The sequence below is a fragment of the Python bivittatus genome, unplaced genomic scaffold (assembly GCF_059951505.1).
Source record: "Python bivittatus isolate LINGU-HERP-01145 unplaced genomic scaffold, Pbiv_v1 ctg000330_np1212, whole genome shotgun sequence".
In the NCBI taxonomy this organism is placed as follows: Eukaryota; Metazoa; Chordata; class Lepidosauria; order Squamata; family Pythonidae; genus Python; species Python bivittatus.
In genome coordinates this window covers 31,517,901-32,012,375 of record NW_028277058.1, presented here as the reverse complement: position 1 = coordinate 32,012,375, position 494,475 = coordinate 31,517,901, and the positions used below count along the sequence as shown (strand labels likewise).

Genomic DNA, 494,475 nt, shown 5'->3' with positions numbered 1-494,475 from the left:
GATAGCTTTTGATGGTAGGATGTTTAGGTATGACTACGGGGTATACTGATTCATTTTATTGTAAACAGTTGGGAATATACTGTTAAAAAAAGATAAGTGTAAATTTTTGGTTAAACATAAAAGCCTTGTGTCCAATCTATCTCCCTCAGTTTTAGATTTAACACATGGTTTTCTTGGCAACAGTACAGGAAATAATTTGCCATTCTCTTCTTCCAGGATGTTTTTTTTAGCAAGCCTACAGACCTGGAATTCCCTATCCATCCAAGTATTAACCAGGGATGATGTTGCTTAGCATGTGAGCCCAGAGAAAGTTGCTCAAGTACTGCCAGCTTCTGAGTTACCATATCAAAAATTACCATCAAAAGCTATCATCAAATTCTTTTTGGTGAGATTAGCATCAAGCTCACCAAAAAGAATTTACTAGGCTTAGGTTCAAGCTCAACTGAAAACTTTCAAGACACATGATGGGCACAGCCAGATAAGAATCTTTATTGCATCGTAGGATGGAGCCAGCAAAACAGTTAATTGCCCTCTGTCAACATTTATATCCTACCCATCTTGAAAGACTCAGGCATATTTTTTATACATTTCACACATTTTTACCTGTTCTTATGAGAAGCAACCCATTTTGTGCCAGCAGTCCACCATTTAGTTATCTTTAATCATGATCTCAGAAACCAAATCTCTCCCTTTGAATCCATTTGTGCAGCCAGTCATTCATTTCTAATATTATTTTCTTTGGACTCTTTGGTTAGATGGATGCATGTAAAGATCACTTGAGATCCCAAGTTCCTGAGCTGCTTTCCTAGATTAAAAATTGAAGTCCATGGTGATAGGGTTGTAGTTTTTCTTTGCAAGATCAGATATTGTCCATATATTGATTAGTTGGAATGGTGAACTGCTGGTGGACTTGATACATGCTGTTGGCAGCACACTTTACAAGGCAATGGTTCTAGCATTCACACATTGTTTTACTGAAGTTCCTCATAATAGCAAGTCACAAATCATGACTCTTCCCTTTGACTTCTGTAGGGTACAGATGCATCCCCTCTTGCCATTCACTATTTTGCCACCTTCTGTTTTTCTTCCCTTGACTCACAACCTGTTTCTTTTATGAAAACTGGAAAGCTGTTTCTTAGTTTCAAAAGTGCAGAATAGCTTTTATGTCTCCTATATCTAGTTGGCACTCTGATAACTGGGTTTGGTCCTTCCTTGTCTTCTGGAGAGTTTATTCCTTTCACAGGCTTTGTTTTAGTGCCTACTTTACTTAATCTGATATATCTTCATACTCATCACCTGAAGTATGGCCAATCATTGCTCCAACCTGCTGACTGTTTCTTCAAGTACATACTCCAAATTTGTACATACAGTACTGCAAATATGTCAGTTTGTTTTCATGTTACAAGCATTGCAAGTCACAAGTGAAGCATCCAGTCCCTTCATCTTTACTTTTATTTCCTAAGGAAACACCTATTTGAAGGCTTGTATTTCTTTATTCCTTTCTCAAGCTCTCAACTTGCCAAATGCATATTGCTGACTTAGAGGGAATTTTTTTTAGGGACTCCCCTTAAAACTCTTCCACTGAATTCCACTTACAAACTCTCATTTCCCCTGTTCACTCAATGAACTTGCACCCTGGGATCTAGCTGTCTTTTATTTCTCCTACAGTCTCCGCTTAGTCAGCAATCACACAGTCACCTCCATTCAGCAAGAGCAGCTTTCAGGCCACATCTGTTGCAGTGAGAGATTGTGCTGAGGCTGAGAGAGAAGGAGCAGAATCTCTAGATATAAATGATCAGCAGATGGGAGAGGTAGTTTTAGGCTTATCAAAGAAACTAATTTTTAGCCCATCATGAAAAAAGGCTGAGAAAAAAAATTCAAAAGCTTCAAAGAGACCCAGGATTAATGAACTCACTAATAAAGGAGGCTGGAGGATTCCTATCTCTGTTCTCAAGATTCTGTACTCTAACTCCTAATTCATGGCATTAAAACTCATTAAAGAAAATCCATGTGGATTTTGCTTCCTTGATTGTGCTTTTCATTTAAGGAGCTTGATACTTGCAATGCACAGCTATACAAGGATGACCTTTTCATTCTCACAGCTGAACACACAGTCCTTCAGAATGTGCAGTTTCTCTAGCCACTCTCTTCTCTTACTTGTCTCTTCTGTCTGTTGAACTCCATTGCCAAACCCATTTGCTTCACTATTTGTTCACTTAAAATTTGGTCTTGGAGGAACCTGATAGAGTAGTTTTGCACCAAAATTAATGCCATCACAATTTCCTTTCTTCCATATTATAAAAAGGTAAAAGCAGGACAGTAAGAGATGTTTGATATTGAATTCCACTTCTCATCACGTTAGTGACCATAATCAATAGAGTGAGATGATCAAGGATAAATTATTTCTAAGACTGCGATATGCTAGTATATACTATATCAGAATACTGTGTCTTAAAAGAAAAACAGTAAAATCACAAAATGACTCAGAATTACGTGCTTTAAAAGAAATATATTAAAACTGTAAGTTCTGCCCTACAAAAAATAGTTAAGTAACTTGAATTTCAGTGTGATAAAATAAATGTGACAAACTTAGGGCTGTGCCTGACACATTCACCGATGCTCTTTTCTCCCATCCTTAAGACCCACAGTGGTGCTTCTGCTGCACCTGGATAAGAAGGCCACCAAGGTTGCTTCCTTCCCAGAGGTTTCTGCTCCTGATATCAGAGGAAGGAGGAGCATAGAAGGAGACTCTTTCCCTTCCCTGTTGCCTGCCTGCCCCTTCCCACTAGCTCAGATCCTTTGCTACCTCCTACCAAAGAGATATCTGCCCTTACCTCTGTGCCTGCTGCAGAGCACTGCTGCTGCCCCTGGTGGTAGTGGTGGTGACAGCAGCACTTTCCAGCAAGTGTGGCGATAAGGGCCAGAACTGGGCCTTAGGGGGAAGCAGTGGAGAATACCAGCAGGAATATTGATCTTGTGGAATTCCTTCCATGAGGTTTGTATTGCCACTGTAGCCAAAATAACAACAACAACAACAACTTTTTTGCCAGACTTCTTGTTGATAAGAGAGACAAAAAAGTCTGGATAGGTGGAAACTGCAATACCTGGAGACAGCAGAATAGAAGAGAAAGTACTAGAGAAAATCACAAAATATAATGACCTGCACATAGCAGTAGAATGATTATGGCAAAAGAAAGCAAAGATAGTATCAATAGTTATAGGCACCTTAGGTACAATCCCAAAACATCTGGAGCACTACTTGAAGACCATCAGTATTAACAAAGTCACCATCGGTCAATTGCAAAAGGCAGCTTTACTTGGAACAGCTTATATCCTGCAACGATACCTTTAACACCATCAAACAACAGCATCTGCCTATCCCAGGTCCTTGGGAACGACTCGATAGGTGGATAAAAATGCCAAATCCAGTCTAAACAACTGGCTGATTGTACGATCAACAACAACAACAACAATACATCCTGTGACAAACCTTTAATATTATTAAACAACTACATCTGCCTATCCCAAGTTCTTGGGAAGGACTCAATAGGTGGACAAAAATGCCAAATCCAGTCTAAACATCTGGCTGACTGTGCAACCAACCATAATACAGGTAGTCCCTTGGTTAAGAATGCCCGGTTTATGGACAACCCATAGTTAAGAACAGAGCCTATTGTAGCAAAATTCAAGTTAAATACACAATGATTTGAATTAAATATGCAATGGTTTAATTACACAATGTTACTTATACAGTACTATGCAATAATACTGTTCCGGCTTACATACAAATTCAACTTAAGGACAGAACTTGGGAATGGAACTCATTCTTAAACTGGGGACTACCTGTAATAGAAAGCATTGGCTGCCTGGTGAGGCTCTGTTCACTCTGGCAGCCAAATCATAAAATGGCCATGGAGGCACAGAGTCCCACAGCTGAATGTGAGAGGGCGATCCTGCAGTGAGTCAACTGGAACCTTGCAGGTGACTGATCTCCTTCAGACTTCTCTTCCTCATGACCTAGTCCATTTGTATAGAGAAGGGCTTGTTCCATTTTCTGCTGGAAAATATTACTTTCTTGCAGTATCTCGTTGATCTGGCTTCAGCCTGCCTCACTGGCAGCCTGGCCTTGAGATGGAGGCTCCAGTGTGAGGACATATCTTTAAAGACTGGTAAGCAGCCCATCTCAGAGTCAGAGCATAGGACCCTTTAATACATTAAAAAGAGTCATATCGATGAAATCTGGTGTTTAAGATAAATATAGACAATTTATGGAAATTTTCAAAATAACATTGTGACTATTGTATAAGGCTCAAAGTATGAAGAATAATCCTGTCATGATGGAGGCCTACTGAGGAAAATAAGAAGAAATTGACTAGTTCCATTTGCTACCATCCTACCAACTTCTAAGAAGTATAAAATAAGTATCTTGTATACAGTCAATCTGCCATTTTGCTGCTGAAAGAATGATTTATCTGACATTTAACTGAACACAATATAGTTGTGTTCAACTACATATGAATCCTTGAATTCAGCCAGCTTTTCAGTTAGTAGAAGGGTTGCCTATGGTATAATTTCCAGTCAGTTAGATTGACAGATTTATTACCTGAATTATATGGGAAAAAATATTATTTCTTTCAAATCTTATTTTCACACCAGAAAACAACTGTTAATATCTATTTTTAAACTAGTTATACCAGACTCCATAGTCCTATAATATCTACTCAGAATATTATCTGAGTTCAGTGAAATTTCTCTCTAGAGAAGTATAGAATTCAGCCTGCAACCTTATGCATGCTTTCCTGGGAATAAGATCCACCAAATGTAATATGATCTGCCTTCAAGTCAATTTACATACACACTTGTATATATTCTTACAATGAGCAATCTCTTTTGGATACAGAAACCTTACTTTTGAATAAAAATGCAGAAGATTGTATTGTACATTAGAACTCTGCAGTACTAATTTATTCATATTTTTATAGATCTTGTAAGTTTGATGTATCAGAAACTTTTCAGTAGATGTGAACATGAATAGTAAAATATAATGCATATTTACAGTATTTAAAAGTAAGTCCCAATACGTCCAGTGTGATTTTCCCCCTACTCAGGGAGTCAAACTTTTTATTATGAGTCACAGACGTGGACTTCAGAAAGACACATACAGTACATAATATAAAGAACAGTATAGAGTACATGATAAAAAGGTTTGAAATCATGGTTTATTTTGCTGTCAATAACACACAAATCCCACAGTTTAGCAACTTTGCAACAAGAGTTACGTTGGGATATTTATCTACCAAAAGAAACTGTACATCGAATTCTTCTGTCTGATCTGGAAATGGGCTAAGAAGGATTAGCACCTCATTGCAAGCATCTCCGTAAAAATCACAGTGTGTCAGGATAATTCAGTACTCCCATTTTTACAAAGACAAAGTCTTTTGGCATAAAGGATTTTGCAGTATTTACCCTCCAACAGTGCTGGTGGTAAGATGTTAAGCCACAACAGGGTAAAGGCCCTCTAATACTGTTTGTAAAGTGGGGGACAAATAATATTCTACCTTTTCCTTATGGCTCTGGAGTGCATATTAGAGTGGGATGAACTGAAACAGGCTGATGACTCTGGAGGAAAAAGAAACTGCTGACAGAAATCAGCTTGTTACTTTTTCCCTGATGTGAAAAGAGACACTGTATGGGTACAATAAGAGCAAGTTTGGCATAGTGGCTAAAGGCACTGGGCTCGAAATCAGAAGACTATGAGTTCCAGTTCTGCCTTGAACACAAAGCCAGTTGGGGGACCTTGGGCCAATCATTCTCTCTCAGTCCTAGGGAGAAGGCAATGGCAAACCACTTCTGAAAATCTTGCCAAGAAAATTGCAGGGACTAGTCCAGGCAGTCACCAGGAGTCTCAAAGGCACCAAAACATGGGTACAATAAAGGATATTGTTTACATTAGAAGGTGCTAATATCACTAGGAGGGGGTGGGCTTGGAGCCTTGGTAGAGTGTGGGATTTAGATGCACTGGTCAAATCATAGTAAGGTCATTCCATAGTATTATCAGACATTACAGTCTGGCTGTGAAGGTCATAGTATGATTGCTTTCTTTATCATTCCTATGTAACATTTCTGGGGTATATAATCTATAAACTTGCTTAGTTCAGGGCTCTTTGGCATTCTTTTGGCTGGGAGCCCAGTGATCCCTGTAGTTGTGCATGCCAATAAAAAGTACTTTGTTGCATCTATCTTGAAATGCTTTGGTTCCTTATTTAAAATGAGTGTTTTTCCCACAACAGAAAGTTGAATCAGATATAACGCTGGTTTAACTGAAATTTGCTGTGCCTCAGCTGAACTCCAAGTGACATTTTGGTATAAATCTTTGGTATGCCAAGATTTTTTGTTTTTGTTTAAAAGCTACCATTGCCTGATCTTGTCCCAGGTGCATCAGCATCTCACTTGAGAACCCCAATTTATGTAATTTGTCATTTACTTGGAATTTCCATGAGGAATTATATTTATCTGATAAGGTAAGATATACCAGACCTTAGGGTGAAAGACAGCTTTCAGTCAATATCTGTATACCTATAGCTATACCCTTGTTTTGATTGTTATAAGCTCTGCCTCCAAACATACAGCACAGTTAAGCACACATTTTGCTACCTGAAATAACTGTCTTAGGAAGCCAATTTGAACTATCTCCAATTTCTCATAGTTGACACCTGGATTTAACTACATTCCATAGAGAAGCTGTGCCAATGTCTTGGCTTCAAAAGCTTCAAAGCAGCTGGTATATATTGGGCTCTTCTAGTGAAAAAGAAAGAGGATTAAACTCTATTAAACTCCTGAGTGTTCAGAGCAATCTGGGTAATATGAGTGTATTGCTTCCTTGAATATGTAGTACAAACCCCAAGTACTTAAAACAAGGGACTTGTTCAATTATATGGTCTTTGACACTCCGTCAGAATTTTTCAAAGCCCCTTACAAAATGCATGACATTTGTTTTCTCATAGTTAATCAGAAATGAGCATTCCTACAGAAATGGACTAGTGCTCCCATGGGTCTTCTAAGACCTACTGGTGTCTGCAATAGTACAACAGCATTGTCTCTGTAAAGTGGTATAAATATAGGTCTATTAGCCAGGTTTGGGGAATGAAACTCTTAAGGCATCTACCATTGCATTAATATAGTAATTAAAAAATAGTGGGCCCACAATGTACCCTTGTTTAATCTCCTTGCTAGCTGGCACTGAATTTGAGAGGTGTTCAGCTACAGCGCATGTTACACTCAAGCCAGTGTTCTTATGAAGTCCATATAATAGGGTAAGTAACTGTTTATCAATTGTAGGTGCTTTGAGTTTCTCTAGAGATGGAGTCCGAGGCCTGCTTGAGATCTACCAACAAGGGGAAAAGGGCTGAGTATATTTTTCAATCAAATGAGAGTATCGGTCCTTGAGCTATCACAGAGCAACCTCCCTGAAATGCTGCCTGTCTTCTGCTAGGAAGTTCTCTTCTAACCAATCTCAGGGTTTCCAATAAAGATACAGATATCTAGCATAGATCTTACTCATTATGCTAAGGATGCTCACTGGGCCATAATTGGGTGGATCATCTTTCATTCTCTTCTTCTACATAGAGGTAATTATGGCTATGCCCCTGTCCTACTAAATGTGCTTTGTATTGCAGTATTAAATTCTGTCCCTGTAATATTGCATGCAAATAACATCATATTTGAAGGTAAATACATTGGGCTTTGTGATTTTTCTTTCCTCAAATGTCTTATGTTCTTAGTCATTCTTAGCATATTTAAAATAATAAAGCAAATCTGAAATACCATGCATTACAAGCAAATTAGAGAAATAATGGGAAGAAATCTGGTTTTAACGATAAAAAGGAAGGAAAATTGTAAAAGTACATATATTTAGAGCACAGCCCTCCTTCAAGAACTACTTATGAATTATAAGTTTTAATTTGCTAGAAGGAGTAAGTTAGGATTAATACATAAGTACAGTAATTGTATTAACTGTTTTACTTAATTTAAATGAAATGTAAGTTTTCAGTCCAACCTCATCCAGCAATTTATGTTGGCATTGTTTTCCGGAGTGCACTCTCCAAGATACCATTCATATGACAATTCTGGCCCTCCACCCAAGAAAAATACACAATCCTGCAATGTACCTGCTTATTTATTGAATGTATGTTATGTGCCATGGTACTTAAGTGGCCAAATTTTTCCTCTAATCCTTTCCTTCTTCATACTTCCTAAGTATAATCTTTTAAAAAGAACCCTTTCCTTAAAACTGTTCAGTAGGCTCAGCTTAGTGGTGGTTCATTGCCAAAAAATAAAAAATAAAACAAAAATCTGGGAAACAGAGACAATAGTTTCTAAGGTGTACTTTTTAAAATATTCAACAGGGGTGCAGCAAGAAGACCTTCATTTAAATGTATAGACATGCCTTAAAATACCAACTAATTTTATAATAAGTTAGCTGAAAAATTGGAGTAGTCTTCAGTTCCTGTTTCTAACCGCAGCCAGCGCTGCCCTTCGTTGCCACTCTCGTCACAATATTATTAGTCGTCGCAACAGCACATCTTTCTTCCTTGAATTATTTTTGTTTACTTCCCTTCGCCCAGAGTAGTCCCCCGTAAGAGAAACATTACCGACTCACACCACAGACTCTGCCAACGCCACTTCCTTCCAGCTTTCTCCCTTCCTCTCCATCACCCCGCTTCCTAAGGTTAAGTCTGCGGGAGGTGGAGGGAGCGCGCGCAGCTCGCTATTCAGCAGCTGTTCTCCATCACCGCGCGCGGCACCGCCTGTACAGGCGCGCGCGCGACACCGCAGTAGAGCGCGAGGTGAGCTGCTGTTGGTACCACCACCGCTATTTGGGAGGGCTGGATAGCTCAGGGAGGGCAGTAGAATCCCCATTGCGTCAGGATCGAGGGCAAGGGCACACCAATGGGAGGTAAATAGGGGAGGGGGCGCAGCAGGCCACTCAGCCATTCAGAAGCAGAGAACTCTTGTCTCCTCAGCAACCGGCCTAGATAGCCAAGGCTGCGCCTCCCACATCACGCCCTGCTGGTCTTTAATACCTTCTTCATTCTTAACCTGCTTCAGCCTGGTTGAGAAGCTGAGTTCTCCATTCCTCTTCGCTGAGCTAACATGTTGGTAGAAGGCTCTTTCCCGTAGCTTCTTTTTTCTTCCACACTCCACCCAGAAATTGTCTAGCGAGGAGTGATTTTTCCCTCCCTTCGCTTTCCGCTAGTCTGTGAAGACTGTGGGAAATGCCCTCATTGCTCAGTTTGCTTGATGGAGAGCGGGGAAGATTGTTTTTCTGACGAGGGTTGCTGAACGGGGAGGCAGGGGTAAACACACGCAGTATTTCTGGAAGGCTGTGGGGTGGGCGGTAAGATTCTCTGATGATTCCCGACCATGGGGAAGGACCAGGAACTGCTGGAAGCGGCTCGCACTGGGAATGTGGCTTTGGTGGAGAAACTCTTGGCTGGCAGAAAAGGAGGGCTCCTGGGCAGTGGATCTGGACCTATTCCTTTATCCAACTTGCTGAGGTAGGGATACATTTCCCACCAGGGCTGGGACAGTAACCTCCTTCTCATTATCATCATCTTCTTCTTCATCACCCTCCTCCTCATTCTGGTCTCTGTTATTCATAGTAACAAAAAACCTGTCTTTTTTCTGAGCATGTTCAGGTGTGGAAAGAGGTTTGTGTCACTACCTTTGATGACATTAAGGTAGTAATCTTTGGATTTCTGTCAATGCGTCAGAAAGTATTTGATTTTGATGGGTTTCTTTCACTGATGCAGAACTTTGGCATGTATTGGACACCCTTATGTATACATTGGCATTATTCCTTTCATTTTTTAAAATCTCTATGACCACCCCCCCCAAAACCCCAATCCTCATGTAGGACTGCCAGATCTGAGCTGCAAAAATCTGGTTGACCTCTAGATGGCAGAAAATACATAGAGTTTTCTGTATCTCCTTTCTGCCATCTAGAGGTCATCCAGATTTTTGCAGCCCAGATATGATAGTCCTAGTATTTGTAACTGTAGCAAATTCCTTGTTGAGGGCATTTCCAGGATAAGTCAGCAATTCCATATACATGTGGGTTTATTGTGAAGACATTTGAACCTCCAGCTGAGAGGCGATCTCTAAAAATTGGTGTACAATGTGTGCAGCAGGTGATCAAGATTTCTAGAACTGCAGAACTGGGTTAGTAAGCATTTTCAGAAGGAGGCAACCAACTTTTAATTCAGAAGACCTTGTGTAACATGCAGGGCTATGTTAAATATCAGATATTAATGGTATAATGTTAAATATACTGCAGGTAAAAACATTTTTCATAGACATTTAACTAGCCAAAAGATTTCATCACACTTTTTTTTTTTTAAAGTAGAACTATATTAAAGACATGGTATATTAACCTAAAATTTGAACTAATAATTAAATGTGCATCACTGGAAGAAATGAAACATTCTGAAATGATGAATATTGCTTCAGTGATAGATAAAAAGAGCATTTAATTTTCAAGGATTCTTCATATTTTGTGAAGCTGCCACTTTATCTCTGCAAATACAGTGTTTAAAAAGGTTTTCAATAATTCAATTTTTTATTAATGGAATTTTATTATCAGTAGTGGTTTAGTTGCCTGTGCAATTTTTCAGAGTGACAATAGCAAATTTTTCTTAGCATACAGGTTGTAGCAAATTTATAGAGTAACTTTAATACAAAATATAACCTAAGTGAAAAGGTTAATATAATGTGAGCAATTTGAATACATTTTGAACTTATTTGTAACATTAGTGTGCTTGTATGTACACATACACAATTTTATATGTAATGATCAACATTTCATAGTAACTCATCTATCTTTATTGTATTGTAGTTTTTTATGATTTGTATAAGTTTTGTTTCAACATAGCAGTAGTTTGATTGTTATACAAATCCTTTTGTTTATTCATGTTCAAAGACTGAAGAAATACATTTATTACAAACTTTGTGTAACTGGCTATTATAGAAAAGCAAAGATTAATAAATGTAGAAACTTGCATTACTTACTATCAGGCATTTTTAATTAAACTCACAAAAGTAGTTTTGTTAAATTGAATAATTATATGTCCACTCCTGTAACATTTAAAAACAAGGTACTGTGTAAACAGCACAAATCTATTAATTCTTAAAATATGTATATTTATTTTGGAAAAACTATTTCTCATCTCTAAATATTTAGATAATAGTATAACAAATATATATATTCCAAGATCAGCATCATGTTTAAGTCCCAGAATGACAATTTTTTTCTTTCCTATGCATAGCTTATAAGTTAATCATAGTATAATTAATGTATTGATATAAAATATGAATTATATTACACATTAAAATAAAGTTTAATGGTTTTGACTTTCCTTGGTTTTAACAATATCACTATTTTAGCAGGTCTATCTTTTCAAGATCAAATGTTGGTAGCAATTTACTTTAATGAAATGAAAAAGATTTCAGCTGTGTATTTGAATATTGACATCCATGGAAAAGTCAAGAGGGAATATGATAAATTTCCTTTAATACAGAATTCAGGTGTTCTTGTATGTACAAAATTAATAAAGCCAGCTATCTGGAACACAAAGTACCTTACCTTGAACATTTAAAGAAAAAAAAATTAAATATGGCTTAATAAAGAGGTCTTTGATGTTTGGGAACCTGTGAAACATTAGGAGCTATTGACCTATGGAATACAGATTATATTGCTGGAGGGATGGGACAGAAAATTAGAGAGAAACTGATCAAATTGGTCTGCTTGGATCTCTAGCAGCTGATAGCATGGAGTCCTGGAAATGAGATTAAACTGGGAAGGGTAAATAATACTATAAGGTTAAAAATCCTTTTCTGAAAGTTACTGAAGTTTTAGCAGGGTGAAATTAAAGAAAAAAAGGGGGGGGGACACCCTTTTTTCCTTTCTCAAGACTCAGAACTTTTTGCTTATACGTAGGAGGACAATCAGCTCCAAAACAGAATTCTTAAGTGTTATAAAGTGTACCACAGGTAGATTTCAGTGAGTTGAAGAAAATTTTCTCTTCTAATTTCCTGCCTTTGCACAGAAAGAAAGTAGGGATTTCTGCCTCTCATAGATGCACTCTAAATGGTGTATATCAATCCCATAGTTAAGAAAGTTAAAAGTTAAGAAAAATATTAACTTATGCAAAGTACTGTTGTCTTTCTTTTCAATGAAAGAAATTTACACGTCTGTCACAATATTCTGCACATGGAAGTAACTGATGTGAGAAACATTACACATGAAAATGTGTAGGTAACTATTATGTCCACTGTATTTTAATGAACAATTTAGCCCTTTGCTTTCTTCTTTGTAGTAAATTCTTAGATATGCTGTATGCAAAATACGTTGTGTGAAACATTAAAGTTGCATTTTCAGGAGGGGCCAGAAACAATCCAGATTAACATTTGAGGATTAAATTCTTGATCCTGCCTGAATCTCCCTTGGAACTAGAGGAATTTTATAAGACGTGCCTTTAATAATATATTTTATTCTTATAAAAGAGTAAGTTTCTTGGACATGTTTGTACAGCATAGCAAGGTTTAACGGTGTTATGCTTGAGATTGCTAATGCTTTTACGGTGAGAAATGCTGATTAGTAATAGTCTTTAGAGCCATCTTGCCAGGGGAGGGGAGGGGAGGGGGCAGGCTGTTGCAAAGAATATAGGTAGTCCTCAACTAATAACCACAGGAGGGACTGGAACATTTGTTGTTAAGCAGTGAGGTTGTTAAGCGGGTCATCGTGTGACTGCACACAACTTTATGACATTTTTTGCGGTGATCATTAAGTGAATTGTGCAGTCGTTAAATAAATCATGCGGTTCCCCATTGATTTTGCTTGTCGGAAGCTGGCTGAGAAGGTCGCAAATGGCAATCACATGACCCCAAGATGCTGCAACCATCAGAAATACATGTTGGTTGCCAAGTGCTAGAATTTTTATCACGTGACCGTGGGGATGCTACGACAATTGTAAGTGCAAGGAACAGTCATAACTCACTTTTTTCAGTGCCGTCGTAACTTCAAACGGTCACTAAATGAATGGTCATAAGTTGAGGACTACCTGTAAGAAATCCTATAAAGAACATCCTGTGTCACAACCCTCTTTTTGTACCTTGTGATAAGAGAGGACCTTCAGGAGTGCCTTTAGCAGGCACTCCCTGGTCATCCAGATTGGTTGGGCAGAATCTACCTGGGAAAGGTAGGTTTCTTAGATACCCAGTCTCCAAGCCATATAAAGCTTTATAGGTAGTGACTAACACCTTTAGTTGCACTTAGAAATACTAATAACCACTGCGGTTTCTGAGTGGTATAATGCGCGCATACCAAGACTGCTTAGTATGCACTCAGCCTGCTGCATTTTAGACTAGCTGAGGTCTCTGATGGTCTTCAAGGGCAGTCCCATGTAGAGCAAACTGGGAGTCTAGTATTCCAATTATGGGATAACAAAGGTATTTGTGACTGTCCTCACTGTATCCTGTTCCAAGTAAGGCCAGAATGGATGTACTTACCAGAGCTGGGCAAAGGCCTTCTTGGTCAAAGCTTCTGTTTGCTCTTTCTGAGGGAGTACAACCCCATTGAGAGTCAGTTGGTATTATCATGGAATTAATAGGCCTCTGAATTAACAGCCATTCCATCTTGCTTGGGTCTAAACCTATTTGTCTCTAAGTCCTAACAGCATCCAGGTACTGGAAAAGGATTTCTATTGCATCTCCCATTTAGCCCAGGGTAGAGATATATAGTTGAGTATCACTTGTATATTGATGATACCTCACTCTGAATGGTGGAGGAACTCCCCCAGCAGCTTTATTTAAGTGTTAAACAGGTCTGGAAAAAGAACTGTGCCCTAGGGTACCCCATAATAGAGTGCTTGAGGGTCCAGCCACTCTCCTCCTGTGCAGTCAGGACCACCAATGATGCCTCCAATTCTCAAACCTTACGGGTAGCCCAGTAGGATACTGTGGTTGACAATATTGAAGGCCATGGAGAGGTTCAGCAGGACAAAGATGGTAGTGTTTCCCCCATATACTTCCTGCCACAGTAATCCATGAAAGTGGCCAATGTGGTTTCTATCCCATGCCTAAACCTACATAGTCCTGGGTACAGATAATTCTTATCCTATAGAACTCTTTATAGTTGTTGCCTTGCCATGCTCTCAACAACCTTCCTCCAAAAGGAGAAGTTGGAGATGAGTCAGTAGTTGTCCATTAAATGTGGATCCAAGGCTGGCTTCTTTTTTTAAAATAATTTTATTAAACATTTTCAAAAGGAACCATAAATCGTAAGTTCATTTTTTTCTGTTTTCTGCAAAAAGTCCACAAGGGGTTTCCAGTCAGCAGTAAACATAGATACTGTCTTTTCTCTAATCAAAGACGTCAATTTGGCCATCTCAGTGAGTTCCATCATCTTTGCCAACCATTCCTCCATTATAGGTATTGCCAAATCTTTCCATCTTTGTGCATACAATACTCTTGCTGCAGTTATCATATACAAAAACAAAGTTCTATGTCTTTTTTCCAACTGTTTGTCCATCAATCCCAAAAGAAAGACCTCTGGTCTCAGTTGTATATTAATCTTTAAAATCCTCTGAATCAGTGTATGTATTTGAATACAAAATTTTCTAGCTTTTTTTCATGTCCACCAAGCATGAGAAAATGTCCCTTCTTGTTGTTCACACTTCCAACATGAATTTGAAGTGCCTTTATCTATTCTAGACAATATCTCTGGTGACATATACCAACGATACATCATTTTATAAAAATTCTCTCTATTATAACATACTGTAAATTTCAGTTCTTTCAACCACATTTTTTTATTGTTCCATTTGTATATTATAACCAAATTTTTAGCCCACTTTATCATATATTCTTTCACTTCTTGTTCTTCTGTTTCAAATTTCAATAGAACTTTATACATTTCAGCAATTACATGTTCATCATTTGTACATAATTACATTTCAGACTCAGTCTTACAATGTTCAAAACCATAAACTCATTTGTCTACTTTGAATCTTTCTAATAACTGTAAATAAGAAAACAATTGGCAGCTATGTCCTTCTGCTACCAGTTCTTCTCTTGATTTTATTTTGTATTCCCCTTGACAAAATTCTAGTATCTCATGATAAGTTAGCCATTTGTATTTGCCACAAAGGTGTTTTGGGGCACAACCTGGATTTGTATATATTCCATATTCTCAATATGGAACGTTTCACATAATGATTTTAAAAATCCACATTAACCTTGACTTTGTTGTATCAAAGATACCCATGCCACCCAAATCTCAGCACATGTCCTTCTAACTCCAAAAGCCTTCTGTTCTCACCAGCACTCACTCTTTTATCCACACCAAACAGCAAGCTGCAAAATACAATTTCAAATCAGGTAAACCCAGTCCTCCTCTTTCATTTGCATACTGTAACACCTTATATTTTAACTCATGTTTTTTTCCCCTGCCACACAGATGTAGATATATCCATTTGCCACTGTTTAAATGGTGCATCAGTTGTCAAAACAGGTATTGTCTGAAACAAAAACATCATTCTAGGCAGGAATTCATTTTTATCACAGAAATTCTCCCCAGCAATGACAATTCCACTTTCTCCCATCTTAACATATCTTTTTTAACTTCATTCCATGTCTTAACATAGTTATTTTGAAATAACATGCAATTCATAATTGCCATACTGATACCCATATATTTTACTTTCTTCTCACTCTTAAAACCTGTTTTATTCATCAATTCTGTTTGATCTATTTTCATGTTTTTCATTAACATCTTCATCTTCTGTTTGTTGATCTTAAAACCTGCTAATGCAACAAATTCTTTTAGTTTTCTCACTAATGTTTCAGTTCCCTTTAAAGGATCTTCCAAAACCAACACCAAGTCATCTGCAAAAGCCCTTAACTTATAGGTTTCTTTTAAAATCTTTACTCCCACAATTCTTTCATCTGATCTTATATCTCTATTCAGTATTTCAAGAACCAAAATAAGAGAGGAGTCAGTGGTCCCTGTCTTGTTCCTTTTTGTATCTCACAAGGCTTTGTTAGATCTCCATTAACAATTATTTGTGCTTTCTGTGAAGTATAAATAGTTCTTACCCATTTTATAAAGTTCTCTCCAAAGTTCATATCTTCCAAAACTTTGAACAGGAAAGCTGAATTCAAATTGTCAAAGGTCTTCTCTACATCTAAGAAAATTAATGAAGCCTGTTTTTCGTGATGTTGCTCCAAATATTCCAAAATGTCCAACTCATTTCTAAGATTATCCTTTAACTGTTTAGGTAAAAACCCACATTGATCCTCATGAATAAATTTTTGCAAAATTATTTTCAGTCTATCAGCCAGAATAGTTGTAAACAACTTGTAGTCATTATTCAATAATGATATTGGCCTATAGTTTCTTGTTAAAATCAAATCTTGTCCCTCTTTAGATATTAGTACTATTTATTTATTTATTTATTTATTTATTTATATGTCAAATTTTTATCACTGACCAACACCCCCACAAGGAGGGACTCTGGGCTATTTTGGCCTCTTTCCAACCCTATGGCATCTTTCCTCCTTGTAACATAGAGTTCATCAGATTTTGTAAAGGTTGTAGAAGTTCATCCTCAAAAGATTTATAATAAGAACCTGATAATCCATATGGTCCAGGCACCTTTCCTGTTTAATCTTTTTTATAGCTTCAGAACCTTCCCTTATTGTTATAGGTCCATTCATAATCTGCTTCTGTTCCTCTGTAATCCTTGGTAAATTTTGTTTCTTTAGGTATTCATCTAAAGAGAAATGTCACTTGCTTTATACAAGTTAGAATAATATTGATGAAATGCTTTTTGTATGGCCACGCTGTATGTTAATACAGTATCGCCCTCTTGTAGTTTCAATATCTTTTTCTTTTTCTTTTCATTATTTATATGCCAACTGTTTCCCTGGTTTGTTTGCAAACTCAAAGTTGTTTTGCTTTACATAGTTCATTTTTATTTCCATTTCTCTTACTGTTAACATAGATAACTGTCATTGTAAAAGTTTAATTTGTTGAGAAATACTTATCTTCTCTGGAAATTTCTTTAATTCTTCTTTTCTCTTTATCTCATTCAAAATAGCTTGTTTTCTCTTGCCTCTTCTTTTTGAGTTCAGTATTATGTTGTATGAAATAACCTCCAATAAAAGCTTTACTTGTGTCCCAAACCATTCTTAATATCTTTGTCTAAATTATTTAAAAAAAATCTTTTAATTTCTTTTTACAGTCCTCCACTATTGCTTTTTTCTATAATTCAAGGCTGGCTTCTTGACACCTATCCCATTGTTCAGTAAGGCCAACCCTTTGAATGTTAATCCCTTATGTATATGTAAAGTAATTATTACTTTTGTGAAGTCTTTCATTTTTCTTCCTTACAATTTTCATAATGCTGGAAGGTTGCATATTTGAATAGGAAAATGAGAAATGTTATCTAGAGTGATCCATGTCATTCTGATATAACTAATATCAGAACTAATTTAACTAATACTAAATTTCCATTCTTAGATAGTAAATCTGTTTTCAGACTGTAACTATCTTCTGAACAGTTAATTGTACTGACAACTATGCTGATAATTAAATGGATTATGTCCTCTTATTTCTGCTGGGTTTCTCAGCAGAATTCCATTAAATTAGCATCTTTCTGACTGTCTGGTTTAGATTGATCATGGGGGAATTATTTTATTTAAACTTTGGAAGTTTTTAGGTGAGTTGGTTTCATAGCGTGGATTTTGAGGATGGTGTCCGACATTGTTTAATTCTGTTTTCTAGGCTGAATAATATGGTAGCCAAATCTATCTCTCCATAACATTTAAGAGACGATGCTGAGGTTCTGATCCAATGTTTAACAATTAATACAGTCTATTTTTCTTATTCTACTTTTTTATGTATAAAAAAATCTTTCTAATCCACAAAAAGAACTTGGTTGGACTTCTTGTTTTTGGAACAATTTAGCTTTTTACTCTTTGGGCTTATTCACACTTCCCACTTGTTCTGTCACCAGAACGTGACAGCAACCATTTTTGAGTGCAGAAACAGATGACCAGAGCATTTACTTACCTCCCTTCCATCACAAATTGACTTCTGGGCATGTTTTCCTGCTGCAGATTGAAAGCAATCTTTTTCCTCTTATGTCACCACAAGTGCTCTTGTCTTTTTGGGCTGAACTACTTAATTTCTTTACAGGCTAATCCTAGCAGTTAATGTTATCACCTTTCCTATCAATACTTTGACAGCATACTGTCTTAGAATTGTGGGTGCATTTGTGTGTGTTGGAGGAATATTTACTAATTACTGCCTCTCATGACTTTGAGGTCTAAGTGGTCACAAACAATTCATATTTTATTTAACAGATAGTTTAAGATAGAGTTAAATTATTTTTGTCTGAAAAAGCTAATCAATAAAACTCTACCTATGACATTAATTATAAAATGAATATTTAGGTACTGGCCTCTCTCTTTTTATTTTATATATACTGGTTATTTTATTTTTCTGATTTTCTCTCTCTCTTTATCCAGTCTTCAGCTGCCTATCCTCTTAGCCCCTTCCACTCATTCTGTATATTCTCCTTGCTTTTTTCCCCTTGCCTTCATTATAAGAAAGTGGCCAGTTTATTCTTTACTTAGATTCTAACAGAACAGCAAACTACTGTTTCACAACATGTTTTAATGTGATGTTTGAACCCTACCTTAATTTCTAGAATTCTTTTTGCTCCAATTTGACACATTCTCACAAGAAAAGCAACCAAACTATATTTTAGAAGGGTAGTTTATGAGTGTATTCTCGCATTGTGAAAAGCCATATTTTATTTATTTGTGACTTAATGAAATGTGTGAATGCAACTACTATGGTATATATTTGCAGCAAATATAGGCTCGTAGCAGTTTTTGAAGAAAAACTCAAAGGACTGAAGCAGTGATTGACTACACTTCTACTTCAGAAAAGAAGATTAGGATTTATCAGTTCAAAAAAAGGAGGCACTGTAACAGAAACTGATAGTATAATGCAACCGCAAGTTGAGTGAATGAGAATAAGAACTAGAAACAATAAGCATAGAAGATGTACTTTTGAATTCAGAATTGGTTTTGAGGCCCTTGCTGATGAAATAGGCCGTGAGTGTTCAGGCAAAGAAAATACACTTTAAAACAAGAGACAGGACAGTAGATCCCTAAAGGACAAAGCAATTGTACTGTGTAAGAAGAGCAAGAGAAGAATCATGTAGTTTATAACCTACTACTACAATGACTTATGACCGAAGCAATTAAAAAATCTTATAAATAAATAATAAATGGGATCAAAGCAAATGTATGGATCCATTGGCTCATGCTGTCTGCCAGGAGCAAGGATGTGACAGGAAACTTCCTTATCAAGCCCACTGACAATTATCCCTTCCTACTAATACATTTAGGAATGAATAATAATGCAAAGAATAGCTAAAATCACATCACCATGAATCTGAAAATCTTGGAAGGAGATCCAAGAACCTGGGGTCTTAGACTATATTCTCATTTAGCATTACAAGGACCAGAATGGAAAATAAAAATACTGCAATATGCAAATGAAATTAATAGGGAATCAGTTTGATTTTGTTATGAATTTGGTATGAATTGTGGCAAAAGCATTGCAAACTTGACACTTTTAAAATACATCTTGTGGGGACTGGAAATGAAGTAATAAGTCCAGAGAAAGATTTGCATACTGTAGAAAGTGGGAGTGTTGCCTGGGGTGGGGTAGACCCCTTAAATCACTTAATGAAAAATCAGACATTGATTTTTATAAACATTGGTTTATAAAGTTACTTGCCTTTGTTTTCTGTAAACCAATTCTCAAGGAATTGGAAATAAACTAGATGAGCTTGAGCTCCTGGAAAAGAAAGGTAATATGATTTAATAGGTGTAAAAGAGAACTGGTGAGATGAGAGCCGTGACTGGAATATAGCAACGGAAGGATATCATTTGTTTAAAAGAAACAGAAGCGACAGGAAAGAAGAATTGTATTGTAAATTAAAAATACTAATTCCTGTTCAGAAATCCAAATGAATGAACTTGGGAATACTGTAGACAGCATCTGGGTTAAAATAAGTGGGGGAACAAATAAAAACAATACTGTCACCCATTCAACTGCAGAGGAGATGTGGACGATGCCTTCCAAAGCAAATTTCAGATTTTTCAAAAAGGCATGAACTTGTACTGATGGGGAAAATTAAATCAAGCATGATCCTTTCATTGACCTACCTTTCTGAGGAGGAAGCATAAGAGAGTGGAGAAACACATATATGTAGTTTCCAAATTGCAGAAAATAATTATTCCATTTTCATTGGGTTAAGACAGATCCCATCTTGAGTATTATGTTCAATTTTTGGTATCCCACTTACAGAAAATTCAGAGAAACTGGAGCAGGTTTTGAAAAATCTAATGAAATGAAGTCCTATGAAGAGAGATTGAAGGAGCTGGATATATTTAACCTTGAGAAAAAATGACTGAGGCAGAATATGACAACACTTTTCAAATGCCTTAAAACTGTCCATCAACCCAGAGTTTTTAAAATATATTTTTATTACAGATTATGGTGAGAGTAACAATAAACAGTAGTAATACATTTTTTTCTTCATGGGGATTAAAATGAATTAAAAATTTTAAAAAGGGAAGGATCCTTAAAGTATTATGTAGTATTAATATATTATCTAGTGTAGTCTTTTAAGATATGATTAAATCTAGACCGTATAGAACCATACTTCTCCAACTTCGCATTTTTACAATATGATGACATTTCAAAAATCAGCCCAACTGTTGAACACATTCTTTGACATTTGGAATATTGCTTTCTTCTTATTATGTTATTTAATTCAGTTTGCTGAATTCCAGGCTTGAATTCTTCATAAAGTGTTGAATTCCATATTTCTGGAATGTAATTCAGCATCACGTTTACAACTTCAATTACTTTAAATTCCCAAGGAGAAATACAATCCCGGGGTTGTTTTATTACACACACACACACACACACACACAGAGTATCCCAAATGTAGCCTTTATAGATGAGGACCAGATCCCATGAGTCAAGAGCGCCCTCAAATTTCCTACAGTGGCAACACAATAAAAAACTGATAGCCATTCTTTTTAAGCCTTCTTTGGGGAATCCAGCAGACACAGTACAAAACTTTCTGATGAAATTACTTCATCCTTTGCTCATAAAAAGTATATTTAGCATCTCTTAAAACTTATTCCACAGATCATATATATAACCAAATGTGCGTGTGAAGCTGTTGAAGCATCTGGGCCATGCTATTTAACTGTATATACTGCCAGGCAGATGATTCTGCTAAGCTAAATTCAAAACATAAATTCTTAAATAACCATTACTAATCAACTGATTAAAGGTATTAAACCCTTGCTTGGCCCAGGACTTCTAATAAAACATTCTTTTTGATCTTCAAATTAGGTTTATTCTACAGTATCAATTTCTCATGTAAATCCAGGTCAAAGTTTAATTACTTCCTAAATCATGCCCAGATATGTCTAACAGCTGTCAAAGGTGGTGAAATCAAACTTTGCTTACTGTAAATTGACCCAAGAATTTTGCTAGACTTTCAGATAACACATTTACTCTTAAAATGAGCCGTAAGAAGGTAATAATTGGTTTAAAAATTCATTACATATCAATATAGATGTTAAAATAAAAGCCAAGTGATAAAGTTAAAAATCTGGTAAATTAAAACCATCATCCTCATAAAGACAACGTCTGTTTAGCTAAAGAAGATTGGGAACATTACCTGCCTCAAAAACTTCCTTAATACTTCATCAGTCTATGTCAAATATTTAATAGGAAGTCATACTTGAATCCTTTTAAAAATTATTAATCGTTTTTTTGAAAAAGTGAATAAACAAGGAAAAGGAAAAAATGCTACAGATATATGATATCTATAACTGGATATAGGAATTACCAAGATTCTACAATTAGTGTTCAGTGTATATTAGATTACATATTAACCATATAAAAATTACATTACATTGAAGAACATTAAATTATTTTAATAATGTAATTAAGTATTTAAATCTGTGAGCTAAGTGCCAGAAATCTCCACTATTGTTTAAAAATGCAAAAAGAAAAAGAAAAAAAGGGGAAAAAACTACTAAAAACATTATAGATAAATATTACTTGAATCCTTCTTTTTTTTTTTTTAATATTTTTTTATTTTTACAACAAACACAAAACATACATGGACAAACAAAACCATAAAAAGGCATAAAAAAAAGAGCATCTTCCATTTTATAGCGTGTGTCAACCAGTTACCAACTCGTTGGTGCCCCTTTCATAATCTTAAATTCTCATATCATCTATTCAAAATATACTTGTATACTTATCAATTAACAATTATTAATCATTCATAGCTAATCTATAAAATCATTTATTACAAGAAATTTTAACTTTCAATAGGATTAGTAATACATTTTCATCTATCGATTATATGTGTATATATATAGTAATTAATATCAAATTTCTATTATAAAGTTTCCTAATCCATTACATTACTATATTTTCTCATCCAATCATTAATAAAAACAAGTTACTTATCTTCTTACTCTAATTTCAAATCTCAGTTTAACTCATCTCTGCACATTTCATAATTTTCAATAACTTCCTCCTGCATAAGTAATTTTTAATTTTTCCAATTCTTAAAAGTTACAGTTCTAACCAGTATCAGTTACAATATCAGTTACAGTTCTAACAGGGTTACAGTTCTAACCAGATTCTTCACTACATGTTTCAACAAAAATATCTCTAGTTTAAAATCTATATGTTACTATATTCAACCATATGTAAATGTCTAATCTCTTAAAATATTTAGAATCAAATACAATTTTTAACTATATATCTCAGATTTATACTTTATTCCAGCGCTTGCATAATTTTGAGTTCACCCTTTTCATTCAATATCCCAAAATATCTAGCTGTTTATTCCTTTTTCTATATTATTGGATAAGAGAAAGCAATAATAAATGTCCTTTCAAACATTCTGCTTTTTGAAGCTTCTGTCAGTTCCATCATTGTTGTATTCCCCTCGTTTTTTCTTTAAACATCTGAAGTAGTTTCTTTCAATATTGTTTTACTTCTTCTTTTTGTGCATTCTTTTAGTACGATTTTCCATTATAATCTTGTATAATCTTTTTCTCACCCTCAGTGCCAAGAACAAGTCTGTCCCTCTTCATTTATCAGTTAATTAACCACAATAATTATGTTTAATGTTTCTGATTTCTTGTACTATTTCTTCCTTTTCCATTGATCCCGTTTTATGTTTAATTAAGTCCATTTTAGCTTTAGTATCTTTTTTTCTTTTTTTTTTTTTGCGGGAATTTCTGCAGCTCTTCTTCCAGTTTTTTATAGTCATCCTCAATAGTTTAGAGATCTTTTTCTGCATTGTGTTTCTCGTATAGTTTATTATCTTGATAAACCTTCATTGAGTCAAAGGATTCTTTATCTTTGTTCTTGCCAAAAATAAGAAAAAAAAAAAGCAAGAGGAGAAAAAAAAAAAGAAGAGGAGGGAAAAGACTAAGTCTCTTTAAAAAAAAATCCAACTGAGGGGGGAGTGGAGAGCAAAGCAGAGCTTCTAGCAGAAAGAAGAGCTACTGCCACTAATCAGGGCTCTTGTGACTAGCTCAAACTTTCCATCTTGATATTTTCAAAATCGCTTTCAACTCCACTTTCTTGTTTATAGTTACGGATGGCACCTGTATAAACATGCACATCCCACTATCTTTTTAGAAAGCACAGGGTCCTTGAGCATGCGTCACAATAGAAGAAAAAGAGCACTATGTTGAGCCTCTAGATGGTAGTGTAACTTTCTTTCATTTACTTTCTCTTAACTCCACTTTCCCCATTTCAAAATCAAAAAGTATAAATTTCTTACAACAATAAAGAAATCTTAGTCAAAAAAAGGCTTAAAATAAAAAGTTATTGAGTATTAAAAAGAAAAAGCCAATCCAGTTAAAAATATATTTTTTTTAAGAGAAAAACATCTTGCCAAATCCACTAAAAAGGGAAAGTTGAAAAGAAAAAAAAAATTTTCCCCCTTTTTTTATAAGGCTCGATCTCGCCGCTTAATCCACTTTTCTTCACTTTTAAAAATCTCTTTAAGTTACTTAAGGTGTTCTCTAAGAATAGTTAAATAGTAAAAGTCCATCTCACCCAGTTGACACCCTTCTCTTCCTTCTTCCTTTGGAGCTGCCCCGGCTTTCGCAGCCATTTTGGCTGGCTCTCCTCCGCCGGCTTCAAGAGCTTCTCCCCGGATCAATCTGGGACTTGCGGCGTCCCTGAGATCCGCGGGACGTGCCCTTTGCGATCGCCATCTCTACGGGACGGCTTAGGTCCATCGGGACCGTCCGGGGGAGGAGATAACTTGAATCCTTCTTATAATACAGATTAGTCTAGAGGCTCAAAGGTAATTTTAACCAATGATTTTAATCCAGCATTTAAACAATGATTTAAATCCATCATCTAAGCATTTAAACAGTTTCAATTCAACATTTTTGAGGTATTCAAGGAGAAATATAGTCCCAAATATTTCATATCCAAAGAAAGTGTAAAACCCACCTACTGATAGTTAACTGAGGTTATTTATGATCCTAATGGAAGCAAATTATATTTTTTCCAATTAATTGTATACCCTATATATAAGCTGCGCTGTTGCACAACTTCATTTTTTAGTCCCTATGCTGTATTTGTCTTTTTGCGTAAGGAAGAGAAATACAAGTCAAAATAGATAAGGAATTGGTGAGAGAACACCTATTTGCTTTGAATGAATTTAAATCCCTAGGACTGGGTAGATTGCATCCCAGGGTGCTAAAGTAATTGATGGATGTGATCTCAGAACCATTGGCTATAATCTTTGAGAACTGCACTCCAGTGGTTCGGGCCTGGTTCCGTGGGATGGGGTGAGCTCCCATCACTCGTCCCAGCTTCTGCCCACCTAGCAGTTCGAAAGCAATTCCATCTGTGAGTAGATAAATGGGGACTCCCATCTCGGTGGGAGGAACTGGCGATGCTGCGCAGGGAGCAAAATACCGGGGCTGGACCGGACTCTGAATGCAACTGTTGAGAGCAATGATTGACGTGAGCGGTGAGGAAAGATCTACAGAGGAAAAAGCCTGGATGTGCTGTGACTCCCTAGCAACCACTGCTGGTCACATAGTGTAATATATCACTGTAGTTATTGTTAAGAATTGTTAGTCACTGTTAAGAAATATATTAGAATTGTATACTTTGTGAGCTGCCCAGAGTTCCCCATTGGGGGAGATGGGTGGAGAATAAATCAAATGTGTAATAATAATAATCATAATCATAATAATTGTTGTTGTTGTTGTTGTTATTATTATTATTATTATTATTCACAGAAGTAGAATTGGAAGAACTGCAAAGGTCTACCCAGGGCAAAGAAACCAAAGCCTTGCCAGAAGTAGCTCAAACTATAGAGGCAAACCAGGGCAAGTCAGCAGTAGAGGAAGCCAGCATAGTTATTGAATCATTTTCATTCCCAAACCAGGCACCCTCTCCTCTGCCTTCTTCTCAGAAAGAACAAAGCCCCCTAACTAAAAAAATAAGACGAATTGAAAAAAAGAATAACTGAGCATCTAGAACAGCACACATATGCGTGCACGCACACACACACACACACACAAAACAAGGTTGCCTGCATTGAAGCTTGTTACAAAGAAACAACTAGCACAAGTATTAAAAGATGCCAATACTGTAATATCAAATATAAGTCCCTGCCCACTGCAAGAAACAAGCCAACTAATGTACAGCATGGCTGCAGTTATGACTGAATACCTTGGATGGAAAATCAACCAACAAGAAAAAAAGCCAAACAGTGCACCACCAAAATGGAAGATCAGGTTAGAAAATAAGATCAGCATGCTAAAATCAGACGCAAGCAAGCTAGAACAGATGAAAGAAAAGAAGCTGAAGAACAAGACGACCAAAGAATACCTGATCAAGAAATATCACCTAGAAACAAGGAAGATCAAAGGAGCACTGGAAATAATAAAGCAGCAAATAGCCAAAAAGATCAGCAGATACAAAGCTCAAATTGCACACTATAGGCAGAAACTCCAATTTCAGTTGAATCAGAAATGTTTCTACCAATCCATCAATGGAGAGACTGCAATGAACCAGTCAACACCTGACAAAGAAGAAACAGTGCAGTTCTGGGTGCAGCTATGGAACAACCCAAAGAAATACAACAAGAATGCAGCTGGGATAAAGGAGGCACATAAGAATAAAAGAGAAGCTGAAATGAAAGAATTTGTAATAACAGCAGAAATGGTGGAGAAAAGGGCAAGGAAGATCAAGAATTGGTCAGCACCAGGTGAAGATGAACTGCATGGTTTTTGGCTGAAACATCTGACTGGTCTGCACCGACTCATTGCCAAGCAGTTTAACAACATACTGCAAGGAGCTGAAATTGAAGATTGGTTAACATCTGGCAAAAACTAGCTGATAATGAAAGATCCAGCAAAAGGGGCAGCACCAGGCAACTACAGGCCAATTACCTGCCTGCCAACAACTTTTAAATTGTAGTCCAACAGCACCTAGTTGAAAGCAAGCTCTTTCCGTCTGAGCAGAAAGGAAACTACCCAAACAGCAGAGGAACAAAAGATCAGGTCCTAATTGACAAGATGATTTTGAAAAACTGCAAGAGAAGGAAGACCAACTTGAATGCTTGGATTGAGTACAAGAAGGCATTTGACTCCCTGCCACATGACTGGATAATCAAGTGCCTACAAATAACAGGAGTCAGTAGAAACATCAGAAACTTTGTGCAAAGATCAATGGTACAATGGAAGACACAGTTGCTGGTCAGTGGTGATAGCCTGGGAGAGGTTAATGTCAAGAGAGAAATCTTTCACAGAGATTCACTGTCACCACTACTGTTTGTCATTGCATTGATTCCTCTGTCAACAATACTGAACAAATGAGGTCATGGCTATCAAACATCAGAATCATCTGCCAGACTATCCCACTTCCTTTACATGGACAATCTAAAGCTGTATGGAAAAACACCATCTGAAATAGTATCACTGCTCAACACTGTCTGAAACTACAGCCATGACATTGCAATGGAGTTTGGACTAGACAAATGTGCCACCCTTACCATCAACAGGGAAAAATAGTGAAGACTGAAGGAATCAAGATGTCCTATGGAAATAACATCAAGAGTCTGGATGAAGAAGACCACTACAAATACATGGGCATCCTTCAAGTTGACAACTTCAAGCACACTGAAGTCAAGAAGAAGGTTAGTAGTGTCTACATCATGACCGAGTGAAGAACTTCTTAAAATCCAAACTCAGTGGAAGAAATACCATCAAGACAATTAACACTTGGGCAATTCCAGTCATTAGATACACAGTTGGAATAGTGGAGTGGACTGAAGCAGAACTAGAAGCCCTGGATAGGAAGACCAGAAAAATAATGACAATGAATCATGCCCTTCATCCATCCAGTGAGGTTGACAGACTCTGCTTACCAAGGGGCATAGGTGAGCATGGAATGTTGCAAGTACACCAGAGAGTTGAAGAAGAAAAAAGGGCATTAGAAGAATATCTGAAGGACAGTGAAGAAGATGCATTGAAGCTAGTACACCATGAAGGCTTATTGAAGAGATCAAACTGGCCTACAAGAAAAACCAAATAAAGAATAGAAAAGACACATGGCAAAGCAAAGTATTAAATGGGCAGTAGGCAAAAAAACTAGCAGGCAAAGCAGATAATAAGAAGACCTGACAATGGCTAAGAGCAGGATGGTTGAAGAAAGAGATGGGCTAATTCTGGCTGCACAAGACCAAGCCTTAAAGACAAATGCATACAAAGTCAGAATTGATAAGATAGCAACAGACAGCAAATGCCCCCACTGCAAAGAAGCTGAAGAAACAGTGGACCACCTAGTCAGCTGCTGCAAGAAGATCGCACAGACTGAGTACAAACAATGGCATTACAAAGTAGCAACAATGATGCATTGGAATATCTGCAAGAAATACCATTTGCTTGCAAGCAAGAACTGGTGGGACCACAAAACAGACAAAGTAATAGAAAACGAAGAAGCTAAAGTGCTCTGGGATTTTAGAATTCAAACAGACAAGCACGTGCCACACAACACCCCAGACTTAACAATTGTTGATAAGAAAAACAAAAAAGTCTGGATAGTGGATATTGTAATATCTGGAGATAGCAGAATAGAAGAGAAAGTACTGAAGAAAATCACAAAATACAAATACCTACAAATAGAAATAGAATGACTGACAAAAGAAAGCAAAGACAGTACCAATAGTAATAGGCGCCTTGGGTGCAATCCCCAAACATCTGGAGTACCACTTGAAGACCATCAGCATTGACAAAATCACCACCAGTCAGTTGCAAAAGGCAGCTTGACTTGGAACAGCTTACATCCTGTGACAATACCTTTAGCACCATCAATCAACATCTGCCTATCCCAGGTCCTTGGGAAGCACTCGATAGGCGGATAAAAATGCCAAATCCAGTCTAAACATCTGGCTGACTGTGCAACCAACAATAATAATTCTATACTATTGAACTTAAAATTTCTAAGGGCTTTCCTCAATTTCATAGATTGAATTGTCTCTATAATGTCTTGTAATCACAGTGGTTGTACCAAATTCCTTTAATATACTTGAGTATCTGTTCCATTTCAATAGCTCCAAAATAATTTACCATTTGTTGTTCAGTTGAAAAAGCATCACATTTATATAACTGACTATAAAAGTAAAAGAATTGGTGCATAACAGATTATGTGTCCATGTATAACTGATTATCTTTAGCCTGGATGCCAGAAATTACATTTAGTTGTGTTTGTTGTTTCAATCTTAGGCTATAACCTTCCAGCTTTCTTATCCAATTTGCAATATTTTTGCTTAGTATATTCCAGAAGCTACCCCATTTGTTCAGCATGTACTTTTCCTAGTTTAACTTTGGCTGATCTAAATGCTTTAGCTATTGTTCCAGAATGCAAGGCATGGAATATGTTAGGGGGAAAAAAATCATACTAATAAGAGCAGTTTGACAGTGGAACCAATAACCCAGATAAGTGGTGGACTCCCCTTGCTGCATATGTTCAAGTGGAGGCTAATCAGCCATTTGTCTGCAGTGCTTTAATTATAATTCCTGTACTGGACAGGAACATGGTAGCCTAAATGGCTCAATTCTATTGTTTGATGATTCTATCAAAATTTTCTTTGGATGATGTAAACAAAACTCCATTCATTAAGCCCTCTTGAAGTTCTTTTCAGAAGCAAGCAAATGAGAGAAATTCAGTGTTGGTTGAAAACAGTAGTTGGGCTTGTGTATGAAAGTAGGATTTCATAGGCTGGTGATTGTTGCATGCTATACTTTACTACATTTGAATTCATTAACAATTTAGGGGATGCTGCTATTATAAATGCCAGCAATTTACTAAGTGCCAAAGTTCTTGGAAGGAATTTCGATAGAGGGTTTTAGAACTTGGCATATGTAATTGCTGCTGGCAGCCTTTTGGCTTTCCAAGAACACATCCAGCAAAGGAAGGTAGGGGGCAATTAGGTCTAAGGCTCCCTGCTATCTGGATAAGAAGTAGAGAGTAAGGGGGAAGAGCCTAAATTCATCCTGGAGCGAAAGTACATAAAAGTACTTTTATGAGAAAAGATCTGGGAAGGGTTGGAGTTATCAGGGTTGTGAAAGATGTGCTTGTGGTTTCCAGTTAGAGATTGGCATTATTTTATTCTATTTTGCTGGCTGCCTGAGTAGCATTAGATAGATGACCTATGCCAACTTAAGAGGGTGTAGGGTAGGAACTGTAGCTAAAGGTTGAACAAAAGGGGTGAGGGTGGGACTATGATAGTGATATTGATAGGGTTCTGCAGAAGAGGAATGATAGTAGTCCTTGGGGTGACCATTACAAGAAAAGGGGATGTACAATTCAATGATAGACTCTTTTAGTTCCAATCATCTTCCTTAGCCCTGGGCACTGTATTGTTGGACACTTAAGCTTAAGGCTGCTGTTGTTAAATGCCAGGTCTGTTTATAGGGCACACTTGTCTTTAATTTTACTCTGGAAAAGAGAGCAGACCTGATATATATCACCAAAATGTAGCTGGGTGAAAAGGGGGATGCTCCCTTCTCCAAGATCTATCCTCCAGATTTTTAGCTGGAACACTATGTGCACCAAGGGCAAGATAATAATATGCCATGACAATTTTAGAGTTACTACTTTAGAGGTAACTGGATATGAGTGTCTATACCTGAAGTTCTTCAGGGACAAATTAAGGATTCTACAGGAGCAGAACAGGAAATGCTATGGAGGTCCTTACTCATTGTTTGAAGACTGAAAAGGTCTAGATGGCACAAAACATGTAGAGGTTGAATCCTAACAAGATGGAGTGATTGTTTAGTCAGGACCTACATCATGGTTCTGTGCCAGTGGCTTCCCTGAAGGTTCTGGAGGAGGGGTCACACTTTCCCCAAAATATCAGATCTGCAAATTGGGATTCACCTAGATCAGCAGATGGAAACTGGACCAGGGATCCCTTTGTCTAGCTTTGGCTGATGCACCAATTATGATTCTTTGTGTAACAGGAGGTTATGGCAATAGTCACTCATGTCCTCATTACTTACAGATTGAATTACTGCTATGCACTCTACCTGGGACTGTCCTTGAAAACTACTCAGAAACTGCAATTAGTGCAGAATGCAACAGTCCATATATTGATGGGTACAAACTGTTTCAGCAATCTAACATGCTGCATGGCTTCCAGTAGGTTTCCCAATACAATTCAAGGTGCTGGTTTTAACCTATAAAGTTTTACAGGGTAAGTGCCCAGAAGACCAATGGGATATAATGAGATATAAGGGAAAAAGTTACTATGTTAGGTAATATGAATGGTTTGATGGAAACGAGACAAGAGAGTATGGAAAAAGTGATTGAAACCCAAGAAAGAAGAATGATCACTGGTGAATTCATCTGCTTAGAAAAAGATCTGTTTGACTATATGGCTTAAGCATAAATTCTGTTCATGCAGGCAAATGGCAAAGGAAGAATTCTAAAAGCATGATTAATTTGGATGTTTATGATGAAAGACTGAAAGAATTAGTGAAAGATACAAGAGTGGTGATAGGTTCTGGAGAAAATCCATTTTGATTAGTATCAGGAGTGGATTTTGTGGAATAAATAGAGGTGTAAGAAAAGTAGAATGAAAGTAGGAAGAGAAAGTCTCAATTCTGTATGAAAAAGCATTAGAACATGGTTTAATCTCCCAACAGAATGAATGGGGAGTGCACGTAGGGAAGATGATATGGATAACAATTTAACAGCTGCCTTGCAATCTGTTGTGTATTCTTATATAGATACATTTCATAAATTCTGTTTCAGGTTTAGCAGCATCCTCCCAAGCATAAAAAGGGTAAGAAATAATGAGTGAATGAAATTAAATCAAAAAGATGAGAGGGGAAAAGAGGCAATGAACAAAATCTAATTTACACCAACACTGTTCACACTACTTCCCCATACTTTTCTATCCTTTCAAATAACCCATGCTTCTGCCACATCTATACACTGACTCATACTCTGGTTTTGTTCTTTAAATTTAGCAACTCTTTTTTTTTTAGGATCTTATCAGCCCTATCCACCCATGACTGTCTTGGACTTCCCTTTTCTTTCAGTCTATTCAGTCTTCGTGTATTTGTTTTGTTTTGTGATCCTTATTCATTCTCTCTACATGACCAAACGATCTCAGCATACTACTTTAGTCCTGGTTAAGCACTTGTTAATTTATTCCATATTCATTCAACATTCATTAATTCTTCACCCTATTTCTTCCTTTTACCACATGGATTTCTTAAGTAGCCCATTCCATTGCATTCAACTTATTTTTATGTTTCTCCTGACATACCCAACTTTCACTTCCACGTGATAAAGTGGGGAGAAGCATGCTCTTATACATAGCCATTTTATTTCTTTTGAGAAACATTTATTCCTTGCAACAAACTACATATGACTCACTGCCTTTCTAGCATCATCTGCGCATTGTAAAATTTCTCCATTTTCCTGTGTTCAGTAAACAATGTACCATGATAGACAAATTGCTTTAATTTTTCACCATTTAAATATAACTTGGAATTGAGTGCTGCACTTCTGAAATTTTGCTCATTGTCACTTGTTGTGAGCTTTTGATTAGAATTCTGCCAAATACCTTTGTGGGCACCCTTAACAAATTAATCTTCCTATAATGTTTGAAATTATTTTTGCTACCTTTCCCTTTCTTGAAAAGTAAAGTACAACAAAATTCTTCCAGTTGTCAGGTGCAGATTTATTATTTTTTTTAAAAAAATTAACAAAACATAACAATTCAATAGTATATTGTCAAACAGTATATTGTCTAACATATATATGTAGCATAGCCCCAGATGGTAAAGAGAGTAAGGAAGATAGCCTTGGCAGAAATATTTAAGAACCGTTACCTATGCAAAAGGGGCTGAAACATTTTTTAAGTCCAGAGCAAAGTGGTAATATTTGGAAGTGGCTCAGACATATACTGTCCTGATTCAATGGAATATAAAAACAAGGAGGAGGTACAGCACAATCAGACTTGCAAGGTTCTGTTATTATAGCCAATCTCAATAAAAGTAGTTATAGTCTTCCTGTGGAGTTGATTTCCTGGTCTGGTCTACCTAGTGGGGCAGACAGACAAGCCCCAAAGAAGATGAAACTAATTTTAACCAAATAAGATAATTAAGGGTGGAATGTGGAACCTGGGTTATGGCCTTTAAGAATTTAGATGGAATAACATCTAAGCTGAAGCAACTCTATAGATAGCATTGAATCCAAAACTTTAGCCTTGAATAGTTCAATGGTTGCTGGTACATAGTTGTTGCCATACTGACTTGCGTGTCTAATAATTGCAAAGGATGCTTTTTGGGTTCTTATAAGAAGCTACCTTGCTTGATTGGTCCAGTGAATAGAAGATTGAAAATGAATATGTAAATACTTAAAAGTTGTGACCTGCTCAATAGATCTTCCATTGATCTTCCAACTAATCAAGAACCTGAAGCACTCTCTGGAAAATATTAAAACCTTTGCTTTAGAGTAATTAATCTTAAGATGTTCCTAAGACAGTAAGAAGGTAATGCTTTTCTGCTAGGGAAGCCCCCCTTTGACTCTTCACCATTTTCTCCTTCCTGGGGCCAGGAAATGGTGACTGCACACTTGAACTCTCTAGCACACTTACAACGTTTCTCTCCAGCCAAACTTCCAAAAGTCTCTCCAAACGCATATTCTCCAACACTTGGTGCAACAATTAGTGTAAAGAAATGTTAAGATAATGGGTAAGACTCCCTGTGTTAGTTTTTCTTTTCCTTTATGCTGTATTTTTTGTTTCTTTGTTAAGCTAGTAAGTCAAACTAGTAATTTCCATTGCAATATGTTTTCATGCTGTATTTAATTGATTACCAGCCAAATATGCTTTCACTTCCTGAAGTTCTACTTTTACTCTAGTTTTGTTCACTTCTTTGTCTGCTGTGTTCATTTTCCCCAGGTTCTTCTCTTGATTGTTTCAAATGTTTGACTACCCCATACTGAGAACCTTTCATTACCCTTGTATCTTTTATCAATTTTATCAAATTTTAATTGTAAGCAATCAAATTAATAAAGCTTTTAGATTTACATTCCTTCTGTTGACATATGTGTGCATGAATAGTCATGCTTAAACCATGTGTTTGAAACAAGAAGATACTTCCAAACTATCACCATTCTCATTCATTCTTAGTGGTAATCATGGCACATAAGCACATTTTACACTAATGGTAAAGGCATAGTGCCAGTCAGTTTTTGGCAGGGCTAATATGTCACAAGCATGACCGAAGTCCAGTTTTATCCTGCACATGTTCACACTATTCTCTGCAACCTAGGCCTCTAATCTAAAGACTACCTTGCAATCCAACATACAGTTGCCCTTATCCCACCAACTGGGAAGTACATATTCAGAATATAGCCTCTTTATCTTGTGATCATGCATATATACATTTTAATGTGAGAATTTGCATTATCAGTTTAGAAGAGTAAAATGGCAAGTTTTGTTTGGACAGTTTTCTTCCCTTTACAGTTTAGTGAATATCTGAAGGTAGTATGTGAGATCATATGGAGACTAGATGTAGCATTATTGACTCGGTGATGTCACTCAGCTTCTGTTCATGCAACTGTCAACTCTAGACAGGCCATTGCAGCCAAAAGCAAGTCTCCTTTAACCAATTTTATTAAAAGGATTAGTTACAGAAATCTCAATAACTGTATTGTTTTCATTTTCAGAAGCCATTTTATGTCCTAGCCTGCTAAAGTGGAAGCTTTCTCAGTATCTTAACCATGACATCTGTGTGAACTGGCAAATAGTCTGTTCTTTTAACTGATAAGAGAGGAAAGTCCATGTGTCCAGAAAGGGAATCTCTCTCAGGCTCTGAACATACCATTACATTATTATTAAGATGTCCTTAATGTTTTTCTATAATTAGTGATTAAATACGTCTAAGCTGTTGATACAAAGATTCTCATTTTTCAAGCAATTTATTTTTATTGATTGCAAGATTCACAGCTTTGGTTAACTATATCTCTTGGTATTCTTGAATTGCCATTTTTGGAATTTGCCTGATAGTGCTTTCAATCTACTCTGATAAATCATGGAAGACATTCTTTCTGTTAGGAATTATAGTTGCTTAGTCTAAATCTAACTTTATAGTCAAGAAACTAGACTTTCCCTGGTTATACCTGTTCCTTTTTATCAGTTGGACACCAACCAAAAACTCTACATGAAAAGCAGTGGCTTTTCTCTTAATCACTATACTGCAGCAATGTTTAACACTTGGGTTAATTTCCTAAGTTTTATATTGGATGTAACACACACACGCACACAACCCCCCCCCCCTTTATTAGTTGTATGTGAGGGTAGACTTAGGGAAAAAAAAACTTATCAGGCTGTATAGACTTTACAATTCGTAGTGAGTTTTATATATAAACAGGCACATGAAAAAAAAAGGGAAGTAAGCTGAGGGAAGAAACACTTAACTATTAGTCCCAGCTCATGGAAAACACAAACCTAATAAGCTTGCCACTAACAACTAACTAAATAAATAAATATGCACATTCTGCCTATATACTACTAAAATTCTTGTGTCTGTAACCTTCAACTGGGCAAAGTGGTGCATCATCAGGCAACAATTTTTGAACCAAGGTCTCTCAGATGGGATACCTTATAGAATGCGCCCAAAATCCTGGACCCATTACTCCTGTGGGATTGAAATTTGGGAAATCTGTGGCCACTTCAGCACTGCTGCACCACTGCAGTCAGCCCAGGTCACATGATTGTCATGGGCGTATCCCCAACCTCTTTCCCGTGTCCCTCTGTCCCCTAAGCCAAATCAGCTGGCAGCAAAGCCTGACTGGTGAGTGGTGATTGGCTGCTTTGGAAACAAGGCAGAAATTTTAAATCTCTTAATAGCGGTGAATGTTGAGGGAAGGATGAGGGAGTAACTGAGATGCCTGGTGGCGAGGTAGGACTGGCTGGAGGGTGCAGTAGTCAATGGGTGAGTCCTCTTCCTCCCTCGAGGAGGAGGAAGAGGCGGCGGCTTCACCAGGGCTCTCCTGAGGGTTGTGAGGGGAGGGCAAATGGTGCAAGCCTATATTATATGAAGCAAGCAAGCAAGATTTCTGACGCTCCCTGCCAGGTTCCCACAAGCAGTCAATGGGAAAGCTGGCAGCAAGTCACAAGTCGCTCACACTCCCACTGCTTTTTTGCCCTTGGTCATTCTGTTTCTCTGTTTAGGTAAGGAAATATCTCTGACATGATGACCCAATGGGTCATGGGTTGTCTGGTTATAATTAAATCTTTTACCAGCAATCTGTCCTCCAAATTGTTAACTCTTTTCTATTCAGAACCTTTCTCCCCTCTTCTTGTGCCAAGGGGAAAGAAGTTAATTCCTTAATAACTATAAATAAAGGAGGACAAGAGTTTCTTTTGTACCGTATGGCAGAGCCCAATATTCCTGAGAGAAGAGTTTTACTCCTATTGTTATTGATCAAGAAATTCTTCAGTTTACTCTGTGATACAAAATATGTAAGTTTATTACATTTTAAAAAAAGAACAGTAAAAACTAACAAAAACTAACATTAAGAAAAGAATAAGAAAAAAAGAAGGAATTGGAAAAAGAGAAAATAGTAAAGATGAAAGGTGCAGAAAAGAAAAGAAAAGAAAAGAAAAGAAAAGAAAAAGAGAAAAACAACAAAAGAAAAAAAAATTGACTTACCACCCAACCCACAACAGATATAAGTAAAAATATACATCAAACTCTTGTTTTAAATTAAACAACATAACTTCTATTATTTCTATTAATCCATATTATTTCTAATAATCAAACCCATAAAACATAATTTTTTTTAGACAAAAGTCTAAAAAAAGATGTCCAGTTAGCACTAAAATTACACATCTTATCTTGAATCAAAGCTGCCAATTTCGCCATCTCAACCAATTCCATCGACTTCACCTGCCATTCTTCCACTGTAGATAATGTCCTATCTTTCCACCTCTGTGCTTTTAAAAACTTTGCTGCTGTTATATATAAAAATAAAGTTATAGATAGTCATATCTTTTCACCTTTATACCTATAAAAACCTTACTAATGTTATCATATATAACAAAAATTCCATAAATTTAATAACATAAATATGTATGTTCATGTACATATAATATACTGTATATTTTAGTAAACTTTATACACAGATCCTTAAAGCATCGTCATTCAATCCTGGTCACAAAAAAATCCCATTAATAATTACCAAAAGCCTCAGCATATATGTTAACCATAGTCCAATAAGTTCACTTTGTAAACTTTCTATTTACTTTTGAAAATCTTAAACTTTAATCCTTTCAAATAATGTACCACAAGTTGATTCCCCATCATCTCCTTGTCTGCTCCCAAAAATATCCCCAATAATTTCTCTTTGTCTTTTCCCAGAAAGAGCCTCATCTATTTAACACATTCCTTTCGCAAATCTGAGATAAGAAATCTTTCCAAGTCACTCTTCTCCATTATTTGTATGTCCCCTTTAAACATTGTAACATCAATTGATTCCACTTGTAATTCCATTCTGGCATCTTTTTGCATATCACTGTTATCTTTTGGCTGTCTTAAAACCATGTTTGAATCCACAGCTTCTTTATTCATACTACCTTCATAGTCCAACATTTTTCTGAACTCCAATTCCATATTGGAGTCAATCTCCACCTCTGTTTCAGAGTTAACCATCTTATCCACTCTTTCCTCTTATCTTTTTTTCAAGGGAATTGAATTTAGCTTCTAGCTCATCAAACATTGACTGGAATAAACTTAAAGGAGTTATTTTATCTTCTAACAACTGCTCCAAAGGATCTCTTCTAGCCATTTTTTTTGCCCAAAGCAAACCTTGCCTTTTTATTTTTTTTTTCCTGTTTACACAAGTAAAACAGATAGCCAGTATAGCCAGATAGAATTAATTACAAGCAAAAGTAAACAGAGTTCACGCCCTCTAGTGTCCTTCAACATGTAACTGTAGGCACGCTTCAAAGAAAAACATACAGGGATCAAGTTGCAGTCTTCCCATTGTTTTAGAAACCCAGCCAATCAACAGACATAATCCACAAAACAAAAAAAAGACTTTCCCATGGAAAAAGCAAACCTCGTCATTGCAAATGGAGTTTCGTAAACAGAAAACAAATCAATTTTTCCTTTTCACTGTAAATAACTTTTAGGTCTTTTTTAAATTCCGCTTGTCATCCAGCTTTTTGCAAATTAATCAGATTCAAATTAAAGCTCTAATTCTTGTTTTAAAAGTATAGTCTCAAAAATAAGGATAAGCCCCAAGAGAATTATTTATCTGTTGTGAAGGAAGGTCTCTGTTAAGTTGCAAAAAAATTATACTCCACTCTGTTTAGAAATGGGGTTTGGTCAGCTCTAGTGTCCCTAAAAAAGGCTGCGCCACAGCTTCAAACAAATATGGATCCCCTGCCTCCCGGCTGCTTGACTCGAAAGCCGTTGACAGAAGCTTCCATCTCTGTGATTAGCTTTTGAGGAATGGCCATGTGGAGATCATATGGGTTGATTTTCTAACTTCCTGTTTGATCCAGAGCAAGTTGGACAGCCAGCACTTGCTGCCAGCCATCAATCCAGCTGCGGTGTCGTCTCCCCTCTCAGAGAGAGATGATTAAGCTGCCATTGTCCCCACTGGAAGTCCAAAAATTAGCCAGTTTTTCTGAGATGGCATGTTTTTCACCTGGGATTGCCATTGGTACAAAAGTTCCCAATATATAAAATAGTCATATCTTGTTTTTAAGTTTTAAAATTAAAACATTACTCTTTTACCTTTATAATAATTCTAATGTGTTTGATTTGTTTCATATTAATATTTAATAATTTTTAAATGTTAGCAACTTCATACTGATACAATGGAATTTATTCTTTATTTTCAGTATCTGGCGAGGACCAAATATAAATTGCACAGATAGTTCAGGATATACAGCTTTACACCATGCAGCTTTGAATGGTCACAAGTAAGTGCCATATTACTATTTATATTATGTTGGCATTCATTTGCATTGCATGTTTGTATTGATGGTAGGCTGCATAAAATTGTCATCATCATATTTTTATGTTTCTGTTGATTTTATACTTATGTCAGTTTTGCAGTTGAAGAAGCCTACTATGGCAGAATCTATTCCAATGATTAGTAAAGTTCTGTATAGTGATTTTTTAATGGATAACACAGGTATAACCTACAGACAAGGTTGTTGAATCAGTAAGTTTTCAGGTTTTTAACTTACATTTTTCATAACTAATTAGATTTGACAGGATAGGGTCAATGACATAAATGCCTGTTTGAGACAAAATGGGTTTCTGATATCTTTTAAATAGTAGTAAAAATACATTTATAAAAACCATTTTTTATAATTATTTTCAATAATCTTCATTCTTACTTTAGCATTTTTATGTAACATCCTTCAGTGTGTAATAGTTAGACAACACATCTGCCTTAGGAAAAAATGATTTGTGATGGCCATTCTTCAACCCAGTGGATGACCTGTGCCAGTATAAAGATGGAGAAGTATGATATTGCTGTATGATCTCTGGAATGTTGGGTGGCTTCTCAACAACTTTTGATGCCATTAAGTATTTGTTGTCCTGGAATGACTTTTTAAAATGTTCCAGCGCTACTGTTTTGTGATTACTTTCTTTTTTTGGGGGGTGGGGTTAGGTTTCAGCAGCTAATGCTGGGTGATCACTACTCTGTCCCATGTCTATGATATAAGAGATTTTCTGAAGTTTTTCTGGTCTTGTTGCATTATATCTGTGGGTTTGCAAATATATTAGAACTGAAAAAACTTATATCGACATGTGTATTCTGTTTTATTGCTGCACCAGCAGCATAATTGGCAGCACTGTCTTGTTCATTTGTTGAGGTGATTTAGTTCTCTTATAGTTTCACTATTATTTTCAAGCCCCTAGCAACTGCTCAGAACCAAGAAAGCTTGTTTTTCAGCATCTTATTGACCAGATTAATTGAAATAAAAAAGGGGAACTATGTTACAGAAATCTTGGTGACTAGAAACATTTACTTTAGCACTCCATTTATCTCTAAATTCATTACAGTGGGGATTCCTCAGTCTTTTTGCTAACCACTTGTTGAGGCAGAAGGGAGCTGGCTATTGGATTTTTTTTTTTTATAAAGAATGTGCAGAAGTCCCAAACTTGTAATGTTCTGCAAACTGCCATCCTATTTCCCACCATAATTATTGTTTTTCTTCCTTATTTTCCTGTTTCCTCTTTTGTTATGCATTTTTTTCTCATGCTAATTTCACATCTGATCCTTATTTTCTTCTGGCTTATAGGCCTGAGGGTTCTGCTTTGGAAGTTTTCCAACTAGGGGAACAAAGCATTCCCTATGTTTTTTTGTACCTTGGGAATCTATGAACATTAGCAGAATTAAACTTGATAGTCTTGCCATAAATACATCATCTTACTTGACAGCAATCCTTTCTAAGCAAACCATTTCATTGGATGAAAGTGTGGCTAAACAAGTACCACATTGTGTATTCAGGCCACCATCTGCTCAAAACTGGTGGCTTTCTTGCCTGTATTTATTCCAGGCTTGGGAAAACAGGATCAGTTCCATAAGACTTTGGAACTGAGCACCATTTTTCAGATGTCCAGCCTTGTACATTTAACTGTTCTAACACAGGCTTTCTTTTCAGTTCCATTATGAAATTCCAATTTTGGTAATACTTCTGGTACTAACTTCAGGATTAGTAATACAACATGTTGTTAGGCTAGCTTGAAACAGTGCAGAGAAACCAATTCATTTGTCTGTCTTGTTGTCTAAGGGCATTATTTTATTCTTCTTCTACAGTGCTTAAAAGTGAGGCAAAGCAAAACAAAAGGAAGCAAAATAGATCACAAACACGTGTACTAGAACTGATGTTTTCTTAATGCCAACATTTTCAGCATTGACAACTTTAATTCCTCTTACAGCAGGATTGTAAACTCAAATTCTATTGTTATTAGTCCAACTCCATGGGCTTCATTTCAGTTCTCTTCATGAATTCCAGTGCTTGATAAGACATCTTCAGTCCTTGAACTTTCATGTTTGAATCTAGGACAGCCTATGAAGGAGAGATCAAAAAAAGAAATAATTGCTTGCTTAGCAATTGCCCTCCATTTCTATTTTCTTGACCTGCTCACTCCATTTGATCGCTCATTTTAGTGTTTTTTCCTGGATTAGAGATTATACCCAAATTTATGTTATACTTCCCTAGAATCTTATGTTCATATTATTTAGATTATCTAGATTCTGAATTGGTTGGGGGGGGGGTAGCATAGTAGGGACAAATGCAACTTTATTTTTCTTGCTCTCCTTCTCAGAGCTCCTTTTCTCATTCTCCTTCTCAGAGCTGGGGCTGAAGTTCTACAGGCATTGAGAATTGAAGAGAAACTGCTCTAGAAAGTACTATGAGTCCTATTCAAGATGTAGGTAAGGCTGGTGAAAGTTGTCATGATTGTGCTGAAATTCAGCCATTGACACAAGGTGGCTTCAATTTTATCCAGATTGTTAGCATAGATCACTTTGATCAATCAATAATCCTTGTACTTGTTTCCAAAGGAGTTTACCCAGGAACTGTTACTGGTGTTTCATGATGAGATCTGCAATTTAATATTTTGCCATAGTAAATTGTTGATAGCAGATTCTGGGATTTGGAGATAATGAACAGACAAATGAGCTGAAAGTAAAAATGATAATTGAGTTCATTCCAAACAAATAACAAAAGTAAGGAAAAGGAATATGTTAAAGGAGTAGGCAAAACAGAGTAACCCCCCTCCTTTCTATTTGTTCTGTTCATTGTGACCCCCTTCTCATCCCCTGTTGGAAACAAGATGACAATAGACAAACCCTGAAAATGGCTAGTATGCAGCACCTTCCCAGATTAGGTATTTCCCAAGGTTTATTTCTGAAAACATTTTCAGATTTATATAGTTAAGCTGATTAGTCATAATTGTAACTAGCTACGCTTGTGATCTAGATTTACTTCTCTGCTGCCAAGAGATACTGCTAACAATACCACCCTACACATCAGAACAGGTGTTTAACCTTGAAACCTGGTCAGAGCAGATTGATCACAGACTTGAACTAAGCTAAACCAAGAATGGCTAAGCTCCTTGCAAGAAAAGGAAAATGAGAGTATAGAACTGCTTTGAGAGAATCTGATCTCCAAAAGAGATTTTATACTTAAAGGCACATAGGAAAATGGATGCATACCATAGTACTTCCATAGTATAACAAAGGTCTTCCACAAAAGTACTACATGTAGTCAAATAAAAGCAACTCTCAGTATATATAGCCAGTTGTAGTTACAAGGTGATAGATAGAACTGCAGTAATTGAGGTCCCATAATGGGGATCTTCACAGTAGAGGGAGAGAATGTTTAGCATAAGAAAAAAGGATACATAAAAATTCCACTGGGTATTGTGGCCCTGCTGGATGTGTCTTCAGACGAGGAAGAAGAAGAGGACAATAATCCTGGAGTGGGTGATTCCAGCAGTGTTGGAGCCAATGACTCCATTCTGGTTCAGGCAGATCCAGCAAGCCCCCAGGACTCCTTGCCTACACCTACTGACTGCCTCTAGACTAAAGTTCAGCCACCCAGTCTTAAGCAGAGGTGTGTAATAAAGATCCAGCAGCAATGGTTGAGCTCCATAGATCAGAGAGGCTTGTCAAAAAGCAGGCCAACAGAAGAGGAAACTCCAGTGAGTATTGTACCTATCTTGCTGTGCCACGCTTGGAAATCTGGATTCTATTCCATCATGTCTCCTGTCTCTCCCCTCAGATTTGTTGCTTGATTCCTGCTCTTAACCTATACCAAGCCTGTTGACTACATTTACAGTTGCTGTCCTAAGATACTGGTAAAGAGAACTTTTTGCTTCCAAAAGATTGTTCTGCCCGAGCTCCTTTATACTGGACTGTGGAATCCAGCCTGCTAGCTTGCTGGCTGGCAGCCAGCAGTACCAGCACAGAAAAGTGGGTTAAATGTGCATAAAATGTGAGTAGGTGTGACTTTCTATTCAAGGAATAATTATTGGTCCCTGGAATAGAGTGGAAAAGAAGAGATTTCTTATTAAGTTCTGCCATCCCCTTCCTTACATACCAGAGATATATCTAGATGCTGCCATTGTCTGTCTTCTGTGGCCTTTGCCCATCCCCTTTTGTAGAAGATCTTTTTATTTTGTTTATATGTGTCACAATATCATTTGGAATAGGTTCTCCGTAAACAATGGATATACTGTAAAGCTCACCTCAGTTTTCCCTGCTGGCACGTTTTGTTCTGGAATCTGATACTTTATTCCTTTTTCAAGAATAACCAATACAGGAGAATTAATTCCACCAGTTGAAGGACCATTTGAATTCCAGCTACTTCATTATCCTAAAGAAGTTCAGTGGTTTACATTCTATCCTAGGTGTCAGGGACATGAACACTTTCCTAACTACATAAACATTTCACAGAGTGAGTCTGATAAGTAATTTAGATATGCATGATAAGGAGACTTGTTAATATAGATAATTCTGAAAATTATTTATTTTCATCTACTTACTAAGCTGTGCCACATATGTTCCCTTAGTTTTTGTTGTTATTTCTATTTCATGACAGTCCATCAGAGAAATTACTGAATTTTCTGTTTCTTGGAGAAACCTGCATCTTGTCAGTCATCCTCATTCTTCTATACATTATCCCAAGATTGCAGATAACTCATTTCAAACTTTAGATATCTTTAGGACATTGAGGTGAGATGAGATTCCGTTATAAACTATGACTACTTCATATTCTCATGCATGACATGCAACAACTTCCATCTTAGTGCCATGACAGCTGCTTCTATTAAAAACTGTTGAGGCAGTCATCCAGGTTGCTTATGTGCGTTCTAAAGCATTGGCTCCTACAAGCTTCTCAGCAGAGCATTAGTTCTTAGCCTACTTGCCTGCTCCTTCTGGAGTCAGTCTGCTGTTGCCTTTCTGGCTTCCTTTTCAGCCACCGAATCTGCCAGGGCTAACCATTTATTGCTTAGCATCCATTCCTAATTGTTACTAAATACCAGAGTTGGATTGCAGAGCTCACTGCAACTACTACTATTCCTTCTCCTTCTCCATCATATTGGATCATGAGAAGACTCTGTGATAGAGTTACTGACAGTCATGAAGTTCTTCAAAAATTTGAAACAATCCTCTCTGATCAGACTGCTTAAATAATATTGCTACCATCTTTTATGTGAACAAACAACATCTAGAATATAGATGGATTTGGTCCTGTGTGTCTAAGATTGGTGTTACCATGCTGTGTGTGCTTATCATAGTGCACTGAAAAAGAAAAACTTTTAAGCTACATCCATATATTTCCTTGAATTATTATTGTGAAAGTACTTCCTTGTCAGCATTCTTGCCAGATATTCACAATAATGCAGTCTGCAGACTCAGGCCTTTTCAATACCTGTTCCTATGAGGAAGAGATGCTCTTGCCACTTACACAGAGTTTATTCTAGACCTTTGCTTTGCTGGAAAAAGAAAAGTTATGGTCCTTTTAAAGTTAGTGGCAAAATGCCAGAGAAATAACTGGATCAAGGCTGGAAAAAAATCAGGTTTACCATCTCCTTGTAGCCTCTGATTCAGGTTTCAAACCCCAGTAAAAAGAAATCCAGGTGAAAGCAAACAAGGTTTTTTGCTTCAAGAGGATTTCATAGCTGTAGAAAAAGGCATTACATTCTAACCAGCAATCTGCACTAGGTTTGTGATTTGTATTTTTGTGTTATGCTAAAGTCTAGATGTTCTTTATCTGTAAAAGTTAAGGAATTATTATGTTTACTGAAGGTATATTCAAAACGATATTTTTTCCCTCTAGAATGTTCTTGAGATCTGTAGTATTTTGTACTCTCATCTTGTGACCTGTAATATTCTGAGCAAAGAACACTTGCTTTGTAGCAGATCAATACCATCTTGTGGCCTACCTGGAGCACTGCATTTTCTTTTGGGGGGGGGGAATTTTTATTTCATTTACCTAAATTACCAGCTTTTTCTCCTGTACAGCTCTTGACATTACCTGTAGAGCCCTGAAATTGATCTCTTCTGTACTTAATGTTCTAGATAATTATTGATCACTCTCTAACCTTCCTTTTTTAATGAAAGTTGTTGTGAAGGTGACTGGAGTTCAGTTATAAAGTTTTGGTTGGAACAGATTATCTGGATTCTTTGCAGTCAGAATTCAGATCTGGTTTGGGGTTGATTACCTTTGGCAGGACCAGGATAGAGGGAATATAACTCTTTGGTCTGGCTTGATATTTCAGTGGCTTTCAGTGCCATTGACCTTCGGCTGACTGCAAGGTTTAGAATGGGAGACACTGTTTTGCAGTAGTTCTCCTTACTGGGCAGACTGTTATAGTTGGTGGTAGTGGGAAGAGGGAGGTTATGGAGTGCCACAGAACAAAATGGAGTGGCTGTGGATTTATAAGCCAACTGTTACCAGAGCTAGCCATTTTTTTACTTTCAGTGAGGGTGACCTCCCCAAGACAGAACTGGTTTGCAATCTGAGAAGTCTCCTGGACTCATGGCACCTGTATGAACAGTAGGTAGAGGTTATGGCCAGAAGACACAATTACACATATTGTTTGCCAGTTGCAAACATTTCTGGGACAGGATGCTTTGCTGTCAGTTATTCACTCCCTTGTCCCTCACAGCTGGACTACTGCAATTTATTTTACATGGGGTTGCCTTTGAAGACCATTTGAAAGCTTCAGCTGGTTCAGCATGTAGCAGCCACAGTAGTTATCAGAGTACCTGGTTTCATCCATGTTACACCTTTATTACAGGAGCTGCACTGGCTGCCAGTCAGCTTCTGGGACAATTCAAGGTGCTGGTTATGACTTTTAAAGCCCTACATGGCTCAGGGCCTGAATATTTCCAAGATCACCTTCTCCAAGTTTGAATCTGTCTACCCAGTTACATCTAGTAAACAGGCTTGCTGCACATCCCACACTTGAGGGAATGTCATCTATAGGGATCCCTTGCTTGAGTCTTCTTAGAGTTGCTGCTCATGTCTGAAGCAGCCGATTCCCAGGTATAGGTGGTCCTTGGCTAACGACCACTCATTTAGCAATGGTTCAAACTTATGATGGTACTGAATGAGTGGTACTTATGACCAGTCCTCGGAGTTCTGGCCATTGCAGCATCCCTGTGATCACTTGGTTGACATTTGCCACCTTCTTTGCCAGCTTCTGACAAGCAAAGTCGATGGGAAAGCTGGCAGGAGGTCGCAAGTGGTGATCATGTGACATCCTCACTTAATAACCCACAGTGCTTCACTTAACAACAGGAACAGGGTGTGCTGGAATTGCCATCACTAAGCAGTGCAGTCATGTGATGTCATGCTTTATGACCACATCACTTAGTGATGGCAATTCTGGTCCCAATTGCCTTTGTTAACCAAGGACTACCTGTTTTCAGATCATGTACTTCCTGTTATATTTTTGAATTGCTGGCTGTTCATGACTGTTCAGAGAAACATTTAGGAATATTTGAAGATTCTGCTGCCCAAATGATGACACTTCAAGGCAGACATATTATGCTTATATAACTGACTTTTTATGTTATTATCTGTAAGTCACTAGTTTCAGAAATGGAGTAACATATAAGCTTGAATGAATGAATGGATTGATGGATGAATACTGTAATTATAGCTAAGTAAGCTTCAGGACAAGTATAAAGTTTTTCATTGACTTTCAGAAATAAACCTGAAAGTTTTATTTATATTTTCCTTCATTGTAAGGTATACTCTTAAGGTACGTAGTCTTTTTATTTGCTACTGCTGATATCAATTATTTTCAAAATATAACTTCATAGAGAACATAATAAAGTTCTTGAAGTATGAGTGGCACTGGAAGAAAAGAAAGTGGAGAAAAATCTGGTGTTTCAAAAGATCAAAGAAAGGGAATCAAAAATATGATTAGGGGATTAGGATCTGGAGAAAAGAGAAGAAACAGAAAGGGATATGCAATGAGGAAGCAGAGTTGGTATATCAGGGTTTAATCATATGCAGCTTTCCAGCATGAGATAGTTATCAAGAGTCAACAGTTGTACCAAAAAATAGTAGACAAGGGATAGAACTAGTTTTCAGGGCCAGGGAAGAAGTCAGGACTGAAGAACAGACCAGAATGTATTACTATGACTGAATAATCAAAGTATATAGGAGCACACCAAAACTCATAAAGATTATGTTGCTCAGGAGAGGCTCAACTGGAGCAAGAACTCTTTTTGTACTCCTTCCTGTCCAAGAGGATCCACTGGCCAGCAAGAATATAGGGCAGCCTTGGGTGCCTTCTGTATGTGAGAACTTTGATTCCCAGAATTCCAACAGTTGCTTTTCAGTACCTAGTTAGAAACAACTATTTGCAATTCAGTGGTTCATGACACCAAATTCCAATCTTAGCAATTCTTTGTAGCTGGAGGGATAGTTCACAGAACATATAAGGGTGACCTTTTTTTACTATTATATGATTAAGACTGCTGAGATGATTGTTGAGGGAAGAAAGGAGTTTCCTGTATAGAAGTTTCAAAATCTTTAACTGTGGACTTCTAGTATGAAACATTTCTGTAATTCCTGTGATTTATCTTTGTTTTATAATATAATATCTAGCCATTAACCACCAACTTCCAAATTAAAGAGTGTCTGAGGAGAATAAACCTTCTATGCTTATGTAATTCCTCATATCTTATTTAGTGATGATTTAAAGAGCATGATGATTATAATCGTTATAATCATTTCCAAATTTCTTAAACACATCTGCTTCATGCTTCTTAGCATTGATGACAGTGTCATAAGAATAATTCTGTGGTTGTTTTTAGTATATTTTGTCAGTATGTGCTATAAATTCACAGCTTTGTAAAGGAATCTGTCAATCCTTAGTGCGTTTTTAAAATATTTTTCAGGGATGTAGTTATCAAATTACTTCAATATGAAGCATCCACTAATGTGGCAGATAATAAAGGGTATTTTCCTATACACTTGGCTGCTTGGAAAGGAGATGTAGAGATTGTGAAGATTCTTATCCATCATGGGCCATCACATTCCAGAGTGAATGAACAGGTGATATTATTAAATATATTTGTTTATGTCTTCAGCAAACACAAGTAAGTATCCTTTTGTTCTTACAGATATATGACTAGATTCATATGAAGTTCCTTCATGCCAAAGCATTATTTATCTGAGTTAGGGTTAAATGGATGGGAAGTTTTATACAACATAAAACAATTTTGCAAACATCTGACATCAAAGTAGATTTTTTTCATAGTTACTATATTATATTTAGTTCAATTTTATTTTTAGCAATGTCCTTATTTTATCATTGATATAACAAAGAAAATAATGTTTGGAACAAGTGCTACTGATTTTTTTAAAAGTTGCTTGTGCTACAGACAAGCATTGTAATTCCACGCTGTAGATAAATAGCAGAAGCCTATCAATCTGCTAACAGTGCTGCATCTTAAAATCGAAGGAGACTGGTTTCAAGTCATGCTAAGAGCAGGCCAATTTAAATCAACAGTGGCATGTTGCTGTTATTTCTATAAATATTTTTTATCAAGAATTTGAAAAACTGGGAGCATATCAAAGCTTTATTACTATCTTTAAAGATTTCTAAGCTCTGTAAAATGTTTTTAGAATCTTCCCCAACCACCTTATGCACAACAATACTGAATACTAAACAGTCTGATTTCATTTCATAAACTGAGATATGATGTATGCTATTCAAATCTACATTGATTTGATTTGATTTGATTTGTATGGCCACCCATCTCATCTAAGTGACTCTGGGCGGCTCACAACAGGTAAAAACAATCCAATAAAAACGAATTAAAAACCAATATACAAACATATAAAAACTATCAACAATTTTTAAAAAAATAATTATCAGTGGCAGAATTCATCCTCATATTATCTATTATTACTGAAAAAGTATTGATTATTATGTACAATCTAATAGAATGGATGTAATCCTAGAAATATACTCCCACTCCCATATACTCTCACGGGGTGATATCAAAACAGCAGACATTCTTACTAGTTTTTTTCTCTTTCAAAACTCTTGATACTGTCTGATCTGACTGATCTGTCTTGATACACTGATCTGACAGATACTGTCAGATAACGTGTTCCAGAAACGCCTGCCATCACCATTACTATCTTCTAAAGAGTTTGCCTCTAGAAAATATTATAGGCATGATAGGATGGCAAAGGGTAAGCTGTTACTACTTTAAACTGATGAAGGGAGAAGACTTAAGTTTCTTGCATCTGTATATTTGTGGCTAGAAAAGGCCATCATAAAGCAAGGAAACAATTCTAATCATCCTACTTCCTTTCTCCTAAAATACACTTAGGAAAAGCTAGTAAAAACGAATATACTGTAAATGTGTTGGATCTAGAGGACTTTTAAAGTATATTTAAAGTAAATAAATTTTACAAAATGGAAAATTTGAATATTTGGCTTGTTTGTCAGATTTCTAGTTGAGATGAGTGTAGAATGTATGGGCTGTTTAAAACAAATATTTATTTCATTGCTAAATTAAAAAAAAGGATTCATATTACTACTTGTACGTATTTCCTATAGTTTTGGTGTAAGATCATCTGATATAGAGTTTCAAAGTGTTGAAAGTAACATTTATTCCCAGGAATTGTAGCTGTAGAATGTAGCAGCTGCTTTTTTATAAGCATGTTTATGAAAAATAAAGACAGAAAATTGTATGAAAAAAACATACTGTATCTGAAATTATGGTTTACCTCTGGCTACTTTTTAAAAAAACATCAGATTGCTAAACTGCAAGTACTGGACACATTATAAATTCAAAATCAGGAGACTGGAGTGATAAGTATTGCTTTAGTTATGACAAGGAATGTATCACAGGTTCATTTAATATCTAAGGGTGGATTACCCAGACTCATCAAGATATTCCCAATGAGACACTGCACCCACAGACTTTTTTCTCCCCTTATATTAAACACTACTGCTATCCCTAGAGTATCTATTACTATTCCCAGGTACCAGTGCTCCTTTATAAGGACAATGCTCCTGGCCTTTCCACAAACCTTGACTGCCTCTCTCTCTCTCTCTCTCTCTCTCTCTCTCCCTCCTTCCTTCCTTCCTCCCTCCCTCCTCCCTCTTCCCTCCCTCCCTCCCCCTCCCCCTCCCTCCCTCCCTCCCTCCCTCCCTCCCTCCCTTCCTTCCTTCCTTCCTTCCTTCCTTCCTTCCTTCCTTCCTTCCTTCCTTCCTTCCTTCCTTCCTTCCTTCCTTCCTTCTGCTTCTCCTCTACACACCCAGCTTTTCCAAACACAGGGCTTTTTAAACAATCTCTCCCCCATCTGGACGCTCAGGTGCTTTAGAAATAAAGGAGAAGGTACACAATTTCCAGTTGCCTATGCTCTTTTTTACAACCCAACCTTCCACAGAGTGTAATGCTAGAAGAAAGTAATAACAATATATTCATAAGCAATCATTGGGGGTGGCTATGATGGTTACTAGGCAAAATGTTACATTATAATAAGTAAATGCATGAATAAGCAGAGAAAAAAACTTATGTGAAGTATGGAAGTACTTTCTTGGCTTGTTATATGTAAATAGGGAATCAGGCTTTACAGTAAACTTGTTAAACAAACCAGTATTTGAAGATGACATTTTAAACAATTGGCTAGAAATTATTTTGAAATACAATTCCTGATTCGCATATAACAAGCCAGAAATCAGCTAAACACATCAGGATATGTTGCTTCTCTGAGAATGTGGATGAAGAGGAAGAAAATCCCTATTTGTTGTTTTGTTTTGTTTTGTTTTATTTTATGGTGTGTTCTATATTGCCAACAGCATAAGGACTCTCAGTGGCTTATAAAACTAAATATAAAACCATTAAAGCTATAAAATTAGTAATACAACTTGACAGAAATAAGCCTAACATCCATATTAAGTGAGCGTGCCAATTCTTAAAAATAACACATCTTGCTAAATTGAAAGATCTGTGTAAAAGCCTGGTTTTAAGGCCTTTCTAAATATTATCCAGCATGGTGCTGTCCAGTTCTCTGGGGACAAGATATAACATAGGAATGAAGTGAAATTTGGCAAACTCAGGCTTTTCTCCACACTGCCATTTCACGGAGGGAGATATCTTCAGTTTTTACAGTTTACAATTTTATTCTTGAAATATTTGTGAGATATTTACATGAAAATCAGGACAGATATTTCCATTTTTAATATACTGATTGAAATAGTTTTAGTGCACACATTATCTTAGTGACCTCAGGGCAAGCTACAGACATAAAATATAAAAAATAAAATAATAAACTGAAATAAAAATTAAAAAATGTTTTAAACATCAAAACAGCAGTAATCATAATACAATAACAGTGGCACAGGTTTTTACAGGGGACAATAGGACATATTCAGGCTGGAATGATTAACTCCCAAATTCAAGAGTTTTTATCTAGCTCTGAAAAGCATTGTTGGCACCAACCTGGCTTCTTGAGAGATGGCATTTCAAAGTAGAGCTGCCATGTGTTATCTCAAATATAAAGAGAGATAAGCAAGATATTCCACTGAAATAAACTTAAGACTTACATTTATGTTTACTTGAGAAGAGATATTACTCTTTTAAATAAATAAATATTAATACAGAATTATGTTCTGACTTTAAGTCTTTTATAATCCCATTGGCATCTGTTTTATGTGGAGAGTCACATGAACTGGTTTTGTATCATAATAATCTTTAATGTATTAACATATCAGCAAAAAGGCATATGGAAAGTAGAGAAGTTTCAACAACTGTTTCCTGTTCTCTATCCTTTTCTTGTCCTTTATGTGTCTTGCTCTGTACATCTGTTGTTTTCTATCTTCCTTATTTCTGTCTTTCTTTCTCCTTGCTCTCTACTTTCCCTCCCTCTTCCTTTTTCTCTTAGGGTCAACTCAGCAGTTGCAGTAGAACTGCAACAGAGGTGTTTTATCAATGACATTGACACAAGATTGAAATTGACTAGACACTCTCAGTTTTAGTCAGTTTCAATCTGCATCTTGAGTCCCAGGTAAAGTCATCCTGAATTTTGCTGGAACATGCTGTTCTATCTCTTTGCAAGTATTTTTCATGTACATTGAATTGGGTAAACTATATCACCCAAACTCAATGTGTGCTTTTCCAAGTACATATTTTATTCCTCTAATTTATATACCTGAATTATCTGAGTAACCATGTATGAGATAACTGAGCACCTCACTGCATATTTAAATTAAGCAATTATGCATGCATGGCTTATATAATATATTCATTATGCTTGTGGCTGAGACTCTGTTCTACTGTGTTTATATTTTGTGGCAAAATGTATATTGCAAAAATATAATTAAATTGGGAAACACAGTATTCAGTACTTTCTTGATACTTGTGTTAAAGATAATGTCTATTTGATTTAAACTAATAAATTATAATAACCCAGTTGAAATGACTAAAAAATAAAGTTCGCTAGGATACTGTTTGTCATGATTTGCAAATTTTAATATCTTTATATAGAAAAATGGCTAGAAGAAGAGTGAAAATTTCATACTGGTCTTCAGAGAGTTGATGAAATTAAAAGTACAACTCATTTTTAAAATATTGCTATGGATTAAACTATAATCTGCATTTTTCACTTCCTGGAAAATAGTGACTGATCACTGTATGGATATCTTATGATTACATTTATAACTGGTCCTAACTCTACAGTTTTCCAACATTAAAGAGCTTTTTCAACTTATGTGAAATTGAAAATATGGCACTTTTTATATCTGTTTTTGTCATTTCATTCCTTTAAAAGACATGCTTAACTCTAAAATTGATGAGCACAAATACTTTATCATCTCACACATCTAGATTTAAAAAAAAATATTTCTGTTACCATTAGTAATGCTCTAGAATGAAAGATGTTTCTGCCTACTCTAAACATTAAGCCGTATTAATTTTTTTTAAAAACTTGGTATTCTAAAATAGAACTAGCACCAATAATATTACTATTTCAAGCAAATTAGATCAAGAGTTATTTAATTATTTAGAAAATGTATGTAGCCACCTATCTCACCAAAGTGGCTCTAGGCAGTGCTCAGAAGGTTAAAATCAAAACCAAAACCAAACAAATTAGAATTTATAAAAATCAATATCAGAAAAACAGTGACACAACACCGCCCAGGGTAAAAAAACCATTCTACTTTGAATCACTAAAACATAAACCAGCCAATTAGCAAGCCTCATTTAACCTCCTGGCCCAAATGCCTGTGGGGACATCCAGGTTTTTAATGCCTTACAAAAGGCCAACAGAATTGGGACCATTGAGATCCTGGGGAAGATGCTGTTCCACAGGGCAGGTACAGTGACAGAGAAGGCATGCCTCCTAGATCCCACAAGACAACACTGTCTAAAAGACAGAACCTGGAGCATGACAACGATGCTGGTTCCGGTAGGGTAGGCAGAGATAATCAGACACAGGCACTCCCACATATAATTCGATCCTGTGCCATGTAGAGCTATACAGGTGTTAACCAGCACCTTAAATTGTACCCAAAACCTCAGTGGAAGCCAATGCAGCTCACAGAGCAGGGGTGTTAAATTGGCATATCATGGAATTCCCCAAATTGCCAGCTGTTGTTGCACTTTGGACCAGTTCCAGCTTCCAAATTCTTTTCAAGGACAGCCCCATTTAGAGTACATTACTGTAATCCAACCAAGAAGTGACTAAGGCATGAATGACTATAAGTAGGGCCTCCTAATCCAGAACGGGGCTTAATTAGCTCACAAAGCAAATTTGTGCAAAGGCCTTCCTAGCCATGGCTGCTACCTCCTCTTCAAGCGAGAGTGGTGAGTCCAGGAGGACCCCCAAATTGTACTTCAACATTAAAGATGGAAAATCTCTAGTTCTGGGGGTGGGACTGTCTCAAAACCCACAGCCACTCAACCTCACCAGAGTTTAGCTGAAGCCTGTCCTTCTCCATCCAGGCTTCCACAGCTCCCAGACACTGAGAAAGAAACTTGATAGCATCATTTGGTCAGCCTGGGGCAGAGATGGATGTGATGGCATATTGATGATACCTCACTCTGTTTCAATGGATAACCTCCCCAGCAGCTTCATGGAGATATTAAATAGGAACAGGGAGAGGACAGAGCCCTGAGGGACCCTGTGAAGCAGGGACTTCAGGCTTGAACTCTCCCTCCCTACCAATTTGACTGGAACCAGCCCTGGAGAAAGGAGGAGAACCGGTGCAACATCATATGCCAATCCTCTAAGCTGATCCAGAAGGATACCATGATTGATGGTGTCAAAGGCCACTGAGAGATCAAGGAAGGCCAGTATGGATGCACTATCCCCATCTTGAACCTACCAAAGGTCACACACAAGGGTGATCAGTGCTGTCTCCATGCTATGATCCTGACTGAATCCTGACTGAAAGGTATGCAGGTAATTGCTTCCTTCAGGGCCCCATGGAGTTACAAGCCAACAACCTTCTCAGCAATCTAAAAAGGGAAGGTTGGAGACTGGATGAGAATTGTCCAGTTCTGTTGGTGTCTAGCAATGGCCTCTCCAGGAAAGAGTGGATGACTGCCTTTTTCAAAGCAGGTGCTACCACTCCCTTTCACAAAAAGGCATCCATCACCACATAGACCCAACCAATATCACCTCCTGGGAAGCCTTGACCAGCCAAAAGGGACATGCATCAGATTATTTAAACAAATATTGTAAGCAGTATTGCACACTGAAATGAGATGGAGAAATATATTTGATAAACTTTATTATCCATAATTAGTTTTATTTATTTAATCAGTTTATGTAGGTCCTCATCTCAACAACTCTAGGCAGCAAACAGTGATAAAAAATAAAAACAGATACATGTATACAAAAATTAAAATACACAGCGGCTGAGAAAGCCGGCAATCATTTGCATAGCCTGGAGGTGGGTCCCTTCACGTACCTTGGAGCCCAAGGCCTAAGCATAGGACCAGGTCTTTAGGGTCTTGCCTAGGGTCTACCTTATCAGATTGGCCAGCAGGGTTGGGGGCAATTTGATTTCCAGAGGGAGAATGTTGCAGAGGGTGGGAGCTACAGCAGAAAAAGCTTATCTTCTGGGCCCTGCCAGCCCAGATTCCTTAGCTGATGGGATCTGGAGCATGCCCGTTGTCCAGGCCAGGAAGGACATGTGGAACAACAGGGAAGAGGCAGTCCCTTAAGTAACCCAACCCCAAGCCATGAAAGACTTTAAAGATGAGTACCAGCACTTTGAATTACACCTTGGAAGCATGCTGGCACCCAATGCAGCTCATAAAGTAGTGGTATCACACGCGCTGAATAACGCACCATTTGCTATCCTTGCTGTTGCATTCTGTACCAGTTGAAGCTCCCAAATGCTCTTAAAGGGCAGCCCCATATAGAGGGTGTTGCAGTAGTCCATACAGGAGATCACAAGGACATGAGTGACTGTAAGTGTCTCCTGGTCTAGGAATGGATGCAACTGAAACACAACCCAAAAGTGTGCAAAGGCCCTCCTAGCCACTGCTACCAATTTTGTGTCAATCTTAAGAGAAGTAGTGTTTTTTTTAAAAAAAAAAATTAAGTTTTATAGGAAAGTTTCTTCTACTTTGATCATAGCTTTAAGTACTAGTTTTCCAGTGTCTGAAGGAGAGTGCTTGTACCATAATTTGCTAAACTGCAATGAGCACACTATTTCATAGGTGTAAAGGTCGAATTATTTTCCCTAATTTCTGTTGATGTTCCATTTTCAAATCAGTTCTAATCTCAACAAAAATACCAACAAGACTTTTTTCACATCAATGAATGAATTTACGGAATTTATTTACTTTAAGGCAAATGGCCCTCTTACTCATTACATTATAAAAATCTGTATGTAAAATAATCTTAGCTGCAAAGTTTGATAATACACTTAACAAACATCATTATTGTAAGAAACATGACATTTATTCAGATACAATGTCTCCTAATGTGATTGTCTTTTAATTTCAGAATAAATATGAATATTTGTAAATTGTTACCCTGTGAAACAGGCTTTTCCTGCCTGTTCTACAACTTTATTAATATGAAATCATTATGAAATACAATTTTATTCAGAAAAAATAAATGAGTACTTTTCCTCTATATAATATAAATAAAATATGAATTCTAATGGGTAGATGTGTAATTTTAATAAACATTCAGAATATAATATGGCTGATGTACTTTTTCTAAACATTGTATTTATAAAACATGCCTATAGTTTGTTATCTAATTAAGAAATATTTGCATGAGGTTATGCATTCTTGTGCTTTTGTTTTATGCAAATGTTTTCTTTCTGGAAATAAAAGTTGAGAACTGCTATGTTTATTTCTATATATTTCTATAGTAATCTATAGGAATGAGATATATGAGATATATGTACAGTTCACGGTGGAGTGTTTTAGATATACTTTAGATGGACTTATCCAATATATTTGCTTGGTTTGACTTTAAGGATCCTGTTGTGCAATAGAAGGCATTTCATTTTATGTTTATATCTCCAATCCTTATATCACTCAAAAACTGGCATCCGAAGATTTACAGTCTGTCCAGCATGAGTTTTAGTGTACTTAAGAAGAAAATTAGTGATCTCTGTGTAAGCAAAGGGATTCTGTTCATGCAATGGAATTTTAAGTTCCAAGGTAGTAAATATAGGGTTACTTTGAAGACAAGCCTTCAGAATTGTATAACTGAGCTTTCTGTAACTCAATAGGTATTGAATTGGCAGAATTAAACTAGCTTTCAATATCAAACGTAATGAACCACTAGGATTAATAGTTAAAATTAATCATTTTTGTTTTTATTGTTTCATATATGCACAGAGCCTATCCTGATATTAATAACTCAGAATTTGAAACAATGCTTTTGTTATGCTTTACCATTTTTAATTTTACAGCTGAGAAAAAATATGTAGGACTTGGAAATAGTTAAGTACAGATTACATTTATTAAGCTTTGAGCAAAATATGCAGATACATTTTCAGATGAGACTTTATATACAATCCAGATTTGTGTTCCTTTTTCTAGTGAACAAATCGCAGCAGTTAGAGAACAAAAGAAGTTGAAGTAACAGAACTATATGATCTAAAGGCTATTAGCAAAACGAATTTTTGAATTGCTGTTAGATCTGCTCAATGTGTTAAAAACATGTCTCAAAAAGCTATTGTTTTATATTGTATAATTCTGGACAAGGCATTTATTTATTTTTTCTTTTAACAGAACAATGAAAATGAAACAGCTTTGCACTGTGCTGCTCAATATGGACACTCAGAAGTGGTTGCTATTTTGCTTGAAGAACTTACAGATCCCACAATAAGAAACAACAAGTTAGAAACCCCATTGGATTTGGCAGCTTTATATGGCCGACTGCGAGTGGTGAAGATGATAATCAAAGCATATCCAAATCTGATGAGCTGTAACACAAGAAAGCATACTCCTTTACATCTTGCTGCACGTAATGGTCATAAAGCTGTTGTACAAGAGTTGCTAGAAGCTGGAATGGATGTCAGCTGCCAAGTTAGTAATTTTTAAAAAGGTTATACTATTTAAATAAGGGCGGTTAAATAATATGACACTATAGCTTTACATGTAATGCTATAATTCATAATGGCAAAGTAGTAAATAAACAATAAATGACAACTTACAGCTTGTAATTTGGGCAGAACAAATGGCTTCTGCCCTCAACTAAATCATCTTTCCTGATATTTCTTGGGTGGGGCAAGCTCAGTAATATTTGGACTGCTGTGAAAGGCAGCTTGTGACTCAAATCTGATTCAGGAAAGCACTACCCATCACTCTTCGAAAGTATCTACAACAGCCACTTGGTGCCAGAGAACTGAAATTAATCAATATGTAGTTTCACAAGAACTGTACTAAAATTTGTGTCCTGATTAATTATTTTCCCAGCCATTTGGAGAAGGCTTTTAAAATTAATCTTTATCCTACTATGAATTGTTTCTCCTACAATTTGGATAGACAGGCCAGAACTTCATTAACAGTGAGAAGAAGAACCCACTCTCTGTTGCAGTCATATCTAGCTCTAGAGCACAAGACATTATTAAGGGCTCAACTCTAACCTTTCTTTAGCCTTTCTCAAACTGTTTCTTCACAGCAAAGGAGAAGCAGATAGCTTGGCATCACGTTTCAATATGTTGGATGTTTTCTTTGATGTCTGGCTCAGCTATAGTCTACTTCCAGGGAGCAGGCTTGGCTAGACTCAGCTGCCAAGGGGCAGGTTTCCTACCAGTCATGACTGGAAATCTTCACTCTCCAAACCCTGATCCCTTATTCAGGACCTAGCTTCACAGTTGTTTTCTTGAGCAATAATAACTAGTGCATCTCAATACTGACAAAGTAGTCTAGTAATATAATCGAAGGGCTACGAATTGCCTCCTTTTGGGAATATATTAGTGCCTTTGATATCTTATTGCTCCAAGAAACATGGGTCATGGTGACGTATTTCTACCTATACCTCTTATATGTTCAAAGCATCACCCAGTGTAAAAAAATAAAAGACCCTCAGGGGGCTTGAACATAATGGTTACCATAAAATTTAACATCTCTGTGGCTATGTTGGAACAATTCGTAGCCCTTCGATTTCACCTTAAGCCGCACAATATGTTACTTATTAATATAGATCTTGCCCCATTATGCAGATATAGTGAAGTTAATAGTACTTAGGATCTTCTTGACTATTATATTACTAGACTACTTTGTCAGTATTGAGATGCATTAGTTATTATTGCTAGTGATTTGAATGCTTGTATTGGGAGATCATATGCTTTCTTACAAGCACATTTTTAATGGTCTCTTCCCTCACCATTCTTTAGGTTTGACAATCTAAAGATAGACAGTGTAATATGGTAGGCTTCTAATTGGCTAGCTTCTAGGTAGTCTGGGTCTGATTATACTAAATGGCTGTGCTAGGGGAGACTTAAATGGGGAATTAGCTTTTTGGGGCTCCAAAGGAGCCAGTGTGGTTGATTATATTATGGTTCCATATATTTATGCTCAATTAATAATCTATTTCTGCATCAGAAATCACCCTGATAATGACCATTTCCCATTAATCTTCTGGCTGAATCCTAAAATAACCACTAGGCCTGTCAGGAAATGCCATCAATTGAACCACATGTACTCTTTTAGTATGTGATAGCCCCTGAGCTTTTCATAAGTGCCCTAATGTTCTTATTCTAATAATCCAAAGGCACTAAATGTACTTGACCATCTTTTCAATTCTTTTTGAAGGTCACCTTTGATCTGGGATCCCATTTATTTGAGATTATTGTTTTCTGTTTCTAAGTGCATGTGTTAGATTTCATAGAAAAATTGTTTGTTTTGTAACTTTGCTATTTGAAATTATTTTTCATTTGGTATGGGGCTAATTGCACACATATTTATTGGTTATGTTTTTGATTGACTTTTGCTTATGTAATGATTCTTTCAATCAGACTGCAGTTATTTCTTTTCCTTTAGCATCCAGTAGATGTCAATGAACAGTGAAGGTAGTTTTTCAGCAAGATCTCCTATCAGGCAAAATAGGTGGTAGATCAAATGTACTGATTATTATTAGGTTGTGACAAAAAGCATATTTCCTTCTCAAAGCAGATAAGAGATTTTGTGAGAATAGCTTTGTGTATGAAAGGATTTGTATTCCAACGAGGTGTGGAATTTAGAATGGAAATAAACTTAGTTGTTATTTGTACAACTTTGCACATCTTTTTGAACCATTGTTATGTACCTGACTGAGGTTGATGGAACTTAAGGTTTGAGTGAAAACCAAAGTTGTTCTCTTAGACCTAAATGTACCTATTTCCTAGACCAGATGAATCAACAGTAGACTACATTAAACCTTAACATTGATATTTTGATATTGTAGTAATTAGTTTTTGAGATTTCTTTTAAAACACTGTTCACTTAGTGGGCTGTCACAGGTACATCAATACCTTCAACTTTATAAAGTGGCTTTGCAGGAAGGATTAGGTATCACTTCATAAATGAACTATAATTCCAATAATAGAATTATTACCAACCATAAATATTTCAATTTATGAAGTGCAGTGTGGGAAGGGGATAGCTCTTCCTGCTTGTTTGATATTCTCTGCTGTCATTTTCTATATTTAATTGTTTTAGAATTTTATTCTTTATTTCAGGGCTCATTTTATCAAGACCAGTATTTCTGATTCTTCTGTGCCATTTTTATTTTATTTTGTGTTCAGAGCTGCTATAGCATAATGCACTGATTCTAATCTGGAAGTGATTAATACAAACTCTATTTTTATGCTAATTCATGGATTGCATTACTTTGTATAAAATTAACAATACTGCATTATTATTAATTTTACTCTACTTAAATATTGAATGAAATATTTTTGTCTTCAAAATCATTCAAAAATATCTGCAAATATTTTGGGGCTTCCAGGGAAGAAATGGCCAATTGAATATGGTTCCATTCTTTGTGGAGCTGACGCCCACGGCAATTAGAGGAGTTGGTCTTGGTCCAGCTCTTTGGAGTCATCTCCAGATAAAGGAGATCAGCAGGATCACCACAGGTACTCCTGACAGATTCCCTGTGAAGAGATTGCAATCTAGCAATCTCTAGTGGGTGGAGTACTCTGGGAGTCGAGGAAACCATCAAGCCCAAGCCGTGGTGTAGAGCCTTCAAACGGACACTAGATCAGCTTTACTTCTTCTTTTAACTAACATCGTAAACCTATTTGTGATTTATTTGCTAATTTAAAACCTCCTGAAAGACAACTTGCTGTACACTGGGGGAATTTCCTATTATCCTGGGAGAAAGAAGACCAAAGTAAGTTTAAAGATCAAAAAGAAATACTTTAATGATTGGAAACAGCGAAAGGGAATTAAGAATGTTGATTCGGGACAATTAAGAGGCTAGATGGATTTGAAACAGCTTTTTAAAAGATTGTTTTAAATCTTTAAGAAAATACAGTAAGTGAATTTGGATTTAATTGCAAGAAAATTTGCCCTGGGAAAGTTTGGCTTCTGAAAATAAACATAAGATAAGAAAGAGTCTTCAAGGTCAGAAGGAACGGACACTAACAATATATCTCTTTTAACAATGGAGGAGTATCCTTCTTCCAAAGAAGAATTTTTAGCTGTTTGGAATCAGTGTGTCCAGAAACTATTTGTAAAATTGGGGCTAACAGAGATTGTAGAAGAAGAAAAGATTTTACTGGACAAAACAGCAGTGGAGGATGACTTGAATAAGGATTTTAAAATGGACTTTAAAGAAATGCCAGATTATAAGAGAGACATGGAAGATATGGAAAAAGATGCTGTGGATCTGAAGATGGACTCAAAGTTGCTTGATTATGAGAATGATGTGGAGAAAGAAATTGTAATGGACTGGAAGAGTGACTTTGAGAACTATTCTATTTTGACATAGTGAAGGGAAATACCAAACCTCTGAAACCTTTCCTGAAATTAGAGAGGAAGAGAATGATAAGAGATTGTTATCTATGTTTTTATTTGGAGAAGAGACTGAAGACTGAGCCTTTCAGAAAGAAGAGAAAGGAATTCAAAGTGGATTTGTCAGATCAAGGTTAAATTGTCCATGTTTTGATTTTGGATTTTTAATATTGAATTTTCTTTTTCTGACCAGGACTGTAAGACAATGATTTATACCTATAAAAGTGATTTATTTGGTTTAGCTTAAAACACATACATGATTATTATTGGTCTCTTGTATGCTTAAGGGGAGAGATCTTTTAGGTTTCACTTCTCAGAAAAAACTTAGAAGCTAAAATGTAAAATTGACCTATTTGTTTAAGCTTAAAATTTATAGTTTATTATTACTGGCACTCTTAATCCTTTTACTGATTTGAATGATTGTTGAATATTTTGTACAATTCTGTTATTATTTAGGGATGAGAAAGGGGATAAAGAGGTTTTTTTTTTTTTTTTTAGTAATAATAGAGAAGGTGTTAAGTTACTGTAAATACATGTACTTGTTTGGAGGGAAGGGGAAGTCATATTTTACATTTCTTTCTTTCTCTTTTCTCTTTTATTCTTTCTTTTTTTTTCTTTTTGTTTGTAGGTTTTTTATTTCTGTATTAGTTTTTATGTACATAAACTTTCATAAAAATATTTTTAAAAATCTGCAAATATTTCTAAAGAAGTCATCAATTCATGTCCATTCTAATATGTGAAGCTGAATTTGTATATAATAATTGCAAAATAATGTAGTATCATTTCATAATTTTTATAGTAATATCCCATATATGCAATATATCTGGGAATAAATTAGTTACTGAAAGATATAACCTATTAATGTACCTGAAAACCTATTCATTAAACCACCAATTATCTTTTGAACCTTTTTTGAAGGTTCGTATATAGTATACACAAAAAAGGTTCAAAATGAAGGCCCCACTTATTTCACAGAGGAGTTGGGTTTCTTCAAATATGCCCCTTCTACCTAAAAAAATGGATGCCAAGCTGTTCCCTGTAGTGGCACAAGTCAGTCCAATGGCATTTCACTAGTGGTTCAAGAACACTCTTTCTGCCCCTTATACTGCTCAGCTGCGACTCTTCTCTTGTGATAGATGGGGAAAAAGATTTTTTTTAAAATATATTCATAAAAAAGAACAAATAAAAAATAAAAAGTAATTGATACAAGCATATAATATCAGTAAGTAAATAAAGAAGTTACAGAAGTTGTAAAGTTAATACTCAGTATATCACTGATGAAAAATTGACCATAAACAACAAAATACATTAAGCCATTTCTAACAATAAGGAAAAAGGAGTTTAGAAATCTTTTAAATATCTGAGCTGCATGCCAGAGTCCTCACTATTTTGTTATTTAAAGATGCTATTTAAAAAAACAGAAAGAAGAAAAACTATTTAAAACATTATAGGTTAATATTTAGTTTCTAACTTCCCTTTGTTGTACTCTGATTGATATACTATATTATAAACATTTACAATTTACATGTATTTCTATTTCAATGTTATTGCCTCAGACAATTAAGGCTGCTGCCACCTTATATCTACTTAGATGTAATATTGGCATCTTTTCTTCTGACATTTTTCATGGCTTAACAGAAAACCTGCTTTGCACTTGTCACAGTCAAAGCTAAGAAACAATTGTTTATTTATGTTTTCCATCTTCTTCCCCTGGGAAACTAGCTCTTTGACCTGAGAATTTCTCCACAAAGGTGGAAAAATGTTAAACTCTCCTGGTTAGGATTAATTGTGACCATTAAAATAAATGTATTACCATGTTTGTTTATTTGTTTTTTTAATTTCAAATGGCACCAATCTCAGTATTAGAAAAAATCTTGCAAGATTGGCAAAGAACAGTCAATAGATATTTTGGAATGTGGGAGGGGGAACAGAGTAAAATTTAAAAAATGAGGTAGCTCCACTGCTCATAATATCTAACACTCTTGCTTAGCCTTTTTAAATAATAACATTAATGTTTTTAATGGCATTCTGTTTTAATATTGTTATTTTGTGGTTTTATTGTAGCCACATTCTGTGAGATGGGTGACCATATAAAAATGATTTATAAACAAACAAACAAACTAATAAAATGTATTGAAAGATCTGTCCTGATTGTTATTTGCCTATCAGGCACAATTTAACATGTTTGTGCTAAGCTTTAAAGCCATTTGTTTTAAAGGGACTGTCTCATCTGTTACGAATCTATCAGCCATTAAGATATGTTGAAGGCCCTCTCTGAATGTGCCACACTGCCAGAGGCTTATCTATCTGGTATATGGGAGAGGAGGTTCTCCTGCATTACTCCTAAGCTTTGGAATGTACCCCCCAAGGAGGTGTGATTGCTCTCCATGCATTCTGCCTTTAGAAGAACAGTCAGGATATGTCTACTTCACCATAAACTGTTGCATTTTGATTAATCTATGATTAGTGTGCTGAACTGGTGTGCATCATGAAGTTTTGGCTGAGATAAAAAAAGCGAGTCTGTCTCTCCCAGGCTATTTCTGCTCAGCTATTCCATGGTGAAGCAGACTAAAATTGGAGGGCAGGTCTTTCTTCTTGACTGACTGTTCTTGGGCACAGTGCTGGATTACTGTAGGTTTCCTGTCAAGGGGGATTTTAGTGTCCCCAAGGTTATCTGGACCTTTGGAGTGAGGCTGTTGTCATTATTCTATAATATATTCATTATGATGGCATACTCATTGTTTCTCAGCTGTTAGTGGATTCAAGAGCACTGGTGTGATGAGGAGTGCTTTTTTCAATTGTGCTGTGCTATACTGTGTTTCTAAAATGTTATTTTAAATGTTTTGCACAAATATTTTACTTACTCTGATCTTTCTTCTGTACTTAAACATTTAATTGGATATTATACAATTATATGAGAGTAATGGATCAATTCCTATCTTTATGATTAGAATAATCTCATACAGTCTTTCAAATGATGTCTTATTATGATAGTTTGTCATGTTCTTCTGTATGCATTTCATCTAACTTTCAAATTCAAATGCCTACTTTCTTGCAAGTAAACATACAGTGGGGCAAAAAAGTATTTAGTCAGCCACCAATTGTGCAAGTTCTCCCACTTAAAAAGATGAGAGAGGCCTGTAATTTCCATCATAGGTATACCTCAACTATGAGAGACAAAAATGGGGAAAAAAATCCAGAAAATCACATTGTCTGATTTTTAAAGAATTTATTTGCAAATCATGGTGGAAAATAAGTATTTGGTCAGTATCAAAAGTTCATCTCAATACTTTGTTATATATCCTTTGTTGGCAATGACAGAGGTCAAACGTTTTCTGTAAGTCTTCACAAGGTTTTCACACACTGTTGCTGGTATTTTGGCCCATTCCTCCATGCAGATTTCCTCTAGAGCAGTGATGTTTTGAGGCTGTCGCTGGGCAACACGGACTTTCAACTCCCTCCAAAGGTTTTCCATGGGGTTGAGATCTGGAGACTGGCTAGGCCACTCCAGGACCTTAAAATGCTTCTTACAAAGCCACTCCTTCATTGCCCGGGCGGGGTGTTTGGGATCATTGTCATGCTGAAAGACCCAGCCACGTTTCATCTTCAATGCCCTTGCTGATGGAAGGAGGTGTTCACTCAAAATCTCACGATACATGGCCCCATTCATTCTTTCCTTTACATGGATCAGTCCTCCTGGTCCCTTTGCAGAAAAACAGCCCCAAAGCATGATGTTTCCACCCCCATGCTTCACAGTAGGTATGGTGTTCTTTGGATGCAACTCAGCATTCTCTCTCCTCCAAACAAGACGAGTTGAGTTTAGACCAAAACGTACTACTTTGGTTTCATCTGACCATATGACATTCTTCCAATCCTCTTCTGGATCATCCAAATGCTCTCTAGCAAACTTCAGACGGGCCCGGACATGTACTGGCTTAAGCAGGGGGACACATCTGGCACTGCAGGATTTGAGTCTCTGGCAGCGTAGTGTGTTACTGATGGTAGCCTTTGTTACTTTGGTCCCAGCTCTCTGCAGGTCATTCACTAGGTCCCCCCATGTGGTTCTGGGATTTTTGCTCACCGTTCTTGTGATCATTTTGACCCCACGGGGTGAGATCTTGCATGGAGCCCCAGGTCGAGGGAGATTATCAGTGGTCTTGTATGTCTTCCATTTTCTAATTATTGCTCCCACAGTTGATTTCTTCACCCCAAGCTGCTTGCCTATTGCAGATTCAGTCTTCCCAGCCTGGTGCAGGTCTACAATTTTGTTTCTGGTGTCCTTCAACAGCTCTTTGGTCTTGGGCACAGTGGAATTTGGAGTGTGACTGTTTGAGATTGTGGACAGGTGTCTTTTATACTGATAACAAGGTCAAACAGGTGCCATTACTACAGGTAACGAGTGGAGGACAGAGGAGCCTCTTAAAGAAGTAGTTACAGGTCTCTGAGAGCCAGACATCTTGCTTGTTTGTAGGTGACCAAATACTTATTTTCCACCATGATTTGCAAATAAATTCTTTAAAAATCAGACAATGTGATTTTCTGGATTTTTTCTCCCATTTTGTCTCTCATAGTTGAGGTATACCTATGATGAAAATTACAGGCCTCTCTCATCTTTTTAAGTGGGAGAACTTGCACAATTGGTGGCTGACTGTATTTGGCCCCACTGTATTTGGTCTGCATACTCTACTGAGATAATACCATGTTTATTCTGCTACAGTCAATATACATCTGATTTTAATAATGTTTGAGTGCCTAACTAAATGATAATGGTAAATACATTGGGAAAAGTGCATAAGGAACAAGTACTGCTTTTGTTCTTATGTCTACATATATACAGGGACTAAATAAAAATTAAAAAAAACCCACACATTTATTTTTATTCAGAGTGAGAGTAGTACTTTAATTTTATCATGGAGACAATGTAGAATACACTGCAGATTCTGAAAACGTTGCATACAAAAATGCAGAAAATGTTCAAATCTTGACATGCACACAATCCTTTTCTGCCCTGCTTTGGTTAGAGTGTTTTACTGTCTGCTGCCACTATTCTGTTAACAGTGTTCCTGATATCTTAAATGATCATAAGGTTAATACAATTTATGTTACAAATAATAAAAAAGGAACCATCTACAGTAGTTTGAGTAAGGAAGTGAACTATTAAATATTTTTTTAAAATCTACAACAGAGCTTGATTAGATTCTGCTGCATGATCAGCCAGGAGAGAACCCATAGCAGGAAAGTTGATGGTGTACAGTATTTATGTACAATTTCTAAGTTCAATTACTTCAATTCCATCTTGTTCTCTATGGCAGAGAGTATGATTGTTAGTGCAACCATAAAATAGCTGGCATACTGTTTTTCATCTCTTTCTTGCATTCATGCAGTTCTTTCCACTCAGAAATAGGAAAAATTATATGTATCAAACTTAAAATGATCCAAAAGTACTGTCTGTGTCTACGTGTTGTCCACTCACATCCTTTCTCTGTCTCCCAAAGCATTCAAAATAGGCTTAACATAGTTTGAAAAAAGAAAGAAAATCCCCATCTACTTCCAAAACTGGAAGGAAAAATCTATTTAAGAACCTGCCACTTTCTACTTTGCATAAGCGTCTTATTGTTAAATGTGATGGTGGGTATCAAAAGTTGCTTACCATTGTTCTAGGTAAATAGTGTTAAAATCAGGTATCAATGAAGCATTATGAGTTGTCTGATTCATGTTTTGAATGAGGTTTTTATGAACATTGATATTATCATTCCATTATAATGATTCTCACTATATTCCAGTGTTTAATTGTGTTGTCATTTATTAAAACCCAGTCAATGGTACCTCTGTGATTAATGTTGATTATGAAAGTTATTTCTGATTGTCAGAATTAAATTATTTTATATAATAGATTACCATTAATGTTTTTTTTTCTAGACAGAAAAAGGGAGTGCTTTACACGAAGCGGCCTTGTTTGGAAAGGTAGATGTGGTACGCATTCTTTTAGAAACAGGTAAATCATAATTGTCCAAGTGATTTTTAGTTATTTCAAAATGGCAAAAAATGCTGTTTAAACTTCTCTGAATTCAATTCTTAGTTTTTATCCAATTCCAATACATTTCTTATGCAATGACCTATATTTCCTACTGCCATACAGTTATACAGGAATTTTTCTTATTCGTAAATCAGATAGCTATTAGATATTAGGAATAATTTATTTATTTACTAAATTTATATGCCGCCTGACTCCCAGTGACCCTGGATGGTTTACACTTTGTTAAAAACATTGAAACAAGAAAACAACACAAAACAAAAAAGAACAAAGATGATAGAGATAACCAACTCAGATGGGAACAAAGAAAAAGAAGAAAAGGGGGCTTCAATCACACTCATCAAAGGCTTGGACAAAGATCCAGATCTTCAGAGCACTTTGAAACTTCAGTAGGGTGTTCAAACCTCATTCAAACCTCAGGGGGAACCTCATTCCATAGGGCAGGTACTGCTACAGAGCAGGTGGGCTTTGGGGTCCCAATAGATGGCATTGCTTAATCCAAGGAACCCAGAATACACCAACCCTGCCAGATTGGATTCGCCAGGCAGATACTATGGGAGACAGGCGGTCCTTCAAGTAACCAGGCCCTATGCCATGTAGGACTTTATAAGTAGCAACCAGCACTTTGAATCATACCTGGAAACAAACTGGCAATCAGTACAGCTCATGAAGCAGAGATATTACATGGCCAGTTTGGTGTAGTGGTTAAGGTGCTGGCCTAGAATCCAGGAGACTGTAAGTTCTAGGCCTTCCTTAGGCATGAAAGCTGGCTGGGTGACTTTGGGCCAGTCGCTCACTCTCAGCCCAGCCCACCTCACAGGGTTGCTATTGTGGGGAAAATAGGAGGCAGAAGTATTGGTATGTTTGCTGCCTTGAGTTGACTGTATATGTATATGTATATATGATAAAAATATAACAACAACAACAACCCCAAGGCATGCCCATCACTGCCCACACCACTGCATTGTGGATGAGTTGAAGCTTCTGGGTGGTCTTCAAGGGCAGTCCCAAGTACAGCAAGTTGCAGTAGTCAAGCCGTGAGGTGACCAGGGCATGCGTGACTGTCTGAAGGACCCTCAGTCTAGGAAGGGGTGCAACTGCATATACCAAAGCTGGTGATTAGTTACAGTATGTCTTAGAGGACATAAAACAATAGAATGATGAAGAGATATAGAACAATATTCAAATTTCTGAGACACTAGAATTTATATAGTTCATAATATAAGATTTTGAGAAGGCTACTTAATGATTATATGTGCATGAGCAAAAAAAGTAGCTGTTTATCAATTTGTATTGATGTTCAAGGTAATAGCTGCCTTTTTATTAAATAACGGGGCTTGAGATATTTAATTTTATCTCCTACAGAATATTTATTTCAGAAATATATATAGCAGTCTTAAGGTGGGCAGGGTAGGGAAATGAAGTAGGTGATTATCCAGGAATTCCAAAGTCCTAAAAGCTTGAGTAGGGCTGATGATGTGTGTGTTTATCTGTGTGTGTGCTTCTGTAAATGCACATAAAGAGTTTATTTTTCTTAAATTACTGATAGTACTGCTGAAATACCTATCAGTTGGTTTTAATGGGAGGGAAAATACTGAGAGCAGTTCCCAGGTGTTTTATGTTGGCAAAAACAGCATTAATACCTACAAAGCACACATATTTGGACCAACAGGAGAGATGTATTTGTCTGTTGGCTGAATTCCTCTCTGCTTATGGTATATTTTGTTTACCTTACCTTAATTTCCCTACCCTCTAGGCAGAAAATTTGGGTTTTAGGATTGTAATCTTGAATGTTCCATATTATATCCCTTCCCCCCCCCCCCCATTTTCTATTCCATGTATTCATTTATTTCAGGAATTGATGCCAACATAAAGGACAACTTAGGCAGAACAGTTTTAGATATTCTGAAAGAACATCCATCACAACAATCACTCCAAATTGCTGCATTGCTTCAAGGTCAGTTAGTTATATCATGTAAGTGATAAAAATGATTAAATATCTGCATATAAAATACTAAATATCAATTTTATTTGTACTACTTTTGTTTTCATACTGCATATTAAAATTACCACCTAAGCATATTTGGTATATGTTACTTTTAAACTCATCAGGTAACTCTCATGTTTGTTTGAGAGCTTGTTTGGTTGGTGGTTTTAAGGTGCCAGGCTGGAAACCAGGAGATCTTGAGTTTTAGTCCTGTTTTCTCCTTGGTAGTTCCTAGACTAGGGTATTGTTTTCTGTGTGATCGTTTGTCTGGTGTTAATCCCTGCTTATCTGGTGTTGGCTGCTGGAGGGTATGGGTTCTGGTCTTTTTTGTTTCCTTCTTAGCTTTTTTGTTTTTTCTTTTGAATGGTGTGTAAATGTGGCATGTAGCACACAAACAATCCTTCTTGTGAATTTATTTTATTTGAACATAAGCAAGATGAGAAGGGGCATTTATTTCAGAAATGCAGTTTCTTTTAAGTCTATTGGCATTACCTAAGGTTTTTACAACTATCTCTGCCAGAATTCCCAAGGCTTCAGCAGGTGACACTGGCTATTTAGGTTGCCATCTATCATCCTTCTTCCTCAACCTCTGTCTTCAAGTCTTCCACCTCTTTCATCCCCCTATGCCAGCATATCAACTCACCTTTCTTTTGAGAAAGTTTCTGTCTATCAGAAAGGTATGTTATCTTCTCTTCCCCCAGCTTAGGTTATCAGCTAAAAGAATGGTATGTATAACTGCAAGTTCATGCAGCATGATAGCAAACAGCCCTTAACTGCTGCATGCTGCACAAACCCTTTTCAGATCTTTCATCTTAACCTGTGAAGATTTAATAAGCAGCTGGCTTATTAAATCACACACCCTCCCTGCACTGTGGCTCACACACCCTCCCTGCACTGTGCTGTGCCTCTTATGCGCTCTCCCTGATCTCCCCCACATACCCCACATATCCCCTTGCTTTCTCCCCCACCCGGCAGCAGCCAATTACCTGCTTGCAGACCTGGGATTTGCAACTTTCTGCTGGCTTCCCCATTGACTTTGGTTGGGGGAAGCTGGCAGGAAGTTGCCTTGCCTAATGACTGTGGGATTCAGTTAATGATGGCAACCAGGACTGCAGGGACTGTCATCACTAAGCAATGCAGTTGTGCTTTACGACCGCATCACTTAGTGGTGGAAACTACGAGCTCAATTGCTACCGTAAGTTGAGGACTACTTGTAGCACTGGTTTATATAGACACCACTTTAGCAGTTTGTTAAAGAAACAAGTGCAAAAGTAGTTGCTTTTGAGACCTACTAATGTTTTTATTGCCTAACCCTAGAAAGTTCTGAGTTTTACCTGTATCTGCACGGACAAATATAAAGAAACATACATACAGGAAAACAAATGTGTGAGGGGAGGGCATTATGTGTCAACTGCTTAGCTTCTCTGTGGTTAATTTATAACAATACTATTTTAAAGTTTCCTACTTTAGGCTAGCTTTCATTCTTTCAAAGAATCTAAAACTAACATGGAATATATGAAATAGAGATGTATCTTTATATATGTAATGGACTGCTACATGTTCAGGACTGTCTTCCAACAGCAAACTAGTTTTGAAGAACAACTAGTGTATGTAGGGAATTTTCTGAAGCTGCTTTTTGATCAAATCAAATCTTTATTACTGTCATAGACCAGCATAGTTAAAATGATATTATTGATCTTTGAATCTTACAGTTTGTCATGGATGGCTACATTTTCTAGTATTTTCCAATTTGAAAGAAGATAGTTTCACTAATTGCAATGTGAACAGTAATTTTTCCTTTCATGTATTTATTATCTAATTGATAGGTCTTTATTGCTCTTTCTTACTTCCTTGAACTTTGTAAGATTTTTTTTTTTTAAATTGGGAACTTGGAATCATGCACTCAATATTGAATGTCAAATTATAAACAGCCTCTTTTATAGACTCTAATTAATTAATAAAGTTTAGGGTCTAAAGCACTTCGTGAAATGACAGCTCAAGGCCATGAAAAAAACCTCTATCTTTCTAATTTTGTATATGTTGTGGATAACTAATGACTTTTCTGATAGAGATATGGTTTTTTCATATGTTAATATACTTCTTTGACTAAAAATTTGTGATCTTTACAATGATTTTGGTTCTTTCTCTCAGTTGTAAAGTCTTTTTTGAATCAAACTTGACTCCTGGTGACTTCTTAGACAGGTTCATATTGTTTATCTGGCAACAATATGGGAATTGGTTGCCATTGTCTTTTGTACCTTTTCCCCTTCTTGCCTTTTGCTGTCCTTTCCCCCGCCATGTCCACCCTTCCAAATACAATGTTGTGGGCATACTGTATAATAATTCTCTCTTGGGACTGCGCTGTATGCAGCTGAAGTGGATGTGATCCACAAAAGCTTATGAAATAATAACATTATTAATCTTTATGATTTCACAAAGCTCTCTGTTGTATGTAATAATAATAGAACTCAACTATACTGCTGAATTTGTTTTTCTAAAATAAAGTATTAATTTATTTAGTGCAATAAGAATTCAATTGTAGATATACTTAATTGTAACATGTTTCCATTAAAATCAGGAAACATGCATAGAATTAGCTGTATGCCTTATGATTGCATAAAACCTAAATACAACATGAACAATTAAAACATGTGAAGAACTCTGAAAATACTGTCAGATGAATTTTCAAATTTTGCTTATAGGATGTGTTCTTACTGTAGATTACATAGAAAAAGGAAATGCAGAAGTTCCAGAGGAATCCATAGAGGAATGTTTAGCACCAGATCACCAGTCCAGTGTTTTATCCCCAGAAGATTCTCCTATACAAACAGATAAAAGTAAATATTCTATTCTTAGTAGCCCGTTGCATATTGAAATACATTAGTTATAATCAAAAACATACAGGTAGTCCTCGACTTACGACCATTTGTTTAGCAACTGTTTGAAGTTATGATGGCACTGAAAAAAGTGACTTACAACCAGTCCTCATACTTACAACTCTCACAGTGTCCCCATAGTCACATGATCAAAATTCTGGCAATTGGCATGTATTTACGACATTTGCAGTGTCCTGAGGTCACGAGATCACCATTTGCAACCTTCTCAGCTGGCTTCTGACAAGCAAAATCAGTGGGGAACCTTGTGATTTGCTTAATGACCACATGATTTGCTTAACCATGTAATTCACTTAGTGACCATGGTGATTCGCTTAACAACCGTCGCAAAAATGTCATAAAATTGGGTATGGACACATGATGCCTCACTTAACAACAAGTTTTACAGTTGCTGTTGTGGTTAATTTGAGGATTACCTGTAATTAATATGATATTGTACCTATTTTGCAGATTACTAGAGCTGCAATAATAAAAAAAATGGATATATTCTTGTTTGCTTATGCAAAATGTTAAATTTTGTGAAAATGTTAGATAATTGGGTTTTAAGTATTCTAAGGTATGTTTTAGGTATTTGAGGCTAGCCTAACAACTACTGATTGCCAAGTGCCATATTTTGTTAAGTTGTAGATCTAATTTATCATACACTTCTACTAAAACCTTCTTATGTAGTCAAAGTATTCTTCTCACTTAGACAAAAAATGCTGTCTACACCATCACAGTTAGGATGTGCTTATGAGCTGTATCATTTTAACAGTGGGTCTGCTGTGGCAGCACATTTTGTGGACATTTGACATGTGCCAAACCATCTTCTCAAAATCAGGTTCTAAGGAACTTGTTTTTGTTTCTAAAGTTAGATTTTAAAGCATTTTCTCTACCTCTTAGAGTTCTTACAGCCATACCAATATCAATAACAATACAGCCAGTTTAGAAATTTTAAATAAATATTAAAGTAGGTTTTAAATAAATAGTAGAAATCACCAAACAAGCATAAAAGTAGAAAAACATGTTCAACACTTTGGAAAAAAGGACAAATTAAGCAAAGTATTTATCCAAACTACCTATCCATAGTATTACAACATCTGTAAAGACATTGAAGATGGAAACAGGTATGGAAAAACAAGGAAAGTCTTTCAAAAGACTCAGAAAGAGGTCCAACCTCAAATTGGTATGCTGAAGGACACCAATGGACAGATAGTAACTGATTCAAAGGAGGTTAAACAAAGATGGAAGAAGTGTGCTGAAATACTTTATAGTAGTGATGTCAACATCCAAAATACCTTAGAAGATATTCCCTACTTACAAGAACCTCTAGTACTAGAAGATGGTCAGATCAGCACTCTGATCATTACCAAATTGGAAAGCTACAGGAATTGATGGAATACCCCAGAAATATGGCAAGCAACAGAAGAAGAATCAGTAAAAGTTTTAACCAAGCTATGCCAACAAATCTGGAGAACAACACAGTGGCCAACTGATTGGAAGAGTCAATCTACATTTCAATACCAAAAAAAGGAGACTTAACAGAGCATGCAAACTATAGTATAATATCCTTAATTTCACATGCTAGCAAAATAATGCTTAAGGTAATCAAACACAGATTAGAGCTCTACGTGGAAAAAGAGATGCCAGATGTTCAAGCTGGCTTTAGAAAATATGGGACATTATTGCTGATGTCTGCTGGATAATTGAGGATGCTAAAGAATACTGAAGAGAAGTCAGTATGTGCTTCATTATAGAAAGGGCTTCAGCTGTGTTGATCATGTCAAGCTGTGGAATATGCTTAGGAAAATGGGAATCCTGGAACATCCCATTGTCCTCATGGGAAAGCTATATACAGTTCAGGAAGTCTCAAAATAGACAGAACATGGTGAAACAGACTGGCTCCAGGTTGGCAAAACAGCAAGATAAGACTGAATACTTTCCCCTTATTTATTTAATCTAAATGATGGATATACATTAAGGGAAGAAGACAAGTGTGGTTTTAAAATTGGAAGAAGAAACATCAATAACCTGGGCTATGCTGATGATACTGCTCTGATAGCTGAAAATATGAAGGATGTACAAGTAATAAAATGCAGTAATAAAATGCAAGGAATACAGTGAAAAAATGGGACTAAAATTAAATATAAATGAGATCAAACTAGTGATGGTACAACAACCAGCTTGAGAAATGACAGTGAAGATATTGAAGTGATGAATAGCTTCTGCGTTTTAGGATCAACCATCAACAGTAAAGGAACAAGCAGTCAAGAAATACTCTACAGATTTGGTCAGGCAGCCATGCAGGTCTTGGAAAAGATATTTAGGTACTGTGATGTGTCTAAACATACAAAGAACTGAATAGTGCAAGCAATAGTATTCCCTGTGACAGCCTACAGAAGTGAAAGTTATACTTTGAAGAAGCAGGATAGGAAGAGTATTGGTGTCTCTGAACTTTGGTGTTAGAGAAAACTCCTGAGAATACCATGGACAACAATGAAAACAAACAAATGGTTCATTGAACAAATCTACTCAGAGTTCTCACCAGAGGCACTAGTCATAAATGACCAAGCTCAAATTATCCTACTTTGGACATCATGAGAAGACCTAACTCTCTGGAGAAGGCTCTGATGCTTGGAAAGGTGAAGAAAAGAGAAGAAAAGGATGACCAGCAGTAAGATGAATGGAATCTGCTACAGTGGCAATGGGTGCACCATTGGAAGACCTAAAAGAATAGGTCAGGGACAGATTGTCATGAAGAAAATCTATGTGGTCACTAAGAGTAGACACTGACTTCATAGCACACAGTCCATCGATAATCAATATATGCAAATTATGTGATAGGCATTTTAAATCTCGAGATTGTACTTGTGTTGGGCAAAGAGTGAGGATGGGCAAAGCAGAGCTCAGTTGCTCAAAACCATACCTGCTTTTCTTTGAAGTTACAGTGAAATATGTTTCAATTATTTTTGAAAATAATTTTTGAAAATAATTGACAGCAACAGAACAATTAACCATTTTTTTAAAGAAAATGATTGACAGCAATGAAACAATAAAATCTACAGTACTGTGATAAGTAAAATATTCCAGATATTTGAAACAAGCAGGAAATGGGCATTTCAGCCTGAAAGTTATTGTAGCTCAGTAGCTCCATTTTGGAATCTCACATTCTCTTATTGACCTAACGTGGCTCTGTGCATGACAAATTTTTCTTTGTGTTTATTTGCAAATGAATCCAATAGTGCCAAATCCATATAGAAATGTCAAATAATGGTAATAAAATAGTATCTTAATGGGGGGAAAAAAACCATTAACTATCTTTATAATAGATTTCTGAACATTTAATCTGCAGAAAAAAATGAAAGTTGATTTAAAATTGAGTATTTAAAATTAACAGCTGAACAGTATCTATTTTTCAGTCAACCACCATAAGCATGTGGGACAGAATACCTACATAACTCAAATGCATTCTACAGAATGACTTTTCTTGCACATTATTTAATCATGTTAGCCCCCAGACTTTTTATGTATGTATCATTTTATCAGAATAACACAGGCTCTTTGTCTCTTAAAGTTCATCCACGTAAAAGAGAAAATGACGATGATCAAACTAACAACTCTTCACCTGTTTCTATTTTTTGATTACACCAAGAACATATTTTTAATTTTATGTTGACTTATTTTCTTTTACTAGTGACTGAAATTATTTTGCTTCTTGTAAAGGTGAAGCCGTGACTGGTGAATTATCAAAACTATTAGATGAAATCAAGCTGTGCCAAGAAAAAGATTATTTAGAAGATATGAGCCATACTGTATCAGATGATTATCTGGATGATGCTAGCAAAGTATCAGAAGAAGAAACAGCAGCAGATGGAAGCAGAGCCAAATCTAATGTAGTAAGTGAGACCGGATAGTTTTCTAGCCATTTACAAAATGATTTAATTCTGTATCACATGTCGTATATTAAAATATTTGTATGCTGCAGCATTTATTTCCTTATTTCCACTTAATTAAAAACCATATAATAAATTGTAGTGGCGGGGGCATATCAAGACTTTGATATCTCTCTGAAATCATTATATTGGGTTAGTTTTCTTTTCAGCTACTTTCTGAGAACTTACTGCCTGTTTTTTTTTCTTATAATCTTGTAAATTCTATACATCTTTCCGTTTGATTGAGTTCCCAGGCTTACTGTTTTCCATCAGCAAAAATATTCCAAGCCATTCTCATAGCTTTGGAATTGACAGTGATATAATTATAGCAAGTAATAATTCAAAGCTAATTTTTCTCTGTGGAACAATTTGCACCATTCTGGTGAATTATACCTTCCTTTTACAAAGCCTGTGTATTTTCTTAACCACTAAACAAAAGTATTTAATTATGAGAGGCCTTGTCTAAATTTGACAAGAAACATATGACCAAAACCTAGTTCTTCATTAAAGCGTGACAATAGCTAGTTTTTATTTTTAGGTATCTGTCTTCCAGTAGATGGCAGTCTGGTTCAGTAAAGAAGAGCATCAGCCATTTTATAAAGTAGAAGGATCTTCTAAATGTATATTTCTTGGTTAGCTTATTAAGAGACCTGGCAGGTTTTGGTACAGCATGGATCCAAAAGGATCCTTGAAGACTGGGATCCAAATACCGTACATTGACAGTCTCCCCATGGGCTGTGTAATCTTTTCTGTCTGGGAAGCCTCTGGGAATGGTAGTTAATGGTAAGCACACCCCAATATAACCCAGACATATGCTACCTGACATAAGGGGCGGGGGGGGGGGATAAGTCTTTAAGCCTCTGGGCTAGGGATTTAATGCTATAGTATAGCCAATACCATAAGTTATTAAAGATCCACATGCATTCCAGAAGCCCAAAAATGAAGGTGTATTAAATAATCAATAATCAGTTCATGTTTAAAAAATGAGGCTAATGGTATACAAGATAATCAAAAAAGAAGCAATTAATGATTCATGAGAATTTGGTACATTATTCAATTAAGTGAAAGAAATTTAAAGAGTTCAGAGAATAGCACATTGAATTTGGTGATAGAAAGATGAAGCAGGAGTTCAAGAAGTGACAGGGAGGACATGGAAGTTTCCAGAAATGATTCACTTAATACAGAGTTCACCTGTAGAAGGGGAAGGGAGCAATTTTTAATTTATTGTTACTACCATGTCAAGGCATAACATCCTGGAGAATAATTTTAGGTGGGGTTATATTGAATTCCAATTCAATGTGGCCTATTTTAATTGATATATTTTCTTTAAGTGTAAAATAAATTGCACAATTCAATCTAGTCATGTTCATTTAAGTTTGCAAATACTGTTAATCTGTCCTCAGAGATCGTCTTCCACAAATCTGGAACAAGCAGAAGAGGAAGAGGAGGGTGGAATTGAAAATAGTTGTGGACCTACAGGTTTGTGGGAAGCACTGACACCTTGTAATGGATGTAGAAATCTTGGATTTTCCAGTCTTACTCAGGTATTTATCATATTTAGATACAAATTATGCTTGAGGATCCTCCCATTAATATGTTGGAAAGTTCCACCATGAATCTTGTTCTCTGGAATGTTTAGACAAGGACAATGGATGTGATTGCTCCCAAGTGGCCTCTGTCAGATTACACATCCCAGTGGTGTGGTTCCATCTTGCACAAAAATGCACCCATAAAAAGAAATCCTCCGTGGCCTTTCTAGATTTTAAATGTGCCTTTGACTCAATCTCCAGAAATGCCCTTTGGTAAAAATTAAACACAACTATTGACAGGTGCACAATCCCTACCCTTCTTTACGCTGATGATGCCACCATAATGTCACAGACTCTTATAGGGCGGAAAAGAGCAATAGCAGCAATATTTTGGTACTGCAGACAAAATCACCTGGTTCTTAATTCTGAAAAATCTAAAATTCTAGTCTTTGCTAAGAGAACCATGCAATAGTAGAAGGCCAAAAATTAGAGCAGTTACTGCACTTAAATACCTTGGAGTGTTTTTCAACTTTAAAGGCACTTGGAACGCACACCAGAATCATGTAGTGCAGAGAGCCCTTAGATCTTCAAGCGCTGTTAAGTACTTCTTCTACACAAGTGGAAGCCAATGAATCCCTGCGGCATTAAAACTTTTTGAGGCCAAATCATTGACCCAAATCCTTTATGGTGCACAAGTAGGAATTTATGCAAAGGAGGATGCGCTGGAATCAGTGCAAACAACATTTCTGAGATCAGTCCTTGCTGCACCCAATGGAACAGCAAATTAGGAATCCCTGCAATCCAGGTAAGGGCTTGGAGGAGGATGATAAACTACTTGCTGAAAATCCAATTCTTTCCAGTCGGACTGACCACTTTAATTTTAATAGATCATTTTCCTTCTCCCTGGAAACAGCCTGTAGAGTAGAAGGTGGCATTATATGGGTCTTCGGTACAATTCCTAATTTCTTTAGGGTATGACCAAACCAAACAACTGCTCACCCAAAGGATATGGAGTTTCAGGCTAAAGTTAATAGGTTACCCCAACATGGCAGAAATTGGATATATAAGGACACTTGGGAACCAGCAAAATACGAACAAAAATCTAACTTTCCTCAGGCTGAGGATAACATTTTTTTTTAAAGCCAGGCATAACATCTTATCATCCACGTTGCTGCAAGGCAGAGATTCCATAATCCCATTAACCAAGTGTATCTGCCCATGTGGTGACAAGAAGATTGAAACCATTTTGTGTGTATTATTACCTTGTAAATTCTACAGGGGTATCAGGCCTACTTATATTCTGCCCCTAATATGTAAATTTCCAGGAAGGCCAGACAATTTCTATGTGAATCATCTTTTAGAAGATTTGAAACCTTCATCACTTGTGCAGTAGCTAAATTCTGTGTTGCCACAATGAAGGCATAACTGGTCACAGAAATAACCACTTCTGTTTTATTTATCACTTCAGGTTTCATACATGTTAGCTATCTTGTTTTAAGTGATATGTATTTTTATTTCATAGAATGGTATTTCAGATTTACACTTGCACCATTATAGTAGCATATGTTACATTTTATCTTTCTTATGCTGGTATTTTACCTCGTCTATTTGATTTTACTTTTGTGTTGTATATTTACAGATGTTTAAATTTGTAAATATACAGCAAAAAATTGTGATTTTTTTTGTGTTGTATATTTTTAAAAATTTAAAAAGATTTTAAAAGATTTTTTTAAAAAATGTAGACTCAAGGGATGTGGACAGGGTTTTTGGCAGCAAGTTCTGTTCTGCCCCTTGGACCTATGACCATCCTAGCTCCTTCAAGCAGCTGAGGGATGCATCTGCAGACAGATTACTGAGATTTGAGGGAATAAATTGTCCATCACTTCCTGAAGAAACTACTTCTCAGTCGAACTGTGTTAGATAATTTCTGCCCAGTCTCCAACTTTCTTTTTGGGGGGAAGATTTTGGAGAAGGTGGTGGAGCTACAGTTATAAAAGAATCCTGGATGAAACAGTATCTAGCTCCCTTCTGGCTGGGTTTTAAGCTTGTTCTGGAACTGAAATTGCATTGCTCTTGTGGATGACTTCCATTGGGATCTAGATGAGGAAAATGTGGTTTTCCTACTTCTATTAAATCTCTCAGTGGTGTTTGGTACCATTGAACATAGTATCTTTCTAGAGTCTTTTGATGCATATAACACAGTCATGTTAGTGTGATAAATAAGCCCCTCTGGCCTTTAATTAATTAATTAATTAAATTTATATGCTGCTCATCTCCTTCATTAACAAGAGAGGGACTGCTATGTTGAAGTGCTTTTACTTATTGCTAGAGATTTTAATCAGATTACAACTGCTATTTGCCCACTCAGTTTGTCACTGTCCTTGTTTGTAGCACAAACCTTTTGAGTAACAAAAAGAAATTGTCTGGTATAGGCTGTTGACAGAGATACTGAAATCATTTTCCAGAAAAATGCCTCCCTGAAAGAAATTGCTAGCCTCAGTTAACGAAGTACTGTCCAACTTTGATATCTACATTTGTACCTAATTAAATTGTAGGGAAATTAAATTGTAGGGAAATGCAAAGAATGTTATTCCCCATACTTTGACCTAGTCTAGATTCCAGTCTACTTCATATCAAGAGGCAGCCTTAAGATCACTGAGGTCCAAATCTTAGGCTCTTTAGCAGTGTGGGTGCTAATTTTCTCAACACACTTTACTCCAGTGTAGTCCCTGTCTCCTATCTTTGACGAGCATACTGATCTTCCATATGCATGGAAAAAGTTGAGAGTATTTTCTTCCTGTGCTTTCAGCTTTAGAGACTATCAGCAGCCTTCTATTTCTCTGGATTGTTTCTAGACCCTTTCTACTACTCTGTGAGGTCTTTTGGATGGGCTGGATCTGGGCCTTCCCTATTTCATACTAGAAATTGAATACATGTTTATTGAGAATGTTCCACTAAACTTAACATTAGAATGAGTCTAAATTTTATGAAAAGGCATAAGTTTTGTGAACTAGGGCTCACCTTATCAGATGCATGAATAGCTAAAGTGATATAAAATTTAAATTGGGATGGTGGGAAAGAAGGGAGGAAGACAGGGTGGTTTTGCAGATGCAGGTTACATATGGGACAGATTACAAGTACTCTATAATTGACATTTGTAATGTGTTAAAAAAATCCATTTTGTTTTAAGACCTTCTGAGGTAGCCTGAAACCTTTTGATATAAGTCAGTTCAGCAGCCTCTTGCTTGATTGTGCTGGTGAACTTTTTTGTTCTGGAAAAGCTACTATGTAATCTGTAATGGAGTGTCCTGGGTGGTTAAAATGCTCTGATATTACTTTGTCCTTGTTTTGAGTCCTAATGTCAAACTTGCATAGTCTGACCTACTTGTCCTACATCGAATCCAGAAGGGCACTGCTGTCCTACATAGAATCCAGATAATGGCATATATCATGTTAGAAGAAGAACATGTATAAGAACACTTAATTCTGTGTATGAAGTTGTTGGGGCCTGTGATGTCGCTGTTGATGTAACTATGGGGGCAAAGTAGATTTGTTGCAGGGTCTGGTTCCCGTGCTAGCATCATTTCCTTGTTATTTCTGGTTGTGCATGACAATCTGCTTCAGTTTGGGTTGATTTCTTTCTTGCTTGCTTGCTTGCTTGCTTGCTTGCTTGCTTTCTTTCTTTCTTTCTTTCTTTCTTTCTTTCTTTCTTTCTTTCTTTCTTTCTTTCTTTCTTGCTTGCTTGCTTGCTTGCTTGCTTGCTTGCTTGCTTGCTTGCTTGCTTGCTTTCTTGCTTGCTTGCTTTCTTGCTTTCTTGCTTCTATCTACCTACCTACCTACCTACCTACCTACCTACCTAATGTATATGGCCACCCATCTCACTGAAGGTGACTCTGGGCATGTACAATAGTCCAATAGAACATATATAAAAACAATCATATAAATATATTAAAAATCAATGTTAAAAATTAATAGTATTAAAATTAAAGTTAAAATATACAAACCCCAGGCATGGAGAGAGTGAGTATATCCATCTCAGTAATGGAGCCATCTAAACATGTCTCCGGTTCCCTGGGATCCCTAGACCTGGTGAGATAACCAGGTCTTGAGAGACTTATGAAACATCAAGAGGGATGGAGTCAACCTAACCTTGAGGGGGAATATATATTATATATTATATGGACTATATGGATGTAGTGCCTGAGAAAGTACAGTGCAATTGTTCAGTATGGGTTGTATCTTATTAATAATGTGCTTGAGTGGCTTGAGTTGTGAGCAAACCCTATACCTATTTTGTTTTTCTGTTTCAATAAGTCCTTCCTGAGAATCAATATGGCTCTGTTGATTTGTCTGTTGATCTCACTGGATGGATAGTTTAATTTCCTGAATGATAGTTCAGTTTCCTGAATGCCTGTTCAGCATCTCTTTCAAGTAGGTTAGAACAATTGTGGTTGTCACATTGTTGGTGTGTTCTGGGTGGAAGTTGGAAGCATGTAGGTATGCATGGTGATTGTTGTGTTTCCTGTATAATGTAATGTTTATGTGTGTCCATTGTCTTACTGTAACATCAAAGAATTGGACTTGTTCTGTATATAGATCAAAACTAAGCTGGTGAGGGTGGAAGTTAAGGTATTGATGGAATTTAATGAGAAATTCTGTTCCATGAGTCTAGATCTTCAAGAAACAATCAAGCAGAAAACAATACCCTAATCAAGGAACTACCAAAGAGAAAACCATACCCCCACCAACACTGGCAAGGCAAGCTACTGTATATAAACAGGGAGCAAACCGCACACTCACTAGCACTGATGATGTTTACCTAGTTGGGTAATGAAACATCTGCAAGCAAACAACCAAGCTCAGAGAGCACCAAGGACTCCACAATTCAACCCTGAGCTACATATGTTCTCTTCTACTGGTACTACATATGGGCATTTAATACTTCAGAAAGCACGCAAATGGGAGAAATTTTCATGTAGACAAACCTCCACCAAGGAACAACTATTCTGTCTGCACAAATGCCTACAACAGCATGCCCTGGCCACCAGCATCAGATACAAACCTCCAATAAGCTGCATAGCTGGATGGAAAATAGCTCAACAAAGTGGCTGAAAAATAATATGGCTAATGATTATGGATGCTCACCTCAGACTAAACAAATACCATCACACCATAGGTAACATCAAGGAGCAACTGGAACAAACCATGACCCCAGAACACACAAAAAGGCTGACAACCACCATCAGACTACATCTCTAAGACAGGCTGAAAAAAGGAAAACAAAGCTCCAAACCAGACTGCTGAAGCTAAACCCTAGAAGCAAAGAGATACCTGAACCCAAATGGGTAGTCAACATGTCCACCTGCCCACTATCCACTACAGAACACAATATCCTCCAGAAAGGCCTCAACTATAACACAGACAATGCTAATCAGTTAGAATTCTTTGCAGCCTTAGAAGCAGCATTTAAAATCACAGGACTTGCCACAGAGATCCAATAAAACATAAGGCAGACTATCATACCAAAGACCAGAAGAACACAGAATCAGAACCAACATAAATCAGAGGACAGAGCAGCCCTCAAAAATCTAAAGAAGGACCAAAACATCACAATCCTCCCAGCAGATAAAGGCCAAACCATGGTTATCATGGACAGAACACAATACATACAAAAAGCCAAAGAATTACTGGAGGACAAAGAAACCTACATCCAATAAACACCAACCCAATACAGAAACTAGACAACCTGATCAAGAGAACCCTTAACAACTTAACCATGAAAGGTCAAATCACAAAAGAAGAACAGTGGTGGATGAAAAACAGTGGATCCATCCTCCCATGCTTCTATGGATTCCCAAAATACACAAGCCCAACATACCTCTTCATCCAATTGTATTGTTACCAGGGATCCCAACATATAGCATAGCAAAAGAACTTACAAAAAAGTTTGGACATCTCATAGAGGGGAGTGAATATTCTATCAACTCCCCACTACAGTGCCTCCAAAAAATCAAGCCTAAAAATGGAAGAAGATGAAATTATGGTTTCATTCAATGTCACAGTACTCTTTATGTCCCTAGATCTGGAACTAGCGAAAGAATCCATAGCAGGAGTACTACATAACACACTCGACCTAACCAAATATACTAAGATTGAAATACCCAGAATCATGAACCTCATTAACCTCTGCCTCACTACCTACTTTCAATTTGATGGACAAATACACCAAAAATCAGAGGAACACCCATGGGATCACAACTCTCAGGACTCATAGCAAAGACTGTAATGCGGCATCTAGAAACTATAGCACTCCCAAACATACAACCAAAAGTATGGATCTGGTATGTAGATGACACAGTCATAATAAAAAAGGAACAACTAGAGAAGACACATGAAACAATCAACAACATCTTCAAAGGAATAAAATTCACAAGGGAAGAAGAAAACAACAACACTCTACCTTTCTTGGATATCCTCATCAGCAAAAGAAACAATGGCAAATTAGAAACACAAGTCTATCGAAAAACAACCCACACTAACCAAGTACTCCATTACCAAAGTAACAACCCAACCTCCCACAAGAGGAGCTGTGTAAGAACATTATTCAGATGAGTACAAATGCACTGCAGGAACCCAGAACAGCAGAAAAAGGAAACAGACTACCTATACAACATCTTCCAACAAAATGGATACCCATGCCTCTTTGTCAAAAAGTGCCTGACCACTCAATCCACTACAGCACAACCAACACAAGTTATGAAACGGATAACACTGCCATACATCAAAAACATCTCAGAAACAACCAACAGACTGTTACAACCACACGGCATCACCATAGCGCACACACTAACTAAAGTCCTCAAAAACATTTTAAGTAAACCAAAAGACCCAGTAGCCCAAGAAATAAAAACAGGAGTCTACAACATACAGTGCAAGGACTATAACAGCCAGTATGTAGGACAGACAGGCAGACGACTAGCAGAGCGCATCCATGAACACCAACTAGCGGCCAGAAGACATGATGAAAACTTAATCTCACAACACATGGACAGACTCAGCCATAGTTTCAGCTGGGAAACTGAGCATCCTAGACCAAGCTAAATCCAAAAATGCTAGAAAATTCCTGAAACCTTGCCATTCAGACAAATCAGCCATCAGTAGACACATAGAAATAAACCACATTTACACACCATTCAAAAGAGACAATAAAGCTAAGAAGGAAATGATGATCTTACCTAGTTGGGTAATGAAACATCTGCAAGCAAACAACCAAGCTCAGAGAGCACCAAGGACTCCACAAGTGTAATATTGTACTGTATATGTGTGCAATGTACATAAAAATGTAATGAGATGCATTTTAAGAAGCATGTGGTTTAATAATTCGAACAGTATAACCATTAATTTTGAAGATCAGCAATGGATAATTTGAAAAAAAAACCCTAAATCTAAGAACCAGGTTTATTTTATTAATTTTGTTTTTTTTCCCTGTGGCCCCTAGAGGGCATTCTTTACTCAAGGGACAAAGGAAATTCATTCAGAAACTTTCTTCAGGGAATTTGTCAATATCAGTGACTTCTGCTCCTCCAATATTTTTTAGAGAGAACACATACAACATATATTGCTTCTGAAATTGTAAATTAAATTTAGAATAACTATAACGGAAAGTTATTTGGAGACTACTAGATTTCAGCAGTAGAAATTGTACATTTTTCTTTTTTATTATTTATTTTTACTGCTACAATTTACAAAAAGAAAAAAAAAGAAAAACTATGAGATTAAAAACAATATATGTGTAAAAATATACTGTAAATGTGTGAAAAAGAAAAAAGAAAAACTATGAGATTAAAAACAATATATGTGTAAACCAAAATGAATCAAATACATAAATATAACAATATATATGTAAATGTGGCTCAGGTTTTAAACTATAGATTAAACCTTGATCAGTCATTGCATTATATCAGTAAAGAGCCAGTTCAAGAGCTGAGTGAATACATTTTTTCATTTCAGGATTTTAAATCCAGAATAGTAGTTTCTTTTGCAACAACACAAAATTGTCTTTTTAACTATTCTCCAAGCTTAGTAAGTCCAAAGTCCTTCATACACTGATAAATTTCATATTTTAGTATAATTCAATGTTACATTAATACCTTAAAAACTGATCTCTTCTGAAATTATTACTAATAATGTTAATTATATAGTTAATTAAATAATAATGTTAATAATAACAGTATCTAGTCATCTTGTTCCATTGCCCTATTTTTCTCTTGCTTTCAGTTTTGCCAAGCATCAGGATCTTTTCTAATAATTATTGCCTTTGCATTTATATTTCAGCTTTAGCTTTCTTAGTAATGCTTCCTGTGAGCAATCTGGGTTTATTTCATCTAGTACTGAATTATTTGTTCTTCTAAGGATCCAAGATATTCTTAACAATTTTCTTTAGCAGCACAACTCAAAGCCATCATTTTAAAAAAAATTAGCCTTTTGATGGTCCCACTTTCAAAGCTGTATGTTACAACAGGGAAAACTATAGTCTTGGCAATGCATGTCTTTGTTTTTAGTGTGATGCCTCTGCACTTTTTGTCTAAATTTGTCATAGTCTTTCTCCCAAGTAATAGATGCCTCTTTCTTTCATGGCTATACTCATCATCCATGTGAAGTTTTGAGCCTAAGAAAATTAAGGCTGAATATAGGGAGCACTAAAATAAATCACAGTTCTTGTCCATTATGCTGATTTTACAACAGTCTTTAGCAGGTCTAATAACTGACTGTTGGCTTTCTCAAGGTAGAAAAAGCCAACAGGCAGGGCTTAACTGCTCATTAACATTCTGGAATATGTAAGTGGCAATTCTGAAAACTATCAAACTTCCAATTTAACTAAAAATCCCATTCTGAAGTCAATAGATAGTGTAAATATTGTGCTACATATTGATATTATTGATTGCTAATTCACATAGATATAAGGAAGGGAGGAGGCACAGCACAATCAGACTTGCAAGACCCTGTTATTATCAACAGTCTGAATAAAAGTAGTCTTAGCCTTCCTGTAGAGTTGATTCTTGGTCTGGTCTACCTGGTGGGACTGACATCAGTCTTGCAAGTCTCATTAGGAAGGTGTTTTTCTGAGCAGCTTATGTATGCTTTCTGATTGTTTTAGACTTAAGCTATGCATTTCTCCTTGTCACTTTGGTAATAGATCTGGCCTATCTCTGTCAAAGTCATCTTCCTTACTCTCTACATCAGCTGTCTGGCTATCATGACAGAGTTGCAAAATCTCCTTGCTCAGAAAAGGAGGAACATATTGGCAACACTTGTGGCCCAGCTTTCAGGAAAAGAAGGAGGGTGATGATGTCTAAGTGTCCTCCTGCTACTGGATTCACTTTCTGTTGATTGAGAAGTGAATCCTCTAGGTAATTTGATCTTAGGGGATAATTTTGCTTTGTTTGTTTTATTGAATGTATTTTTATTGATCAAGGACCAAAATAAAGTTCTGTTTGTCTGTCAGAGAGATGGGGGTGTCTGAAGGGGGGTACCAAACCCGTGGAAGGTCATATTGTAGCTTGTGTAGCATTAACTTGCTTCTTTGCAAGCTTATAAAAGTTTCAAAAGTCAAAAAAGAAAAAAACATGTGTCCACCTGACCTGACATTAAATACATTTGTAAGATCATTCCTACAAGCTACCTAGAGTCATTTCAGTTAGGTAAGTAAGTATTATTCTGACCCAGCTGATGCAAGCAGACACCCAACTACAGGTTTATAAGTCTTAATTGCTGTTTCATAAAATTCTTGCTGGAAAATGGGGGAGTAATTAGCCAGACCACATTTAAGACTTGCCTTGAGCCATCATTAACTGTAGAAACACAAGAATTATTTGTAACATTCCAGGGTTCTAGCACTGGAGAGTTCCACCAGCTGATCTGAATATCAAGCCTTGGGTACAAATGCAGGGCAAAAGCAATAGGAACCCAAGTTTAAAGTCAAAGGCTTCCAATAGGGTCTGGAGGTTGTTCTTATATAGCTACCAGTAATATGAATTAATTGGGGGCATTGTTGCTGTCTCCTCTTAAGAAGATGCAATGAATGCCGTTCTCTGTCCTCCATAACTGCTTGGGCTGGAAGCACTACCAGAATCTTGGCCCCTTGTTATCTAAGACAGCCCTTACCAACTCAAGTTTATTGTCTCCTAGAACTCCCTCAGGGGTCTGATTGCCTGACAATTAAGATTTACAAACTTGTATTTGCCTGGCTGTTTGCATCATACTGACAGTCCATTTGGTTTTCCTCTTCAGCCTCTGACTTAGGATTCAGAGGAGACCATAATAGATGCTTATCTGAGGATGGATCTTATGATGCTCTAAATTCTTACTGTCAAACCTGACTTCTACAAGGTAATACACCCACTCTGAGATATGATGCTAGGTCTGAAAGGCATCCTTGATAGCCAACAGGGGAGAAGGCTATCTGAAAATTTTGGACCAGATTGAAATAGCAAGGCCCCCAAGGCAAAATTGGACACATCAGCCAGTACGACAGAGCACTGGGTGTGATCAGGATGATGAAGGGTAGGCTGAGAAGTAAAAGCCTTTTTAAGTTAATCAAAGGCTTGTTGAACTTTGAAATCTTATTAAAAGGATATGGCCTTTTTGGTAAGTTGAGTCAGGTGAGATGACTAGGAAAATCAGAATGAATTTGTGGTAAAAATTTGCAAATCCTAGGAACTGCTATACATTCCTGCTAACAGATGCTATGAAATTCCATTCCCCCTGAAATCCAATCAGATCCTACATTGTTAGGCTCCAGGAAATTATTAAAAACAGAACTATGTAAGAGGACCTTTGAATTATGTACATTATCTTTTAAAATTGATTGTTTTACTATTTCATTCATGCTTCAATTACTTACTATGCCTAGTTATGTATATTGTGTGTATGTTATTGTTGAGTTTATATTCTAACAAGAGTCTCTCAATTGCAGCAGTAAAAAAAAAAATTAATGAGTGAATGAATAAATAAGTAGTGTGGGAGAGGGGCTTCCAAGCAAAATGTATTGTACTTTAGCCAGATCCATCTGAATTCTTTCAGAGGAACAGTCCAATACAGAGAGTTCAAAGGTTCATTTTTCCAATAACATAGAGGCTGTGGTCACAGAAATGTTGAAGAACTGAAGTAACATGATCATTACAGAGGGCAAAATTCTCAGAGTAAGTAAGCAAATAATTCAAATGGACTACCAAAACATGTAATTTGTGGATTTTCATAAGACTGACAGTTCACCTGCATGTATTCAAGTGTCCCAAAGTGAGATTTCTTCCGCCATCTTTGCCTTCAAGATGGAGTGGATGAACTAAAATTTGAGCTCCAGAGACAAGGTTTATTTATTTATTTATTTATTAAATTTCTCCCCTCCCATCTCCGCCCAGTGGGGGACTCTGGGCGGTTCACAGAAAACATTAAAACCATAAATACATATAAATACATAAAACATAGAAATTAAAAAAAACTTTTTATATAATGTAACTGTAGGGCTGATGACAAGGTTAATTATGTAACTGTAGGGCTGATGAGAGGACAAGGTCTGGGCCTCTGTTTTCCCAAATATATATGCTTAGTCCAAATATTTCGAGGAAAGATTGGAGATCTTCTATGATATGATCAGGATGATGAAGGGTAGGCTGAATGTTGCATCCAATACAGTTGAAGGTTATGTCACTGTGGTCCTAATGAATGTTAGGATAGTGAACCTGAAAACAGTTCCCAGGACTACTGGAAAATGCAAGTAGGAAGTTAAATACAGCTGAAGGGTTCTTGGTGGTTGCTGATAGTGAGCTGTAGTAGTTCAGTGTCTCCTGTGATTGAACCTGAGCATAAAAGCCAATTGTGGGTTAAATCAATTGTTTTAACCCTAACAAGAAGCTGGACAGGTATAATGGTTTGTGGGAATGACCTGGGAGGCAGGAGGAAGAGCTGCAGCCTAGACAATGGTCTGATAAATGAAATTTGAGTCTGAAGGAGGAGGGGTGACGAAAACTTCTCAGAAGCGAACCTCCCTAGTTTTTGGGAGAGTAAAAGTGAAGAATGGGAGGGGTATGTTCAGACAATAAAGATAGAGCTAGTACTCCTGGTTGTGCTTCTTGTCTGGACTAACTTGCAAGGCTAACAGGAAAGAATGGGGCTTGTTCTCCCATGAAAAAATTATCTAGCCATCATTTTGTAGGAATTTTAAGAGTTTGGGAATTATTTCTTTTTAAACAGAATCCATAGTTTGAAAAACTTTGAAAACCCCTGGGTTAGATGGGTGCTTGTGGTTCTTTTCAACTCCACAATTTGATGATTCTATGATAAACCTTGACTCTGCTTGAAGTTGGCCAATGCTACTCAGACACATGGCTTGGCTAAATAAGAATCTTTATTTGCATAGTAGAATGAAGCCATTTGAATAAGTTGATTTTGCACTGTCAACATGAGGATGCAGTCTGTTACCCAATATAGGTTTTCCTGATTTTCTTACAGTTTAATGGTCCCTTGCTTGTGTTTCTCAGGCTTGATGCTTTTGTTTGTAGTTGCTACAGTGTTGATCTAAATGTGGAGGGCAGGGTAGGCATCTGGGTTTAGCCACTCCATGCATCTGGTGAAGTGAGCTGTAGCTAAAAAAATGTGATAATCTGAAAAAGTGCTCCAGACTCCTTCAGAATTTTAGCTATCATAGATTAACACAACACTCTTCCTCCAATATACACAGCATGTTCTTTTCTCCAGTTGGATTGAAAAATAGGATTTGTGGCTAAGGAAGACAGATCAACACATTAATGTACACTAATGTTTACTCAACTTTATTTTTCCCATTGCCAAAATGCAAGTTTCAGGAGCAGTTATTTTACTGCTGAAGTGGTAATAACAATTTCAAAAAAGTGAGACCTGTCCTTGCTGAATATGAGCCCAAGAACTGGAATACATAAGCAAAAAATCTATCAGAAAACAAAATGCAGATTAAATTTTAAACAAGAGAACAAAAACAAAAAACAAATAAAACCCATGACACATATCCATTGTATATCTAATATGTCAACAGACATCCAGTTGGCTGAGAATAAATACATTTCTTTAGGTTTTAATTCTGTAGTTGTAACTTCTTCCAACAATGCAGTTTTATCTTTTTAGTACCCTCCAACTCAATAAATTTATATATGGTGTGAGAGAAGTATTTTTGATGGATAAAAGAGAGAACTAGGAGATGTAAGCTGAGTAATCAATAGACTTTGAATAAGACTTTTATTAAGTCAAATAATGAGTGGAAAACCATAAATGTCACTATGTAGGAAGAAGTGAGATTGTCAAATTCATTCAACTCTGCATTTAGACTTGTTCCCAAGCGATAAGTGCTCTTCTGGGGAAGAATAGAGGGATATCATCTGGTGCTAGTGAGTGGGACTTCTTCTCCAGAAAATGAGAAAAGGTAACTGTATATCATTGTACACATCAGGAATGTGACAAACCAGAAAAGAAAACAGGCTAAGCATGTCAGCACATAATACTGATAAGGCTGACTGTAATTCATATTATTTTCTCTTTATAAACCATATTATTGTTCTATGCTGCAATGATGAATGCCCCATTTGCCCACTAAATGCAGAGGCCCTAGGATTGGAAAGGGTTCTAGAAAAATAAGATCTTGGGAGGTGCATTGCTCCATCCAGCTGTTTGACCATCAACCAGACATAGGAAAACATGCCAACATTAAGTATTGTACATCACTCTCACCATATAAGTCTGATTCCATATTCCCTGAATACTTAATAGAAATTAATAGGAAAGTATGCCAGTGCTTTAAGGTAGCTTTCATGCTCTAAAACAATGGCATGAAAATACAGAAATTATTACTTGCAAGACTTATTTTTTAATAAGTAAAATAAAGTAATTTATTTTAGATTAAATATGTGTAAAAATCCTGACATTTTGAAATAGTTAATTATAAGATATGGGATATTTTTAAAAATAGCATATCTGTTTCCAAAAGTTTGGGAAAAAATACAAGATTGTGATATTTTGAAAAGAACTAAAAAGTGACATAGTTTTCACATAATATTCTGGTAGTTTAAGTCCTGTTCTATGACACAGAAGAGTCTATGCAAGTTTACTGAACTATAGCAAGTCTTATAAAGCAAACGTACATATTTTAAGTAGAAAAGTAGGATTAAAAATATTATAATTATATTTAAATAAAGAAACGTGTCTACTAAGCCTCATTGGTTTGGGGACTTAAAACTCTAACTTGTCTGAAACTGTTCATATGAAGAATCCTTAAATCCACCAAAAGTTTCTAAATTATGTTTTTCAGAACATAAAAATAGAAATATGTTATACCAATGCCCCAAGTTGAAACAGAGCATTTTTTTTTTTGTTGGTCTCAAAATATGAATCCTGTCCATGTTCCCCCTCCCCTCCAAAAGAATTGTCCTACCTTTAAAAAAAAATGTCCTGGGATTATTGATTCAAATGATACTTTGATATATTATCTCAGTCTAGTCTAGCCTGCATTTTGAATGTATATGGCAACTTGTGTTGTGCCAGGCATCCCCTTCCTCCTTTCTGTTTTGTAGGACCATTTGTCTCCATAGAAACTGTGGCTTTGGGAAGTGGGCCGGATATTAGATTTTCAGGACATAGCTTACCTGTAAATACAAGGCAGCTGCAGTTTGTGGTCATTCTTAAATAGAAAATACCTTGCTGCTGCTTCAGGCTGTGGGTTTATTTCTCAAGCCAAATTCCTACCAAGAGCAGAGAGTTGAATTGGATGATCTCTAAGATTTTCCAATAGAATCCTTACATTCTGTGATTCCTGGAAAAAAATATTATTGGGAAGAAAATATGGCTACCACCAGTGATTTACAGGACAGCATTAAAGTGGCTGATTATACCAAATTATTCATGGAAAAATTCAAAATAATACTGAAGAGTTCTGAAAGGGTCTTTTTGAAACTGTATAATTTCTTGCAATGGGCCCAACATCATATTATTGTATTTCACAAAGAGCAGACGCAGTTAGTAAGTGTTATATTTTCCTTTAACAGTTATGTATTATGGAGAACATCTGCAAGTTTGAATATATGCAATGGTTTTAACAATCTGGTAAAAGTTTATTCCTTGGTAGAGTGAAATACACTTAAATATGTAACAGTACATTGACACACAAGTGTATTCCTGATTTTTAAAATCTATGCTGGTCTATGACCGAAATAAAATTGATTGATTGATTTTTAAAATCACCTGTTTTGCTTTCACTTGAACAGCAAATTGTTCTGTAGATTTATAATCTAGGATCTTTTATAGACTTCTGTTAAAATCTACATAGAGTATTGAAGTTTGCAAATTAATGACAACAGGCACAACAACCAGTCTTAGAATTGACAATAAAGGTTTTGAAGTGGTGGATAGCTTCTGACTTTTGGGATCAATCATCAAAAGTAAAGGAATAAGCAGTCAAGAAATATGCCACAGATTAGTACTTGGCAGAGCAGCTATGAAGGCCTTGGAAAAGATATTCAGATGCCATGATGTATCATCTATACCTACAAAGATCAGAAAAGTGCAAGCAGTGGTATTTCCTGTGACACTCTGTAGAAGCAAAAGTTGGACTTTGAAGAAGCAAGATAAGAATAGTACTGATGCTTTTGAACTTTTTTTGGAGAAGACTCCTGAGAATACCATCAACAGCCAAGAAAACAAACAAATGGATCATCAAACAAATCACCCCAGAGTTCTTAAAGCACAAATGACCAGGCTTAAAATATCCTACTTCAAACATATTATGTGAAGACCTAACTTTTTAGAGAAGGCTCTAATATTGGGAAAGGTGGAAGGAAAGAGAAAAAGAGGATGAGCAGCAGCAGGGTGGATGGATTCAGTTATAGTGGCTATGAGTGCACGATAGGAAGACTTGAAAGACTGACTTCCAGTGAGGATTCATGGCAAACTAAATGTCTCCAAAGGAGCGGAGATGGCGTTGTGGTGAGATCAGTGGCCAGACAGCAATTTCTGGCCAGCCAAGTCTCTCCAGATAAAGGAGAGATTATGAAATCACCCACTTGCACTCCGCACAGCTGCTCCTTGTGAGTAAACTGCAGGAACTGAGGTTTCTGCAGTTGGCTTGTGAGGAGTGGCTGAGAGTGGAGGGATTTCCACCAAGTAGCCTTATGGATACAAAATTCTGCTGAGCCTCAGACTTTTGGAAATTGCTTAACTGCTTTTCAACTATTACGAACCTTTTAATCAACAAGTTTCATAACATGCACATGTTTCTTTTAAACCTTAGCTAAAAAAGTTTTAAAGATAAGTTTAAGGACATTAACCCCCTCCTCCCTCTTTTTTGGAATAAACAGCAAAAGGGTGATTAGAATGTTGATTTTGGAAAGTTATACAGTAAATGGACTAAGGATCTGAAATAAGATTTTGAAATGAATCATAAGAATCTTTCTTGTGGGAAAATGCTGCTGTTTTGAATTCTTAAAAGAAAACATGATAAGATGGGAATTTGAATGTTGGACACTAGAGGGAACCAGAAGGAACTAAAGATTACAATTAAAGGAGAACACTTAAATTTGATTTACTAACACAGAATGGAGCAAAATACTTTAACATTGGATGTACTGGAGGATATTTATGAGCAATGGTTCCAGAAGTTAATCTTAAAAGTGTCTGCCATTATAGATAGACTGTGATCAGATGTTAAGGAAGAGGATCAGGTTTTACTAGATAAGACTAAGACTGATCTGAAAATGGATTTAAAAATGACAAGATTCTGTCAATGTAGCTTTATAATAAAGTAGAATCATCTCATCTGATTGTGATTCCTATCTGGTGTACCCCACAAGGTCAATAACAATCTTGCATTTGAAACTACAATTCTCTCCCCAGCCCACTGTCTCCTTTACAGCCTGAGAAACTAGGGAGGTTCTCTTCTGAGTCTGAGCTTCTTGCTCGGCCCAGTATCTGACCATTCCCTTGTTGTCTCTTATCTGACCATTCCCTTGGCAGTATCTCTTGGCCCAGTCTCCCAAGGTCTTTCCCACATACCATTACAGGGGTGCTGCTCCACAGATAGTGAATTCTATTTGTGAAATTGGGTTATAGGATCAGATGGGTTTGCTATGGAAGAAGTCTGTCCATCTACTGCAGGTAGTAGATCTAATGGGCTGTGGAAGAACTGGACTATCTGGACCCATTGCAGTCTTGTTTCAGGTTGAGATATAGTAATGAGATGGCACTGATTGAACTTGTGGATCATGTCTAGCAGGCCCAGGATGGGGTATAATGTATCTGCCCTGGCCCTCCTTGATCTCTCTCACCTTTTGATACCATTGATCATGGTATACTTCTGGACTGGCTGAGGGGGTTGGGAGTGGGGGCATGGTTCTTCAGTGGGTCTCCTTCTTCCAAGGTCAGTTTCAGTTGGGGGTAAGGTCCAGCTCCAGTTCACTCCACTCTTATTTAGTATCTACATGAAACTGTGGGGTGAGATCATCTGTATGCTGATGATACTGACTTATACATATCTGTCCTGGGCCATTCAAGTGATGACATCAAGGTGTTTTCTCAGTGCCTGGAGGTTCTGGATGGGGAAGAACCAGCTTTGACTCAGCATTGTCAAGACTGAATGCTATAGGTTTCACAGTCCCCATATCTAGTGATTTTTTATAACTAATTCTGGATGGGATAACTATCCCCCAGGCAGAATTGGTGTGGAATCTACTTGAAGAGCAAGTGGCACCCACAGCCAGGAGGACCTTTGCACAATTATGTATGTAGCAGTTGTGCCCATTCCTAGATCAAGAAGCACTGCTCATGGTCACTCATACCTTGGTCATTTCCCAATTGGACTATTGCATTGTGCTGTACATGAGGTTGCCCTTGAAAACCTTTCAGAAGCTTCAGCTGATCCAAAATGCAGCAGCATGTGCAGAATTGGGTGCACCATGATATGCTCACATGACATTGCTGCTACATGAGTTGCACTGGTTTCCAGAAGGGTTCCAGGTACAATTCAAGGTGCTGGTTGTCACCTTTAAAGCCCTACATGGCATGGGGCTGGGCTACTTGAGGGATAGCCTATTTCAAGATGGCTGGCGCATACATAAACTTTTCCAGAAGGAAACAATTTTAGTCTCAAGACTAAAGTGGTATTATAAAAACCAGTTTCTTCTCTCCTTTCCTTAATTGTACTTTTCACTGGACTGGAGGGGACAACTGATGGATCTGAGAATTTTTATTGTTGAACAGTCTACTATTGATTGTTTTCTTTGTTACTTGCACTATTAATATGGTACTTTTAATATTAAGTATGTCTTTTAGAACTTTCTACTATCTTTAAGATAGAAGGAGCTTCAACTATTCATTGCCAAGTAATTGATATACAGTAACATTTATATTTTTATTCTGCATGCAATCACAGACAGCTTTGGCATTTCAGAATAGTTTGTAGAGTTTGAAAACTGAATCATCCCTAGTTAAGAGTAAAATTAGACTGATGAATGTCAGAATTTGAGTTTCAATATATTACTCAATTATAAAGCAACAACTAACATATTTCTTGAAAATGCATTATCTCTTTTTCCAGCATGAATAGGGATAGCCATTTTTTAATGAGGAGTTGCATTTGTTCCCATAGGATTGTTTTTCAGAACTTGCATCCTTGACAATGATAGTGTAAAATTCCTTCTGTTGAAGTCCCTTTTCTCTCTTCCCCCATCCCACCCTCTGCAAACCTTTTCAAGATTACTGTTTTAGCCAAGAAGCAACAATCTTGCTAAAGACTGAAAAGAGAGAGGATATAACTTTTCAATCTTTTCTTTTGCTATTATTATTAGTAATGAAAGTATTATTATTATTATTATTTTGCTATTATTAGTACTGAAGAAATAGCAACACTGATCTTCTATATTCCCAAGTGGCCAGCTGATGATTGATCAGTTGGGTGGCAAATAAAACCTTGTAGGACTTCCAAAATTACAAAGGTTAGGGGAGAACACTCAGTGACTTTAAATTGCCCATATAATTCTATGTGTACAGAACATATAGAATTTCTGTTTATATTGGCTAGATATACAGTATACGGAAAATGATAACTTTCTGCATGGAAATAGGAAAGGTTCTGAAAGATCTGAAGATAATCCCGCCCTCCTCATTCTCTGAGAAAAGCAAAATGTCCATAGCTTTTTGAGGCAGTGACATATATATATATATATATATATATATATATATATATATGTATATGTATATGTATATGTATATGTATATGTATATAAATAATGATGATTTAATAATAACTTTATTATTAAGATGCATAGGTATGTAGCTTTTTAAATATATTTTTGTTTCAAAGATATCTTTGAATAGCTCTAGAAACTAAGTTTAATCTTAAATTATTTTTTAATGGATAGTTATTTTTAAAATTCTTATAATTGTTGTATTTGACTTTTAGGTAAATATGATAGTGTTATATGTTCATTTTAAACTGTTTTCTCTTGTCCTCTACAAGGCCAACTCGATTATATAATTCTATTTCTATGTTTCAGGAAGCCTTTCCAAAGAAGAGGAGTTACACACTGGAAGCAGTGCCATCTGTTTCTTCAGAAATATTTCCTGTAGAAAATGAGAATGATCTCTGTGATTTTCTTGATACAACAGTTACCAAGAAACCTTGTTCTTTAGAAATAACGAGAGGAGTTTCATCAAAAATAGGTGTTTTTACTGGTTTTGATCTTATAAGTATTGCTGTTTTGTGCCACCTAGATTTTTGTTTATAGGATTCGCTGATTTTGAGAAATCTGCAGGAACTTTATTATGTAATGCTTGTTTGTGCAAGAAGCACAAGCAAGCATTAAGGACATTTGGCTGGGTTGTACTGGCTGCATAAATCTGTCATTTAGAGGGAAGTTTACCTATTGTTCCAATTACTCCAGACCACCTTCTTGTGCGAAAGAACAAATCACAACAAAAAGACACATGGCTATCTGTTGCTGCTTTTAGCTGCCTAACCTGGGGCTGTGTTACAGCCTAAGAGATTCATGGCATACTTTCCAAATTGCCACTCCCAAATATGGTCCTAGTGTACATTGGCGACTAAAAGAGGGCATCCGTAGCTTTCTTCAGACAAATGTCAAACCTGTCAAAGTTGTATTAGCTTAGATTAGACATCCAGCCAAATACTTGCACCTCTCTGAAAGGTTAACTTCCAAAAATATTTTATAGTTTTGAATATCTGTGAAAAAAGCCTGGGTACCATATCCTTCCTCTACAATAATTAGCTGAAGCCTATAATGCTTTTCTTCTGTCAGCATTTCAGTTTCCATTGTTCTGTGTTACCTTCATTCCTGTTTCTAGAACAATCCAGACCAAAGTATATAAACTTTCAAGATTTTTTCCCGGGGTGAACAAAGCTGCAGTAAGGAGGTGATTGAATTTCAGTGTCTAGTACTATACATATACTATTTTTCTTATATAATAAACTGTATATTATAGTCATCTTAAGACTGTACTGGATTCTTCTTTTTAATAATTGTGGTAGCTTCTCCTATTTCATATTTTAGAAGAGAAGTATCATTTTGGAAGGAAATGTCATCTATCTATCTATCTATCTATCTATCTATCTATCTATCTATCTATCTATCTATCGCATTTATATAGCTGCTCATCTTGTACCAAATTCTGGGCAGCTCACAACCAAGAGATAAAACCACATCTATGTACAATGAAATATTTAAACCAAAGATATTAAAACCAAAAAATATTAAAACCAACAACCTGTCACCATAAGTAGATACAGCCTTCTTCTGTATAACTGCACATGGGCCCAACTTGTAGCCCCCTCGCAGGTTCTCCTGTTTAGATAATACCCAAGAGGGTCAATATAATTGTAACAGGTTCTTTCTACTACAGTAAATGAGAAAGCACTAATTTCTGACCAACCACATGCCATAATGCCTCAATATTAAGGAGAAAGGAAGACTTTAGTCTTGCTTAAATTGTGCATACATAAAATCCAGTTGAAATACATTTCAGCTGTTCTCCATAACTACTCAAGTCACTGCATTCTAGAAGGCTGTAGATTCTGGGTGGCCTTTAAGGGCAGCTGCATGTAGAGAATGTTTCAATAGTCCAATTAAGAATTAATCAAGACATGAGTGACAGTGAGCAGGAAAGGCCATAACTGCACAAAGCTGGAGCTACACAAAAGCCCTCCTAGCCACAGCTACCCCCTGCTCATCAGGCAAAAGCTGTAGGTCTAGGAGGATTCCCCAGATTATGCTTTGTTAAAAAAATGGCTACTATCCATGCCAGTAGTGGAATACTTCCTGACACTCTCCCATTCCTAAGGCCTCTCATTTTTCCAAGACCAGAATGCTTTCTAGTTTCTCCTGAAAGAGCAACTGAATTGAACCATAGCCTCCTATAAGCATTCTGCTGATTGTCATTTCTCCCTGTTCATGATTAGAGACCACATCTGGTTTTCATCTAGATATTTCCTTTGCAGACTATTTAAAAAAATCGATACCATGTTTACTAGCCCATTTCCAGTATTTGCATAGATAATAATCTCACTTGCAACTTCCAGCTATGCTGAAGATACACTTTAGATTTCACCATTCCACCACTTGCCTGGACTTTCCTCCTGCTCACTAACTGAGGTAGAATGTACTTGGCATAGGAGGGGAAGACTGGCATATTGGCACAGGAATGTAAGTCAGGAAGCAGGAGAGCAGTTTCCAAACAATGGAAAAGATTTGGAGAATGCTCTTACATTGTTTCTGGTTTTGCCTAATTAGGGGGGTTGACACTCTTTTGAGGAGTTCTGCTGATCTCTGCTGTTCATCCCTCTTTAGTAGTGATGTGTTTTAGGGCTTAATAGTCTTTAAAGGTCAGGATCTGACTCTTTGTTATACAAGTTGGCTGCTCCCTGTGCTGGGTTTGACTCATCACAGGTGCTGACAGCCTGTTGATTCCTCAGCTATAGCCTGACAGTTCTCTAGTTTCTATTCTTCAGCTTCAGAATCATAGGAATCTATAACAGATACAGTAGATGCATATGAAGCAGGGAACACTTTGTCAGTTATAGTCAAGGAACAAACGAAACTGGGGAAATGTTGCATGCCCTTCTACTTTTCCATGATCGAGAGTGAGGGCAATGGGAAGAAAGAGATGCTTCTGTTGTCTCCAAGTCCCAGGGTGGTGGTGGTGGTGGTGGTGATGATGATTTTTTAAGGTCACTAAATTGGCTGGTGGGGCAGTGGGGCCACCAGCTGACATCCTGGTGAATGAGGCCGGGGATGAGGCCTAGTGGACCAGCTGCTTCTCCCACTAGACAACTAGCAGCACCTGTTGGAACTTAAAAAGTCTTTGGTATTTCTCTCTAGTCCTATATAGAAGATGTCAGAACTGTAATTTTTAACCATGTATCCAGATTTATGTACAGTGGAGCATCACGCTAATATTCCTAAACGCTAAATATAATTTCCCTCTCCCACTTCCAGCTTCCCTTCTAATCTTGACAGGCAGCCCATGTACATAAACCTATTTCTGCACATGAATAGTTTTCTGGATTGAAGTGCTAAGCATTAGCTGTGATCAGTGCCATGCTTTGTAGAAAACAAGAAATGAATTTCTCAACCTGAATGCAAACAATATTAATTATAGGTGCTACTAATTATAAAAAATTATAAAATACTTAATCATTTATCTTCAAAGCCATTTTCTGTTTTCTTACAGTATTTTCTGTGTAATAATGTAATCACTAATACACTATTTTTATTCATAGATAATACACCTCAAGTAGCAATTACTGCACCAGGTACCAGTAACCATAGAAACAGTTCAACAGGCCCAACACCTGACTGCTCTCCTCCATCACCAGATACTGCATTGAAAAATATAGTAAAAGTTATACGACCTCAGGTGGGTAGTCAGAAATAGATATTATTTCATTTGAGTTTATCTGAACACAAACTTTTTCTCTTTTAGATTTCCAATATTAACATTGCAATGTGACTCATTTAAAGACTTTGAAATGAAATTCCTAAATATTGCATATAATTATATGTTTATATTGTTTGGATATGAAGAAATGAATCCATATTACTATTGTAGTGTCAAATCTTTAAAATAGCTTATAAGAGCTGAAATACTAAAATGTATTTATAAACTTAATTTTAACTAAGTCTGAGTTGAAACAGTTTACCTCATTTTTGTGTTGGATTTTGTTACTATCAATGAGCCACCTCCTGTTTTGGATAATTTTTGATATACATTAGAAATAGTTTACCTTTTTTTTAAAGTGTTTAGCATCCACTCTTTTGTTTTCATGTTTGCCATTTTTGTTACTTTTTACCTCATTGTCCTAGGCCACATTTGCCTTCGTTGACATGAGTCCTGCAAATTATATGGATGAGGTCAGTGATATGTCATCATGAAGATGTTATAGATACAGTAAACTGAATCATAGATAGCCAAATTAAATAGCAGTTGAAGTAAATAATCTCCCAAACTATGTCAGGTGGAAGTAGTAAACAATTAAAAATTAAATAAAAAGACACTGAACAGTATTGGAATATTAAAGTTTTTAATAGAATATTCCCCCCCCCCCAAATAGTTTACTGTCATTAAATTTGCTCTTTTTAAAATAAAAGCATTTGTCTATGTTGTCATTCTTTGGTAGATATTATAAGAGAGTTTGCATGCAACAACACCTAGCACTATGTGCCTGAGCAGCACAGAGCCTGCATCAAGGGCCTCCAGTTAATTTCCTCCTGCTCCCTTGTTTTCAATGGAAGAATAAATCAGCTTTCAGTTCAACTGTTCTTTGCTTGTTTTTGCATGTGAATTACATATCATTTGTAGAATAAATTAGCGTCAGTTGGTTAATAAGACAGTAACAAACTGGAGATTGGTTAGCTAGCCTGTTTAAGAGCAAAGATTCTTTTAAATGATTATGCCTGGTTTCTACAGAATAACAGAAATCCAGCAAAGTGAAATTAACAGTTTCTGCAGACTTATTTTTGCTCATACATATAACATTAAACTATTATTTGGAATTTTATATATACTTAACTTTGGCTGTTATATCTTATATTTTTAGTTTAATTTGTTGCCTCTCCTCCTTAGAATCAATATCAATATTTAGACTTCCAGGGGAGGTATGATAAATTGAAGATAGCTCCACAAAAGCGGAGCTGACGACCGTGGCAAAGACCAAGGAACCGGTGAGTAGACCGGTCCCTTGGAACCTCTCCACAGAAGAAAAAGACAGATCACACATATGTGCTCTGGATGGCTGCTCCTCATGAGAAGACCGCAGGACAGCGGTTTTCCACAGGTTTGAGCACTGGGAGATGACAGAATTAGGCATCTTGTTCCCAACCATGGCACAGCCTTTTAAAGGACACTAAGTTTGCAAACCTCACTTTCTAATTACTTTTGGAAATTGCCTATTAACCATCTTAAAGCTATTAGAGACCTTTGGAATGACAAGTTTGAAAATTGGGTAAATTCATCTTCCACTCTGAATAAAAGAAAAATTAATTATAAACTTAAGAAAGAATTTGAAATAAATGGCAAAAAGCTAAATAAGATTTTGTTCGAAGAAAGTTATACACGGATTAAGGGTCCAAATAAATTTGGAATATTGACTTTTACTGTAAAATTTTGGAATTAACTATAAAAATAAATAGCTTCTTGTGGGAAATAGACTTATTTTGGCTATCCTGGCTATTGTAAGCCATAACAAAGATAAGTGATGATTTTAGAAACTGGATACTACAGGGGACTAAAGATTCTAAGCAGAAGAAAAACAAAAACAAAAACCAAGCCTGTTCTTGATGTTAGTTAATACTTGGACTTACAAAATGACACAAAATGTTATAATGTCAGAAATATTAAAGGAGATCTTTAAAGAATGGAGCCAGAAATTAGTAACTACAATATCAACACTGTCAGTAATGATGTCTGCTTCTATGGATAGACTGTGTCTAGAAGATGTTAATGAAGAAATGACAGATGTGGAACAAATTTTATCTAACAAGACAGAGAAATTACTGTATGTGTACAAATGACAGGTCAAGAGAATGATTTGGAAAAGGATGCTTTACTGGATATACAAAAGAAATTGGCTAAAATTTTAAAAATTAAAAGGGGAATACAAATGATAAACCAAGAGAATGAACTGGAAAATGGAGATTGGATATTACTGGATCTACAAAAGAGGCTTGTTAAAGCTTTAAAGAAATCTGTGCAATGGGATAAAGAAGAATTGAAGAGAAATCAAATTGTACAATGGTATTTGTTTGAATTAAAGATTAAGACTTAGAAGTAAAAGGAAGGAATGTAAAGTTGGTTTCTTTGATCAAGGTTAAAATAAGACTTTTTTTTGCAAAGTTCTGGCAACCCTTTATGGACTTTTTGCTGACACCAAGATTGAAAAGTTGTTGTTTTATGGATTTGCTTATAGATAAGGTATGGGATATGAGATGAAGAGGTAGCTGTTTGTAACCTTATAGGGATGAAGAGTTATTAAATTTGTTTATACTTGTGATGAAGATTGGAAGTCACTTCTTTTTCTTTTTCTTTTTCTTTTTCTTTTTCTTTTTCTTTTCTTTTCTTTTCTTTTCTTTTCTTTTCTTTTCTTTTCTTTTCTTTTCTTTTCTTTTCTTTTTCTTCTTTCTTTTTCTTTTTTCCTGCACTTTTTCTTCTTTTTTTCCATTCTCCTCTTTCTCTAAGTATTAGTTTTTACTATTGTAATTAAAATTCCTAATAAAAATTATATTCAAAAGAATGTATCCAATGTTTATAATACTGTTTGATTTTATGCTATATTACTGCAAAACTCTTATTTCTATAAGATTTCTTACTACTCTCTTTATAACAATTGTATAAGCCATATGTCTTTATCTGTCACAGAGATTTTTTTCCATTGGCTGGCAAGCATGAAAACAAAGAAACATCAGAATTATTGTTAGAACAAGCTGTTGTGTGATAGATAATTTGAAGCAGTTTTTAAATGCTATTTTCAATGTGGAATTGTCAACAGATGGATGGAGAACATTGAATAGCTGTGCTCTTTGATTAATTCATTACTAATTCAATGTCTGGACTTAATTGAAGTTAGTGGCAAGATTCCCACTGGATTCACTTAGACAGCATTATTCAAGTATTTTCTATTCAATATTTTTGAATGAGTTCATGAATTAATGAAATAAAGACCTCACTATCAATCTTGAAGATGACTCAGCATTTTAAAAATCAAATTATTTTGATACATGTATATCCAATGTATATCCAATGTATGGCCTAGACTGAAGGGACATGATATAAGGAGAGTGTATGTATGTATGTGTGTGTGTGTGTGTGTGTGTGTGTGTGTATATATATATATATATATATATATACACACACACACATACATACATACACACACACACACACACACACACTGTATATACAGATATACACACACAATGTGGGTAGATAATTTTTTTCTGCATCTCTCATAATGTTAGAATTTAGAGTGCTTTATGGAAATTAAATGTAGGAAGACTCAGAACAATTTACCAGAAGTAGTTCTTTACACAGTGCATGATAATTAAAAGATATATCTCTTAATACCATCTAGCTCATATACTAAAATCATATAGTGAATCTGACTAGGAGTAGGGACTTAATTCTCCCTTGAGTTCTCTCCCAAGGGAGGTACAACTGGTCTACAGACATTGTTCTTTTAAATAAGAATAGAAGATGTATGAGGGATTGTGGAAAAGCTGAGAAAGTAATGGAAAGGAGAGGAGATATTTAAAACTCAAGATTAAAGACAAATAACTCAAACCAGGTGGCAAGAAACCTGGGAGGAGTTTCAAATCATTCAAAGAGACTGCTTTAATGCCCCTCCTGGCTAGTTAAGGCTGCCTGGGGTGGGTGGGTGTTGTGTGGTTGGATTCTAGTGGTGGTTAATTCATCTTTGAGAGAGGGGGATTGTTCCACCACCCCTTAAGGAAACATTGGTTCGCCTCATCCTCAAGAAGCCATTGCTGGATCCCACCATACTGGACAACTTTCATCCGGTGTTTAACCTCCCTTTTTTAGGGAAGGTTGTGAGAAAGTGGTTGCACAGCAACTTCAGTGGGCCCTGAATGAAGTGGATTATCAGTCAGGTTTCAGGCCTGGTTATGGAACAGAAACAGCATTGGTCACACTTTTAGATGATCTCTGGCAAGAGTGGGATAAGAGTAGTAAGTCCATCCTTGCTCTTCTTGACCTCTTGGTGGCTTTCAGTATCATTGACCATGGTATCCTTTTGGGTCAGCTGCAGGAGTTGGGGCTGGGAGGCACAGTTCTGTGTTGGTTCAACTCTTTCCTCCAAGGCTGATCCCAATCAGTGTTGATAGGCAGCAAGAGGTACAACCCATGGCTCCTACTTTGTGGGGTGCCTCATCAGTATGTTGATGATACTCAACTATATATCTCCATCCCAGGTGACCTAAGTGATGCTATGGCTACCCTTTCACAGTGCCTGGAGGCTGTAGGGGCCTGGATGGGGGACAACAGGCTTCAACTGAACCCTGGTAAGATGGAATGGCTGTGGGTATGGGGAGCCTCAAGATCTAGGAGCTTATCATCCTTGGTTCTGGATGGGGTTGCACTACCCCAGACAGACCTGGTAGGTAATCTGGGGGTCCTCCTAGACTCATGACTCATATTCAAAGAGCAGGTGGCAGTTTTGGCTAGGAGGGCCTTTACACAACTCTGTTGTGTCAGTTATGCCCCTTCCTGGATCAGGAGGCCCTCCACGTGGTCACCCATGTCCTGGTCACCTCCCATTTGGATTACTGCAATGCGCTCTACATGGGGCTACCCTTGAAGAGTATCCAGAAGCTACAGCAGGTGCAAAATGAATGGCATGGACAACTTTGAATGCCCCCAGGGGGACACATATAACATCTTTGTAATGTGAGGTGCATTGGTTGCTGGTTTGCTTCTGGGTCCAATTCAAGGTGTTGATTATTACCTTTAAAGCCCTTCATGACACAGGACCAGGTTATCTGAGGAGCCATCTTGCCCCTGTTATGTCAGCCCACCCCACTCAGTCCTCAGAAGGGGCATGTTGCAGACCCCACCAGTCAAGGAACTTTGGCTGGCAGGGTCTAGGAAAAGGGCCTTTTCTGCCATGGCCCCCGCCCTGTGGAACAGCTTATCACCTGAGGTGTGGTCCACCCCCACTCTCATAGCCTTCCTGAAAAGTATGAAATCTTGGCTATGCCAGATGGCCTGGGGGCCTGATGGGGGCTCGCATTGTTGGAATTGGCTGGTTGGATAATTGATACTGTTCCCCCCATCATCTTGAATTGTATATAGTATTTTTATATAGAATTATTTTTAGCTAATTTTAATATGGATATTTAAATTTTTACTGTTTTTACTGTTTTGGATTTTAATTGTGAGCCTCCCAGAGTCACCCTCTGGGGGAGATGGGTGGCATATGCATGTAATAAATAAATAAATAAATAAATAACTGGACCCTTTTCATTCAGGATTCAGGCCTGGGCATGGGATGGAGAGGGCATTGGTTGTGCTTTTGGATGATCTCTGACAGGAGCAGGACAAGGGGTAGGGCATCTGTCCTTGCTGTTCTTGACCTCTGATACCATTGACCATGATATCCTTCTCAATTGGCCCCATGGGTTGGGAGTGGGTGGCACAGTATTGTGCTAGTTTGCTTCTTTTCTGCAGGGCCAGTACCAGTCAGTATTGATGGGGGGTTAGAGGTCTTGCCTTTGACCCCTACTATGTGGGGTTCCATAGGGTTCAGTACTCTCTCCACTCCTATTTAACATCTACATGAAGCTGCTGGGTGAGATCATTCGTTGCCGTGATATAGCTGGGTATTATCAGTGTGCTGATAATACTCAGCTATATATGTCCTCCCCTGGTGAATTAAGTGATGCTGTTGATGTCCTGTTCCAGTGCCTGGAGGCTCTGGGGTCTGGATGGAGAACAACAGGCTTCAGCTGAACCCTGGTAGTATTGAGTGGCACTGGGTTTTTGGGCCTTCTGGATCTGGGACCTTACCATCTTTGGTTTTAGATAGGGTGGCACTGCCCCAGACAGACCTGGTGCGCAATCTAGGTGTCCTAGACTCACGCTACTGCTTGGAGGGCCTTTGCACAGCTTCAGGTTGTGCATCAGTTGCACCCCTTCCTGGAGCATGAGGCTCTACTCACTCATGTCCTGGTCACCTCCAGAATGAATTACTGTAAGATGCTTTACATGGGGCTGCCCCTGAAGAGTATCCAGAAGCTTCAACTGATGCATCATATGGCTGTGTTGACCGATGTGCACCCCTACAATGGCACATGTTACACCTCTGTTCCGCAAACTGCATTGACTGCTAGTTTGCTTCTGGGTGCAATTCAGGGTGCTGGTTTTGACTTTTAAATCCCTACAAGACATGGGACCAGTTATCTGAGGGACTACCTCTTCCTGATTACATTTACCCATCCCATCAGGTCAAGCAGCAGGGTATGCTATGGATCCTGTCTACTAAGGAGCTCCATCTGGCAGGACCCAGACAGTGTAGCTTTTCTGCTGTGGCCCCTGCTCTCTGGAACATCATTCCTCCTGAGGCGAGGTTGGCCCCATCCCTGTTTGCCTTGAGGAAAGCCCTTAAAACATGGTTTTTCCATCAACTGTGGGGATCCCATAGTGATGTCAAGTGACTGTTGTTCTCCTGCAATCTTGGGTTTTCATGTTTTCTTTTTAAATTATCTTTGAGTGCTTCATGGTTTTTTATTGTCATTATATTTGTATTGCAGAGTCATGTTTCATGTGATGGGCAGCTATAATCTGACAAATAAATAAATAAATAAATAAATTTCACTATAGATGTGGGCTGGAAATTCCTCTTGCAGTTTCCAAGTTCCCAAAGACTAATAACATATCAGTGAAACCTTGTAGTTCCAGGACTAGTCTGCCTTTTAAAGTGGGGTTTATTTTTTTTTTAATGATCCCTGTTTTAATTTTTGTATTTTTGTATTATCTTCTTTTATGATAGAAGTTTTATGATTTATTTTTTAATCTAATTATTCAATTTTTATTGTTCCTTTTAATATACCATTCTGGGCTTCGTCAGGAAAATGATCAGTTTAAAATAAAATTATATTAATAGTCAAACTATGGAATTTATTGCGGTTGCATGTGGTTTTGTAGTTGTTCAGTTGCTTTTGACTCTTCATGACCCAATCATTTCATCCAGGTTGTAGCTCTGTAACTGTTTCTTTGAGCTGTTGTAAGCTCATCTTGTGTCATCAGTGATAATATCTAGTAATCTTTCTTCTGTTGGTCTCTCTTTCAAGTGCCTTCCATTTTTCCAGGGATGTGTGTCTTCCTCAATGATTTTTTTTTTATCTTGTTCTGTGTATCTAAAATATTTAAGCTTTAGCTTTATTATTAGTACTTCCAGTGCATACATGGTTATGACTATCAATTCAGATTGTTTTAAAATAAGTTAGATTTAATTTATGGAAAATACCAATGGTTTATAGTCTTGATAGTTATATGGTATCTCCTGAATCACGTTAAATACTTTAAATATCCACTGTCCAAGAGCAAACTAGAAGAAGGCTATAACTCTTGTTCATGTTTGTGAACTTCTGAAATGCATCTGGTTGGCCACTTTATGATACGTAATGCTGAACTATTTGGGTCATGAGCTTGATCTATCAGGGATCTTCTTATATTTTTACCCTCCCACCTTGTCTTTTAAAACCATAGAACAGTTTCCAAACTGTTAATATTAAAGCTTTTTTTTTTCATTATTGTACATAATTTTCAGTGCAACTTTGGTTACAGAGAACTTTATAAATAAATATTTTGATAACTCCCAAGTTTTTAATTTTTTTTATTGGCATACAGATTTTTTTGTAGAACAATGAATAATGTTACTTTGACTTTGTATTTCTGATTATAATATATCTGTTATTCTGGGTGGATTCAAAGTAGTTGGAAACATTTTTAAGCATCTGGTTTTAAAAACTGAACAGAGGTAATGAGCTGTAGTTGTAGAAAAGAATAAAGAAGTGTTTACATTCTAGTTAATTTCTTTTTCCAGCCCAAGCAACGTACGTCAATAGTATCAGCTTTTGAATTTCACCGATTAAATCAGAGCCATGACTATTTTGAAATCAACTCCTCTGTAAGATACGCAAGCTTTAATTCCAGCTCTCCAGTCAGTCCAGCTAACTGCTCTGTTGTGTCTGTTGAGGACAGCATTGAAGAAAATAACATACCAGGTAAAATGAAAGATTGGACTTTAACACTATAGATGCTGGTGTAAGATACAATCCAGGTATCTCTGAATAATTATTTTATGAGTGCCAGAAACAATACAGGTAGTCCTCATTTATTGATGACAGTTAGGACCAGCAACTTGGACATTAAGTGAAGTGGTCATTAAGTGAGACTGCAACTGTGGTTATGATCTTCCTTCAGCTTTCCTTTGCTTTACAGACCTGCAAAGGTAGTAAATGTGAGGATTGGTTGTAAAGTTATTTTTAAATCACCATCATAAATTCAAATGGTTGTTAAACAAGGCAGTAGCAAAATGAGGACTACTTGTATAAGAGATTAAGTGGTACATTTATTTATCTAACATTCATAGTTAGATATTTTTATATGGGTTTTAAAAAATTAACCAAGTAGCACACACATCGAAGTATTATTCTTAAAATATATTTGTTTTTAATTCTTGGTATAAAAATTGTCTGAAAATATGTATCAATAGTATTTAAATATTTTTCACAAATTCCCCCATTCTTTGGGGTCTTTCCGTTAACTTGATCAGTGATAATTCATTTAAATTAGAATGAGAAGTAAACATTTCTTAAATCTTATGTTTTTTTCTGCCTATACTGAAATGCATTTTCCATAAATAATGTTCAAAATGTGAATATTTGCATATTGGCCTGGTCTTAGGTACATTTCCCTCAATTGGCTTCACTGTTGCCATCCTCACAATGCTCAGTACTTTCCATAGGCCAACCACTTCTTCCTCCAGCTGTCCAATGGTGAAGTGCTAAAGTTAGTATCTGCCTGGAGGATGAAATTCCTTGCAGCATTTACTAGGGTTATGATAATCAATGATAGGCATTGTAAGACTGTATTTGTAAAATAAAAGGTTGCTGACATATGAAGAATTTGGATTATTTCACTGCTAGAAAATATGCTGCATGGAAAATTGGACTAAGTAATTCTAGTGAAGAACAAAAAGTTCTAATTGAGTGAGAAGTCTGATTTAATTGATTATAAACATAGTGCCATTATTTTGTATTGTGTCTCTCTTACTATTTTAATTTACATCCTTGTTTCTTCCAAGCCATGGTTGCAATAGCTGCTTCCTCCTCTGCCTCTTTTCTATATTGATTTTATTTTGTATTCATCCAGCAGAGGAATTGTACATTATATTTGTGCTTTAACAAACTTGTTATTTTGTATCCATGCCTATCCTCTTTTAGAGATCTGTTTCCTCTTTCCTGAGATCCTGTTTTTTCAGCCCCCAGCAATTAGTGGTGACAAGATTGCAGTAGAGGGAAGACAGACTGTAGAAGACAAAATGGAATCCAAAGCTTTGTCTCCTATACCAAATTAAAAGAATGATGGTCATGATTGAGATGAAGTGTTCAGGTTTTAGGAATCTTTCTTAATTAGCCTTACAGGCAATAGGTACATGCCTGGAGATGGAACTCAGCTCAGCATTTGTCACTTTATTTGAAAATCGATTTCAAAACTTAGGTGGTAAGCCTGGAAGTTAAATGGGATAATTTAAAAATAAGCGGTCATTTCTGCATATCAGTCTTAAGCTGTAAAATGCATTCTCTTGGAACTGTGTTTGCCTTCCCCTTCCTTTTAGTAAATTGCTCTCATCATGCGTTGAATATTCAGTGAATATATTATACATATTTTAATGTATTTGTTTTTATTTTAATTTTTTTTATACTTCATATTTGTGTGTATATGTTGTTTCAAATTATAAGCCACATGAAATATTTTGTTCTAATAGAAAGGCAGAATAAAATCAAGTAAACAGTATTGTATTAAAAAAAAAAACCTCTTTAAAAACAACCTGGAATTACTCTTGTCCAGTGACTTCCAGGGCCTATGTTATGCTGCCACCAGTCTTTTGTCTGAAGTACATTTCACACCAAACTTATGGTAGTTTTACTGATTACCAGACCATTTCCATGTTGCATTCTGTGAGCTGGATTCTATAAAGTGTTACATTTCTGGCCTGAATATCTGACAGACTATTTCAGTAAGAAGCACCATAATTTATTATCTTTACAGACTTTACAGACACCTTTAATGTAGTTAAATTAGTGACAGCACCTGGGAGTAAATTAAATCCTTGGCAAGGTCTAATAAAGCTAATTATTGCTTGCTTTTCAGTGGGCAAAAAATAGTCACTTTGTTCAGTATTTAGTGATTATTGATGAGGAATTTTTCACATTAATGTTCTCTGTGGCTGCTTAATAACTCATTTAATAACTAATACTTATTTTTATATACTACCTTAAAGTTCTGTTGGCCGAAGGAACACATAAAAATATTCTAATATATGACATTATGAACCAAAATGTTCTTAACACAACAAATTTTTAGATGAGGGAGTCAAGCACATACTTGTCTAATTTACCTCAGTGCTAGCTGAAAAATCCTTGTAATTCTATATATATTTTAAAAATTATTCTGTTCCTTCTTTAGATAACAGAGTCTATCCTCAATAGATCTGTATTCAATGTTGAAGAAGTTGCTGGTTGTAAGATACATTTGCGTGGCACATAAGATATAACTGAAAATGAAGCAACTGGAGAATCTGTAAAAATAAGAATTCTAAGCATTGACCATTTAAAGAAATGAGTATTTGCTGCATTTTATAAAGTATTAGTTCCCTTAATTATAAGTGCCTCATTTCCTTTTCATTTTTTAAAGAAGCAAGCTGTTCATTTATTTCTGTTCTCAATTTCCATCTAATTAAGTTTCTGTACTGATTCATCTAATATTAACAAAAAGCTTTAATTCCTCAGTTGCCATATTATGCTGTCATATGCCCATCAATCTCAGTGATTCTCCATTTGTTACATATTCTTGATATTTTTCATGAAATCATGAATATCTATACAGAGAAGATATTCCTTGTAGTTTGAAAAATAAAAAACAGCTATTTTGATTATATGATCATGTTGAAATTTTTAAAAGCTAAGTAAATTTTAAAATATTGTCTAATAAGTTATTTTGGTTCCATATGAAGAGGCTTGAACTATGTAACAGATCTGGAAAAAAGAAGCTTACAAGCTTACAAAGCATTCCCTGGTCTTGCTTTTTCATCTCTTCTGCTGTTTATAATGCACACCAGACTAAGAATCTGTTTTTGACTGATTATAGAACAAAAGTCAATATATAAACACGAAAATCCTAAATGTAAAACTTAAAAATTTTTAAGAATGAGTGACTTAGACTATATCCAGGTCATGGCCATATGTTTTATCTTTTCTTTTTATAGTCTGGGTGACAATGATACTTGAATTAAATGTGTATTTAACATAACTTTTTTTTTACAAGTGCTTTTCTACTGTACTTAAGTTGGGGTGTTCTGTGGCTTAACAGACAACACATGCAGCTAGATTAAAACCAACATTCACATACTTATCTATAATTTAAATGAAACTATTTTTCGTAGCTTTGTTAAGACATATTTTTATATAAAACTCCAGAATGAACATTTGATTTAGCCATATATTTCCTTTTATGAATTGCAGTGTTTTCTGTTTCCTCACAGTCTGCCATAATAGAAGTTTATTCATTTAATATTGTAAACCTTTTTTCCAGTATTTTCAAAATAGCTTACAATAAACCTAACCATCTTCCCAAAATAAGTAAATACAGCTACCAGTACAGATTATACATAGATAACAATGAAATGCTAGTGTTGCTTGTTAATGCAAGGATGACTCCAACTTCTTTTGCAGAGCAGAAGACAGGAGGGCAGGCAAGGAATGCATGACATACCTGCTAATTTTATTTTAACTGTATGACTTTAGTACATTCATTGTACTGTGGAATATTGTGAATATTGTGAAGCTGAAAATCAGGATGCTATATAAATTCTAACCATCCTGGCATTGTTGTTGTTCAGTCGTTAAGTCGTGTCCGACTCTTCATAACCCCATGAACCATATCGCGCCAGGCCTTCCTGTCCTTCACTGCCTCCCTGAGTTTGCTCAGTTTCATGCTCATTGCTTCAGTGATGCTATCTAACCATCTCATCCTCTGCCGTCCTCTTCTCCTTTTGCCTTCAATCTTTCCCAGCATCAGGGTCTTTTCCAAAGAGTCCTCTCTTCACATTAGGTGACCAAAGTATCTGAGCTTGAGCTTCATTATCAATCCTTCCAATGAGCAGTCAGGGTTGATTTCCTTTAAGATCCTGCCATTACCTACCAGTTAAACTAATGCTGGCCTGAAATGTTAGATTCAAATAATCTGATTATTTTCATTTGGTTCAGTGAAACAATGTGAAACAAACTGCACCCAATGCAGAATGCAGTGACTGGAGTAATAATAGGGATTTTGTGGTATAACAACAACAACAACAACAAGACCTGGCAATGGCTAAGAGCAGGAAAATTGAAGAAAGAAACAGAGGAGCTAATTCTGGCTGCACAAGACTAAATGCATATAAAGCCAGAATTGAGAAGACAGCAAATACCCCCTCTGCAAAGAAGCTAAAAAAACAATGGACCACCTAGTCAGCTGCTGCAAGAAGATCGCACAGACTGACTACAAACAACAGCATGACAAAGTAGCAACAATGGTGCATTGGAATATCTGCAAGAAATATCATTTGCCTGCAAGCAAGAACTGGTGGGACCACAAAACAGACAAAGTAATAGAAAATGAAGAAGCCACAGTGCTCTGGGATTTTAGAATTCAAACAGACAAGTACCTGCCACACAACACCAGACTTAACAATTGTTGATTAGAAAGACAAAGTCTGGATAGTGGACATTGCAATCCCTGGAGACAGCAGAATAGAAGAGGAAGAACAGGAGAAGATCACAAAATATAAAGACCTGCAAATAGAAGTAGAATGACTATGGCAAAAGAAAGCAAAGATAGTACCAATAGTTATAGGTGCCTTGGGTGCAATCCCAAAACAACTGGAGCACCACTTGAAGACTATTGGCATTGACAAAATCACCATCAGTCAGTTTACAAAAGGCAGCTTCACTTGGAAAAGCTTATATCCTGCGACAATTCTTTTAACACCATCAAACAACATCTGCCTATCCCAGGTCCTTGGGAAGGACTTGATAGGTGGATAAAAATGCCAAATCCGTTCTAAACATCTGGCTGACTGTGAGACCAAGCATCATCATCATCATCATCATCATCATAATAATAATAATAATAATAATAATAAAAAAAACGTTTCTGTGGTTATCATCCATAAAACCATCATGAGGATCTGTAATATGAACTTCCTTTTCATGTGAATTTGGCAGTTCATTAATTCATTATCAGATACCTACTCCCTGTCCCATTGAGATGTGAGGAAAATATCATTTATTACAGGTAGTCCCCAGTTTAAGAACGAGTTCTGTTCCCCAGGTCTGTCCTTAAGTCAAATTTGTATGTAAGCCAGAACGGTATTATTGTATAATACTGTAAAATAGTATTGTGTAATGATCCCAAACCATTGTGTATTTAACTCGAATCATTGTGTATTTAACTCGAATCATTCAACTCAAATTTTGCCACAGTAGGCTCCATTCGTTATAGGTTGTCTGTAAACTGGGTGTTCTTAACTTGGGGACTACTTGTAGTAGTATTTTGATTGTGGAATTTCCCCTTGAGTTGCTTTGTTGGCTCTTTCTTTAAAGAGCTTTTGGCAGCTGGTGAAATCTTTATTATTTTGTTAGAAATTCAAGTTGTTGTAAACTACTCTCATCTGAAACTTTAATAGTCTATTAAATGTATATCCTCTCTCTCATAATATCCTTTATAATTGTAATATATTTTTATTGTGTAAAAAGATCTGAGGGACCTTTTAACAACAAAAAGGCAGTAAAAAAATAAATAACAGAAGGCAAACGTTTTAAATCAGATTTAAAGCATTGCTTAATCAGATCAATTTGAGAAAGAAGTGGGAATAAGAAATATTCAATCATAAGTGTTTAAAAACGAAAACGACAGTTATTCTGTAAACTGAAAATGTTTACTATAACATCTGCAGGTGAACAAAATTATATTATTTTATTATGGAGTAAATATTCCTAACCTTTAGTATTCTCAGTAATCTCATCTTCTATAAACATTTAAAGAGTATAAAAATATATAATCACTATTTTACAGCTGCATATAAAAATAATCCTCAAATATATTAATAGGTAAACAGTTCATTAATTTTCAAGTAATCTTAATTTTGTACCCATGGCATTGATGGGGCTACATCATTTTATATAGGCTTTATTTTTGAATGCAACCATTTAAGGAAGTGTAAGGGAAGGCATGTGTGAGGAGGATACTGGAATGGAGATTCAAGGTTATCAGGAGGGAGGGGGTGCATTCCAGAGCAAGCGCTTTCTCAGCCCACAACAGGACCGTGGGAAGAGTAAAAGGATGAGGCTGGCCCCTCCCTAGAGTCCCACAGGGTATATCCACTAGTTGCTTTAGCACAGGTTTAGTCTGGTGAGATTTTGTCTATTAGGTGCAAGCTAATAAAGGAACTTTACTGGACTGGATTGCTTCGCTGTTGTTCTTGGGCTAGGCCTGACAAGAAGTTTGTTTTCGATAATTTAGATGAGGAAAATTGATTTTATAGTAATGTTTTTAGAACTGGGTTTTATGTCTCAATAACACGGTTAAAAACATAATACAATTATGTGAATGGCTGATGGATACATGGTAGTTTTTTAAAAACAGAGAGAGAGAGAGAGAGAGAGAGAGAGAGAGGACAAGCTTGTGCAATTTCCAAGCCAGCTTGGGATGGTACAAGGTGGGCTGCTGTTCTAGAAAAGTCCAAATCCTGTCTGAGTACAAACATTTAGCCTCAAATCTTCTGGAAGCTATTTTAAAAATAAAAATAGATAGAAATAAAACATTATCTGAATATAGAATTAAGTTTCTAAAAATTATTAAAGATGCATTGAATTGCATATTATAAAGAACTGATTAAAAAAAAATCCTAACTAAGAATGTTAATCAGCACCAGTATGATTTTTGTTGTACTGACATTTATCATGTTAGCGCAATGCAATCCATATAAAATTTAAAACTGTATTTATGTCAAATAAAATTAAATAAGTCAGTGAAAGTAAGGTCATTGTTGCTGAACAGTAGGTTATATACAGCTATAATTAAATGTAGATAAACTATATAATGAAACTTGTGACTTAATTTACTGTACTTCAGTGACAAAGAAACGATCAACTGCCTGTCACCTGGACAAAGAGTAGGAAAGAAACATTTGAAAGTAATTTAACCTAACTGTTGGAGCTGAGGAAGATAATGACAGCTCTGAAACAGAAGTATTTTTAATTGCTAAAAATGTACATAAAAATTGAAAAGTTGCAGCTAGGATCCAAAGAGCTATGTAATACTGCAATTATATGTGGTTCTAGCCAGTGAGACCTTACATGGCAAGGAAGAACCAAAAAGAACAGAGGCAGGAATTATTTGAGGAGCAATGCTTTCTACTAGAGCAAGCGTAGTTTAACCAAAAATCTCAGGTCATTTTGCAAATGCATTCTACTTTTATGTTTTTATTGGTTTGCTTCCATTTCCCTCCATTTTGCTGCTATTCTTAACGTTGCTGCGATGGACTGTGGATAGAAAATACCCACTTCAGCCTCTGAATGTAATTTAGTTTTTCAGTTGCTCGGCTAATCTGAACATTTCTGAAAATTTCTGTTGCATGTACTGAAGATCACTCTCTACCTGCATATTTTTTAATACTTTTATTTTTGGCTTTCTTTTGTTTGGTGACATAAAAAGTACACTAGTGAAAAATGAACAAATGCAGAAAAACAATCCCTTTTTAATAGACACAATGTGAATTCTCCAGATATTAACAGTACCCCATTGTGTCCATCTACTGAGGGCATAACATGCAGCATGGAACAGACTGCTTCTCCCCTCCATTCTGCCCAAACTGTAATGAGCAATTAGGATGGTAAACATGGTACCACCTGATGTGGTGTAAGAAATAAAATAGGCAAAGCTGTGAGACACAATTTTAACCATGTTTGCTTGAAAGGCAGCTCCACTGAACCAGCTAGACAGGGGGCAATTATGGATTTGCTTTCAGCAAATTATTAATGGAAGTGTTTGTAATAATATTTTAGATTAATTTATTAATTGTCATTAATCCAATAATTGTATAGCTATATATCTAGTCCTCTTGCATGCTGTATGGGATAATCAGGGTTTGTTTGTTTTTTTAAATTGGATATTCAAGAGAAATGCAAATTTTAAGAACACAATGGATGTAGTTATTTTGGAACATAAATTATTTTGATTATTATTGAACAGATGCTTATTTCAAGTAAAGTAGAAATAACTAAGTAATAGGAAATATTTTTGCCAGCCATCTGCTTTATTGGGCATATTATGCCATGTCCACAAAGGCCAACCTGTTGTATAGGACTGTCACACAAAGCAAAAAAGATAAATCTCTTCCTATAAACCTTTCCTTTAACAAAACATGAACTTACAGATTCCCCTTCAAGAAAACATTTCTGAAATATTTCTGGAAACAAAAATAATTTGATGTAACTCATAAAGTCTCTTAGGGTAGGGAACAAATCTATTTACAGAAAATGAAGAACACTTTCTCCTCATTTTATCCATTTTTGTGATGATAATTCCACTGGAATTAGAGTGAGTGCCATAGAGTTTTAGTTCATTCAGTTTACTTGCATCACATCTTGCTTTCCTGTTTGGTAATAATGTGAATTTATAAATCACTACTGTATTGGTACAACAAACACATTGTTTTGTGTGTTGCATATTTATGCATGTAAAGCCCTGTCCTGGCATAATGAATGTTAGGGACTTTCTGATGGATGATTGACATCCAAAATTAAAATCAAACTAATACAAATTTCAAATAAAAAATGTATTTTTTAAAATAAATCACATATATTAATAGATAATTATAAATGTAATTTACTGAGTTGCTCTGATCTAGATGAGGTATTCCCTACTAAATAAACAACTGATTATGCCACATACATTAAAAGCAACACCACAATTCCTTTTATGGGGAGCAAACAAGATTCCCTTGGGTTGAAAGAATTCTAGCAGCTGCATCTCAGTGCCCAGGACTAAGGCAGAAGAAAAGGAGAATTCTCAACATGACTGCTCAACCAGAGATAGAAGAGGATGAGGATAGTTTAAGCTTGTAGAAAGAAAGACAGTTTGTATGTTTGTTTCATTGTTGCAACCTTTGGGATATAACAATATGCATTTATAGGATATATGTCAATTATATAATACAAACACAAAAATACGATTGATGGGCAAAATTCAGGTTATAAGGATTAAAAAAGTATCTATTAACAATAGTTTAAAAATTAAAAGCAAGGGAAGTTAGTTTTAGCAAGGGAGTGAAGGTGTTTATGTGGCTGAGATGCTTCACAAGCAAAAGCTGCCAAATACCAGAGAATGGCTGTCTTTTGAGATTTCAATAAAATTCAGTCCTATGGCAATCTAGCCAGCGTGCTTTCATTTGAAGGAGAGGATCCAAGTATTTGGGGTGGGCAGCAGCGTAACCTGGACAGTGAAGAAGATAATGTGAAATGTCTTCTAGGCTGCCCTCTGGGCCAGGGCAGATTTACTGAGGGTGAGGAAATTTTTTGTAGCAGCCCTCAGATATAGCAGAGGGCATTTGTTGCATCAGGAGTTTGGTTAAGGCTGATCAAAGAGAGGGGCTAATGATATATTTTAATTATTGCTCACATTCCACCCTGGTTTTACTATTGCATTCCTAGGGACAAGTTTGTTAGGATTAGGATTAGGGTTAGGACAGTAAACTGTACATCCTTGAATTATTTTTCTCTTTTGTCTTTCTCATTGTTCAGAAAAAAGAGAGAAACATGCCCCAAGACTGTTTTTCAGTGAACTGTGTTCTGTGCTTTATTCCTCAAATTGTACCTCTGCTGTTCTCTGACCCCTACGGCCGTTCAGCTTGAAATATTATATACATCGGGATTTATTTTGCAGTACAGATCGTATTTATTTTACTTTTTTTACCACTGACTATGGAATTTTACAGTAAAATAACTTATTCACAGAATGAATTTGCAATTTTGAGGTGAGCCAGAGATACATAATTCAAAAATATTGATCATGCACAATAGTTAATGATTGCATGGGAAGTTGGTACTTTATTATTATTTGACATTTGTTTTCCAACAGAGCACTCCAAGAATATGTGTACAAACCTGAACATTTTATTTCCATATATTGAGGGGGCTTATTCTAGAGGGATTAAAGACCAATTATTTTTTAAATTCCATATGGTGGAAGCACAAACTACTAGTATAAAACAGTAGAAGAGTATTTTATTACAGCTGTAACTGAGCAACACTATCTTTTCTCCTCTTTTGGTAAACAAATGCAGCATTAAAGGCAAGAACACCTTGTTTTTATATATTAAATGTTAACCAAGGATTTCCACCTCTAAATAGTGGGTTGAGTTTCTCTGCAAAACATATTTCTATAGATTCAATCACAATCACATTTTATAAGTTTTGATGTTACTTTGAATTTTCCTCATACTTACGTACACACACATCATACTTTTCACTTCTGGAGGAAACGACATTATGCAGAACATGGAAAAGAAGTAAGAATGAGTAAGCCAAATAAAGTCATGAAATAAGAAAAAGAAATGGAAACATAGCTAAAATTAGCTTACATGTACCCAATTTTTTAATCCTATCTATGCCATTTTGTCATTGGAAACTATACCTGTGTCAACTATATTGCTCTTTAAATTCTCATCAACTGCATCCAAGGGCAACTTCATTGGTCTTCTTCTTCCTCTTGACCAATTCACACTTCCTTCATATATTTGCACTGCAGTTTAATCCTCATTCATTCTTTCTTTGACCAGATCACTTTAATATATTCTTCTTGGTTTACCACACACATTTAAATATACCATTCCCATTGTATCCACCTTATTTTTATGTTTCTACTGACATAATGAACTTGCACTTCCATATAACAAAGTGAGAAGAAGCACACTATTATCTCCAACTATTTTTGCTTCTTTTGACAAACATTTGTTCCTCACAATGGTCATGAACTTTCTATCAGTATTTGCTTATCTTAAAATTTCGCATCCATTTTTTAATGTTTGGTGAACAGTGCATAAACTGAACTTCTTGCTCTCGGTATTATTTTGTTTTGTTTTATGCCATTTATGAATAACTTGTAATTGTCATTTCACCAAGCATTTTTGTTTGTTTGTTTGTCATTGATATGATAATTTTCAGATCCATCCTCCTTTTTGCATGTTCAATCCAGCCTGCATTGGGGCTTTCAGGGTCTACAGCAACAACATGTCATCATTTACATACAAAAGTGAATGTAGGTTCACATCCCCAGCCAACAGACTTCACTACAAATATTCCTTATGCATCTGTTCATAAATAGATTAAACAACCAAGGGAACATTTGAGGGAGAGCCTCTTCCCAATTACATTTGCCTGTCCCATCAGGTCCAGCTGGAGAGGTATGTTGTGGGTCCCATCTGTTAAGGAGTAACATCTGGCAGGTCCTGGGAAATGGGCCTTTTCTGCTGTGGCTCCCACCCTGTGAAACATCATTCCCCCCAAGATGAGATTAGTTCCATCCTTGGCAGCCTTCTGGAAGGCCTTCAAAAAGTAGCTGTATCAACAGGCTTGGGGATCTCAAGGAATTGTTGCAATGGCTACACTGTTTGTAATATTGAAGATGCTGTCTTTTAGTCTTTCTTAACAATATTGATGTTTTTATTATGGAATGTTTTAATTTTTGTTTTATGGTTTGTTTTTTATTATATTCTGTCCAGAGTCATGTTCTGTGAGATGGGCAGCTATATAAATATGAGGAATGAATGAATGAATGAATAAACAAACATCACACGTTTGTCTTATTCCCTGTTCTGTATTAAACCATTTGCAAAGCATTCCATTTATTCTTATAGTTTACTTTCATCATATACTGTTGCTACTGCATTCAGCAACCAACCTTCCAATTCATATTCCAATAACTAGGGAATATATGCAGTGTCATACACACACACACACAAACACATACATACACAAACACACATACACACACACACACACAATTCATTCATGTAGTTATGCATTCATTGTGTATCAAAATGTGTGATAAATTTGGTATTGCCAGTTTATAGAAACATCTGTCTTTCGTAGTTTTTTAACAGCTTGTGCTTCCATAGTACCATCCATCCAAGTTTATTTGCTATTTAAAGAGAATGATGAGTCTGTGCTGTTTATTCATGTATTCATTACAAAAATGTGTATACCACTCCATTCATCAAATTCTATAATCTCTTCTGTAATACTTACTATACCTATTTTATGATATAACTTATTTAGCATTTTTCATTCCTATAATGTGATTTATTAATTAAAACACAAAGCAATTACCTACTAATTACTTTGCAGGTGTCAACATTTTCTGCAAACATACCTTGGACAAAGCATCAGCAACTCGCTGAATGCTCTCCTTTTCTAACTCTTATTGAATGCTAAATATTCCAGTGTTTATGCGGCAAATATATTGCCAATGATATATTTTTAGAAATATTTTTCAGATTTGTATTACTAATATTTCTTTCTGAATCAAATATAAAGATAATTTAAGTAGATTAGTAGCACAGGTGTCATAATGCGCTTGTTACCATAGCTGTAGCACACATTTCAAGCAAGAGATTTTGTTTCATTCTAGAATCCTTTGCTATGGCAACCACAATGCCTATTATTGATATAATGTGGTAGATATAATTTTTTTACAAACATTATTCATCTATTAACTTGATTCTTGTTTTGATACACGTATTTTTGTTCTGGAAGTGTGATTAATTCAGTTTTTACTCATAAGAAAAATTACAATTTTATTACTTTAACATATAGTTCAACTCTCCCCAGTTCTCCATTATGTAATATTTAGAATGAGGGATATTAGCTTGATGCAGTATGTATACATTGGAAAACTGTATGAAAAAACAAAACCCCTAGTGTTTGAAGGGATATATTTGCCAACCTATAGACTACCTTTTGTTTTCCTATGTAAGATTTGGAAAATAATATTTCACTTAAAATAATATTACAAAATATATAACAGGAATATGTGTGTGGGTGCATATGCGCACATGGGTGTATATGATATTATTGTTATATGGTTTTATTATGTAAAACTAATTAAACAAGAATAAATAAATACAATAGTATTAATAAAATAATATTATCTCAAACTTAATAATCATCATAATAATTTTAAAATGACAAAAATGTTTTGGAAATTATTTTATAAATAGAAGAGCTCCAAAATCCAGTACTCTATTACATGACAGTCTTCTTCCTTGCCCCTCTGTTGAAAATAAAAACTAACTGAAATGTTGACAGTCATCCTATATCAACAGTACATCACTGCCAATCAGGTTTGGTTTTGTCCTTTCAGTGTTATATGATAATTATTTTTGCCAAGCTCTGTGCTCCTGAAAAACAGTGTTTTGCTATCTTGATCCATTCAAGAAGCCAAACACATATTAATCTTTAACACACAGTGATTGAACCAGAGTTATATTAACAGTTCTTATTCTAGCCAGTAACTGAAGGTTGGATAAATACCCAGTGATAAGCCTTAAAATCTGGAATGTTGAATTCACCTTTTACAACATGCATTATAATTTGCCTAGTGAAAATCTTACAGGATGTACTTGCTAAAGAAGAGTGTTAGGTATCTTGCAAATTTATTTAATATAATTTAAGATAATAGATGTGGATGGCCTCTAAGTATGTAAATGAACTCCAGAGTTAAATTAATCACATTTATTTTACCCCATATATTCTAGGCCACATGGCTCAATTTTTTTCATTTTCATAAACATGTGATCAGTTCAAATTTACCATTTTTGGAATAATTCCTTGAAAATTTTATAGCAAGGTAAGCAAAGAAGACAAAACCTAACCTAAAAACCCCAATCCTCCTACCTTTCTAGGTTATTACTGTGACATGATTACATCAAATCTGATTTACACTAAATTATAAACAGACAAGATACCTAATTCATGTACTAATGCAATGAGATTAGGAACAGAGATATCTGCTCTATCCCTAAAACATATAATCATCCTGCACTAAACTATTAATGCTCTCTTTCTAAAACTTAGTTCTATAAATGTTTTCAGAAAGTCTAATTACATTAGCAATAGGTACTACAATCAGATTAAAAATACAGGAAGAAAGAAGGCATCTCTGATGTGTACCTCAATATAAATTTGATCAGGGAGGAAGCATATCATTAATAATAATAATCCATGATTTAATGTTTCAGAGAATCGTATCAGTCTAAAATATAAATCTTTGAGGAAACCCAAGATAAGTCAACACTGGTTCAGAAACAACTAAGATCCATATCAAAACCTTTTAAACATCCAAATAAATTATAGCTGCTGTGTCTTGTCTGTTTTGACTTAAAAACATGATATCAGTTAAAATTCTGATATTATGATAAGTTTCACGGCACTATATAAAATGTTAAAAGACATTTCTTGTAATTAAGAGAAAAGTTTAGGTCGGTGAACATTCATAATACTAGCAGTCCCAAGATTATATAAGCCCTAACTTACAAAATTCTGAAATTATAAAAGAAGATACAAAATTGATGACCATAGTTTCATGGAAAATACCAGGCACTAATTTTGCACGTGTGTGGTGCACAGTTCAACTTGCATGAAAATCAGTTTACAAAAGCGTTCCTGGAATGAAATCTTTGCATAACTTTGGGACTGCCTATATTAGAAATCCAACATAGGAAATGTGAAAAGGATTTTTGTTACAGAGTTCTTAATATTCTTCTGGAGGAAGATATGGCAGACATTTCAAAGCTGACGACCATGCGAAGAATGAGGAGCCAGTGAGTAGATAGGCTCTTCAAACAGAGGATGGGAGATTGCCCACAAGTGTTCCAGACAGTTGCTCCCCATGAGGAAACAGCAAGACAGTGGTCTCTGGCAGGTTTTGAGCACTGGGAGACGAGGGAATAGCCATTTTGCTCAAACTAATTAAGACTTTGATTTTAGAAAACTATAAATGGGTTAGGGGTTCAGATAAATTTGAAATAAGATTTTGGAATTAATGATAAAAAAATCCTTCCCATGGGAAAGTTGATTTGTTTTGAATTTTTTCTAAGACATACGTCTTTTAAAAATTGGACATTAGACAGAGCTAAAGATTTTAATTAAAGGAGAAGAATACATAAACCTGATCAACAGGTACAGAGTGATGCAAAATACTATAACATTGGAAATACTAAAGGATATTTTTGAAAAATGGAATCAGAAGTTAATATCAACAATGTCAATAACGATGACTGCTTCTATGGATAGATTGTGTCCAAAAGACGTTTTAGAAGAAATGGCAGAAGAGGAACAAGTTTTATCTGACAAGACAGAATTGACACTGAAAGTGGATCTACAAATGACAGGCTACAAGAATGACATGGCAAAAGATGTTTCATTGGATATAAAAAAAATTGGTTGATGCTTGAAAAATCAAAAGAGAATTTCAAATAATAAACCAAGAGAATGACCTGGATAATTCTTTTATATTGGATTGACAAAAGAAGTTTGTTAAAGCTTGGATGAATCTTGTGAGAAGGGGCAAAAAAGAAATGAAAAGAAATCAAGTTCTACAACATTACTTGAATGAACTAAAGATTAGATTTGTTAGAAGTGAAAGAAAGTAATATTAAGTTGGTTTATTTGATCAAGCTTAAAATAGATATGTTGTTATTTCTAGCAACCCTTAATGGACTTTTGCTGACACCAGGACTGAAATGATGCTTTATGGATTTGTTTATAGATAAGAGATGGGACATGGGATGAAGAAATAATTGGTTGTAAATTAAGAGGAGGTGAAAAGTTACTAAAATTGTTTACACTTGTGATGAAGATTGGAAGTCACTTCTCTATATATTTATTTTTTTCTTTACAATATTCATACTTTATTTTCTTTATTTCTATTCTCTACATTTTTTCTTTTCTTCTGCACTTTTCCTCTTTCTTTCTACTCTTCTTTCCTTTCGTTTGTATTAGTTTTTACTATTGCAATTACAATCTTTAATAAAATTATTTTTAAAAAAGCAGAGTACTTAATATTATAAATAAATAAAACATACCATTAACAGGTTGAAGCACATATTCTTCTAAGTGGAGCTTAAATTATTTTCTATCTCTAGTTTATCTTGGCTGAACACCAAGGAAAAGGTGATTCAAAACAGATATTATGTATTAAGTCCTAAACCTGAACAAAGGTGAAAGCAAAAGAAATAATCCATATATTGAATCATCTCAATTCTAGATATTTTCGAGTTTCATTAAGGGCATGTTGTTTCAACTGATAAATGCACTTATTATTAGTGTTTACACAAATATACACAAGACATGAAGATGTAGAAAAGCAAGGATATTTAATAAAAATTGTAACACAGACTTCATTTTACATTTTGGGGGCTATTTGCCACCATTGTAGATTGTTTTTTCAGTGCTTACATAAATACCTTCCAAATTACATAAAGATAATTTACATTTTAAAAGATTATGACATAAAACTGTGTGATTCTCTTTTGTGTCAATTTCATAGAATTTTAATAAGGTTAAGAATCTCAGAAGTAAGGGACTAATTCAAGAATAAATGTGTACTAAAATATATATCCTTTGTCTCTATGTTGTGATTTATTTTACTATTAGTTCCAGCTAATTAGCTGACTTAATAAAAAAGCAAATATGATTGTCTCTAATACTACTGTCAGATTTTTCTTCTAATTTTGCAAGCAACAACACATTACTGTTAAAGGAGATGACAGTTTCTGTTTAAAATAATATTTAAAATAATAAACTGAAAGAATCATTATGTTTTACAGAAACCCAGCAAACATCCATTGACAGTGACCATCTAGAAGCACATCCTTTTGAGCAGTTTGCTGGCCTTCTTCATGGATCATCACCTGCTTGTGACCCGCCTGAAAATCCACTTCAACTGTACAGAAAAACTTGTCCAAAGGATGACTTGAACCAGAAAATTAGTTTGAACCTTAGTATTTTGAATCCACAACAATCTCTGCAAGAAAATAGTACTGGTCATCTGGTTAAAAAGAAAAAACCACCAATTTTAAATAGAACTATATTCCCTTCTAAAAATATTCTAGGAGAAGCTAACACATTGGCTGGTATCACAAGAACTGGGGATCAGTGGGTAGTTAATGCTGCAGGAATTGTGGAACGTGCTTGCACACTTGGAAGAATACGATCTTTGCCAAAGACTCTTCTTGACATTCATTTATCCAAATACATTTCTAAATCAGACTCAAATCTCATTTCTTATCCACCTAATGAACATAAAGCAAGAGAAAATTGGAATGAATCTTCAGCTGTCCGAGAAACCTCTAGAAGAAATTCTGAAAGAACACCATCATTTACTTCAGAATGGGAAGAAGTAAGTATTATATATTTTTATTTAAATTGGTATATTAAAGGTAAGAACTATTCAGGGAGGAAGAAGAGTAAATCAAAATATAAAGAACTGCATTTCAAATCCACTCTTAGACAAATTCTACTAGATGCTAAAAAAAGACCTCTGCCAAAGCACCTTCTGATTATTACATGTAGTCCTTGACCTATGACCATTTGTTCAGCAACCATTTGAAGTTCCAACGGTGCTGAATGAACGGTGGTTACAACTGGTTCTCAGAGTTCTGGCTGTCCCACAGTCATGTGATCATGATCTGTGTGCTTGGCAACCGGTTCGCACTATGACTGGTTGCAGCACCCCGTGATCATGTGATCACCATTTGCAACCTTCCCTGCTAGTTTCCCCAGAAAGTCAATGGGGAAGCCAGCAGGGAAGGTAGTGAGTTGCTGGGGTAAGTCTCCCCCACCTGTGCACCCTACCCCAGCTCCTGTGCATTTGTGCTGGCCTAGCCACTCATACACCCCCATGCACTCTCATGCACTCTCCCCAACCCACGCCACATCCTCTCACACCCTTGCGCACCCTCCCTGACCTATCCCAAGCCTCTTGTGCACTCCTTTGCAGCCTCCCTGACCTGTGCCACATCTCCCCTGTACCTCCCCAGCACCCCCTGACTCCTCCCATCTGGCAGCAGCCACTTACCTGTCTGCCAGCCTGGGATTTGCAACTTCCTGCTGGCTTCCCCACTGACTTTGGTTGTGGGAAGTTTTTGTGGAGCTGATGGCCACAGCAGTTAAGAGGAGCTGATGAAGTATCTGGCTCTTCAGAACCATATCCGGACAAAGGCGATGATTGGATCACCCACAGGTACTCCTTACAAACTAGTGATCTCCAGTGGGTTGAGCACTCTGGGAGTTGTGGGAAACAGTGAGCCCAAGCCACAGCTCAGAGCCTTCAAAAGGACACTACATTTGCATACTCTTACTCTTTTAATTGACAAAGGAAACTACCTATTCAGTTTACTTGGAATTAAAACTTTCTGAAAGCCAAGTTGCTGCATACCAGGAGAATTTCCTTCTATCCTAGAATAAAGAAGATTTAAGGAAGTTTAAAGATTAAAAAGGAAAAAAAAACTTGAAATAGCAAAAGGAAGTTTAGAATCTTGACTGTGGACAGTTAAGGGGCCAGATGGATTTAAAAGAATAATTTTTATAGATTGCTTTAAATTTTATAAAAATACAGCTGAAGATTTTGGAATTAACTGTAAGAAACCTTAATATGGGAAAGTTTTGACTCTGAAAAGAAACAAAAGGTAAGACTGGGCTTTGAAGGTTAACTAGAGGGAACCAGAGAGCCAATTAAAAGAGAAGATACTAACACAATGGAGAAACATTATCTTACTATAGAAGAATTTAAGTTGGTTTGGGAACCATGTGTTCAAGACTTATTTTTAAAACTTCTTGATACTCCTAAAGTGGAGTTAACAGAGGTTATAGAAGAAGAAAAGATTGGATAAAACAGGGGCTGAGGATGATTTGAATAGGATCTTAAAATGGACTTTAAAAAAACTGTCAGACTATAAAAGAGATATGGAAGACATGGAAGAAGATGTGGATTTGAAAAGGGACTTTAAAATGTTTGACTATAAGAGTGTCATGGAGAAAGAAGCTGCATGGGACCTACAAGTTATGCTAGATGATGTTCTAACAATTAAAGGGGATATTCAGATTATAAATTAGAAGAGTGACTCTGAGAGTCATCTTATTTTGGATCCACAGAATGGAAGTATGAAAACAGACAGGGAGAAAATGACAAGAGATTATTATGTGGGACTTTATTTGAAGAAGCGACTGAAGATCAAGCCTTTTAAAAAGATGAAAAAAGAATTCAAAGTGGACTTATTTGATCAGGGTTAAATTGTATGTTGTGATTCTGGGTTGCTACTACTGGAATAATAGATACACACACACACACATAAGTACATACATACATACACACACACACACACACACACATATAAGTACATACATACATACATACACACAGCATAAAACTATAAAGACAGCAGAGGTAAAAATCCAATCAATGATAACTCAAAATCACATTCACTCACTCTCTGACCCCGAAGCTTAGGAAAACATCCAGGTCTTCAGCATAATCTAATTAATTAAAATTAGTCATTTTAACCCCACTCTTTGAAATATAAGTATCGTTCAATTTGTTATGAATTTGTTACATTAATTTGTTATCTGATGTCCTTATTTTAAGCTTTTTCCCCATAACTTTCCCCTGCCCCTGGGATCCAGCTTAAAGTCCTCTTATTACTCTCATCATGCTTTTTAAACCAGTTCTTGAAGGGTACAACCCATCTCATGCCAGCAGTCCATCATCTAAATATTTAGACCAGGGGTTCTCAAAGTACGCCCCGTGGGCCGGATATGGCCCACCAGGGTCATTTATCCAGCCCGCCCGCCTGATTGGCCACCGCTGCTGTCTGTCAGAAGAGGAAGTGTCGGGGCTGTGTTGGGAGCTGCAGGTGATGCACGAGGAGGGAGATCACAGACCTGGACTATTCTACATGACAGGTATGCTGGGTCCAGTGGCTCTTCTCCTCTTCTCATGTTTTTTTCAAATATAGTCCAGCCCCCCAACATTCTGAGGGACCATGAACTGGCCCCCTGTTTAAAAAGTTTGAGGACCCCTGATTTAGACCATAATTCCAGAAAACAAATCTCTCCCATCAACATTATTTGTTAATCTAGTCACTGAATTGCAGTATTTTTCTTTCTCTTTCTGACCCTACCCCATGGAATGGAAAGATAGATGAGAATATCATCTGAGTCCCCATGGTCTTGAACTTTCTTCCAAGATTTTCAAAGACTGTTGTGATATTTTTATAGCTCTTCTTTGCAACATCAGTGGAACTGATGGCACCAATCAATGTATATTTCTTTCAGTCTCTTGTAGCTAGGTATCACCAACTATGGTGATTCTTCTCTTTAATTTCTTATGTAGCACAGTTGCATCTTTCTGCCATTTACATCATCATCTTTCCTATACTTTAGGGTCTCTTTTTCTTCTCCTGAACACTCAGAACTTATTTCAACTGCAAGTGCCTGAAAACTGTTCCAGAGGTAGAATATCTTCTATATTTCTTGCTTCTGGTTGTTAATTATCGCATTTTTTTCTTTGTTTGTCTGTTCTCATTTAAGGAAGGCTACCTCCATTGTCTGTTATAGAGCTACTTTTTTTTTTTTTTAACTGTTAAATCCTTATCCTTTCTCATGAATTGAAGTATGTCAACTCACTACTACAATCCTTTAGTTTTTTCTTCAAATATATATCAGGTTGTTTTCCAGCAGGAAGACACGTAGACCACAAGCATTGCAGACCACTATTGAAGCTTCCTATCTGTTCATCTTCATTTTTTCTTCTTAGAGCACCACTAGTAAAAATATTCTTATTTCTTCTTGCTATTCCTTTCTTAGGCTATCAGGTAACCAAGTACAAATTTTTGACTTAGAAGAAATACTTGTTATATTCTCCCTCTAATTCTCCCTGTGCACTCTCCCTTAAAATTCCTCTTACAGCTTTTGCTTACTTCATATGCCATGGTTGTTATCAGATAAGGCCAAACATCTTGACCTATGCTATCCGTCATAGCTTTAGTTTGTCAAAACTTTCAAGTAAGGCATTTTAGTAAGGCAAAGAAAGAGTGAACTAAGTTACTAGCCTTAGTTGTACCCATATCACATGCAGCATTCCCTGGTAACTATAAGGATATGGACAGTTTGGGTATATTTTGGTCAGTATCTGCAAACAAAGCTCAGGATGCTCACATTATTCAGTGCAGGCTGGGATCTTTCAACTAGAGAGTACCTTGCAAATAAATACACAGGTGCCCATATCCCACCAACTAGGAGATACACGCAGTATACTGTTACTCATGATACTTGTCAGTATCTTGACTTCTTTTTCATCTGAAATACTTTTATGCAAATAAAACTTCAAATATGAGTATCTTATTTGAAGGAATATCTCTGTGTTTGTTTCACTGAGCAGCGTTCCAGATCAATTGACAAAACATTTGAACTTGCTAAACATTCAGAAAATGACATCAACTGAAATTTGTGAAACTAAGGAGCTTCAAACATGAATTGTGATGCAGTACACTCAGAAAAAGTCAATAAACAAGTTTCTGCATATACCCCAAATTGAGAAAAATAAACATTTAATTAAACATACCATCTTCTATTATTTCTGCAAAAGTGTATGAGTCTTCCTGTTATAATGTTTTTGTCCATGAAAAATGTGGAAGTGCATATTGTATGTAGAATAAAGATGCATATAGATCTAATACCTAATAAACCATTTTATAAAATATGCATACCTTATACTTTGCAGTTTCCTAAGAAAAAAAAAGGTAAGGAAATTGATGAAATACAAGTATAAACCATTCAAAGTGTGCCTGTATTTGACAAGATTAAATATTCAGAGATCATGTATTAATCCATCCATCCACCCTCCCTCCCTCCCTCCCTCCCTCCCTCCCTCCCTCCCTTCCTTCCTTCCTTCCTTCCTTCCTTCCTTCCTTCCTTCCTTCCTTCCTTCCTTCCTTCCTTCCTTCCTTGTTGTATAACAGCACCTATTACAGACCTATTTATTTACTTATTTTATTTTTATTTTATATATCAAATTTGTCACCACCCATCTCATTGAAATGACTCTGGGCAGATTACAGCAGAGATAAAATCAGTTAAAATACAATATAAAAACAATCTTAATAAATAAATTCCAAGAAAGATGGAAAATTAGTGAATTACTCAGGGAGTGTCATCAGGGCACTAACCACCCCAGGGACGGTTAGAGCTCATATTGCCCCATGCACACTGGCAGAGCTAGGTCCTTAATCCTTTCTGGAAAGCTGTAAGGGTAGGGCCCCGCAGCAATTCTGGGGGCAGAATATTCCAAAGGGTGGGGGCAACGGCAGAGAAGACTCTCCTCCTGGGCCCCATTTAGGTGGTCATTTACATACATATGTAATGAAATGTCTCCCGCACTGTTTGGATTCTATATTATGAACATCCAAACATCTTTGAAATTCATGATAAAAATAGTTCAGCTTCATCTGTTCATTTTGTGTTATTTGCATATGTGTGTGTACTATTCTTAACTTTATAGTAACATTTAAATAACAAAAGTAATTATTTTGCCTCTACAATTCATACTGAGTACAATTACATGTTCACTTACATATGATAGATCTTTAAAAAAATCCCTATTTTCCCTTGCAGATTGATAAAATAATGAGTTCCATTGATGCTGGTATAACTACTGGACTTGGAGAGATTGGCGATGGTACTGCAAGTAAGAAACAAATGCTTTATTTTTTTTTAAGATTATTATATTAATGAACTATACCAGCTTGTTCAGAGTGTCTTATATTTATACTGATGTGTATTTCTGACCACAATTAATTTTTTTTCATTACATTGATTGAAATGCAGTGTTTTCTGGTTATAATCAATCAATCAATCAATCAATCATTCAAAAAGTTGAATTATGTGCCATCAAGTGAATGTTGACTTAGTGATCACATAGATTTTCTCCATGACAATCTGTCTCCAGCATGGTCCTTCAGGTCTTCTAACAGTATATCCATTGCTGCTGTAATTATCCATCCATCTTGCTGCTGGCTGTCCTCTTCGTTTTCCTTGCAAATTCTTTTTTTTTTTTAGCAATGCTAAAATCACAAAGCTATCTAATTTTCAGATATTTCACTGAAAAATAAACTTGACATGCAAATGATGTGCTTAAATGCATGCTTTCTTTCTGTTTCTTCTATTTCATATGAAAGGGAAGTTCAATTAAAAAAATTAGTTATTGAGACTGTTCATTTATTTCTATGTAACCATATAATGCTGCCTAAAATTGTAAATAGATCTAAACTAAAGGTTTTTCTCTATTAGTTGCCGAAGAATGTTAGTATAGAGATGATGTTTTTTCTTACCTGTGTTATATTACATGACGACTGTATGGGTAGAGTTGCTGTAGGAAATAAAATACAGAGGGAAGGAATAGGACAAACTGAGACTTGAATTTTGGTGGAGAATTAAATTTAGACAGATTTTATTAATGATCATGATGTAGGTTAAAACTAAAGCTGTAACACTGCCATGGATACCTCTGGGAACCATCAATTGCCTTTAGCCACCCTCAGGATGATAATGTGGGCATGGTCAGCAGCAAATAGATCTGCCTAAGTAGTGTACTATTTTTAAAAATCATTATTATTCTGTATCATGGAACATTGAGAGCAATTCCATAGTTTTAAAAACCTTGTTTTGTATTGCAGTTCAGTACTTTACTGTTGAGAAATAGTGAATAGAATACTAGATGTTATGGATATACCTGAAGAATTTATGACTGTTTCTAAATTTAATGCAATGTTCAGAGAAGACAATAAAAGAAATCAGTTATAGGTTACATTAAATTAAATAAAATCTGAAAACTTCTTCAAGGGAATTTCCATAATATAATGTACAAAAATACCATTGAACATATATATATACACTTAGCAGACGTTGAAAATTAATACTGAAATTACATTGTCTTATTTTCTCAGCATCTGCACCAAGAAGATAATTAATTAATTAATTAATTAATTAATTTGTATTTTCTAGATATAGAATGGGAAAAAATCAGGATGGTCTAAACCCTGCTATTACTAGAGCTAGACAACAATTAAGTCTTATTTTGCCAGCACAGATTGCTGCCAAAACAAATCAATAAACTCTGAAATGCCTGACAACATACATGCAAGATGATGATATGCAGCACATCACAGAAATGTTGCATCCTGCTTATTTCTGAAAAGGCATTTTTTAAAACAATGAAAGAAATGACAAAACTGCTACTAAAATATTCAAACATGAAATCTCTATGAGATCAGTGGATCCAAGGAAAGAGGATGCAGCATAGAGATACTTTACAAATGTAAAAGTCCTCTCTTCAAAAACTGCAGCAGGCATGAGAGATTTCTGGCATTTCTAAACTGTACAGTTATATATCTGCAGTATTTCATTATAAACAATTGGGTCAGATCTTTTATTCAGACATGGTGAATGTTAATGAAGGAACTAGCTTTCTCAGTAATTTAGCAGGGAAAATGGCTGGCTCTAGATAGTAGGAAAGGAAAAATACTTTCTTCTTCTCTTTTGAAACATTTTTTGTATAGAGGGATGCTCATGTTATGTTATTCCGTGTCTATAAACTGTTATTTGAATAATCTAATTCCTTCTCAGCACTTTTGTTTTTTTAAATTTGTAGTTAATTTTCTAATGTCGTGTTTTTCAGTTGCTCTTAATTATAAATATAAATGATAGCTTTTCAGTCTTCATGACCTAAGGGATTGATGTTATGATTACTTAAATACTATATGAAGTGTTTTTAGTACTATGTATAGAGGCTAATAATTCTAGAGCTATAGTAAAATTATATTTTGCTTCTACCACACCTGAATTCCACACTTGGAACTCAAGTGAATTTAATTTTCAAACAATTACAGTGAAAGGACTGAATCTGGTAAAATAACAACTAACGGTTCTCATGCTAGATAGAACCATTACATAAACATGTCTGAGGCACCGAAGACCACCAAGTGAACCACCAAGTATATCTTCATTCAGAAAGACAGGAGGAAAAATCTAGAGTGTAAATTTTGGAATGTAGTCGTATATAAAGGCTTTGACTTTTTTGCATGACAGAGGGCAATTTCTGTTTCTATATTGTTGCACTCTTGCCTGCAATAAAACATTTGATCTAGTTGACTTATGTCTCTACCAAGTTAAGTCAATTTCTGAATAAATGTCTGGACAGATGGGATTTACTGTGTGTCCTGGTATGAAACCTGATGGTTAGATTTACTCTCTCCTACTCCCATTGCTATGAGAGGATGACCTTTGTCTGAGACTGAGGTTTAAACTATGTCTATAAAATCATCTACAATCTGCTGTGAATCAAATTGCTAATGCCTTTCGCCAGTATCAGAATCAAGTGGTTATCCAAATGAATCAGTTATTCCAGAAAATGAACCAGCTAGCAGTGATAGAAACTACCACAACCACTGGTCCCTGTATCAGTCCTGATTAAACACCCTGTAGCCACTGTTGGAGCAGCTGCAGCAGTTGCAGCCCTCCAGCACCCAATAACAGCCTCTGCACCTGACAAATATGGGAACACAAGCAAATCTACTGCATCTCCCTATAACATTTCCATCCAGAGCACCCATGTAGGATTTCTAATTAGCCTAATGTTGGATATGGGCAACTCCCCTTTGCAGCACTTGAACCAATTATGCTAATTTCATGGTACCTATGAGGGGTAACATAGGGTTAAACTAAAAAAAAGTTTACAAAAATAAACACCAAAAACAATAATATAAATATACCCAAGGTTTAAAAATCATTCCATTTCTGATCACTGAAGACAAGTACAAAACAGACCAACCAGCAGGGCTTGCTTAGCTTCCTGTCCCAAATGCCTGAGTGAACATCTAGGTCTTCACTGCCTTGTGAAAGGCCATGCATTATAATAGATGTATTCTTCTGCGTGTTTTCAGTCAATTCATATTTGATCTGATGAAAGAAAATTCATCATAGTGTTAATAATCTCTAGTTAATACTGTATAAATATCATTGTACCCAAATAAGATAATGTATTACTTGCATCTTATGATACAATAAAACAATATTTTTTAAAAAAGGAAATGTGTGTGCGGATCAATATAAGGCATAATTTCACAGTTGTTTATTGCATATTCTGAGATAATTTATTTCTGGTTTATTCTGTTAATTAGTTACTGTAACCATTGTCAAATATAGATGTTAATATACTGTTTCAGTCTATAGTGAGGAAAGATGTGCTTACATCTCATATATAATGTAGAAAGGAAAATGGTAATAACTCTCATCTTTATATTAAGGATATATTATGGCAGTCTGTAATGTAGAATCTAGAAACCTAGATATAGGCTTCTCTTTATACGCATTTCTTTTATGCAAATTAACTATTATGTGATTGATCATTTTTGTCCAAGAGTTCACTTTATGTGAAAAAAAAAATCACTGTTATCTGATTTGTGCCGGCACAGACAATTTATACCAAAGGTCTGGAAACATGCCAAGACTTCTTCCCACCAAAACCTCCTAAACATTTTCTTGCCAAAACCCCTTTCTGCCCTCACGCACACATTTACTGTTCTGGTGTGCAATTCTAGTAGGGTGTCTTGCAGTCTTACTTCCACACGTGCAATACTGTTACTACAGTGTCAAAATGGCCAGCAACATCCATTCCCCAAAATGAAAAGGAAAAGGACCTTTCTAATATTAGAAACAAATTGGGCATATTATATTGTGCCAAAGCTGGCAAAGGATCCTCAGCCCAAGAATGAGCTTTTAACTTGGGTGAGTCTAATGTGCAAACATAACAAAGAGTAAATAGAATTCACAGGGCCACTGTGCATTCTACCTCTTTGTTTGTCATGATAGCCACATACATTAGAAATTCATCTATAGAAAAGATGGAGAAAATACTTTCACTGTGCATAGAACATGAGACATAGAAGCAAATATGTTTCAGTAACATAGTGCTTAAGAATAAGACTTTAAAAATATATGAGCACATTTGTCAATGCACTTAGTTAAAAAAATTGACACCATATCCTACAATTCCTTTTTTCCACTGGTTCAGTGTCTCACTTTACTGTATGTGCATTCATTTCATGTATTTAATATTTAATTTAATATTTCAGTTTAAAGGCCACCTGATTCCACAATGACTCTGGGTGCCTTACAATTAAAAAAGAATTTAAAAGAAAACAACTCATATAAAAGAAAAGGGAATACGACCAACACAAAGACTGACCCCATAGCAAAAAAAGACCAAAAGGATGCCAAAAATACCAATGGGATTTAACCACCAATGTAACCCAGGAACACCCAGATTTTTAACAATTTGCAAAAAATCAGTAAGGTGGGAATAGAACAGATATTTAGTGCATTATTATTCCAAAGGACAGGAGCAATCACTGAGAAGGCATGCTTCCTGCATGCGGTAAGATGACATTGCTTAATTAACAGGACCCAGGCAAGCCTATTTTACCAGACCTCACTGGACGGGTAGAAAGTAGTCAGACTCTATGCCATGAAGGCATTTATAAGTGATAACTAACACTTTGAATTGAACCCAGAAGCCAACTAGTCTCCAGTGCAGCTCACAAAGCAGCAGGGACATATGTGCATATCACAACATGTCCATCGCTGCTTATGCCACTGCATTCTGGAGCAGCATAGCTTCAGAGTGGTCTTCAAGGACAGCATATGTAGAGTGCATTACACTTAATCCAGTTGTGAGGTTCTAAGGCTTGACTGACGGTCTAAAGGGACTCCCAATCCAGGAACAGGCACAACTGTAACACCAGGCAAACCTGTCTCTTGCCCATAGTTGCCACCTGTTCTTCAAGCAGGAGCTATACATCCAAGAGGACCCACAGATTATGCACCAGTCTCACATGGGGAGGTACATGAAAGACTAAAGCCTATCCCCAGAGGCCAAGCAAACAAAGCTAATCAGTCCTGTGAGGATTCAGTCTGAGTCTATCCCTCCCCAGCCAGGCCTGCACAGCCTAAGTCAGGACTTCAACAGCATAATTCGGTCAGTCTGGGGTTAAGATATATAATTGGGAGTCATCAGCATATTGGTGATATCTGACCACAAATGGATGTGTGACCAATGGTTTATGTAGATGTTAAAACAAAAGCGGAGCATTGAGCCCTGAGATAGTCTCACCCCATCAACATCGACTGAAATTGGCCACAGAGAAAGGAGGAGAACCACCACAAAACCCAGCATCTGAAGCTGGCCCAGAAGGATACGGTGGGCAATGATATTGAAAGCCACTGAGAGATCAGGGAACATCAAGATGGATGCATTACCCCCATTCCCACCTCCACAACAGGTCATCAACAAGCAGAACCAGTACTATCTCTGTATTGATCCCTGGCCTGAAACCTGGCTGAAATGGGTCTAGATAATCCATTTCCTCCAGAGTCCTCTAGAGCCGAAGCTTGGTCATCTTCTTTACCACCTTCTCTAGAAAGGGTAGTTTAGAGTTTGGATGGAAGATTATCCAGGATGGTTGGGTCCAGCAATGGCTTCTTAAGGAAAGGCTGCACCACAGCTTCCTTCAAAGCTGAAGGGACCATGCCTCCCACAAAGAAGCAGACACCACTGCATGGGCCCAACCACAGGCCACTCTTAGCCTTCCTTTAACCTTCCAGGAGTGGCCTGGATCTAACAAGACAGGTGGCCAAATTCACAGACTGGAGGAAATATGTGAGCTTTTGTGAAAACATGAGGTTTTCAGGGAATGTAACCCAAGCATAAAGTGAGGAAAGTCTGTTCATATTTCAGTCAATAGTGGTCAGAACTACTATAAAGTAAATATGAAAATGGCCACATGTAATTAACTATGTTGCCAGTGGATAAGATGGAGATAAATATTTTAGAATATTTAATAGATCAAATAATAGATTTTCTGTTTTTTATATGCAAACACCATACAGAGAGATATCTGTTTTATTACAGTGAGATAAAAAAGGGTATTGAGAGCAAGGTGTTTTATTTCAGAAATGCCTAAATGTCAAAAGGAAGGAATGCAGTTAGAAAATACAAGACAATAATACTAAACATAACATTTAAACTGGTGTTAGGCAGAAATGCAATTCAGAAATATTTGGTGTCAGAAAACAGTTTTGTTAAGAAATTTAAATCTTAACATGTATATTTTACTTTACAATTAGAGCAGGCTGGACAGAAGCCACATTCTATCAGTTAATCATGCTTTATGGTGCACTTGAAGAAGTGGGCACAGGCCAGATGAAAAGAGGATGGAACAAACATAGCAGGTTCAGAATTAATCAGATGCTAACAGTGTATAAACAGTACAAAATTATATGATGATGATGATGATGATGATGATTTATTAGCATCAAAGCTATAAGTAATGATTATCAGTAGACAAGTACAACACATTTCAAATCCAAAAATCACGGCCTTACTAGAAGTGCTTCCAATCCCCTTTTGATCATTCCACAAGTATTCTGAGCTCAAAATTGCTATAATGATGGCTTTTGCTGCATCATCATCATCATCATCATCATCATCATCATCATCATCATCATCATCATGTTTTCTGTTACTGATTTACTGTTAGTATCTAAATAACCCTGAATTCAAATTTAGAACAGGACTATTTTGAACTTGGAACACATCCAGAATGGTTGGATCAGCACTGAAACACTTTTGTTAAGGATGGTACAACAATTTAAAATAGAATATTTCAAGTTCAACATTTTGAAATCTTTTACATTCACACAGAGATATCCATTATGCTGTTCCCTTTTGGATAAGCAAAGGTATGCAGCATGCAGAAAAGAAATTAAAAAAAGTAAGCCAGGGAAATTAAAAGCATGAAATAAGAAAAAGAAATACAATGGAAAATAGTTTAATCAATGCCATTTGCTATACAGGTGGTCCTCATTTAATGACCACTAATTCAGTGAAAGAACTTGTGATGGTGCTGAACAAGTGGTAGTTATAACCTATCCTTGAAGTTCTGGCCATTGCAGCACCCCTGGGGTCACATTAATGTGATCCAGGTACTTGGCAATCTGCCCGGATTTCCAATCATTGCAGTGTCCCACGGTCATGTGATTGCAATTTGCGACCTTCCCTACCAGATTCCCATAAGTAAAGTCAGTGGGGAAGCTAGCAGGAAGTCAGAAGTCACAATCACATGAGGTTCTTGCTTAATGACCCATGCAGTCCTCACTTAACAACAACAACTGGGACTGCTGGAACTGCCGTCGCTAAGTGGCATGGTCATGTGAAGTCATGCTTTATAACCACATTGCTTAGCGATTAAAGTTCCTGTCCCAATTACTGTTGTAAGAGAGGACTAGCTGTACATCTTAGCTCCATTGTATCCTTGCAAGCCATCCAATAAAATGTGTGTTACATTGATTTTTCACACTTCTCATTTTTTCTGAATCTCATCAGTTCCATCCATCTATGATTTTCTCAGTTTTTCCTTTCTCAATCCATTCATTCTTTCTTCATATATTTGTTTCACAATCCAATCTATTATCCTCTCTATATTACCAAACCACCATAATATGCTTCTTTTGTACTGGTCATTCACTGTTGTTTTCAATCCACATTCATTCTTGACCCTGTCTGTCTCTTACATGACAATTTTAACTTATTTTGACAGAAATTCCTTCCTCACCACAGACCACATACTATTTAGTGCCTTTCTACCAGTATCTCTATGTCTTAAAATTTTTCCATCCAAAGCTTTAATAAACATTCTAGCAAGATCCACACATTCATCTAATTGCTCTAGGTTTTTTTTCCTTTCTTTATCATTTACATATAATTTGCAATTGTATACTACATTTTTCCTAACACAACTCTCCACATTGTCTGGAGGTTGAGTCATGGCAACTCTAAAGAAGAGAAGTCCAGTTGCCATGAATCACCCTCCAGACAATTCCACCTGGATGACTGAGAATCTTCATAAACATACAACTCTCCACATCTTTCATATGTTAATTTACAAGTCCATGCTGTTGCATCATATGATATATTTAATATTCACTGAATATTATTCAGGTTCTCAGCCAACAACATGACATCATCTGCATACAAAAGTACATGTACATTCACATCATTAACACACCTATACTGTCGCCACAAGCAACATATTCATATATTTATCCATAAATACATTAAATAACTAAGGGGGTACACCATTATGTTACTCTCTGTTCAATGTTAAACCATTTACTAAGCAATCCACTTATTCTCATGCATGCTTTATTTCCATCATATGCTATTTTTATTCAGTAACAAAACTTCAACTCCATGCTTGCTCAAAATGTTTCTTAACTCAAGCCTATTCACTTTCTTTCTCATATTCATACATATCTCAATGACCTCCTAAAGTCTGGCTATCAGAGTTCTCTGAATATCTCTGCAGAGGAGGTTGTGGGAGTATTCCTTGTTCCTTCACAGTCTGCTGAAATACTTTATAAAGGTAGGTGGGAGGGGAATTGACACTGCAGGGTTAATTTTTATTTATTTATTGCAATGTGCTGCTGTTGCCGCACTTCCTACACTTTTGCTGCTGCTTCTCGTATACACTTTTTTCCCTGAGCTGTTTGTCTCCATAGCCACTAGCTGGTTTGTGCTAACTTCGCCAGCTCCCCTTCATCTACCCAACCTGCCATCACCCAAATCCTCCTTTACCAGCCAGACTCTACCCCATCACACCATAGCCATGGTTCTGTTCTCCTCTGCTCCTCAGTGCCTCAGTGATCAGCCTCATGCATGAAGGAGGTTGCCATTCAAGGAAATACGATTTCCACAAGGTTGATATTCCCATGTATGAACAACAAAAAATTAGTCTGTGGCAGTAAAGCGTCTACTCCATCTAGCAACCATAGCAAAATGGCCAGAGAGGGTTCCAGTCTACTGTCCGTCTCTGTTAACCTTAACCATTCCTTGCTGCCTTAGCTTACAGTCTTTGAACTTTTACTGACTATGTATATTATACAATCTCTCTCATCCTGATTTCTTTGCCATTGTTATTCTCTGATATAAGGCTTTTCTCATTCATGGACTGTTTCATTACAACATTCTATCAAGTGTTCTTTCACATACTTCCCAATATCACAACCCCATACATTTCTACGGCATTTTGGAACATAATCCTTTTTCACTTTGTGTTAAGTGGCTTCTAAATCTTATGTCCACTTTCCATTCATTCCATTGAGAGATAAATCTGGGTGTCCTGGAATACCACAGATTAAGCATGAGCATGCTGTGGCTGCTAAAAGAGTCAATGCAATATTGGGCTATATCAACAGAGATACAATATCAAAATCATATGAAGTGATAATTCTGCTTTACACTGCACTGGTCAGATTGCATCTGGAATACTGTGTCCAGCTTTGGTTGTCACAACACAAGAAGGATGCTGAGAAATGGAAAGAAAACAAAGAACAATAAAGATGGTGAGGGGTTTGGAGATTAAATTCTATGAAAATGAATAAAAGAACTGGATATAGTTAGCCTAAAGAAGAGAAGACTAAGGGTACACATGATAGTGGTCTTCCAATATTTGAAGGACTGCTCTTCCAGGGATGAGGGTGTGGATTTATTCTCCATAGTGCCTGAGGGTAGGATAAGAACCAATGGTGGAAGATTTACAGAGTGATTCAAACTTGGAATAAGGAGGAATTCCCTGACTGTAAGAGCTATTAAGCAATGGAACAGCCTGCCTCCTGGGATTATGGGTGCTCCATCACCAGAGGTTTTCAAAAGAAAAAATTGGATGGCACATTTGCCTGGGATGCTCTGAGGATTTCTACCCTGGTGGTAGGTTGGACTAGAAGACCTCCAAGTTCCCTTCCAACCCTACAATTATATTATCTGTCTTCTAATATTTTTTCAATCAAGATGTGTATTTTTTTTCGTCCTTCTGTTTTTTCACTTTCATTTTAATTTATTTCACTACTTTCCTTTTCTTCCATGTCCATTCCTCCCTAAGATTTACTCTTAATGCTGCTAAAAATATGGGCTGTCCCTCATTCTGAACTTCAATCTCTGAGTCTTTCATCATTAACAAATTAATCATGTTTCTTTGTTTTATACTCATACCTCTGTGAGATGTATGCATGAATAAACTCTTGATTAAAATACTCTATTTGAAAAAAAAAATTTTTTTCTAGGTAAATGTTCTTCAATCACCATTCTCATCCTTTGATGAGTCTGGTTTGTTTCCTTCCCACCCATTCATCATGTCACCTAGCAGAACATTTTTTCCCCCTCTGGAATTCCTTTATTGAGTCTGTTGCAGTTTTTCCCCAAACTTATATCTGGTTCCTCCACAATTTACTGGAATGTACTGAACAGCTACTGTATGACCAACTTATGGATTCTTATTTTTATATGATACCAATTTGTACTTTCCAATATATATATTAGCTCTTTCATTCATAATTAAAGCTATATCTTCAGTCCCCTACATGTATTCATCAAGTCCTCTCCACAAGATCAGGCCACTTTCATCTATTAGATCCTTCCCCTTTGTCTTAGTTTTACAGTCACTCAACATATCTCTTTTTCTTTATTATTTATGCTCTTTTCCTTTTACTCTTCTTCCATGTGTCATGGTCATCAACAAATGGATACCTAGATATTGACCTCTACCACTCATCATGGCTTTGGTCAATTGAGGCTTTCAAATAATGCTTTTTAGTAAGATAGAGAAAATATAGACAAGATTAACGGTTATAATTGTGTCATATGCAATATTCTCTGCTAAGAGTAAAACGGTAAAGATAGTGCTGGTCAGTTTTGGAACATTTTGGGCACTATGCCATAAGCACCACCAAAGCTCAGTTTCATGTGGTTCTAAGCAAGATGTACTAGAAAATACATGTAAGATACTGACACATATTCAGGATGCAGATGTTTTGTAACCACTAATTATTAGCATTTCCTGTCACTGTTGTTTTGATATTAGCAATACTTGTAAACACTGATTACATATAAAGAACTTGCTTTTATTACTATCATCAATAATCTATAGATTCCCAGTAATTATTATTAGAGTTCTAATCAACATCATTACTATTATTATTACCAACATCATTGCTGATTTTCCCTTGTAATAGCAATCATTATTATTAACATTATTGTTGTTTCTAACTCTTAATTATGCATGGATTCCCAATCAATTTCAGTTTATCATGAATGAATAAGCAAATTAATGTTCTTTTGTTGAACTAATTTTAACTGCCGATGAATGTCTGATACATGCTGTCTGTCCTTCTCCTTGTTAGAAGCCCTTCATTATATCTGGGAGCTAAAACTGGTCAGAAGCTTACAGAGTGCTGCCAGAGTGTCTCCTTTTGGATACTATTCTATCTTTCATGGGTGGAAAGGAAGCAGTAAGGGAGATAGAAGAAATAGCAGCTGAGCCACAGCAAGCAAATTCTTTGTTCTATGGGAATTCTGTGCATGTATTTCAGGAGACTTTAAAGATATTGGGGAGACTTGGACATAGTTACTAGGGATTTAATAAGTTTCATTGATAGTGACATAAAAATAGTCAGCAAACTGCAAATAAGAATTTAGGAAGGACTGGACCCCAGCCCTTGCTTATCTTTAAAGCACAAATATATCCTGCATTCATTGTCAATAAATAAGTATGCTTCAACACACACGTTGCAGCTAAGTGCATTTTTCTGTTTTCAAACATTTCAACAAGATGCTTTCATCAAGTGATAGCTTTCAGTGTAGTCTGAGCCATCCTTGATCAGAACTTATACAACTACAACACAAAATATATCACATATTCAAATTCTAGAACTTATAATCACTTTTTTCTTACTCAGCATGCTATATGAAAACTCTTGTTTATTAATAACTCTGAAAAAATATGTTCCTGAAAAAGAAAAATAATTTTTCTCTTTATCCATCATATTTTTCTTGTTCTGCATCAGTATGTTTTGTTGTTTTACAGCAATTGTTGGCATGGGGCCAGACAGTTAAAAAAATACAACCTCATTAATGTTGGAACTACTACATAGATATGGAGGGTCATTGAATCAGTTTTCATAATCCTGTGGATCATATTGGCCTGCTTCATATGCTTCAGGGAATATTGCCCTACAGATTAAACATCTAAAATATAGTTTTCTATTTTCTGGTTTAGCATATCTCGTGAACACAACCTGGTATAATGACTAATACATTAGACTAGAATTGGTGAGACTAAATTCAAGTCGAACTTCATCAGTTGGAAGGCTGCTAGGCAACTTTGCCCCGATCAATCTTTTGCAGCCCAGCATAGTATAGTTCTTGTAGGGGAAAATGGAGGAGGGAATGCTACATACATGCCTCCTGACTCCCAGTGATTCTGGATGGGCAAACTGGGACATGCAAGTAAACTGCAGGATCAGGAGGCAAAATGGAGCAGTGGGGGGAGGGGGGAGGTATTTCTGATCCACACAGTTCCACAAAGTAATGTATTAAGTCTTTAATTGTTTACTCTGCATTGCACAGGAAAGACAATTAGGACTCACACATTTACTTTAAGTCTGAAGCATAAAATTGTTGGGAGGAGGTGTCTGATCCATACAATAGCACAAAGCAATTATTTGGAGTCATAATTATCTTTGCTTTATAGCAGCAGAAAAAAGGGGACAATGCAGTATTAAAATGAGTAGAAATATAAATAACAGTATAAAATATGTTTAAAATTAAAAATTAAAAATATAACATTCACCATATAATAGCTCCACTTTTAAAAATAACCTTTAAAGAATAGGGGCATCCTATAGGCATCAGTGTTGCATGCACATGCTCAAAACAAAAGTCAAGAAGCAAAGCAATTGTCATGTTCCCAGGGACATGAGCCCAGAAAGGCTATGAAGAGGGTTTAGAGTATAGTCAACTCCAAATCACCCCAATTCAGATGAAGTGCTCAGAACCATTCCCATGTAGGTCTTTCCATCAAGAAGATGTAGACTTCCATCTGAGAATTCAAGATGATTTTTCTATACCATCTACATTTTTCAGCAATGTATGTAGATGAGTGATTTTTTTTTTTTTTTAAGCCAAAGGCTTTTTAACTTAGAATCATCAGTAAATGGGGGTGGACTGAAGGTATCACTGGCTCACTTACCCGACTTAAGGCTTCTGTTGATCATAGACAAGTGTGGGAATAATAGTTGTCTTCTTGAGTGTTAATCCAGTATGTAAACTCATGGAGTGAACTCTCTAGGGCTTTGATACTGTTGGAGCCTAGATCTGTTTCTATGTGGAGAGTAGAATAATCAATCCCTAGTTGGCTTCCTCTGTGTTTATAGCCAGGCCAGACTACCTGCTAGCTGCTGCTTTCTTTTAATCATTGGGTTGCGTTACAGATTGAACGTATTGCAGCCTAGATCCTGACATATTGTATTCACATATTGTCAGCCCTCCCAGGTAAACTAGACAGGAAACACGACTAGATGAGCTAATTCTACTTTATTGTAAGGCTACATTAACAGAATCTTGCAAGTCTGAAAGTATTAATCTCCCACCATCCCTATTTATTACCTGAGTAGTTAGGGTGGGTCCTTTCTACATTTCTTTCTCTGGCTGTTACTCCGTGGTGGACTCCTTTCTCTTTTATCTGATTGTTCCCCCTCCGTGGTGGACTCCTTTCTCTTTTATCTGATCTCTTCCCCCACCCCATCCTTCAAGGTCACCCTCACATTCCATCATATCACCCTCCCCTTCAGGCTTATCTACCCTCCCGTGTTCCTAGGGGAAACAGACTGTGGACTATCAGAACAAAATGCAGCTGCATTGCTCTCCTCTTCTCCTGGTAACTCCCCAAGATCACACAAGGCTTCCCGAAAATTGTCTGCTCCAGTCGAGGTGACAGCTGCCCTTCTCTTGGGAATCTATTGGCCTTCCCCCTCCAGTTCTGCATGCCTGATGTGGAAGGAACTCATTCATTTCCTCTTGTTCGGCCTCTTGCTATTTCTGATGCCCCCTCCACCCACAGAAAAACTCTTCCTACTTGACTTGGTCAGTGCCTGACTCCTGCAAGGCCAGTAGTTGCCTAAGATGGACTTTGCTGGGGTATTGATTGTGAAAGTGGTGCACCAATTGTGGCACATGCATGGCCATTACTGCCTCCCATGATCTTTCTGACTCTGGGTAGCCTTTTCAGTGTCATATACTCAACCTGCTTCTCTCTGCATCTAGACTTTAACACTACTTCCCTCATACTCTTCCTCCCCGTTTACTAGAATGGGAGGGGGTGCTGTCTGTGAATGTAGAGTGTAGGGGGGAACTTCCTTTACAAGCAAAGACCAATGGAACATGGGGTGAACCTTCATTGATGCTGACATCTGCAAACAAAAAGCCACTGGGTTAATTTGCTTAATTACTGGGAATTTGCATGGGTTCTCCCACACTGGATTCTGAGGAGGTCATTGGGAGGAGTGGTATCAGGGAAGGTAGATTGTAGGATCTCTTCTCATTCCCACTCCTTCCCTTCCTCAGCTCTTCCAGTCGGGCATCTATAATTACACAATACTGATATAGTTCATCCAGATTATTTGGAGTGCATTGTCTCACCAGCTCGTCCTTTAGTTCATCGTTCAGCCCTTCCCTGAACTGGTCAATTAGGGCTCATTCATTCCATCTTACATCTCCAGTAAGTAATTTAAAGTCCAGAATATATGCCCTTGCTCTTCTCTGTCCCTGCTTGAGCTTTTGGATCTCTTGACTAGCTGTGATTCTCTGTATGGGATCCCCAAAGTGTCCTTTGAGTTCATGCATGAGGTCTTGATAGTTGTCTAGCACTGGATTGTTCCCCTCAGTGAATGGTATTGCCCACTTAGCTGCTGCTTCCTTCAATAGGCTCAGCACAAAAGTCACTTTGGTGCACTCAGTGGGAAATTCCACTGGTATGCCTGTCATAAACATTTCACAACAAGCAGTGAATGTCTGGAATATATCCTGGTCCCCTCCAAATTTCTCTGGCAAGTTCCCATGGGAATGCAGGAGCATTGGCTGGGCCACCACTGGTTGTGCTGCCATGTGCTGAAGTAAATTATGCCCTAGTTGTTGTGTTAGTTGTATCATGGCATTCTGTAAATTGGTCATCTGTGCATCTACTTGCTCCTGGCATTGTGACAATGCTGCTGCCAGATGCTCAGCAGATAGTGGGGTTCCTTGAGGATCAGAGGCTGCTCTTAAAATTCCTCTCTTTAGAAGAGAGTAGGTGACTTGCAAGATTGATGTCAGCCCTCCCAGGTAAATAAGACAGGAAATACAACTAGATGAGCTAATTCTACTTTATTCTAAGGCTACATTAAACAGAATCTTGCAAGTCTGAAAGTACACATCTCCCGCCCTTCCTATTTATCACCTGAGTAGTTAGGGCAGGTCCTTCCTAAGTTTCTTTCTCTGGCCATTATTCTGTTGCAGATTCCTTTCTCTTTTATCTGATCATTCCCTAGGTGGCATCTCTATCCCCTGTCTTCCAAGATCACCCTCACATTCCATCACACATATAACAAAAACACATAGACCTCCCATAAATATATAGAGGCCAGCAACCATATGAAGCTATTGTGTACACTTGCCTTTTAGTTTTACCATAACCCTACAGTCAGAAGCTCAAGTACAATGAACCTCAGACCATCCAAAATCCAGGGACAGCCCACAGAACTCTGCTTTATGCAATTTCAGATTATGGATGTAGTCTTTCAGTTATCTGATAACTCAAGCTAAGATTATTTTTCCATAGCATCTACAGTTTGTTAGTTCCATAAATGGCCATAGGCTCTTTAGGTTTATATTCAACAGCAAACAAGGATAGTATTATAGGATATTCCAGAGCTAGTGTAGAATAGAGGTTAAACAATTGGATTTGGACTGGAATGACCCAGGTTTAGTCCCCACCTCACTTTAAAGCTCATACATGACTTTGAATTCTAAGAGAAAAGTAGGGTATCAGTGTAGTACTGATTATCACTCAGCTCTTCTTAAGGTCTCGGTTGATGGCAGATGGGAACTGATAGTACAATTTCCACGGTGAGACATGCAAGGTCCTAGCTCTGGATAAATACCCTATTCCAATTCAGTTAAAGGAAATGAAATATATTCACTAGGTTCTATACAGTGTCCTGTCATTTTGGACTGACAATATGTTGTTGGATAATTTGATTGGCTTTGGTCTTAGAACACCTACAAGAAACTGAAATTTATAAAAATAATTCAGAGTGAAAAATCAATATTTTATAAGTTGAAAGGGAAAAAAAACAAGAATGTATGAATGAGCACACTGTCATGAAAACAGTATAATACAGATTATCATGAATAGCATGGTTAGAAATATAATCTTTGAAAATTCAGACAACATTCTCACTTTCCCATCTTCAATTCTCAGCAAAACTAAGCCCTCTGCCTCTAAAGTCAAGGAAGGGAATATTTTGTTACATTGAATCTACTTGTAATATTTCAATTACCTAGTCAGATGTTCACTTCTACTGGGGTTACACAGTATTTAGGTTTGACCAACTGCAATGCACACACATAAAAAAAGCAAATTGCAAGGCACATTATAACAACAGAATCATAGCTTGTTCTTAAAACCAACTTAGCATAGCAGTCAAAAACAGAAAAGAAATTACATACATATATCAAATATTGAAAAGTAATTTTGAAAAATATCGAAATTAACTTGGGAGCATAGACATCCTTATTTTGTCCCCAATGATCTCTCTTGGCCCATGGCCTTCCCAGTTAATGAAGTAGTGTAAATCTTTCATCTGCAGCCAAGTATCCAAGCTTTGTTTTACTTTGTATTCCTCCTCTCTTTTGACCTCTAATGTCATGTCAGAGTTTGAGTATGCTGGATGGTCCAGATGATCTGGGTTTAGAAGAGAAAGGTAGAATACGTGATGAAATGAAACTAGACCATGAATGTCATAGGGTTGACATGGGGAACCCTATGGTGATGGAGAAAGGACTGATGTAATGGCATCCAGTTTCCATGTCCAGCTCTTTGATGCAGTCAGATATTTCATTTACAACCAGGCTTTCTGGTTTACTTTAAAGGGTTGATCTGCTTGCCATCAGTAGTCCACAACATCTTTGTAATTCTCCTTTACTTGTTTCAACTGCTCTTTCAAAATTAGATGACCAGCCTGGAATTCAATGGCCCTTCAAAGTGGGAGATCTGAAATGCAGTCCATGCAGATTACCTTCCAGAGTCCAGATGAGGTCAGCAGGGTCATCAATAACCCTGCTGACTTGTCTGGTGGGTCTTTAGCTCTTTTACAAATGAGGCATGTTTCAATGCACCTCTGTTTTTATACAAGGCCACCAGAAATCCCAGAGAAAAATTGTAGGGTCTTGTAGTGACCTAAATGCCCTTCCACAGGTTGGTCATGATACAGTTGAAGGAACTGGTTTTTTTCCCCAGTTTACCTGATGGCAGATAAATTTGGACTCAATAGAGTTAGTCATCCTCAAGCTTACTGGCCTCGCTGGCATCTGGGTCCTCTGTTTTCCAGCTGGGCTTCATTTTTCTGGACAACAGAGTACAAAATGTCCTGGTTAGCAATTATAGAGAAACAGGCCTCCAGTCAGTCAGTCAGTCAGTCAGTCAGTCAGTCAGTCAGTCAGTCAGTCAGTCAGTCATTTATCAGATAAAGCTGCATGCCACCCAAGTCCACAGGTTCTTCTGTTAAAGACTCCAGTGCAGGTCTGCTTGGAAGCCAGCTAGACCCTGTTTCTTATTCCCAAAAGACAAAAATATGACCACTGCTGTTGTCAACTAAGCTCTCCAGCTTTTCAACCATTCATTGATGCATCAAGTTGCGCAAAAGCTTGAGGCATGAGTGGCTTTTCTATTTTTGCTTGTTCATTCAGGATCTTGTCAGTCAAGCCTACTTGAAAGTGGTCCATTAATGTGGACTAACTACATGTCAGATATTGAGTTACCAGTCTAAACTCACTAATACATTTGACCTAGGCCTCTGCTCTTTGCATAGATGTCTCATGCATCTGTTGGCAGTATCAACTTTCAGATAGTGAACACATTTTTCTTGTGACACCAGCACAGTTTGGAATCAAAGCTAAATCATTAAATAAATTAATCTGCCATCTGACCTGTGAGTGATCATCTGGAAATTCCTAATCGCATAGTTAAAGAAACAAAGTGCTTTATGCTTGGGGTGTTATGAAGGTTTCTGGATTTCCACAATATCTTTCAAGTGGAGGAACAGGCATTTCCAGCATGGTGGAATGAGGCAGATGATGTTTTGGGTACAAACTGATTTAACTGAGTTTGCATCATTATGCTCTTAATTATATAGTTTGATCATAGGCTATTTTATTTCTTTATGTTAGCATCTCCAACCTGCCATTTGCTTTGACTGGAATAGGTTCTCACACCCTAACAATACCACAGTGAATAAAGAGAGTAGTTGTAAGTTAAGACTGTCTAGTATTGTACTTGGCTGTAAAACAGTAAATCAGTTCTTAGCCTTTCATTATGAGTTGTAAAGAATCAGACAGTAGCCATGTTCAAGTCAGACTAAGTATCATGGTTCCAGCAAGCAACCCATATATAGTATCAGGGTTCAATGGTTCCTGTCCAGAGATTAAGGAATTCACATTCAAATAAGGTACAGAGCTTCAAGATAAGGTTGTCACTGAATTTTTCTAGTAATGAATTTGATATCTGAGGCAGTCTTAAGCACATGTCTGCTCTCTCCACTTCGATGCAGTTGAAGCTAAACATCCCCAATTTTCTAGAATCTGTTTCTGTGAAGCTTCTATATTGCCTATTCTTATACCTAATGGTTCTCAATCAGATGCTGCCTGCATTCTCAGGGACTGGAGGACCACACATCTAGTTTCAGGTTGTAGTTTCTGTATCAGTGTCAGGAGTGGTGGGACTGCATTTGGTCTTTCACTGCTCATACAGAAGCTTGGTTCCATGCTTACTGGTTCTGTTCCTCTCCTGCTTCATTACTGACACTCATCCTCTACAGATAGGGGGACAAAGAAAAGCTGTGGGGTTAGTACTCCTTGAACTGTAATAGACTGTTGCACGTGATTATAATATTGGAATGAACCTAGACATTCTAATAATATTTATATGGGAGTGAAGGCCATTGAGTTCCAGTTTCTCTTCTTTTTTCCCCCTGTTCAGTCTCATCCCCGTTTCATTTTATTCCCCTCCTTTCTCTTCCCTTCCCAATGCAGCTACTCTTTCCAGTTGCCATCCTGTTTTTTCTTTTTCTTTACTATTTTTGTTGGAATAATACAGATGTGTGTATGTATACTTGTATATATGTTTGTGTGGGAGAAGAAATGGTTTTTGTGTGTATAGGCAGATTGGGGAGCAATTAATTTTACAAATGAGGCATCTTACTTTAAATACATTTTACTTTAATCATTATTAGTTCACTTAATATTAAGATAAATATTTTTGTCCCTAGTTTTCCTGCCTGGAGTGTGACATCTGGCCAGTGTATTCACACAGAGCACCCATGGTGTGGGGGGGCAAGATGAGTCAGATCAATGCCAGCAGTGTCACTGCATTGTGCTACAAAGCCTACCTTTTTTCTACCTGTCATGATATCACACAGATGCTAAAATGGGGTTGAATTTGCAGTGCAACATTGTAATTTTTCTTTCTTCATTCTGATAAAAAGTCATGAACTCCTATGAATGCTGCTGTACACACACATAAACACAGAATTAAGTATATCATTTATTGTGGGAGTGGAAGTTCCAGGATTGGTTTTACCTGAAGTTGGCAGTTTTCACTTGACTGTGCAGAGAAGCTGGGCATTACAGAGAATTATTCTTTGTTTTTATTTTTTAACTCCAAACTTCCTATTTTTTGGAAGATTGTCTTAAAATAAGGGTTGTTTTCCACTCAGGTAAATACAGTATACAAATGTTTTTATTGTTTCTGTAAATCACACTTTAAATATCATTGACAGACAATATAAAAATATTAAATGAAAGAATACTGTGTAGTTTAAAAAAATCATCATTTGAGACATTCAATATTCTTCTCCTCTGTTTTCAGTCTGAAAATGCCAGAACATGTTTCACAATTGCACATCCTCCCATTAAGTCAACCACAATCCATTAGATTTTTTTGTTGTTGGCTGTGTCTGCAAAACAGTAGTTCAACAAGTGTGCATTGGTAGCATGTTACATGAGGGGTGTGTGTGTGTGTGTGTCTCTCTCTCTCTCTCACACACACAGAGAGAGAGAGAGGTGTATTCTCCCTAAAGTGCAATGCTAGCATGCCTCAATTTGTTGTTGTTTTTAAAATTTGCATCTTGTGTAGTTGGGTTATCTGATACCTCAGAGTTATTGACTAATTAGAATTGTTAATTTTATTGCTTTTGATTCAAAACTGACAAATATTTATTTATTTTACCAGTGATGTGAATTTGCATGCAGTTTACAGACTTATCATTCCCTTTATGTATCATTGCAGAAACAGGTTATGCTGTATTTTTAGTCATAGGTGGGTTGATACCCAAGCATAGAATAATAATGAAAAAGAACTGAAATCTGAAGACCACTGAAATATTAACTTCCTTCATGAACTGCTTTTTAAAAATATGTTACTTGCTAGCTGGCCATTCAGATTGAATGTAGATGTTGTGATGCACGTTAAATTTATCTTCAGTGGTGAGAACTGCAATCCTTAATAAAGTCAGCAGTTTTTTGCAGAATTAAGCCCTTCAGAATCAGTGGTCTTATATGCATCTAGCTTTTCATAGGACCAGATTATTACTAGAAAGTAAATTTTACTTAACTTGCTAAATTTAAATTTGAATAAATATACCTATGTTTTGCTGAACATCATATTTTGCTTTGATCCCTCAGGTCTTTCCACAGAGAGTCATTCTTGCTCTTATTTTAGTGAATTTACATTAATAAGTATAAGAAAGACAGACAAACAGCCCTGGTCAGTTCTATTAATCACAAGTCTTCAATGAGCATTTGCCCATTCAGTAATGCTTCGATGAGACATCAATAGGTTCAACAGTAGCTAGGTCACAAGGTTTGAATACGATATACAGAAGTAATCAGGAGTCTTTCTTTCAGTCTCACTAGTATTTGTTGTATTTTCTAATTTACGTATGTAACCAGTGTGCAGATTTTGGTTGTAAGCAGCCAAGGGATTGTTTATGTGTGCACTGATTTGCAGTACAGTGTAGTGTGTATGTCTGGCATATAACATGCTTGAAATGATTAAAAAAAAAAACTCTGAACAAAGAAAAGCATATTTATCTACTAATGGACAGGTCTTTTTAATGAAAAATCACTTATTTCATATATATTTAGGACAGTATTTGAAATAATTATCCTTTTGTATTTTACTTTCCAGATTACCAGACCTGTCGGGTAAATTTAGAAATGTTGAATGCATCTTTTTTTTAATTGTAATATTCATATGCCTTCCTTTCAGTCATGCTTCAATTCCTGTTCTAAGAAGTGTATATGTGTGTGTGTGTGTGTATCTGTGCATCTCTCTCTCTTTCTCCAAAACATGAATGGTTGAATTTTATCAGATAGTATTTTATTTTCTGGTTGTACACTATAGCTAAAAAATAAGGGAGATGAAGAAATAATTATTTGAAATTTTAAAGATGTTCTACAATTTAGATTATTTTCAATTTTAAGAAGAAATATAACCAGTGAAAAAGACTGATAATGGGAACAATGGTTTAGGGTATACTGTGAGCAGAGCAAACCTCAGTGCAGCTTTTAAAAAAGAAAGCAAATAGCAAACTGTGACACAGACTCCAGTTCATGCTTTGCAATGATCTCCTTCGAAACATGAACAATTCACAACAAGCCAGTCTCTCCAATGCATAACAGACAAAGGTTCTATTCAGATTTTAGCATGTTAGCTTTCCTCTGATGACCCGCTATTTTCTGCATTTGTTTTGACTGCTCCCATCATTCAGGGTTGATGCTTGGATGGGTGTGTAGGTGGAAGCAGCAGCGGCAGCAAGCTTAGAGCTTGCAGACAAAAACATTCTTGCCTTTTCTGATAGCTATTATTGAAAATGTGAGGTAGAGCCTAGGCTGGGTAATAAAGGCAGGCAAGCAAGGGGGAGCAAGGAGCATAGAGCTGCATACTGATGAGTGTAGGAGCACTTCATGAAAGATTCCTTGCTGCTAGCAGATCATTGCTCATTGTGGAGTATTTCAACAATCACATATAACGGAAAACAGCTTAGCTGACAGCTTGATATGTTTCCCCCCCACTGCATGACGTACTGGTCTGTAGTACAGATTAATGCAGATGAAATGTTCAGTTAGGAGCAGTTCTTACTCTATAGTCTGCCCCGGAAACTATGTGCTACTTCTGACTTTCGTATTTGCTGGAAGCATTAATTGGACAAGCTGGCAGGTTCCTTTGATACCAATTTTGCCCGGAACACGATGTGGCAATGCCACCTCTCAGCCCAGGACCATCGCTATTATCCTGTGGATGGATATTCACTGCTTAAACGCCTCCCTTCTCAAACTCTTTCAGCACCCAGATGCCCTATCCAGACTGTGGGACAATGGTTGGAAAATATTGGGCTACCTCAGTATGAAAACCACTTGCTGGCCAATGGATTTGACAATGTACAGTTTATGGTAAGTGATCTTTTCTGTGTTAATACTGTATGGTGGTTACTGAGTCTTTGCTTCCCAAGAGTCTGTACAGCATGAAGGGAGTCTATTTTACGATTTGCAGTGTTTAAAATATACATTTTACAAAATCCTATCCATTATCCGTATGAGCAAGGGGCATTCTCTTTGCTTCATACGTAATTTCTAAGCATTTTTAAATGAAAATGAAGGAATAATACTTCTGGACTATCCTTAGATAAAAACAATAATCCTTGCAATGATGAGAACAAGCATCCTTATAGGGAACAGATTAAATATTATTACAAAGGTTTGATATTCATTAAGATTAAATAATTCCAGCTTGAATTCTGCATGTTCTAACAAAGAAGTGCTGAATTTTGAGCTTTAAAAAATAACAATTTTCTCAATGTTTGGAAATAAATGGCTGTTCCTTTAAATAGTAACCTAAAACCATTTTGCTGGTAAAGAGTTAACATGCCACCAGACATGAACATGATAGGTATCTTTGGTATGTAGTGTATACATTTCAGAACCATGAAAGCTTCTTATAAACATAAATATGAGCAAAAGATAAGGTTGGTTATTAAAAAAAAACAAAAAACCAGTTCCAAATAGATAAAATTTATAGTCTGTGTGTATGTGTGTGTGTGTGTGTGTGTTTTCCAATACAGATGTAATAGTACCGCATCTGTTGCTTAGAATCTATTCTGTTTCACTGTCTTCCCATTTTTTTCTGCAGTATTGTTATAATGTAATATACATAGAAAGCTTGTGTATTTTACATGAAATTGAATCATGTAGTTATATGTGTAGAAATTTTCTAAATATTACCTTCTTTTTAAAATGGTTAAATAGGACTTTTTTTTTTATTACATGACTATTTTTGCTTCATTGAATACAAAAATTTAACATTTCAAGCAGATTAACCTATTCAAATCTAATTGTAGCACTACCTAAATTTGGGCATTGTATCTTTTATTCAAGCTTCCATAGTCATAAAAAATTGAAATCAATAATATATATGGAAATAAACATCACAGTGCAGTAGTCAAAGTTCCAATGGGATGTAATTCTTAAGTAGACAAGTATCCATGTGATAAAAGTACTAATGTGTACTTGCGGAGGCTTAAAATACAGTTTGTAGAACAATATAAACTGATAATCTAGGATAATGATTGATTGGACTCCATGGAAAGTCATGAATGGGCTTAGGGTGAGAGTCTTTGTCTTTCAGTTATGTATCTACCCATTTATGTAAAATATTTTATAAACAAGCACAAGATGTCAAAAGTTATTCAAAATGTATATGTGCTTAAGTTATTTCCAGACATTTGTATTATAACTAGGTTCATGATGAATAGCACATTTTCATTTACTAGAAGAGATACGGATGGAATGTTATAATATTAATAAAATGAATATCACAACTGACAAAAGTGAAGTTGTATACATGCAACTTCACAAAAAGTATAACTGTGTTTGTGTGTGTGTGTGCGCGCGCGTGCATGTGTATAAACACTGTTATACTTTTTGTTGAAAGACCAAGCAATATCCTTCACTTTTTAATCAAATGATGTTAAATTCTTTATACATTCTTCAGTTATAAACAATTAATTCCTTTATGCTAAGATACCCCAAAAAATGTAATCTTAAATCTTAAGGAATATATACCCACACCTACACCCACACCCACACCCATACACCCACACCCTAAGAGGTGCTATATAACTAAAAGGGAGATCAGCTTTACCATAGTAAATGTAGTTTTTTGGCATTAACTAACTTTCATTTTCAACATTTTGTGCAGTGTAGTTTTATACATGTATATCGGGATCAAGTTAAATGTGATGTAGTGCCAAGTAAGTATGTATAAAATTGCCTATTAAGGCTACAATTCTGTGTTCACCAACCCCACTGAACATGAGGAGATTTAATTCTGAATAGACATCAGGGGAACTGCACTATTCGTTGATTTATTTAGACGAATCTCATCAATGGGGTATTAAGCCAAATATAGTATTTATTAATATGACCGTTCTAATAATATTATATCAAGACAAACAATATAGTTTTAATATATTTGTTATTTTTAAATATGGATTTCTGCTGTTGTTTTCCTAGAAATACATTCTGGTGCTTATTTGTTTTCCTGTTACCTAAGCAACATAATCTCATGTCTGTTTAAAATTAGTATTACTGTATTGTTTTTCTAGAGCTACCCTTGCCTTGGGAGCAAGCTGTTCTGGAAGAGGATAGCCCTGACAGAGAATGTCCACTTTTGGACCCCCTCATGTCACACCTTACAATAGCTGGGGACCTTCAGTAGGCACTCTCTGTGTCTTCAGGTTGGGTGGGTAGAATCTATATTAGATGGGTGGTCTTGAAGATATCCAGGCCCTGAGACATACATATGGATTTAGAGGTAATAACCAGAATCATGAATTGCACTTGAAAACATATAGTTAGCCAGTGCAGCTTCTGCAGCAATGGTATCATATAGCAGAAACAAGACTCCTGTATCTTTTAAAATAAAATTTTAATATACAGTTGATGAAAGGACATGGATGATAGCAACAATTTAACTATGTAATGATTAATGTGCTATTTATCTAAGACAGTTGGAAGACATATTCTGGCAATTAGGATATTTCACTTAATTTCATATTAAAGTATAAATGATTTGGTATAATTGTTTTAATTCTTAAAATCTAATATAGCCTTTATAGACGCTCAGACAAAGTAGTATAGGATATCTGACTGGAACAACATTTGAACTCTGAAAATGTAAGATTAATACCTTTGCATATTTGGATAACAACTTTGCATCAAAACCTGGACAGTACTTAACAGAATACTATTCTCTGTTTAGAGTATCCTAAACAAGGGGGCTTGTTCCAGTTAATCTTGGGCCTGCCACATGTAGTCAGACATACTGTGAACTTCATCTTTGCTTTGAAGTAGTTGCATAGTGATCTGGAAAGCATTACAGCTAATCCTTTGCCATGATCAAAATCACTTTGTGGTCCAGATAACTGCCACCCATGACCTCCATGGGGTGAGTAAACTAGTTAGGATAGTCTGCACCAATGTCTCTTGATTCCAGATGGATTCCTGATGTTCTTTGGAATGGTTCCATTGATTGCCTGCTGGCAAATCTCTCCCAAGTAGCATCTCTCTGTATGCCAAACCTGGAGGGTTTATTGATTTATTGAGGAGCTTCAGGAGATGAAGTGGCAGAAGCAACATCTGGAAAGCAATGGAGAAAGATGAGAATCACAAGTACAAGCACATTTCAACCTTACACTGTGGTAATAAGAAGCACCATCACTTCTCTATTATTGCATAGCCAAGCTGCCAGGCAGCAGGTTTGTTTAGAAGTTTCAATTGCTTTTTGGGAAGGAGGCATCAAACAGAACTCCTGGCTGGCTCCAAATCTCTTGATTTGTGGGTGGTGCCCAATGTGGTGACTAGGATAGCATCTTACCATGTTACTTGGAATTTGTTTTGGCCTGTGGACTCTCTGGTATGTCCTCAGCGACTTGTGACTTGGATCCATGCTCTCTGCACTCCTTCAGGGTGTCAGGGGTGTATGATGGGCTGGCTCCAGGGGATTACTAATGCCACAGTTTGGGATGGGGTGGTACCTGCAGCTTTGAAAGGAAATGTTGTATGCCCCTTCTTAGGAAGTCATACCTAGACCCAGACATTCTTGATTATTATTGCTCTGTCTCTAACCCTTCCTTTTGGGGGGAAGATTATTAAGACTGTGGTTTCAGGGCAGCTATGGAGCATGTTAGATGAAGCAGATTATCTGGACCTTTAGTCAGGGTTCAGCCAGAGAATGAGTGTTATTTGTTCTTGTAGACAATCTTTGTCAGGTCTTGAATGGAAGCTTGTAGTAGTACCACTTATTTTGTTGAATAACTTCCTCATAGAAGTTAGGTTGACCCCTACTGTCCTAGTCATCTGGAAATTTCTGAAAACTGAGTTGTTCTGGAAGGCCTATGGTGAACGTTAGGCCAGACAGTTTGATTGATTTTATGATGTTTATGGTTTTTAAAAAATATATTTTAGTTCCTATTGTGGATGTTTTATTTAAATGCTTTCATTACTCATAATTATTGTAAACTTCCGAGACTCTCACAATTGTGATAGGTATAAATGTGATGAAATAAATATGCAAAAAATTGAGCAACTGCTATTTAATGTGCAAGATATTGAGCGTTCTGTTTCCATCAGAAATAATTTCCTCTCAAAACCTCTAGAACCTATTATACGTACACTTATAAAATCTCACAAATCATAAGCAAAGTTTCCGTAGTCGAACTACATTACCTTGATGTTATTTAACTCAAAAGATATTTATTAAATATACAGCATTCAATATTATATTAGAAAGGAAAATAGGAACCTGTATTGTTCTATTCCTTTGCCCTTTTCAGCCAATCATTATGGGAAGAATTAAGTTTAAAGGAAATCCAGTCCCTCATCCAAATGATCACTTTGGGGATGTTCAAACACCTAATGAAATGGCTCCACTATGGCTGTACTAATCTAAGATTAGATTAGAATTTTAAGATGCCACAAGTCTTATTATTGTCTTTTTAAGAAGCTAGATTCAGAGACAATGAGCCAAAGTAATTTCAGAAAGAGAAGATGTGCTTTTACTTTGGTAGGAACAGACCATCCGGAGGAAGGAAATCTGGCACACAGACAACGTATCGTTTCATCCAATTTTTCTTTCCCTCCTTGTTTAGCATTCCACCCCCCTCCCAAAAAGGATTAACTTTTCTTTCATACCACAAATGATCATTGTGAGAATGGAACTAGGGTCATAAACAATATATCTAAGTGAAATACAGTTGCTAAACAGTTCTAATCCCAGCACAGACTAGGAGCAGGAAGGCCGTGGCTTGAGTGGTCCAAAAGTTTTCATACCCAAATCCTTGGGTTGGCCAAGCAGAAAACATATGTGATATTCTCAAGAGTCATGAAGAAAAACATACAAGAGCATTCCTAGTGCTAGGAGTATTTTATTAGAGAGATGAAAGTCATTCTGCCCCCAAAGTACTAATTTATAAACTAGGGAACATATCAGAGAGACCTTCCCTGCTTTCTTTTCCATTTAGACAGAGCTACTGTAAGTTTGATAGCTGAACACATTGTCCTAATACACACATTTTTGTTTGTAAAAAGATATAGTCTCTTTTAAATTGAACTCAAGTACTGGTGACTACACCTATATGATTTTCTTGGCAACAATACAATAGTGGTCTGCCAATGCCTTCCTCCAGGGTTTTCTTTTTATTTTTTAACTTCCCAGTCTAATTTACAGCTCTGGGACTTCCTGCTGGTCTGATGTCAAGAACTAAGCAAGTCTGAACTTGGTTAACATTTTCCAGATCAGCCAGGGTTGGCTTTTTCATAATACATGCACATTTTATCTCTACTATTTTGTTATATGAGTATTTTATGGGTACATTTCCTTGATACATTTTGAGTTGTAAATTGAAACATAAAATTGAGAAAGTATGGATTTTAACAAATAATTGTGTTCCAGCTTACATTTGCTGCTGATGTAACAAATTTCTGTTTAATTATGTATGGTTCCGCTTCAGTCATAGACCATTCTAGATATTTGACCAGAGATTATAAAAGCAAGAAAATAGTTGATAAAGAAGTAAATTAACAATTCATGTAAGCATATCTGTTAAGCAAAGGAATGCTTGTTTATACTGAAAGACCTATCTTTGTGAGATATAGTTTTATCAATACATGTTGAAGTATAAGCACTTCTTAAATAGTTAAATCTTTATGACTAGAATCATTGTTTTCAGTTTAGAACACAACTATGATTTCTATATCATGGTTGGCTGTATCATGCACAAGAACGTGAATTGGTGATGTCAAGTGTGATGCACTGAAATACCTTGAAAATACCTGGCTTATAGACTCCCCCCTCTTCAGGCTGGACCCTAACTGTTTCCTCAGTTGGCCTGGGACAGCCTTGGGCCCATTAATTACCCAGCTTAAGGTCTGGTCCACTCTGCCTTCACCATATTCCTGCTGCTATGTCCTCTTGCTTCCAAGTCCAAGGGCAGAATCCACTGGATGAGCAAACTGTTTTACAGTGCAATGTCTTTTTGGTCTATTTAGAAATAAATGCCACTGAATTAACTGTGAGTAGGTAAACATGTATGGTAATGCAACTTTAGAAAAAGGGAAGGCAGGCAGGCAGGCCAGTAAAGGAAGGAACTACCATAAAGATACTGCCTCCTTATGATTTAAAGCAGCAGTTTTACACCTTCCATTGACAGAATTCCTCAACGTTTATCCCAAGGAACAGTTGAATTTCTGGTTCAGCCATTATGCAGAACAAGAGGAGAAAAATAAAAATAAATAATTCGTATTTTTCTCCTTCATATCTATAATCAAAGTTGCCAAATGCCAAATTTTGTAAAAAAACAAAACAAAAAAACCCTAAAGAGTACAAAAACTAAAATTGATAAAGTGAGGTGACAACCACTAATAATATTTGTTTCTGTCATTTTTAATATATCATGCTCTTTAATTAAATTATATTTGGAATAACTTTATATAATGTCCACAATCATTAACAAGCATCTGCAAACTTTTTTACTCATCCTCACATTTTCAATAGTAGTTTGTTTTTTCTCTCTGTATGCCACCTTTTGAAGGAAGTTTTGTTAGGCATAAATAGTACAACTGTGCTCCAGCTTGGGATAATAGGACAATTTGGAGAATTTTTAATTCATTTAAGGTAGGATGAATATCTCCACCTTGTCTCTGAAACCCTCCTTGAGGTTCCTCTTCAATTATGTAATTCAGGAGCTTGGCCACTCTACAAAGAGATCACTATGGTAACTGTGCCATAAAGAGAGGATACAATTTAAACACTTTTGGCACTTGACTATGCAAAATGCCTTTGACGTTAGCGGAGGAGCACAGGACTCAGTGATCAATATATCTGTCCTAAAACCAGTGGAAACACTGCAAGACAATGACCAGGAATCAGGGTGAGAATAGATGAGGCAGGAGTCACGCATATCATGTAAGGATCACTTTGGGAGCACTGGTCAGAGCAAAATTTTGCTATGTTCAAAAGATGCACATACTAGGGGGAACTCAGATCTAGGGTTATAGTCCAGCCTGGAAGACAGTGGGATCATATTATCCTAAAGGATGACCACAGGAGCAACCAAATGGGTATTGGGGTTTTTTTTTTGTCTCCTATTTTCTTCCACCTACTACCAGGCAGCTTCATTTCTCAACTTTCAGCTTAAACTGTGGTAGTGCCGTAGTTATGATGTTATAGTACGTGATTGTTATATAACTTGTTTCACTGCATTATTATTTGTATTACTGTTGTACTGTGCTTAAGTATACTACTACTATTCAGTGCCCAGAACTGAATGCAATATTCCATGTCTGTAGATAATTGCCTAGGACTGCTTTTTCTATTTTTTTTTAGCTGCATCACACCATTGGCTCATGTTCAGTTTGTGATTTACCAAGACTTTTGGACCGAGTGCTCAGGTCAGCGTGGTGGTAAAGAGTGTCTTTTTCCAACTGTGAAAGATTTAGCAAATATGTCCCTAGAAAGGTCTGACCTGGCCACTGATACTTACGCACTTGTTACTTCCTGAGGAGACACTTGTAATGTGCTGCACGTGGGGATGCTCCTGAAGGAAAGTTGGAAATTGCAGCAGGTTTCTGTTAGGTATTTCCTGGCAGAAGCATGTGGCCTCTGTTCTATCATGTCTTGGTATAATGAGTACCATAGATTTCCAGATTAAATTCAAGGTTCTTGCTTTAAATATAAATCCCTAAATTGCTTGGTCCTCTTGCTTCCCCTGCATATTACGAAATGGGAGCTTCAATCATCTTAAGGGTCTATCAGATGTATCAATCCAAAGAGAAGCTCAGTTGGAATTCACTAGGATAAGAAGTTGACTAGGAATCAACTAGGGTAAGGACCACTAGGAGTATGGACTGCTGTCTCACTGCTTCATTTTATGAAGAGGCTAAAAGGTTTCAGCCTTTCTCTGCTAGAAATCTGTTTTTATGGCTTTTAATCTGATTATCTTATGTTTAAAGTTATGTATGTTAAATAGTTTGATTAATTCTGTTATTTTTTTATGTTTTACAATATTCTGTAATTTGTAGCATTTTTTTGGTGATGTGCCTTGATTTGTAGTGTAATTCACCATAGAATGGTTTGCTGAGAAAAAAGTGGGTTCTAAGTATGTTAAATAAATAAATAAATAAATAAATATTTTCCTCCTCCCCTCTCCAATAAGCTTCTTGTTTATTTGAGGGAAATAATTATTCCAATTTGTTATGCGATATGGTCACCCATAGATGTTAAATAAACAGATGCTTGCTTATAAGTCTTATCCCTATGCATCTGTCCCAGTTTAGAATTAGCTACCTACTTCCACCTTATTTCCCTTATAACAATCTCACTCCCCAAACAAACAGGACAAATAGAAGATGAATTAGAGGAAAGGATATGATCAAAGGGAGAGCCAGATCAAAGTCTTCTGGTCAAGGGAGAGGAAGGTGATTTCTACAGGGAAATTTATTTTAGTAAAATGACTGCTTCTCCTGTGACACTATGGTGGGTGAGAATGAGGCAGACCAAATACAGTGGTACCTCGGGATACGAATGCCTCTGCTTACGAATTGTTCGAGATACAACCAGCTCCGGCCCCAAAAATTTACCTCGACTTGCGAACTCCGCCTCAACTTACGAACCGGATCTGCGGCCATTTTCCCTGCTGCCATGCGGTCGCGGCTTCCTATGGGCGAGATCGCGGTAGCAAGGAGACGTTCGGTGAGGCTTGTGGTGTGTTTTGTGGCATTTGGAAGGTTTTTGGTGTGCTTGTCAGCATGTCATTTCCGGAGGGATATGCAGCGCAGGAAAAAACAACTGACTTTAGACAGGTTTTTCCCCAGAACTGAGCCTGCAGCTAAGAGGCAAAGAAGAGAGGAAACCCCTGAAGGAGATCTCCCCGATGTCCCTTTGGAGGGGGACTCTCCCTCCAAACAATAACTGCCTCCCCACCCCATTCTCCCTCTTCATACTGTGCTGTACTGTACTTTTTTTCATGTTTTTGAGGTTTAAAAATAAAATGCATATATTTCAGAACTGTTTAGCCGTATTTACATTGAACCTTATGGGGGAAATTTACCTCGGGGTGCAACCAAATTTGGAGGGCGGATTAGCCGTATTTACATTGAACCTTATGGGGAAATTTACCTCGGGGTGCGACCAAATTCGGAGGGCGGAACGGATTAACCGTATTTACATTGAACCTTATGGGAAACTTTACCTCGACTTGCGACCAAATCGAGTTGCGACCAGAGTCACGGAACGGATTAAATTCGTAACCCGAGGTACCACTGTACTGAGAAAAGAGCTGTTATCTGATTACAAGCAGAAGATGGGTTTCAGTCAACTCTTCTCTGTTTCCAGGGATCATCTCTCCCACTTTGTGAAGGGCTCATCGTTAATGTCTGGATAAACTGCCCAAGCCCAGATCTGGTGATGATGGAACAATCAGTCTGCCCACCACAACCCAAGTGGGCATTATGCAGACCCAAGGATAATATAGTTTTGGAATTATTTACAGGTAGTCCTAAGTTAACTACCAGAATTGGGATCAGGAACTCTGTCACTAAGAGATGCAGTCGTAAAGTGAAAAATCACGTGACCGTGCTGACTTAGGATGGCAGTTCCAGCAGTTCTGGTTGTGGTTGTTAAGTGCAATGTCACATAACCATGAATTATGACTTCCTACTGGCTCCCTATTGACTTTGCTTGTCAGAAGCAGGCAGTGAAGGATCCAACTGGTGATCACATGACCGCGGGATGCTGCGACTGTCGTAATTGCACATTGGTTGCCGAGCACCCGAATTGTGATCACATGACTGCAGGGACACTGTGATGACTGCAACTTCAAAGACTGGCCGTAAGTCTCCTGGTTTAGCACCATTGTAATTTATAACAGTCACTGAACGAGTGGTCTCTGAGGACTACTTGTACTGTAAGATATGGGTCAGTAGAGTTAAGGATACAAGATATCTATTTATGCATCATCCAGCTATCCTTCCCACTACTGCATGACATCAACTAGCAGCAAAACACTTAGCCAGGTCCGTGTGCAGTGGTTGAAACAGCTGTTAAAGAGCAAGTAGCCAGATGGCTCAAGGGCATTAGACCTTATTTTGAACTACAGGAAGTCCTCATTTAACAACTGCCTTGGATAGCAACTGCCTTGGATAGCAACCAATACAACGTAATAAACAGTAGTAAATGGTAGTAAAAAAAATCATTTTCTGACCACTTATGCCCAAATTTCTGCACCTGACAACAACACATGCTGGAGTGAGAATAACGCTAGCGTTGCTGCACAAGAGAACTTTATCTAGATGAGATGGCAGCAACCAGTGATTTTTACAGTCTCTCTCTTTCTCTCTCTCTCTTTGAGTCACATGGTTCACTTAGCAACCATTTTGCCAAAAGCAATTGCAGTCACTAAATGAGGACTGTCTATATTGACCAAATTATGACTTTGGATGATCAGCTCTTCAGTACAGTGGAGGATGCTGGGTTCCAGAATCTCCTCCAATTGGTTGGCTCTGACTGCCAGATTTCTGTAGTCAACAAAAAGTGCCCTACCATATTGCTGATACAGGAAGAAAGTGTCATGACTGCTGCAAGTAGCAGAACCTTACACATGGATTAATTTCACCTCAGAGGTTTGGTCCAGTTAAAATAAAATGTACATGCCTTACCTCTCCTTCATCCCCTCCCTCCCTCAAAGAGATGGGCTAAGACCAAGGAATATCTACCACTGTAGCCACCAGCACCTCCCTTGTACAGGATTCATGCCAAGATCTGACTTTCACCACAGATGAAATAAATGCAGCTGATGAACATGAGTGGCAGACTTGGCATCGAAATTTCAACTATGGCTTTATGGTCACATAGAGTAAATCCAGTATGAAAAAGACAGCCTGCCAGGCATAGTTTATCAGCATTAGCTATGTTACCCCAAAACTGTACTTGATCTTGGCCATAGTCTTAAGGGACCAGCATCAAGGTCATCCCAGCACACTTCAAAGTTGTCATCAACAATCTTATGGACAAGTTATATAAATTCATTGGATATTTCCTCCAGAATACAAAAGGGAGGAGGGCGCTAAACCAGCACTAGGCCATCTTCTACTTGCTCTGGCAGCTGATTGCTCACTTAGTGGAACTCCATCTACCTACCATTTCAATGGCTGTTTGAGCAGTAGGGGCTGTTCATGTCATGGCAAAGCATCTCATTAGGCATCCCTTTGACATTTGGAGTGAATCATCATGACTAAGTTGGTTTCTGTGCTTCAGCAGTACTTCTTCATGGTTAACATCTTAAATGAAGAGAAAAGTATACTGAACCAGATTTTGCCTTAAATGTTTTTCTCAGAAAAGATCATGCTTTTATTTTTTCATTTTGTTCTTTATTTATACTTCAAAAATTACAATTAACATTTATTTTAAAAATATTAACTATAAACACTTGCAATATAATAATATAATATTATTATTTTATAATAAATCTATATGGTTTAGAATAGATGCCTAATCTATTATACATTTTAAAAACAACAAAGGAAAAATTTAAAAAGTGAAAATTAAAATACCTAAAAAAAAGAAAAAGAAAAAAACCTAAAATGTGAAAAAGAATCCTACACTAAAGAATCAAGATAACAAAGCAAAACACCTAAGTATCTAACTTATCTCTTTTTCTAATTATGAGTCAGGGATACAGACATGGGGATGCTCCTGAAGGAGCATAAATACCTAGTCATCTTTTTTTTTTTTTTGGCTACAGTCCAAGCACATTGTATCCAAAATTCTTCATATTTGAAAGATTCCAGATTTTGGACATATAATTTAACAAAATATTGATCTATTTAACCCATTGCTGCCTTTGAAAAATCTGGTTCATCATTTTTGTTGTTCAGTAGTTAAGTCATGTCCGACTCTTCATGACCCCATGAACCATATCGCTCCAGGTCTTCTTGTACTTCACTGCCTCCCTGAGTTTGCTCAGTTTTATGCTCATTGCTTCAGTGATGCTATCTAACCATCTCATACTCTGCTGTCCCTTTCTCCTTTTGCCTTCAATCTTTCCCAGCATCAGGGTCTTTTCCAAAGAGTCCTCTCTTCACATTAGGTGACCAAAGTATCTGAGCTTGAGCTTCATTATCAATCCTTCCAATCAGCAGTCAGGGCTGATTTCCTTTAAGATTGACTGGTTTGACCTCCTAACAGTCCAGGGGACTCTTAAGAGTCTTCTCCAGCACCACAGTTCAAAGGCATACATTCTTCAGCACTCAGCCTTCTTTATGGTCCAGCTCTCACAGCCATACATTGCTACTGGAAAAACCATAGCTTTGATTATGCGGATCTCTGTCGGCAAGGTGATGTCTCTGCTTTTTAATATGCTGTCTAGGTTTGCCATAGCTTTCCTCCCAAGGAGCAAGCATCTTTTAATTTCATGGCTGCAGTCTCTGTCTGCAGTGATCTTGGAGCCCAAATAAATGAAGTCTGTTACTGTTTCCATTTCTACCCCTTCTAATTGCCAGGAATTAATGGGCCCAGATGCCATGATCTTAGTTTTTTTAATGTTGAGTTTCAAGCCAGCTTTTGCACTCTCCTCTTTCACCCTCATCAAGAGGCTCTTTAGTTCTTTTTCACTTTCTGCCATTAGGGTGGTATCGTCTGCATATCTGAGGTTGTTGATGTTTCTCCCTGCAATCTTAATTCCGGCTTGTGATTCTTCCAGCCCGGCATTTCTCATGATGTACTCTGCATATAAGTTAAATAAGCAGGGTGACAGTATACAGCCTTGTTGTACTCCTTTCCCTATTTTGAACCAATCGGTTGTTCCATGACCGGTTCTAACTGTTGCTTCTTGGCCTGCATACAGATTTCTCAGGAGATAGGTAAGGTAGTCTGGTACCCCCATCTCTTTAAGAATTTGCCACAGTTTGTTGTGATCCACACAATCGAAGGCTTTTGCATAGTCAATGAAGCAGAAGTAGATGTTTTTCTCCATGTTTTCTCGTGTTTTCTCCATGATCCAGTGAATGTTGGCAATTTGATCTCTAGTTCCTCTGCCTCTTCGAAACCCAGCTTGTACATCCGGTAATTCTCAGTTCACATACTGCTGAAGCCTAGCTTGTAGGATTTTGAGCATAACCTTGCTAGCGTGTGAAATGAGTGCAATTGTGCGATATTTGAGCATTCTTTGGCATTGCCTTCTTTGGAATTGGAATGTAAGCTGACCATTTCCAATCCCGTGGCCACTGTTGCATTTTCCAAACTTGCTGGAATATTGAATCAGCACTTTAACAGCATCATCTTTTAGTATTTTAAATAACTCAGCTGGAATACTGTCATCTCCGCTAGCTTTGTTGTTAGTAATGCTTCCTAAGGCCCACTTGACTTCACTCTCTAGGATGTCTGGCTCAAGGTGAGTGACCACACCAGCGTGGACTTTAGGGACATTAAGAACTTTTTTGTATAGTTCTTCTGTGTATTCTTGCCACCTCTTCTTAATCTCTTCTGCTTCTGTTAGGTCCCTGCCTTTTTTGTCCTTTATCATGCCCATCCTTGCACTAAACGTTTCTTTGATACCTCCAATTTTGTTGAAGAGATCTCTAGTCTTCCCCATTCTATTGTTTTCCTCAATTTCTTTGCATTGTTCATTTAAGAAGGCCTTCTTATCTCTCCTTGCTATTCTCTGGAAATCTGCATTCAGTTACTTATATCTTTCCCTTTCACCCTTGCTTTTTGCATTCCTTCTTTCCACAGCTATTTGTAAAGCCTCATCAGACAGCCACTTTGCTTTCTTGCATTTCTTTTTCTTTGGGATGGTTTTAGTTGCTGCCTCTTGTACAATGTTAGGGACCTCCGTCCATAGTTCTTCAGGCACTCTGTCTACCAAATCTAATTCCCTAAATCTATTCATCACTTTTACTGTGTACTCACAAGGAATATGATCTAAGTCATACCTGAGTGGTCTAATGGTTTTCCCTACGTTCTTCAATTTAAGCCTAAATTTTGCAGTAAGAAGCTCATGATATGAGCCACAGTCAGCTCCTGGTTTTGTTTTTGCTGTCTGTATAGAGCTTCTCCATTTTTGGCTGCAAAGTATATAATCAATCTGGTTTGGGTATTGACCATCTGGTGATGTCCATGTGTACAGTCGTCTCTTGTGTTGTTGGAAAAAAGTGTTTGCTATGACCAGTTTGTTCTCTTGACAGAACTATATTAGCCTTTGCCCTGCTTCATTTTGTACTCCAAGGCCAAACTTGCCTGTTATTCCGATTATTCCTTGACTTCCTACTTGAGCATTCCAATCCCCTATGATGAAAAGGACATCTTTTTTTGGTGCTCATTCTAGAAGGTGTTGTAGGTCTTCATAGAACCGGTCAACTTCAGCTTCTTCGGCATCAGTGGTTGGGGCATAGACTTGGATGACTGTGATATTGAATGGTTTGCCTTGGATACGCACTGAGATCATTCTGTCATTTTTGAGGTTGTACCCCATTACTGCCTTTCCCACTCTCTTATTGACTATGAGTGCTACTTCATTTCTTCTAAGGGTTTCTTACCCACAGTAGTAGATATAATGGTCACCTGAATTAAATTCACCCATTTCCATCCATTTTAATTCGCTGATTCCCAAGATGTCGATGTTCAATCTTGTCATCTCATGTTTGATCACATCCAGCTTGCCTTGGTTCATAGATCTTACATTCCAGGTTCCTATACAATATTGTTCTTTACAGCATCGGACCTTCTTTTCGCTTCCAGATACATCCACAGCTGAATGTCCTTTCGGCTTTGGCCCAGCCGCTTCACTCTTTCTGGAGCTACTTGGGATTGCCCTCCACTCTTCCCCAGTAGCATATTGGACACCTTCTGACCTGAGGGGCTCATCTTCTGGCGTCATATCTTTTAGTCTTTTGACATTGTCCATGGGGTTTTCTTGGCAAGGATACTGGAGTGGGTTGCCATTTCCTTCTCCAGTGGACCACATTTTGTCAGAACTCTCTGTCATGGGTGGCCCTGCATGGCATAGCTAATGGCTTCACTGAGTTATGCAAGCCCCTTTGCCACGACAAGGCAGTGATCCATGAAGGGGCTGGTTCATCATAGTATGAGTAATAATATCTAACCAATGTGGAACTACAAGTGGACATGTCTATAACACATATACCAAACTCCTTCAAATTTATTACATCTCCAGAGAAACAGTGATGAGAACCAACCTTTTTAAAATGTGCTCTGAGGAGTCCAGTAGACACGAAAGGCACCGGTTTTTATTAATTTAGCCAAGTTTTTAAGCTGTAAGAAACATCTATTCTTTAAAACCTGGAGCCATTGATTGGATAATATAGGATATTCCCATTTACTATTCCAAATAGCTTAAATATTTTCAAAATGTATTTTTGATTTTTGTTTAAATTTTTGGTAATAACTGTTGGTTTAGGTTCCATAAAAGGCATGTCCAACAATCAAAGATTGAGATCAAAAGGGCAACAGGGCCCAACAATATGTACTGCAGTTCTAGGTAAGGTACATTCCCTTTGTAGAATTTCAAAAGTTTTTAAAGTATCTTTACTTAACAGCAGATTGAAGATAATGAACCCATGTTTTTCAAAAAATGTATTACCAGCTATTTTCAAATAAGAATTACTTCAAAATGTCATTTTCTTGTGAGAAGAAAAATCAAATTTAAATTTTCTTTCCAATAAGGCCCAAATATGTTTAACCACACTGGAAAAGTAACCAAATTCTTATAATTAGTACCCAGCACTTGCCAAGATTGCAAGATACTAAATAATAACTCTCAAGCTGAGCCCAGAATGCCACATATTCAATATTATTTCTATTCCAATACTTGACTTAGGTTAACAAGTAAGTACAATGATATTGTTTAAAATCAGGAAAATTAAAATCATTCTCATAATAAGATAGGCATAACTTTAATAAAAAAACACATGAGTATTTCTCTCTTCCATAAAATGTTTACCATTAACTTATCAATCTGTTTAAAATATTTAAGTGGAACCACATAGGCATCGCTCTTAAAATCAGTCATGATGCAAGATTCATTTTTATAGTATTGATTTTTCCCCACAGGCTTAACGGAATGCGTTCTCATCCACCTCTTAATACCCTCTTTCATCTGGATAATACATTTTGAAGTGTTCTGATCAACTAAACTGAATATTTTCCTGGAGATAATAATCCCCAGGTAATTAATAATTTCTGGACAATAAATCACCCCCACTACCTCCATCTTTAGGAACCACCTAAGTAATTGGTGTAATATTTTACTTACTCCAATTAACTGTGTTATTTATTTACAGAATATTTACCATTACATACAACCTACATATTTAGGTTAAAATTGTTAATAAACATTAAAAAATACACCCAAAAGTATAATCCGCATACAACAGCAACTTGTATTCAACTTGGATGGGGTGGCACATTCCAGGAAGTTGTGCAACCTGGGGGTCTTCCTGGATTCACAGCTGCTGCTCAATGACCAGGTGGCAGCTGTGGCCAGGAAGGCTTTTGCACAGCTCAATCTGGTGTGCCAGTTGTGCCCTTTCCTAGATCCGGGGACCTTTCAGACAGTCACTCATGCCCTGGTGACCTCACAGCTTGACTACTGCAATGCATTCCACATGGACTACCCTTGAAGACCATCTGGAAGTTTTAGCTGGTCCATAATGCAGTGGCATGAGCAGTGATGGGCATCCCTCTGTATGCCCATGTAACTCTTCTGCTTCACAAGCTGTATTGATTGCCAGTTTGCTTCCAGATATGATTCAAGGTGCTGTTTGCTACTTATAAAGCAGGACCTTGAGGGACCATCTGTTCGTATAGTATCTGCCTGGCTAATCTGATCTGGTAATTGGGTTGGCACACTCTGGGCTCCTTCAATTAAGCAATGCCATCTATCGGGACCCAGGAAGTGTGCCTTCTCTGTTGCGGTGCCTGCCCTATGGAATGAGGTTCCCCCAAGATTTGAATGGCCCCCACCCTGCTAGTATTTCGAAGGGGCCTGAAGACCTGGCTCTTTGCCCAGGCCTTTGGGAAGGATGGCTGAAGCCTCCTTTTAACTCAGGTTGTTTTCTTTTGTTTCCACCCAGTTTATTATTCTGCCATCTTTACCCTTTTTTGTTTCTTGTTGTTTTTATTGTCATGTTTTTCATGTTTTAAATCTGCCAGAATTGCTGTTGAGTGGCATATAAATTTAAATAATAATAATAATATATCAATCAGAAGGCTTTCTTTTGTTTCCACCCAGTTTATTATTCTGCCATCTTTACCCTTTTTTGTTTCTTGTTGTTTTTATTGTCATGTTTTTCATGTTTTAAACTGCCAGAATTGCTGTTGAGTGGCATATAAATTTAAATAATAATAATATTAATAATAATAATAATAATAATAATAATAATATATCAATCAGAAGGCTTTCTGAAACTTATAACCCTTTCATGAGATCAGACTGAGCAGAATGAATTGTGGGTAACCTTCTGAAATCCTGCCAATGTAGCTGGTAAAATCTTAGCATCAATATTTAACATAATATTAAACAATAATTTATGCACTGAGTAGGATCATTACTAGCCTTCAAAGTTACAGTAATATAAGCATCATAGTATGAAACTGGTAGGACTTTATTTTCATAAGATGTCTGAAATATCTCAGGATTATAGGAGCTACTTTCTCCTTTATTTTTTAATATCATTCTATTGTTATTCTGTCTGGTCCAAGGACTTTCCAGATTCCATCATATCAATAGAATCATAAATTTCCTTTAAAGTTAAGCATGCACCTATCTTCCCTGAGTGAACATCTCAAATTACTGGTATTTTTTTCTATCTGCTCACCTGCTCTTTCTACATCTGTAGAATATAATTTTTATAACATTAAAATGAAGATTAATTTAATTATGTGTGCATTATTCCCAAGGAATGCCTTGTTAGAGGTATTATTTTACTTTATTGTAAAGGTTTCAGTTAAGAAGCCAACAGTTTCTCAGGTTTTCCTCTCTGAAAACTACATTTCTATCATTCATTTTAAGAAATATTCTGTATGGTCTAACTCCATCTGGGTAGATCTTAAAAGCATGATATGTTTCATGAGTCTGTTCTGTGGCATTTTCTTTCAATGATTTCATTGCGATTCACAAATCTTTTTCTGCCATGAGGCCACAAACAAGTGCTTTAAATGTATCCCAAACCCTAGTTGAAATTATTTGAAAAAAAGGATTTCTTTTGTAGTTCCACAAATTCCAAATCTTCTAACAAAGAAGTATTAAAATATTATCGCTCAGTATCTGGATATTTTTTCCCACATTAAATGATATTACTGTATTAATTTCTGCATGGTCAGAAATTATAACTAGACTAATATTACATTTTGCCACTAAAGTGACCAGTGAACCTGATATTTGAAAATAGTCCAGTATTGAACAAGTACCTTTTAAAGAAAAGTATATTCTTGTCTGTTGGGACTAAATAGTCTCCATATATCCACTAAATTAAATTCTTAAATGCATATATGTATGAAGAGCAACGGGACTCATTTTCTTTTTGGAAATTTTATTCCGATCCAATAAAAGATCCAAAACTAAAAGTCTTCAGTGACTATTATCGGATCTACTTGTAACCCCAAAAGATTAACAGAACAATTATGTAAATTATTCAGTATCTTTCTACATGGATACATGTAGAAATGTATCCATGCTATTTGAAGATTTCCATAGTTAACTACTAAAATTATATAGTGACTTTCAGAATCTGAAATTGTTTAACTATAAAACTAGAAGATACTTTCTTTAATATTGCCATTCCTCTGGCAGATTTTGAATTTTCCATCTGTTCAGTCCATTTTCTTGCCAAAAGTTTTTTGTTTTTTGTTTTTTTTGCAATCTAATGACATTGGATTTCATTGAATTCACTTTAAATAGAATATGTCTTCATTCAGCATTCCCTCTCAGCCATTTAATATTGCATGGCACAAAATTGTTTATCATTTAAAAATTCTCCAGTGTGTTTTTATTGGAATGGCAACCAGGTCTAAATTACAGTCATAGATTAAAAAAATGGAATCTTCCTAAACATTATATGGCAAGTTATTGCTAAAGAAAAAGTTAGTAATAAGTAATCTCTAAAAAATATAGAATAAAAATCCAAAATGAAAGAAAGCAAAATATTTTAATGTACATGTAACTACAATATAATTTTAAAACTGTTATTGAAGTATTGATATTAAGAAAAATGGGGAAAAGAAAAAATAATTAAAAATAAAGCCAAAAATAGGGGAAAAAAGAAAAACTATGGATGTCAGGATTCCTGGTAGGGACATGCCAATAACACAGGCTGTTATCTTCTCTCCCCCTGAGGCTGCAAATGGAAGAGAAAAAGAGAAGACACCAATGAAAATAAATTCTGTGTAGTTGATAAACCTGTTACCCTCCAAACGATAGATCATTACGGAATGAACTGGTGGGGAATGCCTACATTTGAATAGGTGGCCTTCAGGTGTATCAGATAATTAGCAGCCTGTTCAGGATCATTATATTTTTAGAGAAATTCAGTGACAACAGGATCAATACATTGTAAAGACTTGTATCTAGATAGGCTGCTTCGATAGATTTAGTACAACCTATCTGAAACGGGTTTAAGAAATGTTTTTAATAGCTTCTATCAAAGTCTCTTTATACTGTTGATAAGAGAGACCAGGCAAACAATTTTTTTCCTGCATTCTTGACCTTGGATACAATCCAAGGATCCTTGGCAGGACAGCAGCTCACTGTTATCTTTCAAGCAGTTAAAATGGCAATATGTTTCTCATTTACTTCAGTCTTAGCTTGCCGTTCTTAATCTCACCATATCTCTTTTCAATCTTTTCGCCCTTATCTTCAAGATCTGAAAAATGTCTATTCAGTAAACTTAACATAATGAGGATCTCAAAACTGTCTACTTCATGAAGAATGGCATCAGATGGAATTTCAGGGATAAAAATAGATCTCTGTATATCTCCTATTTGAATTGGGGTTTCCATCTGGCACAAAGGAATAGATAGCTTGTCATTTGCAGTCTCACTCCCCAATTCTACTGGAGAGAAGCCAAGTCCAGGGATAGAGATGGAGGTTTGACCAAACTTAGGAGAAGGAGGAGGCTGCTTCTCAAGATTATGATACATTTTTATCTTCTCCAATTACTAAAAGTGGCAGAAGTTTAATTAGATTTTCAGTTTACCAGTTATCTTCGAATACTGTCCACAAGTTTTATTTTTGCAGCTGATGGGGTAGAGAAAATAAACTGCATCCTAGCATGTTGCCATCTTGCTAGAAGTTCTAATTGTTTTCTTAGAAAACATCCTGAAGTAATTCCAGTAAAAGCTGGACTCCAAGTATGCAAAAGTCTTTGTCGCCTAAATTCTCATATGAGATATGTGCCATCTGCAACCCTTGGCTAATAAATAAGCATTTTTGTTTGGCAGCCTGGGCAACTCAAGGTGAAGGAGCGCATCATCAGCAATGCTGCTCTGAAGTTCATGATTATAATATCATGGTCATATAAGTGGTCCAGGTTAGGGAAAGGATATTGGGCCACATCCAGGAAGAGTGATATGGGCCATCCCCAGGAGAACCAGCAGCCAGGACCCAAGCTTTAATATGGGGTTCTCCTTGGTAGACTGAAGTATACCAAACATAACTTGAGGAATGATACTTGACGTTGCCAGGGAGAAGGGAAAGCCCTGTTGGTTCTGCCAATAGCTTTGAACTGGGCATTCTGTGTTACCTAAACAAGCTAGAGGAAGGTGAGACAATTAGTCTGCTCTTTTTTGGGTAACCATTGCCAGACTTGGTGTCAGCCCCACTAGGTAGACCAGACCATGAAATCAACCCCACAGGAAGGTTAAAATTACTTTCATTGAGATTTGCTATAATTACAGAATCTTGCAAGTGTGTTTGTGCAGTACATCCTCCTCCTCCTCCTCCTCCTCCTCCTCCTCCTCCTCCTCCTCCTCCTCCTCCTCCTCCTCCTCCTCCTCCTCCTCCTCCATATAGTTCAGAGAATTAGGGAGATGTCTGAGTCATTTCCAAATGTTAACTGGACATTCTGGAGTTAAACAATACTTTAGCCCTTTTTGCCTAGCCAACAGTACCTGCATATCTCCATCAAAGGCTTCTTCTTTACTCTCTACACCTAGCAATAGTTGCCTGAAGGTACACATTTTGCCCACCATCCAGCATCCTAAATGAAAGAAAGTTCTCCAGGGAAGGTGATGTGCTCCAGCTGGATATGATTTGATACAGCAATTTGTCTTCCTTAAAATGAATCTTTCCTTGCAAGACTTTCCCAACCTGCCACTAGAGAGAGATGACAGAAGGATCCTACCATAGCCACCAGCCAACTGCCCAAATATAAGTTGGTATACGTGGGTATGTGTGTGTGTGTAAAAGTACTTCCCTTATAGCATTAATTCATCAGGCCTATACTCAGCCAGTCACTAATTCATTTGATCAAAGCTCCACTCATTTGTACGTGCATTGCATGCATATATGAAAGGGGGAGTTCAATTGCATGGTCATTCTTCCCCTCTTGGCCTTTTGCCCCCATCCCCCCACGGAGGCCTCTGCTATATTAACTCCTTGAACTATTATTAAATCACACATCTTTTGCCCCACCTCTACCCCCTGCTGATGCCCCTGCAGCCTTGTGCATATCATAGAGACTTAGGTGGAGAAAGTCAAAGGTGGTCTTACTTGCTGAAATGCAGATACTCTGTTCCAGAATGGTTGGAGTAAAACTATTGCCATAAGAATTCCATCTTCCTTTTAAGGCCCCCTCTTTGGGATTTTACTACTTTTAAGGGAATGTGCCTTGTTGCAAACAATCAAGTGACAACAAGGATTCTATCACTAAACCCCACAGTCTAACATAACCCCTGGGCTGATCAAAAGTTCTTGAGAGTAGTGTTGCAGACATCAAGGATTTTAGTGTTGGGAAATTTCAGCATTCTTCAGCTCAGGACTTTGTGTCTTCTGTGGCTTCCATGGGCCACAATGATTTTTGAGATTTCTTTTTGCAGCAGGTAGAATTCCCTATCACCTTAAAGAGACATGGTAAGGCCTTTGCTTAAAAAGCCACCCCTGAACCCAAGTGCTATTTAACAACTGTAGGTCAGTGTCCAATATACTGTATTTCTAGTGGAAAAGGCAGTGGTGCTGAAGAAGAAAAGAATTATTTGGAAAGTTTCCATCCTGAGTTCAGTTTGCATCTGGCATGAAAATGGCTTTGGTTATCATAGTGTAGGGTTTTTCAAACTCAGAGCCTGATGGGAGTCTGTGAGAGACTAAGGGCAAAACCCCCCCAAAAAACAAAAAACAGTTCAGTTAAATGCAGTCAGCTTTGCTTTTTGATCAAGGGCTACACGATTTTTTTAAACTAACAACTTATGTGGCCTGAAAAAATACCCTGTCCTAATGGTTGAAATATATCAGAAAGTGAGAAGTGCAAGCTTGTTGCTACTCCTGCATCTCTTATCAGTTTTTGATACTGCCAACCATTTACTAAGAGTCTTGTGATGCAGTGAGTAGAACTGCAATAAATAAACTGATTGCACAGCTACCTGGAGGATAAAGATTGAGACTGATGATACAAGCATTGGTAAACTCAAAGGTGGATTATACAATGTGTTGTTTGTGGTTCAGTCCTTTGAAGACCCTCCAGAGATTGTAGCAGGCTCATAATATGGCAGCAAAAGTACCTCTTGGAAATGCCACATCACCTTAGTATTTAGCCACTGGTTGCAGTTGCTTTCTAATCTGTGTGCCTGTACACTGGTATGCACGTGTGATTTAGATTGTCAAAATAATGTAGGGAAAGGAATAAACATCACAGCCCCCACACAATTTTTCCAATTAAATTAGCAGTCCCCGCTCCATGGCTTCATTTAAGTGAGAGAAGAGAAGGAGGAAAAATACAGGAATTCAGTCATGTTTATCCAGCAAAACTAGTAGTAAGGAAGTATAACTGAAGAAAATAATTCATAAGTATCAATCTATCTTTTAAGACTAAACTAAAAATTATATTTAAACTTAGGCAATATTTTTCTTTAAACAATACTGAAACATAGGTGAAAGAACATTTTTCACCACCAACTATTATATATTTCACTTAGTATTATAACATAAATAATTTTAAAACATTCTTAATTTAAGGAAGCTTGCTATAACAAAGGTTGAACTCATATATATGAAGCATATGTGATCATATCACAGCAGTAATCTTGTTACCACAGTAACAAAACTGAGCTTTCTAAGTAAGCCCCCCCACCCCTCCTGCTAAATTAGAAAGAAAAAGGAAAACCCAGCCTTCTTCCTGTGTGAAATAAATTGCTGGAACAATTGGGGAAAAAAAGAACAGAGAACATTACCAAGTATAAAAAACTATTTTCATATTTTTAGGGACGACCAGGGGTGGGGGTGGAGGAAATGAAGAAGGCCATAGAAAACCATGCCAAGAAAACTGCATAGACATGGCCATGAAATCACCAGGAGTCAAAGAAAATGCTATTTTTATATGGCTTCAACAAAAATATATACAGAATTGGGCTTCCACATGACTTAATAATGCTTGGCAATTTAATATCTGTAATAATGTAAATATTATTACAATTAAACATGGTCTTGCTTCATTGAAGAGCCAGTCTAGGGATCAACATTCTGGTAATAATGAATTTGGGGTACAGTGTACATTTTCAGATTGAGCAAAGAGCCTTGTCCTAATAGAAGCTTGCAAGGCAAAGGTGATATATCAGTTTAGTCCAAAAAGCTCTGCCCCTACAATAAATTATGTGGGAGGAATATAGAGAAGTGTTTCCTGTATTGATTCTTAAAATAGCAGAAATGGTAGGAAGCCATTTTTAATAACTCTGGTATTTTTTTTTTGGTAGCCTTTACATTACTGATACTGGACAACATGCACTGTACACTCAAATGCAGGTCTGACTTGAAGCCTAGAATATGATTTTTACTAAACCCGTTACATAATATACTGTGTACAATACACAAAAATAATTTTGATAAATATGATTATGTATAGTAAGCTCCTTCTGCTAACTCCTTTTGAGTGAAACTATCTATAATATAATGCAAGTAATTAGTCATTCTGAGAAACCAAAGGAAAAATAAGTAAAAGAAATTAAGATGCTAGAAATTAGTTCAGGACAATTAGTTCATTGTTTCTATTTCTCTCATTCAACTCAAACATGTATAATACAACTCTAGTTATGCAACTAAGAGCATGCAGTTGTTTTATGTATATCCTTATTTGGGAGTTGCATGCTATTGAATGTATTAGGAGTTACAGCTTTACAGATTATCAGAGGGCTTGAACACCTTCCGTATGAGTTTAGGATGTAATGGTTGGGGCTGTTTTACTTAGAAAAAAGTTGCTTATGAGGAGGTATACTTTAAATTTATAAAAGAAAGGGTGAACAGAGATAGCTTTTTCACCATCTTCCATAATACTAGAACTAGAGCCACCCAATGAAACTGATAAGAAGTGAAAGATTTAAAACTGATAAGAAGAAATATTTCTTCATGCGATTTGGATTCAACCTCTGGAATATGCTCCCACAAGATGTGACATCATACTCCATTTTGGTTTGATAAAGTGGTTTTACAAAAATCATTGTTGTTTAAAGATGTGAATGTATTCTTGAATTATGTGCCCAAAAATTGAATATTATATGAAGAATTCTGGATTTGTTGTGCATGGGTGATTAGAAAGAAAATAATTATTCAGAGTTAGTCTAGATTTATTATCTCAGATTATAGATATGTGTCATTTTCTGTTTGTGAACTGGCACTGTACCAATGCAAAAAAAATAGATTTCCAAGTACAATTAAGCAGTCTTTATTATTAAAATAAAAAATATATCACTTACATAATATAAAATCAGAACCAAAATGTTTCCTTAAACAATTCTCTCATTAAATTTACAGCTACCTCCTATTCACAGATGTTATTATTTCAACTAATTGTTTAAGTTTTTAAACAAAGGATAAGAATCCTACAAATCCTGCAAATACTAATGGCCAAAAAATTGTCAATCCTCTAAGCTTTCTTTAAAGCAACAATTTAATATTTTAAATTAGTACTGGTTGACTTGTACCATTCTCCATGTTAGTGGAGAATAAATACTTTTAAACAAAGTTTAAGTTTGTTCTTATGGCTTTTATCAGGTTCACTTTTGACTTTAGGGCTTGAGCATGCTAAAGTGGGCATTAGAATAATGATAGGGAACACCAAATAGATGTGTCTTTGGTTCTAAGCTATTATCATTTAGATAAAATAAATTAATGGTTTTCTTTAAAAAAAAAAACTTTGCCACTGATTTGCTAGTATAGGATATTGTAGCGCCTTATTCCAGAGTTCTTGAAGATAACTAATATAAAAAAGTGAAGAAAGTTTGAAATAATTATTCCCAAGTATTTCAATAAATTCAAACAAAAATAGATTTATTATACCTGCTTATAATAAACCCTCAATCAAGGAAGTTAATACTGCCTCATGGACCTAACTATAGGTTACCTCCTGGGCTGCTTTAACCATCCAGTAGGGACTTGGATCAAACAGGCAGGTGGTTGAGGTAACCGACGGGAGAAGCCTGATCACTTCCTTGGGAGTCATAGAATCAAACTCCAGATAACCCCACAAAACTCCACCTCGGGCACCTCAACTGGACCAGTCTAATCAGAGTCCAACTCTGAGCAGGTCTGAGTGATATCTGTCAAATATCAAGAATATTTCTCACAGTGGCCTTGCAGATGGCCCTACAGCCTGTCCTTCCCCAGCAGGGCTGTTTTAAACAGGCCTATTGGGAGGCTATTGGCAGACACAATAAAGGTGGAGAAATACCATTGTATTTCTAAACCCTAATATGGGCCCTTACTCATGCTTGGTTGGATTTGTTTTTCATCTTCTTCCAGTAGTGGTCCAGGTGTCTCTTCCTCCACTTCATCTCCTGAGGCTCCTCAAAAAATCAATTTGGGACAGGAGAGAGGCTGCATAGGGGCAGTCCAATCTAAGGCCATCACCACCTTCCCATTCCAGGCTGTGACTAAGGCCTCACGTGAACTACCCACCAGACCCTCAGGGAAAATCTCAAGCTCTCTCTGAGACCCAACCACTTCATCAGTTTCCTGGGGTAGGCTAATCTATCAAGCCCTATCCCCCTGCAGGTAGGGTGGGGCCAACAAGTCAAAAAGCAATCGGAAAGTGATCCAACCATGGCAATGAACTAATAGCAATTCCTCCAAAACCAGATCACATCTCAACTGCCCCGAGACAAAAACCAGGTCTAATGGGCAACTCCTGATATGCATTGGTCCCACAGTGACTTAGGACAGGTCCATGGTTGCGATGAATTCCTGAGCCTCTCTGGACTCAACATCACCAGGTAGTAAATTGAAGTCCCCAAGAACCAGAAGTTTCAAGTCTCAACCACAACCCAACAAAGCAATCCAGCAGCTCAGGCAGGGAAGATGCTGTGCAGCAGGAAAGGTGGTACAAAAGCAACAGTTCCATCTGTTCCCTGCAACCCAACTTCAGCCAGAGTCTCACATCCAGTTATCGGCAGGGCAGAGCCTTTGAAAGCCCATATTGACTCACAGATGACAACTGCCACTCCACCTCCCCTCCTTCAGGATCACAGCTGTTGCCAAACACAAAACCCAGGTGGGCACATTTTTGAAAGGAGAACCCCCCTCCCCACTTCCTGGCCCACCCAGGTTTTGGTAATACAAGCCAAGTCAAACACCTTGCCTACCAGCAAATTGAGGACAGATTTATTATGGGCCAACCTGGCATTCAACAGCAGCACCTGGGGGGGGGGGGGTAACCTACATGGAGGGTAACAAAATTTGGTAACCTGCCCCCCCCCCGAGGATTCTGAGGCCTGGACTGCAAGATCACTCTCAAATAGAGTACCTGCTATCCACAAGAGTGGCTCACCCCCAGGATCCTGCCATATCTCCCTGTGCCCATTGTGGCCATGAAGATCCACTCTGCCCTCTAACATCCCCCCATATTACTCCCACTCCATGGTCTCCTCTCCCAGGCCAAGGCATCCATTCATCCCACTCATTCACCAGTCACATCAAAACATATGTTCACCAAAACCACCACAAACACAAAACTGAACACATCACACTTTCCTGAATTTCTCATAGCAGCACTCTGCCCCCATCTTCTCTGCACCTATCCTGAGGCACTCAGCAGCCCGAAGATGGAAGTTAGGATACTGCGGCAGCAATCTCACACCCCCAGCCCAGCCCCAACCTGCTCAATAGAGGAAGCAGATATAATAGGCTAGAAGGCTAAGGTGCTGGTCCCTGAGTCTGAGAGAGGGAGCCAATAGACCAGTGTCATCCCCTGTCCAGAGGACAAAGCTCTGGAGGACAGCATAGATCTTCTGGTGCCAAAATAACCACCCAGCCCAACAGAGCTGACCCCAATTTGAGTCTCTCCAAGTGCTTTACAGAGTGCCTCTCAGAGTCTCACCCGGCAAAAGCACACTAGGGAACCAAAGCACAAAGATGCCAGTCCAAGCCAAAAGTTTTGTTTCAGGCTCAGGAGGGTAGCAGGAGATGGGCCAGGCTTGTTGTCATGTAGGCAGAACCCATGCCATCACAGTTGGGAGCCCTGCCCTGCTTCAAATACATAGAAGGAATAGAATGCTGTTAGCATTAATAGAAGCTTAATAACATTTTTGGTGCAGATTATCTCGCATATGTGCTCAAAACTTTCTTTTTTTCTGCAGATTTCCCTGCTTTTTTTTTTTTTTTTGTTCTCTATTTATACAAAGCATAAGCAGTAATGTCATACATGTAAGCCTTAAATTTGAAGAATGCTCATTAGAAAATATTCTTGAAATTCCTGTTGCATCTGTTGTCAAAAGTAGATCATTTAACAAGATGTATTTAAATACCATTTAGAAAAAGTAGGACAATTTTTTAAATTAAAAAAACTGATATAACAACTAGAATGTGATCTGCTATAGCAATATTGGCAATATTACATTTATTAATTAATATTACTAAACAGTGAAATATCAAAGAAATTTAATCAGGAACAACTCATATGGAGATTTTAAAAAGTGTATTCTTGCTTAATAATATTAAATATTTATATTTGATTAATTTTAAAATAATCAAATATCTACTAAGTTAAAGTTCAATATATAACCTTGTATTTCTTTCCATATGTGACATTTAATTTAGGTGGTATGGTAGTATGATTGGGACAGGATCTGAAATCTGATTAAAATCCCCAGTCCTAGTTATCTGAACTGAAACCAAGGCAAAGAAATAGTTAAAACATTTGCATAATATATCTGGAGACTTTATTGTGGGATCATAATAATTAATAAAAACAGTGCGTTGACTGAAGCACTAGTTAATTAATATTTTAAAATATCCCTCTGGGTCACGTATTTCTTGTTTCTCTGACAGATTTTGGTCTCAAAAACCAACATCTACATGTTGATCTACCAGTCTCCTACATAAAAGTCCTTTCTTTTGTGGAGGGACACAAGTTTCTTATTAAAAAAAACAAAAAACAAAACTTCAGGTTTAACTTTATTAATGTAGTAATATTTGCTTTTTCTTAAGAGAGACATTTAAATCCATTTACTGTATATCCATGAAACTAATGAAAACTCTATGTTAATGTAAAACTCCAAAAGATTGCAAATGGATAAGACTTAGCAGTGTGTATGTGTATGTATATAAACACATATACAAGCATGGATACCCACCCATCCACCCACCCACCTAGACACACACACACTCCTGTACATATACAAATATATATATATTTTGTTGAGAACAGAGCAAACAAAATGGCTGAGATGAGATTTTTAAAATGTAACAGAAAATAATTAAAAGAAAAAACCCGACCTTTCAATGCACACACATGAGATGTTAAAGAACATAATTATTGAAACCAAAATAAAACAAAGCAACTTGCAAAGCAACAAACTACACAATGTAAAAAACCAAACAAAACCAAAAAATCACTGGGATGTCCCATAGAGTGTGTTGGATGTTCCAATACATTGTAACAATCTCAAAGTGACTTTCTTTTGGAAAGAAGTTTCCACCTGTACATTAGTGTGTTTTGTTTAATGATTTGTTTAATTCCAGTCTGTATCTTTTGATCATGTGAGAACTAGCTCTCCTATCCCAAGCCAACCAAAATAGAATAAAAATATCCTTTTATCCGTTGATCCCTCAGAAATAAATTCCTCAGCTATAGGGGGATCATAAAATGTTTTTCATACCTTATTTCTTGTCTGGGGAGGCAGAAAATTATTGGGGGAAGAAAGATTTTAGTTGTTCCTGCTCTGTTGTTTGACATGCCTTAATAAAGATCTTTTAGTTGTCATTTGTCTTCTTTGATTTCCATTCGAGGCTTCCCTTTCATTGTGATAAATGTAAAATCTGATCCTACCTGAAAATCTCAAAAAAACTCACAGCAGTGGTGCTGGGCTTCTCAGGCAGATGGAAGCAAAGACTGAGATGCTGTTTTAAATGCAAGCTGAAACTCTGATCTTCAAATGGCTCCTTCCATGAAAACTGTTACTGGCTGATATGGAATGGTTAGATTATTTCTACAATGTAAATTATTTCTACAGTGAAAACTCCAAATGGCTCAATTCAACTAGAATATCTTTTTTAAATTTTAAAACATTCACTACGTCTGAAGAGATATTTTAACTAGAGATTTCAAGTTGAGTAACTCTTGTTTCATATGACAATTTTTAAGGTCCTCTATTTTTAAATTTAAAGACCATCAAGCAAAGTTTTAATCTCCATCTCTGAATATTTTTAAATGGTAAAAAGGAGCATTGAAAGTTGAAAATAGTGCTATTTGTCTTTCTAAACTCTAACATAGCAGCTGCTGTTGGCTTCTTTGAAGGAGAAGGAGAGTTTTGTTTTTTCTTGTTTTAGAGCCCATCATAAATCTTTTTTGAACAGAAATTATCACTCCTCCAGAGCTTTAAAGAAGAAAGATTTCTATTTATCAGTCAAGCTATTAAGCAGTCAAAGATTAAAAAAAAGTCACAGCTAAGCTTGGAAGCAGATCAAAGTAGTAATTTTCCCTACTACTATCCTAACCAGAAGCCAGCAATATTGACATAATGTTAATATTACTACTGTACTATAACCTGGTTAGAGAAGGTACACAAGTTTTACATTTGAAAACGAACTATAAGTTAAGTGCATATCATAACATATACTTTGTAATGTATGTTTCTTTACAGTTCTCTTTGATAAAGGAACTATCTATAATATGTAGGAGAATATGTTAGCCTTGTGAAGTAGTCCAGACAAGAAGCACAGCCAGGAGTAGTAGCTCTATCTTTATTGTTAAGTTACATTAATGGAATCTTTCGAGACTGAAAGTATTTCTCCCTTCCTTTTCTTTTACTCTCCAGAAAACTAGGGAGGGTCCCTTCTGAAACATTACCCTCCCTCCTGTGGGCTGAGATATATGCCAGTTGTCCAGTCTGCCCTCTCCCTCCTGTCTCCCAAGATCATTCCCAAATAGTGTTAAAGAATAATTGCAGACATTCCATGTAAGAGTTGTTTTTGAGTGTTTTCTTGGAGTGATACGCAGGGACTTGATGGAGGAAAAAAATTGGCACAACAAATATGGGGATGATAAAATAGAAGACTAAATCCACGCACAGAAAGCTGTAGAGGACCAGGATTTGGGATACCGAGGCAACTTAATGCTAGTGATGTAGTAGGGAAGGGTTTGTATTTTAGATATAACATGTGTGAGGATGAAACAGAAAGGCTTGGTATGATAATGGTGCCACTAATCACCAGGCTCAGGCCCAAGGCCACACAGTATTTGGCATCTTACATATTTTTTATTCAGCAGAGTCCTGTTCTTCTACATTCTCTTTCACTATAAAAAAGCCTCTGGTGAAACTAAAATGCTGGGGACAACTTTTTGCTCTGCAATGCACCCAAATTTTAAAACTGAAGAAAAAAGACAAAGGAAGGATGCTTCCATCTGATGAAAAGGACAAGGAGAAAAGAAATGATGAGACAGAAGGACAGAATGTGAATGCATGGGAGGTAGAAGAGAATCTGGAGAATTTGAATAGGCTTGTATATGCCTACAAAGAGTATGCCCCATTACCTTTTTTAAAGTTTGTCCTTTTTATTACTCAATTCATCAGACATCTCGTTATGCAACCACACTTGTTTCATCAGCAGCCTCCCTTTTTTTCCCTTTCTCTTTAGTATTGTTTGTAATTGGGCCTTTATTATCTGATTTTTCAGAACTTCCCAACCCTCCTGAAGGGATTTTCCCTTCAGGATTTCCATTTTCTTAACCATCTGTTCCCTGTTAATAAGTATTAGCTGTTCTGGTTCCGTCCTCCACCTTTTGGACAATGAATTGTCTGCAAGGCACATTAAGAGCCTGTTAGATCTCCCACTTACTGCAGAGTTGGATTCTCAGTTGATGTTAGAGTGGTGGAAATCAGCCATTACAACCGTGGAATGTTTCCTGGAGAGCTTGGCTATCTAATTTGCAAAGATTTCATCTACATCTTCTGATTGGTTGGGTGGCCTGCAGTACACACCCACAATCATGTCATTATTGTTTCTTTTTTTCCCCTTAATATTCACCCAGATACTTTTGGCTGTGTTTTCATCCTTGGTGTCACAAATTTCCATGCAGGTATAGTCATTCTTTATGTATAATGCAACCCTTCTTCCTCTTTGGCTGGGTCTGTTTCTTTTGAACAAATTATGTATTTCCAGTGCTATATTCCAATCATGAGTTTCATCCCACCAGCTTTCAGTAATACCAATAATGTCATATTTGTCTCCCCATACTAGGACTTCAAGTTCTCCCTGTTCGTTTCCCCATACTCTGTGCGTTGGTGTTTATGCATCTGAGCCCTTTAGAACTGTCCTTCTGATGTTTGCCTGTTGCATATCCTGGTGTATTTGTGAGCACCCCTTCCTTCTTACTTTTTCTTTCTTTGGTGTAAGGTTTACTGCCATGGATATATGCTTTGAATGTGGTTTTGGATAAGAATAATGGGGAAAAAGGTTTAGTACTATGTTTGAACCCAGATTATGGTTATGTATTAGTGTAGTGTTTCATGTTGACTTTTTGACAAAAGGACAGGAAAAAAGATTTATGTTACCATATTATCAAACATTTATTTATTTATTTTTCAAATTTATATACGTTGCCTAGAGTCATTTGTATAGTGAGGTGGGCGGCATATATAAATTTGAAAAATAAATAAATAAATAAATAAATAAATAAATAAATAAATAAATAAATATTTTTTTTAGCCATATGGTAACATTTTTTGGAATCTGATTTATAATTTTCCAAGGCCCTTTTATTTTCTTTCTCTCTTTTTTATTATCATGATTAACTGACAATACTGTTCTATGTATCTATAATGTTCATCTGTTAAGCATAATAACATTTAAAAAACATCAGTGCAGACTACTGGTTAAAGTGATGGAGCTGACTTGGGGAGACCCAAATTCAAGTTTCCACCCACTCAGCTAACCAAAGCTCATTGAGCCCTACCTATTTCTTAGGGTTATTTTTGCATGCTACCTCAAAGAAAAAAAAATGAGATATAGACTTATTAATTAACTAATTACTTCATTAATTGATCACTTTTATTTATTGCCAAAAGGAAACTTCAAACTTTGACTTACCTTAGAAGCAACAATCCAAAGATCTCATTTGGGTACAAATATATGACTTTACAGCATAATCAATTCCTTATTAATTTAGCCACTCTTTCTTGCATGAAGAGTCAAGTCAGAGTAATCAGGCGGTATTCCCTAATACACTTGCTTGTGATAGAAAAGGCTTAACATTATTCAAATATGGCTTTTGTCTTTGTCCACCCCTGAAAAAAAAGTTGTTTAATTAGTATAGCAGTAAACACTATTAAAAATATGCTATAAACTATTTTATATCACAGGTTATTAATAATTACACTATTTTTATAGTGATTCATTTTGTACCAGTTTTGCCAAATTATAACAGTATGAAAGTTATACAAAGGGGAATTAACTATGGATTTCATAAAAACACATGAATGATATTTTTATCTCTTAAAAGATTAAATAATATAAAAAAAGAAGGCACTAATTCATCTATTCCTATGAGCATTTTATCTAAGGAAAATCAATTTTATGGAGTATAAGCATTTGTAAGTAGGAGCTTCGTATGTAGTTTCATCTATTTGAAAGGTAAATCTTTCATTCAGTGAATTATTATTGCATATTATAGAAAAGTGCTTCACCCAGATTCTGATGATAAATGCCTATCACCAACCACCTTCCATATTGCTTACACATAAGTCTGCTAATAAGTCAGGTCAAATATAAATAATTGAATAGAAATATAAATATAATTTATATTTAGGTCAAATATAAATAATTGAAAAGAATGTTCTACCACATCCTAAATTTTCTAAGAAATGCCTACATAGAAAATGATTTTCTATGAGGAGGAAAAATCTGCAGATTTTATTTTGCTCAGTTTCTCATTTTACTAATATTGTTCATTCTATTCCCACTTTCATATCTGTTTGCAATTTTTTCCAGTCTGTATAAAGACCCAGATGTATGTCCATCCACATTTCTAATATGCAAGTGTTTGTATATACTTTTCATATTTACTCATTTTGCAAATAATTATATGTCTATTTTCCTCAAGTTCATAGATGGTTCTACAATTTTTCTTATTTGTTGAACTAATTCAGAAAATGACCTTAAGTGGCCATTGTTATTCATGAGAGTTAAATTTCAGCAAAAACCATGGATAACAAAACCCCAAATAAAGAGGCCTTCATTCACTGCGGATTGGGGAAAGTTAGGTTCCTCTTCCTTCCCCAATCTTTCATAGCAGTTGCCTGTGCAATATCGGTATTTGCTTCTTCTGGCTTGGTCATGGTAGATCTTACTGGGTCAGTCCAGTCACAAGGCTCCACATGGAAGCTGCTCTTCTTTTTCACCTTTGCTCATAGTGGCTTCAGTGCTCCTTAAAACTGTTTTATATCTGTGGTGGAGGAGCCTCTCAATCATGCTGCTGGGCAGCAGTGCTGCCCACAGACTGCTTGTGGTCTGCAGGCAGCATTAGCACCCAACAATGCAGTTGAAAGATTCACAAGCACAGTCCACAGGCTATGCTAGTTTCTAGTGGCAGGGTTAAGAGGTCCCTCTACTGAGATCATGAAAGATGTACAGAGCAGAAAAGCCAGTGTGAGTCACATGGTGCAAATAGGATGGTCTCATCACCAGGCAAATGAGTCATTTCCAAAAAGTGAGGAAGGTGCTTGGTAACCAGGCTAACCCAGAGGGATACATCACAATCAAATTTGTGCAGACAACCTAACCCTAGCCCTTAAAAATATACTTTACTCATGCACAAAAGTCCACCTACCATTTTGCATATCTGTAAAGTAAATAAGGCAAAAACCATAGATATGTGTAAACTTTTATGTGCATATTAAGGTCTGGTCTCTATTAATCCACCCTAACTCAAGACCTGGGAGAACAACCAGATCTTCAGGGCTTTACAGAATACCAACAGGGTGGGAGCCACAGAGATTAGGGGGGATTTCATTCTACAGGACAGGTGCCACAACAGAAATGCACACTTCCTGGGTTATGATAGTTGGAATTGTTTAATCAAAGGAACCTGGAGCATGCCAACTCTGCTGGGATGTACTGGCTTAGCAGAAACCCTGGGAGATAGGTGGTCCCTCAAATAATCTGGCCCTATGTTATGTTGGGCTTTATAGGTAATGACCAGCAACTTGAATTGTATCTGGAAGCATACTAGCAGCCAGTGCATCTTCCAAAGCATAGGTGTCTTGTGGGCATACCAAGGCACATCATTGCCTGTGCCACTGTATTCTGGACCAATTGAAGCTTCTGAGTAGTTTTCAAGGGCATCACCATGTACCATGCATTGCAGTAGTCAAGCTATGAGATGGCTAGAGCATGAGTGACTGTCTGAAGGCCTCCTGATCCAGGAAAATATGCAATTGGCACACTGGATGGAGCTATGCAAAGGCCCCCTTGGCCACAGCTGCCACCTGCTCTTCAAGAAGGAGCTCTGAATCCAAGAGGAGCCCCAGATTGTGCTCCACTATTAAATGGGGAAGTGCTACCCCATCTAAAAGTATAGATAGAAAATCCCCAGGTCCAGGAGCCCCTAATATCCAGGCTACTTGGTCTTGGTAGGATTCAGTCAGTTCCTTCCCATCCAGAGTCCTGCACAACCTCCAAGCACTGGGACAGGACCTCAACAGCTTTACTTGGCTGGTCTGAGGTTGAAAGTATAATTAGGTATTATCAACATATTGATGATACCAAACTCCAAACTGGTAGATAATCTCACCAGCAGCTTCACATAGATGTTAAATAGGAAGGGAGAGAGTGAACCCCGGTGTACCCCACATAAGGGGGGACTAGGGGGCAACCTCTTTCCCCCACCAACTTTGACTGGAATTGGCCATGAATGAAGAAAGAGAACCACTGTAAAATGGTAGTTCCCAACCCCAATAGCTGGTCCAGAAGGATACTGTGGTTGATTGTACTGAAGGCCAGTGAGAGTTCAAGGAGCACAGGGATGGATGTACCCATCCTAGCTCTGCCTCATGTCATTAGCAAGTGCAATCAAAGCTGAATCTCAGCCTGAAACCCAACTGAAACAGATCTAGATAATCTAGATTATGTCTGAAGAATCTTGCTTCTCTCTACCAGTAGGGGCATTGAACTAACATGTGATTCTCCATTGTAGGAGGGGATGGGGAGAGGAAGAGCTGGACAGCACGGCAGCTGTAAGCAAGCAGCTTCAACAAATGCAAAATGTTCTACAAAATAATGAGATTATGAATGTTTTTTTTCTACTTTTGGAACATTCTTCCTTTACCCTTCAACCCTTTCTTTTTCAAAAGTGCAGTGCATATTTAGTAAGATTGCCCAGAGAGAAATGGGGCTTGGATGTACAGGGCTACTGTGTCTAAAACTCGTGATATAGTCATATTCTCCCACTTGGCAACCATCTAATGTCAAGTATCCACTTTCCTGCCTAACAGAAACAGGAACCTAAGAGACAAAAAGCAAGTTTGTGGTTTTACCAATTTTTATCATAAATTTATTCCAAATTTTAGAGCCCCGATCATACAGCAATCATTTTACAAAAAAGGTTTCTACATGTTGTGTAAAGTAATGTAACTAAACTTCAAACATCAGTGAAGTAACCAAGTTTTCTAAAGGTTCTAGTAGAAAAACAGGCATAATTTAAATGAGGCCAATCTACCACTGACCAATGCTTAAGTCTTGTTATGTACAGCTTTTGTCTTAATTTGATTCCAACTCACACATTACGGGGAAATCAGGAAGCCTTCTCAATTGATCACTACATCTTATTTGAACCCTTTATGATTATATATTTTGAACATCAGATGTAACCCACAAGGTTATCTATCAAATGCTGTGTCAACTAGGAAGGGAGTTAAACAAGACTGCATACTGCCTCAGCTTTTGTTTCAGATTTACAAAAAGAGTGTGGTGTGTTACTTAAATAAATGACACTTTCATCGTCCCAAGTTGCTCTATGCAGATGATTTAATAATAATAGACTGTTGGGGTACATCACACAATACTGCAGGGAGGATTATCTGGAAATAAGTTATCAAAAAAATAAAATTATGAGTTGTACCAAGAGCTAGATATGGATAATAGGGAGAGCACTCCTTTATTGCTCAAAATGCTCAGAAGAGCACAACTGTAATTTTATATATATATAAAATTCTCTCAAAAGAAGGTAGTTACATACCAGTGGTCTTCAAATTATTTGAAGCTAAGATGCTGATGCAACTTCTTTATGATATTCAGCTGGTCCTTTTTTTCTGATTCTGCCCTTCTGGCTTTCAAGAATTTACATTTTTAAGAGCAGCATTTTGTTTGTTTGTGTTGTGTGTGTATGTGTGTGTGTGTGTGTATTATTATTACATTTCTGATAGGAAATGATCATATTAATTTTAAAACATCATCATATATAGTTTTAACATTAATATTAATCATAGCCTATTTGGTTGTTGATGGATTTTAGTCCTCTCAGGATTTTTGAATTTTGTGCTATAAAGTGTTCTTTCGGTTATTTTGCTTATAGACAGGTAGAATTCATAATTTTATAGCTGTCCATGTTATTTTCTGTGGGTCTTGGACTGAAATAAAATAAATAAAGGTAAAAGTAAGTTTTCTAGATAATGAACTGTTAAAAGCAGTACTTAAGCTAAAAATATGATTACTAAAAAAAAAAAAGTCTTTTACTTCTGAATTCATCTTAAACTGGCCCTGAAAGAATTGCTCTTATTTTAAGAGAATTACTGATATAACTTGAATAACTTGTAATTACTGCTATTGTGAATATAATTTTTCCTATTTTTTGCTATTGAAAATAACTTGCTGACTTATTTTCATTTCAGTCTATCTTGAGCATAATTAATCAAGATCCAATCTATAATTATTTAGCATGTTGTTAAATATCCTTTGTTAAGGACTGTATAATTTGAAATGTAATATCATTACTGTTTAAATGTACTAAAATATCTATCAATATCTTTTGCTGTTCATTTTAGGGAAGCAATGTTATGGAGGATCAGGATCTCTTGGAAATTGGAATACTTAATTCTGGACACAGGCAGAGAATTCTCCAGGCAATTCAGCTTCTTCCAAAGGTATCCTAGTTGTTGTTGTTAACAGTATCTGGATTCATTTAAAAATAAAATAACTGATTGTGTATTTTTATCCTTGGGAAATGCCAAGAGTCCTTTAGGATTGTGGTAGGGTATACATGTGATAAATAAATAAATAAAATAGCATTCTTCAGTAGAAATATTGACCACCTGGGCTTCTAACTCGAAGTTTAGGCTCTCTCACTTTAGTAATAAACGACTTCACCCATTTTCTAGCAACATTCTTTATTTATTTAACATGATTCAGACAGTGTGATTCAGGGTGGTGTACAAAAAAAGATGAACTAAACCAACAAATGCAAAATAAACAACACTTGTAATTAAAGCCTACAAAAACAATAAATTGACGTCAGGGCTAAAATGTACTGTAACTTCCTAGACTGGGGACTATATTGATCCTGACTCAAAAAAAGAGCCAGATCTTGACCTCCTGGCTGGGGCTAATCATATGTCAAGGGGAAGATCGTTCCAAAGGACAGGAGCCATCACTAAGAAGGATGCCTCCTGGATCCCAGGAGATCCACTCCTGGGTCCCAGAAGTGAAGAGACCCAAAGTGTGCCTTCCCTACTGGAGCATGTGGGATGGTCAGATAATTGGTGAAACAGAATTGTTGGAATATTTTTGTTAGCTAACTATATAGTACGTAGTTACATATGTGGTACAGTTTGGATCTGAAGCTGAAAAGGTGCTTTGTAGCAGGTGTGGGCATATACATTGCACCTCTTAACATCTTCTTAAAGAAGCAGAATATTTTCCTGTGCTCTCATCATAGGCATGTGATCTCAGGAAAATGTGCTTAAATTAAGGAGGTATTGACAGCACTCACCCACCTACCCACGGCAAATCACTTTCCCATGCATCAGGAATCCCCAAGCCTTCACAGCATGCAACATCATGTTTCAGTTTTCTGCTACAGACTGAGTTTGCTGAACATCACAAAGGCACAATCAGATCTATTTACTTCTCTGGCTATCTGATGAATACACATGCTTTTCCAACTGCTCATTAATATTGTGAATGGAAAGCAGTGAGCTATTCACTTTAATATCCCCCCCCTCCAAAAAACCTACTGTCAGTAAAAGCTTGATTTTTAAAATTTTTTGAATGTTTGCATTCAAGATGAATTTGCCTTCCTTATATAAAAGACTTGCTTGACAAATTACATTTTATGAAATTTTCCATACAAACTTCCACATTTTTCTCATGGAAAAATCTACAGGAGCTTTGGCATTTTAACAATACACGTAACCAGCTTCATAGTCCTCATTGTGTGTCAATATATCACAAAGTTCAAAATGAATCATACTTTGGATTTTGGTATAGCTGTTTCTATAGATTCACTCGGCTATTTTGATTTAAATGTGGTTGCTGTTTGCTTGAGTTTTGGATTTTTAGACAGTCATATTTTTGGGATTGATTTTCACTTTTCTTCATTAAAATTACTTTTCAAAAATTATCTTTTAAGATAATCTTAATAATGCTGCACAGTTCTAGTAACTCCTAGATATCCTTACTACTAGGCACATGCAACTTAAATGTTTTATGATTTTAATGATTTTTTGATATCCAGTGACATATTTTCTCAAATATTATAGCTGTGTGTTTACAGATTTGCCCAGTGAATTTGCCAGTGAATTTAGTAGCCTTTCTATATTTCTTGTACACTTTTTAAGTACTTTCATAATAATTTAAAACCTGTATTGCTTTTAATCTGACTATATCCAATGGTCTTTGGCACTAGATCTGTCAGAGTGGGTGTCTCTGGATCCCATCAGTAAAGCAGTACCATCTGCTGGGCCCCAGGAAGTGTGCATTCTCTGTCATGGCACCCATCTTGTGGAACAACCTCCCCCAAGATGTGGACAGCCCCAACCCTCTTGGCCTTCAGGAAGCCCTGTCTCTCACCGCAGGCACTGAAACCAGGATGTTAGTGGGGCTGTGGTATGGGGTTGATTTTGTTTGATATGCTGATGATGTGACTTTTGGGGGCCTCAACCCAGTTGCTTTTAATTGGGTTTGTATAGATTGGTTATGTTTTTATTTCTGTTTCCCACCCAGAGTTCCCTTGGGAAGATGGGCTAGACACACACACACACACACACACACACACACACACAATTTTATTCTAAATTGCTGTGTCAGTCATTACAGATAAGCTAAAAAATTATTTCAATGTCACTTTTCTTTGTATTCTTGAAGTCATACTACATAGCAATTTCAAAAATTGAAAATTACCATATTCAGAATTCAATAAATTTTGTGTACAGTAATTCATGAAACTGTTGATAACCTGAATATGTTCTCATTGCTAATTCAGCTGACTAGAATATAGTATTTGTTAATAAGATTTTGTGGCAAAATTGAACACATGAAAGTGGTGCTGATTTCCACACATGCATATATGTGTCAACAGTGGCATAAACAACAGTTAACTAAGAAATAATAAACTAAGACATTAAACACATGAGATAAGAGAGAGAAAAGGAAATATAGCTTTATCTAGTTCACACCAACATCATTCACTATATCTCTGCATACCTTGTTATCCTTTTTTCTGCCACAGCTATATATGGCTTCATACATTGCTTTTTGTTGTTTAACTTTCTCAACATAAGCATCAGGAATAGGGGAAGCAAGGAAGCATACTTACGTCAGGTGTCAGAATTTAAGGGTGAAGGAGGGTTTTGTCCTGCCATGACTGTGTATGAGTTGTAATTTTCCCATCTAGCTGAAGACTCCTATGCTTCTCAACTCTCTATTTGCAGGATCTCATCAACTCCATTAATCACAACTTCCTTGGTTTTTCCCTTCCACTTGACCCATTCACTGTTCCTTCACCTATTTGATTTATTCCTTCATATATGATTCCTTCATATGGTTCCTTCATATATTTGATCCACGTTCATTCTCTCTGTATGACCACACTACCTTAGTATACATTTGTACTGGTCATTCATTTTTGTATTCACATTCCTAGAGTGCCCATTCATTCCTGCTGATGTCTCTTTTTGTTTTACCACACACACTTCTTAATTACCCAGTTTCTACTGCATTCAACTTACATTTCTCCTGACATACTCAGCTCTCATTTCCATATAACAATATGGGTAAAGGCACATTTCTTGATAGCATCATACCCCTCTGAAGGTTAATTATTAATTAATTATTGTTAATTATCATTAGAGGCCTTTGTAACTACATGGGTAACCTCAAGTACTGAACCCACATCCACCTGCCTTTACATGCAGTCCAGATTATTAAATAAAATGAGTGGCTGCAGTGCAAAGACTACCTTTTGCCACCTTTGGTTGATGTACCAGCTATAGTTGTTCCTGAACAGGGGCGATTAGCCCCAGTAACTTCCTGTCTTTATATGCTGCTCTTATGTATGGCCTGAAAGCTTCAACTGATTCCAAATGGAGCAGCTAACTAGATCTGTGCTGAGTCTAGCCATTGCCATGTAACACCACTGCTGAGAGAACTGCCCTGGCAGCAGATCTGCTATTCAAACAAATTTCATTTAGGCCATATTTTGCTGTCACCCTGTACAACAGTAGATAACTTGGCAGTAGGATACCCAAGGACTGTTGTCTCTCACACAGATCTGTCAAGCATGCAGTCATTAGCAGGTCCTTCTAGTTGTGCTCAACAACTTTAAGCCTGCATTCACATGACCATTCTTTCAAGATGGAAATTTTCTTTTCTCTGTCATTTCCCATTTGCTTCACTCATAGATTTTTTTAGCAAGTCTAGAGGAAAGGTATTTTAGAAATGCAAGAACATTATTATAGTGAATTTTGACGCCTTCTTGTGTTGAAATTTGTTTTGGAAAAAAAAACAAAAACAAATAAAGACCAACATGGATGTATTGTTTTGTAAAGTACTATCAATGAACATGTGCAACTGAGCACACACATATAGAACATTCTTCCATAAATATATTTACCTGAACACACACAATAATTCAATACCTCAACATAAGCAGCCTTCTCTAATACTTCCATGTACATGTACACACATGTACACCCACTGATATTTACTTCTAGTCACATAAAATCTCATCCCTAAATTTATACATAAACACCCTCTTTCACACACACAAACATTAACTCCACACAAGAAGAACTCACTGTTTATGAAAAGCAAACCAAGGAAAATAAATGGAAGTCTAAAAAAGCACCAATACTACAAAGAAACAATTATCGGACAAGATATTCCCCAAACAACACCTGGAAGCGCTCCAATGGACCCAAATGCATTTACTACAGGACAGCAGTAAAACACTGTGCAACCTATGAATCTTTCCTGTTCTACTAACAAGGCATTTTACTGAAAAGGTGAAAAAAAACACAAGTATTTAACACCAGGCTCACAGACACACAGACACACACACACACACACAAAGGATTTTATTTTATAGTAAAATATTTTATTGTAGATAAACTTGAGATTTTAATTAGAAGCAGCATTTAAACGTTTTAAATAAATAATCAAATAAATAAATAAAAGATGCAGATGTATATATGTCGGGTGTAGTCACACCCATAAACAGAAAAAAAATGAAGTTGCATCTTCCTGTAAGAATGCTTAACAATAGGCATCCAAAGGATAGGGTTAGAAGCCAATCTGATTGCCTGACTAAGAAAGCAGAGTAAGATCACTTCCTGAATCCAAATCTTCTTGTTCCATCAGGTTCCCATTGCAGTTAAGTGAAAGGCTGATGGTAAACAAGTGCTCATACAAGTCAGGTGGGCTGAGTATAGAAAACTTTGTCTGACCCACTATAGCAGATAGTCACAAATTGCCCCAGTGAGCCACAATGGATTATCACTTAGGCACTCCATCCAATTTTAAAAATTCCCCAAAGGTGCAATTTGTTGCAATCAACTCAGTCACAACAGATTTACACAGAGGCATTTAAAAATATCATATTCCCTCCAAATATCTTCAAATTCCTTACAATATGTGTATGTACATGAGTGCTCATACTAACATACATGGTGTCTGCTTTGTTTAAAGATTAAGCTTCTAACTAATAGATTTCTACCTGATGGTTTTGTTTGATTTGATTTTGCATGTGTCTCTTCATAAAAAGAAATATTGCTTTGCCAAAATTCTATATTATATGAATTTGACAAAATACACAGGAAAGGGGAGGGGAAGACTTCTGTCAACTGCTTATCATGAACTCTTTGTGTGTTTGTATGCATCGATTCCATACCCATGTTAACTGTATTTCCCCCCCGTATGGCACTGTCACAAAGTCATGAAATTTAGAAGCGTGTTACAAATAGCTCCCCCTTGAAGAATTTTAGAAGTATTAATAGTGATACTATTAATAGAAGTATTAATAGAGATACACTATAATATTTTTGTAATTTAAAGATGCTGATGTAAGGTCCTTTTTATTTTATGTTTTAATTACGACAAATCCAATCAATAATACATTTGAAAATAATTTGGCACTTTTATATTTCAGATGAAACAGACAGGCAGTGATGGCTACAACCCCACCTCTGTAGCAGAATGGCTAGATTCTCTGGAACTGGGAGACTATATCAAGCCCTTTTTGATAAATGGCTATACATCAATGGACCTTGTAAAGAAAATATGGGATATTGAATTAATTAATGTAAGTTGATCCATTTTTTTTCCTTTTAAAAGCATCTCAATTGTAATTCTAATATCTGTAAAATGTTTTACTTTCTATTCATTATAATGTGCTTAATGACTTAGCTGTGTTTTGGAAAACGCTGACGCTCAGCTATTCAGAACTGCTACTTCTACTTAAGCAGATACTGTATATACTAGGCTATTCCTGCTAGCCCAGGTCTCTTGGGTCACATACTTTTAGCCTCACACAAACACATTCACACTGCGACATGTTGTAGTCTTGTCATCTAAGACTTTCTTGTTGCCATTTTACAACAGGATAAGAAAACTATAAACACAACTATGAAAATATTATTATTTTCTTTTCATGAATGCTTTTAATAGGTGATTATTATATCAATCATATCTTATATCTTTGTAAAATACTTTTCATAGTTACATAAGCATACATATTTATATAAAGAAACTTTATTTTGCATGCCCAGTGATTTTACTTGCAGACAAGAGCTGGTATCGCAAATAATATTCAGCTGAAAGACTGAATGTGGATTCCAAAACTAATCTCAGAGATACAGTGGCAAAACTGTGCTGTGGTTAAAAATATCAAACAAAAACAAACTTACCTTTAGATCTCATACTAAGATTACCTGGATTTTCATTGGAACAATTTTGTTTGTTAGTGGTAAGTCATACGGATTGTGCTGGCCTTGTTTGAAAGTATTAACTTTTTATTTGGCACACCTCTTTTGAAATTTTAGGGAAATCTTATTTATTTCTGCTTTTGATATTCAAATATTTTGCTCTCTATATTGTAAGAATAACAGTTTATTCTATACTAGAAAAATATCTACCATATCTATGGAAGTCTGTCTCCTGAAACAACTTACTATTCCATTTTATGGCACAATGTATTCAAATTAGAGGATTCCAGAAGAATAGATTTTGCTCATTTTTTTCCTGACCTAGAGAACTTCTTTTAGGAAAAATACTACTACTCTTATATTGAGAAAAAATGTAGCTATTTAAGAAAAAAATAAAAGCAAGCTTCTACTTGTTACTTCTCCCCTAATTACCCCAAATAATATTTTCAGGTTAAGAACTAATAATTAATTCTTTTCATTTACTGTACTTCAGATGTTCCTTCAAGTATAGGGGAAATTGTCACATGAATAATAATAATTTATGATAAATCAGATTTATTTGTGTAGATTTTATTACTTAAGAATTTATTATAAGTTTAGTTTATAGAATGTTCTTATGGCCCATCCAGTTAACCTTGATTCCGGGAGGCTGCCTGGCTAGTCCCTCTACTTTTCTTGGCAAGATTTTCGGAAGTGGTTTGCCATTGCCTTCTTCCTGGGGCTGAGAGGGGGTGACTGGTCTAAAGTCACCCAGCTGGCTTTGCTGCCTAAGGCAGGACAAAAACTCAAAGTCTCCTGGCTTCTTATCTAGGGTCTTTAACCACTATACCAAACTGGTTCTCAGATGATGTTGTTTGAAATTCCTATTAATGTTTTAAAATTTTTACAATCCACAACAATCTACTTTTGTTGTTAGTTGAATATGCTAATGTACAACCATATCTAAACTAACATACCAGATTTTTTCCCCATTTTCTATGGATATCTCATCTATACTCTTAGGTAGAAATAATATACTATCTAAAGAATTTATAACATTCTACATTCAGGCAACTCATTTTTTTTCCTTGTGAATCCAAGAGATTCATATTGGGAGCCAGTACAGTGTAGTGTAGTATAGTGATTAAGGTGTTTGAGTGGGAGTAGGGAGACACAGGTTCAAGTCCACCCTCAGGCACAGAAGCTCCATGGGTGACTTTGGGCTAGTTATAATCTCTCAGCCCAACTTATTTTATTGGGTGGTAGTTGTGAAGAAAAATAAAAGGAAGGGTACTGCATTCACTATCTTAAGCTCCTATACAAAGGTGGAATATAACTCTAACAAATAAACATAAACATAAACATAAAGTGGAAATGGGCAGTAGGCGACCACTACCATCATAATACATCAAGATTCCAGAAACAGAAAACATTAAGGCCAGTTATAGTATGCATGAGTCAGCCTGCTAATCTACCAAATACCTAGAAGAAAATGGAACTAGATCCCAGGGACAAATAGCAATAGCTAAAGAACAAAGGCATTCGTCTGTAATTCTTGAACATAAATACCATATTACACTAGGGTATCTAGAAAAATAAGATTAAGTTCTAAAAGAATCTGAGCCAAAGGACATATATCCCCAGCATTTCAAACTGTGCACTAGAGATGGGGGAACTGTTATACATTTCTGTTAGGCCTAAGTTATGGTTATATACTTCATCTGCACTCAAACATTATGAAATTATTGAAGCTGGGTCTGAAAAACAAGAACAAAATGTTTGCTTTTTTTGTTTGTTTGTTTTACTTCACCATCTTTTTACTATTTGTTAAAAAATACATTCATCAACTTGTCCATGAACTTTAAAATTTTTCCTGTACAGTATATGTGTTCTAAAATTTGTTTCTATTTGCTTCGTTTTATTTAACTCAAGATTTGAAGGAAGAACAATTGACTTGTGTTTATAAGTGCTCACAACTTTAAAAAGAGTGATTTTTTTTCTCTGCCACCAGCATATTTAGAGATCTTATTTTTCCTTACCACAATCAAAACCAAACCCTAACTGTCCCCTTACAAAATGCACTGATTAAAATTTAAATCGATTAAGACTTTAAAATATTTTTACGTATATAAGAAGCAGGATCAAATACTGTATATAAGAAGCAGGATCAAATAATGCAATCAACTGATAAGGATTACAGAGGACAAGAGAATTATACATATATGCATACTACTTTAAAACACGTGTTTGTTATACTGCTAAGAAACTAAATATATGTGTGAGCTTGATTCTCTTTTCTTGATTAGGAAGGGCCACATATATGGGTTTGCTTTACAGATTCTATATTATATAGGTAAAACTGGTGTTGCATTATATGAAATTCATTTAAAGAAAATTACCGTAGAGATAATTAAAAAGAGAAATCTCCAAAGTCTAGTTCTGTTTTGCTTCTTCAATATATTACAAGCTAATACCAACTGAATGCCATACTGAATAGTACAATGTCATTTCCCCTAAATTTGTGTTAATCTACAAAGTTTGAAAGAGCTGATTCTCATAAAATCCCCATTTTGTCCATATTGCCTCTGTTTTCTTCCTGAAAAAGAACTTCCTGGAAATTCAGCACATTTGGGGGCTTGCAAATTCTTATCCTATTCTTAGGATAAAGTAATGCTACATTGTTAGATGCAGTGAAAGGAACAGGGTATACCAGCCTTCAAGGGGACATTATAAAGTATTGCAATTACAACTAAAAATACAAATTAAAAATTCATTATAACAAAAGGAAGTGAAAACTATGTAAAACATAAATTGCTTCTGCCTTATAAATAAGCCCACAAAAGTTATTTTACCAATCCATTGGACTCCCACTGTCCAATACTAGGAATTTTTACTTGGAGATAAGTTTCAATTTTGCATCCAAGATCAGCATACATTAGAAGCAGCCAATTTGAAATCCTAGTACACTAATTTGGAAATAAGCTTGACTAGAGACTTCCAAGTAAAAAAAAACATAAGGAATAAAATACATCAAAATGTTTAATCTCATTCCCTTAACTGATTTCTATTGATACAAAGAATTTAATGAAAACTAGCTGTCCCAATTCCAAATGACACAGCTTCAGGCTATAGAAATAAACTTAAATGAAAATGGATATTCATTGATATACTGCATGCTATTAAGGATATCAGTTAGATGTGAAACAATGCAAGGCATCCACATGATGGATCCTTCCAGAATAAAAAGAAAAGAAAAGAACTGACTCTGCCTTACAGACAAGAATATTCTGGATTAAGTTTAATCACGGCAGTTGAAGAGAGATTCACATTGTCAGTGGCATGGCTTTTTCTCATCCTCCAGTGTGGAGCTGAAGAGCTCTCCCTTGACAGCTGGATCACACCTGGGAAGGGGATTGGGGGGGGGGGAACGACTGTTCTGTGTGCATTTGTATAACATTGGACGTAGACCATTAGATCTTTTTTAGTATATAGCTGCTGCTCTATGACCAGTGCAATTCTGTTTTATTTTGCTCTAATATTTGTAGAATTTGCTGTGATTTGGTTGTATTGGTGGTATAGCTACACCTGTTTTTATTTTTATTTTTACTGATATTTATATTTTGTTGCCTATTTGTCAAATTCTAGTCATTGACCATAATTAGGTGTTGCTGTTAGTGTTGATTTATTCAATGGGTCAATTGCACTAGATACAATTCTTTTTTAATTAGTAACTGCTGAAAAAAAGACTATTGATCAGTTCTAAACTGTATAGTTGACCCATATACATGGTAGATTCCTGCATTTCACAAATAAGTACACTGCAATAGGAAGGCGTTTAAAGGAATAATCTGAAAAGAAAGAAAATTAAGAGAGTCTAATATCATCTCTTAACAGTTACCAGGAGTTACAAACAATTCACAATGTCTTTTGAGTCTGTCTTCTGTTTTCTTTATTTTGTTTTTCTTTTGAAACTTATTATACAGTATATTTTTAAAGACTGAAGAATAACAGGTGAGTTTATAGGTATGCAACCAATATTTTTTTCTTTCTCTTTCCTGAAAAATGTAACACTGAAAAATTGTGCTTGGTTGCTGACTGGCAGTAATATTAAGCTCTAGCCATCAAAATGGAGTATTTCAGGTGCCTTATGTTTTCTGCTTGAATAACAATATGCTCATTCTATCACACAGTTCCTGTTTCCCAATAGCCTCCAAACAGAATATCTTTTTAGAAATATCCTAATGGAATATGCCATTGTTCAATGAATTAATCTGACACACTGCTTAATACATTCTCATACATTTTGCTATTTGGGTACCTTGAAGGGTTCTGCATCAGGTGCTCATTTAAGAAAGGGCACAAATAAAATAAGGCTGCATATAGAGTTTCTGCTGCCTCTAAAGAAGCTAAAACAACTTCCCTTTACCGCACACAATCCATCATATAACAAACTGATAAAATAAATAGTCTCTAAATGGTTTGTTGCCCTAGGCAACTACTTGTACTGCCTACAGTATATCCGAACATCTCTGAATAAAGTATCTTTTAACTCTTTCGTAGTAACACACTATGTGGTTCTATTAAGGACAGCATTAGTGTCCACCTTACTGTATGTAACCATGCATATTTCAGTTACCTGAGTTGTTGACGGGGATGGCCTAAGGCAAATTTCTTACTCTGATTTTTAAAAAATCCATATTAGTAAACATTGAAATCATAACTTGGTTAAGTTGTGATTTTAAAAAGATATTTAAAAAGATATTAGAACCTAAAACGAAATGTGTATATCCCTGTAGCCTAGGAGGACTGATTCCTGCTTAGGCAACAGAAGGCTCTTGTTGGAGCAATTATAAAGGACATTTTTCTTTCCCTCATTGCCCTGTTTTATTTACATACATACATACATACATACATACATACATGAAATACTCTGTGCTATAATAAAACATTATTTATACAGACTGCTTGATACAAACCAGAGCAGTGTTTGTCTGTCTGTCTGTCTGTCTGTCTATCATCAGAAGCACTATCTAGAGAGTAAGAAAGGAAAAAATATCCTTTTTCTTTTCCTTTCTTTAAAGAACATCTCTGTTTAATGTGGGAGACCAGAGAGATCATCATCATCATCATCATCATCATCATCATCATCATCATCATCATCTTATAGTATTCATCTAGCCAATTCTAATCTCTCCCACCCTGCCATGGTATTTATTATAAATTTTCACAAGCTTAAATAAAACAATTCTACCTTTCCTCCTCTCTTCATTTCCCTAACATCCTTCTTCCCTTTAACATTCTGTGGAAGAGACACCTACTCTCTACTGTAGACTGAATGAAATTAAGCCCTGTTCAGAAGTCATTAAAACCAGAGCTCTCATCATGTGAACAGTCTCTATAAGCACTCCCACTGCTAATGTCACTCAAATAATATCCGTGGGAGGAAAGCTGTTAGATGTGCTAATGTGCATAGAGTGATGTTCAAAAGCTTTTTTTCTGAGGATATTCATGTAGGATGAATGAGAGAATCATATCATTTGAGTGATAGCACAAAGGTGAGGTTTCTCAGAAGTGTTCACTATAAATTTTATTTTTACAAAATGCATTAAAATAATGATTGTTTTGACTATACTTTACATTTATTTATTTATTTAAAACATTCATATGCCACTTTCCATTAAGTATTTTGAAGTGATACACATATATAGCTGTTAATTTGCAACTCTGAAAAGAAATCTTGTTACTCAAATGGGAGTATGAGAATGAGAGGGTTCTCAAAACTTCAGTGAAAATGTAATATGCAAACATAATGAAACATTTGCAAGAAAACAGCCAAGCACAGAGAACTCCAGGGTATGAATGAATGAATGAATGAATGAATGAATGAATGAATGAATGAATGAATGAATTTTATTGATTAGTCAATTGACCTTATCAATACAGCAAGATAAAAAATATAACCAAAACAGAATCAAAACTATAAAAAGAATACATGAGACACACATATATATGTGATCACAGTAAAAGGAGACAATTATCAGATGAGAGAATCACCTTTACAGGATACCCCAATTTGTTCTATAGACTCCACAGTTCAACCCTGAGCTACACATATTCTCTTCTATTGGAACGTAATATTCAATTTAGCTGCTTTTTTTCTCTCTCTCTCACTTCGGATAGCTATTTTTAATTTTTTAAATATTTATTTGTCTTCTCAAAATGGAAGAAAGTTTGTTTTACTTATATATTTTGGAAATCTATAGGCAAATAGTTTGTTTTAAATAATATGTTTGAAATATACTAAGTATAATTTGAAAGAATTTAAATTACTACTAGTAATTGACAGTGAAGTGCATTCTTGATATTTCATATGAAACAAAACCAAAGCAAAATAAATTATAATTTATTGCTAATATTATTGAAAAAAATATTTCACCATAAAATATATTGACTATGATTTTCTAGCTATTATTATGGATAGGTTATATGATGACTTAGATTTGCACACTTTAAAACAAATCCACTGTTGTGTTTTCCTTCACTGCAGCCTACCCCTTCCCGCTCACAGAGGGGTAAGCTGGTGATTCTATGCCACAAATAACCATCAGACATCCAACATCATATACAGGAAGAATCTAGAATTTCAAATGCAAACCTCCCATTTTTTGCACTGTGGAGAAAGATGTAGAGTGACATGGTAAGAAAAAAGGAAAGACTTCCTGGGTGAACCTGGAAATAATGTACATATGCATCATTAAATGTTATCATTTAATGAGCTGCTTGATTCTCTGTATTCCTCCCAGATGTAATTTAGAAACATAATTTCCATTCGCCAACTTTTGACCTTAAAAATGAAGTAAGTGTGTGTGTGATGCTAATGAAACATGAACAAAAACATTTAATTTGGGATTAATTACTTTAGAGTAGTTTTATTTAGTATTTATTAAATAAAATAAATATACATTAAATGTTCTGTTTTACACTAATCCTTAAGATTTTATCATTTTTACTATGGATTTAGGTTATTCTGCTTCAACTTTTAGTCTTTCATTGGTGTTACATAAGCCACTTAAACCTTTTCTCTCCATGTAAAACAGTAGCAAAAATATGATCTGAAGTCTTGATAATGGATAATGTTGTCAGGGAGAATGAAGACAGATGAGGAACTTGCAGGTGGGAAAGATGGAGGAGTTCTTTTTTCAGCCACTCTTCTTGCACTCTATGAATGATACAAGCTTTGGATAAAGTACAGAAACAACCCTGTGATAAATAAGGAAGTCTAAATTCAGATAAGCCATGATTTAAGAAGCTGAGATGAAAAATCACAGTATAAAAATGGAATTGATAACCAAAGCTTCAGAATAGAAAAAAATAACCACAATTTGTTGACTAGTGTAGGCTCAGTAATTCAAACAAACCAGGATAAATAAATTCTGGTGTGGTGTTATATACAAACCAGGTTATAACCTTGATATAAACATGACAATAGCAATGTAAAACAATTATTAATATTATCAACCTATTGCAGAGAGATATCCTGAAACAACTTGCCAGAAGCAAAGATTAAGACCACTTTATGCAAAAATGAACACTGAACCAGGAAGTTGTTTAATTATATCTGTAATATTTTGATTTAAATAATTTTTATTCTACTCTTCAGTAAAATAGTGCTACTAGATCTGAGCTGCAAAAATCCAGAAAACCACTAGATGGCAGTAAGATAATGCAAGAAATTGCAGGAAATGAGAGACCCTGATTAAATGGCTGCTTTCTAGTTTATTATTGGTGATTCAAATATATGATACATATTTCCTGAACTCCTTTCTATTAAACTGTACATATGGACCCAAAATTAGCTCATCAGAGATGTAATACAGCTGAGGATGGTTAGTACCAAAAAATTTATCTTAAGGGGAAATAATAGGGAATTTACTTTCCTGAGGAATTTACAGTTATATCTGGCACAAGATGATATCGCATCTGGTGGCCTTGGTTAATGATTTGAATGTATTACATCTCTTCTGAGAGAAAGTGAATTTTATTTTCTAGCTGCAGTTAATTAATTGAACATTATATATTTTCCTAAAGATGTCTATTTATTCTATAGGATTTCTAAAATGCTTTTCTTATTATACATTTTTAGGCAGTCCTAATGTCTTGTTTGGTAGAATGTAATATGAATTAAACACAGTAAGAATGCTTTCGTGTATCTTATCTGTTTTATATTCTAATTAGATTGAAGGCTTTTAGGTTGAACTCTTGGTATCCCTAATTTCCATTTACCACTGATTTTTACAAACTGGTGTAAAGTCAATGTAATAAAACAAAATTCCACTAGATGGATCTGGTGTTCTTCTAACAGGTATTAAAATATATTTAAAATGGTGTCATACAACAGAGGTATATCTATGCATGAGTATGGTTCATCTAAATCTTCTCTAAACTAATCGTTTCCTCAAGTGTTTAATTTGCCAGTAATATTTTAAGAAATAAAGTGAGTTTATTTAGTAATAATGTTCTTTGTCTAAAATCTTAAACATTTGTTCAGCAAAGTATATGTGTTTGCACTTATATCACTGGATATTACTATTTTAGTTAAGGTAAGTAATATTTTGTATAGCAGAAATACAAAATTATATGAATTATTATTATTATTATTATTATTATTATTTGGAATTTTGTACCTTGGAATAGTAATTATTTCCAAAACAACCCAGTTCTCTCTCTCTTGCTCTCTCTCCGCTCTATTGCAAATTTAAGCCTTGCTGAAATTATTGTTTTTGCAGATATTTTGGGTAATAACATTATTCATTTGATATAAACAATGCATAAAATGTTCGTGTAGGTTAGGAAATGTTTCTGGGACAATAATGCCCAAAACATGAGTTGATCTTGAGATTTAAATCAATGGATTTCAGAATAGAAATGCACTGGCTGGACATTTTCAGAGGGGAAAAATCAATATGTGATTGTGTTTCAGATTTTGCAAATAATGTCTTTTAGGCAAATTGTGTTTAATCTCACATCTGACACCTTGCTTAACAATCTGAAATATTTCAATAGTACTTGTTTTTTTAGGGAGGTTTATTGAGAAGGTTGTTAGGTATGAAGGATCCTAGCAGAAACAGATTATCTGGATCCCTTTCAGCTAGAATTCAGCCCCAGACATGGGACAGAAACAAAATTAGTCACTGTAGTGGATGGCCTTCATTGGAACCTGGATGAGGTGTTTGCATTCCTCTGGATCCAATTGCTATTCAGTACCAGTTATAATATCCTTCTGGAGTAGGTGGTTTCAGTTGGTAGTCTCTTGATGGGGTCACAGAGCTAATCTATATCTTGGGGGTCCTTCTGGACATGACTTCAGCTTAAGCAGAAGGGGACGTACATAGCCATCTTCAGCTGCTGCATCAGTTGCAGACCTATTGAAACAGGATGCCTTGGTGACAGTGATGCATGCCCTGTTAAACGAACAACTGGAATATTACCACATGTTTTACATGGGGCTGCACTGGCTTTCAGGCCCAATTTACCTATAAAGCCATATACGGCACCAGGATATATGAGTGACTGCCAAGTATAATTCTGCACATCCTGAACATCTATGGGCGGCCTGCTAAAGTTCCCATTACCACCTGAAATTAAGGAAGCTTGGGTTAGGAGGCAGACCTTCTCAATATTAGCTCCCACTATGAAATAAACTGCCCTTGAGGTGTGTTGGGCCCCTGCCCTCTTGTTCATGAAGTCAAGGGGGCTTCAGATCCTAGGGTGATAGTGGATATCCATCTATTAATAATTAGTATGATGATTATTATTGTGATTATTGATTATTATGGTTATTTTTAAAATATTTTGAGATACTTTTTTTTTAATTTGTTCTTTTTGTACTCTGCCTAGTGTTAGTCTGATTGGGATGGCACATAAATGTGGTAAGATAAATACATACATTTCTTGGTCTTTTTTTAATAAATGCTATCCATTTCACTTTGGGAACATATTTTTTAAGCTTTGGCACCAGTTATTGAACCATCTATTGCTTCTGCATTTATTAAAGCAACAAAGTGACAATCAGATTCTTTATTCCTTCTAGTTTACTTTGCTTCAGTGAGCAACTGAAGGGTGATAATTAAACCAGAAGTAAATATAAAAATCAATTCTGGATGAATTGAAATGCTGGAGAAAATAATGATATTAGAGGAAAGCAATGAAAATATGGAATGAAATGAACCATATGATGCATAAAGATGATTAAAATGTTAAAAATAAAGTGATTACAACATAATTAATGACAGAGGTATCCTCAAAGTATAGTAAGTGGCAAATGGAATATAAGAAACCTTAATTTTGTCAGGCACCACTGAAGCAAAATATAAATCCAGTTATAGCTGTAATGGAGATTTGAGGAATTTTAAAAGATTTCTAGGTAGAATGACAATTTATCTAGGAGTTTAAATATTATCCAAGCAAGTGTTCAAAAGTATCCTCCAAAGCTGAAAATGTACATTTCAAAAAAGAAAAATTAAGAAATAATAGTGGAGATAATAGCCTATTATATGAAAAGTACAGGCAAAGAAAAACATTGTTTCAATAAATAAAGACAGGCAGCTTTACAGGAAATTTATCTTGAAAAAAGGCATAAAAATATTAGAAAGGAATAGAATGTTGCAGTAAATAATGAAAGATAATCCAGCTAGGAAAATCCAAAGTATGCCTTGTACTGTGTTGTACTTAGGGAGAAAGTTATAGACTCCTAATTATAAAATGCAAGAATAAAAACTAATTCAACAGTATCTTTTATTTTTCTTGTAATATCCCCAAAGGTACTTGTGGCTTAGTAGCTGAATAAAAAAAACCTTATTTCTTATTCCCAGTTAAAATTAACTAAGAATAAAACTAATGCTGTACTGAAGCATTTCTGTGCCTAAATCTTCATCTTTGTTTCTACTCCTCAACTACTTACCATGTTCTATAAATTTTCAAATCAAAATTTGAGGCATAAATATGTCTATTCCAAATATATTTTTCTTACAGAAAATGAATAGTCATATTCATTGTAAACCTATCTTCCAATCATTAATTGGAATTAGAAACATAAGAAGCTAAGACTTTTTAAGTTTCCATTTTCTAATTAGAGTCTAGTGTAATAGCATATCAATAAAACAATTGTTCATGCTAATGATAGTTTATATTAAATTGATTTAATATAAATTATTAAATATTATATATATTAATTATAATATATTAACAGCACTGAGAAGAAGTAAATGGCTAACTGATTCATGTAATACAATAAACCAGGTGTAGGTAGGCAACCTTTAGCTGTTAGTTTCATTCCCAGCCATTATTTTGTGTCCCCAGATATTCTTCAAACGATGCCACCAAAATTTGGTAGCAAAATTGCTGATTTTCAGTGGTGCAATTTTTTGAACATATTTAACTTTTTGTAAAGCTAAATGCATCCACTTCTGCTCTGATTTTTAAAGGTCAACATGTTCTAGCCACGCCTACCTGCACCCTCAGACAGATTTCCCCTACATCCCATGGAGGAGATTTTTTCACTGCGCTCCTCAGGCTAAAAATGATTGACTTGTTATTCCATATCAAGAAATAATTCAGAGATACATTCACAGCTTTTATAGTTCATTTCATTTAAGGCCTCTAAAGGTGGTGCATTATCTTTCAAGGAATTAACTAACCTTCTACAAAGGGGAATCAGCCATAGTTTATGGTCTAAGAATGTTTGTCTGGAAAAACTGTCCTGGTGCTGCATATTAATTAAATGGGCAGGATAGACATTTTTATAGTATTTAAATTTTTAAAAAATCAATTTTTTCAATTCCAGCAAGCATCCTTTAGTTTGGACAGGAAAAAGTAACCATAGCTCCTTAAAGCCAGACTTGTCTTTTTCCATGGTCACAGCATCTCTGTGTCTTGCAACATGCCTACTAATGTGCAACATTTAGTAACTGTAATGTGGGCTTTCCTTTAGCAGTGATGCTTTGAAAACATTTTCTGTAACCAAAAGCTACCCAGAATTATAACTGCACCCATGACAATTGCTTTGACTTTCTTGATAAGGCTGCAAACAGAAAAGAAAGGAGACTGTCGTCTTGTCCTCCTTTCCCCACAACAGGCAGGTTGCATCCTTCCATCATATCCTCTTCTGCCTGTTAGGTTTTGCTCCAGGCCACTTTCAATTCCCACCCTGTCTCAGCCTCCTGACGCACCTGTTAACATCAAGCCGTAGTCTGTCAGTAGACCATAACCCTCCCTCTACACTCCCCTGGTATCTATAGACAAAAAAAAAGGGGGGGCCTTTGGCCCCAAGGACTCTCAAAAAGACAGCCTCTTTGTAAGTTGCCCCCTTTAGCCCCATGCCCAGTAAACTGATGCAATCCTAGATGGCCCACAAATGGAGGAAGCTACTCACCACAGGTAGAAAGCAGGCAGCATGCTATGAAATAGCACAACTTCCTTCCTGCTTGCCTGCCTGCCTGGATCAAATGGTGTCTTCCTTCTCAGCCTCTATGCACAGTGGCGAGAAGGCTCCAAGGCATTCCACAGGCCCAGGAAGCTAATGCAATCTTGGGCAGAGGACCTCTACTAAGAACCCCAAACCTGCATTTGATTCTGCAGAAAGGCTGATTTCCACAGTTAGCATGCAGGCAAGCAGCCATCCAGACTTTAGAGCAGGGTTTCTCAACCAAGTTTCCATGGAAGCCTAGGATTCCTCAAGAGGTTACTAGGGGTTCTCTAGGAAATCATGAATTATTTTAAAAAATATTTCAAATTTGGGCAACATGCTCTCACAGTGATGAGCAGAGACAGAACAAAATCTAGTTACAATTCTTTCTGAGCTTCTCTGGTAGCATGCTATAGCACTGTGTTTATTTGGTTCAATCCATTCTTAATTTTTGATACAAGATATGGGAGACTGCTGATAACAGGTGAACGCTATATTGCAGGAAGGGAGAAATATATTGCAGGAAAGCGAGGGAGAAGTGCATTTTTCAAGAAATTAGTGGACTTATCCAACTTAGTCTGTGATGTCAGTCTCTCTCTCCTGCATCTTTTCCCTGCAGTTTTTCTGTAGTTATTTTATCCTGTTATTTTAAATAAATTTCGTACATATTTATTCAGTCAGGTCTGAGGATCCAATTGTGGCGATTTTTGAAGAGTGGGTGTGAGAGAGAAGAGGAGGACTCTAGAATGGACAATGCCAATAAGTTTAATGGTGATAATAATAATGAAGAATTTAAATCTTCATTAAGATTTATTCATTAAATCAGGCATTTCCCTGCACTGGTAAATCAGTGGACTCAAAAAAAAAAAATCCATCTTTACAATGAAAGCTATTTATCAATGAGATTTACATGGACTGATGATCCAAGTTGTCCTATTCCGTTGTGCCTCATCTGTGGCAAACAACTTACAAATGCATCAATGGCTCCAGCAAAATTAAAAAAACACTTAACTACAAATCACAGCCATATGTCAAGTAAAAGTACTGATTATTTTAAGTGGCTATTGTAATCACAGAACAAACAGAATAAAGCTTTTGTTAATAAAGTGATAGTCAGTAAAAAAGCCCAAGAAGCAAGTTATTTAGTAGCAGAACTGATTACACAGGAAAGGAAAAGTCACTTTGGTTGAGAAAGCAATTATGCCAGCATGTAAAGTAATAGTGGGAAAAATGCTAGAACCAGATGCAGTACAAGAAATTGAAACCCTTCCACTTCAAAACAGTACAATGTCAGCATATTGATGACATCGCATGATGCTGAAGAGGTTTTGTGTGATAAACTGAAGAACAGCAGCTTTTCTATCCAAGTTGATGAGTCAACAGATTTCATCAATAAATGTCACATTATGGCATTTGTAAGATTTATAAATGATGGTGAAATTCAAGAAAACGTTTTCTGTTGCAAAGAACTACACGAAACATGCAAAGGCCAAGATGTATTTAATGTTTTGTCTTTATATCTGGAAACAAAAAGTCTGTCTTGGAGGAACTGGGTTGGCATCTGTACTGATGGTGCTCCATTAATGGTTGGCTCCATGAGAGGTTTCGTTTCTCTTGTAAGAAAAGTAAATCCTGATGTTGTCACAACATACTGCTTTTTCACAGAGAGATGTTGGTGTCAAAAACTCTTGGAGATGAAATGAAAAATGTTCTGGATGATGCTACAAAAATGGTTAACTGCATTAAACAAAGACCAGTTCATTCGACAGTGTTTAAAAAACTATATAAAAACCTGGACAAAGAGCACATAAGTCTCCTGTTACACACAGAAATGTGGTGGATCAGCAGAGGAAGAGTTCTCAACAGGATGTTTGAGCTGAAGACAGAACTGTAAGAGTATTTTCAAGAAAATAGTATTCCACATTTTGCTGAGTGCTTTGAAGATGGAGAATGGTTGCAGAAACTAGCATACTTAGCAGACATCTTTCATCACATGAACCAGCTGAACAAGTCTCTGCAAGGCACTGGAGAAAATGTTTTGACTTCAAGTGACAAATTTCTTAGATTTAAAAGAAAACTGAATGTTTGGAAAAATGTTGCAAAAAGAAATATTGAAATGTTTCCACTGCTGCTTGGGCTTGAGAGTGAGGAAGGATACCAAAAAAGCTCAAATCTAAATTGAAAACCACCTGGAAGTACTGCAGAACACAACTGATCAGTGCTTTCCCTCCCTTTCAACACAAATGTATGACTGGGTGAGGGATTCTTTCTCTGCATTTTCTGCTCAGCCTGAGAACTTTACTTTGAAGGAAGAGGAAGAATTTTGTGAGCCCCAGTCTGATCAAGCTGAGATTTGCCCTTGGACAAGTTCCGGGTTTCTGTGAAAGAAAAATATCCTGCCATTCATAGGAAGGCACAGAACATTTTGCTGCAGTTTTCAACTTCTTACATGTGTGAGCAAGCTTTTTCTTATTTAACAAGCCTCAAAAGCAAAGACAGAAATTGTCTTATTTCACTTGAATCCATGTGTCTTTATCTCAAGTTTGGCCCAGAATTGAGTATTTGTGCAGCAAAAAACAAGCACAGGTTTCACATTAAAGAGGCAAGTTTCATTCTTTATGTTTAGTTTAAGAACACTGTTAATGCACATATATAGCTTACACATGAAACAAATATAATAAATTTGTAACTTCTGGCCTATATTTGAGCCTGAATGTGCAGGGGTTCCCTGAGCCCTGAAAAAAAATTCAACGGTTCCGCCAGGGTCAAAAGGTTGAGCCAGGCCGCCGTAGAGCACACCCTCTGTCCGTCTAGGAAAGGGGAAGCTTCTTCTCAGCGTCCATTCAAAGCAAGGTTACTTAGCAGCTCATAGAAGCCCCTGTCACCAAAAGCAGCAGCCTAAGGAGGGCATAAAAACAACCAGATTATTTTCTCTGTTAAGCACTGTGTGAGTGAGATCTTTGATGTATAATTGCCCAGAATCTCTGGGAGTCAGGCTTCATATAAATAACAATAATAAGCACCACTTGAAAACCATCGGCATTGACAAAATCACCATCAGTCAATTGCAAAAGGCAGTTTTATCTGGAACAGCTAATATCCTGTGAGGATACCTTTAACACCATCAAATGACAACATCTGCCTATCCCAGGTCCTTGGGAAGGACTCGATAGGTAGATAAAAATGCCAAATCCAGTCTAAACATCTGGTTGACTGTGAGATCAACCATAGTAATAATTTACCATGTGAGATCACATCAGAACCATTTAGTTGCCTCCTCAGAGCTGCTGTATGTCCTGCAGGATACCTTTATGGTGTGCCTTGCAAACTAAATGATGGCATCAGGAAAGGATTTAACAAAGGACAATGTTATATCCCTCTCTGAAGCCACAGTATCAGTCTGTTGCTGTTAGTTAGAATAGAATAGAATAGAATAGAATAGAATAGAATAGAATAGAATAGAAAGAAAGAAAGAAAGAAAGAAAGAAAGAAAGAAAGAAAGAAAGAAAGAAAGAAAGAAAGAAAGAAAAGCTGCAGGCTAATTGTAAATTTCCCGTGTCACGTCTAATTGTGCTTTAATCTATAAGAGACCCAAGCAAAAATCTAATTTTTTTATGTGCATGGTAAGCCAATGTAATTAGCTACAGTAAATAAAACATGCATTAAGGAAGTTAACAAATTTTGTTAAGCCAACTTTTTAGCTATATTGCTACTTAGTTTATATACAATATTACAAACTAATAATGTTTTTTCAGATAAATGTTAATTCAAATGTTGTTAAAGTTTAATAACATTATTTTTTAAGAAAGCATTATGTGAAGCCAGACTGTTATGTGTTAATAAAAGTGTAGCCTGACAGAAATGTAAGAAGCTGCTTTATCCTAAGTTAGATAACTAGCCTATTACTATTAAAGTTGATGATTGCTGCTCTCCCGGGTTACATGCTGTATTTTTTTCTTGACCTACGCGAATCTACCAAGGATTGAGACAGAGATTTTCTCCCTGGAGAATCATTGAGCTAAATGATCTCTTCCATGAATGAACAGATAAATGTTGTAGGACATATTGTTAGCTTACTCTCTGGCTAAAATGAATACAACTTCTGGTAAAAATTACTGCCTCAGTTTTCAAAGGAATGTTCCCACTTGATCTAAGCGTTGACCATTCTCCCCCCCCCCCGTCTCTCTCTCTCTCTCTCTCTCACACACACACACACATACATATACATGACTTTTTGAGTTACTTATATATGAACTGGAAGTAGTTATACCAGCTTGTTGTATTTACATGTTACATAGAGAAACAGAAGATTTCAGCAAGATTAAAATGTGATTGTGGTTTCCAAACCTTTTCAGGCTGCAGAACCTGCTAATTGGATGGATGGATGGATGGATGGATGGATGGATGGATAGATAGATAGATAGATAGATAGATAGATAGATAGATAGATAGATAGATAGATAGATAATCCCAGAATTTCCAATCAAGAGGCAAATCTGTGGTGACAGAAAATTGGCTGTGTTCAAATGAACTATTTTGTTTGTTTGTACTGGCTTGGATTGTGCTAATATGATGGCATTTACTATCTGGAAACATTTGAAACTACAGTGTGTTTAATTTATTGAACAGAGACATTATTGAGTACATAAGAAACATATCTCATGTAAGGTAAGGTAAGGTAAAGTAAAGTAAAGTATAAAGTAAGGTAAGGTAAAGTATAAAGTAAAGTAAAGTAAAGTAAAGTAAAGTAAAGTAAAGTAAAGTAAAGTAAAGTAAAGTAAAGTAAAGTAAAGTAAAGTAAAGTAAAGTAAAGTAAAGTAAAGTAAAGTAAAGTAATTCACTTAATGCACAAAGTTGTTTGGAGATTTACAGTTCCATCACATAAAATTATTGGATGACTGAGAAGAAAAATGGTAAAGGATATGCTGGATTCTATAAATATTGCTTTGCTCCCCAAACATGTAAAAACAATTCATGCCTCTGATGACTATTCAGTTCAGATCTAGAAGCTTGTTGGCTCTGACAGTTTAAGTAGCCCTCCCACTAAACTTCTGCTTTGCAGAATACTAGTGAAAGATTTGTTCTTCTTAGAATTGTTCTGAAATCAAAGCTAAAGATAATAGTTATAATTACCTAAATGCTAACAGAAATACTGTACTATTAGGAATAAAACAAGCCTTTCTACATTTCCATCTGATTCTTTGAGATGAATGTTATTCTTACTAAGGTGATTATTTCATTAAAGGGAAAAAATTGGTGCAATAAATCTTTGTGTTTATATTGCACCTTATTTTCTGATACAGATTTTTTTTCAGACTTAAGAATTACACAGTGTTTGAAGTGGAGTAGCAGGGTAAATTGTGTGCCACACAAAATTTCTGCAAGCATTCCTCACAAGTAAGGTTTTGTTTTTATTTGAATAAGCAAGACATCGCTTTGGTTACAATTTCTGAATTCCCATCCCTCTGAGCATATCTATCTATCTATCTATCTATCTATCTATCTATCTATCTATCTATCTATCTATCTATCTATCTATCTATCTATCTCCTTATCACAATCTGACACCTCTTGGTAGCTATATCCACAGTATAATAACATCATAAACCCCCAGAAACAGGTAAAAGATGGTACAGTGCTAAAGAGAATTTCCTCTGAGATAATTCCATTTTCAGCACTTTCCCTCTTCATAGGAAAGTCAGAAAAGTAGGACCTTCTAACCTTACTTCCTCACCTCACATTCCAGAAATGTGGGACTATGAGGAGCTTCTCCCTGCAGGATTTGGTAGGTTGGCCAATTCTGGTAGGAGCAGGTGGTTCTGCAGGTACCCAGGTGCCAAGACAAGAATGGCTTTATACATCAACACCAGTATCTTAAATTCTACCCAGTAACAAATTGGCAGCCAGTGCAAGACTCGCAGAATCAGTGTTAGGTGCTCCCAATGTCAGGAGCTGGTAAGTACACAGGTTGTTACATTCTGGACCAGTTGCAGTTTTGGAGTAGTCTTTAAGGGCAGTCCCATATAAAGTGCATTGCAGTAGTTCAACTGGTGGAGATGAAGGCATCAGTTATTGTTGTTAGGCTAGATCTTGTACCAGGTAGGGTCACAATTTGAGCACCAGCCACCTTTGGGCAAATGACCCTCTAGCCACAGCCTCCACTTGTTATTCAAGTAGGATTCCTGAGTCCAGAAGGACCTCCAAATCCTGGACATGCTCCATCAATTGTGCTTGTCCATCCAGAGATAACAGTGGCATTGACAGAGAACCCTGATGTACAAACAGCAACTCCTTTACATGCCCAGGCCCTTTAATGGCAATGAACTTCCTTCTTTTGGGAAATTCTGTCCAGGAGTTGTGCAAAAGTATATGTTTTGGTAGAATTTCCTGGTCTTCTTGAATGGAGGATTATAAAAACAATAGAGAAATAGTTTGCTATTATCCATCTTTTCTCATGATTTATCCCAGTTGCCACTGTTTGTTTGCCTTTTTTCTTAAGTCAGGCAAAATTGTGAACACCTTGCTCAGCAGAAATGGGGATCTTTCACAGAAAAAAGGTGGTGTGCATGGTTGCTGAAGAAGAGCTACAGAGAATATTTTATTTTTTTGTGAGCCATAGCAGCAGCTACAGCAGAAAATTTGCTGTGGGACATTCTTACTTTGTGAATCATGTTTGGGGAGTTTTCAGTTGTAGGAATTTTGCAACTCTTAACCTCTTGAGACTATTACAAACTAGTTTCAAGGGAGAAACTGTAAATATGCTTCAACATTGTTTAAAACAATCCATGTAATGGATTCCCTTGAATTACTTATGACTCACTTCTCAGGAGAACACATTAAACTTCAACAGAGATCAGCAACAACCAGATTACTGGAATGAGCGATGTTTTTCATTCTGTTCATCATCTTCTTGATCGTTTCATTTATTTATTAAATCTACAGTATATAGGACCATAATTTCCAAGGACTTCTGGCAGGTAAAATACTATAACATAGAATACAGTAAAAACAAATAATATAATAATAAGACATCCAAGGTAAAAAGCAAAATATTTTAAAAATGGAAAAATAACTAATAAAATACAAAGATGGTGACATTTCATTGGTCCTTTCCAGAAATTTCTGTTTTCACTAAATTCTGAAGGGCTACATTGAAGAGAGCAAATCTAGCTTCCAGTAGGGTGTTCCAGATGCCATTACCAAGAAATCACCCTTTCTCTTTGTTATGCCTATATTTCCAGTGAAATATCTGCAATGCTAATTAAAATCAGAGTATCAGTGAAGTGATGGAAGTTACGTTTAAATAATATTCCAAATTGGAAGATAGTTTCACCATAAAGTTACAGTCTGACACAAACGTAGCTGTCTGTTCTGCTGAATTGGTCAGTCTGATTTTGTATACAGTATGTGAGGGCAGCAGATTCATAGACTTCTATTTACATATGGACTTCCATTTCTGTGTGCGTGTAAATTCTTCTCAAATATTCAACTCAAAATGAAATATGTTGGTTTTATCTGGCAGGTATCTCCTGCACTAAATGAGATGTGACATACCTAATCCTTGCGTTATGGGTTCTCTACACTTATGAAAACAAAACAAAGCAATAGCATTTACATTCTGTTCCTTATATTTCATGACAACTTGAAACCAAAGTGGATATAAGTTGGAGTCTTAGAACATTTTAATGCTCACATTTCTGTAAAATATTTATTTATTTATATTTATTTATATATCAAATTTATATCACCGCCCAACTCCCCCACAAGGAGGGACTCTGGGTGGTTCACAACAAAATAATTTAAAACCAGTAAAAACATAAATAATACAAATATAAAATACAATTATTAAATACAATAAAATCCAAGAGATGGTGATATTATTTCAGCTTGTGACCAGATATTATTGGTCAAAGGTAAGACTAGGGAACCAGCCAATCCCAAAACTGACTATTCCCATCCCCACCCCATGCGTGATGACAAAACCAGGTCTTCAGTTTTTTTCTGAAGTCTAAAAGGGAGGGACCCAACCTCACTTCTGGGGGAAGAGTGTTCCAAAGGGCAGGGGCTACTTAAGTTTTCACAATACTCTTTTTCCTACAACTGACAAAATTATTTTATACCTAAGATTCAAAATAAGATTAAATTAAATATTGGTTAAATAATTGTTTTATTTGAGAGATTCATAGCCCACCTGTCCATGACATTCAAAGAGCAGTTACATCAAGCATCATTTAAACTGTTAAAATGTATCTAAATGCACATCCCAGTTCATATTTCAGGCCTTATCCAAACCCACTGACTTGTTTTTTTTTAATGTATGATGTTTATACTTTTAAAAAGACAGAAGAAAAGGAGAATGTGAAGTGAAAATTCAAACACTTGTTCATAATATTTAAGGATTATTAGGATGGTAAGCTTGACGGAAATGGCCTGCTCAGAGTAGCCCAGATCTCCGTGTCACACACACAGCCCAAGCCACATCGTCCTGCTGCCAACCATGGGTTATTTGCAAATACTTCTGGTGTAGGTATTTATGATGGTTTCTTCCAACTGGAAATTCTGGTCCACAGAACAGAAGATCTATTAGAACAGGTGAAGGAAAAGTCTTCCAGTGGAACTGCATTTCCCATTATAGATGATAAGTTTTGAAATTAAAAAATGTGTTTAGGAAAGTTACGGTTCAGAGTGAAGGAAGGTAGAGGATGTATTCCTCTTTAATATTTTGTGGGGGAAAATCCTGAGATTGTTTGATCATTCAATGTAATATTAAAAAACACAATGCTTGAGGGAGGCATGCAAACTTCACAAGAAATAAAAATAACTTGATTAACATAGTTTCAAAGATAAAGACTAACTGGTATAAAAGAACAAATATGAGCTGCACATTAAATTGTTGTTGTTCAGTCATTAAGTTGTGTCCAACTCTTCATGACCCCATGAACCATATCGTGCCAGGTCTTCCTGTCTTTCACTCCCTCCTGGAGTTTGCTCAATTTCATGTTCATTGCTTCAGTGATGGTACATAACCATCTCATCCTCCGCTGTCCCCTTCTCCTTTTGCCTTCAATCTTTCCCAGCATCAGGGTCTTTTCCAAAGAGTCCTCTCTTCACATTAGGTGGCCAAAGTATCTGAGCTTGAGCTTCAGTACCAATCCTTCCGATGAGCAGTCAGGGTTGATTTCCTTTAGGATTGACTGGTGTGACCTCCTAGCAGTCCAAGGGACTCTTAGAGTCTTCTCCAGCACCACAGTTCAAAGGCATCAATTTTTCGGCGCTCAGCCTTCTTTATGGTCCAGCTCTCATAGCCATACATTGCTACTAGAAAAACCATAGCTTTGATTATGCGGATCTTTGTCGGCAAGGTGATGTCTCTGCTTTTTAATATGCTGTCTAGGTTTGCCATAGCTTTCCTCCCAAGGAGCAAGCGTCTTTTAATTTCATGGCTGCAGTCTCTGTCTGCGGTGATCTTGGAGCCCAAATAAATGAAGTGTTACTGCTTCCATTTCCACCCCATCTATTTGCCAGGAATTGATGGGTCCAGATGCCATGATCTTAGTTTTTTTAATGTTGAGTTTCAAGCCAGTTTTTGCACTCTCCTCTTTCACCCTCATCAAGAGGCTCTTTAGTTCTTCTTCACTTTCTGCCATTAGGGTGGTATCGTCTGCATATCTGAGGGTGTTGATATTTCTCCCTGCAATCTTAATTCTGACTTAGCTGAACCTTAATTTGTTTTGATAGCTTGCTTTGTGCTTTGGCAGCCAGCAGCTCCTGCCTGACCAGCATATTTGATCACTTTTCTGCTATCTCTAAATTGGTGTTTATACAGTCCATTCTGTTTTGTGTGAACATGTCATTATATGTATTTGTGGTAATTTCTTTTTATTTGCTGCTCCTTCTTTTATAGGGTACACAGCTTTTCCTGAGCTTAGGACTGCATTTGGCCTTTGGGTAATATAATAGGGCTATAGTCCAAACAGTAGTGAGGAACATCAAGAGAAAAATTTAATTTCATTTACATTTGCATTTAAATATAGTTAATATTATTTATTTTAACACATTTATATACTACTTCATATTCCAAAGTATTCTGAAGCCGTTTACCAGCAATAAAATGCATAATAAACAGTTTATTATGATAGGGTTCAATATCAAATACCACACATTCATTAAATTAAGGGGGCCATTCTTCCATCATTCATCCTGAGAAGGGCTGAGTAAAAGGTGAGTTTACAACAGGGCATTAAATGATGTTATAGAAGGGACCTTCTGAATGTCATGATGACAGCGTTCCAGCAGGCAAGCCCTACCACAGAGAAAGTCCACCCAAGAGCAGTTGCAGGTGTTTTTCAATGGCTCATTAGGACATTCTTGAACACTCTCAGTGACTGACCAGGTCTATAATAGTGAAGATGATCTGGCAGATATCCTGACCCCAAGCTGTTTAGGACCTTGTATGTCATAACCCAAACCTTGAACTTGTTTTAGAGTACAGTTGTTTTAACAAAGATATAATAGGTCTATGGCTAGATGCCCCACTCAGCAACCTGACTAATATGTTTTGTACCAGTCACATTAAAGATTCCTGGAAGCCAAATTAATCTAATATTTTTAGATATTTGAATAGCTAATTTTTCCTAGGAGATTCTACATATAACTAATGATCTCATCCTCTGTGATTTACTTCAGCAATTTTAAAAGATTAGGACAGATTTCTACTACTTTGCAAATTACTTCTTGAACTATATTAACAGTGGGATTACTAACAAAATGTACAGAGTGTAATGTAGCAGTCCTCTTTGAAAGAAACATAAGTAAAAGATAATGTTTTTATATTAGCGAAGTATAAAAAAAAACAAAAAATAATACAGAAACTAAGGATAAAAAGAAAAAAAGGATCCAGATGAAGAGTTGACTTTATCGCTCTAAAAAGTGTTTCCTTTTCTCTGACCCATTTAACATTAAACATTAAATCATATTTGTGTAATATAACTCTTCTTCAGTAACATCTTACTTTTGTTCAATAGAATTTAGAAAAGAGAGTTGATATTTAGTAATCTCCCCATCAATCCACGCACACATACAAACACACTTTACTGCTCTGAGAATATCTGATAGACACAGCAGGACAATATTACTTCATGACTGAATCCTGGAACAGACAGAGAATCAGAGAATTACTATACATCTGTCCAATCCAGTCTTAGAGACAAATTTATGTTTTAATGATGAAACATCTGTCTTTGTCTCACAAAGGAATATAATACCCTATTATCACTATGCTGTATTTCCCCTGCTTTCTTTAAACAACTCTTCTTACATTTGAAAAAGAGTTCTAGTTATTACACAGTATTCATGTTTGGCGTGGTCTCCCTCCAGATAGGAATACAATCAGCATTGTCTTATTCATATTTAAAAAAGAAATTTAAACCAGTAGGTTTTTAAAGGGAAAAATTGATAACGTATAATTTTTCATTGGAAGCTTCCTTGATAATTTTCTAGAATAAAACCAGACTTCTGGCATTTAACATGAAAAAAAGTATCAAGCAGGTTTTAAACTGAACAATAGAGGAAAACAAAAAGAAGCTGGCAAGCACAAGGATGAAAATGTTTCTTAGTATGCCAAGTGTAATTGGGCATAAATAAATGGGACATTACCAGTTAAAAAGACCAAAGGGCCATTATATCACATACTGGAGATGACACCTGTATATGTGTGTATGTCTGTGCAAACTTAAGAACCTCCAATCCAAATTAAGAGGGACGAAGTGCCTGGTTTTAACATACATTGGCAGTAGGGAAAAACACATAAAGATCATTTGTCAAGTAATTAATATACATACATTATTCAATATACATATAGATTATGACTGTATCAGAAATACCAGGTATAATTCTCAACTCTGCACATTAAAAAGCATGAAAAGGTGCTTTAAGCAACAATAATGATGTATAGGTTAAGACACTTGTCATATGTGGAAAGGTAACCTATAGCTTAGCAGACAGACAAGGAATGGGGAACATGAAGAAATTTATGGATTTATGCATGCTGTAAAGATATGAATATAGAAGACTTTGTCTCTTCCTCCCATAATACTTTCCATAATATTAGAAGCTGGGGTCAACTCATGAAGTTGAATCTGAAAGATTTAGAGCAGATAATATAAAAGTAAATATTATCTCTATAGTGCACGTCGTTAATCTGTGGAATTTGCAATCACATTATGTGTAATGCCAGTAATTTGAATTGATTTAAAAGGAGATCTGTCTGATTCATATGGGAAAAGGCTGTAAATAGCTATTATTTACAAAAGTTATTTATATATTATCTCCAGTTATCCAAGTTAATAAGGCTCTAATTACCAGTTTCTGAGGTCCATGAACATGATATTTCCATTGTGCTTATCTGTTGCTTTACTTTACTTTTATTTTATTATTAATTTATGGTCAAAGGCCAAAAAAGGAAACAATACATTGCAGAACAAAAAACAGATGACAAAGGGATGGTAACCTTAAACTATTAAAATAACCATACATTGCCCACAAAGGTAATATACTCCAATGTTTGGCTTAACATATTCTAGCTATCCTCCTGAGATCCTTTATGTTTCCTTCATTGATCTGAAAGTGGTCTTTGATATAATCTCCTGTGAGCAGTTATGCAGAAATTAGCTGTTACTTCCATCAATCAGTGCTTACTGTGGCTTATTTTCTAAGGATGCTTCAACTCAAATTAAATAGAATGCCAGTGGCATTCTTGTATCCTCTATTCCTAGACAGAAGGATGTTAAGCAATGCTGTATCCTTGCCCCCACCCCTTTTATTTAACTTTTATGTCAATGGGATCATTCAAGCTCTAAGCAGGAATTCCACCCCCCCCCCCCCATTAAACCACAGTTTAATTTCCTTGCTTCTTTTTGCAAATGGCATTGCTGTCTTATTTTTATCAGAAGTAAGCCCTTGTTGCAGGCTGTAAGCATTATGTGCTGCTTGTGTGGGATCAGTCCCATAAACATCTACAGTAGTTGGCCATTGTGAAAACAGAATGCTAGAGTAGGTGGACTTTGATCTGATCTAACACAGTTCTTACCTTTTAATGAACAAACCACAAATAATAGCATTTTATTAAACAGCATTTTCTTTCAGAAAGGTTCGTAATAATTGCAATTGAAAAATAAGTCCTTTCACTTGGTCATTTGCTAGTGAGGGTGGGGGAGAGGAGAGAAGTGCTGCTCAGAAAAAAAGCTGCAGCTTGGGTGGCCATATTTCAACAGTTCTTGGCACTTAGGAAGGTGGAGTCTGGGTTAGATCATTTGAGATACCTGAGAAGATCCGAAGTGAAAAAAAATGAAGGTTGTTAAGAAAAACAAGAGACATAAATAAAAACATAAGAAATAAAATAATTTTAAAATACCAAGTGGCAGGATTATCAAAGCACATAACTATTTATTAAGATATTGAAGAGTGTTACTATGTTTCTTTGTTAAAACAGTAACCTTCTTTAATGTCTTAATAAATGCCTTTCTTTGCTGAAATGCTGGAAATAAAAAAATCACAAAGCTTAAGAATTATTTCTACAAGAAAGTGCTTTGTATTCAAAACATGTACACTGTGTGCTGGATTTTTACAGTAAAGATGTTTGTAGTTTTTATACGTTCCTGCTTTAGTTATATTTCAAATGAGGAAAGCCTTCATTTTTTTTTTTTTTAGTGGGGGATTAAAGTATATTGTAAAATCTTAAAATTAAATCATATTGAAATTAATTAATTAAGCTTATTGAGGCTAGGCTAGCATACTTCAAATGATTTGCTACAAATAGAGTTAGTTCTTTTGGAAACACACAAATGTAAGATTGAGATTCCCACCAAGTTATTTGATTGTGCAGCCCATAATGATCCATATATGGAATCCCAACTGATTTGCTCATAATTACAAAATGCCAGATACAGGGGATAGGGAATAAGATGACACCATGTTAAAATAAGTTGGGATTTAAAACAAAGCAATCAAATAACTTATAGCAAATCAAGCCATATATTCAGAAGTGTGAACATAGCGCCAACTACATTAGAGCGTTTCTAAAGGTAAGATGAAAAAGGATCACTTGTTTCAAACTTTTAAAATAGAAGGGAAATAAAATTATACGAACAATTTAAATGCACTATTCTGATTCCAAATCTCATGCTACCCATGAGAGTTAAATCATACTCAAAATAATCAATTGCATCATTATACAAATAATTTTTTTCCCCCAGAGTACATTATTAATTTATAGTCCAGGTTAGGCAGTGTGGTTCTGCCTGTAGATCTTTTTGCTAGTTTTTTCCCCCCTTCACAAATAACTGTTGTGGGAAGGCCTAATCTTACCTAGATATTCATTTCTTGTTATAATAAATAAATAAAGATTATTTATTTATTTATTTATTTATTTATTTATTAAGTTGGTTTATTTAATAATAGGAATCAAAAAGAAAACTAAACATGTAACTTAATGTATACAGCCCAAATTTCTATATAATTCTCTACTTGGAACTTCCAACAATAAAATATATTCATATACAGAAAGAGTGGTAAGTTCTTCAGACCATTGTATAATTGATGGAAAAAGGATGTGGTTTCAGCGTTATTTTTTAAAATAATCATAATAGCATGATTAAATCCATTCTCATTGTCTGTGTCTTAGTTTCCAAATTATTGGCATATAATTCAAAATAATATGAGCATCTATAAAAGCCCTAAATTAATATGTTAAATTACTTCTATCCAAAAGGTTCATTATAGCACGTTTTTAGTGGTTTTTGTGTTTTCCCTAGTTTTGTACGCCACCTAGAGTCCACTGGAATTGGGCAGCCAATACATTTAAATAAATAATAAAAAATAATAACTGTATCATATGAACCAAGAAGTCTGATTTTGAACATTATATTTCTGACAATAAGTTTAACCTATGTATTTCCCTGAAAAACCTCAAATATGTCTAATAATTGTTGATGAATTAATTGCAATCCTAGATCTAGACAAATGTGGCATGACAGTTTTTCATTGATGTTCATGTACTCTGAGCCTTTACCCTGTGGCTTCCAATATTTTTGCTAGAAAGTATTTATTTTTAGAAAAAATATCACACAGCGTCAATGAAAGTTCATAAAGTTGAGCTGTTAACAGATTACAATGGGAAATTGTAACTTGTTTTATTATATAAAAAATGTATGATTTAGAGCCAGCTGGAAATCACATAACATTCTGATACTACGTAACTATTTCCAATATATTCATGACATATTTATAGCCTTAGTTCTTTTTCTTTCTTTGAAATTTTGCCATAGTTTGTTCTTTTCTTTTGTTTTTACCAGGAACTGGATATAAAAATCCCTTCAGTATATCAGGAATATTAGGCAAGCAATGTTATGAGAAAATGACACCTATTCCGATTGCAAGCCTTGGCAGACCTACATGCTGCCATTGGCGTTGGCTTCTTCTCTCACCAGCCTACTCACCAGCTGATCCCTCAGCAGGATTTCCAGAAAAACAAAATTAGATCAGAATCACACCGATAGGACTAGAAAGAAATTCAGTCTATGTAGCATCAAGAAAGAGAATCAAGCAGAAATCATGGCTTATATGATTTGTTTCAGAAGAAAATATCTCATGTATTGATAAGGATGAATAATTAGAATTATTTTGCTAGCCGTGGCTCATGAGGAACAGCTAACATGAGCTGGTTAGCAAAAGTTCAAAAGCAAAAGGATTTTTATAATCTACCTATAGCTAACCTAATACAGCAAAAGAAGGAAACACTTTGGAGGCTATTTCCTGTTGTAATGAATTCCCAAATAATTATTCTGAACCTTATTATTGCACTCGAACAGCAAGGAACAGCTGTCCAATCTCTCAATAGCAGTTTTACACGTGTTGTGCACATTATGAAATTCTGCAACATTTATACCTCACTGGATTGAACTGTTTCACTGGACGATTCTTACCTAGTCTATTCTGTTGAGGGAAAATTTTGAAAAGTGATATGAAATGAAATATTAGCAAATCCAAGCTTTCACTGAAAAACGTGACAGTTATAAATCACTCAGCTTCTCTAAATCAAAGATACCTAAGTGCCAGCAGATTTCCATATTATTGTATTTATATACAAAAAGGTTTTTCTTTTTCTCAGTTAACTTATCTTTAAAAAGGAAAGATGATGTTAGATTCAATAAGAATATGTTAATGGAAGCACGCTTCTTTTTCTGTCTAATCTTCCAGGATGGGAAAATCTTAAATTCAGTATCTTCTTTCTTTCAATTAAACACAGTGCAATAATCTTGCATTGAGAAAAATGCATAGGTAGGCAGGCAGGCAGGCAGGCAGGCAGGCAGACAGATCTGAACTGGATTCCTACTCAAATGACATAACACAATTTAAGCAAGAAACATGTAGCTAGAACAGAAAGGAACTACATGTTCCCTAAAACAGTCATTTTTTAACACCGGCTATGCTCAATAAGTTTTACAAAGGGAAACAGGAAATAATCATTTTCTTATACCTTGTTAACACCTAATGAAGATTTGAAGTTATTACAAAATATGGAATATTTAAAGTGGAAACAAGTCCTTTGTAATATTGTCATGTGCAAGTTAAAGGAATCTGAAAGGAAAATCTTTAGTATCACTATGAAGACTTAACTGGGGCCTCCTGGAGTTTCATCGCTTCACAGCTAGTACAGATATAAGTCAATACATCAGAACCAGGGAATAGTTACAGCAGGAACTACAGAGGCGTTGGCTGTTTGTGCCTTCCCCAGTTCAGCCCATAAACCAGCCAAGAAAAACAGCATGAAGAAGAAATTAGACCCACTTGTGCTAGCTGACCCAGCCCCAGTCCTGGGAAAGAAAACGCAAAATAACATGAGTTAGACTTTGTGGGGATGGAAGCTGATCTCAGCTTCAGCAAAAAATAGTAGAAACCACTGTTGTTGTTCCCGAGATGCTGAAAATGACTTGCAGGTATGCAAGACCAACTCTGCACAGATGTCTCCAGGCAACCTGAGCAGGAACATTTAATCTGCTATTAAGAAATAAATCAGGAGACCAGACAATCCAAGACACAGTTTTAGTATTGGTACTATTATAGTCGGAATGTCTACTTATATGAACTCAATTTTCAGACCATATTCCAACAATATTATAGGTTACCACTAACTTCCAGGAATACAATAATCCATTAGAAACCTCCCAGAGCATATCATCATTCTAGCAAACATGGACATGAAGGTGCTTTACACCAACACTGAATATAAAAATGGACTATCCCTAGCAATGCTATTGCAGTTTAACCATCCAATTGATACTTTGTACTTGCCTACATTTAATTTACATTATGTGAGAAGAAGAATATTGATAAATCTGACATAATAGTATTAAAAATCAGCTTCTAGGACTTTCTGTAACTAATTTTAAAATGACCACCATTATTGAACGAAAGAATGTAGATGTAGTCTAGAACAGGAAACTGCTCTTTAATTTTTGTTCTGAGATTTTAGCATATACTGTGATCATCTTCTCATAAAAAATAGCAATGACCTATAGGCTACATCCAGTAGCTTCAAAAACTGCATAATACTCAAGACATATATTGCGAAAACTTCTGCAAATGGTTGTCTTTTGAGTTTGGAAAAATAGTCCATTAAACAAATCAACAAGCCACATAACAGTTTTATTCATCATGCATTTCAAACTGTAAGTGGCCCTCAAATGTTTCTCCATATAAAATAGTTACAACACATTCAAAATTTACATTCAGGACAAAACTTGATACGAAAATTTTGTATACAAAGAGACTCTTAACGTAGGAGATAATAAGTAAACATTCTTCCATACTCAGTTGTGGGATACAAGCAGGAAAAGTTATTTCATGTAGAGTATATTCCTATCTATTTTAAGCTCTATAGATGACAATCTTTGATTTAAAACTATTCTATAATATTCTTTTGATATGTGATGTTATTGTAGAAGATCTTGCCATCTGTGTATCTATCCTAGTCATTTCTTTACCTTAACAGAATTTGAAGTCAATGCAAAGCTTTTGCACTAAATTTAAGCAAGTTATGTGTTTTATAAAATGCTTCTGTGCTCAATAGGCAATAAGAATATTGCCATTCTAATCAGGAGATATTTATGTAGCCCATATTAATGGGAAATATACATTAACGTTTAAAGACGTGTCCCTTGATGTCTGCAACTCATTTGTGTGAATCAGTTACAATAACTAAATATTCCTGTTTTCATATTTAAATATGAAACAGTACTTCAAGCATTATACTTTCCAGTTCATCTACAATACCTTTCCATAAATAATAAAGTCATTAAAAAGAAAAAGAAAAATTGCTTACTTGTTGAAATTAGCCTTGACAGGGAAACCCTGTTCAACACCCCATATAAATATTAGGGATATCATCATACCAAAATAGTATGGTGAAGAATATAGAAATTATCACATTAAACTTAATTTAGAAGTGAAATACTTTTGTTTAATAACGTTTTTCTTCTTATTTTTTAGGTTTTTGTTTTCCTGCTCTGGACAGCTATTCCCTCTCCTTACTTCCCCCCCACCCCATCCTGAATTCTCAACTTATTCTCATTTATTTAAAACTTATTAAAATTAAAACTATTGCCCTGAATTGCCTCTTGGATCCCTCTGAACTACTTTGGCTCAGACCACAATAAAGAAGCCATTTTTTATTTTATTTATTTAAAAAAAAATAGGTACTTTTAAGGGCAAAGCCCTATGCAGTTGCAGATAATTTTGTCTGCTGTTAAAAGTGTTATATTAATAAAAGGTTCATATAACACATGATAATTTTCATTCCCTTCCCTACCATTTTGGAGGGAAATGATGCCTACTAAACATAATGTGCACTTTAGCTACAGTTCTGTGCACCTAAAAACTAAGTCCCAATGAGCTGAATGAGATTTATTTTGAATAGAATTACATGGATATTATCCCTAAATTGGGATTATGTCCATCAACAATAAGGTGCATTTGAAGAAATTGAATTTGAAATGAGTGACATTGGAACAGATCACTGCTGCTTAAGGAAAAAAAGGATTGAGTGTAAGATCTCTTTTACAAACACAAATTATTTTGACTCTTCATATTGGGTTATCCAGTTTAGAATGTGGGTAAAAATAGAGAAAATTACTCAGAAAACTCATCTCTGCTATTTTTGCCTCTTCCCTGCTATATGGTAGATACAACTATATTAATTTATATTATGTTTGGTAATTTTAGACAATGCACTACCTGTCCAAGATTAAAAAGAGGTAGAAGAATAACTTTAGAAAATAGACATGGATCTCGAACAGTTGAGAAATGTTGATAGTTGAATGGACATCATAAATTGTCAATCTGGTTCCAAACTGTCTGCAGTCCTGAACAATTATTTTGGAGAAAATAGGGTCAACCAATCATAATATACCTTATGATCTGTAATCCCATACCTTACTATGTGAAAAATCCTAAAAGAAAAGTGCCAAAAATACAGAAACTCCACCAATTAACAGAAAAAAATGATCAATTTTGATTACCATAACACTTCTCTGAGACTGTGAGAAATTTTCTTGAAAAAAAAAAAAAGTAGTTAATATTCTGCATCAAAGCATTCAAAATGTTCTGATACATACATACAATCATACTGTATGTCTAGTTGCTCCACTATAAATCAGAAGGTTAAAAACTCTATGATTAATTGTTATTACCTCTTCCTCTTTGATCTTTTTAGTAGCATATTGAATGGTAATAATTGATTTAAGATGAACTTAAATAAATCTTGGCATCCTCTTAAAATAGCCTTTGAAGAAATGAACAATAATTATTGGAAGAAGTTGGTATCTTCCTAGCAGATGAAATTAGATTTTTATGAATGAGACACTAAAAGTTCAAGAAGAAGTTTTAAAAATCTTCTGAAGCAGACAGATTGACCTAGCCTTAAAGAGGGATGAAGTAGCAATATCTAATGTTATTACAGTACGTAAGAGTTTTCATTATATTCTTCTTGTCCCCCTTCACTATTTAAAGGATTTACAGAAATTCAGTGATACTATGGTTTTTGTTAAAGCTTGATCAAAACCGACACCTTCAATTGCTTTAAAAGAAAATGCTGGAATAAAAGATATCCTGAACATTTATTTCTTTATGCTTAAAACACAAAGCTATGCACATTTTTTCTTGGATCATATTTTTGAGAAACCTATTTATGGGATTGTAATCTATTTATTTTCTGGACAAATAATATATGAGTTTTATACATAATAATTAATTCTTTATAAAGAATTTTAAGAGTGCTGTGACTTGCCATGGAGATTCAGAACTGTTCACCATTTATTTTGTGTAATTTTTTATTCATGCAAATTTTATATGGAAATGCTTTCTTTTACCAAGGAAATATACAAATTTGATTTCTAAAACATATTTCAATTTTATTTTCACACCACAATATAGCTTTCTTTGTTAAACTGTTTTTATACAGGTGGGCCTTGGTTAACAACCATTCATTCGGCGACTGTTTGAACTTGCGACAGCACTGAACAAGTGGTACTTATGACCAGTCCTCGAAGTTCTAGCCATTGCAGTGTCCCTGCAGTCACAATGTCACCATTTGCAACCTTTGCCAGCTTCCTACAAGCAAAGTCAATGGGGAAGCTAGCAGGAGGTCACAAATGGTGACCACGTGACATCCTTGGTTAACAACGGCATAGAATTTGCTTAACAACAGCAACTGGGAAGTGCTGAAACTGCTGTCATTAAGCAACATGGTCACATGACACATGCTTTACAATTGTGGCGCTTAGCAACAGAAATTCCGGTCCCAGTTGCCATCGTTAACTGAGGACTACCTATAGTTGTATGATAATTAAATACAAACAGGTGTGAATTTGCTAGTAGCAAGTTTGAAACCTTAATTTAGGACAGAAAAATGGAAAAGGATTTAAACATCATTTCACAAATGCTACCTCTTTAGCTAACTTTTGATCCTCCAGCACAGATTTATTCATATTATTTAGTTTTGCTGTTAGTGTTTCATTCTTAATAAGCATTGGAATTAGCTAGTTAATTAACAGATTGAAACATTGTTTTCATTTTGAAGTTTTATCAATTTTGAATTATACTTTCTACTTTTAGAGCCCTTCCTTCAATTTCAGTCTGTACCACAGCTGCATTGTATATTCAATTCATTATTCAGGAACATTTTAAAAAGAGCTCAGTTAATTAAACTTTGCATCTGAAGAGATTATCATTCACTGAACATTATTATAGGAACTTATTGAAAGCAGTGAAACACTGGGAAAAAGGTAGGATTTTTTAAAAACAATGGAAAGGGGATCTGATGCACTAGGAAAAGAATAGTGTTACATTGTAATCCCTATTTAAAAAATGTTCATCTCCTTTCTAATGGCTATTGTTTATATATTTAACAACTTCTATAATGCCTCTTCTTGTTTTTCTTTCATCTAAGGTAAACAAATCTTGTTTCTTGATTTGAAATAAAAATAAGTGATCTAAAATGTTCTAGTAAATAATGTGACATTGCACTGAAATATTCTAATGCTTATATTCACTAGGCAATTAACTAAGGACCATTGAACATGACAGATGAAACTATCTGGTCATATATGTGTTACATGCAGTAGAGAAAAGGAGCTGTACCATAAGGCCAAACTGGAAAAAAGGCCAGGTTCCGTATACATTTTTTAATAAATAACTTTTAAATTACCAAACATGTACTGAACGTAAAGGTTCTTCTTGCAAGGCAACCGACATTTGTCCCAAGCAAGTTAGCTCTTAAAATGTGAATAGCTTAAGAGCCTTGAAGGAGTCCTTCCTGCTTGTGAACCTCAGATGCTCCCATAAGGAACTGAAGGCAGAGTGATGCAACCAGTCAGTGGTTCTGCCAAAGCCTCTGTCTTTGTTCTTCATACAGAAAAATTAGTGCTAAAGCTCCTAATTGCCCAGGGATCAATATAGATGTGTTTACTTTTTAAATAACAAGATCATTTTGTTTGTTTGTTTTTTTACAAAATAATCAACAATAGAATAGTTATTCTGAAGATTGAGACTGTAGTTTGTGAGAGAGGCTTTGTTTTCTCTCTCTGACATTCTTCCCTCTAACTGCAGTTATTTACTTATTTACTAGGTTTATATCCTACCTTTACTTTGTGCAATTCAAGGCAATGTACATAATGCTCTCTCCTCCTGTTTCTCCTTCAACCACAACCCTGTGAGGTGGGTTGGGCTGAGAGAAGTGACCAGCTGTTTTCTGGAATTCTTCTGTTGCCAGCTAATTTAGAATTTGCAGGAAAGATATTGAAGCAGGTGGATATTAAAGGAGGTATCAGGACTGAGACAAACATGATCATTTTTATTTTTATTTTTTTGTTTATTGTTATAATGCTATAACAATTTTTTCACTTTTTTGTTAAATCGCTTTTATGTATTTTTTTCCTTTTTTTTTGTAATCAAAAATTTAAAATTTTTTTTAAAAGGATCATTTTTATTTAAATTGTCCCCATTAATTACTTACAGCACCAGAGGTCTTTCACCAATTGCCCCTGTGATCCCAAGTGGCAGGGATGGACTCCGGAATTCAACTCACAAAGGCGTTGCTTTCATTGGGCACCTTTTATAGCCCTACAACCATTCTCTCCCCCTCCACCCCCAGAGTTGCCTAGTTTAGGCATCAGTAAGGAAAGGCTAGATATTAATGAGGATCAAGTGTCTAGCAGGCATTGGGCACCTGCTACGACAAAAGAAGGAAATAATTATCTAATTGGGGTTAGAGCTGGAAGTTTGTCATCTTTACAGCTCTCAAGAGTGAAGAGGAAAAGCTACTGTAGCTTGTCTAAGCAGCCCATCTTCCAGGTGTTAATTTACAAATGCAGATCAATCACAGGATACAAGCTCGATGTCTGTGATGGAATGTGTCTATGAAAGGGGAGGTGGTGTGATGGAATGCAGTAGAGATCTAGGTTCTCAGGAAGGAAGGAGCGTATTCCAGGAAGGAAAGGCCGGGGGGGGGGGGGGGGGCAAGAGGCAACACAGTCCAGAGTAGCAACTTGGGAAGAAGAGACTTAAGATAGCCACTCCCTAGATTCTCCCAGCATGCATCTATCAGGTTAGCATAATACAGATGTAGTCTGGCAAGATTCTGTCTATATGGTGTAATCAATAAAGAACTGAACTTGGCTGGATTGTTTCCCTGCTGCTCTTGGGCTGGGCCTGACAATGTCCCCCAGCCGGATTCCATGCTGAAGGAAGGATTAGAATTTCATGGTCTCCCTGATTTTAGTCCAGCCCTTTAACCACTACACCAAACTTTATGAGATCTTATAAGTTTGGACCATAACTTTATGACAAACTATAATGTTCAGTGGAGGGGTAGATCCCCCTTTCATTTCCAAATGTAATATCACATCTTCTCAGTTTGGCAACATATATACACATATCAATAATTTCTCACACCATGGTTCTCAAATAACCAAGAGTTATTGCTCCAGATAATACTTAAGTGTACTCACAAAGGGATAAGAAGAAGACTAGCATAAAAGCTCTATAGACTTGAAACTTGTGTGTGTGTATTTTGGTATGTCTGTGTGTCCAAATAATTTATTATGTATTTGCGTTGTTTCCGTGATATGTATATAGTATAGAAAAATAGCCATGAAAATATTCATTTTGTCCTTCTCTTCTTCTATATAAAAGAGGTTTCAGTATAGGAAGATGCTTTGTTCATCTGCTGTCATTCCTGTAGTGATTTTCAGGGAGGGAGGGAGGGAAGGAAGGAAGGTAGAACTTTATTGTGGTCATTAACCAGCACAATGATTTTCAGAAGTCATGTGTCCCTAGAGACCCCCTTTTGACATTTCAAATAAAAAAAAAAAAAAAAGGAGGGGGGAGGAAGAGGAAAGAGAGGGAGAAAAGAAAAAAAGATATCTACAAGAGCATAACTCTCAGATATACTAATAAAAACTAGCCATATACATCCATATGTTATATTATAACATTAAATTACTGATATATAAGTAATGCAAAGGAGCAATTCATGCTAAACAACCAAAGAATATGGTCCATCCTGTGGCACTTAGTCCATTGCACGAATTCTGTCCTCAGTATCAACCTTGGAAATAGGGTGATTGCTTTCACATTTTGAAGGTGGCTTCCACTCTCTAGAATCAACAACAGTAGTAGCAGCAAACGCTCCTACTTCTGCTCCATCCTGTTCTGCTTCACAGAAAGAGGGCTCATCTTGAAATCATGAGTGACAGAGCTACTGACTGAGGTATTGCTTGTGACTGCAACCTACTACTGCCCTATAAAGATCCCACATAACCCTATGAAAAACGAAACCTTGGAGTGTTCACCAAACTTGAATAGATTGCACTTGATCTTTCTTTCTTCCCCAATAAATGGAAAGCAGTAGAAGTTGCATGATCATATGTTTTTAACTCTGAAAGCACTGCAGAACTTGATGCAATTACTATATGTAGTTATTCAGTATTTATGACAGTGTTTCTCAACCTTGGCAACTTTAAGATGTGTGGACTTCAACTCCCAGGATTCCCCAGCCAGCAAGCTGCCATGGTTGAGAAACACTGATTTATGGTATAAATGGTATAAAGAGTTGTAATTTTTTTTAGAACACTGCCCTCAAAAATTAGTGAAGACTTTCCTCCTTGTAACGAAGGTATCAATTATATGGGAAGTAATCCAATGCGATAAACTGTTGGTACAAACCTATTCATTATGCAGAGCCAGCAGTTATTACTCTGCTGTCACACAAGGTGATCTGTAGCAGCCAATTGGTTTACCATGTGGCTTCAAGGTACACGTATTTCAAATAGCAATTGCGCTGCTGTTAATTTTAATTGGATACAGCCTGCATCAAAAATGTGATTGATCTTTTACTGGAACATTGGATTTGGTGACTATTTATTATAAAAAATATTGGGTTCTGCCTTACAAATATTGTAGGTGAAATACGTTTGCTTTCCTCATTCATGTTTAATATCTTATCTATAATGTTCACTAATTAAATAATGTTTTTAGAAAACAAATTTCTGGTTTATACTCTTTATCTTAGCATTTTCTGTAGCTGAAATTAAAGGATTAGTTATATGCTCTGCAGTCTTAGAGAAAGGCTTCCTTATTATCCTTAAGCAGGACCATGTTTTTGAACTGCTTCCATAATATCTTACTTTGTTGCAGTTTAGCAACAAAATAGGGCATTTTTTTCGGCAATCAAAGTGAGAGCAAAGCACCTGCTCCCAGCTACATTGATTGGCTAAAATTTTAAGGGTTCGGGTTAGCACATCTTTTCAGCTTCAAAAACACTGGATCTAAGATTCAATTGGATTTATTTTATGGTTTAAACACTGCAAAGAAGTAGGTTAATTTAAAATGCCAAGTGAGAGCATATCCAAGCAAGAGCAACATGGACCAACTCTTTAATTACAGAAAGGAAAGTTGTATAGTAGAAATACAAGGAAGGCAGTTACTTGTGAATTGAGAGTCAACTTAATAATGCAGTTTTGTAATTTTTATATAGCTTTGTGGGTTTCAAAGTGAAATATAACTTCTGAATTTGGGCTAGGTCTAGAAAGGAAAGTTTACATCAGTGGGCATTCACATGTTGCATGCTTTTAAATATTCTTGGACCTTAGCAGAGCCCATTGCTGATCCTGTTATCTAGCTTTGCTCAGTGAAGAAAGTGCAATGCAAGATACAATGTAAGAAAGAATATCAGGGAAGAATTCTATTCTTTTTATAATGAGTCAGTGATATGTTGGTAGTTGGTGGTATAATAAATTTAAATAGAACAGCAACAACCACTCTTCTGCATAACTTTATAGATATTTGGAGACCTCTCTCATATCTCTTAATTTTCTCTAGGATATTCTCTTTTATCCAGTCACTTGTACAATTTATTTCCCCTCACCATTCTTATTGTTATTCTCCAAGCATACTCCCATTTGTCAGTGTTCTTCTTAAAATGCGGTTCCTAAAATGGGACTAAATATTCCAAATATGGCCTAATGCACAATTGAGCAGAACTAGAAATTCTGTAACATCTGTTTAAGATTATCTATATTGGACTGTTGGCTTATATTCAGTTTGTGATTGAGTAAGGTACCTAAAGACTTTTCACATATATTACTGGAAACTTAAGTTCTCCAGCTCTACCCCATCCTATAATTGTGCTTTTGAAATGTAATCTTTTATATATTTTTTAAAAATTTTACATTTTAAGTGTTTTTATAATTTGTCAAGATCAAGCTAATTCTATCTTCTATTATGTCATTTAGCTCTCCCAAGTTTGTGCCATCTGCCTATTTGTGGCTCCTGAAAGCCTTGACTACAGTTCTGATACTTTTCAAAGTTATTATATGAATATATATGTTCAATTTAGTTTCTTTGCTGCAAAAAGTTTGTAGTCTATATTCAGTAGAGAAATAGGTCTGTACAATGTAGGATGAGTTGGATAATTCCCCTCTTTGTAAATCAGAGACTAGATTTGTCTTTAAGAGATACATGAGGGATGATATCAGATATATTCTGAATGCCACTGACAATATAAATCAGAAAAGTAAGAAAGCAACTATGATTTTTCTTAACACAGAGAAAGCCTTTGATAATTTAGAATGGCACTTTATATTTACTACTATCAAGAAGATGAACTGTGGTTTGAAATTTCTTGCATGTATACAGAGTATTTATAAAGAACAAGATGCTAAGATAATGGTAAATGGATTTATATTACAAAAATGTCTGAGAGAGAGAGAGAGAGAGAGAGAGAGAGAGAGAGAGAGAGAAGGCAACACTATTTCTCTCCTTCACTAGCATTAGAATCACTGGCAATAAAGATATAATATGAAAATAAAATTTCAGGAATTAGCTACCAAACAAAAAACATAAATAAAAATTATATGCAGACAATGTTGCACTTACCCATCCATAGATTTCTTTAGAATTGATAATGGAATATATACAGAGTATGGGTGAGTATCAGGAGAATGATGCTCCATAGAGCAGGTGCAGCAGCAGAAAAGGCTCTCCTCCTGGATCCTGTCAAGTGGTGCTCTCTCGTTGATGGAACACACCATGTGCTCCTCTGCCAGACCTGATGGGATGGGTAGATGTAACTGGGGAGAGGTGCTCTCTCAAATAGCCTGGCCCCATGCCTTGCAGAGCTTTAAAGGTCATCAGCAGCACCTTGAATTGAGCCCAGAAGCAAACTGGTAGCCAATGCAGCTTGCAAAGCAGAGGTAACATGCGCAGATCTAGAAGTGCACATAACTGCCTGTGCCACTGCCTTTTGCACCAACTGAAGTGCGTTACAGGATCCCCAGATTGCACACCAGGTCTTATATATTAATAGTTTGATATCCACAAGCCTGTTGCAATACATATGCAGCCCTTTACTTCCCCTTTCTTAATGTATAGTAGTCAAATGTAGATATGTCTGGTCAACAATAGTTTCCTGTTTCATCAAAATCGACAATTAGGATTGCCAGTTCAAAGCAAGCCATGACTTAAAACTGCAGCTTGAATTTGGGTTAGAATCCTGGGTCTTATCCCCCCCCCCCCGCCCCTGATTCAGATGGCTCCAACTTGTTAGCCTTGAAAACCTGGCTTTTCCCCAGATGCTGGAGCCAGGATGTTAGGTGAGTCCAACCTATGTGGTTGAATCAGATATTTTACTTTTTGTGCACATATCAGGCATCTTGTTCTTTATAAATACTCTGTATACATGCAAGAAATTTCAAACCACAGTTCATCTTCTTGATAGTAGTAAATATAAAGTGCCATTCTAAATTATCAAAGGCTTTCTCTGTGTTAAGAAAAATTTATATTTTTGATTTATGTTGTCAGTGTCAATGATTTATATTGTCAGTGGCATTCAGAATATATCTGATATCATCCCTCATGTTTTAGATGGTTCTGCTGTTACTATAGTCCTTTTTCTTTTTGTGTTGGTTTTTTAATGTGCTGTTAGCCTCCCAGACCTATGAGAGCAAGATGGTTGGCCATATAAATTGTTGAAATAAATAAATGAATAAGAAACCACTGAAAGTCAGGTTTGTTACAAAAGAAGCATTATTTTCAGAGATATTTGCCTCTCTCATCACAACTATGCTAAATAGAAACTTGCCCTCGAAGAATCAAACTGCTATTGTTAAATCATTTTGCTAATCATAGGAGATATAATATTCCCTCCCCAAACAATCCTTTATAGGTTAAGTGTGAATTTACTCAATTAGAAGAAGCTTGAAATATAATATTTAAGGACAGAAAATAGTTACAGTGTAAGAAAGATGATTTTGAAATAATATTTTCCAGTTACTTCCAAAGTGAGTTACTAGCTGTATATTTTTGTTTTTTGAGGAACATGGTCAATGATGAAAAGGATCATCCCTCTCTCATATAATTATTTCAAGCTTGCTTGAAAAGTAAACAAAGTCCATGACTGACAGAAGTTGGTGAATTTGCTGATTCTGCTACTGAAAAGGCTGCTGATCATAGCCACTCAGCTGCTTCCTTACCATCCCAGCTGAGGTTGAGTTATTGAGAGGAATGCCCTAGATTGCTGATATGGAAAATTAATAGCAGACTTAAGAGACAGACCCATTTTTAACCAAAGAAAGGTATATAAAATTCTTAAATGGATCTGACATTATTACTTTCCCATTCTCTGCAGATGTTCTCTGTAATGGATGACTAGTTTTCTAAGCTACCTGTATATAATACAAATTGTGAAGGATAGAAAATAGATGTGACTGGCCATTGAAAGTTATTTCCTTTATATATTTCTGAATTCTCAATGGAAATTATTTTGCTGTTAAAATATTTTTGAGGGAAAAAACAGAAACATTCAAAGCAATTAATAGGCAAATAATTCCAAGTAACTGAAAAATGGTGTATAGCAAACTGAATTATACTCAAGGGGAAAAATGAGAAAAGGAAGGAGAACAAGAGTTCAAAATGTTGTTTTTAGAGTGTTTCATCAAGCAGCAGTTTATAGCTATGTCATCTGCACCCAACATTTATTAATGAGGAGAAACCTCCAATAAATAAGGATTAAGATACAATTAGCTCTATTTAGTCACTTAGTGAATAATTATATATTCTTGGAAAATTAAAACTGCAAATACAGCTTGGGCTGGGGGGGGGGTTGGGCTGTATTTTTAAAAAGCTTGAAATAATAGGAGATTTTAAAATGTTTCACACCGTTAAAAAAAAAAAAAGAAAAGCCCATTAGTGAAGGATACCACAGGGACACAGATCAACAGAATTCAAGAGGGAATGTTTTGAAGGGATCAGGGTTCACATTTGTTAGATGCAATGCTCAGCTATAGATTACCCAGTCTAACCAATAAAATTTGACACTGATCAGTAAAATAAAAAGGCCCAAACAGACATATCCATCAGGATACATCAGATTTTTAAAAAATTAATTACAAAGAATTTTCTTTGGGGCTATCCCGTATGAAAAGGGAAATTTAACTCTTTTTGTTTCTTTGTTTTGTTTTTCTTTGTTTTTTTTCCAAATCATAAGAGTTGAAAGGAGCCATTCAGACTATCAAATCCAGCCTTACAGCTCAGTAGGGGAATGCAAATTAAAGTATGCCTGACAGGTACAGAAGCTTTATCCAGGATAAACAACCAACATTTAGTTATCTCAATATCTACAGTCCTTATAAGATTGCTTCCAATCTCCTTTTCATTCTTGTGGCCCTTCTTTGTATCTCCTCCATTTTTTTCTGGATTTTTCTTAAAATATAACCCCCAGAACTGGACATAATACTCAGAGGGAGATCTGACCACTAGAAAATACAGTAGAACTATTGCTTTCAGTGATTTGGAAACTGTTTAAATATTATAGTCCAGAATGGTATTTTCTTTTTAGGAGCCATATCACCTTATTGACGCCTTCTGTTCATCCAATCATTAACAAAATTCCAGAATCAGGACTGAACCCTGTGACAACCAGTTTGATGCCCCCTTCCAGTTTGATGAAGATCCCAATGAGTATTCTTTGCATATGCTTTTCAAGCCAGCTATGAGTCCATCTTGTCTTTGTTTGAGGCATTAGACACAAGTAAGTGCAAGAATGCTTACTAATGGAGGTGAGCTTGTCCCTACAAAACATTACTGATATATACCAAACAGCAAAAGTCACTCACAAGCTCTGGTTTCTCTTCAAATCATATCTATCATTTGCCACAATAGAATGTTACGGGACACAGCAGTGATAATACCCCAGTTTTGGCAATCACCCTGTTACAGACTTCAGGAAAGGAAAGAAACCCACAGACTCTAGTCAAAAACATGGTTTTGGCTTTAGCAAAGGAACCAGCAGCAGGCAAAAAGCTTAAAAACAGGGCAAAGTGTAGGCAAACAATGCAGCCAAGGCAAAATGAAGCATGGCTATGAACAAACGGGCAGAAATAGGTACAGTAGATTTCTGATACAAGTGCAGAAAGCATAAACTTGACAAAAATCGCAAAGTTACAAAAACAATTCAAGAAGCAGATACAATGCCAAAGAGGAATGAAGCTGAAGAAGATCATTTCTTTATAGGCTCAATTAACATAAACAGGGTGAGACATCAGAATGAAGGCTGGGTTGAAACAATACTTTCTAATGGAATCCCCACTGCTTATAAAATGGATACTGCTGTACAAGTCTTTCTAATAGCTGAAAGTGGCTGCAACAAATTGAAGGCTAAGCTAAACTGGGACCCAGAAGCAATTCATATGCAGTCACACACTGAAGACCCAATAGCCACACAAGGTACTTGTGAACTCACTTTGAAATGGAAAGGCACTCAATATGATAGTATCAAATCTGCAAAGAACCATCCTAGGCCTAGACCATCTGAAAAGTTACAAATAGTCAATTGTGTTGACTCAGTCATATTGATAGTTCCATATTATCCCAGAAAAAAGGCCTCCATGGTTAAGCAGATATAAAGATTCTTTCATGGTATTGGGTGTCCTCCAACAACTCATCACATAACTCTTAGTAAAGATGCTGCTATACAAGTTATACAGAGCAGATGTGTAATCAAGAAGCCAAACAGTGTAACTGAACAGAACTGTGTTGGCTGTTGTATGAATAGGATATTTTATTTAGAAAGAGGAGGATATGAGAAAGTCAGTATTTACCAAAAGTTGAACCTACCCTTTTTGTTCCAGGTCAGAGTTGAGTCCAAGCTGTCTTGATAAACACTGTCAATTCACCTTTTGTGTCATTGCTTGCACATAAATGAACAATATATATATATATATGCGTACAGAAGTTAACATGTAATGAGAACATCTGCATACTTAGCTATTGAGCATTTCATTAAAGAGAGACTGAAGGCAGAAAGACTAAATATTTTATAAAATCATTACAATACTATAATTTGTATTGCAATAATTACATATCTTCAGTGTATCCTAAACTCAGGTCTTTTGAATCTCTTGGGATTTACATTGTGCTCTGCATATCATGTTGTTCTGAAGTACTGGGTTTCATATGAGTAAAACATTTTATTTACAATCCTATTGCTTCTTCACTGGTATTGACATTTAATAAACTGTAACTAGGTCACATACTGGGGTATATATCTAGCCTCATACTGTAATTCTGGTTTAAATCAATGCATAGAGTTGACCAAAAAAAAAGTTAAAACTTATCCTAAAAAATTAAAGAACAGTGCTGTTGTTCTGTGGAATATGCAAAGCTCATTACTTAAGGTGCAAAGGAAAGCAAAAGAATATTGTGTTCAGAAACAAGTGATAAGAAATATCTATGTCATGTAAATATTTCTGAATACTATTATGTCAAAGAATTAATATATTTCAACAAAGCTGTCCTGTAATTGTAATAAATTCTTGGCCTCTCTGTAGGGCATACCAGACTGTCAGGTTAGCATGTTTTCCTCTAGTCCCTGAGAAGGCACAAATGTCTGGTGGCACAACCTGCTGGCCCCCCACAGCCACTCTTCATTCTGCTTTGATAGTGAGGCCACAAGTATGGCTGCCCTGACCGTGTAGCACAGGGCAAGTTAAGGTGTCGTGACTGGTGGCTGCATCTTCCCTCCCACTCCCACCTGGAGGGGGGCAGGAAAAAACAGCAACACCAATCGCTCCCCTTAATGTTGTGGTAGAACAAGTTTGCATGGTGACAGCCTGCAAATCCTGACCTGCCCTCTCTTCCAGCAGCAGCTTCTGTAATGTTGACAGTTCAATAACCCCATGGAAAACAAAACTATGCCCAGTGCCATTTTCCAAGTTGCTCACCTCTTGATCTTCATAGCTACCTTGCTGCTGATACCCCCCTCCTGTTTTTTAAACAGCTCTTTTTAAAAAACATTCTATCAGTTTCACTGCTGGCGCTCTTCTCTTTGAGCAGCTTTAAAACAAAACAAAACAAAACAAAAAACAAAACAAAACAAAGAGGTTAGTGCTAGCTAGCAGTCTTGCAATTCCTCCTTAAAGTTCCTTTAAACTTCTCCTTTAAAGTGCTCTTTTTAAGAGCGGTCTGCTGCTTCACCTAGTGATCCTGTTGCTCTTCTTGTAGTACGATATTAATCCAGCAGCATAATCCAAAATGGCACGGGAGGGCAGTGCCCAGCAACTGAAGAGGAGGAGGAGCAGGAGTTGCAGCTGAAAGCGGCCAATTAGAGTTTGGGAGAGCCCAGCCCCTCACCGTGTCATCACCATCGTCACCACCAAAGTGCTTGAAAGTATGTACATAGCAAGCCTTGGATTGGGAAAACACCACGTTAACACTGGATTAGTTAAAGATGAAATTAGGAGATCTCAGATACTGGTGGATGATGGGACAAAGGTGGCACCATGAGGACACGTTCTGAAGGAATGATTAGAAAGGCATATTTCAGCTGCAGCTGTGGTTGGTAGGTTTGTGGATGAGCCCTTAAATTCTACTATATATAAACAGGAAGCAACCCCCATCCTCCCTCACACTGATTATGTTACCTGGTTGGGTAATGAAACGTCTGCAAGCAAACAACCAGGCTCAGAGAGCACCAAGAACTCTACAGATGAACCTGAGCTACAGATATTCTCTTCTATTGGAACCCTCAGATTCTGCCAAAATGTTCATCATTAAGTAAATATGATATTTTAAGGTAGGGAAAGAACAGATTAAGGCATTTCTTTTTAAGAGGTACTCAGCTGTGTCCTACATAGGGAGAATTAGAGTTGATCACACCAAATTCAGTCCCAAAATGTTATGATTACCATTCAGCTCTTCTACAAGGTTAATTAGCTGAATCCTTCATTACTATGAATTTCCTGAAAAGGATTATGATATTCAAAACAATAGGAACTTCAATTAAATGCAGAGAAATCATGTCAATTTATTAGAATGCATACTTCTTAAAAAGCTTGAGCTCACCTCTTTTATATATGACCAAACATGGTGGAACAACTGGCACTCCCCATGGTTTGCGAAGGAGTTAAGGGTGCTGAAAAGAGCCAAGAGACATCTAGAGCGCCACTTGTGGAAAACTGGGGACGAGTCTGACCAAACATGGGTTAGGGCCACTATTAAGGTCTACCTCATGGCAGTAAGGGTGGCAAATGCCACTTTTATTCCACTCTTATTGCATCCGCAGAATGTCACCCGGCAGCCCTGTTCAAGGTCACCTGGTCCCTCCTGGGTAAGGAGGGTTCGGAGGACCATCTACAGGGCCGTGCAGAGAAATGTGCTGAACACCTGATGGATAAAATTGCTTGGATCCGCTCCCAGTTGGATTCTAAACATGATGCAGGGCTGGTGAATATGCCTGGGAAGTGGACTTACCCAGTTATCTGGGAATGGTTTGATCCTGTTGGACCTGAGGATGTGGACAGGGTCCTTGGGGCTGCTACTGTGACTACCTGTGCATTAGATCCTGGTCCCTCCTGGCTGGTTAAAGCCACCAGGAAGGTGGCATTGGGGTGGGTACTAGCAGTAGTTAATTCATCCTTGCAGGAGGGGTGTTCTCGATGCCTTTTAAAGAAGCCCTAGTTCACCTCCTCCTCAAGAAGCCGTCATTAGGTCCCACTCTTCTGGAAAATTTCCGTCCAATTTCCCACTTTCCCTTTTTAGGAAAGGTGGGGGAAAAGATGGTTGTGTGACAGCTTCAGAGGACCCTGGAGGAAACGGATTATCTGGACCCCTTTCAGTCAGGTTTCAGGCCTGGTTATGGAATAGAAGCAGCATTGGTCACACTTTTAGATGATCTTGGGTGAGAGTGGGATGGGGGTAGTGCGTCCAATCTTGCTCTTCTTGACCTCTTGGTGGGTTTCAATACCATCGACCATGGTATCCTTCTGGGTGTGCTGCGGGAGTTGGGGCTGGGTGACACAGTTTTGTGCTGGTTCAGCTCCTTCCTCCAACGCCAATCACAATTGGTGTTGATAGGGAACGAGAGGTCCAACCCATGGCCCCTACTTTGTGGGGTGCCTCAGGGTTTGGTGCTTTTGCTGCTCCTATTTAACATCTACATGAAACCATTGGGTGAGATCATCCGGCACCATGGGATGAGGTATCATCAGTCTGCTGATGATACTCAACTATATATCTCCATCCCAGGTGACCTAAGTGATGCTGTGGCTACCCTTTCATGGTGCCTGGAGGCTGTAGGGGCCTGGCACAAAATACAGCAGCACAGTTTTGAATGCCCCTAGGGTGGCACATGTAACACCTCTGTTAAGTGAGCTGCATTGGCTGCTGGTTTGCTTCTGGGTCCAATTCAAGGTGTTAGTTACCTTTAAAGCCCTTCATGGCACAGGACCAGGTTATCTGAGGAGCCGTCTTGCCCCCATTATATCCGCCTGCCCCACTTGGTCCAGAAGGGGCATGTTTCAGACCCCACCAGTCAAGGAATTTAGACTGGCGGGGTCTAGGAAAAGGCCTTTTTCTGCCATGGCTCCTACCCTGTGGGCTACCCCACTCTCCTGGCCTTCCAAAAAAGTGTGAAAACATGGCTATGCCAGATGGCTCGGGGGCCTGATGAGGCCTCGCATTGTTGGAATTGGCTTCTGGGATGATTGATACTGCTGTCCTCCATCATCTTGAAGTGTATATAGTCTTTTTATATAAAATTGTTATTAGTTATTTTAATATGGATATTTATATTTTTATTGTTTTGACTGCTTTGGATTTTAATTGTGAGCTGCCCAGAGTTGCCTTCTGGGGGAGATGGGTGGCATATAAATTTAATAAATAAATAAATAGCCACAATTAAATGGAGTACAGAGCCAAATCTTGTTATCTTTATTGTATGACTGCCACAGCAAATCTACTTTGCCATAGCTTAAAATGTCCCAGGTGCAAGATCTATTGTTTCCAGGAAGAGTTGGGAAAGAACCACTTCTGAATCCATGGAAAATTATTGCCTGTCAGTATAGACAAAACTGAGCTAGATAGTTCAATAATCTTACTCAGTATAAAGTAATTTTGTGTATTTCTGTGTTTTGCATATTATAACAGTGAAGCAATTTTAAATGAAGCATTTATTTCAAGAAAAGGCCTACAAACCCAAACACCATTTCAAGATTTTAGACAAATGCTACGATAAGCTTCTACAAATCAAACATGAAACATTTTAAATTCTATAATTTAAAGTATAGAGAATGTGTTTAATACTTCCTAAGTTTCCCTTTTGTATACTATTTGATAGAAATCTGAGAATTTTGCAGCAGTTTTCAAGAGCATTATTTTTAAAAACATATATCTAATGCAATGGCAGGTTTGTATTCAAGGTATTATACACATAAATCTGCTTATAATATAAATGTAATCAAGTTATTCTTGGATTATGAACCCAATTTGGTGGAATGATTTTAGTCTGCAAATTTCAAGAATGATTTTTAATATTGTCAATATCATTTTTTCTTCAGCTGAGAGAGAAGACAGGAATTGTAATTAGAACTTCTGAACGTAATTAGAACTTCCCATTGATTTTCCATATACTTCAGAATTTAGTCAGCTGAAACCAGAAGGGGTATCAAATGAAGATAGAGAATCTTTTAAAATAAAATTAACTTACCACATTTAGATGATACACAAAAACAATTCTTATTCGCTCCACTATCTGAGCTAGAGATTAAACAAATGGTTTTAAAAATGGCAAGTGGTAAAACACCAGGATTAGATGGATTCCCTATCTAGTGGTACAAAACATTTATAGATCTTTTGCTGCTAAAACTTTGTCAAGTATATGAAGAGATATTTGATAAGGGAATTTTATTACTGGCATTTAATCAGGCTTATATTACAGTTATACTAAAAGCAGGTAAAGGTCATACTCAGTGTGCTAATTATTGTCCAGTCTCATTGATTAATGTTGACACAAATATTTTAACCGCAGTGTTAGCAAATAGATTACAGCAAGTGATATCGTTGGTTATTAAGAATGATCAAGTAGGATTCATAAAAACTAGGCAAGCAGCAGACAACATTAGGTTAGTTGTAGATTTAATAGAGTTAAATAAAAATAAAGATCAATTTGTAATTTTATCATTAGATGCTGAAAAGGCCTTTGACAAAATACATAAACAGTATATGTTTACTATACTAAACAGATTTGGATTTCCTTTGGAATTTATAAAATGGATTAAGGTATTATATGAGTTGCCCACATCTAAAGTAAAGGTTAATGGTATGCTTTCTCCTCTTTTTCCAGTATTTAGAGGAACTAGACAAGGATGTCCACTTTCAGCCTTGCTTTTTAACATTTATTTATTAATTATTTATTTTATTTATTAAATTTATCTCTGCCCATCTCCCCCTAATGGGGGACTCTGGGTGACTCACAACTCATTAAAACAATAAATAGATATATAATAGATAAAAATCTTAGGTTTTATGTAATTAGTAAAAGCAATTAGTAAAAAGAAAGAGTCCAAGATGGTTCAGAGCAGCAGACGCCAGGCCTCTAAGGGGCTAGCCATCCCCACACTTGATGTCTACCCTCCCCACTCCAGGCCAGATGGCACAGCTAGGTCTTCAAATCCCTCCGGAAGGCCAGGAGTGGGGGGGGGGGCAATCTCACCTCCAGGGGTAAGATATTCCAAAGGGTGGGGGCTACAGCAGAGAAGGCCAGCACATTTGAGTGGAACCCTTGGCTATTAGACAACACAGGGAGATCTATGGAGAAGTACACAACTCAGTTGAACACAAATTGGTTTTATTTGCAGACGACATTCTTTTGGTTATTTCTAAGCTTCACACTACTATTCCAGTGCTGATGCAAACAATAGATGTCTTTAGTAAAATAGCAGGATACTCTATGAACTGGTCCAAATCAGAATTGATGCCAATAGATGAAAACTTGGTTACCCATTCTTTTAAGAAATATCAATTCCATGTTTATACCTAATCTATTAAATATTTTGGTATGTGTATACCAAAGGATATAACTCAGTTAGCAACATGTAATATAAATAAAATATAGAGAGAAGTTTCTTCAGATATCAGTAGATGGGAGTCATTAAACCTCACCCTTTGGGGAAAGGTGAACGCTCTCAAAATGAACATTATTCCCAGATTAATTTATATTCTGAGAGGAATTCCAGTTTTTATATCTGGAAAATATTTTCAGACAATAAATTCTTCATTTAGAAAATTTCTATGGGGTTCTTCAATTCCGAGAATATCTTTACAGAAAATGCAATTATCAGTTAATGAGGGAGGATTCGATCTTCCGAATCGGGAGCTAAATCATCAAGCTTACCTATTGTCAGGTATTAAATACTGGAAGCCAACAAGTGGTGTTAATTTTCTGATTTGGGCAATTTTGGAATATATGTATATAACACCTTTCATCAGATGGACAATATTAGGATCTAAATACACTAGAACTCTAATATCTCTGGAAACAATTTTGTCAGTTAGAAAGCTATGGAATATAATGTCTAAAAGAAAAAGAAAAAGATTTGACCCTTTTTCCCATGCCAAATTGACTTTATGGAGAACCCAACTTTAAAAATTGGGAAAAAGATGGTGATATGGAAAAATTGGATGGAAGCGGGAATATTGACTTTGGACCAACTGATAGATGATGAAGATGAATGTTTAACATACTCTGTCTTAAGAGATAAATATCATCTATTAGATGTAACCCAATGACAATATTTACAGTTTCAACATTTGTTAACAACATTGTTTGGACCAGCAGCATTTTCAGCTTCTGAAACTCCTGAGATATTAGAACAACTTGTTAAATCCTTTAAAAGTAAAAAACCTACTATTAGTTTTTATAAATATTTGTTATCAATAAATCAATTTGATATGCAGATGTTAAGGGATGAGTGGAATAAAGAATTAGTGGTTTCTATATTGCCTAGACAATGGGACAGTATCTTAACTTCTATAGCAAGAGTATCAGTGGACCTTAAGCTATGACTTATATTAACAAAAAATAATATTTAGAATTTATTGGACCCCACTATGTCTGAATAGAAAAGGATTGTCAGAAACAACATTTTATTGGAGATGTAATAAGGACAATGCATCTTTAAAGCATATGTTTTTACAATGTCCTATACTTACCAAGTTTTGGAAGAAAGTAGTGGACTATATAAATGTGACTGTGCTAAAATTTTCAGAGGACGATGTTCTTTTGAACTATATACCTAGTACATGGAATCTGACATCTGAACAACATAAATGGATTCTCTGTGCCCTTACTATGGCCCAAAAGACTGATATTGCAGCATTGGAAAGATAAATGTATGGCCCCATTTATTCAGTGGATTGAAGACCTGATTGCATTTGCTGCTTATGAGCGGATTGCCTATAGATGTAGACTTTGTATGGACAAGTATAATGAAATATGGGACTCATTTATACAAAATACAGTAGGTTAAAAAAACCCATGATAGTCATATAAATTTATTAGAAATATATATGTACTTGAATAATATTTATATTAGATAAGTATACATAGAATTGAAATTGTTTATTGTTATAATGTTATAAACACTTTTTTCTCTTTGTTCTATTTTTTCACTTTTTTTTTGTTAAACCACCTTTATGTATTTTTCGTTTCTTTTTGTAATAAAAATTTTTTAAAAAAAATTTCAGTCTTAGATCTAAAACCAAAAAAGAATATAGTCAGCTTTAGTTTTATGTTTTCATTGTAGATCTTTGACCTTGTGTAAATACTGATGCATCTGACTTGCAAATAACAAGCTGTGTGTGTGCGTATGAATGCACAAATACACATCATTGTGCTCTATTTTCTTTGACTTATATGTCAATGTAGCTGAACAGAATCTTCTTCCAATAAAGAACTGGCCTGTGGCTCTATTAGATATGTACTGAGAGTGTCAAACAGCATACATTCTCCATGCTCTTCCTATGTATTTCTATATGGCTAATACGTTGTATCTTAATACCCAACTAAACTCTGTGCAGAAGCTCTCTGGTGAGATGTACTCTTGATATCAGCAAGCAGAAACTTCTTCTTTGTCCTTGTGGAATGGATTTTTTTTTTTTAATTAAATATTGTTTCTCAAGTAAGAAAAAGGAGTTGCGGTACATCAGTGAGAAAATATTTTTTTTATCCTGTGGTTTAAAATTCTGTTTCATTCTGTTAAATAAAATTTGATAGAGGGGACTGTTCTAACACTGTAGTATGGTTGTTAGGGTTATTAGTCTTATGCAAAGAAAATAGATTTATCACTTGTAACACAGTATTATGATGATCTGATTGATGTCACTTTCCATATGATGCAAGGATATAATAGTAAAACTGCCCTGCTATTCCTCTGGAAAAAGGCAAGCCAAGAAGTTATATCATTGCAATCAAAATAGTGTAGTGACTTCCAAAAAAAATTCCAAACATTTTATAAAACTGGTTTACCTAATTATATCTTGATCTAATGGAAATCTAAGAACACCACCACATGCAAGTATAGATTTTATTTTTCCTACCTGTTAATTACTTGCCAAAAATAGCATAGTATTAATAAAATGTTGGCAGAAGAGAACATTGTTTAATATATGCAGGAAAATTATTGTTTTGTACAAATGCACAATTTGAATACAGTCAGATTCTTTGCTTTTATTTGATTGTATAGTAGAGATGGGAATCTCACTAAACTTGTACAATATTATATATTTTTTGAGAGTTAAGCATTGCATAGACTGGAAACTAGTTCACTTTGTGTGTGGCTATTATTTATTTATTTATTCAAAGTTTTTATGGCTACCCAATTTCAATGGACTCTTAAATTAAATTATCTTAAATTACATAATTAACAGGTGTCCTATCCCCCCCACCCCCACCCCCCGGCAAACAAGTCCTGCTATGCTGCCTCATTGTGGTGGTTGTGTGTGTTCCTGGGAGGGATGATTGCTGGGAGTATATACGAAGAATATATATTCCCAGCAGGGTCACCTAAGGTGTGAAGGTCCTGGAGGCAGATGATCACTTTAGTGACTATGGCAAAAGCATCAATACATACTGCATGGGAGAAGGCAATGCTAAACCACTTCTGAATTTTTATCAAGAAGACTGTATGGATAGAAAATATAAAATGATTGATGATATACTGCCAGATGATGGGCCCCGTCAGGTTGGATGGCACTCAGTATGTTACTGGAAGAGCTGAGGATCTTCAGAGTGCTAATGGTGTTTATGAAGTGGCTACATTAAAGCCTTCAGGATGTCTGCTGCCATACAGGAAAAGAAAATCCAAAGCTGCAAGGCAGAATTATAGGGGGCATATGGAACCTAAGAAGTGTGAACATGGGATAGCTTAACACAGTGAAAGATGAAATGAAACTACTACAAATTGACATCCTAGGTGTCAGCAAATTGAGATAGACTGGGATTAGACACTTTCAGTCCAAAGATCACACTGTTTATTACTCAGGACATGAAAAAGGAATGACATTGGTTCTATAGTTAGGAAGGTATAGCAAGAACAGTACTTGGCTACAATGCAATGAACAACCTAATAATATGAATCAGACTTTGTGACAGCCCTTTAATATGACATCATCTAAGTTTATGTTCCAACAACTGATACAGATGAAATGAAGGTTGATGAGTTTTATGATCAAGTTCAATCTGAAATCGCCAAACTGCTTGTGATTGGAATGCCAACACTGGAAATATGAAGGAGGAAAATGTAGTTGAATAGAAAACCAAAATGAAGTAGGAGGTTTTATCCATTTCTGCCACTTCAATGATTTCTTCATTAATAACACTGTCTTCAAACAACCAAAATGATGCCTGTATACATGGACATCAACAGATAGAGTACAACGAAATCAAATTGACTATTTTATTGCTAAAAGGAGGTGGAAGAACTATGTTATAGCTTCAAATACATGGCCAGATACTGACTGTGGAACAGATCACAAATTGAAAAGGCCATGGACAGCTCAGAAGCACACTGGAAGCCAATGCAGTTCATGAAACATGTCATATGGACATGCTGAGGCAAACCCATCATTGCTGTCACCACTGCATGCTGGACAGTTAAAGCTTCCAAATGGTCTTCAAGGGCAGACACTTGTAGTATTCGAGCTCCAGGGTCTAGATTTATAAATTCAAAGATTCATATTTTATTAAGATGTTGGCTCTTAATTAGATATGCGTAACTTAATTTTCAAACAGCTTCCCTTAAACCAAATTAGTAGGAGCATGGAGACATCTTTACCTTTTTTCAATATATTTTAAATAAAGATAATTGTGAAATTTAACAAACAAAAATAATACAGTTAGAATTCCTTTTATTCCTGCCATAAAATTTAGTCTTTCCCAGCTGGATTCCCTATTACGGAACAAAGTAAAACCTAAATTGAAGTTAATGAGCTAAGTTTTCCATGATTGAGAGAGAGAGAGAGAGAGAGAGAGAGAGAGAGAGAGAGAAAGAGGTATCCAGGATATATGTATCCAGAGAATCATTCTGAACTCTGCAATCTTGATAGGCATAGAAAGGGGATTTAACAGTATTTTTTCTTGCTGCAGTCCTGAGAAAATACTGTATACTACTTCTTTGTCCATTATTAAGTTACCGAAAACCTTGTGTGCATATTCAATAAATTAGTATGGTTCCCAGGGCAAAGTTTTGCTTTCAGGAGTTGGACTGTTTTGGTTGACATTAAAACAAATAATTTAGATACAGAAAAAAATTAGATCAGATAGGTTAAAAAAAATATTAAAATTTATTTATTTATTTATTCCATTTATATATGGCTGCCATCTCAGATTCATGAGTGGCTAACAATGATGAAAAACAAGATAAATTATTATAACAAGCTAATGAATAACATATAGAGCAACTGAGATAAAAAACCAACCAGCACAACAATTAACACAACCATGACATGGGCTCAACTCTACTCCCAGGACCCCATGCTTAGAAACAAAACCAGGTCTTTAAGGCCTTACTAAATGCCAATAGGGGATCTGGGGGAATGATGTTCTAGAGGGTGGGCCCCACAACAGAAAAGGGTCTCTTCCTGGGTCCCACCCAATGATGCTCACTAATGGATGGGACCCAGAGAATGCCTCTCCTGTCAGATCTGACAGGACGGATAGACACAACAGGGGAGAGATAGTCCAAATGCAAATACAAATCTGAAGCAACCAATTTTTCTTCAACTAACCTCAGAGTTGGGAAATGTTCATATTATAAAACTATGGGGGTAGAGTTTGTCATTTGCAGATTTACTAATTAACAGTATGACACAATGGACAAATAACCACTGTTAAAGATTTTGATTTTTGGTAAAAAAGACTTCCACACAATCTTTTGACAGTCCCTTTTTTCCCATTATAATATGAATAATTTGGAATCCAGTATCTTATTCATAGCTTTACTTTTTCATATATATCTTATAAAATAAGTGCTGTGTCCATTGTTCTGAGAAGATTTGTATGAAAATGGCCTATATCAGACATTCTTTCTAGGAGAAACTTGCAGAATATCAAAGTTATCAAAAGTGCCACAGTAAAAGAGAAAATTGTGGAGCAAAGAGTGACTTTGACATCTAGCATTTCCCACATAGGAAGGTTCTTTAAATGGGAGCTACGACCAAAGATGCTTTGTTTCCAGTTATTGCTTATCTCCCACCAGAAGGCAGAAGTATATGATGTTATTTGATTATAATTAAGTTAATGTAAGAGAAGATATTGCAGGTACTGAAATCTCATCCAATGCAGAATTTTAAAAGTGAATACCAGCATTTAGGTTGTATATAGGAATGAACCAGAGGCCAGTGAAGTTTGTTCAGCATTATCCTAATGTGCTCCCATTATGATCTAGTCCCAGCTATGTCTTGAATCAACGTGCCTGGAGTTGCCTTTAGGTCTGAGCTGGAGGTTCAGCTCTAGCAATCTAAGTCATTTTTAAAACTAAAGAGAGTTTTTCAGCAGATTTTGAATGAAAAATGCATGAGAAAAATAATGGAGAAAAATTTATCAGCTTCAGGAACAGATCAGAAAATGCATATTTTATGAGTAATTAAATTAACCAATGTGCTTTACATAGTTTTCCCAGTTTACTTATAAACAAGGTAATTTTGGGGTCAAGGACCTCATGGTTTTTATTTCAGAAAAAATATGTATTTTGCAATTTAGTCCAATTGTATTAACACTGTAGGTTCAAACGTAATACTAAATGGGAAGCAAAAGTACTTGCCAAATCTTACTTTTGTTGAGACTGAGCTTCAAATAGTTTAGACTTCAGACAGCCCACAACTATTTTTAATCATTTTCAGTGCTTCCTTATCTGAATATTATGTAAAGGAGATCTAGGTGACAAAAACATAAGGAGTTCTCCTGAACCCAGCCGTAGGCCCATCTAAGTTCAAGTTGCATTTTACAAAGTACAGCACTGGAGGCATTTGGGAAGCTCACAAGCCTGGATTGAAGGACAATAGCCTCTTTCACTGTCACTTCCTGGAAACCAGTATTTAAAGTACACTCTGAATGATTCGGAAGGTAGTAAACAGCTAATCAGTTTCAGTAGCCACTGATTGCCTGATCCCCTGTAAACTGCTACAGTCCCTTCTTAAAACTATCCAATTGACTTTCATAACCATAACTGCTGGTAGCAAATTCCACAGATTAATTATGGACCATGTAAAAAAATTCCCTTTAGTGGGCCCTGAATTCCCCTGCATTTGAGCTCTTAACATTGTAAGAAAAGGGGGAGGAATCTCTCTTTATCTACCTTGTTTATGACTTGTTTGTTGGATTTCTATAGCAGTCCCCATGACATGTGATTCTGCGCGCCCCTCTCATGTCTCCCTAACCCTCCTTCATTCCACCTAAACAGCCTCAGTTGCTGTGGGCTTTCTTCGTATTGGTGCTGCTTGCTCCAGTCCATTTTGTTGTACTTTTTCTAGCCCTATAATATCCTTCTTAAACTCTAATTAGCTGCACAGAGTTATTCCAGGTGTGGTCGTACCACAGATTTGTATATAGGTTATCTGAGGAACCACCTCGCCCCGGTCATCTCAGCCCGCCCCACTCGGTCCAGCAGAAGGGGCAGATTGCAGACCCCACCCATCAAGGAATTTCAGTTGGTGGAGTCTAGGCAGAGAGCCTTTTCTGCTGTAGCGCCCGCCCTATGGAACATCTTGCTGCCTGAGGTGCAGTGTGCCCCCTCCCTCATGGCCTTCAGGAAAAAGATCAAATCCTGGCTCTGCCAGAAGGCTTGGGGGCCAGAGGGGGGCCCGCACCTATGGAGATGGCTGGTGGGGTGAGGGGTTGTCCCCCCCCAGCATCTTACAGGTTTTTTAGGGCCAAATTATAGGAGGTTTTTAGGCCATTTTTATATATGTTTTTAACTATTTATAGATTATGTCTATGGCTGGAGAGTCCTGTGTTTTTTATTATTATTGTGAGCCGCCCAGAGTCACCCATTGGGGGAGATGGGCGGCATACAAATTTGAAAAATAAATAAATAAATATAGGAGTATTACTCTGTCAGTAGTTTACTTCAGTTCCCCTGGCAATGACTCCAAGCATAGCTCTTTAGTGTAGCTGCATGTTTGGTTGACATTTCTGCAAGTTCAAATTCCATCTGCATATATGGGAAGTTTGCATTTGTTCAGGATGGGGGGCAACGTTTACCACTTTACACTTATCTATATTGAGCAGCTCTTGCCATTTTGAAACCCATTCTCCCACTTTGGAAAAACCTCTTTGGAGTTCAAATTATTATTATGATTTCTGTTATGATTTCAGCACTCTGAACACTTTGGTATCTGTTGAATAGCAGCTTTATTTAGTGGAAAAATGTGTTTCAACTAAAGTTAGGAGTATAACTTTTATAAGTAGATATTATTGATATTGATGAAAGCAAGCAAGCAAGCTTACCTGGGATGGTTGGTTGGTTGGTTAGTTGAAGGAAGGAAGGAGGGAAGGAAGGAGGGAAGGATCAATCTTACTTGGGAAATAACATAATGATAGGAAATTATATTACTTAAATAAATCTATCTACATCTAAGAACCTGTAGTGTATTCTCCTCCATTACAGAGAATAAGCCGGGTAAGTACTGAACTGCATCAGGCAAAACCAGAAGTATTGAGATGGAAAGGAAATGAAAAATACCCTGAGCATCTAAGTCTAACCAATTCAGAGAAATATACTGCTGTCTTTACATTTATTGACCTTACTGGTCAATAGATTTAAATTGCATTTAAAGCTAGTGCATGCAATGTTGAATTCTAATACACCTTCAAAATGGCTGCCATTCATGACTCCCATCAATTCACAAAGGTCCTAACTAGTCTGTTGACAACGGCTTGGCAAGTATACCTGGTATCATCTCTTTTAGGGGCAGTATTTCAGCTCAGCAAGCCCATTCTGCTGCTCATCTTACACATAATGGTATTTGGCATCAATATGCTTTGTTCAGGGAGCAACTTCCCTTGATTGACCAGCTAACAGCCCCATGGTGGAGCAACCCACAGTTCCCTCCATGGTATAGTTGTCTGTGAGATTTTGGCACTGCAGTGCCAAAGTCATTGGGACTTGGCAGTTCTGTGGGGGGATTCCCATGGTTATATAGCTGCCTCAAGTTGGGCAGCTGTACCACAAAAGTGCCAACTGCAGAGGCTCTTAACAGTTGCTCCGCAAGCTGCAGCTCAGGAAAGGGTAACAAGACCACTTACTCCCCTTATCTCCTCCTGCTTCTCCTGGGGGAAGTTTCCTCTTTCTCCCGTTTCTCCTGCTGGTTGTCCAAACCCACCCGTGGGGTTGGAGAACTTAAAGTGGACGATCTATGGGTCTTTGCTGCTAGGAACTGGCACCAAAGGAGATGTTCCTCACTCCATCTTTCCACTTCCCTGGGCTCTTAATGAAAACAGGGGCCCTGTTCTGTTTCATTGCTGAGAAGAATAAGATTCTTTGAGCTGGCGTAGTTTTGTGCCAGCACCCACACTAGATAACAGTACTTAAGTATTGTCATGAGAAGACCCATAAGAATAAACACAAAGAAAACAAGCAGGTGGAAAAAGTTTATTTCTGCTAAGTGTGCAGAGAATAGTACAGGGAAGAAAGTAGATTCTAGATAGTAACAAAAGTGGGATGCTGAATTTTGTGGAACTGAAGAAATTTTGCAGATTTATCAGAATGTGGCAACATTTTGTTTTCTCTTGTTTTATCATATGCTTATCTTTGCACATCCATAACTCATATTAAAGAAAAAAAAAGAATTGGAAAATTCCTCAGATTGGGTCTTGAACTGATGTAAGCAAAACTATTAACAATTACCTGCTTTCCTGTATTTTCCGATTAGAGATGTTACAGTTGCTAAACAGAATGCATTTAGTAAAATACTGTAAATAGCCCTATGGGATTCTTACTTGTACCTGTTTAATTGTGGAATATTAGATGTTCAAAGATTAGTGTCATAAACCAAAGGAAAATAAATTGGAGCTTTTGAAGAAAACAGATAGATTTTGTTTGCATATTTAGATTCCTCCATCACCACTGGATTTTCTTCTGAGGCATGCCAGTGTGTGCATTGACATTATTGAAGCTATATTTTTATAGACATCAAGCACAGTCCAGCCAAAGTAAGACTTGCTTGGTAAAGTAAACCAAGCACGTGCCCAATAACTTAATAGCAAAAGTGAAAAATACACCCTTTTATTCTTCTGGAAGGCTGTGTAGACCTTCCAGAATCAAGCATTGCGAGTGGGCTAAATCAGAGGGTCCACTGTATGGTGAAAAGGGTCTGATTTGTATTTATATTGTTTATACTGTTTGCATTGGTTGTTATGAGCCATCTATTAGTGTGCGTGATAGGCGGCCAGGAATTAAGTTCTGTGAATCATAAGTTAAGTAAATAAGGGGGCTCTGCAGGAGCGACCAGGAAAACCTTAGGGATTCCACCCGGTCTCTGGCCTTCTCTCAGCTGCTATACATCACTCTGCTGAGAGAAGGCACAGCCAGGGACCAGGTAGCAGAGGTATAGAATCAGTGCTTTCTCCTTTTCTTCCATCTCCTCCTGGCCGCTTGTGATGGCGAGGGTGGCTGCGCTGTAGGATCCTTCGGACAACTGGAATTTTTGTTTTCCTAACTGGATTGGGTGAGATTATTAAGAATCTCCTTAAATAGCCAGGAAATTTCTCCCCTACTTCTTCAACTCTCATCTGCCATTTGGGAGAGGAAGCAGCATTCCTCTACTTCCCACCATTGGCCTGAGTGTGCTTGCTGCTCTAAGAAACTGTATGTATGGAAAAACTGTCTAACGCAATTTCCAGGGGGCAGGACTCTTCTTATGCCATTTTTTTGTTCCTGTTTCCTTGGTATACCAAGAAATGAGCACCATTTTTCCGTGATGCATCACACAGCTGTTTGCTTCCTGCAGTCAGGAGAGCAAAAGGGGGATCACATTGTTACTGCAGGAAGGCTCCCTGAAATAGGACGCACCGAAGCAGCAGCCGCGCCATCCTAGGACAGGGATCAGGACGTGGCAACGCGATATAGCTTTAAGCGGCTACTTTACTGCAGAACTCTGCCGCTGGTTTTTAAGCCCGCCGTTGACTGCTGAATTATGCCAGGCGTCCAGGGCGATTCTCAGTGGGGATGAGCATCAGGCTCAGGGGCCCGGCGGCCGCAGTTGCCTAAACTGTCGAGGGGCTCGGGGCTGAAGACCCACAGCGCCCCAACCCGTCGGAAGCTGCTCCGAGGTTCCCCTTTCCCTCCCGACCGGGGGCGTTCTGCGCGCGCTCGCGTTTGCGAAGAAGCGGCAGCGCAAGAAGCCTTGAGCCTCCTTCCTCCCAGCCCGGGGTCGGGAAGAAGCCGGGGTTGACGGGATAGCAACGAGCTACCTTGTGGGGGCTGAGGTTGGGCGGAGAAGCGGCAGTCGCCGCAGCAGGAGGGTCATTTGAGCGGCGGTATGTGGGCGCCCCTCGAGCAGCTCCTTCCCTCTCCCTGTGCAGGCGGGAGCGGAGGAGACACTGGGAGAATATCCATAGTAACAGGGGATGCGAGAGGAGGGAGGCGCGGCGCTGCGCAGCGGTAGTTCGACAGCGTGCCCTCCCGCAACCGGCGCGGCGTGCTCCGAGACTCCTCCGCTCCGTACGGGAAAGCCCGGTGAGTGATGAATGGCCGAGGCCTTCGGCGGGACAAAACGGGGAGTCGGGCCGCGCGGAACGGCTTCTGGCCCAGCGCGAGCAGGCGGCGGGAGCGCGGAAAACGAGGTCCCGAGGACGCGCGTTCGTCCTCCCCCTCTTTTTTCCGTCCTCCTTCCCTCGCTCGGCTGTAGCGGTGGCTGGTGGGAGGCGGGGGGCGATCGCTCGGCTCTGCTGCGTTTGGTTCGGTTCGGTTGCAGCGCCCCTTCCTAGTTCGCCGGGAGACGGGGAAGAAAGATGCATGAAGGCGAGGGGGCATCGCTGCAGCATATAAATATCCCCGGCTTGGCTGGCAGCCCCCGCCTGCTCGCGCTCGCCTCGCTCCCGTCACGGTTGCTGCCGCCGCCGTGCTGCGCCTAGGTGAGAGGAGCGGCTGATGAGTAAGCGAGTGCGGGATGGCCGCCTCTGCATGCGCGGCTCGCAGGGAGGGCTCGGGCCCCGGGACAGCCTGAAGAGGGGACTCGTTTGGGCTGCATTACCGGTGACGAGGTGTCTGGCTAGAGGGACCTGTCTCGTTGCCACCTGCCGCCTTTGCCCCAGTTCTGCGCTGTTGCGAAGTGGACGTCGGCTCCAAATGGCAGTTTCGGGCTCCCCCTCCCCCTCCCCCTCCAAACGCTAGGCCCTCAGGAATGTCGCGGTGCCTAAAAATAGTCCGTTTGAAAGAAAGAAAAAAAGTGGCAAAATGCACAGAGATAAAGACGAGGAATATGCGTGCTTCTCCTGCGCTTCTGAAGAGCGCCTGAACTGAAGGAAGGCGTCTTACTATGAGTGACGTGCCGGAGGCGAGTTTTCCTTCGTCTCGAGTTGCAGTGATGGGGGGGAGGAGGGCCCTTCGTCTCCGGTGGCTTTCTCCGTGTATTTTCAAGCTGTGATTAAAAGTGGGCATGCACTTTTCAGTGGTTGCTCCCTGGAAAGTCTTAAAGCAGAGTGAGAAGCCAGCAATTCCTCCTTTTCCTCCTTTTTTGTTATGAGCTCTTCTCAATTAAGATTGTAAAGTTTCAGGCTCATTGGCTTACCTAGGACTGCGCTGGTCTCAAACTTCCTAGGAATAGAGGCGTCGGGATGCAGAAGTGAGTCTCAGGCTTATAGAGTTGCTATTTGTGTCTTTTTTGTTCTGATTATTTTCAAAGAGATCAGGGTAGGTGACTTGTTTCACGCTTGACATGCTACAGATTAAAATCAAAGATCATCATTAACACGGAAGGTTTACTATCCCGAGGTAGCAATGAGGTTAGGGTGCAAACCTTTATAGTGCAACCACTGCGTAGTAGAACGGTGGTTACGTGGAATGTTGCTGCATTATATTTACAAAGCTGGAATACTTTCAGGCCGTATATACTATAATTTACAATAGTACAATTCCATTTAGTTCAGTGGGATTAAGTTAAGTAGTTAGTGAGCTTGCTCCATAGTTACAATTATGTGTCAACAAGTTATGGGCATGTTTACAGGGAAAAATGTACATCACCTGTGAAATATATTTTATTGCAAACTGTAATCTACAAATATTTGCACTTCACATGTTTTCCAGGCAGACATTTTTTTTAAATCAGAAAGGATATATGAAGCAGTTTGAAATGTTTTTTTCCAAATACTAATCACACATAGAACTTGTAAGATTTTGTAGATTGATCTGACTTGTAAAACAAATTTGCACTTCTCTTGTCTGAGCTGGAATGAGTGATTTTTTTTTAAGGTTAGTTGTAATGTATACGTGACCTTTTGGTATACATGAAACCAAGACGTCTAGTTGTATGAAAAGCACCATAAAGATTCAGAGCATTATTTGAGCAACAAGAACAAACACACTAATCAAATGCTGGAAAGTAAAGGAAAAATGGTGTGAGAAAAAAAATGTGTTCTTTATTGAACCAAAAGTCCCAATGTGCTTCCAGGGAGTACCTCTTCATCAGAGGACTGTGAAACAGTTGAAATGACTTGCTTATGAAACAAGTTATAAATATACATAGAAACAATTACCTAAAATATACATGTACAGAAACACACCTACTCCAAAGGAAAAAACAAAACAATATGAAAACATTTTAAAATAATGCAAATATATATTTTAAAAATAAGTAAAGTAGATGATGCATAATTTCCAATGGAAACACCCATATATCTTACATTTTACATATGTTTCATATATATATATATATATATATATATATATATATATGTAATTTGTTTCATTAATTGTAGAATTACTTATAGTACTTTCGGTAGTATAAAGACTATATTTTTTCTCATGTCATTTTTTCCTTACTTTCCACTAATTGGCAAAATGATTGTCAGCACAAGCCATTGATCCTTGTAAAATATTTTAGTATTCGTTAAAGAACTATCCGTCAATCTTAAATCATTCCTTAACACAGTGGGCAGACACCAGTTTCAGATTTAAAATATATTTGAAAGTCATCTGATGTCTACAATCAATGGCATGAAACCTCATCTCGCAGAGTGGGTTTCTATTTCTCAGTATAAAGCCAAAGGTTAAAATGAAAGCAAAAGGACTTCTGTTTTCAAAGTAGGAGGCTTAATCCTGCAATATTTAATTATTGCCACGTTGTAGTATTATAAACATTTTAGGGAAACTGCAAAACAGGAATTAGTTTAGCAAATAATATTGAGTGTAGTTATTTCACAGTTTGTCTTTTACCTTGTTTTATGTAAATTAATGTAGTCTGTGGTTTCATGGACAGGTGTTGAACATTTCACATATGAATATTTTTAAGTTCTGCTTTTTGAATAAATATAAGCTTAGTAAGTTGTTGCTGAATGAAATGTCTGACTCATTTTGATTAGTATAAAGAGCATGTTCTTTTGCTTTTTTAAAAGGCCAACTTAGTCACAAGAAATGTTTAGCTATTATATTAATGTGTTTTTATACATACAGGTTCAGAAGATGCTTAAAAGAAATATTAAAAAAATCAGAATCATAATTTCATTTTTGCACAAATTAAGTGGGATAATCTAAATATAAAGTTTTAAATGGGGGAAGAAGAGGAAAAACATTGCAAGATTGGTGGTAACGGCTTAACTCTTGAATAAATTCAGGAGAGAAATATAGCCCAATGCTGTATCCAAAATACCAGGATCCATGAGGAATGGATCAGAAGCCCAGAACTGGAGGTCTGTAAATCTGGTTGGTCAGTTTGCTTGCTTGTTTATTTATTTATATAACTGCCCATCACACACAAGTAACTCTGAGTGGTTTACAAGATTAAAACAGGCAAATCCACCAAATATAACTCCCCATCACCCAAGGATAAACTGTTGACCTCACTCAATATCAATAGTAGCAGAGCTCATTTACCCCATGACCCAAATGCTTGGGGAAACAGCCAAGTCTTCAAAGCCTTGTAAAAGACTAATGTGGTTAGGGCCATTTGACTCTCGGGAGGGATATTGTTCCACAGGGTAGGTGCTGCCACTGAGAACGCACGATTCTAAGGTCCAATAAGGTGACACTGTTTAATACAGGTAGTCCTCAACTTAATGACCATTTGTTTAGTGACTGAAGTTAATGGTGGCACTGAAAAAAGTGACTTACAACTTGGTCCTTGCACTTATAACCGTTGTAGCGTCCCTGTGGTCACATGATCAAAATTCAGGTGCTTGGCAACCAGCATGTACTTATGAAGATTGCAGTGTCCCAGGGTCATGTAATTGCCATTTGCGACCTTCCCAGCTGGCTTCCAACAAGCAAAATCAATGGGGAACTGCATGATTCACTTAATGACTATATGATACGCTTAATGACCACATGATTTACTTAACAACCGCCACAAATGTCATAAAATCAGGTGCGGTCACGTGACACCTCACTTAACAACTGCACCACTTATTGATGAATTTTCCAGTCCCTATTGTGGTTGTAAGTCAAGGACTACCTGTAGAAGGCACTCAGAGCCTGCTCTTTCTGCTAGATCTAGTGGGGCAGGCAGAAACGATAGGAGAAAGTTGCATGTCAAAAGCAGCCACTACATGAGACTGTTCACTGGGCTACTTACAGTACTTAGGGTGAAATTACAGATTTTAATTCTAGGGCTGGTAATTGTAACCCGATTACATCTGCTCAACATTTTTTGTGATTCAATTTGAAAAGTGAAAGTACTCTCTATTAAAAACACAGTGAAATGTTTAAGGTAAAATGACAGTCATTCCTGTGCTTGAAATTTAAGGGCTACTACACTCATGGCCAGGAAAAAAGTACATAGCATTTCAGCCTGAGTATAGTTTTAAGCAGCTTGAAGCTGATACGTGTACTGGGGAACTGGAATAACCAGTGCCACCAAACTAGTTCTGGTATTTGGGGATCTTTGTCTCTTCCATCACCTTTAATATGGAAAGGCTGTAGATATTGAGCTGCAAACAATATCTCATTTATTATCAATTTCCAGATTGGCCATATTAGTCACTTACTAATTTAGGTTTTGTTTTCTTTTGCCAAGAGAAACAATCACCCAACTTTGACAAGTATAAAGAATAAATGAAGCAGTGTATCAAATTTAGATTGCCAGATAACTTGTAATGTCTTATAGCCAAATGTAAAAATGATTAATGCTTATGCTATAATATAATGAAAAAGAAAGAACACAAACAATTAGCAAAGCAAAAACAAGGAAAGGAAAACAGAAACATATTACATTCAGCTCAATTTTTAAATATACGGTTAAAACTTCAGCATGTGGAATAATATTGTTACTTTTTTCCAGTATCCCAGTAGACAGCCAGTTCACAGAAGGAAAGTGAACACACATCATCAGTTCAAGATTGTAATCCTGAAGTCACATGATCTCTCCAAAATTGAAGAACAATTTTTTTTTTTACTTCACCCTCATACCTGGTTAATCCATATATCTTTCTATAATGATAAATTTCAAGTGTTTGGGATGTAATTCAAAAGTACATTTATATTTTTAATTGTTTGTTTAAAAAATACTGTAGACTTAAATCCATTCAAAACACATCCCAATATTGTCAACAGTTATGGAGTTTTAGACATCACTAATGCATCTGGATTAAATTGCAAATTCAGATTTTTTAAATCAGATATGCTGCCATTTTGCTGGGTAATCCAGATGCTTCTTGCAATAGTTAGATGGTTTATAAATTTGATTAGTTATAAGCTGATCTGAAATATTGATATTCCTACTTGCCTAATACTGCCCCTCCCCAAGTTTACCTACAATGTCCAAACTTAGATTGCCCCAGAATGTTAAGTTTATCATGTGAATAAATCATGCTTCTCTTCACTGTTTCCCAAATGTATCTTGCATTTAATGTAGGAAATACAATATAATTATTGCTAAAAATGGAGCCAAGCCCCGCTAAACAAGAGGAATCACATAGTAGATTTCTATTTTTTAAAAAACGTGTTGACATATTCCATATAAACATTTAAGTAAGAATATATGTCAGCTGAAAATCAGGAAAGTGAAACTTCCATCATATAATTTAGATAGAGAAAATCCAAGGATTTTTCCTTCCCATAAAAAGTTTCTAATTTTTAATTTTTTTAAATGTATTTATATTAGCATTTCTATGTCATTATACTCTAAGTGGCTCAGAGCAGTGTACAGTACACATTAAAAAAAATCAGGATTAAAAACTACATGGCAGTGATATATACATTATAGTTTATATAATATATACATGGCACTGATCAACAGGGATAGATCTCAAAACAGCACCCAAATGCTCTCTCCCCAAAACCAAGTTTTACTTCTTTATGAAAACACATTAGGGAGGAAGTAATTCTGTATGGTAGGACAAGCTGTTCTGTATGAGGGTATCATCCCTGAGAAAGCCCTGCAGTAGGGTTTGGAGATGGTTCCCTCAATAAGGCCTCTGCCCGAAATCTTTCTAGATGAGCAGATTTGCTCTGGAGTAGACAGTCTTGGAGATAACCAGGCCAGGAGCCATGTAGGACTTCAAAGGTGATAACTAGCACTTTAAATTGCATGTACAAGCTGACCAGCAGCTAGTACAACTTCTGAAGTACAAATATTTCATGGACAGATCTTTAAATGTCCGTTATTACTGCATGCTGAACCAGTTTAACCTCCTAGATGGTCTTCAAGGATAGCCCCATGTAGAGCAAAATGTAGTAGTCCAGCCATAAAGTGTTGAATGCCTGAATGTCCATGTACAGTGTATCCTGGTCCAGGAAAAGTTGCAGTTGATGCACTAGGCACAGATTGTGTGAAGACTTTCCTGGCCATGTCTTCTACCTGCTATTTGAACAGGAGCTGTAAGTCCTTGAGAACTCCCAAATTGCAATTCAGCTCTACCTAGCTAAGCACAATCTTGTCCAGAAGCAAAGCTGACATAGGAATCAGAAGGATTCTGCATCCATAGCATTCTATCTTGTTAGGATTTGGTCTAAATCTCTTCCATTCCAGACCTTAACAGCCTCTAGGAACTGAGTGCCTTCACTGCATCACCTGTCTGGCCTGGGTAGCAAAGTAATAACATAGCAATATCTCTGAGTAAATACATGTCAGCCTTGTGAGGTAGTGCAGACAGGAAGCATGCCCAGATGAACTAATTCTATTTTACTGTTATATTACATGAATAAGTCTGAAAGTACATTTCTTCCCTGTTGCCTTTATAGCCTAAGAAACTAGGGAAGGTTCCTTCTGAGATGTTTGCCATGCCCACATTCCTGCTGTGGGCTAAGCTGCCTCTTATCCAACTGTTGCCCTGGCTCTGGCTCTTCTCCCTCATTGCCACATACCATCACAATACACCAATCTTGAAGTAATATTGATTTTTACAACTTATTCCATAAATTCAGTAGGATGTTTAACCTATTTATATCAATTTTGAATTGATGTAAGCAATTTTATATATTTACTTCCATGAATGATGACCATTTTCATAGACATAAAAAATCAAAACAACCAATAAAATCCCCAACATTTCAAATTTCCATAGAAACACTAGAATCTGTATGAGGTATATGCATTATTGAGTTATCTGATATTTTACTAAACGTATTGATATTATCAGTAAGTGTTGGTATAGAACCTATGTGATTATCAATAAAACATATCATTGGCATACAGTAACAGATTATGTTCAACCCCAGCTGTTGATATACCCAAGATACTTTTTAGCTGTGTAAGACAGGTCATTGGTTCCAATTAACATGGTATTACATATTAATGCAATCCATATTTGCCCAAGACTTGTTTCAGAAATTATTGAAGGCCCATTTTGACTCCAAGGAGAACATAATTGCAGATTTCAATTTTCTGTCCAAGATATAAATTGTGCATGATGGATAATCAGTGATAGTATCATCTGTAATTTATGTGCCAGAGGCATCAGTTTGACATCAATTTAAAGAAATTGGATGATGAATTGCACAGTTAGCAAGGTTTGAACCAGCCTTAAAAAACATGGTTGTATAGGCCTAACTGAAGGAGGTTGGAAAAACCTTGTTCAAAAAGACTGTTCTAAATCTCCAATAGTATTGGGACAAAAAATTAACATATGTGTTATGTTGCTAAATGGGTTTACCATAGGATCAGGGGTTTTTCTTCTTTTCATACAGTTAAGTTCATAGAAAGATAAAGGTTCAGCTAAACAAGTTGGCAGAATGTGTGTATGTATGTGTGTCTATATACCCGCACACATACTTATACACACACACATATACCCCCCCCCAATATATATATCCATTATCAGCTCATATCAGTCTACTGCAGGATGAAGCCCTCTTCAGCTGCTTTCCAACTGCTTTGGCACCCAGCAAGTTGTTTCCTGTTAACAACTTTGAATTGAGTTATATCATAGCATAGTGCTTCTTTGGGAATTTTCAGGGCCTTTTAAGGTCAGTTAGTATCCAATTGAGGACTGGAGTGTGTGTGTGCTCCAACACACTCCACACACACACTTGTATGTAATACTTGATAGTTTTGCTGGGGTCTATATTATATTTATATATCTGTTTAACTGAGGATCAAGATACTACAAAATAATTCAGAGTTGTCTGCTGTGGAGTTGAATAGAAAGTATACTTGGTTGTATAAGATTTAAAAGTCACAATATATCCACAGAATTAAGCTTTGATATATATTCTTGCAATACTTTACATGAACAGTAAGTAAATTTAGATGAAATACTATGGTAGTCTAATAATGTATCCAAAATCTATTTGATTAAAATCTCCAGGCATAATTATCTGATGCATAGCCAAAATACAAAAATGTTCAAAACATCTGTGTATTATAATTGGATAATCTTTAGTGGAACCATAGTAGTTAATATTTATAAAATGTATTTATTAAAAGACTTAATCACCAATATTGTATATTTTATTCATTTTACAGGTCTTGTATATTGACCCTAACATGGTGGTGCATGGAATATACCACAAATCATATACAATAATTAAATAGCTCATGAAATAATAATTCAATAAAATCAGCAAACCAGTAAATAAATAGGTACCCAAAACCTTATTGTGGGCTAGCCTGTTGAAATGGCATAGTCTTCAGAGATTTCCTAAATGTGAGAAGAGTCAAGGCCAAACATACTTTTGGGATCAGCATGTTCAAAATGTGGAGTTAATATTGTTAAAGCCTGACACTTGTTGATACATCTTGTTTCTCTCACGTGAGAAGAACTCTTAAGAGGTGTTCTTTCAATGACTAGATGAATAGAATCATGCCTGGGAAGGCAGTTGTGCTGGAAAGGGCTTTATAGGTAGTAACTAACACTTGAATACATCTGAAATCCTACTGGCAGCCAATGCAGTGACTTCAAAATAGGTGTAACTGTACTGTAGTGGTTTTCTCACCTGACAGCCTGGCTGTTGCATTCTTTACCAGTTGCAGCTTCCAAGTCACCTCCAAAGGCAACTCCATGTGGAATGGCAGTAATCCAATTGTGAAGTGATCAGGGCATGACTTACTGTTGGACAAGCTCTTGGTCTAGGAAGGGCCATAACTAGCATATCAGCAAGAGCTGGGCAATAGCCCTTCTGGCCATAGATTCCATTTCTCAAATTCAGCTGCCCACCCTAAAGAACCATGGATCAAGCTTACATGGTGTGAGAGTGCCTGCTGCAAGAGTTCTTGCTGCAGAGAACCCTAGTGGGCTCAATGAGGTCAAACTAATCCTAGATTGTAACAGAAGATATTGTGTCACTCATAACATTTGGGTCTGCCCAAATAGTGTCCAAAACCCGGTAAATATGAGTGACTATTTACAGAATACTCTGCAAAACCAGCCAGATGATCCACAGGCTCTTTGTCTCACCCATACTTTTCTCTAAGGGCCAGATCACCCTGCCAGTCTTCTCCATGGCATCAGGATCTAAGAACTTCATGCAGAATTTAGAGATGAACAAACACAATCAGTGGAAAAAGAATAATTTGGTTCCTTTTTGTTTAGTAAAGCTGCTAGATGAGCTTTACTAAATAGCTTCTACTTTTGAACAATCTGTGGAGGCAATTCTGGAAAAATTAATTTTTTTGCTTTTAATTTGAGAGATCCCACTTGCTACAATAAATAGATCTCAAGAGTCTCACAATGGTGGGACTGCAGTTTTAAGCTGAGTGGAAGTGAGAGGCAACATAACAGCTTTGATTTTAACTTTACAAAGAATCATGCATATTTATTTAAAAACAAGATGTACCCTTTTCAGAGGAAATATCTATCCCTTAATATCCTGAGTATCATTACTTCCAAGTTAGTTAGATGTGGGCAACAGTGTGTTGGCTTGCAAGGTAGGCTCTGTATTAGAGATATACAATATGCAGTATATTTATTAAAAAATAGTAAAAGATACCTCAGGTTCTATCATTTTAGGTGATTTACATTAAAATTACCAATCCAGATGATGTCTTAGCAATATAAACTTAGTGAATTAGGGCACTTCTGGAGTCATTTTTTATTGAATAGGGTTTTGTGTAATTACTTGTAGGGAAAAATGTAGATAAAATCTTACGACTATTATTTCTGATTTACAAATTAAGCTACTCCAGGTTTAACTTTCACTGCAATTTTTCAGTTATCTCTAGGTAAAATCATAGATAGAAAAGAGAAAAAGAGGGATCATTCAGATATCCTGTTGGCCTCGGCATGGATAACCCAGGAACTGCTTCTCAAGGAAGGAACACTCAGTCTGTCCCCAGCCCACTGCAAAGGCAGTTTCCCCTTGTAATGCCTTCAGGTTTCTGGGAGCACAAGCAGGGCTGTGCTGCCCATCTGATGGGCTTCATTTTGTTGCCTCTCTACAGTTGCCCCCTTCCCTCCAGGCTGCTTGTCCCTTTCTGGCTTCTGTCCTTTTCCATGGTGAAAGTCAGTGAAAGCTCTACTTCTTTTTTTTTAAAGAGTTTCTCTGGAGGACTGGTGACATGGTGGACTTTTTTCTTTTTCTTTTAATTAGGTGAAATTGATAAAAGTTCTGCCAGTTTCTCCTTGTAACCCGAATGACTGGAAGGGAGGTAAACCATAGTAGTTTGTTTTTGTTTGTTTGTTTGTTTGCTTTCTCTGTTGGTCCATCAGTAGACACACCATAGAGATGGTATCAGATACAAGGAGGAGTGATTGGGTGGGGTGGGGGGTCATACCAAAGGTTCATCCATATTTCCTCAAAGACTCAGCCATGGAAAGAAAAGTGATTGCTGCTTGGTTTCCCAGCTTAGGTCAGAGGCATAAAGAATCAGGGGAATCCACTGATCGGGGCTCATGGTAGCTGCCATCTGGGCAAAACACTGGCCAGCTGAAGATCAGATTGAAATACAGACCACGACTCCTTCATCTGGCTGCATTTCCAGCAGATTTCAGCACAGGAAACAAGCTGCTTTAGGTTGCCTTGCAGAAGAGCCTAGAGAGAGAGAGTGACAAATCTCCATGTTCCATATTTTATGTATTATACTATATTTCAGTAATTTTTACGTAAAGCCTTCTTTTGCTTTAGCCAGTGCACCGTTACTTTTAGTTCCTGCTGTCAGTATAGCTGGAGATGAAGATAAACAATGTGTGGATGGCTTATTTATTTATTTGGGGTTGTTTGTTGTAGTCAAGACCCTGCAGGTTACCATCATAACAAGACCAGCAATAATAATAGGGTACAATTAAAATTACGTGACAAATTATAAGCAGTCCCCCTAATTTACACCACAGATAAATCATAAAATAGTCAACCCCAAAGCACTAAAAAATAGATGGCGATATCTATCATTCAAAGGCCCTCTTCAACAAATCTGCTTTTAATGATTTCTTTAAACCTAGCAAGGTAGGCACTGATTGGATTTCAGGGGATGGGATACAGAAAACATTTGTAGGCCTCCATCTCTCACAGAAAGGGGACTACTAATTTGGAGCTCTGCAATGGATGGTTGTCACTGAGTGGAGGAGACAGTCTTGCCGAGGCATGTCGGGTTTCAAACGTAAAAACAGCACTTTGAATTGCGAATGAAAGATAACAGGAAGCTGTGCAAGGCCCAGAGCTTAGATGTAATGTCCTCATGTCAGCAAGTACCTGCAACGGCCAGGTCACTTTTCTGGACTAACTGAACCTTCCATATGGTTTTCAAAGGCAGCCCCCTGCCTCTTAGAGCGCGTTACAGTAGTCCAGCTCAAGGGTGGCGAGAACACCAGTCACAATTGTGAGATCCTCCTATCCCAGGTAAGCCTGCAACTGACCCACTAGCCAAAGCCGGGCAAAGACTCCCCTGATCACGGTCTTTGCCTGCCCATCTAGCTGTAGCCATGAATCCAGGAGGACCCTCAAACCTGCTATCTCAGGGGCAGTGCCACGCCATCAAGACACGTTTCTCAGGATTTGGAACGCTAACCTATATGGTTTAATCTTTTTCTTTTATAGTTAAAATTTGGGAAGGCAAAAAGATTATGAATGTCTCTCAATGCTGTATGTTAAAAAAGCGGTGTCTGTCTCTGCTGTATCCCCAGTACTGAGAACAACATATTAAGAACTGTGGATTTGGGTGGGCATGGAGATTGGATAAGCTAATTATAATACAAGATTTGAAAGAGACCTACACCTGATTTGCTATAGATGTTTTATATGTATTGTTTCTAGTTTCTAATTACTTTTTTTTTTTTTTACAAAGGAAGGGGGCAAGGGAAAGTACTTTAGGGCAATGTGGCAGAAGTTTTCAGAGTTGCTATATTTAATTTCCAAGTCTATCTTTTTCTTTTCACCTTTTTCTTTTTTCCATTTAAAAAAATACTATGTCAGTTCATAACACATTGATCCTTTAATGCTGTATATGTATATGTATTTGTATATGTATGTTCTTGAAGATGTGTTTAGCATAATATTTTTTTTAAAAAAAGGCCAGTGGAAGTTCTTAAGTAAAGAGATACTAAAAGCATAATCCCAATTCCAATTCCAGCAAGGGAGATAAAATGGAGGACAGTGGAAGAAGCAAATAAGGCTGTAAAAAAAAACCACAGTGAATATCTGGGGAAAAAAAGGCACGTAGAGAATATGGAAAGAGAGTCAAGTCACAAAGGAAGAGTTCAGAGAGTAGACCAGAATTATAAAGCTGGTGTCAGGAAAATGAAAGTTCAGAATGAGCTGAGGGAAAGTTCTCAAAACTACTCTGGATATTTGGGATAGGATTTAGTTTTATGGAACTATTTATATGGACCTCAATGTATTTTACAACCTTATTTCAGCTGTCCTCTGTCTGATGTTCTCCAATTATGTTGGACTACATACCTACAGTCCCAAACAGCATATCCAGTGAGAATTATAGGTGGAAGGAAGATCTCCCAAATGCACAAAGTATATTCTGAACATTTGAATGAACTACTTAAATATTTTTATAAACATTATGTTGACATAAAACGAAGTTTGTTTTCTAGAGTAGCAGTGAAATATTTGTTGCTAGGTAACATGGTAGAGCTATATTGCTTTATTTGGAGAAAGAACAGATTGGTTGCTCTTGGCAGCAGTGACATATAAAAAGTATAAGAAGTTTTTATTGGGATGGCTTTTTACATTCTGTGCAAGCAGACAGTTGTTTTTATAACATATGAGAGGAAGTACTTTTTTTTCTTGAATAATAGTTTTCTATCAGTGTAATGGTTTTTGAATACTCCAAGTAGCATGGATACAACTAAGGCTGGGGGAAAAAAGTGTTATGTAAAAGCTTTGCTTGACCAGAGCCATGTTGATGACCATGGCATATGGAAGATTATGACTAGGTATGTAAGAGAAATATGGGGTAAAGTGCATGAATTAAAGTATGAAATGAAAAAAAAAAAGATATGTTGTATACTTGTGAAAAATTTTCTTAAACAATTACATCTGAATTAAACAATTACATCTGATCTAATATAGTAGAGTTGAGTTGATGAGATTGTGTGCATGGGGAAAGTCTAGATTTCTAGATGTTTGCATTAATGAAATGGCTAAAAATAATATCTCAAAGTATGACTAGATTGCACTGGTGGAGAATATATTTAGCTTAGGGTTGAATTGTTGTGTCCTTAGAATTCTCTAAGCTTTGTTTTCTTCTTGCAGATGTTTCATTACCAGATTAGGTAACATCATCAATACTCTCACAAGGGGAAGTGAGGTTTGTTGGTTGGTTGTCCTACAGCCTTGTGTAAGATTGGACAGGATGTATTGGTTGATGGTATTGTTTCTTGTTTGATTGACATATTATTGTCTGGTGCTTATTGTGATCAGGTGCTGATTACTGCTTATATGGGTGTGGTTAGCAGGTATGTAATAAGGGAAGGTGTGCTCTGGGATGTTTGCCTCTTTCTTTAACCTTTGATTGGTCCTTTTAAATGGCTCACGAAAGAGTTTTTTTTTTTTTTTGTATGTTTGTTGATAGCTATTGGACTGCCAAGCTTCTAAGAATTCTCTTGCATTCTTAGACATGGCTTGATTTAAAATGTATAGGGCTTTCCAGTTGAAACTGTGATTGAACAGTTTCTGGGCTATGAAATTAATTTCATAATGTCTTCTGATTGCCAATTGATGTTTATGGATGCATTCTGACTAACTTCTACCTGTTTGTCCTGCATAGTGTTTTTCATAGTCCTTACTGTAAATGACTGTGCTGTGAATAACTCCCGTTTTGTCGTCTTTAGTTACTGAGTCTTTAGGTTTGCTTTGGAGGGACTTTGTTTTGTGTAGGCTGTGGTGATGCCAAGCGGTTTGATGTATGGAAGAGGTATCCTTTTTGTAGGTTGTAATGGTTGGTTGGTTGATTGATTGGTTATGTGGATAGACACTTTTTAATGAAGTTGCGTGGGTATTACATTGCAAGATGTTATATAAATAGACTATTTCTGCTTTCTGGTGTTCTGGGTGACTGCAATGCATTTTTGCTCATTTGAATAGAGTTCTTATGCAGCTTCTTTTGAGTACTGTTGGGTTGTTGCTATGGTAGTTGAGTACTTGGTTAGCGTGGGTTGCTTTATAATGCATTTGGATTTGTGGTTTACCATTGTTTTCTCTGCTAATGTGAATATCCAGGAAGCGTAGTCTGTTGTTCTCTTCTTATCTTGTGAAATTCATTTCTGTCAAAGGTGTTGTTGATTGTCTTGTGTGTGTTCTCTAAATGTTTATTTCTAGTCATTTTATAACTAGATTGTTACGGCTGTATATGAAATTAGAAATTCAAAGCTTGGTGATAGTTACATGCTACTCTCAAGTGGTGATAATAAAAAGGCCACAGATATTTTGGGGAAAAATTGTACAACATTCAGAATGAATCCAGGAAAAATGTTATTCTGGTAGGTGATGTGAATGAATGAGTGGAATTGAGACAGCAGAGTACAGAAAAAGTGATTGGGCCATTCAGGGGTCCAAGAATAAATAAAATAAACAAATTATTAAATTGCTTAGGAAAACAGCTGCTGTTTTTCAAATATATGATTTAAGTTAAGTCTGTTCATACAAACATACTGTATGATTGAAGAATGAATAAGTAAGCATGATTGATTTGTTTTTGATGAAAGGTTTAGAGAATTACTGAAGGATGTAAGGGTGATGAGAGGTTCTAAATATGAGGCAAACTATTAATATAAAGGATGGATCTTTGAGGAAAAATAGATATGGAAATAAAATTAAGAAATGAAATAAGGCAAGATGGTAAAAATAAATTAAGAAATAACATCTGCTCCAGAAGATACTGATGAATTGTAAATAAATATTTTGACCATTAAAAATCTCAACATTTAATTGCATACAAATTTTCAGAGTACTGATGACTTGAGGTTACTCTACAGTCTATAAGACTAGCTAGAAAAGTGTTTCTCAATCTTTTTGTTTTTTTGTTGATAGTAATCTAAATTTACATACTATGTTGTATGCCACCCTTGTTGCATTTGCTGCTATTATAACTTGCTTCGGGAATTATAATGGTAGGTAGGACTGACCTTGGAAGATGGGGAAGAGCCGCAGCCAGGGCAATGGAGGCAGCTTAACCCACAGAAGGAATGTGAATGTGGCAAACATCTCAGAAGGGACCCTCCCTAGTTTCTTGGGCTATAAAGGTGAGGGGGGAAAATGAACTTTCAGACTTGCAAGATTCTGTTAATGTAACCTCACAATAAAGTAGAGCTGGTTCTTCTGGATATGCTACTTGTCTGGACCAGCTCGCAAGACTGACAGGAATGTTTATTGCAGCTATGAATTGAATTATTGGAGACAATGAAATGTATAAGGACCTAAGGTTATGCGTAAGGGAAGTATTTACTTTAGGAAGACATCTTTTTGCAGTTATAACTTCAATAAAGATGTTGCAAATACATTTGCAACTTTCAAAATTGCTTAATGCTTTATTGGTGTATTTCCAGTTTCAAATTATTACAAAACAATTGAAGAAACAAACTTTCTAAGATTTAATTTCTCTTGTCACCAAATGGAAAGCCTGGGCTTAATGAGATTTATATAGCCTTTTAATATTAGAGTACTGGAGACATTCTCATCTTTCCTCAGCTGTCTCTAATTTATCCCTTTTTGCAGTTTTTTTTGTTTGTGAGGGCAGATAATCCCAACTCACCCAGTAAGACGTTAAAAATTAGGATTACTAGAAACTTTTTTTGCAATTTGAGGGTACAGGTAATCCTCACTTAACAACCATTTGTTCAGCAACTATTCAAAGTTATAATGGCACTGAATGAATGGCAGTTATGGCCATTGCAGCACCCCCGCGGTCATGTGATCCAAATTTGTGTGCTTGGCAGCCGGTCCACATTTATGACTGGAGTGTGTGCTTCATCTCCCCCCACCTGCCTATCTCCTCCCCATCTCTGCCCTTTTGAACTGATCTTAAACTTTTTCAGTTTCACAAAATGGCCTACTTGAATTTGTTCTGCCTAATGCAAAATCTTGTGTTACCCCACCTCTTTCTAGGGTAGGGTTAGTTACTCGGTGTTGGAAAAACAGTTGCCTGCAAAATAATAGTGTTATGCCATATCAGAACTTTAAGTGAGAATTGATATGCAGAAGGAATGATGTCCTGAAGGCCAGAAAGGCCTCAGCAAAATTTTCCCCCAAACAGCCAAATACATACAACATGGCTGAATATATCAGGAATGGAGAAGGCTAGTGATTTATTTATTTCTCCTTTCTGTGTGAAGTGGATGCTAAGAGGATTTTTGTTACTCCAGCTGCTAGAGTTCAGGAGATGGGGCACTAACTGTCTAATCGGTTTGCACTCTCCTGTTGGTTGGCTGGGGGGAGCATTGATTAGCTCATGGTATTCTCTGTGTATTTGCAGCATTTTGAGATTGACAGGAATGATGGATTCCATGCAGAGCTTCAACATATTTTGGAATGATTTGCAAGTAGAAACAATGTAGTGTTGGATTTATTTATTGTTTTTAAGGGCAGTTGGTATTTTGGAATTTTGGAACTTTTTAGGTTGTTCTGTTATTTTTAGATTGAAATGTCTTCTGTTTCAAATGATACAGAGTTAAAATGATTTGAACAGTTGTGTGATTGGAGTAGCGGCTTATTTATATGAATGAAAGCTACAGTTTCTCTAAGAGGACCTGCCCATTTCCCATTGGCATCTTCCCTGCATGCATGTATGAAACTTGTATTAAATAATGTAAATTGGATATGCACTAACTAGTTCAATAATTGCCCTGTAATTAATGGAGCTCAGCATTAATTTACTTTCCAAACAGAACAATCAATTTAATGTTGCTGTTCATAGTGAAATTATGCATACATAAAATCCTGAGAGGTAATATTGAATACTGAATAAATATCTAAATTACACTGTAAATTTCTTGTATCTTATTCATTATTAATCATAGCTCTAACAGTGAATTTTATATTGTAGTGAGTAATTTTGAGCCATTCTACTTTAGACTCAGGAAAAGATAATGTGAAAAGTTTTATAGATGTTATTGATTAATATTCCTAACTCTTACTTTTAATTATATAAGCTTTCTTCATTAATAAAACTGTCAGTCTCCCATAGTGCATCAAGAGTGGGTGCATTTCCTCTTTCAAATACATTTTAAAAATATAATTTTCAATTAGCACACTGATTTTCATGTACTGTAGAAATCAGAACTGTGCATACATATGAATGTAGAATTTTGTAGCCTTGCTACCAAATTCTTATTTTATTTTTTTAATGGTAAGTTAGAAGTAGTAAAGAACAGGTTATCTTTATTATTGATGAAGTCTTCTTTCCATATCTCTGACTTGTTGTGGATTTGGTTTAGACAAAGTTGAATGGGAATGTGTATTCTCATGTGCGTTAATTATATAAAAATTTAGTTGAGCTACATGGGCACATCCATGTAGTTTCATAGAAACAATACTGAAGTGATTGCTGTTACATTCTTCTAGGATATTAATCTCCATCATATGCCACCCTAAGTAATCCAAATGCTAACCATAGATAATTAAAGATAGAGCAAACATTTTAGCACCAACACTGACACAACATATAGAGTCAATGAGGATGCAATTTCTTCCCTTTAGGCATAGAGAGGACAACAGTAGAGCTTCAAGTCCACTCAGTAATATATTGCACAACATGACACTATTTTGTCTGTACAGTATAATAGCAACAATTTTTATTCAGCCTCATGCTACATTCTTTATAATAGTATAGAGTGGACTTAATTGGTCATATTGTAGCATGAGAGAATGCATTCCCCTCTCTATTTAAATATTATACATTTTTAAACAGATTACCATGATGTCTTACCTAAAAATAAATTGTATAGTTTTATTGCTTTTTTCATGTTGATACATTTCAAATCTTTGACTTTAAATTGACCACACTTGGAATACTGTCATTGATCTGCATACTGTTGGGCCACGTTTAATTCTGTTCCTGATCTTTGGGCATATTTCCCTTTGGTAGTTTTATTGGTGCTGGTGGTATTTTTTCTTTCTTTCCTTTAATTCATTATGAACACTTATTAGTTCAGATTCCTTTAATTTTTCATGTTGTGAATCCTACTGAAAATTACCATGTGTTATGTTTTACAAGTTTTTTGTTATGTTTGAATGTAACATTCTTTTATTATCCATTACTGTCACTTGTTTACCATGTTCATCTTGAAACTGAACTCTTACAAAATCTCTGTTCTTGAGTAGTTTAAGTGATATTGTATCATACCATAATATCCTCATTGAGTGATACAATGATATTGTACATATCTCCTTTCATTATCAATACCTTTCCAGCAAAAGTACAATTTATAGATTTTTTTTCTTGATTTTATCTCCTTTTTAGATACTATTGTCTAGTTATATTTGGAATTTTTTTATAGAAACTATATGGTAACTTTCATTGTTGTGCTTGCTCTCTGGATATAGTTACCAGATCACGGAACTGGATACCAGCTATAATAGTCCAAAATTCTCATGTGAACAGATCAATCCCAACTTGTTTTTATGGCTTGTTAAGTGCACTGAACATTCCATTTTTTCCCTATTTGGGTATGTACCCAAGTCATGTATCCCTTTCAGGTTCTGCCAAAATGTTCAGTATGAATTTTCTTTAGCGTGCTTGACCATAATGACTGTGAAATTATTTTTGAAATTCTAGAATAATTTCCCATTATTCTTGAGCTTTATTCTAGATTGATTATGTACTATCAAGTCGTTTATAACTCCTGGTGACAACATAGACAAATAGATACTCTAGAGCAGGGGTGTCAAACTCAATTGCACAGGGGGCCAAAATCCAAAACACACTTTAGGTGGCGGGCCAAACAGGATAAACATTTATTGAACACACTAAAACTAAACTTTTAAAACTTTTAAACTTTTAAAACTTAACTTTTTTGAACATAAATATGAATAAAAACAGACAGGAATATTATTCCGGAATAAATCAACTCAAACCTTAAATAACTTATGATATTTTGCTCTCCAAAATATATCCTGTCTAAATTATACAAGTTAGAAATAAAGTAAACGTTAAAAGAACAAACATTCAAATTTCTTTACTCTTATGTCATTTTATATAAAAAATAAATTTTAAATATCCCAAAAGATTTTGCTCTCCATAAAAATATATCCTGTTAAAATTATACAAATTCAAAATATGAACATGCTGCATAACAAAACCTGGAAATATAAATAAAATTTGTGCTTTTCAGCAATAACAAATCAAATCATTCAGTTGTCTTTGCTCTTATGTCATTTTATCAGAGCTGGACACCTGGCATCTTTTTTTGGCAACAAGTTCGTTTATATTTGGTGTGAGGTTCTGTGTTGTGGAGATTCTCAGGATGGACTGCAGGTGCTCATCAGTGAGACGACTCCTGTGTGCTGTTTTGTTAGTCTTCATCACTGAGAAGAGCTGCTCACACAGATATGTACTACCAAACATGCACAAGGTTCGAGCCGCATGTAGACGGAGCTGGGGCATTTCTGCGGGAATGGAGTGAATAAACTGTGCGGGCCATGCAGTGTCGTACTTTGCCTTCAGTGTACCATTACACTGCAGCTCAATCAGCTCCATCTGAATCTGCACAGGTGTGGTTTCCACATTGACGGCAAATGAGTTGCAAAGCAACTCAAACTTCTTTTTTTGTTCTTCAAAGTCACCAAAGCGCCGTGCGAACTCAGTGCGCAGTGCACTCAGTTTATCAGCAAAGTGCGTATTTGGGAACACCGTTGTGCCGACTTGGTTCAACATTACTTGGCAACAGGGAAAGTGGGGCAAGTTGCACTGGTGCATTTGTGTCTCCCATAAAAGCAGCTTCACTTGAAATGCCTTCACTGCATCATACATGTCAGTGATCATGCGGTCACGTCCCTGGAGCTGGAGGTTTTAGGCGTTGAGATGAGCTGTTATGTCAACCAGAAATGCCAACTCGCATTTCCACTTTTCATCCCTAAAATTCGTGGAGTCTTTTCCTTTACTGTCCATGAACTGACAGATTTCGTTGCTGAGCTCAAAAACTCTGTTGAGAACTTTTCCCCGACTTAGCCAACGCACCTCTGTATGATAAGGAGTGTCAGCAAACTTTGAATCTATCTGCAGTGAAGCTGCAGCATATAACTATGTTCAGAAACTAAAATGAGAACTTAAATTGGCTAGCCAAATTTGCTCCAAGGGAGCTACTCACAAGGAGCAAATTGGAAATGAATTCTGTGACAAAACTTTCTAAGAGGATTCATGACAGAAAACCTAGGATCAGCGCTTCAATACCTTAAGGTAGAAACAGAAGGGATCAGTCTGAGATAGGAGTAGGGTACTACCATAAAACAAGAAATTTCCCATATATGTATTATGCTAATTTACTTCGATATAACATAAATGTTGTAGTGATGGCAAGATAAAAGAAGCTAACTTGATACATTTATGGCAGAATACTAATGGTGACAATAGATTACAGTCCAAAAAGTCTCTAACTAAAATAGTGGTCAGAATACAAAGAATGTTATATTAATAAATATATGTCACGCCGTGAGAAAAAAACATATTTCTACAACCTGCACCTTCTAAAATGTCATAAGCTTTCTTTGGGGGGGGGGGGGAATCCAGGTTGAAGAAATTCCAAAGGTTACTCTGGAAAAAGTCAATGACCAAATAGTGAGTTCAACATTGACTATTTGTTAACTTCGTAGCACTTGATTTCATATCTAGGATGTTAATAGTCTTGGTTTTACATATATCATGTGCATTACATCCTCTAATATAGTTTGCAGTATTCTGTCATGATTTAAGTCTAAAAAATGCAGGTAGCCAATCATAGCACTTGCCAATTTTGGGGGGTTTATTTTCTTTCATTAACAACCCTCCAGGTCCTGCTGTGCTGCCTCATTGTGGCAAGGGGGGGTGCTCCTGGGAGGGGTGAGCGAAGAAGAAAAGGAGTGTATGCCAAGAGTATATATTCCCAGCAGTATATTCCCAGCAGGATCACCCAGGATGTGAAGGTCATCCCAGCTGCCCAGCTAAAGCAAGCAGGCACCTATATTGGGCAGCAGCAATATAGGAAGATGCCAGAGGCAGAAGATCATTTTACTGACAATTAATATTATCAGAGGCATTTAATCAGGCTTATATTGCAATTATACTAAAACCAGGTAAAGATCATACCCAATGTGCTAATTATCATCCCATTTCTCTGATTAATGTTGATACAGAGATCTTAATAGCAGTGCTAGCAAATAGGTTATAGCAAGTGATACTGTTTGTTATTAAAAATGATCAAGTAGGATTCATAAAAACTAGGCAAGCAGCCGACAACATTAGGTTAGTTGTAGACTTAATAGATTTGAATAAAAATAAAGACCAATTTGTAATTCTATCTTTAGATGCAGAAAAAGCTTTTGACAAAATATATAGATAGTACATGTTTGCTGTATTAAATAGGTTTGGATTTCCCTTGAAATTTATAAAATGGATTAAGATACTATAGGAGTCGCCCACATCTGAAGTAAAAGTTAATGGAATTCTTTCTGCTACTTTCCCGTTATTTAGAGGAACTAGACAAGGATGTCCACTTTCACCTTTGCTTTTCAATATCTGCATGGAACTCTTGGCTTGTGCTACTAGACAGCATAGGGAGATTTACAGAGTAGTACATAATTCAGTTGAACACAATCTGGTTTTATGTGCAGATGATTATTCTTTTGTTTATTACCAAACCTCATACTACTATTCCAGTGTTGATGCAAATGATAGATGACGTTAGTTAAATAGCAGGATATTCTATCAATTGGTCTGAATTGGAATTGATGCCAGTAGGTGAAAATTTAGTTACCCATCCATTTAAGAAATATCAATTTCACTTTTCCATCTACTGCATTTCTGCACTTAAAAGCTATGGATAATAATCTGATTTTAGTTCTTTATGCGCATTTCTATGACAGGTTATTTATTTATTTATTATTTTTGAAACATTTATTTTTCAGGTTTTAAAAATCAGTTTGCTTGGCCATAGAAAACGTATTTTGGCCTCATTGGGAGACCGGATTCACGAAGATCCACCTCAGAAACCACCACGTTCTATAACCCTCAGGGTAGGTTCTATCAAATCTGTTTTAGTGCCTTGTAATATCTGAACTGTACATTTTAAGTCATAGTATCTTCCAACACAAAGAGAGATTATTATTTAATAACTGGATCTATCAATAACTGAACTGACTTGTTTGATTAGGGAAAAGACAACAAGTATATTCATTAGTGACTGGAAACTCTTTATGGACTTTTTCCTGAAAATGGAAAAAATGAACTGGTGATTTATGGATTCGATGACTAGAAAAGATAAAATATAGGAAGAAGGGAATCATGAAGTAACCTTAAAGAGGGAGGACAGATGATAAATTTATTTCTAACTGCTGTAAAGATCAGAAGCTGCTTCTTTGTACTTGTTTTTTCTTTCTCTTTTATTTATTTATTCACCACTTTTATTTACTCTTTTCTTTTTCTTAAATTTGTATCATTTTTAGTATTGTGTAAAATTCTTAAAAATTAATTTAAAAAAAACCAGAAGGCTAAAAATGTGAGGGCCTGCTGGACCTAGGGGGAAGGGCATTCCACAGGGCAGGGGTTGCTACAGAAAAGGCACATTTCTCAAGTCCCGCTAGATGGCAACATTTAAGAGAAGGGACCTGGAGCACGCCCACTCTAATCAACCTGGTGGAACAGGCAGATATCCTGGGGGAGAGGTGGTCTCACAATAAACCATGCCATGTAGAGCTTCAAAAGTGATAACTAGCACCTTGAATTGCACCTGGAAAGGCACAGGGAGCCAGTGTAGCTCACACAAGAGTGGTATAAGATGGGTAACGTTGCTTGCACTGCCACATTCCAGACCAATTGTAACTTCCAGATGGTATTAAAGGGTAGCCCCATATAGAGTATGTTGTAGTCCAACTGGGAAGTCACCAAGGCATTTATATAACTACTTAGATATTTTTGTGCACAGTATTAAATATTCATTTAAACTCAAGTCTTCTATTTTTCTAAGCATTCAATTTTTTTGTTAATATGGTGATCTGGAACCTAGCCTTATTTAATATCTATGTCATTGCCAAGCCATAAAACATCATTTTCATATTTCATGAACTGATATTTCATGATTACCCTGATATTTTAATATGATTCTTTGCTACAAGCTCAACCCTAGTAATGTTTATATAACAGATGCCTCCTATGATTGAAATACAATTTTAATTTTTTATGGAGATTGGAAAAAGAGGTTTAGTTGCTTTTATTTACTACTTCTCTTCAGATAATAAAGACAGCTATTACAGATTACAAACTACTCTTTTTCTTTCCAATATAACTTTATCCCCAAGCCATTTTTTCCAAATTAAAATTATATTACAGGACTGCCTACTCCACTAGCACTGGCCCAACCTTAGAGCAATTAGAGAGAAGCTGCTACAAATTGCAGGTTTTTGGGAGGTTTGGGGGCTGAAGCAAGAAGGCGTTGCTTTTCTGTGGCAGGACCAGTGCTGTAGAACAGTCTGTCAGGGGAGGTTAGCTCCCTCCCTGCAGACATTGTGGAAATTTCTGAAAATGGAATTGTTTCAGAGGGCTTTCCCCTGAGATTATATAGGATACCACCCTTTACTTTTTATTATTTTGTTTTAGGCTCTATCCCTAGCAAAGACTAGTGATTCTGCAAACTGTGAGGTCTCTCACTTCTGAGGAAATGGGCAGATAGATTCTACTCCTCTAGAGAGCAACACAGAGAAAAGAAAATTGAGAAGAGAAACTTGGGAAAGATAAAGGGGCTGTGCAACATATTGGAAGGGTTATTTAGGCATCTGCTCACCTTTGACCCACATAAGGAACTAGTTTTAAATATCCTCAATAACATCTCCAGCCTTCACACCTATTGAGATCTCACTACTTGCCTGTAATGACAAACTGAATTGGCTGACAAACCACTTCCATCATGACCATTTTAAAATTGTTGTATGGTTCAAGTGAAATTTAGTACCTGTTCATAAGCGCCTTACTCCATGCCCTACTCTCTGTGGCAATATTTGAATACTGTGAAAACTCTTCAGGTGCTTGAAGAGCAGTCGTTGTCATCAGTGATAGCTTTATGATTATTGCAGGTTTTATTGCAGGTTTGAGAATGAACAACTGTTATCTGCTGCTGCCAATTGTATCTCAGATACATCATCAGCATTAAACTTCTCTACACCTGTCCCCAATCCCCCGGGTCCCTTACCTCTGGTGATCCTAGAAAAAGAAGTGTGAGGTCTGTTTCAAAAGCAGAAGACTGGAAAAGCTCCAGGTCCAGACGGTGTGACTACCTCATGTCTGAAAGCTTGTGCGGAACAACTGGCCCCCGTTTTCAAGTATATTTTTAATAAATCGTTGGACGGGTTATGTCCCTTCTTGTTTTAAGAGCTCAACAATCATCCCAGTTCCTAAGAAATCCTCCATTAGTGAGCTGAATGACTACAGGCCTGTTGCACTGACATCTGTGGTCATGAAGACCTTTGAGAGGTTAGTGTTGGCTCACTTGAAAGCCATCACGGATCCCCTGTTAGACCCACTGCAGTTTGCTTATCGTGGAAACAGGTCAGTGGATGATGCTGTTAATATGGCCTTGCACTATATTCTGCAACATCTTGAATTTCCGGAGTCTTATGCACAAGTTCTTTTTGTGGACTTCAGCTCAGCATTTAATACTATTATACCAAAAATCCTTTACAACAAACTGATCCAGCTTACTGTGCCTGACCATACCTGTAGGTGGATAATCAGTTTTCTAACAGGTAGGAAACAACACGTGAGGTTAGGCAAAATTACATCCAGTACCTGGTTAATCAGTACAGGTGCCCCTCAGGGATGTGTGCTTTCCCCGCTGCTTTTCTCCCTTTATACCAATGACTGCATTTCAAAAGACTCTTCTGTTAAAATCTTGAAATATGATACAACTGTCATTGGTTTAATTCGAAATGGAAATGAGTCAGCATATAGACGGGAGGTTCAACAACTGGTCTTGTGGTGTGGTTGTAATAACTTGGAATTGAATACGCTTAAAACCATGGAGAAGATTGTGGACTTTAGGAAGAATCCTTCTAATACTCCTCCCCTTACCATACTCAACAGCCCAGTATCAGTGGTAGAGTCCTTCAAGTTCCTGGGTTCTATACTTTCCCAAGACCTGAAATGGACGCTTAACATTACAGCCATCATTAAAAAGGCACAGCAAAGGATGTTCTTCCTGCGGCAACTTAGGAAGTTTAAATTATCCCAGGAGCTCTTGGTACAGTTTTACAGGGAATCATTGAGTCTGTTATCTGTTCCTCTATAACTGTCTGGTTTGATTCTGCAACCAAACAGGACAGACTCAGACTCCAGCGGATAGTTAAGTCTTCAGAAAGGATAATTGCAACCCACCTGCCTTCTATAGAAGAACTGTATACTGTGAGGGTCAAAAGGAGGGCAGAGAGGATATCTGCAGACTCTTCCCATCCTGGATATAAACTCTTCCAACTTCTTCCTTCAGGACGGCACTACAGAGCTCCATATGTTAAAACATCTAGATATCGGAATAGTTTTTTCCCTTTTGCCATTGGTCTGTTAAACACTACGTGACTCGATATGTGCTGGACAGTGGCTTCTCCCTTTGAAAAAGTTATTTTACTGTGTAGTGTTATTGTTTATTATTTTTCTGTTGCTATCCAAATGCACTGTTGATCTTGTTGTTCGTCACCGAAGACAAATTCCTTGTATATATTTTATACTTGGTCATTAAAGTATTTTGTATTGTATTGTATTTGTATTTTGTATTAGGGAAATTTTATATTTATTTATTTATTTATATATACATACATACATACATACATACATACATACATACATACATACATACATAGACTTATCCCCACCTATCTCCCCGCAATGGGGGACTCTGGGTGGTTTACATCAAATTAAAACAATAAATACATGATTAAAATTTATAAGAAGACAAACACATCTACACAGATAGAAAGAAGAGAAAAAAATCCAAGAGGCTGATGGAAGCCACACTAGGCCTCTAGGGGGCTAGCCAACCCCATTTCTGACAACCTCCCTCCCCGTGCCAGGCCAGATGGCAGAGCCAGGTCTTAAAATCCCTCCAAAAGGCTGGGAGTGAGGGGGCCTGTCTCACCTCCGGGGGCAAGATGTTCCAAAGGGTGGGGGCTACAGCAAAGAAGGCCTGCCTTCTGGACCCCACTAGTTGGAGTTCTTTTGCCAAGGGGGTCCAGAGCATGCCCTCTCTGTGAGATTGGGTGGGATGGGTTGAAATCGTGGGGGCGAGGGGTCCCTCAGGTAGCCTGGCCCCATGCCATGTAGGGCTTTAAAGGTGATAACCAACACCTTGAATTGGACTCGGAAGCAAACTGGTACCCAATGCAGCTCACGGAGTAAAAGTGTTATATGGGTCCTTCGGACCCCAAAAATAGCTCATGTGGCTGCATTCTGGACCAGCTGAAGCTTCCAGATTCTCTTCAAGGGTAGTCCCATGTAGTCCCATTGCAGTAGTCTGAGAGATAACAAGGGCATGAGTGACCGTTTGAAGGGCATTCCCTCCTGCAAACTAGTCTTTTCAGCAATATAAGTAACTCCTTTACATTGTGTTGCTGTGACCTCTCTTATATGTATAGTTATGATAATATTTAAAGAAAGGTCCTTAAATTCTGTAATAAGTGGGAATTCAGATGTTGAATTATCATTGTCAGTTTAAAGTGTAAAAACTTCCTGTAGTTCTGAACATTGGCCAGTAATAGAACTATTGTGTACCCAGATTTGATGGTGGGTGTTATCCATGTTACTAGCATGGATTGAAAAGTGCAGGTGATTCTTGCAGTTGCAGTTCTTGTATATTTAGCTAGAGTGTTGAGAACAGTGTTTATTTCATGCTTCCGCTTTCTTTCTTATTTGATTGCAGGAACCCAGTGGTAATCACACTCCTCCTCAGTTGTCTCCCTCACTCAGCCAAAGCACTTACACTACTGGTGGTTCCCTGGATATACCACACATTATCATGCAGGGAGATGCAAGGAGAAGAAGAAATGACAGCTATTTTGATGATATTCCCCGGTCAAAACTGGAAAGACAAATGGCGCAGGTAAAGTTGGGAAAGCAACTTGCTATTCCAGTTCATTAGGACTACATCTTTTAAACGCTTGTTTCTTTAGCATTATATTTCAGAAATTGGTGCCTGATTTTTCAGCTGAACTTGCTTCTTAATTTGTATCTTTTTACTTCTTTTCAGTGTGAGCACATTTTTTTTTCACCAGTGCTTCATAGAGTTTTGTAAACTTAAAGTTATTTGTATGTGAACGGTCCTGGGAAATGTGAATAGAATGAATGTGCAAAATAAAAAAAAAATCTGCTTGCATTTGAATAAGAGAACTTTGTTGTTGTTGTTAATGATGGAGAACTTATTTCTTCTATGACTGAATGATACAGCTAGGCCATCTGATAACTGTTAGCGTGGAAGCAAGTCAGATGTGCAACAACATGTTGCAGCATGGAATGGTCCATTCAGTAAGCCGTATCTTCTTCCACACTATTTTACTCTGTTGCACTTCCCTTTGGTTTTTGCTCTCCCATTGCTCTGTCAACAGTGCTGTCACTGAATACTTCACTGACTTATTTTGCTTTGTTTTCATTCTTCTTTTCTTCCTTGGGATAGTGGTGGTGGTGGTGGTGTGTGGTGGTGGTAGTTATCATGATGATTTGTTCTTATTCAAACACATAATGGAATATAGCATTGTCCTCTTCTGTGAAATAATTTTAAAAACAATCTTAGCAACAAACTGTCATATAAGTCATCTAAAATGACTTAGCCCAAACAGATTTGACAGGCTGTAGAATGAATCTGTGCATACAGGAGTGGTTATCATAGCATACTCTACTCATAAAAGAGGTGTGGATACTTTCAGCTTGTCTGAGTATGCTGTAGTTATCAAGGAAAGGGATATATTTTCTTGGAATAGGAGAGGCTTCACACATGTGAAATAGGTAGTACAGCTGAAATTAATTTGGGACATATAATGGGCATTTCTCATGAAGTTTTCGTGAATTGTTGGAACAAATTGGAACCGAAATGCAGTTCAGAATTCTTCTCTATTGAGATTATATAGATATCTGTGACAGCTTTTGTATTTTTTTTTTAAATCAAAATCTCTTGGTGGAAAATGACTTCTCAATTCGTTTTCCTAATTTAAACTAATTTTTAAATAATTTGGATAAAGAATTTGCGATGGATAGGCCAATGGGAATGCATCCCATCATCCTAAGGGAACTGCTAAGCTTCTTCTAAGACATGCTGTAGGTTTAGTTAAGAATATTGTCCTTCAGTAAATTTGTTCTTTATATTAAATATTTTTTTTAAATACACCATTGTTAATTCATCAGCTTTGAAAATCTATTCAATACTGGTATATTTCCATTATTTCCACATATACTGTATCTTTCACCACTCCAGCTAATTTACAGCTAATTTTTAAAATGCACCTTAAACTGCTTTGCTAGTGGAAAGGGGTTTTTTTTTTGACAAATATTTTTATAAAATTGGCATACAATTGACTAATTTCTGTTGATATGAGAGCAATTAAGAGAACATATAGAAACTGATATTTTTACAATTAAATTGCAGAATGTTAACTCTTCCCAGATGAACTTTTAGATAATCTGTGATGGGATTTGTTGAAGTCTTTCCAGTGTATGTATTTAATTATTTATATGAAATCAGTTTATTTTCCAGTCTTCAACTAGACATGACTAGCCCACTAATCACCTTAAAGCAAGCATATATATGATCAGTAAGATGTGCCACATTTCATTCTAAAGGGTAGTTGCATTTCTATCAGCAAAACTGCCCTGGGATTATGTATGTTATTCTCTGATGGTGCACAGGATGACAGAAGTCCGATCACGAACCATGTTGAATCCATCAGAAACTTTTAACACCTCAAAACAGATATGAAGAGAGTTGAGTTCAAAAAGTTTGATAGTGACTTGACATCCAATATGTTTGTTCAGATAAACTTTTCTGTCAACCTAACTTTGATTCTACTGCTTTTTATCTCTCAGTTTTCAAAAGAATGGCTTATTGAAAAATATTTTTTTCCTACTAAATTGGTTTTTCTCTTACCCTTGGAAGAATCTTTCCTAAGATATAAGTCAACTTTAAAAACTGCAAAGCACATTATGAAAGAGTTAACACTTACTGTAAAAGAACAAAGGTTAATGCTTTTGAATATCAGAACAGCCAATGCAAAATCTGTGATCACTGAGCAATTTGATCCTTGCATATTGTAATTGAGTTTCTTCTTTCTAACCCTTAATATTCTATTTTTGTAATTAATCATCTTTGACATCTGAGTTTCTTACTATCTGAAGAGATAGTGCTCACAAAATGTATAAAATAAAGAGTTTTTTAAAAGTTGTGTATTGAATATAAAGGGACAGAACTGTAAGCATTTTTTTTAAAAAAAAGGCTTCATAATATTTTGATTTGTTTTGATCAATAACTTAAGTTTGATATTTTTAAAGCTCTGGAAAAAGCTGAACAAACCTGAGTGTTCAAACCAGGCATTAGGAAAATCTGAAAAAAGCATGAATAGGCAGAGTTCTTTTAATATGTGGAAAAACATTTCATATCCTTTTCATATTACTAACTTGCATCAGATGTATTTACTTTACTAAATCCAATGCTAACTGATTGGTAACTGGCCAGATATGAGGAAGCTCTTGATTTAATATATTGAATGCTGGTTGTTTTTTTTATACCAGTGCCATGATCTCAGTTCTCTCTCTCTCTCTTTCTCTCTTTTTTAAAGCATTGTTCAGGTTGTAGGCATCACTCTGAATTCTGTGGATTTGGCACAGTGAACAACTACTGTTAAAATCATCCCACTTAGTCTTGATCCAAGTCTAGGATTTATTTTATGTATTTATAGAATTTATTTTCTTCAGCAAGTGCCAGAGAGAAAACATAATGTAGATTGTTTAGGATTACAGAAAGAAATTACTGAGCTAGATGATGTAATATCAGTTTTTTCATCTGTATTATTTGTAAGTAAAAGTTTGGTGCAGTACTCTTCCTTGAATATCAGTCTTGAAGTTGGTTGAAATTTTGTTTTGCTCAAGACCAAATACAAAGTATGAACTGTGATTTATGTAACTAAGTCTTTCTTGAATTAAAGATTATATTCAAGGTACCTGAAAACATAAATTTTTACCTGGAAACGAGGTGCTCCTAATTTTAAGAACATAATTGACAAAATTCAGCATTTGTTTTTATTTTATTTTATTTTATTTTATTTTATTTTATTTTATTTTATTTTCCCGGCCACTTTTGGGCTTTGTTATAAATATTTGGAAAGTAGAAGAATTTTTGCTTGCAGAAAGAATTGCTATACTTGATACATTCCCTTGACTATTTATTCTTCAGTTGATTATTTAGATATTAGATACCTCATAGAACCATCCAATTCACTAATCCTGATTTTTAAATTCTTTGTTGTTTTACCTGCCCTTCCGGGTGGTCTTAGCCATTTTATACAAACTCTTCTGGTTCTTTGTTTACAAAATGCAGCAACACACTAACAGATTTTGAAGAAAACTATTATAACATATGCTTTGTCTTTTGCAGCTGAAACAATAGTTTTAGAGTTGCTTCAGATGTGAAGTGCACACTGCTATGCTTACTCTTGCTTTGCTTTTAAGTTCATGAAGCTGAGCAGGTTCCCTAATGAAAGAAATTATGCATAATCTAGGGCCTCATTTTCAGAGGAGATATCTAGGTCAAGACAGAGAGAGACTATGCATAAGTATTTCCAGAGTCTGTTGTTATCAAAATAACAGCTGTGGAATGCTCAAAATGGGCGAAGTATCCACAACATGGGAGGAGGGCAGATTCTGACCTCCCCAGGCTACAATCTCAGTCAAATTTGTATACACTATTCAAACTTTTTGAAACTATTCATCCTGAAGCAAGAGGATGAAAATTATACTTCACTCATCGTTATTCACACCCTGCCCTTCTTTCCAGTTTTCTACTGTGTTTATAAAGCAGGCATTTAAAATGTTTTCACGTATTTTACACATTTTTTTATTTTGGACCTGAGTTCCTTCTGCGCTGTTGCCCTGAATATGCATAGAGAATATGATTAATTTTTGGCACTTGTATGCAAACCTGCCTTGGCTGCTTCTTCAGTATACAGTGGTACCTCTAGTTACGAACTTAATCCGTTCCGTGACTCTGGTTGCAACTCGAGTTGGTCTCAAGTCGAGGTAACGTTTCCCATAAGGTTCAATGTAAATACGGTTAATCCATTCCTCCCTCCGAATTTGGTCACACCATGAGTTAAATTTCCCCCATAAGGTTCAATGTAAATACGGCTAAACAGTTCTGAAACATATGCATTTTATTTTTAAACCTCAAAAACCTTCCAAACGCCACAAAAACCTTCCAAACGCCACAAAACACACCACAAGCCTCACCAAACGTCTCCTTGCTACCGCGATCTCGCCCACAGGAAGCCGCGACCGCGTGGCAGCAGGGAAAATGGCCGCAGATCCGGTTCGTAAGTAGAGGCGGAGTTCGCAAGTAGAGGTAAAGTTTTGGGGCCGGAGCTGGTCGTATCTTGAAAAATTTGTAAGGAGGGGCGTTCGTAATTAGAGGTACCACTGTAATTTTCTTTACCAGTAGAAATTACAAGCATTAAACCCATTTTCATTCATAGTTTAGTTTTTCTTATGCCATATTCTCATATCTAGTACAGGTAGTCCCCAGCTTAGGAACAAGTTCTGTTCCCAAGGTCTGTCCTTAAGTCAAATTTGTATGTAAGCCAGAACAGTATTATTGTATAATACTATATAAGTAGTATTGTGTAATTAACTTGAACCATTGTGCATTTAACTTGAACCACTGTGTATTTAACTTGAGTCGTTGTGTATTTAACTCAGATTTTGCTACCGTAGGCTCCATTCTTAACTATGGGTCGTTTGTAAACCCAGGCATTCTTAACCCGGGGACTACCTGTAATTGAAACATTAACAAGTCAGAGAACTAATTAAGGAGTAAAATAAACCTTGGGCATTAGTGTTGTCAGAATAAATTATCTTCGGAATTCTGCTAGATCTTCTTTAGGAACGTTTCAAATCTCTTCAAAAATATTCTTTTTTTTAGAAAAAAGGATCTGATAATGCTAAAACTGGTAAGCAGCTGTCTGAAAGGCAATTGGATCTTTTATCGGAAGTATACTCTGAGCTATGGAAGATGCCTTTTTTTGTGCTGATCTAGCTACCATGTCTCTATGCTTACTTTGTTGCATGATCCCCAAAACTGGCTGTGAATATTGAAGTTGGGCTGTTAGAATATTTGCACTGAAAATTCTGTGTTGTTTCAAACACTTAGAAACTATATGTAATCCTTCAAGCTGTCAGACCTTCTAAAGCAGCACCCCTTGTACATTCTGCATGGATCATAAGTGCAAATTTAGGCCATGCTCTCTCAGGCTCCTTGAGAAGAAGTGCTGAATCTGGTATGTTTGTCTATTTTTGTCCTCAGGCTTTTTGCTGCCTTGTTTTTTTCATACCCAGAAAGCCTGTAGCCTGTTGTGATCTTTGCCCAAATTAAAATCCAGGTAACGCTTGATACCCTTTCTACATGTTCAGTTTCCAAGACTTACGGAAGAAGCAACCACTTCACAACTTTACAAAGTTACATATAATGTAATACTTAATTATCAATTATCTAATTTGTGTAACTGGTAGTTGTTTTGGACTGTTTGCTACCAAAGTACCTGTTTTGCTGAATAATAATAACTGCTTGGTTGTGATACAAATTCTTAATATTGAGTTGTAGGATTCTTTCTGGGCGGGTCAGAGAAAGTCAGCCTCCAACTAACTCCCTTAAGATTTTAGTAATGATATAATTTATCAGTGAAAGGAGCTCAGATTTCAAAGAAGAAAATGCATTGCAAGTGGGATTTTCTCGCAGGAAGCTGTGTCTATTTGAAATCCAGGCTTTATTTAGATACCAGTATTACATTTGTGCTCTTTGTCTTAACTGCTGGCTGTGCTCTGTATACTGTGGTTAAGCTATTGATGTATTAATTGCTAGCTACTTCCAAAGATTGCAGTTGCATTTCTCATCTGTTTAAGACCTTTCATTGTTGCCTGCTCAGAAGTCTGTGGACAGCTACTATATCTGGTGCTTTAGTTGCTTGGCTACTATGAACTATCTTGGAGTCGCTTGTGGTCTCCAAATAAGGAAAAATACATCAGGTGCTGCTGCCTGATGACATGAAACTGATTTTCTGTTCTTTTTGACTGTGATCTTTCCTAACTGGTTGTAATTATACTTCCAACCAATTATAGCATTTGAGTTGTTATTTTACTACTATGAATATAGTTTTTACTGCTAATTATTGCACCAAATAAGGTGTAGTGATCTACTCCAAAGAGGTCTCCTCTCTTTTGGCGACTTTACCATTAAAATAGCTGAATCCAGGCTTGTTGGACTACAGTCAATATTCCAGATGTTAATGCCTTTTGCTCAGCAGTGACATTTATTTGATAACGTATTTGATTCCCTTCCTTCCTTCCTTCCTTCCTTCCTTCCTTCCTTCCTTCCTTCCTTCCTTCCTTCCTTCCTTCCTTCCTTCCTTCCTTCCTTCCTTCCTTCCTTCCTTCCTTCCTTCCTTCCTTCCTTTCATAAAATATATTGGAAAACTGCTCAGCTATGGAATAGAAATCAAAGGCTGGAATGTGACAGGAAAACTGGATTTCTCTGCTGTGAAAACTTTAATCCATAATCAGGAATAATTTAATTATTCTGAGCTGGATTGTGCTATATTTTTGTCTTCTATAAACCCAAAATTGTTTGATCAGCAATTACATTAAAAAGAGTATTGACAGCTCCTATAAATTAATAGTTCTTTCTTTTAAATTTTTGCATTTATATTTTTATGTTTTGTGCAATGCTTTAATTTTTCTTACATTTAAGGGATTATTATTATTATTATTATTATTATTATTATTATTATTATTATTACTTACAAGATGAGATACAGTTTTCTATTTATATTAGCAGTCTTCTGTCTGTGAGATATGGACCAACCAGAATGCAGGATATCCTTACTCAGCAGTCCATCAGGTTCATAATGTAAGATATGTCAATAAATGGCTATGTTGTCACCGTATTGCTGTCCATTGTGCTGCTTTGGTGTTGGTATAGGTGCCTTGCTTCTTGGATTCCTGAAGGCAGTGTGTAATATCTAGTAATTACCAGGATTCTGTTTGTTATGTATTTGTTTTTTATAATCTGCAGTTAGCATGTTTGAGAGGGGAGGGTGTAACCGGATGCAATTTTTAATGCTGCAGTGTGTAATGTCTGATTTTTTTCAATTCCTCCATCTGTATTTCAGCTTTTGTTTCAAGTAGTTGTCTTTGTTCATCTTTAAAGACAATAGGTGTAAATTGCATACATTTTGCAATTTGACACTATTTTGTGCCTTTGTGGTTAGTCACCCAGGTTGGTCACCTTTCTAGTTTGTCAAGACTTTTTCTCCAAATGTCAAAAATAGTTATCTCAATGCACTTCCCAGATGGTGTCTTGTAGTACATATTTACTTTTAAATGGCTTGCATTCAGATATAAAAAAGAAAATGTCTTGAAGCAGTATCATACTCTCCTGAGCCATATATTGAATGCCAGCCTTAGGATTGTCTCCATGAGCTGCTACTTGTCCCTGCTACCCATCTTAAAACTTCCTGATTTATATGCAAAGTAGACACTGGATTTCCTGTTCATGTTCATGATACATACACTTTTTCCAGTGGAAATACTCATATTAGTATAATGAAACAAAGCGTGGAAATAGCTTTTAGTTATAACCCACCTTTGCAAAAATAGGAGGAAAATTATCACATGAACATTTGTCCATTTCTACAGCCACAGTACACTTCTTCACATTTAACACTGTCCATTTTGATTGTACCGAATATAATGATATAGTAGTTATTTTATTATATAATATTTATTAATATGAAGAATTACAGATAATAACCTATTTAGTAGTTGAAAGGGAAGCGGGAATGCTATCTGAATTGATTCCTACATTTGCTTCCTCCTACCTAGAAAGAATTTAGGTTGGAGAAGGAAAGACCCATAAGTAAAACAGATGTTATATTCAGTGTCTTTTTTTTTCACTGGGTCAAGTTGTGCAGTAGGTGATGTCCGTTTTTTCCTTCCTTTCCACTGACAGGAAAGTGGGAATGTCACTGGTTGAGCTGTTCTGAGAGCTACAGCACAGAAGTAAGAGATGCTCGATCTAATGGATTCATGGCATCTCAACAAATCAGGGTTTCTTACACAATTCAGGTGGAATACCATAAACTGGCATCTACAGTATGGATCTTTCCCTGGGCAGCCAAGGAACTTCTAATAACATAATTAATTATTATCCTGTCAGTGGTACCTCTTTCTTCTAGAACCGAATCTCTTTTCAAATACCTGTCAGCATTGGGTAGAGTTTAGGATTGCTGCTAAATAAATGTAGGATTAAAATTAATTTGAATTATGATCATTTTGATATGAGAATAAAATTGTAACAATCTATTTTGAATATTATTTACATAAAGCAGATTACTTATGATATATAAATTAAAGTTCAGTGGAAGAATTATGCTATTTTTAAATGAGACACTAAGACTAATATTAGAGTGCAGATTTCTTCTGTATTTTTTTATTTATGTCTAGCTTTAGAGTCATTCTTGTTTTAATTCCATCTCAGTTCAATTCTGTAATCCCAACCAAAATCATAATATAATTTAAATGGAGTATGAATATCACAAGAATGCTTGGACTATATACTGTATGTATGACATGAACTGGATTTCTTTTACTTTGTTATAGGTGTCACTTTCTAGTTCTTGAAGTGGAAACAGTATAAATATTTTTCTTGTAATAGCTGAATAATAAATCTTCCCCCTTTCAATTATGCAGTTTATCTGGAATTAAAATCTAACTAGTGGTTACACAGCTGGCTATAAATGAACAAGGAAACATTTCAGTGAAAAAGAGAATCATTATTGCAGGGAATTCTGGGCTATGGGCCTTGCTCTGTGGCTGACTCAATGGAGGACTATAGAGAAAGGCCTTTCCATCTCTGCCTTTGGCTTTTTAAAACTATTTTTTGTGGATCAAAGCTTTAAAACAAGTGTTATCTTGACAAGCTATTCCAGTAAAAGCAAAAACAAAACCTTTGAGTGTAATCATATTTCTTTGAATGACATTAATAAGATTACTTTAGCAAATGGACAATACAACTGCATGTTTTATGCTTGTTGATAATATTAAATTGCCATTTCTGTAAGCAGTTCTAATTACTAAAGGACACAAATGTGTGTGAAAAATTCCAAACTCAAATAATTCTAATGGGAGTATTGAATATATGCTTAATAATAATTTTAAGCATAGTTATGGTCTATCATAGGTCTTTACATATACGAGATGTACCCTTTATCTTACATATACAAGATGTATCCTTAAATGCATCTTAATTAAGGATTGGGATTGAGGGTATTAACAAAAGACTTCCAAACCAGGAGGTCTTCCAGTCTCCATAGACTATTAGCAGTGTGTGCTACTGTACTGGCCAACTGGTGAAATAGCAGTCATTTTCAGGAAAGTTTCTCAATGTATACGTGGCAGGCAGCATGGCCAATCAAATACTGTCTTTATAGGTACATGGCCAACAATGTACTGCAGCAAAGATAGTCCTACTTCACTCAATCTCCAGTATTCTCTTTTGTTACCCTACTTCAAGGACAGAATTTGAATATTCAGCTGTCTGCTGCTTATGTAGTCTGTTCTAAGTTCTAATTAAAATGAAACATGGCTGCTGCTGTGTGAATTAGGTAGCCAACACTTGGCATAACACTTTTACAGTGCATGCTGATAATGGCAATAGAAAAGCCTGAGATACAGGTAGAGAAATCAAAGAGGAAGGGGCAACCTTATTAGCAGAAATGGAATCAAGTGATGGGGAGTGAGGAGGTAAGAAATGAAAAATGACAAAAGGGAAAGAGGAGATAACAAGATAGAGGACAGTGTTTCTCAAACTTGGCACCTTTAAGATGTGTGGACTTAACTCCCAGAATTCACTAGCCAGACTTGAAGTCCACAAATCTTAAAGTTGCCAGGTTTGAGAAACACATATATAGTGACATGGTAGTGGTTAAATTAATTAAGGTGGAATAGGCTGGCCAAAGGAAAGGCATTCCCTAGAACACTTTTGCCCAACTCCTATAAACTATAAACTCTGTGGTGCCTCTGGACCCTAGGTACTTGACAATTTGCTTCTTTACAGTAACACTCATGTATGTGTGGCAACTGTATTGCATAAAAAGTAAATATGTTTCAAAATGGATAATTCTCCTAATGAGTGGGATCCAGATTTAGGCAAATGAAACAAGTTTGCAGGAACAAATTACATCTCCCTTCTTCCCATAGCAGCCCATCTAGACCATAAAAATACTACTCAGACATTTTGATAGCTATGCTGAATGGAATAGCCTGGAATGATGCAAATCCATACAAATCAGGGAGATTTTACCTCAGGAATCAGAGTTCCATTCACAGATGTTCCCCTCTTACTTGGGGAGAGAGGTAGGGAAAGTTGCTTTTGCAAAATCAGTTGCATGTGTTTAACATTGGATTCAATCTAGAATGTTTAATGTTGATATTAACGATATTTGAACACTGTGGCATATATTTGCTAACAAGTGTGTTATTGTGCATATGTTTGCTATATCACACAAATGCAGTAGCACTTCCCAGCGTTAAGGAAGATAATGAGAAAAATGCACCAGCGCCAAGAGTGGAGGAACTTATTTAGTCTTACTATTCCCTTTTCTTCAAAAAACCCAAAAATCTTTCATTCAGAAAAATGCAAACGTTGCAAAGCACTTTTAAGAAAAGCAGATGAAATACATTACTGTCCCTTCAACTAAATGTAATGTTGGCACAAAGTTGTTTCTGTTTGCTTCATTTTCTGCAGTCTTGCTTCAGTTTCCACCAAATAGAAAATTTTGGTGCCTTCCACTTTATCTTGTGCTCGTCACTGTAGATCTGTATAAACCTCTGTCTTTGTCTTTACTGTGTGGCCTATAGACATGGGAGATTTATATATAATGCTTGTTATGTTCGCTCTGTCCTGACTTAAGAAATCAAAGCATACTTTCTGTGACTGGAATTCTCAGTAAAAATTACGCTTTTCTGTTGCTTTTGCCAATGTGTTACGTTTCCAGGTTTAAAAAAGATTACTAAAATGTTAACAATTAGTTGCCACTTCTGCCCCGTTAAACAGGAACAAATCACTTAAAAATGAACTGAAAAGTTGTTTTTAGCATTTAATTTAATGTATTGTTTTAGTATGTGCCTTCCAAATGTAATTGTTCTGTGAATTAAAAAAAAAAAATCCTACACATTTGCTTCAAAACAAATACCATTTTATTTGGTAAGGCTTACTCCTAAGTAAATTATAGCCTAAATCAACTGAAACACTTATTTCTTTCCTTCTGTAAGAATATCAATTTGTCATGAATATCAATTTGACTTAAGATAATTTTATTTTGATCCCATTGGTTTTTACAGAATTAGAAGTAAATTCTGTATTTATATCTAATGCTATAGTTCTAACTGGCTTTCTTAGGAGTAAGTTCCATTGGGCAAAATAGGATTTTCTTTTCCATGAAAGGAGCCTAGTTGTAGTCATATAGATAGTGAACATTGTAAGTGTTTACTTTCAGGTACTTTGTTTAGCTGAATTTCCCATTTTGAGCCAAGTATCTGAAATTGTACTTAGTTTCTCCTGTAAAATGTTATGTCAGTAATAATTTCCTTTAAATAATGCCTGTGTATTTTGGACATTACTTGCTTTTTGCTAGAAAATTCAGATAAAACATAGAACTGTAATATGAAATGTCCATATAGCATTAGTAAACACATGCAGTAAATATTCAGTTGATAGAAGTTGACTACAAATACAGAAAAAGCATTATTACAACTTAACCTTCTTATAGTTACTTTGTTTTGGGAATGTATCTGATTTTCAGACTGGAGACTGGGGTGAACCATCTATTACCTTGCGACCTCCTAATGAAGCTACAGGATCAACACCAGTACAATACTGGCAGCATCATCCAGAGAAACTCATTTTCCAATCATGTGATTACAAAGCATTTGTAAGTCAATTAAACAGAATGTGTTTGCTGCAAACAGCTGAAAGTTGCTTGATTTAGGGGAGGAAATTGGATTGTAACAAGGTGCCTAGTTATTTTCTCTCCCTAATGTAACAGGAGCAGTGATGAGGTATTTCTTGTATGAGTAAAATGATTTCAACAAGAATTTCCTGTATTATGAACAATCTTCCAAAGTTCTAGAACTATAAAATTTTAAAAGTATATGTTTGGGGGAGAGGTTGGAGGGGTGTAATTTATTTATTTAGCAAATTTATATAGCTGCCTATCTCACAAACGTGACTCTGGGCGGTGTAGAACAAAACAGTTGAAAACAAATGTAAATAACTATAAACAAACAAACAAATAAAAAACCAAGATTGCAGGAAAATGGACACATTCTAAACATAACATAACCATCCTGCAGGTTCCCTGTTCCATGGGATCCCCAAGGTTGCTGGAAAAACCATGTTTAAAGGGCTTTGTAGAAGGCTGGTAGGGATGGGTCTGGCCTCACCTTGGAGTTATATACTGACATATGACATGAAAAGGATATTTTGGGGTTTATTAATTAGCCAAATGGGAGTAAAGGGGTAGCTATGCAAGGAAGGGAAGCAAAAGTAGGGAACAAAACTGGATGAAGATGAGGCAAGGGAAGAGGACAGAGAAAGGGGTGGGGTGGGGGCAGAGAGAAAGATACTCTGCTTAGGTGTTACAAAAAAGGTTAAAATTTACCAGTTAGGCAGCTCCACAAATGATTTGGAGAACACAGTAAATGATTCAGTACAAAACATAGAATAGCAAATTCCACTTCAAAACTTAAATTATTTATACTGTTCTTAACTAAAGAAAACAAATTATTTGTTTATCCTTTAAGTATTTAGGTTCAATGCTGGTCAAAGAATTAAGAGGTACAGAATCTACACAGGATGCCTGTGCAAAAATGAGGGTGAGTAAACCATTACTCTTTCAAATGATTACAGTAGATAAGCCTATAATTTGCAAATGCTACATTATTATTACTAGATTTATATCCCGCCTTAAGTTTGTTTTCACACTGTACATTATTGCCTCCACGCAGATTAAACCGCATGTGCTATGGATGGTTATCAAGCCCATCAGATTCATCTGACCCATCCAGGTTGGCAACATTGACATAGGCTATGCACTGGACGGAATGGCCTTGAGAGCAGATCTGAGGGTGGGTAGGTGGGCTGCAGATGGCTGGTGAGGACGACTTTAGTTCAGGTGCTGTAGTGACAGTGGAAACATTCAAATGATCTGTGGATCTCTGTCTAGTCTGCATCATTCAGGTAACATGAGCCTGTGACCCATCCCAGCATAATTTGCTGAATGTTTGATCCAGATGGGCTGCTGTCTGAGAGGTAACACTATCATCCATGCATGGTCATTGGATGGTGGGAAGGTAGTTTCTAGTGGTATTGAGCATGAACGAGAAATGTCAGGAGAGTTCAGCAAGGGAAAGTTCATCTTAAGAAAGTCATATTGTTCCTTCAACTCAGAACTGAGACTTAAGAAATGGGATGTCATCATGTCACCTGTTCAGGAGAACAACCTCTCACTAAGGGTGCTGATTGGTACTCTATATGTATCTTGGATTTATGTTAATGTAGTTACCTGATATTGTTTGTTAAAAACTAATAAAAATATATTAAAATTAATCTTCCTTGGGTAGTGCAGAATGGAATGTTTTATATTCCAACTTACCATGCCAATAGACATGATCTTCTTTCCCCCTTCAAACTCATCCCAAGAAAAGTCTGACATGCTTAGGTTCACTAAAGAGAATCCTGTGCCTGAACCATAGCACTGGCTGCTGGACTTCTAACCCTTTCCTCTTGGACACAGCTTACTCACTTTTCCAATATCTGAGTCACTTCCACAACCAGGAGCTTTTCTATCAAAGGAGATTGTAATTACTAATGATGTTCCTTTGTAATTACTAATGATGTTCCCCTTCATCCTTTGTTCACACATGCTGGTAAGCACGAATGTGTGCTTATCACTTAAGAGCTTCAACCATCACATGTCTCGAGTGAAGTCAGGCTTGACTATGCTAGCTGAGGTTGCTGGAAGTTGTAGTTCAGCAGTATCTGGGGTGAGATAGGGTGTTCCAGAAATTTCACTATCAAGTGCATATTCTGCTAAAATAAATCTGTTTAAAAATATGCTTTATTTTTACTTATCACATATTGTTAAATAGCAAATAATTGTATTTTACAAATGCCTTAGCAAACAGTAAATCAAATAATTACAAAATGGTAAATTTTGCAGACCTAGAAAGCCAAACATTTTAATGTAAGCACCAGAATAGGTAATAGGTTGATCCAGCTGTATCTGTTACCTTCTCGTTCAGATACTTCTGCTGTTAACTGTTCCAGAGTCAGGGCAAAGGAATTCAGTTTTGTGTTACCCTCATGCTTGAAAGGAGACCCCTCCACACACATTTTTAAATACAGTCAATTAGAGCCTTTTTCCCTTTAGCATCTGGTGGGCCTACTTCAACTATTTCCCCTATAGATTCCCTACAGCCGCAGCAGGGAATAGGCTGCAGTGCTTGAGGTGCAAAGAAAACAAGTGCTTTGGAATGGACAGAGGCTCAAATGTAGCACCTGTATGCAGCTCCTTAAAGCAGCCACTCCTTTTGCGGGGAATTGCATGGCTGCCCTCCACATCTGCCACACAATCACAACAAAAGGCGGAATAGTTTGTTGCAGACAAGCGCTACAATAACTTGTCTGTTTGCTCTGAAGCATCTTTTTTCTTTTGAATGAAGCACTGCACAACCATAGCAGGTAACATATTATTTATCTTAAGGAGAAGAAGGGAGATAACAGACTTCCCCAATTCATAATTTTTCTGTTTTTAATTTCAGAAGTCTACAGAACAAATGAAGAAAGTTCCTACTATTGTTCTATCTGTCTCTTACAAAGGAGTAAAATTTATTGATGCAACAAATAAGGTAGGCATCATTTCATACCTGTTTCATGTAGTTGCAGACAGGTAGTTTTTTTAAGTAGTTGCCAATAGGTGTTCTCCATCCCTTTCCACAGCAAATGATTCTCATTACATATTGAAGATGATCAAGTTTATTCTAGCTGATGCTTTCATAAACTATAATCTTTCATCAGATGCATGAAATCATATCCTGAGTTACAACTATATCATTATATCAATATTTATGAGAGGATGTGTTGTCCCATAGACAGTTAATTTTGTATTAAAAGTGGAAGAATGTAAGTATTTGTATCATTCAATATAAAAATCAACATGGTCAGAACAAATCCAGAACTACTTGCTGTCACTGACATTTCCTTGCTAGTATTTTTGCAAATCTACCTATAGCCATTGTGCACAACAGTACGTTCTCCCACAAGACTTTAGTAGAAGACTTTTTTTTTAGAAAAGCAGTCCAACTTAAACCAGAACATCACACATTATATACTGTATATACAGATGCTGCCAAAAGCATTGATACGCCTCCACTTTTTCCAAAATGATCCCAGTCTGCCATGAAATAAGTTGAAACTGGCACAAGTAAATGGCATCTACCATTCTTTATTCCATAGTTCAGACACTTTGCTTTTCATGTATGATTGAACATATTGTAAATAATAAAACAAATGAAAATGGTCAGGAGTACCAATATTGTAATTACATCCATGCCGTTTTCATTTGTTTTATTTTTGTTTTGTTCATATTCCCTTTTGTGATGTAGCTGTCTAATTACAATCACAGCTTAAAATTCTCATTAAGAATGTCTAAGCTATCAGACATAAGCAAAGGTATACATACTTAGTTAACGAACTATATTGATGATTTTTTGTCAAGTCTATCCACAACCTGACCAATGTTAGTTTGGCTTAAAGTAAACATCTGGCTTTGTCCATTTTATGTATATTTGATCAGTGAATATTGTTTTATCCAAGTGATAATTTTACAGTCCAATACTATTTCTTTTTTAATACATACTATCCGGGCCAGCTTCAAAATAAGATGCATAAGGTATTGAAATTTCATGAACCTGCTTGTGTCTATGTCTGTTTCCTTGAAATAATCACCATTTTTTACATACATTTCCAAATTAAGTACAAATTGAGCTTATTAGGGCTCTTTAATTGTTCCTTTCATTTGGTAACTGAATATTGCTTTGAGGAAAAAGAGTTTAACACTTTCTTAGGAGCCTTCATAGTAATTTCAAAAAAGCGAAATCATCTATTCTCTTAAAATTCATGATACCTTAGGGTGTCACTTAAACAGCTGAGAGTTGCATGATTTTAGCAGTAATCTAATAAATACATGGAAGGAATGTACCCATGAAGGTGGGTGGGTGCATGCCTGGGTCCACAGTTCATTGCATAGACTGGTGTATATTCTCTTCTAACACTGCTTTGCTTGCATCATCTGCTCTTTTATGATGATCAAAGTAGCATTAAAAACTAGCCATAGGAATGGTAAGGGGAGGAGAGACATTATTTATATAATGTTGCCATAAACACCAGAAGTATTTTATTTTATTTTATTTTATTTTATTTTATAAATCTGATTGCAATAAGGAGCATTGTATAAACACAGTATACAATGCTCCTTATTGCAATCATTTATTTTCTTAGCAATGCAAAATTGCAGATTGAATGCTAAGAACATATACTTTTTAGTGAAAGGATTGCACTAAATGAAGGAAATTCATCCATATCTCCTGCAACAAATGAGTAATAACTTGCATTCATTATTTGTAAAAAGTTTGTTATTAAAAGATTGTTTATTTATTGATTTATGAAATTTATCTGAGGACCTGAAACCAACTGGAGTCTTGGTAGCTTACATAATTTACATATTAAAAATATGGTACTAAATCAAAATAAAATTATTATAATAGTAACAAGAATACAAGCTAAAAATGTGTAAAATTGGAGGAGGTGATACTACTGATATAGTTGCACCCCAAAGGCCCTCCAGAAGAGCAGAAACTATTGGGAAGTAGCAGTCTCTAAGAAATCATAGGGCCCAGTATCTTGAATTGTATTCAGAAAGCTACCAGTAACCTATGTAGCTTGAATATCAGAGGTGTACTGTGTAAGTACGCAACTGAAGACTAAGTATGTGTGCTGCTGTTTTGCAACACTGGACCCAAAGGATGGTTAAACAGATGGGGCTTTTTGTTCTCTTTAGTTATAAAAAAAGTTAGAAGAAATTTACATCTAAATGTGAGCAACTTTATCATTTTTTCCTTCTTTTGGTAAAAATAAAAGGGACAGAACTAATAATGGAAAGACACAGGAAAGTTACAAATTGAAAACTGTTTCTTGATTTGTTATAAAAATTGTTAATACATTTGTTCTCAATCACGCTTTTTATTATCTGAAAGCATCCAGGGACTCAGATAATACAGTAGAGGTAGTCCTTGCTTAATGACCATTCATTCAGCGACTGTTCAAAGTTACGACAGCACTGAATGAATGGTAGTTATGACTGGTCCTCAAAGTTATTACTGTTGCAGTGCTCCCATGGTTACGTGATCACATTTGGGTGCTTGGCAGCCTGCCCACATTTACAACCGCTGCGTGCACTTCAGCTCTCCCCACTCGCCTATCTCCCCCCCATCTCTTCCCTTTTGGCCACCCTGCACTCCGCCACTGCCACCTACCCCTGCTACCTGCTACATCAGGGAGGCCGTGTGAGAGCCTCACAAAGGGCCAGCAGCTGCATTGGCTAGGTGCGCCTTGTTAGTGGCTGAAGGAAGACGACTACGAAGATCAGCATGGGGTGGCAAGGGTAGGTGGCAGAATTGAAATGGAGGGAAGTGTGGTAGGGCAAGGGAAGTGTGAGATCCTCACCTAATGATGGTGCAGTTCTGGCCTAATGACCTCAACCAGAACTGCCATCACTTAGTGGTGCAGTCATGTGATGTTTTGCTTAATGGCCATTTTGCTTAGTGACAGATATTCTGGTCCCAGTTAGGGACTGTACATTCTGTAACCAGGATCCTCTTGTCATACTAGGTCATCACGAGGCTGCCATGAGTCCCCTCCTCCGGCAAATGTGGATGGAAATGGATTAAGTCATTTTAAACACTATTGTTTGATATATTGTGGCACAATCAAGAGAATTAAAGCACATTTGAAATTCTAAAAATACAAATCTAGCATCTCAGTTTCACTAAATGTAGTACAATTTAATTTTATCGCATTAGATTGTTCCACTGAGTGATCGTATCTAGTCATTTCATTTTAATGAAAAGGACAATAATATTGTCTGATTTTTCTGATAAGTAAAAATAGCTTATTCATTCATTCTTTTATTTAACTTGCTTTGGTTCTGAAGAACTCTGGGTAGCATACAATAACAAAAACAAAAGGAAAAGAAAAAAGATTACATGACAACAAATGAACAATTCTAAATCATAGATTAGTTATTTTTACTTATATTAAATCAGAACTAGCTTTATGTGTCCCATGGTTTCCGATTTAAACTTGAGAGTTCAAATGTTAGTAGACCTTTCAGTAAACTAGAACTAAGCTGGAAATGTACATTAAAAATGACAAAGCTTATTAAGTTATTCCAGTTTTTCATTTTGGCACAAACACCTCTTCCAATTCTAATTCCTTCTGAGAATATTGAAGACTTTTTCTTAACACCATTGCTAATAGAATTAATATCCGAAGGCAACATTTATGCTTTCATTTGAAGGAGTGTATTATATTCAGTGTAAATATAATAACAATTCATATTGTTTTAATCCAACAGTTTTGAAAATACCAATAAAAGTAAGAAAAAAACTGAAATACTGTGTTTTGCCAACAGTAGCATAAAATTAAATGATTTTAATCAAGATGTTAGTTTAAAGATCTTTAAAAATTGGTGCTCATTAAGGCTTATTCATTAATGTGTTCGTGATTTTTTGTAGGCAAAATATCTGTAGAATAATAGTTGCTTAGCTTTAATGAAGCAAATGCATATTACTTTTATGAAAAAAATATTCATAAAATGGAGGTAATAAAGGTATATATCTTTTTGCCATGTTAAAGTCTGCAGTGGTTATGCAGAGCCTTTGATGCCAGATTCAGATTTATTTATATTGATTTATATTTTCTAATGTATGTTGCAAACCGTCTAGAGCCCTATTGGATTGAGGTGGTATATAAATTTCATAAATAAAATAATAAAATAAATATATGTGTATGTTACAATAATCTGGATAGTATCCCTCAGTTTATGTGGTTCAGTAAATTTTCTTCACACCTGTGTAAATATATGTCTATGTTTAATTTCTACAGCATTTTATTTATTCATTTCCTTATCCCTAAATTTAAAAAGAAAGTCTAAAGAAAGTAAGATTTTGTACCATTTACTTTCTAGCATAATATATTTATGAGCTAATAAAAACATTTTGTCTTTCTATCTAATAGAGGAACTAAATATTAATTACTAAACTGGGACATGAATTTTATTTGTATATTAACAACTACTAACAAATCCTATAATATAATGCTTTAATTTTTTGTACAGTTGGTAATTTAGATTAACTACCACATCCTTTCTGTTCTCAGTGTCATTAGAATGGATTAAAACTTCAGGTTCAATAACTAACATGCAAGGAAAACTGTGAAGTATTGTAGATATTTCTACAGTATTCTTACTATTTTTTTTTTTGACATTGTGACTTTCAATATCAGTTGAGAGGGGAATAATTATTAATGAATTCAATCATAAAATTAAATATTTAGAGACCAACTGAACTTTTTCCTCAGTTAACACAAGATTGGACAGGAGATAACACATTTTGCTTATTGCTGAATACAGTAGAGCTTGCCTATTATTTTATTTGCATTAGCAAGTTGATGTAAAAACTTATAAAACATTGGGAACTAGACTGGATAATTAAATATATAGAATTATTTCTTTTCTTTACATTTAGAATATTATTGCTGAACATGAGATTCGTAACATTTCCTGTGCTGCACAAGACCCTGAAGACCTCTCTACATTTGCTTATATTACAAAAGACTTGAAGACAAATCACCATTACTGTCATGTGTTCACGGCCTTTGATGTGGTTGGTGTATAATTTTTTCTATGGGATAGCTAACAAACCATGACATTTTCTGTATAATTTCAGCGCTGAAGAAAGTTGCTGTAGAGCAGTGCTGGTACTGGTCAGTAAATTGCATAATAACCACTATTTAAAGGTTTAATATAAGTGCTTCATATCATTGTCATGTTGTAACTAAGTTCCTTTTTAAAAAGTAATATATTGCAACTCTCCCATGTAGTCAAGAGCATAGGGAAAGTTAGGGTGAATCAGTTCAAACACCTACATTTTCACAATGGCCATCTAGATGCCTATGAAAAGTTCAAAGTATGACATGAGCATAATAATATTCTCCCAGGAACTAATGTACAAAGCATACTGCCTCTTATAACATGCAACCAACATCTAGTCAGCCACATGCTCCATTAAAGCTATATCAAGTGCAGCCATTGCTATATATTGGGACAGCAGATTCCACAGCGGAGTGAAGTATTTTGTCATGAATCATGCAGCAAAATATGTGCATGTCTGCAGCAACCATCTTGGCAGAAGAGTCTTCTGTATGTGCACCCAGAGGCTCAGACAACAGGGAGAAGCCCTTAAAGCAATCGCACTGAGTCCTTGATAGTATATGGTACTTGTTAGCCCTTTGAGGTAGTCCAAACAAGCAGCACTACCAGGAGTGCCTCTATCTTTAATGTAAGGTTACATTAAACAGAATCTTGTAAGACTGAAAGTATTTCCCCCTTTCTCTCTTTTTAGTCTCCGGAAAACTAGGCAGGGTCCCTTCTGAAATGCTTCCCATGCTTTTCCCCTAGTTGCAGACTGAGCTGCCTCTTATCAGACTGTTGCCTAGGCTGTGGGTCTTCCTCCTGTCTCCCGAGGTCATTCCCACACACCATCACAGCACTTCAGAACTTTGAGCAATGGGTTCAACAAGTGCCCCTTCAAATGAACTGCATAGCATTAATCTGTGTACAGAGGCTCCACCAAAGAAAACTTGACTATATAAAACTTGAAAATATCATACAATCAGGGGAACCATGTACTGCTGTATTGCGGGGGCAGGAAAGTCTTGTGCTGCGTATAATGTCCTGGCACCTCAACATTTCACAGTGGATCTTTGCTAATCACCAAATGAACAAATTTTAGACTTTTTTTCCCTCCCTTTAAATTGTAATTGTAGGAATGGAAGTAAGAGGCCTCTTGGTGGTAAACATTCTCATCTTAATCAGAGATGTAGGTTTTCTGAGGTCTTCAGGTAAATTTGGCAGTTTTGAAATTGTATGATACTTGCTTTGGAGGGGTCCATTCTAAAAAAAAAAAAAAAAAAGCAGGGATTTCTGGTTCCAGGGGCTGGGTGAGAAGTAATCAGCTAGAGAAGCTGCAGAGAAACGAGAGACAAGTATCTCTTACCCTCCTATAGCGCCCGTGTAGACTTCCTGTAGGAAAAAGCCATAGGCAGTTTCACATGTGTACTCTCTTGATTCTGGCATCTCACTTATCATCCTTGATGGGTATTCTTGAAAGGGACATTTTCTGCTAATCCTCATCTCAGGCCTGAGTCTCAAACAACAATAAGTGTGTGGCATTGTTATGAAGAAACCAGTGCAGGTAAGAAGAAAATTGCTGGGAAGACTATGCCAATAATACTACGAGGATAAAGAAGCATTTAAGGCAATGCAGAAAATTTTCTGAAAGAACACAGACCATTTCTGAAAAGCTAATAGAACAATGTGATGAAGCACTCTCGTCTGAAAGAAGCCTACTTCAAGAATCCTATGTAAGTATATTCACTGATTTCTACTAGGTGGTTTTAATTAATATTTGCATATGACTAAGCTGTGGTCATAGCATTCATCATGATTTACAAAAAATGATTTTAAAAAGCAAGTGAGGAATTAGATAATATAAAATAAATTTTTAACTCCAAGTTTTCTTCTGGCTGGCAACAGCATGGATTCCTTTGCCACATTTTACCTCCATAACTTAGACTTGAGCAAAGAGGCTAGATAAAAGCCGAATACTCTAGATGAGCTTTCTGGTATAGATCTGTGATGTACAGTATTCTCTTGATGTAAAACACAAAAACAAAGCTTGTCTACTGCAGTTTTTTTAAAAAAATTGAGCAACATTGTCTTCTTTCAAATGGAGGGAAAGGACAGAAAGATAAAAATATTAACCCCTTTGCTTTGTTGCAGGAATTTGGTAACTCAAGTAATAATTTGGGAAATATTGAACTTCAAGAGATTAATTACAAGATGTAGTTTCCATTTTAAGTTCATCTTCAAGATGGTCAAGTCTCATATTGACCTTTATTGGCAAAATGTTAAAAGAAGACCAAGACAATGACTTGACAAGAACAGACGAGACAATGGCTAGAACTATATTTGCAAGCAGTGTGCCTCATGTGACTGAAAAACCACTGCTGGAAGAAACATTGCAACCTAATTTGCCCATCATATGAATTACCATCTCTATTGTTTTATTGCTTACTGCTCAACATTGTTTCTAACATTCCAATAAATTTTTTGTCCACATATTGAAGCTTTTAGTTTATTTGTATGTAAGGCTCAAAGCTCATAAAATAGACTAGATTTAATTTTTTTTTCACATCAAATAGTGTACTGCAAATGCTAGTGCATATTATGGAGATTGAGACAAATATGCTAATTCAAATCATACTCATTTGCATAGAAAAAATTCAGTTCTAGTTCTTTCTGGAAAACCCACATCTCTATGCTTATCCTTCCTCACAAATCCCTGAAAATGGCCCAGAATCATGTCACAAAATGACCAAAATTAAGCTTTGTAGTTTTGGCTTGTTTTTCGTGTGTGTATCTATGTGTGTATATGCATACATGTGTATGGAGCTTAAGGCCTCTAAGAGGTGAACTACTCCTATTCCCATGCTTACCACCACTCCAGTAACAAAAGCAGGCCAAAAATGTCAATCGCATCCATTTTGATGTTGGTGCATCTTCATCTGAGGCCTCCTGTAACAGACCGGCTAGTCAGCTGTAGCTCCTGCCCCCAAGGATGTTGTCTATCCCCATGTTAGTCTTGTGTTAATGGATTAGGAAAGGATTGCTGGATTTACCAAGATAATGCATTTTTAAGTCTTCTGTATACTTAGGAATATGTACTAACGTGATGCTCTGAAGACAGAGAAATTCTTGTTAAAAGAGAATTGATATTTTCATACAATAGGTTTCCCACAAAGGATTTTTTGCCTAGTAAATGTGTTCAAGGCAGCATGTGGTCATTTGTTTTTCCCATACACTAGTGGTAGTTTGAATCTCTCAGCATACATATTTTGAGAATTCAAATTTATATCTTAAAGTTTTAAAAATCTGTTTTCTATCAGAAATACCCAGTGCTATAAGCTCTCATTAATAAGAAATGATGAGTGCATTACAAAATATTGCAATAATTTTTTCCTGAGTAGTTATGTCTGACACAACTAAATGTAGGCAGAAAATTAAATTGCAGGAAAAATGTATTGTGAATTCCAGGTGCCTCAAAATATGTTTTTCCAATAAAAAATTAAAAATTGGGTAGATGATGGATATTTGCACACATCTCTTTATTATGGGATGCCTGCTTCTCATAATAAAGGAAGGTAGAAATGTCTGTCTGTCTGTCTGTCTATCTAGCGAAGTGTGGCTCACATACATGATACAGACTCCACTTCTTACATACTTTTGTGCAACAAGTCATTTTAGCATGATTGTGGTTAGGAATGGAGATCTATGGGCATATGTTGAAGTAACTATTCTGACTACTAATATTTACATATGTATTTGTAAATAATATTTGCCTTATTTCAAAAGTGAAATAAGACAATCCAACTGGGTTTTTTTTATGCATAGGCAGAATATCTTGAATAAGATTTTCATCTTCATAATTGCCTGAATATCCAGTTCATATCACATTTTGAACAATGAGGCCATATTTAATACCATTTGGGAAAAACTTCAAGAAAAAATAATTTAATAAATATAAAGACAGGGCATCTTTTGGATTTGACTAGGTTCATTGACATTTAAAACCAAGAGTTCTTTCTGGCACAGAATATGGAAGAAGCTGCCTGTAGCTGCTGCTGCTGCTGCTACTTCTCTGGTTGGGTTAGGGTTAGGTTGGCCTCTGCAATGGGACTGGGGGCTGCAGCCTATCAGAGACCCTGCTGCCAAGTGGTAACTAGGTGGACGGGAACAGATAGGAATTTGCTGCTGTTCATGACAAAATAATTGGGAGTTAAGACTGTTCCTTTCATGTTGCAACGAGCAACTGCTAACTGACTACCAGCTTTGCATATAGTTCACAAAGCCCAAAAAACTTCAACCTATCCAAGCATGAAGTGCTGCATTCTGGGACAATTACTAATTTGTTCAAAGTTTTAGGGTATTTTTCTTTTGACAAAAAAGGAGAATATTTTCTGTGAGGCAAGCATTATAAGCCTTGAAGACTCATATCTTGGCTTAAATCCAGTGAATTTGCCATAACTATAGTTCCTTAAATGCTGGTAAAATATGAATTTTTATCTCTGCAATAATGCTGTTTATCACTGGCTCAAAGAATTTGTGAATTAAGCTTTTTATTAGTATTCCTGTGTTTTGTGAGTTAATTTTCAGTGCGCCCAAAACTTGAAAAATGAGTTTTGCTAATACTGCATTTACCAATCTAAAGTACAAGCTATCATCTCAGATGTGTTTCTGCTGTAAAAATTCTAACCTATAAAGCAGACATACATTTGGGATTAAATCCCAACAGCAGAATGAACCATTGTTAGACTGTAGACAGAAAATACATGATTTTTTAATACTTAGCATATCACAGATATTCTATTAATTTTGGGCTTTCAGAGGATGTTACAATTTTAGATGCTTAGTTTAATTAAAATAACTGCTGGTGTTGTGAAGTATGTTATAAAAAGCATGAGTTTTTGAAGCCCATATGATGTCAGCTTGAAAAATTTATCATATGATGATTTCTGTTAAGGTTCCCCCAACATTACGATCTGACTTCTCTACTGTGTTTTCAATAGTTTATTCTTCATTCTCAGGCTACTGCAGAACATTCTAACCCAGTAGTCAATGCATAATCATAAATATCTCAAAGACAGAATATTTTAAGTAGTATGTTGCCAAAAGGGATCAGCACATTCCTACAAACCATGTGTAATCCAATGGAATAAGCTTCATAATTGACTGTATAAAAATGCTAACAAAATCATTCACTCTACAAAAATAAACCACCTACACCAATATTTGTAAGCTTTGTCTATCACAACTGTCTGAGAATGAAATACAAATCTCCATTTAGCAATATTGTTGTTGTTCAGTCATTAAGTCATGCCCGACTCTTCGTGACCCCATGAACCATATCGCGCCAGGCCTTCCTGTCTTTCACTGCCTCCCAGAGTTTGCTCAATTTCATGTTCATTGCTTCGGTGATGCTATCTAACCATCTTATCCTCTGCTGTCCCCTTCTCCTTTTGCCTTCAATCTTTCCCGGCATCAGGGTCTTTTCCAAAGAGTCCTCTCTTTGCATTAGGTAGCCAAAGTATCTGAGCTTGAGCTTCAGTATCAATCCTTCCAATGAGCAGTCAGGGTTGATTTCGTTTAGGATTGACTAGTTTGACCTCCTAGCAGTCCAAGGGACTCTTAAGAGTCTTCTCCAGCATCACAGTTCAAAGGCATCAATTCTCAGCCCTCTTTATGGTCCAGCTCTCACAGCCATACATTGCTACTGGAAAAACCATAGCTTTGATTATGTGGATCTTTGTTGGCAAGGTGATGTCTCTGCTTTTTAATATGCTGTCTAGGTTTGCCATAGCTTTCCTCCCAAGGAGCAAGCGTCTTTTAATTTCATGGCTGCAGTTTCTGTCTGCGGTGATCTTGGAGCCTAAATAAATAAAGTCTGTTACTGCTTCCATTCCTACCCCATCTATTTGCCAGGAATTGATGGGTTCAGATGCCATGATCTTAGTTTTTTTAATGTTGAGTTTCAAGCCAGCTTTTGCACTCTCCTCCTTCACCCTCATCAAGAGGCTCTTTAGTTCTTCTTCACTTTCTGCCATTAGGGTGGTATCATCTGCATATCTGAGGTTGTTGATATTTCTCCCTGCATTCTTAATTTCGGCTTGTGATTCTTCCAGCCCGGCATTTCTCATGATGTACACTTCATCAAGTGTACATTCAAGTTAAATAAGCAGGGTGACAATATACAGCCTTGTCATATTCCTTTCCCTATTTTGAACCAATCGGTTGTTTCATGACCGGTTCTAACTGTTGCTTCTTGGCCCGCATACAGATTTCTCAGGAGAAAGGTAAGGTGGTCTGGTACCCCCATCTCTTTAAGAATTTGCCTCAGTTTGTTGTGACCCACACAATCAAAGGCTTTTGCATAGTCAATGAAGCAGAAGTAGATGTTTTTCTGGAATTCTTGTGCTTTCTCCATGATCCAGCGAAAGTTGGCAATTTGTTCTCTAGTTCCTCTGCCTGTTGGAAACCCAGCTTGTACATCCGGTAGTTCTCGGTTCATGTACTGGTGAAACCTAGCTTGTAGGATTTTGAACATAACCTTGCTAGCGTGTGAAATGAGCACAATTGTGTGGTAGTTTGAGCATTCTTTGGCAGTGCCCTTCTTTGAAATTGGAACATAAACTGACCTTTTCCAATCCCGTGGCCACTGTTGAGTTTTCCAAACTTGTTGGCATACTGAGTGCAGCACTTTAACAACATCATCTTTTAGTATTTTAAATAGCTCAGCTGGAATACTGTCATCTCTGCTAGCTTTGTTGTTAGTAATGCTTCTTAAGGCCCACTTGACTTCACTCTCTAGGATGTCTGGCCCAAGATCAGTGACCACACCAGCGTGGACATCAGGAACATTAAGATCTTTCTTGTATAGTTCTTCTGTGTATTCTTGCCACCTCTTCTTAATCTCTTCTGCTTCTGTTAGGTCCCTGCCTTTTTTGTCCTTTATCATGCCCATCCTTGCACAAAACGTTCTCTTAATATCTCCAATTTTCTTGAAGAGATCTCTAGTCTTCCCCATTCTATTGTTTTCCTCAATTTCTTTGCATTGTTCATTTAAGAAGGCCTTCTTATCTCTCCTTGCTATTCTCTGGAAATCTGCATTCAGTTGGTTATATCTCTCCCTTTCACCCTTGCTTTTTGCGTTCCTTCTTTCCACAGCTATTTGTAAAGCCTCATCAGACAGCCACTTTGCTTTCTTGCATTTCTTTTTCTTTGGGATGGTTTTAGTTGCTGCCTCCTGTACAGTGTTATGAACCTCCATCCATAGTTCTTCAGACACTCTGTCTACCAAATCTAATTCCCTAAATCTATTTATCACCTTTACTGTGTACTCACAAGGAATATGATCTAAGTCATACCTGAGTGGTCTAGTGGTTTTCCCTATGTTCTTCAGTTTAAGCCTAAATTTTGCAATAAGAAGCTTGTGATCTGAGCCACAGTCAGTTCCCAGTCTTGTTTTTACTAACTGTATAGAGCTTCTCCATCTTTGGCTGCAAAGTACATAATCAGTCTGGTTTCGGAATTGACCATCTGGTGATGTCCATGTGTAGAGTCGTCTGTTGCATTGTTGGAAAAGACTGTTTGCTATGACCAGCTTGTTCTCTTGACAAAACTCTATTAGCCTTTGCTCTGCTTCATTTTGTACTCCAAGGCCAAACCTGCCTGTTATTCTGATTATTTCTTGACTTCCTACTTTAGCATCCCTATGATGAAAAGGACATCTTTTTTTGGTGCTAGTTCTAGAAAGTGTTGTAGGTCTTCATAGAACCAGTCAACTTCAGCTTCTTCAGTATCAGTGGTTGGGGCATAGACTTGGATTACTGTGATGTTGAATGGTTTGCCTTGCATTCACACTAAGATCATTCTGTCATTTTTGAGGTTGTACCCCATTACTGCCTTTCCCACTCTCTTATTGACTATGAGGGCTACTCTGTTTCTTCTAAGGGTTTCTTACCCACAGTAGTAGATAGAATGATCACCTGAATTAAATTCACCCATTCCCGTCCATTTTAATTCTCTGATTCCCAAGATGTCAGTGTTCAATCTTGTCATCTCATGTTTGACCACATCCCTCTTGCCTTGATTCATAGATCTTACATTCCAGGTTCCTATGTAACATTGTTCTTTACAGCATCAGACCTTCTTTCCACTTCCAGATACATCCACACTGAGCATCCTTTCAGCTTTGGCCCAGCTGCTTCACTCTTTATGGAGCTACTTGGGATTGCCCACCACTCTTCCTCAGTAGCATATTGGACACCTTCCGACCTGAGGGGCTCATCTTCCGGTGTCATATCTTTTAGCCTTTTGATATTGTCCATGGGGTTTTCTTGGCAAGGATACTGGAGTGGGTTGCCATTTCCTTCTCCAGTGGACCATGTTTTGTCAGAACTCTCCGCCATGATCTGTCCGTCTTGGGTGGCCCTGCACGACATAGCTCATGGCTTCATTGAGTTACGCAAGCCCCTTCTCCATGACAAGGCAGTGATCCATGAAAGGGATTTAGCAATGTACAATGTTACAATCACTAGTAAAATAAATATTACAGGGGCAATTGACAAGTTTGCTGTTGTATAGTTTCTTCTAAAAAATCTATGTCAAATATAGCAAAACAAGCACTAGGTCTGGGTAATTAAGATTCAAGAATCCCTCAGCTGTGGAGATTTAGTGGATGACTTTGGCTGGTCACTTTTCTTCAGCCCAATCTATCTTATTGTGGGGACAAAGTAGAGGCAGGGATGATACTTATGCGCCTTCCCGCACTGGAGGAAAGTTGTTAGTTTAACAAATAAGCAAACCTAAATTTCAGTATATAGTTTTAGTAACTAATCTATGGAGTCTGTTTACTTCATTCCTTGATGCTAATAACTGGGTAGAGTAAACAACTATTCCAGAAATGCTGTCACCTGTTGCAAAATTAATCCAATTTAAGAAAATGTGTTTAACAGTTTCATTTGGAAGTCTTACTGGTTTACAAATAAATAATGGAAGTGTCAAGAAAGCAGATCTCCCATTGCATGGTCAGTGTGATGCCAGCACAATCTAGTTTGAGCATTTATGAACAGGCTTACCACTATTAATTTCTACATGTGGTGAAATAGGCTATGGTGCAGTTACTATGTGTGTGAAGGATTGCAAGTTTGCATAACACTAAATCTTTCATCATTCTGTTATTGTCTGTGATCATAACTGTGATTCTGATGTTTATGTTATTTGCTGTGACCTATATTAATATATAGCATGGTGATTTCAGTTGAAATGACCAAGTAAAATAGATTGTGTAACCTCACAGTACTGTCCTTAAAGTGATACTAACAGTATTTACCAAATAGGAAGGTTAGTTTCCCTTCCCTCTTTAATTAATAAATAATTGGGAGGGAATCATCTGTCATTCAATGATAATAGAGGATGCTATTGAAAATAAAGGAAGAGGTAACTGGGAAGAAGTAACTGAACTGGGAAGAAATGAGAGAGAAATTGTGTTTACACTTCAGCTCATCCCCTCATTTCTCTCCATCTAGTTTTGTTCTGTTTCCTTTTTCCTTCCCTTCCCAGTGCAACTTTCCTTTCCCCTCCATTCTGTCCCTTTTCCCTTCATCTTTACAGTTTCTGCTGAAGGAAGGAAGGAGAATGTGGTGATTATTTACGAGTTTCTGACTATGACAGAATTAATTTTATATATGGGATAGTTTATTTTAAAGGTGATTTTTTGGTTCTGGCCTTACCCATTTTTGTAGTGCAGCTTCCAGCAAGTGTAGTCACACATGCATATCCATATGAGTATGACACACAGACACAGAACACACACATGTTCGCATTGGTGGCAAGAGTATTCTCCAGGATTGCTTTCAGGTAGAGCTGGCGATCCTGTGTTGAAAAGATGGGGGAGCTGGGCATTGCACAGAATCTTTGTTTCTAATTTTTTCCCATGTATTCTTCATGGGGGGTGCATTTTGAATTCAGGGTCATCTTCCTTTCAGGTAAATACAGTATTGATTGCAGAATTCCATGTATTCAGTGTGTCCTATACCCATTATCTTCCTGCAGATTGCACACATACATGTATGAATGAATGAATGTTTGTATTTGAATGTTCTACTCATTGTGTGTTGGGAAAGGAGATTAAGCATGTTGTCTTTACAGTAGTTTTCTAATAATGTGTAAATAGTAGAAAATGATAAGACAACAATGACATACTAAAAGTAATTAATATAGCTTTTTCAAAATTAGACAAAACTGCCCTATATTTAGGATTTTCTTTTAAAGTTGTGTTCATATTAATTAGCTTAATCCTGCTATTTGTTGCTATTCCAGAATTTAGCCTATGAAATAATTCTCACACTGGGACAGGCATTTGAAGTAGCTTATCAACTAGCACTTCAGGCTCGAAAAGGAGGCCATTCTTCAACACTTCCTGAAAGCTTTGATAATAAGCCTACCAAGCCAATCCCAAAACCACGTGTTAGCATTCGAAAATCCGTGGTGAGTAAGAAGCATAAACTATACAAAAGAAACTTGATATCAACCTATAATAAAAATGCTCTTGGCCTGAGCTGCATTTGTCAACTTTACTCCAAAGATGCTGAGTGATATGTGTACATTTATTGTAGCTAACTAACAACAAAGTTAATTTTTCAGTTTCAGAAGTTTCATATTGAAAACATTCTTGAAGGTAATTCTGACCGTACAACTGTAAAGTCTTTAGTAAACGATCTATAATTACATCCAATATACTGTTATGCCTCAATGTATTTGCTGTTGCTTGTTTCAGTATTCAGTAAGTAAAGTAAGGTAAAAGCAAAAGCACTTCTCTTGAGTCAAGCTCAACTCCTGATGACTACATGGACACATCCATGCAGTTTTCTTAGCAACAGTCCTATCGTTGCTTTCTTCCAGAATGTTCTTTTGACTTTCCAGTAAGCTTGCAGCCTGGGTGTGTAACAGTTTTAATACAGTAGATTGGTACTTGCATCTCTCTAAATATGATTGAATTCCACCTCCATAGCCATATTATTCAGGGTTATGACTGAGAGGGTAAAATGAAGAGGCGTGCTTGAGCTCACAGAAGAGAGACAGGATATAAATATAATACATAAAAGTCTCCATTAACAAAATTTGTGTAAGTAACAAAACAAAACGGTACCCATATCAACCTTGGGGGGAAAACATACAAAAGACCAGACTAAAAATTAATTTCTCAAACAGTTACTATAAAGATCAAGTTGTCCAGAAATTACTGCCATTCTAACCAGCTATTCATTAGTATCTCTCTCTCACACGCATTTTGTAACATATCAGTTATAAAAAATAAACCAAACAAAATGAAAATCAGAGCAACTTATAAATAAGCCTGGGGAAGCAGGAGATGATATAGCTGGCAGTACTGCTGCTGCTGCCATTTTTTTTTCATGTTCTCTTATCCCTCCTCATAGCAAAGTGATGTAGACCAAGAGCTACATGCCCTCAGCAAGTGAAAGGACTTGCATAACTTGAAAAAGAGGGTAATCTTGTTTTCAAAAAATGAAAAATAAAACTGGCCAGTTGCAAAAAACTTCCCTAATTTTCTCCCAGCCCTTTTTCTAGGGTTTTTTTACCATCTACTCCTTTATTGTCAGTATCAAGTATCCTGAAGTATTGAGTTCTTCCTGTCAGCTGTCACACTCAAAGGCCTCTAGTGTTAAATCAGAAATATAGAAGAAACAGTAACAATAAGAAAAGCTGAGAACTCAGTAATGAACATACATGAGCTCTGATCAGATTGTTATCTCAACATGTGAAGGTTAAAACTGTACATATGAATGCAGTGGTTTTTCAAGCCTTACTCCCCAAATCTACAGGTCTTTGTTGTGGGAATAACATGAAGGATGAACCCTAGGTAAACCTGGAGATCCTGGAGAAAAGGGGGGGGGGCTGTTATATGTTGATTCAACATATTTAAAAGTCCATGTGATTGAAAGCAAGAGTTCGAAATTCTATCTCCATCACAGATTTACCAGAGAGATAGGCAACCTCTGTCTCCTTTCAGCAGCCTAGATATCCCCCCTCCAGACCATGACTGTTGAAAATGGATGGCAGTTTTCCATTATTCCTTTCAGTGAAATGAGATGAAAACTGGAGTGTAAGGTCAAAATAGTTATAGTTAAAACAAAACAAATCCCACTCTTTTTGTCTCAAAATCCAGGAAGAAATGAAAAATCTTGGTATTATGTTTGTTATGTGGTCCCTCCAACAAATATTAAGTGCTGCTTTCAGCCATAGGAAAGTTTGCCAACCTTGAATTTTAAGTTTTTGTGAGTTAATACTTTTATGGTTGTTGCGGTTTACTTTATAATCTGAACATATTAAATGTTACACTCCTGTGCATACATTTCGAGCCAGATGAGGAACACTATTTGCTATTAATGCTGTGCATGCACCTCCTTCAAACTGCTGGAGATGTGTATGCTTGGCCTCCCTGATTGGCTGCTGATTTTTTGTGATACTGACTAAATGGATGTACATTGAATATATGTACATAGAGTAATTTCAAAGACAAAAGAGAATGTAAATCTTGCAGTCTGATCTTCTTTTTAAAGCTGTAAATATGAGTTCCATATGGTACTGAAAATATATCACAGTGTAAGGTTATACTACAATTCCAGATTTAGTATAACTTGTTTCATTCCAGCAATCCAATTTTGTGAGGACAGTGAAAATGACCAGTGTCCTACTGGATTATCAGTAGTACACTGTAATGTAATGCACACTATAGAAAGCAGTACATGGTACATCCATGTAATAATGTGCCATGTTGACAAACTTTAAACATTGTTTTAATATTCTGTTATTAAAACAGATAAAGCATTGCTGTGTTTATTTGTTTCAAAGCAGATAGATCCTACTGAACAAAAGACTCTTACCAATCTACCATGGATTGTAGAACCAGGACAAGAAGCTAAAAGAGGAATTAATACCAAGTATGAAACCACAATTTTCTGATAATGAACTGTTCTTCATTTCTTGTTGTGCCTTGCACTCAAAGCAGTCACAGCACAGCCTTTCCATGATAGCAACTCTTCAATCTAACAGAGGGGAAGACTGCACTGAGTGGCCTTGAAACTAGCAAAAACATACATATATATACACACACATATATATATATATAAAAGGCTGCTGGTCATTTCTGGTGATTGTTCTTCCTGCAGCATTGACAGAAGAATGACATGGGATGAAGACTTTTCAAACAGAGCCCACAAGAAGAGTGGGAGATAGTTTTCGTGCACGCAATTTTCTTAGGACTTTGCCACAGTGCTTTCTTTGATTTCATATTTTAATGTTCTACTTTTACAAAGGTCTCTAACATTAATGCTGCTTAGTAATACAATGTTCAGTTGTAGTTGGGTTTCTTATTTGGCAGGTTGAACATTGAAATAGACCCAGATTATTTAATACAATATTTGAGAAATTATGAAAATCCTATATAAAATAATTTTTTGTTTAATATATTTAAAAAATAATAATAGCAAGCTATTAATTTCCCTCATTTGTTAGTTGCTGTTTTTTGTAAACTCCATGCCATTTAATCCTCTGGAGAAAAGAGGCTCTATATAGCAGTGTGATAAGACTGATTAATGGTTTTAAGAAAAAGAATTAATAATAATGCATGAAAATGCACCTTGTATTAAATATTTTTGTGTGACAGAGGAAAAATTATATGAACAAGTGTGAATATTTATGATAAAGGAAATCATTAATTATGAAAAGAATTTGGATTTAATTTGAAGTTAAACTGCTGCTGTACTGTTTGCAACAGTGGTAACAGTGGGGACATCTATAAGCTGGATGCTTTGTACTTTGGAAGAGTAAAATAAAAGCTGCCCAGCGATTGCACTAAGGTACATGCAACTATACACAGTTTTTCAAGTTATTATAGCCATGCATTTGAGCTTATAAATGTTTCAAAGATGGTTTTAATCAAACTGGAATTTTTATTAAATTTTTTGTCTCAGCTGATTTTAATGAAAAAGTTCAATTCAATTTTTTTTTCTTAAATAATAAAGTTTAAAAAAATCCAAAGTAATACAGTGTTTCCACAAAATAACCTGTTGAGCACTGACTTAACATGGAACTTAATGAAATTTGCTTACAGTTTTGTTTCAAGTATTTTAATTTTTTAATGTCTTCGTGGAGTATTTGTACAATAACATTTATGTATATTTCAGTGGAACTGAATAAATTACAGTAAAATTATTGATCATAGGCGAAAAACAACATTTTAAATGTATATTCTATCCAGTCAAATTGTGAGTCATTTTGGACATCATTATAGAGATATTTATGAATAGTGTGGTTGGCTTCAATGTTTTTTATTATTCTTTCATATCTAACTGAAAATTCAGTTACACTCAATGGAATTTTTAGCAAAATTGATAATGAAACTCGATTTAAAACTGAAAATTGTATATGGTTTAGTTGATCCTAATCATAGCTCTGAATGACAAAAGAACCTTTTAATACAATATACTTGAACCAATTAGTTCCTTGTATATATTTTGCCTATTCATTGTTGATATGTATGTAGTAGGCTGATATTAAACATTGAAAAATAGTACCCAAAGGAATATTGTATAGGAACAAGCAAATAGTAGCCTCACTGCAACAAATTCTTCTCTGTAAATATGCTTGGGCTTCCAGTTATAAATTTTGTAATTTTGATCATTATTTATATCCTATAAAAGCACACAAAATAAATTGAAGTTGTACAGTCAGTACTGGCTTTTGCACAATTTAGTAAGGATAATATTAAACAGCAGGCATTCTGAGATGACAAGGAGTGCAATATTATATGGAAAATATAATGGTCTAATGGCCAATGTAATTTAAAATTCATATTGTATGCTTTTAGTGCAATATGATAGCAAACTAACTCAGTAAAAAGAGGCTCTTATTTTTAGAAGTTTATAATGTTTCAACACAAAGAAAGGAATGGAAGGAGAGAAGTTAAAATGGAAGAAGGAATAAAGCTAGAATATGGGCCCAGATGTATCTCTTTGTTTCAGTAGTCATTGAAGTAAAGACTTCACAAAAATGGATTTGGGAAGATATTTCAAATATAGAGTGTCCTTGACCTACGGCCATTCGTTCAGTGACCGTTCAAAGTTATGACAGCACTGAATGAATGGTGGTTACAACTGATCCTTGGAGTTCCAGACATCCCAGCACCCCTGCGGTCATGTGATCATGATCTGGGTGCTTGGCAACCGGTTTGCACTTACAACTGGGTTCCATTGTCCCATGATCACATGATTTTCATTTGCAACCTTCCCTGCCAGCTTCCCCAGAAAGTCAGTGGGGAAGCCGGCAGAGAAGGCTGCAAGTTGCTGGGGTAAGTTTGCCTCACCTGTGCACCCTCCCCCAGCCCCTCTGGGCTCAACTGCCAGCCACTTGCATACCCCCACACAGTCACTCTTACCTGTGCCACTCCTCCCTAATACTCCCTTGCACCCTCACCCCCCCTCATATCCCTGTGAACTCTCCCTGACCTGTGCTGCACACTTGAGCACCCTCCCTTGCATCCTTGCACACCCTCTCTGACCAGTGCCCCTCATGCACCCTCCCCGACCTGCACTGCACCTCTTGTGCCCCCTTACCCCCTTCACACACTCTCCCTGACCTGCTCCATGCCTCTCGCATACCCCATGCATCTCCCCAACTCTCCCTTGAACATTCCTCTGCAACCCTGCGCACCCCCTTGCTTCCTCCCCCAACTGGCAGCAGCCACTTACCTGCTTGCTGGCCTGAGACTTGCTACTTCCTGTCAGCTTCCCCACTGACTTTGATTATAGGAAGTTGCCTTGCCTAAAAACTGTGAGATTGTGTTAATGACGGCAACCAGGACTGCAGGGATTACCATCACTAAGTGATGTGGTTGTACTTTATGACCACATCCCTTAGCAATGGAAATTCCGTTCCCAATTGCTATCATAAGTCAAGGACTACCTGTAAGGGAGTGATATAGTATGCTCACAAGCGTGGGTTGAAAGGCAGTTCCATGCAGAAGAGACAGCAAGGAGAAAGGATTAGGTGTTCTAATTTTTTTTTTAAAAAAAAAACCTTTTATACAGTTAAAGCTAGAAAGACTAAAAATGGCATGGGAAGGGAAAGGAAGAAAGATGTGACCAAAGAGCTAAACTACATCTTACTTTAAAGACATAAAGAACAGTTATGTCTGTATTGCCAAAAAGTGCTGTTTTTGAGCATACCAGTTGTAGATGTGGGATATAACCAGTTGACAGCTCTATTAAAAAAAAAATGAGAGGAAGCAGAGATAGCGAAGGTTTTCTACTGTACCAAAGGATGGACACTCATATTACCCATAGGTATTAGAAATAGGTGGACTTGCCTGTTTAGTAAGAGATGGTTATGAAACATCTTACAAACAGACAAGGATATAAAGATCCAAGATTGGAGAGAAAAAAACCTCAAGAGTGAAGTCAGGTGTTAGCATAGAAGTGCACTGAAAGATATAGAAGTCCATCAGAGATCAATAAAGTAACATAACCTTTTGTAGAACTACTAACTAACCAGTTAGGTAAATATGGCTTGATAAGGATAGGCATAGAGCAGTGATGGCGAACCTTTTGGGCTCAGCGTGTCAAAAATTTGGAAAATGCCTAACTTGACTCTGTTGGCATGTCATCCCCCTCCCCACAAACAAAAGAGAAACAATTCTTTACATATTTATTTTAAAAAAAATACAGTCCAATCGTGTGATGCTATGTATTATATAAAGAAACAATTATAGAAATGAAATATGAGTAAAACAAACTCAGTCTTTTTGGTAACTCAGATAGGGAAAATAGTTGTTGTCAGGTATTGGTGAACACTGGCGTGTCACCCAAAATGTGGCGTGTCACCTTTTACGCATGTGTCATAGGTTTGCCATCTCTGGCATAGAATCCTACATGATAAGCAGAAAAGGGCAATCAAGTCTTTCAGTTGCAGCACAAAGGTTAAGCAGGAGAAAGATAATATAAACTTGGCAACAAGAAAATACCTGTTTCAGTATAGTATAGGATGGGTTCTCATTCTTGCCAACTTTAAGATGTACGGACTTCAACTTCCCCCAGCCTTGCTGGCTGGGGAATTCTGGGAGTTGAAGTCTGTACATCTTAAAGTTGCCAAGGTTGAGAAACACTGATGTAGAGGGGAAAGTTAACTTGAAATTCAACTCCCTTAATCCTAGACAGCATAGCCAGTGGGCCTGGCTAGCCAGGGATGGGAGTAGCAGCCTGGCAAACTAGAATAATGCATTCAAAAATAGGAGGAACTGTACATACACATATGTACATACATATACTGGCTCCCATCTAAAGCCAATCTACAGGATTTTAATATAAACTGGATAGATGAGATGGAGCTTGTAGTAAGTGCTAAATTAGGTAGATATAGTTGGGAAAAGGTTTGTGGATTTTAAAAACTCTCAGAAAAAAATGAAATGAAAAGCAACCATTATTGTAGATTAGAACAGCAGAACTTGTCATTCCAAAATAGTATTCATGGTGGTTTTTTAGGAATGCACAACAATGTCTAAACTTTTTTTTTCAGGCTGCCTTTGGAATTTAAATTTAAATTGACATTCATCAGAATATCTGTTTTAAATCAAATCCCTGAATTGTGGACACTTGCTGTAGACAGTACAAATTTACACACCATTTAAATTAGCTGAATTCTGAATTATAACTGTACCATGGGCTGTGTATGAGCTAGGCAGTCCATCTTGATTCTCAGGGATTCCAGGCTTTAACATTAAAATATCAGGTAAGTAACATCATGCAGGTGCATAGCCTACAGGTGTTTATGAAGTGCAACATGACTAAAATCTATGCAAATGTAAACAAATTGTACCTTAGGAAAATGGTACAGTGGATGAAAAATTAATTTCCACAATGTATGTGTTCTATTTAAATATCTGCAGTTTACACAGAAATGAAAAAAAAAAATTCAAGGACTATAAAGGGCTTATTTATCAAATTTGTATACTGCCAAATTCACAAAGGGCTCACAGCAGTTTAAAATGTCCACAGTAAAACAATATCTTATGAATATTGAAACATAAGATGAAAACATAACCAGTAACAACTGATGGTGTCAATTGAGCCCAAATGCCCTCTGGGAAAAACTGTCTTATCCTGTTTCCGGAAGGTGACCAGTGTGGGGTTGGCTGGAAATCAAGTAAGCTATTCTGCAAAACCGGTCGCCACTGAAGAAAAAGCACATGCCTACTTAGGCACTAAACCATAAACACCTTTATTGGTCAAAACTAATGCTGTGGAGGGCATGCAGCTGAGATGTAAAGTTCTCATGCAACAAATGCCAGACCAGGGTTGTTTTCAAAGGGAGACTCACAGATAACACATTGTGGTAGTCCAGACGAGTAGCGATGAGGGTATGGGTCACTGTTTTGAGATCCTCCCACTCCAATTAGGTGTCGAGCCCATCACAAGAAGACACAATCAAGGAAGCAAGAGTTACACAACAGTATTTTTTTAATGCAAGTGTGATAAAGTACAGAAACTTGGAAACGTCAACAAGAACTTCCAGCCCTCATTTATTAGCATGTTAGGCAAAACAGTGCTCTGATCCCTAATTCTCTCAGATGGTCCAGAAAGATCCTGGAGCCAGTCATACTGAAGCCTGACAATAATTCTAATAGGGCTCCAGATAGCCACATTACTTTCATCCAACTCCCAACAAAGATCGTCAACCAGGAAAGCCAAAGCTGTTTCAGTCACATACCCATGCCTGAATCCTGATTGGAAAGGGGCCAGATAATCTGCTTCTTCCACGATGCTTTGAAACTTATTTCCCAGCACCCTCTTAATCTTCCACCAAAAGAGAAGACTGGAAACTGGGCAACAGTGTCAAAAGTAGAGAAGGGGGTGTAATACTCCCTCTCAGAGAGAGACACTGACCATCCTCCAGATCCCAGTAGCCATGGCTTGTCAAGCCCCACATATGAGCCAAGAGGGACAGGGATCAAGCCTATAGGTAGCAGAGATCATTCTTCAAAGCATCCTTTCTACTTCATAGGCTAAAAGAAGTCCCAAGTAACATATCTAGATACTTCACCAGTCACCACATCAAACCCCACTCCTATAGAGTGAAGACTCAGATGGGTTTGAATTTTATTGGCGAAGTGCCATACAAACTGGTCACAGTGGCCTGGCAGGAGATCTACATGTTGAGTTCTCCCAAAAAGGAAGTTGGCAATGATAGGCTGCTGGCAAACAGCCCACCAACACAATAAGGGAGTAGTAGAGATGCTTCACCTTCCTTTTCATCATGAAGTAGGCTTGAACATAAACCCTGACTTGTGCTTGATCCGGTTCAGTTTTTGTATTTAATTACTGGTGCTCAAGGTGTTGCTTCTGCTGTTTCATCTTCCAAAACCAAGGTGCTATCTGGAATCAGTTAAGCACCTCAGGAGAAATTACGCTGAGAGCCCATTGCCCTCGATGAGAGGTCAGCCAGGCAATCAACAGAACTGCTTGCCAAACCACTGAGAAACTCTTCGGGTGCCTGTCAGAAGCCATTTGGATCACTAAAATACCTGTGGCAGATCATCTTAATAGACTTGTTTGGGATTCTACTTGGAAATCAACATCTTCTGGCCTAGGAAGTGTAAGACTACAGCAAAGCACCAAGCGTAATGGTTTCCACATATAGATCACAACTCAACTGTTCTGAGTTGCATATGACTGCTGTATGTATTGGGTCAGGGGACTTGAAGTAAGTCCAAGACTGCCATGGAAGAAATGAACTCTAGAACCATTCCACTCCTGGCCCTCAAGGCTGGAGACTGAAGTTACCCTCCACCAAAAGGCAAGGGGACTCAAACCCCAGCCTTAAGGCAGCCAGGATTCCTAGCTTGTCTCTATGGCCCAACTTAACAAACAGGTACTCATACTCATCATCCCGAAATTCCAAACCACTTTCCATTTTCTCACTACATCTTCCTGTGGCTCTCTCACTAATGACCACCATCTTATTAATGTCCAAATCTCCTTTCACTGCAAGTGAGGACCGCTCTCCTTCAATCTCTTCTCCCACTTGGATGGAGTCTGTAGCCCAACCCTTGGGCTTCATTTCTCTTCCAGGTGGCAAAATGATGGCTCTCCAGAACTGCCCCCCCCCCAATTGCCAGAGGCCTTTTAAAGATAGGGTTTTCTGGCTCTCTTCACTTCAGGGCTTGGGCACCTCAGCCATTTTTCTCCTGTCCCAACCTGGTTAAGCTGTGCAGTTCTTACCACATCTGTTGAAGCCACCTGGGTTGAAGAGATGTCAGAGGTCACCATCTCCAGTTTCTCATTCACCCCCCCCCCCCATTCACTCCAGACTACAAAGTATGGTGAGGGGACAATGGAAAGATGAGGGCTAGAAAGGCTGCTGGGAAGGAGGGAAACATTTGAACTGCTTCACATATTCTTAGTTGCATATCTGCAATTTACTCCAACTAAGCATTCTAAAACATAAATACACCTTTCAAAACAGGTACTCTGTCTCCCTTCGCTAGCATCTATCATCTCTCCCAGTTGAAAGGGACATCAACATACTTAGACTCTTCCCCAATATTCATCTAGTGTAAAGTTACACTGATTTCTTGCTGTTCTTATTAAAAGTTGCTTTTGCACTTAAAAATCACAATGATTATAGGTACAAGATCTGCAATCCTTACAAATACATACAGATGAGTAATGAACATTTAAGGGAAAGTGTATGTACAGTGGGTCAAAAAAGTATTTAGTCAGCCACCAATTGTGCAAGTTCTCCCACTTAAAAAGATGAGAGAGGCCTGTAATTTTCATCATAGGTATACTTCAACTATGAGACAAAATGGGGAAAAAAATCCAGAAAATCACATTGTCTGATTTTTAAAGAATTTATTTGCAAATCATGGTGGAAAATAAGTATTTGGTCAATATCCAAAGTTCATCTCAATACTTTGTTATGTATCCTTTGTTGGCAATGACAGAGGTCAAACGTTTTCTGTAAGTTTTCACAAGGTTTTCACACACTGTTGCTGGTATTTTGGCCCATTCCTCCATGCAGATCTCCTCTAGAGCAGTGATGTTTTGGGTCTGTCGCTGGGCAACACGGACTTTCAACTCCCTCCAAAGGTTTTCCATGGGCTTGAGATCTGGAGACTGGCTAGGCCACTCCAGGACCTTGAAATGCTTCTTACAAAGCCACTCCTTCCTTGCCCGGGCGGTGTGTTTGGGATCATTGTCATGCTTAAAGACCCAGCCACGTTTCATCTTCAATGCACTTGCTGATGGAAGGAGGCGTTCATTCAAAATCTCACGATACATGGCCCCATTTATTCTTTCCTTTACACAGATCAGTCGTCCTGGTCCCTCTGCAGAAAAACAGCCCCAAAGCATGATGTTTCCACCCCCATGCTTCACAGTAGGTATGGTATTCTTTGGATGCAACTCAGCATTCTCTCTCCTCCAAACACAACAAGTTGAGTTTAGACCAAAACATTCTACTTTGGTTTCATCTGATCATATGACATTCTCCCAATCCTCTTCTGGATCATCCAAATGCTCTCTAGCAAACTTCAGACTTGCCCAGACATGTACTGGCTTAAGCAGGGGGACACATCTGGCACTGCAGGATTTGAGTCCCTGGCGGCGTAGTGTGTTACTGATGGTAGCCTTTGTTACTTTGGTCCCAGCTCTCTGCAGGTCATTCACTAGGTCCCCCCATGTGGTTCTGGGATTTTTGCTCACCGTTCTTGTGATCATTTTGACCCCACAGGGTGAGATCTTGCATGGAGCCCCAGATCAAGGGAGATTATCAGTGGTCTTATATGTCTTCCATTTTCTAATTATTGCTCCCACAGTTGATTTCTTCACACCAAGCTGCTTGCCTATTGCAGATTCAGTCTTCCCAGCCTGGTGCAGGTCTACAATTTTGTTTCTGGTGTCCTTCAACAGCTCTTTGGTCTTGGCCATAGCAGAGTTTGGAGTGTGACTGTTTGAGGTTGTGGACAGGTGTCTTTTATACTGATAACAAGGTCAAACAGGTGCCATTACTACAGGTAACGAGTGGAGGACAGAGGAGCCTCTTAAAGAAGTAGTTACAGGTCTGTGAGAGCCAGACATCTTGCTTGTTTGTAGGTGACCAAATACTTATTTTCCACCATGATTTGCAAATAAATTCTTTAAAAATCAGACAATGTGATTTTCTGGATTTTCCCCCCCATTTAGTCTCTCATAGTTGAGGTATACCTATGATGAAAATTACAGGCCTCTCTCATCTTTTTAAGTGGGAGAACTTGCACGATTGGTGGCTGACTAAATACTTTTTTGCCCCACTGTACATGTGACTCAATCCCAGTGTGGCCTTTTTTCCTGTAATCTGGATTGTCCTAACATTACTTGGCTGGTTTCCATGCTGTTAAGATGATGGTAGAATTTACTAGAATTTACTTCAATGGGTACAAATTATGATTTAGAGCAGGATTTTAACTGGGTTCTGTAGAACTCCAAGGTTCCATGAAAACTTGAATGGGTTTCATGAGGGACTAAGGGGGGGGGGAACCACAGCACACTGGTTTTGCCCACTCAGCCATCCCACCCACTCCCATCTTGATGCTCCTCTTCCTCTCTCACTGGCTTTATGTCACCAGTGTTTATTGTAATCAGCTTTTGAAGGAGATCCATGCAGAAGGCAGATGGCTGCCTTTCCCTCACCACCATTTGAATCTACTGTCTTCCCACATAAACACAGACAAAACCTGACTGCCTGTCCCAAACTCTGAAAAACTACTTTCTCCAGGAAGCCCATGTTTTCTAAAGGGCAGCTGAGGGAGTCAAAAGCAATAGTAATAACTTTATTGATTAGTCAGTTGACCATATCAAGAAATAATGAGCATTTGTTGCAATAAAGTAAGATGGAATAAGGTAAGGTAAAATGAAGTAACGTAAGATAAAATAGAATGGGATAAAACAACGTAAAATACACTTTAACACAAAGTATAAAATAAGGGTGCTAAAATATAGAACAGTGTGTATTCAGTTGAATGTATCACCTTTACATTCTACCCCAATATGTTTTATAAAACATGTTCTCAGCTGAACAGCCCTGACTATAAACTTAGCAGTTCTATTGGATACGTGTGTGTCTGTGCCCTGTTGGAAATAAAACAATCCATTACTGTGGTCCCAATGGGTAGTTATATCAAGTAGTATCTGTAAATACTGAGCACTTGCTGGGGTGTATAGTTGGCAGTTATTTATGACAAGTGCAATATCTTCCATGTCTGGTGCTCCACATGCATACATTCTCTCAAAGTATGGCACTTGGTGGAATTGTCCATATTTTACCATAGAATGCAGATTTTCAAATCTTGCTCCAGTAAAGGCTATCCTACAGTACTGAGTCAGATCTACTGTCAGATATTTTTCTGTTTGGAAGGATATTTTATTCTTGGCTGACCATTTCAAAGACCTGATGTTTGCAAGTGACTCAGTGTCAGTTTGGGTGTTAATATCCATGACTCTCTGTTAAAATATTGCCTTGGCCTGTTGTCCGACTGAAAGTAAGTATTGTGCTGTTAAGCCAAGCTGCAAGATGATTTTGACAAGTTGATGCATCCATGTGGTGGGTGAAATGTGCCTATCAGTTCTTCAAGGCACATTTTTGGTAGTCTGTTGGGTTCCATTGGGAGTATGAGTTGAAAGCAGAGACAGTTAGAAATCTAGCAGGAGTTTCTAATCTGCTTAGCATCACAAGAGCAATCACATGAATCCCTCCCTTTTTACTTTCCATGTTGCTGATCGTATTTGTGTGCGTGCATGTGTGTGACCCCAAGAGATCTGCTTAATTAACGATTTTGTATCCTGTGCATACCTAATCAGGAGTAAGTCCCATTAAGTTGCCTCTGAATTAGCATTAAAGGACAAGAAACAACTTATTTGAAAATCTCTGATCTAGAAATATAGCAACAAGAATATCTTAGTTGATAAATTTTATTTAAATATTCACAGACACAATTAAAAGAAATACAGGCTAGAAAAAATCAAATATGCTTTATTTTTTTTAAAAGGAAACAACTAAACCGATAAGAACATTGTGAAAAATCTCATTCATAAATTATCATTAAAAAAAAAAGCATTTTTCCTGATACATTTTTTTTAATTTGTGGTTTTAATACAATGAGCTGTCAGTGACATTTTAGTCTGATTCAAAATGAATACATAAGCCAACCTCCAAACTATTGGAGAAAATTTACCTTTAGAAAATGGCATTGTGGTTTTAAGCTAAGGGCAAGACAGAAACACGTGCTGTCCTTATACTACTGATCTCTGAAACATGTAGCTACAGAACAGTACCAGTAGGCACATTATTTTATGCCAATGACATTTTCAATTATTCACATTGTGTATCAAGGCAACAACTGCCAAACCAAATCCTTCAAGACAAGATTGCACATAGTAAAAACCCCCAAAACTAAACCCAAAAACCTGCAGTGGCAAATGTGCTTATTGCTTAGAAACATTTGCCATTAGATCAATGACTGCATTGCCACATATTGCTCTTTTCAATGATCAGTGTATACTGTAATTATTTTCAGTGCAATTACCAACAGCAAAACTTATTATAAGATGAAAATTGTCTTTTCAACCTGATTAACCACAAATTTTTAAAAATGTGCTGATTTAGAAGAAATTACAAATGTATCGTATAGTGCATGTAATCCACACCAAAATAAAAAAGATCACAGTTTCATGAAAGTTAGAAAAAAAAAACTGGGAAAGGATTCACTTCTGGCTCAAAATCCTATAAATATAAAAGCAATTACAATTTAAACAATTTTATTCCATAATCTGTAGCACATAAAGAATGCCTAGGTTATCCACTGTCACACATACTTTGAAATCAAGGGACACATGCAGCGATTTGAGATTTGTTCCATTTGTGTAGAATGTTTGTAAGGATTGACTAGTATCCACATTCCACCACTAAGAGGAAGAGAAAATATATTCCTAATTAGGAAAAATAAAAGCTGACAATAACCTATTGTAAATATGCCACAACCAAATTATGGCATACTGTTCCTACTCTCCTACACACTTGAGAAGTGTACACTATTATTTTGCAAGACTCAAATTTCAGAACACAAGGATTCATATTAACTTAACTATACAAATGTAGATTTTAAAATCTGCTGTAAATTGTGGCATATTTTCTGGAAATCTGCTTCCTATATCAGAATTACACAGATGTCAGAACTGTGAGCACTCAAATATCTCTAACACTGTCATCAAACTGTAATCATCTACAGGACAGAATGGGGAAATTATTTAATGTATGATTGCAAAGTAATCACATAAACCTCTTAATTATACATATACAAGAGATATGTTTAGTTTTTCCCCCCTAATTTGATAAAATATTTCAAAGAGACAGCCCTTAGCTTATGTAATAATTCCAGAAACTGCACTTTTTACAAAATAGTATTGAGCTTACCTTGATGCATCCTCCAGAAGAAACAAGCATCTTACTATCAGGGGAAAAGCGAAGGTCTGTCACCCAGCCTCCATATGCTGATCCCCCTTCATTTGTTGTAGCAGAAGAATACAGGTGAAGTAGTTTACCACTTGAGATCCTCCAAACCTGTAATAAAAAACATATACAGTATGCAGTGAAATGTTAGATACAGTTTTGTTTTATTCTTTTTGTAAGCTATCTTATAAAATACAACTGAATGGTGGTGTTGAAATAGCAACAATAAATCCCGCTAAAAATGTTTACCCAATTCATAAGACAGAGTATCTTCTAGACTTGTCCACCTTGTGAAATCTTCATAACTTCCAAATGTAATATTTTATCCAGGCTAAATAGACCATTCTTCCATTTAAATTAATAAAGATCAATGACCATCTTTTGATCTTAACATGAAAACAATCTCAAATGTTAATAACACTGACAGCTTTTTGCTACAGGAAATATATTCCTGAAAGGTTACTTTTTTAAAATTAATTTTTATTAAAGAATTTTTTACAGAATAAAAACAATACAAATTTAAAGAAGAAAAAGGAAATAAAGAAAAGTGATAATAAGAAAGAAATAAAAGAAAAAAGAGAAACAAAAAGATATAAAGCAGCAGCTTCTGACCTTCTTTACAGCAGTTATAAATATATTTATATTTTATCCTCTCTAAAAAGTTATGTGGCTTCCTCTTTCCATATTCTGCGCTAATCGTCAAACCTATAAATCACAAGTTCATTTTTTTCTGTTTTCAGCACAAAGTCCATAAAGGGTTTCTAGTCACTGACAAATGTAGTTGTTCCAATAGAAGAAAATATATGTAGCTCTGGGTTGAACTGTGGAGTCCCTGCCCCTTCTTCTGCTCACCTGGCAACAGAGTGCACTGTGTCCCACTGGCTCATCCCTTTGCCCAGGGAGCCACCACTCCCTCTCCTGCCTCACCTGGTGATGGAGTGCACTGCATAAACTAACCCTTTCTGGGAACTCCAACTCCAATGCAAACCTCCAACCTCCCAGAAGGTGAGAAAGGGTTAGTTTGTTGTGCATTGGAAACTAACCCTTTCTCGCCTTCTCTTGACTTCTGGCTCCATCTTGTTCATATAGGTCAAAGTTCGCTACTCGAAATTTCGTAAGTAGGGGACTGTCTTACTTGTTCATTTATCTATTGAGGAAAATGATCCAAAGCTATATATTTGTGTGTGGCAAAAGTATGTGAACCTCTAGGATTATCAGTTCATTTGAAGGGAAAATTAGAGTCAGGTGTTTCAATCAGTGTGGGACAGCCTGCCTTATTTGAAGAACAGAATTCTGGGTATTCACTATCAAAGTCTGATATTATATAATTTCCCTGGCAAGTTTTCTGCTTCCAGTATATTTAAGAGAATACTTATTATTCCCTTAATTGTGCTTTTTTGTTCTCACTAGGGCAGATGTTCAGTTTCCAGACAGAAGCCTTCTTTAATTTTTGCAGCTTCATAGACCTTACTAGAGAGCCATCCTGGTCTCTTCCTTGACTTGCATTACTGAGATTTGGCTGGAAGATGGTGAAGGTAACCCTATTAAATATTTGCCTAACTGGTGTTCTAGCAGCCACAACTCCAAGGTCAGGGTGAAAGGGGGATGTAGCAAAAATCCTGTAGGAGATACTGAGTATTATCTGATGCCCTGCTCCTCAGATGGTTGAACAAAAATGGCTTTACTCCCAAGCTGGGCTGTAGAGAGAAACCAGAGATTCTACTGATGTACTTTCCTTCCTGCTGCCCAGCAAGCTCCCTTACTAAGTCCTAAATCTCCATGAGGATGGTGTTGGATTCTACCCAGCTTATGGTGCTGGGAGTTTTCAATCTCTGCTGGGAGTGATATCGACAATAGCTCAGGAATTCATGGCTTCCATCCCAACTGATATCTAGTCCAACGAGTATAAGTGGGCACATGCTGGATCTAGTTTTCACCTTGGAGTACATGATGTGTCATCTAAATCTAGAGGGCATTCAGTTACTCCTTTGTCATGGTCAGATCACTTTCTGGTCAGCTTGGAGTTAGTCACCATCACTGATCTCCACAGTGGGAGGAACCATTAAGATGGGTCCAGCAGGTACTTGGGGAATTTTTCAGCAATACATCAGGCACTTCTGTTACAAGCTCTTCTATTTCTGGTTTCATGAGATGACAGTGTTGGCCTCTCTCCGACTACAGGCTCCTGGGCATCCAGAGTTTACTGGGGAGCTCTGGGAGATAAAGTAGCAAAAGCAATGTCTCAAGAGCCAGTGATGGAAGGCAGATTGATACAAGGTGATGTTCAAGTTTACACTGTGATGATAAGGACAACAAAGAACCACTACTTTTCTTCCTTCATTTCATCAGCAGTGTCATCAGCAGCACTACTTAAAGTAATCTACCTCCTACTGGGGAACACTCAGACAAATTTCCTTCAGGCCACAGCAAAAGGCTTGCTAGACATTTTGCATCTTGACTCCACATTTGCAGAATACAACGAAGTAACTGATACACTGCCATGTAGGTTATCAAAATTCTTTCAGTTTTATCAACTATGAAGAAGTGGGCATGGTTCTGGGCAGCATGAGTCACCTGAAGGCTATTATCTTTACCTCACCTGGCTCCTTCAGGCACCTAGAAGTAGTGTGAACAGTTGGATTCAAGAAGTGATTCATGCCCCCTTGAAGGAGGGGATTATATTTTCTAGCTTGAAAGAGGCAGAAATTTCATCCTTGCTTGAAGATGTTATTGCTTGTTCCAACAGTAATGGACAACTTTCATTCAATCTCCAAACTTCCATTTTTGAGAATGTATTAGAGAAAACGCACAATTACAGTTGCTAAAAAAATCCTGCATAAAGCAGATCATTTTGGGAAAACTGCATTGGCTATTCTTGTAGTTAACTTCCATTAGGATTTGGATGGGTGTGTGTGTGAATACTTATCCTGGTCCTATTAGGTCTCTTGCAATGTTTGATATCATAGTATACACCTGTGACAGTTAGGAGTTGGGAGCACTGTTTTGCAGCAGTTCTGCTCATTCCTGAGCAGGTGGCTCCAACTGGTAACCATGGGGAGTAGCAATCAAGATCTTGCCATCCTGTATGGGGTGACACTGCAATCCACTCTCATTCCTATGTTATTAAACATCTATATAAAACCACCAGGAGTGGTCATTTGTTGGTTCAGGATGAGAAATCATTAGTATGCTGATGATACTTAATAATATACTTCATCCCAGCTAGACAGGGAATGCAATGGATGCTCTAACCCAGTATCTGGAGACATTAAAAAAATGGATGGCAAAAAACAAGTTGAGATTGAATCCTGGTAAGATGGGGTTGCTATTTGTTCAGAAACTGTTAGATTCACCATCATCCCTTACACTTGCTGTGGATGGAATAATGCTGTTCTTGAAGGGATCTGCAACACAAGGGTTGTGATAGAACAGAGAAAATAAAAACTGCCTGCCATTCCCTGTCACATGATCTCCCAGACATGCATACTGTTCTTATACTTTGAAAGTGGAGGCCAAGAAACTGGTCAGGGAAAAATGTTGAATTAATAAGATAAGTAGTTACACTTAGACAAGAACTTTCTCAGATGGGAGAGGAAGTGAAAGGGGGCCGATGCGCTGGCAGGAAGATGAAAGTTAGTTCATCTTGGAATGAGAGTTGTTGGGAGTTTGAGGGGGAAAAAGTGGTTAGTGAACCAAGATGGAGTTAGGCAGCTTTAGATTCTAATGTGAAGCAAGTTCACTGAAGCAATCCAGAGTGACTCAGGAGATGACCACTTGAAGATAGGAGGCAGCCAAAAGAATCATCTTAGTGACTGACTTTGTGTAGTGGACCTAATGGCAATGATCCAAGATAAAATTATACTGATAACCTGAGAGAATGCTAGCCAAATGTAATTAATGCTCGTTTGACTCTAAGACTGGAGAAGGAATTTAGAACTAGATATACATCCACATGAGTTCACATAGCCATTCTGAGTTTAGAAAAAGCATTACTTTGCATAGTTAGCCTAGGCATGTTTGACCAAACTGGTAATAAATCAGGTTCCTGCTTCTGATGACATATTTACAGTAGAAAGGTGCATACTTATCCTTGCATGGATCAAAACAAAACTGAGCTTTTCCTGTATCTATTGATGGTAAAAGGAGTGTAAAAGGAATGTAAAAAGATTTTTAAAATCATTTAGTGTTTGGGGTTCTCCTACATTTATGTATCTACAGGAGCAGCAGGTGGAGTCTGTGGCTAGCTTTTTTCCAGCTTTGGTTTGTCCACTAGTTGCAATGGAAAGCCCTACTGACAGTGACTCATGCCATCATTACCTTGAGATTGCATTATTACAATGCATCTTAATTACAGCTGCTTCTGAAGACTACCTGGAAACTACAGCTGATACACAATGTAGAGCTGGCATCTACACTAAAAATCCTTGAAATTCCTCTCTACTTCTTTAATATTATTGCTATAAATTGATAAGGAAACCATCCAAAGACTCATCAGTACCAAAGACTACCAATCCATAGTGATTATGATATTATTATATGTTAAATATTAAATAAATAATTGAAAATAAAAAATAAAATACCCTTATTTCTCCATTGTCATCTCCTGTGGCCAATAATTCATTATTAAGAGAGAATGCACAGCATCTAACACAACCTCTGTGGCCATTCAAAGTATGAAGAGCTGATGAACTTCTGAAGCTCCAAATCTGAATATTTAAAATATTAAGCAAAATGTTTATTTTTTCAGTACTCTGAATTCAGCATGAACATATAAACAGCACTTATATCTCATTCACTCATATACCAAAATTGGTATCTGAATTACACAGATGATTTAGGATACAGTGAAGGTTGTAAATGTAGAAATATGATCAGATTGTGAGGCATGCTACAAAACAAACTAAAAACTTTGGATCTGTTTCATTTATATTAAAAGATGAACACTAAATTGGGGATGTGAATTGTGAGGCTAGAATTTGGTTTTCCTGCCACAAATATTTTCTGCACAGCTATTTTGTGTATAATTTACCATTAAAGATGGTAACACATGATTTTTCCTTATTTTTAATTGTCCATACTAAATACTTTGAACTGGTATTCTTACATGTAAACAATATTAATATCATGTGAACCACATTAAACTATTATTACTAAATAGTAATAGTAGTTTAAATTACTCAAAAAAGGCCTAATACTAATGATGGAGTTTGGGCACTAAATCAGGAGGCAAGCTAACATTTACACTTAGGTGGTGCTTGCCTTTGTCATACAATGATATGTAGTATCTGAATAAATCATTAAGTAGGAGCAAAATAATTTTTTTTCTTGGAAAGCTAAAAAAATGCAAGGCTAAATATGTTCCACATCTTCTAGTTCATTGAGAAAGAATGGAAAGAGGATGCAAATATTTGTAAGAGAAGACTCCTGGATACAGTTCTCCAAGGCCTGATTTTGTCAAATACATCTTTGAATGGCATACATGAATGCAGGAGCACTAAGCACATTTCCTAAAAAGAGTGCAGGTTTAACTTTCACTTCAAACAAATATATTTTCTCACATGGGCGCGAGGGGCATAGAGGGTGTAGATAGACCTCAAATTCTCCATTAACAATCTGATGTAGTAACTTAACGGATTCTGTTATAGTAAGAATAACAAGTTCCTAACTGGATCTTATCTAAATAGACACCAACATTTACAATAGTCAATGATAACCTATAGTATTAGGCAGTTTGTGTATAGAAAGTAGGTACATTTAAGTTCCTACTGATATAAATGAAAGAGAATTAAACCAAAGTGCAGCTCTCTCACTGAAGTCAATATGATAAAAAAGTACTTATTGCCAGCTATATCATGATCCATGCTCACTGTATAAAAATGGCAATGTATATTTAGCATAAATTTTGTTTTGTGGTAGAGGAAGCACAATTTGTGCAATTTAATTTATTAAAATTAGTGAATCATATACAGAAAACGTAGCAGAATATTTTAGGGGTACATTTGAACCAGAGACCAGGACACATTACATTGAAGCACAAATTGGTGTACTGATAGTGCTGGACACAAGACAGGCCTAAAGAAGGGTGGCATCACAGCCCCCCTTTGTAGACTTATGCAACTTAGAATATATCCAGCTATTTCATTGGATATAATACATCATGTGCCTAGTGAAATCAGTGAGGCCATCAGAGTGTAACTATAAGATAACGGGGCAGGACTACAAAGACAATGGGGTTCTGAAAGAATAAGAACGCAGTTATTCCATGAACACAGTTTCTTTCTAGGGAGTTACTTTCTTTTGCTCTCCCTGAGCTCAACTTTTCCAAGCTTATCAGCACTCTTTGGCCTTCTGTGGCTAAGCCGACAATGTAATTGTCCTGGAAAAGTGTCTTTATAATGGGGTAGTTGCCCAATTTGGTACTACATAGTTAAGCTTGTCCTTTATTTTCTGTGGGAAAATGTATTTGGGTTAGGGGCTTTAACTTGGCCTCATAAAATCTCCTTCAAAAATCTCTAAGAAAAAAAAAAGGTCACATTCCAATGAAATGAAAATAATTCTGTGAAGAACTGTAAAGTCATCTATACCCCTTAAACTTAATTCTGACCCTGGTATTTAGTGACACCACATTAACAGACCTCAAAGAAAGGACCATAAAATGACGGATGTCAGAATCACAAATTCCTTGATTGGTTTTAAACAGGCAATCCTCTGGAAAGTTGTTACAGACACTGCACAGATTTTTCAGATAGTGGATGTGTCATTTTACTTATCAAATCAAGCTCATGACTACAGACACAGGTAAAGGTGTTGGCCCAAGAATATTTTACAATTTGGAAAAGACTGATATTATTTCATGTTATCTGCTCAATAATATATCTCATGAATGAAACATAAAGTAAAATATTATACTGGAAAAGGTATAAAGACAAAATATTGAAGCTACTTCAGCTGTCCGACCAAAGAGCTTAGTTCCTTCTTACTTATCAGATACACCTTTGCTTTATAAGTCTTGATGTATAAATGAATTAGTAGTGATTTAATTATATGAATGCCAAGCTGTGTTAAACTATCTTTTTTTTAATACAGAGCAAGCAATCACATACTGACCCTGGCAGTTTTGTCAGTGGAGGTAGTGGAAAATATAGTGGCATCAGGTGAAACAGCACAAGAAAGAACAGCATCTTCATGGCAAATAAGATCCTTTTCTAGTTCTCCAGTAAGTATACTCCAGACCTGTGAAATACAGTGAAATGTACCAGTGAGGAATTCCGGTGGTACATGGTTGGTAAGCAAAACACATACGGTACTTACCCAAAAGAGGACCCTGAATTTAAGCTGATTCCTTTCCCAAAATGAATATGTGTTCATGAATGAATCCCATGCAATGTTCAGCTCCAGCTGAAACCAATCCTGAAGATTTCCTCTTTCCCAAATAAATAAATCTTGGGATATACATCTATATATGTATTTATGTACATATACACACCCAAACATACAAAGACACACTTCTATTTGTCAGAAATCACATTCCAAAAAAGGGCAGGGCCATGGTATGTATGTGTAGTGATTAAAAATTACCTGTAAAATCAGGTATCCCATTTATAAAATTAATGGATTCACAGATGCATTACTGACCATTTTCTCATACATACACAAATAAGTCTCACTCATAGAAAAACATGACACATACATTCTCATTCCTATGTTCAGCAGGAATGGCAAAGGAGGATGAGGAAAAAGAAGAGAAGAAAAGAAAAGTAAGAGGTAAGTGAACAAGGAAGGGAACAAAAGAGAGAGAAACCCTGTTAAATTCACCAGGGAATCCCCAGGAGTGACTGAAAGCAAAGGTATTCATGCTTTTCAATAACAACATCTGCAGCCATATGCACCTCTGCCCATTCACACAATTACTGTTCATATTAAGGCAATTCTACAATTCACAATTAATTACTAAGACAAAAAACATGTTTTCCTATTGAGTAAATATGGTGATGTAAAGTTACTTTTAGAAATAATAGTGTATGGATTTTTCAAAATATAAGCTTCATAAATTTAATATTTTTACACTGTAAAATAACAAAAAAACACTTTAAAACAGAGTATTTGGATATATCTAATTTAATTTTATTCACTTTCTATTTAAATAGCATTTAGCCCATACTTCAATAAAAAACAAATCCAGATTGGTTTACTGATCAATAAGAATATGACCATCCTACTCCAACTCTTGTAATATAAAAAGTTACAAAATAAAAGAAACAACAACAACATGATTGAGAGGGGAAAAAAACCTGCAGAAAATTCTGGTATTCTTAATTTTCTGTTTTTATCATGACCATCTGTATCATGGGATTGTAAGCCAAGTGCCCTTTAGATATTTTGAACCAATTCCATGTGTCCTACTAGAATGCCAAAGGATTAAAACATTTGGAAGGCACCATGTTGTCTATAACTGCTTCAATAAGTATAATTCAATAATTTGGCGATCTATTATAATCAAATGGAATAGAAAGAATTTAGAAACAGAGCCACTGATAAATGAAATAACATTTCTTCCTATTTATCTTTCTGTTTTAGCCTGATAAAATGGCTGCTTGCTGACGTTCATCAGGCAAAATCTGATGAACTTTACTTTTGTTCTTTAAAAACCAAATACAGTATACATCATCCTAACCCTAACCCATTTAACCTCTTTACAGTACACATTTAATTTACAGGCACCAATCTAAAATCATGAGTAAATTGACTTTTATTTACTTTAACTGTTCCATCAAATGACCATGAAAGAAGCCTTGACTGCTTCAGAAGATGAAAATTCTTGACAGGTTCTTTGTGTCCTTTTAGAAGAATGTATTTCTCCAACTGCCAATTCCATACCTAAATAAAACAAACACGTATGTGAATAAAGAAAGGTATCTATGTGTTTTAAAAGACAGCATTGATTATCTTGAATATAAAAGATATATTCTTTTACAGGAAAAATATCTTAAGAAGCTTGTAAAAATTAGTTGAAATACATACAACCTGGGTGACATCATGGGAATAGCTATTTATTCTCTTGGGGAATCAGAAATCTGATATTTATGATCTCTAAGCTATGTATTCATGCCTGACATACTTTACAATGGACAAATTCTTTTGCATTATGAAACACTGCCAAATATTAAAATGCAATGATTTTATCCCACAAATGAGTAAATTATTACTGGAACGCTCAAAATGTTTTGAATACAAAAAGTACATGGATTGGATAACATGATAATTTGATGGCTACCTACAAAATGAAAGGCACTTTTCTCTGAATGCCAATTTCTGAGGAATATGAACAGGAGGGTGCTATTGCATGCATGTTCTGCTTGTAAGTTCCCCAAGGTATCTGATTGTTCTCTTGATGTATTCCCACAGGCATTGTAAGTAAGTTTCTCAATCTTTTCAATCTCCAAGTGACAGGGAGAAATATTTAAATAACTTGCAATATAATAATACACGAAGTATGTGCATATCCCAGTAATATAACAGGATTTAAATTGGTATGTATCTCTCTTAAGACAAAAATCCAATTACAGGACACTGAAACTATAAAAGCACTGAAACAGTTATAGTATGCAAACTATCACTTTTCTTATTTTTCATATTCAATAGCTTTTGAATTTTTTAATACTTATACTGCAATACTCTATAGAAAGGAGTATAAAATAGTTTCAAATATGAATTTCCTATTAATAAATTTGAGCACCTGCCAAGCTGCATCCATTTCTTTATAAAATACCTGGATGGTTTGAAGCCAAGAAACAAAATCAAAATCAAAACTGAAAACACTTTTCTGCAATATAGTTAATAAGTAACAGAAGAAATACTACCCATTGGAAATATATACAGTCATTATGCCTTCTTCTGAAATGACATATGATTAAAAATGTGGAATGGAGAAACTAACTAAAGGTTATCTATATACTACTAAAACTCTCATTTATTTATCTGTCTGTTTGTACCCTCAAGTTAGCCCAAACAGTGCATTATATCGCACTGTTATTTTTGAATCAAGGTACCTAAAATCTGCTAGGGGTGGAGCTAACTCAGCAACCTAGCAATACACGTCTTTTTAAGCTCCTGCCCTTTTAAAAATATTATTACTTTTAAAAAAGCTTTTCATAACTTTGTTTTTTCTTTTTTTTATAATTATAGTTATAATAAGCTTTTTACAACATTGTAGTTTTTAAATTGGACTTTTATACTACTTTTTTTCCTTGTTCAAACTCATTCATATTTTCCTATGGCGAGACGAATGTGGAGTAAAAATCGTTAGCAAAAGCCCCAGATTCCCAGGATCTAACATTATGGGAAAAAGGAAGATTTGACATGGAAACATTCCAAGTTCTCTTTCTTCTTCTTCAAAGTCTGCTAAACAACCAAAAATAGAAGAACTACTTAAATAAAAGGAAACTGTAAGTAAAACAAAGCTTTCTCCTAACCCGCCCCCCCCCCCCCCCCAGCAGACCATGAATCATTAAAATGGGATTTCCAAACCGAACTCGAAAAGCAACAGTTGTTAGATATCTCATTATCCCTTAGGGAAGAGCTAAACAAAAATTGGGTTTCCATCTAGGACTCACACCATAGGTCTCCTGCACAATTAGCTAGCTCACTTAAAAACTGCAAGGGAAACAAAAACAAGCCTAAAAACAAGATACAAAACCAGAACCGGGAGAGATGTCCCTGGAACAGCACAACAGAATACATGGCAAAGCAATGTCTTCTTACAGCCCAAACTGTCATTTCACTGTTTGAGCAACTGTCTGATATAAAACACAATACAGATTTGTTGAAAAAAGACTTTGAGACTTTTGTTTCTAAACATGATCCCTGCCTCACTAAATCAAAGGCAGAAGCTATGACAAAGCAAGACTCTCTTAACATGTGTTTGGTTAAAGAGCAAGTTGTTAATGGAAAACAAACTGATAAAAGTGAGCAATGTCTTAATGATGATACCAACAAATCCCAACCCTCTGATAAGATAAAAGGAGACAACATACATACTATCCCTTCTCAGGGTTTAGTGGAGAAACCTCCCTGTAAGCAAAAACGCATACTACAAACACAGCAGGTTGCTCTCTGTATCTCCCTGAATAAAATCAACACAGGACACTGGGACACCAGGAGAGCAATCAAAACCTCACTAGGGCAACTCTTGCACTGTCACCATAGATCGATTGATTTGGATACTATCGAATGACTTCTTATAGTGCAAAGTCGAAAACGGATTTTGCTATCGTTCAAACAGCCTACCATTCCATCCATGATATTCAGGATGAGACCATATTTAGCAACCTCTCAAATTCGTCCTACCAGAGTATTCCGTGAGGTAATAGTTAATCCCTTATGTAGCTTTGCTGTACCCAGATGCCATTCCTACACCAAAATTGCAACAGAAGCTAACAAGCCTTCCCCCCCTCACAAGACCTTGAAAAAGCGAGGCAGTGAGAGTCAATTTCTTCCTCAACCAGACATTATGTCCGATCCAGCTGAAACAGACCTTATCTGTGCCTTTGGCTCCCTGCCCAGGAAGGAACAAGATAACATCATATTTAAGCTAGAAAATCTAAAGAAAACCTTACTGGACTCTACTGCTATTGCAGAACCCCTCATTGACTTAGTGTCTCCAACTATTGACCCAAAATACTGGTGGATATTGATCTGGAGGAATATCCAACTGGTGGATATTGATCTGGAGGAAAATCAATACCCAAATAACAACCGTTCTAGCCTTCATGAGATGAATGGGGTTTTCCATGGAGAGCACCAGTATATGCAAACTACCAAGGAGGCAGATTCCTTTAGACCACAGACAGATGCTGACCAACACCTCGCAGATACCAGATCTCCTCCATCTGATGGCTTGTCTCCATATTCTGTGGGTTGCCCTAATCATATCTCACAAAAATCAGACTTGAATACATCTGGCTCCCACGATTCTGCATCTGTCAAGAACTGACTGAATATGCCGCATCATAACCCTCCTTTAACCAGCTTTTCCACCCCACCCCTTACAGGTATTGTTAAGGATCAAGCAATCCACATATTATCGTGGAACCTTGCTGGAGGGAAAAACAAACTACACGAGTGTTCTGATTTTCTGTCCAACTTTGATTTGATTGCAGCCCAAGAGACCTGGTTAACAGCTGATGATGAGCAGATCTCGATCCCTGGTTTCAAATCCTGGTTTACTCCAGTGCAGAAAATAAAAGAGAAAGACCGGGCAATAGGGGGTTTGGCCATTTTGATTAAGGAAGACTTAGGATGGAAGGGTTCTGAAACTCCTTTGGATGTCCCTTCTTCTTTTTGTTTAGCTGTCAAGTTTCAATATAATGCACTTGAGCTCATGATGTTAAATATTTACGTACCTCCACAGTCCTCCATATACTACCCGGCAAATATATGGGTGACCTTAGAGCAATCCCTGATAGAACTAACCATAAAATCTCCCAAAGCGGTTATAATTGTTCTGGGAGATTTTAATGCAAGGCTCCGGCCCAATATACAAGAGCACATTACCAATATAAATATCCCCAAAGAATTACTCCTGCTATTTCCCGCATGGTCTTTTAGGGACCAGAAAAGCAATGCCGCTGGTATACAGTTGCTAAAGCTGCTGTTTAAAGGTAATTTGCAAGTGTTAGGGGATAAGGACCATAGCTTTGTTTACCCCTACACCTATCATCGAGTGAAATCAAGCAGCACATTAGACTATATATGCGTCTCAAACAGCAAAGTGTCCTTTTTCTCAGAAATTCAGGTATATAAAAGAGAGGATAGCGATCATCAACTGGTCGCTGTAAAATTTTGTGGGAATACAGACCCTAGACCCTTCACTGAAAAAGACAGATGGATTTTACAGCATCTAGAGGTCCATCAGGCCAGAAGAATAAAATGGGCCCAAGTTGACGCAAAGGCCCTGACTGATTATTTGAATTCCACTCAAGCACAGTCATTTGTAGACGCTGTCGCTGCACCAGACTCTGAGACTGCCACCACTTTTGCAGCTTATCAAAATATAAGTGAAGGTTTAAGAACTCTTAACTGAGGAAGCCCGTCCCAAAAGGCCCCCAAGAAAAGGCCCTCACTGGTTTGATACAGAGTGTTACGCACAGAGAAAAAGATTAAGGCAAGCAATGCAGATTGCACGGACTCAACCCTCAAAGAATAATCATACTGTCATGCTGGCGCTTAGACAAAACTACAAGGAAACTATTAAGCGCAAAAAAATCTCTTTAACTTAAAAAAAGTTTTAAACAAAGGGTTTTGGATGTGGCTGCCCAAGAGGATATAGCACACCTTAAACATCTCAAGTCCTTGAAGTGGCTGGCCCAACACAAATCAGTCTTCCAATTAGAAAAGTATCTAACAACTCCTTTACCCCAATAACTTAGGAGCTTTCACCAGAGCTCGTTTCGACCGGTTAGACTCTATGGTAAGATATGGGAGATTTCAAGGAGTCCCATATGAAGAAAGACTATGTATTTGTGGCACCCCAGCTATTGAAGATACTGCACACATCCTGTTTGATTGTAGATTACATTCAGTAGAGAGGACTGACCATTTAGATTTATATCTAAAAAATAAAAAATACTGGAGCGGCCAGCAGAAACTTTCCTACTTTTTACAGGGCAAGAACCTCTGTATCACCAGTAAGACTGCACTCTTTATATCAAAGGCAGTTATAAAGAGGGCAGATTATTTAGAGCAAATTGGTGTCGACTGCAGGGGTGATGGCTTGATATGAACTTGTATTTAGTTTTAGTTATATTTATATTTTTATTAATTCTTACTTTGTTTATAATGGCATTTATTTTATTTTATCTTATTACCTTTATACTTGATATGGTCAATAGTCTAAATCAATAAAGTTGAACTGAAATCTGCTAACTTAAACAATATATAAAAAATCCAGTACCCACTCCTCCTGTGGAATTGAAATTTCCACAATGTTCAGACCAGTTTTATTTGCAAAGTTGTGGGCGTTGCGGCATCCCCACAGTCATGTGATTGTGATTTCTGATGTTCCCTGCCTCCTTCCTACAAGCAACGTCAATGGGGAAGCTGGCAGGAAGTCGGAAGTCGCTCCCACTCCCACTGCCTTTTTGCCCGCCCGTGGTCATTCTGTTTATCTGTTTAGGTAAGTAAATCTTGACTGATTATTGAAGTTTGTTTGCCACTACAATTATTTTTCTATTTGTGATATATACTCTTCTTAGATGATCATGGGATCATCCAGCATTGGGGGGGGGGGCAGGGGAATATGGTCAATCTAAAATTTAATGTTCATTCTGGTCACATCAGACTGCACTACCTTTCTCTCAAAGGATAACCCAAAGGGTCACAGGATTGTCTAGTAAATAAAAATTCTTATAACAAACTCTTTGACACAATTTCAATGAGATTTCAGAAAAAATATAATTTGGAGGACTGCATGTCAAATCTTGAGAAATAGTGTCAGTTCCCAAACAAAACTTGCAACATTCCTGTACCTGTATAGTTGAATCATCAGAGCTTGAAATAAGAGTCTTTCCATCAGAAGTAAATTGGCAGTGCTGTACAGCTTTCCTGTGTCCATTTCTGGATTTTAAAAGATTTCTACTTGATATATTTAATACCTGTTAAAATGAGATCAGGCAACAGCATGTTGTGAAAAGTTCAATATGCATGATTTTTTAAAAAAATCTTTTATAGCGAAATAGGTCATTTTGATATAAAAATCCTGAAAAAAATGAAAATATACTTTAAACCAAATTTTATGACAATCTTCATAGGACTGTGCAGTCATTGGTACTAAATGATCAGACCTTGGACTACAAATTCTTCACAAACCATATGCAATTTTAATAGGTTGCACTGAAAGGAACAACTGAACTTTAAATTTTGTGCCTAGTACAGAATTTTTCTCTTTCTAGATCTAAAGGGTTGAAAAACGATTGAAAGAATTCCTTAGCTCTATAAAAATTCAGTTCTAGGGCTTAAGCTATAATTGTACCCCTCTTCACAAAAATGCTGGACTTATTTCAGATCTGATGGGTTCTTGCCAGCAAAAATAACTAAATTGAACTGAACTGAATTTATTCAATTTAGGCACACACACACACACACACATAGACTTCAAACTCCAAACACACAAAATAGGAAAATACAATATAATGAAATAATAAAAAAACAAAGCAATAAGAAAAGAAATTAAAAAAACAAGGATAGATAGTGAATCTGGCTAACATCCACACCCCCAAACTTATCTGACAGGGGCCACAATCACCCTAACCCAATTACCAGGGAGATAAGAAGGAAGATTTGTTGAAAAACAATAAACAGCTATAAAGGAGCCAAGAAAAGAAAAAATAATATTCAGTAAAAACTTCCTGCATGGTTATAGAGTGACATGTATAACAACCTTCTGTACTTTTAAAGCATAATTATGAACAAATGCTATACATATGGTGATAGTGTTTAATTATCTAAGGATACCTTTAGGAATAATACTTGTAATGAATATGTATAGTTCCAAAAATATCTTAGAACACTATCAGTGAACAGATATTATGATGAAATACAGCAACTGAATAATAGCTATCTGAATTAACAGCTTAAAGGATATTAAGAAACACACTAAGATAACTTGAATTATGGAATGTTATATTTGATACATTTGTTTTTCTACCAGGAAAATGAATTAAGGAACATAGGGTTTAAAAAATGAATTCAATTATTTCCTTTTAGCCTGAATAGATAGTTTGTATGATGCTGAGGTACCATCAAATCTGTGTCAACTCTTATAGGCATACAGATTTTCTCTAGTTTGTAGTAGTTCAGGTAACAAGGTTATTGTTTTATCATAATAAAATATAAAAATTTCACTGGGTAATTTTCTGTAAAAGGAACTTGCCCCCTTAAACTGAAACATGAAATTATTTTGCTCTGATATTAGATGGGTAAACATTTTTTTTCTACATAAAAATCAGTTAAATGTGAACTGAACATCAGAAAGATGAGTGTGATTCTAACATTGACTGGGAAATATATTCTCAGTATCACAAACTAACTTGGTAGTCAATGTGAGGAAAACATGTTCAATGGTCCTAAAATTATTAAAACAGCATTCTCTCGAATTCATTCTCTTACTGATTTTGACTTGTATAATATTTCCAATAATTGGGGAATGAAATCACAAACCACTCATTCAGAAACTCAGTTCTGACACTTCACCTTTACAGTTCCATTTTCATCTCCATATGCAGCAAACTGTAGATCTTCACTTAAACAGCAGCAGCAAATAAGAGACTCCTGTCCTTCAGTCAAATAGATAGCATGGCCTGTATATCCATTAATTAGCTACAATGCAACAAATAATTGGAAATTATTGAATATCCTTTAATTTCAAAACAGCACATGAGCTGTGGAAAACATCAAACCACCTTCTCTAATACTGTGGTAATAATTTTGGGCAATATTAATTGGTTAATTATGCTTTTATATCTCCTTCAAACTTAAGAAGTCCTGAATCTAGATTCTCCATTACTACCACAATTATTCTTATATAAGTTGTATAAAGCAGGCTACAAAAGAATGGCAGGCCCAGCATAATACAGGTAGTCCTCAAGTTATGACCATTCATTCAGTGACCATTCAAAGTTACGACAGAGGTGAAAAAATGGACTTATGACTGGTCCTCGAAGTTATGGCTGTTGCAATGCTCCCGTTGTTACTTGATCACGATCTGAGCATCTGGCAACCAGTTTGCACTTACGACCAGTTGCCAAGCACCCCATAATCATGTGATCGTCATTTGCTACCAGCTTCCCACAAGCAAGTCAATGGGGAAGCCAACAGGGGAAGTCACACTTTTCTTTGCTTGCTTGCTCATATGCACTGCGCCCTCCTTCCCTCCTTCACTCACATGCAGGCATCACACTCTCTTTCCTTCACTTGCATGCATGCACTGCACCCTTTGCTTTGTCACACACACTGCACCCTCCTTCCTCCTTCACTTGCTTGTGTGCAACAGGAGCTTTGCAGGAGGAAGGAGAAAGCCTTACGAATGGCCAGAAGTTTCCAATGTGAGCTGCAGAGCATGCTTTTTCAGTGTCCCTGGAGAGTCCTCCAGTGTGCGAAGGAGTACATGTGAGTGATCAAAGGGGGAAGGAAAGCGCTGGTGCATGTGAGTGAGTGAAGGGGGAAGGAGGTCGCTGGTGAGTGCAAGAGAGCAAAGGAGGGAAGGAAAGCGCTGGTGGGTGCAAGTGAGCAAAGGGGAGAGTACTGGTGCATGCTAGTGAGCGGAGGGTGTGATGCATGTATGCGAGCAAAGGAGGGCACTTGTACATGCGAGTGAGCAAAGAAGGGTGCAGTGCACGCATACAAGTGAAGGGGGAAGGAGGGTGCTGGTGTGTGCGAGTGAGTGAAGGAGGGTAGTGTGTGTGCATGTGAGCAAGCGAAGGGATAAAGAGGGCCAAGAAGCCCCGGAGCCACAGCATGGCAAACAGCCCCAGAGCTGCGCAGTTTTGGGGAGTGCTGGGATTGCAGTTGCTAAGTGATGCAGTCATGTGACATCTCACTTTATGACCGCGTCGCTTAGTGATGGAAATTCCAGTCCCAATTGTGTCATAAGTTGAGGACTATCTGAATAGTGAACTTCATGACTGGAAATTTCAACTGAGGACTTTCCAGTAGAAGACTCCCATAATTCTGGTAACAAGCAACATTTCACATAATATACCTCATATAATTATGGATAAGGACTGTATGCTCACTATAAATTGGGGGGGGGGCGGGGAGAGGAAGCCTTTGGTGGCATACAACATAAATAAGTGTGTGTGTGTGTGTGTGTGTGTGTGTGTGTGTAGGGTATTCTAAACTATTTTTTTTTCCTCAGAGTTGAAAATAAGAATCAGTAACAGTATTGTTAACAACAATAAAAAGACTTTGAGACAGATTTCATACATTAATATAACTGGTAAATGTGTATAACTAGCACATCTTCACTGCTGTTTTGGTAGTAATGCCTATCCTTATTTTGTAAGTCTTATTTCTCTGACAACCATATAGAAGCACACACCCCCAATTTAACTTTAAAATAGATCTTCCATGTCTAAAAAAAGCTTGTAATTATCTTTTTCAGAAATTCTTTAACTATTCAGTGCTTTGTGAATATGAATACCATCATAGCTGTGCTACATTCTTTTCTGTTTCTTGCTTTCTGTTTCCATAGCAATATAATGTTTAAACTGAAAAATGAACAGGAAACAGCATTACATTACTCTTATTTATAGATAATTTTAGAAAAGGATGATCTTTGTGAAGACATAACTAATTCTCCAATTCACAATTTTCTAACCCTAATAAAGAGCTTATGAACCTGAAAAATATTGTTTTACTTAAAGAAACCTTTTTACATAACTTCTCTTGAGACAGAAAAATGCTGTGTTGAGTCACATAGTGACTCTAGAATTCTTAGAGTGGGATGTGTCACAATGCGGCAGTAGATGTGGATATAGCACAAAAAAAGTAACTTCTATGTATTCAGGTGCAAGATCTTGGCCAATCTATAACATCACCATAACTGGCTGAGGCAGCTACTACACTGATATTAGCATCTCTTTCTTCGGGCCATCATAACAGGAAAAAAATGCAGGTTCCTTCAGAATGCTGCTAACTTGCTAAAATTGAAAATGATTGCCCATCTGGCATTGGGAGTGTACAGGAAGTGTATCAGAGATTGCATGAACTTTGGGGGAAAAAAAGCAGGCATGTTTATATCCTGATTACAATAAAACTTAGGGGTCTGTTTATTTACTGTATGAGTTTTCACCAGACTTGGCGATAAACCCTATCTGTGTGTGGACACTGCAGCTGTACATTCGTAAGGGTCCATATTTAGACAATAAGAATTCAGATAATATTTAAAAAGTTATTAAATCATGTATACTAGTAGGAAATGCTGTTACTGTCACTTTTTATGGTCATATTATTGCATATGCATCATTAAATAAATAAATAAATGCATGAGATCAACATGAAAAATAAATTGAAAATCCTTTGAGCAAAAGTGGCTACAGATCCTACCAACAGTTTATATGGAGAGATACAGCAAACCAAATTTGAGCTAAAAAGTATCTTACTGCAAAAATATCAAATTTGCTTTAACATATTTACATCAAATGTACTGGGAAAATGGTAAAAGATTTGATTAGAACTTGGCAAATCATTTAAAGAAGAAAAAAGATGGAAAAAAACACTACAGCTATTAAAGATAAGGAAGATAAGTTGTGGACTTCTTCTCTGAAGATCTATAGTTTTACTTTCTTTAATTCTACTCAAATCTACTATAATAAACTTGAGAAAAGATTTCATGAAGGTGTAAACGTTTTTTTTTTGTTTAGCAAATAGAAAGAGACCATTATCTACAGGAGTCAAGAATGATCAGGCAGGTTTTGCTAAAAACAGATAGCATTTGGTTTGTTGTAAATCTGACTGATCTAAATAGAGAGGATCAAACTGCAGTTTGGATTGGATTTACACTGGATGCTAAAAAAGCCTTGGACAATTTTTTAAATATTTGTTTCAAATGCCTACCTTATGCCTTACTCAAGATTATATGTTATTTCATAATTCTTTTGAAATTATAAACTAGTATTATATGCTGATATTGTATTATTTATGTCTGTACTTAATGCTTCGATTCCAGCTTTGGAAAAACAGCAGGATATTCAGTTAACTGGTCCAAGTCAGAATTGATGCCAGTAGTTAAAATCCCTTCATTAATTCAATATCAAGTTATCAATTTTATATACGTAATAACTATATTAACCATATTGGGGTCCTTACCTCTTGTAATTTATCACAGATAATCATTTTAAGTATTAATAAAATATATGAGAGATCTCTTCAGATTTTGATAGATGACTATGCTTAAACCTCACCCCTTGGGGCAAGGTTAATACTCTTAAAATAAATGTACCTCCCATACCAGTGGTTCTCAACCATTTTGGTTTCAGTACCCCTTTACGTTCTTAAAACCAATGAGGACCCCAAAGAGCTTTGGTTTATGTGGATTATATCTAGAAATGTATTAGAAATTAAACCTGAGATATTTAAAAAAAAATTATTTGTTTGACTTACTGGACCTCAAAGACCTCACTTTGAGAACCACTGTCCTATACTATTACACATTTAGTGTGGAATTACTATGCATATACACTCAAGAGAACATATGATGGTTGGTAATTCTGAGAGGATATCCCCCTGGCTTGCAAAAATCCAGGTGACCACTAGAAGGCAGAAAGGAATTAGCATATTCTATATATTTCTGCAACCATCTAGTAGTTGTCAGGAGTTTTGCAACCAAGATATGGTAGTCCTAATCTTTCATGAGTATACTTAAAATGAAAAGCAAACCATGCCAATCCTAGTAATAACTTTCAACGCAAATGAATTGCATAAGCAGTACTTACCTGTAAATGCTTCAAACTATCTATTGCTAAGATACTAACTCCATTATCTAGAAATGAAACATCTATTTCACGATTTAACACAATAGCAGACGACTTGCAGACTTTATTTGTTTCCCATATCTGTTGAAGAGAAAATGATGAACAGAAGTTATGTCAGCCAATTGTAGGACTTTGAGCACACATAAATTAAACTCCAAAATTTAAGGCTATAATTACTCAGTGGAGTCCTTGGTGTTCTCTGAGCTTGGCAGTTTGTTTGCAGATGTTTCATTACCTGACTAACATCATCAGTGCTAGTGAATGTGGGTTTGCTCCCTCTTTATCTACAGGAGCTACAATTATTCATTTAAAAATATACATCAGTTTCCTTTATTCCGTCTATTAAGTTATTTAATGAATAATTTATCTGTGCATTTTGTGCAATCACATGTTAATCAAACTCTTCCATTAAGTTCAAGTTCTTCCATTAAGTTCAAAGAATTCCAGATTCCATAATTTGTCTTAACAGAATGAACAGTTAAAATCAGGCCTTCCCCACATTGGCACTCATACTATGGAATTCCTTGTCAAAAGGAAGTCACTAGGCTTTCATTCTAGCAATGTATGTAGATACTCATGTGATGCTGCACATTTCTACTTTCTATTATTGTGCAGTATTTATTTATTTATTTATTAAATTTCTCTCTGCCCATCTACCTCCAATGGGGGACTCTGGGTGGCTCACAGAAAGCATTAAAACAATAAATACATATAAATACATAAAACATAAGAAATTTATACAAAACATTACCAAAAAGAAGGAAAAGGTCCAAGAATATGATGGTTCTGGGGCTGAAGACAGCAAGCCTCTATGCGGCTAGCCATCCCGATGCTTGATGTATTCCCTCCTCACCCCAGCCCAAGTGGCAGAGCCAGGTCTTCAAAGCACTCTGAAAGGCCAGGAGTGAGGGGGCCAATCTCACCTCTGGGGGCAGAATATTCCAAAGAGCAGGGGCTACAGCAGAGAAGGCCCGCCTTCTGGACCTGGCTAATTGGAGTTCTTTTACCGAGCGGGTCCGAAGCATGCCCTCTCTGTGTGATTGGGTGGGACGGGTTAAAGTCATGGGGAAGAGGCGGTCCCTTACGTAACCTGGTCCCATGCCACGTAGGGCTTTAAAGGTGATAACCAACACCTTGAATTGGGCCCGGAAGCAAACTGGTACCCAATGCAGCTCGCGGAGCAATGGCGTTATGTGGGCCCTTCTTGGGGCTCCCAAAATAGCCCATGCGGCTGCATTCTGGACCAGCTGTAGCTTCTGGATGCTCTTCAAGGGTAGCCCCATGTAGAGCGCATTGCAGTAGTCTATATGGGAGATAAAAAAGGCATAAGTCACTGTTTGAAGGGCATCCCAATCCAGGAAAGGGTATAACTGATGCACAACCTGAAGTTGTGCAAAGGCCCTTCTTGCCACGGCTGCAACCTGCTCTTCAAGCAGGGGCCGTGAGTCTAGGAGGACCCCTAGATTATGCACTGGGTCTGTCTGGGGCAGTGCTACCCCATCCAGCACCAAAGATGACAAAGTCCCAGATACAGAGGAGCCATTAACCCCCAGCCACTCCACCTTACCAGGGTTCAGCTGAAGCCTGTTGTTCCCCATCCAGACCCTTACAGCCTCCAGGCACCGTGAAAGGGTAGTCATGGCATCACTTACCTCACCTGGGATGGAGATGTTTAATTGAGTATCATCAGCATATTGATGATACCTCATCCCATGATGATGGATGATCTCACCCAGCAGTTTCATGTAGATGTTGAAAAGGAGCGGAGAGAGAACCGAACCCTGCGGCACCCCACAAAGGAGGGGCCGGGGATGGGATCTCTTGCTCCCTATCACACTGATTGGGATCGGCCCTGGAGAAAGGAGGTAAACCAGCACAGAACCATGCTGCCCACCCCCAATTCCCTGAGCCGTCCCAAAAGGATACCATGGTCAGCAGTATCGAAAGCCACTGAGAGATCAAGGAGAGCAAGGATGGTCGCCCTTCCACCATCCCACTCCCGCCAGAGATCATCCATAAGTGCAACCAATGCCGCTTCCGTTCCATAACCGGGCCTGAAACCTGACTGAAAAGGGTCCAGATAAACCGTTTCCTTCAGAACCCTTTGGAGCTGTGATGCCACCACTTTCTCAACCATCTTCCCCAAAAAGGGAAGGTGGGAGACTGGACGAAAACTGTCCAGTACGGTAGGATGCAGGGAGGGTTTCTTGAGGAGGGGGTGCACCAGTGCCTCCTTAAAGGCAGCCAGGAACACTCCCTCCTGCAAGGATGTATTAACCATCACCTGGATCCAACCACATGTCACCTCCCGAGCTGCTTTCACCAGCCAGGAGGGGCATGGGTCAAGATGGCAAGTGGCGGCCTTCACCGTCCCCAGGATCCTGTCCACTTCCTCAGGATCAACAGGATCAAGCTGTTCCCAGATAACTAGGTAAGAACGATCCCCTGGTATCTCCCCAGACCCTGCCCCATGCTCAGAGTCCAACTTGGAACAAATCTGAGTGAATTTGTCCTGCAGATGCTCTGAAAATTCCTCCACGCAGCCCTGCAAATGAACCACCACATCCCCCTTACCAAGGAGGGATCTAGTGATTCTGAACAGGGCTGCCGGGTGGCATTCTGCGGACATAAGAGCGGAGAAATAAAGATACTTTGCCGTTCTTATCACCACAATGTAGGCCTTGATAGCGGCTCTAACCTGTGTTTGGTCGGATTCGGTCTTCGTCTTCCTCCAATGGCACTCTAGATGTCTCTTGACCTTCTTCAGAACCCTCAACTCCTCTGTAAACCACGGGGAGTGTTGGGGCCGATGTGGCAAGAGAGGTCTTATAGGGGCGATGCTGTCCAAGGCCCCAGCCGCCTCTCTATTCCAGGCAGCAGCCAACACCTCCGCTGGACCGTGCAGCAAATCCACGGGAATACCCCCCAGCTCCCACTGAAACCCTGACGGGTCCATCAGGCACTGGGGGCGGACCAATCACATGGGTCCTGCCTCCCTGGGGAGAGGGGTGGCATAGGAGAAACTCAGGGTCACCAGGATGTGATCTGACCATGACAAGGGGGAAAGCTGTAAATCTCCCCTCAGATCACTTTGCCATTGCTCCGACAAGAAGACCAAGCCCGGCATGTGGCCACTGTCTTAGGTTGGGTCCCGCACAATCTGAGACAGGCTGTTGGCCGCCATGGTGGCCAAGAACTCCCAAGCCACCTCCGAGGTCCATCCCAGGGATGGCAGGTTGAAGTCCCCCAGAACCATAAGTCTGGGGAACTCTACCAGCCCCGAGATGGCCTCCAGCAGCTCAGGCAGGGAGGTTGCCAAACAGCAGGGAGGCTGGTACAGTAGCAAGGCTCCCAACTGTTTGTGGGAGCCGAACCTAAAGAACAGTGTCTCACAGCCACTGAAAGAAACTTGTGGAACAATGCCCCTGAAGGCCACCAGAGATTCCCGGATAACAACAGCCACCCCTCCTCCCCTGCCCTGGCATCTCGGCTGGTGCCACACTGTGAACCCAGCTGGGCACATTTCCAAGAGGGGCACCCCCCTCGGGCCCCAGCCAGGTCTCGGTAACATTTAATGTATTTATCCTATTTTCTAACTTGACTTTAAAATGAAGGTTTTTTAACAATGGACATCTGAAGAGTTCTTTAAGGGAGCTATGAATTATATAAATACACAGATAAAGAATTTCATATAAATATTTTTCTATACTATGGAATTTAAAAAGAATGAAGCATAAAATAGGGATACAGTGCAACTAATTTAAATATGCTGAAGTTCTGTAAATGTTTTGATTGCTACAATTTCTCATTTGACCCGTTATGAAATCAGTGCATATATCCTGGACTTCAACTTCTGGATAATACAATAGAAGACAGTTAGTCATTATTTTGCTCTCTGTTAAAATGTCCAGCAAAGAACTAGGGGAAAAACTTACCCTTATTGTTTGGTCATCAGAAGAAGTGACAAAAAAAGACCCATCAAGAGAAAAAGTCACAGAATGTACCCAACTCATATGTCCTAGGCACTCAGCTATTTTGGAAATGGATTCAATATTCCATATCTAATAGAAGAATTAAAAAAAATCACTTTTAATATAAGAACATAAAAATAACTACCAAATCAGATCAAATGATGACAAATCACTGTCTCCCACAGTCTATTAAGATGCCCTGGGAGGTTTGCAAGAGGCATACATCAGACCTCCCATGCTATTGTTTCCTAGTAATTGGTATTCTATTTAGAATCAGAGCTTTCATCTATCAATGGGCCAGTGTTTGTAAAAATTTTTTATCAAACATTATAATTAAAAATAGATCACATTCAAAAAGCTTCCTTTAAAATGTTAGGCTGTCAGTAATGACTACAAATTACAAGAAATATTATAGAGATGTACAGAATTAAAATGAGCCCTCGTCTAAAAGTAAAGTTAATAGAAGATTAGATTTTAATTGCTTAACTCTGCTCTATTTCAAGCACTCTCTGTTGTCATCTTAAGGTAGCTGGAACCACCACAGTCACTAAACAATAAATATGCATTAGAATTATAGGATAGAAAAAAATAAAAAAAATAATAATAAAAAATAAATAAAAATAAACATTAAATAGAACATACAAACAATGATAAATTGTTAATTTGCTTTTCTGAATTTCAAGCAAAATGGCTTATCAAAGTGATATGGGACCTTGCAGTTTCACTGCTATTTTTCAATAATAATGGTGACATATTCCCCTTGAACTGTAATTCTGACTTCAAATATTAAATCCAAAATTATACAGATATGCAGATTATTGACTGAAACTATCATGTATAAGAGTTTTATTTCAATTCTACTGAAAAACAAAGTGGAGACTTAGATAATCTCAGTAACGGCTATTTGCAAGGATCAAAAAATCACTACTCAGAGTGTCAGTATATTGCATGCATTTGCTAGCTAGTGGGATGTAGGCAACAAGATTATGGCTTGTAATAGAGATGCTAACTAGCATAGACTAGCATAAGCATAATTGGGATAAACATGGGCTTTGGTTGTATTTGTGGCATACTGGCCAAAATGTGTCAAAACTAACCAGTACTATATCCTTACTATTAGAAGGGAATGCTGAATGTGACTAAAGCTGGTAACCCAGTCTTTTTCTAGCTTAGTAAAAAGCATTATGCGAAAATCTTGATTAATTAAAGTTATGATGGGTCATGGAAGTTAATATTCATTACCATGACCTATCAAAGACTGCCTTGAAATGCAAGGGAAGTCCATGGTAAAGATATGTTCTTTCCTGATTGTGAAATGAAGAGAAAGATGAGTAATAGATGTGAGATTTTATCTTGTAGAATTGATGAATTATGCGCATGGAAGTGATAGTATAGGTTTAATTATGAATGAAAGAGCTAAAGTATATGTCATAAGTATATATTTGTGTCACCTAGACTATTGTGGGAATTTACAGATTGGTGATAGTTGCATATTATGCTCTACTGTGATAATAAAAGAACCAGAAATATGTCTCAGGAAACTTTGTGCAATATTCTGAATGAATACAACCTGGGGGGGAAATGTTATTCTGTCTGATGGCATGAATGGCTAGGTAGAAACAAAATAATATGGGGGAAAAAAACGGTTTGGGAAGAAGGGACCATTTGGAAACCCAATAACATATATGAAGAATAGTGATTATTTGATAAGTATAAGGTTAAAATGGTATGTTTATGAATTATGCATAAATCTAGCCATGCATACACATGGCAAAGGAATGATCTAAAGTGTAGCTGATTCAATGGTTCATAACGAAAAACTAAAATAATGAAGGATACAAAGGTGATAAGATGTTCTGAATATGGGACATTTTTTGGTAGTGTCAAAGGGCATCTTGGAGAAAAATGGACTGAGAAGACAAGGAAAGAAGTGAAAGGGCTAGAGTGAAAGTTGTAAGACTAGGAGAAAGTATGAGTTCTCTATGTAAAAGTAATTGAGGACAGATTGATCTCCCAAAAGAATGGGACAAATAAATAAAGATGTTGTGAAAGCTGTTTGGAAAAGAAGTATGATTCAGAGTATCATAGAAGTTTGTGGAGTTATGCTAATGGAATGTATAATAAAGGAAATTTGATGGAATGAAGTGAAAAAGGTTATAAATGAGAAAAAATGCAAGTAAGGAATTCTGCTGAAAATTGAGGATAGAAATAAGGTGTATAAGTGTAGAGAGAAGAGAGACCAAGGAAATGTTTATTAAAAATGTATTAACCCTAACCACCCAGAATCATCCCACAGTGAGATGGGTGGTGACAAATGTGAAATATAAATAAAAATAAAAAATAAAAAGAGGTGGAGAATATAAAAACCAATTTAAATGGAAATAAAACACTGCTTTGGAAATGGGTAGAAATGGTTAAAAAGGAACCCTACAGAAGAATGACTGGAATTAAGAATAAAATTAAGAATGAAAGAGAATAAATGACTTGGGATGAAACTGAAATGAGGGAATGCTGGAAAGAGTATTTTACAGATTTATAGGGAAATGTGTGGTAGAGTAGAATAGAAATGAATGCTATAAATGGGAGTGTCCAACAAAAATTTATGAGAAGGAAGTCAGAAACATCAGGAAAATTCTGGAACAATGGTAAGCCTACAAGTGTAGGCAGTATAACTGGAGAAATCTTAAAATGGGATGTGGTTTGCTTATAGCATAGGAGTGAGATTTGTTTAACAAGTGTGAAGGCTGCTTCTGTCCCTCTTATCATTGCCCTATAGAAAGAGAAAAGTAGCAACAGTGAATGAAAAAAGTAGAGGGGTTTGAGTCTGTTAAATCTGCTTATCTTCAAAGGGAGTACAGGTAATCCTTGTGAGCTGGGGGGGGCGTTCTGCAGTGTGGCGCAAAGCCACAGGCACCCCTGGAAGCCTCAGTTGCCCCAGCCCAGCAGCACTTACAACCACAGGGGGGCTGCGACTCCCTCCACCCGCCTATCTCCTCCCCAAGGTCTTCTGAGGCGCACGATTTGGAGAAGGAATCGTGTGAGCAGCTTGGAAAATGGTGCAAGTGGCTTCGGGAAGAAGGCCTGGCATGGCCAGCAGCTGCCTTGTATAGAGTAAGGTCAGGCCAGGTGCACCTCATCAGCAGCAGGAGGAAAACGGCAAAGATCAGCTGGGCGTGACAGAGCCTGTGGAGTGCAGGGCAGCAGGTGCAACTGGGGTTTTTTACAGTGATGCTGGGGTAGCTGGCTGCAATGTGGAGCTTTAGGTGGCATTTCTCAGTGGCAACGGTGGTGCTAGGGCTGAAGTAGAGGCTTGCGGAGTGGTGGCAGCTGGCTGAGACTGCTGAAGGCCCTGGGCCTCTACTTCAGCCCTAGCCTCAGTGCTGCTGCCACCAAGTGCCACTGTGCAGGGCAGCCAATAGGTTATAGATGGGGTTGGAGATAGGTGGGTAGGGGGAGTTGCAGTGCCCTGTGATCATAAGTGCAGGTGGGGAGGCTGCCAAGTGCCCGAATTTTGATCATGTGATTGCAGGGGCACTGCAATGGTCATAACTTTGGGTACAAGTCATAAGTTCATTTTTTCAGCACCATCATAATTTTGAACGGTCACTGAACACGGACTACCTGTAGCTTGACTATTTATGTATATAAGCATGTCACAATCAAGAGCAAGATTTGTGGTATTCTTTCTTTATCCCATTGCAGGAGGTGATTAAAAGGTAGACCAAATTCTCACCCTGGACAAAAGCCATACATTATTCTGGTTTGCCTGTGGGTTTTCTTTTCTTCTGAAGTGACTAGGTTAATAAACCTTTAAATGAACATTCAAAATATTTTTCTTGTTGACGTTGCTCTATATGATTGTTCTTACTGGACATAAATTACAAAGCTGGCTTGATGAATCTTTGCATAAAATTTAACAGTAATCTCATTGTGGATTCTTGATTGTAATGAAAGTTACTCTTGCCTCTTGGTCTTAGCCATCAGCAAGCATTTAGCTTTTAGCAACCTGACTCCATACAAAAGTTCAAATGTTTACATTTATAAACATATGAAGCTTCTTTATACAGGACCATTTTCAGCTGTACTTCCAATTATTGGATATATATTTTTACTAGCTGTTTTTAGAGATGCCAGGAATAGGAACTGGATTTTTCTGCAAACAGTAGGGGGGATGTGGATGTCTCAATATAAGTGTGGCTTCTGTAAAGTAACCATGCATGCACATGCACACAGAAACAGCTGGGAGCAGCTTCAAAACAGCTGTGTGAACTTTGCAAATGATGTGACTATTTTAATTATATGAAAAAAGCTTTTTAGTATGGATTCAAATATGTTGCTTTGCCCAATTATACTATTTACACTGAGCTATGACTCATCCTATTGTGAAATAACACATTATAGCAACAAGAAATCTGAGGATGGAAAGAAACATATATATTTACTTACTTCAACAGAATAATGTGATAAAGCAACTGCCACTATCTGACTATTGGGGCAGAAGTCACAGTACTGAATTGTGTTGTGGTGGCTCAGAAGAGCCTCTGCCAGTAATTCCTTGGTTTTAACATCAACAAGCTGTAAACATAATAAACATTTTAAGACAATATTTCCCATACTATTTGGAAAGTTACAGTTATACAAACTTGTAGCTGTGACATGCATGCATGTGTGCGTGTGTATATGTATATGTAACAATCATAATAAAAAAGGTATAGATTCCTTTTGATTTTACAGCATTGTAATTATTCAGCATTGCGTCCCAACAAAAAAGTTTTTATATATATATTTGCATACAAAAGAACAAAAGAAGTCTAGAACAGTGATGGTGAACATTTTGGGCTTGGCATGTCAAAAATTTTGAAAAATGCCTAACCTGATTCTGCTGGCGTGTCACACCCTCCTCCCCTGAATGGAAGAAAAACAATTCTTTACATATTCATTTATTTAAAAAAATACAGTGTAATCATGTGTGGTGCTATGTATTGTATAAAGAAACATCAAATAATTACAGAAATGAAATGAGAGTAAAACTCAGTTTCTTTGGTAACTCAAACAGGGAGGTCAGGAGTCGGTGAACACTGGCTTCTCACCCAAAATGTCATGGTGTGTCACCTTTAACATGAGTGTCATAGGTTTGCCATCACTGGTCTAGAACTTATAATTGATTTGCAGCAATAATCTGTTTGAAATATTCTCTATTATGTTAATATTTTATTAATGTAAAATTATCTTAGTCATTTCACTTAAAAACGTAATTACAATTACATGATTAACTAATTAAATAATTAAAAAGGAAAACAAATTCCACAACAACTCTTTAAAACTATACTACTCCTGCAAATTTTAGTATTTAATTAACAAATCTTGAATCAAATGCATTATTATGCCAATTTTAAACATGAACCAATTTAAGTATAAAATCTTTCAAATACTGTTTTATTTGTTTAACAAAATTATAAACATCTCTAAGCTGCAGGAAATGTGCTTCTTCTAGTATTATAGGACCAAACTTTCTGAAAAATTATAGTTTATCTTCCTAAGTCTAACTTATGTTTGTTTCAAAGTTCATTCACATTAAAATATTCTTTACAAATCAATTAATTTTATTAATTTATTCTCACTAGTAATTTCACAAGAGCATAAATATCCCTATACAAACCATGAATGTGTTATTACAAGACAGTACTTGCTGCCTGAACTGTTTATTATGAAGACAGCTAACGATGTCTTTTCTACCTAATAGATATAATTGCTTAACTTCATCTTATCTTATTCACATCTCTTTCCTACTTCTGTCCAAATTTTCATCTACCTTATTTAACTAGAACTTAACTAAGCTTTAAGCTAATTAACTTAGTCAGGATTTACTACACAGCTTCAAGCTGTGGGTAAGAACGTTACTGTAATTATTATCTGTGCTGTCTTGAGAGGAGGTATGGACATCTGAAACAGGTTGATCTCAAGCCTGTACTGATGAAGATGGAAGAGAGCCATTTCTTGTTGCCCAAGACTGGGACTCAGCAACCACAAACTGTTACTACCTCATTTGGACAAATATTATTATAATGTGGTTATCTCCTGAAAAAGGGGGAAAGGAAGAGAAAATATTCATACAGCCAACACTATATGAAAGCTCTGACTATAACGGGAAGCAGCAAAATATGGTCTCTGAGCCTGGATGGAGGCCCGGAGGATGGGCTACACTATGGATGGTTTTGTGTTATTTTAGATAAAATAAGGGACACCACAAGGTAGGGAATTGTCCAGATTCAGTTCAGTGTCACATATACTAGCTGGAGTATTCTCTCACAAAACAAGCTGCTGCCCTACTTAAAGACTATGGGGAACTGAAGCTTTGGTCTTTCAGTGTATCTCTTCCTGCTATATGCTGATACAGTTCTTGAAGTTACTTGGCTATTCATTTAGGGAGACAGGAGAAGCTTTGGAGAAGTTACCCACAGATTCTGAGACTGAGCAGTAGATTCTGACCTCAGGTTGGAAAATAGAAGGGGGCTTCAAGGATTAACAAGCTAATCTCTGACTCTGCTTCAGAGTATTCCTGAATGAACACATGATATTATATAGCATATTGTCCCTCTTTTACCTTTCCTGCTGTATAGTTTAAAACGTATTAACACTGATTTCTCAAGTTTTAAAGCTATTTGAACTGAAACAACACAGCACTTCTATCTTTAAAAAAAAATTGTGAACACTGGTATCTCAAAACACAAGTTAAAAACAAGATGAAAGAAAGAAACATTACCAACCTATTCTTAAATACTTACAAAAAGCTTATTTTTAGCTGCCACTACTATTGCTGCACCATTAGATGACCAGGAACAACATTTCACTAACACTTCCACATCATCCTGGTATTCATCCCCATTTCTGAAGAAGTCTCCTATGTCAATAGTTTTCAGTTCATTTGCTGAATGCACATTCCAAAGCTTTTAAAAAAAGTTTTCCAATCTTTACTACTACTGTCAAATAGCAACACATTCTAGTCAAGCAACTAAGCTGATATCAAATTTCTTACATATTATTCATTTGGATTGCTTTATTTCTAAAATATTGCTAAGTAAGAACCATTCCATAAATACATTTTGTCTAGGCAAGCCTATTATGAATGCACATGAATAATTTTATTTTTAACCAGTATGGGAAGTATATTTTGTTTTATTTTATAGCCCACTTATCTAGATATACATATACTGTATACTTAAGTTTTCCCATACAATATTTTTAAAAAGCAGTTTGTTTCACTACATTTCATTTTTCATGTAGTCTTTAAAATTCTTTAGATAATGGAATATATTCTATTTAGACTCTTTGAGAGGAAAATCAATTCATATCAATCTGCATAAATTAAACACTCTCCATTTTGGTTCTCTAATGATTTTAATTCATAAGTTATTCTTTCCATAAAGGTCAAAGTCCAAACTTTTATTGTATCAATGTCAACGAAATCAATTTCACATACTTCCAATATGGAGCTATAACTTATCTTGTTTCTGTTAATAAAAAAGAGAACGTTTTGCTTCTTACATTGTATTCTCTATATTAAATATATTTCAGAATCACAGTTACTGAGTTTGGTTGATATACAGTATTATTTTGTTATAAGCCCTATCTCTAAAAAGACTTTTGATCTAAATCTCTGTATATTACAGTGGGGCAAAAAAGTATTTAGTCAGCCACCAATTGTGCAAGTTCTCCCACTTAAAAAGATGAGAGAGGCCTGTTTTTCATCATAGGTATACCTCAACTATGAGAGACAAAATGGGGGGAAAAATCCAGAAAATCACATTGTCTGATTTTTAAAGAATTTATTTGCAAATCATGGTAGAAAATAAGTATTTGGTCAATATCCAAAGTTCATCTCAATACTTTGTTATATATCCTTTGTTGGCAATGACAGAGGTCAAACGTTTTCTGTAAGTCTTCACAAGGTTGTCACACACTGTTGCTGGTATTTTGGCCCATTCCTCCATGCAGATCTCCTCTAGAGCAGTGATGTTTTGGGTCTGTCGCTGGGCAACATGGACTTTCAACTCCCTCCAAAGGTTTTCCATGGGGTTGAGATCTGGAGACTGGCTAGGCCACTCCAGGACCTTGAAATGCTTCTTACGAAGCCACTCCTTCGTTGCCCAGGCGGTGTGTTTGGGATCATTGTCATGCTGAAAGACCCAGCCACGTTTCATCTTCAGTGCCCTTGCTGATGGAAGGAGGTGTTCACTCAAAATTTCACGATACATGGCCCCATTCATTCTTTCCTTTACACGGATCAGTCGTCCTGGTCCCTTTGCAGAAAAACAGCCCCAAAGCATGATGTTTCCACCCCCATGCTTCACAGTAGGTATGGTGTTCTTTGGATGCAACTCAGCATTCTCTCTCCTCCAAACACGATGAGTTGAGTTTAGACCAAAACATTCTACTTTGGTTTCATCTGACCATATGACATTCTCCCAATCCTCTTCTGGATCATCCAAATGCTCTCTAACAAACTTCAGACGGGCCTGGACATGTACTGGCTTAAGCAGGGGTCATGTCTGGCACTGCAGGATTTGAGTCCCTGGCGGCGTAGTGTGTTACTGATGGTAGCCTTTGTTACTTTGGTCCCAGCTTTCTGCAGGTCATTCACTAGGTCCCCCCGTGTGGTTCTGGGATTTTTGCTCACTGTTCTTGTGATCATTTTGACCCCACGGGGTGAGATCTTACGTGGAGCCCCAGATCAAGGGAGATTATCAGTGGTCTTATATGTCTTCCATTTTCTAATTATTGCTCCCACAATTGATTTCTTCACACCAAGCTGCTTGCCTATTGCAGATTCAGTCTTCCCAGCCTGGTGCAGGTCTACAATTTTGTTTCTGGTGTCCTTCAACAGCTCTTTAGTCTTGGCCATAGTGGAGTTTGGAGTGTGACTGTGTGGACAGGTGTCTTTTATATTGATAACAACGTCAAACAGGTGCCATTACCACAGGTAACGAGTGGAGGACAGAGGAGCCTCTTAAAGAAGTAGTTACAGGTCTGTGAGAGCCAGACATCTTGCTTGTTTGTAGGTGACCAAATACTTATTTTCCACCATGATTTGCAAATAAATTCTTTAAAAATCAGACAATGTGATTTTCTGGATTTTTTTCCCCATTTTGTCTCTCATAGTTGAGGTATATCTATGATGAAAATTACAGGCCTCTCTCATCTTTTTAAGTGGGAGAACTTGCACAATTGGTGGCTGACTAAATACTTTTTTGCCCCACTGTATATGCCTATTAGAAATGAAAGATTCTTTTTTCTTATATAAAACCAAGCAACTGTGTCATACTTATTGATAAGTTACACATCCCAAATTTTGCTGTTAATGAAAATGCTTTTATCACACAGAGTGAAAACCATGCCTTTTCTTCAACTTTAGTCCAATTTTAGGGTTGCCATGCTAATCCTTCATTGTCTATACAGGTAGTCCTCAGTTAATGACAGTAATTGGGACTGGAATTTCCACTGCTAAGCAATGTGGTCATAAAGCACGATGTCACGTGATCGGATTGCTTAGTGGTGGCAATCTCAGCACTCCTCATTGCCATTGTTAAGCAAGGATGGTGGGTCATTGAGTCCCAGGCAGCTGTTAAGCAGGCTGGTGGGTAGGTAAGGTGTGGTGTGATCATAGTGGGGCTGGGGGTGGCTATTGCCAGGCGGGGGAGGGTATATGACTTGCCCGTGAGGTGCAGCATGAGCATGGCGGGGTTGGGGGTGGCTGGTGCCGGATGGGGGAAGGTGCACAAAAAGGTGACCAGGAACAACAGGAGGCAGAGGTTGAGTGTGGCAAGGCCGGTGATGGCTGCTTCTGGATAGGGGAGGGTGTGAGCAACTTATTGAACAACTTGCAACCTTCCCTGCCGGCTTCCCCATTGGCTTTGCTTGTAGGAAGCTAGCAGGGAAGGTCACAAATGGCAATCATGATCGTGGGACACTGCAACTGTCATAAGATTGACAAGTGCCCAGATCGCTATCATGTGGGGGTGCTGTGGTAGCTGGAATTTTGAGGACCAGTTGTAAATCTCCTTTTTCACCGCCACTGTAACTTCAAACTGTCACTGAACAAATGGTCAGTAAGCGAGGAGTACCTGTAGTCTATAATTCTGCTATTGTTATTTGGTTACTGTTAGATCAGAATTTACTATGTGCTCAAATGTACACAGCCAGATCTTATTCTATGGGGTTCAAAGCCTCTATGGCGATTTGAACTCATGGACCCTTGTATTTTATATGACTGCATGTTGAACTCATGTTGAAGATAGGTTTTGTTTTCTTACAAATGAAATTCAAGTGTTACATGCTATAGGAATGGAAAACAATACAAGGTTCGAAACATGCTGTAAGGACCAAACCTTGTTTCCGACTCTAGTAATTCCAATTTCTAAAACAATATAAGTTTAATAACAATATAAGTTTAATAACATTATATTGAAATTCTGCTTCTTTGTCACATCCAGATGCGCTGGAATTACGTCTAAGCAATTTACATACATACAAGTTAAAATGTAAAGGTAATATGCATCATACATGAAACATGCTCCAACAATAATTCACAAGAGAACAAGTATGAGAAAGCTGTTTCTGTTGTGCACAACTGTAGATGACAGCTTCAAACTGAGGAGCTGACAATAAGGAAAGTACAGAATGTTTTTCAGCTATTTGCTACTTCAGTCTGGATATAAGACTAATTCAATACATGGCAGAGATAAAGCAAGAAAGGAACCCATCTGACAAGTTGTACAGGTTCGCTGAATCAGATGTCCCTTATTTCCCCTCAATAGCTTTCCTAACCAATTAGCTAAGTACAAAAACATTATTTTTTACAGATTGCCTAGCAGTCAGACATTTTTGTGATAATTTCTCTTTCATTAGGTACTTGTATATTGTAGAAAGAAATATATAAACAAGTCCTTAGCCTCAGTGAACTCTGCTTAGTATTCAATTTTATTAGAATATGCAACAGTTAAGTGGGTACATGCAAGAAAAAAAAAATACAGCCATATAACCCAAAGCACAAAATTACCCTGTTTCCAGGGTACAATACTACAGAATCAAAAGGTGCTACCTACAATAATTTAGTCTCAACACATACCTTTAAAGTTCCATCAGCTGAACAACTAGCCAAATATTTATCATCTGGTGAAAATCTGCAGTGGGTTACAGATCCTTCATGGCCAAACAGTGTATTGCGACAATACTTACTATTCAGATCCCAGAGCTGCATTTAAGAATAGTAGAAAAAGAAAAAAGGAAACCAAGAAGAAATGAACGAATGGATAAAAAATAGTAGAAAATTATTTATTTTGGCTTTTCTGCAAAACATTAATCACTTGTTTAGCAACAAAAATAAACTTGCAGTTTGCAGTTCTCATTAGGAACAACCAGATTGCTGCTGACAAACCTTATTTATTATATCTAGAAACAATTTTATAAACACAAGTATTTGGAAAATGGAAGGTTATTCACTATGCTGTCAGTGTGCATCAGTTCTAATCCATTTTTGCAGTCTAACAGTACTTAAATGGCCTCCAGTGGCTAAAAGTGGGAACAACAAAGTAACAAATCTCAAGTTCACATATTTCAGGAGGCTTCCACAAATTCTCTAACTACCATTAAATACTCAGAGCCATCATTACAACTGTAGCTACATGTAAATATCAATATGATTTCATTTATTACTTACTTTGATATAAGTATCATTTGAACATGTTGCTAGTAAATGGTGACAACTAAATTGGCAGTAGTTGACCTGCTCTGTATGTTCTTCGAATGCACACACAAGATGACCTGTTCTTGAGTTCCAGACCTAAAACGTTGTACATAATAATTCAAACATTTTAAAAGATATTTATCTAGTATATATCAATTTCTAATCTAAATTCTAGACAAAGCAGATATGTTAAATATCTGTGTACATAAATGTTCTTTATATTTTACCAGGTAGAAATTTGCTGAAATACTGAATTTGAACATGCAAATGTAAGCAACCTATATAACAAGAAAACTATAGCAATCTAGATAAAACAAAAACTATGCTTACAAAAGATAAGTCATCCCAGAGACAGCTGGTATATTTCATACTGTAAGATAATTAGCTTCTTACACAAAGGATAAAGTTATGTAGGTTTTAATATTAGATTCAGAATTTGTCATCTACTCCTTGCAGCTCTAGACATACATACAGACATAAATAAGCAATTATTACTACAGTCATTAGTCTTTGTACTATAAGATGAAGAGAACATATTTCTCAGTAGTGAAGCACATGGTTTATAAGTGGAAAGTCCCAATTATACATGAATGTTTTAAGTGGACAACCTATAAAGCCCTACATGAATGAGACCCTGGAGAGTTACTACCAGTTAGAGTTGAAAACACATCCATTAAATAAAAAGTTACAATGGGTTTGGTTAAAAGGCAATTTTAAATGGACAGTGCCACAGGTATCAAGATGGAAAGGTAATTTTGAGCTCCTAGAGGAAAGATTGAATATAAATTGTAATATTAACATAACAAAATAAATAGGGCACTTATCTCCAGGAAATGTCATTGACAAATTTAAGGTATTATTATTACGTATTAGATTGTTTTATCCTGCCTTTTAAAAAAAATACTAGACAACCCATGACCCATTGGGTCATCGTTTCAGAGATATTTCCTTACCTAAACAGAGAAACAGAATGACCAAGGGCAAAATTTGTGGGGGTGTGAGCTACTTACAACTTGCTACAGGTTTCCCATTGACTTTGCTTGTGGGAAGCTGGTAGGGAGCGTCGGAAATCCTCCCTCCCTCCCTCCTTCTTTCCTTTCCTTCCTTTCCACATATAATATAGGCTTGCACCATTTGCCCTCCCCTCATGGCCCTCAGGAGAGCCCTGGTGAAGCCTTTTCCTCCTCAGCTGACCCATGGAATTGCCTGCTACTTTGGTGGGGGGAGATGGAACAAAGAGAGCTGCGGACTGTGAGGAAAACTGCACTCGCATTCCCCATTCTGGTATGTCCCCAAGGGACCTCTCCCTTGAGGGAGGAAGAGGGCTAATTTGTCAACCGCCAGCACCCCTCAGCCACCCTTACCTCATCAGCAGGCATCCGAGTTGCTCCCTCCTCGTTCCCTCAATGCCCACTGCCGTTAAAAGATTTCAGATTTTTGTCTCGGTTCCAAAGCAGCCAATCACCACTTGCCTGTCGGGCCTTGCCACCAGACGATTAGGCACAGGGGACAGAGGGAGGCAGGAAAGAGGTCAGGGATACACCCATGATGATCATGTGACCTGGACTGAGTGTGGCAGCACAGCAGCGGAGCAGTGCTGAAGTGACCATAAATTTCCCAAATTTCAATTCCACGTAAATAATGGGTCCCAGATTTTGGACACATTCTGTAAGTTAGCCCATTTGAGGTACCTTGGTTCAAAAATTGTTGCCCTATGACTCAATGTTTCGCCCAGTTGAAGGTTACAGACACAAGAATTTTGGTAGTATATAGGTATAATTCAAGGTGCAAACTTACTTAATTTTCCTGCCTCTTATTTTCCCCACAACAACCCTGTGAGGTGGGTTGGGCTGAGAGAGAGTTACTGACCTAAAGTTACCCAGCCAGCTTTCATGCCTAAGGAAGGCCTAGAACTCAGAGTCTCCTGGTTTCTAGGCCAGCACCTTTACCATCAGAATCCAAACTCCACATTTCTCTACCTAAACTATCTCACAGGTTAGCTAAAAGACCCTCATCATCTCTTGACTGGATTATTGCAATGCAATCTACATAGAGCTACCTGTGAACACTACTTGGAAGCTATAGCTAGTCCAGAATGCTGTGATGCAGGCAGTGGTAGGCACATCATGTTACACCCATGTATCATCTCTGCTTTGTGAGCTGCATTAGTTGCCAGATGACTTCCATATACAATTCAAGGTTATCGTTGATTATCACCTACAAAGCCCTACAAGGCACAGAGCTTGGTTATTTGAGAGACTGTCAATCTCCAATAGTTTGTGCCTGGTCAATGAGATCAAACAGAGTGGGCATGCTGTTGATCCTCTCAATTAAACCATGTCATATATCAGGGCCTAGGCACCTTCTCTATTGTGGTGCCTGCCCTCTGAAGTCATATGGCTCCCAACGTCCCAGAAGTTGTTAAAAACATAGCTCAGCTCCCAGGCCTGAGGTTAGGGTCAATGCTGAGCGTTTGTCAGTTTTTGCTGGTTTTACTCTTCTGAACCCATGTGTTTTTTTACAGTTTAGGTTTCTTTTCTTTGTCTGTATTGTAAGCTTCCCAGAGTCTTTCGTGAGTTGGGTAGTCCCCAAATTGAATAAATACATAAGATAAAAAAATATGACACGCTAGAGTAAGAAAACATTCATTCTTAAAATATAATGCAACAACAAATCCTGAAGAGGCAGCTTTTCCACGATCAAAGACACTTATTAAAAAATTCAGCTTCTGTGGTCCACAGAACATGGCAGCTACATTACTAGAGAGAATAAGACTGAAATGTTGGGACCTTTGGGGTTTAAGTTTGCTTAAGACCAAATATTTTAGAACTTGTTTTAATGAAAAAATTATAAAAAATGGTTGAAAAATAACTATTTGACATTTAATATTGTTAGTGTAATCTTAGAGAACTCTAGGGGTTGCAAAAAATGGATACTCTTTTAATCTATTACTGAAATTTATTAGTTTCTTATTGGCTACAGTTAAAAATACAGGTAGTCTTTGCTTAATGACCCCAATTGGGACTGGCAATTCCATCACTAAGTGAAGCGGTTGTTAAGCAAAATATCACGTGACTACCCTGCTTAGCAATGGCAGTTCTAGCAATCCTGGTTGCAGTCGTTCAGCAAATCACTTGAGGTCATCAAGTGAGACATCATGTGATTGTGACTTGCAACCTCCTGCTGGCTTCCCCATTGACTTTGATTGTCGGAAACCAGCTGGGAAAGTCAAATGGAGATCACATGATCGTGGAATGCTGTGACAATGTTAATGCACAACAGTTGTGAGGCACCCGGGTTGTGATAATGTAACTGCAGGGATGCTGCGATAGTCATAAGTGTGAGTAACAGTCGTAAATCACTTTTTTCAACGTTGTAACTTCAAACACTCATTAACAAATGGTTGCTAAGCGAGGAGTAACCTGTAGTATTAATTCATTATGCTCAAGAGGATGAGTGATTTTTTATAATATGCTTACCTTTACTTTTTTATCCACTGAACAAGTGGCTAGAAATCTGTCATCCACTGAAAAAGCACAGCAGAGCACTTCATCATCATGAGCTTTTATTTCTAGGAGCTTTTCTCCACTTTCAGTTTTGAAAACCTACAAACAGAACAACAAATATTAAGAAACTAGAAGTGATATAGAAATGTTATATCTACATACAAACCTATACACAAATAAATGTTGCAACCTTTTCTACTTTCCAAAAGGAAAAAAGAAATGAAAGGCGAGATTATTAACTTTCAAGTCAACCTCAGCAGTACTAAATAAAAACTGGCACTTTTTATAACAGGTGAATATACATGTCGATCAACCAGTAATTTTGAAAGTTTCAGAAAAATCAGAGCTTCCAATATCTACACAAAAATCTACTAAATCACAGACAGGGTAACATTTCAAAAGCAAGGAGTGCACAGAAACCTAAGCACAGAACAACTGTAGCTAATCTGCAGACTTCAGTTACATGTAATTATCTACTATCAAGGAAAGAAGATGAAAAACACAATGGGAGTTAAATACATGATTTAAACAAAATCTGTTTTTTTCTCTAGGGTTTTTTTTTAGAGAGTTAAAATCCATGCTTCCTTTCTTTCAAGCATCTTGAGCATGTGTCAATGCATTTTATGTAGTTTAAGTTGGTGGGAAGCGGGTAATAGTATGTCTCTGGATTAGAGATCCCAGCTTGCATAGAATAATGTGAACTTGCTTGGAGAAAACTATGTATTAGTTGTACTTCTGGTATACTGGTTCAAATTTGCCAAAATTACCTGGTACTGTTCTTGTCAGCAGGGAGGAATAAGTGAGTTACTTAGTTTACACCTCCCCTGTATTAGTAAAAAGTGGTATGTAAGAGCCATGATTGTTAAAATCAATGATGGAAAATGAAGATCAGTATCAATGAGTCCACTGTTGATTATCATGATATACCAAAAATTGTGACATGGAATGTAATAAAAATAAATGGCAGAGTACAAATTAACAAATGAAAGCAAAACAAAAAACAAAACCGTAGGTATGTTGTATATTTATTTTAAAGAAGGGAGAAGATAACATAAATCTGAATGAAAGTGGCCTGCTCTTGGGAGTGTTGTTAATGCAGGGAAAATAAGGTGATGACTTAATTAGGAATTAAGTGGCTAAAATGGATATCAGAAAATACTAATTAATATAATCTAGGCTGTGTTGAATACATATGAAAATCCATAATTTGGTGATAGTTGCATGTTATGCTGAAGTGACTGGTGATAATAAAAGAACCAAGGTATGACTTTTAAGAAAAATTGTTCAATATTCTGAATGAATGTGATCCAGCAGTGGGGGGATATGAATGGATGAGTGTATATTTATTGTACAACCTAATTTATTCTGTATTACCTGACTTAAATCCCTAGATGGAAGAAATGTGTAAAATTTCTACATATGAATTTTACCAATGCTGTGGAAAATCTGATCAATATTTCATGAGGAAAATTATTTTGTTTTAATATTTAATTCTGTATTTAGTTACTGCTTTACTTTTACTTTTCATATAGAATAAAAGCATTTTTAATGAAAACGGATGGTTGAGATTGAGATGAAAGAGTATATGCCAATAGTTATGCCATCTGATGTCCCAAGGATGAATGAGAATAATAACTAGTGATTGCTTAGAGAAAGTACTGATGTTATGAGGAAAATAGGAGGTGGGAGCATTAGGTATATATACTGCCTTGAGATGACAAAAATAAAGGCAGGATGGATGGATGGATGGATGGATAGATAGATGGTTTAAACTCAAGTCTATCTATATGTATACCTGGCAATAGAACAAAAATAAATCTAAAGGTATGAATGACTTGTCTATAATAAAAGACAGAAAGAATCAGTGAAGGATACAAAGTGATGAGGTTCTGAATGTGGGACTGACCATGTTTGGTAATGTCAAAAGGGGATACTGAGGAAAAAGTAGACATGCAAAAAAAGTGAAAGAAATTAAAATGAAAGCAGAATGAGTGCATGAAGAGAAAATACAGGTTCTGTATGAAAAAACATTAGGGTTACACTCCTCTTCCAACAGAATGAATGGAAAGTAAACTTAAGGAAAGATAATGTGGAAGCTGCTTGGAACTAAGTGAACAGAGTGCCAGAGAAGTGTTTGAAGTTATACTGAAAGAAAGTATGAAAAAGGATGTTTGATGGAATGATGAAATGTCAAGCACTGTGAATGTGAAAAAAATTCATATAATGAGGCTACTAAAAACAAGGCTGAGAGAATGGTACTTGTACTGAAGTATACAGAGAGAGAAATACAGTTAGAAAAATATAGTCAAAGAGAGCATGGAATATTGTAAGAACAAAAGAGGTAGACAAATGCAGCAATTTTGATAGAAATTTTAAAAATGTGTTGGAACTCAGTCAAAAGGACTAACTAAGGACTGTCCAGCAGAGTAAGTGGAATAAAAAAAATCTGCAATAATTTTGAATGAAACTGACATGGGGGAACGCTGGAAGAAATATAGAAATTTGTAGGGGAATGATACTAATAAGTGAAAAGATGGAATTGAAACAAATACTATAAATGTTAGTGTTCACAAAAAAAATTCATGAAGTCATAAATAAAAATAGCAAGGCTGAAAGTGTAATTGGTATAACTGGAGAAATATTAAAATATGGATGTGAATTGCTTTTGGGGTGGCTATGTGACCTGTTTAGTGCATTAATGAAAAATGAATGTGAGTCAAATGATTGGAAGAATGTCATTATTGTTCCCCTATTCAAAGGAATAGGTAATGAGTAAATGCAGAAACTACAGAGAAATCAATTTGGTAAGTGTCCCTACAAAGGGACAGTTATTCTTTTTGGCAGAATTTTGATTGAAAAGATATGAAAAGTGACAATAAGCAAAATGTAGGAAATGTGGTGACACTTTATGCTAGGAGGCTGGTGTGCGGACAATATTTTTCGCTTTTCAGCAAGCAACTGAGCAGTGCAAGAATGTTTATTATACAATGTGGAAGTCTATGATAAAGTGAATAAGCTTGAACTACTAAATGTTTTGCATGACTATGGAGTTGAAGATTGGCTCCTGAATGCAGTAAGAACTGTATGTGATTAAAAATATGGTTCACATGGTTCACACTGAGCAAGGAGCAAGACAAAGATGTGAAATGTCCCCATGGTTGGTACTGTATTTATGAATAAACATATGAGGTATGCTTCTGAAGATGATAGAGATATGTTGGTTGGGAAGGTGAAAGAACATATACTTTGGCATGCAGATAACGGCACAGAACCCAAATGATTTACAGTGAATATTAGATGTATGATTCAATGAGGAGTATGGATATGAAAATGACTACACCATGACCAAGGTAGCTGTGTTTGACAGGGAAAATAGATTGAACAATTTTAAGTTACACACAAAAGGTGAAAAATCAGGGCAAGTAGATGAATCTGTGTACCATCATAGATTGTTTACTAAAGATGGGAAAATGGAGGAATGTTTATCTTGAAAGGAATGAATGATTGTTAAAAAAAATAATGACTAAGTGTAAGAACATTTTCTGCCCATTTTATTATATGGATGTTACAGTTGGAGAAACGTAACATTAAGTGGAATGTGGGGAGAACTGATTACTTAAGACGTATGTATGGTAAATAAGAATGGATGCTAAATGAATGTGGACTGAATACAAAAGGGATGACCAGAATGAATACAGAGGCTACTTGCAACTCAGGCTATTCTTTTCCTCTTTTTTCTAGATGAAGATATCGCATCAGTCAATTATGTTTCTAGGTTGGTGTTTCATTTTCCTGAGGAAATCATAATTGCTACATTTGATTAACCCAAACCACCATTTACCGTCATTGGATAATTTATAAACTATGCTCCAAATAAGAAATAGAACCTTATCATCTCACCCCAACATGTGAAAGAGGAAGAACTAGGAGCAGGGAGCCAGACAGTACTCTAAACCACAAAGCTACACCATAGTATACACTTCATTAAAAATAATCTAAATGGAGGGCTCCTTATGCGAACAATCAAAGAAACTGTACAACTATTCCATCCACTTCCTTAATGGATTTTCTGTTATAAGAAAGAAGATGAAAGACAGAAGAAAACTATAAATCCAAGGCACCATTCACAAAATGCTGAGAAGAAGGCAGGACAATTGATAACCAAAGACCAATTTGAAAATATTTCTAAAATGTAACAATATTATATAGTATTCATTTGATACAGAATATATATGATTACTACTTTGTTGTGCTGATATGATACAAATTTTACCTGCAAAGTTTTATCTGCTCCACATGAAGCTACTCTTTGTTGGTCCTGTGAAAAACAAGCATGGTAAACTGCATCTGTATGTGGATGCACAACCAAACGGTACATGTTCTTCACTGATGTTTTATTGCTAGATTATAGAAAAATAAGAAAGGTATTACTTCACTATCTTTTTTAAGATTAGGTTTATATTAACATGTTCAATTTATCAAATGATAACAAGCCACACAACATGTGTGCAAACATAATTATGGTACATAAAAAACTATTTTTTTATTTTTGAGGGACTGTAGTCCCTAAAATAATAATTGATATTCAGGGCCTCAAGGGTTGCATTAAAAATGTTATTCTTTTTTAACTGAAGTGAACTTTTCACATTATCAGCAGTTACTTCACCTCTCCATATTTCTTGGGTATACGTATATTATTTTAATTTCATATAAAAGTACACATACATGTCTCAACAAAAAAACAGAATTAAAGCAGTAAAATAGAGGTACAAGTATCATGCATGACAATCTATTTGTAATCTGAGTAATCTGTCTTCCTACTATATGAATACTAAGCATAAAAGAAATGTATTATAGTGAATTTAGGACTTGAGTTTGGAAGGAGCTTCCACAGGAGCAAGCAACAGCATAGTATGGAACAACAGAGCCGCAGGAGTCACTTTAGCCATTGAGTCCTATCCCCACTTAGTGCAGGAATCCATCCTACCATCTCTTTAGATATTAATTGGTTTCACTTTCAAACTACCCTTTTTCAAACATCAGTTGAATCTAATTTCTTCTAATTTAATTCCAGCAGCCTCCTTGTTTGTACTAAAACCACAGTCCTGAAGAACTGCTTGAAACATTCTCCCTATTTAAACCTAGACAATATGCAAATCAGCCAGTATTCAGTCAATGCAAAGCATCTGTGCTCACAGCAAGCATTTTCTATTTTTCCTCAACCAGAAATTCAGTGTCCTGCATTAGAAAAACTGGTACTGAAATATTCTGAGAAACAGAAACGAGTTTCAGCAGCCAGTTTCTATAAAGCCTGGATAGAATATTCTGTATTAAAATACAGAATATAACTTTTAAATTGCATGCACAAAAAGTTTGCTGTTGAACTGGGATTAAATATGTCAATATCTATTTAACAGATTTGGAAAGAGATATGAAAAACAGATAAATGCTTACATCCATTCCACATAAAAAGATCCTTTATTAAGTTCTTGTTGAGCTCGCAGTTTCGCTTGTTGATATACTTCTGAATCTTCCGGCTGACACAGACCCAGCTGTACAATGTCTAGAAATGGATGATGTCCAAGGAGATGCCCATTCAAGGACAGAAATTCCTGGAAGTTTTCACGTGCATGAGTATCCTGTGAGTAAGAAATATTTTTGCATAAAAATGGTGATTGATAATGTCCTGATTTAGCAAGGAAAACTGAATTAGATGGAACCATTACTGGTTATACAAATGCGTTTACCCCTTTTTTCCCTTTCCTCTCTTTGTTGTTTTTTCATGCTGCTAAATTTAAAATTACAAACTCATTGGGAGGAAGGACATTTTTATTTTGTTTACAAAAAAAATTCAGAGAATAATCTGTACTGATTCTATACAAAATACTCTAGTCATTGTTTAAAAATATCCTTAGAGGAAAAAACCTTTATGTTCGTGAATCAAGTAATATATCAATTCAATTCAATAAAACCTGACATAATTTTAACTGGCAGAGAACTGTTGAAGTTAGCTGGTAAATTATAAAAATTGAACAAATAATAATTACAACTTATTTTACATATTATCTTATCATACCTTCTGATCCAGTATTTCACTATATTCAACATATTCGTGAATCAAATGAGCAGGCCCTACTAATTCTGTTTTCATTTTAATCCAATCTAGTGAGAACATGAGAGCACGCAGCTCCTGAAAGAAAAATTGCAGAGGAAAGATGTTATATTCAACAAAATTTTAAACTGTTATGTAACTTTATATTTTTAGGGAAAAGAATGAATTTATAATCCCAACATTCCTTCACAAAGTACAAGCAAGATTAGAAATATTACTGAAGTTTATACTTTCTTTCATTATTCATGTATGCAAAATGACTCATCAGTCTTTGCTCTAGGTCTAATTTTCATAGGATCTAACATATTACAATCACTTGGCTAATGGGTGGCCTTAGAAATTGGACTAATAACAGTAAATAAATGACATACAAACTACTTCACATTTATTACATTAGTAAACATACTTGCAAATGTTAAATCAGGGTTTTTAGACTGTTATTCTATAATATTTCAATTTTTGCAGAATCTATTACACTGAATTACCATTTATTTATGACATTAGTGAAATATGCACACACTTGTTTGATTCCGCATTGGATCAAAGAACAAAATATTTTATTTCAAGAAATGCATATGAAAATGTATACAGGAAAAATTGCAGGTATAGAACAAAAATATATTTCTTGCTTCTTGCAGGTATAGAAACAAAAATATATTTCATTTTAAACCATAGACCTCTTTACAAAGTTTCATAAGAAAATTAATTCCCCTAGAAGGAAACTCTTTTCTTACATACAAGGATATGGAAATAAAAGTCAGTGCAACTTACATCATGCATATTGGCACTTGCCATATGGTAAGCCAGAAAATTATACCAGTACATGCAGTCCTCATCTGATGGAATAGGCATATAACACTTATAGTATTTCTTGAACTGATGAACTACTTTTTTATGTAGCTCCTATAAAAATTAATTGTTTATTAATATAGTAATGGCATTCGAACTAAAATAGTTTCTCTACTTTGTGGTACAATATTTAATAAAAATCCCCAAAAGTTACACTATTATAAAAATAAACAGAGTTCAGTAATCTCTCTTGCCCTATTCACAAGGTGAGAATGTTGTTATGTTCTGGTGAGTCAGGGGAACTCTAATATGAAACTAAAAGCAAAACCAACTAATGTCTAGTTCTTTAATTCTAACCTGAATGTTGCCTGCATGCAACTATGCACAATATTCCAAGCTTGTAGTGCTAACAGGCACTGAAGGCAGGGCAAGTCAATGTTTTCAATTCTGAAAAGTGGACAGAGGTACCAAACCTTTGTTGGATGCAGAATTAGAGCAAACATTCACAGCTATTAATTAGACTAAATTCACATAAACAACCAATACCTATCTTAGGAAGTTGGACCATTGATCAAAATAAAAACAAGGCTAGTTTTACCAAGAAAAATTCTACCAGGCAGGATCAGAGAATCAAAGAATCAAGATAATCTCTGGCCACCACCAGCAAGATCTGACCTCTACTCTTCAATAAGTTGGAGAGATCTTATGGTGGCTTTACCTACTGACCCATGTATCGTTCTTCTATGCAGATTCAAAGTAGTATATTTTCAATCTCTTCTGTTTTCCAATTTTATTTATTATTTGTTACATTTATATGTTGCCTTTTGTCCAGGAGCTCAAGGCAAGAGAACCCTTAAGTAGAAATTTAGCTTTAAATTCGACATCTGTCTTTCTAATCTATACTTTTATCCTTCTAGGTGCCCTGCTTTGAACCTATTTTCATGCTTAAACATTATTGCTGAACCTTTGTAAAATGCTTAACTGTTTGCCAAGTGAATGCTAGTTGAATAACCTTAATCCCTTTCCCTATCATTCTATGCCCATAGCTCATTAAACTGCATATCAAAGTTAAAGTATTATCTCAGCACCTTTTGTTTTGGACTGTTTTTCTCTCTTTTTGCTTGCACAGACTCATGGCTAGCCCACATGACAAATATCTATTAATAAATAGATTTCCCACATACACTATCAAAACACAGATTTTATAAAGTACAATTTCAAAACTATTTGAAAAGATGAATTAATATTGAACTAAAAAGTAAAGTCTCCTTTGAGTTTAGCTATTGATTATATGTGTGTGTGTGTGTGTGTGTGTATTTTACATATGGCAACACTATGAAAGTGGTTTGCCTTTTTCCAGAATATTTTTTCTGAGTGCCCAGTCTAGCTACAGTTGTAGTGCCTGGTGATCTCCCATCTAAATGCTGACCAGGCTTGTCCCTCCTTAACTTCTTGAGATCAGTTAAATTCAGCTAGATGTTCCCACTAATAAGTATAAAATAGAACGTGCAACTGCATGACAACGAATTGTAATGTTATATTATGAATGGATTTTGTATACTGACTAAAATATACTTGGCTTCCTAGATACATCACTATTCAAAATTAAAACATACTTGAAGCTGACAGCAATTCTTCTCCATAAGAAAATCAAGTTGGAGATCATGCAAATAATAACAGAATGATTTTCCATTTCGATCACAAAATAGCAGAGATTTGTTGACAAATTCTTGCAGTATGTCTTCAACTTCTTCAGTCTCCATATCCCAAAGAATACAGAATACCTAACATGCAAACAAACAAAAATAGGTGAATGCAATGAACAATGTGATTGGTAGTTTTCCCTTCATTAGGTAGAAATAATTTGAAAAATTCAAGAGAACACAATTAGATCTCATTTGTCAAGTACTGAAAAGATAGATTCTTAGTCTGGAAACTATTTCACAGACAATACACAAGCAAATCCTGGGTAAGACTATCTTCAATTTCCTAAAATTGTTCACTGTGCTATTTATTTTGTTAAATATTGATTGAAAATAAGCATTTTAAAGAATACTTCTTTATTCTTAACAGAATAGTGACTGTCCTTTTAAAATCAAAACAAAAACTATAATAGAATCTCAAATTTAAATCTGCAACTCTGATTTCAGAAATGAAATGAACTGGAACATTAAGTTGCTAATTATTCATACTTTTTCCTTAGATATATACATGTTATTCATGGAAACAAGAATAATGTTTGTACTGTAGATTATAAGCAAACTAAAGAATCTGAGGTGTGATTGTTAACTTTGTAAATTTTAATTTGTACTGGCAAAATGTATACTATGATAGTGTTTTTTAATTCTTTGCTTTGGAGAAACTTATAACCCTAATGAACTTTTTAATTAAATGACTTTAACAAAATGTTTAAAATATTTAAGAAGTTATCTAGATATTTATACAGCAAGCATAATGAAATTAAATATTGTTAAGGTTACAACCTTAGTCATTCTTAGGTTGAAGTATGAACTACTAAATACAGTGCAAATCCTATTGATTTCAGTGGAAGAATGCATATAAACTAATCTTATAAATGCTATCAACAATTTTCCAGACAGTAAATATAAATCTAACAACATTCAGTTAGATTTGCTATTAAGAAACCATATTTTATACACACACACACATGTATGTATGTATTTTAAGTGCTAACCAGCTCTGCAGAAATTGTATAATGCCTGCAAGTGACCTAATGGCTAAATCTGAAACAGACCCACTTCTGAGCTTGCACTGAAGGAGAAGAGATTCAGAGACTACAAATTAGTAATAATTGCCATGGTTATAAGACAGATGGAAGTGTGCTCACGAATGGGTACCATTATAGCAACCAGGTTTCTTTATAATGTTTGGAAGTAAGACTCTTTCAAATACACATTTTAATAAATGCCCAGTTTTTTTATCTGTAATATAAAATGATATTCAATCACCATTAGCACCCTAAATCATGTTTTACCCTCAAATCACTGCTTTAAAAATTATTTTACCTTTGAAGGCACTTTAACATCCTTTTGAAAAACAGAGAGATCTCTGTAATAAACTTTAAAATTTTCTGACAACATATCAACACTTATGGACATTGCTTCATCAAGTGCTTCATAATCATAAGATGAAGATTTCCTTATTCTTTTAAATTGTTTGTTCTGAAGTTGTCTAAGGTAGTATTCCCAGCGATTGGGAAACTCTCTTAATAATGCTCCTATTAATGATACCACGAGAGGAGAACCTAAAACAGAAGAATAGGCAAAAGTAACACTGAACAAAAAGAGATCAAATTGCTTTTTGAAGCAGTTATTGGAGAAACTATCAAAGCTATCAAGAGAACAAAAATGTTAAAAATTCCCTAACCATTCCCCATCAAAGGAAATGATTACTCTTTTCAACTTAGTATTCAAAAATACACTTAAGAACATTCACCTTCATTCCAGAATAGGAATTATTTCTTTTGTCCCTTAAAAAATATGAGAATCTGAAACATTCACGGGGTTTATTTGTAGCCTCTTCCTTTCTGGCTTTGGGCTTTGGAAGCCAGATGCACAGAAGAAAATGCAAAAGGAGTTTAAGGAAGGCTGCAAGAGTAATGCAAGTGCGCAGTCTATGAAGTGCTGAGATACTTTCCAGAGGAGCAAAAAACAACAACAACAACAAAATAAGCCATTTCTCATATTTTCTAGTTACTAGAATACACACTGAAACTCTGGAAAGGCAAATCATACAAATTAAAATAGCAAACAAGGCCCAAGTAACTTTGCCTTTTAAAAATTTAATAACACTAAGTTGCTCAATGACTAGGAGTTAGGTTAGATAAAAATTAAAAATAATTACAATTTTAAATTAGCATTTATGCAGTTACAGGTATATTGAAAACTTACCATTACGTTTTTGATACAGAGGCTCATTACATAAAATGAAAAAGTTTACCTTTGCATTCTCTTACAATATGATCAGCTTTTTCCGGCAGCTCTGTTACCTTCATATTAACGAATAGGGATAATATTTCAAGTGCTTTTTCACGTGATAATCCACTTTCCACAGAAACTTCATATTTATTGCCTGAATACAGGATCAGAAAGAAAAGGTTTGATTTAAAGCATAAATAAAAGTTTCTCCACTGCCAAGGTAAAGTGCTATCCACCTATCTTTGAATCAGCAAAAATTATATTGTCATGAGGTTTGCTGCCTCCATTGCCAATCCTTGTCCTGTCTCAGTTCTCATTCGGTTTTGAATAGTTCTGTCCCGCTTATGCGTGTGCAATGCATGGTAAACAAAGCAACTGGTTTATCCCACAGGCACTGCTTCTTCTGCAGGATACTAATTGGTACTAAAAAAAATCATCCGACAATCATGACACTGGAATAGGAATTTAACAGTCTGGTTGCAGGACTCCTTCCTGGGCTCCTCCCTCCTGCACCAAGGTTGAATAAACAACAACAGTAACAGAACAGAATTGTGAAAAGAGCTGAGTCACAAGCAGCACTTTTCCTTAGGATACCCTTTATACAAGCAACAAATGCCAACTTCTACATTCCTCTGAACTCTGGGAGACAGTGAGGATGGGATGGGGTTGGTCCCATCATTCCACTGTTTCACTATTTCAGCCTGTTATACAATTTCAAGCCCTAGCAAGTAATCAGGTATTTCAGGTGCTGATACGTCCAGTTCTTCAGGGAGACAACAGCCAAACCACAGCAGATGAGGCTGAATATGGACTGGATAGGACAGGGTATACCCATATCATACCCCTGCTGGTCACTGGTCTTTGGCTCCAATATAATTGGGTGGGAAAGAGTAACAGATTTTACACAACTCGTAGCTGTTGTTGCACGCTCTTGCTTTAAGAGGGCAAATGCTACTTTCACAATGGAACAGAATGATCTAAATTTGTCTCACCCATGGGCTGGGGATGAGATGTCAGGACATGCTTCTTCCATGTTTAGATACAAATGGGGAAAGACCCAGAGGGGAATTTATGTATTTATTAGAATTTTCACAATTCTGAATATCCATTTTTAGCCAGTGCACTTAAGAAATCTCAAGGTCTGCATTCAGGTGATCACTATCTACTATTCAAAAACTGTATGGTTCATTTGGAATGTAAATATGCATGTCCAAATCTACAGCTGTACATATACTGATATATCCATGAAGACTCTCATGTAGATGACAAAACAAATTGGAATAAGTAAACTGTATTCATAACTCACTGAAACTGGTATGAACAAAACTAAAAAGCTTCTTAAATCAGTACTTTAACATAAATACCTCAATGTACATTTTTTTGCATCTCATTTTATTTATTTATTTATATATCACATTTATATAGCCGCCCATCTCACATAAAGCGACTCTGAGCGACATTATGGAAATGCCTGAAAAACGCTCTGCTGAGCACCTCCAATGTCTCCAGGCTTCACCACTGCTGCCAGCTCCAGCATTGCCACCACTTTGCTAGCCACCAAATAGCTGACTGGGGCATCAGGTATGTCTTTGTGGCTCGTGATTGGTTTTAATTTATCAGTGCAGCCCTTTCCCCTCTACAAGTTGTGCAGGCCTGCTCTAAGCCTGCTTAGAGAGATGTGTTTCAACCTAATTCTCCCAATATTTAGGAGAATAGCTAAGCTTTTAACTCTTAAACTGATTTGAACTGCCTAGACATTTATTCTCATTTTAACAAAATTGATTTAATTCTTGTGTTTTATGTTTTATATTTTGTATACTGTTTTATTCTTGTAAATCATTTTGAGTGCTTATATAAGCAGAAATTTGGGGTCAGGTTAACAGCGTATGTGTTACACAATCAAATTATTTTCATTATTTTTTTACCTTTAAGGAAAAGGCTACATTAAAGGCTACATTCTATTAGCATTTTCTTATATATCTGTTCCATTTTACCAAGTTTTATATAATTAAAAGGAGGTAATACTCATTATTCATGTATATTTACATGATAGTATTACTGATTATATATTGTTTAAATCACTCCTAAAAGAGCTTGGAATTGTTTTATACCTATAAGAAGCTGAATAATATATTCTAAGTTTCCAGGATTCTGTACACATTCTCTATCTCCCATTTATACTTTACTTCTTACAGAATATATTTTGTTTTGAATTCTTAAATCTGCATTTTTCTAACTAACTTTCCCCACAAATCTCAAATATGTAGGATATACTATTCAGATTATTCACCATAAATTAAACAGGAGATAATATTAACAAGATAATCCTTTCCTCTTCCAATCTCTCTGTCAGAACTACTAACAGATACTGTACAATTTTTCCAAGACAATACTATTTTTCTGCTTAATATAATGGATATATCACCTCATGCTCTTAATAAGGGTTAATAGAATAATAGCAACAAAAGTCATACCACTATGAAAGGTAACATACATGAAATAAATGAAATAAAAATGTATAGGTTATGCAGGGGACGAAAGGAGGAAAACACAACCCTTACCAGTTACAGAATCTGTTACACTCCTGTCTCTACTGGTGATAAGAATCCGGCAGTGATTATCAAAAGCTTTTAGAACCCAGGAATCCCAAATATCATCAAGTACCAAGAGAGATCTATTACCACCAAAAAAAAATGATAAGCTTGAAGTTAAACAACATTATATACTTAAGAAGGTTCTTCATATGTAACAGTACATTTCCTTTTTTAGAATACTTCTACCAAAGTATTAGTAGACTTTAGTAAGTTTAGTTTGGACTAAACAAGAGCCCATGTGATTCCAGAAAATTGTTCAATGAAAGAATACATGTAAAGCAATGATTATACAAATAAAACACCAGACTGACAATTATTAGCTTCATATGGAAACAATTCACCAGTATTTTTGTTATAAACTGTGTATGCTAGAATTTTAAGCAACACAGAACATTTATTGCAAACTTCTATAAATATAGGAATTTGTAATGAACAATTCTAGTCAAGCTGATTTAAAATTAAAGATCTCAGACACAACTCTGTTCTACTGACACTACCTTGGGTGCTTGCGCAACAGCAACAAACGAAGGCGATCTTTTGCTTCCTCAATATTAAATGGTGGCCTTTGTGAATAAGTGAAGTCCTGGTCTAATCTCAGACAAAGATTTTGGAGTTTCATTAATAGTCCTGTTTTATCCTGTTTTCCAACAGAAACCCAATGCACTCCTCCTGGGAAGCAAACTAAGAAAAAGATGCATGTTGAAATTAAAATATATTAGTGAACATTAGTGAGCCTTAGTGAACATTAGTGAGCCTTAAAAAAAATTCCAAAATATACTGAGATTAGGCTTTATAAAAAGTTAACTGAACAGTGACAATCAGCACTTTCATCTGCTTTTTTCATCTTCCCTAGCCATTCCTTTTATAAGAGTGAAAGCTTGAGAGCACAGGCTGTCTTTTTTATAAGGTGCATATGCACAGTCAAATTATCCTCTCAAGAATCCTGTTGCTGCTACAACAATAAGCACGAAACTCCTAAATATTAGAAGGCTCCATGAGGCCCAAAATACTACATGTATCAAGCTATGTAATTCTATACCTATTATTTTTACACTTGTCTGCAGCACTTGACTAACCCTGGCTGATGCTGAAAATGTAAGCAAGTTTGAGACTGATTAGTACTCAAACAGGAGATCACCAAACTGAGCAATAAAACAGGAGTTTGGCAGGCAGGCAAGGCCACTTTTTTTGTTGCTCTTTCTTCATCAGAACATAGTGAATGGAGGAACTGCTCTCATGATCTGCAAGGGTTTATTTTCCACTTATTGTTATATTAACATATATACTCGTGGATAAGCTAAGAATTTTAGGTGCCAAAATACACCAAAAAATTGGGTTTGGCTTATCCACGGTCTATCTGCAGGTGGTACATTTTTCACAATATTTTGATTAAAAATTCAAGGATCTGCTTATCCCCAAGTATATTCAGTAATACTTTTTAAACGTATCCCTATATCCCATAAATATTTGTGGATAAGCCCAGCTGCGGATAAGCAGATCCTTGAATTTTTAATCAAAATTTCATGAAAAATGCACCACCTGCAGATAAGGGTTGGCTTATCTGCAGGTGGGGCATTTTTCATGGTATTTTGATTAAAAATTCAAGGGTTGGCTTCTACGCAGATGGGCTTATATGCAAGTATACACAGGATACTGTTGATATATTATATTTTACTATGTAAACTGCCACAAGTCTGGAGATGGTGGCATAGAAATTTAAGAAGGCAGGCAGGTATATTCCCTTGGTTGGGGATGTAACCTTACTACAGGTAGTCTTCAACCTATGACCATTCGTTTAGTGACTGTTCGAAGTTATGATAGCCCTGAACAAATGGTGCTCATGACTGGTCCTTGGAGTTCTGACTGTTCCAGCACATGATCGTGATTTGGGTGCTTGGCAACCGGTTCACACGACTAGTTGCAGTGCCCTGTGATCATGTGATCACCATCTGCCACCTTCCCTGCCGGCTTTCTCAGAAAGTCAATAGGGAAGCTGGCAGGGAAGGTCACAAGTCATTGGGGTAAATCTCCCCCACCTGCATATTCTCCCTCAGCCCCTCTGCACTCGTGCTGTGCTGGCTATTCATGCACCCTCCCCGACCCTCGCTGCACCTCCCTCGCACCCTCCCTGACCCGTGCTTGTGTACCCCCTCGCACCTTCATGCATCCTCCCTGACCTTGTGCATCCCCTCACACCTTCCCTGATCCTCACTGTGCCTCTCATGCACCCTCTTGCTCCATCCCCCACCCAGCAGCAGCCACTCACCTGCATGCTGGCCTGGGACTTGCAACTTCCTCTCAGCTTCCCCACTGACTTTGGTTGTGGGAAGCCGGCAGGAAGTTGTCTCACTTAACAACCATGGGATTTGGTTAATGACAGCAACCAGGACTGCAGGGATTGCCATCGCTAAGTGATGTGGTCACACTTTATGACTGCATTGGTTAGCGTCAGAAATTCTGGTCCCAATTGTCGTTGTAAGTTGAGGACTACCTGTAGTTACTTAGTATATTAGTGTTTTTAATGAAATGAAAATCTATGTTTATAATTTTAATGTCTATTATGCTATGCAAGTGAAAAAATGCAAAACTTAGTTAGACATGACTTAAAGATACGTGACTTACTAAGACTTCCTTTGTGTGAGATACTCTTAACATTTGTAATAACCGACAACTGATGCATATTACTTCTTTCCTCCCTTATTCATATTCCAAAATTATATTTTGGAACTGTATTTCACTTGGGCACAGTATGATTATTATATAACATGTTCAAAACTAAATCAGAATCTCTGTTTGAAGTGGATTCTAATTTGGAGGCAAATTACAATCTTCAATAAACTGTGAACATGAACTAACATGCTACATTAACAGAAATAAGATATAAATACCTTTTAAAAGACTATGGTTACGTAGAGCTTCCGCTGCCAAAACAGACTTTCCACAGCCTGCCATACCATAAATAATTATCCATCCTGGATCATTTTCTAACCTGTATAGGTTCTGTTGTATTTTTTTTACTAATTCTGGACGAGTGACAAATACTACTGGCCTCTGTGGAACTCCACCTTCACAAAGGGTAGTCTTAACTTAAATTCAGAAAGGAAAGTCAAACAAAAAACAATAGCAGCCATTATCTTAAGATAGTACAGAATAAACAACTCTACTAAACAGAATAATGCAATCTCTCCTGAGAATTCTTTAATTTAGATTATCACTGACAGCAAAGTAATTTTGGCTTTAATCTATCAAGTTTATAAGTGGAGAAAATAGAGTAGATCATTCATTTCTTGAAAGCAGTGAGAACTTTATGGTGAAAGGAACCAAATCTAGCTGTAACCTCAGGTTTTGGATCAGACAAGAGCATCCTTACACATGATTCTGCTGGAGGAAGGCTACAGAATGCTAATTCTATGTAGATATGGCATACTGTATGCATAATCTTATGTTCTTAAATATCCATTATTAAAGTATGTTGCCCTCCCCATCAGCATTAATTGCAGCAGTATAGCTAATACAGAATTTACATGGCTACCTAACTCATATAATGACTCTAGGAGGCTCACAACAATCAATAAAAATCAAAGATAAAAACAAAAATAGAAAAAAATTTCCCCAGGGGGCAGATCAAACAGCCTCCCACTCAACTGCCATTCCAGCCCAATGACTGGGGGAAGAGCCAGGTCTTCATGGCCTTCCAGAAGGTTAAAAGGGTAGGCATTCTTACACAAAGAAATTTACACAAAAAACCTCCACTTGTCTTACAAAGCTGGTCAGAGTCTTTGCTGACTGGAACAGCATATCATCTCTAGTAAATAAGAAAAATAACTACTAACCATATGAGGTTATACCATCCTCAGAATGTTTTCCATTTGAAGGTGAAATAGGGAGGCCATCTTGAAGGAGAGTAGCAAGATCTTTGTATCCTTCGTGAAGCAGAGCATTATAAAATGATATATATGCATCATTATCTTTGGCAATAATTATTTTTAGAAGCATAGCTGCTCTTTCTTTTTGTGTCGTCTAGTACAGAAAAGAACAAAATGTAGATTTAGTACAATTTATTTACCGTTCTGCTCTCTAAAATTCTACAAACTTCACTATGCGTTAGATTATAAGTTACTAAAATTGTTTATACTTGTGATGAAGGGGGAAATAATTTCTTTATATATTTTTTCTTTTTCCTTTATTTTCTTAGTTTGTATTAGTTTGTATTGTTGTAATTTTTAATAAAATTACTATTTAAAAAATCCTTCAATATGCATTTGATATTTTTTCTGGATTGATGTATCAGACATAATCAAGAGAAGATGACAACTGCTACACTATTTAGAAAACATTCTTGGCCAAGCTAAACACTTTTGCAATCAAATGCTATGCATCTCTACTCTAAAATAAGTTTTACTAAGTTCACTGGAATATACTTCCAGGTAAGTGTTCACAGAATTGCATAGGATTAATTAATTACTCTCAGTACAAGAACTAAGCACATACAATATATATCATCCTCATCTGTATATACATTTGTCCTTATCTGGACAACTGTTTATAAGGTCTTAGAAAAAAAATAGATCCAAAAGAATAATTGTATGTCAAAAATACAAGGTAACTGCCAAACCTCATTAAAGAATTACAATCTCCAAAGAGGGAAAACTGAAAGAATTGCAATACAGTTCTGACATTTTATCTATTTGATAGATGTATAATCTACCTTTTCTCCAAGAGCTCAAAGCAGCTTAATTTTGTCCCCACACAGCAACCTATGAAGTAGCTTGGGCTGAAAGAGAATGACTGATCCAAATGCATCCCATGAGTTTCCATGGTTAAAGGTAGATATAACTCAGATCTCCCTCGTCCTAGTCCAGCACCTTGACCGTTAGACTATAATGGCTGATTCAAACAGAGTGTGTCTATTCTGTTTATGTACTTATACATAATTACTATAAAAGCTATTATAAAGTTACACCAAAGTTATTTAGATTAGACTGAGGCTGCTATTCTATATTCACTAATTCCGAGAGTCAGCCTTTGAACCCTGCTGCAGAGGGGAGTGTTGTATGAGACTGGCTGTTAGTGGTACCTGGAGCATTTTTTAAATTTATTTATTTTATATATATATATATATATATATATATATATATATATATAAATATAATTTTATATATATAGATTACTGCATCAGGTATGAATGTTATTCAGTGTCAACGTATGATTGGAGCAGCATACCAGATCAGTAAGTAAATGAATAAATAAAAAATATTGAGCTCAATGAGAAACTATTTATTTAATCAAAATTATAAAACGCTTCAATCACAGTCACAACTCTTGAGTAGAAATAGATAGAACTACTCCAAAAATATTAGTTTTCCTACTAAAATCATAGTGAAAAAAAATTGTGTACTTAATTCCAATTGAAATGTGCAATTAACTTCATATGAATCCCACCTAATGTAGTTACTGAACTTCTATATATTTTTAACGCTGATATTTTTTCTGTCAAAAAATATCCAAAAGCACTCCGGCACTCAGCTTCAACAAGCTGTTATATTAACACAAATGAAAGCCAGAACAATCTTGGGAAATTTAACTCTAGTCTTTTGCCATTTCACTTCTGCCACACTTACATATCACTAACCCCTAATCTAATTGTTGTTATATTAACAAATTAATGATTACTAGTACTTTTGTGCCTTGGTTTAGTCTGAGTCATTTGTATACAGCAATATTTGTTCTAAACTAGATTTACACAACTTTTGGGGGGTTGTAGGTTGTGCCTGGGGTCCACATCAAAAATCTGGGTGCAGCTACATATGGCCTCAGGACTCAGATCATGCACCTCTGTTCTAAAACTGTGTATGTTAACCCAGTACTTCCATACTAACATAAACAAAAAAGGACGAAAAACTTTAATGACCTGAGCTTTTACTTTCTCCTCTTCCAGCGATGTCAAGGCAAAATCACCAATCATATGGTCCACTATATAAGATGTCTTGATATCTCTTTCCAAAGCTTGGCGGTTCTGAAGCAAATAACTTTTAGCTCTCTCATCCATTTTTATTGTTCCTTTTAGTTGAGTACAGTAATTCCATGAGTTAACCAAGACACAGAAAATTTCATAATTATAATATATGAATATCACTTATAAGTTACTTTAAAAATGATCAGACAGAATCATGGATTACTAGATAACACTAATCAATATTTCAACTTGCAATAAACTCTTGAACAGTTGTCAGGTACAACTGGACTTCAATACTGAAACCTAGCCACTACCACCAGTGAAAAAACTATTGCAGATGTCTGTGCATATATGTGGTTAGAGGTGTTCATCGTATTTTAATTTTCCTGAAAATATATTATCTTTTCCAATTATAAAATGGTACTAATCCCGTATAACTGCAGGCTCTGCAACTGCAGCAATACATACAGTAATACAAAGAATGAGATATAAGATAATTAAATCCAAAATTATGAACCTGCATCGCACACTGGTATATTATACAAATTATTCAATTGATCAGTCATTCTTTAAGATGCATTATTCCAAGTTTTGTTTAGATGCAGCCTTACAAAAAATCATTATTTTAGCATTTATTAGATGAATTTGCATCTCTTTTCAAATAAATTATGAAAAAGTAAGTTAACTTCATCTATACATTTGCTTTAAACAGCCAAGGAAAAGAGTCTATTTTGATATCTTTAAGTTATATCCTTGCATTTCTAGAACATCACATTTATATTTATAATTGAAAATTTAAAAAAATTACACAACCATTATAAAGCAAAATTTCAGAACATAAAGGCAATTTGAAAGTCAATGTTTAACATGAAATATTAATTAGCCTAAGATACAGAAACATGCTTATAGAAACAATGTAGGTTAATAAAATATGCTATTGCACACTATTAAGTATAGATTTGTATATAACAGCAAAATAAAGCAATATGCAGTAAAATGGTGAAATTTAAACACAAAGTATTGGAATCTAAACTGCACTTGCTTAAATGTACATTATCAAACACAAGATGCTTTGAATACATTACATATATTCTGACTACACAAAATTGTACATAAAGCATATACTGTTACAGTACGCTGATGCTGCTTGTACTATGCCTATTTAGCTGAAAAATGTATGCAACAGAAAGGTTCAATTCTTCAGCATCAATATCCTAACTTAACCTGTTCTAGGTCGATAAAAAGGGTGAAAGTGACACCTAGAGGGTAGGGTTGGAAGTTTTCATGATTTTGTAAGTTTAATTTGTCCTATCAGAGAATTATTCAGAGCAGCAAATTAAAATGATTTAATGCAGCAAAACATTAACTTTGAGATTATCCATTTAAAGCCATGTTAATTAGGACTGTCTTGTACAGATGTGTTTACTGCTGTAGCTAAATTCAGGAACTCAGTATTCGACTGTGGAGTAATCTGGTGAAAAATTCATGCCCTTACTTCATACATACACATCACTTCACGCTGCTTATAAACGTTTAATACCCAAGTCATTATCTGCATTCCAAAAAGTAGACTTTTCAAAAGTAGAACACGTTTCTTTACGTAGAACAGCTGTACCCAAACCTAAAAACGAAAATGAAAACGGCGAATTTCCCGTTCAAGCTATTTAAGGAAAGGTGCGGTCCTGCTGTGAATTCTCTACTGCCCACTCCGCTCCTAAAGTTGGCCCGCACTATTTTTTTATCTCGACGGGTCCTGCCGTCCCGCACCCCCCTTCAACATGCTTTTATTTTCTCCTCATTGTCTCGTCCACTGTCTCCCCGCCCTCCGCCCTGCTAGGTTACCTGAGGCGTAAGCAGTGTTCGTGGGAACGGGAGAGTGGCGGCCCCGATGAAGCCCTTCAGACCCCTCAGCCTTCACCTCATCTCAGCTGCCCCCGGGACGGGCACTCGGGAACTAGCGACCACTTCCTCCTTCGCGAGGCGAACCGAGGAGGCAAAGAGCAAGAGGGGCGGGGTAAAGCGAAGGGCGAGCCTCCGCGAAGTTTCTCGGGAAGGGTAGCTCGGAAGAACCAGAGCCACGAGGCTCCCAGCGAACAAAGCCGACGTCTCGTGCCCGAGCCACGGGCTCACCGTCTTGGCTCAGCTCGCGCCCAGCAAGACAAGAAGACCACCGTGACAGCCCGCGAGCGCGCGCGCGCGCCCGCCCCCCGCGCCGCGTTCAGCACGACGCTCTCCCCGCCCACATTGACTGGTAAGGGCACGCGAAGAGAAGGGATGGCGGAAGAGGAGGGGGCGGGCATCGCCGAGCATGCGCTTGGACGTGGCGCTCTGTCTCGGAGAGGCGTCGGCGGCGAAGAATCTGCTCAGAAAGCTTCGAGCGGGGCAGCGGGGCTGGAGTAAGACTGCGAAAGCGACGAGCTCAAGTTTTGTCCCTTCCTTTTATGGATCATAGGTAATGGAGGATACTAAAGTGGGGGACCAAATTGGAGAGCGGGGGAAGGGGAAAGGATTATACAGGTAACGCTGCGGTTCTAATCCGCAGCAATAGGGAAGCAAATTCCTAGAATATAGGAATAGACATATATGAGGAATACTTTGTTAGCGTTTACATTTAGTGGGAAGGAAATGGCTTTGAACAAAATGGGTTTTACTCCTAAATAAATGTGGTGTGGGACCTATGGGAAGTTTCCTTTGGGGGGAGGAAACTATTTGGAGATAATGCACTTCTTCTTCAATTCAGTGCATGAATCCTGCATCAAGGAATGTTCGAAGTCAAGCGAAGGAGGAGAGCAAACATTTCCAAGCCGAATGAAGATCAACAAAAGAAACAGTCGGTTTTCAAGAGTACCAAATCGAGGAGGATGGATCTGCAAACAGCTTCAAGTTTTCTATCTCTTGTTGCCAGTCTAGGGCTATCATGGTAAGCAAAATTATAGGAAATCTGGTACAGCTGTGGTAAAAGGCTGTTTAGTGGTTACTAAGAGTTGACTCCACTTGATGGCACATAATCAATGGTAAAAGACAGCAAAAGTGTTAATTCTTGATTTTGGCTGGGTGTTCAGCTTTTGGATTTGAATAACCTGTTTTTATAATGTGATGTTAATCTTCAGTTTGTACTTATGCTCAGTGTTACATTTGCAATTGAATTAGGAAGACAGGATAAAATGCTCTCCTTTGTATAATTGCTTGGAAGTAAAAACCTATTCTAGTGATATATGCATAGGGGTAGGCCACCTAAAGAATGCTCTATGTCAGTTTATCCTACTATTTATGCAAAATTTCATAGCTGAGCATTATTCTTGAAAATAAGATTTAAATGTTAATTAAACATCAGAAGCAGGTGTTCATAAAACTATTTCTACTTAAATATGCCTAACTAATGACTGGATTGGTTTGTTTGATGATGTTTGATTAGTAGACTTTCCTACATTTCTCTTTACCTAAGCACCTCTGAAAATCCGCTCCTGTAAATTAATGCATGGATCTGCAGCAAAAATTAAGAGAATCAAAAACCAGAAATTTCTGCCTGCATAGCTTTTAGTCAGCAGAAGCACTTCTGATTTGTGTAAAACCATCATAAGTTCCTTTGAACTCTATACTTTTGTTGGAGATTAGGGTATAAATAATTTCTTATATAGCCTTTTGTGCAGATGCATTGTTAAACTGTTATTGCAATTTATCCTCAAATTGTGGAAGCAGCTTTTAATTTTTAAATGTTTTGTTGCTAATTTGGTTTTTCTACATTTCTCAGGTTTCTTTTTCAGCAGTCAGTTCAGCTGGCTGCTATAGAGAAGAAATATCACATATTAAAGGAGGAAGCTGTAAAGTTTCAAGATATGGAAAATAAAATTAGCATAATGTCTGAAAAGGTAATAATTCAAAAAAGATATTGCTATAAAACTGGGTATTATTATCTGAAATCTGCAAGATACTTTGCATCAGATATTTACCAACTTAAGGAAAACCTGTTGAACAGTTACATATACAAATAAATTTAGGTTGAAAATTAAGTTTAGTAATCGAGTCAGTCATTTGGTTGAAATCTAAATAGCTAAATATATGGAAGAGTGCAATACTATGCATGCCTACTTGGAAGTAAATGCCATTGGATTCAGTGGATATTTTCCAAAGTAAGTGCATAGGAAATTGATTTACCTGCAGTACTGTTCTAATTTAGGAATAACTCCCTTTGAATTTAGCTAGCCTCAGTTTGAATAAATAATACATTATTGGTTAGATCTATAGCCTGCCTTTCATTCAAGTCAGTCTACATAGCACTCTCTCTTCCAATTTTTTCCTACCAAGAACACTATGAGGTAGGATTTGAACTTGGATCTCCTTAGTTCTAGTGAACAGTTTAACCACTACACAACAATTGTTGTTGTGAGTTAATAGCATGTTTATAATGAGCTAGCATCTGAAATTTTCAGTACAGTTTTAAGAATGATTTTTGAAAAATCATACCCAATTGATTGGGACCATGAATGCTTCCATCCACATCTGAGTTCTCCTGCTCTTCAGTTTTGTCTTTTGAAATCACATCTAGTAAAGAATGCCAGAGAGTAATTGCTATTATCAAAAGAGACCGTAAAATAAAAATAAGTATTGTGTTACACTTTGATATTAAGGTTAATTCACAATGCATTTAATCTGTGGCTAAAGAAATAATGTGAATATGAGTAACCCTGACCTGTACACTTTAACTGTATGAGTTTGTATGTTCGATTTATGGACTAAACCTTTGCATTTATTTTGGTGCAGCTTAAAAGTGATGTAAACATGCATTAACAGAGAGTCAGTGTACACAGTGGTTAAGATATTAGACTAGGAGTGGCAAGACCCAGGTTCTTGTCTACCCTCAACCATGAAAACTCACTCTGGCTTCTCTTCAGATTATATAATTTTGTTAATTAAGCTTACTCGGTGATCTTGGGCCCATCACTTTTTCTCAATCCAACTAACAAGGCTATTATGGAGAAAAATAGGAGAAGGGAGTGCTATGTACACTGCCTTGACCTGAATGAAAGGCAGGATATAAATTTGATATTTGAATAAATTCTAGTTTTTTTTCATTTGTCCATAGAAAGCTTTGCTGCAATATTCTTATATTCATGAAACAGAACTGTTGAACTGTAACAATTAACTTCTGCTATTCAGAATAACAGTTAAATTCTGCTATTCAGTAGAATCAGCAATACCATACATACTTTTAAAAGCTATTCATAGTATGTTTGGGCTTAAATGAAATAGAATTGCAGGCTTATATTAATTTATATTTCATGCTAAAGTGACTGTTTAAGACTGTTGTCATAAGCAAACATATTTGAAAATTTGTCCCTTGGCTAGAGTTTTACTTAAATAGTAAACAAGTATAGGCTGCAAAAATATTCTTATTAACTGTTTCTTCTTTTATAAAAGAAAGTAAGCTAAGAACCGAAAAGAAAAGAAAAATAATAAGGTTGCTTATTTTTAAAGCTGCAGAATAAAGCATTCTTTTAAAAATAAAATAAACAAACTCAATCTCTGACAGTAATGTAACCTTTTATAGGAAATCTGCTATAGCAAATCTGTTCCTTCTAGCTTAGTACTGAAGAACTAATTCAGAACTAAGTGTATCTATATTAATCCTTCATTATTGCAAAACATTACATGATGAAAATGAAATTTTAATGAAAACAGGTTATTAAAAAGGTAAATAAATACAGTATCTGTATAGCTGTTTAGTAAACACATTTTTGGAAAGGTTTTTGCATTCTGATGTATTGGAGATGTTGCTTTCTACAGTTGTAGAAATAGTTAGGTGTAGCCTTTGATAATCCCCACATTTTATTGATGTATTTCAGCAGCAGTCACTCTGCTGCTGCTTTTGTTCTTCCTTCCCACTATTAATACAAAGTCTTTTCCCTTCTCCTTCTTTCTATCTCTATCCCCTCATGTTACCCCTCTATTTGCCTTTCTGGGCTTAGCACTAATTTGTTTTGTTTCTTTCATTGCTTGAAAGTTGTCTTTTGAGCAGTTAAATATTATTTATTTTAAAGTAGTAATTACTTTTGCTTTGTATTTGTCTTGCTCCCAAGTTTTAAATTGTTTTGATGCTTCTCTCCCTCTGTAGTTTGCCTTTTGACATGCCATTCAAAGGCCCATAGTCACACAAAATTTAAATACGCTGTATGTATCTTAAGGGTAAATTGTATATGCAACAAGTAAGTGAAGATGCACATTGTTTTGTGTTAAAAATGCAGTTTGCATCTTCGAGTGTCCTGCAGGAGGCGCCTTCATATGTTTCCATGGTAACCAATTTTGAGCAAGAAGTATCTAGCCTTCATAACTTCATAGAGGATATTCAAAGCAGTGAAAAGACACGGTCTAAAAAGTTTCAGACCATTAGCGAGAATTTTCAAAGGGTAGTAGACTCCTGGAAGAGAAGCAAGTCTGAAATGGATACAAATACCAGCAACTTCAGTTTGGAAACTAAGTTTTTACATAGAGAAATAACCTCCCAGATCAATACAGTGGATCAGGGACTAAAAAAACTTTCTGAAAGACTGAAAGATTTGGAAGACAGTACAGTAAGGAATCTTAAAACTTTAAATAGGCAAGAGGAAGATATACTGATACGGATTGAAGAGCAGCTGCAATTGGATAAAAAGACAGCTAAAATATTAAAACAAGAGCACAACAGACATTTGGTCAGAAGTAATGATCTATACCAGAAACTTGTACTTTCTGAACACAAACTGAAGGAGTGCGAGACCTATTTGCCAGCAATAGAGAGTGCTATTTATTCCATTCTTAAACTATCAAGTGAGCTTGTTGCTGCAGAAAGAAAAAAAGAAGACATGATCACAAAAGTATTCAGTGCAGAAAATGAAATGATGAAAGCTATTTCTGAGATAACGAACATACAGAACACTCTTGAAGGTATGCAGCATGAAGATAGCATTTTAACACTGCAGAATGAACCATTAATGTTACAAGAAAAGATTAAAGATTTTGCAGAAGAAACCCAACATAGTATGAACAGTATTACTAAGGGAGCTGTATAATCTTAAAGTTACTTTGGCTGCCATTTATATTTTTGGGGACAGATGAGCACAAAGAAAATAAATATTGGAAGATTTTTTAAAAAATATTAACCATACTGGAAACAGGCTCATGTATTTATTTATAGACATTTTGCAAATAATCTGATGATTGAGCTCATTATTTTGGTTATATGTCATCAAGTCAGTTTTGACTACATAGACTTCTTCAGGATCATTTGTCACCAACCTGACTCTTCAGGACTTCCAACGATGCATTCCATTGCTACCATAATCAAGTCCATCCACCTTGCTGCTGGTTGGCCTTCCACCTATCCCAGCATTATAGATTTCTTAAAAGAACTAGATCTTTGCATATGTCTAAAAGCTGATAATTTCAGCCTGATCACTTGTGCCTCAAGTAAGAGCTCTGTACTGATTTTGTCTATGATCCATGTTTTCTTCACCATCCATGGTATTCTCAGGAATCTTCTCCAGCAAAGTTCAGAAGCATCCATACTGATTCTATCCTCCTTCAAAGTCCAACTTTTACTTCCATAGAGCATCACAAGGAAAAAAAAATTGCCTGCATGAAACATCGTGGCATCTGAATATCTTCATTGCTGCCCTATCAAGTATTAATCTGTAATATATTTCTTAGCTTCTGGTTCCTTTACTGTTGATATAAAAAGCAGAAACTATCCATCACCTCAGTGTCTTCACAGTCAATTTCTAAAGCTGGTTGCTATACCTGTTGTCATTAATCTGGATTTCTTTATAGTTAATTATAGACAATTTTTTTCACTGCTCCCTGACTTTTATTATTACAACTTACAGATCTTCCACATTTTCAGCTACCACAACAATGTCAGCAGCACACAGCTTATTGGTGCTCATCCCAGCAGTTTTAAAACCATGCTCATCTTCTTTCAATTCAGCCTCTCTCACTATAGATTCAGGAAATAGGTTGTATAAATAGAGAGTATACAGCCTTGTCCCTCACCCCTTTGGTGACCTTTAATCAGTCTGTTTCACCATGTTCCATCCAGACTGTGGCTTCTTGTGGTGTGTACAAATTATGCATGAGGACTATGGGAAGTTCTGGGATTCCCATTTTCCTAAGCATTACAAGTCCAAGTTCATTTGGTGAAAGAATGCAAAATGATAGTGATGGTAAACTTTGATAGGATCAATAAAAATTAAATAAACCATTTAAAGTATTTGAAATTTTGCTGTTCTCTGACCACATGCTTGAGTCTAAGAATTTCTTACAGTAGCAGTTGGCAACCCTGGCTTATCTTGAAAAAGTTGAGGATGAGACTTCTTATTTTGATGGGAGTGAAAAGACTGGGAAATAAGAGAAAAAAAATTCTTAGAAGGCAGCACTGCAAACCTCTTTTGTACTGTTGCTAAGAAAAGTACAGTTATGACTGCAGTTGGGACTGGAATTTCCATTGCTAAGCAATGTGGTTGTAATGCACCATGTTACATGACTGCATCACTTAGCGATGGCAATCCTGGCACTCCCTGTTGCTGTCCTTAACTGAATCCCACCAGTCATTAGCCAAGGACCCACCCTGATCCAAGCCATTCCAGGCTTGGTCCCTCCCACCCCCGTGCGTCGATAAGCTACGGGACTGCCTCCTCTTGAACTTCCCCCACCTGCCTATCTCCCCATCTTTTCCTTTTTTGGCTGCCCACCTACCTGCTGTGCCAGCTGCCCCTACCACCCACTCCTATCTGCCACACTGCATGCCAGTACTGTACCAGCTGGGGCCTTCTTTGCACTGCTGCCTTTTGCGCTGGTGCCACTGGGGCTTCTCTTGCTCCCCACCCAAGGCCGCTATTTGTACCCCACCCAGGGCCTCTCTTAGCACACCAGCCAGGGCCGCCTTTCATGAAAGAAAATATTCATGAAAGGGGCCTTCTTTTGCACCAGCGCAGCTGAGTAATTTTTTCACATGCCTGCCCAAAAAAGGCAGGTGTGACAAAGAAGGACCCTTCTGGCCGGGTCCTTTCACAAAAGAAGCCCTGGCTGGCATGCAAATGGCAGCCCTGGGCGGAGTGCAGAGACCCCAGGCGAGGCACGAAAGAAACCCTGGTGGCACCAGTATGAAAGGTGGCGGCAAAAGAAGGCCCCAGCTGGTGGTGTGCGTTGCAGTGGCAGGTAGGCTGAGTGGCAGGTGGTTGGGTGGGTAGGTGGGTGGGCAAAAGGTGGTTGTAAATGTGGGTGGGCCCGAGTGGGCCTGAATTCTGTTCATGTGACTGCGGGGGCACTGATGGCTGGAACTTAAAAGACTCGGTTGTAAGTCCCTAAGCCTTCGTCCCGCACTGTTGTAATTTCGAACAGTTCTGAACAAATGGACATTCAGCAAGGACTATCTGTACATGGAAGTGTCTATAGGTACAAGAAATCAAGCTTGATTCTTTTATGATACAGATGAGGCAGCTGTGTAACTAATCAGTCTGGTGTAACTATGGGAAAAAAATTGATGGAACAAATGCTATGTACATCACCCTAAGCTTCTGAAGGAAAGGCAGGATACAAATCTAAGAACACCACATCAAATCTTAACAAAGTGTTTTAAACTCCACTTACAGTGAGGGAAAAAATTATTTGATAACCTGCTGATTTTGTACGTTTGCCCACTGACAAAGAAATGATTAGTCTATAATTGTAATGGTAGGTTTATTTTAACAGTGAGAGACAGAATAACAAAAAAATCCAGAAAAACGCAGTTCAAAAAAGTTATAAATTGATTTGCAGTTTAACAAGTGAAATAAGTATTTGATCCCCTATCAGTCAGCAAGATTTCTGGCTCCCAGGTGTCTTTTACTGTATACAGGTACAGTAACAAACTCAGATTAGGAACACTCTCTTAAAGGGAGTGCTCCTAATCTCAGCTTGTTACCTGTATAAAAGACACCTCTCCACAGAAGCAATCTGTCAATCAGATTCCAAACTCTTCACCATGACCAAGACCAAAGAGCTGTCCAAGAATGTCAGGGACAAGACTGTAGACCTATACAAGGCTGGAATGGGCTACAAGACTATCGCCAAGCAGCTTGGTGAGAAGGTGACAACAGTTGGTGCGATTATTCACAAATGGAAAACATACAAAATAACTCTCAATCTCCCTTGTTCTGGGGCTTCATGCAAGATCTCACCTCGTGGAGTTTCAATGATCATGAGAACGGTGAGGAATCAGCCCAGAACTACACGGGAGGATTTTGTCAATGATCTCAAGGCAGCTGGGACCATAGTCACCAAGAAAACAATTGGTAACACTACGCCATGAAGGACTGAAATCCTGCAGCGCCCACAAGGTCCCCCTGCCTCAAGAAAGCACATGTACAGGCCGGTCTGAAATTTGCCAATGAACATCTGAATGATTCAGAGGAGAACTGGGTGAAAGTGTTGTGGTTAGATGTGACCAAAATCGAGCTCTTTGACATCAACTCAACTTGCTGTGTTTGGAGGAGGAGGAATGCTGCCTCTGACCCCAAGAACACCATCCCCACTGTCAAACATGGAGGTGGAAACATTATGCTTTGGGGGTGTTTTTCTGCTAAGGGGACAGGACAACTTTACCGCATCAAAGGGACAATGGACGGGACCATGTACCGTCAAATCTTGGGTGAGAACCTCCTTCCCTCAGCCAGGGCATTGAAAATGGGTCATGGATGAGTATTCCAGCAGGACAATGACCCAAAACACACAGCCAAGGCAACAAAGGAGTGGCTCAAGAAGCAGCACATTAAGGTCCTGGAGTGGCCTAGCCAGTCTCCAGGCCTTAATCCCATAGAAAATCTGTGGAGGGAGCTGAAGGTTCGAGCTGCCAAATGTCAGCCTTGAAACCTTAATGACTTGGAGAGGATCTGCAAAGAGGAGTGGGACAAAATCCCTTCTGAGATGTATGGAAACCTGGTGGCCAACTACAAGAAACGTCTGACCTCTGTGATTGCCAACAAGGGTTTTGCCACCAAGTACTAAGTCATGTTTTGCGAAGGGGTCAAATACTTATTTCACTCATTAAACTGCAAATCAATTTATAACTTTTTTGAAATGCATTTTTCTGGATTTTTTGTTGTTCTGTTTCTCACTGTTAAAAGAAACCTACCATTACAATTATAGACTGATCATTTCTTTGTCAGTGGGCAAACATACAAGATCAAATACTTTTTTCCCTCACTGTAAATCTAATAAATTTAAGGATATTTGGGGGGGGGGATATTGTACAGTGTACATAAAGTTGTCACAAACCATAATTTGCTTGTGTTTTAATTTTATGTGTTTTTTTTTTACTAAACACTATCTCACTCTCAACCCAGCAAAGTTGAAAAAGACCCAGATGTTATTACTTTTATGCTGGCCTATGACCCAAACAAACAAAAAGACACTGGCAGGAAATCACATGGAGAATGTTTAACAAGTCACTGAGGGCTTCTTATAACTCCATTGCTTGTACAGAAACTGCTATATCCAGTTGGTACAATGTCAGCATAAAAGATTCTCAAACCATATCTTTTATTTAATGAGCTAAGGAAAGCATCTTAAAAACATTCCTTTTCTTTTATGACAGCTTACTGATAAAATTGGAGAATTTTAAATCACCTTTCATTGCAGGAAATCTGAACATTTTAAATTTCAGTGTAATTTTATCAGACTTTTTACTTTTTAGTGTGAGATGATACTAAGTTTGACAAAGCAACTGGAAGATCTTAATGTAATTCCTCAGATGAAACATCTGCAAGAGGAGATTAACATCATGCAGATAAGATCCAGTCGGTCAATTCAAGAAGAGGAGGAGCTCCAGCAAAATTTAACATCTCTCTTTGATGCAGTTGCTAAATATGAGGAAAAAACTAAGGGCATCTCTGTAAAAATTGCAGCTGTGAAGACTGACATTAGACGCATTTCAGGTCTTCAAGCAGATATGACCTTATTAATAGAGAATCTAGAAATGCTAGAAGACAAAGTAAATAAAGTTGAAAAGACCATAATACAGAGCATAGGGGACCTTCTTACAAGTAGCATTGACAGGACTACAAAACTACAAAATATTGCATCTGAAAATACCAGAGAAGTAAAGCACATTAAGGCAAAATCATTTGAGCTGAATGCAGATTTTACGAAGCAGTTCAATAAACTTTTAGATTTGGAAAGTGATAGAGCTAAAGTTTTGACAACAGTAGCCTTTGCAAATGATTTAAAACCTAAAGTCCACAATTTAAAGAATGATTTGGCACATCTGCTACTTGTATTAGATGAATTAACATTACGAATAGGAAGACTGCTTGGGGATCTATTAGAAAGACAGAAGGAACTTGCTCTCCTGAATAAAAAACTAACTAATTTAACTTCAATTCAGACTGAAACTGAGTGATGAATCAGTATTACAGATAGGAATACATCTAAGAACATTTCACTTCTAACAAATCAGAGCACCTTACTCTGACAAAATGTTAGATGCTAAAACACAATTAGATAGAAAAGTAATCTGCTGAATATAGCAAATTGAATTTTCAAACAGTAAATTTTGTCTGAATTAGACATTTTTCACCAAGTAAAACCACTAGATTTTCACTAAATTCAGTGAAAATCTAATGATATCTTCAACTTTGGTGAAAATCTGCTAAGATTTAGATTTGTAGCACGTGTTTCAGCAAAACATTCCTGGTATATTTATAAAACAGAAGAGAAAAATTTTAGAGAATTTCTAATGCAAGGGATTCAGGGTTTTAATAGTTAGATAATACCGTAATATTTTGTTAAGCATTTTCATATTAAAAAAATATTTTTGCTGCTTTTTTTCCTGTGGCAGCTGTAATTTATTAACACAAGATGGGCAGCTATATAATTCAAATAAATATTTCTGTTAGACATTATATGGTGGGATGATTCTTTCTAACCAGCCTCATCAAACAACCTTCAAGACTTTAAGAGATGTAATCTTACATTTATGGCTTTTATAAATTTATCTATATACTTTTGAAAACATAGTAAACCTTTATTTTTAATTCTGAACTTCAGATTCAAGTTATCTTAAATAGAGATTCTAGTTTCAAATATTTCCATAATAGACGGCTATGGTATTAGGTAGGTAGGTAGGGGTGTGTGTGTATACACACACACATACATGTGATTCAAACTGAGTGCTTGTTGAGGTAGACCCTATCTAGAAGTAGATGTATTTATGGCATACTATTGCAGTTTTTCATTTTTATACTATTAATTTGCTTGTGACAGCCTTAACAATAAAGTTTATATTCCTACCTAATTTTTTGCTTGGATTAAAGTATTTTGTTGTATTGCACCACTGACTGTATACGTAATTATATGATCACCCATTTAAATTAATGTTTCAAAAAATATTTAATTCACATTAGAACAAATTATTAAATTTAAATGTAAAAATGCTGTTTCCCTTCCTTTTGGATTTAGGAGGGTTAAAGGTAGAACTTAGTAAATAAAACGCCATTTTCATAGGTATATTGGTTCTCTCGGTTAGGACGACAGCATTTCCTCCTGTCAGGCTTAAAATTATGACACCAAGTCTTTCTAGTTATTGTTTATTTTGACCACCAGTGACAGCCCAAACAAAACAAGTTTTTATTGTCCTACACTGCCACGTGAATAAAGTTTCACAATGTTTTATTATCAGACATTCAGTCCATGATTCATCTACTCAGTAAGACCAAGCTTTTTCTTCAAAGAATCTGGCATCTCAGGTGGAGGTGGACGAGGAAGCTTGAAATAAACTTTCACGGAGTCATAGATGAACCACTGTAGTGCTGTCAGGGTACCAATCATGATGATACGGGCAAACAGACCCTTCCATACTCCTAGTGAAAAATACAACAGTGTTAGTAACTGGAAGCATTCATGGATTCTCTTAAGAAAAACTTTTGATACTTGCCTTTAAATCCCAGCCTCTTCAGCACTGCCAGAGCTGAACTGCCTTTTTCTTTGTTCAATACAGACACCACAGAATCAGCAGGATGTGAGACAATGGCACAGAAGACACCCGCTGAAAAGAATTAATTTTAAATTATTTGTTAGTGTATTATGGTTACAGGTAGTCCTTGGGTTATGACAGCAATTGGGACTGGGATTGCCCTTGCTAAATGATGTGGTCGTAAAGCATGATGTTATGTGACCGCATTGCTTAGCAATGGCAGTCCTGGCTGCCGTCATAACCCCAGGACTGCATAGGTCATTAAGCAGGAAGAGGTGGGAGTCTCAGGTATGGAGCGCAGGTGGGTCTGCTGGTGCCATGGCCAGGTGCTAGGAACTGCGGATGGGGTAGTGAGGGCAGTGGGCACGCACTGGGGAGTGCAGCTGGGCTAGTGAGGGTTGGAGGTGGGCAAGGGCAGCGGGTGGGTGGGAGAATGCTGCACAAGTGTGGCCAGATGCTACAGAATGTGGGTTGGAGGATGCTGCAGGCGGGTGCACGCTACTGAGTACGAGATCCCTAGGATCTCGTACTCTGTAGTTGGGCTCCCTGAGAGAAAAAGCAGTGGGAGCAACTTACAGGAGCGACTTGCAACCTTCCCTGATGGCTTCCCCATGGACTTTGCTTGTGGGAAGCCGGCAGGGAAGGTAGCAAATCATGATCACGTGACCGCAGCTTGCTGTGATGTTGTAATTGTGAGGATGCTGCAACGGCCAGTCCCCCTCATTCAGCTCTGTCATAATTTTGAACAGTTGCTGAACGAGTGGTCGTAACTCGAGGACTACCTGTATAGAAACACAATGTCTGAGTAACTAATTCAGAGAATTCTTTTACTTTCGGGAGCATGCACATACATTTCTCAATACTTTAGGAAAGTCTGTGTTTACTGACTACAATGGCTTCAGGCTACAAAGGAATCTGTTAAAAAACAGAAAACTACTCTACATACATTAAGGTATGAACAGATCTTTTTAAGTGGTGCTTCAGTGGCTTTATATTAAGATTAAATTTCCCTGTTACTGCAACAACTATTCATCCTTATTAAAGTTATTAGCCATTAGCCAAACTGAAAATTAGCATATTATGTTGTATCATATTTGAAAAAGCTGGCTATTGCAACTATCACTATTACAATTTTTTTGAAAGTTGAGAAATGTTTCCTTACCAATATAGCCTGCTATAAATGTAACAACCAGCTGTTCTGGTTTTGAACATTCACTCCTTGGTTTGGGAACAACATATTTGTAAAGGGCTTCCACAGTTCTTTCAAAGCAGGCAAACTTCATCATCGTGTATGGAATCTGCCTCATCCACAGTGGAGCAACTCCTTTGTAGAAACTGCAAAATAATAGGAAATTAGGAAACTTTCTTCAGCTTTAATTGAAGGAAATTATAAATTAAACACTTACTTCTACTGTCCCACAATTAAACTCCGAAAAGAAGAGGTTTAAATTTAGTGATGGATACATTTCCATGCAGAACATTCAGAACCAATTATTAGCATTTGCAGAAAGCCTGGTGAGATCTGTGCTACCAGATTAGCCTGAGTGAAAGGGAATCTACAACAACCAATAGTCAACTCAAACCCTTTGGGCACAGTGAGCAAAATCATGCCAAAGGCTGTCAAACTCTAGTTTTTAGTAGTCTGTTAGAGATCAGATACAATTCAGAAGCTCAATAAAATTAAAATAATTAGAGAATGTTAATTTTTACAAAGACAAAAAGAACAGACATAGAAGTCCTTCTTGGCTTTAACTGCAAAAACAATTTAGCTCCCTTTTATAAAATGTCCACATTCCAGCCAAATTCTGATAGGAGAAAATGACATACAGTACAGCCATTTCTATCAGAATATAACCAGCTAGAATGAAGGTATATTATTCTTACATGCCAATGACTCAAGCATCTTTGACTGTGCAACCATAAAGTTGCTGATCCCTCTTAGCTGGAGCTACTTATGACAAAATGTATAAGCAGAACTCAGCAGAGACACCAAACAAAGATGGATCTAAGGGAGCATGTTGGCTCATACTGTTTCAGAACTGTTGCAATATAATTTGAACATGTCCTTAACTTGCCACTATGATAGATTAATAATTCACATACAATGAACCTGTATAGGAAATTTCAAATACTTACGCCCAAAGACGTTCTTCTGCAAACATTTTGGGGACTGCTTGCCTCAATGTATTAGCATATCCAGGCTGTGTCTGAATGCGAACCTTAGCAGCTTCCATTGGAGCCAAAGCAATATCAGCAAAGAATTCTGCACTGGCAGATGCAGCTAAATACAATGACGTACGCCACATATATGCATTTTCCTAAAATAGTGTAGCAAATCAGAAATAGTCATAAAACTTCTACTGGACAAATCACAAGAAAATGAAGTTATGCTAGGTCTAAGAGGTGCAAATAAGAGCTTACCTCTCCCAAAATGTTACCATAGAGGACTTTGAAAACTTCATAAAAACCAAATTTGCAAAGTCCTTGCATGGAATAGCCAAAAAAAGTTGGAGCCCATCCCTTTGCTAAGCCACGAACACCATCTTCTTTGATAGTAACTGAAAATCCATTGAAGATGCTCTTATATTTTTGAGGATCCACCTAAACAAGTTTTAAAAAGTCAGTTAAAATAAGCAACATTATAAATGATTGCATACAGATAGTACTCACTGAATAACCACTCATTCAGCAACCGAAGTTATGGCGCTGAACAAGGGACTTACAACAGGTTCTCATAGTTGTGGCTCTCATAGTGCCCCTGCAGTCATGTGATCGTGATTCAGGCACTTGGCAACCAGCTTGCAATGCTGATGTCACAGCATCTCATGGTCACATGACTGCCATTTGCAACCTTCATTGCCTGCTTCCAAAAGCAAAGTCAACGGGGAAGCTGGCAGGTCGTCACAAATGGAGATCACATGACCGTGGGACGCTGCAACCATGTGGGATTTGCCTAACAATAGCAACTGGGACTGCCGCAACTGCCATCATAAATTGGTGCCGTCACATGATGTCATGCTTTATGATCACATTGCTTAGCAATGGACTTGCTGATCCCAATTACCATCATTAAGAGAGGACTACCTGTATTATACAGTTTAAATGTGCAGATACACAAACCACAGTAATGATAGAAGCCTCATTAAAGAGAAGTTAGAACCTGTATCAAATGGCTAACAGACTAGAAGGAAGGGAAAGATCAGATAGTAACGTTTAATTGCAAGGTAAAGTTAGGGAACATCAGGAAAGGCTTTGCTGAAACAGAGAACAAAAAGAAAAAAAAAGTGAAAAGCAATGGGAAAGTACAGAGCTTGGAAGTTTTGAAGCTGCTAAAATATATGAAATATAAAACATAAATAGGAAAATTTAACTACTGTCCTAATTGTCTTATCAGCATACTGCAATACCTCCTAGTTGTTGAGACTGTGGGCAACAGTATGTTGGCTTGCAAGGTAGTTTCTAGATTAGAGATCCTTGTTTATATACAATAGTGTAAGCATGCTTAGGGTAAAACTGGCCTTTGCTTGTGATGTACTGGCCAAGATGAGCCAAAATTGACTGATATTATGTTTTTAGTGTAAGCAGAGAATGATGAGTGTCATGAGGGTGATTAAGGCTGATAATGCTTTTTAGCTAAGAACAGACCAGTTTATGTGAAAATCTCACTTAATCAAAACTATGTTGGGTAGTGATGGTCAATATACATAAACCCATGTTGTGATGTCCATGTTCTATGGAAGATTGCAACTTAGAATACAAAAGTCTATGGTAAAGAACATGAATCAACACATTAAATTAATGAAAGAAAAATAGGTTTTCTGGGTATGAAACTAAAAGAGAGCGTAATGAAAGTAATTTGAGATACTGAGTTGATTAAAACATCCATGAAAGTAGATACTTTATTATTTATAAAAGGGTTAATTTTTATGTTAACTAGACTGTTGAGGTACCTATGAAAGTAATAATTTAGTGGCTGGTGATAGATGCATATTACACTCTATTAAATGGTAATAATAAAATAATCAGGAATATATTTTGGGGAAAAACTGAGCAACATTCTGAATAACTGTGGAACCAATTATTCTATCACATGACATGACTGGATGGGCAGGAACAATTTAAGATTGTACAGAAAAGTGACTGGTCCATTTCAAGACCCAAGAATGAATGACAATAGTGATTATTTGGTGAGCATCTGCTTAGAAACAGGTCTATATTGTTTTAAGCAAAATCCTCATACTAAGGATTGTACATACATTAACCTTGCATTAGTGAAAGAATATGGTATTTTTATGGAAATATGAATTCAAAAGTGTTAAAACAGAAAGACAGGTATCATAATGGAGAGTATTAATATTAAGTGAAAAATGTCATTCCTAATATTTAGGAAAACTATGCATAAATCCTTAAATGCCATGAAACAATGGAAATGTCTTAGCAATTATTCTTGGTTTACCTAAGTATGATAAAAAGTGAACTGTTCAATATCCTAAAATACTTTATTGATAAAACATAGTATTGTTTAGATATTCAATCTCTCTGTTCCTACCTTCCTACCTCATGCCGCCCTGCACTGATTTGTTCCATTTCACTTTCCTCTTACTTTCTGGCTTTTCTGACTTCAGTGTAAGCAGGATTACATTTTCTGCAATATGTGTTTGGATCACAAAGTAGTAAAAAAGATTCCTCAAGATATTTAGCTGCTTTAGAAAAACAGAATAGCTGGAATTAATTCTGTGAAGTTAAATTCTTGTAAGGTTTCTAAGCAGCTGTAGTTATCTACTGAGATTAGCTATTTTAAAATCTTATATTTAATGTAATCTTATACAACCACACATTAGAAATATATAGTGATTCATGATTTTAAGAACTGAGAATTCATCCTAATTCCAGTATTTGCATGGTTATTATAGACTTCATTTGTCTTTTTTACCACCTCAAAATTGCCAAGCATGGGTGCAATATTTATTTATTCAAGTTTTGATGCCCTCCAACCCCAACCAACTTTGGGCAGCTCAGAATGTAAATATTATCAACCTAGTTTCACAATGAAGATTTATCCTTTATACTGCATTTGGGTTACAGTTGCACAGTGTTTGGCTTGGAAGCATATGTCTGAATAATTAAGTTACAGAGTTTTCAACTGTTTATGATCATATCAATAGCACATACCAACTATTACTACTGTCTTCTCAAAAACCACATACTGCAAATTTGGTTCAGTTCAGAACAGTTATGAGAAATATTTGTTTTAATGCATGCTTAAAATGACTATTATGTAATTGATCAATATTACTTTATATTCTAGTGTGTCCTTCCTGCATTTATCAGAGTTAAAAGCAACAGAAGTATCTTACTGGAATTCAGCATCTTATTCCAGGAGAAAGTTAAGCTTCTAATATTTGGCAATATACAAACCTGAATGCGACACTTCACTAAATCCAAAGGTACGACTGCTGTATGTGTCAGACCACAACTTAACACTCCACCAAAGCCACAGAGAGCATAAAACTTGAGTGATCCATATTCACAACTATATTCTTCTGTAGTAAAGAAAAGACACACCATGCTGTTAAGCAGATCACATGCAAGGCTAAAACTTTGGTGAAATATACATCTTCATTTGATTAGTAAGATATCACACTTTAGCATGCTATGTAATTCACTTCATCTGACATGCAAATCCAACCTGAATTCGGCATTTAACAAGATCTAAGGGAACCAATGCTGTATGTGTTGTACCACAACTAATAATTCCACCAAGTCCACAAAGAATGAAGAATCTGCCAGAGCCATATGCACAGCTATATTGTTCTGCTTAAAAATAGAAATACAAAGAAGTTGGCATACAAAGTGATATCTATTTGCATCTCATGTTTAAAATTATTTAGCATGTTTTCCTCTTTTCACATTCTCAGCATAATTAAAACATGATCTCAATTTGCCCATAAATTGAACCAGGTACAAGCAAGGACACCCTTGTTATTCATATATTAAACTATGTTAGGCAATAGGTTTTATTAGGTTTCAAAAGGACATCATCTTCAGAGTGAGTGATGAAACTGGGTGTCAGAACCTTGCAATCCAGCACTGCTAGTTTGCTTGCTTAGTTTCTGCCATCATAGTAGCGGGAGGGGGGGGGGGGATGGAATGTGAACTGTTAGGCGCAGATGGGTTGTTATCTGGCACCCAGGACTTCCAAGGTCGTACCAACCTGGGAACCTGAGGACCTTGTCAACATGCGCGGAAGAGATTCAAAGACAGAAGGTGGGGGTGAAGTGGGAACGAAGTAAAATTAAGTTTTGGTGCATGCCGGACTCAGTTCCAGCTATGCTTTAGAGCTGCAGGCTACTTTCCAATACATGAACTTTTCTTTGGACCTGTATTGGTTTCAATGGGAATTGCTTTCATTGGGAACTGAGTACTGCAGTTCTTACGTATAGCTGGAGCAGACTTTTGGATTTTGCCCGAAACGCAAGTTAACTGATGAAAATCCGTTGGAATTGTGTGAGCTAGAGATGGCAGATGAAAGTATCAAGGCGGATGTTGTTTGGGATGCAGAAGAAATTAGTCAGGAATCTTGTAGAAATGGATTGATCCATTCCAGACCATGCCAATTTAGTTAATTCTTGGTGTAGTTTGGCAATTCTCTGGAAATCAGTTCTCTAAACTGGAAGCCTACACTTCTGGACATGTTGTAACATATCTGGAAAACAATGTCCTTAACATCACAAACTGCTTCTAGTCTGGAGGTTAACTCCTGAAAACATGCAAGATCACCACCTGAATGGCTAGGTGAGATTCTCCGGAGGAACAAAACATGCTTTGCCTACATCTAAAATTAAACCTTTATAAATCATAATCTATTGAGTAGGATGCTGCTCAAAAAAAGATAAAAGTTTTCAAGGAAAATTATCAAATAATATTTAACATGTGAATACAATTTAAATTATACCATAAATATCATTCATGAAAAAATAAACAAAATATAATTAATCATCAATTTATTTTAATGCAGTACCTTTCTACTGCATTATGGAGCTTTATTCTCAATCAAGAGGTATTCATGAATAGATGTATAAAGCAGAACAGAAAGTACTGAACAAAGTGGTACAGACTCTGAAATTTCTATAAACCAAAACAGTTATAAACCAAAACAGCACTGCTATGAACAACATTTACTGTTACAATTCACCACTAAAATTACTTCTATCTACATTAATTTTTATATAGGCATGTATATTTTTAAAAAGTACAAATGCCAACTGAAGCGAGTGCCTCTAAAAGCCACATGAGGGTCTGCAAGATTCAACAGTTTTGCTTTAACAGAGTAACATGGATGACCCTTGAAATTTAATAATCTAATAGGCTTCAGTGTAAATAAAACTGACATGGCATTTGTTGAAATAACAAACATTTAAAAATATGTTACTCTTTTAAGTTCAGTGCTTTAATACTGCAATAAATATTGGTTATTGTAAAACTTACATATTATGAACAAATGTAGCATTTCTTAAAAAAAAAAAAAGAAATCACAACTCAATGTCCCATAGATATACCATCAATTTAACTGTGACCTTCAGAATCTGATTCTCAGCATTAGCGTTGTAAGAGAGGAAACCTGTGCTAACTAGTTACAATGGAAACAATTCATTTTCTTCCATCCAGGGATTTTTCTTGCAGTAGCATCCTGTGCAGCTTAAACCACGGTGACCTGATAATTTCCTGCTAGATTAAAAGCAGGTCAGTCTCAAGGTCGCAGATTAAGGGCCCTTCTCATTCTAAGCCAGGTCGGGGTCCTAAAAGAACCACCCAGGGCTTCAGCGTCGGAAAGGCAAAGCAATTGGTCCTCGTTTAGGTTTCATAACTTGGCCAAGGGCTCGGTGACCTTACTTGTCCTCAAGAAGGTTCCACCTAGATCCCCTTCCACTGAGCCCGTGCCACTGAAGGAACAGGCGCTCGAAGGAGAGGCTGAGACCCTCCCAAGGAAGGAATGCCCTTTCCCGACCACTCACGCCTCACCTTCTGCGGAAGCGGCTGCCAGGCTCCGCCGAGTGCACGAGACCTCTTCCGATTTAATCAGGCGCTTCCTCGGGCTGGAGCTGTCCTGGTGCAACTGTAGCTGAGGAGCGTGGAATGGATTGAGCCGCACAAGCGGCGCGACAGTCGAGAACATGGCGGCAGGAAACTTCAAACGCGAGAAACACAGTGGTGGTTAGCAGCAATCCTTCTCGCGCAGAACATTCACCACGGCGCGGCCAGGGACGGACTCCCTCCCGCCACAGTGTAGGGATGAGAAATATTAGGCTCCCTGACAGGCCCCTCTGCAATTTACCTCCTAAAATGGCGGAACACCCGTACGCCCTCGACCCACTCCTCGACCGGCGATCCTTCTAAAAGGCCGAAAATCACCCTTCCTCAATGACTTTGTCCTTCTCTGACGCAAGGGGCGGGGCAACCGGTCGGAAAATCGTGCTGCGATTGGGCGGCAAAGCCCTTGAATGTACGTCATTTCCCTGACTTGCTCAAGAACCCCCCTCTTCGGAAGCTCATTTGCTGATGGTTCGCCCCGCTTTTAGTACGTCGTGATTAAGGATAGTGATGAGGTTACATTCAACGTCATTTAGAATTTGACCCAGATTTACAAAAGGTCGGCTGGCCCTCGGCTCTGGCTGTGTCCTGGAAGGCCAATCCTGGCACCACGCCTATCATATACCGACTTCCTCCACTGCTCCGCTAGTAGCATTAACCTCCGTCAGGGACAAAGTCGTCGGGAGGACGGTGCCACCGCCGGGTACTAGGGAAACTGCCGCTGTAGCGGCGGTGAATTCCGTTTCTTCACACCGGAAGGTCGACCTGAAGAAGGTGTAACAAGCACTGAGGCGGAGCGGAGAAGGTCATGCAAAGTGCCCAGGACAACACAACTTGGTCGGGGATTCCTGGCTGCCGCGGTACCAAAAGGATTCAGGTAACCGCGGCTGTCAGGATCACGAAAGGTGGTTCCTCTGCTGGAGAATTTCTCGGGTCGAGCAGTCTGATTTAGCATAGCACATTTGCAAGACCCATACATCTGCAAAAATTTGATACAGTGAATTAAGATTGTGGACTGTAAAGTCACTAACACTAGTATAGATATATTCAATTATGACCATAGAACACTATGTGTCAGACTTAATCTCACATCATCCATATAGGACTAATATATGCATCCATGCATACACACACACAACATATATTATACACACACACACACAACTATACAATTAGAGTGTGTGTATAGAGCTCAAGGTGGCATGGATAAAATTGTGTGCTTTCCCCCTAACTACCTGGAAAATAGGATAAGCTTAAATAATGAAATTTAAGTGAAAAAAGCTCACCTCTATAGCTGCAAATTTTAAATTTTGATCTCACCATATTTTTGCATACCTCTCTTTTTCTGACAGAGTTCTTCAAATTGTTTTGAACACTTTGACAATTCATTAAGCAGATTGTACAATAAAATTGTATGATCAAAACATTCTTCATGTAAAGTTGTTTCATTTTACCTTTGCTGTTTTAGAAAAAGTGTATAATAAAGTGAAAAGGCTTGAATTATGGAAAGTTGCATGGAGTTGAAGGTTGGTTGGCAAATGTGATAAAAGTGGTATATGATGAAAATAAATCATGTTCACGAATAAATGGAATGTTTAGTGAATTATTTGCATTGATGGATAAATGTATAGGGAATGCTTGAGGTGACATTAAAAGTGTGTTGGTTGGGGATATGGCTGCATATACTTTCATATGCAGGCAATGCCATGTTGAGAACTCAAATGACTTCCAGTGACCGTTAGACAGAATGATCTGAACATTAATACATCAAAGAACAAGATACTTATATTTGATAAAGAAAATGGGGTGAATAATTACAAGTTATACATAAATGCAAAAAAACCTAGAGCAAGCCAGTGAATTTTGTATACAATGAACCTTGTTTACAAAAGAAGGAAAAATGGGGAAATGTTAAGACAAGCAAATGCTTGCAGATGGGTAGTGGGTAGTATGTGGTCTGTTGCAAGGAATGTTTGTTGAAAGAAAAATAGCTGTGTGTGAGTGTGTGCTTCTGCCTACTTTGTTAAATGGACATGACAAGTATGTCAAGACTCACTTGGAGTCAGGCAGCATATAAATATAATAATGATAATGATAACCCCCAATGAGGCACTACCTTGATGTGGTTGTGGGGCTTGTGTGCTCCGAGGAAGATGAGAGCTATGCCAGAGGTTCAACAATACTGGGCAGATCTCATCAGAGGAGCCAGATGAAGAGTGTTTCTCCCATAAACAATATGGTGAGACATAATTTACAGAAACCCATACTGGATCGGTTGTTGCCTGGGTCAACAAGGATCGCACTAGGTGTTCTAGTTCCTGGACATCTGGTGACAAGTGGGCTACAGGACTCAGGACTGTTGGCTGAGCAGCCAGGGCCAGCAGCTGCAGAACTACCTGTCACAAATATAGAAAGACTGAAAACAAACAAATAATGATCTGCTATTACAAATCATGTCCAAAGAGAAGAGGATATCTGAAAAGAATGCACCACTTCTGGAAAGAACAACATCCAGAATCAGAAATAACAGAAAAGAGGCTAGCAGATCAACATCAATTTATAACACAAAATAAACTATTCACAGAAGTAGATTTGGAAAAATTGCAAAAGTCTACTCAGGGCAAAGAAATCGAAGCCTTGCCAGAAATAGCTTAGACAGAACAGCCTTCTTCTCAGAAAGAACAAAGCCCTCTAACTAAAAACCAAGAGGAATTGAAGCAAAGAATAACTGAGCATCTAGAACAGCATAAAAACAGAATAAGATTGCCTGCATTGAAGCTTGTTACAAAGAAGTAGCTAGCACTACTTCTTTGCTAACTAGTATTAAACAATGCCAATAGTGTAATATCAAATATAAGCACCAGCGCACTGCAAGAAACAAACCAACTGATGTACAGCACAACTGCAGTTATAACCTTGGATATCTTGGATGCAAAATCAGCAAACAAGAAAAAAAGCCAAACAGTGCACCACCAAAATGGAAGATCAGGTTGGAAAATAGGATCAGCATGCTAAGGTCAGATGCAAGCAAGCTAGAACAGATGAAAGAAAAGAAGCTGAAGAACAAGAAGACCAAAGATCAAGAAATATCATCTAGAAACAAGGAAGATCAAGGAAGCACTGGAAATGATAAAGCAGCAAATAACAGCCATAGCCAAGAAGATCAGTAGATACAAAGCTTGAATTGTACACTACAGGCAGAATCTCCAATTTCAGTGAAATCAGAAATGTTTCTACCAATCCATCAATGGAGAGACTGCAATGAACCAGTGAACACCTGACAAAGAAGAAACAGTGCACTTCTGGGCACAGTTATGGGACAACCCAAAGAAATACAACAAGAATGCAGCTGGGATAAAGGAGGAAGATAAGAATAAAAAGGAAGCTGAAATGAAAGAGCTTGTAATAACAGCAGAAATGGTGGAGAAAAAGGCAAGGAAGATCAAGAATTGGTCAGCACCAGGTGAAGATGAACTGCATGGTTTTTGATTGAAACATCTAACTGCTCTGCACCCACTCATTGCCAAGCAGTTAAACAACATAGTGCAAGGAGCTGAAATTGAAGATTGGTTAACATCTGGCAAAACCTACCTGATAATGAAAGATCCAGCAAAAGGGCCAGCACTAGGCAACTAAAGGCCAATTACCTGCTTACCAACAACTTTCAAATTGCTAACTGATGTGGTACCTGATGCAGTCCAACAGCATCTAGTTGAAAACAAGCTCTTTCCATCTGAGCAGAAAGGAAACTGCCTAAACAGCATAGGGACAAAAGATCAGCTCCTAATTGACACAATGATTTTGGAAAACTGTAAGAGAAGGAAGACCAACTTGAATGTAGCTTGGATTGATTACAGGAAGGCATTTGACTCCCTGCCACATGATTGGATAATCAAGTGCCTAGAAATAGCAAGAGTCAGTAGAAACATCAGAAGCTTTGTGCAAAGATTAGTGGCACAATGGAAGGCACAGTTGCTGGTCAATGGTAATAGACTGTAAGAGGTTAACATCAAGAGAGGAATGTTTCAAGGAGACTTACTGTCACCACTACTATTTGTCATTGCATTGATTCCTCTGTTAACAATACTGAATAATTCAGGCCATGGCTATTAAACATCAAAAACATCTGCCAGGCTATCCCACCTCCTTTACATGGATGACTTGAAGCTGTTTGGAAAAACACCATCTGAAATGGAATCACTGCTCAACATTGTCAAAACATACAGCCAAAATATCGCAATGGAGTTTAGACTGGACAAATGTGCCACCCTTACCATCAACAGGGGGGAAATAGTAAAAACTGAAGGAATCAAGATGCCCAATGGAAATAACATCAAGAGTCTGGATGAAGATCACTACAAATACCTGGGCATCCTTCAGGCTGACAGTATCAAGCACACTGAGGTCAAGAAGAAAGTTAGTAGTGAATACATCAGAAGAGTGAAGAAGACCTTAAAGTCCAAACTCAGTGGCGTAAATACCATCAAGGTGATTAACACCTGGGCAATTCCAGTCATTAGATAAACAGCTGGAATAGTGGACTGAAATTGCCCAGCTGTTAATCACCTTGATGGTATTTATGCCATCAAGGCGACCTAAAAGCCCTGGATAGGAAGACCAGAAAAATAATGGCAGTAAATCATGCCCTTCATCCACGCAGTGATGTTGATAGACTCTACTTACCAAGGAGCATAGGTGGGCATGGAATGTTATAAGTATACCATACAGTTGAAGAAGAAAAAAGGGCATTGGAAGAATACCTGAAGGACAGTGAGAAAGATACACTGAAGTTAGTACACCATGAAGGCTTACTCAATATCAAAGAAACCAAACTGGCCTATAAGAAGGACCAAATGAAGAACAGAAAAGAGACATGGCAAGGCAAGGTATTACATGGCCAGTACACACACACACACACCCCTAGCAGGCAAAGCAGATAACAAGAAGACCTGGCAATGGCTAAGAGCAGGAAAGTTGAAGAAAGAGACAGAAGGGCTAACTCTGGCTGCACAAGACCAAGCCTTAAGAACAAATGCATATAAAGCCAGAATTGAGAACACAGGCACAGACAGCAAATGCCCCCTCTGCAAAGAAGCTGAAGAAACGGGACCACCTAGTTAGGTGCTGCAAGAAGATCGCACAGACTGACTACAAACAATGCCATGACAAAGTAGCAACAATGGTGCATTGGATTATCTGCAAGAAATACCATTTGTAAGCAAGAACTGGTGGGACCACAAAACAGACAAAGTAATAGAAAATGAAAAAACTAAAGTGCTCTGGGACTTTAAAATTCAAATAGACAAGCACCTGCAACATAACAGCCCAGACTTAACAATTGTTGATAAGAAAGACAAAAAAGTCTAGATAGTGGACACTGCAATACCTGGAGACAGCAGAATAGAAGAGAAAGAACTGGAGAAAATCACAAAATACAAAGACCTCCAAATAGAAATAGAACGACTGTGGCAAAAGAAAGCTAAGATAGTACCAATAGTAATAAGTGCCTTGGGTGCAATCCCAGAACATCCGGAGCACCACTTGAACACCACTGGCATTGACAAAATCACCATCAGTCAACTGCAAAAGGCAGCTTTTCTTGGAACAGTTTACATCCTGCAATGATACCTTTAACACTATCAAACAACAACATTTGCCTATCCCAGGTCCTTGGGAAGGACTTGATAGGTGGATAAACATGGCAAATCCAGTCTAAACAACTGGCTGACTATGCGACCAACAATAATAGTAAATAAAATGCAGTGGTAAAATAGAGAGATATAATTCAAGTCAAACAAACTGTCAAAGAAGAAAAAAACATGCATTGGTTGGTTATGTAAAAAACAGTCAAGGATAAGCACTGATGCAAGTTAAATATTGGAACTTACTGAGTGTACAGGAAACAAAATGTGAATATCGAAATAACGTAATAAAAACATGAACAGAATTCTGATAAGGAAAAGTATTACATGGTCAATTTCTACAAAAGATTGAGGGTTAAGTGAATAAAGATAAAACTTGGCAATGGTTTATAACTGGAACATCAAAAAAAGAAACCGAAGGCTTGATTTTGGCTGCTCAAGAGCAAGCTATTTAGTTCAGTCAGGGCCAGAACTGAAAAATCATCAAATGATTCAAAGTGCAGATTATGCAAAGAAGCAGAAGAAACAGTAGATCTCAGTAGATCTCAGCTCATGCAAGATCACACAAACTGACTATAAACAACAACATAACCGTTGCCAAAATGATTCACTGGAACTTCTGTAAAAATTATCATCTGCCAGTAATGAAAAATTGGTGGGAACATATGGTTGAAAAAGTAGTAGAAACTGAGTGGGTTAAAATACTGTGGGATTTCTGAATACAAACTGATAGTTTTGGTGCATAACACACCAGATTTAACTGTGGTTGAAAAGAAGAAAGTGTGGATAACTGACGTGGCAATACCAGGGGATAGTGGAATAAAAGACAAAGAATTGGAGATCATAAACAATCAAGATCTGAAAAGCAGTTGTGGTCCCAGTGGTTATCCGCATACCTTGGACAAAAAATCTGCATTGACAAAATTTCCATCTGTCAATTACTGCATGGATCTGCACATATACTATGCTGATAAATTATGACATCCTAGTTTCTTGAGATCTCAGTGTGAATAAAGGCCAACACCAACTAAAGAACTGGCAGCTGTGATTTCACGCTGTGTATATAATAGAAGTAAATTGAATGCAGTGGTAAAATAAAAACAGTCGAGAATAAATGAGCACTGACATAATTTGTATTGAGCGCAATGATGAAAGAACAGTATGAATGAAGTATGTTGAAGTGGTTTGGTTGTACAGAAATAATGACTGAATTACAAAAATATAGGAAGGAAAGGGTAAATAGGTTCAGAGGAAAGGGATCACAGAAAGTCATGGTTGGATGGAGTTTAGAATTGTAAAGTACAAAAGCAATGTATGAATTTGTGTATAGAAGTTGTGGAACCATGTTTTCAAGATAGACAGGTAGAGTGAATAATATTGTTGTAAACTAGATTTAGTAATATTTCCTCATCTTTTCTCTTATCTCCAGTCTTTAATTTCTTTTGCTCATGACTTTTTCTGTACTACAGTCAGGTCCAGAAATATTGGGACATCGACACAATTCTAACATCTTTGGCTCTATACACCACCACAATAGATTTGGAATGAAACAAACACAATGTGCTTTAACTGCAGACTGTCAGCTTTAATTTGAGGGTATGTACATCCCACTCAGGTGAACGGTGTAGGAATTACAACAGTTTGCATATGTGCCTCCCACTTGTTAAGGGACCAAAAGTAATGGGACAGAATAATAATCATAAATCAAACTTTCCCTTTTTAATACTTGGTTGCAAATCCGTTGCAGTCAGTCACAGCCTGAAGCCTGGAATGCATAGACATCACCAGACGCTGGGTTTCATCCCTGGTGATGCTCTGCCAGGCCTCTACTGCAACTGTCTTCAGTTCCTGCTTGTTCTTGGGGCATTTTCCCTTCAGTTTTGTCTTCAGCAAGTGAAATGCATGCTCAATGGGATTCAGGTCAGGTGATTGACTTGGCCATTGCATAACATTCCACTTCTGTCCCTTCAAAAACTCTTTGGTTGCTTTTGCAGTATGCTTTGGGTCATTGTCCCTCTGTACTGTGAAGCGCCGTCCAATGAGTTCTGCAGCATTTGGCTGAATGTGAGCAGATAATATTGCCCGAAACACTGCAGAAGTCATCCTGCTGCTTTTGCCAGCAGTCACATCATCAATAAATACAAGAGAACCAGTTCCATTGGCAGCCATACATGCCCACGCCATGACACTACCACCACCATGCTTCACTGCTGAGGTGGTATGCTTAGGATCATGAGCACTTCCTTTCCTTCTCCATACTCTTCTCTTCCCATCACTCTGGTACAAGTTGATCTTGGTCTCATCTGTCCATAGGATGTTCCAGAACTGTGAAGGCTTTTTTAGATGTCGTTTGGCAAACTCTAATCTGGCCTTCCTGTTTTTGAGGCTCACCAATGATTTACATCTTGTGGTGAACCCTCTGTATTCACTCTGGTGAAGTCTTCTTTTGATTGTTGACTTTGACACACATACACCTACCTCCTGGAGAGTGTTCTTGATCTGGCCAACTGTTGTGAAGGGTGTTTTCTTCACCAGGGAAAGTATTCTTCGGTCATCCACCAGAGTTGTTTTCCGTTGTCTCCCGGGTCTTTTGGTGTTGCTGAGCTCACCGGTGCATTCCTTCTTTTTGAGAATGTTCCAAACAGTTGTTTTGGCCATGCCTAATGTTCTTGCTATCTCTCTGATGGGTTTGTTTTGTTTCTTCAGCCTAATGCCTAATGCCTTGCTTCACTGATAGTGACAGCTCTTTGGATCTCATCTTGAGAGTTGACAGCAACAGATTCCACATGGAAATAGCACACTTGAAATGAACTCTGGGCCTTTTATCTGCACATTGTAATTGGGGTACTGAGGGAATATCACACGCCTGGCCATGGAACAGCTGAGAAGCCAATTGTCCCATTACTTTTGGTTCCTTAACAAGTGGGAGGCACATATGCAAACTGTTGTAATTCCTACACCGTTCACCTGAGTTGGATATACATACCCTCAAATTAAAGCTGACAGTCTGCAGTTAAGGCACATTGTGTTTGTTTCATTCCAAATCCATTGTGGTGGTGTATAGAGCCAAAGATGTTAGAATTGTGTCGATGTCCCAATATTTCTGGACCTGACTGTATGTATAATGTTACTTACCCTGAAAGAGAATAGCAGAATGCATGTATGTATATGTGTATGTATATAAAATCTCTTGATTACAGCAAGTAAACAATTGATGTATGTGTGTATGTGGAGAAAGATAGATCATGGTAATACCCATGATGCTTCCAACTACTGTATAGGAATTCATTATGGTCAGTTTTGGAAATGGCCTATTGAAAGATTATCTCAGTGACTAGAGCCTTAGTAAATGTGTGGACTACAACTGTCATGCAGAACTCCATGCCTGTAGCTCAGACTGCAGTACCATGCCTATTTTGGACAGTTCTAGATGACAACCAGCTTAATGGGATGCAGTAGCATTTGCTATGTTTGGCAAAGAACTGTTGGATGAAGAGTTATTATCTTTAGGTTTAAAATAGACTAGCCTGTTTTCTTCTTAACACATTGCTATCTCTGCTTTTATATTTGCAGATGTCAAATGGCTAGCAGAATAAAGATTCATATAAAATAATACTGCAGCAGGAATTTCCAAGGCACTACCTCCAAGCAGGAGGCAGGGTCAGGTGTGAAGACAAGAGGCATCTAGGAAAGGTTTGAGAATTCTACTCTTCCATCCTGGGGACTCAGATGGGTTCTAATTTCTTGCATCTTTAGGATAGCATACTCTTCTTTGAGGTCTGCAGGTATTCAAAGATATGTATGACTCTTCCTAGCATCTTACATACTCAACAAGTCTAGCAATTTCATTAACATAGGTTTGAATTAGTTCTCTTAAGGTTTTCAGTAGAATATTTTTGTATAAGCTATCTTAATAAATTGCAGTTTCAGTAAATGCTGGTTCAAGAGCTAGTTTGTGTTAAATAGTGCTGATACTGTTGAAGGAAAGATTTGCTACCTAAATTTAAGGTCTTTGTCACACATAATATGGTGAAAATGCAGCTGTTTGAAAGGGCATGCATAAATGTGGGCTGTTTTTCATGATAGCTGTGCTACGTGTTCCTACAGTTCAATCCAACCAACTTTGCATGCAGATATAAATATAGACATTTTTCTACTTTATTCTTGAAATCTTTACCAGGAAAATATTAACACTGCCAAACAAGGAAATGTTATATCTAAATTAATCACCTGAAAGGCAGCATGTATATATCTGAATCATCTTTATTCTTACTTTGCAAGACTTGAAAGCAACATGATTGCCATATCACCTTTGCAAAAAACATATACTCTTCACAATTTGAAAGTTTACTTCTTAACACACATTGCTATCTCTTTTATATTTGCAGATGTCAAATGGCTAGCAGAATAAAGATTTTCACGTTTTGCTAGATGATTTCATAGCAAATAGTCTGCAAATATTCTGGAATGAATTTCTCATTCTAAATAAGCCCTATTGAGTTGATTCAGTCTAGATATTCAGGATCTCAAGTTCAAATCTTTTCCTTAGCTTTTTGCAACAAAAGCTGAAATTTTCAGAGGATAAATATTCTCTTGAAATACATACCTAGTACATGCAACTTGACAACTGGACAACATAAATGGATTCTTCATGCCCTTAACTATGGCCAAAAGACTGATATTGCAGCATTGGAAAGATAAATGTATGACCCTGTTCACAGTGGACTAAAGACCTGATTGCACTTGCCACCTATGAGTGAATTGCTTATAGACGTAGACTTTGTATGGACAAGTATAATGAAATATAGGACTCATTTATACAAAATATGGGTTAAAAAATGATAGTCATAAATGTAATAGAAGTGTATACATACTTGAATATTTGGATTAGATAAGTATATATAGAATTGTAACTGTTTACTGTTATGACATACATTTTTGTCATGCTTCTTTCACTTTTTTGTAAAGCACTTTTTTTTCCCCTTTGACACTGTATCTCCATCATTGTTTTGCTCTTTTTGTTATTAATTAAAAAGCAAAAATACATAAATAAAAATACATCTTTTCCTCATGTATGCACTGTAATAGACTAAAGGCCTGGTTATTTCTTAGTGGGAGGCTTAGTTGACATCTACACATTGTTGTAGTGGACCTGTCTTTCAGGTTCTTTGCATCTGACTTGGTCTGTTTAATTCACGTACCAAGTGTTTTTTGGTTAGGGACTTACAGCAGTTCTAAAGTCAATATTTTAAATGTGTTAGACTCAGTAATTGAAGCTGTAAAAATATAATTTACAGGCAGAATATTTAATTCTAAAGAAAGTTTAACAGAACCTGTACTGACATCTACATAAATTAAAGCTGCATAGTTTTTTAGTTATTCAGAGGAAATAGAGATTTTTAAAACAAATATTCAGTTTCTTAATTTCAAAAGGGAAAATTGTGCTGTTACTTGGCAGAATAGTATCTTAATCAGTAGTTTCTCTACTATTTTTGTAATGCTGGAGAGATCTCTTAGACTATGCTCATCTCTGCATGGACAGATGATTTTGAAAACTGAATAAAATTATTCAGATGCTTCAGATCTGTGAATGCTATGGAAAAGAACATGAACTTGTAGAGATCTATTTGATATATTTTTGAAACTATGAAGTGGAACAATCCACCTGAAACCTAAATGTTTTCATGGTTTGGTGATGTAGAGAATGAAAGAATAATTCCCACAGATTTCTTCAGTTACTGAAAGATGTTAGAGATAAGAAACAGGAACCTGCTAATCAAATACGAAGTCACAACCCACACTATGTCAGCTCAGTTTTGAAAAGTTGTGAAGATTCCAGATGATGATCTTATTTTTTTCAAAAGAATAGCATGCCAGAGCAAGCAGATGATGATTGTATTGGACAAAGGATTCTTTTAGTACAGTAGTACCTCGGTTCATGAACTTAATTCGTTCCACGATTCTAGTCGCGAACCGAATCAAATTTTCCCATAAGGTTCTATGTAAATAAGGTTAATCCATTCTGAACCATGTCTTTTTTTTTTTAACCACAAAAATATGAAACAAAGTACAGTACAGTATGGAGAGAGAGAAAAGTAACCTTGCTTGACACCAAAAAGCTTCACAGCAATTGTCTGTCTGCAATCGCAATCTTGCCTAGAGGAAGCCACGACCACATGTCAGAGCAGGGAAGATGGCCGCGAGTTGTGTTCGTTGCCCGATGCGGAGTTCGTGAACAGAAGCAAGATTTTGCAAATGCTGTTTGTGAACCGAATTGTTCATGAATAGAAGCGTTCGTGAACCGAGGTATTACTGTATATCATCTAGGCACAGCTGAAGTGATCAGTAGTGGTTGATAGTAGACAAAATAGTACTTATTCCTACAACCGTGCAGCTCCAGAATGATGGGAAACATTCAAAGGAGTGACAGGGATCCACAAAAATAGTTTCATTAGCAGATCAAATTGTGATATTCCCAATTGTCCCATAGTCCTCAGATGTTAATTGGACCAGCATCGATGATCACTGTGAAAACTGGAAATAATTTTGTAAAGTTCTATTGCACAGTGAATTTTATTTATCAAATTTGTATGCCACCCAATGACTCTGGGTGGCTCACAACTAAAACAAGAAAAATACTATTAATAACAGGTGAAAAATAAAAGATGGCGAGAACAAATCAGATAAGTACGAAGCAAAGTAATTACAAATTAGTATAATTTTCAGATATTAGTATGTGGAATATTTGCAGCATTTGTACTTCAGTTGCCATATGGAAATTAAGGTTGTATGCAGTGGGTATAATATTGTGGTATAATGAAATCTGGAGTTTTCATATTATTGGAATTAATACCTGGCTAGGTATCCATAATGCCCAGGTAGATGGCATTTTCTAGAGACCCTGATTATTTCAAAGAGCAAAGCAGGGTCAGTGCAGGCTTGTGATTGGATGGAAAACCACCAAGAAATCTCATAGCTGTAAGCTACACTGAAAGTTCCTGATAGAAGGCAATATGAAATGAATTATGTACTGCTGCAAAGAACATTACATGGCTTTGTCCATGAATTTAACAAGAGGGATGTTTGACGAAGGAGGCTTTAAAATTAAGGCTTAAGTGTAGGCTAAATATATTTTAAGGCAAGAGATTCTACTTAAAAATTAAATAACTTTTGAGTGCATGAATACCAAGTCTGAGGAGAGTCAAAGTTATGGTTAAAAATAACTTTATTGCAATTTTGTATAGAATATGCCGCAAATTGATACATTCACTTGATATGTAATAATCCACAGTAAAAATGAACTATTTATTTCATTGGAAAAGGCAATCTGAGGCAAGTTATGGTGGACCAAAATAACTGCATCGATGGGAAACATGTTTAACCTTTGTTCATCACATATATATTACAAATGCCCTTTATATACCATAAGAATTACATTACATTTTGGTATATCAGTGTTGTTTCAAATAAAATACCACTGAAAAATATGAAATTTAAAAATGGGATTCAGGCTGGAGAACATGGCTCTTTTGAAATAAAATAAGTCTGCAGATAATGATTTCACATTTTAATTATTAATTAAAATAAGTAAACCAATTTATTTGAGTAAGCTTTATTTCACAAAACTGTACTAATAAATATTGTTCTAAGGACAACAATAGTCAATTAGATCAGGAATTATAGGATTAAGCACTAAAATAGGTAGCTATGATTAAAAATTAAGGATAAGTTCAAGTATCATTACTACAATTAAAACTAAGACAGAGATGTATACGTTTACCATTTATTTATTGAGATTACAATATTCTACAGAAAAATGCTGAAGCCCCTTAAAAACTACACTAAACTTAGCTGCAGTTTCCACAAAATGCATTCAAAAATGCATTTCCTTTTATCAATGTACCTCTTCCCACCCCTGATAATAGACAAAGTAAAGAAAATTTCAGTACAGTATCTTAGCCTGAAGTAAAAACATTTAAACACATCTTCACATTTTACTATCACTTCTGCCCATTTTGAGCTTCCAAGTTTATAAAATCAAATATACAATCTCAAATGAACATAATGAAGTCCACATTAAAAAAATAAATCCTACAAGTAGTTCCAGAGAAATCTAAAAATACTACTTATGGCACAGTGTTCTCCTAATTTTGAAAGAAGTTGGTGATATCCATTTATTGTCTTTGTTTTGTTCCATTTTTCATTTTTCCACATTGTTATTATCTATATGCAGTCTCAAAAGATGAGAAAGGATGAAGACATCTCTATATTAAAAATAGGAGACCTAGTTGTATGTGCCACAGAAATAAAAACTCAATCTATTGTTTTTGCTGGATTCTCAGCAGTAAGGAATTTGGAGAATGGATTTCCTTGGTTGGTTTCCATGGACTGATAGACGAAAAACAAGAAGACTGCAACAACTAAGAGCAGCAGAAATTTTATCCACAAAGGAATGGAGTGCTTTTTAATTGTTGTTTTTTCTTGCTGGACTTCTGCTGAGGCAATATATTTAGGAATATATTTTGATGAATATGTTTCTTCCAGCCGGTAATCACTGAACTCTATAGGTCGACCAGCAGCGCCTTTGATTGGTCGGCGGCAGCTAGCACTATAAATTAAGTAATATAAATTAAGTATATATGCTAGAATACCTCATATATTTCAAAAGTTCTAATGCAGATGAGGAGCATTTGAACTCAATATAGTAAAGTAGAAAGGCTGTGCAATGCTTTGGATATGTTTTGGAATGCATAGCAATGTGAGTGCAGTACCTGTCAGTGACATATTGAAGCAACTGCATCTTTTTCCAAGATAGCATGGAAAAGAAGCTTCCTGTAGCAGTCACATGATCCTGGAATCAGAGACAGATGCTTTAATGTGTAGCTGATAAGTGTTGCACCTCTTCCAACTTGAATCCCAAGCATTAAACAGGCTTACCAATGCTTGTGATCTCAAAAATATCTGGCTGGCAACTGTGTGGTAATTTGGTAAAGGGCATTGTGCTGTTAATCAAGTTGCACTTTTTTTAAGAAGTATTAGATCACTTATTCTTTGCAGAACTGAAATATGAATCTACTTTAAAAATGCTTTATTAAGTTAATAAAGATACTAACAAATCAGACTTAACTGTCTTTTTTATATTGGGGTAGACAATGCAAGGGCCACTTATAGCCATCTATCTGTGCCACTCCAATTTTATTGCTGATTATCAGCAGATTTTTGGGAGGAGGCAGGCAGCTGAAGCCTACTGAACGGACCTTATGATGGCAGCCTACTAAAGAAATCACAGCGGTACTGACCCACTAAAGAGGTCTGATGTCAGGGAATAGCAACTGGAAGTCAAGCTAAGATAGGTCAGAGTGGCTTCTTGGGAGGGGCACTGTGAAGGAGCAGGAAGCAGTGGGAGAAATTCCCAGGGCAGATCTCTCACTAAGCCCAGAGCCCTTGTTAGTCCAAGATAGTAGCTAGCTGGCTCAGAAAGCTCCAAAAAGGACACTCGTAGGCTCTGATCCACTGATAAATCTGATAGAGTTAAGTAGGCCATAATTCTATCTATTGCTATTGCTGGGAAGAAGAAAAGTTAAGCTGGATGCAGCTAGTCTTGGGGAAAGAAAAAAAAATGTTAATCATATATACCTGCCAATAAACTGATCTGATTTTCAGATTTGTCACCCAAAGAGCCTGTGCTTTTTATTATCCAAAACAAACTCTCTATATTGTATGAACTTGCTTCTGCTCACTTCTTTATATGGAAGTGAGAGCTGGATATGGCTGAAGAAATATTAAAGGTAAGAAATTTTAAAAATAAAAGGCAATGATAGAAGCAAAATAAAAAGGTATGGAGGGGTATAGTAAATGGTGTTGGTGAAAACTAATTTTAACCATGTGTTCTTTTCTGCTTTAAACTTTTTCTTATTTCCTTTTAATTTTGCTCTACTGCTTCTGACTCCTTTTCTGCATTCTGCATAACACGGTTAACCCCAAAAGGGAATAATTTCTTGGATATGTATGTACTGACATGCTACTACTTATGCAGTGTAACTTCAAAGTAACAGAGGTAGTTATTAGGAGCAGGCAACAAGGCTAGCTGGATGGGCAGGGATAAGAGGAGCACCAGCAGTACTGTTCAAAGGAAAGATCAGCTAAAAGGTTATGACTAGTGATGTGCAAAATGTTCTGTGTACAGGACAGCTAGTTTTTGGTGGTCCAGGCACAGACCACCAAAATATATGAGTTGTGGGCAAGGAAAGGGGAAAGCAGGAAATCCCAAGGGCATGGGCAGCAGCTAAAGGGATATAGGAAAAGGAGTTCTTGAGAAGATTGGAGGCTTGGCTGATTGGATCTGCTGTGCTTGACACCAAAGACTTTGTCAGCAGCTGACAGCATGAGAAAATGAAGGTGCTAGGAAGTTCAGTGAGCAGGGTGCATGCACAGGCCATGTGGAGAAATAAGGGAGAGACAAGAGAGATGCACCAGACTTATTGTACTGTACTGTAAAGCCCCTCTGATTTTGCTCTAGCCAAAACTTGGAACAACCAAAACCTACCAGTTTGACAAAATTTATGAAACTGTGTGTCTGTTATGTGTTCAAAAACATATTTTCTCCTCCATGCAAAGAATCTCAGAGGTAATCTAAGAAAAGCCTTTCTGGATCAGGCCAAAGAGCCAATGCATTATATATCATAGAGTTGCTAACCAGATGTTTTTGAGAAACAGGTAAGCATGGACAGGAAGGCAGTAATCCTGTTATGGAACATTACTTTCTTGTTTGCAATCAAAATATGCCAACAAGAAAAACCTTTTCTTTATTTAAGCTTAACAACAGTCCTCTTCTACTTTCTCCAAAAGCAGCTCATATTAAAGATATGCTGTCTCTCTGTAATAGTAAGTTTTGCACGTGTGCATCTGTCCTCTCCAGTATTATAATGGGCAGTTAGAGTCAGATTTCAGATTAGGGTTAGAGGAGCCCAATATACATATATCTGCTTTGTGAGATTGCTATATAGTGCCTTGGTCTTCTTTTGTATTGGATTATTTTTAACTTTTTTTGGCTATAAAGGTTCTTTTTATATTGTTTTTTTGTAAACTGGTTGTTAGTTGCCCAGAGTTACGTATTTAAGAAGGACATCCATATACATTTTCCAAATAAAATAAACTATTTGATAGTTAAAATGAACCTTGGTGTGTTTTTGAGAATACTACACATATCTGCTCCTTCAATTATCTTTTTAACCATATAAAGAAATTTAAAGAGAGTCTGAATACGCTACACTGAAAAATCAAGCCTTTTAAGCTGCCACTGAAAACCAGGAAACTTGCAAACTAGCACAATATTGTGTAACACTTATTTCCGGGAGTTGGTAAGACAGTGAAATGCAAACTATTGCCTTGTCAAGTCCAGTGTTTTAAGACTAGTACAAAAATGTCCAAAACCTGAAAAAGACCAAATTACTTCATGCATACCAAGAAACAAAACAAATTTAAAAAATAGCTACGGGTACCTAATTCCTGTAGGTGTTGATGCTTCATATGGAAACATTTCTTTAAGAATATCTCTTTCTAATCTTGTATCCTCTGTAGACATTTTCTCGATGACCTATAAATAATTTGAAAATGGAAAAATGATAATCTGACCAAATTTCATTGGAAGCTGTACTAAAGAAAATAAGGGAGGGAGGCAGAGTGCAGCCATGTTCCGGTGTCATTTCGAATAGTACACCCATGAAATTTAAGAAGACTCCTTCATGGGGTTTAGCTGTTGATCAAAATTTGGTTACTTTTATCTATCTGGCAATTTATTGTGAATCCAGATGTCTTCAGTATCCTTTGTTCCTTCAAGATGAAGCATAATGCTATGTTATGAAGATTAATGTGATAAAGACTTAAAAAGATACTGTCACCATTTCTAATTGAATTGATCACACAGATACTGAATGTGATCAGGATGATGAGCACTTTTGTTTTTATTTTCCCTCTGAAGGAAGTGTAAGTACTGAAATACCTATTGTTAAGCACAGCATGCAGTACACTTTTGCACTGGTATCTTCATTTATTTTTTTAAAATTTAATTTAATTTAACACATGGCAGAAGTAAATTTCCCTTAAAAAATAGAATTGAATTACTTTAGATTTTTCTAGATACCCTGACTAAATTAATTTAGATCCAAAATCCACATTTAATATGGTAACAGTCAGATTATTTCTTTAGATATCCCAAATCTATATATACCCAATACATGCAAAAAAGCACCCAGAAGGTACATTGTAATCTGAGACTAGAAAAATCATAACATATATCTGCTACCATAGTTTTAATTAAAGGTAAGTTCACCCTCCTCCCCTTTCTATCCACCAATCTGTATTTAATTCATTTACTTCAGCTGTCATCAATGGTTTCTTTGGTGTTCTTCTTGGCAACTCTGAGAAGTCACTGATTGACAGTATAGGATCAGCATGCTTGGTATTTCCAGGTACCCTATTGACAACCTGCTGAAATTCAAATTGTTCAGACTCAGAATTAATAGAGGAAATTACAATAAAAAATCTTAACCAAGCCAGACAGCTTACACATGAGATACTAACTATTCTAAATGGTAAATATAGTGATTTTAAAATAAAAATGTGAAGTTGCTTTTACTATTTCTAAGTATTACCCCATGACACACATATGCAAAGGCAATTTTTGACACATTGGGAAAGAACTTCAGAAGATCTGAGTACTGCTCCTCCTGCTTTTTACTTGCTCTTGGTGTGCATTAGACTGATGAACAACAGCCCAATGTTTTATTTAAAACCCCTTTTTTCAAGAAATAAAGATTTATTCAAAATTCTTCCATGAGAAGAAAATGACAGAATACCACCTAATGAAAATTCAATATATTTACTAGAGTCTCGTTGCTTGAAGCCACTACAGCTATGGGAGTACTCTCTGATATTACTGGATCATGTACAGGCAATGGAATTGTAGTTTCAACCTGTTTGTTTAAAAACAAAAACATAGCAAAATAAGTGTACAGCTGTTACTAGGGCTCTGAGAACGACAAAAATAAAAGTCTAAATTAAGAATTAGCCTTGCGTCACCCTTTTTCTTGGTGTTCTTCTTGATACTCTTGCAGATTCCCTAGACACTGCCTGCAGAAGTCCACTTTTTGAAGATCCACTTCTCCAGAATGTCTCAGTAATGCCATCCTTGGATATTTAAGCATCAAACATATTAGCAAACATATGAATGCTCTATCCCTATATCAGATTATCCCACTAATGCCATAGCATTTTGCATGAAAATTGTGTATGACAGGTATCACTTCTATGCTCCTATGCTGAGTAGAAAAGCATGACATTACAGAAAAACCATGAACACAGAAAAAAAATTAATGAGATGCCTATTAAAAATAAGTACTTACTTTGATGTGAAAGACATGTTAGAGTATTAAAATGTAGGGCATCTAAATATCTGACCTCTTTTGTTAAATATATTAGCTGATACCTTTTCTTGCACTAGTAATTATTTTTCAATCTCGGACAAAAGGCTTCTGATCTCATGACATAATAATATATATGCATTTACTAATATAAATTCTTTAAATGGCTCTCTGAAGCAAGCCATGCTAGGTTTTAAATCTGTTACTAAATTTAAAACGTTCAGCATCTTATCCGTATTCTGCTTAGATTTAGAGGTTTAAATTCTACTGCTGTTGAGGTATGAGTAACAGCAATTCCTCTTTTTCCCCTAAAGTTGAGTGGGACTGCAGCCTTCATTCTATGGAAATTAGTGTATTTTGGGTATAAAGATTATAAAAGAAGGGTATATCCTTGCAAACTTTAAATCTGGCTGATAGCCTAATAAGATTTGCTAGTCAAAAACAATTACAAGACTCTAGGGCAGAGCACAATGGACAAGCAAATTATAGTTAATTATTATACAGATGAGGCATTAAATCCTGAATAGATTAAATGTGGCCATCTACCAAAAGACTTCTGAAAATTACTATCTGAAGTCTACGTTGGTGTGGGGAAGTGAACAAGGAATATTATTTTGTTCTTGATTTAATAAAAAAATATTTGGGAGATGTTGGGAGGTTTTTTTTTTAATATGATTATGTTTTACACAAGCTAAATTTAAATTTTAAAAATTAGTGTCATGTATTTGATTTTGAACTTTATTTTTCAATTTTTCTAATGAACAACATTCAGAAAATAAACTTTATATTTTATTCATAGCAGTATTATAATTCATTTAAAAACTATATATGATTTGTTCTTGAAACTGAATTTTTATTACAGGTAGTCCTTGCTTACTGACTGCCTCCGAAGTTACAACAGTATAAACAAACCCTCCAGTTTTGTGACTAATCTTTGCATGTATGACTGTCACAGTGTCCCGTGGCCACGTGATCACCATCTGGGCACTTTGCAACTGGCGCACATTTAGGACCATCGCAGCATCCTGCAGTCATGTGATCAGCATTTGTGTGGTTCACAACTGGCTTCCAACAAAGAGTTAATGGAGAATGTGGAAGTAAAATCGCAACTCGTGGTCACATGATGTCTTGCTTAATGACCATGTTGACTCACTTAAGACTGAATGGGAAGCAATGTTGTAAGTCTGTTGCGGTCACATGATTTTCTGCAATGCTTAGCAACAGAGTTACTGGTCCCAATTGTGGTCACTAAGCGAGGACTATCTGTATTTTGATATTCACACTCAGAATAAAAATAATAGTTTTATCTGCACAGAGACTAAATCTTTAAATGTTTACAATTTGAATATGTGAACATCCATTAAATTATTTGGTAGATTTTATAAATTCCTACTCAGATTTGCTGTAGTGAATTCAATCAGATTTAGTCCAAGGTATGTTTAGGACTGTATTTGAGACATTAAATCAACAATCTATAAAATCAATAACAGCAATAATTCTGAAATAATTTGGCAGAAAACAAAAGTAATAACCTGATTAATAATATACATCCAACATATATTTCTCGAGTGTTATGACGTACCCTATTCTTCCATACAGCAGATTCTTGAAAACATGTCCAAAAGCATTCCAAAATGTTTGAAAAACATTTGTATCTTTCTTCCTTTTTATGTACTAAGCAGGCCATACAACTGGCATCTATTTGGCATAGACTGCCAACTTTGAAAATGTATTCCTAATCTATTATATTATTTGGCGAGCTGTATAGTCACACAGTTAACTTAGTACATAATGATAGTACTGAATATAGGATTGGTCCAAAAAAGAAAAAAGGAGAAAGAAGAAATCTCAAACTATTCCTCTCCTTCTCCTATTAAGATACTCAAGGGTGGGGGGGAGAGGAATGGAGCTTTTTGAGCTATTTTTCCCCTAGGGTGTTTTCCTGAGATAAACATATCTATGTGAATAATTCCAGAAGGCTTGATTTACTGCATCCCTTTATCTGGCATTCAAGTTGACAACAGCATTCCATTATGAACTTCTTTGGAATCCTGTTAAACTGCTGCTACGATACTGTTTTTTTCATTTAAAACAGCCTTTCTTGCTCTTAACAGTGAGTCTGCATTAGCTAGATTTTATTAAATGACAACGGCAGTGAATAAAATTGAGCTAGTTTAGAACAAGAATACTGCCCTTATTTTGAACAAGCTTTGTTTGGCACCTGTAGTTTTATTATATTGCAATTAGGAAGAAAAGTTATTTTAAAACACCAAATCAAACTATACGATAGAAAACCAGCATGAAAGAAATAGGTAGGGTTCAGAAATTTATTACAGATTCTCCCCATCCTCTCCTTATTGCCCCAAAATGTTAGCTAGTAATTATCACACTCTGCCATAATCCCAGTTCTATATTCCAAGCATTTTTTGCTGAAGGATCAGATATAATCTGCTTTTTCTTGTGGTAAATAATATTAATTGCACCTGAAATATAAGGTTGTTTTAAAATATGTCAAATTAAAATATGCACTTTAGAAGAGTCTTTTAAAGAAAATTGTTATGATACCTGGTTATTTTCAGCAATTCTTCTTTGTTTAAGTGTTAATGAAGTTTTTGTTTTACCCTTCAGTGGTTCTCGCTTCTCAAGTCTGAACTCTGTTTTAGGATCTGTAAATAAACATATTATTCTTTTGCAGCTAAAAATGCCACTACTATTACAATGTCAAAGCTACTAGACTATTTTAAGAGTGCTTAATTATTTTTCCAATCCTAACTTAGAAAATACACTGAAAATTGGTAATAATAAAGATTAATTCACAGCAAGATCCACTCTGAATGGAATATATCTGAATGGAAAATTCGAGAAAGTGGCATCATAAATTCTTTGTACATATACACAATTTTGTTTAAATCAACTCCTGGGAATATTAAGTATTTTCAGTTTATTTAAAAGCTTTTTACTAACTAAGATTTAAAGTTCCATGTTTTATTTTTTTATTTTTTGAAGAAAACACAAGATTATACTAATGCAGTAATATAATTTGCATTTAAAAACTAATTAGAGGATACAGTGCTGCTCCTACTGACTTGAAGGCACAAAACAGTTTTAAAACATTATAACGTCTATGATATAAGCATGACTAATTCTAATTTATTCAGTGGATAGAAATGGCTATTTGAATGCAATCCATGATAAATAAAGCAACCAGTAGTAGTATTTACATCTACTGCTCCCAATCTCATTGCACATATGATTAAGGCCAAGTAAGTTTCCACTCTCACTGCACATAAAAACAAGATAAATAATGCCATAAAAGCTCTATAATTTTTAAAGCCATTTATTCCTCTTGCATTATATTATACCTTCTTCATTGTCACTGAACTGATCAGAATCATCATTTCCATTCTGCTTATTGCTTTCTGCAGATGAAGAAAATGTTGGTGTAGCTATGAAAGAACTTAGCTCTTGGGATGGTTCTTTCAACTTCAGTAGCTTCTTCTCATAAAGCCTCCTTGTAGTAGCTGCAGCAGAGCAGGAAAAATTGGTTACATGACTCAGACGTTTAAGTTCCTCTATGTACATTTATAGGAAATATCACTAGATTACTTTCTTATCAAAATTTGAATATAGTAGCAACTACAGTTGTGTGAAAAAGAAAGTACATCCCCTTTGAGTTCTATGGATTTACATATCAGGACATAATAAAAATCATCTGGTCCTTAGCAGTTCTCAAAAGTAGGTAAATACAACCTCAGATGAACAACACATGACGTATTACACCATGTCATCATTGCTGGGATGAAGGGGGAAGTTATTTCTTTCTTTTCTCTTTTTCTCTTCACACTTTTTCTTTTCTTTTGTATTATTCTGTATGTATTTTTGAAGCCTGTATTGGCTTTTATTCTTTTCATTTACTATTCTTAATAAAATTATTTGGGAAAAAAAACCTATTAAAAAATCAAGTTTACTATAAAATGTAGCTTAGCCCTCAGATTTACCTACCTGCAATTGCCAGAAAGTAGCACTTTGTACTGAAAATGGCTACAATACAAGGCATTAAGATACTGGTAGTCCTCGCTTAATCACCATTCATTTAACGACGGTTCAAAATTACAATGGCCTTGGAAAAAGTGCAACCTGTACTCGCACTTATGACCGTTGCAAACTGTCGCACCACCTCCCATGGTCACATGATCATGATTTGCAGCCTTTTTTTTTTTTTTTACAATGGTCGTTAAGCAAATTCCAGCAAAAAAGTTCATTGGGGAAGCTGGATTCGCTTAACAACCATGTGATTCACTTAGCAACTGTCATAAAATGGTTGTAAAATTGGGTCTGGTCACATGATGACTTGCTTAACAACTGCCCCACTTAATGACCAATTTTCTGGTCGCTATTGGAGTCATTAAGCAAGGACTACCTGTAATCATAAGGAGAAGAATCATGGGCAAATCACTGTACATGGTAAAGGTGGGAAGGCTCTTGACTCTGTGGTCTCAGCAGAGGCTATCACTGTTCCCTGGAATTAGGGCATAAAGGAATTGTGCCTTAGGTGGAACTGCCATTGCTGCAACCACAATAATAAAGGGGATTATGGCTTTGAAAACATCTTAAGGAGACCAAAAGCTGAAAATGTTCCATATTGTTTTAAGAAAGGGGATTTTAATCATGGAGGAATTTTGGCTTCTTGGGGATTCTCAAGAGCTGAAGAGAGCAGGAAACAACCTGGGTGCCAAGAGTAAAATATTAGCAGACAGGGAAAGATATGGTGTAAAGCTGCAACTTGTCTGCTGTAGTGAGAAAGGCTGGCTTCCTTTTGTTGGATGGCAATCTATCCAAGGAAGTCAAAATGACAATGATGATAGTCCTTCCAAACTACAGTCCCTCCTGCTTTTAACACCACTAGGTGTGCAAGCAAATATCTATTACACATGTTTTACTCCGAGATAAAAGTCCTGGCCTGAAGTATCAGAGACCTGCATGAAAGAGACAGAAAAACTCCTTAGAATTGACTTCATTTTGAGATGGACAAAACCTTGTAGTTTTCTTGGAAAAATATGGAAGATGTTTAAGCTGAGAGTCGGGCAGCATACACGTTTGATAAATTATTATTACTAGTCCTTTTGCCACCTTCTAGGATGTTTTTTAAACTTCCAATCTATCTCACATCTGTAGGTATTTCTGATGGTCCCCCATTTAACTACTGACCTGATCGAACTCTGCTTAGCTTTTTTCCAGATCACCTTAAATGTTGCCACTTGCTTTGGATGAGAGAAGAAATAGCCTCTTCCACCTCTGTCCTTCCAGCAGCACCATGGTGTGGTGCCACAGATTAAAGGATGGAGAGGAATGGCTGGGGTCTAAATGAATTCCATCTCACTGACCAGGCCCTTGATCTAACCGTCTACCAATTGTGAGTGCATGATACTTTGAGTGTCTAGGACAAAGTAAATATACTGTCTGGCTACTCTTCTAGTGATCTCTCTTCCTCAGCTAATTTAGAATGATCTTCAACATTAGTTTCAGGTACCCATCGTATGCTGATGCCCAAGCTTTACTGCTCATTACTATTTAATTTCAAAAAAGCAGACCTTTAACCATTGCCTAAGTTCAATAATGGGCTAGAAGTGGGCAAAGAACTAAAATTAAGCTCAGATAAGGTACAAGTACTGTTGATCAGTAGAAAACCACCTCTGTAATTGGAGTTCACCTTGTCCTGAACAGAAACGCATTGCCTCTGAAAGAGGAATTCCACTATCGGAGGATGCTCCTTGAACCCTGTTTCTGGATTCCCAAGTGAAAAAAGAGGCACAGTTATGTCTAACAGTTCAGTTACAGCTGTTCCTGAATCAGATGTATCTGCTAATAGTTAACCATGCCTTGATTATATCCTGATTTGACCACTGCAGTGCACATTACATGAGACCATCCTTACAAAGTATTTGTAAGCTGCAATTGGTACAAAATACAACAATAGGCTGCAAGGCTCCCCTTAGTTGCAGGGAACACATACATACACACACACACACCCTACATTGAAAATTGCTTACCAGGTTTAATTTAAAGCATTGTTATTAAAGCCATATAAAGCTTAGGGCCTGACAATCTGTAGTAATTAAAACCTATAGGAGAGGCCGTTGTTATTAAGAGCTATAGGAAAGATCATTCTGAAGATGTTCCTAGACAGGAGATTGTTTATCTGCCATACAGGGGAGTGATTTTTCCTGCACTGCTTCCATTGCTATGAATATACTCCTTTTGGAGTTGGGTTTAGTTTTGACTGTTGATCTGAGAAGTGCAGCCAAGATACATCTCTTTTGCTACCCCTTTAAAGGATAATTCATGTTAATTTATATTTAAATTTTAAATGTTATATTGTGTACATTAATGGATAGAGTAGAAAGTAGAATATAAGATAGAGAAATGAAAAAGTTAGAGAAGCTAAAGCCAGGCAAAGCCCACTTTAACACACTTATGTATGCTGTGTAGAACTCTAGCTAGTAAAGAAAAGTATATGAGTACATATAATGATTTACTAAAAGTAATATTTTAACTTGTTTAGCAAATTGTTACTTGCTACCTGAAATTAAATAGTATCACTTTATATTATTGGTGATGTATCTTAATACAATTGTATACAGTGTTGGTCAACAAGCAATCTCTCATTTAAACCCAGTTGAGTGATTCTGCAAAGCAGTTTATGCTTCTACTTTATACAGAAATAGCTCTTAGCATCATGTAAAATAATCTGAAAGGACAAATAATTTCCTAATGTAAACTTCTGACCCTTATTAGCAACTAAGATGATTAGCACAATAATAAAGATGCAAGCCAAGTTTAGTTTCAGTAGTGAATAATAACAACATGATGGATTTGGGCAATTACTATTACTGAGGAAGTGAATGTAACCACACGTCATAATGCACAATACAGAACACGATTACTTCACCCACTGAAGTTTCAAATATTTAAAGTACACAGGTTGTCATCACTTTTCCATCTGCATTCCTCTTTGTCTTCAATTTTTTATATCCACATTCATTCATACACACACATACAAATGTATTAGCATTTACAATATTGACTTACCAACAATAGGACCTGGATTCACACCATATCTCAGGAGTTGATCTTTAAGTTCTTCATTACTGAGTTCTGCTATATCTATATCATCCTGTTCTTCTAGCCTTGGCTTATCTGTTTTCTTTGTTGCTTTCTATAGAGAGAGATATTTAAAATTTTACTAGTATAGTAAAAACGTAAAGCTAAAAGATAAACATACATGTAAATAAAGATTTTTAGAGTCCATAGCCATGAAAAGCATTACATCCATATAATGTATTTCATGTGTTCTTATGCAGAGTTCCAAAACATTCCATGTACATATTTTTCCAGGGATGGAACATCTGATTTTGGATGAACTCTCCCTGAACTAAAACACATTCTGGATATTTTGGTCTACACGTGAAGTGAAATGGGGCTGTTTTATAGGGAGACAGAGTGAGGATGAGCTAGTGGGGTGAGTTAGTAGGATACTGCCAATGCTGATACATTGGCAGAGCAACTGAGGGAGGGATGGAAGACACTGAAAAGGAGAACCAGTGGGATATGCAACACTGGAATTGCTGAGGGGAAGAGGGGAAAGTGGTACATAATATGCACCAGCCTTGCTCTACTTGCTACATCTAGATTTTTTTTAACTGGAAACCTGGAATAACCAAAGCATTTCAAATTTGGTTTTGCTGTGCCATGGCTGATTCAATTATTTTGACAAAACTTCTGAAATGTGATGGTTTTTCCTATTTGTACAAAACACTTTTTTACACTCCTCTCAATAATAAAAATGCACTTTTCTCATCAAACATTTCCTTGAAACCCATTGCTTCAAAGTATTTTCTGAATAATTGCTAGCATTATCTTTTGTATACCACTAGTAACCAGTTAACAATTCCAAGCCCTTGACAATTTTTAAAGAATTACAGGTAGTCTTTGCTTAATGACTGTTCATTTAACGATGGTTCAAAGTTATGACAGCTTGGAAAGGGTACTTTATGGCCTGTAAAGCACTTCCAGCCATTGTAAAACATCGCACTGCCCTCTACCCCACGGTCACATGGCCAAATTTTGGGCACTTGGCAACTGACTCGAATTTACAACTGGTTGCCAAGTGCCCCACAATCATGTGATCACCATGTGCAATCTTCTCTGCTGGCTTCTCCAGAAAGTCAATGGGGAAGCAGCAGGGAAGGATGTAAGTGGAGTGGATGGAGGGGAGGGGAAACCCCTCAGCGGTCTACAGGAATGGAGCTCAAATCCTGAAGATTTGAGCTCCATTCCTCCAGCCCCATGAAGGATTTCCCCTCTGTGCACAAAGGGGAGGGGAAACTGTTCAGTGGGTTGCAGGAACATTCAAGAGCAAAAGGGCTGCCTGCCCGATTTCAGCTCCGCATACCAGGATTGCAGTCATTGAGCGAAGCAGTCACATGTGCATCTTGCTTAATGACCACTCAACGATCAAGATTCCAGTGCCAATTGTGGTCATTAAGTAAGGACTACCTGCAGTATTTCCTATTTATACAACAAATTTATAAAAGTAACTTAATCTGAAAACACGATACTTCTTATTTCACAGTATATGAAATCATGAATTCCTTGGGTACTTTTTTTTACTGTAAATTATTAACTGCACGTTAGAAAAATTATCTTCTCAACTTTTTATATGTATAGAAAGGCACAAATTATAAAACTGTATCCAAGGATCCACAAATTATATCAAAACTTTATAGCCAAAAAATATAGAAAGGCTGCACTAAAGTGTCTCTGAATGCATGCTTTCTCTTTCCAATCAGCAACTCTACAGAATTAAGAACAAAGCCTGATAGCCCAAATGAGACTGATCTCTATAAACCAGAATTCCTTTGGCCTTTTTTGAAAATAAAACATATGTCTCCTGTTTCCTAAACAATTTTATTCCCTTTTCTTGCTGCCTCTTTTGCCTGGAATGCTTTCCCAATAGGTTTCCATGTTTCCGCTTCTCTTAATTTCTGTAAATGTGTCATATTTACTATGTCTTATACTTTATTATAATTAATCTAAGATTAAAAGATTGCATGTTCTTCCCCTGCTTCTATTAGATAATAGGAATAGGAATTTCTAATTCCTCCTTGATCTGTTGTTTTCCTTTATCTATTACAAATTGTAAAGTTATTGGAATAAGAAACTTTTGCTGTACTCAGTAAAATGTACTCATACCAGCTGAGTTGAACAGCTTTATAAACATACATGGTGTAAAATAAAATATACCACCATGTACAGAAAAAAAAGTCTCCTATGAGATAAATTTGACTTCTGGTAACTTCATATACTGTCTATGTAGTTTACCTGGTAACAATATGGAACTTATTTACCACTGCCCTTCTTCCAGGTTTTTTTTTTAAACGCCAGTCTAGACAACAAACTTGAGAATTACTGGTGATTTTTCTGCTTAATTTTTTGAATCAAGTAAATGTAGGTGGATGCTGCCACCTAGCTACACATAGTATACATTGAAAATACTATTTCAATAAACAGGAACACGATAAACATTTAAAAATACAGAGTCCTCTTTCTCCAGCATATTCATTCAGATAAATAATTCTTCCTCCACCCGCAATAGCGTCCCTTTACAATCTTTGTTTAGTTGTTCTTCAACTTAAGTTGCCAAGTATAACACAAAGGCAGCTGGACCTTTTTTTTTGTGCTAGAAAAAGGGTCATGGGGGAAGGAGCTAGTTACCCACAAATGATGCTGTGGATGGAGAACTGCTGAGGGACATAAAGGGAAATTTTCTGCTTTCTTCCACCAAGTCATTACTTTAAAAAGGAAACTTTCTTGTTCTTAAAAAGTCGTATTTTCAGACAAAGTAGTCACAAAATTGTTGACTAAGAGGTTCTTAGACAAAATGTATTGTCAGGGTGACAAATGGAAGCTGGGATTCAAAGGGTTCTTTAGCAAAGATGATACTGGAGTGGTAGCAAAGAGATACAGATTCATATCCACACTTGGCCTTCAGGTTCATTAAACAAATACTGGATCAGTTACTATCTCTTAGGATTTTTCTAAGGATAAAGTTTTGAGCAAGAAGGCAGAGTATTATGTATATTGCATTAATCTTCTGGAGGAAAAAAGTTTATCTTACAGGTCCAATTCATGTTAATTATTACTTATAAACCTCTACATAGCATAAGGCAAGGTTATTTGAGGGACTGTCCCCCATGCTTTCTGCCCATCCAGTAAGAGTTGGCAGAGTTGGGTCCTCTTGAATAAAGAATGCCATCTATCGGAACCCAGGAAGCACGTCTTCTCAGTCACTTTCCCTGACCTCTGGAATTAGATATTTTCAGATATCTGTAGGGCTCCCAACCTGATGGTGTTCTGGAAAGCCTTGAAAACCTAGCTATTCTCCCAGGCCTTGGGGTAGAGCAGATGCCACCCACAACCTTTAGATGAGTTTCTGTATATGTAGTGTATTAGTTGAACAGATGCTACCTTTATATTGCATTTTTTAAAATCTTGTTTGTTTGATATTGTGAGCTACCAGAGTTGTTTTGGAATCATGTGGTAGCTAAATCTAATAAAATTAATATTTAAATCAGCTAATTTTTATTTTACCCTCTTTCTTCTATCATGAGCTAAAGCTCCCTCCTTCTATTAGAGCAACAATAGCTAAAGCCTTGTTTCCCTTCTAAGAAAGAGACATAAAATACAAGTTAAAACAATCTTCTTAGTATTTTAGAAAATTCTGTGTACCCATACTAATCTTAGATGATTTCCATTTGTCCATAGTAGAAATTGTTTGACTACACCTTCTGGATCTCATTTTGCAGGATTATCCTTCCCAGGTACTTTTCTCCTTCAGCATTTCAAATCACTGTATATGACTTACCTTCCATCTGAGTTCATCAAAATCAGCTCTTCTAAAAATCAAATTCCCATAATTATCATTAGGTTATACTGCATATACTCACAGATAAGCCTAGAATTTTAGGTGCCAAAATGCTCCCCCAAAATTGGGTTTGGCTTATCCACAACAATACACAGTAATACTTTTTAAAAGTACCATATTTCCATATATACCAGGGTTGTGGAGTCGGCACATAAAACCTTCAACTCCGACTCTTATTCATGGTATCTCCGACTCCATTATATATTGATATGGAAATAAATGATAAATATACTAATTATATATTTCCTACACTGACTGCAAGCACGCAACATCACTGCCAACATGAATCAGCAGGCAACTTTTTAGAACCCTAAACTGTTAAAGCTTCAGACTAAAGGCTATAGCTAAGACATTGTTTTTTTTTAAATTTTATTTATTAAAATATAGAATATGTTATATTTTGAAATTTGCAGAACTTGAAATTAAAATATATCCTGAAAAAATAGGTTAATCAAATTATCTATGAAATAGGAAATTTTAACGTATTATGTTATTTATATTATATACAATTTCAATTTATTAGGAGTCGGAGTTGGTACATTTTTACCAACTCTGACTCCAATAACCCAAGAATTGTTTCTGACTTCGACTCCATAGCCCTGGTATATACTCACATGTAAGTCCATCCACAGATAAACAGAACCTCAAATTTTTAACCAAAATACCATGAAAAATGCAAGATGGCTTATCCATGGGTGGCACATTTTTCATGGTATTTTGGTTAGAAATTCAAGAGTCAGTTTATCCACAGATGGGCTTATCCACAAGTATGCATGGTACTTTATTGGCTACATTTATGTGACATGAAAGTTTAGCATTTTCGTTTGTGAGCCTTGTTGGAAAGTTTTTACCTATTTCTATTCTTTCATCATCACATAGTAAAAGGGTGTCTCATTTCTGGGACTGCGAGCAGCTATGTTTGGGCTCTGCTGGGTTGTAAACTGGATTTTAATGTTGAGGCCCATGAACATTTAACTTTATGGAAGATCTCCATAAAATGGGAGAGGAGAATGATCTACTGGAGTTGTGGGCAGGATCTGGAATACACACTCTAAATCAATTACTTTGCTGTAATTACTTTGATTGTAATTTTAAAGGAGTTTTCTTGAATTCAAATATAATTTTGCTTCCCTATTTCACAAGTGGCAAAATACTCAAATCAAACATGTCTTGACAGTTCAATATGGACCAGATACCTTGTCTGCTTCCAAGAGACCTGAAGTGCTTTCATTTCTGATAGACCTGATGTCCAAAATTAAACCCACATCTTATTTGTATAAAATATTAAAAGTTATTTTCAAAGCTGATATTAATCTACAGCTTATGAACTAAATAATTGGAACATCCAATAATGGAACATCAATCATTGCATGTGGTATATCAGTTTCATTGGATTTAAGATTAAAACTGATTCAACAAAAGGAATTTGTTGGACCTCTGACTCTTGGCAGAACTAGATTCCCAGATGTGAAGGTAGTTGAAATCTACAGGTAGTCCTCACATTATGACCATTCGTTCAGCAACCATTCAGGTTACAATGGCACTGAATGAGGGAGACTTGCGATGAGTCCTCAGAGTTCCAGCCATCACAGCAAGCTGCAGTCCTGCGATTGCGATTTCTGACGTTCCCTGCCAGCTTCTCACAAGCAAAGTTCACAGGGAAGTTGGAAGTCGTGATCACGTGAGTTCCTCACTTAACTACCCATGTGATTCTTATTTAACGATAGCAACTAGGACTACTGGAATTGCTGTTGCTAAGAACGCAGTCACATGATGTCGCTCTTTACAACCGCATTGCTTAGCAACAGAGTTCCCAGTCCCAACTGCTGTCGGAACCCGAGGACTACTGTAATTTTTTCACTATCATGTGCCTCTTTGAATGTTAAGTCATCTGAGATAGAAATGCTTCATATCTTCTTATCCAGGCTGTCTATAATAAACTCAAACAACACTTGGATTCCAACCCAAATCCTTATAACAGTATTTCTATGCTCCAATTCATGCATTTCTGTGTATCTACCCTCTGCCCTTATGTTTCTCCCTTTGACCTCTGCACTGTAGGCCCCAATCCTTAGTAGTATATTTGGTTCTGAGTTTTTGCCACTTTTCCCCTTTTGCTCTGGTTCAACACCTTCCTGATGAGATTAAGGCACCCGCCAAATATGTCCTTCCCAGTCTTAATAAGAGTAACTTCTGTTGCAAGGAGTTTTTCATGTACGTGGCTTAGTCCATGTTCTTAGCAGCATCTATGTGGCTAGTTATTCACTTTCAGGATCCTGTCCTCTCTTTTTGTACTATGACTCTCACCTGGAAGGACTGACACTACTTGAGTTCCCAGTGCCTTCACCTCCTTGCCCAAGGCCTCATTATTTTGAAGATCTACTTAAAGCCTCTTCTGGCAGTGTCATATAAACAAACCTAAGAAGAGGGACTGAATCATATCCATTCCACACAATGAACTTCTTAATGTACATAAAGCCACACTGAACTAAGTTCCATCTCAATTATTTTCCTTATAAAAGACTTTGTGCAAATTCCAAGAAAATCTGGACTCTTGGTACAGCAGATCCTGGACAGCATAACTTCACACTGTACTCATGCAGCAGCTTAAGTCCTTGGGTGATGAGCAAGCATTTCTGCTCGCCAGCCTGTCTCATCCAAGGGTGAAAGGGATTATCATTAGCAATGAACATTCCTAGTAGAATGAGCTTCTGATTGTAGAAATGGACAGGTAGAGGAAAAGAAACTAAGCTGCAAGAGAAGGGGTCTGAATCTACCAGTGGACATTCATTCCATTCCCAGCAGCCTCAGCAACTAGGATCCTGATGAAGCAGAATATTCCTAGGCATACCAGTGTTCTCTTAGGACAGCATTCTTGGTGCACTGTTAAGGAGAACAGAGGCTCATTGTCATATTTTGATCAAATCGTACAGGTAGAACAACTCTAAACTGTTCCACACATGCACATTGTCATATTTTGATCAAATAGTACAGGTAGAACAGCTCTAAACTGTTCCAAACATATCTGAATGGAAAACTGAAGAGGGTGGTGCTAAGGGATTTCTCCTTGACCCTGTGGTATTTACAATGTGGGGTTCTACAAGGTTCCACTTTATCTCCCATGCTATTTAAAATCTTTATGAGCCTGCTAGCAAAATCATTTGAAGATTTAAAGCAAATGTTATCAATATGCTAACTACAGCCAGCTTTATCTTTCCTTTTCACTGGATATGCTGAAAAGGACTAGAAAAGGGCCAATGAACTAAGGTCAAAGAGAAATCCTCTGCTCAGGCTGGATAACAGAGAGATTTGATTAGTAAATAGTTAATCAGTCCACAGTAGGAGAATTCATCATGTTCTGGATGGAGTTGCACTCTCCAAAAGGATGTTTCACAGTTTGAGGATACTTCTGGATCCACCTTTGACACCAGAGGCATAAGTAATCTGTGTGTAAAGCATGCTTCACCAGCTTAGGCTAATATACCAGTATGACCCTTCTTGGACAGAGACAGCCTTGTTATGGTAATTTGTTTAGATTACTGCAGTGCAGTATAAATGGGGCTACCTTTTAAGACAGTTCAGAAACTTTTTTGCTTCTAATTTGAATCTGAGGTGCCAGTCATAACCTAATCCATCACAGCTTGGAACAGCATCTGAAGGAACTCCTTTCACTACATTTTCCTCCCGATAACCTAAGATGAATTTCAGAGGCATGACGACATGGTAGATGGCTACCCAGAATGTTTTTTTCTCCACTGGATACTCCCCAGTTTGGAATACCCTCCCAAGTGATATATACCTGGTGCCATCTTTATTATTTTTCTGGAGCTAGGCCTTTTTATTATCTCAATGCTGTCGTGCTGTTTTTCCCTCTATTGTTGCCTTTCTTGTTATAGCTTTGGAATTTTACTTTGTATAATTTTATAAAAAGAGTAATGTATATTTTAAGCAGAACTGTGGAGTTGGAAGCAATTCTTGGGTTACTGGAGTCAGAGTTAGTAAAAATGTTCTGACTCCAACTCCTAATAAATTTAAATTGTATATAATATAAATAATGTTAAAATTTCCTATTTTGTAGATAATTTAACTTTTTTTCAGGATATATTTTAATTTTAATGCCTTGTATGTTGCGTGCTTGCAGTCGATATAGGAAATATATAATTAGTATATTTATAATTTATTTCCTATATAATTAAAGGAGTCAGATGTACCATGAATAAAGGGGTCAGGGTTGAAGGTTTTATGTGCCAACTCCACAGCCCTGATTTTAAGTGTTCTAAATTATTGTTTTAATTGCCAATTTTACTATAAACTGCCTTTAAATATGCAGTAAATAAATATTTAAATAATAACAATAATGCAGAACACTTTGCTCTGAACTAACTAAATGAGCCAGAGAAAGGTGGTATTATGAACATACTCTGTCCCATTTATGACAGAAGCAGCAATAAACTCCTTACAAGCCAAGGAGAATCAAACGTTAGTCAGATAAAAGCAGGTCAAAGCCAGGTAGGCAAAAAAATCAGTTCATCATATCAAAGGAATCCACAATGAAGATCCAGAAGCAAGGCAAGGTGAAGGGAAGCAAATCTGGTAAAATGAGGGGAGTGTTTGGCAGAAATTAGGGGTGACTAAGCAAACAATTGCAGTTACTGGTGACATTGAGAGCCATAAGAGAGTTTTAATGTCACGTTCAAGGTATTTCCCTAGGAAGCTAGATATTGCTAACTATCTGAAACTATGGGTAACTTCTTCACCCTGCATGATCTGTCTCAATTGCTCACTACATCTTGCCTCTTGCACTTTCATTCTCTGATATACACTAGGAACTGAAGGAATAAGGCAAGAATAGCTTTACAAACAGCTCCTAAACCACTATTTAGATCATGAACCTAGAATTGCTTCAACCCTTCCTCATCTAACTATTCTTGCAATGGGCTTGCACTACCTCCTCTCAAGGCCCTCTCTTACAGTGGGGTAGTGGGTATGGAAGGCCTAAACAGCAAGCTCCTAGTGCATACCACTTCTAATCTATAAAATACTAGAGTTGTATCTCTGGGACACCATAAGTCATTTCAAATGTTTCCCCCTCTTCAATTAATCTCAATAGACTGGATAAAGGCTAGACTTTGAATATGTTGTGAACATAGGCCTGGGGATTACACTCACCCAAAAACACAGGTTCAGTTTGGGGACACTTCCTGACCTCCTGTCAACAGATTTGCAAATAGTAGCTACGATGAAGAGTATGCCAAGTGCAACTCTTCCTGAGCTAGTTGGAGTTATTCACACTTAGATCTCCACTGGCTACCAATTTTCTACAGGGCACAATTTAAGATAATACTCTTGACCTTTTAAATGGCTTAAAGTTTTATTATCTATGGAGCAACCTTTCCTACTGTGAACCATGCAAGATCAGCAAGAGAGGCCCTTCTGAACATACCCTTGCAGCAGGAGCTCTACCATCAAGTACATGGGAATGGGCCTTCTGTGTGACTCCCAGGCTATGGAACACACTCCCTGGATTCAGGTAGATAGTAAAAACACTTTTTAAAAAATGATTTTAAATTATTTTAATGATTAACTTTAAATGCGTTAATGTGTTAAATTTTATATAAGATTTTTTTATTCTTGTAAGTAAACCTTAACTATTGAACAAGCAATAAAGCAGGGAAGAAATTCAATAAGCAATGACGCTATTGGCCTAGTACAGATCTTTCACGTGGTGAATGCAAAGGGAACAGTATACCATATAACAGCCTTCCTCAACCCGATTTTATCAAGTGTGATACACTGAAACTGCTATCATTTCCAATCTGTATGGATAATCCAAATGATGGGAATTACAATGAAATGCAGGGGAGGATCATGTTGGTGAAGGCGAGGATATGGCACAATAAAAATGCTTGCTTGCGGTTCCTGTATAGTGAAACCGTGCCGTTAACAAGTTGCCCACAAATTTTAAACTTCTGTAAAGACCGCATTAGCATCTCTACAACAGGAGCACAAAGGCGGTAAGTGTCGGTTGGGGAGACTACATCAGCATGCATTTCACCATTACACGCTGTTAGGGCCCGAACTGCCTTTTTCAGTCTGCTTAGACGCATCGAGTGCCCATCCTCCTTTCACCAAGACGTCCCGCTAGCCTACCTAGTCCAAGGCGATTTACTAAGGCTTTACCACGCGCAAGCACCGTTTCTCTTCCCTCCTCTTCAGTCAGTGACAAAACATCGCGCCGCCCCCTCCGAGAGAAAGCGGGAAAACTCTACCGCCCCCTCAGTGCGGAAGGCCATGAAGGGGAGATGGAAACCGCGTTCGCAATTCGCGAAATAAAGAGAAGGATCGCCAAACCGCTTACCCGGCCCACAGTGACGGTAGCAGTGCTACCACCGCCCCCTCTGTTCCTGGCGGCAACCGGGGTCGGCTCCCGCTCCTCGTCACTGGAGAAGTCCGGCTGCGCGGGGACTCCAGGCACGTTGCGGGCAGTGAGGTGCTGAAGGTAGAGCTGCACATAAACATCCTTGCGCTGCTCACCTCCCGGCAGGCTCACATTGTTAGCGATCAGTTCGCTCTTCAGCTTCTCCTTGGTGAGCACCGACGGGTCTGCCAAAAACTCGGGCATCGCCAGAGTCCGACGCTTCCCAGGGGCAGCAAGAAAAAGAACAACCAACAAAGCGGGTTGGGTGGGGGGGGGGCTAAAAGGAAGAGGAGGAACAATCTGCCCAACGCTCACCGTACCCAACTCCTTCTCAGCGCGCACAAAACAACGGACGGCTTTGCCATCCGCCAATAAAATGTATTTCGATTGGTCGGCGGAAACCCAAATCGGTCCTGGGATTGGCTGCCTCAGCTAGAGAGCCTGTGCGCGGGTTCCCATCAGAGCCCGTACGTTGAGTAAGCCTCTCAGTCGCGTAGTTTAAAATCGACTCAGGCGGGAGTACTGGGTGGGTTTTTTTGTTTCTTCTCTTCGCTGGGATTCAAGTTCTGTAGTGAGGGATTACAGCTACATTATAGACAACCGAGCCTAATAATGAATGTCTCAGAATAATATATAGAAAGCCATTTTGAGGACGAGAAAATGATTTAAGTTCCGATTTCTCAATCACCGCGGAACAGAAAGAGGAGATGTTAGCGGATGGAGATTCTATGAGGGGAGAAGATTTTGTTGAGCACGGCCATTCCTTGAGGGGAAGTTGTCGTTTTTGGTTTAATGAATAACCTGTGCGAGTGGTTTATAGAAACGTGCCATGGCCGCCTTCTATGTCCTGTTTTCCTCTAATACTTTCATTTCGGAGCTCTGTTTCAGTTACCCTTTTTGACAAACTTCTGGTAGAACCTGTATGAAACCTCAAAATATTCTGCATACAGGCTTATCCAGGACTAATCCAACTTCCCGCAAGGTAGCTTTTTTTAAAGTGCATTAATTGAATTACTAGTTTTTAATATTAAGACTGGCTTTGTGATGTTTCATTATAGAGATATTTATTTCAATTTATATGGTTGCCCATTATGAGTCTGGATGGCTAACAGTTAAAAACACACCAATAATATAACAATAAATCCATAACTGGGAGCTGACATAAAACTACAAACATTAACATAACCAACTCACAGACTCTGCCATATGTTCCTGCTGTCCTGACTGGTGACTAGTCACATCTTCAAAGCCTTAAAAAAGGCAATTGTTGGGGCTAGTCTAATCTCCAGGGGGATGATGCTACAAAGAGTGTATGCTATTACAGAAAAGGCTCTCTTCCTGGCTTTGGTCAGATGGCATTGTTTAATAGACAGGACCCATAGTGTGGCTTTCCTGGATCTGTAGACACAATCAGGGAGAGGCAGTTCCTCAATACCTGACCCCATGCCATGAAGGGGTTTATAGGTAATTATTAGCCCCTTGAATTGAAATTGAATTCAATTCAATTGAATTGAAACTGGAGGCACACTAGCAACCAATGCAGCTCTCAGAACAGAGGAGTAATAGGTGCCATTTGAGGAGCACACATAACTTGCCTGCACTGCTGCATTTTGAACCAGCTGCAGCTTCTGGATGTTCTTCAAGGACAGCCCCATGTAAAGTACATTGGAGTGGTCCATTTTGGAGGTGACTAAGGCATGAGTGTTTTGTTTTAAAAAGGCTGGACTGTGATAAGTCTCCTTTGAGGTAAGCTCAAGCCCTGATGACATGTCCATGTTTTTTTCTTGACAATAATATGGAGGTGCCATTTCCTTCTCAGTCTAGTCTACAGACATAAGATTCTCTTGTGATCTTGCATCCTAGTACTAACCGGATCCAGCCATGGATCATGGCAGTTTGAAATCAGTCAAGGTCTGCTAAATGACTTCTCTTGCTGATTACTTTTGCCCTTAGAAGTTGGAGGAAGGAAAGAGGATCAGCCATCTTTGATTATAGGGAAAAAATTGTTAAAGAAGTGGAGGTAGCACATACTTTGGAAGAAAGTAACTCCATAGTTGAGAGCCAGTTTGATGTAATGTTAAGGCACCAGGCTAGAAACCAGAAAACTATAAGTTCTAGTCCTGCCTTAGGCACAAAGCCAGCTGGGTGACTTTGGGCCAGTCACTTTCTCTTATCTCTAGAAAAAAACAATGGCAAACCACTTCCAAAAAATTGTTGCTGGGAAAACTGCAGGGGCTAGTCCAGGCAGTTGCCAGTAGTCAAGACTGACTCCAAGAGAACACCCCCTCTCCCATTACATAAAACAATATAGTTAGATGCATATTTTGAACTTCAAAAAAAAATCCTTTAATGAAATTATATAAATGATAGGGAGGATTCCATGGCAGAAGAAGCTAATGGGAATAGGAACTTAAGAATGGGAGGGGGGGAATAATAACAGTACAATCGAAAATAAATTAGTTAGAAGAATCCAACATGCCCTTATAACAAGCAAAGTGAAGATCTGAAAACAACACATATAAAGAGGGACCATATATACGAAGAACCAATTTACCAAAAAATTGTGAATAAAGATAGCTTGAAATTGTAGAAATGTTTTCAGAAAGGTTAAAGCTCAGTAGTAAAGGAAAAGCAGAGCTTCTCAATTCCTGTTTTGGTTCAGTGTTTCACAAGGAGAAAGTGTGTTGCACAAGGCAATTGTAAAGAGCAGGATAAAAGGGCAGGAATGTAGTTTGAATCTGATTGAAACACAGCCTGGGAATACTTTTTTATTCTGAATGACTTTAAATTTCTAGGGTCTGTTTAGGAAGTAATAGGTACTCTCTCTTTACAGCATTCTTCCCTAGTGTGGTATCTTTCAGCTAGATTATTGCTCCTCTTATCCCCACAAAGCATACTCTTTCTCTAACTAGAATAGTTTGCATTTTCTTCCCACAATGTATCTAGAAATAAAAATTACCAGTTAACCTACCTATCTCTCTGAGGCCATTACAATACTGTAGTAAAACTCTTGATTAACCATAAGTTTTTGTCAATCAATCCATGCTGTTTTTCTATTTCTTTTTACTTTCTCTAGGCACATGTTAAAGGGCTGCTTTTAAGTGTGATCAGGGGAAAAACTAGGAACTGGGGTTCACACTTCTGTAGTTGCCACAAGAACTACTCCATAAGAATAGCTACAGCTAGATCCTTTAGGTTTTGATTTTTAGTTAGTTATGAATAAAATTGTGCAGTCACTATACAGCTAAAAACAGAACAGATCCAACAGTTACAATCTTTTCCACAAACAGAGGATTTTTCTTTGGTACAGATGAACAAGACAAGGAATAAAACCAACTACTGTGCATTAGTGTAACCAGTGGGTGTTAGCACATGGCAATTATGGACTAGCAGACTCAATTAATTGCTATGTAAAATTATTTTGGATTGCTTTTCATGTTCTTATGACATCCAAATGAAAGAGATTTTTCTTTTTCCTTCCTCTTTGCTGGAGCCAATGGTCCTGCATAACTATTGTCCTGTCTCTTTTTAGGGAAGTTGATGGAGAGGGTGGTCGGGATTCAATATTCTCTTCCCTTCTGTATAACATCTACAGGAAACTCTAGATGAAGTCATCCATCAATTTGGGATCAGGTATCACCAGTATGCTGATGATACCCAGTTGTTAATCTTGACCCCAGGCTGACCAGGTGATGCCATTGAAGTCTTAACTCATTACTTGGAGGCTGTGCAGGTCTGGATGGGGGAAAGAGCACACTCAGCCTCAATCTTGACAAACCCAAGTGGCTATGTCTGTTTAGTTCACTCCCCCACTTGTCAAGATATTCCATTGTTAACTCTCAATGGGGTAGTAGTTCCCCATTCAAGACTTGCACTGTACACAATCTGGGGGTCCTTTTGACTCTTAGCTCCTGTTTGATGAGTAGGTGGCTACTGTAACCAAGATGAATTTTGCACAGCTTCATCTTGTGCGTTAATTGGGCCCTTTCCTGGATCAGGAGGGTCTTCAGAAAGTCACTTGGACTATACATGGAGCTGCCCTTGAGGATGATCCAAAAGCTATAGCTGGTCCAGAATGCAGCAGTGTGGGCGATATTGTGAATGGCACATTATGTTCATGTGACCCTGCTACTCTGTGAGCTTCACTGGTTACTGTTGCAATTCAAGGTGCTGGTTATCACCCTTAAAGCCTTTTGTGGCATACGGCCTAATTATATGAAAGACTGCTTATCTCCACATGCTTCTGCCTGTCTGAGGTGAGCAAGCAGAGAGGGTGACCTCCTGGTCCTGTCTGTCAAATAAGGTCTCGTAGAACCCAGGAGGTACGCCTTCTCAGTTGCAGTGCCTACCCTCTGGAATGATATTCCCCCAGAGATACATGTAGCTCCCATGCTTATGACATTCCATAAATCCTCAAAATGTGGTTTTTCTCCCAGGCCTTGGGTTAAGATTGTTGTGTATATTTGTGTACTGTAAATATTTCAGCTGGTGAAAAAAAGTTCTGATAAAATAGATTTTCTTATTGAATTGCATGTGTTTTTGTTCATAAGAAAGTACTTCAATGACTATTTACATTAAAGGAATTTTGGTGGTAAGCAAATTATTAGTGGACATAATTTGCTGATAAGCACTTGCAACATTAGCCCATATACTCTACTATTTGTTGGATACACATTTAAAAAAACCCCAACAACTCTGTATCTTACATACAATACAGGTAAAATAGTATAATAAGTTGGATCCCTGCAATGAATCTTGTGGCATTTTAAAGACTGAACAGATTGGACTATAATCTGTTTTACCAGATATGTTAAGTATTATGCTGAACATTTCTATCTATACAGTGTATGAATGAGTAATTATTATTGGAAAATTACTGGGAGTAATTTCTAATTTAATCTGCATCCAGCACATGCTCAATCAGTCCTATGTCCAGATCAGAGCAAGCACACATGCCACTCAGTTCAGCTAGTCAAAAATATAGCTTGATGCTTATTTATTAAATATCAGCAAAGTTCAAAAACACTTGACTGACAAAATGGGGCAAAAGGCATGCAAAAAGAGGGAGAGGAGCATGAAGAGGCAAGAGATAAAAGGGCACAACTTAATATCAACAATGTACATTATTTATTATCTAAGGTACAGAATTTTCCAGAGCCACTGGAAACAATATTGTGGACAATTAGCATGGACAGTCCCAAACAGTATAGCGGCCTTTGGTTATTCCAGCTTTAGCCCTGTTGTGTACATAATGGCTGCAGAATATAGATGAAAAGTAGGACACACACAGGATTCATCTTTTATTCTGCACTATGATGGGGAAGATGTATACAATATTCCATTTATCATAATCTCCACGCACTGAATTGTGTACCATGATGGGTTATACTGTTGTGTGCTGTTTCATGCACTGTGTCCCAATGCTTCTCAGCCTAAGGAAGCAGTCCCTGAGCAATGGCTTGGCAAGCACATCTCCATAACATCCATTGGGCACTACTTCAGTTTTACTTGCCCCTTTTCTTGCATGTCCTTCACATGGTGCAGTTTAACATTTACATGTTTCATATTGGATCTTGTGTTGGCTCACTGACTTTTTTTAGAATTAATTTTTATTGAAGAATTTTACACAATTATAAAAGCAGTACAATTTTAAGAAAACAAAAAAGAGTAAAAAATAGTGAATAGATAAAAAAGAAAGAAAAAAAAAGAAGCAGCTTCCAATCTTCTTTACAGCAGTTACAAATTTATCATCTTCCTCTTTAAAGATACATAATAATTTCCTTCTTTCCATATTTTACCCTTTCTAATCATCAAATCCATAAATCACAGCTAATTTTTTCCCCATTTTCAGCAAAAAGTCCATAAAGGGTTTCCAGTTGCTAATAAATGTACTTACTGCCTTCTCCCTAATCAAACCAGTCAATGGCTCACTAACCTTTCTACTCAGCAGTCCAGCCACATTGGTTATATCAGATCTGCTCACAGATGCAATGTATATTAGCTTCACTACTGGCTATGAGGGTTGGAAGTGGGAGGCACTGTTGCAGTGGTTCGCCTACTTCCTCGGTGGTCAGTCTCAATCAGTATTGACAGGAGAGTAGAGATCACGCCCACAGCCCGTAACTTAGGTTACTATAATGTGCTGTACATGAGGCTATCCTTGAAGACCATCCAGAAGTTACAGTTGGTATAAAATGCAACGAGCAATAATGGGCACTTTACATTACACGCATGTGTCACCGCTGCTAGGTGAGCTGTACTGATTGTCAGTAGGCTTCCAACTGCAATTTAAAGTGATGGTCACCACCTATATCGCCCTTCATGGTACAGGACCTGATTATCTGAGGGACTGCCTATCTCCAATTGTTTCTGTCTACTTGGTACATTCAGGCAGAGTGGATGTACTCCAGGTTCCTTCAATTAAATATTGCTATCTTGTGGGACTGAGGAAGCACGCCTTCTCTGTTGTAACCTCTGCCCTCTGGAATAGCATCCCCCCAGAGATGTGGATGGTATCCACTCTCCTGGAGTTCCAGAAATCCCTTAAGACCAGGCTTTGTTCCCAGGACTGGGGTTAATGTGGTTGCTATGTATTGGTAGGGCCCCACCTTATTTTTGTAGTGCTTATTGTTCTAGTTGTTTTAGTTTGGGTTACTTGTTTATGTGGGTTTAAACTGTTTTAATTGTTTTTACTGTTTTTTTCTGGATTTAGTAAACCACTCAGTCTTCTGGAGTGGGTGACCATAACAAATCTGATAAATTAAATTAAATTAAATTAAATTAAATTAAATTAAATTAAATTAAATAATTAAATTAAATTAGCTTTCCCATAACTGTCCTGTACTGCTCATTACTTGCCAACTTGCTATGGTTTCCTTGTTTGTTAAGGTATCTGACTTCCATGGGTGTATTAAACTTCTTTTCCTCACTGAGACCTAGAAACTTTATTAGATCCATTATCTTTTGTGTTTGTGCAAGTACATTCCACTTTTATCCTTTTTTATTTCAGTTGCAAGACAGTGGCTAATGCCCCCCAAGTTGTTTTATTTCTACTTTATTTATCTGCACGCTGTCTCTTTTGTCCTCTGCACATTCAGACAGATCATCAACATAACAGAGAATATACATGCATCTTCCATTTTTAACTCTTGTATTATAAACATGGATCAGTACTTCCCTGTTCAAAGCATGCATTTTATAATTTTTGATTTAGTTTTTTCAGACCATGTTTGCTTACTTGCTTTACCCATATATGGATTTTTGGAATTTATATACCAGTTCCCCCCCCCCAGCTCTTCAAAATATGATGGCTGGCAGATATGTAGATATCTAGACATTTAAAGAATTTAAAAATATTACAAAATGTAAAAAGCATACTGTGTTGGTATGGTGCAAGCTATATACTTTAACTTTAGTCATAAATGATGCCTATAATGTACCTCAGGTACCACCATTCCACATGGGGCTTCTGGGGGAGTAATGGCGGATTGAGAATGGCTCCGTTTTTGTGGAGCCGACAGCTGTGGCAGTTACAGGAGCTGAGGAAGGTCTGGCTTTTCAGAACTATCTCTGGATAAAGGGGATGTCTGGATAACCCATAAGAACTCCTTACAGAGGCTCCCTGTAAAGAGATCGTAAATTTGCGATCCCCAGCAGGTTGAGGACTCTGGGAGTCGTGGGAAACATCGAGCCCAAGCAACAGTGCAGAGCCTTCAGAAGGACACTAGATTTGCTTTCAGTTCCTCTTTTAATTACTATTGGAAACTACTTATTTGTGTTTTATTTGGAGATTAAAAACCTTCTGAAAGGCAAGTTGCTGCACACCAGGAGAATTCCTTCTATCCTGGAAGAAAGAATATTTAAGTAAGCCTTAAGGTTAAAAAGAAAAACTTTTAACTTTTAGAAAACAGCAAAAGTGTGCTAAGAATATGGACTGGACAGTTAAGGGGCCAGATGGATCTGAAAGAATAGTTTCTATGGATTGTTCTGAATTTTATAAAAATACAGCTGATGATTTTGGAATTAACTAAGAAATTTTATAGGGGGAAAGTTTCTGTTCTGAAAATAAAAGATAAGACTGGGCTTTGAAGGTTAACAAGAGGGAACCAATTAAAGGAAAAGGCACTTGTTAGCATAATGGAGGAATACTGTCTTACTACCAAAGAATTTAAATTTGTTTAGAAACAATGTGTTCAGGACTTATTCCTAAAACTGGATCTAAAAGAGGTTATAGAAAAAGAAAAGATTCCACTGGATAAAACAGAAGCTGATGATGATTTGAATAAGGATTTTAAAATGGACTTTAAAAAATTGCTAGACTATAAAAGAGATATGGAAGATATGCAAAAAGATCTTTGGATGTGAAAATGGATTTAAAAATGTTTGACTGCAAGGAGAAAGAAATTGTAATGGATGTATAAACTTTCCTGGTTGATGTTTTAATAGTTAAAGGGGATATCCAGATCATAAATCAGAAGAGTGACTTGGGGAGTTATTTTACTTTGGATCCACAGAAGGGAAACACTAAATCTCTGAAGCTGTTTTTGAAAACAGGGAGAAAATAAGAGATTTTTATCTGGGACCTTATTTGAAGAAGTGACTGAGCCTCTTAAAAAGAAGACAAAGGAGTTCAAAGTGGGCTTATCGGATCAGGATTAAACTGTATAAGTTCTGATTTTGGGTTGTTATTATTGGAATCTTATTTTTTTCTGACCAGGATTGTAAGACATTGATTTACAGATGTAAAAGGGATTTATTTGACTTAGTTTAAACTATATACAGTACTGTGCAAAAGTTTTAGGCAGGTGTGAAAAAATGCTGTAAAGTAAGAATGCTTTCAAAAATATATATATATTGTAATTGTTTATATTTATCAGTTTACAAAATGCAAAATGAGCAAACAAGAAAAACCCAAATCAAACCAATATTTGGTGTGACAACCCTTTGGCTTCAAACCAGCATCAATTCTTACACTTGCACAAAGTCAGGGATCTTGTAGGATTTGAGTCAGGTGTTTGATTAACCAATTATACCAAGCAGGTGCTAATGATCATCAATTTCATATATAGGTTGAAACACAGTCATTAACTGAAACAGAAATGGCTGTGGAAGACAGTTTCATGTCACAGGTCATACACCATGGCAAGACTGAGCACAGCAACAAGACACAAGGTAGTTCTACTGCATCAGCAAGGTCTCTCCCAGGCAAACATTTCAAAGCAGACTGGGGTTTCAAGATGTTCAAGCTCTTTTGAAGAAGCACAAAGAAACGAGCAACGTTGAAGACCGTAGACACAGTGGTTGGACAAGGAAACTTAATGCAGCAGATGGAAGACACATCATGTTTACTTCTCTTCGACATCGGAAGATGTCCAGCAGTGCCATCAGCACAGAACTGGAGGAAACCAGTTGGACCCAGGTACACCCATCTACTGGAGAAGTCTGGCCAGAAGTGGTCTTCATGGAAGAATTGCGGCCAAAAAGCCATACCTCTGACGTGGAAACAAGGCTAAGCGACTCAACTATGCACGAAAACATAGGAACTGGGGTGAAGAAAAATGGCAGCAGGTGCTCTGGACTGATGAGTCAAAATTTGAAATATTTGGCATAGCAGGAGGCAGTTTGTTCGCTGAAGGGCTGGAGAGCGGTACAATAATGAGTGCCTGCAGGCAACAGTGAAACGTGGAGGTTCCTTGAAAGTTTGGGGCTGCATTTCTGCAAATGGAGTTGGAGATTTGGTCAGGATCAATGGTGTCCTCAATGCTGAGAAATACAGGCGGATACTTATCCATTATGTCATACCATCAGGAAGGTGTGTGATTGGCCCCAAATTTATTCTGCAGCAGGACAACGACCCCAACCAAACATACAGCCAATGTCATTAAGAACTATCTTCAGCATAAAGAAGAACAAGGAGTCCTGGAAGTGATGGTTAGGCCCCCACAGAGCCCTGATCTCAACATCATCGAGTCTGTCTCGGATTACCTGAAGAGACAGAAAGATTTGAGGCAGCCTACATCCACAGGAGATCTGTGGTTCTCCAAGATGTTTGGAATAACCTACCTGCCGAGTTCCTTCAAAAACCGTGTGCAAGTATACCTAGAAGAATTGATGCTGTTTTGAAGGCAAAGGGTGGCCACGCCAAATATTGATTTGATTTGGGTTTTTCTTCTATTCGCTCACTTTGCATTTTGTAAACTGATAAACATAACAGTTACAATATATATTTTTGAAAGCATTCTTACTTTACAGCATTTTTTCACACCTGCCTAAAACTTTTGCACAGTACTATATGTTACTATGACTGGTATTTCTTATGGCTATGGGGATAGTTCTTTTATGTTTTACTTATTAGAAAAAGTTGTAAGTTAAAAGGCAAAATAGAATTATTTGTCTAAGGTTAAAATATATAGTTTATTATTACTGGTAATCTTAATGCTTTTGCTGAATAAGATTGATTGAAGAATATTTTTAGTAATTTGACTATTGTTTAAAGATGAGAAATGGGAAGAAGTTTTTTCTGTAATATTAGAGAAGGTATTAAGTTACTGTAAATGCTTATATTTGTTTGGAGGGAGGGAGAAGTCACTTTCTGTACATCTTTCTCTTTTTTCTTTCTTTTTCTTTCTCTTAATATTTTTCTTTTTCTTTTTTGTATGTCTTTTTAGTTTTGTATTAGCTTATAAATATGTAAAACTTCAATAAAAATATCATACAAAAAAAGTATCTCCATTACACAGACTAACATGCTAAGCAAATGAACATCAGTGTATCCTGTTTTTCATAGTACATAGCCTTTCATTTTCATTAAGCTACTCATCTATTTCCCTTTGTATTCTATAAATCTTTTAATTAGAAACAGGTAATTAAGGACTATACTGTCAGTGAAGAAATATTTAGAATCTACTGTGGCTTGATATTACCCAAGCTAATATCTGCTACCATTTTAATTATGCCAGTCCACTCAAACTGAAGCATAAGTGAAATGCTTAATTAAGATTCTTATATAATTAAGATAATGGTCCCAATGAGTTCACACATACATACCAGAGTTTTAGTTAGAGCCACTACTAAGGTAGTTCAAAAACACGTTTCAGCGAGACATAGTATCACCTTTCACAGTGCTTCTCATGAGAGTGAATTGTCCTGAGCTCTCTGAAACTTGGAGTAGACATGTGGCTTTCTCCAGGAACATAATCTCTGGAACAGATCTCTAGATTGTATATAATTGTACAATTGTACATAATATAGAGACGTTTAACTGAACATGCACATTGTCTTATACAATATGCATATATTGTCAGAAATGGGTTTTAGTTCTATATAGAGTTTATTACAGTCACAGACCAGAGTTCAGAATAAAACATGTTAAAATAATAACACAAAACAGGATAAAAATGTTAAAATTGGTGAGTTCAACAGTGTGTATAGGTAGTATAACAGAATTTTCTATATTCAAGGAAACAAAACCATACTGATTAGAAAACAACTGTACATAAAAAAGATCAGCACTTCCCAGGTGTTTTACCAGTAAGAAGTTATAAGGGGTTGAGCTGTAGTTTCAATAGCCCCTTGTCTGCAGAGGCACAATCTGAGCTCATAGGAAAGTTTTTTATATTAGGCTTCCAAAACGATTGTGGGAAGAATGTTGAAGAATATACTGGTATAGGCTTTCACGGCCAGTATCTGTTGGGCAGTGTTGGGCTTCAGGGTTTAGTGACCGTGGTCTAGAGAACAGATTTCCTGACATTTCGCTGGCAACTATGGCTGGCATCTTCAGAGGCAAAGATGCTAGCCACAGTTTTCTAGTGCTCTTTGGAATTTGGAAATGGTTATACACATTTCATATCTATGTTTAATAAAATTTTCTGGTAGTTGATTATCAAGAGAAATTCAGCAAGTACATTTTTTCCAATATAGCAGGATAGTGATAAGACAGCCTACGCCACTGACTCTCTGTTAAGACTATAGTATCTTTAGAGGGGAAAAACACTGAACTGCATTTTGCCCAAATAGTCATTTTGCATCATAAAGGCCTCTGAAAATCGAAAGCTAATGAATCTTCTTGCATTTATTAGGTAGAAAAAAATAAAGCTCCATTGCTTTGTTAGGTCTAACCACCATTATGTAAAATGTGTGTAATAAAAGTTTCTTTAATGAACAGCATTAGGGGAGAGGTTATGACAGGTAAGGTGTGTACGTGGGAGGGTAATAAACTGCTCTCCCTTTCTCTTGCACATTATTTTTTCACTCAAATGCAACCTCCAGAAGTTTTCCACCTACTGTGTAACTTCCAACTAGCACATTTCAGCTGATTTCTGTGTAACATTTGGTGTTGCACTTACATTTTGAAATGTTTCCGGTTTTGTTTTTAAATTAATCTTGGATGGAGGGGAGGACAAAAGATTGCAGTCCTCTCATGACTAAACAAACAAATCAGTATAGTTAGTCACTAAAAGTACAATCATGCACCGTATGAAATGCTCACATAAATAGACCACTCTGGTGGAAGTTCTTTATGAGGTCAGTTAGGGACAATAATATCCACACAGGTTCCTTGATGCAAAAAGGATGTAATGGCAGTTGAAGTACTTCCCTGTCCTCCCCACGCTTGCTCCCACCCGTCATGTCTTATCATATAGTAATATGTATAATATTGTCCTATTTACATACTTATCTAGGAGATATGGCAGGCTCCCTTAGCAAATGTCTCTATGTGAGGTGTTCATGGAATACTGCCATTGGCATGCTTATTCTTCACTAAAGCTGTCAACTCTCAAATCCCAGCCATTTTTTCTAGCTTAAGAAAAGGCAGCAGCTGTATTCGCCATAAAGGGAATATGATGCAAAAGCTATAGTAAAGTGACATCTTTATCAGGGTAATTATTATCAGTGATCAAGAGTTTCCAAGAACAAAGGAAATGTCGGGTAACCAAGAATTTTAAACAAATGAGAGTGGGCTAAAAAGCTGACCCCGACGTGATTCGAACACGCAGCCTTCTGATCTGGAGTCAGACGCGCTACCGTTGCGCCACGAGGTCCTGCGGGTTTGTGTTAGCCAGAACTCTAGAACTGGCTGAATGCTACCGCTCCATGGTTTCATAGTAAAGTTTTGTGGTGGTTGAAAGGGCAGTACACACGAGAAAGAGAACCTTATTAATCTCATTATTAAACATGAATATCTATTCCGAGATTGCGAATTTTCCCAGCAGGGCCGGGTAAGGCACTGGCTGCGAGGAGCACGGGAGGTGGACAGCTATGGAGGTATAATCCTGTCTTTCGGCTCGTGACAGGGGCACATATTTTACCTTTGCGTTCCCTTCCTATTTGCTTGGTTTCTGAATTCAAGCAGCTTCTTAGGAAGCGTTCACACTTCCGTGCACCATTTACTTGCCTAGCAGGGTAGCAGGCCTTTAACACAGCAGCGCAGTTTCCTCTCCCGAGCACACGCCGCTCTGCACGGCTTTAACTACTAATAGTTCGTTAGATTCTTGCTCTGTTCGTATCCAACTACTTATAGGGTTTCTAATTAAAATTGCCAGGTATACTTACATTAAATTCGATCATTTCAGATTGCAGCACATTATTTAAAAGTGATATGGCTTATAAAAGAGAAACCTCGCTAGCTATCTCCTCGTTAGTATAGTGGTAAGTATCCCCGCCTGTCACGCGGGAGACCGGGGTTCGATTCCCCGACGGGGAGAAAAAGTACTTTTGTCTCCTATTTCACAGCCAGAGGTTACTATTACTACACTATGCTTACATTGCGAAAAATATTTTATTGTTAAGGTTGCTTCTCTCTCTTACTCATTGTGGCCATGGCGCTGTAAAAGTTTCATGCAGATGTTAATGAAAGTCTAGATAAACCTTCCCAACTTAGTACTCTCCAGATGTGTTGGACTTCAATTCCCAAACACCACCCCAATGTCTATCATCACCATTAATATTAGTTAAATTTGAAGTATTAAATGTTCACTGCAGTTTCTTGTGTTTTCCAGAAAACGAAACTTTGCAAGACCTTTTGGAACATTGTATTTTGTTAAAAACAAAAGTGCGCCAGGAGAATCTGCATGGGGCTGGGAAGTGTTGGAGAAAAACTGAGTTTCCTCTGCCCTCTTCCCTTCTCAGGTGCCCAAGTGATGAGGTTCGGGTCCATCCCTCTACTCAATCTGGACACAATTTGTGAAGGCTCCAATACCTTTAATAAAAGTCTGCAAAGTCTGGCCGGGCTCGCAAATAACGTATTTGGTGACCAGAGAAAATGGTCAAGGAAACTTATATTGATGGTTCAGATACAAGGAAATACTATGAAAGGCACTGCTTTGCCTCTGACAAGCTTCTAGTCAGATTCATCTGTCCCTGTGCTACTAAGAAACCAGAAGCCTCCTATCTGGGGCCACAGGGCCATTAGCGCTTGGCTTTCCAGTTCTTCCATCCACAACAGCAGCAGCAGCAGCGAGGACTTGCTCCCGAGGTTAACTGCTTCTTGACACCTGCAGGGGTACCTTAACCTTCTGCCTGTGAGGAAGCAACCTCCTCATTTACAGAGAAAGTGACATTAGGATAGCTGGGTAGACTTCCATCCCAGGCGCAGCCCCGTTCATCCTTCTTCTGCAGATGCAGTTTCATTCTTTATATTTTAGATCACAATTACCTGTTGCTCAGAAACCTCTGGTTTTCTCAGATTTCACAAACATCCTACTTATAGCTCAAAGTGGAATATTCCCCAGAGAGGCATTGAATCTTGAGTTATTGTCTGCATCTAGCTGTATATTTATTTACTATTACTGTAGCGTATTGTGTTATCCTTGTTGTTCATTGATTAAGCATGCCTTTGATCTTGTATTGTTCTCTGTGTATGTTGTAATTCTTGTAGACTTCTTGGAGTTAGTTCATCCAGGAGTTTCAGTAAAGCAAGCAGCAGAAAAATTTACTCCCAACTCTTCTGTCTTTGATCAGTAGAAATGAGTTTTATATTGCTTTTAAAAATTAAAAAAGGTCTTTATATTGATGAAAGCCTCTAGGGACTGCAGTGGTCTCAGATAATGACCTGCCTCCATTAGTAAATGTTGTCAACTTGGAGAAGGTTTGACACAAATTTTAAATGTAACTTCCTCATTGCGGACTTTTGAAATAATACTTGTCCTACATATATACTATTGTTTTATAACCTCATTGTTCTGACCACCACAAAACTGGTAAAGAATTCCTAGACATGGCTCAGCGTAGCATACTGCACCAAGTTAGTTATAAGACCTACTGGCTGCCATCATACAATATGCTAAACCTCATTGGTTTTAACTTCAGTTAGCAAGTTTTTTGGTGGTTAATTTATGATTCAGTACAGTCCTTCAGGAGAGCCAGTTTGACGTAGTGCAGGGCCAGATCAAGGCCAACTGATGCCCTAAGCACAGCCCTCCAACCATGGTGCCTCTTGACAGAAGCGAAACTCTCATGCCATGAGACGAAAACAAGTGGGATATCTGTTGACATCTTCAGACCAAACTTTTAAATTTTAGTCATTCACCATGCCAAAGAATTTTTATTTTTTTTTAACAACGCAGATTAAAGTCGAACAGGGCAGATAAGGACAATTACAAAAAAACTGACTAAAGCTGAGTGGGGCAGTGAAAAGGTTAAGAGCATGTTAGCTAGGAGAAAAAACTCTGTAGTCCCTCCACCTCCCTTTTGCTTAATGATTAACCCAGGGCTGGTGTAGTGGTTAAAGACACTAGATCAGAAGCTGGAGATCTATTCTTCTGGAAGCTAGGTAGGTCACTCCAGGCCCCTCATTCTCTCTCAGCCCTAGGAAAAAGGAACCTACAAAGACACTTCTGAATAGAGTTCAGTGTGTTGTGCACACCCAATCATAGAGTTTTACAGTTGTAGTGATATATATATAAGCAAAGCAGGACTCAGTGCTAGTAATTATAAGGAAAGCCTCACTTTTGTGATTCAGAAAAGCATGCTGGACTAGCAAAGATTACTGTGGGCAGCAGAGACCTTTATTCAAAATGCAGTCCCACAGAAGGCAAAGAAGTGACGTGCTGCAAACTGCTGATATATAAGCTAGTCAAAGATCATTTTTCATTGTGGAAGTGAAAGAAGTAGGTTGAGTCAGCAACACCAAGGAGGAAATAAGATCAGACACACCATCTGCTGCTTTTATGCTAAAATGGGAGAGTAGAAGTCAATCGAGGTTGCCAACTTCTTAGCAAAAGCAGAAAGCCAGTTGATACTTTGTTTTTATTACTAATTGTTCCAGAACTGGCTTACCATGTACTTTTAATTTAGTATTTGTTTTTTATTGGTCTGGGACTGTAAATAAATGAAATAAAATTTTAAAAAGAAGTAAAAAAGTAGAATACATACTTTTGATCCTGAGATAATTTGCTGTATATCAGCTGAAGGACAGTTCTGAATTGAGGGGAGTATCTTCAGAATAAGTTTGTCTCACCACAGTAAATCAGATGTGAAGCCTGCATGATTTTATATAGATACTGAATTATATGTATATGCTGTAAAATCTCATTATTGCCATTCAGTCTATTAATTTTACAGCAAAACAGACTTCTGTGCTTTTGAAGCACAATTAGCTCTCTCTTACAGTATACAGAGATTACATTGCTCCTAAACATTAACTGCAAAAATGGATAATTATTAAAATATAGGCATTAATTGTTAGGGTACTGCTGCTACAACCAGAATAAAATCCAGTACTTTTGATAACATTTATTAAAGGTACAGCAAAGCAGCCCTTTTGTTTCTAAGATTGTTACTTGTGCAAGACTGATGTTGGGAAACAATTGTGTCTATCACAACTTTAGAGGTTGTCCATGGATCTCAAAATTAAATACAAATATTAATTTCTTTACTAAAAATGACCTTTAAAAGGACCAAAATCTTACAAGATCACACATCTCAAGAGATTTTTATCTAAGAACGTGTGAGATTCTTGTGCAAAATCACATGTGATTTAGGGTGATTTTGGCCATTTTTTACATGGGGAAGATATGTAATGGCATCAGAAATTATTGCTAACCTCTGCATTTTTCCCCTTCAGCAATACAGTTTAGTATGTGAGGTAAGGGTTTATAAATTTATTAGCTATTATTAGCTATTGCCCATTAATTGTTTACTGTCAATGACTCCAAGCTTGTTTAGAACTTTGTATGATTCGGATTTCATTTCTGCCACTGCTATATCCCAGGTGGCATTCTTGACCTTGATTGATAAGCATATAAAGTCTTGTAGTATGGTGGCAATGAATTGTGTGATCCTTCTCTAAAATGGGCTCCTCCTAATGTGTTTGGAGAATGCATCCCAAAATTCCAAGAGACCAGCACAGTGAATATTTATGCTGCCTGGGAATTCTGGGAACTGTGGTCCTAGCACATTTAAAAAGTGCCACATTAGGAAGGTTATCTGTATAGTGATTAGGTGAGACTAACTCATATCTAATAGACACAGCCCCTGTCCCGTGGAACAACTTTCTCCCTGAGGTCTGGGAGGTCCCCACTCTCCTAGCTTTTTGGAAGGCCTTGAAGAGCTGGCTCTTCCCACAAGCATTGGAGCCCAGTACAGTTGAATGTGAACATATGGGAAGATGTTGCCTTTGGGGCACCAAGAGTTTTTGATGTGGTTTTTATGTTTTTATTGTTGTCCTATGAGCTGGCCAGGGTTATGGCTGTAAGTTATATATATATATATATATATATATATATATATATATCTGTCTGTCTGTCTGTCTGTCTAATAAGTCATATGTAAGTAAGTAAGTAAGTAAAGAAATGTTTGGGTGACATCCTCATGGGAAGTATTTATGTAGATACTAGATCTTAGGGGACAGTATGAAAGATGATTCAAGATCAGGTTGGCAGAATATATAGGAATAGCAAAGAATCTTTTGGTGACATACACTAACATATGTAATAAGGTATAAGCTTTTATCAAGAAGAATTCACTTCATCAGAAGCATTTTTTTCAGATTCTTTTAATCAGATGCTATGGGCTCTAAGCCGTAAAGTTTACATCTTATATTAGTGTTTAATGTGTCTGAAACAGCTCATTGTTGTTTTTCCTGTAATGAATGAATAACTTACATTCAAAGGCCTACAACTTAAAATAGTCTACATGAACAAAAAAATCAGACAATACTGTAATACACAATAAAAATGAGAATTACATAAATACACTAATATGAATATGCCTATGGTGGTGAACTATTATAGAATAACACATGTGTCATAGAGAAAATAATCAGTGACCGGGTGCCATCAAGTTGATGTCAAGCTGTAGCGACCACATACAGATAGATTTTCTCCAGGATGATCTGTCTCAGTTTGGCCTTCTCAGTCTCTCAGTGGTGCATTCATTGCTGTTGTAATCAAGTCCACCTATCTTACTGCTACTGATCCTTTTCTTCTTTTTCCTTCTACTGTTCCCAGCATTATGAACCTCTCAAGCAATCTGAGTCTTCACAGAATGGTTTGTTTGTTTGTTTGCTTAGATTTAGAGGCCATCCAAATTCCGAAGTAACTCAGGGTGGCTTACATCACAAAAGTGAGAAGCAATAATGTAAAGGTAAAAGTCATATATGTCATAACAGAATAGTTTGAGCCTAGTCACTTTTGCCTCAAGTGAGATTAATTTGTTCTATGATCCATTGGTTTGTTTTCCTGGATATCCATGGTATTTTTCTGTAACACCAAAGTTCAAAAACATCAATACTTTTCTATCTTGCTCCTTCAAAATCCAACTTTCACTACCATAGAGCATCACAGAAAAAGACACTGCATGACTCTGTGTAGGTATAGGTATCTCATGGGATCTGAATATTTTTCCCAAGGGCTTCATTGCTACTTTACAGGTCCTAGTGTGTGGCGTAGTTCTTGACTGCTGGTTCCTTTACTGTTGGTTGTTGATCTTAAAAGGCAGAAGCTACTCACCATGTCAGTTCTAAGGCTGGTTGCTGTACCTGTTGTCATTACTTACATCTTCTTTATATTTAATCTTAGTCCCATTTTTTTCACTGTGTTCCTTGAGTTTTATTACTAGACCTTCCAGATCGTTTCCTTTTTCAGTGATCATAGTAATGTTATCAGCAGAGCAGTTTATTGATGTTTATTCCTCCAATTTCAGCACCATACTCATCTTCTTCCAGTCCAGGTTCCTTCAATATATATTCAGCATATGCTTTGAATAAATAAACTATATAAATAAACAAATAAATTCAAGTGAACCCTGGCAAGACTGAGTGGCTGTGGGTTTTGGGGCCTTCCAGTGCTAGAGCTATGCCATCTTTGGTACTAAATGGGGTTGCACTGCCCCAGACAGATCCTGTGTGCAATCTGGGGGTCCTCCTGGACTCACAACTTCTGCTTGAAGAACAGGTGGCTGTCGTGGCTAGGAGACTCTTTGCACAGCTTTGTGTTGTGCACCAGTTGCACCCATTCTTAGATCAGAGGGACCTAATCACTGTCACTCATGTCCTGGTCACCTCCTGTTTGGATTTTTGTAATGCGCTGTACATGGGGCTGCCCTTGAAGAGTATCTGGGAGCTTCAGCTGGCGCAAAATGCAGTGACATGGGCAGTTATGTGTGCCCCTAGGGCAGTTCACGTTACACCTCTGATCCACGAGCTGCATTTGTTGGCAATTTGTTTCCGGGTCCAATTCAAGGTGCTGGTTTTGACCTTTAAAGCCCTTCATGGCATGGGGCTGGGTTACCTGAGGGACCACCTCTCCCCAATTACATCTGCCTGTCCCATCAGATCTGACAGAGGAGGCATGCTGTGGATCCTGTCTGCTAGAGAATTACATTTGGCAGGTTCCAGGAGGCAGGCCTTCTCTGCTGTGGCATCTGCCTTGTAGAATCTTCTCCCCCCAGAAGTGAGATTAGCTCCATCCCTTTTAACATTCTGCAAGTCCCTCAAGACCTGGCTATGTGATCAGGCCTGGGGCTCCCAGGGGACCGGGGAGATTTTACGATGGCTCCCTTATTAATTTTATGCCCTCCTATTTTGTGTGTTTTTTATAGTTTTTTATGTGTAATTGTTTTCATGTATTTATTTTTTTAATTGTTGTATGCCACCCAGAGTCACCTTGTGTGAGATGGGTGGCTATATAAATATGATTAATAAATAGACAATAAATAAATAAATAAATAAAGAATATACAGCCCTGTCTCACACCTTTGCTGATCTGGACTGACAAGTCTGTTTCATCATGTTTGTTTATATTTATTTATTTATTTATTTATTTATTTATTTATTTATATATATTTCAAATTTGTCACTACCCATCTCACTACAGAGTGACTCTGGGCAGTTTACAGTAAAAACAGAACAAATACTAATTAAAATAAATAAATATTAATTAATTAATTAAAATACACTACAACAACAAACTTCCTATATAATACTTCCAAGAGGCTGATGTTAATTAGGTGTTAATAAACTCGGGGAGCGTCTTCAAGGTGCCAGCTATCCCCAGGGTTGGTTGTATCTCTTCTCGCCCCACGCAAATTGGCAGAGCCAGGTCTTCAATTCCTTTCAGAAAATTGGGATGGTAGGGGCCAGCCTCACCTCTGGGGGGAGAATATTCCAGGGGGCGGGGACAATGCAGAGAAGGGTCTCCTCCTGGGAACTGCCAGTCAACATTCTCTCGCTGACAGGATCTGTAACATGCCTTCTTTGCTGGACTGGATGGGACAGGTCAATGTAATAGGGGTGAGACATTACATCTCAGGTAATGTTCCATCCAGAGTGCAGTATCCTGTCCTATATAAAGGTTTTGCATGAGGACAATGAGATGTTCTGGGATTCCCATTTTCCCAAGCATTTTCCATAGTTTGACATGGATGACACAGTCAAAGGCCTTTCTATAGTCAATGAAGAACACATGGACTTCTTTTTGATACTCTTTGGCTTTCTCAGTTTTTCAGCATGCATCAGTAGTAATGTCTCTTGTTTCTCAGCTCAAACATTTGGGCATTTCCTTTTCCATATAGGGCTCTAATTTACATTGGATGATCCTGAGCATTATTTTGCTACAGTGTGAAATTAAGGATATTGTATGATAGTTTGCACAATCTATTAAGTCTCCTTTCTTTGGCATTGGTATGTAGCTTGACCTTTTTCAGTCTTTTGGTTGTTGTATCATTGTCCAGATTCCTGGCACAGTAAAAAATACTTTACTGATTTTTCCTCTGTTGCTTGGCAGATTTCTATAGGTATTCCATCACTTCCTGTAGCCTTCAGACTTGGTAATGACCACAGCCCTGATCTAACTTCATCCTGCAGTACTAGAGGTTCTTTCAGGTAGGGAATATCCTAAGTTATCTTGGATGTTATCATCCCTGCTGTACTGAATTTCAGTGTACTTCCATTTCTGTTAGAACTTCTTTGAATCAGTTACTGTCTGTCCCTTGACATCCTTCAGTATACCAGTTCAAGGTTGGAACCTTCTTCTGAGATTGGAGATATTTTAGAAAACTTTCTCTCTTTTTTTTCCTGTGTTTCTTTCCATTTTCAGTGTCTTTATAGATGTCATTTTAATACCGTTCCTTGTCTCTTCTAACACCTCTCTGAAATTCTTTGTTAAGTTCTCTCATGATAGCTTTATTTTTCTTGGCTTTAGATTTTTGTCCTCTTGGCAATTTCTACTGTCTGTTCTGACATCCAGTTTGCTTTCCTCTGTTTCTTGGTCTTTGGCAGTCTCTTTCACATTTATCTTTAACTACTTCTTTATTTTCATTTCACAGTTCTTCTGTTTCTCTATTAATGATGTTTGGGACTTCAAAATGATTCCTTGTGTTATCCTCAAAAATGGTAGGCATATGATCAAGATCATGTAGAAACTGGTTAGCTTTGTTCTTCTGCTTTAGCTTGACTTGGAACTTGCACATGAGCAGTCAATGATCTGTTCCACAAACAGCTGTTATATCTGATCTCTTTCATCTCCTTGTACTAATAATATAGTCAATTTGATTTCTCTGTGCTCCATCTGATGATGTCCACATGCATAGGTGCCATTTTAGTTGGTTGAACAATGTGTTAGCAATAAAGAAATAATTGGATTAGCAAAAATTGATAAATTCTCCTACTTCATTTCTATTTCTTAAGCCTTTCAGTTCAATTATGTTTTCCTGCTTAATATTTCCAACTTTGGCATTCCACTCTCTAACCAGAAGTAGCATATCATGCTTGCATGTTTTGTTCATTTCAGATTGTAAAATGATTGTTAAATTTGTCAACCTCCTCTTCTGAACCATGGTTGGGCATAAACCTGAATAACCATTATATTAAAGGGTTGTCCATGAAGTCTAATCGATATTACTCCATCATTTGACTGTATTGTACCCAAGTACTGTCACTGTGTATTCTTTCTGACTATGAAGGCAGTACTGTTCCTTCATCAATTTTCATGTCCTGAGTAGTAAACAGTACGATCTGACTGAAAGTGTCCAGTTCCAATGCATTTCAATTCACTGATATCTGAGATGTCAATCTGTACAGGTAGTCCTTGTTGAACGATCACTCATGGTCCTCATAGTTGCGGCTGTTGCAATGTCCCTGTGGTCACATGATCACAATTCAGGCACTTGGCAACCAGCTCACAATTATGATGGTTGCAGTGTCCCATGGTCACATGATTGCCATTTGCAACCTTCACTGCTGGCTTCCAACTAGTAAAGTCAGTGGGGAAACCAGCAAGAAGATATAGCAAATGGCGATCACATGACCACAGAATTTGACCATGCAGGATTCACCTAAAGACAGGAATTGGAACTACCATAACTGTTGCTGTAAGACAATGCAGTCATGTGCCATCATACTTTATGACTGTGTCACTTAGCGATGGAGTTGCTGGTCCCAATTACTATTTTTAAGCAAGGACTACCTGTGCTGATTCATTTAATCTATGATTTTGTTGAGCTTCTACATATTTATGCTTATGTTCCATGTCCCCATTGTAATTCTGTCTTTGTAGCTTCAGATATTCTTTTCCTGCATGGCAACGTTAGCAACTAGACATTTCAAAGGCTTTATGTTGAGTGCCATCTGACCTTAGGGTCCTGTCATCCAGCAGTGTATCAACAATCACTTCATATTGTCTATCCATGTATTTTTCTTAGTAAAATACAAGAGTGGTTTACCATTGCCTTCTCCCACTCAGTATGAAATTATGACTCTGCTGTTGTCACTAAAGTTATCATTTATCTCCAGCACACTTTTATATATCTCTTTGCCTGATGAAGGTGTGTGCTTGCTGTATCTGGCTGCTGGGATGACCTTCACACCTTGGGTGACCCTGCTGGGAGTTGCATTCTTGGCATATAGTCCTGGCGTGCTTCACTTATCCCTCTCAGGAAAACCTTGGAGTTATTATGGAATAATGCATATATCATAGAGGTACTAATCATGGTCATGATAAAAATGGAAAAATTATTGAATCCATGTATCAGTGCCATGTTTGTACCTGGCATGGAAATAAATATTTGAGAATCAACCATTGTTAAAATCATTTGTGGATCATTTATAGCACTATTCACAAAACATGACAGATTCACTTACAGAAGAGAAGTTACCAACTAACCTAAGCTAGCTAACAATAACCTTGTATCAGCTTTTCTCTCTGATCATGGGAAAAAAACCAAAACATGTCAGTCACTGAGATACAGCTTGGCTCTGAACCTAAACACGTTTTGTTTTGTTTCCAGCAGGCAGGGACAATTTTTTTAGGGTGGTTTGTGTGTGTGTGTGCGTGTGTTTTGGCAAATTATTCACCTCTATAATAGTCACCTCCTATAGAGGTGAATAATGGAAAAAAGTGTTTGAAATCCTTCTATGCACTGCATGTGGATTCATTAAATGATCTTTCTCCCACCTTTTTTTTTTCTCTATAGAACAAGCTATGAAAACAATTAAACAAAAATGCTAGTAATTATACTGTGACAGATTAAGCACTCGGATAAATGGGTTCTGGGTTACTATGCCTGAAGCCAGAAGGGGGAGCAAGTAACCCAGCTAGATATTTTGTTCCATACAAAATATCTAACTACTTTTCTTCGTACAGGTCAGGCGAACTGTCTGGAGAGAAAATATGCTGCTGTTTAAAACAATATAAATGCTCGGCTCTCTCTTTTACACACACATTATATATATATATATATATATATATATATATATATATATATATATATATTCCAGCACAATGATTGTTTCATTGCCTCTAGAAATGAACTTCAGTTCACCTGGCTGATGGTCCAGGTGATCTGTCTGTAAGTATGAACAATACGTTTTTCTCCAAAGCAAGAACAAAGGTATAAGGCCATTTCAGATATTTCCTTCCCACCTTTTTTATTTCCCAGAGAGAGCCTTCTTTATGAAATGAACTGATTATAACCACATTTGTCTCTCCATAAGGAGTTTCTTTAGCAATTGGCATTGTCACAGCATGGCTAACTCTTGCCAATTCTCTTTTCAACACCTGGCAGCCTTTCTTTGGAGCAAAGGAAGCAGCTGTGCTTCTGGTATTCTGTGGAGAATTAATGTATGAGGAAAAAACAAAAACATACAGCTAGAAATGGACATTGGTTATAAGACATTGGAAGAAAAAAGTCAAAGGGACTGAAGAACTATTATATACTTGCAGTTTTTGATATTTTAATTGTATTCCTAGTTCTAATTCTGTAATTTTTTTTTTTTTAATGGGAAGGGGCCTTAAAATCTCTGCACCTGTTTAGAGAAATACTTAGTCCAGACTAGGAAGAAATTCTGACTGCTTCCTTGACTTTTGCATCTGATAAATTTCTATCGCGTTACCAGTAATTCTTATATTCTTTGCCTTTTGGTATTCTATTAATTGACAGTATTCAGTACAAAATGTCAAATAGAAAAACAAAGTCATTGGAAGTAAATAAAATAAAATAAAATAAACTGTAGTATTAAAAATATGGCTTAGAACCTTAGTCTTCAGCAAATACTACTTTCTAAATATTTTGAATATAACTCCCATCATTCCCCAGGCAGAAGGTCACTGACAATGTCGGCTGGAGTCTGATGGGAATTGTAATCAACACAAGTGGTAGGTGCTGAAATAATTGCCATCAGACATTTTAAAATTACAGCATATGTCAACTTCCAAAGATTTCAACGTTCATATATTCATGTTGATTTTATATTAGTTTAGAAATATAGCATTTAAGACAAAGATGCAGCCAAGTTAAGCCCTTCAAAAACCCATTGATATCAACAGATGTATATTTAAATCTATCACACTGAAATAAATTACATTTATAAAGTTCTTTGATTTCATCTAGTTTCATATCCTTACTATACAGTTAATTTTGAATATTAACTTTTTAATATTTGAGTCTTATATTCAACAGAAAATCTGAACATTTATCTTTGTACTTTAATTTTGTTCTTATTTTGTTCTAATTTTCATATTGTGTATAGTACAAATGAAAATTAATTAGATAATCTATTAATAATGTTTTCTGTTCCTCAGTTCAGGTTTGCCTTGACTCGTTAATCTGTCATCATCAAACATTTGATCTTAGACTGTCGGTGAAGCCCTAGTCCCACTCAAGGATGGAATTCTACCTCTGTTTCTGATATGAGCTTGAATGTTTCAGATTTTTATCATGAAATGTCTAATTGTCAAAATTTTACAAGGGTCCAGATGCTGTCATCTTCTATTTGTAACCCTCCTCTATTTTTTTCACTACTTCTTGCATCTTTTATTCTTACCACTGAAAATTCATTATTAAAGAAAATGAAATAGCTCTAATTTGTTGTTGGCTAGGAGTTGTCCTTCTAGAAACACTCCCTGTTTGGGTCATTTCTCTGTTGTGTTGCCTAATTATTCCTGCTCACAGTCTTAGGTGTTCTAAACTCCTAGTACTGGGCCAAATATCTCTGTTTGTAATATTCTGCTGTTGAATGGGACATTAGGACTGTGATTTACAGTTTCTATTTTAGATACTATTTGTTGTGCTAGACGTGTAACACAACTTGTGGCAAGATTGACATATAGGTACCAACAAAACCCAAGTTCCACTACTGTAGTGAATACCATCATTTTAAAATTAGAAGAATTATGTTATAAATATGGTAATTATTACCTTGCATGATTTCTACATATTCTGGGCAGCTTACATAAAACATACCACAAATATAATAAAAATAATTAGTTAAAACAACACCATGAGGGCTGTTGCATTCTGAATGAGCTGAGCTTTCCAGATGGTTTCCAGAGGCAGCCTCAATAGTTTGCAGTAATCCAGTCTTATGGTAATAAGGGAAGGAATGACAGTTCTCAAAATGGCCTCCCATTCCTCAAATGACCACAACTGGTGTACCAGCCAAAGCTGAGAAAAGCTCCCATGGCCTAGCTTCCCCCTGTTTATCAAACAAAGGCTGTGATTCTAAGTTGTGGGCCTACTCCTTCAGAAGCAATACAACTCCATGCAGAGCCAGTTAAAGGACCACTGCCAAACTTGACGGCTTCTGGACAAACAGCAACTATGTCTTGTTAGGATTTATTTTAACTTAGTTCATTCTATTCAATTCCATATCCAGAAGTTGAATAACAATATCTACTCCTGTCTGATCCAGTGTGGAGATATACAGCTGGGTATCATCAAGATACCAATAATAGCTCACTCTAAACTGATGGATGTCCTCATTCAGCAGTTTCAGGTACATGTTAAACAATAAGGGGAAAAGAACTGAGCTCTGTGGGAACCCATATAGAATGGGTTGATCGTTCATTCTCAATTACTATTGACTGCAGCTATTTGCTCAGATAGGAGTAGAACCTCTACAAACCATGGCTGATAATATCAAACACTGCTGAGAGAACCATGGTAACAAGAGAGCTGCACTCCCCTCTTCCAGGTCTCAAAGGTCGTCCACAAGAGCAACAAATGCATGCCTGAAATTGGACTAAAATGGAACTACATAATCTACTTCATTCAAGATTCTTTTGCAGCTGCAATCCTACCACCTCCTCCAAAATCTTCTCCAAGAGGGAAATGTTGGAGGCTGCATAAAAATTATCCAACGCAGATTGGTAGAGAGATGACTTCTTCAGGAGGGGTTGCACTAACATCTCCTTCAAGGAAGGAGGTACAGGACCCCTCCCTCCAAATGATCTACTTACCACTGCTCGAATCCAATTGCCTCCCTCCACAACACTTACGAGAGTCAGGTGGGACATGGATCTAATCTGCAGGTGGCAGAGCTGCATTACATATACAATATTGTCCAGTATATACAATAAATACAATATTATAAACTTGATATGCATGGCCTAGGATTCTTTTCTGCAAACATCCCATGTAGACAAAGGGGAATGGGAGGGAGTATAGCAGCCTTCCCTAACCTAACATCTTCCAGATGTGTTGGGACTGCAATGCCCATGGCTGAATGCCATGTTTGCTGGAAATACTTGGAGCTGTAGTCCCAGTCCATCTGGAGAGAGTACCAGATTGGGCAGGCTGCTTTATAGCATGAGAGACTTCTCTCATGTGTTCTGTAAGGTTGCCAATGTTTCTCTTAGCCCTGCTTGTATTGTATATGCTTACTACACCAAAGCAGGGCAGAGAAGTAGAGTGAAAGCTTTCTTTACAATGGAGTTACAGTGCCAGGCAAAAGTTTAATAAGTGACACCAATTGCATGCCAGGTGCTATTAAAATTATAGGAGAAAATTCAGAGTTGGAAATCTTAATTCCAGGTGGCCAAAAGCATGGAGTTGAGTGTGTGGGTAGTTGAATATGCATATATGTATATGTATGTATGCGTGTGTGTGTATTATCTCTCCAGCACAATTCTGCTCCAATATAGAGGTGCCCTAATTAGGAGTAATAAAAGTTTTGAGGAGGGTAAAAAGAGTTTTAAAAATATAAATAGGCATCTAGGAAGACAGAGAAGTAACCAGCAGGAAGGTGAAACCTGAGGAGTATTTTTAATTACCTTTTAATGTGATTTGGTCCAGAAATTCAGAAACTTTGATTAGGGGCTAATTAAGCATAAACATACATTAAGTGTTAGGGGCAAAGACTGCATAAATCAAGACTTCTTCGAGAATTACCTTAGGATGCAGTGAAAATGACTAGTTACTTTTTGTAGTTATTTTCAAATAGCACATTTTCCCAGCAGTCCTCCAAGGGAGAATATCAAAGCATGACATTGAAACAGCATCAGTCTCTCTATTCTCCTAAACCGTATTTCCCTTCCTTAATTGGCTCCTGCCTGCTTTAATAGCTTCATAAATGTTGCAAGGGAATAATTAAATTGTACATCAGTTGAAGTTGCAGACAGCACCAAACTAGGAGGGATTTGCAAACATGCTGGAGAAAAGAGCCATGACAAAGTCTCCCAATGACATTTTAAAGAACTGGAAAAACAAAACACCTGTAGAATGAGATAAATAATGGATGTGCCACAGGCAAATCTTGCCTCTGTTTCCCCAACTGTGGGGAGCTTTCTCGGCACAGAACCCAGTGGGATGACATAATGCAGGTATAATCAACCCAGAGAGATCATCATAAAGTTTATTGTCTAGAAAATTTAATGCTTAACATTTAAACATTAAAGTTTAATCTTCTAGAAAAACCAGATTCCAAAAAGGTCCCCTGTGTTCATCATATTCGTTGTTTTGCTTGCATATAGTCATTTCTTCCCTCAAGGGTGACTAGAAGTTGATTTGTCTTTTTGAGGTGAGATACATGGCAAATCAATGGTCCCAAGGACACCATTTCTTTCTCCTTTCCCAAATAGATTTGCATTAGAACCCAGAGATGATGATGATGATGATGATGATGATGATGATTGCTGCAGATGTTCTCTATGTCATTGTGCTAGCTATATGATTGTGGGATGAAAGTTTCATATGCTAAATGATGTTATATTTTACCTGAAATTATAAAGCTCTGGGAATGAGAGTACGGGGGGGGGGGGGAGAAGTCTGATAAAAATAACTGTGTGAATTTGTTTGTTTTGTTTTAATGCTTGTTAACAAAGTATATTTGCAAAACAGTGCAGGAATAATATGCTGCAATTTCAATGCATTTGTATCTAATCTTTATCTTCTCTTTCAATACTGAAGCCGGTCCAGCTGCTCTGAGAGAAATCTAAAGATGGTGTCACCTTCATTGATGGGCCTAACAGATTTACCTGAAATTGCAGGCTGCAGTGGATAGTTATTGTTGAAATTTCCCTAAGCGCTCCTGAATGTGGCATTGCTCTGGGGCATAGGAACTTAAACTGTCAACTAGATTCAACCACTTAAACTACTTGGAGAGTCAGGTCCTGGACAACTAGCATAGGCTGACCTTTGTATAAGCTGCACAAAAAAATATAATCAAAAAAGCACAACATGCCACATGTTTGTGTGAGAGAGAAAGAGTGGGGGGTGGGGGGGTGCAGAAGAGAGAAAGAGAGAGAGAGAGAGAGAGAGAGAGAGAAAGAGAAGGATGGTGATGACAGGATTTTCAGTCAGCATGGAATTATTATTTATATACATTATTTGAACTTGAAAGTAATTAGTCTAGTTTCACAATACAGATTGGAGACATATTTCAGTTCAGAAAAGACATTTCAGGAATGCATTCCTGATTTTTACAATTTATCATCAGTTTAGAATAAACAATTAGCACAAATATAAACATGTTATATTTAATCTTTTTTTTTTCATTTTGAATAATACCTTAGACCAAATTATTTCCTTTTCCCAGGGCTTTTTTCCTGAACAATATGAATTTTAATGTTTTAGTTTCCAGGCTAGTCCCTGAATTGCAGATGAATCATTTTAGAATTTATATTGATAAGTTTAGTGGTGCTAATGATGTATTTCAAAGTGCCCATGGGCTAAGATAGCAGGAGTTGGGGAGGGAGGGAAGAGAGGTAGAGTGCTTTAACAATGACTGTTTTGTATGCAAAATTCAGCCGTTGTTATTCTACCTTTATAGACAATGCAGCAATAATATGTCAGCAACTTATTGCATCGTAGTGGCAATTGTTTCAACTTTTGCTTCATTAAAGAACTTTTTAGATATATGTTGTTTCTTAAATTCAGCTATGCATACCCAGTTAAATGGGGATAACAACTGTGGTATGCCACTATATTAAGGAACACCTGAAGCATTTAGGAAATGGATTTTTTAATGATATTTTTATAGTACACATATATAAATCAATTCTTCTGACATAAATTTGCAAGCATGATTAGTTTTTAGTGTGTCCTTTAACACTACCAGGAGCAAATAAAAATCAATCTCTTCCTATAGTCTTCTGAAAAATCACAATCCCCCAAGAATGCAGGCTGATGGGATACTCAGTTTCCTGATGTATTTCAGTAGACTAGAAAAAGAAGGAAGAACCTATGACCCAGAACTTAACTGTTTGATGTTCCCATCAAAGGTCTGTTATGTTCTTTCCCCATGAATCCAAACATTATTTAGCCTTTTCTGTGGCAGCCTAAAAAGCAAACACATTGGGGATCATCTCTCTATATTATTTTTCACACCCTGGATGTGTCTTGTTTGTTTTGTCCACATGGGGGAGAAATAAGATTGATTAGCAGATAGCTGTCTGGCAAATTAGTTCCTGGAGAGTAGAAATAAAGCCAAGGACTTGCAATGTTTTGGAGCAAGTTGGAGGGTTGATGAAAGCATTAACTCATTGGTCCTCACCTAATGGAAAGAGGGCCCCTTAGAAAGACACAAGCATTTGCAGATATATTACCTTTGAGAGTTCCTAAAAATGGAATGCTTTTCTGAGCAAAAACTGGATTTTATTAAATACAGGAAAAGCATTAATGTTATTTTTATTTATTTTATTTACAAATTTATACACCACTTCAGTTGAAAGACTCTAAGCAATGCATAAGAGCAACAACTAAGCCAATGCAACAGTAAAATAAATAAAATAATGTACAATAAAATCTAGTATGTTACAAAAGAGTTCATCCACAGCATGCAAGTCCCGAAGGTCTTCCAGAACAACCAAGTTTTAACAAGTTTCCAAAAGTCCATGTTGGGCGCGCATGGTTTTTCACGCTTATTGGCAACTGCTCCCCACTCCTTTTTGCAAGGCGCCGCCAACATTTTTTCCTCCCACCGGAGTAAGAGTACCCATTTATTTACTCACGTGAGTTTTTGAACTGTTGGGTTTACAGGAACTGGGGAAGAAACAGGAGCTCACCCTGCTAACGCGAAGGCTGGACTCGAACCGCTGAAGTGTCGACCATTTCTGGCCGGCAACTTTCAGCGTCATTAAGCCGCTGCGCCATCATTATGCAACATCAAAAAAACAGCACCACCGAAAAAGTTTGACATCATCAAAATCCCTTCCACATATGCAGTTGAGGTGAATAATAGGTATTCACTGCTGGACATTGCTGAGAAGATGCCCGACAAACTGAGGCAGGAAATTAAATCAATCATCACTGAAACAGCAACTGAACACATACCATACAAGAAACCAGAGAAAAAATGCAAATGGCTCTCACATGAAATCATCAGAACAGCCGAGTGAAGATAAGCAGCCAAAGCAGCAGGCAAATGGAAGGAATCAAGGAGATTGAGTCCGGATTTCCCCAGAGCAGCAAGGAAAGACAACAAAGTTTACTGGGACCAGCGGTGCAAGCAGCTGGAAGAGGACTGCATGAAGGGCCGCATCAGGAATGCATTTGCATAAGTCAAAAGGATTCGAACACCATTTACTGCTCATAAAAGCATCATCAAAAACAAGCAAGAGAAAGAACTGTCTGACAAATCAAAGCCATCACCAACCATCAAAGCCATCACCAACCAGAGTATAAAACAACTGAAAGAAACCATACAAGATTGGAAAATAGAATCGCCAAGAATTGGACACGATTGAACAGATAGCATCATCATCATCATCATCATCATCATCATCATCATCATCATCATCATCATTCATTGTATCAGTTCGGTTTATAGGGATTTGGTAATGAAAATGAAGTATATTTTACTAACAGATGTTGCAGAAATCACAAGAAAAAGATCTACTGAGGAGTTGCTTTTCATTTCATAGAATCATAAGCTGTAAATATTGGAACTTACCTTGGTAATCACTTTCCAACCCCTTACCCAGTGCAGAATCCATCACATAAGCACCCCTAATAAATTACCTTCAAGCCTCTGTTTAAACCAGTGTTGTCCAAACTTGGCCACTTTAAAATGAGTGGACTTCAACTCCCAGAATTCCCCAGCCAGCAAGTTTGGACAACACTGGTTTAAACGCTTCCAGTGAAGGGAAGTCTACCCCTTCCTGAGACAATGTGTTCCACTGCCTCAAGAACAGCTCATTGAAAGGCTAATTATTGAACAGCTCATACCATTAGGACATTTTTCTTGATGTCCAATCAAAGCATACTTCCTTATAATTTAAATTTCTGGTTTCTTGCTCTGGCTGGTGGAACAACTTTGAACAGTTCTGCCCTCTTTTTCTTTATGTCATTCGTTCAGATACTTGAAGATAATTATCATGTCTCCCCGCAGGCTTCTCTTCTCTAGTGCTTCCACTGTTACTTATTATGTTTTTCCTTCCAGGCATTTTATCATCTTGATTTCTGTCCTCTAGACATGCTCCAGATTGTCAATGTCCTATTTAAAATGCATTGCCCAAAACTGCCTTTGAGTTCTCCTACTCAAACGTAGGGCTAGATATTTATCCTTACTGATGCTGCCTTATGTTTGCTAGTCCACTCCTCAGATTTGCATTGTCTGCACATGTGATTATAGTACTTTTTCTAATACCTCACCCAAGTAATTTATAGATATGTTGAATGTCACACAATCTTGGATGAAGCCCTGTGATATGCATCTCAATACAACATTCCAGCTTGGCATACACATGTTGGATATGGTTATACCAGCTCTCTATTCACCCAGCAGTTGTTTCAACCTGTCTTCTTTACTAGGATCTTATGGGAGACTTTGCTGAATGCTTTGCTGAAGTCAGGATACACTATGTCCAGTGGTCATTTAAACTGGTTACAAGAAAGAAAGAAAGAAAGAAAGAAAGAAAGAAAGAAAGAAAGAAAGAAAGAAAGAAAGAAAGAAAGAAAGAAAGAAAGAAAGAAAGAAAGAGGGAGGGAGGGAGGGAGGGAGGGAGGGAGGGAGGGAGGGAGGGGAAAAGGGAAAGGAAAGGAAAGGAAAGGAAAGGAAAGGAAAGGAAAGGAAAGGAAAGGAAAGGAAAGGAAAGGAAAGGAAAGGAAAAAGGTTAGTCTGGCATAATTTATTTTTGATAAACTCAGCATGGCTCCTGCCAAACAATGGATATTTTTTTAAAATGGTCACAAATCAACTGCATAATAACCTGGTCTGGTTTTGCTAAGTATTGACATCAAGTTGATTAGCCTGTGGTTATCCACGTCCCCTTTTTCCCTTTCCGAAGATATGAAGAACATTTACTCTTCTGTAGTACTCCATGTTTCACAGACAGGGGCCCCAGGATAAGTTCCTTATCCACAAATTCCTTCAAGACTCTCGGATATCTGATCCTGGAGATTTAAACTTGTTTGAGGTTGCTAGGGCACCTTAATCATTTCTTTACTTACTTTGAGTTGTCACTGTTTTCTTTTTTCAGTTGTTTTGCTTAGCTATACTTGAACTCAGTTTCTTTTTTGGGAAAAGAGTGAATAAAAGTAGGAATTGAGGAGCTCTTCCATCTCCCAGTCCACTTCCAAATTCCTTTCCACTGCACTATACTTTGCAGGGTGTAGAGACTCTTTGCATGCATTCTCTCCCAGCATACTTTAGGTTGGTACACTCCTCTTGGAATAAATGGTCTCATAGATAACCAAGTCCTAAGACTTTACAGGTTATTACCAGTCCCTTCAATTGCATGCAGAAACAAAGTGGCAACCACTACAAATCCTATAATACAGGTATGATATAGGCATACTCCTCTCTGTGAATGGGTCACTGCATTTTGCACCAGTTTGGGAAGCTTTCAAGGGCAGTTTCAAATAGAATGACTTATAGTAGTCCAGCTGGGAGATGATGATGATGGATGGCATGAGTTACTATTGCCAATGCCTCATATTCCAGGAATGGCAGTAACTGGCACAACAGCCAAAGCTGGGCAAAGGCTCTCCTGGCTACAGCTTTCAACTGCTGAGAACCTGGAGAAACCCCATATTACAGACCAGATACTTTTGTGGTGGCACAACATCATGTTTGAATTGTTCTGGTCTCAGTTTCTGAATTAACAGCCACTGTCTTATTTAAGTCTCAGCCTGTCACTCCCCATCCAGAATTTTAGAACTTCTGGGTCTAGATTTCTACTATATCTCCCATTCAGCTTGGGTAGAGATGCATAACTAGGCACCATCTGCATATTGATGATACCGTACCCTAAACTGTTAAATAATCTCAATTCTTAAGCTATTCTGGCAGCTTCATGTAGATACTAAATAAATGGAAAAGAGAGTTTCCATTTTGAGCCCTTTTCTAGGGCTCAAAATCTGATTCCCCACAAACAGAGACTGGAACCATCCATCAGGAAGGAGCAGAATCACCACCAAATGGTGTTTCCAAGCTCCAATCCTCTTGGATAGTCCATAAAAATACTATGGCCAGGGTTATCAAGGCTGCTGAGAAATCCAGCATAATGAGTAGATTTATGCTTTCCTGCCACTGGTCACTGAAAAGAATGAACAATACAGTTTCCATCCCCTGCCTAGGCCTGAACCCTGACTAGAAATGATCACGATAACCCACTTCTTCTGGAGCCCTTTGAATCTGCAGCAGCTGCAGATAACATTATTTATTTGGTTATTGATATCTTAGCCTAACTACAACATAAGGTGTGGCGTGGTGGTTAAAATATAAAATAGAATCTGGCGAGACCAGATTCCAGTCTTCATTCAACCATAGAACTCAGTAGGTAACAACTGTAACTATTTCATTGTTATTTCTTGACATTTCATCACAAATTAAATTTCTTCAAAAAAGTTCCTGATGGGGTCATATTAGTTTGGAATTATGCACAGATTTTTGAGCCACCTCTTTCATTTCAATCAACTCTAAAGCCACACCTGGGAAAAGATCAGCCAGTAAACAGCATAAATTGCTGTGAAAAATGATGCCACTATGTGGCAGGCTTCCACACAGTTTTTTTAAAAAAATATTATTATTATTTTCAAACAGTTCAGTAAGGATGGAGTTCATTTGAAGAAAGCTTTTTTTCAGTAGTACTTGATTCCACCTTCACTGTGTTATCTGACTGAATTGATAGTCATATTATAGAGAAGCTATTTTTATGCCTGCCTATGGCTGCCGTTGCAGTCCATCAAAAATCAAAACAGTAAAAAAGGCACCATTTCGGAAGGTTAAATATGATAAATGATTAAAAGTTAATGTTAAACTGCCTCAAATGCATTGCTAAGCATGTTTTGGTTTTTAATGACAAATTATTTCAATAGATTTTTTTTTTTTTACATAAAGAACAATATAGTCCATTGAGAAGATCTAAAAATACAGCCCTTTTGAAAAGCGCATATATTTTTAATCTCATGCTAAATCTATCCCATAATTTCTCCCACAACAGATGTGGTTGTAGGTTGAAAATAAAAATACAATCTTAGGTTTTGAATAAAATCATCCTTTATATTTCTTCCTTTGATCTTTTCTCTCCTGAAAATGGGATTGTTAGTTTGTGACAGAACTCCCTGTGGCACTCCTCTATGGCAATTAGAAATTCAGGAAGCAACATAGTTCTTGAATGAAAAAATAGCAGCTGGGAAAGTTCTACTTATTTCATTTCTAACTGTTCTGTACTCCTAATGCATAGAGTGATATACATTATTTCTTGAAATATGGTGTTAAATACTGACTTTCCCACAATCATAAGGAAAACCTGACAATGTCTTAAAATAAAGGAAAGGAATCTTTTAATGGCTGGAGGACACATTCAATATTTTTTGGACAGTGAAGGCCACAGCAGATACGGTGATAATGTGAGGAGATGGGATTATGCCACACGTGAGAAGTCCAGGGTTTTCTTGGTGTTTTTCCCACTTGGGTTGTGAGATTGAGTGGGAATGCCCACTCTCTTTTTTAGTATGTAAAGTTTAATTTTAGGTAAGAGTCAACACTGACTGCATGGTACATCATCAGTTGATCAATGTTAGGTTGTATGCTATTGTTTTGTGTGTTTTATGCAATTTCAGCTTTAAATTTGTACAGAGCTTTCCTGCTGATTGTAAGAGATGGAAGGAGATTCCATAGGAATCACAATGAAAGAGGTCCCAGGGTTGCATGTAGCCCTGGCTATCTCAGGTTGTGCCTTTGTCTTAAATGTAACATATCAAAGCTGGTTTTGGACTTGTGACTCTACACTGTAGGCATGTTGTTCTAGTATACAAATGGAACAGTTTCCTCTTGGCATTATTTAGTTGGAGCATAAGCTACTATCAGGTGGAGCTAGAAGTCTGATCATTTTCCAGAAGTACAGAAGCTACAGTATGTCCAACTTTACATTCTGTAGCCTGAATAGTCAAGTGGCTTTGAAGACTGTTCAAGAATGCAATATACAAGAGCTCAGAGTTTGGTCCAGAAATGTAATTTTATTGAGAAGATGTAACAAATAAGAATTATTAAATCATTAAAGATGACCCAAAATGGAAAGGAAAAAAAGACAAAGGAAAAATGATGTCGCAGTGCAGCTGTACTGGTATAAATTACTATAGTTTCTTAAGAGAGTGGAAGGGGAATAGAAGTTAGAACTGAAAAGCTGATGAGAGAGTGAAAGGACGAAAAGAAATACACTCAAAGTGAAAGGTTTGCAGCAGCATGCCAGATTGCTGCCTGGTGGGAACACATGATAAATTGGCCTTCACAGTGCAGGTTAGGCTGCCATTTTTTAAATTTCAGGAAAATCTTTCCACATTAACTTGCTTGTACATCTGCTATGTTTTGTTTATCACTGAGGCTTTTGGAGAATGAGGGAATGTTCTGGAGCTCATAATTGATGCTTCTGAAGTACAGTTGAAGCCTGGTCACCATCATTTGAACTGAGCCACTTCTTCATACAGAAGTTGAACCAGTCTCAGAATGGCACAATGACCTTGTGTCTGCACAATGCCATCTGTCATTGAAAGCACACCTGAAGCTGGGCCGATTAACTCGTGATTCAGCCACTGCTCCAGTGGAAATACTGCCAAGATAGTTTTGAGCAGAAGAGTATCCCTGGTGCTTTTCCTCCTGCATTATGGCTGTTCCTTCTTTTTTTCTTCACCTTTTCCTTATTGTGAAAAACAGGTAAAAATGAGGATGAAGGAGCAGCATATTGCTAGTTTTTACACCTTGCCATTGGCTAGTTGGAGAGAACACAGGTCAGATCTTAACGAGGATGGCAACAGTGAGGGCACGTGAAAGATAACACGAGATAGCTTCAGGGAGGTTGAAGATGAAATCAGAAGTTATGTGGAAGTGCTGAAATGTCTACCCCAAAAACATGCCCAATGTTTCTCTAGCTATACTCTGCAAGTGAAGATTAGTAGTGCTGATTAGTAATGATTAGCAGTAGTTAGATTAACTTTTAGGGAAGCTTGTCCACTACTTTTGTCCTTCTAGCTAAAAGCCCCAAACTATATCTGAGCAAGCTTTTGAGGAACTCCAGAATTCCACAGAACACTGTAGGTATGGAATATCATGAAAAGTGGTTTTTCAATTGTTCCAAGTTCCCAGCAGAAAGTCACAGTGCCCCTTCTATAAGAAGATACAAGCCTAATTTGTTCAAAATATCACACAATATCCTAATTGCTATTTTGAATATGGTAAAGAAACATATGCCAGATCTGTCTGCCAAACAGCTTCTTAGATCCCCATTTCTCAGTGCATCCAAGAAAAAGTCAAGATATATTTCTGAACAGTGATCTCTGTAGGAGATAATTATGCAGGAAGAAACAGATCCTTTATGTCCACCAGCTTTGCTTCAAATAACATGCAGAGATTTATAACTTTTGAAAAATGCTGTTTAATCTCTCTCTCCTTTCTGTGTAATAAAGATTAACAGTTTCCTTAGCAGCAGAATGCCATCATCATTTGCAGTAATGTTTTCTTCTAAACCACTTATGTGCAGAAGCAAAGGTTTAAATGCAATGCTGCTGTCAAAAGCCAGTCAGCCTCCCCTGAAGCTGTGATGAACAAAAGGACCAAGGTTCATAGAAATGCTACAGCCTTTTGATCTCTAAAAGCCACTCTCATTGACAAGCAGCTGTGCTTCTATAGATCCAGTTGCTCATCCACTACCTAACCTGTTTTTCATGGCTACTTGCCAAAATTGTCATCGTCTCTTTTGTAAGGAAGTACCATAGGGAAATACCACATTTGCCATTGTCCTTTTAGTGGGAAAGTACTACTGTCAAAATGGCAGTGATGCAAGGCTGCTGAAAAGCATAGTTTTAGAACTAGCTTATAACAGTGTTTCTCTACCTTGGGAACTTTAAGATGTGTGGGCTTCTACTCCTAGAATTCTAGGAGTTGAAGTCCACACATCTTAAAGTTCCCAAGGCTGAGAAACACTGGCTTAGAGTGTGTCCCATCAAGTTAAACCCAGGACCAATTTGAAGTTCTTTTTATATTTAGTGGTATATTTTGAAGCACATCATGACAAGGTACTGCAACTGAGGATCCAAACATGCAGCCAGCTGTAGTTTGTGTGCGTTTGTGTGCCTGTGTGCACACAGATATACACACACATAAATAACAAGATTATAAAAAAAAAAATATCCAGACAAGACCCAATTATAGCAGAAATCTACTGACTTCATTTGCATTAATGACAAGAAAATCTGGCCACCGTTACTGTGACTGATTTAACCAGGATGTAGAAGGCATAAAATTAGATGCTTTCTTGGGAAACAGAGTGAGCATTGGGGTATTTTCTCTATACAAATCCTAATGAAAAGAACAAAAGAGCAACATGCAGCCTATTTTCCAATTTCTCAAACCAAAAAGTCATAATCTATTAGCATAAAATCCATTTTTGAATCTCTTATCTAGAACAGCCCATAGTCCAACATTAAAACTAATAAGACTGAATGCCTTCATATCAGTTTCCAAATTAGGGCTCTTATAATGACAAATCAGTTATTAGTTACTTAAAAAAAATGGAACCCCAAACCTTAATACATTGAATGATATAATACTTAGCTTTTTTATAACCAAAGGGTAATAAAAGCACTGGCAGAAAATTTAAATATATAATTTAGACCTGGGTATTTGCACCCATGGATTACTAACCTATTTGTATTTGTGTGTATTTTATAAAATTGTATGTGAAAAGGAGAAGTGGAGGTATGACCAGTTCAAGGATTTTTCATCTCCAAGTCTTAATTGTCTATTAAGGATCAAACAACCTCCCAAATACTATGCATTACAGGAACAGCTCTCAGCAATATATTGTTAATTGGAAAATCTGACCTCCCCCCCCCGCCCCCCCAGCCCCAACAGCTCCTGCAAGGATTGCAGCTAAACTTACAGGGAACAGGGAAGATTGAATGGGATGGCAGATGATGTAATTGTTCCTGCTAATGAAAACAGTTCTTGAACCCTCTGAAACAATCATATCCACACTGACCCAATCAAGTGGATTTGACCCCAACAAGTTAAACAGATGCCAAAGAGATAATGCCTGAAATGAAACTGCAGAAAGAAAGTTATGGGATGATGGAGTATGTATTCTATTTTCCAGCTGTTTTCACTTCTGCTTTTTCAGTTCCCCAGATCAGTTTCTCTAAGGCAGAAATGTTCTCATTCATATCCTTCTATTACCTATCAGCCTTGTAAAGCAATCATAGCCAATTAAAAATAAAAAAGGGCAGAAAAGAATGAATATGTCACCTCTGCCTGAAAAGAAGGCTGAAAGCAACCTCATTCAGTCAGGTGCCCTTTAGAAGTGTTTGATTCCCACAACTGATTATTTCCTTTATAATCTTTGTCACTGCTCTGATAGGTATCATTACATACAATTGGACCTGAAATAATGAAACAAAATCCATGTCAGCAAGATATTGCCTTCATCTCATTCCTAGCCCATGAATGAATCAGGCTTAAGTCTTTTGCTTTACTGATGTAGTTTTCCTTCCTTAAGCTGATTGCATTCAGGAGCAACAGCAAGATGTGTTTATTTTATTTTGCTGCACCACCAGTTAAGTTTGAAGCAAAGTGATCAATATTTGATGGAATCAGGATGTTGCTTATTGGATCTTTCAGATAGATGTGGGCAGGTTCTTCTTCTAGTTTCTGATTTGTCTTATCTTCTGCCATCTCCCTGTAGCCTATGTAAATATCTGGGTAGAGCAGTGCTATGTCAGTAGTCTGTCAGAACTGTGTGACAGTGTTAGACTGCTTAGCTGGCAGTACTGTGTTTTAATTCTATGCCCATTACCAGTTTAATGGAAAGCTGAAATAACAAAACAATGGAATGGTATAACAATGACATAGTGTAACAGGCTGAAATAGTATAACACTGAAATGGGAAAACTAATCCCTTTCTTTTCCCTCTCAAATACAGCATGGAAGAATTTGGAGGTTGGCACTTCCTGCTTATCTAAGGAAAGAAAAGGGAGAGTGATCATAAGTGCTGTTTGTGACTCACCTTCTTTCATTACTCCAGTATTTTGTTGTTCTTTCTTCATTTGATTCATTTGGATTTGGGGTGTAGATAAGGGACAAAGGAAGGAGCTTTGAGATGATGGACAGAGCCATCCTATTCCTACTTCAGAGCCATGATTGATGTATGTGTTTCCTGCCAGCTGGAAACTTATAGAAGATGGAGGACAAGGAAGCTGGAGGAATCAACAAATGGATTTGCTTATCCTGTGCTGCACATGCAAAATCACGCACCATCATTAGGCAATAAGTCAGAACTGTCCAAAAGAAAAAAGATAATGATTGACAATGCAGTCAGGAAATTTCTTCCAGCATAGGTTTCTGGAACCTTAAAGATGGATGGATAGCATGAATTCAGCAGTGGGCAAAGGCCCTAAGAAACTAAGCCAACATTCATTTTACTGATATGTAATAATATCCATTTCACAGTAGTTTTTCAGGTGTTATTAAAGGTGGGAACAATCTATCTGTATTTGGGTAGCAGCACCCCTCAGATTGACTTCTATTATTTCATTCTCTTTGTGCAAAAAGAAGAATATAACTTATATGCTGCAACAAAGAGTTTGGAAGCACCGAGGACAAAAAAAAATAATAAAGGTAACTAGTACTCATTTCTCCAAAGGTACAAGAAGAAATAGATAGGAGTCCTGCAGAGTGAAGAAGTGTTTTGCTGATGAGGACAGGATGACACTCTTGCTGGCATAAATTGGCCTATTTAATCACAGCAGGCTTTGTTAAGGCAGGCAGTTTTAGTGATCTTTAATCCCTGCTAAAAGGGGGATCATATTCTTTCTAGTACTTACATAAAAATTCAGTGGTTTTCAGTGAAGGATGTACTGAGAGAGGTAAAACTGAGCATATGAATTTGATAAACTACTCTTATCATTGGATTGTTTCTGTAGACATTATATGGTGCTATTTAGAATTGTGACCATGAGTTAGAGATCTGTCGCGACACAAATTTTACCATCAGTTTATCATCACTAGCTACATCTGTATGAATTGCCCTCTACAGTGTTGTGTTCCAATATGAGATCAAGATATACGTAGGATCTTCAATGCAAAGGCTGGCTCCTCATTTGCCAGAACATGTGAAAAATTGTAAGCAGATGCAAGATGGGGAGGGGGAGTTATACATGGGGGCTCCACCTCTACATCCTTCTGTTCTGCACTGTTTCCCTTGCCAATAAAGCAGAATTTTAAATCACATGGACAGTTGTATTTGATTGTGATTACAACTTTTTTCAGACTTTCTTATTCAATGTGGAGAGATTGGGAAAGCAAGTCTAAGGACACTGAAATATGAGAGTGTAAGGAATTAAGCCAGCATAAGCAGCCTTATTCTCTACTTGCTTGTTAGCCCTGGGGTATAAATGAGGGCCAGAATAAGGATTTATGCTTACAGCGGTCTAGAAGTTGGCATTCCCCTGCTTTAATCTGCATGTCAGAGATTAATTGCCTGGGTCATTTTATCTTAGTTGAATAGGTATAAATTATTTCAAGATGTTTTTAACACCACTGATGAATGTACCTTATAGTGTTGTCAAGCAAACAGAGAAACGGTATGCTCCAACACCCATTCTCCAATTTCTAAAAAAACATGCACTAAAAATAATACAACATTAGATTCCATTTGGAATGTCTTGGCATTCTAATGAGAAGAGAGCTTAAACACCTGAAATTAATTAGTGCCATTTTATTTATTTGATGTATATTCCTGTCTTTCTGCTCAGATGAACACTCAAGGCAGTATGTAATTTCATCATGTGCCTAAATTTAATCTATACCGAAAAAACCAAAGAAAATCAACATATTTGAACTAGAACATTTAGTGATTCTTTTAAGATTCATTGTTTATTTCACTTTAAAAAAAGAAGAAAGCCACAGACTACTTCATTACGCAGTGGCAGGTAGATTGGAATCTCCATATATTGACTTTTTCCACCTCTTCCACTTCCTCATCCCTCTGTTAACATGCATATAATTCTTGTCACTTTGCAATGCACATAACATTTTTTTCCCCATTTAATTTAAATATTTATAAGCTACCTTCTGGGCTAATTTCTCCAGAATGGGGGAAGGCATCTGCACTCTTCCTTTTCAGCTACTCACAATGAAAATTCTGGATGATTATGCTGGGATTCTGGACAATAGCAAGCCTGGAAAAAGAGGACGAAAGGGCATAATGGACTTTTCATGGGGATCCTATTCTGCATGTTAGATTCTCTAAGGAAGAACTGCACAGAAGGAAGGGATCAATTATGTTTCAAATTCCTAGGTAAAATCAGAATAGTGTCAGGTATCACACAGGCATAGCTGCTCTGCATCTGCTTAACTCCCATTCAGGATTTGCCTTACTAGGTATGAGACTCATGGAAATCACTTAGAAATATTGGTCTTGTTATAGCAAAATAAGAATGAAGCCATACACATACAGAAATGAAAGCCCTTGAATATTTAGATTTAAGATTTTTTTTATAAGATTTTTTCTTCCTGTCTGCAATGTTTTCTTGATGGCCTTGGAAAATACCTGATTTATACTGACAGTGCCATTCTCTCTAGCATGGGAACTGATAATTTCTGTCTTAGCAACTTCATTCCTTATAAATAGCCAACATATGTCTTGGGTTTAGACATTCTGCTAAAAGTTGGATAGCCTACACTCAATATGTCTATGAACATGCCCATATTAATGAATTACAATGCTCCTTCCTTTTCAAAATAAGCTTAGCAATTATAACAATTCAAAATTTCTAACTAGGGTTGTATGAAGACATGCATTAAATGAACACCACTAAAACAATATTTTTTTCAAGCTTCAGTCTTTGGGTTTC

The 494,475-nt window shown here is 36.9% G+C and overlaps 5 protein-coding genes, 1 long non-coding RNA gene and 3 other non-coding genes across 30 annotated transcripts; 4 read left to right on the top strand and 5 right to left on the bottom strand.

The window, feature by feature from the left end:
* Positions 1 to 9,423: 9,423 nt before the first annotated feature.
* Positions 9,424 to 321,550, top strand: ANKS1B (ankyrin repeat and sterile alpha motif domain containing 1B). Of its 13 annotated transcripts, none has more exons than XM_088141913.1 (26): positions 9,424 to 9,557; positions 38,601 to 38,681; positions 47,648 to 47,804; positions 56,978 to 57,274; positions 67,109 to 67,184; positions 69,079 to 69,180; positions 71,931 to 72,047; positions 75,807 to 75,979; positions 77,419 to 77,559; positions 97,113 to 97,278; positions 100,352 to 100,488; positions 108,686 to 108,866; positions 125,795 to 126,366; positions 131,637 to 131,709; positions 154,568 to 154,674; positions 192,524 to 192,622; positions 198,121 to 198,273; positions 282,350 to 282,457; positions 287,341 to 287,520; positions 294,505 to 294,576; positions 299,531 to 299,659; positions 300,531 to 300,602; positions 302,550 to 302,636; positions 307,593 to 307,730; positions 318,065 to 318,232; positions 320,621 to 321,550. In XM_088141913.1, the coding sequence occupies exons 1-26, from the start codon at positions 9,424 to 9,426 to the stop codon at positions 320,726 to 320,728; spliced, it is 3,828 nt and encodes a 1,275-aa protein (XP_087998039.1). In that variant the 3' UTR covers positions 320,729 to 321,550. The 13 variants fall into 13 exon arrangements, with proteins under 13 accessions (XP_087998039.1, XP_087998038.1, XP_087998035.1 ...); XM_088141912.1 differs by having other exon boundaries at positions 320,618 to 321,550; XM_088141909.1 differs by having other exon boundaries at positions 294,502 to 294,576.
* A 10,258-nt stretch (positions 321,551 to 331,808) lies between these two features.
* On the bottom strand, positions 331,809 to 394,622 carry APAF1 (apoptotic peptidase activating factor 1). The gene is made up of 27 exons (XM_007420190.4): positions 394,284 to 394,622; positions 392,397 to 392,545; positions 390,319 to 390,505; positions 389,374 to 389,571; positions 386,983 to 387,166; positions 386,453 to 386,565; positions 383,914 to 384,045; positions 382,980 to 383,218; positions 381,570 to 381,737; positions 379,936 to 380,067; positions 379,129 to 379,242; positions 378,507 to 378,691; positions 377,326 to 377,452; positions 373,026 to 373,151; positions 369,520 to 369,642; positions 368,929 to 369,054; positions 364,589 to 364,750; positions 362,250 to 362,378; positions 357,768 to 357,893; positions 353,794 to 353,913; positions 349,553 to 349,678; positions 347,830 to 347,955; positions 342,062 to 342,181; positions 340,412 to 340,537; positions 337,885 to 338,010; positions 333,269 to 333,415; positions 331,809 to 332,760 (listed from the first exon to the last, which is right to left on the bottom strand). Exons 2-27 carry the CDS (start codon positions 392,532 to 392,534, stop codon positions 332,614 to 332,616), a joined length of 3,747 nt encoding a protein of 1,248 aa, XP_007420252.1. The 5' UTR covers positions 392,535 to 392,545; positions 394,284 to 394,622; the 3' UTR covers positions 331,809 to 332,613.
* Positions 394,623 to 394,685: 63 nt separating this feature from the next.
* Positions 394,686 to 405,991, top strand: IKBIP (IKBKB interacting protein). Of its 3 annotated transcripts, none has more exons than XM_007420197.4 (4): positions 394,686 to 394,893; positions 395,182 to 395,361; positions 396,193 to 396,310; positions 404,146 to 405,991. In XM_007420197.4, the coding sequence occupies exons 2-4, from the start codon at positions 395,204 to 395,206 to the stop codon at positions 404,848 to 404,850; spliced, it is 981 nt and encodes a 326-aa protein (XP_007420259.1). In that variant the 5' UTR covers positions 394,686 to 394,893; positions 395,182 to 395,203; the 3' UTR covers positions 404,851 to 405,991. The 3 variants fall into 3 exon arrangements, with proteins under 3 accessions (XP_007420259.1, XP_007420258.1, XP_087998034.1); XM_007420196.4 differs by having other exon boundaries at positions 398,684 to 404,156; XM_088141908.1 differs by lacking the exon at positions 394,686 to 394,893 and having other exon boundaries at positions 395,176 to 395,361.
* A 31-nt stretch (positions 405,992 to 406,022) lies between these two features.
* SLC25A3 (solute carrier family 25 member 3) lies at positions 406,023 to 414,909 on the bottom strand. 3 transcript variants are annotated; one of them, XM_007420193.4, is made up of 8 exons: positions 414,758 to 414,909; positions 414,445 to 414,610; positions 412,112 to 412,239; positions 408,844 to 409,023; positions 408,559 to 408,740; positions 407,585 to 407,757; positions 406,384 to 406,494; positions 406,023 to 406,309 (listed from the first exon to the last, which is right to left on the bottom strand). In XM_007420193.4, exons 2-8 carry the CDS (start codon positions 414,596 to 414,598, stop codon positions 406,149 to 406,151), a joined length of 1,089 nt encoding a protein of 362 aa, XP_007420255.1. In that variant the 5' UTR covers positions 414,599 to 414,610; positions 414,758 to 414,909; the 3' UTR covers positions 406,023 to 406,148. The 3 variants fall into 3 exon arrangements, with proteins under 3 accessions (XP_007420255.1, XP_007420256.1, XP_007420257.1); XM_007420194.4 differs by lacking the exon at positions 412,112 to 412,239 and adding an exon at positions 411,841 to 411,965; XM_007420195.4 differs by having other exon boundaries at positions 412,112 to 412,236; positions 414,758 to 414,908.
* Positions 408,205 to 408,442, bottom strand: LOC112540160 (small nucleolar RNA SNORA53). Its single transcript, XR_003084231.1, has one exon. It is a non-coding gene; the product is annotated as a small nucleolar RNA SNORA53 (small nucleolar RNA).
* A 98-nt stretch (positions 414,910 to 415,007) lies between the features above and the next one.
* On the top strand, positions 415,008 to 425,221 carry LOC112540155 (uncharacterized). Its single transcript, XR_003084229.2, has 3 exons — positions 415,008 to 415,390; positions 423,729 to 423,848; positions 424,544 to 425,221. It is a non-coding gene; the product is annotated as an uncharacterized LOC112540155 (long non-coding RNA).
* A 2,144-nt stretch (positions 425,222 to 427,365) lies between these two features.
* TMPO (thymopoietin) lies at positions 427,366 to 451,341 on the bottom strand. 6 transcript variants are annotated; one of them, XM_007420199.3, is made up of 9 exons: positions 450,919 to 451,341; positions 440,666 to 440,792; positions 436,939 to 437,097; positions 436,142 to 436,242; positions 433,236 to 433,343; positions 433,040 to 433,129; positions 432,531 to 432,641; positions 431,657 to 431,751; positions 427,366 to 428,763 (listed from the first exon to the last, which is right to left on the bottom strand). In XM_007420199.3, exons 1-9 carry the CDS (start codon positions 451,180 to 451,182, stop codon positions 428,469 to 428,471), a joined length of 1,350 nt encoding a protein of 449 aa, XP_007420261.1. In that variant the 5' UTR covers positions 451,183 to 451,341; the 3' UTR covers positions 427,366 to 428,468. The 6 variants fall into 6 exon arrangements, with proteins under 6 accessions (XP_007420261.1, XP_007420265.1, XP_007420264.1 ...); XM_007420198.3 differs by having other exon boundaries at positions 427,368 to 428,763; positions 432,531 to 432,644; positions 450,919 to 451,340; XM_007420203.3 differs by lacking the exon at positions 432,531 to 432,641 and having other exon boundaries at positions 427,367 to 428,763.
* Positions 451,342 to 463,946: 12,605 nt separating this feature from the next.
* Positions 463,947 to 464,018, bottom strand: TRNAW-CCA (transfer RNA tryptophan (anticodon CCA)). Its single transcript has one exon. It is a non-coding gene; the product is annotated as a tRNA-Trp (tRNA).
* A 590-nt stretch (positions 464,019 to 464,608) lies between these two features.
* TRNAD-GUC (transfer RNA aspartic acid (anticodon GUC)) lies at positions 464,609 to 464,680 on the top strand. The gene has a single exon. It is a non-coding gene; the product is annotated as a tRNA-Asp (tRNA).
* The last annotated feature ends 29,795 nt before the right edge of the window (positions 464,681 to 494,475 follow it).

What these genes read in the sequence shown, in the direction of transcription:
- ANKS1B (XM_088141911.1), top strand. Translation starts at nt 9,424, where the DNA reads ATGGGGAAGGACCAGGAACTGCTGGAAGCGGCTCGCACTGGGAATGTG. An exon ending in GCAGAGCCAAATCTAATGTA is followed by an intron (nt 75,980 to 77,418) that starts GTAAGTGAGACC and finishes ATCTGTCCTCAG; the next exon opens with AGATCGTCTTCCACAAATCT. An exon ending in GATTGGCGATGGTACTGCAA is followed by an intron (nt 131,710 to 154,567) that starts GTAAGAAACAAA and finishes AAACTCTTTCAG; the next exon opens with CACCCAGATGCCCTATCCAG.
- APAF1 (XM_007420190.4), bottom strand. Translation starts at nt 392,534, where the DNA reads ATGGATGAGAGAGCTAAAAGTTATTTGCTTCAGAACCGCCAAGCTTTG. An exon ending in AGAATTGCTGTCAGCTTCAA is followed by an intron (nt 380,068 to 381,569) that starts GTATGTTTTAAT and finishes TAATTTTTATAG; the next exon opens with GAGCTACATAAAAAAGTAGT. An exon ending in CTTCTGGAGGATGCATCAAG is followed by an intron (nt 332,761 to 333,268) that starts GTAAGCTCAATA and finishes TCTTCCTCTTAG; the next exon opens with TGGTGGAATGTGGATACTAG.
- IKBIP (XM_007420196.4), top strand. Translation starts at nt 395,204, where the DNA reads ATGTTCGAAGTCAAGCGAAGGAGGAGAGCAAACATTTCCAAGCCGAAT. An exon ending in GCCAGTCTAGGGCTATCATG is followed by an intron (nt 395,362 to 396,192) that starts GTAAGCAAAATT and finishes TACATTTCTCAG; the next exon opens with GTTTCTTTTTCAGCAGTCAG. An exon ending in TTAGCATAATGTCTGAAAAG is followed by an intron (nt 396,311 to 398,683) that starts GTAATAATTCAA and finishes TTAAAAATGCAG; the next exon opens with TTTGCATCTTCGAGTGTCCT.
- SLC25A3 (XM_007420193.4), bottom strand. Translation starts at nt 414,598, where the DNA reads ATGTTCTCGACTGTCGCGCCGCTTGTGCGGCTCAATCCATTCCACGCT. An exon ending in TTGTTAAATGCCGAATTCAG is followed by an intron (nt 409,024 to 412,111) that starts GTTGGATTTGCA and finishes AAACTTGTTTAG; the next exon opens with GTGGATCCTCAAAAATATAA. An exon ending in GAAGAGGCTGGGATTTAAAG is followed by an intron (nt 406,310 to 406,383) that starts GCAAGTATCAAA and finishes ATTTTTCACTAG; the next exon opens with GAGTATGGAAGGGTCTGTTT.
- TMPO (XM_007420198.3), bottom strand. Translation starts at nt 451,182, where the DNA reads ATGCCCGAGTTTTTGGCAGACCCGTCGGTGCTCACCAAGGAGAAGCTG. An exon ending in CTACCGTCACTGTGGGCCGG is followed by an intron (nt 440,793 to 450,918) that starts GTAAGCGGTTTG and finishes CTCTCTCTATAG; the next exon opens with AAAGCAACAAAGAAAACAGA. An exon ending in GAAGAACACCAAGAAAAAGG is followed by an intron (nt 433,130 to 433,235) that starts GTGACGCAAGGC and finishes TTAAACAAACAG; the next exon opens with GTTGAAACTACAATTCCATT.